This window comes from Gorilla gorilla, chromosome 2 (genome assembly GCF_029281585.2).
Source record: "Gorilla gorilla gorilla isolate KB3781 chromosome 2, NHGRI_mGorGor1-v2.1_pri, whole genome shotgun sequence".
Taxonomy (NCBI): domain Eukaryota; kingdom Metazoa; phylum Chordata; class Mammalia; order Primates; family Hominidae; genus Gorilla; species Gorilla gorilla.
Window position 1 is genome coordinate 28936907 of NC_086017.1, and position 576716 is coordinate 29513622.

The following is a 576716-nucleotide window of genomic DNA, read 5'->3' on the forward strand; positions in this document are numbered from 1 at the left end:
ATAAATGTCTTCTTTTGAGAATTGTCTGTTCATGTCCTTTGCCCACTTTTTGATGGGATTGTTTGTTTTTTTCTTGTAAATTTGTTTGAGTTCATTGTAGATTCTGGATATTAGCCTGAGAAGGCCTCTTAATAGAAACTGATTTTCCCCCATATCCCTACCCCCAACTTCCTCCTTCTTGTTTCCTGAACAGTTGCTTTGAAGACTAGAAATGCACGGGCCATTTTGCATCATGAAATGACCTTAAAAGGGCAATTCACATGAAGAATGGTGGAGGAGAAAGATTAAAGAGATACCCAGATAGTGAGCATAGTACCTGATAGGTGGAATTTTTCCAACTCATGTTGTGCTCCCTATCTCCCACTTCTAGTAGTTTGCAGTGTCTATTTTTCCCATATTTATGTCTGTGTGTGCTCAACGTTTACCTCCTACTTATAAGTGAGAACATGTGGTATTTACCTTTGTGTTTCCTTGTTAATTTATTCAGGATGATGGCCCCCAACTGCATCCATGTTGCTACAAAAGACATTATTCCATTCTTTTTATGCCTGCATAGTGTTCCATGGTGTATATGTATGTGGTATGAATACACTATAGAACTTTGACATTAAAATAAACACTTTTCCATCAAAAGACCTTATAAAGGAAATAAAAAGACAAGCCATAAGCAGAGCTATTTGCAACACTTAGAATTGACAAAGGATTTAGTACCCAGATTATGTAAGCAAATCCTAAAAATATAATAGAAAAAAAGACAAATGACTCAACAGAAAATTAGAAAATATTATTGAACTGGTTTTCATAGAAGAGTTAATATGAATGGTATCAAATCTATGAAATGATTATAATCTAATAATCAGAAAAATGCAAATTAAAACTATAATGAAATATAATTTTGCTTGACGTGATTGGCAGAAATGTTTAAGTCTGACAATACCAAGTATTTGAAGGCTGTAGTACAAGTTTTATTATTTTTGAGATTGTATATTTTCACTACCATCTAGGTAATTAGGCATTATCTATTACATTTTAAGATGTACACAATTGATTACCCAGAAATTTTCTCTCACATGAAAAACCCAAAACATTTACATGTATATTTTAGGAGACAAGTATGCAAATACTCATAGCAGTTTTTTTTTTAAGTAAATTACTACAAATACCCCAAATGCTACACTATAAATGGCCATCAACAGAAGAATGGGTAAATAAGTTGTGGTATACAATATGGATTGGCTGTGTTCCCACCTAAATACCTTGAATTATAATAATTCCTGTGTGTCAAGGGTCAGAGGGGTGGGGCAGGTGGAGATAATTGAATCATGGGGGCAGTTTCCCCCATACTGTTCCCATGGTAGTGAATAAGTGTCATGAGATCTGATGGTTTTATAACTGGGAGTTCCCCTGCACAAGCTCTCTTTCCTGCCACCACGTAAGACATGTTTTTGCTTCTCCTTTGTCTTCCGCCATGATCATGAGGGCTCCCCAGCCATGTGGAGCTGTGAGTCCATTAAACCTCTTTTCTTTATAAATTACGCAGTGTTGGGTATGTCTTTATTAGAAGAGTGAGAACAGACTAATACAGTATATTTATATGAAAGAATAATGCACAGCAGTGAAATGAGTGAACTACTACTACACAGATTAACATGGAAAAATCTATAATAAAATTTTAACCAAAAGAAAAAGTGTCAAAATATGACATAAATATGATTCTATTAAAGTTCAAAAATGTGCAAAGCAAATTAATAAATTTTAATTATACAAACTTATGTGGTAAACTATAAAGAAATGCATGGAAAAGATAAGTACAATGATCTGAATAGTTTTCTTCTCTGTGTATGGGATAAGGAGTGGCTAAGGTCACACAGAATCTGCAAACTGGTAATGGTCCTTGCCTTAACCCACGCTGTGGATACCAAGGTTTTATTAATTATTATTATTTACATTTTTAATTTTTATTCTCCTGTATGTGTGAAATATTTCATATTAAAAAGCAAAAACAAACTACAACAAAAAATAGTAAGAATTACTCAGGACAGACTATCTAGTTCTATGGACATGATTATTTTAAGGGAACCAGTATTATGAAACTGTTATAACCTCTTCTGGGTAAAAATGATGGCTTGTGATACCATTCAATGCAACCTTACTTTTCTCATTCAGTACAATGAGAATCAGGGTTGTATTTCCAACCCTCTTCCCTATCAGATTTCTAATAGAAACATTAAGATAATAAGGCAGTGTAATCTCTAGACAGGCTGATTTCTCACAGAAATTTTCAAAGCATGGTGTGTGATATGGCTTGGCTGTGTCCCCACCCAAATCTCATCTTGAATTGTAGCTCCCATAATTCCCATATGTTGTGGAGGAACCCAGTGGAAGATAATTGAATCATGGAGGGTTTCCCCCGTACTGTTATCATAATAGTAAATAAGTCTCATAAAATCTGATATTTTCTATAGGGTTTCCCCTTACATTTTGTGCTCATTCTTTCTTTCTTTCTTTTATTAAAATTCTACTTTAAGTTCTGGGAGACATGTGCAGAACGTGCAGGTTTGTTACACAGGTATACATGTGCCATGGTGGTTGGCTTCACCCATCAACCTGTCATCTACATTAGGTATTTCTCCTAATGCTATCCCTCCCCTTGCCCCCCACTCCCTGACAGGCCCCAGTGTGTGATGTTCCCTTTCCTGTGCCCATATGTTATCATTGTTCAACTCCCACTTATGAGTGTGAACATGCGGTGTTTGGTTTTCTGTTCCTGTGTTAGTTTGCTGAGAATGATGGTTTCCAGCTTCATCCATGTCCCTGCAAAGGGCACGAACTCATTCTTCTTTATGGCTGCATAGTATTCTGTAGTGTATATGTGCCACATTTTCTTTATCCAGTCTAATATTGATGGGCATTTGGGTTGGTTCCAAGTCTTTTCTATTGTGAATAGTGCTACAATAAACACAGGTGTACATGTGTCTTTATAGTAGAATGATTTATAACCCTTTGGGTATATACCCAGTAATGGGACTGCTGGCTGAAAAGATATTTCTAGTTTTAGATCTTTGAGGAATCACCACACTGTCTTCCACAATGGTTGAACTAATTTACACTCCTACCAACAGTGTGAGAGCATTCCTATTTCTCCACATCCTCTCCAGCATCTGTTGTTTCCTGGCTTTTGAATGATCGCGATTCTAACTAGTGTGAGATGGTAACTCACTGTGGTTTTGATTGGCATTTCTCTAATGATCAGTGACGATGACCTTTTTTCATATGTTTGTTGGCCACATAAATATCTTCTTTTGAAGTGTCCATTCATATCCTTCACCCACTTTTTGATGGTGTTGCTTGTTTATTTTCTTGCAAATTTATTTATGTTCCTTATAGATTCTGGATATTAGCCCTTTGGCACATGGAGAGATTGCAAAAATTTTCTCCCCTTCTGTAGGTTGCCTGTTCACTCTGATGATAGTTTCTTTTGCTGTGCGGAAGCTCTTTAGTTTAATTATATCCTATTTGTCAATTTTGGCTTTTGTTGCCATTGCTTTTGGTATTTTAGTCATGAAGTCCTTTCCCATGCCTATGCTCTGAATGGTATTGCCTAGGTTTTCTTATAGGGTTTTTATGGCTTTAGGTGTTATGTTTAAATCTTTAATCCATCTTGAGTTAATTTTTGTATAAGGTGTAAGGAAGGGTCCAGTTTCAGTTTTCTGCATATGACTAGCCAGTTTTCCCAACACCTTTTATTAAATAGGGAATCCTTTCCCCATTGCTTGTTTTTGTGAGGTTTGTCAAAAAAAGATCAGATGGTTGTAGATGTGTGGTGTTATTTCTGAGGCCTCTGTTCTGTTCCATTGGTCTATATATCTCTTTTGGTACAAGAACCATGCTGTTTGGTTAACTGTAGCCTTGTAGCATAGTTTGAAGTCAGGTAGCGTGATGTGTCCAGCTTTGTTCTTTTTGCTTAGGATTGTCTTGGCTATATGGGCTCTTTGTTGGTTCCATATGAAATTTAAAATAGTTTTTTCTAATTCTGTGAAGAAAGTCAATGGTAGCTTCATAGGAATAGCATTGAATCTATAAATTACTTTGGGCAGTATGGCCATTTTCATGACATTTATTCTTCCTATCCATGAGCATGGATGGTTTTTCCATTTGTTTGTGTCCTCTCTTATTTCCTTGAGCAGTGGTTTATAGTTCTTGACAAGGTCCTTTACATCCCTTGTAAATTGTATTCCTAGGTATTTTATTCTCTTTGTAACAATTGTGAATGGGAGTTCACTCATGATTTGGCTCTCTATTTTTTTTATTATACTTTAAGTTTTAGGGTACATGTGCACATTGTGCAGGTTGGTTACATATGTATACATGTGACATGCTGGTGCGCTGCACCTACTAACTCCTCATCTAGCATTAGGTATATCTCCCAGTGCTATCCCTCCCCCCTCCCCCCACCCCACAACAGTCCCCACAGTGTGATATTCCCCTTCCTGTGTCCATGTGATCTCATTGTTCAATTCCTACCTATGAGTGAGAATATGCGGTGTTTGGTTTTTTGTTCTTGCGATAGTTTACTGAGAATGATGATTTCCAATTTCATCCATGTCCCTACAAAGGACATGAACTCATCATTTTTTATGGCTGCATAGTATTCCATGGTGTATATGTGCCACATTTTCTTAATCCAGTCTATCATTGTTGGACATTTGGGTTGGTTCCAAGTCTTTGCTATTGTGAATAATGCCGCAATAAACATATGTGTGCATGTGTCTTTATAGCAGCATGATTTATAGTCCTTTGGGTATATACCCAGTAATGGGATGGCTGGGTGAAATGGTATTTCTAGTTCTAGATCCCTGAGGAATCGCCACACTGACTTCCACAATGGTTGAACTAGTTTACAGTCCCACCAACAGTGTAAAAATGTTCCTATTTCTCCACATCCTCTCCAGCACCTGTTGTTTCCTGACGTTTTAATGATTGCCATTCTAACTGGTGTGAGATGGTATCTCATTGTGGTTTTGATTTGCATTTCTCTGATGGCCAGTGATGATGAGCATTTTTTCATGTGCTTTTTGGCTGCATAAATGTCTTCTTTTGAGAATTGTCTGTTCATGTCCTTCGTCCACTTTTTGATGGGATTGTTTGTTTTTTTCTTGTAAATTTCTTTGAGTTCATTGTAGATTCTGGATATTAGCCTTTTGTCAGATGAGTACGTTGTGAAAATTTTCTCCCATTTTGTAGGTTGCCTGTTCACTCTGATGGTAGTCTCTTTTGCTGTGCAAAAGCTCTTTAGTTTAATTAGATCCCATTTGTCAATTTTGGCTTTTGTTGCCATTGCTTTTGGTGTTTTAGACATGAAGTCCTTGCCCATGCCTATGTCTTGAATGGTAATGCCTAGGTTTTCTTCTAGGGTTTTTATGGTTTTAGGTCTAACGTTTAAGTCTTTAATCCATCTTGAATTGATTTTTGTATAAGGTGTAAGGAAGGGATCCAGTTTCAGCTTTCTACATACAGCTAGCCAGTTTTCCCAGCACCATTTATTAAATAGGGAATCCTTTCCCCATTGCTTGTTTTTCTCAGGTTTGTCAAAGATCAGATAGTTGTAGATATGTGGCGTTATTTCTGAGGGCTCCGTTCTGTTCCATTGATCTATATCTCTGTTTTGGTACCAGTACCATGCTGTTTTGGTTACTATAGCCTTGTAGTATAGTTTGAAGTCAGGTAGTGTGATGCCTCCAGCTTTGTTCTTTTGGCTTAGGATTGACTTGGCGATGCAGGCTCTTTTTTGGTTCCATATGAATTTTAAAGTAGTTTTTTCCAATTCTGTGAAGAAGGTCATTGGTATCTTTATGGGGATGGCATTGAATCTATAAATTACCTTGGGCAGTATGGCCATTTTCACGATATTGATTCTTCCTACCCATGAGCATGGAATCTTCTTCCATTTGTTTTGTATCCTCTTTTATTTCATTGAGCAGTGGTTTGTAGTTCTCCTTGAAGAGGTCCTTCACATCCCTTGTAAGTTGGATTCCTAGGTATTTTATTCTCTTTGAAGCAGTTGTGAATGGGAGTTCACTCATGATTTGGCTCTCTGTTTGTCTGTTGTTGGTGTATAAGAATGCTTGTGATTTTTGTACATTGATTTTGTATCCTGAGACTTTGCTGAAGTTGCTTATCAGCTTAAGGAGATTTTGGGCTGAGACAATGGGGTTTTCTAGACATACAATCACGTCGTCTGCAAACAGGGACAATTTGACTTCCTCTTTTCCTAATTGAATACCCTTTATTTCCTTCTCCTGCCTAATTGCCCTGGCCAGAACTTCCAACACTATGTTGAATAGGAGTGGTGAGAGAGGGCATCCCTGTCTTGTGCCAGTTTTCAAAGGGAATGCTTCCAGTTTTTGCCCATTCAGTATGATATTGGCTGTGGGTTTGTCATAGATAGCTCTTATTATTTTGAAATACGTCCCATCAATACCTAATTTATTGAGAGTTTTTAGCATGAAGCATTGTTGAATTTTGTCAAAGGCTTTTCTGCATCTATTGAGATAATCATGTGGTTTTTGTCTTTGGCTCTGTTTATATGCTGGATTACATTTATAGATTTGTGTATATTGAACCAGCCTTGCATCCCAGGGATGAAGCCCACTTGATCATGGTGGATAAGCTTTTTGATGTGCTGCTGGATTCGTTTTGCCAGTATTATATTGAGGATTTTTGCATCAATGTTCATCAAGGATATTGGTCTAAAATTCTCTTTTTTGGTTGTGTCTCTGCCCGGCTTTGGTATCAGAATGATGCTGCCCTCATAAAATGAGTTAGGGAGGATTCCCTCTTTTTCTATTGATTGGAATAGTTTCAGAAGGAATAGTACCAGTTCCTCCTTGTACCTCTGATAGAATTCAGCTGTGAATCCATCTGGTCCTGGACTTTTTTTGGTTGGTAAGCTATTGATTATTCACAATTTCAGAGCCTGTTATTGGTGTATTCAGAGATTCAACTTCTTCCTGGTTTAGTCTTGGGAGAGTGTATGTGTTGAGGAATTTATCCATTTCTTCTAGATTTTCTAGTTTATTTGCGTAGAGGTGTTTGTAGTATTCTCTGGTGGTAGTTTGTATTTCTGTGGGATCGGTGGTGATATCCCCTTTATCATTTTTTATTGTGTCTATTTGATTCTTCTCTCTTTTTTTCTTTATTAGTCTTGCTAGCGGTCTATCAATTTTGTTGATCCTTTCAAAAAACCAGCTCCTGGATTCATTAATTTTTTGAAGGGTTTTTTGTGTCTCTATTTCCTTCAGTTCTGCTCTGATTTTAGTTATTTCTTGCCTTCTGCTAGCTTTTGAATGTGTTTGCTCTTGCTTTTCTAGTTCTTTTAATTGTGATGTTAGGGTGTCAATTTTGGATCTTTCCTGCTTTCTCTTGTGGGCATTTAGTGCTATAAATTTCCCTCTACACACTGCTTTGAATGCGTCCCAGAGATTCTGGTATGTTGTGTCTTTGTTCTCGTTGGTTTCAAAGAACATCTTTATTTCTGCCTTCATTTCATTATGTACCCAGTAGTCATTGAGGAGCAGGTTGTTCAGTTTCCATGTAGTTGAGCGGTTTTGAGTGAGATTCTTAATCCTGAGTTCTAGTTTGATTGCACTGTGGTCTGAGAGATAGTTTGTTATAATCTCTGTTCTTTTACATTTGCCGAGGAGAGCTTTACTTCCAAGTATGTGGTCAATTTTGGAATAGGTGTGGTGTGGTGCTGAAAAAAATGTATATTCTGTTGATTTGGGGTGGAGAGTTCGGTAGATGTCTATTAGGTCCGCTTGGTGCAGAGCTGAGTTCAATTCCTGGGTATCCTTGTTGACTTTCTGTCTCGTTGATCTGTCTAATGTTGACAGTGGGGTGTTAAAGTCTCCCATTATTAATGTGTGGGAGTCTAAGTCTCTTTGTAGGTCACTCAGGACTTGCTTTATGAATCTGGGTGCTCCTGTATTGGGTGCATATATATTTAGGATAGTTAGCTCTTCTTGTTGAATTCATCCCTTTACCATTATGTAATGGCCTTCTTTGTCTCTTTTGATCTTTGTTGGTTTAAAGTCTGTTTTATCAGAGACTAGGATTACAACCCCTGCCTTTTTTTGTTTTCCATTTGCTTGGTAGATCTTCCTCCATCCTTTTATTTTGAGCCTATGTGTGTCTCTGCATGTGAGATGGGTTTCCTGAATACAGCACACTGATGGGTCTTGACTCTTTATCCAATTTGCCAGTCCATGTCTTTTAATTGGAGCATTTAGTCCATTTACATTTAAAGTTAATATTGTTATGTGTGAATTTGATCCTGTCATGATGATGTTAGCTGGTGATTTTGCTCGTTAGTTGATGCAGTTTCTTCCTAGTCTCAATGGTCTTTACATTTTGGCATGATTTTGCAGCAGCTGGTACCGGTTTTTCCTTTCCATATTTAGCGCTTTCTTCAGGAGCTTTTTTAGGGCAGGCCTGGTGGTTACAAAATCTCTCAGCATTTGCTTGTCTGTAAAGTATTTTATTTCTCCTTCACTTATGAAGCTTAGTTTGGCTGGATATGAAATTCTGGGTTGAAAATTCTTTTCTTTAAGAATGTTTAATATTGGCCCCCACTCTCTTCTGGCTTGTAGAGTTTCTGCCGAGAGATCCGCTGTTAGTCTGATGGGCTTCCCTTTGAGGGTAACCCGACCTTTCTCTCTGGCTGCCCTTAACATCTTTTCCTTCATTTCAACTTTGGTGAATCTGACAATTATGTGTCTTGGAGTTGCTCTTCTCGAGGAGTATCTTTGTCGCGTTCTCTGTATTTCCTGAACCTGAACGTTGGCCTTCCTTGCTAGATTGGGGAAGTTCTCCTGGATAATATCCTGCAGAGTGTTTTCCAACTTGGTTCCATTCTCCCCATCACTTTCAGGTACACCAATCAGACATAGATTTGGTCTTTTCACATAGTCCCATATTTCTTGGAGGCTTTGCTCATTTCTTTTTATTCTTTTTTCTCTAAACTTCCCTTCTCGCTTCATTTCATTCATTTCATCTTCCATTGCTGATACCCTTTCTTCCAGTTGATCGCATTGGCTCCTGAGGCTTCTGCATTCTTCACGTAGTTCTCTAGCCTTGGTTTTCAGCTCCATCAGCTCCTTTAAGCACTTCTCTGTATTGGTTTTTCTAGTTATACATTCTTCTAGATTTTTTTCAAAGTTTTCAACTTCTTTGCCTTTGGTTTGAATGTCCTCCCGTAGCTCAGAGTAATTTGATCGTCTGAAGCCTTCTTCTCTCAGCTCGTCAAAGTCATTCTCCATCCAGCTTTGTTCCATTGCTGGTGAGGAACTGCGTTCCTTTGGAGGAGAAGAGGCGCTCTGCTTTTTAGAGTTTCCAGTTTTTCTGTTCTGTTTTTTCCCCATCTTTGTGGTTTTATCTACTTTTGGTCTTTGATGATGGTGATGTACAGATGGGTTTTTGGTGTGGATGTCCTTTCTGTTTGTTAGTTTTCCTTCTAACAGACAGGACCCTCAGCTGCAGGTCTGTTGGAATACCCTGCCGTGTGAGGTGTCAGTGTGCCCCTGCTGGGGGGTGCCTCCCAGTTAGGCTGCTCGGGGGTCAGGGGTCAGGGACCCACTTGAGGAGGCAGTCTGCCCGTTCTCAGATCTCCAGCTGCGTGCTGGGAGAACCACTGCTCTCTTCAAAGCTGTCAGACAGGGACATTTAAGTCTGCAGATGTTACTGCTGTCTTTTTGTTTGTCTGTGCCCTGCCCCCAGAGGTGGAGCCTACAGAGGCAGGCAGGCCTCCTTGAGCTGTGGTGGGCTCCACCCAGTTCGAGCTTCCTGGCTGCTTTGTTTACCTAAGCAAGCCTGGGCAATGGCGGGCGCCCCTCCCCCAGCCTCACTGCTGCCTTGCAGTTTGATCTCAGACTGCTGTGCTAGCAATCAGCGAGACTCCGTGGGCGTAGGACCCTCCAAGCCAGGTGCGAGATATAATCTCGTGGTGCACCGTTTTTTAAGCTGGTCCTAAAAGTGCAGTATTTGGGTGGGAGTGGCCCGATTTTCCAGGTGCCTCCGTCACCCCTTTCTTTGACTCAGAAAGGGAACTCCCTGACCCCTTGTGCTTCCCAAGTGAGGCAATGCCTCACCCTGCTTCGGCTGGCGCACCGTGCGTGCCCCCACTGACCTGTGCCCACTGTCTGGCACTCCCTAGTGAGATGAACCCGGTACCTCAGATGGAAATGCAGAAATCACCTGTTTTCTGCATCGCTCACGCTGGGAGCTGTAGACCAGAGCTGTTCCTATTCGGCCATCTTGGCTCCTCCCCACTCTGTTTGTCTATTATTGGTGTATAGGAATGCTTGTGCTTTTTGCACATTGATTTTGTATCCTGAGATTTTGCTGAAGTTGCTTATCTGCTTAAGGAGATTTTGGACTCAGATGATGGGGTTTTCTAAATATACAATCACATCCTCTGCAGAGAGATAATTTGACTTTCTCTCTTCCTATTGAATACCCTTTATTTCTTTCTTTTGCTTGATTGCCCCAGCCAGAACTTCCAATACTATGTTGAATAGGAGTGGTGAGAGAGGGCATTCTTGTCTTGTGACGGTTTTCAAAGGGAATGTTTCCAGTTTTTGCCCATTCAGTATGATATTGACTTGCACTTCCTGGGTGAGGCAACACCCCACCCTGATTCTGCTCATCCTCTGTGGGCTGCACCCACTGTCTAACCAGTCCCAATGAGATGACTTGGGTACCTCAGCTAGAAATGCGGAAATCACCCACCTTCTGCATTGGTCTCACTGGGAGCTGCAGCTGGAGCTGTTCCTATTTTGGCCATCTTGTCCAGGAGTCTAGGTCCCATTCTTTCTTGTCTGCCACCATGTAATATGTGTCTTTCACCTTCTGCCATGACTGTGAGGACTCCCAGCCATGTGGAACTGTAGGTCCATTAAACTTTTTTTTTTAATAAATTACCCCGTCTCAGGTATGACTTTATCAGCAGCATGAAAATGGACTAATACATTCTTTCTTTTGTGGAAAAAGCAAAAATTATGCCTGAGGAGGGAAATTCAGGATTGTAATTATAAATACAGCAATAATGTTGTTAAAACTTTATATATCACTCTATATAAGTTGGACAAACTTCTCAAAGTTTTAAATAGATTTACTTATTTGTTTTCAAATTAACCCTATGAGATAGAAATTATCCTTATTTTACAACTGAGGAGATTGTTTTTTCTGAAAATTATCCATGCTCTTTTAGTCCAAAGATTTCTTCTACAACAATGAAGAAGGCTCCCATGACTGATGGGCAGGGACCTAAGCCTGTAAACATGGTTCTCCAAGAATCTTAATCAGTTTATTGGAGGACATTTCATTGCCTGTTGTCTGGCTCCTTTTGTGTTTTCTGTAGCCCTTGCCTTAATTAATGTGACAACAATATGCACCTGAATTTAATTCTTTTTTATTCTGTTCCATTGTCCTTCACTCCTGAGCACCCACTTCATTCCTATATTTCAGAATATTAATAAACTATAAAACAAATTTCCAGATATGTAACAAAAGCAACAGTTCAGACCTGTAGTGAAAAAAATGCTAATTTCAATAAATAGTGCTGAGTCAATTGTTTATCCATATGGAGAAAAAATAGTTGATTGATTCATACCTCACACTGTACACAAAAGTTAATTCTAGATGGATTACATATTTAAATATGAAAATAAAACATACAACTTTAAGAGAAAGTATAGAATAACATATTTATGTCTTTGGAATACCCCTGAATTTCTTGAGCAGGATACAAAAAGCTCAATTCATAAAAGAAAAAGATGATAAATCAGATTATATTTAAGAATTTCCTAAATCAAAAGGTGCCATTCTGAAATCAAGAAGCAAGATATTGAGTTAAATAAGACATTTGGAATACATGTATCCCACAAATCATTTCTATCTTGAACTTATTAATACTTCCTATAAATCAGTAAGAAAAACACAGATGAACCAACAGAAAAATGTACAAAAGATTAGAAGAGATACTTTACAAAAGAAGATAACAATATATCCCACATATATTTGAAAAAATGATCCATAGCATCAATCATAAGTGAAATTCCAATAAAAACATGATTAGATACTGTATATACTCACTTGAATTGCCAAAATGAAAAAGACATTATCAAGTTTTGGTCAGGGTATGAAATGATTAGAACCCTCATACCAGTTTGTAGAAGTGTAAATTAGTATAACCACTTCAGTAATTGTCTGGCAGTATTCATTAATCTTATACTTTATGACCCAGTATTTCCACACTTACTCACACGCCAATAGATGTACACACAAGCTTAACAAAAGATATGTACTAGATTGTTTATAGCAGCAATATTTTTAATATCCTAAGACACAAAACTACAAAATGGTCATCAAAAATTAGATAAATAATTCATACTCACACAATATAATACTGTATATCATTGAGAATAAACAATTGACAAATAAACACAACCATATGGATGTGTCTCAGAAACATAATATTAAAAGAAAGAAACCAGAAAAATAGTGTATGTACTGTATGATTCCGTAATAAAGTGAACCTATGTGCAAACTATTCTACTTGGTAGAAATCAGGGTAATGATTGCTTGGACATTGGGAGATGGTATCATGAGTGGAAAGGGGGCTTTCTGGAGTGTTGGTACAAAAATGCAGTTAGTTTGTGAAAAACCATCAATCTGTATAATTTTGAAATGTTCACTTTTATGTATACATATTAAACTTTGAGTTAAAAAAAAAATTCCAGCCCATGATGATCTTATTTCAAAGGTGGGGACTTGCTAACCTGAGACAGAAAAGTAGGATGCTGGAGAGTGAGGTACCAGTTGTGGGATCCTGAGGGAAGTGGAGCAATGTGTCAAGCAGATTTACTGTGAAGCAAATGAAACTTCAACTTCAGGGCCTCAATCCCAGGAGTTCCTTCTAAGGCCCTGGGCAGGGGGTTGAGCAATATGTTGTGTTAAATTTTTCCAAACCGTCAGCTTTTCACTTCCATTTATGTTACTACCTCTTCATTATAGTAAAAATGTGTGTGCCTGAGAAACACTTTTATACCTTCTCTTAAGTTATTCACCCAGTCCTGGACCCCTTGAGTCACTGACTGACTTGGTAATTGTTTGGGGCAAAGTGTTATGGGATCTTTGAGGTGTTGCTTTTCTGGACAGAAACCTCTGTGGCCAGTGATGCCTTTGCCCAAGTTTTGCTTGGGCCTGCTGGGCTCATTCTGCTCACTCAGCCTGGCAGGCTGCACTTGGCTCACACTACCAGCCTGCCAAGGGCAAGTCAGGCATGGAGCAGCAAGAGGTGTGTGAGCAAGCATGAGGTCTGGCCACTGCACACAATTGGACATTCTGGCTGCTGCCACAGAATGGGTAGCTCCAGGTGATGGCATAGACACTGGCTCTCTGCAAGACTGAGGCTGGAGCAGGCACACTTCAAGCAGCTTCCCTGGCTGGCACTGGGGAATTCAGTGGCACTGAGAATCTTGGAGATGCCAGGAACCACAAGTCTCCAAAGAGGGAGTCACAGCACCAGCTCAGGGAGCTTCCAGGTTTGGGATTCCTGAAGGACCGCAACTCTCCTTCTCTTTGTCTGCAACATGGCAAGCAAGGGGCATGTTTCAGCCCTGTTTGTGTTACAGCTCTTTCAGCCTCACCATTCAGCAAGTCCAAAATTCTTGTCCTGTGACCAGGAAGAATGAGGTACACAGACAAGTGGAGGATGAGCAAGATGAAGAGGAGCTTTATTGAGCAATAGAACAACCCAGAGAAGATCCACAGGCAGTAGCTCCTTTCTGTAGCCAGAGTGTCCTGATGAGTGTTCTGTTCCTAGCAGAGAGAGTAGCTCCTTTCTGCAGGCAGGTCATCCCAACAAGTGTTCAGCTATCAGCAGAAAGGGTTGCTTCTCTCTACAGCTGGTTTTCCTGTCATCCGCAGTTCTCAGGAGAGAGACCGTGGAGTGAGTAGCTCCTGTCTCTGCAGCTGGTCATCTGCAGCTCTCAGCATAGGAGGCCCTGGAGTGGGTAACTCCTCTCTGCAGCTGGTCATCCCAACATCTGCATCACTCAGCAGAGAGGAGGCCCTGGAGTGAGTAGCTCCTCTCTACAGGTGGTCATCCTGATGTCTGCTCAGTTCTGGCTGAGCCCAGGACTTTTATGGGCCTCAGAATGGAGGAATTACACACCAATTGGTCCATGGGCGGCCATGAGTGGGCTGGAAAAGGCAGCACAAGTTCCCACTCCAGTCTGTGGAACTGGCAGCCCAGCCCCCAACCTTCAGGCCTTCCCTGGCCTGAAGGTGGGGCCACACCAGGGACTGCCCCCTTCTGCCCAGGAACCTGTGTCCTGCTGCCATTCATGGCACCAAGGCTGTAGGTGCCAAGAGGTGCCTGCAGGCCCTTGCCAAGCTGCCCTCAGTGCCACCTCAGCTTCCTTCCTATGCGTATTGGTGCCCAAAGTCCAGAGGGGGTTGAGGCAGCAGAGGGCTGGTATGTCAGTGCTACCCTGAGTGTGTGCACACCTGGTGGCCTGTGACAGTGCCCAGCTTGGCCCCAACTTTGCTCCAAGATCAGAGCATGTGCTGAGATCAGGGAGAAGACAGGCAGTCGGAGTATGCATTTCTGAGCCTGTGAGGGCAGTGGGGGCCTTCCTAGGTCCCCAAGAGTGCAGAGATTCCTGGGTCTGCAGCCATGGGTTGGGCAACTGCACCCACGCCTAGGGGGCAGGACTTCTGCCTGCTCCTTGGAGCAGGAGGCCTGGCTCTGCAGCAGTTACTTGGGCAGCAGAGTTGTGCCGGGGAGCTCCCACCCCACTGACTCAGAAGAAGCAGGGCTTTCACTAGTCCCTGGCTCCTGCCAGCTCCCTGAGTGTTGGAGTGTGCAACCCTGGCCACGCCTCCCTGCTGCAGTTGGCATGATGGCAGCAGCTGCTCCAGATGGGCCACTGCTGCCATCAATAGGATCCATGTATTTCAGTCTTCCTTGTGGTGCACATGATGCACACACCTTTGAAAAGGTCTCCATAAAGGGAATTGTTAGTTTGCAGGAGTCAAGACTCTTTTCCCCTTATGGTTCAGTTCCTTATTTCCTCTAAAAAGACCACCACAGCTGGGTGCAGTGGCTCACACCTGTAATCTCAGCACTTTGGGAGGCCAAGGTGGGTGGATCACCTGAGGTTGGGAATTCAAGACCAGCCTGGCCAACATGGCGAAACCCTGTCTCTACTAAAAATACAAAAAAAAAAAAAAAAAACAATTAGCCGGGCATGGTGTCAGGCACCTGTAATCCCAGCTACTCAGGAGGCTGAGGCAGGAGAATCGCTTCAGCCCAGGAGGCAGAGGCTGAGGTGAGCTGAGATTGTGCCACTGCACTCCAGCCTGGGCGACAGAGCAAGACTCCATCTGAAAACACACACACTCACACACACAGTTTTATGAACATGTCAGACTATATGGTAGGCTTAGAAAAAGCTAAAGCAAATCAACTGACATAGAAAGAACTTAAAGCTATGAGCTAAATGTTGTATTTCCCATAGTCAATGGGAAAAGCACCCCCAAATTAAAATCCTTTGCAGAGAGTATGTTTGTACATGTGACTTATTTCCCAGTCTTGTTATCTTTGTTCTGGATTTACTTTCTTTTAAGAAAGTAATGTCATCTAACCTCAGGTATGAAAATTTGATCTACCTTTTGGGAAACTCATCTCTTACCCAGACAGGTTTTTAGAGTTACCCTAGTCTTCATCCCCATACCCCTACAGTTCATTTTCTCGTTCTGAGTTAAATCTAGAATACTTTCCTGGAGATGCCTGAAGAACAGTTCAGGTTGACTTTGGTATTCAAGATCCCCCAGCAAAATTCAGGTTGGGCATAGCCCCGTCAAATTCTGTCATTTTAAAGGTGGCCCTGCAACTTAAAAAAAAGTTGCACTTATGCTTCTTTCATTTTTTCAGGTTTTCAGTGGATAACTGATCATAACACTTGCACACACACTGAAAGCTTATATCTCCCTAGAACAAAGCTTAACACCCAAATTTTCATAATCAATAAAGTTTATAGTCAAAACAAAAATTATTTTCTAACTGCTCCATCATCCAAAAAGCCATTCCAGTCCACCAAAGAGTTTGTATTCACACAGTGGCATAGCACACTTTTTTTTTTTCTCCATTTCATCTCATTCCTACTACAGCTTTCAAACTGTAATCTGCCAGGCCTATTGAAGACTAAGAAACTACCAGGTACTAAGTGAGTTGTTGTTCCACTAGATCTATAAGAACCAAGATGAAATCTCCAAAGGATTCCTCCTAAGGGTCTGCTTAACTTTAGATACAATGCCACACATTCTTTCCTTGGTCAGTTTTCCCGAGAATTTGTATTATAGATTGGTGATGATGGGAAAAGGAGTCATTGTCATAGAATTGATACATATTTGATGTTCCCTTAGCCTGGAAAAGTGGATCTCAAAATAAGACACTAGGACTAGCAAAATTAGCATGACCTGGGGAGCTCATTGGAACCTATGACAGATCTACTCAGTCAGAAACTCTAGGGCGAGACCCAGTGATTTGGGTTAAAATTTGACAACCTCTGGTCTAGGACATCCTCTTCAATTCTTTTCAACTTTCTGCCTGGCAAAAACGGACCCAGATTTCACACCTCTTTGTGAAGTCTTCTCCAAACCCACAGCCTTTTTCACTAAGCAGAAAAGAATTGCTCTACATCACTCTGTACCCTCTGCTTTTAGAACATTTTGGACATATGTACAACTCTCCATTACAGCACATATCACATTTTCCAAAATGGCAGTCTTTCACTCACTTCCTGCCACATCTATATCAAGTGACTTGTATCTTATGATGCCAGTTGCAATAACAAAGTGTAATGGAGGAGTCTTATTTTGCTGACAACTTTGACCCCGTAAGTCATGGCTATTAAAATGAACCACTGGACAGAGTATGAACAGCATAGTCTTGGAATTTTCATACAAGTCTCTTCCTCCATTCTCACAGCCTCAGGAGAAACAAGAACTGATAAAGTAGTTATTAAGAAAAGAAAGAACTTGATAAACCAGAGAAGATTAAAAAGCAGATCAGTGGTCAGTATGAAGGCTGAGCAGTTGCCTTCTTGCTGAGTTTAGACTACTTTGCCACTTTTTAATTAAGCAGTCTTTTTGCTCTTACCAATCAGAAGGCTTCAGACATCAGTGTTTCTCATATATTGGGTTACATATCTTCACCCCTTAAAGGAATGATGTGGTTAGATGCTTACAAACCAGATGTTTGAGGTGTCTGAGATATACCTGCAAACAGATTTACTTTGTCCTGGTGGAAATGGCTCCTTGATTATAGGTTAGATACTTTGGGGTACTGCAGAATTCCCTTCCATCTGAGTATAATTAGAACATCAGTGCTCTAGTGAACTAAACACAATTTTAAAAAGTAAATGCTGAGAATGCAAATTCTTGGAAAATCCTCTTCACTTTCCATTCTCTGTGCTGGTAAACTTTAGTTGGATATTTGGAGCCATATCAGAGATCTGAGCAGATCAACAAAGTAATTCCTATTTTTGTGTTGTATTGGGATCAGCTCCATAAAATGCTTTACATATGCTCAGTCTTTTGTGTGGTAGCCAAGCAGACAGATTTTTCTTGCAAACAGTGTTTTTGAAAATTTGAGCAAATGCTTTTTCTGGCTTTTTTCCTGTTATTTTCAAGAAAACGTGATGCCTTCTATGATTGAAGCCTGTTACTTTGAAGTTTAATGACAATGGAAGAGAGCAAGAAGTCCTCATTGATAATGGACCAGGAAGGAAAGGAACTATATGTATCCCTAAAATATTTATCATTTGTCACATAATTTAGTTTTGATATTATATGCTCCAAACAATAGAAATATTTGTAATTGCCTCTGTTCATTTTTTTCTATATACAGTTTTATTGTTTTGTAATTAGATAATAAAAAGACATATTCCCATTATGCTATTTTAAAATTAATAATAAAAATAATATATGCATATTTTGGATAGTTAGAAAATACAAACATATAATAAAAATCCACAGTCACACATACTACTGTTATTAAGAGAAAATTTATTATTAATATTTTTGTGAAGAGCTTCCCTGTTATTTTATCTATGTGTGTTTAATTTGTTTTTCAAACTTGGGAGCATGATGTACTATGATGTTTTAATGATACTTTAGTTAATATATCTTGAGCATTTACTTATATCATTATCTTTTAAAATTTTATATAGCAACCTTATTGTTCTCCTGGTTATAAAAGTTTCTTTTATGCTAAAATTAAATAACCTTAAAGTCATCCAAAAATGATTTAATTAAAAAAATTCTCAGATAAATAAGAAGCTCTACCTCAGCACTATCCCAGAGAAAATGTGAAGCAGGTATGTAATTTAAGATTTTCTAATAGCCACATTTTAAAAAGTCAGAAGAAATTTGAAATTAATTTTAATAATATATTCTATTTATCCCAATATATTCCTGTATTGCCATTTTAAGATGTAATCATTACAAAATATTATTAATGAGAGATTTCACATTCTTTTTTTATTTTAAATCTTTGAAATCTAGTGTGCATTGCACACACACAGCACATCTTAATTCTGACTAGCAACATATCCAGTGATCAATAGCCATATGTGACTAGTGGCTGCCATGTTGGATGGTGTAGCTCTATATTGTCTCACATTTTTTACTTGTCATCAAACAAAGAAAATATTAAAACTAGCACATACAGGTGTATGATTTCCTTTACATGGACCTTCTTTTATAATTTTTTTCATATCACATTATCTCATAAGATTCAAAGAGAAGTTTCACATAAAATTTTCCAATGATCTAAAGGTGAATAATTCTTAAAGACTCCAGCCCTTAAAGACTCCTGCCACTGCCACTCTCATCTCCACCCCCAGCAGTCCAGAGTTCTAGGACTTGGGTACTGAACTGCCTGCTTCAGCCACTTTGTGCCCTTGTTATAAAGCAATTCCTGGATCTCCATGCCTCATGATTTCTTTGAGGTCATGTTTCTAGACTCTAATTTTTATCATTACATTCATTTATCTCCTTATTACATTGGGCAATTCTACAGACTGTTGTCTTGGGCAGCAGTGTTCAAACTGGGGTCTGGGGATCACTGAGTTTCCAACCTTTTAAAGATAAAGTGCTATGGAGGACATGGAATGGAAATTCGAGATCAAGGAAGAAAAAAGAAATATGTAAACATTTCCAACTGTTAAAGAAAACTTTTTATGTATGCTTTAAGGACAATAGTGGGGATCAAATAGCTTTTATAGTTTTATTGGATTTGTTACATACAAAAGACTTTGAAATTTTATTATTTTAGAAATCACATTCTTTGTAATTATTTAAATATATATATAATTTATTTATATATAAAGTTAAAATGTGCAATGTGACAGTTTTTTAAAAAAGCCAGACAGTATGCAAACAAAAGCTTTGAATACCTCTTAAAATTAGCCCAGTTCACTTACATCTGGTCCTGAAAAGAACCCCTCTGGCAAGATTCTTAAACTTTCTGCATTTCTATAATATGGAATAATAATGTTATTTACCTCACAGTGTTGTAAGGTTAAAATGAGATAACTTATGTAAAAGCCTTTTGTAAATTATGATATATTGGAGCGATGTTTGTTATTCATAATTTCTTCTCTTCCATGAATTCCTTACTTTTTTTTTTTTTTTTTAATAGAGTCTCTCTCTGTTGCCCAGGCTGGAATGCAATGGCACAATCTCGGCTCACTGCAACCTCTGCCTCCAGGGCTCAAGTGATTCTCCAGCCTCAGACTCCTTAGTAGCTGGGATCACAGGTACGTGCCACTGTGCCCAGCTAATTTTTGTATTTTTAGTAGAGACAGGGTTTCACCATGTTGCTCAGGCTGGTCTTGAACTGCTGACCTCAGGTGATCCACCTGCCTCAGCCTCCCAAAGTGCTGGGATTACAGGCGTGAGCCACCGTGACTGGCCCCATGAATTCCTTTAATAAAAATATTTCTTGGGCATCTACTTTGTGACAGAGGCTTTTTTAGGGTTTGTAGATACAGTGATAACATAAAAAGGGAAAATCCATGTTTTCATAAATCTTACATTTTAGTAGGACTGGCAATTACACAAGTAAACAAATGAACAAAGCAAGATACTTGCAGGTGATGATAGATGTTAGGAAGGAAATAATACCAGGTATTTCAACTGTTGCTGAATTTCCAATTTATAGTTTTTTGAAAGAAAAGAGCACTGCCATCATTACATGGAACATCTCTTTAACAACGTTCTAGGACTGCCAAGGCCTACAATATTCTACAGGTCCCCACATTCTGACATTGTCTCTTCACGTGCTCCTCTATGTCCACTGTGTTCCAGCCACTGTGACCTCTTCCCTGAGGCTTGAACACTCGAAGTATGCTTCCTCCTTAAGATATTTGTATTGTCTGTGTCCTTTCTCAGGATTGTTTTCTTCATATGTGCAGGGATAGCTCCTTCATCCCCTTACCTTCTTTTTCTCACATTTAATCTTCTTAATAAAGACTATTTTGGTTATCCTATTTAAAATTGAAAACTGTCTCCTTTTTCCTCCAACTCCGTATTTGCAATCTACTTTGCTCTATTGTTTTTTCCTATTTCCCTATTTTCACTTTTGTTCCTGAAATAGCAACCTGAGAAGCCCGGGATCACTCTAATTCCACATGGACTGAAAAAGAGCCAAACACTTATTCATCCCACATGAGTGCTAGAAATTAACAGGGATAGTCAACTCACTAGAGAAAATATTAAGTTCCTCTGGATCTGATTTGACAGTGGCAATTGCTGCACACTGGATCTAGAAAACACAGCACTTTATATAATATAATCAAGACAAAACATTTTCTATAGCCCACGCATAGACTCTTGCATTATTAGAACAAATTGGTCACAGTGTTCTAGCAGAGAGATAGCTTTGGTCTCAAGGCAAATCAGATATAGAACCAGTTACAAGAAATATCATTAGAAGTCATGGATGTTCTGGGTTTGTAAACTAGGAAATGATTGTGAAAATTAACAATACATGTGGCCAATGATAAAAGCAAGAAAGTCACTTAGCATGACGTCACTACAACCCCAATAAAAATGTAAAAGAGCTGAAATAAGCTAGTCATCAATGGGATAGAGAGGAAAGAAGGTATAAACTATAATAAAGAGTTAAGCTGATGTAGCCAACCAACCATTCTGGGTTGTGTGGTACTGAGCGGTTTCCTGGGATACAGAACTTTTAGTTTTAAAACATGCACCGTCCTGAGACAAATTTGTTGCCTAGCTCTACTTTCCTTCACTTTCTTATAACGACCAAGATTTTTCTTGCCTCAGAGTCATTGCAGAAGCTTTTACTTCTGCTGAGGACATTGAACCTATCTCTCTAGAACACTCAATTACATCTGGCAAGCTTCAGCTAATTCCATTCGAAATGTTCCTAAAACATCTCAAGATGAACCAGAGAGGAAAAATCAGGTCATATGGATGAACGATGATATGAGTTACCACTGACTTATATTAAAATCACCGCAAACCAGAAGACAATGATCTGGCATCTTTAGAAAGAAAACCTACAATTCTATAACTAGCAGAAGTATCCTTCAAAACTGAAGACAAAATACATTTTCAAATAAACAAAAGCTGAAGGAATGTGTCACCAGAAGATTTACATTATGAAGAATGTTAATGAAATTTCTTCAGCCTGATGGAAAATTATATAACATTAAAAAATTCAGAGGTACCAAAGAAATCAAGAGCACAAAAAATTGTAAACATGTAGGTAAATATAAATTATTATTTTGTCCTTGTTTCTTAACTTATCTTAAAGACACATTACAACTGAAAATAAAAATAGTTTTAAAAAATCATGATCAGCTTGTAGCTATTGCTCAACATGGAGAAAACTGGAAAGAATATGGCTTCCAACCTTACAACAAAAATTTAGACACCAGATAATCTGAAAATTCCCTGTTTTTCTCAAACCTAGCAGATAGCTGAGGTTTCAAGGCAACAAATACCTGAGGCTTTAAAGCAAACAACTAACCTGAAGTCTAAGGAAAAACATGTGCTCTTAGGAGAAAGGAGAGAAGAACAATTGCTTACCTGGATCAGGGCCCTACACAAGCCAATAAGAAGAGTTGAAGTATTTATTAAATTACTAAGGGACATGTGTGAGGCAGGAGGAAATTATAAAGCTTCTGAGAACAATAGACCCCAAAGTATTAACACTTATTTTCAGGTTCTTATCAATGAATCTTCCCAAGATTCACTAATGAGGGGCAACGAGGAAGAAAGTCCTACTTGTCCAAGATGGCCGACTAAAAGGCTCCCATTGAAAAGACCCATAACAGCATGCAAATCCTGCACCAGAAACTGAGGTATCCAGGTTCCCTCATCCGAACTGACTAGGTGGCTGGTGTGACCCACAGAGAGGAAGGAAGAGCAGTGTGGTGTGGTGGCCCACCTGAGAGCCACATGGGACAGGGGAGCCCCCACCTTCCTACTCCCCAGCCAAGGGAGGAAGTGAGTGAGCATGCTACCTAGCCTGGGAAAATGTGCTTTTTCCACAGACAACCCATGGATTGGAAGAAGATCCCACTCATGAGCCCATGCCACCAAGGCTACGGCTCCAACCATGGAGCCATGCAGATTCTCAACAGCCACTAAGCTAAAATCTGCTTAAGCTTGCAGAGCTCCCAGGAAGAGGGGCAACCATCACCACAGCTGCGGCTGCCTGTTGTCTAAGCAGTTTGAGCTCCTTGGGGGAGGGGCAACAGCCAATACTGGGACTGATAGCTGCCTAACACACTAAGCTCCCAGGATGAGGGAAGGGTGGCAGCCATCTCTATAGCTCCAGGCCACGCTTTTCCCCTGCTGGAGTCAGGGAGGTTGAGCCGCTTGGTCCCAAGAGGTATACCCTACAACCCAACACATCAGCTGGGACAGAATGAGGACAGAGTGCCTTTTCAGGCCTGACCCTGGGTCCCTCCTCACTGGGTGGGGCCTCCCTGCAGGAACTCTGACAACTGCAGCCAGGGGCTCAGAAACAGAACTCTGATCTCCCTGGGGCTGAGCCCCCAGGGGAAGAGATGGCTGCAGTCTCCATGGACCAGCAGAATTAGCCTTTCCTCTTGCTAGTTCTAAGGAATCTGGGCAGCCCAGATGAATGGGTTTCCCCCACAAAGCACACCCCCTCCACCAAGGGACAGTCAAAGTGCTTCATTAAACAGGTCCTGCTCCCCATGCCACCCAACTGGATAAGACCCCACAACAGGGGTTGTCAGATACCCTATACAGGAGCATTCCTAATGGCATCAGGTCAGTGCCCCTCTAGGTCAGAGATCTCAGAGGAAGGAGCAGGCACCCATCTTTGCTGTTCATCAGCCTCCTCCAGGCACGGGAATGAACCAGATGAATAGGGCCTGAAGTGAATCCCCAGCAAACCACAGCAGCCCTATGGAATAGAGATCTTACCATTGCAAGAAAAACAAACAGAAAGCAACAACAACAGCATCAACAAAAACAAAAAGTCCCCACAAAAACCCCATCCAATGGCCAGCAGCCTCAAAGATCAATACTAGACTAACTCATGAAGATGAGAAAGAAATAAGGAATCAACAACAACAACAACAAACAGTGAAAGCCCAAAGGCCAGAGTGCCTCTTCTCCTCCAAATGATGGCAATGCCTCCCCAGCAAGGATACTGAACTGGACAGAGGATGAGATGTACGAATTGACAGAAGTAGGCTTCAGAAGGTGGCTAATAACAAACTCCACTGAGCTAAAGGAGCATGTTATGATCCAGTGCAAAGAAGCTAGGAACCTTGATAAAAGGTTACAGGAGCTGCTAGCTAGAATAACCAGTTTAGAGAGGAACATAAATGACCCGATGGAGCTGAAGAACACAGCATGAGAACTTCAAGAAGAATACACAAGCATCAATAGCCAAATCAACCAAGTGGAAGAAAGGATATCAGAGTTTGAAGACCATCTTGCTGAAATAAGGTATGCAGACAAGATTAGAGATAAAAGAATGAAAAGGAATGACCAAAACCTTTGAGAAATATGGGACTATGTAAATAGACTGAACCTACAATTGATTGGAGTACCTGAAAAAGATGGGGAGAATAGAACCAAGTTAAGAAACACACTTCAGGATATTATCCAGGAGAACTTCCCCAACCAAACAAGACAGGACAGCATTCAAATTCAGGAAATACAAAGAACACCGCTAAGATATTCCATGAGATTTTCAACCCAAGACACATAATCATCAGATTCTCCAAGGTTGAAATGAAGGAAAAAAATGTTAAGGGCAGCCAGAGAGAAAGGTCAGGTTACCTGCAAAGGGAAGCCCATCAGACTAACAGCAAACCTCTTAGCAGAAACCTTATGAGCCAGAAGAGAGTGGGGGCCAATATTCAACCTTCTTAAAGAAAACAATTTTCAACCCAGAATTTTATATCCAGCCAATCTAAGCTTCATAAGTGAAGGAGAAATAAAATACTTTCCAGACAAGCAAATGTTGAGGGATTTTGTCACTACCAGACCTGCCTTGCAAGCGCTCTTGAAGGAAGCACTAAATATAGAAAGAAAAAGCCAGTACCAGCCACTGCAAACACACCAAAATATACACCAATGGCACTATAAAGAAACTGAATCAACTAGTGTGCAAAATAACCAGATAGCATCATGATGACAGGACCAAACTCACACATAACAATATTAACCTTAAATGTAAATGGGCTAAATGCCCCAATTAAAAGACACAGACTGGCAAACTGGATACAGTTAAGACCCATCAGTGCGCTGTGTTCAGGAGACCCATCTCACATGCAAAGACACACATAGGCTCAAAATAAAGGGATGGAGGAAAATTTACCAAGCAAATGAAAAGCAAAAAAAAAAAAAAAAAAAAGCAGAGGTTGCAATTGTAGTCTCTGACAAAACAGACTTTAAACCAACAAAGATCAAAAAAGACTAAGAAGGACATAACATAATGGTAAAGGGATCAATGCAACAAGAAGAGTTAACTATTCTAAATGTATATGCACTCAATACAGGAGCACCCAGATTCTAAGCAAGTTCTTAGAGACCTAGAAAGAGACTTAGACTCCCACACAACAATAGTAACAGACTTTAACACCCTACCGTCAATATTAGACAGATCAACGAGACAGAAAATTAACAAGGATATTCAGGACTTGAACTCAGCCTTGGATCAAGTGGACCTAACAGACATCTACAGAACTCTCCACCCCAAATCAACAGAATATAAATTCTTCTTGGTGCCACATGGCACTTATTCTAAAATCAACTACATATTGGAAGTAAAACACTCCTCAGCAAATACAAAATAACTGATGTCATTTAAGAAAAAAAGTCTCTCAGACCACAGTGCGATCAAATTAGAACTCAGGATTAAGAAACTCACTCAAAACCGCACAATTACATGGAAACTGAACAACCTGCTCCTGAATGACTCCTGAGTAAATAATAAAATTAAGGCAGAAATCAAGAAGTGCTTTGAAACCAATGAGAAGAAAGAGACAATGTACCAGAATCTCTGGGACACAGCTAACACAATGTCATAGCACTAAATGCCCACATCAGAAAGCTAGAAAGATCTCAGATTGACACCCTAACGTCACAATTAAAAGAGCTAGAGAAGCAAGAGCAAACAATTGCAAAAGCTAAAAGAAGACAAGAATTAACTAAGATCAGAGCAGAATTGAAGGAGATAGAAACACAAAAACCCTCCAAAAACATCAGTGAATCCAGCAGCTGTTTTTTTTTTAAATTAACAAAATAGACTGCTAGCTAAACTAATAAAGAAGAAAAGAGAATGATAAAGGGGATATTACCAATGGCCCCACAGAAATACAAACTACAATCGGAGAGTACTTACCATAAACACCTCTACACAAATAAACTAGAAAATCTAGAAGAAATTGATAAATTCCTGGATGCATACATCCTCCCAAGACTAAACGAGGAATAAGTCAAATCCCTGAATAGACCAATAACATGTTCTAAAATTGAGGCAGTAATTAATACCCTACCATCCAAGAAAAGCCCAAGACCAAAAGAATTCACAGCCGAATTCTACCAGAGATACAACGAGCAGCTGGTACCATTCCTTCTGAAACTATTCCAAGCAATTAAAATGAGGGACTCCTCCCTAACTCATTTTATGAGGCTAGCATCATCCTGATACCAAAACCTGGCAGAGACATAACAAAAAGACAAAATTTCAGGCCAATATCCCTAATGAACATTGATGCAAAAATCCTCAATATAATACAAACAAATTCAATCCAGTAGCACATCAAAAAGCTTATCCACCATGATCAAATCAGATTCATCCCTGGGACGCAAGGCTGGTTCAACATACACAAAACAATAAACATAACATATCACATAAACAGAACCAATGACAAAACCACATGATCATCTCAATAGATGCAGAAAAGGCCTTCCATAAAATATAAAAATTCCTTTATGTTAAAACCTCTCAATAAACTAGGTATTGATGGAACATATTTCAAAATAAGAAGAGCTATTTATGACAAACCCACAGCCAATATCATACTGAATGGGCAAACGCTGGAAGCATTCCCTTTGTAAACAAGAAAAGGATGCCCTCTCTTACTACTCCTATTCAATATAGTATTGAAAGTTCTAACCAGGGCAATCAGGCAAGAGAAAAAAATAAAGGGTATGTGAACAGGAAAAGAGGAAGTCAAATTGTCTCTGTTTACAGGTGACATGATTGTATACATATAACACCTCATCGTCTCAGCCTAAAAACTCCTTAAGCTGATAAGCAATTTCAGCAAAGTCTCAGAACACAAAAATAAATGTGCAAAAATCACAATGATTGCTATACACCAACAATACACAAGCAGAAAGCCAAATCATGAATGAACTCCCATTCACAATTTCTACAAAATAATAAAATACCTAGAAATACAGATAACAAGGGATATTAAAGACCTCTTCAAGGAGAACTACAAACACTCTTCAAGGAAATAAGAGAGGACACAAACAAATGGAAAAACATTTATCCTCATAGATAAGAAGAATCAATATTGTGAAAATGGCCATACTGCCCAAAGTAGTTTATAGATTCAATGCTATTCCCATAAACTACCATTGGCATTCTCCATAGAATTAGGGAAAAACTACTTTAAATTTCATATGGAACCCAAAAAGAGTCTGTATAGCCAAGATAATCCTAAGCAAAAAGAATAAACCTGGTGGCATCACTCTATTTGACTTCAAACTATGCTACAAGCCTACAGTAATCAACACAGCATGGTACTGATACCAAAACAGATATATAGACCAATGGAACAGAACAGAGACCTCAGAAATAATGCCACACATCTACAACCATATGATCTTTGACAAACAAGACAAAAGCAAGTAGTAGAGAAAGGATTACCTATTTAATAAATGGCGCTGGGAAAACTAGCTAGCCATATGCAGAAAACCGAAACTGGACCCCTTCCTTACACCTTATACAAAAATTAACTCAAGATGGATTAAAGACTTAAATGTAAAACCTAAAATCATAAAAACCCTAGAAGAAAACCTAGGCAATACTATTCAGGACATAGGCATGAGTAAAGACTTCATGATGTAAATGCCAAAAGCAATTGCAGACAAAAGCCAAAATTGACAAATGCGATCTAATTAAACTAAAAAGCTTCTGCACAGCAAATAAAACTATCATCAGAGTAAACAGGCAACCTACAGAATGGGAGAAAAATTTTGCAAAATACGCATCTGACAAAAGGCTAATATCCAGAATCTATGAGGAACTTAAACAAATTTACAAGAAAAAAACAAACAACCCCATCAAAAAGTGGGCAAAAATATGAATGGACACTTCTCAAAAGAAGACATTTATGCAGCCAACAAACATATGAAAAAAGTTCAACATCACTGATCATTAGAGAAATGCAAATCAAAATCACAGTGAGAGACCATATCACACCAGTCAGAATGGCAATTATTAAAAAGTCAAGAAACAATAGATGTTTGTGAGGCTGCGGAGAAATAAAAATACTTTTACCTGTTGGTGGGAATGTAAATTAGTTCAACCATTGTGGAAGACTGTGGTGATTCCTCAAAGATCTAGAACCAGAAATACCATTTAACCCAGCAATCCCATTACTGGGTATATACCCAAAAGAATATAAATCATTCTACTATAAAGACACATGAACACGTATGTTTATTGCAGCACTAATTACAATAGCAAAGACTTGGAACCAACCTAAATACCCATCGATGATAGATTGGATAAAGAAAATGTGGCACATATACACCATGGAATACTATGCAGTCATAAAAAGGAATGAGATCATGTCCTTTGCAGGGACACGGATGAAGCTGGAAGCCAACATCCTCAGCAAACTAACACAGGAACAGAAAACCAAACACCGCATGTTCTCACTCGTAAGTGGAAGTTGAACACTGAGAACATATGGACACAGGGAGGAGAACATCACACACCGGGGCCGGTCGAGGGGTGGGAGGTGAGGGGAGGGAGAGCATTAGAACAAATAGCTAATGTATGCTGGGCTTAAAATAGATGATGGGTTGATAGGTGCAGCAAACCACCATGGCACATGTATACCTATGTAACAAAACTACGCATTCTGCATTTGTATTCCAGAACTTAAAGAAAAAAAGAAAAAAAAATAGAAAGCCCCACTTGTGGTGCATCTGAAGAGAGAGCAAGGCAGCCACTGTGAGGAAGCCAGAATAACTTGTCTTGATGTTTCCCCGCTACCTCCCATGCTGAACAAAAGCTTCAAGCTCCTGAAGAGGGGCACTAAATTCTGTTGCCCTTACATCACAGGTGAAAACTTATTGTAGTTAGGGGAAGAGAACAGTAACAACAACAAAAAACCTTCTACTCTGGGAGAGGGGCAAAAAGGCCTGAACTTAGAGATTCCTTGTCACTAGAAGAAGTACCAGATCACAGAGAAGGCTTCATCCCTGAGATCCAGTGTTTTAGCAGCTGCCTAACATTGAGAATAAATCCAAACAACGGAGGACACACTCCCTGCCTCTCACCACAAAGCCAGCAAGAGTTGAGTAGTCAGCAACAGCACTCAACCAGTAGAAAAAATAAAGATACTTAAACAGGTACTTTTCAAAAGGAGATATCCAAATGGCCAATAAATATTTTAAACTATGTTCAACTCATTAGTAATCAGTAAAATGTGACTTAAATATAAATGAGACATGACTAGGATGTATGAAACTAAAATAAATGACAAATGAAGTGCTTACAAGGATGTATAAGAACAGGAATTCTCATAAACTGTTGAGGGGGGGTGTAAATGATACATGTGGAAGACTGTAATTTTTAATAAAATTAAACATATACCTGCTCTCTGACCCAATAATTCCAAGGTATATGTTCCAAAGAAATGAGTCCACACATCCACATAGAAACTTCTATGAGAATGACATTGCAGACTTAGTAATAACAGCCCAAAGTAAGAGACAATCCAAATGTCAATCAACAATAGAAAGGGAAAATAACTCATCATAAAATCATATGATGCAATACTTTATAGCAATGAAAGGAATGAAATACAACTATAGACAACATCACAGATGAGCCTCACAATCAAAATTTTAGTGAAAGGAGCTAGACAGAAAAGAATATCTACCGTATGATTACATTTTTATAAAGTTCAACAACAGGCAAAATTAATCCCTAGTGATAAAATCCAGAAAGAGATAAGCTTTATGGAAGGGAGTAGGGTAGTGACTGGGAGGGCATATGAGGTGTGCCCATAATGCTTTACTTTTTTGTTTGCCTAGTAATTACCAATTTGTTCACAATGTCATAATTACTTAAAAGGCACGTGTTTGATTTGTGAACTCTCCTACATGTCTGTTAGAGTGCAATAACATTTTTTATTGTTAAAAATAATAAAAATAAAATAAAGCAAAGTAAAGCATATTGAACTCCAAACTTGAGTAAAATCAATTACTGTGTAATTGGCAGCTATTTATTGATCTAAATTTTTTTCCTGGAAACAAACATTCTGTATTGGTTAAGTGGCTGTGGCATGGGTTACATTCTTCGTCTTGATAAGCAGCCCTGTGGAGTCGGTTCAGGTTAAATCAGTCTTTGAGAAAGCAGTGCCCAGTGGGCAGCTTCTCTTTGCTCTTTTCTAGACTTTTTACTTGTTTACTTTATGCTCCCTTCCTGCTGAGATGTTTCTGGTATTAACAACAAATAAATGACAGCTGTAGCCTATGAAAAGTAATACCTTAGGTAATTCTTTTGTGATGAATCATCTGATTTTTTATTAATTATTTTCCTTTTTGATTCTAAGAGAAAGCAGAGGGCATCACCTGGAATCCTGCCACTGATGAACACTCTTTGCTGTTTACTTGCCAATAATTGAGGTATAACAATAGCAGTTATAACAATAGCAATGCTCATTTGCACAGCATTTTAGAAAACATTTTTTTAAATGAATTATCTCATTTGAACTTTATATCAGTCCTGTTAAGAAAAGTGGAGCACATGAGAACACATAGACACATAGAGCAGAACAACAGACACTGGGTCCTGCCAGAGGGTGGAGCATGGGAGGAGGGAGAAGATCAGGAAAATTAACTAATGGGTACTAAACTTAATACCTGGGTGATGAAATAATCTGTACAACAAAACCCCATGACACAAGTTTACCTGTATAACAAACTTGCACATGTACCCCTGAGCTCAAAATAAAAGTTAAATTAAAAAAAGAGTAACAATTGCAGTGGATTGAAATATGTTTAATCCTTATGCTTACTCTGATTTTAAAAGAATAAAGCTCACTGGTCACCTTGAGAAAAAAAAAAAAAGAAAAGTAGAGCAGACATTATTATCTTCATTTTATTCAGGAGGAAACTGAGTTTCAGATATATGTTGAAGAATAAATTCTTTATTTGAGACGAGTAGGGAAAGATGAAGCTTGAATATCACTGAATTTTTGTCTTCCCAGAAGTAGATCCTGAGCCAAGTGCAAAGAGTTTCTTTGGAACAAGAAAACATGACAAGGAAGTGGAGAAATGAGAGCGGGCAAGGTAAATCAACAAATAAATAATTGGTTATCAAATCATTTACCACTGCGGGCTAGTGGTATTTAATCCTGCTCTAGGAACAAGAATGATATTATCCTAACCCAAAGAGCAAAGGAAGTAGGAGCTAGGGTATTTATCCACCCACATTGAGGCCTATATTAGTCCGTTTTCACACTGATATAAAGAAATACCCGAGACTGGGTAATTTACAAACGAAAGAGATTTAATTGACTCACAGTTCCACACGGTTGGGGAGGCCTCAGGAATCTTCATGGTGGAAGGTGAAGGGGAAGCAAGGACCTTCTTCACATGGCAGCAGGAGACAGAAGTAAAATTAGGGAAAATGACAAACACTTATAAAACCATCAGATCTCCTGAGAACTCACTCACTATCATGAGAACAGCATGGGGGAAACGGCCTTCATGATCCAATCACCTCCCTCCTTCAACACATCCGGATTACAACTTGAGATGAGATTTGGGTGGCGACATAGATCCAAACCATATCAGGGCCATTAATTTTCTTCCTCTTCTGTCCTGTTTGCATAGGTGGACAAAGGGGATTTTGGAGACCAAAAAAGTCCTCAGGCAAACAGATGCAGGTGCTAGTAGTTGGAAGTCAGGCCCAAGAGCTCTGATGCGTGTGATAATATGGGAATTAATAAGCCTGCTATATTTGGTAAATAAGAGAATTGTCTTATCATTTGTGATTGCTTTCCTTGCATCCATTTCCTATCTCTTTCTTCTTGTACAAGAATTTCCTATTACTTTTAGGGACCAAAGGGTGGATCAGGCAACTTAAGATGGTCCAAAAAGAGTTATATGTTAACTTTTTCTGGATCTCTGGGAGAAAGTTCCCACTTTATCCTGATGAACGTGGAAAAAGAAGCCTGTAGCCCCAGCAACTGCTGGAGTGATGTTGACGTTATAAAAGAAGATAACCTGAAGATGAAGCTTATAAAGGGGAAGATAGAGTGGGAACACAAAACCAGTTTCTTAATGACATTATTAATCCCTGGCTCAAGACTTACCTGAATCAAGCTGAAAAACTTGACTTTATGATTAAGTAAAATAATTGATTCCCTTTAGTGTTTAAGCAAGTTGGAGTCTCTTATGTTTTCACTTACAATGAAAGAAATCTAACACAAAACATATTTAATCTAAAATAGTGTTCATTTGAAGAAGCATTATCATTTTACGTACTACTGGGGAAAAAATACTTCCAATTAAACTAAGAATCAATGACTTACAATCCCTAAGGTTTTGAAAATTTTATATGTTTTGAAAGATCTCTGTTAGACATTTTTAGATGTAGATTTTTAAAATATAAGTTTTGGGGGGTATTCATTAGAAAGAGTATAGGGGTGAGAGTCAAATACGCTAGTTATGAGAATCCTAAAATGTGTTCCCACTCAGAGTCCAACTCTTCTCAAATCATTTCAATCTTGAGCATCATCAGTGCTCATATGTTCTTACTACATCTTCCTTGGCAACATAACTTTTCTTAAATTGAAAAACAGGAAACCGATCTGTTTTCTGTTACTACAGAAATCTAGAAATGCTAAAATTCTAGCATTTAATATAAATGGAATAATAATACACTATGTACTCTCGTTCCTTTATGCACATTTCTAAGACGTTCCATGTTGTCACATGTAGCAGTAATTCATTCTTTTTTATTACTGAGTAGTACTATGTTGTATGTTTATAGTTTTCTATCTATTCGTCCAGTTTGGAGCTACTGTGATTATACCCACTATAAGCATTTGTGTACAAGATTTTCTGTAGACATGTATTTTATTTCTATTAGGTAAATATCTAGGGATGGAACTGATGTGTCATATAGTAAGTATATGCTTAACTTCAACATTACTGCAAAATTTATTCCAAAGTGCTTATATATTCCCACTAGTATGTATGAGACTTTTAGTTGCCCCATTTTCTTCCCAACATGTGATACTGCCGATCTTTTAAAAAACAATTTTGCCTTTCAGGTGAATGTATAGTGATATCTCATTATTTTAATATGTGTGTTCCTGGTAATTAATAATGTGTTTATTAGCTGTTTGTATGTCTTATTTTGTGAAGTGTTTGTTCATATATTTTGCCCATCTTTTTTTAAATTGGGTGTTTGCCTTTTTATTAGAGTAACGAAAGTTTTAATGTTTACTGGAGACTTCTCTCTATCAGATATCTGTACTGTAATTTTTTTTTTCCAAGTAGTGGCTTTTCTTTTGCTTTCCATAGTAATGCCTTTCAAAGAGTAGTTTCTTTTTTATTTTGATTACATTTAATTTATAATTTTTTTTCTTATAATGTTGGTACTTTTGTAACCTATCTAAGAAATCTTAAGAAATCTTCTTCTTTTTAACTCTATATTAACAAAGATTTTCTCTTTGTTGCCTTTTAGAAATTTTGTAGTTTCAGCTTTTATATTCAGATCTATGGTCCATTTTGCATTTTTTTTGTGTGTGTCATGTGTGATAAAGGTCAGACTTTTTTTTTTCCAAACAAGTTTCCAGTTGTTTGAGAATTGTTAGTAAAAGATTATACTCTCCCTACTGAAATATTTAGGTACTTGTATTAGTCAGAGTTCTCTAGAGGAACGGGACTAATAGGATAGATGTACATATAACAGGGAGTTTATTAAGGAGTATCGACTCACAGGATCACACGGTGAAGTCCCTCAATAGGCCATCTGCAAGCTGAGGAGCAAGGAAGCCAGTCTGAGTCCCAAAACCTCAAAAGTAGAGAAGCAGACAGTGCACCCTTCAGTCTGTGGCTGAAGGCCTGACAGCCCCTGGCAAACCACTGGTGTAGGTCCAAGAGTCCGAAAGCTGAAGAACTTGGAGTCCGATGTTTGAGGGCAGGAAGCATCCAGCATGGGAAAAAGATGGAGGCCAGAAGACTTAGTCAGTCTAGTCCTTCCACGTCCTTCTGCTTGCTTTTATCTTAGCTGCACTGGCAGCTGTTTAAATTGTGCCCACCTAGATTGAAGGTGAGTCTGCCTCTTCTAGTCCACTGACTCAAATTTTAGTGTCCTTTGGCAACACCCTCACAGACAAACCCAGGAATAGTACTTTAAATTCTTCAATCCATTCAAGTTGACACTCAGTATTAACTATCACAGTACTATAAACCAAAAATTAAATGAATGTCCTCCAACCATCTGAATGGACTTCCTCCTCAGCCAGGGCTCTTTTAAAATTTAACTTGAAAGATTGGTTCAAGCCATGACAGAAGCGGGGTTGGACATTTCTCTTTATACCTCTCTGGCATTAACGTCCACACAGACTTAAAGTCTGATAAGGGACATTTTACAACCTGTCTCTGAAGCCTGTTACCTGGAGGCTTCATCTGCATGATAAAACTTTGGTCTCCAGGACCTCTTATCTCGACCCAGACATACCTTTCTATTGATCCCAGGTCTTCGGTTAAACTAAACCAATTGTCAAGCAGAAAATGTTTAAATCTACCTATAAGCTGGACCCCACTCCCCTTCAAGTTGTCCCACCTTTCTGGATCAAACCAATGTTTTTCTTAACTGTAATTGATTTAAGTCCTATGCCTCCCTAAAATGTATAAAACCATCCTGCATCCCCAACCACCTTAGGCACAAGTTCTCAGGACCTCCTGAGGGCTGTGTCACAGGCCATGGACACTTATATTTGGCTCAGAATAAATCTCTTCAAATATTTTACAGAGTTTGATGCCTTTTATCGACAGTACAAATATTAAAATTTAATTAACCTTATATAAATGGATCTATTTCAGTAGTCTGTATTTTGTTTCTTTCATTTTTATGTCTGCCTTTACATCAACTCTATACTGGATTATTGGAACCATATACCCTTGGGAGGGGTCCTGGGTGATGGGCTATATCCATATGATAGCTTCCATTTAAAATGCCTCGAAGAGCTAAGATTTAAAAGTCCTTGAATAACTAATGTGAAGGTACTCCCCAATACATAAGGGACTGGATTTTGAAGAAAAACAAAATTTAGTTTAGAGTTACCGAAGTTTACATGTAGGATACAAAATGTATACTTAGTATACAAAAGAGAGACTGTGTGGTCTCTTTTTTGCCATCTAGTGGAAAGCTACTGTGATTCAGTTCTATTTGAGGCCTGTATTTGAAAATTGGAAGGAATCTCAGTTACTATGTAGTAAAGCAGTTCTCAAACCTGCTTTGCATTGCCTAGGGGAGTATATATTTCCCAATAATCAGGCGTTCTCCACCATTTAAACATATATTTTTTACTTTATTACCATCTATTATATTTATACTAATATTTTGTATAACCTTTTTTAAAACAATTTAAAGTGTTATAGGTAGGTAGACAGACATGAGTGGGGAGGAGCGGTCTCTCCCCTCACCCACTAGAAATGTCAGGTGATGGTTCGGCAGTAAATCTCATTGCCTCTCTAAAAGTGATAAATTGGCAGCCGGTGCCAGGGAGAGGCCATTTCCTGATGATTCATACCTGTGAACATTAAAGTGTTAATTAAAGGCAGACCCCAGGGAGAAGCATCTTCCTGGGCATGCACATTAAGAGACAAAATGGCGAAGTACAATCTTCCGGGTACACTCCACTGGAAAAAGGAAAGAAAGCTTCAGACAGGTGTGTATATAACTCCCTAAACTCACTCAGTATGTTCAGTTCCCAAGGGTAAGAGAACACCGCACATGAGGAAAGCCTACCCTAAGAGATGAATCATGGGAAAGAGGCGAGCCTAAGAAGTCCTAGGATCAAAGGTTAAACGCTCTTCTTTTTTCTCTCTCGGGCCTCAGTGCCCACTTGGATCCCTTCCAAGCGTTCTTTCCTTTCTTTCCTGTTCTAAAGCCTTTTTAATAAACTTCCACTTCTGCTCTGGAACTTGCCTCAGTCTCTTTTTCCGCTTTATGCCCCTCAGTGGAATTCTTTCTTCTGAGGAGGCAAAAATTGAAGTTGCTGTAGACGCCTACAGATTCGTCACCAGTAACTTGGGGTAATTCAGATCTCTTCTACCGCTAACAAAAGAATGTAAACATTAAAGAATATTTTAATCATTAACAAAATAGGAAAATAGTTTTCTAATATGTATTTTAATAATAGATAAATGTTAAATAATGTCATCTTGGTATAATCTGAACTCATCCAACAAACAACTCATAGTATCATACTCTGAAAAATACTGCACTAGAGACCTATAAAATGTATGCTGCATGTCCTTAAGGGAAATTACCACAGAAAAGTGAGCAATATTGAATCTAGTCAATAAGTTTCATTTTGGATATCAAAGATTTTGAATGTTTATGATATGATTTACGTGTCCTAAGAGTTCAAGACTTGGACTCAAACTCAAGTCCCTTGATTCCAAGTCCAGTGATTTTCCAATCATACATTGGAAAAGGTTCCAATGTTTAGAAACCTCTTTTCTCTGTTTACCTTCTGAAACATGTATATTCAAATTATTATACATAGTTTGTATAAGAAAGGAGCCATTATCCATATTAATATAATAATATGAAAAAAATCAATTTTAAGTTATGTTTTTGATTTTGTGAACTTATAATCCACAAAAATCAGTAAACTTTATTTTTGTTATGTTTCAGGAAGCAATTAAATGAAACTTGAAACTTTGTACATGACAAAATAAATTTTTAACTTAATGACCAATTAAATTATTTAAATATTAATTTAATTATTAGCTTTTAACTTCTAATTTTACCTGAATGCAATCAATGCAACTAAGTACTATTTATCCTTTAAATATATTAATATACATTTAAGTAAGTCATTCAAGGGCTTATTTTTAAAAGGCCTAATCCTTTAAAAAAAACAAAAAAGGATAGGAAATAGTGGCGACTTTAGCTACTCTCCCCAAAACTCTTCTGCATATGCTTAAATAACCATTCAACAGCAATTAGAATAAAACTGATAGCTGTTCTTGTTTTTTTGTTGTTATATATGTGTGTGTGTGTGTGTGTGTGTGTGTGTGTGTGTGTGTGTGTACGTGTGTATTTGTCTTTGGCAAAGAAGAATGACTAAGCTTACAAAATGCTATCAAGGGAAGTGCTTAACTGTTGGAATTGAACTTAATATAAAGGATCTACAGTGTGGGCTTGTTGATTAAAAAAATTTCTTTATTTCCAAAATTCCAATAAACTCACACTTCTGCATCATACTCTACAGAAGCAAATAACACATTGAGGCAAGGGACCTGCTGCCTCATCAAGCAGTACTTGACTCCACTCCTTCATTCATTCATAAGTTCACTCATTCCTCATTGAGGCAATCACATCTCTGTGGTACCTGAATAATTTTGTGAATTGTTTTCATTTTGAATTATGTTGTACATTAAGCATACCCATGATATTGATCCTTGTGTATTTTTTAATGGAAAGAATAAGCCATTACAGCCTCACCCTATCAAATATATTTTAGTATTTCCAATTATTTGTATAAGTTGTTTCTTTGGATCTGCTCTCTAACTTCCCAAAAAACATTGTTATTGTCACATAAAATTATCAGCTGAAAGAAAGAAAGGACTAGTGAAAAGTCAACTATTAATTATATTCTTTTAAAATGTATCATTATTTTGGAAAATAATATCTCTAAAATCTCTGCCCTACAATGTGAAAGTGTTGACTTTTTTATTTTAAAAAAAAATCCATAAGCTTAAAGATACAAAATTCTAATAATTTTATTATTTCATTAACTTCATTATTTGAATGTTTTCATTTTTCCTTTTGAGTAAAACTCAAATGCGATTGATTTATCTTTAATGTTATATTTTATGTGCGTCTCTCTTAGACAGAATAAGACAGCATATAGATCAGATAACTGTATAATAGAATGATCAATTAATGTGCATGTAGAAGCTACTGAGCTTTTAATTCTTGTTCTTATTATAAACTATGTGCCTAATAGGCTTTATTGAACTTTCCATCTGTTTTCTCTCACATCTGTAACTTAAAATGAAAGCTTTTGTTAAAGAAACCCAGAATTGTTCTTTTCTAATTTTTCTTAGAGCTTAAAATATTCTCAAAGTGTTGTAACTTCTAAATTCCTTGATACTATTTTGTCATATCTGGATTTGCATATTTCCTAAGGCAGAATCTTCAAGTCCTCTAACTTTATAGTCTCAATAACTTTTTGTCATCCTTACTATATATTCTACATTTAGTAGGCAACAAATATGTATATGGTCTGTACTTAGTTAAATGGTAGGGGACACAAATAATAAGATTAATAGATAGAAAGTGAAGGTTAAACAACAGGTTATGTAATAACTCGAGGTAGTTTTATAAACTGATGTTGCAGATATTCTGCAATTCACTAGATACTGTTACATTCTCTACTTCAATTTTTCTTCTTGAGTTCTGCTAACCTCAAGGTAGCCTGAATGCATATACCAGGGAGAATGATCTGAAGTGACAGCCATAACTTTGAATTTTTAAAAAATTCCTTTATTAAAAGGAAATATATCACTGTATATTAATACAAAAATGAAGTTTCTGGAATATGTGCCTTGTTTATCTTATGTCTTCAGAAATAACTTTACCACATACCATGAGTTATCAAAGGCACATATATGCCAGTTTGAGAAGCATGGAAGGTGGTCTACAAAAGATTAACTGCCATAAATATTTTATCAGAATAATTTAACTCAAAAGAAAACGAGGAAATTTACCTTCCATGGGCACATGAGAGATTGTGCATCAAGAAGTACACCATGTTAATAGTCTCAAAAATATTGATCCAGGAAAAAGCAGAGCTACAAAAGCAAAGTCACAAGAGTATTCTACTAAGACAATTTAGATCTAAGTACTCTTTCTTGACTTGGCTGTTTGACTTTGGAAAAGTCACAGCCTTTTTTAGTGTGCCATCCCTCCCCTGCTAGAGTCACTGCATAGCTTCTAGAGTCTTCTCTAGTTTTGCCATCCTGTGATTCTAAAATTTACTGAATTTCTTATCATTTTACAACATTCCACTTTGAATTAAGAAACACAGTAGAGTGGCAATGTTCCCTAAGTGCCAACCTCATCACCAGAAAGTGTTTTGACAGTGTAATTTTAAAATACGTTTTGACTGCCTGCTATTTTGAGGCTGCTGCAAAGGGAAGAAAACAGCATTTATTTAGCTACTATAATTTGCCACTCATTGCATACTCAGCAATAAAAAAGAAATGACCCAAGACTGCTCCTTACAGTTTATTTAGAAGCAGTGTTTTTAGAGTGAAATTACATAAGAAACATTTCAAGATGGCAGCAACAAAGGAAACACTAAATATTCAAGATTTAAATCACTTCAAGTTAAAGTGATGGTCAAAGTGGAAAAAGATTAGAAGTAGAAGACTTTTTTTTTTTTTTTGAGATGGAGTCTCGCTCTGTTGCCCAGGATGGAGTGCAGTGGCGATATCTCGGCTCACTGCAAGCTCCACCTCCTGGGTTCACACCGTTCTCCTGCCTCAGCCTCCCGAGTAGCTGGGACTACAGGTGCCTGCCACCACGCCCGGCTAATTTTTTGTATTTTCAGGAGAGATGGGGTTTCACGATGTTAGCCAGAATGGCCTGGATCTCCTGACCTCGTGATCTGCCCGCCTCAGCCTCCCAAAGTGCTGTGATTACAGGCGTGAGCCACCATGCCTGGCCTAAAAGTAGAAGATTTTTAAAGAAGGTGAATTTTCAGCAAAATCTGGAAAAGAAGATGGTAGCTAAGTAATAAAAAGAAGAAAAGAAAGAAGGGATTGAGTTGAAGTAACAAAAAATGTAGTTGAAAGGAATCTGCAGTTCAAAGATTTTCATTTAAATATTAGAAAGAAGGAACTGGCAATATGGAGGCTCTAGCTAAGTTCACCTGATCAATACACACTGCCTAAATAACCCAGCATGTGCAGAGCATACAAGTCTGTATTGAAAACTTACAAAGAACACTGGTTCAGGATAGGTACTATGAAAGAAAGAATCTAAAATATAATCCTTTCCCCTAAGTTACCTCTGGTCTAGTAGCAGACCTAACATGTACAGCATTGGAAAATAATGAAACTATATTTTATAGAATGAAGTCAAGACATCAAAAGAAGACATGCCTTGATATTGCGTGAGACATTAGCAGACAGAGAATTCGGGCAGTGCTACTATAATTCTGAAAAGAAAGAGATCATTGAGCTAGTACCATGAGTTAATAAAAAAGAAGTGGATAGCATGATGTCTGACCACTAAGAACTTACAGTTTTTAAACATCTACTTCATCAACACTTAGAACTGCTCACATTCCCTCCCCTTGATTTCTTTTTTCTTTTAGCTGAGTGATGACGGCATTGCCATTTACATCAGCACTGAGTATCTATTCTCATCTTCTGCTAAAACATTGGGTTTAAATACATACAAAGGAGCAGCAGGAGACTTAGAAAAGACTGACTTTATATACATATATATTGTATTTATTTATTTTTTTATTTTTTTATTTTTTTATTTTTTGCTTGTGTGAAAGTCTAAAAACAGAAACCGGGGTAGAATCTAGGGAAGAAAAGGAGGGTGTGAGAGTCAGTCTTTTCATCTTTAATGCACTAGGAAAAACTCTGAATTGTCTTTATCTGTATGTCAGCAAAGAGATAAAGTTTTTCTTTCAAGTTCTCAGGGTCAGCAAGGATTGTTGCTGGGGTTCAATTTTCAAATGAAAAGAAATAGCTCCCAATCTTATTTTGAAATTTTCTAGCTGAACATGGATCATATTAAAGCAAAAGGGACTTCCGAAATCTGAACTTACTCTTCCGTCTTTCTTCCTCCATATGAATTTCAGAAATGTTAAGTGGTTTGTTTAAGGTCTCAAAATTAGTTAACAATATGCTTGGAGTAGAGAACTTGAGTTTTCATGTCTGGTATTTTGCTATTTCAATAAAAAACAAGTGAGAGTTTTCTCTTGGAACTTACTACCAGGAAATGTTTTGATCTCATCCAAATAATCAAGATGCTAATTTTAACTAGGCCTTTTTTTATTTTTTTTTTTTTTTGAGATGGAGCCTTGCTCTGTCACCCAGGCTGGAGTGCAATGGCATGGTCTTGGCTCACTGCAACCTCTGTTTCGTGGGTTCAAGTGATTCTCCTGCCTCAGCCTCCGGAATAGCTGGGATTACAGGTGCCTGCCACCAAGCCTGGCTAATTTTTGTATTTTTAGTAGAGACGGGGCTTCACCATGTTGGCCAGGCTGGTCTCGAACTGCTGACCTTGTGATCCATCTGTCTTGGCCTCCCAAAGTGCTGGGATTACAGGCATCAGCCACTACGTCTGGCCAGCACTAGGCCATTTTTTACTCTCTATGTGAGAGCTTAATTTAATGCTCAGGTGAGTAAACCACATTCCTTGTACAATATTCAAGATTTAAATCACTTCAAGTTAAAGTGATGGTCAAAGTGGAAAAAGATTAAAAGTAGAAGACTTTTTTTTTTTTTTTTTTTGAGATAGTCTCGCTCTGTCGCCCAGGATGGAGTGCAGTGGTGATATCTCGGCTCACTGCAAGCTCCGCCTCCTGGGTTCACACCGTTCTCCTGCCTCAGCCTCCCAAGTAGCTGGGACTACAGGCGCCCGTCACCACACCCAGCTAATTTTTTGTATTTTCAGTAGAGATGGGGTTTCACGATGTTAGCCAGAATGACCTCGATCTCCTGACCTCGTGATCCGCCCACCTCAGCCTCCCAAAGTGCTGTGATTACAGGCGTGAGCCACCGCCTTTATACTTCCTGATTTTTTCTGTTTTTTCCCCAATGTATTTTGAATTTCATTTTTAAAATAATGTATACTCATTATAGAAAATTTGAAAAACATGTCCGAGTATAAATAAGCAAAAATGTCTTATAATCTTATCAGTTCATATTACTTTACTTGAAATAATTTCTATATGTGTTTTGATTGTAAGCTGCCTTGAGATAGTTTACGAAATAGAAAGGAGTTACTTTACAGATAAATTTATTTTCTTAAGCAGAACTTACATCACCTCACTTTTCACAAATATCCACCCATTTATTAATATGCATAGTTCATATAGCTTAACAGGCATCCAACAAATGGGAGCCTTTTGAAAAATGTGTGTATGTTGTGCCAGATGCAGTGGCTCACGCCTGTAATGCCAGCATTTTGGGAGGCCAAGGCAGGAGGATTGACTCCAAGAGTTCAAGATCAGCCTGGGCAACATGGTAAGATTCTGTCTCTATAAAAAAAATCAAAGAATTAGCCGGGCATGGAGGCATACACCTATAGTCCCATCTACTCAGAAGGCTAAGGTGGGAGGATCATTTGAGCCTGGGAGGTCGAGGGTGCAGTGAGCTATGACTACCACTGCATCCCAACCTGGGCAAAAGAGCAAGACCTTGTTTAAAACAAATGTGTGTGTATATATATATATATATAATGATGAGATTGAAGCCCCAGTACAGGACATAGGCATGGGAGATTGGCCTCATAGTGAATAGTTATAGATTTAAGAAACATTCTATAGCCTTAAAATATTGTGACTTAAGGAACACACATTAATAGAAAGTGCCTAATTTGAATGAGGAAGTTTGGATCATATACCAATTCCTTGATTCATTTTTTTCATGTAAATGATCAATTCAGCAGTATGGGGAAAAACGGTAGGTATATTATTTTAATTTCACATTTGCATGATTCATAAATCAATAAATAAAATTTACACACCTTCACATGTACATATACGCCTACATTCAGAGTATGAATAAACCAAGGGAAAAAGATTGTATAGAAAAGAGAATTGTAGTAAAAGAGACATAAAGTCAATTTTGACTCTTGCTCCTGAAAAAGACATGCTATAGATTAATTCTGTTGTTCTATATATTCATTTCTAATTCATTAAACATTGTCTCATACATCCTGTGTTGTAGATAACCTTACGTAAAGGTTGGACAGGATAAGATAATAAACCATATGAAGCTCAGGGTGCTGTGGAACAGACAGAGAGATAAGCTAATAAATATAAAGCAATGTGGTGGTAAAATGGTTGAGATAATAATTATGTTAACTAACTTTTTTTTTAAACAAATATTTATGTGCCTACAATGTGCCAGGGATTATGTTAGCCACTGGAGATACAATGGTGAAAAAACAGTGGATACTGTACTAATCATTTTCTCTATATTATTTCATTTATCCCTCACAGCTGCCCTGTGAAATGTGTGTTATTATAATCTCCATGAAACTAAGAAAAGGCTTGCCTAAAACTGCGCAGATAAAAGTAGGTCAGAAGATATACAACATCTATTATGAAAGCAAATGCTTCTATTTTGAGTGGCATTCAAATTAGGCTGAAGTGGAAAGTGGGTATGTGTGTGTTAGTCATGCAAAGAAGGTCTGGGAAGCACTTTTCATGAAGTGAGGTTATCATAATCAAAGTCATAGTCTCTAGAGGAGCACTGTGTATTTTAGGAACTTCTAGGAATTGTGTTTTCCTTGAGTATAAATTTTGAGGATGGTGAGAAATGAGCCATGGCAAATAAGATGGGCTCATAATCCCAGAGGCAAAATGAAGGGTGACATGCTCAGATTTGCCTTTTATTAAAATCATGCTAGCTACATTGTAAAGAAAGGCTTAGAGGCTAGGCAAGGTGGTTCACACTTGTACTCCCAGTGATTTGGGAGGCCAAGGCAGGAGGATCACTTCAGGGCAGGAGTTTGAGACCGATATAGCAAAGATCTGTCTCTACAATATATATATATATTTTTAATAGCTGGGTGTGTGGTGCATGCCTGTAGTCCTAGCTACTTAGCAGGCTGAGGTGGGAGGATCACCTGAGTTCAGGAGTTAGAGGTTACAGGCAGCTATGATTTCACCACTGCACTCCAGTCTGGGCAATAGACTGGAGCCAAATATGGCTCTTAGATATAAGAATAAGGACTACTTGGGATCTCACATAGATTACTTGGTGGTATACACAGAAGTTTATGTGAAATAAATAGTTAAGGAGTAATATCGAGAGCATAATTAGGTATTGTCAGAAGCTTAGAGACCTGGGTTTCAGAAAAAGATTAGGAAAGTGTTCTCAGAAAGGAAATATTTAAAATATGACAGTAACTGAAATGTAGAGTTTAGTGGCCCAGTTTATGGAGTCTTGAGGGAGACTAGAATATAAAGATAGGCTAAGGGAAGAGGGTTTTTTTTTTCTTTTTTCAAGAAACCCAACCATTCAACAGAAAAGACTCTTTCTGTTCAAAACAATAAAGTTTTCTATTTTAGAAATTTAGAAAGTTTTAAGAAGGAATTGACAGAGTCAAAGACAACAAAAAATTAGGAATATATGGATTGAAAATGTCCATTATTTTAGAAAATTACGTCATTATTGACTTTGATAAATCTTTTTAGAATGGTTGAAGAAGCAACAAGATCAAAATAATTTTAGATGGATTTTCAGGAAATTTACATGTAAAAGAAATGTGAAAGATCAGATAGATCAAGGAAGGATATGTCTCAGGATTAGAATAGCTGGACTATTTATAGGTTGAGAGAACAAACAAGTAGTAAGAGAAAAAGAGACAGAAATAAAGATATAGGAGAGAAGGGGAGGACAAATGGAGCATGATTCTGGAAACAGACAATGAAAATTTCAGGTGGCTGTGTATTACTTTTGGAGAGAACACCTAATCTTCTGGAAGAAAAGAAAGTAGGATGGACACAGTGTATAAATACACTGGTACAGGAGAGAGCAAAAATGGAAGGTATTTACCATTAAGGTCTGATGAGACTGGGATTCCAGTGTTTGTGTAACAAGCCTGAACAGAGTATTGAAAATTGGATAGGCACTGAGGGACATGTTGTTTCCTGTGGCAGGAAATTTTCAAAACAAGAGAAAGATGGTGAGATTTAATAAATAAATAAGCAGTATTATCTCCACTTTTCACCTTCCACTCTTCCAAAGAGGCTCAGATTCATTGAATGGCAGTAAGATATGGAATGTATTCCTCCTTATGTAACTTGACCACTGTGAAAATTTATAAGAGTTGAGAATACTATTGGTTGAAACCATGTACCTCTTGGAATCTACTACTGAACTATTGCCCAAGGTCTGTTGCAGTGACCTGAATTCTGAAGGTGGGAATATATGCGGAATTACCTAAAATAGTAATACCTTGCATTTATTGAGCTATTACTGTAATTCGGTCATTATTCTGTGTGTTTTATATTATTCACTCATTTAAATATCACGAAAAGTCTGAGTTGGTGGTATCATCTTTTATTTTTATAGAGGGGATTTGGCAGAGTACTTTCCGGGTGCTCTTTCTCATAGGTGAGTAAAAGCACATGAGTAATTCTGGTCAGTAAGCTTTAGGAAGAGGTGATGTGTATAATTTCTGGGTTGAATCACAGGATAGCAGGTGACTTTTCTGTTCAGTGATCATGATGGAGGCCTCTGTTTCTGGATGTGCAACTGTAACATGGATGAGTGTCCATCAGCCTGAGTGCCTGAGTAATTGTGTAAAGAAGAGCCCCCTCTATTGCTTTATAAGTGATAATTACATTTTGGTGGTTAATTTACTTAAACTTGAGGTGGGGTATTAATTTGCTACCACAATACAATCTAACATAGCCTGACTAACAAGTGATCAAAATGAGAGATGTAGCACTAAATCATAGGGTAAGTAAGTACTTCTTCACTTTCCTCTGCAATGGAGAGATGGGGACAAATACGGCTCTTAGGAATCTGCTACACAGCTAACAGCTCCAGGTCTACTGCAGTGATCTGAATCCCTAAGATTTTCTACCATGCCCATGGTAGACATTACTAATTGTTCTTCAACTCTCTTGATGAGTCTGGGAGCCATCTAGGAATTATTTTCAATACAGAAAGCCTAGTAGTTGCTATTAATTTTTAGGATTGAAGTGTATATAAAACCTGCATGTCATCCATATTATGGACGTTTGTTCATGTCACACCTTGTTTCTAACTGCCTTTGAAATATGTGGCAGAAGATCTAGGTAGGTTGGTTGACCCACACGCATTCTTAAACTGTTAGACCTTGCTTCTTTCTTTTATAAATCCTGGGTAATTAACTAATCACTTCCACATTCTTTTTGTAGCTAAAGACGTCTTTATTACGCAGTGTTAGCTAATGAGAAATAGCAGAAATGTCCTGAGAGGAAAAGGAGGTTTTCCCAAGGAAGTTTTAACTTTTCCTAATAAAAAGAGCTGGTTTCAGCCAGCACTACCTCCTCCTCACTTCTGATAGTAGACCAAAGAAGTACTGGATGGAACTTTAGCAGCCATCTTGCAGCCATGAGGAAAAGGTCAAGATAACCAGAAATAATGACTGATATTGTTGTGCTTTTGAATTTATATCTGCAACTAACCACCCCAGGACCAGTTATTTTAGAGAAGAATAACCCTGTTTGTTTAAGCCACTCTTACCCACTTTAAGGCAAGTATTCTGTTACTAGCAGACAAGCAGAATTCTAGTTAATATAAGGCACTTATATTATGTAGATATTCAGGCACATACCTATACCTATAAAGTAAGGGTTATAACAGAGGCATATGCGAGTTAATATAGGGACACATACAAAATGAGTACTTAAGTTGATTAGAAAATTCAAAGAAAGGTTTCACTGGAAGCGATGTTAAAGGTAATCTTTGGGTCATGAGTTCAACTGATGAGGAAAGTTAGCGAGTATGAGATAGTCATTTGAAATAAGGGTAACAGCATGTTAAAGAGATGGCCTGAAAGAAGATATCATGTTCTGGGAATTGTACATAATTGAGCAAGTGTCAAACATAAAATCATGGAGGAGTTAGCTTGCTATGTGCATAAAAGATGAGGCTGGAGGGCTACGTCGAGGACAGTTATTGAATGACTTCAACTAATAGGTGATATAATTTTGCTCTGTCCTCAAAGATACAAAGATTTTAAGGAAGGAGTACATGATTAATTTATATTATAGAAAATCACCATGCTGGCTGCAGTATAAAGGAGGAATTCAAGAGGAATGCTTTCTGGCAGGAAGACCAGCTAAGAGAAATAGTTATAGTAAGAAATAATGAGTATATCAATTAAAAGAGTGACAGTGGAAAATGGAAAAAGGACAGATTCTACAGATTTTATGAAGCTACAGGTAATAGAAACTAGTGATAGATTATTTATTTTAATGTAAAGAGAGGATACTCAAGACTGGTTCCCAGATTGTATTTTGGGCTAGTGGTGAATCATGGATGAAAAATAGGGAGCAAAGGAAAAGGATGTGCTGGAGTGAAGGCAACAAAGATACATGTGAGATGTTTTTTGTTTATTTTCTATTCAAGATTCATTGTTAGCTGTAGAATTTAGTAAATGGGCTCATGGTTCTTTCTTCTCAGAAAACCTCCCTGATATGCCAGGGTCAATCTGGATCCTCCGTCAAGCAGACACCAAGATAGGAGTTGACACTGAAGAAAGAGCATGTAAAGGATAAAGGTAGGTGGGGGGGCAGGAAGAGTTTTCAGACTGTGATGCAGGGTTAACATCTCGGAAGGAGAGGGAAGGAACAGTGGGTAGGAAGAATGGTGCACTACTGAGAAAGTCTTTGTCAAGCTAATGAGGAATCCTGGCACAGAGATTACCTATTAGGCGAGCCCCACACAGGATAGAAAGGGCTGAACTTTACTATTGGCATCACGTTTGGTCATCGGCTGACATGGACAGTGTGGCAGATTTGAAGATTTGGCAGCTGAAGACTGTCATCAGCAACACTTTTCCCACCAGGTTCTCTTGACATGAGATCCAAACAGTGCACCTCTATTGCTACCAAATGTCAGTTCTTGAATATTCCAGAGTTCCTTTTCTTTGAGGGCAAGGGTTGGATTGTATTTTACCACCTCTTTAAAATTAGGATGGCCATATGACTTATTTTGGTCATTAAGTTGTAAGTGGAAGTTTGAAAAAACAGTATATGCTTTGCCGGATTATCTTTTTCTCTTCAAAGAAAATACCTTTTGAGCAGAACTTCCATCAATCTGGGCCCCAATAATGAGCAGGCTCTTACCAACTCAGGTGGGACATGTAGACTGAGCAAGAAATAGCATTATTGTAATAAGCCATTGAGATATTATGTTTTTTATTGAGGCATAACCTAGATTACTCTGACTGAAACCATAGCTTTGGGGATTGTGCTGGAGTATTTTAGTTTCTACATACACTGAGAAATAGGCAGTGACCATTGGGGAACAGGAGGCAGTGAACACTGGGGAAGAGGCAGTGAACATACCACTGGAATCCAGCTTGGTTGGATATAAGAGCACAACAATTTGAAAGCGTTAGTCAAAGAAATGAACTGCTTGATTTTCCTTCTGAGCTTCTAAAGTCATTTATATTTAGAAGGAAAAGCTCACCAGTCATAGGTTGTAACAAATTATTAATACATAAATGTGTTCTGAGCTAACAGGACCATAAACTGTCATAGTTGGTCAACAATATTTATTGTGGATAAATGACTTGTATTAGATATGTTAGAACATAAAAAAGAGAACAATGATTATTATCATCCCTTTTATTGTATGCCACATATTATGAGATTCAAAGGCTTTCATAAATATTTTCTTCTACTCAGTGGAGGAAGTAGGGAAAGTATTATTATCCCAGTTTTACAGTTAAGGAAATGGAAACCCACAAACTTTAAATGACAAAGGGGATAAGTGGTTGAAACAAAACTAGAACTCAATACATCTGAGTAGATGCCTGTAAATTAAAATATTGCCTTCTTGCGAAGGCTAAAATTCTTGTTGCCAGAAAAAGTTTAAGAATATTTTCAGTGCCTACAGTCAAATACATATGCATCAATAAGGCATTTGCAGCTATTTTGTGTCATGGTATTGGATGAATGCTATAATTAGAAAACAGACGTGAAGCAGACCTAAAACCATCAAACTAATATGGAGAGCCCTGAAGCTCTTTCCAGTTCCAGTCAGTCTGAAAAGACAACATCAAATGCTAATGAGAGAGAGTCAGTCTTAAATAAAATAAGAATAAAAATTGCTTTATCTGTGGCTTATAACTCTTAAGTGAATTTAATGTGTATTTTCTCTCTTGTGTGTTACATTTTCCCTATAAGGAATTATAGAGTTGAACCCAGATCTTGTACCCATAAATCTCAAATGCTTATGGAGACATAAAGAATAGGTAAAAATGGATTTTTAATCACATTAAGGAATGCTGTTATGAGGCAACTTCCTTTGAAACTCAAAATACTAACAAATTGATAGGAAGATTTTAAAACATGGCTCCATTTTATTTGATACTTGTTCCATCTAAAGGTTGGACTTTTCCCCCTTTCTGATTAACCTGGATTCTGTGCTTGCTTTCAATCTGGCCGTTTCTAGATCAGGCCTTAAGAAACTGGCAGTTCCTACTTCCTGTCTCTTCAGACACTCTGGAAACCACCATGCTGTGAGGAAGCCCAAGTAGTTCCTGGAGAGATCTACACCAATAACTGAAGCCCCAAGGCCCTAGCACTGGCTGAGCTCCCAGCTGAAAGCCAGCACCAAATTTCCATAACTTTGAGTGAACCATCTTGGAAGTGTATTTTCCAGTTCCAGGTTAAGTGTACTCAGAAATAACCTGCCCCATTGATCCCTGTAAAAATTGGAGATCTGAAAGCAAAATACAATATTGTTGACATTTTCAGTCAATAGGGTTTGGGGCAGTTTATTGTATCAGTGAACTTTGCCTAGGTTGGTTTTACCTAGAGGCCTTCTATAGTACATAATAGAGTACCTTGGTCTGGTTATAGGGATTTTGTGCCTTCCTTTACATTTTAAAGTCAAAGAAAAAGATCTTTTCTGTGAACATGAATTTTTTATTATTATTGTTATACTTTAAGTTCTAGGGTACATGTGCACAATGTGCAGGTTTGTTACATTGGTATACATGTGCCATGTTTGTTTGCTGCATCCATCAACTCGTCATTTACATTAGGTATTTCTCCTAATGCTATCCCTCCCCCAGCCCCCCAGCCCCCAACAGGCCCGGGTGTGTGATGTTCCCCTCCCTGTGTCCATGTGTTCTCATGAACATCAATATTTTTAATGAGGGCATTAAGCTTACTCTATTGTGTGGTTATCCTGTATTCTTGTAGCATTGTCTCGTTTAGTCCGTAGAGAAAGATCACATCCCTGTAGTGTGGGATCTACTATAAAATGAGTTGGGGTTTTTTGTGTCAATAAAATGAGTTGCAACAAAATGAGTTGGGTTTTTTTGTGTCAATAAGTGGGGACAGTGGGAAAATTTCCTTAAGGAAAGCACATGAGATTTGGTGATTTGGGGCAGATGATAGTGAAAACTCCAGACTCCCATGGTGCTTCTTTCACGGTCTTTGCTTTCCAGGTGGCAAAACATGTTTAAAGGGATTTAATATACTTAAACTTGGATGGAGGTCATGTTCTAATGGCACAATTTGGCCTCACTGATGCCACAAACCCTCAGGATGAACATTAGGTTTTCGGGCTAGAACTTAAAAAGGGCCTGGAACTTAAGACCAGAGTGGTGATGGCTGTCTTCATTAAGAAACACTTCTTGGTGGGCAAAGGATATAAGAGACAGTTAGGTCCATCTACTGCAGTTCAGTAGAATACAGGGCTTGAATTTGAATTTAGGGCAGGGATCTTGCCATGCCTAGCACAGTTCCTGACACATAATAGGTGTTGGAGGGGAGACAGTGAATGATAAATGCCAGGCTCCTTTTGCCATGAAACGGGCTTTCTTTTGGGTTGTCATTTTCAAGCCACTCTGTGGCTTGCTTCTTGCAGTGATTTCATATATTAGGTAACATAGATCAGGACCACGAGGAAACAATTTTTACACACACGGCCCTACAGTGCAAATTGTTATGAACCACAGTCATAGCTTACAACTAATACATTTCATCCTGAACTTCGAGCCAATTCATGGGTGGCGTTTATCTCCGTTTTACATCGGCAGCAACAGCCTGAATTTTCTGGGACACGATGCGCCACCCAAACAACACAGACTCCCTCATCTTTTTCTCCCCAGCTCCGCCCAAGACTGAGCCACATAGCCACCTGCAGTTGCGATCGGCTCGCCGCGTGGGGGACTCCACCCGCGTGAGCTCGGTTTCCGAAAAGCGAAGCTGGGGTGGGACACAAGGATTGAGGGGAGGACAGGGACGGACCTGCGGCAGAAGCAGGGTGCAGCTGGGAGAGGAACCCCACGTTGGTAGCTTCTCTTCTGGGATGGCCGCCCCGCGCCGCCCACTCCGGAATCCCGTTCCCTCCCCGGCGCGCCCCCGCCCAGCTAGCCTAGAGCCTCTGCCGGATCTTCTCGAATTTCAACACAAAGGGAATCCTCGGCCGCAGGAAGTGCATCACGAGAAAGGGGGCCTGGGGGCGGGGAGAGGGGGATGCCGCTTCTCTCTCTTCTCCCCCTCCCTCCCGGAGCCCAAGGCAGACGTGACGAAACCCGCGGGGTCCCCCCCGAAGCCCCAACAGCCGAGATAATTGAAACAAGAAACCCCCTTAGTAAGGGGGCGGAGGGGCGGAGGGTGGGCCCTCCCTCCCTCCTCCCGCCACGCCCGAGTTCCTGGAGATCAGAGCTGCCTCGCCGCGGCTCTGACACCTGTTTGCTTTTTCTCTCCTTTCCTTCCGGGTGCACTAGCACCTGGGCTTACGTTTGTTTTTCTACCCTGGGGCTCTCAACTTCCACACTCCCCCTCCCTTGCAGAGTTTTCTATAAAGTTCGGGCTCTGGGTGTCCCCTTGCACTCCCCACAAGGCTGTGCCGCAGGCTTGGGCGACTTTCCCCGCAGAACGTTGGCCGAGAGGGAGTCCCCGCGGGGGGCCAGCGGGGAGGACTGGGAGAGACCACTTTCGTTTTCTGAGACGCCTTCAGTTCCTGGCCGTCCGCCAGGCTTTCTTCTTGGAGGTGTCAGTCTTCGGGAGTGGGGGCTGGGGAAAGGGGGGCAGGCTAGGGGATTTGTGTTTGAAGCTATTTTTGGAAGGCAGCCTTACTGTTTTTACTTACGTGGTATTTTGCAAATTAATAAAAATAGCAAACTTTTCTAGAAATGCTTTATTCACATTTTACCGGAGAATGGGAAACTATCCATTGTCCGTTCAAAAGGCTATTTTTTTAAAGTTTGGGATGGCTTGAGGAGGCCAATGGCAATTTGGGGAGAAGGGCTGAAGCACCCCTTTTTGGAGCTCGGGGCCACTTTCCCGGACTAAAAGACCCTGGTGACTGGGGATGGGCCTCACAACTAACTCGGGCTGCCCTGCCCCTGTCGCGTGGGCTCGCAATGGCAGGTGCTCCGGAAGGGGGCCGCCTCCCCGTGGGGCTCCTGGCTGCCTCTGCTCCCTTGGACACCACTGGGGGGCCTCCCCCTCCTAAGTTCTAGGCTGAGGCCGGATACCTGCCCCGACCTGTCTCCTCCCTTTCTCCAATACCACACCCACGGGACTCCAGTCTCCCCGGGAGTGGGACGGAGAGGGAACAAAGGGGTCTTTGTTCACTGGCTCCCGGGGGGTGGGAGTTGCACTCGCTCTCCTTTCCCGGCGCCCCGTGGAGACCGGGAGGCTCAGCGCCTCTCCCAGCTCTCAGCGCCGCCCTCCTAGACCCCAGAGACGTCGGTCAGGGCGCGGCGCCCCGGGCCACTGCGGGCTCTTTCCGGGCGGGCGACGTGGGGGGCGAGGCACCGCGCGGTGGCGCCTGGCGGGCACTGTTGCCCGCGGAGGGACGGTGGGGGGGTTTCAGCAGCTGGCGGGGGTGGAGGGGGCGGGAGAGGGAGCCTGCGCCGGGCTGAGCCTGGAGGTGCGGGGCGGGCTCGGGGAGCGCTCTCGGGGCTCCTCCTGCCACAGCCGGGGCGGCTGGAACTCTCTCCCTTTCTCCCTCCATCCTTCCACTTCCCCTGCTCGGCCCCGCCGTCAGGCCGGGTCCCCCTTCCCTGCCGTCATCAGGTTCCCCTTCTCCCTTCTTGGCACTTTCCTTTCGAACCATCCTTCTGGACAAACTTTGATGGAGAATTTCACACCACGCTGGAAAAATGCCGGTTATGAAAGGATTACTGGCGCCGCAAAACACCTTCCTGGACACCATCGCCACCCGTTTTGACGGAACACGTAAGTCTTACACTTGAACGAGTGGTATGGCATTTTCTGAGACTGATTTTTCTCGTACACATTACTTTTGCTCCCACCTTCCCTTTTGCACCAGCGGAGTGAATTTTCTTCTGTTCTTGCCAAGGTATCTTTTGTGCGGAGAAATTTGTTCCCTCATGGTTTGGTGTAGTATTAACACTTTGTATTGGTGTAATAGTTGGCTCTCTTGAGTTCTTGGGTTTGTTAAGGACTGAAACGCAGCCTGAGGAAAGACCGACGCCCGTATTCACTGTGGGACCTGCATTTTGGTGTATCTTTAGGGAATTGGTTGTAATTTTCTGAGGTGAAAAGGGGAATATCGGTGTACCTAATCTTTCTAGAGTTTCAAGGCTCCTTAGATCAAAAGGAGAGCTTGGAGTGTTCTTTCTTGGAGCTTCATTCCGTGATATATTTCGGATAGGTATGATTTTCTATCTGAGTTTAAGAAATGCAGGATTGCCAAGTGTAAGCTTTCTGTAGAATTTTAAGTGTTGTGAGTTTGTCAGAACCTTGATTCCTGCTTTTGAGCTAGAATAGCGTATCTTTTAATCCTTAAATGAACCTAACAAGCAGAGGCTGTTCAGGAAGAAGGACATGAATAAAGAAGATTTGATGATAAGAGAAAGTTTTTAGTTTTTTTTTTTTGAGTACGAATATTATTGGACATTTAGCTCATTTAAGCTACAGTAGGAAAAAAAATAGATAGGATGTTGTGTGGTTGCTAGCAGACGGTTCGTTATCATCTGCAAGTTGTTCTCTTTCAGGACCACGGTCAGGTCCCCACTCCTTCTCAGGCTTTTCAAGCTCTCTACTTGACCCTGTGGATCTTCCTAGCTGGCTTTAACCGTGTAATTAGGAGTCTGTACTACCACCCCTAACAAATGCTCTCAGTTGGTTTCACTACGAATATCCTCATCTTCTTTCTAGCTTATCCTGCTTCTGTGCACTGTCTTCCATTTTTCTGTTGAGACTCAGAGAAACTCATTTATCCTGAAGTCCTTCTTAGTGGTTCAAGTGTCATTGCTTTTACTCTGTGTATTTCTTGGAGCTGATATGGGAGAGCAATACTAATTTCATTTCCACTCCAGTAGTCTAAATACACAGTCTTATCTTTGGGTGGGAAGCAAGTCTTGGACTTATGCTTCAGGGATAGTTGGAAAAGTTTACATGAGAAAGAAATGAATCACTTTAATTTTGTTCAGTTTTTATTTTTGACATCTAGTCTAATCATGGTAGTTGGGTGTGGATATTTGGTCACTTCATAAGTGTTTTTATCTTTACATCTAGCCATTGTTTTCCCTTTTATATTCTAAATGTGTTAGATGTTATGTATGAGGTGTAATGTTATTACGTATGTCTTTTTTAGATAATAATGATAAATATTATAGGAAAACTTCAAGTCCCTGCCATTGCCACTACCACACCACTGAAGCGCCACACAAAATCACCACTGCTGTGTTCTACCATGCATGATGGCGGGTACTACTATTTTACTATTCATTACCTGAGGTACTGATCAGTTTCATGTGGATGTTTTTTTTTGAAGTTGAACATCCAAAACTAAAAGGCTGTAAACATTGATCCTGAATTTGTCTATTGAAAATGAGGTAATTGGCAAATGGTAATTGTTTATCTCATTGCCATTTAAAGTTGAATGAAGTGTAATGTGTAGTGAATCATCCCAGCACAGCCTTGGGAATTACTACAGTGATACATTCAGATATCAATTGCTAATGAGAGGGGCTTTAAATCATCAGCGTGGAAATATCTTGGCCTCTGACTCTGACTATAGTGATATGCATGATAAGCAGGAGAGCATGTAGGGAGAGATGGATGTACTTGTGAATAGTTCTTTTTCTATGTTGGCTACACATTAATGTTAATAAGATAGGTTAGATACTTTAAATCCTTATTTTTAAAGAAGACCATCCTGACACACCTGTATTTAGTATAGTAAGAAATCAAAAAGTCTTTTGGAGACCATGCTTGGTCTGTGCTCCACAGCATCTGGGGGATTCCTGGAGGGAACCAGTTTGCATGAAATCTGACAATCAGAGAAGCAAATTTGAAGGTGATAAGTAACATAAAGGTTGACTTTGGCAAGGTTTTGTTTACAACATTTAGTGAACACCTCTCCTCCCAAGAAACCCCCACTCAATAAAAGAGGGTTTTCTTTTCTCATTTTCTTTTCCTTTCTTTTTTTTTTCTTTTTGAATAGCAGGATGACTTGAATAATCTGAAACTTAAAATACCTTAAACAAAATTTTAGCCACAAATTTTGGTATATCTAGAATAATGGGTATACCATTTTTCCAGCTAGCTATTTACTTTATCTTCTTATGCCATTGTTTCTTGTTGATACAGTTTTATAATTACTATCTCTGAAACTATTTTCCTATGATAATCCTTACTTCTCTTGATTTTTATAGCTGTCATTTATTTTCTTTTGCAAGAGAAAACTATTTACAAATTTTAAATTTACAAAATTGCCACCTACTCAAAAACTTTGCTGGAAAGTGAATAATGTTAATTATACTGAATATGTAATATGCTGAGTTGGTATAACTTTTACCTTATTTGTGAAGTATATTTTACGGTCATGCTAGTTTCTTATTTTATTTTGGACAATTTTTATGAAAAAAAATTAGAGAGCAAACAACAACCCTGGCAAACTGCCTTGCTAATGTACCCAACATGCAGTATTATTATTAGCCTTATTAATTTATTTTATTGGAGAATAATAAAACAATGTAAGACATCATCTGAAAATCCTCCCAGGAAAAATAAATATATGACAACATAAAACTCTATAACATAATCCTACTATTTATCAGTTGAGATATTATCACAGGGCAACATAATGGAAGTTAATAATACATTTTATAACTTAGTGACACTTTATTATTTTACATATTATAATATTTCTTTTTAATATTTAAAAAGTGAGCTCTGTCAGGATTGAAAGACACTTGTGGATTATTAATTGAGGCTATTTTTTTTCTGATATGCAATATAATTTGCAACCATTATTGAAAAATAAAAATATTATATAAAATTACCACTAAATATATTTACTCTTGAAATATGTTTTATGGTTTGTATTTAACTGAAGTGTAATAAGACTTAGAAAAACTAAGAACCTTAGAAATCTTAAATACGTATACCCCACTTAGGGGGAAAAAGAAAAAGTAATTCCAATTAATTTCTTTGAATTATTACACATAGCAAAAACCACTCACTTGTACCACTCTAAGACATACACATACACACATACACCACACACACACTCCTAACGTTATGGCCTGCAACTAGTTCACTTCTCCATAGTTTTTTCTTTTAAACATATTTGCTGTAATTTAAGAAAATCTTTTCTGTTTAGACTTTTGCTTTAAGTAAATATTAATTTGGACAAAGGGAAAGTACAATAAGGGAACACATTGGTATATATTTGAAAAAATATATACCAATGTATTTATATTTGAAAAAATAGTATTTTTAGTACAATTGTTTGTCACAGGATACCATTTGAGAAAAACAGCTTTTTAAAAAAGATACAAAGCTTTCAGAGGGAAGTATCCATTTTCAAACACAATGGTGGATTAGCCTACATTTTCTAGGCATATCAAAATTTGGCCAGACTACTTCTTCCCTTTTGGTTTACTAAGACAAAAATTTAAGTTTTAAAGGAAGTTTGTAGCCCAGTGGACTCCATCAAGAAGATTCCAATCAAAGTATTCAAAATAATGGTTGTTTAGAAACTCATTAATATTTGCATATATTTTATGCACTTCTATATAGCCTGTTTGAAATGGTCCAAAGAAATTTGTTAAAATTGATGCTGGGCGCAGTGGCTTACGCCTGTAATCCCAGCACTTTGGGAGGCTGAGGCGGGCAGATCACTTGAGGCCAGCAGTTCGAGACCAGCCTGGCTGACATGGTGAAACCCCATTTCTACTAAAAATACAAAAATTAGCCGGGTGTGGCGGCATGCACCTGTAATCCCAGCTACTTGGGAGGCTGAGGCAGGAGAATCCCTTGAGCCCAGGAGGCAGAGGCTGCAGTGAGCTGAGATCATGCCCCTGCACTCCAGCCTGGGTGACAGAGTGAGACTCTGTCTTAAAAAAAAAAAAAGAAAAAAGAAAAAAGAAAAGAAATTTGTTAAAATTGAAATACTTCCTCTACAGAGGAAATTCTCAGTGGTTTTTTTCTTTTTATCTTTTTGCTTTCATCAAGGTACATAGATCTCTTAATGTTAGAAGCATAGGGAGAAGGATAATGTACCCATTATCATACTCTTGACTTTGTAGATGAATTCTGTGCCCTCTAAAGGACTTATCACAGGGGTTCTGATAACTTCACTACAATGAAGAAAGTGTTAGAATTACAGGAATTGGATTTATGTCTTTACCAGAAATGATTTTCTTTTGATTAGTGATATATACAAATAATAAGAAAAGTTGTATTGCACAGTCTTAAAAGCTAACATCAGATAATTTTGACATTATTATATAGAGAAAATGGGCATGCAATATGCTGAAAATTGAAATTGTGTCCAAGATACAGTCTTTCTAGGCTCTAACATTTTTCATTACTGTCAGTTCAAAGGTCATGGCGTGAGACCTCTTCTGGCCAATGAGACTGGCAAAGGACAAAAAGTCTTTACAGAAGCATATTGAGGATCCTGAGTTACTAGTTTCTGAGATATCCCAGACTCAACATACTTCTGGAAGAGGCACAGTCTTTCTAAAGAAATGTGTACTTTATTCATTCACTCAATCATTTTTCTTTTTCTTTTTCTTTTCTTTTCTTTCTTTTTTTTTCTTTTCTTTTTTTTTTTTTTTGAGACGAGTCTCACTCTGTCGCACAGGCTGGAGTGCAGTGGTGCGATCTTGGCTCACTGAAACCTCCGCCTCCCGGGTTCAAGCAATTCTCTGCCTCAGCCTCCCAAGTGGCTGGGATTACAGATGCCCGCCACTACGCCTGGCTAATTTTTTTTGCATTTTTAGTAGAGACGGGGTTTCACCATCTTGGCCAGGCTGGTCTTGAACTCCTGACCTCGTGATCCACCCACCGCGCCCTCCCAAAGTGCTGGGATTACAGGCGTGAGCCACTGCACCTGGCCCAATCATTTTTCTAATAATATTCAATGAATACCGACTATACACAAAGCCATCATGCTAGGATATTTGGAATAAATCAGGATTATCTTTTTCTCAAATGGGGCAATGTAACATGCACAAATTACTATAATATAGATTAGAAAAAGATAAGTGTAATTCGGAAGGTGCAGACAAAGGGCTATGCATATTTGGGTGAGGGAGGAATAGTTTCTACGCAGGAATGATCTGAGAGGGCTTCATATAATAAATAACTTTGGGTGGGAATGATTGTATCATATATGATAGGTGCAAAAACAATATTCTATTTAATTTGCCATTTTGTACAGTACTTGTCATTGAGGCTGGAAAGAGCCTTTAGTGAGAATAAGAGGCATTTTAAAGGGTGTTAAGGGGTCAATGTAGAAGTAAGAGGGCAATGGAAGGTAGGTTAGACCAGCCATAAAAGATCTTTAAACCCACAGTTTTTGGTTATAATAAGCCATTGGAAGTGATAGATCCATATTTTGGTAAAAAACTATGGTGCCATCTATGTCTAGTTAAAAAACTTCCAAAATGCTCAACCTTCCCATGTTCTACAGTCTAAAGCACACTACAGTAGATGCCAACTTTAGACTTGGGATGTTTCTTTTTACTATCTCTTCTAATAATGCTTTTTAAAATAAAGGTTCCATAGAATGCAGTGAAGTTGATGTGTTCATTTTCTTAGGAATGTTTCTTTCTCCCAGGGAGTTAACTTTCTCTTAAGGAAGTGATAGATTTATTTCTCACCACACAGCTGACTACTCTTCTCCTCCAGGGCGGTTTACCCCTGTATTATTCTAGAGTTATGTCCTTGGTCAAGAAAAAGAATTGAGGGTTTGCTGGAATTCAGTGCCAGTGAACTTGATTGGAGAAATCCCAACAGTAAAAGGTAAAGAGTTGGAACTGCTACAAAGATAGTATGCTTCGCCCTGGCAGTGTATATTTGCTGATCTCGTCTAAATGCTGTGTTTAAAATCCAAAATACAAACATCAAAGATGAGACTTCAACTTCACCTATGACCTAGTTCATATTTAGCAACTGGAGCAATTGAAGAGCTTTCTCAGTAATTTAAACGGGCAAATATAGTTATTGGATTATAAATTCCCTGGAAGATATGTTTTGCTTTCCTTTATAGTTGTTAATACAACCATCTTTGTCACATAAACTCTTCAAATGCCACATGTCCCCAAATGAACTAATAATCTTTTCTAGCCTTTGAAACCTATTTGTTTTCTTACATGTTCCAGCCTCATTATTGGCATCACGACCCATCCAGTTCTTCAAGCTGCAAATGTGAGTTGGCCTTGACTGCCTACACATCTAATTAATTATCAAATTTTTAATATTTTACTGCAGAAATGCCCTAATTTGGTGCCTCAATTCCCTCTTTATTGCTTCTGTTTTAATTTTGATCATCTTTTTCTTATCTCTACAATCGCAGCCTTTCTCTAACTAGACCCCTGTGACCATCAGTCCCTTCTACTCCCACTTGTTCAGTTTCCATTGTTCCCAGAGTGATTTCCATTAAAAACAATATTACCACTTAATCATGTAACACTCCTGCTTAGAGCCATCCGTTGGCTCCCTGCTGCCTTTTGGATAATGTCCAATGTCCTTGGCATCATCTGACCCCAAGATGATTCTGCAGAATCTTTTCCAACCACTGTCTTCCAGGCTACACACATACTCATTCTAAATTCCCTGCTCTTTCATGGTTTTGGGACTCTGCTTTTCACTTGAAGAGCAAGATGCTTTTTGTTCAAGATCCATCCTAAAGATTACATTCTATCAAACTCCTTCTCTGAGGCTCCGAGTAAAGTTACATGACATTTCCTCTATACTTCCACGTGGCCTTGCCCATTCCTCTAATCAGCTTTTATGTGTGCTATAATTATATGCTTTCATATTTTAACACTCAACCATGAACTCCTTGAAGCCTTAACTATGTCATTACTCCCATTGCTTAGACTTATAGTTGAAATGGTCTTTGCTCAGTAAATATTTCTTTGAGTAAAAGAATTTCAACTTCTTTGAAGGCCAGGGCTGAGTATTAATTATATTTATCTCCCTTTAGTGGTACCTGGTGTTCCTTTTATTCACTATTGCATGATTACCTTTAGTTTTGACAGAGAATACTGGATTGCCTTCCAGCCTCTTATTTTCACGTGGTTCAAGCACAAATTTCTTTTACAAACTCTAGTGATAATAGTGTCTATCATCTTGGGCATGTCTACATGCATGCTGTGTACTGTGCTGGTGCTTTTTCTGTTCCTATCACAACCCAATAACCCAGCAAGGTGGAAGGCAGCACCCACTTTTTGAGTCAAAGATGACAAAATTCAAGCCCAGAATTCTACTATATCGTATTAGCCTGTGATTTTTCTGCTATATCATACTGCCTCTAAAATGTGCTTGTATAGCAAGTGTAAACAGACTAGGGTGGTTTGTGGTATCGTTTCTAGTTTCTAGCTCTTGCAAATGAGATATTTCTTTAAAGATTTTAGCCATTTCTAGTTTATATGCTGTTTGTTCCCCTTTGGATATATTATGCTTTAAATACTTGTCATTTAAGTGATGTTTTAAAATAGGTATTAAAGATTCATAACTGGAACTACTAAATGCATTCACTGTGCAAAGCAGTTTAGCTCATCAAAGAAAATCTAGTGTCCATTTTTTTTTAAAAAGGAAATCCATTTTCTTTGAGATTTTTCTGCTTAGAATTTGCTGACTGTAGTACTCTCTAGTGATTTCCTTTTGTTGTGAGGTTAATCTGTCTGTGAAGATATTCTAATTCTCATAGCTATTATAGTGATATCATTTTGGATATTTACCTTGTTAGGGTCATATAGAGGAAATTCTTCCATGTATTTTGAGTCTGCTTTTATTGGGAGGAATATATTTTCCAGTGTCAGGTACTGTTGACATCTTTTAACAGAAATAGTTTACCTTTTCTCCACAATGAACTTGCAGGAAGAAGTAAGGGTAGTTAGCCCTCCAACTCTCAAGTCTATAAAGCTTTTTTTTTTTTTTTAAAAAAAAAGGTTTTCTTTTGTTCTATTAAGTATTGTGGACAGACATCTTTATTGTATTTGTCAGTCCAAATGAATCTTTTATTCCAGTTATTGAACTAAAGAGAACAGAGACCAGAGCACTTACCAGTCTTACCATGTTTTATTTGATTTTCTGGAAAAAAGGATCCACATAAGAAGTTCAGATTTTATTGAAATGCCAAATATCCAGTTTGACAAGAAGTAGATGGCTCTTACCTGTGGTGTTCTGGCTATTCCTTCAATGGAGAGAATAAAGTAGAAGGTAAAATTGGGCAAGGTTTTTACCTTAACATCTGGATAAATGTTTTGCTGTGATTTGATGAGTTATGGAAAAGAATGAGGGTATTGGGCCTGGGGCAATGAGAAGGAGCTTTTGTGTTGTATTAATTTGGTACAGTTTTGGTTAGGCTACATCTCAGTCGTCTGAAAATGAGCCTGTCCTTCTCTCTCAACAAATGTGTAATTTTAGGTTTTAGGATACATCATTAATAAAAACTTAGGCCTCTTGTTTATCTGTACAGTACTCATATTGTATTATTGCTTCTGGCAAGTCAAAAGTTATAAAATTATTTGGTAGATATTAATAATGGCTAATATTTGTATAGCATTTCAGCATTCTTTATGTCATCACTTGAATTGTTTTCAAATTAATGGATGAAAAGTGGTTTCTTGTGATTGTTAATGTCCATTTGTTTACTATAATTGAAGTTCAGAATTTTTTAATATGTTTAAGAGATATTTAAATGCTTTGTTGAGCATTACTTGTTTATATTCATTGTCTCTTATTAACTGAATTGTTGTTTTTCCCTTTTTTGACATCTTTGAGCCATTTATATAGTTTTAAAAATGGAACACTTTATTAGTAACACGAATTGTATACATTGTCCCAGTTTTGGTTGGTCTTTTGATTTTTATATAGATGAATTAATAAATTTCCCTGTTATGATATCTAGATTTTGTGTCATACTTAGAGAGGCATTCCCTATTTTGAAATTACTATTATTATTATTTCTAATTTTTCATTTTTGTGGGTACATAGTAGGTGTATAATTTTTAAAACATATCCCATATGTTCTACTATAGTTTTATTTTATGTATTCAATTTTTTTCTCCTCCATTAATAAGTTCTGTAATTTAATCTACTGAGTGTAATATAGGGATCAAAATTATTTTACTTTCAAATTCCTATCCTAAGAGTTTATAGACTTAAGAATTGGACAAATTTCCTAACAATGTTATTCAATAATTCATCTTCTTTATGTTAGTTTGAAATGCCTAGTTTATCATATTTTATATTCCTCTATGTAATTCTATTTCTTGACTTTCTATCCTATTATATTAACTGATCTTTTTCATATATTTTAGTACTACAATTTTAATTATAGAATGTTTGTGATATGTTCTTAAAATTCTCATTCCATGATTTTGTTCTCAGAATTTTATTTGACTAATTGTACTTATTTGGAAGTCTGTATGACTTTAAGTATCAGATTTTCTAATTGAAAAAAATCCTGATGGTATTTTTAATGGACTGATCTACAGGAAATACGATATTTTTGTGATGTTGAACATTCATATTCAAAAACTTACTAGGTATTTTTATTGTTTACACCTTTTGAGGGAGTTCTCAATAAAACATTTTGTACTTATTTTATTCCTAGTAATTTTATCTTTGCAATTGCTATGTAAAATAGAAAGTTTTCTTTCACTGTTTTGCTTTTTCTAATTCAATCATGTTTGTTTATTTGAAGGAAATTAACTTCTATATGTTATTAATTTTTTTAACCAGCCAGCTTACTGACTTTCTCCTATCCTTTGTAATAATTCTGGTGGTGGATTCTTGAAGTTTTCAGATAAGAAATAATACTGGTCTTAAATAATAAAAATTTTGCCTTTTGTTTCTAATTTTTGCAACTCTTACTTTTTCCCTTTTGTTTAATTGCTTTGGCATTTTAAGACCAATGTTAAAACATGGTGACCATAAAGAAAACCCTTCTCCTTCTTAACTTTAAGGGGTATTATTTTATTGTTTTTCTAATGAGTGTTTTCTGGCTTGTTGTTTGAGAGGTAAATATTTTATTATATATTTGTGCTTTATTAGAAGACTTTGTAATGTATTCCTATTTCATTAAGCCTTTTTATCAATTGTCTTTTTATTATCTATCAAGACTATTCTTTCTGTGTTATTAAATCAATTAATATAATGAATTCAACAGATTTTATAATATTGAACTATCTTTGCATCCCTTCAATAAAAGTTACTTGCTATGTTGCTGGATGTTCCCTCCACTAATAGGACTTTTACACTGAATATATATAGAGAGATATACATGTAAAAATATATATACACACAAATATAATATAGTGTATATATAGTATGGTGTATATATATATACACATATATGATATGATGTACATATATTGGAATTTACATTCTTTTCTTGGATGTGTATATTATTTGACTTTGGTAAGGAAACTACACACCCATATTTGTGCCGATTATAAGGTGGTCCCACCTGGTTTAGCATTTGTGCAGATTTTTCATATTGTAATAAGGCATTGTTATTCATTGTTGCATGAAAATAGGGCCAAGACTGGTTGGCAGATCTCCAGTTCTTATAGTTTTGGCTATGGCCTTGTCTAATAGTGTCTCAAACGTTTGTGTAGTGAATATAGTTTTTACTTCAATGTGTGTTTAAATCTGAAAGATGCCCATCAATATCACATATTTTTCAGACACAAAAACATTTGTATCTAAACACTTCAGATACGAAACATTTGTATCTATATCTATATCTGTATCTATATCTATATATCATCTCCTTTCCTATAACAACATGCACATTGTATACCAACTAGTAATGTCTCACAGTCTGTGAGAGCCTGAGGTTACCAGCCCACAAGTTAGTGGAGTCAGTTGGAAATATGGGAAATTATAGTGTATGTATACATGCAATATATTTAGAACTTATCAGTATCTTTGGTATTAAAAAAATCCTACAATAAACCTTTTTGGGATCAATGACCTAACAAAAATGAAAAATAAGTTTAATGAATTATTAAATTCTCATTTCTAAGAAAATTGATGATGCATAGATAACTGGGAGAAAATGCAGACATTTACATTTGTCATGGGTGCCCACATTGACTGCATTATAGTCACTGACCACATTAAAATCAGAATGCATAAATCTGCTGAATAAGCATCAGCATGTATTTTAAAAACCAGTAACCGATTTAAGAAGACTGTACTTAAAAATTATGATTCATTCTGCAGAAGGTATCTTGGACATATTTTGTGAAGCATGACTTTTCATTTAGATCAAAGGACTGCTCTTCCAAATGAATTTCATTTATTCATTTTTTTTGGTAAGGGTTTGTAATGATATAATTTACATATATTAAATCACTCCTTTTAAGTGTAGAGTTCATTGAATTTTGCAAAATATATGCAATCATGTAACCACCACCACAGTCAAGATTTAGAACAGCATCCTCAGTGCCAAAGGTCAGTACCCTCCTCCCACTTCCAGTACATAGCAGCTACTAAACTATTTTTATGCCTAAAATTTCCTTTGTTTAATATGTAATTTTAATGAAATTATATATACAGTACCCGGCCCCTTAACAAGCAGCTTTGCTTTCCGTGATTTCAGTTATGTTCTGTGAGCTGAATCCCAAAAATATTAAATGGAAAATCCCATAAATAAACAATCCATAAGATTTCAATTGCACACCCTTCTGAGTAGTGTGATGATATCTCACGCTATCCCACTCCATCCCACCCAGGATGTGAACTATCTCTTTATTCAGAGTATCCATGCTGTACATGCTACCTCTCCCTTAGTCACATAGTAGGCATCTTGGTTATCTCATCAACTGTTGCAGTTTCACAGTGCTTGTATTCAAGTAAACCTTATTTTACTTAATAATGGCCCTAAAGCGCAGGAGTGGTGATGCTAGTGATTCGGCATCACCAAAAAGAAGTCAGAAAGTGCTTCCTTCAAGTAAAAAAGTGAAAGTGCTTCCTTTAAGTAAAAAAGTGAGAAGAGGAAAAAAATATGCTGAGGTTGCTAAGATCCACAGTATGAAAAAACCTATCTGTGAAATTGTGATGGGAAAAAAATTGTGCTAGTTTTGCTGTCACACTTCAAACTGCAAAAGTTACAGCCACAATGCATGATAAGTGATTAGTTAAGATGAAAAAAGCATTACATTTGTGGGTAGAATACATGAACAGAAACATGTTCCAATTGAGGGCAATTGGGTTTGGTACTATCGTCGGTTTTAGGCATCCACCAGGTGGTATTGGAACATATCCGTCTCAGGTAAGGGGGAATTACTGTATGTAGCATTCTTTGTCTGCCTTCTTTCACTTAGATAAATGATTTTGCAATTTATTCCTTTTTTCGAGGGAAGCAGTAGTTTCTTCTGTTTTATTGTTGAAAATTTTGTTCATTTTGATTCCAAGTTTTCTTCTGTGTGTAGAAAAGATTGAAGCATCAGTGATTAATGTGTTGTTATTAGTAACAGCACTTGGCAAGTATTCATGTCATCAGGGTTTCCAGTGGAAAACCAGTTAACTTTAATAATGGTTGAACTTTTGTATCTAATTGAATTGAAGTAAAACTTTTCAAAGTTCGTTCTGTAGGTGAATTATATTTCTCTGTAAATGTTGTTGTAAATTCAGTTTAAAAGGTCATTAAAGATAAAGGTATTAATTTTATGGTGACAAAGCAACTGTAAATTTTGGTAGAGCACAGTAACATGGCAAAGACTGCTTTCTAAATTAATAAAATGTATGAAGCATAAATGTTCTTGGACTTGATGTAGTGTACACATAATTCACTTTTGTGTTAATCACTATAGAAGCTGGATTGGTCAAAATTACCACATATTTTTATATGTGGTGAATTAGGTACAGTAATTACACTAAGTGATTAGATACATTAAATACAGAAAAACTATTTGGCATGATACTACGTGGTTTCTTTTTTTTAATGCCTGTTGTCAGTCAGAGTTTTGAAATATCTGAGCCTTTGAATTATTACTTGTAAACAATCTAAGTGTTCAACAAAGTTATTAGTCTTTTCTAAATGAGCCTTTTATGTTTTCTTTACATTTTATTTGAAATCACTTGAAAATATTTAACCAAGGTTTGTAATTAAACAAAACACTAAAAACTTCAGCTTTTAAACGTTTTAACAAATAGCAACTTTTTAAAAACAAAACTTGCAGATAGAAGCACATTGAAATGTACTACTGAAGGCCAGGCGTGGTGGTCCACACCTGCAATCCCAGCACTTTGGGATACCGAGGCAGGTGGATCACTTGAGGCCAGGAGTTCGAGACCAGCCTGGTCAACATGGTGAAAACCCATCTCTACTAAAAATACAAAAAAAAAAAAAAAAAAGTATCTGGGCATGGTGGTGCATGTCTGTGGCTGACGCGTGGGAATCACTTGAACCTGGGAGGTGGAGGTTGCAGTGAGCCAAGATCACGCCACTGCACTCCAGCTTGGGCGACAGAGTGAGATTCCTTCTCAAAGAAAAAGAAAAAAAAAAAAGAAATATATTACTAGATAAGGAAGAGAAAAATATTAAACAATGAGAGCTCAAACTATTTACTAGACTTAATATTAAAATGATTTAATTTTTCTTTGAGATATTTTAACTTAGAAAATATTTTGGTGGAATTTGTTTTTAATTAGATAAATTTATGTTCCGTACTGATTTTGCAATCTCTAAATCTGGAACAACATTACAAAGAATCATACGGACACCTATTATGATAAATTTTTATATTAAAAAATGTTTTTGAAGGTAGTTACCCTGAATGAGGCAAAATAAGAGGTAATATTTTGACTGAAATGTTTGCACTTTCCAATATAAAAAGTATATAATTCGGAATATTCGTAGCATATCAAAATTTGGGGGAAAAGTAGAATTTAAAATATCCTCTATATAGCAAAATTTGCTGTATGCCTACAGGTTATTTTAGCAACCATAGATAATATTTTTTCAATTAAAATTTTTATGGTCTGTTGTGAATAGTTTATGGAAGATGTCAACAATTTCAAATTTATTAACTATGAAATGCACCTTTGGGGAAAATTACAGGCAATTTTATGAAAAAAATAAAAATAATGATACTACATAGAGGAAAAGCAAAAACATAGTCTTCAGAATAACACCAACAACTTGGCATAAGAGACAGATATGGCTAAATACATGATTTAAATATGACAAAATATAATAAAATATTATTGTGTTTAGTGTACTATTTTTTTTTCAGGTAAGGTGTATATATAAAATTATATATATATAAAACAGAAATAATTTTACTTTTTAAAATATTTTTGCAAAAAGTAAATTTTATAGGTTTATCAATATAATAAAACTAGTCAAAACTAAAACCAAATACTTAAAGAATTATATTATTTTATTATTTAATACTTACTTTCACTCTCAAAGCAGTCCCTAATTTATACCTTATTTTATACTCACTTCATAAAATCATTTTCAAAGCCATTTGAACTAGGCAGGGGTTTTGGGTGTCCCTCAGATTGCCAAGCACAAATTTCCAAAAAGTAGACTTTTAAAATAATTTAATTTTTATATTATCTTCTGAGGTAGATTGATCAAATTGACAAAAATTATTCCACAATTTTAATTGTTAATACACAGTTGACTCTTGAACAACAGAGGTTTGAATTGCACGAGTCCACTTATACAAGGATTTTCTTCCACCTCTGCCTCCTCCCATGAGACGACAAGACTGACCCCTCCTCTTCCTCTTCTTCCTCAGTCTACTCAATGTGACGATGATAAGGATGAAGACCTTTATGAATATCCACTTCCATTTAATGAATAGTAAATCTATTTTCTCTTCTTTATAACTTTCTTATTAACATTTTCTTTTCTCTAGCTTAATTTATTGTAAGAATACAGTGTATAGTACCTATAACATACAAAATACATGTTAATTGACTGTGTTATCAGTAAGACTTCCAGTCAACAGCAGGCTATTGGTAGTTAAATTTTGGGAGAGTCAAAAGTTATATGCAGATTTTCTACTGGAGGGAGGTGCCCCTAGTTCAAGGGTCAACAGTAAATATTAAATATTCAGCAGCTGATATAACACTGATATCTCTTTAATTTTCATATGCTAGAAACATTGACATGCAGATGACACGTGTCTCTTTTGACCTGTCATTGCTCCTAGACATGTTTATTGTGCTCACTTGAGAGACAAGGAGCCAGAGAACCCTACAGAGGCTAAGTATTTTTGTCTCAAAGCTAGAACAGGAGAAGGCTTGGCTGTTATTCTCCTCTTAATTGCAAAACCCATGCTCTTCCTTCAAATTTACTGTGCTTTTAGTTTGAAAAGAGGAAAAGGGAAGAGAATTAACATTTAATAAGCAAATTTGGACCTAATGCTGTACTTGATATTTTCACCTTCCTTAGTTAATTTAATCTCAACAACAATGCAAGTTAGATGTTTCTGTTCTGACTTTATGGATTGGGAAACTGAAGCCTAGAAAGGTTTAATAAATTGTCAAAAGTCACACATTTTGTAAGCAGTGAAGCTGGAATCTATACACATGGTTTTGACAATAGCAGGCCCTGTTTTAATAAAAGGCAAAAATTGGATCTAAAGTGTAAGGCATTAAATTTATGATTAAGAACTTGATGATCATACGTGACTTCACTGTGAGATACAAGCTATTTTTATGCTTTTTAAGAAGACATTATCTGGGAAGCTCAACCTATAAAGTCGCCAACTGGCAATGTTTTATAAACAGTATTTAGTAGGTTACTCAGGAATTTACCTCTCTCTTAGAATAAAGTACCCAAAAGGCTGTTTTTACCTAAGGAGTAATAACCCACTGGTGTTGGAGAATTGAGAGCTCTGCTGTAAGTCCAAAGCTTGTTAATATTATAATATATTCAGAGTTATCTGTAAAGCAATGTCACACTAACTTGAATTTTAAAATGCTTCTGGCTCATGGTTCTTTAGGGGTGGGGGTCAGGGTCAAGAGGGGTAGAATTACAAAGAGACATGAGGAAACTTTTGGGGGTGATGGATATGGTCACTGTCTTGATTGTGGTGGTTTTGGGCTTATACATCTGTTAAAGTTATCAAATTGTACACTCTGTGCAGTTTATTGTACATGAATTGTACTTCAAAAATGCTGTTAAAAATGATTTCTGGGGTGGAAGAGAGAAGGGTAGAGTTAAAACTACAGCACTATTAGGTTGGTGCAAAAGTAATGGCAAAAACAGCAATTACTTTCACACGAACGTAATAGAATGACACGTCCTCTGCATTCAGTTTTCTCAACTCTGATGAGCAGCCTTTTCTGGAGTATTATTGTTTGTGCAGGTACAAACTATTGAACGTAAACTATTACTTGAGAAACAAGTAATGTTAACAATGAACATAGTCAAATTAATAATACAAACCTATTATTTTAACAGTAAAATTAGATTAAAGTTAGTGTTGATTTTTTTTGGTCATTAACAAGCTTTGGACTTACAGCAGAGCTCTCAATTCTCCAACACCAGTGGGTTATTACTCCTTAGGTAAAAACAGCCTTTTGGGTACTTTATTCTAACAAGAGAGGTAAATTCCTGAGTAACCTACTAAATACTGTTTATAAAACATTGCCAGTTGGCGACTTTATAGGTTGAGCTTCCCAGATAATGTCTTCTTAAAAAGCATAAAAACTACAGACTTGTTTTCTATATTAGTTATCTACTCACTTGTTTGTGAGTTGGGTGGGGAGTAATCTAATCCAAGTTGGGCTTAGCTGGGTTGCTCTGGGATCTTGGCTGAACTCACTCATGTGTATGTAGATTGTCTACAGGCTCTGCTCCTGTGGGCTTGGCTGGGGAAGCTTAACTAGGGCATTTCTCCTCCAGATGTCTCTCCTGAAATGCTGAGCATGATCCTGTCAACAGAAGTAGAACAAAGCCAGCCCAATAACACAAACGATTTTCAAGACTTTGCTTGTTTCATGTTCGTTAATATCCCTTTGGCTAAAGTAAGTCACATGGACAAGCATGGGCTTGGGAATGATGCCCTCCCACAGTGAGTGGGCGCTGAAAGTTATGTTTCAAAGGATAATTGGAGTCAATAATAAAATCCATCATATTGGCCTTATTATTGTTATCTTTGGGGGAAAAATAACACGTTTCAAAAATTAAAAGTTATTTTAAGAAAGGTTAGACATCTTTTTTTGTAAAATGAGAGTTTTGTATCTTAAAATGGCTTTTTTATTTCCTCACATACACATGCAGTTAATGTTTACAATGAATGCCATAGAATACAAAATTTATGATGCTACCTGTGAGATACATAAAAATGTTATCAAAAAAGAGTTCTGATATTTCAATATGATTAAAAACTGCACATGCAAAAAAATACACTTTTGTATAATGCTTTGCACAGTCAGCCTACTTTTACAAGAATATAAGCTAAAAAGGATGGCAGTCAACTCAATCCTGTTGATCAGTGTATGCTTTGTCCCCAGCATTGTTCGTAGTACATAGTCCAAACTTCAAATATGTGTTGGATGATTGAATTTGTATAATATGAAAAAAAAACTCGCCTGCCTCATTGGAAGCTTTCATAAAGTGAAGAACTTCTCTAGTTAAAGGAGCCAAATTTGATTAAATTGTTGGAATGCTATCCAAAAATGGACAGTAGGCTTGGGGACAGCAATAAGAAAATCAGTAGGTTCTTTGAAAGTCAAATCAAGGATGGTGATGGTATGTAATCTTAAACTGTATGCTGCACTATAAAGCAGCAGGGATATCTAATACCCTTAAAGCAAGTTTTATAGATTTATCCACTGAATAATAAATTTTTAAATGTTCTGTGACAAAGTCATCAATGTGAGCTATTTGACCCAAGGTGACAAGGCCACTAATGGTTAGTATAGAAGGATTGCAGCTCTGTTTAAAGTATCTCAGTTGTGGTGCTGGAATGTCTGCTGTTAATAACTAGCTGAGGTTATATCCAGCCTCCTGCATTATTAGATATTGTGGTATGTTTGCATAATATTTCCAAATGTTCTCTGTCACAAGTGTCTCCTTTATTTGTTCTTCATAGCAAAATGAGAGAGACATGGAAGACATTTTATCCCATTTCTACAGATGAGAAAATTCAACATTATTTGGTTTATAGTCATTAGCAGGTAAATGACACAGACAACAATGGGGCCAGTTGTCCTAATTGTCAGACCTGTGTTTTAAGTTGTATCATATTGTTACCAAAAAGGGTTGATGAGGGAATTGAAAAGATTTAAATAATTGAAATCTCATAGGCATTGAAGCAATGTTGGTTTTGCTAACGTAGATGTGTCATAGTTTATTCAAAACATTTCTTCTTATAAATCCAAACATTTGTAAGATTTCCCCCATTTAAATGTGAATCATTTTATAAAATGAAGATTCCTCTTTCAATTTATAAACTGAAAATTTATCAGTAGGGAAGATTATCTATTGAATCATATTTTTTTATAAATTTGAGACCAAGGAATGTGATTCTACTTTCCCTCTCAAAATAAGGTATTCCTGCATTGCTTTTTAGGACTTTTTACAAGTCAATATCCTTTTATTAATAAAAATACTTAAGGCACTAGAATCGTAAAAGTGAATGGCAATCCAGTTACTGTACACAGATTCTGGTATTTTTCTATTCTATTTTTTATAGATAACTATAGATTCACATGCAGTTATAAGAAATAATAGAGAAATTACAGATGCCCTGCATCCAGTGTCTTCCAGGGTATTCAACTATAACACAGTATCACAACCAGAAATTTAACATTGAAAAAATTCACCTACGTTCTTCAGATTTCACCAGTTTTACGTGGAATCATTTGTGTGTGTTTGTGTGTGAGTGTGTGTGTTTGTATTTAGTTCTATGCCATTTTATTATATGTGTAGTTTTGTGGAGCAACCGCCAAGGTCAAGTTACAGAACAATTTCATCACAAGAATCCCTCATGCCATAGTCACCTCTCTCCACTTCTTTTTTTTTTTTTTTTTTAAGATGGAGTTTCACTATTGTCACCCAGGCTGGATTGCAGTGGTGCGATCTTGGCTCACTGCAACCTCTGTCTCCTTGGTTCAAGCGATTCTCCTGTGTCAGCCCCCGAGTAGCTGGGATTACAGGTGCCTGCCGCCATGCCCAGCTAACTTTTTTGTTTGTTTGTTTGTTTGTATTTTTAGTAGAGGCGGGGTTTCGCCATGTTGAGTAGGCTGGTCACTAACTCCTGGCCTCAGGTGATCTGCTAGCTCAGCCTCCCAAAGTGCTGGGATTACAGGTGTGAGCCACCGCACCAGGCCCTCTGTTCCCCACTTCTATAATTCTGTCATTTCAAGAACATCATATAAATGGAATCATATAGTAAGTAGTTTTTGAAGTTGACTTTTCTACTAAACATCATTTCCATGAGATTCATCCAAGTTGATACATGCCTATAGCAATAGTTTCTTTTTAATTGCTGAGTCATATTCTATCCATTCATTTTTATCTCCAGTTTCTTCCTCTATAAATTGTATGGAATGGGCTCTCAGGACTTGCAGGTCTCAAGGGCTAAGATGATTTGTCTGAGCAAATGGTGATGCACCCCAAAAGAGCCAGCAGACTTGGGTAAATGTGAACAGCTATAAACCTTAGAATGAGGGCATGTGCCATCTGAGTGTTTGAATGTCTTCCCATTCGTGTAACTATCGTTTTCAAATATGAAGGACGAAGAATAACAGCTTTCAGGAAGTGTTTAAAGGATTAAAAGTGTTTAAAGTATGAAAGTTCATTATGAAATTGCCTCAGAAAAATCTGTGGATCTACTACATTTTCATCACTCCAATAAAAAAATTAAAATCCGAAGGTGTTGAAGACATCTCAGGGTCGGTTTTCAAACTATCCTTCAGCACTCTTAAGGGCCTACCACATACCTCTCCTGACGTTCCTCCTCACCATCCCTCCGCCAACAGGAGCAAGTCTGGGATCATTAGTTTTCCTTTGAGGAAGGAATTCTGTGGCTGAAAAGAAATTTGAAAACATCGAATCTGTCACCTAAACATTATATAATTGTCACTGTTTTATTAAATGAGCACCCAGTGACTCAATTGCCTGCTCAAACTCATTTTTATGGAGCCAGTCCTTTCCTTCCACTTGGATGACATCTGGGCCAAGTTTCACGACCTGCCTCTTAGAAACTCCACCCCAAATCTCCAGATCTCCTAATCTCACTCTTTTGTTTCTTTCTTTTCTTTTTTTTTTTTTTTTTTTTTTTGAGACGGAGTCTCGCTCTTTCGCCCAGGCTGGAGTGCAGTGGCGCGATCTCGGCTCACTGCAAGCTCCGCCTGCCGGGTTCACGCCATTCTCCTGCTTCAGCCTCCCGAGTACCTGGGACTACAGGCGCCTGGCTAATTTTTTGTATTTTTAGTAGAGATGGGTTTTCACCGTGTTAGCCAGGATGGTCTTGATCTCCTGACCTTGTGATCCGCCCGCCTTGGCCTCCCAAAGTGCCAGGATTACAGGCGTGAGCCACCGCGCCCAGCCTAGTCTCACTCTTTTCTAACATTGGAATGAAAGAAGCGTTGTTAAGAGTGTGCATAACTGGTTTTTGTTGACCTCATCTGAAAATCCTGTGTGTAATTTCTCACCTCCCTTTGGACCCTGGAGGCATTAGCACCTAGTATTTTCAGACCTCAACAGAAATGGAAACTGAAATAGATACATTATATTATCCTGTTTTATAACAAAGATAACCTAGCACGTAATTGTCCCTCAATAAATGGATAGCTCCAGCTAAAGTGATTTTTTTGGAACCTATCAAGGATCCATACATATTCTTCTAATGACTGAGAAGTTGTATATCATTTTTTGTTTTGTTTTCAAGGAACTCAACATGATTTTATCAGTAAGATTACATTCAATGCTTTGTTACAAAAAAAAGAAACCACATATTATCTCATTTATTTTTCACAAATACCAACTAGTTTGGGAAGGAATCATGTATGTTCCCATTTGAGATCTGTGGAGGAGATCCACATCCCTGTGTTCCAGCCTTATATGCTTCATTCTTCCCTTATTTCACTTTATGTTAATATTTCATGCTATCAAATTTTTGTGACACATTTAAAGAAATGGCATCATTCACATTTTACACACATGAATATTGAGGAAAAAAATATTCTAAGTATGTCTCTAAAATTGTCCTAGTAAATTTATTGTTTTGTTTTTCACGTCCTATTTTTACCCCTTTCTTAACAGTTCCCTAAGCTCTATGTTTAACACACACAAATGTATACACACACTTGCACATGTATCCACACACATGCACACAGCTATGTAAAATGTTTTACTACTTCAACTGAATGTTCATTGCACCCAAAGTGTTATATCATATATGACGTAATAGTGTCTCAAGCTTACAGAATTTAGAACATTTTACAGTATCAGAGAGTTACATAGGGAAGAGATTTGGGGAACAATGTGAAACTGATCATGACTCCTGCTTACACAGGCTTAAGGATGTTCCAACTTCAATGTTCAGTCTTCCTTCAGCAAGTGCCCCACTTCTTGGGGCATATATATATATATATATATACACACACACACACACACACATATATACACACATATATATATACACACACATATATACACACACATATATATACACACACACATATACACACACATATATATACACATATATATACACACACATATATATACACATATATATACACACATATACACACACATATATATACACACACACATATATATACACATATATATACACACACACACACACACATATATATATATATATATATTTTTTTTTTTTTTTTTTGAGACGAAGTCTCGCTCTCTCGCCCAGGCTGGAGTGCAGTGGCGCAATATCGGCTCACTGCAAGCTCCGCCTCCTGGGTTCAAGCCATTTTCCTGCCTCAGCCTCCCGAGCAGGTGGGACTACAGGCATCCGCCATTGCGCCCGGCTAATTTTTTGTATTTTTAGTAGAGACGGGGTTTCACCGTGATCTGGATCTCCTGACCACGTGATCCACCCGCCTTCGGCCTCCCAAAGTGCTGGGATTACAGGCCTGAGCCACCACGCCCGGCCCCTTGGGGCATATATTTTGAGTAAAGATAATATCCTTGGCCACATAGTCTGTTTCTTATTCTTACTTGTTCTAATTTCCTCACTTTTTTTTTTGTAAATTATATATATTTTGTGAGCAATATGAGTAATTTCTTTTCTGGAACAATTAATCATATAAATAAACATAAGTTTTCAAAAAAATCAATTTTTCTACTTTCTGAAAAACGTTCTCACTTGCCAAGTTTTCTAGGTTAAATTAGGTCCCTTGGAGAATACAGCTTATATTTTTGCTCCTATTCATTTATCTCTCTATATCTATTTATTTCTCAGTGACTAGAGGTATAAAAACTAAGATTCAGAAAAAATGAATGATCCCTACTTACAATCCATTTTTTCAAGTTGTCATCTGTTAAGGGTTGATGAACGTGGTAGAAGTATGTGGCTTCTCTTCAGTTCTTCAGTTTTCGAGTAGATATTCATTAGCTCGACTCTATAAATAAGTTAGCCTATCAAGACCAAGATGCTGTGAATGACAGCTCTGCTCCTCTGATTACTAGATCCACTTGAATGATCTCATGTATACTTTTAAAATTTGTATCTGTGACATTTTTTAAGGGAGCAAGGAAACGTGCTAATTACCTTCACTTCTAAGTTTATAGGTAAAATGAAAACTATCTCATTAATCCAGAGTGAGACATGGCCCTGGGTTGACGATATAAAGTGAGAAACTGAGATTAGTTTTGAAAACAAGTCACAGGCAGTTTTACTATGTTGGTGTTGGTTAGCTTGTTGGTTTTCTCTGCTTACTCAATTGTCAAGGATCTTCATTCTGAATGAGGATAAGAACTTGACGGTGTTTGCACTCATTGTGTGACAATGGGGTAATCTCATCTGAGTATAGTGATTCCCTTTCTCAATCATGTAGGAGGGAGTGACAGAGACTCCCACTGTGTAGATAGTTGCTGTCTGTCAGTGGATTTTCTCGGCAAAAATGTCTTTTTCTTCTGACATCTGTTACTTCACAGTAATGGGAATACTTTGACTACCTTCCTGGCTTGTACAAGTAACAAAAGAGCAAATATTATTGTAAATTTTGCTACCTCTTAGTATCTAGGTTATCTTTGCAAAAAAATTGTATTTGGAACTATATGTACCTCAGAGAAAGAGGGGGGCCTTGTTTGCACTCATTATGGCATTACTTTGGTATTATTATTTTTACTTATATACTTCTCTTCTCCATAAGAATACATACCCTTTAAAGACAGTCTTGTCTTTTTAATGATTTTTTTCTCCAGTGCCTTGCAGAGTGTCAAAACACAGTAGATATAAAAAAAAAGTTTTTAAACTGATAAGTGTGAAAGAAGAATAATAGAAAGTGTTTTTCTATTTAACTACCTAGACTTTATAAAACTCCTTGATCACTTATATTCAGGAGCCATCATTACCAGCATTGTTGTTTTCATCACTGTTGTCATCTTTGTCATCATCTCACCTCCCATTTATTGGTCTCTTATTAAGTACCAGTCTCTCTGTTAAGCAAGTTTTATACATAACCTCATTTAATCCACATAACAGTCTTATGAGATATTGACCTCAGCTCCATTTTAAAGCTGAAGAAGCGGAGGTACGGAGAATGCAAGCAATTTGTCACAGCTGAACAAGTAGCAGAGTCATAATTCAAACTCTGTACTTGTCTTATGTTAGGTTCAAGCTCTTATCTACCTTGTGGTTGTGGCAGAAGTTACCTTCCCCCTTCCCCCCACCAGTCTTCTTGATTGTACCATAAAGTTTTTGTCAGTTTTTTAATTGCTCTAATCCCATCTCCTGCTATCTGCTTACCTACATGCCTTCTTGGATGTATGTTATTGAAAAGAAAAAAAATCTGAGTTAGGTTAATTAAAGGAATAAAAGTGAGTTAGGTTAATTAAAGGAAAAAAACACAATCCTAGGTATGGAGATTCATTTCATTCTAGGTGGCTCTCAACTCAGGCTACATATCAGAATTGCCTAATAAGTTTTTGAAAACTGCAGATTCCCAGGCTCTGTCCAAAAACTGCTGAATCAGAATCCCTTAGGAGAGATCCTGGCATCTCATTTAAAAAAAAAACAAACGCCATGCTGTATTTCTTATGTGCAACCTGGTTAGCAAATCAGGGCTTAGGTCTGTGAGACAGTGACTTGAAGAAGTGATTTCTCCCTGAGCACTGGACCGGCAATGTGAGTGCCTTGGGCAATGGTGGTGGTGGTGGGTTGAGCAATGGATGCCTGGACAGTGCCCGGATTTTTCCTAGTTATTTTTTTCAATAAATATTTATTGAGTATCTGCTATGTGCCATACAATGTGCAAGGGCTTACACTTCTGCAAGTGTAAAAACAGGAAATAATTCAACCAATAGAACTATTTAATTTTTCTTTATAATTAAAATTTTGAGGTATATCCACTTTGTTCACAACATACTCAACTCTGATGTCTTAGTTCTGTGTCCAGTTTGTAAGTTTCATAGAGTAAGCGATTTAGAGAAGTCAGTGCAGGAGAGAAAGGCATAAAACTACACACACACCCACACACACACATCCACAAATAAAATGTCTGGAGAACACACTAAATCATTAATACAAGCTACTCATAATTTATTTTTTATGAGAAAAATGAGAGAACATTTAGACTACAATTTAAATAAATTCACATAACAAAGGAGTTATGACTGATTCTCTTGATTATTGCATATTCTACATCTTCACATTTATCCTCAAAGTAAATAATTCTCTTTGTGTCCCCAGGACTCATCTAAGCATAAATTCTTGGTAACTGTGCTTATCAGGTTTGACTTTGACATCTGACTGTTCTCACAGGTGTCTTTATTGTAATTTTTTAATCTGTTGTAGTATCTAGTATCTGTGTGTTATAATCACATTCCTTTTTTTCTCCCCTATTACCACTCTGACTTTGCCTCTCCAGCTCACCACCCCCAGCACTTGGCCACTCCCACTCTACACCGCTTGATTCTGTCTTTTGTCTCCTGTACTGATAAAAAGAAGTAAGAAAAAGATACCCTGTGGCAGGTAACATTTTCCCCCTTGCTCTTCCCACAGCTCACCACTAGGCCCCATATCTACAGAAATGGATTTCTTCCCTTTTTTCAGTAATGTTCTGGCACCTCTACTTCTTGCATTAGCTCCAGGCCTTAGAAAGCAACTGTATTACTAGGGATTTTATTTTTCTGAATATTTTCAAATACATTTGAATAAAATAAATTTTTAAAACACAAATATGGCAGTTTCCTCAAAAATAGTATTAAAAATGTCTCCAAAGGATCATATGGACGTCTTGACAAGTTCACATATCTTAGTATTCTGTCTATCTTTAGGGAAATGGAAAAATAAATAGAATGGGGTTAAGCAAGCTAGTGAATAGTCAAGGATTTATTTAAAAAGTTCTAATTTGGACCTCATTCAAGTTATGAAGGAATATTAATTATATTTTACATTCTCAATCTTAAGAACTAAATTAAAACTGAACTTGCAAGTTTTTAGTGAGTTTATTTTTGCATTGTGTCTGAAAACATGTTCTTTATTCAATTAATTAGGCATTTACTACATGCTTTTGGATCTAATTATAAAAGTAAAGAATAAATAATCACTATTCTCCTAGTGGTGTCTAGCATAGGAGATGGATATGACTGTTAAAGTCTGGAGGGTTAAAAAGAAGAAATATATACAATTTAAAGTATTTTTATTCCTGAATAGTAAATAGTATGTGCCTGTTTTGTTTCAGAAAAGGAATATTTGAGTCCATCCATGGTTGTTTTGTTTCTGTTAATGAAAATCATTGTAAATGAAAGGAAGAAATACGCCCTTTTGAATTAGGCACTAATAATTTTGTTTTATTATGTAAAATCTTTGACCAATTAGTCAGAATATGAAGTAATATTTTTTTAATTAATGAATTTGGCCTCTTAACCTTGGATGAAGTGGCATGAGTTTTAGAGGATATTTTCACACCAGAAACCGGTATTTTCTGAGTCCAGACTTCTGCTGACAGTTTGCCTTTGTCTAAATATAGTAATATAGAGACACTCTGTTCATATTTACACATTTCTCTAAGAAGTTGTTGACTTGAAACCTGCACAATAACTGTTTTGTAATTTTATTGGTCATGCTTTTTTGTACAATTTCTTTTATTTCAGATTGCTCCATAGAATGGCAATGAATTTATCATATTTTATGTGACTAAATAGTTAAAATACTGTTTTATGATTATATTTCCTATAAACTCTACAAAGAATACAATGACTGGTTCTTATACACTTCCTTATATGTTTCTTTTGGAAATACTATCAAATCACCTCCTTTTCACAGCTTCTAAAATGAAAATTGATTTGTCATCTTGATTCTTCTGTTGATCATATATTTATTCAATAAAGTGTAAAGGCTGTATATAAACTGGGTATCCTAATACTGTCCATGACTTTTCAGAGGGGCTAAAAAAAATCTGTGAGCTATTTATATTTAGATTTGAATACAAGTCCAAGTTCCCGTATGGCACTCAGATTTCACATTTTCCTCAACTAATAAATTTCCAGCAGCTGTGTGGGAGTTTAGGATCAATTTAGCTATGTTAGCTTGTTAGAAATAATGCATACCAAAATGATAAAAATTCAAATTATGATGCCAGTACTGTCTCTAGACTTGTTTCCTGTTGTTAGAATTTTCTCAGAAAATATGTCCAGCTGAGTTTGAGGTGAGATATTTGTTCACCTCTCGTCCTTTAATATTTTACTCCAGTTTTACTCTCAAGTAGATTCAGGATTCATTTTTTGCTAACACGCTGAAAGAGACCTGAATAATTACCTTGTTCAGCTTCTTATTTGAAGGTAAGGAAGCTGGAGGGTTAGAGAGGCACAGCTGTTTAGGATAGAAACCATTGTCTACATTGTGCCCTTACTCTGCTGAAAATATTCAGCTAAACAGTATGAGGCTCTATAAACATGAGGTAGAGTATTCTCATTCAACGGAGACCTTTCTAGTTTAAGTAAGAACATTACCGAGACAGAAAGTGTTGGATATATCTGAAAATGCTATGAGATTGTGGTTAGTAGTGCATTTAGCATAATTTTAATATGGAAGACACATTCTTTTTTCCTAAGATTCTTTTAAGACTATCATTATCTTTAAAATTATCAGAGAAGTTAATAGAAATATTTTCTTCCTTTAACTGAGAATATATACTCAGTTTGACCAGAACATACTGATTTTAAGCATGCAGTGTTATATAGTTGAAAAAAGTAGTTTTTCTGATATTACCTATCTTTTGATTGTTTAATTTCATAACTATATTTCAGAATATTCTATTCCATTTATGGTTTTGTGGTTTTGTGTGTATATGATATACAGTTGGTTCTCATTATTTGTGTTAGTTATGCTCTATAAAATTGTATAAACACTGAATTAGCAAATACTTGACCATTTCTCCTAAAGGAGATATAGGAGTTAAGTCCTTGTGAGCCTCTGGTCACAATAATTTTGTCAAACAATCAATACATAACCTTGTTTTATGTGTATTTCTATTTAAGGCAACTTTAATATATATTTTTGATTTATTACCAGTGAACTTACAACCAATAGCACTACAACTCGTGCTTGAACAAAGCTTATCTAACACATGCGTTTTCTCCATAAGTCACATCACAGTCTTGCTCTTAGCAACACCAGACAGTACTTCAGCATTATACTTCTGAGCCAATTTAAAAAAGAAAATTATCAACAAAAAGCACAAAAATGCAAAAAACACGGCACTAAATAGAACACAAAAAAGACACTTGTTTTTACAGTATGAGAGCTAAACCAAGAAGGCAGAGCATCACTTTGTTCAGCCACAGGTGGGAATGTGTCAGGTAATTCAAATATTTTAATGCTTTGTGTGTGTCTGCAAATAATTGTAAAAGATTCATGAGTACTGATTTTGTGGTTATAAATGAGTTTTAATGAGTAGCCAAATTCACAAATAAGGCACCCAGAAATAATGATTGTCATGCATCTATGACATGTTTTGGTTAATATACAATAGGAATTATTTTCTATTATGTTCTATCTTTTAATTCAAAATACTTGGTAGACAGCAGCCTCCCCCATTCTGTACTTCTACTTATTATTGGTTTTAGGGAAATACCTCTTTGTGTAATATTTATTATCTTTTAAATATATACATATTAAAACTTGAGTATTTAAATGCATGTATATTTAAATACATGTGTATTATTTTTATACACCTACAGAGACAGAGAGTGAGAAAGAAAGGAGAGAGAACAAGGGTGTGTTGATGTGCAAAAGAAAGTCATTTTAAAGAATCATGAATGAACTAATTATTCATGTGTTAATGTAGCAGCCTGCTTAAAAATTATTTGATATACATGAAATTGACTTAACCTCTTCTGTTTATAGACAATTAAAATGAAAAGACTTCATAATTAATATAATCTTAACACTGTTTTAAAATGCAGTTAATGGGAAGTCATCCATCTTCTGACATAGTTAATTCAGTTTTTGCCACACTTCTAGCTACTAAATTTGAACATGTCATTATATATTAGAAGGTGATGCTTTGCTTCACTTTTTTTTCTTAATATTAAAGTCAGTGGAACATTTGTTTAGTATATTACCAACTCAGTTCTTTATTCATTTATCAAAATTAATTTATGCCTTCTAGCGACACTGTATAGCACAGGGAAGTAAATGCAGTAATTGGGTTGCCAATTCCAGAAAATTCTGCACTGGATTGTTAATAAGATTTAGAATTGAGGCTTCTGAAATAAAAGAAAAATTACTTATTTGTATTATATTTTATACCTGGAGATTTTTTTATTGCTCTATCTTTGGAGAACAGAAATCATTAGTCATTTTAAGTTTTTGTTCATTAAAAAAATTGTGAATAGCTAATAAAGGGCTAATGCTCTCTTTCAGTCTCTTAATCTTTAGGCCCTAACTCAGTGCTGGAAACATAAGTTCAAAAATTACTCTGCAAATCATTGTGTTACATATTGCTAAGGGAGCTGCTTCAATAAAAGGATGAATGTTTCTTTTCCTCAAGATACACTGCAGTAAGAGAGGGAAGACTGGCATTACTATAACACAGTATAAAATGGAAAGATTATACAGAAACCTAGCAGCAAAGAATATGAGTGGGCAAATGGAAAGTCTGCTTCATAAGGGGAATAGAGAAAGGAGAATTTAGACTGAGATTTGAATTCTGAGTAGAATCTGTTGGCTAGAAAGGGAGTGTGGTCCTCCAGCAGGTTTTACTGGAGCAGGAAATTCTTGAAGACAAACATAGGGAGGCAAATTTCAGGAAGGCTGAAATGGTAATTTGGACTTATGGTTCAGGTCTTGCATGTCAAGTAATATGGTTAGACTTTAATAAATAGATAACTGGAGCTATTACAAAATATTGAACTGGCGGGAGTCTTGCTTTTAAGAAGAAGTTGTGTGTTGGCTGAGCATTCTGTCCTCACTTAGGCTCACTCCTGAGGCAGGAGGCTGTGTGTTAGATGGATTAGGTAAGATGCGACACTAAAAGCAAAGAAGCAAGGTAGGAATTGTATTCATAGTATTATGTTACCTGAACCAGAGTGGGAAATTTGAATTAGGAAGTTGGGGATAAATATGAGATATATTGTTGAGAAAGGATATATTTTTAGTGTAATAAACATTTTTTTTTCTTGGCTGAGAGATTATTTACCCTAAACTAGAATTCTTTAGTTTTTGTAGAGAATTTACTCCTGGTAAATTACTGTTTTTGTTGTTGATCTGGTTTTGTTTGGGATGGGAGAATGTTTATTATTTGTTTCTCTAACGCTTGCCAAATACGCATATCTGTGGTGATAGTAAAATACCATATATGAATTATCCATTTTGAGTAATAAAGACAAAATATTTGGCTTAATGCTAAAAAACTATGCTGATTAACAATTTAATCTTTACTGGTCATTTGAAAGATAATATTATGGGCCTCACTGTCAACATTAAGAATATCAGTTATGATCCGTTTTTGTTGTAGTTATTTCTCTCCAAGATGAATGTTAACAGGGACAATTAAAATACTTCTGGCAGATATTTTAGTTAAAAGTAGAAATATTCTAACTCATCTCAGGGGCTTGAAAGATTTGGTAGTATTTCAGAACAAATTTTGTGAGAAAGAGTTAAAATATAAGTATTTTTGAACAAGATTTGCAGAGAGTTTAACTGAATGAAATAATAGTAACAGCTACAATAAAATCATTCTCTTTATTGTTTGCAAAGAAATACAATAACAGATAGTGTTATTTAAGTAAAGTCGTAGGGGAAACAGGATATTAATGCTTGTTGAAAGATGCTGAAACTCTAGGTAGAGGAGAAGTGTGTATCCATACACATTGCACTCTATATTCTTGTTCTAATCTCAGTAGGGAAGATTATAAAGATGGAAATTATGTAAATGACATTCGTGGTGGTTTTGCAGTAGAGTTGGTAAGTAGGAAGAGAAGGACTTTTTCAAGAGACACCCTAGTAAAACTATGATTATTTAATAAAATGCAGAAGGGCAGGTTTTCTGACGTAAGACTGATGCTTTTATACATGGCCAGAATCAGAGTACATAGGAAAAACAGAGAAGGTTTTGTACCAAGAAGTTTTCTTAAATTTGTACTGATTACTAAAGGTTGAACCCTCAAAACATTTAAAAGTCAAAATCATGCTTCAGAATCAATATTTTCTGCTGAAAAGTTTAGAGAAAATATGCTAGGATAGCCTAGAATGTATTATAAAACTAACTATTTCAACCCTTTACCTACTTTGAGAGTTTTGTGAAGGCGATCTGGCATGACCTACATTTGTTCAAAGGGCCAAGACTCTAATCAGAGCTAAAGGAATTTTGAAGTATTTATTTCAAAGTATTCACAGAGACATGCTTCTTGTTGAAACAATTATGAAAGCTCCTATTGAACTGCCTGATATTTATCATGGAATAAACAGAAGGCTGTCAAAATGGAAGATTAGCTTTGACTTTAGGAATATTACACTTTTGGAGATTAGGAATTGCCAACGTTATAACAAGAATAAGCCATTAGCAGTTTCATTAAGTTTGACTCTTCCAAAAGTTGCCTTATTTCGGGCGGGTTCTTGTATTTTCTGAACTTGACTTCAGGCATTCAAAATTGCTATTGTGGCTTTACAATCTGGTTCACTATACTTACAAAGCAAATCAGTACAAAGTTGTATGGTTTTTTTTGTTTGTTTGTTTGTTTGTTTGGTTTGGTTTGATCTTTTAAATCTCCCCAAAAAGACTATTTGATAGGCTATGAGGATATACTCTTTGTAAAATATTCTGTGAGAGCGTATTTTTAGATGATTACACAAAGTTTAAAAAATACATTCCATCTGATACTTCTGCTCACAAGTAATTGTCATATCTAATTGCATAGGGTGATCACAGAGAAAGGATATTGGTCAGAGGAAATAAAATAAAATAGAAATTAAATTCTTTTGGTAGACTAGAGACAGAAATATAACATGGTAATATAAAAAGGCATGCAATTTTCAAGACGGCCTGAATATTATCATAACAAACATAAACTGTTTTAGAGAGGATTAACATTTTTATGAAGTTGCTTTCTTTGCAGTAACATGATATATTTTTATTTGTCAAAGCCTATTTTTGTGGCAAGGCATTTTTAGTCATACTGATACTGAAAGAGTTTATCCCTAATAAACATTCAGAAAATAATTTTTAAAAGATATACTTTATCAAGAGGAAAATTGAGCCCAGAAGGATTGTGTGCTGGTCTTTGCTGTTTCCTCTCAGATCTATTCCTTGCCCTTCTCCTGCTTTGTTCTATATTTCATTTCACTCCAGAAGTTAGAAAAAGAAAAATGGAATAAAATTAAAGAAAGTAGCAGAAAGAAAGGAGGAGGAACAAAGATAGATCAGAAATGTTCAATATAAGGGAAAGAAAGAGATGAACGACGAAACAAGCTTGGGTTTCTGAATAAATTAATGATATGTAGATATCTGTCAAGATTAATATAAAAAAAGAGAAAAGACATAAAGAAATGAATTTGTAATAAAAAGGAAAACAGATATTTTTAACACCCTATGATTACCATGAGCAAATTTAAGCTAATATAATAACTATATGTAATAGATGAATATCTATAAATTGTAAATTTCCAAAATTGACTCAAAAAATAGAAAAGTTGAATAAGCAAATAGCAAACAAACAAATTTAAAAAATCAACTCAAACATGTTTATAGTTTGTCCTCATTGTCCCCTGTCTTGCACAGACAACAGAAAGATTATTAGCATACATATTCAAGGAACTGATGATCCCTAATCTTGGCTGACAGTTCCAACAAACAGAGAAAGAGTGAAATATCCTTGATCTAGAAATCTTGTTACGAAACTGGACAAGAATAGTAATAAAAATAAAATTAGAGGCCAATCCTTTTTGCACATACAAACATCTATAATACTAACAAAGTGAATTCAGTGTTGTGCGTGACATTTGTATAGAAAAGAAAATGACCAAATTCCTGGGTATCTGTAACACAGGAAAAGTATGGTTCCTCATCAGAAAACAAAACAAAAAAAAAAACCAAACCCCAAAACTGTTCTTTTATATACTATACTAAAAAAGAGACTGGATTGTAAATAGAGGCCATATATTCTTTGTTATTCTTCCCATCAAGAGATGGAATCTGCTTCGCTATCCCTTGAATCTGGGCTCAGCTGTGTGACTTGCTTTGGCCAATGGAACATTAGCAAATCTTATTAAAGAAGAGGCTTGGCCGGGCGTGGTGGCTCACGCCTGTAATCCCAGCACTTTCGGAGGCCGACGGGGGCGGATCACGAGGTCTGGAGATCGAGACCATCCTGGCTAACACGGTGAAACCCCGTCTCTACTAAAAAAATACAAAAAAATTAGCCAGGCGTGGTGGCAGGCGCCTGTAGTCCCAGCTACTTGGGAGGCTGAGGCAGGAGAACGGCGTGAACCCGGGAGGCAGAGCTTGCAGTGAGCCAAGATCGCGCCACTGCACTCCAGCCTGGGCGACAGAGCGAGACTCCGTCCCCCCAAGAAAAGAAGAGGCTTAAAAAGTGGTTGTGCATCAAGCTTTCTGCTTTTTTCCTGCTCAGAGCCCTGATATAATCCTGTGAAGAAGCATGGACTAGCCTCTATCACAATGAAAAGACAAATAGGGAAAGAGGCCCCAGTAGTACTAGCTGAGCCCTAGTAGGCCTGTTTACTGAATATATTCTGCCTTGTGAGTGAGCGTAAGTAAGAACAGAATGAGTTCTGCCTTATGAGTGAGGGTAAGTAAGAACAAGTAAAATTGTCATAAAATAACAAGAACAGAATGGTCGGCCAACACACAACTATTTTTTTCGTGAGAAATGCATTTGAAAAATATTGAGAAAAAAATAATTGTTTTAAGCCACAACAGTTTTGGGCATTTTGTTACATTTAGCAAAGGCTAAATGACACATTAATGAATGATCTTGGATACAGAAAAAATTTAAGTAGTTTTCAATGCTTCTTCATTATAAAACATCATAGCAAAATAGCAGTACAAGTTTCTCAACCTGATTAAAGGTATTTATCTAAAATGTACAGTTAATATATTTAGTAGTGAAGCTTTAGGCATTCCCATTAAAATTTGGGACCAGTGAAGAATTGTGCTATTACCTTTCCTATTTAATGTTGTACAGGAAGTTCTAGCCAATGTGATATAATAATAAAAAAGGAAATGAGATATGTAATTAAGAAAAAAATAGTATTTTTATTTGTAGATGATATCATTGTCTATGTAGAAAGCCCTGGAGAATATAAATACTGTTAGAACAAAAAAACACACTAAAGATAATGTTAAAGAATAACAAGGTGTGGAGCCCAACTCTACCAGATGGCAAAGTTTATTATACATTAAATTATAGTAAGTAGGTAGGAAGGTATCGTGCATGCATGGAACAATGACAATGGAATAGAATATACAGCCAAGAAACAGAATTAGATATTTATAAAAACTGATATAGGGGAGAGTTAACATTACAGATGAGTTGGGAAAAGATGAAGTGGCTATTCTAAGTGGACTAAAGGCTTAAATAAACAAATAACTAAAATTTGACTAACTATAAAGAAAAGATTTACAAATGCCGTTAAATTATAATTGTAAAAGTATTTAACAACCTCAGCAAAACCTGTGGTAAACATATTTGACGTGGAAGATACAGACTGGAAGTAGGTATTTGTCACACGTGTGGCTGACAAAATATGGCATACAGAATTTTAAAAGAACTTGTGGTTAGTCTAAAGAGAAATGGACCAACGCAATTCACAGAGGAGGAAACTCTAACGGTAAGTCAGCATAAGAAAGAGAAAGATGCTAAACCTGATTAGCAAACAGGGAAATGCACACTAAAACATTTCACATTTATATGGCCAGTGTGTTTTTAAAAGTTTGAATGTAACATTTACGGTATTGGCAAGAATTTAGAGAAAGGGATTTTAAACATGCTTATGTTCATATGAATTCAAACAACCACTCTGGGAGAGCAATTTGTCAAGTTACAGTAAACTTGAACATAAGCATGCTCTTTGACAGAACAATTCCACTTTTAGAAATATGTCCTAGAAAACCATCCACTACAAGTACACAAGAAGATATGTTCAGAGTGCTTGTTGCATCATTATTTATAATAGCAAATTTTACTGTAAATTGGATAAGTAAATTATCAATATAATCATACAATTAAATACTAAGCCCTTATGAAATTGAACCACCTAAACATGGCAGAATCTCAAAAACATAACTTTGAGAGAGAAAATACAAGTATATCACTGCTTAGCTAAAATTTTAAAGCATATTAAAAATACTGTATACTGTTTATAGACATAGCTATGTGATAACAGTATAAAAAGAAGCATAGTAATAATAAACACCAGCTTAGGATAGTGGATCAGCTGGGAAAAAGGATGGAATTTTGATACATAAGCACTTCAACTGTATATGTAATTTTTCTACTTTAAAATATAAAGAAAAACTGAAAAATCTTAACATTTAATAAGGCTGGCTGACAAAAATACATTCTTTATAACTTTACGAATTATAATGATATTTCATTTTAAAATGGTGTTAAATAAAGTTAAATTCTATTGTAGTTGATGTTGGATTTCTCAGAACCTAGGATGCACTGTGACTCTCTAAAAGGTAAAGGTAGTATTTGGTATTTTTCAAATGCGTTTGATCAGGGAATGAATTTTGAGGATATGTATGGAGACACTAGATTATTGCAGAACAAGTGGGAGAAATGCAAATCTTGAAATAAAAAATGATGTGAAATTATTTTTTAGTGCAAGTGCCTGAGGTCTAGACCATCATCTTTTCTGAATATTTCATACATACAGGATCATACAATATGTAGTCTTTTATATCCAGTTTCTTTCATGTAACATAACATTTTGAAGTTCTTCCATGTTGTAGGATGTATCAATATTTTGTTATTTTATATTGGCAAATAGTAGTGCATTATATAGATATACCATACTTGGTTTATCCATATACCAGTTGTTGATTATTTGAATTGTTCAGTTTTTGGCTGTTAGCATTATTCATAATACTGCTATGAACATTTTTTGTATAAGTCTTTTGTAGAGAGATGTATTTTTATTTCTCTTGGGTGGATTCATAGAAGTGAAATTGTTGGATCATTGTAAGCTTATGTTTAACTTTCTAAAGTCCTGCCAAATTATTTTTTAGAGTGGCAATACAATTTTACATTTCTATCAGTAATATTTTCAGTTTCTCTGCATCCTTGCCAAAACTTTTCATTATCTGTGTTTTGATTATAGTCATTCAGGTGAGTGTATAGTGTTATTTCATTGTGGTTTTAATATGCATTCTTCTAAAGATGAATGATGTTGAACACTTTTCATGTTCTTATTAGCTATTTGATGTCTTTTTTGATGAAATGTTTATCCAAGTCTTTTGCCATATTTTAAACTGGATGATGATGACGATTTACTGAGTTATGAGAGTTCTAATATGGATGAGTCCTTTACCAAATGTAGGATTTGCATATATTTTCTTCCTGTAAGAAATAACATAATTTTAAGTGGGACTTGATTTTCATGTGTTTCATATCTCTCACATGATATTACTTTGGACAGAAAGTACTGCTGTAAAGATGATTTACAAGAGGACCGTTTATCACTGTAATTGATAGTTTAGGTATTTAGCATGCTTATGCCCCTATGATTTATTTGCTGGGGATTTAAATCTTACGAAAAATACTAATTCAAATGTATTAGAATTCCTACATTCTAATTACTGGTAATTCTGTCAAAGCAATGGTCTTATATTTACTTTCCACATTTATTCCCCCAAAGTAAATATTGTTTAAAACATTCTTTAAAGTTTTCCTCATGATTTGCATTCTGAGTGGTAAACCTCTGCATTCAATGTACATACACACATGCACACACATTCATTTTCTCTGCTTCAAAATGTAAGTTAATATTTTACCAATTGCAGATGTTACCCTCATAGTTGTTGGACAAACTTTAGTGTCTCATGGAAAATAGGGATTTAGTTAAAAAACAATAAAAATTATTACTAAGTATGCTTTTAAAAACAGCAGTAAGAAACAATTTTAAAAGTCAAATGCTTCCACAGGAACTAGTTTAATCAGCATTAAAACCTTCTGGAATAGGTAAGTCTACTGAATCACCTCTCTGATTGTCTAGGAGACATTGCTGCATCGCACAATTCACAAGAGTGTATTCTCCCATAGCTTTATTTTACATGGAATGCTCCTCTTTAAAAAATGTAAAAAAAAAAAAAAAAAAAAGAAAAAAAATTGCAACGCACCATTACTGAGCTTGAAATGAATGTCCTTTACACTTGCACATGCCTTTTGTTTCATTTTCAAAAGTCTCTCCAAAAGAAAACCTTGTTGAAACACCTGGCATTTCACAAATTATTGTGCTGCTTAAGGGCACTTTTTCTGGCCCTTGTCTTTTATTCATATATTGAAAGGGCAGAGCATAAACAGATCACCTTTCTGTGCCCTGCCCTCACATGATGTAAGAGGTGGAGGCAGGGAGAATAAGACATATTCTTTGATGTGTTTCTTTGTTTCGTTGAGAGATAAATTTTAAAAAAGAAAAATCGTAACTTTCATATAGATATAAAATAAACATGTTAAAGATTTTGTTTAATTCATTATTAAAAAGGGAACTAGGCAGATGTTATGAAGTTCAAAGGAGAAGCGAATGAATCCCAAGTTTTTATGGAGCAAAGTAATGTTGAAATCACTGTACAAAAGGAGATAAAACTGGCTTTTCCATTAGAGAGAGGGGTGAAGGAGGACAATGTGTAGTTTTTCACTGGAGACACCCAGTAATGTTTTCTGCGTCTTAAGCAAGGATTGTCAAACATTTTCTGTAACATGCCAGATAGTAAATATCTTAGGTTTTGTGTGCCTTATGGTCTCCCATTCAATTTAGCTGTTGTAGCATGAAAGCAGCCATAGATAATACATAAACAAATGGGCATAATTATGTCAGAATAAAACTTTATTTATGGACATTGGAATTCAAATTTCATATTATTTTCATGTTACAAAATGTTGTTCTTTTTGTTTTTTTGGTTTTCAACCATTTAAAAATCTAAGACTAGTCCCTGCTGTGAACCATACAAAAACAGCCTGCAAAGCAAATTTGATTAACATGTAACCAATAGAGAATATACTGAAAAACTCATAACTAAAATCAGCACAGATTTGCAAAGTATGAGATTTATAGTAATAAGTTATTATACATAATAAATGTAATATTGTTACATATGTACATAGTAGATATGCATAGATATATATATACTTGTGTATAAACATATCTGTCTATGCACATATATAATATAAATAAATAATTGTCATAAAATAACAACAACGGAGCCTATGCTAAAACAGTTGGAAAAACCAAGGTTGTCTAAGTACAGATGACCATACCTTGTTAATGTGTATCACTGGGGTTATATCACCTCAGTTGATCACCCACTTCACTCATAAGACTAACACAACCTGATGGAGTAAAAAATACTGTTCTGTGATCAGTTACCCAGAAGTATTCTCTTTCACAATTGGTTTACCAAACTCACATGGAATTTCAAGCATATTTGAAACAGATAGCTTTCCTTAAGTGCACGGGGAACATAACAAAACTTAGAACCTGGGTGTTAACAAATGCATAAGATACAGAGCCTCTTTATGTAAGTTAACTATATAAATATGAGTGTTTTCATTTTATTAAATATGTTTTAAATTGTACATATAATGTAATAGTTTTCCAGATAGTTTAAAAAGTCCTTGTGAACCAACTTTTATCAGCCCTCATCTACTTGTTGGCTGAATACTCTGGTAAGATTTCATGAATTGGGTACAGGTACAAAATTATGTCTTTAATATATTTATTGTTATATTACTTATTACTGTGTTTTGTAACCACTATACACGTACCAGCGTCACCAGATATATTCTTAGGGTCCGTGAGCACTCTAAGGACTTCAAATATGCATTTTTATTTTTATGAATTAACTGGATGTAATCAGCCCACCACACGTTTTTGTTAATAAAGTTTTCCTGGAAAATAGCCCTACTCATTTGTTTACATATTGTCTATGGATTCCCACTTTATGACCAAATATTGCTGCACAATTTTTGTTTCTGTAATTGTGTTTATTTCTTTAGTGAGATTTAGATGATGCTTTAAAATGTAACTTTTATGATAATATTTGTCTAGCTGTGACAGTTTGCCTCTTGTTGTAGAGTATGCAAATATATTCTAGAGCAGAGATATTGGCAATCTTTCTGTAAATTACCAGAGAGTAAATAGTCTAGCTTTTGCAGGCCATAGAATTCCATCATAACCATGCAACTCGGCAGTTGTAGCGTGAAAGCAATCATAGACAATATGTAAACAAATGAATGTGGTTAGTTTCCAATACAACTTTATTAACAAAAACATGTGGTGGGGTGATTATGTCCAGAGGGCCTTAGTTTGCTAACTCTTGTTGTAGCACATCTGGTGATTCTCAAAAATTTAATAAAAATCGATTTATAAATGTATACTCTTTAACAAATGATTCTATAAAGCATCACATTTGCAGAGGTAAAGTACGATGCCATTATTTGCTTAGCTACATAATGCTTCCATTATACAAATACAATATAAAATTACATTATTATGAATGTTTTATGTTAAAATAAAGAACTAGGTTTTTAAAGCTTTTTAAAAAAATAAATAGCATATTCCTGAAGAAAACCAGCCTGTATTCCACAAGTGTTTGTTTGTTTGTTTGATTGATTTTGTTTCTAGAGAGAGGGTCTTGCTATGTTGCCCAGACTGGATTCAAACTCCTGGGTTCAGGCGATCCTCCCACTTCATTCTCCCAAGTAGCTGACTGCAGGAGTGCATCACTGCTTCCAGCTCACAAGTTTGTTTGTTTTTTTTTTTAACACAAACTATGGGTAGTTTTTCTTTTTGACTTATAGCCGTAACCCATATATATATTTGAGTTACTAAATAAACTGCTTCTAAAACCCTAGATATTGGTCAGAACTTTTCATCCTCAGCTTACAATTGCAGGAGTTTTAGATGTCAGCTAAATCAAAGGTGTCTGGTTGAAGAAACAACAACAGTTAAAATACATTCTCTGACAGGCCAGAAAGGAAGTTTAAAAGCTGGCCAGCAAAAATCTAATTGTTCTTGAACATATTCAATGAATATTCAATACTGAGTTAATTTTTATGAATACATTTATAAATATATTGTTTTGTTTACTATTTTAAGTGAATCTAACAAATGTTTCATATGAAAATTAGTATACTGTGATCTCTTTCAAATTCTTTTAAAAGTCAAGTAACATTGATTAGATTTATTTTAATTATTTGTAATTATATAGCAGTTCATATTGTGGGGCTAAATTAATGGTTTCTTAAAATTTCTGTAAATTTCAGTTTTTTGGCCTTTTTGGTCTTCATAGCAATATTTTAAATAATTAGTTTTTTGAAAGAGAATTTTTAGAAGGTCATAGTATGACTTGGTTTTCTTAGGAAAAATTTCTCATTTAATATTCAGAAATATGTGATTCATATTTAGTAACCAAAATTTAGAATAAGATTTAGCATACCAAATCTGACCTATAATCACCTTCAGAAACATAGCTTTATCTAGAAACACATTAATGTCAAATGTTAATGATCTTCCTATTAATTACAAAATTATGACTGGTATGCCATTTGGTGAAATGATGACAAACTTACATGAAATAGTAAAGAATGTGTGCAAACTGAAAACAGCCCAAAACAGTTCCATCACGTATCAATTGCTGAGATTTTATATTTTAATTGCTATAAATACAAAATTAAAACTGACGCTACTTAGATAGATTCATTTAAAATATATAGCTATTGACTATAATTTTAAAATTCATTAACATACTTCTTATGAGTTGATACATTTGGTTAAGGTTGGTGATTATTTGATCAATTGATTTTGGGCAAAATTGATCTAGTGCTAGCAGAGATGGCATCGTTAAGGGAGACAAAATACCTTTGCTTCCTGAGGGGGGAATACTTAAGGTGAGATGTCAGAATCAATATGTTTGTAAAGTCCAGCAGTTAAGTAAACATGTTAAAACTGGTGTTCACAGGTTTTCCATTGCTTCAAGAAACTATGGAAACTAATAAATGATTTCTTTCATTTTTTTTTGACTTACAGAAGTTCTAAGGGAAAAATTTTATTCACTTCCTTTTTATTGTATCAGCAGCTGTTCTTCTTGATAACAAATCAGCTTCCCTTTAGTTCTCTGAGGAGATCCAAGGCCTTGCCAAGAGCAAAAGTTGAACAGATGCCTCAGTAAATGTAGTTCTATTCTTGGCTAGTCAAGGCCACTTGTCTTCAGCAGATTGAGTTTTTTATTGTTTTTGTATTTTTTTTATCCTAGAAATATTTTGAAAGCTGTAAACAGCCCAGGTGAAATTAATTTGACTGTTGATGAGTTATAAGGAATAAAATATATAAACCTGGCTGCTTTGATGGAATATTTTTCCTGTAGTAGCTTTGTGGGAATAATACATGTCCAATGTATTTATAGGCAAAGAAAAATTAGCTGCATGGACAAGAAGCCTGATGGATTTAATGTGGAAGAAAGTAGGATGCTGTTGGAAATGAGCTAATTTACTGAAGCAACAAGTGGGATTGATAATGTTGCAATAAGTTTGCTTTCACAATGTGTAATGGATGGTAGAGTTTAGGACTGTGCACAGGAAGAAGTATTCATTTGTAGCTTCCTGTTTCAAACCTCCACTTAAAATCCCTCAAACACGAATCTCACGAAGGTAGAGTAGCTTCTACAAGTTTGTATGGCCTTATTTCAAGTATGCTGTGTTAGTTTCATTTTTAAGGAAATGAACATATGTAATACTGCTTTTGATATGTATACTGTAGTAAAGTGTTGGTCACATACTTTAATTGTTCTTAATTTTATAAGATTACTTTCATCAACCTTTTGAACTAGATTATTTTGAGGAATTAACTTTAAGATGCTTAATGTCAGTTTAAGATGATCACATCTTGAAACTTTCACAGAAACTTTTATCTTTTTTGTTTCAAAAATGGTGCCATAAACCTAAGTTTATACATTCTAGTATATGTGTGTACTTCCACAAGATAGAGCCCTAGAAATGGAATTGATAGGTGAAAATATATTTACAGTTAATATTTTAATACATTCTTTAACTTTCCTGCTAAATTAATCATGATCTCACTGTAGTTGTGTGAGAACATCCATTTCCCCGTAAGCTTGTCAGCGTTGTATTTTATCAACCTTCTAAATATTTGTTAATATTATGAACAAAAAGTGATGTCATGTTGTTATGATTTTGATATATCTGATTAGTAATGAAATTGAACATCTTTCACACAGTAATTGTGTAATTAGCATAGTTCTTATCAGTTTAAGAATTAACTAATGGGCAGATTTTGTTTATTTGTATGCATCAATTTTATTTTATAGTCTTTCTAAGGCTTAGGGAAATTTTCCTTTTTGTTTTTTACTATGATTATTCTTTTTTCTCTGTCACCTTTCTCTAGAACTCCTGTTAGATGCATGTTAGCCTTTCAATATCTAATCAATACAGCTTTTAACTTTGCTCTCTCATACTGTTAAACTTTTTGTCCTCTACTGTCCAACCCTAGTCCACTGCATTCTGCGGGGAGGTCCCACTTCTCAGTCTTCCAGATTACTACTTTTTGTCAGGGTTCATCCTGCTATTTAGTGCTTGATGTATTTTGTTTTTATTTTAATTATGCTGTTTATGATTTCTACAATAACCTATTTATGTGGTTGTATAATTTTTTGTTTTTTGTTTATTCTCACTATCCTTTTGGATATTCATGATTAGGACATTAGTTCTACCCATTTTTAATCTTTCTTTTAATTTTTTTTTTAGTCTGTTTATTCAGATTTCCTTGGGGTAGTAGATTGGTATCTCCTTATCAAGTTGATGGTTTTCTCCACTGGTCTCAGGTTGTACAGCCTTAGTAGCTTCAGTATAATTCCACAGACTGGATGATAATTCCTTTTTGTTTGACAGCAAATGCAAGTTCTAAAGACAGGAATTTTCCCTCTTATTATTGTTTGGGGGGAACAATAACCTTCAACCGTTTATAGTTTTCTTGTATGTCCTAGAAAATGTGTTACCTAGGATTTTGTCTCATATTTCTGGCACTTTTGCCCACTCTTGGAGTCTCTCATGTAAGAATTCCTACTTTGATAGAATGTACTCATGTTTGTTTTCATTTTTTGAGGTAGCAAACATAGTAATTACCAACCTTAAAGAGTTAGCTACTCTCACTGGGGTTCCAACATGCTTTTATTTTTCTCTTGACTGCTTATCATCCAATCTTTCTCCAAGGAATGGCTTTATCTTGGGATTGTTTAAGGCCTTATCTGATTGAGATAGTCTTAATTCAGTTGAATTTTGATATTAGTCTATTTCCATCTGCTTTATATCTTCCAGGAAATTCACAGTTGTCCCATATTACCAGTGCTCTTTTGTGTTTACTTTTGTTTTTATACTTGTCCTTTTCAAAGGTATTTGGGAAGCGAGGAGATTTGCTCAGTGAGTAATCTTCTATTTGAACTAAGAAGACCACAGTTCTTTTATTATTGACATAAAATGTCTCTAGTTAAACAAATGGTATTGTCATTTTGAGTAACTGATTATATTTTTTTCAAGTTATTCCTTTTAAACTTCCTATGGAGTTGGCTTGGATTTGTGATTAAATTTGATCCCATTATATTTATTTTCACTCAGTCTGATTCCAATAAAAGAGATGAGTACTTATCTTGCTTCAGTTTGAAATTCTTGTAGCAGGTGTATTTAGAAAAGGTCTACAAACTTATTGGAAATTTAACCCAATCAAATATTATTAGAAGCATTAGTCTTCTTTTAAGGGCAAGATTGTCAGTGACTTAACGTTTTTACATAAATTTTTAGAAAGATTCATTTATAGATGCATTGAAACTTTCTTATTTTAAAACATTAGTAATGAGAGAGTTTAATTTGAAAGCTGAAACTGATCCCATTCAAGGATTATTTTCATTTTTTATTATACTTAAAGTTTTAGATTTTCAAATACATGCCATTTAATATTTTAAAAAATATTAAAGTAAACATTTTCTAATGCTGATATTTAATAAGTTCTTTCTTTGCAAGACCTGTAATTTGGTGCTCAACACAAAGGTTATGTGTAAGAATTGACTATGAATGTAAATTAGCAAAGTTTCTGCATAGATAAAAATAAGAACAATCTTATCTCCATGGATACTAATATTTCCTTGTCTTTCAGTCATGCCATTCTCTCCCTTTTCTCCCTGCTTCTCTTCATTTTGTTCTTTTATGTTTAATTTAACAAACATTTATGCAGTATTTTATATGTGCCTGGCGCTGTGTTAGACCCAAGAGATACAATGATGAATAGATAAGACACGATTTTTACCTCATATCTTGACCTTTGTTTCCGTGCAAAGATCAAATGAGAAAGGTAAAAACATTCTATAAAATTGTCTTATAATAGAAGATGTTGTAAAAGGTACAGGTAGATATACAGTATCAATTTAAATTTTGAATAGAGGGAAAATGCTATAAAATTAGGCTTAAAAACTTTCAGATTGTTGTCTTAAGTACTGAGTATTAAATTGGAGATAACTATATTGCAGAAGGAGACTCCTCAAAGCAAGCATTGTTTCATTGAAGAAATTTCTTTTTAACTTGAAAGCTTCAAACATCTTCGGAAGCTTATTAAGTATTAGCACTTCTCTCTTGTAGTTTTTGTTTGTGTGTGTGCAAAAATAAAAGAGATAGTAGGTGTGAATGTTTTTTTGTAAACCGTAAAGTACTTCATAAATATAAGGTGCTATTATTGTAAAGGGAGGTGATATTGAGAGACTATGGAACAATTTTGATAAGGTGTAGAACCGAGCATATTTGGAAAGGAAAAGACAGTAAATTTTAAGCAAAATTGTAACTACCTAAATGATATATTTTGAAGTATGCTCGAATGGACTTCATTTCCAGAAACATCTTCTGTCTACAACTTGTTATGGCATTTAAAATTCTGCTAGAGAAATTGCTTCTGTTTGATGCTAATAGTAGGTAATAGTATGCATTCAAAAATAGTATTTTTTAAAATGCAGCAGTTTCACCTTTGAAAGTGCTTTGCTGTATTTTTATTGGCTCTTGATAACATTTTGTGCTAGCTGTTGGTGATGGTATGGTTATCTTCATCATCTTTATTCCTTTTCTTTATTAGAGCAAGTGTTAGTAGATATTGTTCCTTTTTTATTGGTGAGGAAGTAAGGATCACAAGTTGTATGAATTATTTATCCAATTTTTAATGAGTGACAGGCTTAACCCACACTATCTTACTTCTGTTTTCTTTCTGCTCTACCATGATTAAATCCCTAATGAAAGAAGTGCTTATTATGGACCTATTATAGGGCTAGGACATTTCAAAGTCAGATAGTACAGTTTCTCCATAGGGTGCACAAGTTAATTGGAGATATAAATCTTATGGGTTAGAAACGACAGACAATGGGGGCTATTAGAGGGGAAAGATAAGGAGGGGGTAGGGGTTGAAAACTACTTATTGGGTACTAGGTTCATTACCTGGGTGATGAGATCAATCATACCCCAAACCTCAGCATCATACAATATATTCATGTAACAAACCTACACATATATCATCTGAATCTAAAATATAAGCTAAAAAACAAGAGAAGGTCGTAATACAGTGTTTCATTTTAAATACTAAGTGGTGTGATAAAAGCTTTGATTATTTAGACAATCGAGAAAACAATATGAGTTGGTTTAGGTCAAGGAATGGTTTGTTAAGAGGTGGAATTGCCCAATTATCTAGAAGTTATAACATATAGTTAGATAAGGAGTAGAAGGCCCTTTCAGGGTAGGTTAAAAGCATTATGAGCAAGGCCATCATAACTGAAGTGACAGAAAAAAATGATTAATAAGACATGATATGTTTTAGGGGAGAATACCAATAACTTCTATAATCAAATTTTTCCCTGACCCTCAGCTATAGTATAGTAACACTTGAAAAAAACCTCTTTTGCCAGCTTGAGGCTTGCCAGGAGTCTCATAACCCCATTTTTCTGCTGTCATTATCTACATCTGTGCCCTAACACCTGTTCCAGTCATGAGCTTTGCCTGGGCTTCCTGAAGTTCTAAGATGCCAGTGTGTTAATAATTCCCCTTGCTGGTTGTCAGATTCTTCCTGTCTCTATTCTATTCTGACTTTTTAGAAGGGATCACACAGCAGAACTTCTTGGCCCTGGTATCATAGGCTTTTCATTTTCTTGATTCCTATACCCTTTTTTTCCCTCACAGTATATTCATGTTGACAGGGTAGATGAATCAGAGAGGAATTCATGTCTCATCTCTTCATACCCAACAGAGAACTTCTTGGGTCTCAACACCCAGACAGTTCTGGACATCTGCTTTATCATTTAACAATGGAACATATTTTACTCCCTTTATATTTTGGCAGAATTTGGCCCTGTGTATAGGATTGGTGTGCTGCAGTTTTTCGCCTGTCACTACAAAAGCAGAGAAGATACTCCATCTACTTGATAATTACCCAGAAGTCAGAGCATGGCCTGTGACCCAAGCTCAGCCAATCAGATGTTTCAACCTGGAACTGATTCTAGAGCAAGTGACTCAAGAAAGAAAGATCAGTTAGAAACTATTGGTGGTGAATGATGTAGCTTCGATGTCAGTGGTTTCCAGTACTCGTCATTTCTTTCAGAATCATCAGTCTTGTAATTGGATTTTCCTGTTTCTTGGTCCTCCAGCTAAGCTCTTTCCTGTGTCCTGGTCTTTTTTCAGTTTGCATCTTCTTCTAGCCTTCTTGCAGATTCTGTAAATCTAATATCTGTCTACCTACTTCCTGAGTATGTTTTGTTCATTTCCTTTTTTTAAAAAATTAAAATAGCCCAAGTTAGTTTATTTTTCTCACAAGAAAGTACTCTGTCTGAAACTCAAAACCCTGTTGCCAAGTCTGGCTTATTGGGCCAGGCTGACATTTCTTTTCTTGTGCCAGATTCTCTTCAAGAGACTCAAGCCTCTCCTTTGTTCAGTTATTGTCTTCCTCTACCACTCCAAAAGTGGCCAGGATACTTGCATATGCCTAAACCTCATAAAAGAAATAGCTCTACTCTTTTTCTGAATCTTCTAGTTCACATATATATTGATAAAATGATTAGGTACTATTTAGGAGGTGAGGAGAGGAAAAGTGACATCTAATCCCATGTGTTCGGAAGTTTCAAATTTCTGCTCTAATCCAATATCATAGGTATTATCACTTAATGCTCAGCACCAATGTAATGAGATAGGTACTTTTACTCAGTGAAAGACTGAAATGAAAAAAAAAAAAAGATCTTGGCTTCAGCGGAAACCTAGATTTCCTGTAGCACATCCTTCCTGGTTATGTTTATATGGAGATCTCTGTACTGTTTATTGTCTTTAAAATAATTACAACTCTGTAAACTGTGGAAAGTGGATAGAAGTGCACGTGATTATTGTCTGTGGATGTGCAAATACATCGTGCTTGGTGGAGGCTAAATTGACTTCCTTTCTCCGCCGTGGAAGAACCCAGTTTTTAGTCTATTTGTGTGGTTCTCTGGATTCTCCTTTGAGAATCCAAAAAAATCCAACTAGTTGACTGATTATCTTGTTAATTAATAAGTTAAATAAAATGTTTGATACCTATATGCTTTATGTTTGTTTGAGGGATTTTATCTTTTAAAAAATTATCCTTTAACAACTTGATTTTACCAAATAGGAAATATTACACTTTTAGTATCCAGTAATGTAAACATAGCTAATAAATAGCAGAGGTGGAATTTAAATCCAGATTTTCCAACTTCAAATTCAGAATTTCCCAAATTCAGATTTACAGAGGAAAGAAGTGATAGGTAAAACAGGGGTCCTATTACTTCTGTCCAACTCTGTACATTAGTGTTCAAGTAAGCTCATTTTCTCCAATCTGTTGCCTTTGATTTTTGCTTTACAAGCTACTGAAAGATTATTATTCTGAAAAAAATGCTTTATTTCTCTTTGTCCTTCCCCTCAGTGGCTTCCACGGTCAGTTAGAAATATTTTGAACTATTGACTCCAGAATTTAATCCATCCCCAACAATTTTGCCCTCTATACCCTCCAATATTATCTCACAAGCAACACACCTTATTCTTACTCGTCTTTGTTTTCTCGGATTTAGTTTTCTCTGTTATGAGGCCTTCTTGTACTCTGTTTTGCTGAACCTAATAAACCTTGAAAAATCATTTTCAGTGAATTTTTATCTCTCCCATAAAGTTTCCCCAAATCTATCTGGCACTGGAGCCGTTGTTGCCTCCTCTAAAAGTTAGCACGTGTCTGTTTAGACATTTAGCAGTTAATATTAACAATTGTCTTTGGGGTATGTAAGCATTTGTGCATCATGTCCTTAAAGGCAATTTAGTGCAGTAGTTAAGAATACAGGTTTTGGAGCTGGACTTCCTGGCTTCAGATCCCAACTTTGCCACTTCCTTTCTCTACAACCTTGGGCAAGTTATCTAAATTCTCGGTGGTTTGGTTTCTTTATCTCTAGCAAGACCGTGAGAGTTCCTATGTAATTGGATTGTTGTTGGAATTACATAAGTTAATACATGTCAAGTCCTTACAGATATATTTGCTTCAAAGTTGTATAAAATTTTACTGTTATTGTTGATATTATTTCTATTTTACTATTTCTTGGCTTACTTTTTTCCAACTAAATTTTAAGTTATTTGTGGAAAGAAATAATTTTTTAAAATTTGTGCAGTATTTTTTACAAATCTGATGCCTAATCACTGGGTAAAGAGGAGCTATTGACAAATGCTTTTGAGCAGGGTTTTGTGTATCAAAGGTAGTGTTTAAACAGTTCGCCGCAAGGTGTGGGAAAGGTTTTCGGAAAGGTTGGATTAAGGACTGCTGCAATAATTCTAACATGTTATAATTCTTTATAGGTCTCCAATTGCAAACATTTATTGAGTATTCGTCATGTGCCTGACATAGAGATAAAACCTATTGATTCATAATGGACAAATAACCATTCCAATCTTCAGAGCATTTAATACCCAGTACAGAAAAATTAATAAATGAATAAAGAGGGGCAGTCCATTGCTGAACTTTATGTATAGGGACAGGATGCAGAGGGAGAGTAAGATAGTGGTGGTTTCTTGAAGGAAGTAATGCTTAAGCCTTGAACTGGAGGAGTTGGGAGGTAAAAATGGGGTATTATTCCAACCAAGCAAGTAGAGCAAACAAGGCGGAACCAACATTGCAGTGCAAGACAACCGCAGTGGGTTCAGGTTTGGCTGTGGTACAAAATAAAGCTGGAGAAGTCACCGAGGTCCATCCTGCCGTTTAAAAAAAAGGTTTGGACCCTTTCCTACAGCCAATAGAGAATGTGTGCAGATTTGAGTTTCTAAAATAAGTATCAATAACTTTTTCAGACTATTGTGATTCTGTTTTGCCTCATTTTAATATTATAGAAGTAAGGATATATTTTGCACGGACAGAATTAATATGATAGTGACCCTTCCTTACCCCAAGAACAAAAAAATTTTCCAAACAACCATTATAACAACCAGTGCCAATACCCATTCCCCACTGATGTTTTCAAATTTTTCTTAACACAAAGGAATGCACTATATTTAGTTTCTAGGGTATCTCTTAGAATGTTGAATTCCATTAAGTATGCCATGGCTTTTGAGATGAATTAGCTGTCTCACTAAGAACAGGATTTGCAGAAACGAGGTACATGTTAGTAAATATAGAAAGAGAATGGATGAGAAAAGAGGGGTTTCAAACAAGGCCACTGCCTGGAAGAGCCACAAACTAATCAGAACCTCAAGCAGTGGCAGGCGTCAGGTGAACAGATGATAAAGACTGACTGGTTGACCAAGAACTGCCAATAGTAGCTTCATATTTATGGAAGAACATTATAAAATAGGAAATATGCTGTGAGAAGAACTTCCCCTCGAATATTTAACTTTTACCATGCTGCATATTATCACACTCATTGTACTGTGTAATCCTACTAAATATATAAAGTCTGATAGTTATTTGTGACTAATCACGTTTAAATAAATCATGTTATGTGTTGAACTGAACTTAATTCTACCCTTTGTTTTTCATCTGACAGGGTGCTTTTAGAACAGTAAGTTCCACAAATGTCAGAGCATAAACTTTCATTATAGAAGCTATTCACTAATATTACATAAATCGTAATCAGAAACAAAGGGCATCACATCCTAAGAGGCATCCTTTTTAATCATGTAACAAAAGAACACTACCCTCAATTAGTAAATATGTATTTCATCTTGTAATACCAAAAATTCTTGTGGTGACAAAAACTGCTGGACAAAAACTGCTATTCATGTAATTCATGAAGCAGAAATGTACTTTGATCATTAATTGCTAGAATCAATTCATATATAATAATTATATATTTAAATTTTATATAAATAAAATATATGATGTATTATATATTTTTATGTTATGTACATATAAATATATATGTACAAAATGATATATGTTTTTAAATGTCTTAGCAATGAGTACCTAAATTTTCTAATTATAAGGGACTAGCTCTTATCCTTATAAACAAGATATTTCTTTTGGATATATTGAGTAAAATATGTAAATCACTGAGAATTATATTGATAAATGGCAGATAGTGTTACTGAAACATGGTAATATGTGACATAAATATTACTGTTTTAGTTTAAAAAGTGAGTGGTCCTTCCTATCCATATGAACTGGGTTTTATTCAGCAAATTTCGTGATCTAATGCCGCAGTTCATGATGAAGAAGTTCATAGTAGGATTTCTTTTTAAACTGCTCGGCTATAAATTCCTATGTGATGTGAATATCTTGGTACAAGTTTTTATTGTGATACTGAAGCATATAATATCTTGTTCAATGAATTCCTAAGCCTGACAAATAAGTGATTAAAAATAAAATTTACTTTTATTAAGTGATTAAAATAAAATTTGATTTTTATGTGATTAAATTTTTTTCTACATAAAAAATAAAACAAGAGGAAAAAATGGGTGGAAGTAAGAGTGGTGAAAAAAGTAAAATTAAAAAATAAAATGAGTTCCAAGATAATGTTGACATAAAAGATGATCTTGAGAAGTTGCTAAATGTGGCTGAAAATGTATTCAGACCGAAACATAAGCACAAATAACTGGTAGTTTATTTGTTTTCATGTGTCTGTTTTTAAAGAGAATTAAGAGATAACTAATAATAGTCTATTAAACGAATAATTAAAGTTTATAAAATTTTATATTTTAAAACAAGATTGGCATGTCTTCAAAATTTACTGAAAGCCCTGAATATTATGCCACCCAACCAAAATTGTGAAGCTCTTACTACATAGACAGTTGTGATTTCCACCTTTTTTTTTTTTTCCTGGAAGAATGTTTTATTATCAGGGCATAATCAGTGTGATCTTTAGCTAACCATGGTTTTCAATTTTACCTATTTTTAAAAATCTTTTAAATTAACATTAGCTCAGCTTCATCTTTATTAACTAATTTTTTGTTAAAGATTTGATATCTTCCTATGGTATATACTATTGTCAGTTTATAGCAATGGTAGCTTTGACCCATCAATCTCCCAAAATCAAACTTTGATCAAACTTTAATACATGAAGTTCTCCCAAACCATTACTTTTATAGTGAGAGTTCATTAGTAAATTTCTGTCCTTAAAGTTTTGCTTTTTTTATTAATTTTGAATGTATTCTCAGGATAAGGATACTAAATCATTGGGATATTTTCAAGTATGTAAAAAAAATTATATATAAGCAGTTATTCTCTTAAAATTGTAGTAAATACGGCCGGGCGCTGTGGCTCATGCCTGTAATCCCAGCACTTTGGGAGGCTGAGATGGGCGGATCACCTGAGGTCAGGAGTTAGTGACCAGCCTGGCCAACATGGTGAAACCATGTCTCTGCTAAAAATACAAAAATTAGCTGGACATGGGGGCGGGCACCTGTTATCCCAGCTACTAGGAAGGCTGAGGCATGAGAATCGTTTGAACCTGGAAGGTGGAGGTTGCAGTGAGCTGAGATCACACCACTGCACTCCAGCCTGGGTGAAGTAGCAAGACTCTGCCTCAAAAAAAAAAAAAAAAAAAAAAAAGAAAAGAAAAGAAAAGAAAAGAAAATTATAGTAAATACTTATATACGCTGCTAACATTTTTAACACAACATGTTTATTTTGTTCCTTTTCAAGTTTCAAGTTTTCATTGTCATCTAGTTGTTTTCTAACATTCAAAATTTAACAAATGTTTTTAAAAGGTCAATTATGTGCCATTGTGTCATTTAATCCCACAGCCTTCTCTCCTCCAAGGATGCTGTATGTCCGTTTTATACATAAGAAAATTGTGGTTTAACAGTGAGAAAGGATCATAGTGACAGAGTGGGGGAACTTGAACATACTTTTTTTGACTTTTTTTTATATTCTACTCCACCAGCTGCTACACAGCTCAGTGGCCCTTAGCTATGACCTTAATGAATGCCCTATTTAAATCTGATTTTTTTCTGTCACTAACCTGGGCCCCCCACCTTTATTTAATAATCTCCTGGGTACCTTGAAGAACTATCCATACTGATATTATCCATTGAATTATCAGTCCAAGACAGAATAAGTACATGGTATCTCAACTCACTCACATGAAGACTTGAGTTTTTGCTTCACTAAGTTCCATTCTAATTTATCTTTAAATGTTTTATTAATACTTATGTTATTACTCGGGAGATAAGTTGATGGCTTTCACATTTCAGATCAAAACCATTAGATGTTAATTTCTACTGCTCTGAAAACAATGTACTAATTTCCTTTTCATTCTAAAAACAAAATAACGCTAAGAAGTAAAACTTAAGGTCAATTGATTGAGTTTGGCAGATTTCTCACTAATTTTAGAGATAAAATCCAACAGTATCACTTCATAAATGTATTTGCAGCACCAAATTCGTTGAGTTAGGAGAGTTGGGTTTAAAAATGTCCCTCTTAAGTTAGGGCTGGCAGTGAAAAGGGACTTCATGAGGAGGGTAATCATATGTCCTGTTTTGCTTAGGCCGGTCCTGGCTTATGCCTGTTGTCCCATCATTTTATCTGGTTTAGCATGTATTTGAAGTTTTCAGTTTTTAAGGACAAGTTATTATTATTTATTTTATTAAGATGAGCTGGGTTGGGTTTGATATATTTCTACTTTGTTTGCATCTCCTGCCATAATTTGAACTAGTAGTTTGTGATTCCCATGTGCAATGAACTCATTTCTAATTTTAACATGTGGTTAAATCTGATAGACAATGACCAGCCTGTCCCTCTATTCTCAACCCTTTCCAACTCCAGTCTCCCTCCAAAGACTATGTGAATTGTGTTTGCCGATAATACAAAGACCTCTCAGTCCTCAGGGGCTGAGAACAGCTACCTCCTACGCCAGATGCACAAAGCTGCCAAGCCACCAATGATTGCAGTTAGGAAGAAATATGAGAAATTATGCTTTTGGTATGGGAAATATGTATGGAAAAGAGAGGATGCACAGTCCTGTTCTATAGAGAGTAGTCTGTAACTTTTTGTTATTATTTTTATGTTTATGTCTATAACTATATTGCACTGTTTGGAAAACCTTTTTTATTTTGGAATCAACCCTTTTGGCTTCAATAACAGAGTAAAAAAAGAAATGTGTTTATTGAAATGTTAGGTACTAAATTTATAGTTATTAAAAAATGTTGATGATAGCATGTAATGTGCACAAAAAGTTTGTTGACATTTACCACCCATTATGGGGACTATACACATATCACTAACCACCTGACCACCCGACGATACAAATTTGCTGAAGAAGTATCAGTGTCCACTTCAAATACTGTTTGCATGTTGTTCAAAATTAGTTAGAAATTTAGAACCAAAGTATTCAAATAATGGAGTAGCAATATATTTATATTTTGAATATGTAATAAGCTATAATTATTGTGAACAATGCATGCAAACAGGAACATATTAAAATGGATCATTACAAAAGGAGAAACTAAGCAAATTAAATAATGAGAGCCCCCCTTGTGTAGAAGACTTAATTTGAAAGTTTATAATTGCACTTGAAAATATCTTGAGTAATGGGAAGGATGTTTTGTTAGAGCTCCCATCTTTGAGTTACTCGTATATTTGAAGCACTTAAATTTGGCTAAAGATTAAAAATAATCAGAATAGAGACAAATTGTTGATGCTTTTTTGTTATAGAATATTTGTCAAAGGAAATATTCTAAATAAAAGCAAAAAATCTATAAGAATATTTACATATTTCAATATAGAAATATTAAAATTGAGAACATATGTTATGTAGCATAATTTGCTTTTTGCTTACCAGACAACTCAGAGAAAATTTTGCAGTTAAAAATTTTATGGTTTACAAAAAATGTAAATTGAAAATGTTCACAATTTCTAATATGTTATTCACAAAAATGCATCTTTGAGGAAGTTTGCAGGTAGTTTTATAAAAAAGCAAAAATAATATCACCACATTGAAATAACATATTTTCAAAATAATATTAGTGACATGGTAGTAGGGATAGAAATAGATAAGAAACTCTTCAAAGTACATAAAGGTGTGCAAAAATGCTTCCTCTGTTTATGTTTTTTCTAGACTAATTTCTTACACTATATTTTGAAAGGTTTTACAATGCTTTTTAATATTTTCTAAATATTTTAGCATTCTTAAAATCTAAAACATCTTTGATAAAATCAATGCATTTACTAGAAGCAGAAAGTGACTGTTATGCTATGTTTATTGTTCAGATAAGATTTAAGAAATATTTTAATGTTAGTGTACTATGTAAAATAAGTGCCAATTTTATTTTTAGAAAGAATTTCATTTTGAGAATAGGTATTGAATAGTACATTTTATTGCTTCACCAATATATTTTAAAACCAAATTTTCAATTTTTAATCATTTCAAAAATTATAATTTATTTGCATTGCTCCCATTCACTGTTAAATATCATGTTAAATATCATCTGATTTGGATGATAAATCACATGGCCTCCCTGCTCATAATGGCTAGGACCAGGAACTTGATTCTACCGTCAACTGAAGCTACTACTTTCTGTCTCTGTCTTTCCTCTGTCATAAGCATGTGTGATCTTGGGAATGAATTACATAGACTAATGTGTCTGTGAGAGCCCATTTCTCTATAATGGAACAGTTCTTAGAGGTGGCTGGATAAGAACCCCTACACAGCTGTCTACTGCTAATTGATTTGAAGTTGAAAATAGTAGCTTTAAACTATGGTACTGTCTCTTGCTGGGAGTGGGGGAAGAGAGAGAGAGAGTCTGTGTGTGTGTGTGTTCTGAACGCGATTTAAAAATAAACAGACCTGCTTTCAGGTAAGTGGTTATCAATTTTTCTTTCCTTCTAAGATTCATATTTTAGCCAAAATAGTTTTTAAAAAGCATGTAACAAAAACATTTTAAACAAGTTGGGAGAAAAAAATATCAAGGTTGGGGAGGGAACCATAATGTATTGTAAATGTAAAAAAATATAATGAGCTCACTTGAAAGATGTTTTCTTTAGCCTGAAGTATTTTTATGATAGCCATAATTGGAATCCAAACAATGCAGAAAATTATTATTATTATTTTTTTTTTTTTTTTGAGACGGAGTCTTGCTCTGTCGCCCAGGCTGGAGTGCAGTGGCACGATCTCGGCTCACTGCAAGCTCCGCCTCCCGGGTTCACGCCATTCTCCTGCCTCAGCCTCCCGCGTAGCTGGGACTACAGGCGCCCGCCACCACGCCCGGCTAACTTTTTGTATTTTTTAGTAGAGACGGGGTTTCACTGTGCTAGCCAGGATGGTCTCGATCTCCTGACCTCGTGATCCGCCCGCCTCGGCCTCCCAAAGTGCTGGGACTACAGGCGTGAGCCACCGCGCCCGGCCGCAGAAAATTATTATACACCAGCCTAGAGCAACTCCCCAGTCAGGGTATGGAATTGTAAATGAAAGACCTAAAGAGATCTTAGCTCCATTCATTATAAATGAAATCAAGATGCTTTTAACGAACTCTAAATATTGAACTATTCATTCAGATGCTCTCAGAAATCTTTGCACTTGATCTTCCTGAGTCTTGTCAACATGGAGGACAAATACATGGACAAGGATGTCAAATGAAGAAGTACAAAGAGTGTTTCGTATACCTATTAGGAGGCAGATGGTCATACAAAAGAAACCAAAATAGAGATCAAAAGAATACAGTGTTTATGCTGTCTATTCGCTCATTCATCCACCCACCCACCCACCAAACCAGTCATCTATTTACCTATTTGTTCAACTACCCATCCACCTACCCAACTATCTATCTACCTATCCATCCACTCACTCTTTCATATATCTAACTAATAGTTGATAAATGCGTATTTTTAATATATTTCAATGGCAAAAAAAATGAGAACCTGGCCCTGATCTTAAGTTATTTATAGTCTAATGTAGAGATTTGATGCCAAAAAATATATTTCAATATAGCTAGATTTCTGCTTATATTCCACTGCTTTGGGCAAGATGAGTTCTTTTCTGAGAATTTAGAAAATATCCTAGAGTTACTCTTACACTAATAAAGTTATGATCTTCAGGTGTATATAGTCAGTCAAACTCTACTTAACTATTCTAGTTAATTTTAACAAATATTTATTGAATGCTTATAAGCCAGGCACTGGGGTACAGAGAAAACTGATAAAACACCACCCTTACACTCAAGCAAGGGGGTATAGGTACACATAGATTTGTTGAAAGCCACCCCACTAATTTTCTGATAGAAACATGCTCAGCGTACTACAGGAATACATAGAAGTGGCATCCACCCTGACCTGGGGTGGTGGGGAGCAGTAATAGTATCAAGGAAGATCTCTGTGAAAAGTCTAAAAATATGTATGAAATTAACCAAATAAAAGAAGGGAGGGAAGGTCATTCCAGGAAGCATAAAAAGTATGAGCAGAGGCATAAAGGTGACAAACAGTGTGGTGGGAAATTATTGTTTATTTTTTATTTCCATAGGTTTTGGGGGAACAGGGGGTATTTGGTTACTTAAGTTCTTTAGTGGTAATTTGTGAGATTTTTAGTGCACCCATTACCTGAGCAGTATACACTGAACCCAATTTGTAGTCTTTTATCTCTCACGCCCTTTCCACCCTTTCCTCTGAGTCCCTATAGTCCATTGTATCATTCTGATGTCTTTGCATCCTCATAGCTTAGCTCCCAGTTAGGAGTGAGAACATAGGATGTTTGGTTTTCCATTCCTGAGTTACTTCACTTAGAGTAACAGTCTCCAGTCCCATCCAGGTTGCTGTGAATGTCATTAATGGTGTATATATATATATATATATATATATATATCACAGTTTCTTTATCCACTCATTGATTGATGGGCATTAGGGCTGGTTCCACATTTTGCATTTGCAAATTGTGCTGTTATAAACGTGTGTGCAAGTATCTGGGCTGCAAAAGCATAAGGGGAAAGGCATCCTGGGCAGTAGATGAACTGGAGTGGAAGGCTGGGATCTGTCATGCAAGGACTTTTATGAAATTTCAAGAAGCTTGAAAGACAATTAAAATGGTTCTAAGTGGTGGGGATGATAATGACATGGTTAATTTTTATTCTATGTAAGGTTTTTCAACCTTAGCACTATTAACCAGGTAATTATTTGTCATCTTATGGGGGCTGGGGTGTTATCCTGCACATTATAGGATTTTGAGCAGTATTTCTAGTCTATACCCGGTAGATAAGAGTAGCATTACCCAGTTGTGACATTCAAAAATGTTCTGGACATTGTCAGTGTCCCCTGAGGAGCAAAATTGCCCTAAGTTGAGAACCAGTGTTTTGGATGAATCACCCAGGGGATGAACTGAAGGAAGAAAGACAAGTGGTGAAATCAGAACCAAATGCAGAGAGAATTCAGAGAGAAAAGCCTGCCAGATATGGCAGATAATTTGAGAGATACTGGGATGGAAAATATCGGAAGAAGAGAAAGAGCAAGACAAAGACAGGGAGACTGGAGGAAATCATGGGTTTGGTTTTTGAACTTGAAATTTGGGGTGCCTGAGTTACCTCCAGGCAAATGGGTGTGGCAGTCAGTGGAAAATGCATACCTGAAACTCCATGAAGAAGTTTGGTCTTGAAAAAAAGATTTGGGTGTTGTTAGTAAAAGTAAGGAAGGAGGTGTATAGAAAAGCAAAACAAGTGGGCCGGCAATTGAACTTTTGGGAACATAAGTAGAAGAGTATACAGCAGGAGAGAAACTTATCAAAGATAACGAAGGGTCAGGGGTAAAAAAAGAGCTGGGAGTATTATCTCAAGCTTTTTGGGAAGGAAGTGTCTTAGTAACAATGGTAACGAAAGGGGCATTCAAATAGGAAATAAAAAATATTTTTGGAGATAGCAGTTTGAGCAGAAAATACAATACTATATGAAGACTGTTATTTTCTTTTGTAGATTTGGTGGCTGACACATAGTGTGTATTCAAAAAATGTTTGCCAGATGAATGAAAGAGTCAATAAATGAATCATAATGAATTATACTGAATAAAGGATCTCTTTTAAGAAAATAAAGCAGATCTGTGGGCCTAGATTATTCAAATAGTCTTTGATTATAATATTATATCAATACCATACCTAAGAAAGTGGGCATAATTAATGCTTCTTCTTTGATCACTTTATGATAATACAAAATAAGCTGTTAATATATATCAAGTCTTTTGAGACTCTCACAAATAGACATTCCAGGGCTATATTTTTATGATGTTCCTTTTCATAGCAGTATGCACAAGTAGATAGCTGAATTAAGCCAGTGACAAAATAAGTGCAATGTGTAATTGGACTCATTTAATTTATAAATGATCATTTGTGTGTCTTGAAATATGCCAAGTTGTGTCTAGAAGACTGTGAACAGCTGTCTCATAGTTAATGGCTTTTCTCACCAAAAATGTAAAAAGTGGATATTAAACTCATCACCAGCAGAATGTGTTCTAGATATCAAAGAGGGAAAAAATGTTTTCTTGTGTGAAATTTTAATGTAATTGGTATGGATTTCAAGATTTAAAACAAAGTGTATTTCAGGGTGCTCAATTTAGTTAATATCAATTGGCAATTCTAAGAATTATTAAAATAAGATGTTAATTTCAGTTGAATTAATAAAACTCTAGCACTTATAGCCTTTGCCTGTTTATCTGCTTATTCCACAAGTTGAGAGTGTCAGATGCTAAATACTACAGAAATTCACTTCCCAAGACTCAAGCACAATTTAAAGACATTAGTCATGTACTCTTCTTGTCAATGTTGGGAAAAAGGAGCTAAGCAAAATGCTGGCAATTTGCAAAATACTGCATTATGTTTTATTCATAAGAAGATATTTATTATTTGTATTTACTATCAGAAAGTACACATTTAACATTTCAAATGTTATTATGTTTATTCCTATTGCACATCTTCAATATATGATAAAATATATGTGATCTGTTCAGAAGTTGTCTGAGTCTTACCAAAGAATAAATTCACTATCTCTTTGTAATTAAATTAACATCCTAACTCCATTTGGATATATGTTTTCAACAACTTTAAAAAATTGAAAAGAGTGGTGTGTGATTCTCAATCAAGATATTATGATTTGATACTATTAATCAAATACTATTAATACACCGCTGGCTACCATAAGGCATAAATAATAAATTATAGTCCTTATACTCAGATATTTCCAAGCCCGTTGGTGAGAAGGAACCCCATATAAATTAATAAGAGGACAATAAAATGCTGAGCACCATTAAGTTCGGTGCAAATGTAGAAAGCATTTAAGGAAAGGAGAGATCCATGGGAATTAAGGAAGCCAAAAGAGACTTATGGCAGATATGGTGTTCTTCCTATTTTTGTTGATGTTGGTAATACTCCAAAGAGAAATTTTTCCTCTTTATGGGTAGAAAAGACAGGAAAAGGGGGGTTGAATTTGCCTTTCACAGGAGCTCAATGTTAAAGCAAGGGATCAAGAGATGTCAGGTCTTTAATATTTCTGGATCCCAGGGATATTTTTCATACTTTCCTTGTTCAGTAAACAAAATCACAAGGATATATGTATATCTATATCTGTCTATATTTATGTCTATATCTATATCTGTCTCTCCTGTCTATATATAGTATATAAATATAGACTACACAGTTCACATATATATTCATATTATAATATTCATAAATATATGTGTGCAAAATATAAATATATATGTATAGCCATAAAGGAGTAAATAAATGTGTAAAATATATATTACACCTTCTCAATTGCCATCCCTTAACTGCTTTGGCAATAGCTTTTAAAGCAGTATGCATTTTTTACTTAAAAGGTTTTATGATGATTGCCCTCACATGCAAACCAAGTCTTTTTAGTGCTTAGAAGTTACTAATGAAAATAAATCACTAAAACATGCTTTTCTCATTTAGGAAAATGATTTCTACTTCTTGAGGAAAATGTTATTTTACTTTCTGAGGCCAAGGAGGTATGTTTATCTAGAAAGTAATGCTGATAAATTTAAGAAAATACTTGGATCATTTTAAAATGAAGTAGGTTCTTCTAAACAAAGCTAATTTAGTCCTTGGGATTTTCGTAGGGTTTCTAATACTCACTCAGAGATTGACTATGACATTGTAAAGCATTCAAACCAGTCATGTAGACTACCTTAAATTATCCAAGATATTTGAATTCCCCTGCAGAATTAAGCAAATGATTGTGCCTTCACATCTGCTATGAATACACAGCACAGCTCCGTTTACTAGATTCTGAACAAAAATCAGCTTTGCATATAGGGAGGTGTATTGTCAATGGTAGCATGAAACTTAACAGGGAGGCACTGCCTGTTCACTCCATTTGCCAAGAAGAGAATTCAGACAGGATTCAGGTGCTTTTTGAAGATCTGGCAGGACCATTCCTGGGAGAGTTATAGGTACCTTTTGAGTTATCCTTCCTCAGTGTAATGTGTAGTCCCTAGGTAAGCCGTCAAGTGAGCTTTGGGAAGAGATTTTTTTGCGGGGGGAAATACTGCATAAACCAAGGCTAGATATTTGGCTTGAGAGGCCTGCATTTCAGAGTTCCCTTTGCCAAAAGTCACTGAGTGACCTTAGACAATTTATATACTCTTTTCTGGTCTTCTCTTTGTACAGTGTGAAGTTTAAATTAGGCAGTCTGCAAGATCTCTTCCCATTCTAATAAAAGGTTATTTAGAATTTCTTATTTATTTCTGGGAAAGCCATTTAATTTCCATTTATTTCTAGGAAACATTTTGTGAGTGAAGAGATTTGCCATCACATTTTAAAATTAAGAGAGAAAGATCAGAGATGGACCAGCAGCACAAGGCTCTCGATGTTTTTTTTCTTTCTTCTACTTTTTTCTTTTTCAATTATGTGATTCTCTCCAAAGTGATATTACCCAAATGCATAAAATGAAATTGTATCCTTCCAATTGTATACCTAGCTGTGGGATGATTAACATCCTAATTGTTACATAGGACTTAGTAAGAAAATAACACAAAACCCCTACCACCAGGGTGAATAAAGCCTTCTTTTTGGTGCTTCAATCTCATTTGAAGTGTAAGATGTAAGAGAATTCATTTCCATATTTTATCTTCTTGTGCATCACACTTTCTGAATGCCCATTTAAAAAAATATATTGCTTTCATCAAGATTGTCCTTTTACTCCTGAAATTCTGTTGTGGAGGGTTCTGACACATTGTAAAATGGCTGCTTTAGTGTTACAGCAGGTTAAGTTTCATAAACCTATCAGTAAAAAAAAAAAAAATTGATTAGAAAAACCGGGCTGTCACATATGTTCAAATAGGAGTCATTCATATTTCCCAGTGAATCAAATGAGAGATAAAAATGAAGGATGATGGTGAGAATACAAAGTAGGTTCCTCTGACAGCACCATCTGGGCAGAGCCCTGTTAATATTGGACCCTGAAAGTATGATGACCTTTTTGCATTAGTGCTGACAGCTTCCTTCTTCACATCCATATGAACCTGAAATTAGGAAGATGTTTGCATACTATCCAATATTCAAATATTTTTATTTCAATAATGCCTAGTTGATGCCACTATCCTTATCCTTCATCTAGGTTGTTTCAGTTCTCCTATACAGTCATAAATACATGATGTCCCATTGACCACATATTTTCATTAGTTTTCTACATACGTTTATGCTTCTCATTTTTTAAAGTACATGAGACAAAGGTATTGTGAGTGAAAAGAAAAGACATAGTTTCCACCCATAATGACTTACACTGGGGAGGCAGAAGAAAAACATATACAATGATAAAAATGCAAGAGCAATATGTGAGTATGACAGTCAAAGAACAGATGTCATGTAGAAGTGCATGATTTATTTCCAAATAGGTTTGCTAACACCAAGTATTTTGATCTAAAAGATGGAGAGCCTACTTGTCTGTTGATTGGAATAGTCAGGGCAGGCTTCATGGAAGAGGTGGGGCTGGAGGAAGCATTGAAAGATGTGAAGGATTGGGATAAACTGAAGAGGCAGGATGGTGTGAACAAAGGCAGTATTTCTCAAGGCGTAGTCTCTGTACCACTGCTGATATGCACAGTAGACAGATGTAACATTAAATAATGTTGAACCATCAGTGAGAAAGTTTTCTCTTTCCAATTCTCTTCAAAATTTTTTTTACTCAGGAAAAAATAGACCTCAGTCTGATATTTTAACTCCTTGCTTTACTTGCTAGCTAGCCAGTTCCTCTTCATTCCCCCTATTCTTTAATACATAGCCAGCAGGCCTCAGGCTCCAAGACTGTCAGACAACAGTAACTATAATAAAATTGATTTCAGATTGCATTTATTTTTTAGTTCTCTTAATCTTATGGAAAGTCATGCTGGATTTCCATTTAAAATTGTGGTATGAAATGTTTTAATCAAATAAATGTATTTAAGGAAAACTTTATACAACTTAAGGAAAAGTAGAGACAAATAATAGTACTAGTGTTAGGACAAAATGTGTTTGGGTGGTATGTTAATCACTGAGTTTGGGAGAACACTGAGGATGGTAGGTAGCTCCATGTGGTAACAAGGAGAGTCAAGATAGACAGTAGCCAGAATAAGATTAGAAAGACTGGTTGGTTGTGAATAGGTCAGAAGATCAGGGAATGCTAGACTCATGAGCTTTACTCATGGTGTTCCTTCTCTTGGGATTACATTATCACCTCTTTTATCCAGATAGTAATAGCTGCAGTTTATTGATTCCTTCTCAGATTTCACATATTTATTAAGCATCTTAAATATAATTATTACATCTTTCATCACAACTACATTAAGAGAAAGGTATTACCTTGATTTTAAGAGTGAATATTCTCACCAAAGGTCTCACAGCTAATAGCTAATAGAGCTGGGTTTGAAACCCAGACCCACCTGACTCCAAAACTTCTATTCTTCATCATGCCTGGCAACACTCTTTATCTTCAAGCCCCAACGTGAATACCAGCTTTATCTGTGTGAGCCCCACTTTCCAACAGATTGTTGATGTCCTCTTTGGCCTTCACACAGCCAGCACTATGTATTTCTGGGTAGTAATTTATTCTTCTCTTCATTAGAATTTACTTGGCCATTTACTGACTAGTTTATAAATCCTGAAAAGGCCTGTTCACATGTCTCAAGGCATCTAGCACTGTACTTGTCTCATGGTTGGGGCTCATATTGTTTGAATTGAGCTAAATTTTCTTCTTTTGCCTTAGCTTATCACAGAAGTACAGAAGTACAGCTGCACCACCTTGGAGTGGAAGTGAGAACAGGAGCTCTGACAAAGATAATTCAGGAACTACCTGGAAAGGATTTGCCTTTGTCAGACTCCAAGAATCTAATTAATTAATTTTGAGCATATCAGCAATTCTTCAGTTAAATCACTTTGTATTTTTTCTATAGCTGGGTTTTGTAACATCTGGGTTAAGTAGCACAAAGTGTATGCCTAATAATTATAGACTTTTGGGTCTCACCAGAGAATCTTAAAGAATATCTCATCCAACTCCTTTATTTTTTCAACGAGAAAACTGAAGACTAAGGGAGTTTCATGATTTGATAAAGCCACAGAGCAAGTTTAGGGCAGGTCTTTAATTAAAAGTCTCTCAATTTCTCATTAATTATCTTCTATATTGATGGCTTTGAGCTTGGAGATCATAGACTCCTTCTTTGCACCCAATGTAGGAATCTCTACAGCATCCTTTACTGATGTTAACCAGTGCTGCTTGTGCACATGGAACAGGAACTCATTGCCTTTACGAGTAATCTATTTCTCTTAAATTAAAGAGGATATTTCCTCTATGAAACCTAAGAGAACATTGCAATCCTATGTTTTTTAATAGGAGTGTTCTAGGACTCTGTTTTTGAACTTGTCCCCTTTTCCATCCATATGCACCTCATTCTGTGATCCCATCAGTCTCAAGCCTTTAAATACATCTCTAAACTGAGGACTTTGAAATTTGTATCTCTGGAACAGCCTCTTCTCTTTTGAACTCCAGGCCCATGTATAACTGCTTACTGGGTATTTCCCCCCTAGGATGTCTAGTAGGCATTTCTGATTAATATCAAAAAACAAAGCCTTGATTTCTCTTTCCCACCAAAATGCTTCCCCAATCCCCCAGTTTTCTTCAGCTCTTGAATTGAGACTTTGTTTTTTCTAGTTGCTTGGGGCAAAAACCAGAAGTCATCTTGATGTGTCTTTACTGGCCTGGGGTACTATTTCAGTCATCTGTTTATTGCATCTCAGCTCAGAATGCAGTCTTCAGTACATGCTCAGTGATAATGGAATTCCTTTAAGTATTTCCCCTTTAAAGAGAGCATAATGTTAATCGTTCTCAGTAGAGGGTGCTAGAGGGACAGTAGAGGAGGAAAAGGCTTTGCAGCCTTTTTCAGAATGGTCCTGGTATTGGCCATGTGGGTAGGAGGACATCTAGTGAAATCTACTCCAGTATCAAGCTCAAAACACAGTCCCTCTGCAAGCCTGCAGCTTCAGCATGGCCATAGCCTCTCCTCAGCCTTCTTGACACAGAAACCAGAGGTAGGCATGGCTAGCACCCACTGAAGTGCTCCTATTGCTGACAGCACCTGGGCTTCTACCACCCCTGCCGGCCCATGGGATTAGTTGCTGATCATCTGCTCTGGGCTGGCACTCAGCACTCTAGAGGGTGATGGCCTATTGCTGGCCCAGCAACTCCAGACCACCTCTGGCCTGGCCATACCTATGTAATTCTCTATGACGTTGAGAGCTGAACTGCACTTTCTCTAAGTTTGCCCTTCCTTGGATTTTTTCCCTAAGCCCTAGGATAATATATAGTTATCTTTTATCAGAGTTAATAATTCTCTATATTAAATGTTGTCTGTTTAATTTACCATGTGATATCTTTATCCGGATTGGATCCAGATTGCTATAGGACCATCCCATAGCTGCTAGGAGCATTGGCCACAAAACACATAGCTGTCCCCTTCCTTGGATAATTGCCCTTCATTAGTGGGTGCTGCCTAGCTCAGGAGGTTAGCCACCTTTTCCTCCTCTCCCACCTATGGGCTAGAGCCAATGACTAACCGATAAAAGCCAGCTCCTTTGACTTAAGGCAAGGACAATTCTGTGGGTACACTTTGCCTCCTAACTTCCCCTGTGGATCAGGCCAAGGCTAAACTTTACCAGAAACCACGTCTTTTCTCAGCTTTCTCTCTCCTTCTCAATCCTACTTCCCTTATTCTCTTATGTGTCTTTCCTGAGAGTATTCCCTCAATAAACTGGGTATATCCTAGCCTTTGCCTCAGGCTTTGCATCTGGGGAACCTGACATTAGACATGTACCAAGGACACAGTGCTAGAAGATAGTGAAGTTAGTAATTATACCAAATCTGTCTAACTCCAAATCTCGTGCTCTCTAACCAGCATTGTCTCATAGTTAAGATAATCTTTCACCTTCAACATGTTCTCCCTAATCCAGTGTGTCTTCCATGCTGAGCCACCTTGGCCTGGAGAAAGGTCTGCCATTAGATCAGACTAAAATATGTGATTATTGATGCACCAATATCTAAGGCCTGTGCCCACTGTTGCCGTAGGTCTGCACGCCCATTATCTATTTCATGGAGGCTTACACATACCCTGCTGTTACTGGCTTGGGCCTGTATCTCTTCCCTAGAATGTGGGCCAGCATTCTAATTGGAGCTCTACCTTCCCAGTTCCTTGAAGTGAGTCTGCATGTCTAGCTAAATCACACTGCTATTCTCCCATCAGGTTTATTTGGGGTAGACTAGTTCTCCATTTCCTGGGAATTGTTCACTGGCATTTACTAAGGTACAGAAACTAAGATGATATCTTGACACTTGAATGCCTTTTAGGTAAATAATCTATGAGTGGGGGCCATAACAGTGTATTTATAATTTCTGGCACCACACACTAGCACTTATTGGGGAACGGGGTAGAGGCAATTGAAGTGTTTGGCTCAGAGACCTGGGAGAACCATGAGGACCTAGATTTATGAGAGATTGAAAGATTGAAAGATAATTGGGCCAACACTGTGTGAGAACAGCTTCTTTCAACCGATTCTATTTTCAGATGCTCTAAAACACAGTGAAAGATTCAGCAGACAAGTCAACAGGTCTTGGATCTAATTGTCTCTTTTCCATGATCCCAGCTTATATTTTGATTTTGTGGTTTGTTTTTGACCATTGCATGCAGATCCCTTTGGGGATTTCTTAGCCTACTCAATGCTACCTACTAGAGTATGACTCCAAATTTCCCATATGACTCCAATTACTTGACAGCCCACAACTTTTTCTCTCCCTTTCTCAAAAAACAAACAAACCAATAAATGAAAGACTGGTATTCTTGCTAGTAGGCTCTCCTTTCTGCAGAGAGACAATTTACTCATGTCAGAAAGGTGATTACACTCTCTTCGGCATAGCCATGTTTTCTTTGTGGCTGGATGAAGTACATCTGTAGCTAATTCTGTCACATTTTTAGTGTCCCACAGTTAGATGAAATTATTAGCCATTTCTACAGAGTGTCAGCAACTGCAAATAAAAATGTGCCTTTGAAGGCAGCTGGATCCAACTGGGAATTGAAAAATTAATAGGAATTTAGGATAATGGGCATGTTTGCAATGAACCATTTATGGGTTCAAGGAACCTAGTTCCTCTGGTAATTTGAATAAGCAGTTTTGCTAACAAAGTTTGTCTATTAAGTGAACCTGCTGGATGTACCTATCATTCACAAGCAACTCGAATTATCACTTTCCCATTAAATTTTACCCTTTCCCCTTAGCTTGCTGGTTTGTGGAATTGATTCTCTCCATTCTAGGCAGGGAATGGAGAGAGAAAAAAATAGAAACAACTTACAGTGCTAGCAGAGGCAGGCTGGCCTACATCTCCATCAGGGACGAAGAGTGTTTGTGTTACACACGTAGCTTTGGATGAAATTCATGTGTATTATGCAGGTAACTTTGGACGAAATTCAAGTGGTGCCACATTTGTTTGAAATGGCAGATATTCTCAATAGAAATTCTCAGTTATTATCAATATCTACTAGTAATTCTTGATACCTCTTCTTAATAGATCTCCAGTATCATGGTCCTTACCCCTCTGACCATAATGGATTTTAACCTCAGGAAAATAAGCAAGTGTCACCAGCAGCTTCAAAATGTTTATAATCATAATGATTCCTCATACTACTAAAATGTGTTAGAGTTTCCTTGCCACCTTTATTTATGTGATTTTAGTCCCTTCTGTGTAACTTCCCTTTCCCCAGTGGAAATGTGTGTCCCTCAAGGAAATACAATGTGCTGCTCACTCATTGATACATCAGGAACCCCTTTTATGTTCTCTTCAGTTTTGTAGCAGTTAGAGCACTGTTCTCAAGGAAACAGTTATCAACAGGATTGATTTTTCCATTTGGCTCTGAGATTGCAACAGTATGGCAACAGGCCAGATCCAGGGCGCCGATGCTTGCCAGGAAGGGTGAGGAAGGAGCCAGGGATCTCAGAGATCAGGTTGAGCAATATGAGAGCAGGACTTTGGTGCAAATGAAGCAGCACACATTTTAGCTAGTGTGAAGGTAGAAAAGATATTTAACCTCTTTGAGATCATTTCTTCATCTTTCTGTAGAGGATGATAGCAAGATGCACCTCGTGAGGTTATTGTAAAGATTAAAGGAGGCATTCATGTGAAGTCTGAGCACAGTCCCTTGCGCAAGGCTAACATTTTTGTTTGGGTACACTGATCATCACTGCTAATTCAAGTTGAGGAGAAAGCCCTCTGCTTTGCTTGGAAAGTGTTCTATTTCAGTTTATTTAGATACATGGCTTAAGAAATTTCACCTTACATTTCTATAGTTTATAAAAATCTATTATGTCCGAACTTTCAAAGTAGGTGACCCATTCTGTGAGCAGGTGCACACACAGGCATAGTTATGAGTAGTTATGATTAGCATACATATTGTTTTCTGGAGGCAAACATTCTAAGAGCCTGAAAAGTTTGGCTTTAATATATGAAGTCTCTTCCTTTTTAGCCATTTTTGTATTTTTTATTTGTTCATCAATACTCTTTCCTAGGAAATATATAATTATGCATTTAACAAATACTTACATAATATTTACAGAGTGCCATGCATTTCCTAGGCCTATTATAAATATTAATTAATGTAATCCTTATGAAGTTGGTTCTATTATTATTCCTGTGTTACAGATATGTAAACTGAGGAACAAAGTAATTAAGTAAGTTGCTCAAAATCTCATAGGTATTAAGCTGTCCAGCCAGGATTCTAATCCAGGCAGGCTGGCTTCAGAGTCTTTACTTACAAGTATCAGGCTAGACCAATCTAGCCCATTTGTACGGTGGCAGCTTTTGAATAACTGGATTTGGGATTATTTAACTTGTTCTGTGTGTCTGTATGTCTAGGCTTTCTGAGTTAACTTAGACTTACCTTATTTAGTTTGTTTGGGACTATGGTACTAACTATAAATTTCCCCTTTGCATAAGTCCTACAGGTAGGGAGTTTAGGGATGCAGGAGGATGCCAGGGAGTGGTGTTAAGGACTTCCTCTAAAGAACCTGTGTCACATAAACTAGGAGCCATGGATTTGACTGACTTCAACTGTTTTCTCAATCCAAACTAGATTCTGAGACCTCTGTCATTTTAAATTATCTTAGGAATCCCTTCTTAGTAATTCAAAGTAGTTCTACTCAGCACAAATAGAAGACCTGTGTACTGAGACCAGGATTTTTTTTTTAATTTTCTTGCTAATAACTCAATTTCAGAATATTTTAAAACTCCACTAATCATAATGAACCCTGTGAATTTAAGAAATTTTTAAAATTTTTCAACTAGTTTCTGTTTGGTTTTGAAGAAGTTAGTGAACTTGTTTGATTTCCGTCTTATTACTTGTCCCTGATCCACCAGCAGTGGTCTGCTTTTATAATACCAACTGACCATATTTTTAGTTTGAAAAACACCATGAGCTTTCTTTGCTGTACATGCTCCTGGTTTTCCTACCACATCACTGGTGGCTCCTTTGCCATGTTCACCTATGTTCTGTGACTTCATAAAGTCGAACTGCTCCAGAACTCAGGCTTTAGTCAGATCATACCACTCCTTCACTCAAAATGCTGTAATAACTCCTTGTTTAAAGTCCCTGCGGTAAGACTCTTCATCATCTGGTCCTTCACTTTCTCTCTGGCCTGATTGCCTATTGCATTACTTTGCTATGGCTGCTGGAACAATGTACCACAAACTTAAATGGTTTAAACAACAAAAAGTTGTCTCATGGTTCCAGAAGCTGAAGTCTGAGATTAAGACGTCAGCAGGCCCTGCTCCCTCTGTTGGTGCTAGGGAAGGGCCTGTTCCTAGCTCCTCTCCTAGCTTCTGGTAGCTGTTTGACTGGCAGAACAACTCCAGTCTTCATATGGCATTCTCTTTGTGAGTATGTCTATCTCTGTGTCCAAATTTCCTCTTTTTATAAGGACACAGTTATATTGGATTAGGGGCCCACCTTATTCCAGTATAACCTCATTTTAACTAATGGCACCTGCAATTACTCTATTTCCAAATCAGGTCACATTCTGCAGTACTAGGGGTTGGGACTTCAACATATGAATTTGGACACAATTCAGTCTGTAGCACCTACTATGCTTCTTCCTACCCACCGTGGGGCAGCCATACTACCCTCTTTGAGGTTTTCTGAGTACTTGAATGTGCTCCTGCCCTAAAGTCTTTGCCTTGTCTGTTCCCTCTGCCTAGAACACTTTCATCCTCACTACCACTGTCCTCATGGATTATAAACTCCCTTCTTTAAGTATGTCTTCAAATATGCCCTCCTCAGTAATGCCTACCCAGATCACCCTATTTAAAATCTTACCCCAACTCCTCCTCATACCCCTCAAACTCTCTTGTCTGTTGCTTTTCTTTTTTCCGTAGTATTTATCACCTTAAAACTAAAATGTTTATTGTTTGTCTTCTGACCCTGACACTGGAGTGTAAGCCCTCTGAGGGGTCTTTGTCTTTTTTTATTCTGTTGTAATCCAAGCACCTACAACTGAACTTGAGATTTAACAACAGCTCAAAAAATGTGTGTAGCATTCCCATTTTTCTTTGTTGCTTTAGTTTGAGAGATGCAACCCTTTAATATATTGGAGTAAGGCAGGTGGGAGAAAGGCAAAACATATCTGAAACAAGTTTCTTGCACACTGCGACATGGCTTTTCCATGCCATACATTTGAGGCTTTTAGCTAAATGCCATCTTCATGATGACTGCAAATTCTTGTGGGTGCTTGCCATGGCTCCCTTCTGAGAGCTCAAAGCATTCTCTTCCTACAGAGTGGAACCAAGCTCTTCCAGAGATGAGAGAGGCCTCATCTGACTTGGTTCTGACATCACTTAGCATGCGGAGAAGCAATCACTGAGGCTTCTAGAAGGGACCTATTACTCAGGTCAAGAACTCAGGCATCATGACTTGCTGTGATTTTTCCTACTAGCATCAAAAGCAAAAAGCTCCTAAAGTAACCACAAAGTACTCTGAGAGACATTTCTCTGGTTTCACTGGAGAGGACAAGGTTTAAAGGGCCACAGATGTTACATCTACTTGCCTTAATAACCACATCAAGGTCTCTCATGGTTCTCTCATAGCCAGTGTGTCAGGAGAGATTCCCAGCAGAACTGCTGAGCTAGCCAAGCCACCATTTTATATTAAAATTGTCTATTTGTTATCAGCCTCTACCTCATAGAATGTGGAGGCTGATGAGGGCTTGGCCATTGCTGTTTTTCATTCTGGCGCCCAGCATAGATGCTATATATGGAAAATGCTTGGAAAATCCTTCTTAAACCCCAGCTGAAGTACAGTCTCAGAGCTCAGCCCACACAAGCTCATACAGGTTGCATCACCACCCAGCTACCTGGGTTAGGTATCATAGTGGCATGGTCCATGCCTTTGTTCTTTGGTTTAGTTTCTCCTTAAACTCATGAATGGCTTGCAAAAATAAATGCTGAAACACTGCCTAAGCAGTTCTTCTTGCAGGGGTAAGATTGGCGACGTGTAGGAGAGTCTGAAAGGGTGTTTCTGATGTGCCCCAGGTGGTGAAACCTGTCAACAATGCATCTAAAATGAATGAGTCTTCAAAGAGGAAGGACTCCCTACACAGATGTGGGAAACATGACACTGATTTTTTTTTTCAGCCATGCTCTTTCATGGATGGCAACATTATCCATGACTAACCATAAAACAGGAATGGTATCAAAAGGCATCATTGACCAAAGCAGCACATTTGATCCCTCAATCCACAGGTAATAAACCCATCTTATTCCTTATTTGGCCATCCATCATATACTTCCTGAACAATGGCACCTTTTTTTTTTTTCTCATCCTATCAGTGTTATCTACATTAAGTCCATTTAAAAGAAAATGCTAGGCATGTTTTAGTGTAGAGGTAGTTCCTTTTGATGAGGATGGATTCTTTCTGCAGACAAAGCTTTATCAAGAACCTAATGAAGCCTAAGCTTTGGGGCCTTTTACTTCCCCTAGTGGGAGCTTTACTATGTGCCGCAATCATTTTTGTTTGTAAAATTTTCAAAAGGAATATATTTTAACCACAATAGGTTTATTGTACTGTCTCTCACCATTCTGATTTTCCTTCTGCCACACTTATCTTCATATGGCTGCAGGCAATTTTGAGGTTTAGCTAAAAGGGAATGATAAGTTGAGAATGCATTTATTTAGGTTAGATTGAGCAGTATATACTTAAGTACTTTGCAGTAATTTCCAAGTATAGCTGTTGCTAGTTATCCTGGTGTAGGAATAAATGGGCTTGCAAGAATACTTGAGTTACCTGCTTCATGACTCACTGAGTGTTAGGACGCTAAGGTGCAGGGCCTGAGATTTTGCCTCAGGTTGGATAGCTCCTACAGTGCATTGCACCAGAATTGTGTGAATGGGGAAGGTGAAGGAAGGCTTGAAATAGCCAAAAACAGATCTGTGGAAAAGTATTATAAGAGATACATTCGGCAGTCAGTGATTAATAAAGCCATTATGTTATTTTTCTGGATTTCATGTTTGTGTTTGTCAACTTTTTGTAATTTGTCACTTGGGTGATTTTTTTTCTCATCTTAAATGAATGTTCATCTTCACTCCTAATTTATTTGTATTTTTTTCTTACAGAATTTTTCCTATTTTTAAAAAACATTAAGACTTCCAAAACACGGATTGTCCCTTCTACAGCCTTATCAATTCTCTTTAATTTGTTAAATTTTGACAAGTCCTCTTGGTCCTAATGTATGAAAATGTCATATAAAGTTTAATGTCATTTGGTGGTTGTTATTAGTAATTTCACTGCTCTCAACAACTTCTAAAAACATACAGATATTAGATAACTAGTCCTTATCAAGTCTCTAAGTGCAAGAAAAAATTAACACTAGCATTCCTTTTTTTTTTTTTTTCTTCTTGAGACGGAGTCTCATTCTGTTGCCTAGGCTAGAGTGCAATGGCACGATGTTGGCTCACTGCAACCTCTGCCTCCCAGGTTCAAGCGATTCGCCTGCCTCAGCCTCCTGAGTAGCTGGGACTACAGGCACGCGCCACCACACCAGGCTACTTTTTTTTTTGTATTTTTAGTAGAGATGGGGTTTCACTATGTTAGCCAGGATGGTCTTGATCTCCTGACCCCGTGATCCTCCCGCCTCGGCCTCCCAAAGTGCTGGGATTACAGGTGTGAGCCACTGCGCCCGGCCTAACATCCTATATTTATAGAATAAGTGGAGTTGGGCAATATGAGTAGATTTTCATAGCTCAAAAGCTCTATGAATTACCCAGCGTTTTTGTCTTTTTGCCTTCTACATGGGGCTATGCCCTTCCACATAAAACATATTTTTTTTCCTAATTATTTGCAGATAGTATGAGAGAATTCCTAAATGTTATTTTTGCTGAATGCCTTTATTCTACATATATAACAGATACTTCAGTGAAAAATGAATGTTTTGGATAGCCACAATATTCTGAAATTTTCTGCGAGGAAAGATGGTAATAAAGTGTTTAAGCATTTCTACTTGAACTAGAGTTGACTAATTAGAACAGGTCAAACCATGTGCATTTGTATACAGAGGATAATTTTGTTTGGCATTTCCAGTCAGCAATCTAACTGCAGTAATGGATTTAGAAGATATCAGTAAAGCTTTGAAAACTGTAGTGTGACAAATAATACAAGCTCACCCTTTAAATAAATTGTACCACCAAGAAATAGAGTGATAATAAGTTTTGATAAAAGTAATTCAAAACTTTCCAGATCTAGTGTAAGCCAGTTGTAGAGCCTTTGAAATCTTCGGAGTTCTGTTTTGACCACAGATAAATCACTAATGTCTGATTCATTTCAGGATATTTTTTAGGATGAAGGCTATAGGAGAAATGAAAGAAAGCCTCTACATTTTACTTTACTAGTGAGGAAGTATTTGCATTTCCTGTCCTTAGAGATGTACCAAGTACTCTTAAGGTGCACAACCCCATGCTAAGTGTAGACCTTTACCAAATCCTTTCAGTCCTTTAGAGCTCAGTTTCCTTATTTTATATATTTTGAGCTCTGGCACAAATATTCTGTGGTGTTTTGTCTTTATTCATATATTAAGTGGGTCAGATCCATAATAGAGTAGAAGAGTAATTAGCACTCTAGGTATAAGAGAGTACTATGGGAATTGAAGATAACACTGAAACACTTAGGATTCCACTGAATTATTGTTTAATACTTGGGAAAGACTTACTAGAGGGGATAACCCTGGCTTGAGGTCAGCAACTCCAAATTTGGGCATTAGAACAGTGTCACGCATTATTCAACAACTCTGTACTAAGATCTCAACATAAAATTAAATTTGCATATGGTCAAAATTACCTACTTCTCTCCTTTATGAAGTAAGTCTATTGCAGACTGACATTTTTGTCTTTAACTAATGTAGTCACATTTTTCCTCAGTATTGAATAGGTAACTAACTCTTGAGTTCAGCCTCTAATAAAATAGTTGCCTTATATTTTGGGGACATGTTATATATTTTTTAAAAATAAAGTTTATCTTTATATCATTCCAACGGTTTTCCTCTCTTTTTAATTATTTGCTTATTTATTTACTTATCTATGTGTTCATGCTGAGCTTGTATATTAAGTTTGTGTAAGTTAAATGTGCTTATTTGGGCCTGGATTCCACTGTGCTTTCTAGGTTTACTGCTAATGGTGAAGGTCTCTCTCAGCCATTCATTACTAAATCACACTGCTAGAGTGGACCATTTCTGTGACATCATCTTTGTCTCCTATTCTTATTTTACCATTTGAGACTGCAAAACCTCTAACTTCTAGCCCAGTTCCTCAATGCTTTATCATTGACACCACTTGCCATTTTCTTCTATTTTGGGGGGGAAATTTAAAAATTGATGGCTGCCTTTTTAAAGGTTATATAGATATTTCATTTTCTAATTTTATCTCAAAGATTTTAATCTTTAATATTTTTTTCTGAGATAAAAAGGTATTCAATGTCAGGGAGGGAAAGATGTAAAATAAGTTATTTGAAATCATATTTGGTATGTACAGAGGAATAAATACAGACAGATTAAGATCTATAGTGACACATCTTATATTGATTTGTGCTTCCCTATAAGAGAATATGTGTGCATCTTGAAAGACAGAGCCAAGATTTCTGTTAAGATTAATTGGCATGGAGTGGTTTTTCTCTTAATAACTTCAAAGTAAAGTTTTTTTTCTATTTTTGGCATAAATAGAGTAGCTCAACTCAAACAGACCAACATTTCTTGAACATTAAATAAAGACAAATTCTGACATTTTAAAATAATGAGTACATTATATGTTCCAACTTAGAAAATATTTAACCTTATTTCAATTATTATGTTTTTGGAGCACTTGAAAATGTAATCTATTAAAAGTTGCCATGAAGCCTGTGAGAAATTAGTCTAGTGATGGTTAATTTGTTTACCTAAACCATACTTGTTTTGAAAATTATGAAACCTAAATAGTCTATGTTTAAAGAGAAACAAACCATTTTTAATGATTTGAAGTGTAATTTTTTCTCCCTCCTTTCCAATAATTTATTCCTATGAGGTTGAGAAGAACTAACTTTTATTAAGGAGGATGTACTTTGTTTTGAACTTTTTTTTTTTTTTTTGAGAGAGGCTGGAGTGCAGTGGCATGATCATAGCTAACTGTAACCTCAAACTCCTGGGCTCAAATGATCTTCCCACTTTGATCTCCCAAAGCACTGGGATTACAGGCATGAGCCACCTCACCCAGCCTGTTTTGATTTTTGACAAAATGTGTCATTGATTAAACTGGAATCAGATATTTTGCTGTTTTCTGTTACCAAGATTAGAATTACCAGTCATTCCCAAGGATATGTTTTGGACGAGGTGTTAATGAGTACTGTACAAACAGATGACACCTTGCATAAAACCCAGCCTCCAGCATGTAGGGGCTTGTAGTAACGACAGACATACAGAATTCTAACACAGAGATGGCTTTGGCAAATGCTAGAATGAAGTAAAACAGTTAAGTTGAAGGAGAGGAAAGAAAAACAGAGGCAACCGTGATGAAGGCTGAGAAAGAAAAAGGATATGAATGGGATGTTGATACAGCTTCAGGAATAGAATGAGATAAAAATTAAGACAAAGGCTGTAGTCAAAACATGGAATACATTGAATACTAACCTGAGGGATTTAGACTTTACTCTCAATACCTGAAATCGAATGGTAATATGAAGGAACACTTGTAGAGACATAATAGAGTAGCAAAACTCTAATATGGATTGGATTTTTATGGACCCACAAAAATCAGAACTCTATTATGGAAGGGTCCATAAAAATCCAATCCATTATTTTACAGATAAGGAAACTGAGGCACAGAAGTGACTTTTGGAAGTGACTTACCAAAGGTTGCATACAATATCAGTAGCTTAGAGGGACCAAAAACCCAAGTCTGCTGACTTCCAGCCTAGAAATCTTTCGATCACGTTAGGCTATATTGGGCTATTCAAGGTCAAAGTCCTCAGCAGTTATTACATCTTGAATATGTTGATATAGGCCTAGTTGTCATTGTTTTTTAATATCTGTTCTTCTCCTACGGGCTTCTAAGAATGAGAATCTTCTGGATGTATGAATGTGGTGTGTATGCTAATATATTTGCCCTTCATATAAAAATTCTTATAATTCCCTTTTTGGAAAATTGTTGACTCACTCCATGACTTGTGGAAGGTGGTACGTTTTGTTCATGTGAACTTGACGGTTTCTTGTAACATTTATTCTCTAGAAATTGGCTTTTCTATCTACTCTGGGAGTTATTTTATTTCTTGGTTTCCCGCATTCATAGATGGCTGACTCGGATAATATTTATGTCCACAATATGGACCTAAAATTCACAAAAATTAAATGTATTCATTTAGAATACTTGTGAGTGATATTTTCCTCCATAAGCTATTTTGGCTGGTGTGCTAGGTCAGGTATACATGCCAATAAGTAAGTCTTATACTCATAGGTGTTTATTATGAATTCAATGTTTATGAAAAGTGATATCATTAGCAATGCACATTGTTAGGAACTGAAAATATGTATTTTGAAGTAATTCTTTTGATATGAAATTCTTCTTGACTATATGGGGCTTCCCCCAGTCTTAGATGTATGTTCCAATGGAATAAATATTGAATGCTAGTCTTGTAAGGCATAATTTGAAAAATATTAAGGCCTTTATATTGAGAATACAAAGCAGTGTCTACTACAGTTAGCTATTTTATATGATGTCCACACATATTTGGTATAATTATATATGTTTGTATGTGTATACATGTGGATAAAATTTTCCATTCTGAGCCCTATGAAAGGTAGTTTTGATCATTAGTAGTAGTAGTTAACAGAGACTCTCTGCCTTGAACATTACAAGGGCATGCTTGATATTTCCTGGATAATAAGCAAGGTCATCAGAAGAAATTGTGGTTTCTATAATCCTTGTCTTGGTAAGGTCTTGACAGTAAGAGACCGAGTTACATTTGGAGGCATCATACTTCTTTGGCATCAAAGTATTTGCTCCACCATCTCTCTCTCTCTCTCTCTCTTTCTTTCAGTCTTTCTCTCTCTCTCTCTCTCTCTCTCACACACACACACACACACACACATATGCACGCGCGCGCGCGCACACACACACACACACACGGGAAAATTCACTCTGCAGGAAAGGCAGCTGTTAACTTACTGATGTTTAGGCTATTCAGGCTGTGCTCTGCTAAGCTCAGTTGGGTGCCATTCACAAAAAGACCCCCTAGGATATGGTGCCTATAATTGGAATGGTGCCTTCTGGGGCTCTGCAGTACTCTTCAAGAGCAGGACATATCTTAAAATGTTTCCAAAATATTTTCAATAACAGGAAAAAACACCCATATACATTAGATCTATGGTTTGTATACAATTCTGCAGATCCACAATTTCCCAGTCTCTTATCTCTGACTTGTCCACTAGACCTCAAGACTTAGGGTCTATTTTTGGAGCTGTGTCCCAAGTCTTCACCTGGATTCTTCACTGGACTCCTTTTGCCTGGATAGGTCCAGTGACACTTTCAAATCATTGCAATCACTGGAATTTATTGTTTATACTCAGGCATAAATATGGGAAATATCACTGTTACTCTCTAGAGCCAACATTACTCTTTGGGCACCTCAGTCTGGGTTTCCTTCTAATCTTGAAAACCAGACAAGACATCTGCTCCCCTCTGTGCTTTCTTCTTTAGCAACTCTGTTGTCCTTAATCCCTCCTTTCACTCATTTCTTTCCACCTCGGGCCAAGTTGCTATTTTCCATAGTGTTACTAATCTGTACATCTAATGAGCCAGTATTTTATTCTATTCTGATATGTCAGAGAAGGGGGATGATTGGGAGTAAGATAGTATACATGACACTTTTCTCTTATTGAGAACTTTTATTCCTCGAGGTGACCCGTTGTCTAGATTGAAGATCAACATATACAAGAGAACTCAAGAATTCCCAGCATCACTATGGATTATATTTGAATATCGTTGCTTTATTTCTGTGAAAGTGGTCTCAGTCCAGAGCTTGAGAAGGAGTATACACATGCAGAGGGACACATAGGTTACAAATGATACAAAGATATAAGACATATCAACTACCTATGGCCTATGAAGAATAAGAAAACGAGCTTAATGTAAAACAAAAGTAACCAGAATTTTTGAACATCTTGTTTATGCTATAGATTCAGGGAAACACTCAGTATCTGTTATGCACCATGTGGTCACAGCAATTGTGAAGTATAGATAATGTTGTAGGCCCAGTGAGCGGCAACAAGGGTCAAAGTTGGTGGTCATGATTTGGTTGCAAGTCTGCCTGACTTCAAGGATCTTGTGTTTCCACTATACATGATGCCTGTGAAAAGATGTTTCCAGGGGAAAGGAACCACCCTTTTGGTGGTTATACATGTGCTCTTCATGTATAATGTTATGCACTTTCATGTATTCCTCACTGAGACCACATAATAATCATGTAAGCGAGGTATAGGTTATCATTCCTACTTAGATTCCAGAGCTGCGAGAGGAGGCTAATTTGTTCAGGATCGCATAACCACAAAGGCATAAACCAGAATTGGAATCCAAACAGTACGACTCTAGGGCAGTACCCTGTGCATACCCTGTGGGCCCTACCTGTCTCACCTCCTGTTTTTTTGAACAGGTGAGCTAAGAACAATGGTTATATTAATAAATGTTCAAAAGAATGATATTATTATTTAATGACAATAATTGTTTACATATTTTCTGTGGCTGTTTTCGTACTATGAATGTTGAGTATTTGTGACAGACTATATGGCCTTCAGAGCCTAAAATATTTAGTTGCTGGCCTTTTACAGAAGAATTTGCTAATCCCTACTCTAAAATCTACATTCTTAGCCTCAGGGCTGTTCTTTTTTCACAAGCTCATGCCAGGCTTATATTGAGCACTTTTATAATTCGTGGCTTATTTTGTAACATATGAGAGTTTTAAAATAAAAATAAACATCTGAAAGATTTTGGATGAATGTGGCACAGATGTGAAATTTAGGGGCAGCTCAGTAAAACCATAAAATAGATTCTATAATGTATTGTGGGAAAGCATGATAAATGTTTTACTCACAGCATTGCTAGTTCTGTGATTCATTTAAAAAATGTATCTATGTTGACAAATAAAATGATGTTTATTTGTGTGTTACGTCACCAATATATTTAGCTAATTTCTATTTATTTGTATTCATCAGGTTATTTTCCAAAGCAGATAAAAAGTAGAACATTCACTGGAAACTTATGAATAAAGCTACATGCTTAATGGTTTAGCTAATAAGGCCAGAGAAAAAACAAATATGTCTACCTATGAAAAAAATTGTATTTAAGACACCTACTATGTGCTGTGCACTTTTATAGGCGGTAACTCATTTTACTCTTCAAGACTTAGAAGTAAAATAACCACTGCAAGTCATGCAGCCAAGCCGGATTTTGGAACTCCAAATCAGGATCTTTTTGTAAAACATTATAGGACATTTATAATTTCAAGTTGTACATTAGTCTAGAATTACTCATCCAGCTGGACAATGGATTCTGTTTCTATTTATTTGACTCTATTACTTCTGTCTGTTATTAGTTGTTCTAAGTATTACCCATTATTTGACTTTATTACTTCTGTCTGTAGTTTACTAGATGTTCAAAAGTAGCTGAAGATGTAAATGATATTGCCACTACTTCATATCTCACAAAATAGTTGAAGATGCCCTCTTCTCACAGCTCCACTAGGTGGTGCCCCAGTAGGGACTCTGTGGGGGGCTCCAACACCACATTTCCCTTCCATGCCCTAGCAGAGGTTCTCCATGAGTGCCCTACCCCTGCAGCAAGCTTCTGCCTGGCCATCCAGGCATTTCCGTATATCTTCTGAAATCTAGGTGGAGGTTCCCAAACCTCAATTCTTGACTTCTGTGCACTTTCAAGCTCAACATCACATGGAAGCTGCCAAGGCTAGGGGCTTGCACCCTCTGAAGCCAGGGCTTGAGATCTACATTGGCTCCTTTCAGCCACTGCTGGATCAGCTGGACACAGGGCACCAAGTCCCTAGGCTGCACACAGCATGCAGACCCCGGGCCCAGCCCAAGAAACATTTTCTCCTAGGCCTCTGGGCCTGTGATGGGAGGGGCTGTGACATGTCCTGGAGACATTTTCCCCATTGTTTTAGGATTAACATTCAGCTCCTCGTTACTTATGCAAATTTCTGCAGCAGGCTTGAATTTCTACGCAAAAAAATGGATTTTTCTTTTCTATTGCATTGTCAGGCTGCAACTTTTTCAAATGTTTATGCTCTGTTTCTCTTTTAAAACTGAATGCTTTTAACAGCACCCAAGTCACCTCTTGAATGCTTTGCTGCTTAGAATTTTTTTCTGCCACATACCCTAAATCATCTCTCTCAAGTTCAAAGTTCCACAAATCTCTAGGGCAGTGGCAAAATGCTGTCAGTCTCTTTGCTAAAACATAACAAGAGTCACATTTTCTCCAGTTCCCAACAAGTTCCTCATCTCCATCTGAGACCACCTTATCCTGGACCTTATTGTTCATATCACTATCAGCATTTTTGTCAAAGCAATACAAGTCTCTAGGAAGTTCCAAATTTTCCCACATTATCCTGCCTTCTTCTGAGCCCTCCAAACTGTTCCAACCTCTGCCTGTTACCCAGTTCCAAAGTTGCCTCCACGTTTTCGGTTATCTTTTCAGCAATGCCCCACTCTACTGGTACCAATTTACTGTATTAGTCTATTTTCATGCTGCTGATAAAGACATACCTGAGACTGGGAAGAAAAAGAGGTTCAATTGGACTTAACAGTTCCACGTAGCTGGGGAGGCCTCAGAATCACCGTGGAAGGTGAAAGGCTCTTACATGGTGGCGGAAAGAGAAAATGAGGAAGTTGCAAAAGTGGAAACCCATGATAAAACCATCAGAGCTCATGAGACTTATTCACTACCACAATAACAGTATGGGGGAAACTGGCCCCATGATTCAGATTATCTCAGGGTAATTATGGGAGTGGGAATTATAGGAGTACAGTTCAACATGAGATTTGGCTGGGGACACAGAGCCAAACCATATCAGATGTTAAGCAGAAAGAACTTGTTTTAATAATTCAAGGTTTCAATAAATCTTATTCCAAGTTTGTATAAAAGTTGGAGAGATGACTTTCTTAATTTCCAACCACTCATTTTTTGGTGGTTATCTAAATTTTACAGTTGCAAACAGTAAACATAGAAGCTTAATAAAATCTAAATAAGCAGCAGACTCTTTCATCTTACTCAGAACCAGATAGCATAAATACCAGACTTGATAATGAGAGAAGATAAAGATCTGCTACTATGCTATCTTGAAAGATAGTTTTAGATATTTGTGATAAATGGTTATAGGGAAAATGCATACTGTGTCATCGGTTGCATAATACCAAAGCTGTACCTTAAAAAACTTTGAAATAGGTATTTTTTACATTAAAACAAAATCAGTTATCATCAGTAACTCTTTATGTACTGTAAACATTTATTCTCTTGTGCTCAAGAAAAAACAGATTGTTTGCACTTAAAAAACTTACAAACTGAAGAAAACAAGGACAGTGTGATTTATGAGTGTGTACTTGTATATCTTTCATAAGGTTCCCTTCCTGGTGGGCATGTAATTTGGCACAATGCTTTCGTTCTTCAGAACGCAAATTTGCAGTATGTGCCAAGAGTTTTGGAAATGTCTTTACCATTTGAATCAAAACTTTTAACTTCTAGGAATTTGCCTTAAGAAAGATGTAAAATGCGTTCATCATCATGTTAGATATGAATGAAAAATTTTAAAAAATCTGAACAAATAAGTATAAGAAAATGGCTAACATACTATATCCAATTATGTTACTATAGTATAGTAACTATAGTATATCCAAGGTGTGGGCTATTTTGCAATCAATAACATGATGTTAAAAATGTATATCTGCTATCTTGGGGGAACATATTACATTAACTGAAAAAGGAGAACTATTTTCTTAAAAATTTGATTTATTAATATATGATATGCATATACACCTCTATACTTCTATGATAACACTGATTAAAATGTACTACGTTTTCCTTTTTATTTATGCATGTTCCCCACTACACCAAACAAATCCAAGGGAAAGGATTGTGTCATTCACTAGTGTAGTGTCCTTATTGTGCATAATGCTCGGTGTGTTGTAGATAAACTGTAACTTCTTTTGAGTAAATAAGAAAGATGAGAGAAAATCTGGTGGTCTTTGTATAATGGAATTATACTTTTTTTACATTTTATATTTTATTTAGTACTTTCTTATTTATATAATCAGAACAGACAATTTAAAAAGTAATAGTAAATTTATATATTGAAAAAGAGAGATGGCATCTTTTTTCCAAAACTGCTGGCTTAGGTATATAGTGTTGAAATGGTTCTTTCTAATTTAGCTCTAGTTTAAATAACCCTCTCTTAATGGGCCAGCCTACAAGATCATATCTGTTGCTTGGCTTCCTTTCTACCCCATGGTGTTCTTTTACAGAATGAAGTATCCAACAGTGCAATGCTGAATCATTATTAGCTCTAATTTGGGAAATCAAGCCTTGAAGTAATAAGTGTTTGGGGTCTGATTCTGTGAATGCTACTCACTCTCAGCTTTCCTTTCATCAAAGGAGCTTGTCTTCATTTGCAAACATTTCTTTTCTCTTCAAAACATCTTTCACAGTGCCTTTGCCAGGTAAATACATTCCTTCCTGAAATATTAAATCAATACATCAAATTAATTGCCGCGAGTTTTGAGACCTGACACCAAAAGAGAATACACAGCCTCTAGCTCAATTCAGAGGTCACTATGCTGAATTGCTTTCACAATCTTTGAATTATGCATTTGAAATGTTTGCTGCTGTATCTTGATTGGAATGTATTTTTTAGTGCAAAAATAATTGACAGGAATTAGTGTTTTTTTCCTTTTCAAAGAAAAATTCAGGATCACATGGAAGCCTCTTGCATGATTAGCAAACAAGACACACCTTCCAGATTTATTTACTTCAATCAATAGATTGCAAATGTCCTAATGTAACTTGAATACGTCATCTGTGCTTGGTTGCCAAGAAGATAATCTGACTCTTGGTTTTATTTCCTCAACCATATCCTTCACTGAGAATCTGGAGAAAATCCCTCAACATTTTCATCAAAGGGATGTTTGATGTAGAAAATCTTAGCTACAAGAAAACCAAGGATCCAATACAATAAAGGAGAATTTCTATTTGCACGTGTTATGAAGGTTCAGCCCACTGTTTTCTTACCTAGCTAATCTTATGCTTTAATGTCCAAGCTTGTATAGAATTCAAAAAATGATCAGGAATTAGCCTATAAGATGCTTTTGTAAAAATTAGAAAAAGGTACTCCTGGTGGACAAATCAGTTAGGAAAAAGAATCTCCTTGAGTGGATCCTGGGGTGCAAGGTTAGTCACTGGCACACTGTTTCCCGTTTGGCTTAGATTCTTTGTGAAATGCACAAATGCACAACCTGGGATAGCAGCTCTTGGGTAAAGGATGAGTGTATGAGAATTGTATGAAGCATCTGAGAGGTATGGTATGAAAGATGCCCTGTAGCACCTGGGAACACATCCAAATCTCAATTGGCATGGGTCACATGTAGCTACAGGTCTCAGAAATAGTTCTTGGCCATTTCAGAGAATACTATTCATGCTGTTGCCAAATTCAAAGCATGAGGAACAGCTGATTTTTATATATGGCTGATGTTTGACACATAAAATGGCAATTTTCTATGATTCAACCTAAATAAGTCCCCTATTAGTAGTGCTTGGCCATTTTCTAATGTTTTGATTAAAATGCTACTTGTCTCTTATCCCTACACCTCAATGTCTTGATATTCCTCCCCCCCACCCCCACTACATAAATTGAGCTGTTATCTTAAATGGCAGCCATCTCTGTCTGGAGCTGTTAATTCTTGATACTGTTGAAAATAACTTTGATTTGATCTTATTGCTACTGTCAGCACACTGAGTGGGTGCCAGTTTCAGGACACAATAGTAGGTGAGGGACTTTTTAATCAGTGAAAAGTTTGTAGTAGAAGAATCACTAGTATTATTTGTTAAATCTACCTAGAAACATGAAACAATTGGAATAATTACTGGACAAATATTTTACAAAAATGCATGTACTGTTTTTATAGGTTATAATGCTTACAGTGAGGTTCAAGAAACTCTAGAACTTATGCTTCTGTGCTTTGCTGCTTTGTTTATTATAGGGAAATAAAAGAAGATAGGAAGGAAGGAAAGAAGTTAAATATTCTTTCATGAATGGATAAACTCTTAGAGTTTATCCTACAGTTGAGTAGTTCAAATGGAGCAAATAGATGTACAGCAGATCCTTGAATAATATTGTTTCATTCAAGTCATTTATTATAACATTGATGAGAAAAAAACATCAGTTCCCAGCCTGGGCCACTGTCTGTGTGGAGTTGGCTTGTTCTCTTGTGTGGATTTTCTCTGGGTACTCTGGTTTCCTCTCACGTGTCAAAGATGTACACACTAGGTAATTTTGTGTCTGGAATTGGTGGGTTCTTGGTCTCACTGACTTCAAGAATGAAGCCATGGACCCTCGCGGTGAGTGTTACAGTTCTTAAAGGCGGCGTGTCTGGAGTTTGTTCCTTCTGATGTTCGGATGTGTTTGGAGTTTCTGCCTTCTGGTGGGTTCGTGGTCTCACTGGCTCAGGAGTGAAGCTGCAGACCTTCGCGGTGAGTGCTACAGCTCATAAAGGCAGTGTGGAGCCAAAGAGTGAGCAGCAGCAAGATTTATTGCAAAGAGCAAAAGAACAAAGCTTCCACAGTGTGGAAGGGGACCCCAGCAGGTTGCCACTGCTGGCTCCTGCAGCCTGCTTTTATTCTCTTATCTGGCCCCACTCACATCCTGCTGATTGGTAGGGCCCAGTGGTCTGTTTCGACAGGGCGCTGTTTGGTGCGTTCACAATCCCTGCGCTAGACACAAAGGTTCTCCACGTCCCTACCAGACTCAGGAGCCCAGCTGGCTTCACTCAGTGGATCCCGCACGGGGGCTGCAGGTGGAGCTGCCTGCCAGTCCGGCGCTGTGCGCCGGCACTCCTCAGGCCTTGGGTGGTCCATGGGGCTGGGCGCCGTGGAGCAGGGGGCGCCGCTCGTGGGGAGACTCCGGCCGCACAGGAGCCCACGGAGGTTGGGGGAGGCTCAGGCATGGCAGGCTGCAGGTCCCGAGTCCTGCCCCGCAGGAAGCCAGCTAAGGCCCTGCGAGAAATTGAGCACAGCAGCTGCTGGCTCAGGTGTTAAGCCCCTCACTGCCCCAGGCGGGTGGGGCTGGCCGGCCAATCCGAGTGCGGGGTCCGCGAGCCCACGCCCACGCGGAACTCGCGCTGGCCCGCAAGCACCGTCCGCAGGCCCGGTTCCCGCCCGCGCCTCTCCGAGCTCCACACCTTCCCGCAAGCTGAGGGAGCCGGCTCCCGGCCTTGGCCAGCCCAGAAAGGGGCTCCCACAGTGCAGCGGCGGGCTGAAGGGCTCCTCAAGTGCCGCCAAAGTGGGAGCCCAGGCAGAGGAGGCGCGGAGAGCGAGAGAGGGCCGTGAGCACTGCCAGCACGCTGTCACCGCTCAATTTGACCTGCGTACATGATCCCAGTCTGAGTGAGTGTGGGTGGGTGTGAATGCACCCTGCAATAGAATGATGTCCTGTCCAGCGTGGGTTTCTGCCTTGCACCCTGAACTTCTGGGACAGGCTCTGGCTACTCTGTGACACTGAACTGAAGTAACTGGGTGAATAATTATCTTACTTGTTTTTATTAAACTTTGTTAAATGTATGTGTAGTTTGCGCTTATCTCAGTGTTTAGTATTAGAAGTGTTTTGGTTTTTATTTAGAAGTTTGGTGACATTAGGAGAAATGTGCCATAGGAACTTAACTCTTGTTTGTATCAATTAGCCTATGGTAAAATTGGTTTTATTATACCTTGCTTTGCTTAAAGTCACAGCTTCCAAAAACCTATCAATGACATTAGGTGAGACTTACTATATAGTTATCAATGTGATAGATTTCAAAAACAAAGTTCATCGGGAGGGGGTAACTTCAAAATAATCCATATAGAATGATACAATTTATTTAAATTTTACAAGCACATAAAAGATTTTTAAATGCTGTTTATATACACAAAATATGATGAAAGTATAAAACAAAGGTGATTAGATTACATGTGCACTGCAGAATTATGTGTGCCTCTGGGGCATACATATGTATCTTCTGGGGAAAGAGGAGAGGGACTAAAATTGAGGAAGCAATGTTGGCTGCATCTGGAATATTATCAAATTAGAAACAAATACGGAAATATGGTTAATATTTTTAAATTCTGGACGATAGGCCCTGAATTTTGGTCACATTACTCTCTTCAATTTTTATGTCTGAATACTTAAGAATAACGATATAACAATGATCATCTATGTAAGTCTGTTTTACGTGGAAAATTTAAATACTAACAAATTAGTGGATTTTTCTTAAAAAATGCAGATGCTGTTATCTTTTTAATGCCATCAGAGGGTCTCAGGCACTTCAAATTTACAGAGTTACAGCGAGCTAAGGTTCTGAGTGAAAGACATCCTAGTTGAAATGACTTGATTTTCTTAAGCAATTATTTTAGAAAAATGGCCAAAATTGAAATCAGGAAAACTGACTTTCAGCATAGATTTGATTATCCTTATTTGGAAAACAGCCATTGTGCATTTGTTTGATAAAACAGATTTCAACGTAGGGCCTTGTAGTTAGAGATAATTTTTACATAATGTCATCGAATAAATGATAGTTTTATGTATAATTCTGTGTAACTGTGTGTATATAGTTTATGAGATGGGGGAAGGCAGGCAAAAGCTTGGTGGCATAGTCTTAGACCTTTAAATAGTATATAAAAGGCTCTGCAGATTCCCTAGAGGGATTTGCAACTCCATTGCTCCACAGTACCAATAAGAAGTGCAGAATACCAGGGCTGAAAGAAACTTCATTGAAGTTGTTAGTCTTCTCTTTGAATCCTGGAAGAAGTCTTCATTTGAGTCTTTGAAGAAGTCTTCATCTGAGTCTTCCTCTGTGTGGGGATGGGTACATGCAGCTTTTTGGTTAACAACAGAGACAACAAAAATGTGGACAGCATTATCTAGATAAATCATACACTATCTCTTCTCTTCTTACGTCATCGTGTACTGCCTCCCTTCTCCAGCCTGTTAATATGCTTAAGATGAGTGACTCCAGTGTCTTTCACGGGGAGGGAAGTAAGAGGGAAAACTCTGGTGTGTACACTGCGTGGTGTATGCTTTTGAGAGTTGAAGGTGGAGTAAGAGGGCACTGGTTAAAATCTTATAATTTGTTATTCTTGTAGTATTAGGTAGAACTGTGACACTCTAACCATTTTATATGCCCTTTCCTCAGAATCTGGTAAAGGAAGATGTGGTATAAGTTTAAGATGAAACAAAGCATAAAATTATTCACTCAAGTTGCAGCCTTAGAATGGTATAGATTCCATTAATAGACATCCATGTAGAACATGTGTAAATGAAGATATCTAAGACAAGGAAAAAAAAGACAAAGGAGTAGATTTTAAACACAGAAATTATTAACACCTTTCTGTAATACTCTAGGTTTCAACATCCTATGTGCCATACATATATTATGCTAAAATATTTTAGTGCCATTGTCAAAAACATCAGTTGGTTTAAAAACCCAGTTGAACTTGACTTTATTATTCTGTTTTGACCTAATTCCTTTGGAAGTCACTTAGTTTATTTATATGGTAATGTTTTATCTTAGTATAAAATGGTATGAGATTGTGGGAGGTAAATACAGTTCTCATGGTCAAATTAAATGGCAATACATGTTAATGCAGCAACAAACAGCATAAGCTTTTTTGCTTTGTTTTCTTTTTGAACTTAATATTTATAAATCCCCTAGGAAGAACCACTTGATAGGAGGTCACAGGTAGCATCTGTAGATGTTTTTAATTGGTGTTTTCGTTGTTGAGTAATGGAAGAGTCTTCAGATATTATTCAGTCAGTCTGTTGTTCTCAGAGCTGCCCATGGCCTCTGTGGGAATTAGACAAAGGCATCTTTCCTCCAGTGGACATGGCCCAATGCTAGGGCTCATGGCTTGGTGAACGAATGCAGGCTGGATTTCAGTCCTCATACAGCCCTTTAGCTGGGCACTCTTGTTCAAAATATGACCTACTCAAATGTTTGTGGCAGCCCTGGTGGTTGTTCTCCAAAATCTTTGATGGTTTATAAAACCCTCTCCTTCACATTAGTACAAGGAAGTATTAAAGGGCAACTGCAGTGGGCACATGCATTGAATATTAGTGTGTTCCTTGAGTTCAGTGATTTACAGTAATCTGTACAGAGGCAAACACAAATGAATAATTAGGGTCATGTAAATGTAGACAATGAAGACCCTGTAATTTACAGACTGAACTTGGAGCAAGTGAAAATAGCAAGACTGAGAAATCTGTGCAATTAGTATATTAGCTCTGATTCACTAAAGTACATGAACCACTGAGGGACCCAGAACAGAATCAAAGGCTAATGTATATGCAGGGCACACATGTGCACAAACGTGTGTATGTCTTTTGTTTCAGAGCAATTTTTATCCAAATTACATATCCATTGCTTAAGAAAAAAATGCGATTAAAGGTCCATTTTGAAACTATTGGCTAAGGGATAAATATATTTATATAAAATTTACATATGTCCTATGAATTTTATGATGAGATATTTAGCAGTGGGATTTGGAGTATATTTCAAAATAAAGATCTTCAGAATTCAGGGCTTGTGGGGGACACAATTCAAAAAGCATGGCAAGATTATTTCTTAGATTTTTCAAATGGCGTCAGAAGTCATCTAGGCTGTTTCTGCACCTCATGGTAGTCTGCTTTCTGTTGCACTTGTGCAAGTCATCCATCTTAGTATTAGTTCTTTTGGTAACAGGGAGATCACCGTATTTAAGGTAGCTTGTGACCTTTTGGATAGCCTTAGTTACTAGACAGAGTTATGTTCATGCTGAGATTAAATCTTTCCCTTGTAATGTCCATCAGTGGGCTCTGCTTCTGTTTCCTGGACAAACCTAGAATAAGAGTGCTCTCTCTTCTATGTGACGATGCTGCAGATATATGAAATGGTATAATTTCCCTGTCTCAAGACTGAGAAAATAGTAGACAAGACAATGGTAAAACAAACTGAAAAAGAAAAAAATATCCAGGAAGTAGAGAGATTATTCCAAGTCTTTGTTTTTGCAGACACTTGCACCCCTTTATGAGAATTTATTTGTATAGAATAATAACTCTCTTTTTGTGATTTAATAACCACATGCTGAGGAAATACATTTTGCTTTCCAAATTGTGGATGAATAACAATGCCAGAAGACCTTTTACAAAGGCAAAAGAACCAATTACTTGTCCTTGTTTCTAATATTGTAGTCTCATATAAAGTAGACTGAAAAAAATAAAGCTTACTGTGATGTTACTTCTTAGCATATGTTGGCATATGTTTATGTCATAAAATGCACATTTTGGGTCTTTTTCCTCAATGAGCTTTTGTTGAAAATTATAGAATTTGGTGCAAGTCTTCAAGATCATTTGGAACCAAGTGTCTAGCAGTGAGCAGGAGAAGCGTATCTTACAGTTTTTTAATTCCAGAGGATGTTCCAAAATAGTAGCTTTAATTTTTACTCACACTAAAATTTTAAAGGAGCAAACCTAGAAAGTTCCCAGAAAATGTATGTAATTATTAGAATACAGGACTAGCTAAGTAATTTTTGATATGTTGATTCTTACATCACGATTCAAATTGTAGTTATAAAGACAGGAATAAATAGGGAAATACTGATGACACTGTGTGTTTCAGTTAGGAATGCTTTCAGCCTAAAATACAAAAGAACCCAAGTATCAGTGGTTTAAACAAATAGGACTTTTTTTTTCACCTAATAAAACATCTGGCTATAGGCTTTTGCTGGCCTATTTTACTATTAAATGATATTATCAAAAATCCAGGATTTTTTCCATCCTTTAGTTATGCCATATCCAGGCATGTCACCTCAAGGTCACAAGATAACTAGTACAGTCCTGGACACCACAATCACATTACCAGGCATGGATGAGGGGCAGAAAAGGTAGAAGAGCATAATGGCCCGGATGGTGAGAACATTTCTCTTCTCATAGCTCTCTTTTAATAGAAATGAAAATATTTTAACCTAGATACTTTCAAACTGACTTATCCAAATATCTCATTGGACAGGACTTGTTAACTTGGCCACATAATGGCAAGTGAAAATATCAGTTTCACAATTATGGCTATGCTATGATAATATTTATTTAAAATATTAATGGAGAAAAATTTTAGAAACTAGTCTGAAATTATTACCAGTAGCTGAGGAAAGTAGAATGATGGAATCTATCTATCTATCTATCTATCTATCTATCTATCTATCTATCTATCTACCTACCTACCTATCTATCTAAGCTGTCTATCTAATCTAGTTTCCTAATGCTTTATAATGTGGCTACCTTAGTTAGATAACTAAATCATGCATTTATAATAAAATTAAATTTATTTAACCTTAAAGATATTAGACTTCTACTTGACAGATTCATTGGTTTATCAAGTATCTCATTTGACATCACATCCACACAGCTATACTTAACCAAAGCAGGGAACGGAGCAGGGAAGCCATGCTGGTATCTTTATGATCATCCTTTTAGCTAGAGCATATTCAGTATCACAACAAATGCCTTCCCCAGTGTTCGTGGACTCAAAACATGATTATATTGATTTCTTTAAAAATCTATACTGCAGATCATATTTAAACATAAAATATACTTAGTATTGGCGTGGAAACGTTGTGATTAGTTTCATCTAGTTTCATGAGCTCTCTCTTTACTCACTTTCCGCTTTCTTGGCTTCTCTTTTCAGGCTCATTTGATGGTTTCTCCTGATTTTTTTCAACCTTTGACAGTTTAAGTTTTCTGGATTCAGTATTCAGACTTTATTTTTGCTCTGTTTTTACTTACTCTCTAAATTATCCAATTTCTGCTAACTCCAAATTTCTATCTAAGCATAGCTATCATCCTTAAACTTCAGACATTAGGCCAGGCGCAGTGGCTCATGCCTGTAATCCCATCACTTTGGGAGGCCGAGGTGAGCGGATCGCCTGAGGTCGGGAGTTCAAGAGGAGCCTGACCAACATGGAGAAACCCTGTCTCTACTAAAAATACAAAATTAGCCAGGCATGGTGGCGCATGCCTGTAATCCCAGGTACTCGAGAGGCTGAGGCAGGAGAATCGCTTGAACCTGGGAGGCGGAGGTTGCGGTGAGCCGAGATCGTGCCACTGTACTCCAGCCTGGGCAACAAGAGCGAAACTCTGTCTAAAAAAAAAAAACAAACAAACTTCGGACTCTATTCAACTGCATGCTTTATATCTCCTCTTGGATGCTTAATAGACTTCTTAAACAGCATATATAAGACCAAACTGTCAAAATCACCCAGACCTGCAGAGTTTTTGTTCCATCTCATAAGATACACCTCTGCCTTTCTAGTTATTAAGGCAAAAGCATTGACATCATTCTTGAACTCCTTTTTTTTTCCTCTCCAACTGCAGTGGAATCCATAGGCAAATTTTTCAGCTCTTCTAAAAATGCCCCAGATATGACCACTTCTCACCACCTTCATCGGTATCGCTCTGGTCCAAAATCACCTCATGTTTTTTTATGGACTGTCATGATAACCCTCTACTAGTCTTCCCAGTCTGGCTCTTGTTCTTCTATAGCCTATCCTATTTTGTTAAGTGGAAGAAATTTAGGGTTTGAGATATTTCACGCTAATTAAGATACCTCTGCTGGATCTTAATATTCAAGCTGTTTTCCTTTTGTCTGTTTGCATTTGTCTTTTTCTTTCTTTCCTCTGTCCCTCTCTTCTTTTCTTCCTTCCTTTCATTCTTAAGATTAAAACTGTATGCAGTTTTTACATTGTCCATTATAGTCATTAAGTTCTAGTCACTGTTCATACATAACTTCTGTATCCATAATTCATTGACTCACCACCTGTCTGAGATAGAAAGGATCTTGGAGATCATACGATTCAACTACTTCACCTTACACATGAGACAGGTAAGGTCCAGAGAGGAGAGGTGACTTGAGCATGATCATACAGTTTTTTATTGATTGAATTGAAACCCAATTCTAAGATACCTCATGTGTAGACTAGTGTTTTTCCAAAGTAGAAAATATCTACTAGATATAGTATATCTAATATGTAAACCTCCTCATGACTTAGGTCTAAAAGGTGCTCAACCCAAAATCTAATCATCAACAGAAATGAGTTTTCTCATGAAAAGACAATTTTGTAAATTGCAGATTAGGTGGCTTCCATGGTGTCATATCAACATAACTCAGGTGTATTGACAACATTGCCTTGGAAAAATGTGTGTGTGTATGTGTGTCTCAGGTAATATTCAGTTATAAAAATACACACACAGACACACACACACACACACACATGCTTGATAGAAGAGAAACCATTCCTGATGGAGAAAGTATACAGTTGAGTGTGCATTAATAATTTTGTGTATAAGGGACTCAGGTATGTGTGGCTAACAAATCATAAATAACTACAATATTGAACGTTGTAATAGTCTTAATTAAAAAACAGGCCATGATGATAGAGAATAGTTGAGAGAGGGATCTACTTAGAGAAGATGATCAGGGAAGGACTCTGAGAAGTGTACCTTTAATCCAAGACCTGAAATATGTAAAACAGGGAGAAGAAACTACACGGGCAAAAGCCTTGAAAGTGGAAAGAGCTGGGAAGAACATTCTTGAGTGTAAAATACCAGGTGTGAGGAGTGAGTGAAGTTTTAGGCAGGGTATTCCAGGCCATGAAAGAGGTAGTTTAGATCTCATTCCAAGTGCAATGGAAAATCTTTAAAGAATTTAAAACAGGAGGGTGATAGTGTGATTTTTCTGCAAAGATTTCTAGGTAGTATAACCAAAAGCAGGTGTTAAATCCACATGTGGATTAGGTTAGCACCATTCCGCGGTCATACCATTGACATCACTAACTAATGAAAGAGTGAGATCCCCATCACTAGGGTACTGGTGCAGAGGAGGCTGGGCAACCACTTTATGAGAATATGATAGAGGGGGATTAAAGGATTGTAGGTTGGGCATGAGGTTATGTATTGACGTTTATGATCCTCTCCAAACTTTAAGCTTCCATAGTTCTATGAACTAAGCTAATTATTGAAAATGTCTTTAGGAATAAAAGAAAACCATAAGATCAAAGGGGTTATTATTCAGAAGGGAATTCCCCCTCTCCCCCTAAACCATAGAAATCAATTATATACTTATCTAGAAAGGTGTTATCCCCCTTCCCACACTGGAGCTGCGGAATATAATCTGAACCCTCTTCCATTAGAGCAGAAGGTCTTAATTTTTTGTGTGATATCTCTCACTGAGTAATCTTGTTTAAAATGAAGGTCACCAGGTCCTATACCTTGGAGGTTCTGTTTCAGTAGACCTGAGGTAAGGTTTATGAAACTACAAATGTAATAAGCAACCCAGGAGATTCCAATAGATGAGGTGGATGAAGTGAACAAGGACTGTACTTTGAGAAACCGTGGGTTTGGTGACAACAAAAGAAAAAACAAAACAAAACCCATTTAGATCCTAGCTGTAGTTCACCTCTAGCCATCCTCCACTGAACTCAGGAATATTACAGCTCTAAGGATGGTTTAACTTGCTGTTTAGCATTGTTAGGTTATGCAACCTTTCTGAGCCAAAGTTTCTTCATCTATAATGACACTTACCGTAAGATGCTATTGTGAGGGCCACAGATTCAAAATACAGAATGCTGACCTGAGCGTCTGGCGTATCACAGCTGCTTAATAAACAAAAGCTATTATCTGCTTTATTTCAGCCTAATTTATTTGGCTTCCTTCTTACTACTCATCTCCATTCTGTAATGCAGAGTCAGCATACACCTGTGTTGGTTTGTTTCTCAATTATTGTCTTCTTGCCTCAATCTCTCTTGCAGACTCCCAGAGACTTGCCTTAAGCAAGTATCACCTTAATTAAAGTTTGTTTTTTCCATCTCTGCATTATTATAATGACTCTAGAAGAAAACTCCGATATTACAGCCATGGAATAGCTATGACCATCAAATTAGTTTAGTCTTGTGTTTCCTGTTACTTAACTTACAATTATCTCTTGTAAAGCTACTCATCTTTCCTGTTTAATCTAACATGAGTACTGCAAAGCAGAGAATACTATTCAGGAGACAGATGAGGTTCTGGAAAATGCTACCAAATTATGGAAAACATTTGAATACCACTAGCTTTTGCAGAATATAAACAAAACTTAAATGGAGAAAGGTCAGTCCACTCTGATGGATTGGGCATATTAATTTGTATATGTTGTCTTCAAAAATTCAAATTTAAAAGACCTATCAGTGTAAAAGTAATAAAACGACTAAAACATGACTGAATTAACCATTTTTTTCCTCAAATCTTCATGTATGCTTGAAGTAAAGAGGCTGTTCCAGTCAGTTTGAAATTAAAAAGAAATATTCTTTGAATTAAATATAATTGCAAGTAAAGTCTAGACTGTGCTTCCGGAGAATCAGGGGACAAGTTTAATTAAATATTTTGGGAATCTTAGTATTCATAGAATATGGCTGGTTTCATTTGCTAGATTCCACTTAACTTGCCTTTCAGTAGGCCAAATAAGATGTCAAGATAAATAACTGTTATTTGAATAAAAAATATTGTCTTGTGGTCTTACTTTGTTTTTAAATAAACTTCTAAAAGAAGTTTTTAAAAAGGTATAAAATTAAAACCACACTTAGCCACATAAACTTATGTTTATTTAAAAGAATACAATTACACTAAATGAAAATTGTCCCAGAAAATCCAGGCCCTGTCACTTTCTCCTTAACTCTTCACCTTTCCTTTTCCTCTGGGATGGGAAGTCACAATTTTTATCTACTATTCATTTCTGTATGTTGAAAGGGGGAAGCTATGGCAAAGAATAAGCTTTGCAAAGGCAGGAGAAAAGTTTGACCACATTTTATTTATGCAATCTACCATAGATGGGCCCCTAGGTTGATTCCATGTCTTTGCTATTGTGCATAGCACTGTGGTGAACATATGAGTGCACGTGTTTTTGTTTTTGTTTTTTTTTTTTTGTTGTTGTTATAATGATCTATTTTCCTTTGTGTATATACCCAGTAATGGGATTGCTGGGTTGAATGGTAGTTCTGTTTTATATTCTTTGAGAAATCTCCAAACTGCTTTCCACCGTGGCTGAACTAATCTACATTCCAACCAACAATGTATAAGCATTCCCTTTTCTTCACAGCTTCACCAGCATCTGTTGTTATTTGACTTTTTAATAATAGCCATTCTGATCGGTATGAGATGGTATCTCGTTGTGGGTTTTGATTTGCATTTCTCAGATGATTAGTGATGATGAATATTTTTTCATATTTTTATTGGCCATTTTCATGTCTTCTTTTGAGAAGTGTCTGTTCATGTCCTTTGCCCATTTGTAATAGGGTTTTTTTTTTGTTTGTTGATTTGTTGAAGTTTCACATAGATTCTAGATATTAGATCTTTGTTGGATGCATAATTTGCAAATAGCTTCTTTCATTCTGCAGGTTGTCTGTTTACAGTTTATTTTGCTATGGAAAAGCTTTTTAGTTTAATTACATCCCACTTGTCAATTTTTATTTTTGTTGTAATTCCTTTTGCGGACTTAGCCAGAAATTCTTTGCCAAGGCCAGTATTGAGAAGGCTATTCCCTAAGTTTTCTTCAGGATTTTTATAGTTTGAAGTCTTACATTTAAATCTTGAATCCATCTTGAGTAAACTTTTGTATATGGTGACTGGTAGGGGTACAATTTCTTTCTTCTGCATATGGCTAACCAGTTATCTTAGCACCATTTATTAAATAGGGGAGTCCCTTCCCCATTGCTTGTTTTTGTTGTTCTTGTAAAATATCATACAGTTGTAAATGTGTGGCTTTATTTCTGAGTTTTCTATTCTGTTCCATTGGTCTATGTGTCTGTTTTTGTACCAGTACCACGCTGTTTGGTTACTATAGCCTTATAGCATACTTTGAAGTTGGGTAGTGTGATGCCTCTGGCTTTGTTCTTTATGCTTAAGATTATTTTGGCTATTTGAGCTATATTTTGTTTCCATATGAATTTTAGAACATTTTATTCTAATTCTGTGAAGGATGATGTTGGTATTTTCATCAGAATAGTGTTGAATCTATAAATTCTTTTTGATGGTATGGACAGATACTGATTTTTCAATCCATGAGCATGGACTGTTTTTCCATTTATTTATATCATCTCTGATTTCTTTCAGCCAAATTTTATGGTAGAGATTTTTTTTTAACTCTTTAGTTAGTTGTATTCATGGGTATTTTATTTTCTTTGTGGCTATTGTAAATGGGATTATGTTCTTGATTTGACTGTCAGCCTGGACATTGGTGTATAGAAATGGTATTCATTTTTGTACATCTATTTTGTATTCAGAAACCATACTGAAAGTGTTTATCAGTTCTAGCAGCCTTTTGGCAGAGTCTTTAGGGTTTTCTTGGTATAGAGTAATATCATTAGCAAAGGAGATAGTTTGACTTATTTTCCCATTTGAATAACTTTTTATTTTTCTCTTGCATTATTTTTCAATATGAAACTTATTTATTGAACTCTAAGGGACAATAAACCTGACAAGAATTAGTACAATTCAACACTAAAGCTCATATAGGTGGAAAAGTGAAATTTACAAAATTTATTGATGATTTTGCTAATTCTAAATTATGAAAGTATATAAATTTGCTTCGTTTGTTTATCTTAATGAGCTTTCACCTTTGTTTAATGAAAGTTTTAAAATTTGTTAATATAGGGTTTTTCCTTCAAAAAGATTGCTGTTTTTAAAATTAAGTTATTTTTATTAAACCATTCAAATGAATGATTAAATAACTTTAAGAAGTTGTTTTTTTTTTTTTTTTTTTTTGATGGAGTCTTGCTCTGTCGCCAGGCTGGAGTGCAGTGGTGCGATATCGGCTCACTGCACCCTCTGCCTCCCAGGTTCAAGCGATTCTCCTGCCTCAGCCTCCCGAGTAGCTGGGACTACAGGCACATGCCACCATGCCCAGCTAATTTTTGTATTTTTAGTAGAGATGGGGTTTCACCATGTTGGCCAGGATGGTCTCGATCTCTTGACCTCATGATCCGCCTGACTCGGCCTCCCAAAGTGCTGGGATTACAGGCGTGAGTCACGACGCCCGGCCGAGAAGATATTTTTGAGTATGTATTACATGCATATAACAGAAAATTCAGAAGTTAAAATGGGTATACAATGAAAATAAGTCTCTCTTATTTTTTTATCCTCAGCCGCATACTCCTTCAATCATTTACTGTCACTAGGTTCTTGTAGATCTTTCCAGTGCTATTCTAAAGAATCATCTCAAACTTTAATGTGTATATAAATCTTGTTAAAATGTGGGTTAAGTTTCACTGGGTCTGGAGTGAAACTTAAGATTCTGAATTTCCACCTGAGGCTGATGTTGCTGGCCCACGACTATGCACCCAATGGCAAGGTTGTGAAGGACATTTGTTTCCATTTGTCTCTCTGTTTGTTTGTTTATTGGACTGAAGGGAGCAAGATAGTCTCATAAACAGATGCGGTTTTCTGCTTTCTACTACTACCTCAGCACTGGAGTTCCAGCTTTGAGCTTTGCACTGTTACAAAGCTTTCTTCCAATCTTTGTCTTAAGTGATAATCTATACGGTATTTAAAAAATCAAACCGTAAATGAAGAATGAAACCTAGCAATATGAAGCCTGATACTGGATGATGTATAAATTGCAAGGACTATGAGAAATCTTTTTTACAAATTTTTAATCTGCTATTTAAACAAGGTTAGAAAAGTTACCAAATAAAGATAACCTCCTAAATTTTGGCAGAAGTCATGCTGTAAACGTTAGCTTGGAGCCAGTACTATTAATCTAATAAAGATGCTATCATACTTGGAAATGATGCAGTTAAGCTCCTTGAAATCAATATAAAGTGCAAAGATCATTTAAATATTTTAAAGTCATAAACATTAATATTCTATCTTCCTATACAAAGTAGTTTCCAGAAATGACTGTGTTCAATATCACAAGGGATACAAACGTTGTCTTTGTTGAACCTGCATGTAAAGGTAATTCTGAAAGCATAGGGGGGCAACTCACAAAACAATGTCAAAAGTTCCTGTTTGTTTCTTGCTCTGTGCAGGAAAGTGAAGGATGGAGGACTTATATTTGTCTACCTTCCTTGTCAACAGCATATGTTACTATGAGTACTTGCTAACCCAATACAAGGATTCTTTTTAAAAAGAGAACCAATATCAAAGATACTCTTCAGAAATAAAGATTTGAATTATAAATGTCTCAATTTCTGCATAATTGGCAGAAAGAGCCAAGAGAATACAGGTTTCTGTATGATGCCAAGTCAGTGTGTATCAGTGACCCCATTGCTTTGAATGGCTCCAGGGATCTGCCATATGGAGAATTATTACACTCGGTGCTGAGATGGTTATTTTTAAATATTTGAGGCTACAAGGGGAGAATGGTTTGTATCTGCCTAATCTTCTTGAGCATACACTATTCTACTTACAGTTGTGATTCTCAAACCTAAATTATGTAGTAGTATACTAAATGATATGCACAAGTCATAGTAGAAACAGCACAACCTTTCAAAGTTTCAATTGAATTAAAAGTTTTACAGGCCCATATCAAAACAAAATAACACTGCAACTAGCAATAATATATGAAAGGGTATAATGAAAAATTCTGATGAATTTTTAAGTTAAACTTAAGATTTGAAAACAATATCAGGCTTAGGGATATGCTTCTAGGCCCCATGGAATACAAATTTATTGGCCAGTAGGAGGATATTTCAGTGGGAAACTTTAAAGTACTGCGAAATACATTAAAAGCACGTGAGATTAGAGACCAGATTATTTGAGTAGAAACGACATTTCTGTGCTGCCTATGAGACTCCAGAGTGGCTGTATGCAAAACATTTTGAGACCACAGAAGTTACTGTCCTATTTCTGAAATACTGATTTTCTGCATGAAATTAGGAAGTGACATAGAGTTTGCTAACACATCCAGACTGGCTTAGGAGATGTCATCAATGAATTTTTAATGTATAATCTCTAGAGAGAAAAATCCATGTCTTTGGGTTTTTTGGAGACTGAAATAGGTAAAAATATTTTTTCTACAATTTACCCATTTCTCCTGCTAGTAGTGAGCAAGTCACTTCTTTACAGAATGTGTGGTATAGTAAAATAAGTCACATAGACTGAGTTTTAATCTCCAGCATTGGATCTTAGACAGGAAACTAAAGTTCTCTAGGTCTGTGTTCTCTGAAAAGTGGGACAAGTACAAAGATGAAAGAAGCTAATAGTGGATCAATGTTTATGCTCTTCTCTCTTTTTTATTTTCATCTTTTATACCTTTGCATTCCTACCCCCATTCTCTTTGGGCTTAAGAAGTTAACAATAAACAGTACATCTTCATTTGAAGGGGAAAGTGGTGCTCTATATTAGGAGATCAGACTCAGTGACCTGGGTGTTTACCAATCATGAGATTCTCTCTGAAGATTCATGAAAGCTTCTTGCTAAGAAAGCGTTTAGAGAAATAGTCAGCTGCCTAGTGTATAAGTACATTTATATCTTACTGTTTACTCTCACTTTCAAACTGAATATATATATAAAAATTACCTAGAAACAAGCAGAGAAAAGCCGTGTGGCATTTAGATGCATATTGCATATGCATAATTGATTTCTTAAAAGGTTAAATACCCTTAGCATATGTATGGATAGTGATATACCCATGATGATTTCGTAAGTATTATGGCAGTGGCTTTGTTTTACATAATTCTAAAGTAAATGTCATGTTTCTTCTTTAGGGATTCCAGGACTGGGATTCAGAAAAGCATGTGTTTCCAAGTAGATAGCTGGGCAAGAGAGGCTACTCTCCCAAATACAGGGACCATTCATGTAGCTAGTACACTGAGCTTTATGAAGCTCAGACTGCCACTAAATTCTCTTTAGAATTGAAATGCAATTACATATCGAGGACAAGTGCTAAATATAAACAGAAAAGACCAAATACGTGCCTTTATTTTTTCCTTTGTTTTTGCAGTATATTTGCAGAAAGAATTAACCACCTCAAACACACTATAATCCTTAATTGAAACACACAGATCAGTCAACTTGGTGAATCCTTCAGCATCTTTTGTCAAAAGTTTATTGTAGCTCTGAGGGACTGGTCTTTTCTTATATTCATAAACAATTATAAAGATGCAAAGGAAATTAATAAATGAAGCAAGTAACTAAGAAATATACCAAATGAAGCATCATTAAATATGTCCTAAATATTTAAAAATAGGCACTATGTTGCTTGAGGATACATAAGGGGTGAAAACTACATAAATGTGAGTGATTATTACAAAAATTCAAGTTATGGGCTTCTTCTTTGGGAAAGGAAGGAAATACAATTTGTATGGTATACCCAGGGGTTTTCACTGCATGAATGATCTACAGGTATTTATTATTGTTTAATAATATTATATAGTCTTTATGGGGTATCCTATATTTCCTAATTTTTAAAAATGGCAAAGGCAAGCTGGGTATGGTGTCTCATGCCTGTAAACCCAGCAAGGCCAAGGTGAGTGAACCACTTGAGTTCGGGATTCAAGACCAGGCTAGGCAACATGACAAAACCCCATCTCCACAAAAATTAGCCAGGTGTGAATTTTTAATGTATAATCTCTACAGAGAAAAATCTGTGTGGTAGTGTGTGCCTTTAATCCCAGCTACTCTAGTGGCTGAGGTGGGAGGATCACTTGAGCCCAAGAAGTTGAGGCTGCAGCGAGCTGTGATTGTGTCACTGCACTCCAGCCTTTCTTTCAAAAAAAGAAAAAAAAAATAGAAAAGACAAAATGACAAAACATAGTGAAGAGAATGCAAAAATTAAGTTGGTAAAAAACCCAATGTAATATACTTATAACAATAAAAGTAAATATATCAATCTTAGGTTGAAGAATGTATTTTTCTATTACACTTAAAATAAAACTTGATATATGCCATGTGCAAGATAATACTAAAACATAAGTCCCTGAAAGTAGGAATATGGGAAAATATATGCTAGACAAATACTAACAAGAAAGCTATTGTATCTATATAGTTTAAGAACTGGACTTTAGGATAAAATGAAATGTTTATTCTGCCTGCAATTCTTGTTTCCTTATTCATTTTCTGAGCCTACTTCATCCAAGCATCTGCTTCTAACATTCTAGGACTTATGATAGACCATCTTGATCTATTTTTGTCTTATTCCAACCTAACCATTTCAAAGCCCAGGTGTTTGATCTCTCAGCTCTAGTAGTACCTATTATTTGTGGACCACTGATTTGGTACTTATATGATGTGTTTTAGTGTTATTTATGTACATGTATTTCTTTAATTAAATTACAATATCTTAGAGCTAGAGATCATGCTTATTCTTCTTTAAATACCTCCTGTCACCTCACCCTAGGACTTGCCATCTGGTAAAATTGTGTTACCTGGCATTATCATATAATAGAAAGTTAATAAACATGTCAGCAGTCAACTGAAAAATGGCTTCTGAAAGTGCATTAAAAGCTTTTTTTAGGATGTGTAGTACTTTGTCAATGCTGTGTATTTACATTTTCTAAGTAATCTTCCAGCCAAAATTACAAAATGGAGTTGGGGAGAGACACACACTATTGTTAAAGTGACCCAAAGCTGTGCCGAGTTGATGAGACTGACACCACAACCCCAGTAGGAGGGTGCCCCCCTCTGGAGACTCCCACAGGTTTATGACTATGCGATCGTTAAGGACTGGGACCACATCTAATGAACTTTTTGCATCCACGCCTGAAACAAAGTCCAACATACAATGTATAGTCAATAAGTGATTCTGCAAAGTGTGAGAGAATTAATTATGAGTCTAGGGTAATGCACCTCACTCCTGTGGCCTCAAAACAATGTATAATTGGAGTTTCTCGGTGTGTGTCTCTAGCTCATGCTTTCAGAGGGGGAGAGTGGCTGGGAAGGCAGAAGAGCCAGCTGGGCAGAGGCAGGATGCTGATGCTTACATTACACTTGGTACTCTGGGGTTAGGCGCTGATTGAAGCAAAGCTGAGTAGTGTGGATTTTGTTCTGCCAGCCGATGGTGGACTATGTTTGGAAACAAACAACAAAAGCTTAAAAGGAGATGGAGAAACACATGGAATAGATTTTCAGTGCTTCTCCTGCTGGCCATCAAGAAGTAGCTGGAGTACCTTCTTTCCCATGGCAGGAAAGATAGTCTGTCTGCTGCAAACCTCATTTAAACTTACTGTTTTTTGAATAGGCAATATATAAAGCATGTGGGATAAAATTCAAAAGGTATAGTAGGGTATATGGGAAAAATAAGTGTTTTCCCACCTCTGCCTATAGTTGCTCTCTCTAGAGACAACACAATTACCAGATTCCATTTATTTTTAGGTATACAAAAACATTTCATGTTTGGTATGCATACACATGTGCATATATATGTATTTATTTCAGGTAAATAGCTCGTATAATAACATACTATACTGAATCTTGCTTTTTAACAAATTAACAGCTTATCCTGTAGTTTTCTCATTTTTATCTTTATCTTTAAAATCCCAGTCTCTAACACTGTTGGTATACCAAGTGTCCAACATTTGTTTCTTGTATGAATGAATGATTAATTTGATAGTAGTATCTAATTCATTCATAGTGAACCTAAAAGTCACCCACCAACACATTTTTTGAATGCCTTATCTTAAACCCCATCTCCAACATGCATCTTTTTTCTCCCTGTCGACATTATATTCAAATTAAATCTCAAAAAATTTATCCCATGGAAACCTTCTCTGAATATTGACTGTCTCTCCCCCAGGAGTTATTTCTAAGCACTTAATAATAGTTTACTAATTACTTAATAATTTACTATTTTGGTTGTCCTCTAAGTCTTTTGTGTTAATATTACAACCATAAATACGTGAATAGCACTCTTTTTTTTTTTCTTTTTGAGACGGAGTTTCGCTCTTGTTGCCCAGGCTGGAGTGCAGTGGCGCGATCTTGACACACTGCAACCTTCGCCTTCTAGTTTTCAGTGATTCTCCTGTCTCAGCCTCCTGAGTAGCTGGGATTACAGGGGCCCACCACCATGCCGGGCTAATTTTTGTATTTTCAGTAGGGATGGGGTTTCACCATATTGGCCAGGCTGGTTTTGAACTCCTGACCTTGTGATCCACCCACCTTGGCCTCCCAAAGTGCTGTAATTATAGGCCTGAGCCACCACACCCAGCCTGAATAGCACTCTTAACAATAATTTTTTACCGAGTAGTTGTTTGTGCCAGACACTTCACTAAGCACATAATATGCATAATCTCATTAATTCCTACAACACACCTATGAAGTAAATAACATTATTATTATTGTAGCATACCTGTCATTGCCCAGCCAATATCACCTAGACTCACCTGGAGATCGTATCCAGACCATTTCCTTATATACCACTGTTTTCTGGCATCTTGCTGCCAGAGTGATCTCTGGAGAGTGCACTTAGCTTCAGTGGGTAGGTCAGAAGTGTCAACATATTGGCATCCCAGGAGTGAACTTTAACCAATTATGTGTGGACATTAGTGGATAAATACTTCTGCTTTCTCTCCCCTTTGTGGGACAACCTTTAGTTGTACTCCTCACAATTATTTCAGGACCCATGTATTTTGCCCACAGTGGTGAACCCCTTTTTAACTTACCCTTTATTATCTTTTGTCTCTTCCCTATCTCAATTTACTACTTGCTTTCTTCCTGGAATCACCTCCCAAATAAACTAATTATGCTCAAATCTTAGTCTCAGAATTTGCTTTTGGGGAAAGCAGATTTAAGGAAACTGAGGTTTAGAGTTCTTGAGTAACTTTTTCAAATTCACCTATACATTACATGGCAGATTCAGTATATGAAACCAGAAGCCATGATCAAAAGCATCATCCCTTACTGCCAACTAGATGGTAGGTGCCACAAAGCAGATCAGTGAACATGTATGTTTCTTCCACAGTGTGTTTCAAAATGCAAGCCTAAGTCAGAACTTAATGCATACTTCTGCTGGTCAAGTCCATTTTAGGTTTTGGAGTGTCTCTTTTCCACTGCAGCACATCAGAACGTGCCTTTTGGCAGTTAGCTAAACACATATGCTGATAATTTATACAGGAATTGTGTATAAATTCTCACACTTATCTAGTTGCTGAGTATCTTCTCCTTGTTTTTCTATAGATAGCAACTTCATCCTTGCCAATGCCCAGGTGGCTAAGGGTTTCCCCATAGTCTACTGTTCCGATGGCTTCTGCGAGCTTGCTGGATTTGCCCGAACTGAAGTCATGCAGAAGAGTTGTAGCTGCAAGTTCTTATTTGGGGTTGAAACCAATGAGCAACTGATGCTTCAAATAGAAAAGTCACTGGAGGAGAAAACAGAATTCAAAGGAGAAATTATGTTCTACAAGAAAAACGGTGAGTTGGCTTTCTTTTGTGCTCACTGGAGAGTAGTGAGAGGCTGTCTTCTTTCAACCTAGTAATTGCTCCGCAACTCCCATTAAGGCTTAATGACATTTCACATACATGCAGGCTGTTATAGAAGTTCCACAAATGACTTGGATGATAGCCTTGTTTTAACCATTAGCAGCATAAACTGCCTAGAAATTTTGAATTAGAATTAAAACTATTCAATGTCAATGAATAGTTAACATATATTAACTGAGTTAATGTATGTTAAAATAAAGTATGTTACTATTATATTTTGGTAATTCTTAAAATATACGTTATGTATAATAGTTATTTGTATATTAATAACTTTTATCCAGGAGTATTTCTCAAATTTTATGCCTTTAAAGAACTACATCTCAATTCCAGTCATTAAAGACAGAGATCTGTGTGTTCCCTGCAAAAAAGGAAGTCAGTTAAAAAAAAAAAAATTGGCATATGCATTTTCTTTTCCGGTTACCTAGCCACAGAGCCTTTCTCACTATGCTCTTAAATTCTAAACACAAAACGGGAGACACATAGCATCTCATGTTAGAGTAAATTTTCTTGGGCTCCAAACTGCCTCTGGGGAAATACTAGGTCTTTTCTTGTGGCTGCAGTTTTGTGACTCTCTTTTGAATCAAAGGGGATCTAGGGGTGTGTAAGGTGTCCTCAGTCCTTGAGTTCTATGTAGGAATACATATCATTAGCAAATGGGCCCTGGTACTTAGGGTAAATTCAAGAGGGAGAAATGGGAGAAACGCTAGATCAAAAATTAGAACAAACTATTATTTTCCTGGTATCCAAAATTCTCATTTTTTCTTCAATAGCTTTCCTTTTCCCTTGTAGTAACATAATCCCCTGAGTTTTAGCTAGTGCATGGCTACCAAACTAGAAAAAAATATTTCCCAGCATTCTTTGTAATTAGGTTGGGCTTGTGACTAAGTTTTAGGCCAAGATATATGAGAAGGAGTATTTTGTGCAATCTCTGGGTAAAATAACTGAAAGTGAAATTGTTTGTTCTCTAATTTATCTCCTTTCCCTTTCCCATGGTGTGGACAGAACTGTGCCCTAGAAAGTAGGTATATTGAAGTCATAACCCCCAATATGATTGTATTTGGAGATAGGGCCTTTGAAAAGATAATTAGTGTTAAATAAGGCCATAAGGGTGGGGACCTAATCCAATATGACTAGAGTCCTTATAGGAAGCGGAAGAGGCACTGAGGGTGTGCACACACAAAAGAAAGACCACATGAAAATACAGCAGGAAGGCAGCTGTCTGCAAGTCAAGAAGAGAGGCCTCAGGAGAAACCAAACCTGTCAGCACCGTGATCTTAGACATCTAGCTTCCAGAGCTATGATAAAATAAATTTATATCGTTTAAGCTACCTAGTCCATGTTATTTTCTTATGGCAGCCTAAGCAAACTAATACACATATGTTAAGAAGTTAAGACAGCTTAAGATGCTTCTGGGCTGAGACAATGGGGTTTTCTAGATATAGGATCATGTCATGTGCAAACAGAGACAGTTTGATGTCCTCTTTTCCTATTCGAATACCCTGTATTTCTTTCTCTTGCCTGATTGCCCTGGCCAGAACTTCCAATATTATGTTGAATAGGAGTGGTAAGAGAGAGCATCCTCGTCTTGTGCTGGTTTTCAAGGGGAATGCTTCGTTGATAGGTGCAGCAAACCACCATGGCTCACGTTTACCTGTGTAACAAACCTGCACATCCTGCACATGTATCCTGGAAGTTAAAATGAAATAAAATTAAATTAAAAGAAGAAAAGGAATTGTATATTTGAAATAGAAACAATAATAGCTAAGATGTTGCTAAAGTTTATTTACTGGCTCTAAAAAAAAAAAAAAGATAGTTCCAGTTTTATTCGTTGTAACAATATTACAATGATGTTTATTCTTTCCCTTAAAAAGAAAAAGTTAAGACAAGGCTAGAAAGCCAGTTTCAACCATTTGACAAGGACAATAACATAATGAAATGCAGAGCAACAAGATAGAAGGAACCTGGGTATGTTTACAGATCCACTTTCCACTCCAGACAACAAAATTTCTATCTTGTTTTGTTGCATTTCTGTCTTGTTTGAGTCACTTATTTTGGAGTCTTGTGTAACAATATTTAAATTGTACTCTAACACAGGGTTTCTCAACCTTGCCACTGTTGACATTTTGGGTCAGTAATTCTTGTGGTAGAAGGCTGTCCTGTGCAGTGTAGATGCTTAGCGCATCCCTGGCTTCTATATCTTACTCATTACTTTGAGGTATTGAGATCAATGTCAAGAAGGAGAGGCTGCATATGGAAATGTCATCCCCTTTTGTAAGTTATTTTTCCTTGGAGGATATTCCCTGATGATGTGGGTTTTGGATATATAGTAGTTATGAAGTATTGGAGACTATCTCTTTGGGACAGGATACCTCAAAACACAGTTCAGACCATTGTGTCCTTCCCAGTGTCAATACATAAGGCCTACATAGCAAATATGATAAAACAAAAGGATTCCAGCTCTATGTAATTATACCATAATCATTGAAAGGAGGCCTGAGATAAAAGAAAATGCAGGATGTTGCTGAGAATGCAGACTGGCAGGGAGTGATAAAGCTGCCATCCGGTGGAACAAAGGGGAAAGGATTTCCTTTGTCTGAAATACCCGCTGACTGCAGACTTGTCCTTCTTAAGATAGGCACCTTGTGTAGGTCACTCCAAATCTATATGAGTATTTTTCTTTTTAAGCCTCTTCACAATATCCGAATCTAGGTGTCAGGACCAAACAATGGAGACTTATAGGCTTGATAGGTAGAAAGTATGGCGTACAGGTTGGGAGCAAGAATTTCTTGAGCTCAGTTTTTAAATCAGATGTCTCTGCAGCCTTAGACACACTTGGGTAGAAATCATTAAAGGCACCAGTTCCCTTTAAGTTAGTCGCCATGGGGAATTGCCTGACATTCTAAGAAAACTAATTGATCCAGTTACAAGACTGAAAATTGCCATCTACCCTAGGCTAATCATGCTGCATTATAGCTATTTATATAAATATCTGTCTGCAGATACAGTTGTGAGCTTTTGAAGGCACATTTCTACATCCCCAGTGCCTGACGCCTAGGGTCTCAAACAGTGTTCATCAGGTGGTAGTTTCTTAGTAAATACTTGCTGAAGGGAATTGAAATTGATTATTAGCCTATGGGTACTTAAAAATATGTCTGGATTTCTGGTTTTAAAAAATATGCTTATGACTTCAAGTGTCCTCCTTCCTTTCTTCAAGGATCATTTTCTTTTAATATGCTTTAGAAAGCAGATGCTTATCTTATCCTCCCCAGATACGTTTTGACATTCTGTGATAGTGCTGCTTTGCGTATTTGTTCCTTAATGCTATGATTGCTCTCCTGACCTTACAGAAAAAGTGATATGGAAAAAGCTATCCAACACAATTTCTCCATGCTTCAGAGCTATAAAACCACATAGTGGGAGATCATCTCTGGTTTTCCCTATTCTTTCTCGTTATCCTTCAAGCTGAGATGGACACACTGAGATGTCATGTCCTATTTGTTTTCTTCCTCAGTCTAGCTTGTTGGCAGAACTTTAATATCAACAAGTTGTGTCTTCTCTGATAGCATGAAAGACCATCATGATTGGATGTACCAGCCTTAGCTTTTATATGTTTATCTTAACATATCTATCCTCTCTACAGAAAGCTTATTTTTCAAACCTATTTGCATATTAGTAGGTCCAATATCATCAGTTTCCTGGAAAGAAAAATGTAGAGAACAAAGATTTAAGGTTGTTCTTAGGATAATATTCCCAATTCTGCAAAAAATATTATTGTGATATATTAGTTTGTTAGGGTTACCATTATAAAGTACCACAAACTGAGTGGCTTAAACAACAGAAATCTGTTATCTCATAGTTCTGGAAGCTAGTAGTTCCTCTAGATGATAGCTGGGTTGGTTCCTTCTGAGGGATGTGAGAAAGAATCTGTCCCGTGCCTCTCACTTTGCTGCTGGTGGTTTGCTGGAAACCTTTGGTGATCCTTAGCCTGTAGAGTGTCACCCAGATCTCTGCCTTCATCTTTACGTATAGGTCTCCCTATGTGATGGTCTGTGTCCAAATTTTCCCTTTTAAATGAGGATATCAGTCACATTGGATTTGGTCCTACTCTAATGACCTCCTTTTAACTTGATTACCTCTGTAAAGACCCTATCTTCAAAAAAGGTCCCATTTTGAGGTACTGGGGATTAGACTGCAACATATCTTTTGGGGAAGATAAAATTCAACCTAAAACATCTAGTTACATTTATACTGAATAGATTAGGAGTTAAGTTATTTGCCCAAGATTACAAACTAGTAAATAAAAAACCCTGAATGCATAAACATTCTTGCTTGACTTCAAGGTCCTTGTTCTTAAGCCACTGATTCTCTGTGGAGGTGGAGATGCTCCCATCTCCCAGGGAAGTTTGCAAATCTCTGGAGGTTTTTGACTCAGTAATTAGGAGAATGCTTTTGTCATTTATTGGGCAAGAGTCAGAGTTGCTAAATATACTGTAATGTGTGGAATGATCTTGCAATTGAAGAATTGTCCAGTTTCTTGCATGACTTTCTAATGCCCAGTTAGACTTTCCAGGAGGTGAAACACTGGATTCTAACTACCTGAATCCTGAACTTAACATGCAGAGTGCTTTTTGAAAGGATTTATTTCCCACTGAATTTTCAAAGATAAAACCATAGTGTAAGTGAGTGAAGATTGAACTTTATCACATTCAGAATTTCACCATGTAAGAAAATCTTATTAGTGGCTCACAGCACTTGTTGGTCTGATGGAGCACATATTCAGGTGTTCTGCACTCAGAGGCATAGCATTTGCAGTGATTCTACATACTGGTCCAATTATGCAACTGTTTTATTATATCTTCTGCTCTAGTTAATCATACCTGAGCATTTCTTGTTGAGATATATATTACAGAGTAAATAAGTTCATTTTTATTTTCTGTTTCTCTCTCTCTCTCTCTCTCTCTCTCTATATATATATATATATATATGGAAATAATGTGTATAAGTAGGCAAGTTTTGTTATGATGATTTTGATTTCTAAATAGTAAAAAAGGAAATACAACTATTTATTTTAAAAGAGAATCTTGAGTTTTGATAAGGTTGTGGATAACTCTGTACTCACAAACGCATTCGTTCTCACGTCGCCTTCAAGGTTTGCCATTTCTATGTGTATACCTCCTGAGCTATTGCTTATTCTGATTCACTGTTTCATTTTACTTAAATAAATTGTAAGCAAAAGAAAACTAAGCCACTACCATGAATACAAAACCAGGATTACTAACTTCAAATAGAAGGCAAACATAAATAAATATTAAATGAAAACATTTGTTTTAAGCTTTTTTTAAATTAGAAAAGTAAAAAGTATACTGGGAAATCCAAGTAATAATAGACCTAATCAATTTTATTATGCCAACCAGCATATATGTTATTTTATTTAATTTTCCCAGTAACCCTTCAAATAAATGTGGATTATCTCCTATTTACAGATGAGGAAACTATGATGTAGAAAAATGACTTAAACACAGGTCTAAATGTTATATCATGAACAGGTCCCAATTTGTTGCCCCAGTCATTGTCCCTTATTTTATTTACAGATTGATGCACTTCAATTTATTTATTTTTACATTTTAAAATTTAATTATCTGATGACATAGTAAAATGCCCCAAAAAGCCCAATTCTTTTTAATATGTTAGGTTTTCAATTGTTTGTGAAATGGATATATGGATACATACACACATATATATGTACATATATATGCATATATGTATGTGTGTTTACATACACACACACACACACTTGTTACAGCAAAAATAATTTATTTATAATTAACTGCCTTTCTTTTTTAAGGGAGAATGCCTCCAAAGGGGGAAGCTCTATTTACAAGCTGGATATGTATGAAGCAAATCTCAAACTGACCTAAGCTGTTGAATAAATAAAAACTGTTGTGTGGAAATAGGGAGGGCTGAAGAGGCTTCTTTAGCATTGGGATGGGTAGAGGAAAAGAAGGAAGAACTGTGAAAGATAGGAAGAAAAGAGGAGAAAAGGGGAGAGAGCAAAGGAAACAAACGGGGAAACGTGGTGATCTCGTGGTATTTTATCCATCAACATGTCTAAAGGTAAATTTGATAATGCTAGCTGCATATTTTAGCTTCAAATACACATTTTAACTAATATGTACATATTCAAATGTAAGATATTTATGTTTTCCCCTTAAAATAATCTTGTGTACCATTAGAATTATTCATACCACTATTTGAGCAACACGCTGTGTTCATGCAAGTGTACACATAAGCTGTCTGAATCAGGTATATTCATATTCAGTCTTATGATTTCAGATCCTGATAAAAGCAAAAAGGAAGCAAATTTCTTCATGACCTTCCTCTTTTACAATGAGCTATTCATGACAGATAATTACAGTAAGAAACATTACTTACTTAAAAACATTTTTATTGTGTATATTTAATATATGTATTACTCTATAGGATATATATATATATAGTAAAATGGTTACTGGGTGGAACAAATTAACATATCCATTATCTCACATAGTTACCCACTTCCACCCCTGTGGCAAGAGCAGCTGTAAGCTACTCATTTAGCAAAAATCCCAAGTACAACACACTATTATTAACTATAGTCTTCTTGTTGTACATTAGATCTTTCAACTTGTTCATGCTGCATATTTGCTGTTTTGTATCCTTTGAACTGCATCCCCCCAAATTCTTCTCCCCACCCCAATGTTAACCACTGTTTTGTTCCTTGTCTCTATATATTTGATCTGTTTTTCACCTTATGATTCCATATATAAGTGAGATAATGCAAGTTTTCTTTCTGTGTCTGGCTTATTTCGCTCAGTATAATGTTCTCCAAGTCACATCTATGTTGTGACAAATGGCAGGATCTCCTCCTTTTTTAAGGCTGAATAATATTCATATATATATATATATATCAGTTTATTTATCAAATTTTTATATTGATGGACACCTAAGTTTTTCCCATATCTTGGCTGTTGTGATTAGTGCTGCAATGAACATGGGAGTGCAGATATCTTTTTCTTTTAATATATACTCAGAAGACAGATTTCTGGGTCATATGGTAGTTCTATTTTTAATTTATTTAGGAACCCCCATACTGTTTTTCATAAGGGCTTCACCAATCTACATTCCTACCAACAGTTTAGAAGGGTTCCCTTTTCTCTGCACCCCTGCCAACACTTGTTATCTCATGTCTTTTTGATAATAGCCATCCTAATGGTGTGAGATGATATTGCATAGTAGTTTTAATTTGCATTTCCCTGATGATTATTGATGTGGAACACCATTTTATATATCTATTGGTCATTTTTATGTCATCTTTGGAGAAGTATTCAAGTCCTTTGCTTATTTTTTATTTGTGTTACATGTTTCCTTGCCATTGAGTTGTACATGTTCTTTATCAATCTTGGATATTGACCTCATCTTCGATGTGTGGTTTGAAATTTTTTTTCTCAATTTGTAGGTTACCTTTTCATTTTGTTGACTGTTTCCCTTGCTATGCAGAAGTTTTTTAGTTTGACGTAGTCCTGTTTATTTAATTTTTGCTTTTGTAGACTGAATTTTTGGTGTAAGATTCAAGAAATCATTGCCAAGACCAATGTCTTGGAGAGGAGCTTTTCCTCCTCTATATTTTCTGCTAAGTATTTTACGGTTTCAGGTCTTATATTTAGGTTTTTTTATTGATTTTCAGTTGAATTTTGTGTATGGTATATGATATGGATGCAATTTTATTCTTTGGAATGTGGAAGTCCAGTTTTTTTTCCCAGTATCATTTATTGAAGAGATTTTCCTTATCCTCTTGTGTCTTTTTGATGTCCTTGTCAAAATTAGTTCACCATATATGTTTGGATTTATATCTGGGCTCTCTATTCTGTTTCCCTGTTCTTTGTCTGTTTTTAATGCCTGCAACTATTACATTTTTATTACTATAGCTTTATAATATAATTTTAAATCAGGAAGTCAAATGCTTCTAACCTTTTTTTTTTCTTTAATCAGAATCATTTTGACTATTTCGGGTCTTTGGTGGTTCCATATGAATTTTAGGATTATTTTCTGTCTGTGGATATGTCATTGAGATTTTAATAGGAATTGCATTGAATCTATATATTGTGTTGGGTAGTGTGGACATTTTAACAGTATTAATTCTTCCAATCCATGAGCATGGACTATCTTTCCATTATTAGTCTCCTCTTCAGTGTCTTTCATCAGTGTCGTATAGCTTTCAGTGTAGATATCTTTCTCATCCATTATTTTGCTTCTAATACTAAGAAGATATTCTTAATGAGTTTTTTTACACTTAGTTATTCAATATGACTCTGGAAGATTTTTAGAATATTTGATTATGTCATCTAGTTATTTCAGAATTGGAACTCAAAATAGGAAAAGAGACAATGATTTGGGTTGTAAAATTTCAGAGTATTCCCAAAATAACAATTTTAAATTTGAAGCACATGTGACTTCCCCATTTGGCTGTTAAGTAATGGGCTCGTAGCATTGCATATGGAATGTTCTTCACTTAACATACAAATTTCAGAGCAAAAGATGTCATGCCCACCCATTTAATAAATGAACAACAGCAAGAATGTACTTTTAAATAGAATGTGTTTTATCCAAATGAGTGTTTTTGTGAATACCAGAGTTCCTAGCATGGACGACACTTGTAGTTGCTTTAGAATTTCACCATGTCTAAAGAACCAAGGATTAATTTTATCAAGAGCTAGTGAAACCAGGCTTGAGATCACACAAAATAAAAAGATAGTTTATTCTAAGATTGAGTGAGACCTGGGGAGAAAGGAAAGATCATTCTGAGCAAAACAAAATTATCTTCTCACCTAGCCCTCCCATTGATTCAAACCAGAGTCCAAGCCAAGAGAAAGGCAATACAACAGCAAATGCAATATTTTTTTATAAAGTTCTCCTCAGGCTGTTAAGAATGTTAAGGTCATTAGCACCGTGGGCATTAGGCTTATATAAATGGTAGCCTTGGCAGCAACTGAAAGCATCCAAGTGAGCCTGGAGGACAGCATAAAACTTAGATTCTTACTTCTTTGGAAGCCAAGAGGACTAGATTATAGGGACATTTCCTCTGAGTGTTAGAAGTACTTGTGAAGAGCCCCAGGGAGACTTGGTTTCCTGAATATGAGACCTTGTAATATTTTTCCTGTGTAATATATATGACCATATTTTTACTCACTGGGTTGTAGAGCCAAGGAAACTCAAAACAGTTTATCTGGTGTTCCAGTTATGACAAACTACTTTAGGAACTAGCAACTTAAAATAACAATAACTATATCTTACAATTTTGTGGGTCAGGAATTTAAGTTGGCCATGGGTGACTAATTCTTCTTCCATGTGGAGTTAGCAGAGGTTGGTATTTGATGGTGTTCAGTGGGGAAATGCACCTGTTTGGCAGGTATAAGATGGCTTCACTGATGTGTGGCATCTTGAAAGGCTGAGATCAGTTGAGACAGTGAACCGAAGTGCCTACGCAAGGCCTCGTCAGCATGGTGGGTTTGGGTAGTCACTAGTCTGGTAGTCTAGTGTTTCATGAACCAGGCAGAAGCTGCAAGAATTTTTGTGACCTCATCTAGGAGGTTACATAGCATAACTTCTGCCATACCATATTTAGTGGGGCAGCCACAAGTCCACTCAGATTCATGGGAAGGAGACCAAAATTCTACCTCTTGATAAGAAGAGTGTCAAAGAATGTGCAGTTGTGTTGTACAACTTCAATATCTAGTTTCCTAGAAACACATTTGGGGACAAGTGTGTGTGTAGCAACAGGCAAGAGAGCATTTGGTTCTGAAGCTTATAAAGTTTGCAGTTTTCATAAAGTCTATAGGGCCACCAAACAGTTACCATGCTTCTTTCAACTAAGTGTATTCGAAAACGTTGGGTCAGATTGTTGTGACTACTCTCAGTTGCTTTCTCTAGCTTGATTCATCTGAAGCCTTACCTGAGACTTTGCATGCCCTCAAATAGAAAGCATGCATTGTTCTTTATGTTTTGGCAAAAGATTTTATGAAGATTCTCCAATATATATTTTCAGTCTTGATAGGAGATTAATATTTTATATTTGCCTCTTAGGTCTTTTGCATTCAAGAGGTGAATCTCACAAATGCATTTATGGAAGACAACTTCAAAGTCATGGTAGCAGGAAGGCAAAGGGTTGAGAAAGTACGTGCACTGAAGGTAGCACATGCAGCCTGTATGGAGAGTCTGCCTTGCAGTTTATCTTTCTATTTGCACATAAGCTTTGTATTTGTAAACGTAGGCAGTCTTTATTTTCTTCTTTTCATCTATCTGAACAAGCTACTCTGAGAGAGCCTATTCTTTTCCTATGGTCATGACTAAAGTTGAATTGCTTAATCAATGAGCAGGAGTTTTACGTAAGTCCAGTTTTTGAAGTGCTCTTCACTGACCCACGCTCTGCAGCCAGAATGATGAGAAGAAAGTGAGACAAACGTAGAGATCAGGTCGCAGTGCATTCATCAGAAACTGCTTAGCTTAGCTTTTTCGGCTTAGATTTAGTGTTCAGTGATACTGCCTAACTAGATTCCTCCATACTTTCACTTCTTCAAAGTCAGCCTTAGTACCTACCTGACTTAGCACAGACAACTTCATAAAATAGAAACAGCTAACATTTACTGAGCATTCACTTGGGCCAAGCTCTGTGCTCTGCTCTTTGCCTGTGTTGTTGCTTCAATTTAATCCTTTCATCAACCCTTTGAGGTATATCCTATTACTATCATATTTCACAGTTAAAGATCCTGATTCACAGAGAAGTTAAGTGGGAGGGCTGGGATCCAAGTCCTGGCAATTCTGACTCCTGACCCCTTGTACTCTGAAATACTAAGTCATGCTCATGCACCTGGCAAACCTAAGCTTTCTACCTAGGAAGCCCATGACACTCCCTCACCTGCCCTTAGTCTATGACAGTGGATGGTAGGCATGCCAGGCACTATACATACCCCTTGGGGTGAGTGATTGACAAACTATCAAGGAAGGACTAGCTCAATAATAGCTAGAATCAGAAAGTTTTGGAGTAGAATCTCAGCTCTCTACATTCAGTAAGTATGTATTCTAGTTCAGTGACTTTGCTTGTTTGAGCCTCTGCTTGATCTTTCCTAAAATAGAGATCCAATATCATCCTTATAGATGTCTTATGAAGGGCCAAATGAGATAACCACTTTTCAGCACACATTATCAGGAACAGCCACATAATGTGCAAATGAAAGTGCAGATGCCTTTGTTAAAAAGTTGCTAAAAATTTCAAGACAGCACCAACAGAGCGTTAAATGAAAGCACGGGGCCCTTCTAAGCATGCAGTCTATGTGACTGCACAGACCGCATGCCCATGAGGGTGGCCTTGTACATCACAGCCATTTAATGAATATTCTTTCCACCCCTGATATTCTTCCCACCAGAAGAACCTGCCTACTCCCATTTCCCAGAGTGCTGGATCCTCAGAACCTCACATTAAGGAGCCTGGAATCTAATGCTTGGCCCTGGACTAACTTTGAACCCTGGCCTGTGGGCTGGTTTCTAGTTTTCCCTTACCTTATCAGAAAGCCATGAATATCTATCCATCTTCAACGAGATCCCACAAAAGTTTTGTGAGGTCTTAGCTGAGAGGATCTGTGTCTCTCGAGTTGGATAGGAATTATAAAATTAACACAAAATTTACATCATTTACACATGCTTAAACTATACTAGCAACATGAATAATTATATAATATCGACTGGCTACAATTATATTAAAATAGTGCTTTATTTTTCAGTGATGAGCCTTTACTCTATGTCATCCATCAAATTTATACAATCACTGGCACCAGAAATTCATGCTTCCTGACACTGTCTTAGGTCAGACCCTCACAATTTTGGTCCAGAGCTACAATAACTCATCTCAATCTGCAGACCAACCTCCAGTTCTGCACCCTCAAGTCTTTTCTCCTCACTGTCTCCAAAGCTGTCTTCCTGAAGTGTGTCCTGCAATCCCCAAGTGTGCATCTCCACAAAATACATGCTACTGTCTTATGACAGAGCCTTCAGGGGTGCCTCGTTGCCTTTCAGGATAAATAAAAACTCTTCACTCTGGCATATAAAGCCGTTCATGAGCTAGTCCCAGCCTACAATCTCTTTAAACTCACCCTTCCCTGTTTCTGTCCTCCCTGTTCCCTTCATTTCTCATCATTCCCATGTCAGCACATCCCGGACTTCAGCCTAATTATTTTATAGTTTTGTTTTTTAAAAAATCTTCCATATTCTAACTTGCCTTGTGCCTTTGTACTCAGTGTTTCCCCTGCCAGGAATGCTACTCCCCGCTTCCAAATTCCATCCTCATATTAAGCTAATAAAACTATTGAGATTCAATTCAAGCCTATTTCATCTATGAGGCTTTTAACTATGACCTTCTGCTTCACACAGTGTTTCCATGTGTCACAGTAGGCACCACCTTGTGTTATAACTTTCTCTTTATACATCTCTGTTTCATTATGCATGTTTGAGGGTGACATTGGTACCATATTAATCTTGTTATCTACAGTGCCTAGAATAGTTCCTGATATATAGTAAATGCTATTTGCTGAATGGGCGAATGAATAAATAGTTTTTCTTGCTGTTTCAATTGAAGCCCTATATTGCTTCCATGTTAGAATAGCCTTGAGATGTTGTGTACGTCTCCCTATATTCTCACATAAACTCATTTTGCTTTTCTATTTCAACTTTATGGTTACCTTTCCTCCCAAGAAAGACCTCTGACCTCATCCTTCACTTTTCTTTCTATTTCTAGAGATTAATTCCTTTGCTGGAATATTTTATTTTTCTCTCCTTAGAGAACATATTTCAATTCTCTGTCTTACACAGAGAGAGGGATTGGTGTTCTGGAGTTTTCTGCTGGGTTGATAAATTAACATCTGTTTGTGTGGGAAGTGACCGGGTTGTTCTAAGGCATTTTAATTCCGGCATGTGGACTGGGGTCTGAAGGATTATTCATTGACATCTCTCTGCTCTGCCTCAGTCCTGTCTGTCACAGCCGCCTCTGGGAGGTTGGGCCAATAAAGGCACAAAGGAGGTAAACAAAAAAGGCAGCTGAGAGAAGTGAGTGTGTCCCCTGGGCATGCTGGCAAGAAAAGGCCAGGGGAAAGCACCTGAGAAGATAGCCGCTAGAATGCAGCTGATGCCAGCAACTTGCACACAACTCAGAAATCCCCGTGCCTGATGATGGAGACAATGGGACCACTCTGAATGTGAAAAGAATACGTATTTTACTCTACCTAGAAACTCCGGCATGTAAATAGCTCTGAAGGCTGAAAGAGCTCTCTAAGAAGTAGTTCAATGTTGGCCTTTAGCAACTTTGCAGGATGTTCGAAGGAATTCACATTTTCAGATGCATATTTGAGAAGAAAAATGTAGTAAAAATTATCTTATCATAGAAAGCATTTTTAACCATTTCTAGTGGGTTAGAATGGAAAAAAATGTGACCTTTGTGTGTGAAGGCTCGAGTTTGAGTCCTTGCACAGTCACCAAGGTGCTGTAGGTGATCTTAGCCAAGCTGATTAACCCTACAATATCTAATCTTGCCTGTAAGAGCAAGCAGAAATATTTAGCTCTTAAAAGCATTTAAGAGAATTGGATAAAGACAGTAAGCTATAGAAAATATAAAGAAACACATAAATGCTTGTTGTATTGACTCTCAGAGTCTACATTCATATCTGCCAGACCAAAAGGCTTCTGTCCCTTATGAACTATGTGATTTTGAGCAATTAACTTCAACTTCCCGAGCCTCAGTTTTCTCTTCCGTGATATGGCAATAACAGTAATAGCATCTGTTTCATAGGCTTAAGTGAAGTGTAAAGTGCCTTGCACAGTGTCTGACACATAATATGTGCTCAGTAAGTGTTAACTGTCACTCTTGTAACCAATAGTATTACTATTACAAAGTTTGAATTCATCTTACAATAATTTAGTTCATTATCTGAGCACAGAGTTTAGAGTACCTGTTATGTTTGGGTCAGTCCTTCTGTTTTGCACGTAAACCTTGCCCTCCTGTACCTTATGGTCTATTAAGAGAGAATGACTAATCAAATAATCACACAAACATATTAGGAAGTTTGAAGGCAAGTTGCAGGCTCCTATGGTAGAGAATAACAGGGGGATCTGACCAAATATGGAGTTCAAGGAAAACTTCATCAAGGAAATGATATTTGAGTTGACTTTTGAAGGATGAGTAGAAATTGACTACATGGAGGAAAGAATGAAAGCATTCTAGTCAAAGAGAGCCACGTATGCAAAGTTCCTGGGAGAGACTACCTTATTTGAGACACGGAGAGAAGGCCAGTTTAGCTGGAGGGCAGATAGCTGTGTATCACATAGGAGAAGGTAGGTAAACCAAGTTAGATCACTTGGGATTTTGTCAACTATGCTCAGGCTATTGAGAGTCAACTTAGTGCAGTCAAAGTGTTTTAAGCAGGAAAGTCACATGATGAAAATTTCATTTAACAAAGAACATTTTTGCTGCCATATGAGTAATCCACGTAAGAGATGATGGTCATTAAGGCAGGTCCTACTCAGAGTGTGATGTGAAGACCAGCAGCATCAGCATACCCTGGGATTTACTGAGTGCCACCCAGACCTACAAATCAAATCTGGGGATGGGGCCCAGCACTCAGTGTTTTCACAAGCACTCCAGGTGATTCTGATGCTCACTAAAGGTTGAGAAGCCATGGCTTGGTCCAGGATGTAGCCAGTGAAGACTGAAGAGTGAATGGATTTAAAACCAATTTCAGAGGTTAGCTGCTAGAATTGACAAGATTTGGCAATATCTTTACTTTGGGAAATGAGAAAGAAGGAAGCATCAAGGATGACTCTAAATTGTGCATCTAAAGAAACCATCTAATCTGACTTTTTATACTTCGTTGTGTGTATAGATATATCTGTTTTGAGATTAGAGAAGATGAAGGACTAGGGTGTGGATTTTGGTTTACGTGTGTTTGTTTGTTTAAGCATGTACTAATCCACAGAGCACTGTTGATAAGATCTAAGAAGCATCATTATAAAAAATGACTTCAGATGAAAAAAATAACTTATAACTCGGACCATCTCAACCAATTGGCAATATAAGCAAGTTATCACTGGAGAGCTCATATCCTCTATGATAAGGAGAGCTATTTTTCTTTAAGTCTTTACTTTCCCAAAATTTCTCAATTTTGAGTCCCCCAAATTATCTTCTGAAACGTCATGTTCCACTATTTTTAAAAAAATACCTTTTCAGAACTATACTAGGAGTGAAACAGTAAAAGAAATCTTGTTAAAAATGCTACTAAGATAATATACTATTAAAAGGAGAAACATTAAACTCAGAGTGTGTTTTGAGATTAAAAAAGTCGCTGACCACCTAAGATTGTTACACTCTGTATAATGTCTATAATGATTTTTTAAAGGTACCTATTCTTTTTCACGCATATAAGAGACAGCCAGAGTGGACATTTCTCACGTTTTTAACTTTCTAGTTGCTTTGATCTGACTCTGTATAGACTCAGACCACAATCTCCATTTCACTTCTTTAGACTCATGATTTACATATCTTTTGCTTTGTAATGCAGCTGAGAAAGCTCCTCCTCACTGCCATAATTCCCAAAGCAGCTTCCGCTCATGGATTTCAAAGTAAAAGCCTTATCAGAGATCCCTCTAGGCCATTGGTGGCCAACCCTATTTTTCAAGTGAAGGAGAGTTAATTATATGCTCAATATCAAATTGGAAAGAAAATGTCTAGCCTTTATTTAGGAAAATAGTGTCGTCTGATTGGATGATCTTTTACAAGACACCACTATGACATAGTCTAGGCTCCTTCTCAAGGAAAACTGTCTATATGATTTTTACACTAACAAATAGTGCCTCTTAAATACTTTGGTAGCATATAGTCTTCTTAAATCTCCAAAGAATCAAGAATTAATTCCTAGTGTACAGTAATCTTTAGGCTTCTACATCAAATGTTGGCTAATTATGGCCTGTATCTGGCAGGATGCCTGTTTTTCTGAAGGAAGTTTTACTGGTAAACAGCCATGCTCATTTTTTAATGTATTGTCTATTACTCCAAAAGCAAAGTTGAGTAGTTGAGACAGAGACCATATGCTCTGTAAAGCCAAAAATATTTAGTCTCTGGTCCTTTGTAGAACAAGTTTGCTGACCTTTGAAGATGAATAACCAAATCTGTTAGATTGCATACCCAATTGGAACCCTCACAGTTTAGAAGGATTCTGAATTTTCATTTCTTAATGACACATATGGTCTCAAAATGTATTTTTTTCTGTTGTAGGAAAATGCCTGTAATCATATGGGAAAATGTTTTGCACAAATTTATTTTTCACAAAACGATTTCTGTCTTAGAGCAGGTGTCTGGTGAGTAACGCAAGGATAAGCTTATTGGTGCTGATACCTCACCTGAGTAGTCTGAGTACAGTGATGCCTACCTGGACGCCGGGTTTTGGCCTCAAGTTCTAGTGAGGTGCCCACTTTATTTTAGGAGAGAAGCAGTAAGTTGAGGAAGATGTCTGTTTTGCCTCACATGTCTGCCAAGTTGTGACTCAGGGCAATCTGGCACAGTGTTCACAAGTCTTCGTTAAGAGTTGAGTTTGCACAATGGAAGAAATGTTCAGTATGTTTGTTGTCTGCATATTCTTGGAAAGTGCTAAATTGCCACCTAAAACTGTAATCATATATTTATACACTGGAGAATTGTCATGAGATCCTTAACCGTTTCTTTTTACTTCTTTTCTTATTTCCAAATTCTCATCTCAATATTTCTGCTTTCTTACATAGGATGTATTTTTCATTCATTTCACTGTATTTGTCTAACCTTTTAGACACAAATTCTAAATCTGAAACTAATTTCTTAAAAAGGACTTAATCAAAGTTGAATTTGTTACATGTCCTAGCTTATGTTATCAAAAAAATAATAGCAATATATAGAACCATAATACTTCCTTTTTACTATATCAAAAATAGATCATTCACTCCTGTGATAATGATTCCTTTGGTAATTTCTTTTAACATGTGTTGAAATGCACTGTGTTTTGGCAGAAAGCTCATGAAACTGAGAGTCATATGATTTGAGGTCTAGTCCCAACTCTTAAAACAATTAGCATTTTTGACTTCAGTTTACTGAACCACTGAACTCATGATTTTCATCTTTACAATAAACAGTTCCATCTCATCATCTTTAAGATCTTTTTAACTCGAGCAATCTGAAATGCCTTTGTATGTTTCAACTTAATATTATGTTAGATGTTCAAAGAAACACTGAATTCTCCATTTTTAAAGTGGAGTGTGATATGTGTTTCCTTCATTTAACAATGAAATGTTTCATACATACACAAAGGAGAAATTATTGGAACAAATATCCACTTTACACCACCACCTAACTTTAAGATATATTAAAACTAAACCATAATTGTCCATGATTGTTTTTATGGTTAAATAAATGAAGCATTACATATACAGGTAAAGCCCTTACTTTATATAACTATTTAAAATGCATATAATACTTCACAGCTCTTAACCCTGGCCTCCTCAAAGCTCTTAACCATGAGAATTAGCAATATATCCAGTATGCAGATGTGGTATGAACAGGTGTAAAATTATACCTGAGAATATTCAGCAAGTAAATGGCAAAGTAAATGACTGTTATTTCCAGTCTCAGAAGATGAATCCAGGGACTTGACCACATGCAACGCCATCTAAATCCTGCATGTTCCTGTTACATCTTGACTCTTCTTTTCTAAAGATACAGTTTTGTATTTAGTGTTCTTTGGAAGTAACACAAATTTGTTCTGATCATCTTAAGCAAAAATAATAATTTACTGAAAAATATATGGCATAACTTATCAAATCAAATAAATTAATGACAATCTGAGCCTTGAAAAAGACAAAAAGCAGTAGGGTTCTGTAAGTTCTAGGTAGCAAGAATAATTGGAGAGGTTTTTCCTGGCTTCATTATTGAATGAACATAATTCCTTCGTTTTTGACCTTGGATTCATCAAATCAAGATTAAAATTACCAGAAGAGAAAGACTGATTGCTTCATTTTGGATGGTTTGCCCATTCCTCCAGTGAGGGTTTGCAGAGCACCAGATGGTTCTACCAAGGCTGCATGCAGAAAGGAGGTTTGGTTCCCAGTAAAATTTCGAGGTACAATGACAAGAAGAAGGGGGCACAGATGATATTCTGCCAAAAATATGAGAGGTAAACTATACTAATTATGTCACCTCAGAATGTGCCTGTCGTGTCTCTGATTACAGGAGAGTAATTGGCTGATGGCCCCAGCTGCGGTGCTCTGAAACGCATCACCGGATCAGCCAAAGTTTTCATGGGCTGCTTCCAGCCAGTGATTGAGTGAGGCACGGTTGCTAAGACAGGTCTATTCCTGGGAAATGAGGAACTGCTTAGAACTGTGCTGCAATCTAGACACTTCCTTTAATCCAGTTTTTCTTCCTTCTTCTCTCCTTCACTTGACATCAAAACTGCATCATGGTCTTCTCATAGTTTGCTTCTAAGAAGACCTGGAATAACACACAAATAGTTCATTAATATTCAAAAGCAACATTAAGTAGCATTTTCATGAATAATTCTTTAAGAATGTCATGCTACAATCGTATAGCCTCTTCTCCCACACTTTCCTACATTTCTCCTTTTACCCTGCTCTCATTTTTCTTTTTTCCTATAGCATTTAAGACCATCTAATAAACTATATAATTTGCTTATATATTGCATTTATAATTTATTGTTTTTCACTCCAATTAGAATATAAGTCCTTTCAGGGATAAGACAGAGATCTATTCTGTTTTGTTCACTGATGTATCCAAACAGTTAACAACAGTGCCTGCCATTGCAGGCACTCAATAAATATCCACTGAATGAATGAATAACTTTATGTCCAATTGCTTGCAATGTAATTTCCAAATGTTTTCTTTTGGATCCTAAACTAGATAATCCCAGAGTCCCAGATCCTCATAACAATGTTGAGTTCATACAGACATTATGTTTATTGGAACCAACAATTATTCTCATTGCTCTGCAAAGGCCATAGATTCCTCCAACTAAAGCCTTGTGCAATTAGAGAGGGTTAACTTAATCCTCAAATTCTCATTTAAAGCAAGTTATTTCTCACTAAACAATTGCAAATTTGAAGAAATCTTAAATTGCTTTTCTTAAAGAAAAGTGTCAAGAGAGTGGGTTTGTTTCAGTGCCTTGTTCTCACAAAGAAGTGCTTAGAAGTAGCAATCATGAAACCAAACCTGTCAGATCAGACATTTTTCTGCTCACTACCAATTGTCCATCACATGTGGCCTTCTTTTCTCCAAAGGATCATTGAAAAGGTAGAGCCATAAGTCAGACGTTAATTGGGGCTTAGTTCTCTTTGCTATTTCCAGTCTTAGCAGATGAATCCAGGGAATGTTGCTCTGCATCCTACACAGAGCTGCCATGGTATACAGATCACCATTTCTGAAGCTTCCTAAGAGAGCAAGAAGCAAAAACATGCCGGGAGGCAGAAGCATGCAGCAGCTTTGTGAATGAGGTCAGAATATGGTGCCTCATATGTTAGGAACTTAGGTAACTACACTTAGATACTGTAATCACAAAGCTTGTATAAGTACATTCTCTTTGTCTCAACCTGGGACTGGCAGCAGCACCAGTGGTGTTTTTCTGATCCCAGTCTCATTGGATACTCAAGCAAATTTAAAAATTAACGCCACATATACCTTAATGAAGGATGTTTTTCAGTCTTAAACTAAAATAGCTGAATCTTGTTTTAAATAGTGGTTCTACTCTTATTCCTGGTTTGAGAGTGAAATTCTTTTTATTATAAAAAGGCTTTACTGCACTTTTTTCATTTAAAATAGGATATTTTTTAGAGCATGTATATAATCGTGTCCTATAGTATGTGTAGAAAGGAGAATTAAATTGACTCAAAACCCAATGTTTAAAACATTGTCCATAGAAGAGGATCATTCCCAGAATATTACATTAATAGTAAGGCAAAATTAGAAAATCAAACTCAGACTTGTGTTTAAATTCCATTTCTTCACAGGACTGTTGTGTGACCTGAAGAAAATACTACACATCTCAGTCTCCATAATTGTAAAATATAGTTCAGTGCAGTAAAATGTTGATCAGGTTGATCAGTGGGAAATTTAAATATAATACATGCAAGACGTGTTGCACAATGTTAGCACATAATACACTCTTAATAGAATACAGCAATCACTAGGTCCTTGCTGTGTGTGTTGTTTTCAGGGCCTCTTTATCTCCATTTCTCATTGGACTGTACTCATTTGTTCCATTTCCTACTATAAAACTATCGCTGCTGAATTTGTGTTTAACTGTACATAGAAACTCCTTTCAACTGTAGGTAAGAATTATCTGTGTTTACCATGGGAACCAATTTGGTTTTCTTAAAGCAAGTATTAGTTCTACTGGTCTATAACCCCAGTTAATTTGTTGAGCAAGGATGTTGGATGTATTGACTAAATCATGTCTTGGGGATATTTTTGCACCTGAAGTTTCCAGGCTCCTCTTGTTCCTAATTATTAGAGATTTCTGAGAGGTGACTATACATACACCTGGGAAATGAATAAAGTACTTTTATTTAAGAAGAAAGGTAGCTTGGATCAAAATGAAAAGAGGATTAAAAACTTGGCACGTTTAAATCAGTTAATCATAACTTGATTTCCCTTGCCTCCCCTCCCCTCCCCTCCCCTCCCCTCCCCTCCCCTCCCCACCCCTCCCCTCCCCTCCCCACCCCTTCCCTCCCCTTCCCTTCCCTTCCCTTCCCTCTCTCTCTCTCAGTCAGATATTCTGACTTAACATAGCACTTTTCTCAAAAGTTTGAAATGAAAGTATCCATTAGAACGTATTTCAAATTACCAAGAATATATAAAAAATTATTCCCCAGAAATATGATCTCATCATTCTTATTGCTCGAGTCTTGAACTCTTTACATCTCTACCTCAAATCACTGGAGTTGACAGAATCCTACTATATATTTCTTCATGCTTATTCTAGAAAACCTGAAAATAAAGATGCTGAAAAGAAAAGGAAATTAAACCATAATTTACAATCCACCATTGTGGATTTTATGTGTATTCTGCCAGTGTTTTTTCAACTCAATATAGTATGCATATTCTACCCATCTGTTTTTAATGCAAAAAGAAGTTTAAAACACAATGTGTTTTATTTTTCATTAAACATTGAAATGAAGGGTATCCTTAGCCACCGCCCAGTTCAGGGAGCTCTCCAGCTGTCTCAGTTCATCTCCTGTCTACCCCCACGCTGCCCTCCACTGTTACACAGGGAGTCAGGGCACCGGTGCCATTTATTTTGGCTCACTAGTATCCTGGGGCATTTGGAGGAGGGGTATTGACCCGACGTAAATTCAGTGAGGACTGAGCAAAGACTTGCAGCCTATATGAGCTGCACTGTAGATAGATGGTCCCTGGAAGAAATGTTCACTGCAGATAAGGTGAAGCTTTTACCTCATGTTTTCTAAAGAACCATTACTTTCATCTCTTAGTATAGTACAAACATCAGGAAGAGCTGGTGACGATGCTGTAGAGACTTATTTGCCAAGTAGCTTTGGGTATTCCAGGGAACATTCCCCTCCATTTTAACATGACAGCTTTTTTTAGTTCACCTCTTTGCACTGTCCATCACATTCCCGTATTTTCTAGTCCCTTGAAAGACACTTTCCATATTGATTAGAGTCTGGAATGTTGTGCTGATTTGAGCAAACAGTGAAAAGCCGTCAGGTGTTTTTAATCAGGATCCTGTATTGTCAAAGGTTGTTGGCAGTAGCATGGGAGGAAGACTAGAGGCAGGAAGAATACTTTGGAAAAGTGGGCAAGAGATGACTGAAACCGAACAAAACAGTAGCAAATATAATAAAGTGGAGGGGCAACTTGGAGCTTTCTGGTAGATTCAGTTAGGACTGAATTACTGCCCCACTCTTTCTGCTGAAGAAATGAGTGTCCCTTCACCCAGCCACAATTCATAGCAGCCTTGTTTACTCACCTGCAGCTCTTTCCCCACTCCCACCCCAATATGTATATGTATGTGTGTGTGTGTGTGTGTGTGTGTGTGTGTGTGTGTATACATGTATGTATTTTCTCTGGACTAATTTCTAAAAACTGGCAAGCCTGTTATTTTATCATTAAGTAGCACTGAGACAATGGTTGTAGAGAACAAGACTCATCAGACTTAATGTGAACTAGGAGGAACACCTGGAAATGTTTAGGTCACATAACCCTGATGCTCTTAACCCTTGGGATATTATGTTATTGTTGCTATAATTTCAAAAAGTAAAGATGTTATGTATTTATCATTAAAAATTTATTCAAAATCCTGCTTGATATTAGAAACAAGAGAACATCAAATGTGTCCATATCTCACTTTGACCTATTGTGTTATATTGAGCAATGCACTATTTCCCATCATGATAGCACAGTCATTAAAGAGAGTGGGACCACTCACAACTCAGTTTTCCTTATACCTGCACCTCCTTGTATTAAGTTATTAAACCATGAACCCATACTAGAAACATTATTATTAGTTAGCTATTATGAGTTTTTATCTATTGACAAATATATTTTAGTGGTGTCTGGAAAGCATATGAGTTCTCTAATAATTATAAATATTAGCAAAAATTAGTACAGCTACTATGAAGAAAAAGTATGGAATGGTCTTCAAAAACCCACAGATAAAACTTCCATATAATCCAGCAATTCCATTACCAGGTATATATCCCAAAGAAAGGAAATCAATATATTAAAGAGATATCTGCACTCCTGTATTTATTGCAGCACTATTCACAATATCCAAGTTATGGAATCAACCTAAGTGCCCATCAAGGTATGGATAAAGTGTGATATATATACATAATGGAATATTATTTGGCCATAAAAAATGAAATTCTGTCATTTGCAGAAGAAACATTGATAGAACTGGAGGCCCTTATGTTGAGTGACAGAAGTCAAGCACAGAAAGACAAATATTGCATGTTCTCATTCATATTTGAGAGCTAAAAAAGTGGATCTTGTGAAGATAGAGGGTAGACTGTTGGTTACCCTAGACTAGGGAGGGGAGGCAGGGGGATGAAGGGAAAAATATCTATAAAGATATTTATTACCACTGAACTGTATATTTAAAAATGGTAAAGATGGGCTGCGCATGGTGGCTTATGCCTGTAATTCAAGTGCTTTGAGGGGCCAAGGTGGCAGGATCCCTTGAAGCCCGGAGTTTGAGACCAGCGTGGGAAACATAGGGAGATCCCCATCTCTACAGAAAAATTTAAAACTAGCCAGGCATGGTGGTGCACGTCTGTAGTCCTAGCTACTTGGGAGGCTGAGGTGGCAGGATTGTTTGACTCTAAAGTAGGCTGTGATCATGCCACTGCACTCCTACCTGTGTGATAGAGTAAGACTTTCTCTTAAAAAACAAAAAGGCACAGGTGGTAAACTATGTATGTATGTTTTACCTCAATAAAAAGAAATACACAAAAATATTAGCAAGTCAAATTATCCTGCATCCTTGTTTCCCAATCAAGAAAAAGAAAGTACCAAAATGGAGACAAGGGACATTCCACCAGATTTAAGCTTTTGTGTAACTATTCAATTCCAAAAATAGATTTTTCCATATAAGGTAAAAACCTTGTTTTCTCTCCACAATTGTATTTATCCATAGAAATTAAAGGTGTCATTAACCTAAATCCTGTCAGAGCCTCATCTGTGTTGACACTCTCCAACCCACATGGTAATTACTGCTGCTATATAAAGAAGGAGTTAAAATTCTCATGAAATGTCTGCCCTCTGACTCTGTTCTTATCATTCACATCTCTGAATTTGAGGCTGCGGGACTTGCAGCCTCCCACCTTAACCCTAAGAGAGATTTGTTGCACTGGGCCTGAATTGCTCTTGACTGAAAGAGTTGATCATCAATCATTGTGCCCACAGGTAAGAGAGGAAGAGCCAGATCCTGGAGAATAGCCTTGAATTATTGCATTCATAAGAGGTGAAAGGTGTCATTAGAAATGCAGGGTGGAGAGCTTGCTGGAAAGATTTAGGAAAGCAGAGAAGCAAAGGATAAGCGAGCATGCTAAGTATAGTCTTGCATTGAACATGATTGGTAGCTTTTGGCATCTATTATCTTTCTAGAAGATAATGCAGTTGATATGTGCTTTGTGTTCTTCTAAAGTTGAGAAAGAAAAGCATAAATATACCTGAATATTCGTAAGATTGTTGGTGTGGATAAATCTGGAGGGACAGTTGAAAGGAAAAAAGGATGGAGGGAGGGAAGGAGGGAGAGATGGAGGGAGAAAGGCAGGCAGGAAGGAAGGAGGGAAAGGGAAGGGAAGGAAGGAAGGAAGGAGGGAAATAAGGGAGGAAGGGAGGGAGGGAGGGAAGGAAGAAAGGAAGGAGGGAAATAAGGGAGGGAGGAAGGGAGTGAGGAGGGAGGGAGGGAGGGAAGGAAGGAAATAGTTTTTATGCCCTTTACACTGTTTCTCTCATAAACTTTTTTTGTCATATAGGCACTAGGAAGGTAGACATCAGCCTAGTTCATGTAAAATCATTCCAAAGCTTGAATTTAGAAAGATCCAAATTAATGAAGTTTTACTGAATTTATAAAATGTCAGTGATCACATCACTGTAACTTAAAAGACAAATCTCAAAGTAAACTTTCAGTTATTCCAGAACATAATGTGAAATGATGGCTGTGCCTCAAGGGCTGATCAGTGAATATTGCCATATCAACAGCTGTTTCCTTGGCTTTCACCTCATGTGGTTTTGGCTCTTTCAAAAATATATTGGTGCACCTATGCAAAGGCTCTTTGGAGACAGTAATGATACTTGTCTGAGTACACAGATAAAAGATTTTCAGGAAAATTAGTAGCCTTGGTTATGATTTGGTGATGTTCTTGCAAGGTAATTGACAGAGAGGTGCTTTAAAATGTCAACCAAAATGTCAGATTTCATACCGTTCTTTGTGTCCCCACTATTACTTTCTCTAAGGTCTGATTATTAGTTTAGCCTGATGGCTCTTTTTGTTTCTATCATAGCTACAGCATTGAAAAAGGCTCCCAGTCTGAAATGGTGACCATAGATAAAATTTCAATTAAGAACCATTCTGGGATGACAAGGATAGCAGTGTTTGGCTATGGGTATGGCTCATTTATGAGGCTTCTCCATGAATCACAAACACTTGAGTTGATTTATTGTCTCAGCATTTTTGGGGTCACTGTATTCACTACTGGAGTGAAGGATGTGACAATGTTACAATGAAGGGAACCAAGTTCCAGATGGGTTAATTGACTTCCCTATCGTTTCATGGCTAGTTAGTATTAGAACCATGGTTAGATCCCAGGTCTTCTAGAGCCTGGTAATGAGCTATTGAAATGAGATTGCCATGGCATAGATATTGGGGCAGATGAATGAAATGGGATGCCGTAGGGCTAAAAAAAAATTAAAAAATTAAAAAATAAGGAGGAATCATGACTCTAAAACTATTGGGAGAATACAGAGGAACGAGCATATTTTATATTCCATGCGTAACGTATGAGAGCAGCACATCATACATCATCCAACCATTCTTTTAAACAAATACAGCAGCAGCTACGATAAAATAAGACTTTTATATCAGATGGCTCCTAAATATAAATTAGTGGCTTCACCTGGTGTTTAACTGCAGAAAAAAATGATAGATCCCAAGGCTGGATGAATACATAGCTGTGTTGGAAATTATGAGGTCTAATACAGTGTATGCAAGACAACTCAAAATGTCAAGGATATTTCTGACCCTCATATTTTTGTCTTATACCCTGACTTTGAAATCAACACCCAAATAAGACAAGAATTCACAGTATTGAAGTCTTTTTCCCCTCATCAAAAGAAAATGAAGGAAAATTATGTATGAATAGATTAATAGTTTAGTTTTTAAGCAACAACAACTTTATCATCATTTTCAAATATTCCTGTCCAGAATGCCTTTCAGTAGGAAATATAGTGCAAGATTTTTTTACATATTTCTAAAATACATATTTTAAAATATATTTAAACATTGAAAATATAAGCTTTAGGCCATAACATTTGGCTACTATATTTTGAATTTGAATCTTAATGACATTTCTCATGGTTTTTTGCTCAAAAATTGAATTGAATTTGATTATTTCTTCTTCAAATATTTTTTGAAATGTGACATGCTTACTGAAAAATACATGTAAGCATTTAAGAACTGAACACTCCTATGTAAACAGCGTAAAGATCATGTAACAAAACTTGACCAGCATCCTACAACTCCCAGACCTGAATGCCTTTCTAATCACAATTTCCCCAAAGTAACCGTTAACCTGACTTTTAACATCATAGATTAGTTCTGCCTGTTTTTGTACTTAATGTAAACAAATTCTTATTGCATTCTATTTGTGTTTACGTATTTTACTTACATTATATTAGTGATATTCGTCTATTTGGTTTCAAATGATTGTAAGTCACTCATTCACGCTGATGTATAATGTTGTATTGTGAGACTAAATTTTAATACTACCTGTGTTTAAAGTAGATGTATTAATTTGAATCAGCCAGCAATGTATGAGAGTTTAAGTGGCTATGCACACTCCCCAAAACTTGATACTTCTCATCTTTTTTATTTTAGCATTCTGTTGGGCAAGCTTTGATTTTTAAATTGACTAAATAAACCTCTGGCAAACTCATACCAAACAAAGGTCTTTATTGAAGAACGAGTGTGTGCTGGGGGTGGGAAGGGGCAATCTCTCATAAAGTGGAATGCTTCAGCATCAACGAGTTCAAAGAGGAAATGCAGTTTGAATAATGTAAGCAGAAATGTCTCAGCACAGACAAGTGTTTTTGTTTAAAATAATTCTTTATTTTCAGAAAAAGCATTTCCTTTGGAATGAAGAGAGATGTATATAGGATAGAAATTTATGGAATCTGAAAACTGACATTTTTAAGATGGAGGGAGTTGTGGGATTGAAGAAAACACCAAGGGCTTTATTTTTATTGATGATTGAGATTTCCATAGAAATAACACAAGGCAATGGTTGATTTGTATTTTTTTTTCTTTACTGTTGCAGGGTCTCCATTTTGGTGCCTACTGGATATTGTTCCCATAAAGAATGAAAAAGGAGATGTAGTACTTTTTCTGGCCTCGTTCAAAGATATAACAGATACAAAAGTGAAGATTACTCCAGAAGATAAAAAAGAAGGTTTGTACCGTTTTCAGAAAACATTGACAGATGGAGTAACATTTTGAAATTGTTTACTTAAAAACTCTTGGAGAAAAACATGCATTTTTAATAACAGCAACTGATAAATATTCGTAACTGTTAGCAGTCAGCATTTGGTGCATATTCCAAATCACAGACTCACATGCATTTACATTCTATCGTCTTTATAATAAAGACTCACTTGACAGGAACTAGAAGTTCATATTCCTATGCTAATATGATGAGGATGAGAAAACAGTTTATCACAATGTAAGGATTAACACCACTTCATTGTATTAGGCAAAAATTAATGGATGGGATAAGTGTCTTTAGGAGGATGTGATTAAAAATACATCTCTCCGTTTCCTCTAGATTGCTGTAGCTCAAAACTTAGATGTGCAAAGTGTAGTTATGTACAAAGTTAAGAACTCTAGCTTAGTGGTTGTTAGAATAGAATGTTGCAAACAAATGTGAATCCTGTACCTTATTGTATATAAAAATATAATACTTTGTTTTAAGACATAAACAAGCTTTTCAGTTATCTTTAAAGGAGTCTGAGAATTTGTGTTGTTTACCTTGTATCTTCTGGTTATAATTTATTAAGAAATTCTTTGCATTTTATATAAGCTGACAAAAGTTAACACTGAAAAACTGCTGATATTATTTGTTTTAAACCGAAGTAGGATTCTAGTCACCAGAGAAAAAGCAATTATCCTTTGTGGATTTCCTATGTAGTAAGTTCTTTTTTAGAATCAGCTACTTGACATTTCAACAGCTATGTCTTTTTAGGAATGGACTCTTTTATTCCAGCTCTTTTTTAAAATGTGTGTGATTGTTTTCAATACATTATGTTTCTTGAAATGACAACCCAAATGAACAGATATAATAGTTTGGTGCTCTCACTTCTGGCATTTGAAAGCCTTGTAAATGCATGTCTGTTTTGCTGTATATTGGCATGACTAAATTATGTAGTGTATTTTACATATGCAAGAGAAGAGCCATATTAAAATTAAAGTTGCTTGAATTTTAGAGCAAGCATAGTACCTGTCCAATGTAAGTTCCACAAAGATAAGTATGAAAATTGGTGTGTATAGTTTTTGCTTTTAGTATTTTCTTTGTAAGATGGAAACATAAAAGGTAAGGATCCTTTGAATAAAATTATTCAAACATGTAAGTATATATTCATATTATGTACATTCACAAATATGTGTGGATAAATAGAAATATAACACAATACTTAGAAAGAAATACACGACTTTTTTTTTGCTTGAAAGAAGGCAGTTTGATTAACCTTTAACTGACTTGTTTTGAATATGAGGACCATGCCTAATGGTTTTATACAAATTCCTTAATTATCTTTGTCTCATGTTCCTTATGTCTCGTGTTAGGGGAGAAATCCCCATCTTGGTGGACTGCAGTGAATAAGAGCGGTGAAGTATACCTTTTCATTTAGAGTTTGAGAGAGCTCAATAAAAATACTCATTTTTGCCATCCACGTTCTGAATCAGCTGAAAAAGAAAAATGAGTAGATTGGAGACCAAAATATCACCTTTATTTTTGATGAAACTAATAAAGGAAAACATGAAATATGTCTACCTCCAAGTGGGCTTCCTTCTAGTGAGCTCTAGTTTTAGGCGAAGTTGCCCCTCAGTCACAAAGCAGAGCCTCTCGCTGTGTAACTTAATGTCTGGAGAACCAGAGCAGAACAGTTGCTCCCTAAAGAGAGAGAAGACAAAGGGGTCATCCTATGCATGTCCATATCACCTTCCAAACTTAATCAAATTATATTCTTCTTCTTTTCCTGGAAATAGCTAAGTTAAGGAGCAGAGAGAGGCTAGCATGTCGCACTAGTAGAGCTGCTGGCACTTGAAAGATTACACCTGTCATTTGGAAGTGAAGGACATCAATTTGAACACTGTGCAACCAATAACAAAGTAATCCAAAATTCTGTCTTAAAATGGTGTTAACATTTGTATTCCAATACATATATTAAATTGTGCTCAATAATATTTTCATTTTGTTTAGGGAACATGTACAATGTAAAGACTATCTCTTGCAAGATTTAAATAAAAAATATTAACAAAACACTTTTAACATTAATTATATTGTGCAAAATATGATTTAATTTTTTGAAATATTTGCTAGTAAGTCCCTAGATATATTTATCTCAACATTATCTCATATAAAAATATTACTTCTAATATATACTGAACACTCAAGAACAGTTTTTTCTATTGCTACCTTATTATAAATGTCCCATAAAAGTATGTAGTATTTTTAGAAAGACAGAGTAACTATTGTAAGTCACTATGGTTATAAAATGATAATTAAAAATAGCCAACAATCTAGGAGGCCAAGGCAGGAGAACTGCTTGAGCCCAGAGTTTGATACCAACTTGAGCAACATAGGGAGACTCTGTCTTTACCAAAAAAAAAAATAATAAAATAAAAAATAAATTAAAAATTAGCCAGGTCATGGTGGTGCGCACTTGTAGTCCCAGCTATTTGGGAGGCTGAGGTGAGAGGATCACTTCAGCCCAGGAGGTGAATGCTGCAGTGACTGGTGATTCACTCCTGCACTCTAGCCTGGGTGACAGAGTGAGACCCTGTCTCAAAAAAAAAAAAAAAAAAAAAGAAAGAAAAAGAAAAAAAAATATTTTTACCTGCCCTTAATGGAGAAAAACACCTTAAAATTTACCAATTGATGGCATGTCTTGCAGGAAAGGCACACCTTAACATATGATATTTTTAAAGCTTCCAAATAAGTGTTTGATTATTAAAATGTCACCATGTAACTGTAGCAGTATTATGTCATAACATTAAAAAAAACTAAATGAGTGCATGACATGACCCAGTGTTGCACCTTCTGCAAATGCATCACTAAAGTTCATCTAAGTTGTAGGAATAAGGTTCATGTTAATTAAATTAATTAATACTGAGGTTCACATGATGGGCTTCATTTAAGAGATATAAATGGCATGGACTTCTATTAAAAATACTTTAATCATTTTTCTATGTTTTGGGGGAGTTTATTTAAATGAGGAAGAACCTGTTTTATAGAAGTGGCTAATGAGGTGTGGGATATAATATAGGCCTTTTATCGATGGACAGCATTGGTGGAAGATGAGCACAAAATTCAAACTACTATTTGTATGTACAATAGCTTTCAGCTGGTGGATCTGCTGGGGGGTGTGTGTGTGTGTGTGTGTGTGTGTGTGTGTGTGAGAGAGAGAGAGAGAGAGAGAGGGAGAGAGAGAGAGAGAAAGAGAGAGAGAGACAGCCTTCAGCAGGAATCTGATGGTTCTTATCACCTTTAAAACTACCTTCCTTTTTGGCACATAGTTTACTTCTATTCCAAAAATAGTGTGTACACCACTTACTTCTATGTTCATGTCAAGTGTTACTTATGGAGTGAATTTAATACGAGGCCCTGTTTATATCTTTCGGTATCAGTTAGGAAATACTTTGATATAAAATTTGGATTTATATGTCAATCAGCTTGGCAATTGAGGTTCTTTTGTTGCTGATCAGAAATCTTGGCTGGCAGTTAAATATGTCCTTTTTATAAAAAAAAAAGAAAAGAAAAGGAAAGAAAGAAAAGAAAAGAAAAAAAAGAAAAGAAAAGAAAAAGAAAGGAAGGGAATGTCTACTTACTACAAGAAGCCAGGGTAGGCAAAGTCTTTTTTGGACACCAGGTCCTCAATGGTGGGGAAGGATTAAGAAAAACATTCACAGGGCTGAGAACGGAGGGCCTTTGGATGGAGTGGTTCAGAGGGAATTATTTCCTTTGAGTGAAGGAAAATAGCCTCAGCAGGGGGCTTTAATTTTTTTAGTTAATTAAAATTAAATTAATTTAATTAAATTCATTTTAAAAATTATTTAAAATTTAATGTAAGTTTAAAAGTGGATTAATAATATATTAAGTAATTCAAAAAATATTTATTGAGCAGCCACTCTGACCCCAGCATTGCATTCGCATTTGGAGATGGCAAAATGGAGACAATATGCTTGGAAACATCTTAAGTCTCAGCTTAAATCCTTCCCACTAAATTTTGGCTGTTAGTCCTTCTAGAAGCTGCTACTGTCTCAGGAACTGAGTTTCCTCATCTATAAAATGAGGTACTCATACATATCTCCTACATTTGTTATAGGTTTATAAGAGATAATATATGCAATTCACATAGCACAGGGCATATAGAATATGCTCAATAAAAGATGTGGTCATGTTTGTTATATTCTATAAGTTTTTATAAAAATAGCTAGCTCTTACTGAGTCTCTGCTTCATGCTAAGTGCTTCACATAGGTGACTTCATTTACTTCTCATAACTCTGTGAAATAAGTATTATTCCTATTCCCATTTATTGATGAATTTAAATGACTTGACAAAGTTGACATAGTAAAAAAAAAAAAAATGGTAACCTAGGATTTACACTCATGCAGCCCAACCTGAGAGCCTACATTAAGTTTTTTCTCCCTCACTTGCCCTCTGCAAAGTGCTCGTAATCTTACGGTGGACACAGATCCAGTTTTGCAATACAGTATGTTCAGTAGAATGACAGAAATAATAAATTCTTCTCAGACAAGGAGACAAGATAGAGCGGGTCAGCAAGAGGTAGAGTAGAGTCAGGGAGAACTTCACAGGAGAAATAATATTGAAGCAAATCTTGAAAGATGATTTGTGTGTGGAGTAAGACTGAAAGGAAAGAATGTTAATTTTAGGTGATGAAACAGCAAGTAGTTGACCTTTGTTCATAAGAAAAGTCATGAAGTTGAAGTTCAACCCTGAGGAGTTTAGGTGGTATGCAGATATATTTCAGAGTTAGAACAGCTTGGCCTTGACATAAGAGATGAAGGAAAACGAGATCTTTTGGGACCCTCTTTCTGGTTTAAGGGCTGTTATGAACTGATTCGTGTCACTCCCAAATGTATATGTTGAAGCCTTAACCCCCAGTTATCTCAGAATGTAACGGTATTTGAGGCCTTTGAATAATTAAGTTAAAATGAAGTTGTTAGGGTTTCCCCGTAATCCAGTCTGACTTTTATGAGAAGAGATTAGAACAAAGAGACACCAGCGGTGTGAATGCACAGAGGCACGGCTGACCATGGGAACAGAACAGCCATATGCAAACCAAGGAGAGTCCTCAGGAAACCAACCTGCCAAACCAACCTTAATCTTGAATCTCTAACCTCCAGAACTGTAAGAAAATAAATTTCTGTTGTTTAAGCCACTCAGTCTGAGGTACAGTCTCCCTTGGTGTCATTGGATTGGTTCCACTACATCCTGAGGATACCATAATCCACTGATGTTTAAATTCCTCATATAAAATGATGTAATATTTTGTATATCCTCCCATATACTTTAAAAAAATCTCTAGATTACTTATAATGCCCAATGCAATGTAAATGCTATGAAAATGATTTTTGTGTTTTATTGTTTAGGGAATAATGACAAGAAAAAAGCCTATACATGTTTAGTTGAAATGAAACCATCCACTATTTTTCTGAATATTTTTGATCCACACTTGGTTGAATCCGTGGATGTGGAACCCGCAGATACAGAAGGCTGACAGCATTTTGTTATAGCAGCCCTAGCAAACATAATTAATGACTTTAATCCAGATGGTAAATGCAGAAGAGAAATAAGTTTCTGAGGAACATTAATGAATTCAGTATTGCGTCTACTGTTTGAGGTTTCTATTCATGTCTTATAGGCAAATAGACATGAGGGTCAGGTGATCAAGAGAGAGTTATGGACTGAAGGCATAGATTTGACAGCCATCAATATATTGACGGTAATGCAAAAAAAAAAAAAAGGTCATAGGTGAGATTCTTTAGGAATACTAAAGAAAAACTTCAAGAGGAGGGAGGAAAGAAGTAGGTCAAGGGTAGGACCCTGGATCATACTAACATTTGAGGAACCAGGAGGAGAATATCATTAAAGGAGATAGATTAATAATGGTGAGACATTAGAGAAAAACGGAACCAGACATCATAGAGAAATTAAGTCAGATGAGGACAGAGATGTGCCCATTGGGTTTTTAATTGAAAGATTACAGGATTGCTGCTAACAGCAGTTTCAAGAGAGTGCTGGGAGAGAAAGCCAATAATGAGAATCTTACTAACTTTCCAACACTTTGGGCCATCACATTATTAAAATTAAGGAGACACAATTGTAGCACTTTCTCGTATGCTCTTAGCTCAAGTAAGTAGATTTTAAGTTCAAATTACTTAAGAATCAGCTTAATAAGCTCCCCACAGTCCACTTTTTTTTTTTTTTTTTTTTTTTGTTGTTGTTGTTGTGGTTGTTGAGTTGGAGTCTTGCTCTGTTGCCAGGCTGGAGTGCAGTGGCACAATCTCGGCTCACTGCAACCTCCACCTCCCGGGTTCAAGTGATTCTCCTGCCTCAGCCTCCTGAGTAGCTGGGACTACAGGGATGCGCCACCACACCCAGCTAATTTTTGTATTTTTAGTAGAGACGGGGTTTCATCATGTTGGCCAGGATGGTCTCGATCTTGTGACCTCGTGATCTACCTGCCTTGGCCTCCTGAAGTGTTAGGATTACAGGCATAAGCCACCGTGCCCGGCCCCACATTCCACTTTCTAACTACCATTTCACCTTCTAACTTTTTTGAAACTTTGGGACAAGTCAAGCTGCCCTGTTCATTTTCAGCTCACTCTCTTCTTTCTCCTTACCCAAGAGAATTTTCCCTCACTTGGAATATATCTTTGTCACCTATTCATCATGAAAATCCCACTTCTTTTCTGTATAGTCAGATTTTCCCGATCTACTTTAGTTCATAGAAAGTGTCCTTCCCTTAAAACACTCTATTCCTTGCTGCTGGAGTCATCTTTCTAAACCTTCTTGCACCGGTGTATCAAACTTCTTTTTTTTTTTTTTTTTTTTTTTAGTATTAAAGCTAGTTTATTTATTTATTTTTTTAATTATACTTTAACTTTTAGGGTACATGTGCACAACCTGCAGGTTTGTTACATATGTATACATGTGCCATGTTGGTGTGCTGCACCCATTAACTTGTCATTTAACATTAGGTATATCTCCTAATGCTATCCCTCCCCCCCTCCCCCCACACCACAACAGGCCCCAGTGTATGATGTTCCCCTTCCTGTATCCATGTATTCTCATTGTTCAATTCCCACCTATGAGTGAGAACATATGGTGTTTGGTTTTTTTGTCCTTGTGATAGTTGGCTGAGAATGATGGTTTCCAGCTTCATCCATGTCCCTACAAAGGACATGAACTCATCATTTTTTATGGCTGCATAGTATTCCATGGTGTATATGTGCCACATTTTCTTAATCCAGTCTATCATTGTTGGACATTTGGGTTGTTTCCAAGTCTTTGCTATTGTGAATAGGGCCGCAATAAACATACGTGTACATGTGTCTTTATAGCAGCATGATTTATAATCCTTTGGTTATATACCCAGTAATGGGATGGCTGGGTCAAATGGTATTTCCAGTTCTAGATCCCTGAGGAATCGCCACACTGACTTCCACAATGGTTGAACTAGTTTGCAGTCCCACCAACAGTGTAAAAGTGTTCCTATTTCTCCACACCCTCTCCAGCACCTGTTGTTTCCTGACTTTGTAATGATCTCCATTCTAACTAGTGTGAGATGATATCTCATTGTGGTTTTGATTTGCATTTCTCTGATGGCCAGTGATGATGAGCATTTTTTCATGTGTCTTTTGGCTGCATAAATGTCTTCTTTTGAGAAGTGTGGGTTCATATCCTTTGCCCACTTTTTGATGGGTTTTTTTTTTCTTGTAAATTTGTTTGAGTTCATTGTAGATTCTGGATATTAGCCCTTTGTCAGATGAGTAGATTGCAAAAATTTTCTCCCATTCTGTAGGTTGCCTGTTCACTCTGATGGTAGTTTCTTTTGCTGTGCAGAAGCTCTTTAGTTTAATTAGATCCCATTTGTCAATTTTGGCTTTTCTTGCCATTGCTTTTGGTGTTTTAGACATGAAGCCCTTGCCCATGCCTATGTCCTGAATGGTATTGCCTAGGTTTTCTTCTAGGGTTTTTATGGTTTTAGGTCTAACGTTTAAGTCTTTAATCTATCTTGAATTAATTTTTGTATAAGGTGTAAGGAAGGGATCCAGTTTCAGCTTTCTCCATATGGCTAGCCAGTTTTCCCAGGACCATTTATTAAATAGGGAATCCTCTCCCCATTTCTTGTTTTTGTTAGGTTTGTCAAAGATCAGATAGTTGTAGATATGCAGCATTATTTCTGAGGGCTCTGTTCTGTTCCATTGTTCTATATCTCTGTTTTGGTACCAGTACCATGCTGTTTTGGTTACTGTAGCCTTGTAGTATAGTTTGAAGTCAGGTAGCATCATGCCTCCAGCTTTGTTCTTTTGGCTTAGGATTGACTTGGCAACTCGGGCTCTTTTTTGGTTCCATATGAATTTTAAAGTATTTTTTTCCAATTCTGTCAAGAAAGTCATTGGTAGCTTGATGTGGATGGCATTGAATCTATAAATTACCTTGAGCAGTATGGCCATTTTCACGATATTGATTCTTCCTACCCATGAGCATGGAATGTTCTTCCATTTGTTTATATCCTCTTTTATTTCATTGAGCAGTGGTTTGTAGTTCTCCTTGAAGAGGTCCTTCACATTCCTTGTAAGTTGGATTCCTAGGTATTTTATTCTCTTTGAAGCAATTGTGAATGGGAGTTCACTCATGATTTGGCTCTCTGTTTGTCTGTTATTGGTGTATAAGAATGCTTGTGATTTTTGTACATTGATTTTGTATCCTGAGACTTTGCTGAAGTTGCTTATCAGCTTAAGGAGATTTTGGGCTGAGACGATGGGGTATTCTAGATATACAATCATGTCATCTGCAAACAGGGAGAATTTGACTTCCTCTTTTCCTAATTGAATACCCTTTATTTCCTTCTCCTGCCTAATTGCCCTGGCCAGAACTTCCAACACTATGTTGAATAGGAGTGGTGAGAGAGGGCATCCCTGTCTTGTGCCAGTTTTCAAAGGGAATGCTTCCAGTTTTTGCCCATTCAGTGTGATATTGGCTGTGGGTTTGTCATAGATAGCTCTTATTATTTTGAGATAACGTCCCATCAATACCTAATTTATTCAAAGTTTTTATCATGAAGAGTTGTTGAATTTTGTCAAAGGCCTTTTCTGCATCTATTGAGATAATCATGTGGTTTTTGTCTTTGGTTCTGTTTATATGCTGGATTACATTTATTGATTTGTGTATGTTGAACCAGCCTTGCATCCCAGGGATGAAGCCCACTTGATCATGGTGGATAACGTTTTTGATGTGCTGCTGGATTCGGTTTGCCAGTATTTTATTGAGGATTTTTGCATCAGTGTTAATCAGGGATATTGGTCTAAAATTCTCTTTTTTGGTTGTGTCTCTGCCCGGCTTTGGTATCAGGATGATGCTGGCCTCATAAAATGAGTTAGGGAGGATTCCCTCTTTTTCTGTTGATTGGAATAGTTTCAGAAAGAATGGTACCAGCTCCTCTTTGTACCTCTGGTAGAATTCAGCTATGAATCTGGTCCTGGACTTTTTTTGGTTGGTAAGCTATTAATTATTGCCTGAATTTCAGAGCCTGTTATTGGTCTATTCAGAGATTCAACTTCTTCCTGGTTTAGTTTTGGGAGAGTGTATGTGTCGAGGAATTTATCCATTTCTTCCAGATTTTCTAGTTTATTTGCATAGAGGTGTTTATAGTATTCTCTGATGGTAGTTTGTATTTCTGTGGGATTGGTGGTGATATCCCCTTTATCATTTTTTATTGCGTCTATTTGATTCTTCTCTCTTTTCTTCTTTATTAGTCTTGCTAGCGGTCTATCAATTTTATTGATCTTTTCAAAAAACCAGCTCCTGGATTCATTGATTTTTTGAAGAGTTTTTTGTGTCTCTATTTCCTTCAGTTCTACTCTGATCTTAGTTATTTCTTGCCTTCTGCTAGCTTTTGAATGTGTTTGCTCTTGCTTTTCTAGTTTCTTTAATTGTGATGTTAGGGTGTCAATTTTAGATCTTTCCTGCTTTCTCTTGTGGGCATTTAGTGCTATAAATTTCCCTCTTCACACTGCTTTGAATGTGTCCCAAAGATTCTGGTATGTTGTGTTTTTGTTTTCATTGGTTTCAAAGAACATCTTTATTTCTGCCTTCATTTCGTTATGTACCCAGAAGTCATTCAGGATCAGGTTGTTCAGTTTCCATGTAGTTGAGCGGTTTTGAGTGAGTTTCTTAATCTTGAGTTCTAGTTTGATTGCACTGTGGTCTGAGAGACAGTTTGTTATAATTTCTGTTCTTTTACACTTGCTGAGGAGTGCTTTACTTCCAACTATGTGGTCAATTTTGGAATAGGTGTGGTGTGGTGCTGAAAAGAATGTATATTCTGTTGATTTGGGGTGGAGAGTTCTGTAGATGTCTATTAGGTCCGCTTGGTGCAGAGCTGAGTTCAATTCCTGGATATCCTTGTTAACTTTCTGTCTCGTTGATTCTGTTGTCTTGTCATTCCCAAGTCATTATGGGCCTTGAAACTGGCATAGGGCTTCATTATTTGCATTTCCTACATTGCCTTAAACATAATAGAAACTGAGTAAATACTTTCTTATTAATTAATTGTATTCAATTGCCCTCACCTGTGCGACAGTGGTTAATGTCTTTTAAAAGTTCCTTTCCTCTGCACTCAGTTGCATTTGTGTCAGTTTTCCAGACATTTTTCACAGCAGTTCATTCATTATGTTAATTTGGTTTTCCATTCAAACCAGTTGAGTATAATAATACATGCCTTGTTTTTCCAGGCACAGAGCCCAATGAAATTATTTTTGTTTATTTCTTGTTGAGTGTCCCAGATTTGCTTTGGAATGTTGGTTGATGCTGGCTTTTTCATTATGTGATAAAAACATCAGTTATCATAGAATGAGGGGATTTCAATTACAATTTCTAAAAACTGAGCACTTCAAATTTGTTTTGAGAATTTAGGGGTTGATGTGTGAAGCTTTTCACATTATCTTTAGTGGTAATACAAACCAAGATTCCAATGCAGTGGAATTTCTTGGTTGTCTAAGTGGCAAGCTGCAGCAGGTTGGCATTGTTAATTACACTGGTAAAAGTTTTGTGTTGCAGACACCATTGCCTATTACTAAGTGACTTCAGAAGAAATAAAATAATAAACAGCTATTCTAAACAATTAGATATGCATTGCCTTTAGCTACAAGAACCTGCAAACCTAACTAACACAAGATTAAACAGTAAAGGCTTATTTTCCTCATATTTCAAAGAGCATGGGACTGAACAGCCTGTGGTTGGGAACAGTGGCTCTGCAATACTGGTGGGCACTCAGGCTCTTTTGGCCCTTCTGCTCTGCTGTCCTTTATGTGTTGGTTTTCTTCATCTTGCTTGTCACCTGATGGTTGCAAGATGCATGCTGCACCTTTAGAACTCATGTCTGTGGTGCAGACAATAAAAAGAGTGAAGGACAAAAGCCAAGGGCCTCTTTCTATGAGGATTCTCCTTTGTTTGTAGGAAGGAATGTCTTTCCCCTTGCCTCTTTCTCCTTCAAGGGATTTCTGTCAACATGTCATTTACCATAACTTTGTCACGTGGCCATGGCCATTTCTAGCTCCAAGGAATGCCAATAAATCAAGGTTTGAGTTTTTTCCCTAAGCTTTTATATCTCTAAAATAGAAATAGCCAAAAGAGAAAGAGTCTTGGAATGTGGTTGGGTCCGGCAATCTAGAGTGTGTATCAAGGTATCATGTATTGATTATTTTCTGTATGCCAGACATATTATCCCAGGATCCTACAATGTAGAAGAATGAGACTTAGAGTGAAAAGTGAACTGCCCAATACCTCGGTGCTGTGCAGAGATGGAGACAGGGTAAAGTTCAGGGCCATCTGGTCTCAGAGCTTATATATTTCCACTATACCACAAGGGGACCTCCAAGGAAACAAGTGAGACGAAACTGGAAATGATGTGGAAAGAAAGGTGGGCTTATCTCCGTTTCTTCCCCAAACCCCTACAAGCAATTGTGATTGAAACAGAGCTCCTATCACAATTATTTTTACCATTCTCATTTCTTATTTAAAATCCTTACTATTCAAAGTGTGGTCTGAGGGACTGACACATCAGCATCACCTGGGAGCTCATTTGAAATGCAGAATCTCCGGCTCTAGGTTAGACCTTTCGATCAGAATCTGCAATTCAGTGAGCTCAGGTGACTCACATGCATATCCAAGTTTGAGAAGCCCTGTGACATATACATTTCTTAGAAGGCTTCCCCAACCATCCAGATTAAGCTAACTCATCTTCAGCGATTCCATTACATCACCCTGTTCATTGTTTTATAGCATGTGTGCCTATCTGAAACAACATTACTAAAAAATTGGTTTTAATTGTAATTGTTTTCTGTTCCACTAAAATGTATGTTTCATCAGGGAACAGACTTTGCTTTTGTTGAGGATCTTATCTCTAACAGTTGCAGATAGAGTGTCTGACACATAGTAAGTGCTCAATAAATATTTGATAGATGGATGATGAGTATATGAATGCATAAATGATGTCTAATTTAGGATGCTTGGCTCTTCAGAGATAGATAACCACATAGCATTCTTGCTGTTTCAAAATAACCAGATCAAAATTATAAAAGCTGCATTTCTCAGGTGCACATTCTGAAAACTGTATTGTTTGGCTTTGTTCTGCTTGATTTAATTCAAAGACGATTTTTCATGTATTTACCTTAGTCTTAGCCTCTCTAAATGTGTTCTTACTGCTGGTATTGAATGGCCCTTTGGCTTTGAATAGAATCTCTGTTGTTGGTTAATTTTTTGTTCTTTTTGACTCTTCTATTGTTAAGTTTACAAGAATCTCAATTTGGTCAAAATTTTGAAGATAATTGAAGTTATTTGTTATAAAAAATAAAAAGTTACCAAAAGGAGAGACATTAAGAGACTGATCAGATGTTAATTAAATCTACGGTGATTGTTATGTACTTTGAATATTTTAATTTTCAATGTGGAACATTGCAGTAATGTTCCTTTCACTTGCTGAAGTAGTCTGCCTGATTTTCTTTTGTTTGCATAATGGAAAAAAACACATGCAAAATTTCTAGTAAAGAGAAGTTGCCTGATGGGAGAATTATTATAAAAATTCATACTTTGTCCCAGGAAATAGATTTCTGCTTCAGGGACATCTATACCAACTCTTTGTCAGATATGTGATGACATTGGAACTGAAGAGCTCATGTAGATGCTTAAACTGATTTAAAAATTTTAAGCACATCTATATTTTATTTTATTACCTATGTTTAAAAAATGATCTTTGGAGTTTCTACACATATTTGCTAATGTCTTTTTCTCCCAAAACCTTTTAAAGACAAATAATGCAAACTAGGGTTCATAAACTAAGTTGCCTTTAGAGACCACAGTATGATGTAATGAGAAAGATGTTGCCATAGGCTGTGGTAAGGACTAGGCATAATAGTCATGGCATGCTTCACCAAGTCATTCCATTTGAAAGAAAAATTTAAAATATCTGCAGCCAGTCAGAATACTCTTGTGGATTGCATTCGTTCTGATGGTGAGTAGCTTGTGATCCTCGGACAAAACTTTCTGAAGCTATTATCTCATTAGCCTTATTTTTTATACAATATATTTCTAGTTTTATTACTTTAAGATTAAAACATCATTTTTTCCCCTTTTTGGAATTTAATATTAAAAAACTTTTTGCAATTAAATGACCAATTCATTGAAACACCAGGCAAATATGGTATTAAGAAGATTAAGGCCAGGTGCAGTGGCTCCCATGTGTAATCCCAATTTGGGTGGCTGAGGCAGGAGGACTGCTTGAGCCTAGGATTAGCCTGGGGAACACAGGGAGACACTGTCTCTACAAAAAACTGAAAAAAAATTTAGCCTGGTGTGGCGGTTCATACCTGTGGTCCCAGTTACTCAGGGAGCTCAGGTGGGATAATTGCTTGAGTTCAGGAGGTGGAGGCTGCAGTGAGCTGTTAGCATGCCACTGTGCTCCAGCCTGGGTGACGTAGAGAGACCCTGTCTCAAATAAATAAATAAATAAGCTCAGGCTGAGAGCTAAAACAGCCAGAGCCATATAACTTGACCCCCTGTATGGATATACATTCTTGATGATGTTCGCTATATCCAGCAATATTTACCTAGACATTGGTATTAAAGAATATTCCCAGTTTGGGGATTACAGCTGTTATGATACTGTCATGGATGATAACAGTGTCACTGAGGACAGGCTGGAGACCTATAGAAAGGTCTATAGGTAACTTTTCTTTGACCTCCTGGCATTTTCTGCGGAAGCATGCTGGGGAATGGCAGAAAATACTGTGGGTTTGTACTTCAGTGGGTGGTGTGGCTAGTGTGGAGCTTTTCCCTTTTTTGCCTGAGTTTTTATATGGGGTTACTGAGGTAGTGACTTTGCCAGTGGGAAAAAAAACAGACTATTTGGTACCAAAAGCACAGGTGCCAATTATTTGGAGAAGTGACTGGGAAACACTAAGTACCCTGAACGGGAAAGATAGGGTCCCCAGTTTTGGGGGATTTTGAGTCGTTTCTGCCCCATGCTTCAGTAAAAATATTGCATCCCAGCTAGCTTGTTTTCAGACAGTAGGAAAAAATGTCCAGGAGTCACTATGTATCAATCCTGCTTATCTCCCCAGCGAGCCTCCCCAAAATTCCATGATGCTTTACATATATTTATATATATTTATTTGACACTTTGTGTGGGGGAACAATTTAACTCATGGACACTATAGAAGTTTCAAAGGCAAATGTCTACTGAAATGTTCACATAGTTGCTTCAGTCTTGTAATATTATATAGCAATTAAATTTTATTTGATCTACTTCAAAAATACATCTTTGAGTTCATGAGGAAAATACCTACAAACATAATTAGGGGACTGCTCCCCAATTTGGAGGATGAAAATTTTGCCCGAGTATTAATTTCTCAAAGCAGACATTCATATTAAGAATGCTTATGCAATGTGGGAGGTGAGCCGAACAAATATTAACTAGAAAGCTGCTAAAATGACTGATTGCATTGATGAAAACTTCAGAACTTACAAATGGTGCTTATGAGCACACTGGTTTGTGCTCTAGTTTTTTCATGCGTTCCTTTCCTCTTCTAGACTATGAGCTCTGTGAAAACAGATGCCATGTCTGATTCACTTTTGATCCCAGTAATTTAGGCTAAAGTGTGAGGAGTTTCTTGAGTGGCATTAAAAGATTCAGAAGTCTTGTGGTTATTCGTAATAAACTATGAGGATGCAAAAGCATAAGAATGATACAATGGACTTTGGGGACTTGAAGGAAAGGGTGGGAAGAGAGTGAGGGATAAAAGACTGCAAATTGGGTTCAGTGTATACTGCTCAGGTGATGGGTGCACCAAAATCTCACAAATTGCCGCTAAAGAACTTATTCATGTAACCAAACACCACCTGTTCACCCAAAACCTATGAAATTAAATATATATTTTTTTCTTAAAAAAAAAAGACATGAAAAGGAACAACTTCTACTAACTACAAGTGAAGAAAAGTAGTGAGTCTATTTTAAAAATTAGAAATGGAATATTCCAATTATATCAGATACAAAATATATTATTCATTAATTCCATCTTAGTGCAAAGGTGGAAAAACATACATATCCAGATGGAATATGAAAGCAAACACATTAGAGTACAGTATGAGATAGACACTTGAGAGTATCAAGCTCTCAAGAAAATGGTTCAGAGTAATGCGAGCATTCAGAAATGTACTCAAGAGCATGGAAAAAAATACTGAGATACCCAGATAGAAGGGAAGAATAGGGCAAAGCTCTTATCACATTGGAACACATTTTTGAGAAGCAGCCACCAGCTGAGAATCCCGATTTGATTTTTCAAGTACATGTTCCCTCGCATGGTTAGAGTGCTATAATATGAGCTTAAGGAAGTAGTTAAATTATAAAGCCCAAATGGTACTACAACTATATTTCATCTTACAATAAGATTCAGCAATACCTAGATGATACATTGATGAAAATATAAGTTATTTAACAGTTTGTTTACATAAATTATAGGATAAGTACAGAAAATTAAGCTATGCCACTAGATGATGACTTCCTGAATAGATAGTTCAGCTTTTTATTGAAAGAGGGATTGATTGGCTAAATTGAAGTTACAGTGACATATATTCCTATTAGTGTTCTGTCATTGCCTTCTGTAAAGGAATATGACTTCAGGTAAGCTCAAACCTGAGTCTACTGAAGGTATGGCACACCTGGAAAATTGGTTTTCAATTTTCTAATGTACCTACAAACCTCTCAGAAGTATGCTGGCTATTGGTGAGTGGAAAAGGGCTAGACGGTATCTACAACTTCACACATAACCAAAAACAGAGAAGTGGTGAAGTGGTGAAAAGAGTTTCTCAAAGCCTGTCTTCAGTCAAGTGATTTCATTGGCAGCAATGGGCCAGTATGAGAACTTGAAAGCTGCAGATGCTTATCAAGCTCTCCAGAAGTACCGCTGGCTAGCCATTTTATTCCGTGTAACAATTTCTAGATTTGTAGATAGGGGTTTTATTAATCACCTATGTTAAATAAAAGTGTGGCGTGTCTTTTGCTGGTGTTTTTTGGTGTCTCTCCATGGTGACTATCACTCTTATGCAATTGTACGTCACCATTGGAGTCAAAAGATAAAGTTTTAATAGGTGAGAATAATAAATAATAGTGCTGAGAAGAAAAATACAGTGAATTTGATTAGCTAAACAGGGACGGCAAAAAAGAGTTACTAGATGACCTAATGTCATGTGATTGGTAATGGCTACCTAGAATTTTACATTGAAAACCTTTCTAAGGTAACATCTTATCTCATAGGAGAAAGGTGTTATGATCAGTTATTGAAGTCTGCCAGGTCACGGTGATGGAAGAATAGAGGGTAATAGTAAAAGCAGATATTTGCCATACCTGCTGTTAAGGAAAGCAGTGTCATTCTTATAACAAGTAGAATGTTGGAGACCTCAAGCCTTCTCTTGTGGGGTTAACTCATAAATACAAAATAGTATATCTTTCATATAGTTTTGAAGTGAAGATAACCCATCCACTGTGGGTTACAGTTGAGTTATCAAAAATCTGTAATTATAAAGAAATCAATTGTGAAAGTAAAAATCATGTGATGAGCTGGGGGTGCAGAAAAGACATACTGATACAGAATTCTTAAAGTTGCTGCATAAAATAAAAATTTTACAGTATGGCTGTGCTGATGGTAAAGTATGAGAAACAATTAGATTTGAGGGGTAAAAAAGTTATAAATAAGAGGGGTGCTTTGGAGTTGATGAAGGAAGAGACAAAGCCTATGTTTTGAGCAGAGTGGGAGGTCCAATTGAAGACACCAGCGTAAATCTGGGACAACTGAAAGGTGACACTGACAGTGTCCCTTGGTGTAGGGATGTAGGGATGTCCCAAAAGAGACTTGCTTATTTAAACCCTGGTTCTGTGTAGTGCATGAGAAAATAAAAAGAAAAATTTCATTAAGAGCTTCTAGTCGCAATCTCACAGTCGTTTAAGTTTGGAATTCATAATGCATGTGGAATATAGAGTAATCCTAGCTGAAAATTTTAAAATGATTCTGGCCAGACACAGTGTCTGATGTGCTCCTCAAAATGTCCATTCTAAATCAGGAACAGTGGCTCCCGCCTGTAATCCCAGCCACCCAGGAGGGTGAGGTGGGAGGATTGCTTGAGTCCGGAAGTTCAAGTACGGATTGGGCAACATAGTGAGACCTCCATCTCCGAAAAAAAGAAAACAACAGCAACAAAAAGTATCTCTTCTTGTTTTTCATTTAGCAAGGAAATATAATTTTCATTTCCAAATTAGAGATGATTATTCACATTTTTAAATCTCTACAACAAACCCCTATGACACAGTTTACCTATGTAACACACCTGCACTTGTATCCCTGAACTTAAAAGAAATTAAAACAAAAATAAAAATAAAAAATAAAAAAGTTTTAATGTGACTATGTATGTTAAAGTATAATTTTTCTATTCTAATATTTTCCAAAGAGTAGTAGAAGTCATGAATATTGCTGGTGGTGTACCAGTAATGATTTTGGATGACACATCAATAACTTTATAAAGCTAAAAACCTATTTTAATATATTTTTATATGTATTAGAAAACATTACTATTTTAATGTTTTAGTATTATTTTAATATTTTAGTGCATGAATATTATTAAAATGATCTAAATAAAATAAAGGAGTGATTTGGAAGTATATATAAAAGAAAATATGGGCCAGGCATGGTAGCTCACGCCTGTAATCCCAGCCCTTTGGGTGGCCAAGGCGGGTGGATCACCTGAGGTTAGGAGTTCGAGACCAGCCTGGCCAACATGGCGAAACCCCATCTCTACTGAAAATACAAAAATTATCCGGGCATGGTGGCATGTGCCTGTATGCTTGGCTACTCGGGAGGCTGAGGCAGGAGAATCGCTTGGACCTGGGAGGCAGGGGTTGCAGTGAGCCAAGATTGCACCACTGCACTCCAGCCTGGGTGACATAGCAAGACTCTGTCTATAAAAAAAAAGAAAGAAAGAAAGAAAAGAAAATATGAACAGGTGTTATATAAGTATGGCAAAATAAGGAAGCTAGTATTTGAATGACCAGTTTGGGAAGCATTTGTCAATTATAGGAAGACTCACCATGGGGCAAGTTGATAAATACTGAAACAAGACAGAGAAACATAGTTAACTTCAAAAGCATTAGAGCTCTGTCTAGCTGTTGATCTGTTTACCTATAACTCAGTGGGGCATATATAAGCTCCTGCTTTGGAGTATTTTTATCATGTAACTGTGCTTGATCTCTGTAGTTTAGAAAACAAAAAATATGCTTAAGGAAACCTAGACCCCTAGGTGCTCAATATTTAGAAATTTAATTTTCAAGGTATTTAAGAGCGGAGATTACATAACGGTTTACAGTTTCTAATAAATAAGTTATATATCCCAATGACTCCTTTATGAGAGTCCTGGAGAAACATTTAGGTCAGGATATGACTTTTGGTTGATGGTTTTTAAATTTATAGGCATTTAGATGTTATATCCAACCACATTTTCTTCTTTTCAATTGAGAGCTAGAAATTTTATATTTATTAAGTAATATTAATTTTTAAAATATTAAATTTTTAACTCCTTTTAGTTTTATTTCATTATTTTCTACCTTTCGCCTAAATCTTTTTTATTATTTTTTTAAAGCCTTTCTAGTATATTTTTTAAGCTACCTGAAATGCTTTAGGGATAAAAAATAATATCTAACATGTATTGAGTGCTTACAAGATATTCTTCTAAGTATTTTCATATATTTATTAATATAATCCTCTCAATAACCGTGTGGTATGAGCAATATTATTATCAGTGTTTTCCAAGGTTCAGTAACATTCCCAAGGTCACAAAGCTAAAAAGTGGCAAAGCTAGGACTTGAACCCAAGCCCTATTAAGCTTGAGACTCGACTCCTACAACCTCTACCCTATAAGGTCTCTGTATCACAGTGTAAAATAATATATATGTAATATCAGGTTGCAATTAAAAATAAAAATAGTGACAATTTGTATCCATTTTTAAAATGTTATATGGTCATTTATGTAAAATTAGGGAAATATAAAGAAAATACAAATATATATAATATATATTTATAAAATAAATATGTAACATTTATTTACATGAATATAAATATATATAATTTTATACTTACATAAATATAAAATTAGAAATATAAAGAAAAATTGAAGAACTAAGGAAATCCATCATTAATAGGCTTATTTAAGAAAAACCATCTTTCACATAATTTTTTCTTTCCAAAAAAGAAAATATTGTGTCTCTACTCATAGAACACTTCTAACACCAAATGTGTGTTTTTTCCACATCAAGCAATTCTCCAATTCTCTGTGGATACCAAGTGGGTGTCCTGTAATTTAATTCAATTCTGACACTAACTATCTGAAGTTAGTGAAGACCCCACAGGTTAAGGGCTTACTCCCATAAAATTGTGCCCACTTCAGATGCCACCCACAAGTAGCAAGTCTCAGGTTACACACCCTTCTGTCCAACTAGGCTAGAAATGGAGTTACTACAACTACTCCAACACCCTCTGAAGGTTTGATAATTTGCTATAGCTACTTGGAGAACTCAGGGGCACACTTTATTTACATTTACTAGTTTATTACAAAGATATTTTAAAGGATACAAATGAACAGACAAATTAAAAGGTCCATAAGGGTCCTGAGCACAGGAGCTTCTGTTACTGTGAACAAGGTGCACTAGACTCGTGGCACATGGATATATTCAGCAACCCAGAAGGTCTCCAAACTCTCGCATTTATGGTTTTGATGGAGGTTCCATTATGTAACTATGATTGATTAAAACATCAGCCATTGGTGATTAACTCAGTCTCTAATCCCTCTTCTTTTGGGGTATGAGACTGAAGGTTCCAACCCTCCAATCAAGTGATTGGTTCCTCTGGAAGCCAGATTCCATTTTTCAGGAATCACCTCATTAGCATAAATATAAATATGATTGAAAAAGGCTTACTGTGAATAACAAAAGATACTCCTCTCACTCCATCCCTTTGGAAATTCCAGAAATACTAGGAACCTCTATGCCAGGAACCAGAGAGGAAGACCAAATATATATTTCTTATTAAAATACCACACATCCATTTTTTTCTTTGTAAATTTTAGTAAATTTTAAGGCAATAAACCCATTCTGTAATAATCTTGGCTTCTAGGAAATTCTTTAAAGCTTTATTTCTTCATGTTGAAATTAAAGACCATTTCATCATGCTTGAATTCTTTGTGAAGAAAACATTAAACGTCCTTCTATCAATAAGGTACTTTCCCTCACCAATCATCCCATTAGATTTTCTCAGAAAAAGCACTTAGGAAGGTGTAAAAGAATGAGTATTTCTTCATATCCTTAGAAATGCCATTAGAAAGCCATCTAATTCTTCTCTTCTGAATAAACTACAGGCTTTTCTGCTTCCTACTTAGACTCTCTTCATCCCCAACCCTTTATCATATTTGTTATTTTCCTTAAGCCCTCTTGAAGTTCATTCTATTCCTCTTGAGTCTAGAACAGTACATGCTAATGCATATTATGTCTCGTCACTACTGAGTTTAATTAAAGAATAGCTTTTAAGTGTTTCCATTTTATATATTCTACCCATCAGAATGACTCTTAAAAATAATTATGACTGTCATTCAAGTCACAAGCCACTATAATCCTTGGGATACTGTCCACTTTACGGTTTATAGTCAGTCTTTTATATCATCTTATGATTGCAAAACCTGTAATAACTCCATCCATACCGAACCTCAATCTGTTAGCTTCTGACCACTTACTTCCTCAAGGATATATCAAATTTCAAGATATACAACCCCCTTTCTACTCACTTTTCTTTCTTGGATTAGTGCAATCAGAAAGCTTGAATGATGAATATTTCTATTTACTATACAATATGGCCTGCAAATAAAAATGTCAGGAGTTCTAAATGCAGAGTGAAGTTTATATGTGGAAACTGGCAGCTTAAATGCGTGGATTTCCAAAACATCACTAAAACAACCATGAGGAAATTTTTAAAAAGACATAAACCCACAGGTTAAAAATAATAGAAAAGATAGTAAGAACAAAATTTTAGAAGCTGAAAAGCAAACAGATGAGTGTGAATTGACTTAATAGATCTGAGAAACCTAAATCCTAAGCGGCAGTGGAAAGAGCTAACAAGCAACACAATTTTCACTATAGGTCCCTCCAAAAGTTCAAAAATTGGTACCTTTGGAAGTGATTATGACAGTAAGACTAAAACCAGAAAGATAAGTTGAAAGCATGTTTACAGAGTGTCTATATTTATAGATTTACCCCCCTGATATGTGCATTGAGACTATCCTTCCAAAGCTATCACGTTCCCTGGAAAGCAAAATTAGTGGGATCAGTATCTGTGTGGGAAAGGAGGAAAGCAGTGCTAAGCGGAAGTCATTGGGTTCTGATATAGTCACAAAAAAAGCCTCCCTGCCAGGATGACTTTTCAGAATGCTCTTGAGATGAGTGAAGGACCTGGAAATTTGTAAACACTCACACTGAACAATCATTGTAGGCAAGCTGACCTTACAAATGGTGCATGATCATGGGCAAGGTGATCCTCTTCAACCAAGGGTGCTCCCAAGAGCTGGGGAAATAGACCCTTGATTTTGAGGGTGGATACAGGGGGACCACAGACTATCCAGTGCATCACTTTTTTGCAGAAAAGTTGAGTCGTATTCTTTTGTGAAGGTAAAATAGAAAGTCTCTGGACTGAAGAAAATCAGGTAGTACTAAAAAAGGAGAAAATAAGCAAAAGTTTATATCCCAAATGTTACGACACCCAGTCCTCTTCCTCAACTTGGTTCCTATAATTATAGCAGCCAAGAAGTCTACACCCTTTCAATAAGGCTTTGGAAGAAGATTTTCAAAATAACCTGGACAGCCCATGAGGAAAATTCTCAATATACTGACATCAAACCTTGTCCATCCACATCACTCTATAGCAAAGAACAAATACGACGCATTCCACACATGTGCTCAGACTTTCTATTCAGATTTATCTAGCTTCAGTCTTAAATATGAGCAGATGTGAAAAACTGCCAAGACTTCTACAGGGAGCTTCTTATGGAAAAGGTATAAAATCAAAATAAACAAAGAGAAAAAATCACATTAAATAAAAAGAAACTAACAAAAAACTAACAAAGCTAAATATTTAATATCTCTAAATAGATAAGAATAAATATGATATTCATGAAATAAATATAGGATATAATGAAGTAAAGAAGCACACGAACTATAAAATTTTTTAAAAACTTGTGAAGATTAAAAGATAATGATAGAATTTTTTAACAGTTGAGAGATTAGAAAATTAAGTTGAGGAATCTGCCAGAAATTAGAGCAAAGTGACAAATATGTGAAAAATAAAAAGAAATAATTAGAAAATTAGAGGACTATCAAGGACTATACTACCCTAGAATTTTCAGTGATGACGGAGATGTTCTGTGTTTGTGCTGTCCAGTACAGTAACCACTAGCTGCATGTGGCTATTGAGCACTTGAGACGTGGCTAGTGTTACTAAGAAAGTTAGTTTTAAAAATTTATTTTATATCTATCAATTTAAAGGCAAATGTGAAAGGCCACATGTTGCTAGCTGCCACTGTATTGGAAAGCATATATCTACGGGGCTAAGCAACTAAATTAAAAAGAGTACCAAAAATTAAAAAAAATAGAATGAAACTGGTTGGAAAGGAGTAGTCCATTATGCCAGCTAAGTTCCCAGATCTAAAAACATGAGTTTCCAGACTTAAGCATCATGACACTGTTAACTGCAAACAAAAAGATAATTCGACTTCCAGAAAAAAGGAAAAAAAAAAAAAAGTGCTATACGAAGGATCAAGAACCAGAATGACATTGGACTTCTCAAGAGTACTGGGAGCTAGAAGACAGTAGAGCAATGTCTTAAAAATTCTAAATGAGTATGGCTTCCAACCCAGAATCTATATCCAGCATAATTGCCAATAAAGTCACAGGTAGAAAAAATAGATTTTCAGACATGAAACATCTCTAAAATGTATTTCCCTTTCATGTACCTTGTATTAGGTATCTACTAGAAGATGTGGTGCATCAAAAGGAGGCAATAAGCTAAGAAAATGTAAACATGAGATTAAGGAAGTGAAGACAGAATTCAAGACAGTACTATATGGTACTGCTGGAATGATGACCAAGGGTCAGCTCAGGGTGAGAGCTACGAACTAGGTTCATCAGCCATGCTGCCCAGAGCAGGCAGAGGCTCTGGGAGTTTTCAAGATTAGTTAATATTCCACTTGATGTATCAAAACCTATTGAGAGAAAATTCACACACAATTGGAGAAGACTTTGGATTTTTATTAGTAATAATGAAAAACATATTAGAGTAGTGTTAGTAGCAATAAACATATAGAAAACAAAGCAAACCAAAAAAATCCAGAGAATTGTTAACTCCAAAGAAAACAAAAACTTGTGTGGAAAACAAATATTTATCAGACACCAATGGCTCAGTTGTCACAATATTGTAAACACTGAATATTGATTTAAGCAAAGTAACAATCTTACCTTGCTGCAAAACGAAGAGATGGAAAGAGGGTATGTGTGGTTAGGGGATGGGATATAAGTGAGCCAAAGTCTCATTTGTTATATGGGAAACTAATTGGTAATGCCTTGAAAATCAAAAAATAAAAAATAAAAAAATGGCAACATAGGTATGTTAGTTGTAAGAAAGTGATTACTAAAATTAAATGGACAAAACTCTTGAAAAGTTTTGTTTCTGGTGTGAAAGAAATGGGAGGAGAGGATCTGGGAACTTCTGGTTTTCCATGAACTATTGGACAAGTTATGTCGTACGCATGTATAACTTTTATTTATCAAAGAAAAATGTTCAGGTCAAATGAATAGCACCAGTCACATTCAGAATTCACCCATTAGGATGGCTATTATCAAACTTGTCCTAATGTATTAGTGAGTGATAATACATTTCCTAAAATCTTACAAAAAACGTAAACTAAACTAAATACAAATAATATGTCTCTTTTCTATCAGGTACTTAAATTAATGAGGTAGCCCTTCATCATATTAGGAAAAAACAACATATTACTCAAAAGGGAAAATAACATTTAAAGTAGACTTCATATAAAGAAAACAAATGAGGGAAGAGGGTCAATGGTCTTGGTAGGACCAGGAGTTCTCTGCAGAGAAAGAGTCGATGTTCAATTCTTACTGCATGCCAGGCAATATGCTGGTTAGTCTCATCAGTGATCTCTCCCTAAAGCCTGACCTAAGGTCCTACAGCTAGCAAGTACCTAAGTTTCCATCTGAAGCTGACTCAAAAGACAAAGGAAACAATTCTTTCTAAAGAATGATTAAAATCAGGGCTGGCACAGAGGCAAATTGGTGGAGAGAACATGGGAGCAGGAGCCCCAGAGCCAGAATTATTGTTCCATCTTCCTTGCCAATAAAATGAAGCAATATGCAAAATGTGAATATGTGGCTCATTTGATTTCTTTCACCTATCAGGAAATGTGATATCATATCAAGGATTAAATAGTATAGATTTATATCCTTTAATTATCAAGAAAAGATCCACTTTCTAAGTATTTTCTGGATACACACAGACACATAAACCCCAGATAGCCAAAGCAGTCCTGAGCAAAAAAAGAAGAAACCTGGCAGTATTACACTAGCAGACCTCAAAGTATACTAAAAAGCTATAGTAACCACAACAGCATGGTACTGGCATAGAAAGAGACACATAGACCAAAAGAACAGAATAGAGAATCCAGAAACGGATCCACATATCTACAGACAACTGATTTTTGACAAAAGTGCCTAGAATACTCACTGAGGAGTTCCTTCAATAAAGGATGCTACTCATATAACAGGGGATTAATGTATAGAATATGCAAGAAACTCAAACATCTCAACAGCAAAACAAAAGAAAAAAAAAGCAATCCAATTTATAAATGGGCAAATGATTTCAACAGACATTTTCAAAAGAAAACAAACCAATGGCCAAAAATATATACATGAAAAATGCTCAGCATCACTAATCATCAGGGAAATGCAAATCAAAACCACAATGAGATATCATTTTACCCCAATTAGGATGGCTATTATCAAAAAAAGCAAAGCTGTGGAGAAAAGGGAACTCTTATACACTGTTGAGGGGAATGTAAACTAGTACAGCCACTACAAAGGACAGTACGGAAGTTCTTCAAAAATCTGCAAAAAGAACTACCTTATAATCCAGCAATCCCACTCCTGGGAATTTATCCAAAGGTAAGGAAATCATTATATCAAAGAGACATCTGCACCCCTGTGTTTATTGCCATAGTATTCATATGGATTCAGTAGGCAACATATGGAATCAACTTAGGTGTCTAAAAACAGATGCATGAATGAAGAAAACGTGGTACATATACATAATGGAATACTATTCAGCCATTACAAAGAAAGAAATCCCGTCATTCATGGCAACGTGGTTGGAACTGAAAGACGTTATGTTAAGTGAAATAAGCCAGAAATATAAACAGTATGTGTTCTCACTCATATGTGGAAGCTAAAAAAAGTTGATCTGACAAAAGTAAAAAGTAGAACAGAATATACTAGATATTGGTAAGGGTAGGTGAAAGGGAGGAACAGGAAGAGATTTGCTAAAGAATACAAAATTTTAACTGGATAGGAGGAATAAGTTCTAGTGTTCTGTACCACTGTAGGGTGACTATAGTTAACAATAGTATATTTTGTAGTTTTAAATAGCTAGAAAGACGACATTGAATGTTCCTAACCAGAAAAATGATAAATGTGTAAGATGATGAGTATGCTACTCTGATCTGATTGCTGTATGTTATATGTATTGAAACAGCACTATGTACTCTATGAATATGTACAATTGTCAATTTCAATAAACTAAATTTTAAAGAATTGCTACTTATATATTAGAAGGTCTAGCCGCTAAAGTTTATAAATTTTCTATGACATAAAACAGGGAACAGGGAATTTTTCCCTCATTTAAAAAAAAAAAAGGTGATGATTAGAATTCATATGGCCTACTATCAGTAGACCTCAAACTAATCTGTACATAGTACCTTTAAATTGACAGCTTCTACCTAACCTAAGCCCTGAGTAGTTATATTTCCTGACTGAAGCCTAATCAGTTACCTTGGGAAGAAGGATATTTCAAGGTTTGTCAATTCAAAAAAATAAAACTTTTGATGATTCCCCACAATCTTCCATATAATATTTGGGTGAAATCCAGAATGTCAACTAAATTCAATTCCACCCCAGCAGAAGTGTTCAAATACTAAAAGTTACCAAATTTTTTTTAAATTCCAACAAGCCCACACATGAAAAGACCCTGTGAATGTTGCATTTTTGTCTACAAGAAGGTCAAGATATCAGTGAGTTGGTTTTTCAGCCTTACTTGCCAGTAATATTTTTCTGCATGAATATGACTCATATAGACATGACATGAAGTTTCTGTGTCACATGAAGTTTTTATTTACATTTCAATAGGGAGTTGTGGTCCTACAGTGGCCTTTGAGTGATCAGATAGGTTGGATCTTAAGGGAATCTTGTCAAGACGAGAATTATCAAACATCAAAGCACTGTGCTAACTGCTGATGTAATGCATCCTCCTTCCTTTTCAAATATCTTCCAACTTTGAGTAGAAATTAGTCACTCTGCAAAGAAGTTCATTTTGCTTCTAAGTTTATTGGTAAAAGCAGAAATGATTACTTTCAGTTTTAAATATGTAATAATTGACACAGAGAAGTAATTTCAGAAGAAATGACGTTCAGTGACAAATTTGTACCACCTTTTCATATGAAAAATATGAATATCTGTAATTTCATAAATGAGCATTGAAAAACATCTTTTTCTTCTAAAGACGAGTTATAGCTCATAAAAATAAAACCAAATCAAACAATAAAATAAGAAGCAAAATCACTTCAAATACCTCTAGATAGAATAACTTTTTTTTTTTTTTTTGAGACAGGGTCGTGCTGTGTCTTCTATGCTGGAGTGCAGCAGCACAATTACAGCTCACTGTAACCTCGGCTTCTCAGGCTCAATCCATCCTCCCACCTCAGCCTCCCAAGTAGCTGGGACTAAAGGCACAAGCCACCAAGTCCAGCTAATTTTCTTGTTGTTGTTTTGGTAGAGGTGGGGTTTTCCCATGTTGGTCAGGCTTAGAATAACTGTTTTCAAGTGATTTTTTTAGATAAGAAAAGTTGGAGCTGGGCACGATGGCTTGTGCCTGTAATCCCAACTACTGAGGATGAGACAAGAGGATTCCTTTAGCCAAGGCCAGCCTGGGCAAGATAGCAAGACTCTAGCTTTTACTTAAAGAAAAAAAAAAACAGCCTGGGCAACATAGAGACATCTTTTCTCTACAAAACATTATAAAAAATTAGCCTGCCATGGTGGCACAGACCTGTAATCCCAGCTACTTGAGAGGCTGAGGCAGGAATCACATGAAGTCACGGGGTCGAAGCTGCAGTGAACCATGATCTTGCCACTGCACTCCAGCCTGGGTGACAGAGTGAGACTCTGTCTCATAAACAAAACAAGAAAAAAAAAAGAAAAAGAAATGAAGGAAGGAAGAAAAAAATGGAATATTCAAATTACTAATTTGTTGATCTTCAGTGATCTTTCCTACTGCCATCTCTTGAACACAAGATTTTGACAGAAAACAATTATTTAAAATGATACAGTTTTTTTAATGCCGTTCCGTTACCTAGGTCACTCTGTTATGCTACCAGTCGTCTTCAGGACAGAACTTATTCCCCAGCTTCTGCAAGTGTTGCTGGCTGACCGCTATGAGCTATTAGTCCTCTATAGGAATTACCTGGGCTGAAAAGAGGAGCTCTCCATGGTCACATTCCTTCCCTAGCAACTTTCATCCAGTGACTAGTCAATATTAGGTGTGGGAGTTGCAGGTGGGAAAGCTGAGGAGTCTACAAGTATAAAGACACAATACTCTTCTCCAACTTGAGCATTTCTAAAGGAGCCTCCTAACTCCAGAATGCCCCCATGAAACTGGGAGGGGTTTTTGTTAAGATGGCACAGCTCTGTTTTTCCCTTTACCCAATCCTGCTTTGTTCTTCTCCCTAAAAGATTTTGACCTTGAGGGCAGTCTCTAAAGCTCTGCCTGCAAGCACCTCTTTTCTTTAGTTGGCTTTCTGGGGAACTCAACCTATACCACCAATATCTCTCTCTCTCTCTCTCTCTCTCTCTCTCTCTCTCTCTCTCTCTCTCTCTCTCTCTCTCTCAGAGCAAATTTTATTTTCATTGCCATGAAAACCGTGGAAACCGTGGATTAAATTTAATCTGTTTTTAAGGGAGCAGCAGGCCACACTTTCTTAATGTAAATTCCAGTGATGCTAACACACACCAATTAGTAAGGAGAACAACAGCTTCAGGCCTGGAAATAACACCAAATCACAGCTCTGTAGTGCTCAAGTGGAATCAGAATGTGACAATAAGATTAAAACTTTATGCCAGCCAAGTGCTTATTTTCTAGTATTTTTCTTTTTGTAGATTTAGCATGCTTGGTTGACTTTTGATTATTATTAACTTAAGTGGTTTTCCTTTTCAATCCACTGATGTCCTGTTTTCTTTACCAGAGACCCCAACAGCAAGTGCTGCCATTGTCTAAGAGAGACTGGGGTTTCCTTGTAGCTAAAAGAAGAGAGGGATGTTCCCTCAAAATGCTAGTTAACTTCCATTTTATGCAAGTTACCAAGGGATGGAGAAGAACTGCCTGAATATCAAACTTGACTCTGGAAAAATTATTTGGAGGTTTTATGGTGTTTCATAAAGTCAGAAAGCACATCTTCATAGGCATACTATTTAAAAGGTTAAAATTTAGCTGAAGTGTTATGCATAGATTCATTGTTGCACTCATTCATTCAGCAGTCACCAAACATCTAGACACAGAAAGGTGAAAAAGGAAAATTGTCACCTTTACATAAACCACTGTCAATTGGAGAGTGATAGTGTCCAATAACTAACATATATTATTCTATATAGTAAGATAGAGCTGCGAAAAAAGTGTTTCAACAAAGTGATGATTATTTATGAGTAGTAATGGAGGAGGATGAGGGAAATGAAGGAAAGAATTTTCAAAGGAATTGATAGTTTCAGAAGGAAAACATTTGGATAGATACAGCCACAGCAAAACATGAACCAAAAATCCCGTTCTTGCAACCATCAGCCATGTCCTTTTTGAAACCACTTAACGTAATAGTTGAATCGGAAACTATGTGAAAATCTGTCATCCAAATAGAGATGCAACAGGACAATTTGCTTTGGCACAGGGCTTAATTCATTGGTGGGTCAAGTGTCTCACCTCTCCCATCATCTCTGTGTTTCTTGGGCCTTGCTTGTTGCTAGATAACCAGGTTTTTGGATCTTGTACATGCAGGAAGCTCCTGGGAGGAAAAGAAATAGGAACTCTGCATCCCAAAAATATTAAAACATTTATGAGGCAGGGCTATGCCTTTGCATTCTTGCTCCTAGCATTGTACCTGAATATAGTAGTTACGTCTATTTAAAAGGGGAGAAGAAAACAAAACATGTTTTTGAATGTGTGAATATGTGAACAATCAGCATACTGATTACCATGGTATTTGAGATGGAAGAATTTTCCTTTTATTTATTTTTTATCCAAGTAAAATTTCAGTGTTGCCTTACATAAGTGACTAATAGAAAACTTTTTCATTGTATTCATTAGATCTTTTTGAAGATTTTTTTTACTACTTGTTAAAGAATAATGCCTTATTTAATATATAGCAACTTACAAAAATATTTACCCAATGTGGTGCAGAATTCTTACCCTTTAGCAAATGTTGCTGAACCCTATCCAGGGACAGATATAACATATCACGAAGTGTCAATATATATATAGGATGTGATTTTCTTTTTGTGTTATTTATGGATTTTCATAACTTGAGAATCATAACAATATTGTTTTTATGAAGTCTCTGAGGAAAGACTGTGAGAAAGAAGTTAGCAGATCTGGAGGAGGTGAGAGCTATCAGTAAGGTAAGAGGCTTTTAAAATGAGAGTAATAATCCTTAGATTAACATTCTTGTTGGCAAGATAGATAGCTATTCTTGAGTTCAAAGGGGTGAGTTGTTACAATCTATTTAACAGAGTAATTTTATGAATATATCGTAAAATCGTATAATGGTGCCTACAAAGCTATTTTTAGTGAATGAATTAAATAAAACAGGAGATTATAACTATTCATAATAAAAGATGATAAACATAAGGTAAAAAAATACAATTTCTAATAATACTTCAGGATCACAGCCTGGGAGAATTATCCATGCACAGTATTTTTGAAAAAAGGATAGCACTTATAACCCTGTTACATTTTTCCTCTTCACTCCATCAAATTGATTGCTCTACTGTGACTTTTGCTCTTTCATACTGCTACACTTCAGCTTAGAGTGTTCCTAGCAACCAGAAGGTCACCTCCTTTCCCGTCTGCTTATCACAGTTACCCGTTGTTCACCATTTAGTGCAGGTCCACAGATTGCCCTACCCGAACTCCCTTTATAAGTTCTTTCTCTGATTTTTTACAGTCCTTATATTTGCCTCTCATGTCTAATAATAATAATAATGACAACTAACATTGATTGAGTGGTTACCATGAGTCAGGCACTATTCTAAGCACTTTATGGTTTTTACCACATTTAATTGTCACAAAATACCTCCAAATAGGTATTCTTATTAACACCATTTTTAGAGATGAATAAACTGAAACCAAAAGAGGTTAAGTAATTTGCCCTAGTGGCTAGCAAGTGTTGGAGTGACAACTTGAACCTGTACAGCCCGGTTGCAGAGCTATTAACTACTATAGCCATTTACTCTGCAGCTTTGCCTTTTATTTGACTTTTTTGCAATATATATTAAATAATAATTAAATATATATTTAATTATTTTTACTGTGTGTATGTCATAGACATTTTTTGCCTCTTGGCTGTCTTGTATTAATTTGTCCTACACCCAGAAACATATTTGAGAGGGAGGGATCCACTATTTCCTCACGCTCAGTCTGTAGTTTTGGTGGAGTGCAGTTTATCCCTCACAGACTCCAGGAGTGTTATTTGATACAGACCAGGCCAAACAGAGCTGTACACTCCTCTGACATAGAAACTGGTTCAAGGTTAGACACACAACCCCATCAGAGCCAAAGAGACATTATGAGATGCGGACATACATACTTTTGACTACATTTGAAACTGAGATGATGCACATCCATGGAGCCTTTCTGAGAACTGAGTTAACACAGAGTCTTGACCAAAATTCCTGTGTTCTCTTTTTCAAACAGTTTGGAATTTTCTAGATTTTCTGTCAATTGTTGTATAAAGTATCCTAATTGATATAAGGCCGACAGATTCTCTCAGATTAAATGGTAAAATTTTAGACATACGGATTGCCTTTCTCAAACTCTTTCTTCTGCAGTGTTTTGCACTTATATATTATGTAATATTGATTGAATCCATTTTAAAAATCTGTGGAATTAATATATTAACCCAAAATTCATGCCAAGTATACTGCAGCTTACATACAGACTTTAGTTTAACTTTGTTGTGAATTTGATTTAAACTTCATTCGAAATTATAATTCTAAAAATGCAAATGTGTATGGGCCAATCAATGGCATAAGAAGGAACTAAGTTACTTTTATCTTTACCCCTTCTATTTTTCCTTATTATTTCTTTCTTCATTTCAGAACATGAGGAAAACAGGGTTATGTGATCAGTTTGCTATAAAACTTTCCATGCTGTGAAATAGTATACTATAGTGAAAGGGACACCAACTTGGAAATGGGAAACTTGGCAAGCCGTATAAGCTTGGGTAGGCCTTTAATACTCTCTCAGTCTTGGGCTTGAGCTTCCTCGTACATACTCGGAATATATTGGATTATATTACTTCTTGGCATTTAAAAGAATGGGAACTCTGACTACCTGAATGTTTCTGAACCATCAGTCACTTCTCAGAAATTCTTCTGAGCTCTTCAGTGGCCAATCACAGCTTCTCGTCATGTAATATTAGTAAATATTATTCTAAATAAAATCTAGATTAAGAGAGTATGATCTTGATCTATATGGCTCTTGTTAGTATTATGATGGATAAAATATTTTTCCTAGGTCTTATACAAAATTAAAATTTGCTTAAAGAGCTTGCTCCACTGCTTTTATGGACCATAACTTTGAAACTGTGGAAATCACTGGGTTAGATGTTCTACAAGGTTTCTTCCAGCACCACCATCTTGTGAAAAGACACAGGTCATTTCCTGGAATAAATTTGAGAGTACCTTGTGTAGTCAAGATGGACCCATTTAAAAGGATGACTTCATGTTGTTCTGGATACCTATGATTTCAGAATTGGATAAGTTCTAGTGTCCAGGATTTTCTGAAGATACTAGTTTTCTCCATAACTGCTATTGGCTGCTTTGGCTTTCACGGAGATGTCTTGGCCTGTGAGTTGCTCTAGAATTCCAAAAATATGAGTGGTTGCATTGAATGGGGAACACAAAGGTAATTCAGGCTTCCAACTGTGGGTTGTGCTAAGGAGTTTGGTCTTTATTCTTTATTATGTGGTGTGTGAGTCCTGACAAGGCAGGCACTCAAAAGGGGGCTTAGGATTATTTATGGTTGTCTGAGGACAGCATTTCTCTATTTCATCATTTTATTTGGGACAAGTCAGCTTGCTAGCTCTGCAGTATAGTAAAAAAAATCCCAGGAGTTACAGTTTCAAGTCCTGTCTCTCCCACTAGTTAGCACTGTGATCTTAGGCCAGGCATTTTTGCCTCCCTAACTGCAATTTCTCCAGCTACAGTATAAAAGAATTGGAATATAACATTTCTAAGGCTTATTTTATTGTAAGGATCTAAAATTCTGTAATCACACTATATGACACAAAAGCATGACCACACAGAACCATACTTACAGATTGGGAACTATGACCCTGTTTTCCAAATCTCCCATCTGAACTCACCAGAGCCAGTGAACATTCAGTGTGTTTGTCACACGCAGTATTACCAGCCAGAAAACACTCTCGTTCTAGCCTAAGTTCTTGAAATTGAAGTATACATTCTTTTTTCTGATACTCCCTCAGATTCATTTGGAAAAAAAACAACAACTCAATAACTGTAAATGAAGAAACACTTTCTAAGAAGTGTCATGCATAAGATTATAGATGATCATACAAAGTACCATGGGTCCCTGGTTACCTTAAGGCCCTATTCAGGAGAAAGATAAAAGTAGATGTTAGTATTCTTGGTGAATTAAGTGGGAATTTGCATTTCAATGCCAGTCCTTAAATGGTTTGATTTTCATAAACCCTATATATTATAGAGTGTTTGATGTTACGTAATGGTGAAATGAATAGAAATGAGAAATATTTGAACTTCAAGTGTACTTGCAAATGTTCTCCCCCCACCCCTTTAAACCACCTACATATAAAAACCTAGAATCAATTATATGAAGTTTAATTTCTGAAAGTTTCAATAAAGCTGGGACATCATACTTTCTCCTCCAAAACTTTGGTTCTCAAATAGGAATATATTTAGAAAAATTGTTTATTTATATTTTCTTTTTCGTTTGTTCTATAATTTAAGTTTAGAAAATAGCAAACTTTTTATGTAAAAGATATGATAGCAAATATTGTGGGCTTCATGGACCATGTAAAGTCTATTGATACTACAGTACTTGGCCAGGCACAAAGAAGCCCAGCACTGTAATCTCAGCACTTTGGGAGGCCAAGTAGGGATGATAGCTTGGGCCCAGGACATTGAAAGCATGGACAACATAGACAGACACTGATTCTACAAAAAATTAAACAATTAGACTGGCATGGTGGTGAGCACCTATAGTCTTAGCTCCTCAGGAGGCTAAGGCAGTAGGATCGCTTGAGCCCAGAACGTTGATGCTACAATGAGCCATGGTCATGACATTGCAGTCTGGCCTGTGCTACAGAACAAAACCCTGTCTCTAAACAAACAAACAAACAACAAACAAAAAACCCCACAGTACTTAACTCACCCGCTGTAGCAGGAAAGCTGCCATAGACAATCTATAAACAAATGCTTGTGGCTATGTTCTGTACAACTTTATTTACTGAAACAGGTGACCCATTGGTGAGCAAAAGCTGGCAGATACTTGATCTAGGTAATTAATAAGTGATTTCTCCTTCAATCCTCTCCCAATCCCAGATCATTCCATATTGAAAATAGCATTGGACTGAATAGCTGGATAGCTTTTCTAATTACTGGACACTGACTGCACATAATCCCATCGAAATTCTTGTTGATATGGAGCTTATTTCAGTCATCATATCCAGTTCTTAAATTGTATTAGCTATGAGTTAATAAGACTGTTGTTGTGGTATTGCTTTATATCTGGTGTAATACTTCAATATCAGGTCACAGGAACTTCTGTACCATTAAATGAAGATCAGGTTAGGATTCTGATAAATTGGACCATATTTCTGGTCTGGAGGGGAAAGAGGTAAGAAAAGAGCTCCTCCATTCTCATCACAAAAGTGATCATGTTCTAGAATCATAACAAACATGGCCCAGGATTGTGCAGACTTGAAACTGGGGAGTGAAGTGTCAGTGCCAGAACTGGTAAAGAAAATGAAGGTTCTATTTCTGATCCAAGAGGTAGGATCACAGGGCATCCAAGTCTATGCAGGTGGTCCAAGGATACTCTACAGTCAAAAAGACAAAGTATTAGGAGCCCAAGAAGCTGGGGGACACAACTAAGGTAATGAGAAAGGAAAACTTGCCTGCACTCTCTGTGATAGCTCTACAAATGCTGATCAGCTTTTGCCTTATCCAAGAATTTATTTTAATGAACTGAGGGACTTTTTTTGCTGGCTGTTGTTTCATAAAACTTAAAGGCACCTAGGTACTTCCTGCTACCCAACACATAGTAGATAGAGGTAGAGCCATAAATATTGACCTTCAGACATCATTTGTAGATCAGATATCCTTTGTAGATCTATTTAGATGACCTAAAAAATGTGTTAATAGTCTATTAGTAGTTGGCTACTGTATTGGCCCATCTGGAATGCTTAAGTATTCCTCAAAATAGTTCTTTTGTGCACTTAAAATACATCACCTGACCTAAATGAACTATCAAAATTAGTTCAGCCAGGGCATTTTTATCTTAGATATTACTGAGATTATTATCGATTCATAATTTGGATGCAAGTGGTTGAGGCACTATAATTTTTCTTTTAAGGAAAAAAATCAGGAGAATATTTTATAGTTGGCCACACGTATATAAGAATTGCTTCAAAAAATTCTCTAAAGATGTTAGAAACTTAGATCACTATTTGGTGACTTGACAAACATGACTGGAGAAAGATGAATCAATTGAAAGTTAACTGTCCTGAAATTGAATTATGTCTGATTATTACTCCATTTATTGTGTGTGACCTAAAGATTTAAAAGAAATTAAGTCATGTATTAATTTCAAGTCATTTCATTATTGTGGAAAAAAATAAAATTATTGATTGCATAATTTTTTGGTTGAATTTTATGGAAAGGTTTTTAAGTTCATGTAAAATTGGTATTCAGTAGGTTTTCTTAACATTGGCACTATTGACATTTTGAGTTGGATAGTTATTTGTTGTAGGGGACTGTCTTGTGCATTGTAGGATTTTTAGCAGCATCCCTGTTCTCCACCCACTAAATGCCAGTAATACCCACACACAAGTTTAAACAACCAAAACTATCTCCAGACATTGTCAGATATCCCCTTAGTGGTAAAATCTCCCCTGGTTGAGATACACTGGTATACAACAACCAGGCCATAACTCTATAACATACAAGATTAAGGAATAGAAGCAGGATCTTATTAATAATACAAGTCTTTAAAAATTGAATTTTGGCATTGAAATGAATTTATTTGTGTTATTTAGTATTTTTGAGTGGTGCATTATTACTCAAGACTTTCTAAGGAAACCTAACATTCAGAAATAAAGCAATCCTCCATATAGGGCTATCTCTCTGCTCCTCCAGCTCTTACATATCATGTTGTCAATATCATGCTAAGGTTGTAATAGGAAGATTGTATTATTGATTCTGCTCTTCAACCAGAGATTGCATGCAGAGCAGCAATGGTGGAGTTACTTCTCAGAATAGAAAATGAATGGGACCTTATCTTGGGAACCCTATGAATTAGCTGAGTTACCTCCAAGTCTCTCAACACACTTTTTGTCTGGATAAATCAGATTGCCTACTTTTCCTTAAGGTCAAGAAATATGATGTATTTATCTCTGTCTTTCCAGCTCCATTTCTTGCACAGGATAAATAGATGCTTTGAAATTGGATGAATAGGCGGAATCTATTCATTGATCTTACAGACAGAGTCAGCATGTTTTCATCTTCTGTTCTTCCTTTTTCCTCCTGTAGTCCTATATTCATTCCTGACTACTTCTTGTTGGCTTGATTTATTCATAGATAATCTGTTCTATTCTTTCACACTCAAGATATGGCCAAGATTTTGTTGCTTTAACTTCTATAAGCAAAAGGGGGTCCCAGAACCAAAAAGTACTAAGGAGTTTTAATGTAAGACATTGGAGAATACTAGTGGGAAAATATTGTATTATTTCAGTACCTACCATCACTGTAACAAAATTGTTACTGCTACAAATTATTAAGGCTGCCAACGTTTTTAAATTAATTTTCACACTAGAATTCTTATAAACTTGCTTTTCATCTTAATTATTTTTAATGTGTTTTATAACTCCAAAACATGGACCAATTTTATATAGAACTTAATTACTTTTCAAAATCAGTTACCAATACTTTTCTTTCAGAACTGCATGATAAAGACAAAGAGAAAATGCTTTAGAACTGGGCAGAACTAGGTGTTAATTGTCATGTGTACTCTTGTAAACATTAATTTGGACATGCTATTTAAACCTACTGAACTTCAGTGTTATTATCTTTAAAATGGGCCAGTGTCTACCTCAGAGTACAACTATAAGAATAGAGAAAATTAAATTAAATATGATCCAAGAAAGCAGTTGCATTAAGTAGGTAGTTGTAAGTCAATCATAATCATAATAAATGACATATGCAAATCAATAAATATGATTCATCACATAAACAGAACTAAAGACAAAAAGCACGTAATTATCTCAATAGATGCAGGAAAGGCTTAAGATAAAGTTCAACATCCCTTCATGTTAAAAACTCTCAATAAACTAGGTATTGGAGGAACATACCTCAAAATAATAAGAGCCGTATATGACAAACCCACAGTCAATGTCATACTAAATGGGCAAAAGCTGAACACATTCCCCTTGAAAACTGGCACAAGACAAGGATGCCCTCTCTCACCAATCCTATTCAACACAGTATTAGAAGTTCTGATGACGGCAATCAGGCAAGAAAGAGAAATAAAGCGTATTCAAATAGGAATAGAGGAAGTCAAACTATCTCTGTTTGCAGATGACATGATCCTGTATCTGGAAATTTCCATCATATCAACCCCCAAGCTTCTTAAGCTGATAAGCAACTTCAGCAAAATCTGAGGATACAAAACAAATGTGCAAAAGTTGCTAGCATTCCTGTACACCAACAACAGACAAGCAGAGAGCCAAATCACAAGCTGTATTAGTCCATTTTCACATTGCTATAAAGAAATACCTGCGACTGGGCAATTGATTTATTTTATTTTATTTTATTTATTTCAATAGGTTTTGGAGAAACAAGTGGTGTTTGGTTACATAAATAAGTTCTTTAGTTGTGATTTCTGAGATTTTGATGCACCTGTCACCAGAGTAGTATACACTGTACCCAATGTGTAATCTTTTATCCTTCACCCCCACACCCTGTCCCTCAAGTCCCCAAAGTCTATTGTATCATTCTTATGCCTTTGCATCCTCATAGCTTAGCTTCCACTTATGAGTAAAAACATACAATTATTAGTTTTCCATTCCTGAGTTACTTCACTAAGAATAATGGTCTCCAATTCCATCCAGGTTGCTCCAAATGCCATTATTTTGTTCCTTTTTATGGCTGAGTAGTATTCCATGGTAAGTGTGTGTGTGTGTGTGTGTGTGTGTATATATATATACACACACACACACACACATATACGGTAGATCTACTTTTATTTCTTTAAGGAGTCTCCACACTGTTTTCCATAGTGGTTGTACTAGTTTACATTCTCACCAACAGTGTAAAGGTGTTCCCTTTTCACCTCATCTATGCCAACATCTATTACTTTATGATTTTTTTATTATGGCCATTCTTGCAGGAGTGAGGTGGTGTCGCATTGTGGGTTTGACTTGCATTTCCCTGATACATAGTAATGTTGAGCATTTTTCCATATGCATGTTGGCCATTTGTATATCTTCTTTTGAGACTTTTCTATTCATGCCCTTAGCTCACTTTTTGATGGGATTATTTGTTTATTTATTTATTTATTTTGCTGATTTATTTGATTTCTTAGTAAATTCTGGATATTAGTACTTTGTCAGATGTATAGATTGTGAAGATTTTCTCCCACTGTGTGGGTTGTCTGTTAACTCTGCTGTTTATTTCTTTTGCTCTGCAGAAGCTTTTTAGTTTCATTAAGTCCCATCTATTTATCTTTGTTTTTCTTGCATTTACTTTTGGGTTCTTGGTCATGAAGTCTTTGCCTAAGCCAATGTCTAGAAGAGTTTTTCTGATGTTATCTTCTAGAATCTTTATGGTTTCAGGTTTTACATTTAAGTTTTTGCACCATCTTGAGTTGATTTTTGTATAAGGTAACAGAAGAGGATCCAGTTTCATTCTTCTACACGTGGCTTGACAATTATCCCAGCACCATATGTTGAATAGGGTGTCCTTTCCCCACTTTATGTTTTTCTTTGTTTTGTTGAAGATCAGTTGGCTGTAAGTTTGGGTTTATTTCTGGGTTCTCAATTCTTTTCCATTGGTCTATATGCCTATTTTTATATGAGTACCAAGCTATTTTGGTGACTGTGGCCTTATAGTGTAGTTTAAAGTTGGGTAATGTAATGTCTCCAGATTTGTTCTTTTTGCTTAGTCTTGCTTTGGCTAGGAAGGCTCTTTACTTGGTTCCATATCAATTTCAGGATTGTTCTTTCTACTTCTGTGGAGAATGATGGTGGAATTTTTATGGAAATTGCATTGAATTTGCAGATTGCTGCTTTTGGCAGTATGGTCATTTTCACAATATTGATTCTACCCATTCATGAGCATGGGATATGTTTCCGTTTGTGTTGCCTATGATTTCTTTCAGCAGTGTTTTGTAGTTTTTCTTGTAGAGGTCTTTCACCTCTTTGGTTAAGTATATTCCTAAGTATTTTAATTTTTTGTAACTATTGTAAAAGGGGTTGAGTTCTTGATTTGATTCTCAGCCTGGTCACAAGTTTATAGCAGAGATACTGATTTGTGTACATTAATTTTGTATCCTGAAATTTTACTGAATTCATTGACCTGTTCTGGGAGTTTTTTGGATGAATCTTTGGGGTTTTCTGTGTATACGTTCATGTCATCAGTAAACAGCAACAGCTTGACTTGCTCTTTACTGATTTGGATGCCCTTAATTTCTTTCTCTTGTCTGATTGCTCTGGCTGGGACTTCCAGTACTATGTTGAATATAAGTGCTGAAAGTGGGCATCCCTGTCTTGATTCAGTTCTCAGAGGGAGTGCTTTCAACTTTTCCATTTTCAGTATAATATTGGCTGTGGGTTTCTCAGAGGTGGCTTTTATTACCTTAAGGTATGACCCTTCTGTGCCGATTTTGCTGAGGGTCTTAATCATAAAGGGATGCTGGATTTTGTTGAACGCTTTTTCTGCATCTACTGAGATGATCATGTGATTTTTGTTTTTAATTCTGTTTATGTGGTGTATCATATCTATTTACCTATGTATCCTTAATGTATACATACCTATGAATGTATCCCTACATTACTGGTATGAAACCCACTTGATCATGGTGGATTATCTTTTTGATATGCTGTTGGGTTTGGGTCACTAGTATTTTTTTTTTTTTTTGAGAATTTTTGCATCTGTGTTCATCAGGGATATCTGTCTATAGCTTTCTTTTTTTGTTATGCCCTTTCCTGGTTTTGGTGTTAGGGTGATATTGGCCTTATAGAATGATTTAGGGAAGATTCCCTCTTCCTCTGTCTTTTGGGATAGTGTCAATATGATTGGTACCAATTCTTCTTTGAATGTCTAATAGAATTCAGCTGTGAATCTATCTGGTCCTGGAATTTTTTTTTTTGTTGGTAACTTTAAAATTACCATTTCAGTCTCTCTGCTTGTTACTGGTGTGTTCAGAGTTTCTATTTCTTCCTGGTTTAATCTAGGAGGGTTGCATATTTCCAGGAATTTATTCATCTCCTCCAGGTTTTCTAGTTTATGCACGTAAAGGTATTCATAGTAGCCTTGAATGATCTTTTGAATTTCTGTGATATCTGTTGCAATATCTCCCATTTTGTTTCTAATTGAGCTTATTTGGATCTTCTCTCTTCTTTTTGGCTTAATCTTGCTGATGGTCTATGCATTTTATTTATCTTTTTAAAGAACCAGGTTTTTGGTTCATTTATTTTTTGTATTTGTTTTTGTTTTAATTTTATTTAGTTCTGCCTTGATCTTTGTTATTTCTTTTCTTCTGCTGAGTTTGGGTTTGGTTTGTTTTTGTTTCTCTAGTTCTCCGAGGTGCGACCTTAGATTGTCTATTTTTGCTCTTTCAGACTTTTTGATGTGAACATTTAATGGTATGAACTTTTCTCTTAGCACTGTCTTTGCTGTATCCCAGAGGTATTGATACATTGTGTCACTATTTTTCAGTTCAAAGAATTTTTGAATTTACAGCTTGATTTCATTGTGGACCTAATGATCATTCAAGAGCAGGTTATTTAATTTCTATGTATTTGCATGGTTTTGAGGGTTCCTGTTGGAGTTGATTTCCAATTTTATTCCACTGTAGTCTGAGACAGTACTTGATATAATTTCTATTTTCTTAAATTTATTGAGACTTTTTGTGACCTATCATATGGTCTATCTTGGAGAATGTTTTGTGTGCTGATGAGTAGAATGTATATTATGCAGTTGTTGGGTAGAATGTTCTGTAAATAACTGTTAAGTCTATTTGTTCTAGAGTATAGTTTAAGTCCATTGTTTCTTTGTTGACTTTCTGTCCTGATGACCTGTCTAGTGCTGTCAGTGGGGTATTGAAGTCCCCCACTATTATTGTGTTGCTGTCTATGTCATTTCTTAGGTCTAGTAGCAATTGTTTTATAAATTTGGGAGCTCCAGCGTTAGGTGCATATATATTTAGGATTGTGATATTTTCCTATTGGATCGGTACTTTTATCATTATATAATGTCCTTCTTTGTCTTTTTTAACTGCTGTTGCTTTAAAGTTTGTGTTTTTTTTTTTGTCTGATATAAGAATAGCTACTACTACTCATCTTTGGTGTCCATTTTCATAGAATATCTTTTTCCACCCCTTTACCTTAAGTTTACATGAGTCCTTACATGTCAGGTGAGTCTCTTGAAGACAGCAGATACTTAGTTCATGAATTCTTACCCATTCTGACATTCTGTATCTTTTAATTGGAGCACTTAGGCCATTTTCTTTAAATGTTAGTGTTGAGATATGAGGTACTATTCTATTCATTGTGCTATTTGTTACGTGAATACCTTTTTTTCATTCTGTTATTGTTTTATAGGTCCTGTGAGATTTATGCTTTAAGAATAATCTATTTTGGTGTATTTCGAGGATTTGTTTCGAAATTTAAAGCTCCTTTTAGGAGTTCTTGTAGTGCTGGCTTTGTAGTGGTGAATTCTTTCAGCATCTTTTGTCTGTGTCTGGAAAAGACTTTATCTTTCCTTCATTTATGAAGCTTAGTTTCACTGCATACAAAATTCTTAGCTGATAATTGTTTTGTTTTAGGAGGCTAAATATTGGACCCCAAACCCTTCTTGTTTGTAAGCTTTCTGTTGAGAGATTTGCTGTTAATCTGATAGGTTTTCTTTTATAGGTTATCTGAAGCTTTTACCTCACAGCTCTTAGGATTCTTTCCCTTGTCTTCACTTTAGATAACTTGATGACTATGTGCCTAGGCAATGATCTTTTTACAATGAATTGCCTAGGTTTTCTTTGAGAATCTTGTATTTGGGTATCTAGATCTCTAGCAAGGCCAGGGAAGCTTTCCTTGATTATTCCCTCTAACATGTTTTCCAAACTTTTAGATTTCTCTTCTTCAGGAACACCAATTATTCTTAGGTTTGGTCTTTTGACATAATCCCAAACTTCTTGGGGGCTTTGTTAATTTTTTTATTCTTTTTTCTTTGTCTTTATTGGCTTGGGTTAATTCAAATGCCTTGTCTTCAAGCTCTGAAGTTCTTTCTTCTACTTGTTCAATTCCATTGCTGAGACTTTCCTGTGCATTTTGCAATTCTCTAAGTGTGTCTTTCATTTCCAGAAATCGTGATTGTTTTTTACGTTTGCTATTTCATTGGAGCTTTTTCCAGTCATATCCTGTATTTTTTTTTATTTATTTAATTGGATTTTACCTTTCTTTGGTGCGTCCATGATTGGCTTAATAATTGGCTTCTGGGCCGTGCATGGTGGCTCACACCTGTAATCCCAGCACTTTGGGAGGCCGAGGCAGGCGGATCACAAGGTCAAGAGATCGAGACCATCCTGGCTAACACGGTGAAACCCCGTCTCTACTAAAAATACAAAAAATTAGCTGGACGTGGTGGTGGGCACCTGTAGTCCCAGCTACTCAAGAGGCTGAGGCAGGAGAATGGTGTGAACCCGGGAGGCAGAGCTTGCAGTGAGCTGAGCTCGCACCACTGCACTCCAGCCTGGGCGACAGAGCAAGACTGTGTCTCAAAAAAAAATAATAATAATAAAATAAAATAATTGTCTTCTGAATTCTTTTTCTGGCAATTCAGAGGTTTTGTCTTGGTTTGGATTCATTGCTGGTGAGCTAGTTTGATGTTTTGGGGTGTTAAAGAACCTTGTTTTGTCATTTACCAGAATTGATTTTCTGATTCCTTCTCATTTGGGTAGACTATGTCACAGGGAAGATCTGGGACTCTTGATTGCTGTTCAGATTTTTTTGTCCCACAGGATGCTCCCTTGATGTGGTGCTCTTCCCTTTCCCCTAAGGATGGGGCTTCCTGAGATCCGAACTGCAATGATTGTTATTTCTCTTCCGGATCTAGCCACCCAGTGGAGCAACTGGGCTCTAGGTTGTTACTGGAGAGTGTCTGCAAAGAGTCCTGTGATGTGATTCGTCTTCAGGTCTGTCAGCCATGGATGCCATCACCTGCTCCAGTGGAGGTAGCAGGGGACTGAAGTGGACCCTGTGAAGGTTCTTGGTTGTATTTTTGTTAAGTGCACTGGTTTTATACTGGTTGGCCTTCAGCCAGGTGGTGGCATTTTCGAGAGCACATCAGCTGTAGTAGTATAGGATCAGGCAGTGGGTGGAGCCATAGAGCTCCCAAGAGATTATGTCATTTGTCTTCGGCTACCAGGGTGGGTAGAGAAAGGCCATCCAATGGGGCAGGGTTAGGTGTGTCTGAGCTCATACTTTCTTTGGGCAGGGCTTGGTGTGGCTGCTGTGGGCGATGGGAGTGTGGTTTCCAGGCAAATGGAGTTATTATAGAGACTGGGCAATTTATAAAGGAAAGAGGCTTAATTGACTCACAGTTCCACATGGCTGGGGAGGCCTCGGGAAACTTACAATCATGGCAGAAGGTAAAGAAGAAAGCAAGTACCTTCTTCACAAGGAAGCAGGAAAGAAAGAAGAGTAAAGGAGGGACTTCCAAACACATACAAAACCATCAGATCTCATGAGAACTCACTCACTATCACAGGAACAGCAAGGGGAAAACCACTCCCATGATTCAGCCACCTTCCACCAGGTCACTTCCTCAACATGTGGGGATTATATGAATTACAACTGGAGATGAGATTTGGGTGGGGACAAAGAATCAAACCTTACCATGAACGAATTCTCACTCACAGTTGCTACAAAACAATAAAATACCTAGGAATACAGCTAGCTAGGGGGGTGAAAGATCTCCACAGGGAGTACTACAAACTACTACATGAAGAAATCAGAGATCACACAATTGGAAAAACATTCCATGCTCATGGATAGGAACAATCAATGTAATTAAAATGCCCATACTGCCCAAAGCAATTTATAAATTCAGTGCTATTCCCATTAAACTACCATTGACATTCTTCACAGAACTAGAAAAAAAAAATGTTTTAAAATTCGTGTGGAACCAAAAAAGGGCCCAAACAGCCAAGGCAATTTTAAGCAAAAAGAACAAAGCTGGAGGTATCAGGCTACCTGATTTCAAACTGTACTACGGGGGTACAGTAACCAGAAGAGCATGGTACTGATGTAAGAACAGACAAATAGACCAATGGAACAGCATAGACAACTCAGAAATAAGACCACATGCTTACTTAAGATCACTAAGCTATGTGATCTTCAACAAACCTGACAAAAACAAGCAATAGGGAAAGCACTCCCTATTCAATAAATGGTGCTGGGATAACTGGCTAGCCATATGCAGAAGATTGAAACTGGACATCTTCCTTACACCATATTAAAAAATTAACTCAGGATGAATTAAAGACTTAAATGTAAAACTCAAAACCATAAAAACCCTGGAAGACATCCTAGGCAATACCATTTAGGGCATAGGCATGGGCAAAGATTTCATGATGAAGACACGAAAAGAAATTGCAGCAATGACAAATGGGACCTAATTAAACTAAAGAGCTCTACACAGCAAAAGACACTGTCAATAGAGTAGAAAGATAACCCAAAGAATGGCGGAAAATTTTTTGCAAACTATGCATCTAACAAAGGTCTAATATCCAGCATCTATAAGGAACTTAAACATATTGACAAGAAAAAACCCCATTAAAAAATGGGCAAGGGACATGAACAGACACTTCTCAAAAGAAGACATACATGTTGCCAACAGTCATGAATAAAAGCTCAACATCACTTATCATTAGAGAAATGCAAATCAAAGCCACAATGAGATAGCATCTCACAACAGTCAGAATGGCCACTGTGAAATGTCAAAAAGTAACAGATGTTGGTGATGTTATGGAGTAAAATGAATGCTAATACACTTTTGGTGGGAGTGTAAATCAGTTCAACCAGGTGGAAGACAGTTTGGCAATTCCTCAAAGACCTAAAGATAGAAATACCATTAGACCCAGCAATCACCTTACTGAGTACATACCCAAGGAACTGTAAATCATTCTATAATATTATAAAGACATGCACATGTATGTTCATTGAAGCATTATTCACAATAGCAAAAACATGGAATCAACCTAAATGTCCATCAATGATAGACTGGACAAAGAAAATGTACATATACATCACAAAATACTATGCACCCATAAAAAAGAACAAGATCATGCCTTTTGCAGGGACATTGTTGAGGCTGGAGGCCATTATTCTTAGCAAACTAATGCAGGAACACAAAACCAAATACCACATGTTCTTACTCATAAGTGGGAGCTAAATGATGAGAACTCATAGACACATAGAGTGGAACAATACACAGTGGGGCCTGTAGGAGGGTAGAGGATGGGAGGAGAGAGAAGATCCAGAAAAATAACTAAAGGATACTAGGCTTAATACCTGGATGATGAAATAATCTGCACAACAACCCGTGCCCCCCGCCTGCCATGACACATTTACCTATGTAACAAGCCTGCACATGTACCCCTGAACTTACAATGAAAGTTAAAAATATATATATATAATAAATGATTATGATTTATTTTGGAGGTAATGGTGTTGATATTAACTAGACATGACCAGAGCCAAGGCTCTGCAAAATCATGAAGTGTCTCTGGTACTTTTTAAACTCCTTTTTCTGAGTCAGGCTTAGGTAAAATCATTCCCTTCATTCTGTGCCAAATGTTGGTATTCTATTGATTGTCAACTAATTCCTGCTAAGCAGCTATTTCTTCCAGAGAGTATTTATATTTTAATAGAAGTAGCTGTTAATATCAGATATAGGCTCCAGTTTTGAATAAAGATAGAGACTAAGGTGGCACTACCCTCCTGCTATGCCTATATTTTCCTGATGACTTGTTCTCTCCATTTCAAGATCCCCAAACTCATTGTACCAATTAGTCTTTGCTGCATAGCAAATTTCCCCAAAACTTGAAAAATTGAAAACAAAAATAGTTTTTATATTTTATGATTCTGTGGGTTAGCTACGTGGTTCTTATGTTTCAAATGGTATTGGCTGGATTCATTCATGTAGCTGCTATCAGCTTGGAACTTGGCTGGGGACAGAATATTCTGAAGGACTTCATTGATATATCTGGTGTCTTAACAGGGCCCTTAACTGGGGAGGGTAGAATCACTGGGGGTCATTCCATTGTCTAAGATGTCTAGTTCTCTCTCTCTGTCTTGCTTTCTCTTCTTATTCTTTAGTTGAGCTTTGAGACTTTACATAATGGTTGGATCTCAAGAGGGCACATATGGAAGCTGCGTAAGTCCAGAAGTCACACACAGTCTTTTCTGCCATACTTTAATGGTCAAAGAAAGTCACAGGACCAGCTCAAATTCAAGGGGAGAGAAAACAACCTCTATCTATTGGTAGGAAGAAAAGCATATATGAATAAGAATGTGATGGCTAATTGCTGGCCATATTTACTTACTTAGTTACTTAGTTTTGAGACAGGTTCTCACTCTGTCACCCAGACGAGTGCAGTGGTGTGATCTAGGTTCACTGCAGTCTTCGTCTCCTAGGTTCAAGCAACTCTCCTGTCTGAGCCTCCCAAGTAGCTGGGATAACAGGCACACACAGCCATGTCTGGCTAATTTTTGTAGTTTTAGTAGAGACGGGGTTTCACCATGTTGGCTGGTCTGGTCTTGAACTCCTGACCTCAAGCAGTCTGCCAGTCTCAGCCTCCCAAAGTGCTGGGATTACAGGCCTGAGCCACCACACCTGATGTGGCCATAATTGTAGACAATCTAACCTTTTATTACACTTTCCACCTTTTTCTCCTATCTTTCCTTGTTTATTTTTCATGTCTCTCCTGACAATTTCAGTGATGTCACTGGTTTCTCAGGTTATAAGGAGTGAGTGTTGTCATCATTATTTCTAATTCAGTATGCCTAGTGGAAAAGACACAGGTTTTAGAAGCATATAGACCTCCAAATAAATGCCGGGTCTACTTATTTCTAGCAATATGACACTAAGCAAAATATGTAAGCTCTTTTACCTCAAGTCTTCTCTTCTACTAACTAATAGAGGGGACAAAACTTACCCCAAAGGGTTAATATTAGATTTATATTAATATAGTTTATGCATAGTGATTAACTGAAACTTAAGAGATGCTCAATAAGTGTTACTTTATTTCTTCCTGTTTCTACATGTCTCTCTCTCTGTCTCATTTTTTTTCTGTCCTATTACTTTTCCTAGAAGAAAAACATTTTTGAAAATTTCTAACCACTGTTTATAACAAACATATTTGTCTTAAACTTACTGATAATATTCAAAAAATGCTTCAAGATTTATTAAGCATTTTGACAATTACTGTTCTCCTATGCTGGATGCCTTATTCTGTCCTGAGTTTGCCATGTTATTGCTACTACTAAGCCTTGGCTCATACTTTCCTTTTGCCAAATAAACTATCATTCCTAAATCCATATGAAATTTTTTCTTTTTCAGAAGCATTGTCTAATGTTTCTGATGCTTATTAATAGTATTTGTAACCTTGTATTTTAATCTATTTGTTTCCAAACCGTTTCCATCAGTTTTATGCTCCATGATGAATTTGTGGGTCTTTTAAACCATGTATCCCCCACTACTCACTTTAAATTTCACACACTGTAAATAGAACTAAACAATTGGCAACTTTTCAATAACAACATGTTGAATTGCACAACCAGAGGAGCAATAAAAATTTGCTTTTGGGGCCATTTTATCTATGAAAGATTCCAGAGACAGCGTTAGTCAATGTCTTCATAAATTCCGTGGAAAAAAATATATAAATAGAAAGTAATAGCAATGATTAGGGACAATTGAGTGATTGCAATTTTTGAAAAGAAAAAATTGAGAAAAACACATTATCTTTCTTGATTCATACATTATTTTGTGTGATTAGAATTTCCATAAAAGAAACTCCTAACCAATATTTGACTAAGCATTAGAATAAAATAGTGAATAAAAGAATCCTATTTCTGTCATATTATTATACTTGCTATAGATACAATATGCAGGGACTTTTTTTCTTTTGGTGGGTGTTGCTGGATGATTTCTTTATTTATGTCCTTGATAAATACTGTCAGAAATATGTTCTAAAAAGTAAATAACCAAAGGATAGTTCTTACCAATCCATTAGAGATTTTATAGCTAGCACCATTTGTTTGGTCTTTCTGCTTCTAAAACCTTTCTTTAATAAATACATCACTACAAATCCAAAAGCAGAAGTCAGATAACATCTTCCTCATCTAGATAACCCCAATATTTCTTTTAAGAGTTAGGATTCCAATGTGCCATAACCAGAAGGGCATTCCGAGGCTTCCCCCACATTTCCTCTGTTTATGGAGACAGCTGTTTCACTAACTTGCAGCTCTTGTAAATGCTTTGAAAGCTGATCACATACTATATTCTTGACTTAATACTTTGGTAAGCCTGGATATATATCTTTCTATAAACCTCACCTAATCTTTGATGTTACTGTAACTTTATCTTTGCTTGGAAAGCACACTCAGAAGGCTTCATCACCAAGATTTTGGGAGAGTAAAGCTAAGTGTAGTTGATGCAACATTGTAGAAACAGCATAGGAACAATAAGAACAATAGGTAAAGCTATAATTATGGCTTATATTTAGAAATGACCACATTTGATATTTTAGGATATTTTTCTAGGTTTTTTTCCTTTCGTTTTATTCTCTTCTAGTTTCGACATTTTATGATAGATTTGCTCTCTAGAAGGGAACGTCTTTCTTTAGGACGGTAAAACTTTGGTCTTAGCATTCACTTTTGCTATTCCGATCTACAACTGGAAGATACATAAAAGTGCTTTGCATTGCAAATTTGGGATCACTTCAAAAATCCCATGGTTGATGTTAGGGATAGCACTAAGCATTTCAATTCCAGGAGAATAAAAGAAATTCCGATTTGAAATGAATTCCTCATTTGGAGGGAAAAAAAGCATGCATTCTGGCACAACAAGATCAAATTATGGAATACACAAGTGGCTCCTTCCCATGTGCAGTCCCTGTCCCCCGTCCAGTCCTCTGCACACCCGAACTGTTTCTGATTGGCTTTTAGCTTTTTTTTTTTCCTTCTAACACTTGTATTTGGAAACTCTTCTGTGATTTTGAGAAGTATGCTTTTGAGTATTTAATGAAGTTTTTTTCTAAAAGTAGAAACAAAAAGGATTAAATTCTTTAGCCTATTATGCAAGATCTCTAATAAATTTTGCTGAAAGTTTACTCTCAATTTTGTCTCCCGCAGCATCCATTACACACCACCACACATAATGTATGTAATATTTTTCTCAAATGATGTTCTAACATATTTTTGTTCAAGCATTCTCAGTCTAGAATTCTCTTTCTTCCATAAGCTTGGCCAAAAGTATGTTTTCTAGTCTCAGACCAGAGGCCAGTTTCTCTATTGATTTTTTCATTGTTCTTATTCTCCCTTATAAACGTCTTCCTTATATTCCACAAATACTTCCATTTAGTGCTCATATGTACCACCATATCCTCAATTACGTCTATTTTTCCAACCATATATGATCTAGACGAAGTCAGAAATTGTTCATATGAGCTTGATGTCTCACAGTATCTTCCTTGTAACTGATTGGGTTATAAGAAGACAATGAATTTCCAGCACCTATTGTGAAACTGTTGTGGGAGTCATATTTATTTTTGACATTTAAGTTGAATTGAAGTTATTTTAATATTGGGAGCATCAAGTTATCCTGAAATTGTGCCATTTGGGGGCATTACAAACACAAGATTTGGGAAATACTATCAGGAAGTTAATGCAAGGAGTAGGAAAACCAAAATATTCCTTTTATTCTTAACCATTAATAGGGTAATTTTTGGTTTTGTTTTGGTATCATATAGTACAAACATAGGAGGGTCTTCCCATAGTCAGGACTTCCTAGGCAAATGTTACGATATTTTTGTAAGGAGGAAAATTCTCATTTCCTCATAACTTATTTAACTTTAGAGGATCACCTATAGGCAAAGGATAATCATGTATTGTGAGATGCCTAGTTTTTTGAACTACCTTTCAAAGCTAAATTCCATCAAACATTTTCTCATTTTTTTCTTAAAATGTCATGTTCTCTACTGAAGAAGTAAGATTCAAAATTGCAGTATCTGCCATCTTCCCAGAACGACATAAATCTCCAACCAATGATACCAAATAATAATCAGTTCACTGTAGGCAGACTATTTCTTACAAGGTAGTATAAAGTTTTTCAAAAATCAAAATTCATACTTTGTATCATTTTCTAATACTGGGGGGAAGTTTTTTTGAGATTTTTTCTTATAATCTAAGTTTCTGGCTTTCTGATGTTGGTAACAATAATAGCTACATGTTGACTTTGAGAAGATTTAGATTTTGAGATGGACTTCTTTCTTTAATTATTTTTATTTATTTATTTATTTATTGTTGTTATTATTATTATTATTTTGAGATGGAGTCTTGCTCTGTCGCCAGGCTGGAGTGCAATGGTGCAATCTCGGCTCACTGCAACCTCCGCCTCCCAGGTTCAGGTGATTCTCCTGCCTCAGCCTCCAGAGTAGCTGGGCCTACAGGTGTGTGTCACCACGCCTGGCTAATTTTTTGTATTTTTAGTGGAGACGAGGTTTCACCATCTTGGCCAGGATGATCTCGATCTCTTGACCTCATGATCTGCCTGCCTCGGCCTCCCAAAGTGCTGGGATTACAGACGTGAGCCACCGTTCCCAGCCAATTAATTTTAATTTTTATGGGTACATCATAGATGTAGGTATTTATGGGATGCATAAGATATTTTGGTACAGGCATACAATGCATAATAGTCACATCAGGGTAAATGGAGTATCCATCCCCTCAAGCATTTATCATTTCTTTGTGTTACAAACATTCCAATTATACCCTTTTAGTTATTGTAAAATGTATAATAAATTACTGATTGTAATCACTGTTGTGCTATCACATACTAGCTCCTATTTATTCTATCTAACTATATTTGTGTACCACGGTGAGTCTTCTATCATGATGAAACTAACTGTAAGTCAAATACAATGAAATACCCAGTCTCTGAACTGTTTTACTTGTGAAGATCCATACTCAAAATGGCCAATATCAGAATATTTGGTAGGAGAAGTTTTTTTAAGTATTAGTACTTTAAGGATGTATATATCACCTATTTTTGCATTACGTTAGTTTTTTTTTTTTTTTCACATACACTTCACGTGTGTGAACTAAACTGACTCAAGATTTCAGGCCTACTTCCTTAGATTGGGCAGTTTCAGGTTCACTTACAGTCCTCCAGCCCAGCAATAAACATTGCTTTGCTTTTGTTAAAAATTCTATCACTACAAAAATCTCCCTCTTGCTACTCTTTTACAGTCATACCAACCCCATCACCCTCTACCATCCCTAACCCTACTACTGCTAGTCTGTTCTCCATCTACAACATTTAGAGAATGCTATAATGGAATAATGCAATGTGTAACCTCTTGAGATTAGCTTTTTCCACTGGACATAATGCCCTGGAGATCAATTCAAGTTGCTGCCTACATCCATTGTTTATTCTTTTTTAAGTCTGAATTGCATTTCATGGTATAGATAGACCAGTTTACTTAACAATTGTGCACAGGGCTTCATGAGGACATGCTTTCATTTATCTGGGATAATTGCCCAACAATGCAATTGCTCACTTATATGTTAAGTATACGTTTAAGGCTTTTTTCTTCAAGAAATTCCCAACCTATTTTTTAGATTGACTGTTTTTCTTTTTATTTTTTTTCTTTTGTTTTGAGACAGAGTCTCCCTCTGTCCCCTAGGCTGAGACAGTGGCACGATCTCGGCTCACTGCAACTTCTGCCCTCCAGGTTCAAGCGATTCTCATGCCTCAGCCTCCTGAGTAGCTGGGATTACAGGTACACACCACCACACCCAGCTAATTTTTGTATTTTCAGTAGAGACGGGGTTTCATCATGTTGAACAGGCTGGTCTTGAACTCCTGACCTCAAGTGATCCGCCCGCCTTGGCCTCCCAAAGTGCTGGGATTACAAGTGTGAGCCATTGAGCCCGGCATAGAGTGACTGTTTTACTTCACATTTCCACCAGCAATGTGTGAGAGATCCAGTTTCTGCACATCTTCACCAGAATTTGATACTGTAACTATTTTTTATTTTAGCTGTTGTGTATTGATATCTCATATGGTGTCTATTGATATCTCATTGTAGTCTCAATTTGCATGCCCCTAATGGTTAGTGTTTTTAAACATCTTTTCATGTGGTTATTTGCTATTCTTATATCCTCTAGTGAAATGTCTTTTGCTTATTTTCTAATTGGATTGTTTGGTTTTCTTATTGTTGAGTATTCAGAGTTCTTTATATATTCTACATCTAAGTCCTTTGTCAGATTAGTGGTTTAGAAATATTTTTCCCAGTATGTAATTTGTACTATAAATGTGCTAATTTGAAGCTTCCATATACTATTAAAATTTAACAGTAACCGTGCAATTGTTTTGAACCTAAATCAACAAAAGATTTTTTGTTTAGAATTGCAAATGCATGGTAAGAATACAAAGCTGACCAAATGTAGTTGGATTTATTATTGTTTTTAAAATTCTGCAGACAACACTTCCCCTGTTGCCTACACAGGTTTGGAGTGCTTCCCCTGCCCTGACCCTGGCAGTATGCTATTGCTCTTGCTAGACCTAGAGATTAGCAGGTTTTTGTAACACTCTCATAGTAACAAAATTAACAATAGACTGTTGTACAATTCAATACGTGGAAAATGATAAAATATACAATCCATATACTTTTCTTTAAAAAATGACAATGTATTCCAGCCAACAGAAACGATTCAAAATTGTAAACTTAAGAATGTGGAAGATATAAATTTGTGTCTTTCCTTAACAAATTTGGACCAGTTATATATTAATCCAGAAGGATTCTTCAGTTCACAGTGTAAACAACACCCTTCATCAATTCTCTACATGATTCCTCTTTCACTTGTAGTCATTTTTGTGTATCAGCAAGTAGTTTTTCTGGGGCACATTTTTTTCCCCCACAGTTCATACAGGAAATTTTTTTTAAGCAGCACTTTTGGGATACAAGTTTATATAAAGGAATAAAAGGAAGAAGAGTGGGCAGAGGGACAAACTGGGCTGCAATGCAGTTATAAGATATTTGCTGACTCCATGTTCACCAGCAGCTAAAACTGGGTGCTTTGCAGAGTTGTCTCGAATTGGGCAGAGGCCCCTCATTACAGTCCCGTATGGACCGTCATTGAATGCAGGATGTTCTGGGAAGAGTCACTCACTTCACCTGAGGGAAATTCATAAGTGGACAGGCCTAAGAGGTGATGGTTCTGGACAGGTACACTCCCAGCAGCTGTAGACTCCAGGCTTTTAGTCCTGAGCAGGCATCTGGCCAGTGTAGCATAACATGCACTACAACTCAGCAAGCAGAACCTGTCTTTTTATTTCCCATCACAAAAGCAAAGCTTCAGGAGGTCGAGGCTATAGCTTGCGATGATTGCACCTATGAATAGCCACTGGACTCCAGCCTGGGCCATACAGCAAAACCTCATCTTTAAAAAACAAAACAAAGCAGGGCTTAATTTGTGGCCATTTGCATTTCAAACCTTTTAATAATGATTACATATATATATGATGTATATATTCAAAATTTATATTGAATAAACTGAGTCACAGGCTTTTTTTTAATTGAGCAAAACTAAAAGTCCAGTCTCATGTTCATTGGCAGATATTTTCCCCTTAAATCCTCTTTATATCTAGGATCTATAATTATTCCTGTGTTAATTATGTTTAAGATTAGTTTATATGAGGTCAGTGATGTTAAAAAAAAAAAAAAGAAAGCCTAGAACAAAGCCAAAAAATAAATTCACCAAAATGTTAAATTATTACTGGAAGATGGTATTATGAAAGAGATTCATTTCCTGCTTTACACTGTTTTTCACTTCTAAATTTAGTAAAATGCACATGTATTATTTTTCATATTCAAGGAAGAAATGTGTATATACTATTTAATTGTAGATGAGCTTATAAAAAATAAATGCAATAAAAATTTGGAAGGAAATGCATGAAATTCTTGATATTGAAGCCAATCAGGCGTTTTCTTTTTTATTTTTCTGTATCTCCCAATTTTCCATAATGAGTTAAAATTACCTTCATTCTCTCTCTCTAAAATATATATAATTTTTAGATTTTAGCCTTTTTATAAGTTACAAAAACTGCCACCCCTCTAAATAAGGCTGTTCCCTTAGTTACTGTTGAGTATTTTTAAAGAAGAGTCCTTCTATTGCTTATTATAAAGACCTTTTTAAAAAACACAAATGTTTACTGAGTTATATGTAAAATTTGGTATTTACAGAGATGGTCATGTGTTTTTTTTTTATTTACAGATCTGCTGAATTATATTGATTCCCTAAAAGGGAACCACCCTTAGCATAAATGCTACATGAGATTGATATATTTTTCTTTTACTGTACTTCTATATTCAGTTTACTAATGTTTTATTTAGGATTTTTGCATCTATAAGTGAAAGTAGTATATATGTGTGTATATATATATGTGTGTGTATATATATATATATATATATATATATATACTTTTTATACTCATCTAGTTTTGGTACCAAGTTTTCCAGAGTTGTAGATGTATTCAGAAATTTTTTGGCTCTTTTATTCTCTGAAGTTGTCAAAAGAATTATTTGTTCCTTTAAAGCTTGATAACCTTGACTTTAACACCCTCTGAAATAGGCCTCAGAGAGGGGTGGTAAGTGACATGAGATGGTCTCTTTCTCTGCTTCTTTCCACATTACTGGTCTATTCAAAATTTTTACTACTTTTTGGAACTATTTTGGTAATTGACTCCTGCCCTCAAAGTATTCATTAAATCTAAAAATAGAACTATGAAAATACAATTTTCTACAAAGTAATTTTATAATTTTTAAAGTCTTCCAAATTCATGATCTTGTTTTCATTCTGAATATTATTTGTGTTGGTCTTATTTTTTTTCCTTGAATACAGTTGCCAAAAGTTTAATTCTCTTATCTTCTTTCCATTTAATTGGCCACCTTTTAGAAAAAATGTTGTTTTCTGCTTCATTTATTTTTTTGTTTCTATAACCTAGTTTACTCTTTTTTGTTGTTTTCCTATTAAATTACTATATCTATTTGGTATCTTAAAGTTCTACATATTTAACATTTTAAATATATAGTTTGTTTCATGTATTAGATATTTTTATATCATATATTTTGTAATAGATACATTTTAGGTATTAATTTTTCTCTCATTCATCTGATTACATCCATTGAGTTTGGATATCAAATATGCCTATTAACATTATTTCTTTTTAAAAACAGTCTTTTATTTCCAAAAGTCTACAAATTTACTAATTTCTCTTAATATAAAAAAATATACAAAAATTTAGTAAATCAAAATAGAGTTTGAGCCATTATATGGAGAATTGTTTTCATACACATGACTTCTATTTTTTGGAATATTTTTGAAATTGCCTTTGCAGAACAAAATCAACTGTTATGAATGTTCCATGAGCATATGAAAAGAAGAGAAGTTCTTTCTTTGGTAGATACCATAGATATTCATTAATTATAGATAATTATTAACATTAACATTATTAATGTATTAACATTAATAACATGTAAATCAATGTATTAAAATTCCCTATAATTTTATTTATTTTTTGCCACCACAGCTATCAATTTCTGAGACAGATGAAGTTACTTCACTGTGATTTTGGATTTTCAGATTTCCTGTGTTTTTAACGTTTTTCAATGCTATATAATTTAGAACATAAAAATTTATAACTTTATTGTAATTTTTTAAAAAGGACTTTTCCTTTGCATCTTGAACTATAAGTTTCTGCATTGATATTTAAATGAGAACAAGTGCTCTATTTTTTTAAAAACCATGTTATAAAAGTAGTTTACAATGTAAAAGTAGGGATATGAGAGAAAGTGGAAAGGAAATAAAAACTAAAATGACAACTGGAGAGAGAGTATATTTCAGCGTATGTCCTTTTTAGTGCAAGAAAGAGAGCAAAATAATAGAAGACCCTGTCTAGCAGAGAAAATAACTCCTGCCTAGGAGAGATCCATTTTGACCCAACATGATAACACAGATAAGTAAAAAAATCGGACAGGCTCACAGCTCAATGATCTATTATTTACTATGTTGAGTTGGAAAGAACATGCGATTTCAAGCAAGTTCATTCAAATATCAGCCCTCCCACTTACTGTGTGAATTTGGACAAGTACACAACTTTGATGATCTTTAGGTTTGTTTTATGCTTTTTTTCCCCCTTTCAGTTAATGGAAAAACTAATGCCTAACAAAGTGAGGATTAAAAAAGAAGCAAGACAAAGTTCCTGGCATAATGCCTAGAACATGATGGAGGTTAAGGGAATATTGCTAATACATGATGTTTTGTTCAGAAGTCCTAACTCAGTGGAGTCTAATCATAACTTTAATTTTTTTCCTGGAAATTTTCATCTCTCAGTGTTGCTTAGTAACTAAAATGGCTTATTAAATTATCCTGCTTACTGACCACTACCTCCTCCTCTTGTATTTTACTCATTTACCTTCATTGACCTGATGGCAATTGAAATCTTCACCTTTTTCATCACTGAAAGAAAAAGGGAGGGCCTAGATTTTCTCCTTTTACTCCGAACACTCTTACTAGATAATTTCATAATCAACTAAGTGACAAAGCCAGCAACTTTTATCTCTGTACGTATTTCAAATGTGCCAGCTTTGCTCCATGTCTACTGCTAGCTACCACTTTAGTCTAAGCCTTACACCATGTTTTTACTGATCTACTAAAACAGGCTCCTGAGTAATCTCCTATCAACTTCTGTTGTCTCTTTCTAATAAAATCACACATTACAAGTCAATTTCTTCTTTTGAAAACTCAAATGTTCTCATGTCATTTGAAAGTTTAAAATCTTGCTGTTGCTTCATGTGCTCCAGCACTGTAGCTTGCTAATCTGTGCTCTGTTATAGGAAACAAGAAGAGGGTGAGGGAGACAGAAAAAAAAATACACACACACACACGCAGAGAGAGAGAGAGAGAGGGGAGAAAGAGGGAGTTATTCTTCTTATTCCAGTCGCTACAAATATATATTTTAGGCTTTAAAAAATAATTTAGGCTTTTTTATTTGTTTGTTTCCTAATACTTTTATCACTGCACTTATAGTCAAGAGCAAAAATTCTAGTGTGGCTTCAAAGGCGCTGGATGAGCTGTCTGACTTCTGCCTACCTTCTAGTTTCCCTTTTTACCTCTCTTCCTTCCTTTCATCATATACTAACTCTTCTGGACTTTCGTCAGTTCTTCAAAGATGCTGAACTCCTTTCTGCCTGAGATCCTCACACCTTGTCTTTGCTCCTCGACCCTATCTTATTAACAACTATTGATTCTTCAGATTTTAGCCCTCAGTCATCCATATCAAGCAGTTTGTTCCCTACTACCACCACCACTACCACCACCACTCTGTATAATTTTATCAGGTTTCACTGTTAAATGGTTTGATATCACTTTATTATTGTCCTTTTTGTGGTGAAATAATTTTACATTAAAAATATATATGAAGCATAAAATATTATTACAAATCATTATATACCCCCAATCCAGTTTAAGAAATACAGCTGTACTAATACCATTTAGTAAGGCACGGTGGTCAACTGGAGATTCTATTTTCTAGCCTCTTGTGCAGCTGGTTGTAGTCATGTGATTACATACAGTTTTACAGCAGTTGTACATTTCTCTAAACAATATATTATTTAGTTTTATGTGTCTGTGAATATTGTTAAAATGTTGCCATGTTTTCTATGATCTTTCATTTTTTGCTTTTGTACTCAATATTATGTTTTTGAGATATTTCTGTTAATAGGAAGACACTGTTTCATTCATTTCCCATTTATTTCCTATGTAAGTTCAGTTTAATGGAATTATGATATTCTAGGTCATTACTATGCCTGTATGCATTGTTTTATATGTGGACATTTGGCTTATTTCTAGTTATACATACACAGACACCCATATGTTATGTATATATGTACATACTGATGTGTTTGTGGTTTATGTAGATATGCAGATTAGAAATATTGCTGTCAGGAATATTACAGTAAAGTAGAAGGATTTTCAACCCAATCTTGCATGAGGGTTCAATTGTGACTAAATATTTTCACAGAAAACTTTTTTTCTTCCATTTAGAGTCAAGACTAACACAGATTATTCTTTGACACTTCCCTTTGAGGGGACCTTTTCTAAGATGATAAAATTGCAATTATTTGATTTGGAAAATCTGTTATTAATTAGATATCTCACTGAGAAGGGAATTGGCTTATTGACTGTTGTAAATATCTAATCCGGTTCATTTTGTAGTTAGCGTTGTAATTCCACTTGACATTTTGAAGCCAATTGATATTGTATAAGCAGCCTGTTGGCCATACCTACGAAATTTCTGTAGAGATTGTCTGAAAACTCTGGCTGTTTTCAAGTTTAAATATATTTAAAATTACTCCTTGCTGGAGTAATAATTACATTTTCAAATGTAGTTTACAAAGATTCTGTGTAAGTCAAAAAATTTAACACACGAAGATATGATCTTAACTTTTCTCAGTAACAATGAAATGTGCTTTGTTCAGCCACAAGTTTTTAAAAAGTGTCCTTTTTGATATTATTCTGAGTGTTTTAAAATCTACTTTTAGTGATTCAAGTCTATAGTCATGTAGCAAATTTTATTTTCAATATTCTTTCAAGTATGTAGCAAAGGTGAATGCTTTTTTTAAAAGTAACATTCAGTTAGACTTTTGTGGTGAATTAAACACCCCATTTGCTGGTCATTAAAGCATCCCAGAGTGGTGTGGGAATTGTGGAGGTGGGGGTAATTAAAGTCCGTGAAAGACTTGGAGTGAAGTCTCAGATGGGCAGGAATTATAATACCTGTTACTCTATGTGAAAGTCGATAAAAAGCAGCAGTCCCGAACACTGATTGAAGTCACTCAGAGACTTGGTTCTGTGTGTGGAAAGAAGAGGGACTCAAGACCTATCTGACTTCACATAATGACTCTACTCCTGTTACTAGATGTGTGACCATCTAATGTGTTATTAGACCTTCAGTTTTCTCGTCTGTAAATGGAGAATAATAATACTTATTTCATAGGATATTTATGAGGATCAATTTTAATAATAAATTTGGAAGATCTAGAACAGAGCCTGGCGCACAGTAGGCATCAACAACAGTCATATGGCTTCCATGACATAGCAACTAAACCAAATTATTTTTATGAAGGGGAGATATCAAAGAGCTTTTATAATAGTAGAGAGATTTTATGATGAAGCTTAAATAGATTTTAATGTTTTTGTATTTTGCAATAATTGTGACATAGATTCAATTTATTTAGGATGAAATTGTATGCTGACCATTTGATCAAATAATGACTAAATATTTCTTAATGTAACATAACCACTTTATTTATTTTTCTTGAACAGTAGCCCTTTAGAAAGAAAATAATATAGCTAGATCCTTACTTTTTGTTACTAAAATATAGTGCAATTGGATTAAAAATTTTAATGTTAAAACTTTTTAAAGTAAGGGCAAAGTATATTGGAAGAAACTTGCATATATTTTTGTGTGACAACAGTTTGGCTATGCAGGGCATAATGTCTAGACACCAGAAATAGAGGGATACGTCTGACTAAAACCAGTGGCAAATCCATACAGGTCTGCAGCAAACTCAGTGCTTGCCTTCTTGGAGGAAAGAATTCAGCCAAGGGGCTGAAGTAGGTTTAAGGCAGAGGGAGAGACCAAGGCAAGTTTTAAGATTGAGAGTTTATTAAAATGTTTTAGAGCAGGAATGAAAGGAAGCAATGTACACTTGGAAGTGGACCAAGCATGTGACTTGAGAGATCCAAGTTCCCTGTTCGGCCCTTGACTTGGGGTTTTACACATTGGAATGGTTCTAGGGTTTCCAGTTCTCTTTTCTTGATTCCTCTTTTGAGGTAGGCTGTCCACATGCACAGTGGCCTGCCAGCACTAGGGAGGGGCTGCATGCACAGTGTGTTTACTGAAGCTGTGCACATGTTCACTTGAGGTGCTTTCCCTTACCAGTAGTGCATTGCCAGAGGAAGGTTATATACTGGTTAAACTCCACCATTTTGCCTCTTAGTGTGCATGCTTGAGCCCACTCGTTCAACGCCTAAGATCACCAGCTCAGGTGTTTTCTATCTATCAGGAGACTATCTTTCGCTAGCACTGGCTGTGGCCAATTATCATTTCAGAGAGACGGTTTAGCCACCACCAGACCATCAACTAATGTTTGCTTGACATTTCTGGGGAGGTGGTCCTCTCCTGCACTGTTCATGTCTGACTAACTACCTACTCTAACATGACAACAGATACTTTAAAATTTGTAAACTGCATAAACAAATTCCAAAGTCAAGCAACAAATTGGGAACATTTTTGGTGGCACATATGATGAGAAAATGGCCATTACTCTCGTATACAAAGAGCTATTGCAAATAAATTTAAAAACACTACTTTGATTCTAAAATTGACAAAAATGAATAGACCAGAAAAATCAATACAAATGAACAATAAATATTTAAAGCATGCTCATCCACACTCATGATTTTTATAATATAAATTAATATGGCATTTTTCAACTATCCAAATATTGGCCAATATTCATTTGATACTTCATAGTTTTGGCATGTGTGTGGTGAAGCAGGCACATCTATTCACTTGCTGGTACTGTAAATTGCTAGAATGAAATTTGGAATATGTATACCAAAATTTAAAATGTACATACCACTGCCAGTAATTTATTTACTGAATAAACTCAAAACTGTATGCATTTAAGAATTTTCTTTGCAGGATTGGCCACACAGATTTTGACAAAAAATCTTAGATAAATCTGAATCTTCATGACAGTGAAATAGTAAAATTAATAAGGTTAGTTATAATCTTAACATAGTATGCTATTAGCCATTTAAAAAATAGGAGAGAACTATAATATGCAAATATGGAATGATTTACAAGTATTTTAATGTGAAAAAAGTAATAAGTAAACAGTTTTCACTGTAAACTTACATTTATGCAGAGAAAAAATAATTGTAAATGTGGATATAGGGTACATATTAGAAATTTTTCTGGAAAGAATGTTTTTAAATGTTGAGAGTAGAACTAGGGATTTCAGTGTAGAATAGCAGGAAGAAAGGAGTAATACCCATTAATGATTTCCTGAACTATTTTAAAGTTCTTCTGTGTTCATGTACGTTTTACTTTAATTTTTAAAAATTAATACAGTCAATATGATGATAAAAATATATAAATCATAAAGGACTAAAATTAAATTAAACGTCATTAGGATCCAGCAGATTATTGTAGGTATTGGAAAACATGTACAATATGCTCTTGAAAGGGAACTGTCAAAATGACATTCTTGAGGTGAAATGCTGCATGCATGTGTGTCTAATGAGTTTTATTTTCCCCCAGACAAAGTCAAAGGAAGATCAAGAGCGGGGACCCACTTTGACTCAGCCCGGAGACGGAGTCGAGCAGTCCTTTATCACATCTCTGGGCACCTGCAAAGAAGAGAAAAGAACAAATTGAAAATAAATAACGTAGGTGGTATGTGTGTACAGGATGAATGCTAGTGTTTCCCCTGGTGGCAATGTTTGACTCGCTAAAGAAAGGCCTCAATTACCCATTTATTGGCTTGCCTAGATTTTTTTTTCCACTTTGGTTTGTGCTTTTCTATAAAGAACAAACTGGAAAAGGTCAGCAGTCATGAGGCATTTCTATAATAAAAGTACTTAATCATAGTGTTATCACAGCATAGAGATTAGAATATTATTGCAGTGAAGTACAATATGGTACTAGGGACACTGCAAATGGGGACGCACTGGTTACATTTTATGAAACAAAAATGATGCAGCAAGTCATATTACACATTCATAGTTTATTGGTTAAAATTTCTCAAATTTAATTTTAGTTCCATCTGTTTTGCATGTTATCTAGTTCTACAAATGCTTTTATCCAGGAGGAACATGACCAAATCAAAGTCATTACTCCATTAAAAAACTTACATTTTATATAAAACACAGTTGAAAATTTCACAGTAAAACACTGGATTTACAATTGCATACCATACATTAAACAATTTGGGAAAGTCACACTTCTAGTAAATTACAATAGAGTTGCTTTCTGAAATATGGTGTCTTACCTGTCAAAGCCACAACAAATAACTATGCCTGTATAAGGTGATTATTTCCCATTTTACATGACATATATCTTCCAGGATTTCACACTGAATTTTGTAATTGGTTCTTAGCACTAAGAGACTTCACTGAGAAACCTAGAACAATGTCTCTTTAGTTGTAGATACTCAAAGTTTTAAGATAATGTTAATGTCATTAATTTGCCTTATGGAATCATCAGAACATGTATGGGGGGTTGTGTGACCATAGGTGGCAGATTAAATACCAGCATCTAACTTGCCAATGACAAGAAAAAGTCACATGAAACACCCAGATCTATTTTGGAATCGATTTAAGATCCAGAAGTTCTGGGAGTTAAGGACAGAGGGGGGATCCTTTGGCATTTCATTTTTAACATAGCAAGCTCAAGGACTACCTAATCCGACATACACATGCTTTGATAAAACAGGACCATTCATCAGACATACAAAGTATTCATTTCTGATTGTAGTGAACAAAGAAAGATGTATGAACCCAGGGTGAGGAACGAGATCTGACATGAAAGTGCTGCAAACCTGGCTGTACTTCAGTGCAACTTTCTGGAAGCCAAAACAAGATGTTTTGAATCATTTGTCCTCCAAGGACCATCAACCATGTCCGTGCTGGTCTGCCATGTACCACTGTGGAGGGTCACGCTTTGATTTTTTTTTTTTTTTTTTGGTCCTAATTCAATATAAAGTTTCTCTAGGGATACCTGTGCCTTAGTGTTATATTGATTTCCTCGGAATCCAGGGAGAGGCTTGAAACAGTGCACACCACTTGATCTATGGATCCTTCCACTGGTGCCTATTTACATCCCATTTCAGTTACCAAGTCAGCCTTAGTGACATAAGCAAGTTATAAGAAGAAACAAAGGTAACCGCATCTGGGCTTGATTCCATGCAAATCAACCAGCAAAGCACGTAAACAAATATTATCCACAGATTCTGTAAGGCTGAAAGCTGACACTGTCTAGCTTTTAGTGGAGAATTTAAACATAGCAAGTATTAGTGAGCTTTAAAATGCATTTGCTGGGCATGCTATTTTTCCCTTTAGATTCAACAAAGTACAAAGCAGTACTTAAAAATCTGATTTCAAAAAAACTATAACTCCCACTACTTAGCTAATTTGCTTAATTGCCATTCATTTAAGAAATACAAACATCAGAGTAGAGCATTAAAATAATACATAGTAATTTAAGATGCCTAACAGCCCAGTGACTCTAATACCACAGGTAATATCTTATTCCTGAAGCAAAGTATGGAATCAGGACTTGCCCTGTTCATGTGTTCACCATCTCCTTTCAAGGATAACAGAGTAGAATGGCTAAATGGCAGATGGAAGGCAGAAGGGAGAAGAGGAAATGACTTGTATAGTGTATTGAATAAACAATAAATTTTCTGGAAATTCTGGCTGTAATAACATTTGCACACACAAAAAATAATTCTTAACATTTTATAGCCCTTTGCTATTTACAAATTCCTTTCACTTACATCATATTATTTGATTCTTATAGCAAGCCAGTACTAGGTCTGATTTTTATTAGTCCCATTTTAATGATGGAAAAAAACACAACTTATTAGAAGCAGCAGTTGTGGTACCCAACCTTTAATCTAATTCAAAGCCACTGTGCTTCTGACTCTTACCTTGCTGCTTCTCGGATACAGTTCTGTGGAACAGGAATATATACTTCAGCCATAGTCAAATGAACTCGTCAGGTCATTAGCAGGTTTGGGAATCAGGATGCAACATATTTTAGTCTGGCTCTAACTTTGCCTGGTATACCTTGAAAAAGGTGTTTTCAAATTCTGCCTTCCTTGATTTGTTATTCTGTCAATCAAATGAGAATGATATGATGCAAATGTTTTCAACACAAAGAAATATTAAAGATCACACTAGGGCCTTGGAAACTTAAAAGGAGAGTGCTACAAATGCATTTTTCTGGCGGGGACAGTGATGATCATCAAAGGCATACACTGGGTTTAGATTACTCACTGAAGTGACTGTAGAAACATTTTCACATTCTCTTGCTCATTCAGATGATAGTTTCAAAGGAACTATTGCAAAAATAGTTTAGGAAACAATTACCTTAATTAGGCACTGGAGTTAACTAGTATGTTTCAGTAACTCATAGGTTAGAGGTTAAACATCTGAAACACCATTGGTACTAAAGAAATATGCTTGAAGATTGATAAATAAGATAAACTTAACGTCTAGACTAGGCAAACTCCATGTTTGACAGTTATAAATAACATGTCTTTCCCCCTACTTCCTGCTAAAAAGCATAATTTTACAATTGTGTACCATTTTTTTTACAATTTTAAGAATTTTTTTCATTCAAAAGGATTTTGATAAAACATTACAAAAGCTGGTGGAAGAAGAGAAGCGTCTATTTTTTTCACTCTGGTGATTATGTAAAGATGTTTGCAGGATTAGAGTTAACAACATTTCAAAATTTAAATCTAATCTCAAATGTATTGAATTCTCAGTATCTTTTTAAAATATTTTTAAAATATGTTCTAAGTAGCTTACAAAATGAAACCATGAGATTTATTTTCTGATTTGTACAGAAAACTAATATATTGCTGAACTTTTGTGACAGAATCACTAATGCTTCATATAATCAGCATAATCAAAGACAAAAACAAAAACTTCACTTTTAAGTATTCCCAAATCATTACCCTAGATATGGATGTTCCCTCAAACAATGTAAAATTTTAATTTCTGTAATACGATAGAAAAAACTTATGTGGATAGAAAATGAGATATTTCCCATGGCTTCTGATAATTCTTTATTGTAGTAAATATTCAGGGAAAATTTGGATTAGAACCAATCATGTTATTACAACTTGAAGTGTTTATCAGTGGTGAGAAGATTAATGGTTATAGACCTTAATTCCCTCTTCCAATGTAGCAGCCTGAATTTTTATGAGAAGCCCAACGGGCTACTTCATCTCCCCTTCTCTGTTTTATGCCAAAGTCTACCTTTGGAACTGGTTTCTTGAAACCAGAGAATGAGACAAAGGAGACAGGACAAATATGAGGGAATCGTATGAAACAGATGCAGTGGCAAATGGGCATCTAAGGACCATCTGGAAGTAGTTTAACAGTGACCCACCATGAAGTACTGACATTATGAGATGCCTGTGTGGGTTGAGTGAGAATATTAACAGGAAGTAGAAACATGGGTTGAAAATACCTACCAAAGAGAAATGCCAGACAGGGGTGCGTTAATATTAAGGTAGCAGAACTATTCAATCACTGACAGTCACCACTTAGAGCTAAATGTTCCTGATCTTTCTGAACCTTTCTTGAATCCTCAGGTACTTCAGGATCCCTGAACACATCACATTAATCTGCCCTTCCCTGAATGAGTGAGACAAGAACACAACATTGTGACCTACAAGTAATATGTATTCTGGAATTTATAACTGCTCTGTTAATTCAACTAAACTTTCAAATATAAGTTTCCATTACCTATCTTATATTTCCCATTAATTGAGGTCAAAGCCAGGTCTGCAAGTATCTGGTCACAGGCTTGTCAAATTTCCACACATGCTATTGTTGGGCCTCCCTTTGTCTTCTAGCAACAAGGGAATTGTTCATCAATTTGAACTGCATTCAAAGTGAAGTGCTTTTGCAGTTATCAAAAACTCCAGCTATTCTGCATTTAATCAGCTGCACAGTGAACATTGGCTTTCTCCTCCCGTGACTTGACTAATAACTCTTAAGCAACTGTTTCTTACTTTACCATCTGAATAATGTCTGGCCCATGTCAGAGTGCATCTGTGTCAGTCAAGGTAATGAGATTTGGGTTCCCAACTTCACCAACAGCCACAATGCAAAAAATGAAAGTAGTTAGCACGACTTGGCTATATTTGGGAAAAAATGTAAACTGTTTACAATATAATATTGGTCATATATCTATTCTTTTTGGAAAGAAAAGTACCATTGCTGTCATCAGTAAAATATCAGGTCAAATATAGTCTTTAGATAATGACTGTCATCAGAAATCTACCAGTATACAGAATGTTCTCATGACAATAGGAATGTAAATATAGCTTTGTGTTTATAATGTGTGTAGAATTACATGTAACTGTGAATGTTTTTTGATGACATTTTAGGTAATGGTCTTTTTTATTTTTTAATGAACAAAATCTGGGTTACTCACTTAGCTTCATGACTAAACTCTGCATATTCCTGTTCCTAATAACAAAGATCTCTGCTCAGTTTTAGATGTTTAGATGCTTTGCATCACCAACTTTTAAAAGTCACTTGTAAGATACTGCTTTGTGTAGTGAATGATCCTACTCACAAAAGTGTGTGTTTCAAGCTATGTAATCCTTGTTTCTAATGTTGTGTTTCTCCTTTCTCTCCTTTTTGTCTTCATCCACAGAATGTTTTTGTAGATAAACCAGCATTTCCAGAGTATAAAGTTTCTGATGCAAAAAAGTCCAAATTCATACTTTTGCATTTTAGCACTTTTAAAGCTGGCTGGGACTGGCTTATTTTGTTGGCAACGTTTTATGTTGCTGTGACTGTACCTTACAACGTTTGCTTTATTGGCAATGACGACCTGTCCACAACTCGGAGCACAACCGTCAGTGACATTGCAGTGGAGATTCTTTTTATTATAGGTAAGAACAAACAGCTGCTTTCCTACGATATTTGCATATGAGAAATGAAGTGTGTTCCAGATTTTTCTGACATGAATTTGAACTAAGATCCATTTGCATGGGCATGATTCAGCCTCTGTTGCAAATTTTGGAGAAGCACATACTGTATTTGGATTTCTGAAAATTGCCTCTTCCAACTTTTCCTGTCCCTTTATTCAAACAGATCTAAACTGATCTCCTGTGTTTCTATACTTATTTCATCCAGAATGGGCTAAAAAAGATTTAACAGCTGTTTTGTTTGTACTCTCACATCCTTCATGATCTTAAACTGGTAGGGTCAGAGATGGGGTTTGACAAAAACCCACCAGTGGTGTTGTGACAGTGGTCCACTCCTTGACGTGTTCTTTCTCCATGCCCTTCTGTGCCCTTTCAGCATGTTGATGGTTTCAATAAATGACCTGGTTGCAGAAACAAAGGGTTACATAAGCCTTGCAGTAAATCTGGAGAGGCAGTGAGTATCTGATTTTAATTAAAGAAAAGGCCCCAAAGGATGTTTGTTAAGATAATTTATCACTAGAATATTGTGTACCTCAGTTGAAGCTGCATCTGTGCCAATCTTGTAAGCCTTTTCCTATTTTCCTGTCCCTTAAATCTTCATCTTGTTTAGACCAAAGCCTAGCTCTGGCTTGCTCATTCTAGGACAGATTCCGGGTCTGTAACTCACAGATTGACTCCCTGTTGACTTATTGACTGTCATTAGCAGCTGATACCTGCTTCTTTCCTTGGTCATGGTGATAGAGGGCTATATTCTTACTGTAAAGATGAGAGGATGTTTGGAAACATTTTCAAGCAGGTAGGTGAACAAAGGAGTGAGAAATGGATCTTAAAATTTCAAAGAAAAATAAATAATTAAGTGAGGCACATCAAAACCTTGGTTCAATGGTGGTAGTAGTTTTTTTGTTTTGTTTTTTTTGTTTTTTTTCTCAGTGAAGCTGTTAAATCTTTGAGGCTAGAGTGTGTTTTCTGGTTGAATGTCAGCACGTTTGCTTTGGATGAGTTTGTGTGCTCTTGGTATGGCTTGGCATCGTTATTAACATTGTGTCTACTGGGCACACCCTTCAGAGCCTTGATAGGACCTCTGCTGTCACCCCAGAAGTGGTAGCTGTAGTGTGTTTACGCCACTAGATGGCAATGTTGTCTAGTTAGGCAGACGGCAATTTTATTTTTAATTTTTTTTATTTCAAAATATAGCTATCCTTTATTAGAAAGATGTAACCATAAAGGGATCTATTAAATAATGGTTAAATGGAAAATAACATTCCAGTTTGAACAAGAATTTAAAATGAAAATGGTAGACAGATTGGGTGTGTCTGTGGTTTTGTATCCTTTTACTTTGCCAACATTTGAAGTCTCCTCCCACCCACCCATGATGCACACATAAATTAGCATCGTAAAAACACTCTCCATGCCCTGGTCAAAGTTCTCAAGAACTTGGGCAGTCACTCAACATGGCTAAGCCTTCGTTTTTTGTAGTAGTGATTTCATAGGGTTTTGTGAAATAATAGATGTAAGTATCTGCTTAACAAATACTTCATCATCTTATTATTGTTATTTACAACTTTGTTATTAGGTCAAGTTATATCTTGAACTTCCCTCTCCATTCTTCCTGGTTCTTAGATATTTGACATTCTTTGGCCTTAGAAGCCACTTCTGTTACCACATGTTCATTAGCAGATGATGACTGACTTACTCCCATAAAAACTCATACCTTTGACGGAGATATTTTAAAAGTTTTTGTTTATTTGTTTTAAGGCTGCTTTTCTCTACTAAACCAATGGAGATTCATTTGCTCCCCTGATAGCAACCCCTAAATTCTTCTGTTTTTTATTACTGTCATTTCGACTGTGCTTCAGCAGCAAGATGGTTCTCCCAGTAGGCAATACCCATCCCTTACTAGCTACATGCAAAGGAATGAAAACCCATTCCAATTTTTTTGGTGTTTACTTTCTGCAAAGATTTAGGATTTGAAATTTTGGTCTGCAAGCAGTTCTAGTGTGACTCCTGCCTGAAATCTCTTGTTGACCAACTTATTTTTATAAGCAGTAAAAACTTTCCTATTCTTTCCTGCTGTTATCTGCCTGCTCTTTCTTTTAAATGAGTTTAAGCATATCTATAATTTATTATAGCATATTTAGAAAAATGGCTTAAATTAATATTTCTCTGTTTCCCTAAACCTTTATTCTATAAAATATTTCAAAAAGGTGGCCTAAAAGTGATCATTGAGAAATAAGTTAAAATACTGGGGACAAAATAGTTGCCTGTAATATTGCCTGTAATATTGTATCTTTACAATGTGAAGGTAGTGTTCATACCATTTAATATTTATTAAATTACCGCAGACTTAAACTTCCCTGTCTGACAGCTTTGAAGAGAGTAGTGGTTCTCCCAGCATGGAGTTTGAGATCTGAGAACGGAAAGACTGCCTCCTCAAGTGGGTCACAGACCCCTGAGTAGCCTAACTGGGAGATACTTCCCAGTAGGGGCCAACTGACACCTCATGCAGCTGGGTGCCCCTCTGAGACGAAGCTTCCAGAGGAAGGATCAGGCAGCAACATTTGCTGTTCTGCAATATTTGCTGTTCTGCAGCCTCCGCTGGTGATACCTAGGCAAACAGGGTCTGGAGTGGACCTCCAGCAAATTCCAACAGACCTGCAGCTGAGGGTCCTGACTGTTAGAAGGAAAACTAACAAACAGAAAGGACATCCACACCAAAACCCCATCTGTACGTCACCATCATCAGAGACCAAAGGTAGATAAAAACACAAAGATGGGGAGGAACCAGAGCAGAAAAGCTGAAAATTCTAAAAATCAGAGCACCTCTTCTCCTCCAAAGGAACGCACCTCCTTGCCAGCAACGGGACAAAGCTGGATGGAGAATGACTTTGACGAGTTGAGAGAAGACGGCTTCAGACAATCGGTAATAACAAACATCTCCAAGCTAAAGGAGGATGTTTGAACCCATCGCAAAGAAGCTAAAAACCTTGAAAAAAGATTAGATGAATGGCTAACTAGAATAAACAGCACAGAGAAGACCTTAAATGACCTGATGGAGCTGAAAACCATGGCATGAGAACTATATGATGCATGCACAAGCTTCAGTAGCCAATTCGATCAAGTGGAAGAAAGGGTATCAGTGACTGAAGATCAGATGAATGAAATGAAGCAAGAAGAGAAATTTAGAGAAAAAAGATTAAAAAGAAATGAACAAAGCCTCCAAGAAACATGGGACTATGTGAAAAGACCAAATCTACATCTGATTGGTGTACCTCAAAGTGACAGGGAGAATGCAACCAAGTTGTAAAACGCTCTTCAGGATATTATCCAGGAGAACTTTCCCAACCTAGCAAGGCAGGCCAACATTCAAATTCAGGAAATACAGAGAATGCCACAGATGTACACCTCAAGAAGAGCAACTCCAAGACACATAATTGTCAGATTCACCAAAGTTGAAATGAAGGAAAAAATGTTAAAGGCAACCAGAGAGAAAGGTCGGGTTACCCAAAAAGGGAAGCCCATCAGACTAACAGCGGATCTCTTGGCAGAAACTCTACAAGCCAGAAGAGAGTGGGGACCAAAATTCAACATTCTTAAAGAAAAGAATTTTCAACCCAGAATTTTATATCCGGCCAAACTAAGCTTCATAAGTGAAGGAGAAATAAAATCCTTTACAGACAAGCAAATGCTGAGAGATTTTGTCACCACCAGGCCTGCCTTACAAGAGCTCCTGAAGAAAGCACTAAACATGGAAAGGAACAACCAGTACCAGCCACTGCAAAAATATGCCAGATTGTAAAGACCATCGAGGCTGGGAAGAAACTGCGTCAACTACCGAGCAAAATAACCAGCTGACATCATAATGACAGGATCAAATTCACACATAACAATATTAACCTTAAATGTAAATGGGCTAAATGCTCCAATTAAAAGACACAGACTGGCAAATTGGATAAAGAGTCAAGACCCATGAGTGTGCTGTATTCAGGAGACCCATCTCACTTCAGAGACACACATAGACTCAAAATAAAGGGATGGAGGAAGACCTACCAAGCAAATGGAAAACAAAAAAAAGCAGGGGTTGGAATCCTAGTCTCTGATTAAACAGACTTTAAACCAACAAAGATCAAAAGAGACAAGGCCATTACATAATGGTAAAGGGATCAATTCAACAAGAAGAGCTAATTATCCTAAACATATATGCACCCATACATGAGCATCCAGATTCACAAAGCAAGTCCTTAGAGACATAGAAAGAGACTTAGACTCCCACACAATAATAATGGGAGACTTTAACACCCCACTGTCAACATTAGACAGATCAACAATACAGAAAGTTAACAAGGATATCCAGGAATTGAACTCAGCTCTGCACCAAGCGGACCTAATAGATATCTACAGAACTCTCGACCCCAAATCAACAGAATATACATTCTTCTCAGCACCACATCGCAATTATACCAAAATTGACCACATAGTTGGAAGTAAAGCACTCCTCAGCAAATGCAAAAGAACAGAAATTATAAAAAAGTGTCTCTCAGACCACAGTGCAATCAAACTAGAACTCAGGATTAAGAACCTCACTCAAAACCACTCGACTACATGGAAACTGAACAACGTGCTCCTGAATGACTACTGGATACATAACGAAATGAAGGCAGAAATAAAGATGTTCTTTGAAACCAGTGAGAACAAAGACACAACATACCAGAATCTCTGGGACACATTTAAAGCAGTGTGTAGAGGGAAATTTATAGCACTAAATGCCCACAAGAGAAAGCAGGAAAGATCTAAAATTGACACCCTAACATCAAAATTAAAAGAACTAGAGAAGCAAGAGCAAACACATTCAAAAGCTAGCAGACGGCAAGAAATAACTAAAATCAGAGCAGAGCTAAAGGAGATAGAGACACAAAAAAACCTTCAAAAAATCAATGAATCCAGGAGCTGTTTTTTTTTAAAAGATCAACAAAATTGATAGACCACTAGCAAGACTAATAAAGAAGAAAAGAGAGAAGAATTGAATAGTCGCAATAAAAATGATAAAGGGGATATCATCACCAATCCCACAGATATACAAACTACCATCAGAGAATACTATAAACACCTTTACTCAAATAAACTAGAAAATCTAGAAGAAATGGATAAATTCCTCGACACATACACCCTCCCAAGGCTAAACAGGAAGAAGTTGAATCCCTGAATAGACCAATAACAGGCTATGAAATTAAGGCAATAATTAATAGCCTATCAACCAAAAAAAGTCCAGGACCAGATGGATTCACAGCCGAATTCTACCAGAGGTACAAAGAGGAGCTGGTACCATTCCTTCTGAAACTATTCAAATCAATAGCAAAAGAGGGAATCCTCCCTTACTCATTTTATGAGGTCAGCATCATCCTGATATCAAAGCCTGGCAGAGACAAAACAAAAAAAGAGAATTTTAGATCAATATCCTTGATGCACATCAATGCAAAAATCCTCAATAAAATACTGGCAAACCAAATCCAGCAGCACATCAAAAAGCTTATCCACCACGATCAAGTTGGCTTCATCTCTGGGATGCAAGGCTGGTTCAACATATGCAAATGAAGAAACATAATCCATCATAGAAACAGAACCAAAGACAAAAACCACATGATTATCTCAATAGATGCAGAAAAGGCCTTCGACAAAATTCAACAGCCCTCCATGCTAACAGCTCTCAATAAACTAGGTATTGATGGGACGTATCTCAAAATAATAAGCGCTATTTATGACAGACCCACAGCCAATATCATACTGAATGGGCAAACACTGGAAGCATTCCCTTTGAAAACTAGCACAAGACAAGGATGCCCTCTCTCACCACTCCTATTCAACATAGTGATGGAAGTTCTGGCCAGGGCAATCAGGCAGGAGAAAGAAATAAAGGGTATTCAGTTAGGAAAAGAGAAAGTCAAATTGTCTCTGTTTGCAGGTGACATGATTGTATATTCAGAAAACCCCATCGTCTCAGCCCAAAATCTCCTTAAGCTGATAAGCAACTTCAGCAAAGTCTCAGAATACAAAATCAATGTGCAAAAATCACAAGCATTCCTATACACCAATAACAGACAGAGAGCCAAATCATGAGTGAACTCCCATTCACAATGGCTTCAAAGAGAGTAAAACACCTAGGAATCCAACTTACAAGGGATGTGAAAGACCTCTTCAAGGAGAACTACAAACCACTGCTCATCGAAGTAAAAGAGGACACAAACAAATGGAAGAACATTCCATGCTCATGGATAGGAAGAATCAATATCGTGAAAATGGCCATACTGCCCAAGGTAATTTATAGATTCAATGCTATCCCCATCAAGCTACCAGTGACTTTCGTCACAGAATTGGAAAAAAATACTTTAAAGTTCATATGGAACCAAAAAAGAGCCCGCATTGCCAAGTCAATCCTAAGCCAAAAGAACAAAGCTGGAGGTATCACACTACCTGACTTCAAACTATACTACAAGGCTACAGTAACCAAAACAGCATGGTACTGGTACCAAAACAGAGATATAGACCAATGGAACAGAACAGAGCCCTCAGAAATAATACCACACATCTACAACCATCTGATCTTTGACAAACCTGAGAAAAACAAGAAATGGGGAAAGGATTCCCGATTTAATAAATGGTGCTGGGAAAACTGGCTAGCCATATGTAGAAAGCTGAAACTGGATCCCTTCCTTACACCTTATACAAAAATCAATTCAAGATGGATTGAAGATTTAAATGTTAGACCTAAAACCATAAAAACCCTAGAAGAAAACCTAGGCATTACCATTCAGGACATAGGCATGTGCAAGGACTTCATGTCTAAAACACCAAAAGCAATGGCAACAAAAGCCAAAATTGGCAAATGGGATTTAATTAAACTAAAGAGCTTCTGCACTGCAAAAGAAACTACCATCAGAGTGAATAGGCAACCTACAGAATGGGAGAAAATTTTTACAATCTGCCCATCTGACAAAGGGCTAATATCCAGAATCTACAAGAAACTCAAACAAATTTAGAAGAAAACAATCAAACAACCCCATAAAAAAGTGGGCAAAGGATATGAACAGACATTTCTCAAAAGAAGACATTTATGCAGCCAACAGACACATGAAAAAATGCTCATCATCACTGGCCATCAGAGAAATGCAAATCAAAACCACAATGAGGTACCATCTCACACCAGTTAGAATGGCGATCATTAAAAAGTCAAGAAACAACAGGTACTAGAGAGGATGTGGAGAAATAGGAACACTTTTACACTGTTGGTGGGACTGTAAACTAGTTCAACCATTGTGGAAGACAGTATGGTGATTCCTCAGGGATCTAGAACTAGAAATACCATTTGACCCAGCCATCCCATTACTGGGTATATAACCAAAGGATTATAAATCATGCTGCTATAAAGACACATGAACACATATGTTTATTGCATCACTATTCACAATAGCAAAGACTTGGAACCAACCCAAATGTCCATCAATGATAGACTGGATTAAGAAAATGTGGCACATATACACCATGGAATACTATGCAGCCATAAAAAAGGATGAGTTCATGTCCTTTGTAGGGACATGGATGAAGCTAGAAACCATCATTCTGAGCAAACTATTGCAAGGATAGAAAACCAAACACCCCGTGTTCTCACTCATAGGTGGCAATTGAACAATGAGAATACTTGGACACAGGGTGGGGAACATCACACACCAGGGCCTGTCGTGCAGTGGGGTTAGGTGAGAGGGATAGCATTAGGAGATATACCTAATGTAAATGATGAGTTAATGGGTGCAGCACACCAACATGGCGCATGTATACATATGTAACAAACCTGCACATTATGCACATGTACCCTAGAACTTAAAGTATAATAAAATATATATATATTTACTAAATCAATATGTGTGGTAAAATTTACATGTATATTTAACATACTGTTTATTTTCTATTTCTGGAGTAGTATTAATTTGGCATCTTATAATCAATTAGGGCACAATTGTTAAAAAGTAGTACAAAAAGGGTCTGGGAAGGATAGGTGTTCATAGAACTACAAGATGATGTTTTAAAAAATATTTTGGTATTCACGTAAACTCCATACAAAAGTATAAGGCAATATGATTATTTTAAATTGAGAAATAACTCAAATGTTTCGTGAAGAAAGGACCCACAGTCAAATTTGGGAGATGATATATCTCTTTTGGAGAGTCACAATACACTTTGGCACTGTAGGTCTTCTGAGAAATTTAATGATAAAGAAATTTATTTAAATATGATTAATCCAGCATCTCTCAAATTTATTTTTACCTCAGAACTTATTCTTCCCCAGAGCGCTTAGTAATGCTCTTTTGGGGAGACAGACTCAAAAACATTCTTCCCATGTAGATTTACCATAAAGAAAGTGTCTGATTGTAATTATGCTAGTCAAAACTTAAATATGAATGGTGAATCTCTACTAGGCTGTACTCTTACTCTTAAATTAAATTCTTTTGTAAGCCACATTAATTATTTGGGATCAACATGGTGCAAGGTTGCCTGTTAGTTACAAAGTTTGGCTATATAGTTACCTTTAGTTTGAAAATCATCCTATATAATTAAGCTGCTGATTCAAAGCCTTATAGAAACTTAAAATGAGAAGTGACTGAATAGCATTAATCGAATCCAATCTTTCTTACACCACAGTTGGAGAACTGTGCATTAGTGATTTGCCCAAGGCCCTATAACTAACTGATGGCAGACTCAGGCCTTCTGGTTGCTGGATCAGGTTTTTTGCTTGAGTTTACAGTTAATATGATTCTATTTTCTGAAAAAATTTCACTCAACTTGCTTTTCTTTATTTATGGCAATGAGGCAGAAAATGAGAAAAAGAAAGACCACCTCCTTTTCTTTCTTCCATGAATATGGAAATTAATAATTTGAATTTGTAATCTTGGTGGTGAAAACTGCTGTGTATCCATAGGTTCAACAGTTATCGCTCCCATTTTCTTACTGAAAAATTTAAAAAAAAGCAATTTTTTGTAGGCAGCAGTATGCCCAGATTCAGGGAATAAATTATGACTGTTCTAAACCATTGCTAATTTCATTCCCTTTATCTCACTTCCTGGTGTGAAGATCAGTATGTGACCAAGTCTATCCAACAGGATATAAAGAGATTGTTTTGGTGGGGAGAGGGGAGCTTCTTGGAAATAATTCTTTTCCCTGATAAAAAAAGAAACACATGTAAGGGAAAAATATTTGCCTCCCCATTCCTTCATTTCCACTGGGATGTGTAGATAGAAGGAGATGATGTTTGAAACCACTGCAGCTGTCTTGTTATCATTTAGAGAGATATGGCAAAGAAAATGTGGATGGCCAAGCAGAAAGCTGAGACATTGCATCTCCAGACTCCTTTTTGGATGATATAAAATGTTCCTATTATTGGAGCCACTGTTAACTGGGTATTTTGTTACTAATCATCATATCATTCTAAAAATACAAAAAAAAAAATCACTTGATTGTTTGCGGCCCCTTTTACTGGGCCATTTCAAAGGCTCTAAGTTATATTCTTTCAAAGGAAATATAATGTCCTTTTTTACATCTTGTCATTTTACTGTGAGACTAAGAAGTGATTTGCACATTCTTACTATCTACTATTATAACCACAAAGACTGAGAGTCATAGATTATGCCATAAAGTTGTATCTCTGATTGCTTTGGTCTCTCTAAGAACTCTTCAGAAAGCTAAGTGTCAAAAGTAACATGATATGCAAGTATGCTTTGTTTATATTTACCTTAGTCAAAAAATCACTGAGTTATTTAACAGGACATCTGAAAAAACAGGATAGCGTAATGGGGAATATATAAATAAAGGGATAAAGCTGAGAAGCTTTCATAATAGAAGGAATATATATATATATAAATCCTGAGTCCAAAAGGGCACTTTAGGAACTGAATGGGATAAAAATACATATACTCCATACCTAAACATGTTACTGTGCAGATTATAAAGGATTAAAAAGAAAATCTTCAAAGCCTTCTGAAAGAGAAAATTTACTTACCAAGGGATAATAATTAGACTGAAATCAGATTTCTTAGCAACAGTAGAGGCCAAAAGGCAATGAACAATATCTGGCTTACTAGAAAAAAATACTGGCCGGCCTTCCTTCCTTCCTTTCTTCCTTCCTTTTCTTCCTTCCTGCCTTCTTTTTTCTTTCTCTCTTTCCTTCTCTTTCTTTCTTTCATTCTTTCTTTCTTTCTCTCTCTCTTTTTTTCCTTCTTCTCTCTTTCTCCTCCCTCCCTTCCTTCCTCTCCCTTCCTTTCTCTTCTTTCTCTTTTTTCTTTCATTTCTTTCTCTTGGTTCATTCTTCTTGAGGAAAGGGTACACAATGAAGATATTTTCACAAAAAATAAAACTATTGTACCACCCACAGATTCTCACTGAAAGAACTACTAAAATATGTTCTTTAGCAGGAAGAAAAGTGAAGCCAGAAGGAAGGAGTGGATCCAAGATAAAACAAAATTTAAAATGAAAATTGATAAAATATGTTGACAAATCAGATTAACCATTGGGTGAAAATAAACAATATTGTTTCAATGGACTAAATAAAAGCAAGTTATAACAGATACTGCTAAAACATGTTGATAAATTTAATTAACTATTGACTGAAAATATATTAAGGTGTTTTATGTTTTTTAAATACATAGAAACCAAAATTCTAAACAGTGATGACCATATGGAGGTGATGGTAGGTGGCTAAAAAGCAGTGTCACCTTTTAACATGTCCAGAGTAAATACATTAGAACCCAGGAAATATTGTTAGAAAACTTTGTAATTAGTTGCGTGTATTAAAATTTTTAAAGTAACTGTGCAAAAATAAAACAAAAATATTAATGGACCCAGTGATTTCAAAACAACCAGAAAAAAAAACCTAAGGAAATATGAAATATTACTAATCCACAAGGAAAAGGAAAGGAGAAAAACAAATGCGGAAGACAAATATGGGGATTAGAAGATGAAAAATAACAGCAGTAAATCAAGATATATGACAAATATTCAAATGTAAACACTTAATGGGTAGTAACTCACATGCTAAAATAAGTGATAGTCAATGGATTTTTTAAATTCAAAAATATGCCCGTTATAGAATTAAATCGAATACAAAATTACTAGAGGAATTGGAAAAAAGATCTGTTATGTAAATACTAACCAAAAGAAAAGAGGTGCAAGAATATAAATAGCTGAGATATAAAATTTAAGACGAAGATACTAATAGGGCTAGTAAGTAATATTATATGTTAATAAAAGAAACTATTAAGAAGATATAACCATAATAAATATATGTACTTATATATATGTGTGTTGTGTGTGCATGTGTATATACATAGAGAGAGAAACTTATTTTAGAAAATAAAAATAGCTATAATAACACACAGTATCAGAAACTGATAAACTAGCACATCAATATTTTTAGACTATAGGAGATTTGAAAAACGTGATCGACACCTGATACAATATCGTTTAAGTAGAATTCCTCAACCGTGGGACGACTGAAGTTTGGGGCTGGATAATCGTTAGTTATGGAGGCTGCCCTGTATATTGCAAGATGTTTAGCAACATCTCTGATCTCTACCCACTAAATGCCAGTAGCACCCACTGCCCAGTTGTGACAATCAAAATTGCCTCTAGACGTTGCCAATTTATGCGTTTATTATAATTTCCAAGACATATTGTGAAATGAAATAAGCAAGATTAGTTGTGTATATATAGTATGCTAACGTTTATATACAAAAGGGGTGGGGAAAGAGTATGTGTGTGTATATTTACTTGACAATGGTTAGGTTGTCTTTGGAGATTTAAATAAGATATTGCTGAGCTTCTTTGCTTCCAGAGAGAACCACAAGGTACTGAGCACAGAAAAGGGAAGATTTTACTGGATACCTTCTGTGAACTTTTGAGTTATGAGCAGTATAACTGTAATGCCAAATAGAGAATAAACAAAATTAGAGTAAAAAACATATATATAAGAGTTAAGTGATTACTCCAGAATTTTTAAAAAGCATGAGCAAAAGCCTAAAGGAGGTCATAAAGATAAGGACAGAAATTATACCCTAGATAGCAAACGAAAATAAGAACAATGTGGCAAGACTCAATCAAATTTGAAATGCACATACCCTAGGATTCAGCATTTATTTTTTTTTTAGGTGGAGAATCACTTGCAGACATGTGCAAAAAGGTTTGCTGGGTTATTGTTTTCAGGAGCAAAATAATGGAAACAAAGTCTATATTCACCGAATAGTAGAGTATAAATCAAGTGTGGTGGATGGGTGGATGTATATAATGAAAAACTACACAGTAGAGAAAAAAGAATATAGAGCAGGGATTGGCAAACCAAGTGTCAGAGGCCAAATCTTTCTCCCTGTTTTTATAGATAAAAGTTATTGTTAACACAATTACTCATATTCTTTTGTATATGTTTTATTGTTGCATTCCCACTATATCAGCAGAGTTGAGTGGTTGCAACAGAGACTGTGGCCAACAGAGCCTAAAATCTTCACAATCAGTCCTTTAAACAAAAAGTTTGCCAACCCCTGGTCTAGGACAATGTTTTCTAACCCAACACTGCCTTTTCCATAACAAATATTTTATAATGCCTTCTCATTCTCTACCTAGTCACCTTAAAAATAAAATTGATACTATTTCATATATCTCTGATACTGTAATATCAGAGACAACATAAAAGAAATCATTTATAATAATTTCTTGTATATTTCAATTCATAAGGGCTGTAGCGTTAGGATACTAAAATGCATAATGAGATAAATACTTGCAGTTAGTTGTAATGAACAAACTTAGATTTACAATAATTCCATTGAGGAAGTACAGGCAAATTAAAAGAGTAGAGGTACAAGTGGACATAGAATAAGAACTAGTATTATGATGAGTATTCATTTAAGCAGACATTAATATATGACAACAGAAATTGAGAAATAGCTAACTCAGGTAAGGATAGCATGCTAAGACAAATTTCAGTCTATGAAAATAGAAAAAATGAGGAAACTGAGTCTTCTGGCAAATTTGTTGGCCCTTATCCCTATATGTAGTATTCTAACAATTCCTGTGCTCAGACCTGGAGTGAGATAGTGATGAAATCAAAATAAATAAACAATAACAGGAGAAACAATTGAGTGGGGAAAAACAACAAGAAAAAGAAGTCATGAAATTAAATTTTCCTAATGGTTTTTCAATAGAATCATGGATTCTTTTCTCTCATGTATTTCTTCATTATTTAAAATAAAGGAGATCCCACATTTTTCTGCCCAAACAGTTGAAAGTCTTGTGGAGTAAAGGGCTATCACATTGGGTAGATTATCCTGTCCAGGACAGAACATCTCACGTCCTTGCCCACTACACACCAGTAATGTTCCCAATCATTATAACTCAAAATACTCCATACATATTTGGCATTTATATTCAATGCTGTATTTTGAGGTTATTTCCTACATCCACTTGAGTAGTTCTAGTTTGCTGATTCTCAGAGGAGCAATACCAACCATGGGAGATACTTTAGAAACACATGGGTTTGACTTTAATTCACCAATCAGCATTACTATTATTTGGTATAGCATTTGTGCTTGTAATACCAATTTACATATTTGCAAATGGAGTAAAAATTAAACAAATGAGCAGAATTCCCATTGGTGCAGCATTTCTTATAAGCATATATACACATTTTCATTGTTTGTAATTATTTTTTCTCCTTTTGCTTAAAATGCTTTATTAACCAATACTTCTATTTACTTACAAATATCCAAATTTTTCTATCTCAGAATCTTTATTTCTGAATATCATTTAATTTTTAGTATTAACTTTAGTGACATAATTAGGGCAGGTATATATTTGTATACATAAGGAGAAAGGGAGGGAAAGTAAGAAGTTTATACAAGATCTGGTTAATTACTGACGAAGCTAGAGCTAAAACCCTGAATGTTTCATTTGTAAATGGGCAAAGAAGTAGCATTATTGTGAGAATTTGGTGAAGTAATTATATCAAGAAATAAGCTCACTCACTGTTCAATCAATAATGATGATTATTGTCGATAATGTAGGGGAGGAAAATCTTCCTTCTATCTTCTTAGATTCTGTGGCTGAGAATTAAACTAATGTAAGACAGACTAACAGGGCAAAAAAGCATACAAATTTTATTAAATATTTTTCCATACACACAGGAGTCTTCATAAAGAAAATAAAAATCCAAATAAGCTGTTAGGCCCCAAAGCTTAAATAGCTTTTTTAAAAATGTGTTAAACGTTGTGAGGATGTGACAAGACAGGGGAAGTAAATTGTGGGGCAGTGAGTAGGAAATATATGGGGGAAATTAATGGAAGATGAGTTGTTTTAGTAGACTGGTTTGTCCAGATTCATCTCAGCTTCAACTCCCAGTCTTCAGTGATAAGAATGTTCTTTTCTTTCTGATACGGGGAAAGCACCTGTCTCATGGGAAATTTTATGATTTGCATTTAGAAGAAGGTCAGGGAAACTTTCCTGCACCTGCTGTTTCTCAGATACCTTCAGCTATAAATAATCAATATAACAAAGCAGCGTATCTTGAGGTGGCATGTTCAAGGTCATCAAGCCTGTATTTCCTCAGTATTTGTTTTTGTTTTTGTTTGTTGTTTGTTTGTTTGAGACAAGGTCTCACTCTGTCACGCAGGCTGGAGTGCAGTGGCACAATCACAGCTCACTGCAGCCTCAATCTCCCAGGGTGATGCTCCTACCTCAGCCTCCCAAGTAGCTGGGATTACAGGCATGTGCCATCACGCCTGGCTAATTTTGTTGTTTTTTTTTTTGTAGATGGGGTTTCCCCATTTTGCCTAGGCTAGTTTCCTGAGCTCAAGTGATCCCCCCCCCCCTTAGCCTCCCAAAGTGCCAGGATTACAGGCATGAGCCACTGTGCCCAGCCTCCTTGGTTTGTTTTAATATCTACTGTTTTTAGAAAATTAGCATCCTTTGAAACATACTTAATAATCCAGCTAATCTTGGGACTAAGATACACCAGAACATTGCACAACTCAAAGCTTTCAGGAACACAAGTGTCTGAGGATTCATTTACTGCTTAAAGGAGTGGAGGCTTTTTCAGGTACTTATGCAGACTTGGCTCAGCATCTTTCTGAAAAGCCAAGAGAAGGTCTCTTAAAGACCGTCATCTTGTATCTACCTAAGTCAGGCATCCTTTATCTGCAGTACTCTAGGGACTGACATGCATTGAATGATGTCAAACAACATTAGAAGTAATCATTCCAGTTATCTTCTCTCTTCCAATCTTCCATCAGCACTTCTAAGAACAAGGAAAAGAGCTGATCAGCATTTCAGCTCCTCCTCCTTTTTTCCTGAACAGCTCTGAAGAGGCCTGAAAGGCACAACTGGGACTTCCAGTAACACAGTCTAGAAGCAAGTCATTAGCTAAAGGCTTAATCATCAGCTTGAGTATTCAAGAGGTCTCTTAACAACAGCTTCATAATTTTGCTGGATCTGAGTTCAATATTTAGTATCATTTACAAATACATACTTGCTTCAAAAAACTTTTCTCCAAATCTCCTCTTTATTGTGCATAACCTATATAATCTCCGTTTCGTGTTAAATGGAACTAAGGGGTAGTGCTCTTGTACCATTGAACTCTACTCATATCAATGCTTGTTACACTAGTAGCCCCCAAAAAGGTACTTTAATTCTAGGATTCTTGGATGTCTTTTTCTATCAGGGTAAATACACAAACATCAGTGGGCCCTGAAAGGGTATGGACTTTTTAATGTTATTTCATCGTATAAGCAAATCCCAATTTATAGTATAGTCATTTTCCTGAAAACTGCAAAGATGTCATTTCCTCCTTAGGTAAAATGGCTAAAATTAAAGATACTGACTTGGATACTGAAGGCAAAGACATCTAATAATAAATAAAGTTGAAGTTTTATGATGAGGAGAAAATTAAATTAAATTTTACCCCTGAATTGCTCGGACATTCTGGTATACCCTGACTACATAGTTAAGCTTTGATTAGTTAACATCCATTCGTCTCTTAGTGTTTGGCTCCCTCTCTCCCTTCCTCTCTTCCTCTTTAAATCTCATTTTTCCTCCTCCCCTACTACTAACATACTCAGATTCTCCCACCTATTCCTAGTACACCTTTTAGATATAAGGTGGCAGTGGAGGTCCGTATACCCATATACCCCCACGTCTTCATGCCCACGCCTCCACAACACAAAGCCTTAAGCGTGTTGAGGAGACTCCTTCCAGTTGTTCTGTTTAGCCATTCACACTAATCTAGGATTGAGTAATAGGGTCTCTCACTAACAATGACTCAATACGGCATTCATGGCTCGGATTTGACCTTTGTCCCACAAAGCTATTTATAATGCAGCTATGAGAATATTTACAGTGTCTATATGCCAAGATAATATATTTGGAACATTTAATAAATGGATTGTATTATATTGAGCATTGATCTTTGACTAGAAATGAATCACTGCCAACTTGGTTACTGGCCAGCTATTTTTTGGTGAATAAATCTAAGCCTGCATATATAGCAATAATTATACAAAAAACAGAAAACTACACTACCACTTCAGATTCCCAGTGAGGTGTAAGGTAGTAAGTGTCTTATCTCAAAAATGTAGCGATTTTACATGTCAGAATACCTTGGTGGGAAAAGACCGTGCATTGAAAAGTAAGGTACTGTTTTCATCATTCTTATTAAGAGCTCTCAAATTAGGTGACTTTAAAGTACCTACTTAAGCACTTAAGCAAAGATTAAAATTGCATTTGTTTTACAAATCAACTGTCAGTTCAAGTATTGCTTCATTAGGCTTTTCAGAATTCACTATGGGAAGATGAAACGCTATCATAAATTAACTATTGAACGGATACCCAGGATGTGTAACCACTACATTTTCCTTAACCATATGAAACTGCAGAGCAGACTATTTTTCATTTGATTGTTTCAAACATAGCAATGGATGTTTCCTTAGGCAAGATGTAATAGGCTTATGTTTAATCATAAGAATTACTTTATTCACCATCACTTTCTATTAGACAGACTTACGGATTTTTGGAAATAATTCCACTATTCTTTACTGTAAGCAAAATCATACTCAAGGACAATGTTCTCGATAAACCTACAAATTACATTTTAAGGTATTTTCTTGTGATTTAATGTTTCTCTGTGCATATACTGTGCTAATTATCTAAACTTTAAAATAGAAGCAGTGGAGAAAAACAAATGTCTGTCAATTACAGCCATTCCAAAACAATGTCTGCTTCCATTTTAAATCTTTCTGTGTGTTGTTTTCTCTACTTGTTTTAATGTAGTTGTGCTGGTATTCTATGCAAACTTGGGGAATATTTTTTCTCATAACATTTTAATATAATTATTTCTCTGTGTTTTATAAATATTTATAAACATATTTAATATCTGCATAATATTCCATCATATAATGAACTATTTAGTTTATATAACCGCATCTTAATTGTTACACATTTAAGATGATTTTGATTTTTTGCCACTTAAATATAAAAATCGTTAATGAACATCTCTATGAAAAATATATTTATTTACTAACTAAGCAAATATGTACTGAGTGCCTATCATTTGCCATGTACTGTTCTAGATGCTGGAGATAGGCCAGTGAAGCAAATAGACACAGATTCTTGCCTTCATATGATTTACATCCTGATAGGAGACAAACAGTAAACAAAACAATTAATTTAAATGGCATGCTTGATAGTGACAAGTTGCACGTAGAAAAATAAAGCAAAGAAGGGGGAAGGAATGGGCTGCAATTTTAAATCAGTGGCCACACAAAGTATAATTGAGAATATGACATTTAAATAATGACAGAAGAGAAATAAAGAAGCAATCAACTGTATCTCTTGATGAAGAACATTCCAAGCAAAGGGGACAGCCAGATGCTTTACTCCCACATTTGGAGTTCTTTTAAGAAGCAGTGGAATTATTGGGCCAAAGAATGTTAATATATACAGCCTATAACACATCTTTTTTTTAAAAAATTACATTATCCTTCGAGCATTTTTGGTCAGTGAAGCTCTAGTTGAAACGCCATTTGTCCATGCTAATATTTCCATAGTGATAGCTACTGTGAAATATTATAGGTTGTATGCTGCTTTCTGAATTTTTTATACTACTTAAAGTCACTTAATTTGATGGAGTAATTCAGATACTATAATATTCATATTGCATTATTGTTACTTATTCCTATTTTTTCCTTAGGTTTAATGCCACAAGGAAAATGAAGTTGTACTTGTCTGATGGATTCAAAACTTATTTCACAGTGTACCTGAATGTTTAAATTTGAAATATTTGAGATGGCAAATATGAAGGAAAATTGTCTTAGCATGTGTCTGAGCATGATTCTGCCTTATGACATATATTACTGTAAATAGACTATGAGAAGAGCATGTGCTCATTAAATATGAAATAGTGGTGCTTGTTTTGAACAAGGCAGGGATATTAAGAATGGAATGTTACTAAATTTAGAAACCCAGGAGAAAATTGTGAGTTCTTGATTTAGAAACTTAATGTAATGAAAGGGTTTTTTTCCCTCTTACCAAACTTGAGTTCTGCTATGTCATTCTCTCTTCTTTCCACTTTTCAATTATGTTTTCTTAAAGTATAAAAAAATAAAATAAAATTCTACTCTCAAAATAGAAAAGGCATTATTCACATGGTTTGTATTTTCCATCTCAGTCCGTGGTGTTAGCATTTCCTATTGGAATAACCTCCTCTTCCCGTCACTCCAATAGTTTTAAGATCAGTAAATACGTAAGTAATAAATGATAAAAACAAATATATATTGAATATAGTGAAAAGTTATTTAAATATTTTTAGATGACAGAAAACATTCTGGCTACCTGTGTGTGGATGTAAGTCTTTATGTAGTCAATGTATTAAATATTTGTTGAGGATCAATATGATGTCACCCAAGAGAGCTGATGTGGCAATTACTTAGAAGCGTAGAAGACCCTTCAGGGTCTTGACTCCTTATTTCTATCCTTTTATCTATCACCACTTGCTCCTCCTTCTTGTGGCTCCAGCCATACTGACCATTTGCACTTCCTCAACTGTGTCATTCTTTTCACCTCGTTTCATGATCTTTGCACTTTCTACTCCCAGAAAATAAAAATGGCAAGACATCTCCTTAGTTCCTCTTTACGCAATTAAATTTTTCTTATCCTTGAAGTATCATCTGTGAACTCTTCTGTAAAGCCTTCTTTATCCCTTGTTACCCCGATAACCATGAGTCTGGGTTAGGTTTCTATCATGCACTATTTAACTTATTTCCTTCCTCCATTCTTTAACCCCATATTATAATTGTGTACCCCCACTCTCTCTCTCTCTATATATATATATTTATATATATATCAGAAATATATATATCATAATATATATATATCAGAAATAAACTTTGAGCTCTCAGAGAACATGAACCAGGCAATACATTTATTTTTCAAATTCCACCAACAAATATAGTATTTAATAACATATTTAATATTTGCATAATATTCCATCATATAATGCATATGTAGCACTAAACATATGTCTCCTTACCAGCATAGTTCAGATAAACAAAATATGACATGTAGCTCATTGAGTTGAACAACAGCCTTATTTCCAAAGGTTTGTTTGTTTCATGTGGCCTCACAGGTAACTGATTTTGTTTTTTAATTTTTAAACAGCACAGCCTACTTTAGAGTTGCTAATTCTTAACAAGTCATGTATAATTAAACAAAGAGCAGGTAACTTGGGAAATCCTACAGGTTTTGGCGCTGGGCCCAGACCCTTGCAAACACATCAAGGTCTTGTCAAGGACCCCTTTACTGTTGGCTTACGAGAGAGCATGGGATTAGCCCAGCAAATCTAAATGCTAGGTGTTAGGATATCATCCTTTCCTGGATAACAACCCTAAAAGGGAGACTTGTGACCATACAGAGGACCAAGGAGGTGCTGCAGTCTCAACTCAGCTAGACATACTGGCCACCAGGCAATTAAAAATCTTTCTTATCAAATAGCTAATAAAAATTATCTAATCATTGCTAAATACTTTAATTATATCAGGCCTGATATAAATCTGATGCCATGCTTTGGGTTATGAAAAGCATATTGAAGAAGTTGAAGACACTCTCCCTGTATTCAAGAAGCCCATACAATGATTAGGGAAATCTGTCTAAGCATGGAAAACTCTTAGTGAATAGTAAAAGAAGAGTGGAAACTTTGTTCAAGTTGTGTAGTATAATTCCATAAGTGTAGGAAAGCTATCTGTGGTGTATTTTGAAATTGATGTAGGGCTGGTCCATACTAGTCACTGAATTTGAAGGTATGATCAGAGAAGAGAAATGGGTAAGAAAGTGTGATGAGAGACCATGAGTGCTGAGCACCTGGAATGAGGAGGAGCTTACCAAGGTGGCAACAAGAAAGAAGCTGTATTTTTGATTATTTACCCATTCATAATTATACCTAAGACTAGCCTTACTACAGACTAAAGGAAATTCATGGCTGGAGTGGAATGTTTCAAGAGACTGTCCTCAAATAAGGCCATTGAATAAAGATTATATACTTAGAAGCATGACTGAGCATAAACGTGCTAGATATCTAGTATCTGCAATATAATAGCTGGTCAGTAAATTTATGCTGCGTATTTGAAAGTTATTGTGTCTTGGAATTGACTGCAATAGTAAATAAGACCCTGATTCCCTTGGGCTGATCATATATTGGCCTAGATAAAACAGATGGTCTCGTCAAGAAAAATGTGAGATGCTGTCTAATTTTAAAAATTTATTTTACTTTATAGCCACAAAAATCCAAAATATTTAAAGTTTAGTTACTTATATTTTCTCATTTGAAACATATAAAAACTCTGAAAAGACTCCCTTCTGGTTTTTCTATCTCTTAATATTTGTAAGGCTGACCTTTCCTACTATAGTATAATTAAGAGCCAAATTGCATGATAATATTCATCTTAGTTTATGGATACAGAAACTGAAGCTCAAAGAGTTTAAATCACTTTTTTTTTAAAGGAAATATGTTTGGAAAGTAGGTATAAACATATTTTGAACAGTGGAGGTAACAGTATTTTTATATTTATTATTTCCTTTAATGGTTGTAACAAGGATACAGAAGAGTGTTCAGTCACTTGTAGACTGTAGCCTCTTGTTTGTCAAAGAGTGCTTGTTAGTCTTTATCTGACTAGACCTCTTTCCATATTTGATACTAGTGACCCCTCCTCTCTTCCTTGGCTTCCACTGTCTACTGTGTTCTCTTGATTTTCCTTCTCCTTCCTGGATGTTTCGACTCAGTCTCTTTCACGAGCTCCTGTCCCTTTTCCTGTATCCTAAATGATACTCCTCCCCTAAATATTAACCTTGATTCTCTCCTTTCTCTCCGCTGTATCACACACTCATCATGGGAGATTGTTTCGCCACCTAGCATTTCAATGTTGGTGGCCCCCAAAACAGTATCTTGAGCCTGATTCATTCACTAAATTTATGCAAGTGAATTCAACTATCTATAGGATATCATTCCAATGAAACGTAGCTACTTAAAATACCACAGGTTGGAAATTGAACTCATCATTTTTTCCCACTAAACCACAACCTGTTTCCTTCCTGGATTTTCCCATATTTGTGAATGATCTAGAAGTCATAAGTTTAGGGCCCTTTACAGATTTCTGTCTCTTCCTCCATCCCTTGATAAAATCAAACTCGAAACTCTGTACGCTCCACCTCCTAACCACCTATTTTTGCACTCTCCCTTATTATTCTTGACGCTGCTTCTTTAGTTTTGGTCACCATCAGCTCTGTCTAGACTACTACAATCCTTGACTAACTTCCTTCTCTACCTAGTCTTGGGATTTATTTACTATGCTATAAATAGGTTTTTGTTGCTGTTTTAATAAAGTGTATGCCTGATCATGTCATGTCTCTGCTTAAATCCCTTCCATCACTTGCTACTCTTTAACTTTAAATAAATGCAGACTTGCTGCTTCCACCTTCTTCCTCTTTGCCTTGATAACTGTTATTAATCCTTTAGGATATAGTTCGCTTGTTATCTCTCGCCTGCCTGCCTCAAGCTTCACCTCCCAAGTCTGTGTTAGCTGTTTTTTCTTGGCATTCCCATAATATTCATCTCATGACTTTATAATTACCTATTTGCTTGCGTGTATCCTCTACTAAACTACAATTTCTTTTAATACAGAAACAGTTTTTGTACTCTCAGAATTCAGCTAAACATGTACATATTAGGTGCTTCATAAATACTGGTTGAGTAAATAGTTGAAGGGCAACCATTATTAGTTTCGTTTTAATTAAGTGAAAATTGGAACTTAAGAAAGGTAATTAACTTTCCATAGGACACACTGCTACTGAGTGAGAGAGCTGGATTAGGACACATTTTATTTTGTAAATGTTTTATTTTATATTTTATTTTAAAGCCAATATTCATCTCATGACATTTTATCATATAATATTATTACTAAGCTAATTTTAAAGAATAAAATACAAAGACTGTATACATATTTTATTTTGTTTATTTTTTTAATTATACTTTAAGTTTTAGGGTACATATGCACATTGTGCAGGTTAGTTACATATGTATACATGTGCCATGCTGGTGTGCTGCACCCACTAACTCATCATCTAGCATCAGGTATTTCTCCTAATGCTATCCCTCCCCCCTCCCCCCACCCCACAACAGTCCCCAGAGTGTGATATTCCCCTTCCTGTGTCCATGTGATCTCATTGTTCAATTCCCATCTATGAGTGAGAATATGCGGTGTTTGGTTTTTTCTTCTTGCGATACTTTACTGAGAATGATGATTTCCAATTTCATCCATGTCCCTACAAAGGACATGAACTCATCATTTTTTATGGCTGCATGGTATTCCATGGTGTATATGTGCCACATTTTCTTAATCCAGTCTATTATTGTTGGACATTTGGGTTGGTTCCAAGTCTTTGCAATTGTGAACAATGCCGCAATAAACATACGTGTGCATGTGTCTTTATAGCAGCATGATTTATAGTCCTTTGGGTATATACCCAGTAATGGGATGGCTGGGTCAAATGGTATTTCTAGTTCTGGATCCCTGAGGAATCGCCACACTGACTTCCACAATGGTTGAACTAGTTTACAGTCCCACCAACAGTGTAAAAGTGTTCCTATTTCTCCACATCCTCTCCAGCACCTGTTGTTTCCTGACTTTTTAATGATTGCCATTCTAACTGGTGTGAGATGGTATCTCACTGTGGTTTTGATTTGCATTTCTCTGATGACCAGTGATGATGAGCATTTTTTCATGTGTTTTTTGGCTGCATAAATGTCTTCTTTTGAGAATTGTCTGTTCATGTCCTTCGCCCACTTTTTGGGGTTGTTTGTTTTTTTCTTGTAAATTTGTTTGAGTTCATTGTAGATTCTGGATATTAGCCCTTTGTCAGATGAGTAGGTTGTGAAAATTTTCTCCCATTCTGTAGGTTGCCTGTTCACTCTGATGGTAGTTTCTTTTGCAGTGCAGAAGCTCTTTAGTTTAATTAGATCCCATTTGTCAATTTTGGCTTTTGTTGCCATTGCTTTTGGTGTTTTGGACATGAAGTCCTTGCCCATGCCTATGTCCTGAATGGTAATGCCTAGGTTTTCTTCTAGGGTTTTTATGGTTTTAGGTCTAATGTTTAAGTCTTTAATCCATCTTGAATTGATTTTTGTATAAGATGTAAGGAAGGGATCCAGTTTCAGCTTTCTACATATGGCTAGCCAATTTTCCCAGCACCATTTATTAAATAGGGAATCCTTTCCCCATTTCTTGTTTTTCTCAGGTTTGTCAAAGATCAGATAGTTGTAGACATGCGGCATTATTTCTGAGGGCTCTGTTCTGTTTCATTGATCTATATCTCTGTTTTGGTACCAGTACCATGCTGTTTTGGTTACTGTAGCCTTGTAGTATAGTTTGAAGTCAGGTAGCATGATGCCTCCAGCTTTGTTCTTTTGGCTTAGGATTGACTTGGCGATGCGGGCTCTTTTTTGGTTCCATATGAACTTTAAAGTAGTTTTTTCCAATTCTGTGAAGAAAGTCATTGGTAGCTTGATGGGGATGGCATTGAATCTGTAAATTACTTTGGGCAGTATGGCCATTTTCGCGATATTGATTCTTCCTACCCATGAGCATGGAATGTTCTTCCATTTGTTTGTATCCTCTTTTATTTCCTTGAGCAGTGGTTTGTAGTTCTCCTTGAAGAGGTCCTTCACATCCCTTGTAAGTTGGATTCCTAGGTATTTTATTCTCTTTGAAGCAATTGTGAATGGCAGTTCACTCATGATTTGGCTCTCTGTTTGTCTGTTGTTGGTGTATAAGAATGCTTGTGATTTTTGCACATTGATTTTGTATCCTGAGACTTTGCTGAAGTTGCTTATCAGCTTAAGGAGATTTTGGGCTGAGACAGTGGGGTTTTCTAGATATACAATCATGTCGTCTGCAAACAAGGACAATTTGACTTCCTCTTTTCCTAATTGAATACCCTTTATTTCCTTCTCCTGCCTGATTGCCCTGGCCAGAACTTCCAACACTATGTTGAATAGGAGTGGTGAGAGAGGGCATCCCTGTCTTGTGCCAGTTTTCAAAGGGAATGCTTCCAGTTTTTGCCCATTCAGTATGATATTGGCTGTGGGTTTGTCATAGATAGCTCTTATTATTTTGAAATACATCCCATCAATACCTAATTTATTGAGAGTTTTTAGCATGAAGGGTTGTTGAATTTTGTCAAAGGCTTTTTCTGCATCTATTGAGAGAACCATGTGGTTTTTGTCTTTGGCTCTGTTTGTATGCTGGATTACATTTATTTATTTGCGTATGTTGAACCAGCCTTGCATCCCAGGGATGAAGCCCACTTGATCATGGTGGATAAGCTTTTTGATGTGCTGCTGGATTCGTTTTGCCAGTATTTTATTGAGGATTTTTGCATCAATGTTCATCAAGGATATTGGTCTAAAATTCTCTTTTTTGGTTGTGTCTCTGCCCGGCTTTGGTATCAGAATGATGCTGGCCTGATAAAATGAGTTAGGGAGGATTCCCTCTTTTTCTGTTGATTGGAATAGTTTCAGAAGGAATGGTATCAGCTCCTCCTTGTACCTCTGGTAGAATTCGGCTGTGAATCCATCTGGTCCTGGACTCTTGTTGGTTGGTAAGCTATTGATTATTGCCAGAATTTCAGATCCTGTTATTGGTCTATTCAGAGATTCAACTTCTTCCTGGTTTAGTCTTGGGAGAGTGTATGTGTTGAGGAATTTATCCATTTCTTCTAGATTTTCTAGTTTATTTGTGTAGAGGTGTTTGTAGTATTCTCTGATGGTAGTTTGTATTTCTGTGGGATCGGTGGTTATGTCCCCTTTATCATTTTTTATTGCGTCTATTTGATTCTTCTCTCTTTTTTTCTTTATTAGTCTTGCTAGCGGTCTATCAGTTTTGTTGATCCTTTCAAAAACCAGCTGCCAGATTCATTAATTTTTTGAAGGGTTTTTTGTGTCTCTATTTCCTTCAGTTCTGCTCTGATTTTTGTTATTTCTTGCCTTCTGCTAGCTTTTGAATGTGTTTGCTCTTGCTTTTCTAGTTCTTTTAATTGTGATGTTAGGATGTCAATTTTGGATCTTTTCTGCTTTCTCTTGTGGGCATTTAGTGCTATAAATTTCTCTCTACACACTGCTTTGAATGTGTCCCAGAGATTCTGGTATGTTGTGTCTTTGTTCTCGTTGGTTTCAAAGAACATCTTCATTTCTGCCTTCATTTCGTTGTGTCCCCATTAGTCATTCAGGAGCAGGTTGTTCAGTTTCCATGTAGTTGAGCGGTTTTGAGTGAGATTCTTAATCCTGAGTTCTTGTCTGATTGCTCTGTGGTCTGAGAGATAGTTTGTTATAATCTCTGTTCTTTTACATTTGCTGAGGAGAGCTTTACTTCCAAGTATGTGGTCAATTTTGTAATGGGTGTGGTGTGGTGCTGAAAAAAATGTATATTCTGTTGATTTGGGGTGGAGAGTTCTGTAGATGTCTATTAGGTCTGCTTGGTGCAGAGCTGAGTTCAATTCCTGGGTATCCTTGTTGACTTTCTGTCTCGTTGATCTGTCTAATGTTGACAGTGGGGTGTTAAAAGTCTCCCATTATTAATGTGTGGGAGTCTAAGTCTCTTTGTAGGTCACTCAGGACTTGCTTTATGAATCTGGATACTCCTGTATTGGGTGCATATATATTTAGGATAGTTAGCTCTTCTTGTTGAATTGATCCCTTTACCATTATGTAATGGCCTTCTTTGTCTCTTTTGATCTTTGTTGGTTTAAAGTCTGTTTTATCAGAGACTAGGATTGCAACCCCTGCTTTTTTTTGTTTTCCATTTGCTTGGTAGATCTTCCTCCATCCTTTTATTTTGAGCCTAGTCTCTGCACGTGAGATGGGTTTCCTGAATACAGCACACTGATGGGTCTTGACTCTTTATCCAATTTGCCAGTCTGTGTCTTTTAATTGGAGCATTTAGTCCATTTACATTTAAGGTTAATATTGTTATGTGTGAATTTGATCCTGTCATTATGATGTTAGCTGGTTCTTTTGCTGGTTAGTTGATGCAGTTTCTTCCTAGTCTCGATGGTCTTTACAATTTGGCATGATTTTGCAGTGGCTGGTGCTGGTTGTTCCTTTCCATGTTTAGTGCTTTCTTCAGGAGCTCTTGTAAGGCAGGCCTGGTGGTGACAAAATCTCTCAGCATTTGCTTGTCTGTAAAGGATTTTATTTCTCCTTCACTTATGAAGCTTAGTTTGGCTGGATATGAAATTCTGGGTTGAAAATTCTTTTCCTTAAGAATGTTGAATATTGGCCCCCACTCTCTTCTGGCCTGTAGAGTTTCTGCCGAGAGATCCGCTGTTAGTGTGATGGGCTTCCCTTTGAGGGTAACCTGACCTTTCTCTCTGGCTGCCCTTAACATTTTTTCCTTCATTTCAACTTTGGTGAATCTGACAATTATGTGTCTTGGAGTTGCTCTTCTCAAGGAGTATCTTTGTGGCGTTCTCTGTATTTCCTGAATCTGAATGTTGGCCAGCCTTGCTAGATTGGGGAAGTTCTCCTGGATAATACCCTGCAGAGTGTTTTCCAGGTTGGTTCCATTCTCCCCATCACTTTCAGGTACACCAATCAGACGTAGATTTGGTCTTTTCACATAGTCCCATATTTCTTGGAGGCTTTGCTCATTTCTTTTTATTCTTTTTTCTCTAAACTTCCTTTCTCGCTTCATTTCATTCATTTCATCTTCCATTGCTGATACCCTTTCTTCCAGTTGATCGCATCGGCTCCTGAGGCTTCTGCATTCTTCACGTAGTTCTCGAGCCTTGGTTTTCAGCTCCATCAGCTCCTTTAAGCACTTCTCTGTATTGGTTATTCTAGTTACACATTCTTTTAAATTTTTTTCAAAGTTTTCAACTTCTTTGCCTTTGGTTTGAATGTCCTCCCGTAGCTCAGAGTAATTTGATCGTCTGAAGCCTTCTTCTCTCAGCTCGTCAAAGTCATTCTCCATCCAGCTTTGTTCCGTTGCTGGTGAGGAACTGCGTTCCTTTGGAGGAGGAGAGGCACTCTGCTTTTTAGAGTTTCCAGTTTTTCTGTTCTGTTTTTTCCCCATCTTTGTGGTTTTATCTACTTTTGGTCTTTGATGATGGTGATGTACAGATGGGTTTTTGGTGTGGATGTCCTTTCTGTTTGTTAGTTTTCCTTCTAACAGATAGGGCCCTCAGCTGCAGGTCTATTGGAGTACCCTACTGTGTGAGGTGTCAGTGTGCCCTTGCTGGGAGGTGCGTCCCAGTTAGGCTGCTCGGGGGTCAGGGACCCACTTGAGGAGGCAGTCTGCCCGTTCTCAGATCTCCAGCCGTGTGCTGGGAGAACCACTGCTCTCTTCAAAGCTGTCAGACAGGGACATTTAAGTCTGCAGAGGTTACTGCTGTCTTTTTGTTTGTCTGTGCCCTGCCCCCAGAGGTGGAACCTACAGAGGCAGGCAGGCCTCCTTGAGCTGTGGTGGGCTCCACCCAGTTCGAGCTTCCAGGCTGCTTTCTTTACCTAAGCAAGCCTGGGCAATGGCGGGCGCCCCTCCCCCAGCCTCGCTGCCGCCTTGCAGTTTGATCTCAGACTGCTGTGCTAGCAATCAGCGAGACTCCGTGGGCGTAGGACCCTCTGAGCCAGGTGCAGGATATAATCTCGTGGTGCGCCGTTTTTTGAGCTGGTGGGAAAAGCACAGTATTCGGGTGGGAGTGACCCGATTTTCCCAGTGCGTCTGTCGCCCCTTTCTTTGACTGGGAAAGGGAACTCCCTGTCCCCTTGTGCTTCCCAAGTGAGGCAGTGCCTCTCCCTGCTTCGGCTCATGCACGGTGCGTGCACCCACTGACCTGTGCCCACTGTCTGGCACTCCCAAGTGAGATGAACCCGGTACCTCAGATGGAAATGCAGAAATCACCCGTCTTCTGCGTCGCTCATGCTGGGAGCTGTAGACAGGAGCTGTTCCTATTTGGCCATCTTGGCTCCTCTCCCTGTATACATATTTTAAATTTACTAATGTATTGCCCACAGCCTGATTATTATTGTGGTTTCCATGGAAATCAGTAATTTTGGTGCTATTTCTTTGGAGGAAACTTTGAACATTTTTATTTACATTGGATAATCCAAAAAGTGCAATGTGTGAAGAGACTCAAAATACACTGGAGTGGAACAAAAGTTTGGGATACTAAACAAGAAGCAACTCTCATTCCCCTTTTTGGGAGACCAATAGTGAACAAAGAGGAGATGTCCAAAATTACTGACTTAAAAAAAATATGAAGACATAGAAAGGTCATTCGATGGGTACACAGCAATGCTGTGCACAGGTAAGGCAGAGAATGAGATGGCACAACCATAAACATACATACATGGAAGAGGGTAGACAGAATGTCCTTTATTGTGTATAAGTTGTCAATAGAAACAAATGTCTAGAATACAGTGGGAATCTAGAATGTAAGTTGGATACATCTGCTATGCTAGGCAATGAATCCTGGAAGAAATAGCAGGGAGGTTAACAGCTGTAGCAGCCAACAAAAATATTGTTTTCAAAAAACTAAAATAAAAGATATTAGTGGCAAAGAGACAAATGAAAAGACGGTATTTTCTGTTGGTTGCTGAAACACATTTCTGCTGTACAGGATCCACATCAGGATCCATCTAGTGATTAACACACACTTTTTTAAGGTTCCTGATCAGGGCATTGAGTGTATTTGTGCACATGTGTTGGAGAGGTGAGAACACATGGTCAATTTCAGGTAATCTGGATGTATTCTGAGATGATTAAGAGTCCAAGGGTGGTTATAGCCATTTAAATCAGACGTAGGGACAATTTCTTTTTATCCAATATATTTATGCTAAAGAATGATCTGGTTTTTCCTGAAGTTCAAAGTTCCACAGCTGCCCTATATTTTATTAGCTAAATCTGGCAAGTATACAGAGGTGACCTCAATGGATCATATTAATGCCTTGGTTTTAGCAAACAACACTAAGAGGTTCAATGCCCAGGAGGAGCTGCAAGAGTAGTATATATTGAGATGATGCTGATCAACATTTGACTGGGCATTGAAAAAGAAAAACTTATTTATGAGTGCTGCCATCCATGGTAGATGGTGGAGAACTGTGTGAATGCCTTGTTCATAATGATAAAAGGTCACATTTTGATTGGATTTTCAAGACCAACCATCAAAAGACTATTCTCAAAAGGCTGAGAGCCATTAAAATGCTAAGTTAGTGGAAGGAAGAGAGCAGTGGTTTTTGCTTTGTTAGTGTTAATACGCTGTTTGAAGAAGTGCTCAACAATAATTCAGTGCATTACCAGATATGAAAATTTATTTCTCTTTATTTTATTTCTTATCTAATGTTCTGGGTAGTCTATTGAAGGCTAGTAGGGAGAGGTATATGTGTTTTGGGGAGTTGTGCATGTTGGGGGCGGTTCTCTTAGATAATCATTTAGGGACTGAGACAGTGGTTCTATCATCTTTAATGGGTGGCTTGTAATGTCACTGTTTTTCTTCATTCCAGCCAGCAAAAGCGCGTGGAAAAGCAAATGTGCACAATTTTATGGGCAAACCATAAAATTTGCACATATCACTTTCATTACAAGAGCTCAGTCATGTGACCATAATTAGTTGCAAAGATGGCTGGGAAATGTCATTCCAGCTACAATCGTATTGCTCTGGAGAAAGCAGAAGTGAATTTTGATGGTCAGTTATTTTTTGCCACTGTGTTTTTCATTGTACAATAGAGGTGCATTACAGGACTTTTAGATAGAAGGAAAGGTAGACAAGGAAAGCAAGGGACTGTTTTAAGTATTAGAAGCAATTTTTCCCATCATTTTGACTCAAAGAAAATATGAGGTAAAATGTGAGATAGGTGAGCACCCACTGCCATGCTCTGTATTTGTTCTTAGTTTCTTTGTTTCTCCCATAGAGTGGGAATGTTATGATTTGAATGTGATTTTAGTATTTTAAGGAACATAACAATATGACCACTGGATATAAGTCAATCACTTCATCTATTATTTAACTGCAGGTACCACAATCTATTTTAACACTGAAGAAAAAGGTGATATATTGGATTTAATGAGAAATGATATGTTATGATGATATACTTTATGGTGACAAGTTCTTTGGGGCACAGTTTTGACTCTACATGAATTATCCTTTACTCACAAACTTCAGAGCCTAATATCAACGTAAAAAATTCTCCTTGCAAAACAAATAAATATATGCTATTTCTTCACAGTCCCTAGAGTTTAGCTGTTGCATGTTTTAAACGTATTTCAAGTCTCATGCATCACAGACACCAAGACAGTTCTTCCCAAGTAGTGAGGTCTATAGGTACACAAGGGCAAGTAATTTACATGTTCATTAAAGGTACCACATAAAAGTAAGAAGAAAAATAGTAAGCAGCTTTGGAGTGTGTATTTGATCAGATCAGGTACTATCTTGGGCAACTTTATTAAAATAATACAAATTAATCTTTACTAATCACGGAGAAGTTATTTCGTAACAGATTGAAAATCTGAACTGACCATACACATGAAAAGCCTCATTACAATTTAAATATACAAAGTACATGACCAGTGGCAATCCTTAAACAAATTAAGAGGAAGTTATGTTTGAATCTCTTGTATGGCAAGGGAGATATTCTTGCCTGTATTTAAATAAGTATTTAGCATAGCATTAGTACTGACAAGCGTTCAAATGCTAAATAAGAAGGCCGGGCCCAGTGGCTCACTCCTGTAATCCCAGCACTTTGGGAGGCCACGGTGGGCAGATCACGAGGCCAGGAGATCGAGACCATCCTGGCCAACATGGTGAAACCCCGTCTCTACTAAAATACAAAAAATTACTCAGGCGTGGTGGCATGCACCTATAGTCCCAGCTGCTTGGGAGGCTGAGGCAGGAGAACTGCTTGAACCTGGGAGGTGGAGGTTGCAGTGAGCTGAGATTGTGCCACTGCACTCCAGCCTGGTGACAGAGCAACACTCTGTCTCAAAAAAAAAAGAAAAAAGAAAATAACATTATCTTGGTGACAGAATTCATCAAAACCACCCAAGTCAAGCAACATGCTAGTGACAGCCAAATATCACATTTGCATTACTCAATTTTTGGAGCTATGCCTCAGAAAACAATTCCTTGGAATAAAAGCTTAGGCTTATAGTTTGTGGCAGTGTTCAGTCCTGAGTAACCTAAGTATTGTAGCACTTTCTGACTCTAACCCCAATAAAGACAATTTGGTTTCATCCATATTGCTAGGAGAAACAAAAAAACAGTAAAACTATCTCTATGTAATGAAAGGTTATTTTGAGGATAAGACCTTTCCTGAGTATATGAGTAGATCATTTCTAACAAATAGCTGTGTTTATATAAAGTTTTGCTTATTAATTCTTATATCAACAACCTATACCCTGTGAAGAATAAGTACAGAAACACACAGCATTGGTAAGTTTTGAGAGTTATGTTTTGCTGCCTCTGGAATATCAGAAACTCTAGATACTATAATTTATTTATCTAAACAGATACAGGAACAATGTCTTTCCTTCCCTCCTGAAATTATATAGAATAAGAGGATAAACTATGTAAGAACCTAAAAACAAAATTTTAAACATGAAATATGAACAAATAAAAATGACTGGCAACTTCACATTTTTGGAGATTCTGGCTCTAATTGGTGACTCTTTTGATAGTGTATATTTCCAACCCATGAATCTTACCTCCTGAGGCACATTTTCAACCCTAATTCTGACTATAGGCCACGTGTACTTCGGCACTAACAGGCTCTGTAATTCCTCCTGGCCCACTCAATTCTTGTTATTTCTTATTGAGTTCCTGTGGCTGTTTGGATTTTGAATTCTGTTTGTCTTGTTGTTTCTCTTCTTGGCTTTGGTGATCAAACTACCACAGTGAAATTCTTGGCTCTTAAATACCTAGTGATATTGACTTGACTGGTCATTAGGCTATACCCTCTACTCAAGTAACTCTGGGGGAGAATTAATAAAACGTAAACCCTATTTTGCTTCCCAACTTGCCTTTTGGTTTCAGTGACCTGGATTATAACATAGCTAGAGTGAAGAGCACTCAGTGCCAAGTTTGGCATTATTGCTTGAGCTCATACATTACCGAAATCACGTGGGTGTGGCTTGATACTATTGATCTTTTTGTGATTTTACTGTTCACAGTTACTAAAAATAGACTGAATTATTGTAACCACAAGTAGAAATAAAATTCTAGCAAAACACAAAAATATGAGCAATTTCTACTGATTGCATTCATAAAAATAACTATGAAATCATAATGTGCTTAAGTGAGAATCTATTTTTCTCTTAATTGAGCATAGTTCTGTTATTTCAAATATAGAACATTTTCTTCTATTTCACTTTTAATAGAACACCTCGTATTTATAACTAAATCATCTTTAAATTTTACGTTTAAAGTCAAATATATTAGTTATGTTTTGAGTATTCTTAAGAGTCCTTAAAAATAGTTTGTGAACACTTCTATTTCTGACTGTGCTGGAAATGTGGGAAAACTAGCATCTGACAAATAAGCCATTGGAACAAAATACAGAGATCATAAATGAATCTGTACATATATGATCATGAACACCTGAGTTATGTCAAAGGTGCCACTGCAATGTTTTGGGGAAATCATGTCTTCAAAAATAGTGCTGGATCAATTGGATATCCATCTGGAAAATGTAAATCTTGACTCTTGCATCACAAAATATACAAAATCAATTGTAGTTGGATTGTAGACAAATTATAAAAGTTAAAAAATAAAGCTTTTAGAAGACATCACAGTGGAGTATCTTAATGACCTTGGGGTAGGCAGAAATTACCTGAACATGACACAATTTATATGAAAATATAGCACAATTCCTGCAAATGAGAAAAAATGCTGGTGGATGGGGGAGATTTTCCTTAGACAAAAGTTCTGAATTGATACTCACAAAAAACAGTATATAAATGTGCAAGTAGTTTGTGCTGAATGTTATTAATCATAAGGAAAATGAAAATAACTTCACTACCACGAGAATTGCTAAAAGGGAAAAAAACAGAAAAAAATCAGAAATTACCAAGGATTGGAGGAATATACAGAGCAACATGAAATTTCATACACTGCATATAAGAAAGTGAATTCGTATAGTCTCTCTATTAAACTCTTTGCCAGTGTCTATTAAACTAGAATATATACATAACTTGCTTCAGCAATTGGATTAATAGAATCAATGGACATACATACCATACTGATTTAAATGAAATTAATCAATGAGAATCAGGACAATGGTTATATTTTGAAAGTTAATGGCTAGACAGGATCATAAAGGAGGCTTCTGGAGTTCTGGTTCCGGTTATATCTCTATCCATTGTTGGCTACAAAGATGGTTAGCTTTGGCAAATTCTTTATCCCCTTAAGATTAATGCATTTTACAGTATATATGCTATTCTTGAAATGCAACATTTAAAAAAATGTTGAGCAATTTAGTACATAGAAACCTATAGTTTAAATGCTAAATATTATCTTTATATGATTCTAAAAATTAACTAAGTTTCAAAAAACAATTCATAGATATTACTAAAAGAACCTCTTTCCTGAACTGGAAGCAGGGTAAGAATTATAGTAAATAATGTTTTGGTGGCCATATACAGACAGACTCTTAAAGTATAACTTTTAGCTCTTCCACTGCCTAGTTGGGTAGCCTTCAGCAAGTTAATTGTCTGAGTGTTTAATGTATCATTAAATAGACGTATTACTTACTTTAAAGTGACTACATGATGACCAAAATAGTTAATACATAGAAAGTACTTAAACAATTCCTGTCACAAAGTAAAAATTTAATACGTTAACTGTATTACTTTGATGATCATTATTTTGTTGTCACTTTAACACCACTATATTAGGTCTGTAAAGTAACAATGAAAATAATACTATTAATATGTGACGCAGTCTTAGATTAAGTCATTCATTGACCCTGTTCATCAGTTTTGAAGCCTATAGAGTAGTAGTAACAGCAGTAGTAATAGTAATAATAATAATAATGACAACACCTACCCAGTGATCCACAACCTAGGGAGTTGGACTGGAAATTCTACACTGTTAGCCCCTCTGCTCTATGGCTTTACAAAAACACCTATCAGTCAGGATGGACTAGGGTGTGCTACAGTAACAAGCAATCTCAATGTCTCAGTGGGATATAGTGTAAAGTTTTATGTCTCACTCATGCTATGTACAATGGGCAGAGCCTTTGTACAGAGGGCAGAACCTCTCAGGCACCTAGGCTGACAGAAGATCCACATCTTGTCATATGCTTCCATAATTATCAAGGCAAGGAGAAGAAAATGTGAGAAATTATGCCCCGGTCCTCAAAACTTTTGCATAAAAGTGTTCCAGGTTACTCCTGTTCTCACAATTTTGGCCAAAGCAAATCACAGGGATGCACTTAATCTCTTCAGATAGTAAGGAAATATAATCTTTCCAGGAGATAAGGAGCCATAATATTTGGTAAACAGCACTAACAAGCTACCACAAATGCTAAGAATATTATTTTCCTCAAATGTGAAAATGAACATAATAGTTATAATTAAAATGCAAAGAGCTATGTAATTATAAGAGATATTATTTAACCTAAATTTATTTTTGTCTCTATTGAGCATACATGTGGGATTTCATTTTGGGACAAACATCAATTATATTAACACTTTTTTTATTACTCATCTCAGTGTTCGTTAATTTTTTTTTTTTTTTTTTTTGAGACGGGAGTCGCACTCTGTCTCCCAGGCTGGAGTGCAGTGGCACAATCCCAGGGCTCACTGCAGCCTTCACCTCCAAGCGATTCTTCTGCCTCAGCCTCCCAAGTAGCTGGGACTACAGGCACCCGCCACTACACCCTAATGATTTATGTATTTTTTAATAGAGACGGGGTTTCACCATGTTGGTCAGGCTGGTGTCAAACTCCTGCCCTCATGTGATCCACCCGCCTTGGCCTCTTAAAGAGCTGGGATTACAGGTGTGAGCCAATGCACCCAGCCAAGTGTTCATTAGTTCCAAGCTTTGTAACTTGAATAATTAATATTTACTTCAAATGAAATTAACCCCCATTGTTAATTTTTTAATTGCATGATTGAATATTATAGATTAGATAGTTCTTATATTTTCTATTTTTACTTAAACTTGGAAACTTTACTACCTAATAACTACACCTATAAACAGAATAAATGTGTCAAAACTTTATATAATTAAGACTGATTAAATAAGGTTTTTTCAGTATGTTTATGTTTAATCATTAAATTATTTTTATTAAAAATGATTAAATGTTTCCAAAGTTCAATATCTAATTTGGAGTCACACATCACTGAAAAAGTGAATATAGGGAGTCAAAATAGATAGTCTGTACACATGCCAATGGACATGTTATGTGGAAGTCTTTTGATATGGTAAACTTATATAATAAAATAAAAACAATGCACAAGACCAATATAACACAAATAATTAGTTGTAGACAATAAGTGGGGAATATTAAAGATCCACTGGTAGTGTGCACTGTCTCCTCTGACCTGCAAGCAAGATCACAGATAGTGTGTATTTATGTATCTACAGCTGGAATGATTGCAGATTAATAAAATTATGAAATCCCATGGTTACCAGAAAAAGGCGTGCTTCTCTTGGATGCCTTGTTCATCTTTGAGTGCCAAGGGCTCTGCACAAGGCAAAGAACACAAGTCCTCAATAGCAGTATTTTGTGATACTTAAGTATATTCAAAAGCTGAAAGGTATAGCTATGCTTTAGCTCTTCCAATAAGGACCCAAGCAGTCTATTAGGACCAATATGTATGAAAAACAATAACATTTGGGACTTTAAGTTGGCAAAAGTTCACTTCAGTATATGGTAATAAAAGGGTTTTTTTAACTGTCACAATTTAATAAGGCTGCATTACTAGAAGTATTAAAATAATTCTAAACACATTAGAATTATTATTATCCCACCCAATAGGCAAAAAAATTTTAAATTTTATAACATCAAGTGTTAGCAAGGCTGTGGAGTAACAAGAACTCTGAAAACAATGCTGGTGGGAATTGTGCATATTTGCTCCTGTCTCCCACACTGGCCAGACCACTTCTGGGATGATAAATTTAATTCCAAGTACCTTACAAGAGCGGTTTTCTTTTTCTTTTCTTTATTGTATTAAAGACTTGAAAATTCCTTTTCAAAATCAAAATTGATAAGGAGGCTTACTATGTGAAATGAGTAAAAGCTCAGCCTGAAAATTGGAAAGGCTGGGTGGGTGGAGGTAGAACCCAAATCCTTCCTTTCTTCGATGAGGCTTTTGTGAAAACCACCCAACTAGAGAGTATCATCGGGCCTATGAAGAGGAAACCATATCAGTAAGAGATGGTTGAAAGAAATGAAGATATTCAACCTGAGAACTGAGAGATGAACTTGACGACTGATCTCAGATATTTATAGAAAGAGCTTTGGGCTGGGAGAGGACAATGTATTCTGTGCTGCTGCTGAGAACAAAACTAGAATAAAGGAAAGGAAGTTATGAGAAAGAAGGCATTTCCTCTGACTTGAGAAAAGTAAGAAAATGATGAACACTCCACTTACATTGTTTTGATCTTTATAAATTATACGAATGTATTAAACTATATGCACCCCCAAAAGATGTACATTGGTCATGTATCAATAGAAAAAAGAAAATTTTTCTAAAACATGAAAAAATAACTACCTAATGATGAACATAGCCAACTAATGCAACTATGAATAATTGACCCTACAGATACAAAGCAAAAGCCAATACCAGCATCAACTATGCCTCAATCTACCTGATTGCCCTTTGTCAGCTTCCTTTTTTCTTCTAAATGCAGTTTTTCTTAAATGCTGTTTCTCACTGGGCCTACTGCTCTTTCTATTCCATTAATCTTTCACTTCAGGTAAGCAAGAGGGACAATTCTGACAAGATAAGCAAGGGTCAAGTGATATGAAACTCTTATCCACTAATATTGGCAATCAATTGCAATTATTCTTAGGATTATTAGTCCCTCAAGCCTCTCTTCATTGATCAGCTCTCTATTCATTCGTCTCACACCTTCTAGCTCAAATTTGCTGTGATATCATAATGTGTTTGAAAGAGTGCCTCATAAGCAATGAGAAAAACAGAGTATCTTTAAATATTAGTCAGCAGCTGGTTTAATTAAATATCTCTCCGCCCACACTGTACTACATTGATTACTTTTTAAAGAAATGGCTAAATGAAGACATTAATTATTTGTATGTGGTGCATATGCTTTCATGCACACTATTATATTTTAATTTACTTTTTAACAAGTAAGCCAATATGATTTTAAAATTATTTCCCATCTGTCGTGCATGCTAATAAAGAAAAGAAATCTACTAATTTATGCCATATTAAATTTAACCTCTTTTTTGTGCTTTCTAGTTACATAGTTCTTGAGGAAATCAAACTAGAAAAAATGGATTTAACCTTACTGCTTTTTAGTCCACATAAATAGACACTTAGTGTGGGAGATAAGTGAAATACTCACTTTTGGCTGCCTTAACAGTTTGGAAATAGAATATGTACACATTTTTCTCTTGATTATTTGTCTTTTATTAATCATTCTATGTAAAACTCAAATACAATAAGGCAAACTGATTACTCTGCAAAATAATTGTCATCTGAAGCATTAGATAATTCAATTATATTCTGCTTCTTTGGGGTGGGTATATTATGATTAGTTTTTTGGCAATTCTATAAACCACATAGAGTATGTATGATAATTCTGTATTAGCCTGCTTATTTACTCTTATGATACCAATACCATGTGCCATAAAGGATTGCTTATGCATATATAAGCACATGGAGACATTAAGCTTTCTAGGTGAAAAATCCTTTTGAGTTAATTTGTTATGGATTTTGAAATTTCTTAAAAATTTAAACTGTGTGTATATGTGTGTGTTTTGTACTTATGGACAGTTGTGCAAATTGCTCATTAATGATATTAACAAGAAAATTACATATAAAACTAGATATTAATGAATATACATCTATATATTTTTCAACGTAAGGCTGAAAAACATGCTTCTAAAAATGAAAGTTATACTGCTGCTTTTCAGATGGGTTATGGATTGTCTGGAGATCATATTCTTATTGTAATATTTAAATAAATTCTGATTTAATTAGCCAAAAATACAAAAATCTTAAAGGGAGTGGGACAGCTACAGGGGGAGGAGCAGCTACATTCAGTGTTTGCGAAGTTCCACTCTGTTTCTATGATTCTGTCATGAGGGACACCAGATCTAGAAAGCTCTTTTCTTCCTCAACACAATCTTTTTATGCTGTGCTTCCTTCACTTTCAAAGAACTTGTACTTGCCATCTCTACAGTTCTCTTAAATGGAAGGAAATATTTATAAACATTGAGTTATCCTGGTTCGTGAACACCACCACCACATCCTCACCACTGGATAGAAAACAGAGTAACTTCTCTGTTATCCCTGAACAAAAGCTTAGCTCTTGTACTTCCAGAATCAAAGACAGTTCATCTCACCACATTTAATTCTGTGACCCTAATTTAATATTATTTTACCTGGGTAGTGCTGATGCTGAATTTGATCGAAGGACTACAATCAGAAATGCATTTCCTTGCACTGACCTATTGTTATTTCCTCTAAAATATATTTAGAAGTGCAGTAATCATTTAGATAATGGAAAGAAAATGGGATTGAATGTCAGAAAACATCCTCTGCCTCTGTTGCTTACTGTCTGTATGACTTCAAACAGTTTACTTAAATCTCCTGTGTCATTGTTAAAATGCAAGTGATAGTAGTCCACCTGAGAGGATGGCATGGGAAATATTCAAATCAATGAGTGTGAAAAAGTGTTTCGTAAATATACCAGAACTATGTCTGTTCTTATAAGTACGACAAAAGTAGTTGTTCGCTTTGAAATCAGTTACTGAATAAATAATATTGATTGGATAAACATACAGTCTTTGCAAGTGTACCATACACTTTATAAGTGTATCATAGACCTAGAAATCTTAGAAAATAATATATATCTAGGTTTTTCCCCTGAAAATAAACCAAAAAATTTTCAAGTATTTCAAAAATAGATTTGTATAGATGTTTTAAAATCTTTTATTCTTTTACTATTATCTCTTTGTGTATAAAAGTCTTATAATTACTTCTTTTTAAACCTAAATTTAGCATATTTCTTTCCATTAACTCAATTGAATAATAAATTGTTTTTTAAAAAGCTCTTTAAATGAATATTCTCTAATGACTTACCCAAGAAAATACCTGTTTTTTTTTTTCAGAAGTCTGAACCACTATTTTGTTCTTTAGTGAACCACGTAACTAACCACACAGCTTTAAAAATGTTGCTGTATCAGTCAACCATAGGTCATTCACTTCATTCATTCTTCCATTCATGGGAGTGCTGCTGGGATGTATATGGATGATGGTAATGGGTTTTCCATGAAAACTGTGGTAGATTCCATGGTCACTTATTCAAGGAATTTATCCCCTTTAATTTTATAAAGAACTTATGGGCTTACCTTAGCCTATATTGCGGAAACCAAACATCACTAATGAGCTTAGTAAACAACTCTGGGTTTTCTTACTCATGAGAATTTAAGTGATTCACCTGTGCTTCCTTTTAGAAAACATGAAATTGAAATCTTTGCTTTATTTCAGAGTGGGTGGTCTGAGGTACTAAATTGCATTGCTAATGCGGAAGTACCTGAGCCTAGAAAAATAAAGAGGAAGAATGAATGTTCACATGCTACTCTTACAGTCTGACGGCATTACATTGACCTGTCTCCCTCACGGTGGCCATGCTTCCATGGTCCATCTTTGCCACGATAGCGTTTTAACTGTGCAGTGGAATTCACCTGGGATTGTTCTTATCCTATGTGAGTGCTTTATTAATTAGCTTCATTCTTTCTCATATTCTCAATATTAACAATAAAATTACCTAGATATTTTTATTTTTTGACAAAAATATCACTCTCAATAATTCAGTTTTTAAAAGTTATATCATTCACAATAGACTAGAACAATGATTGTTTTCTTTTTGGGTCACCCAGGACTTGCCTCCAGATCTGTGATAAGACTAGTCTCTGTGAAGGTACCAAACCCAAAGTCCTGAACTGGAATTCAGGAGACTTGGATTTGGGTCTTGCTCTTTCACTAACTTGGTGGAAGATGTAATCCTGTGCTTCAGTTTTATCAGATGTATCACCCAGGGCAAGTCACTTGACTTCTTTTATGTCTCAATTTCCTCATCTGTAAAAGGAGATAATAGAAATGATTACCTCTTAGCATTGTTGTAAGGCATCAATGAGATTATGATGATAAAGGACTTAGAACTGTACTGGGCTCATACGAAGAACCTGTGTGTTATCTACAATAATACTAATCTTCCTTGTCATAGCTCCTGTGCTTTTCACTTCACAAGGCTATACTGAGAATCAAATGACATAATAAGTATTGTATCAGTTTTTATTGCTGCATAGCAAACTTGTCAACTTAAAACAACATCCATTTACTGTCTCACGGTTGCTATATGTCAAAAGTCCAGGGATGGCTTAGTTGGATCCTCCGATCAGGAATTCAAAAGGCTGACATCAAAGTGTCAGCTGAGTTCTGTTCCTTTCTCCTGCTCAGGGTCTTCTTTCAAGCTCATAGGGCTGTTGGAAGCTCATACGGATGTCATTTGATCAGCACTCAGGAGGACCTCATATATTGTAAAATGCTCGATAATATATAACTAATGATGCAGGGAAAGATTGAAAACAATTACATCTTTCATTAAAATAGAATTTAACCCAGAAATTCACACAAGAAACTACCAGTACTTTGTTAATAGGAGTGCCTTCAGGGCAGGGCTGAATTCCATATCGACACAGAGATTAGTAAAACTTTTATACATGGAAATAAGTAATATTATATAAAATAAGGAATATAGATTTCAGATTATATTTAGTGGGTTTTTTGTTTTTGTTTTTGAAACAGGGTCTCACTCTGTTGCCCAGGCTGGGGTGCATGGTGCAATCATGGCTCACTGAAGCCTCAACTTCCTGGGCTCAAGTGATTCTTCCACCTCAGTCTCTGGAGTAACTGGGACTACAGACATGTGCCAGTATGCCCAGCTAATTTTTTTTGAATTTTAATAGAGATGAGTTCTCGTTTTGTTGCCCAGGCTCATCCTGAACTTCTGAGCTCGGGCAATTCTCTTGCTTCGTCCTTCCAAAGTGCTGGGATTACAGGCATGAGCCACCGTGCCCGGCTTGTATCTGTATTAAAACTTGACTCTGCCACTCTTGGCAATATGATCTTGGATGAATTACTTTTTCTTCCTGGGACTTGATTTCTGACTCTTTAATCAGAGTAACACTGTCTACTTCAGGAGATGTACTGAGGGTTAAGTGAAATATCCTATGCCAAGCTCTTAGAACAATATTGGGTACATAGTGAACACTTAGTAAGTGATGACTATTGTTGCTGTTGCTACGATTATTTATTTTAATAATCTTAACATGTAGCTTCATGTCTGGAACATTATGTACTCAGAAAATATTACTTTCACCCTTCTTCAGTATCTGTTTAGTTGAACTGGATCTGTAGAGGAGAATATTTTGGATATTATCAATCTGAACTAGGCTAAGTGGTTGCCATTTGCCTAATTTTATTTAATTTTCTACGATTTTCTTCCTCCCTTCCTTCCTGCTTGTTTGCCTGCCTGTCTCCCTTCCTTTCTTCTTTCTTTCATTGTCTTTCCTACCTTCTTTATTCTTCTCTGTCTCTTCCTTTTATTTCTCAACCTTTTTTTTCCCAAGCAGATATTATTTTAAATTTCCGAACAACTTATGTCAGCAAGTCTGGCCAAGTTATCTTTGAAGCAAGATCAATTTGCATCCACTATGTCACAACCTGGTTCATCATTGATTTAATCGCTGCCCTGCCTTTTGATCTTCTGTATGCTTTCAACGTCACAGTGGTGAGTAAAGAGCTCCCCGCCACATGGCCTTTAAGGTTGATTTATTTATCGCATGTTCAGGTTTTAAATGGTTGTGGCGATTTATGCTTCCAGGGTTTTGTGCCTTCTTCAATAAAGATGCCCTGATGCCCAGTGATATGCAGGCCAGATTCTTCAGTTGATGAAGTTACTTCCTTTTGACATTCATATTACCTGTTCATGCTTTTTTAAATACCCGGAGCAAGGAAACACAGAAATGCTGAATTTATCATAAATACTGACCCACTAAACAAATTCTTTAATAAGGAAATCATCTGTAGGAATTTAAGCATCACTTTATATTACCTAGGCAGATACATGTGTCAAGAATTTGCTAGAGAGTTTGAAGATTTTTTTTTCTGCTTTTATGACCCTTAACTTTCTATTTCTTTAGTATTTTGTTATTCATTGGCAAAACCAACTGAAGACTGATCAAGATAGAGAGGACTATTGAATTTAAATGAGAGAATTCAACTGCTTCTTAGAAGTCCTTGTAAAACTGTTGGATGTAGCAAAAATCTAAATCATATGACTAATGTAAAACTTGAGAGTTCTCTTGAATTTGCATGAATCTTGGTACCTTCTTTTTCTTGCTCTAAATCCCTTACCCTCATGTAGCCTCCCAGGACAGAAAGCATATCACTTGTAGTAGTAGCCATTTTTATAATTTAATGATTGGTATTCTTAAAAGTATTAAATGCTCCCTTATAAAGAAACTCTTAGGGAGGCCATTTGTGAAGCAGTAATGCAATTTTCTGCTAGAGTAACCAATTACGGCGTGTAAAACTTTATTAAACATTAGTTCAAATTAATCAGATATTCTAGTCAATTGACAGTGCTTTATAGAAATCATATTCTCTTTCAAAAATTTAAAGGCATAGTTTTAAATATTAAACACAATAATCACAGTTTCAAATACAATTATCATTAACTTCAGAATGAATATAGAATTGTGATCCTGACTTGTTAGTGCAGACTTGTGCGTTTGTTAATTGCCTGTACAATAGTTTCTTTTTATTCTTTTTCTTTTTAAGTTGGGAGGTTGATAGTGCCAACATCTTTAAAACGTTTATGACTCAACTGAAAGGAAAGCTCCCAGGAAAAATCTAGTATATATCAATCACTGCTACATTGAATTGTTATCTAGGCTTTCTACAGTGCTTTTTAAGATTGAATTTGACTAGATAAGTGTACCATCATGAAACTATAACGGCTTAAAACCATGTTTTTGCAAGACTGCAGAATAAGTATATAATTCACAAAAGGTTAAAAAAATTTCCAAATTCCCCTGGCAAATTGTTTTAAATTGTTCATTAGTTATTTAATACAATTCCATTTTAAATTAATTTGCTGCTTTGCTACTAAAAGCGAATACTTTTTTATGTTCCATTTTTATTTGAGTACTGAGCAAATATTTTAAATATGTATATATAATATATAATTATATTATAGGTATATATAACATACATTTTTATATCATTAACATTCTCATTCCCCAAAATTAACATGGATGAAGAAATGCCTTAAAGTCTAATTCGCATGTTTGATGAATTTTAAATATTTATATACTTTCACTACACTCCTGTTCTCTTTTCGTCAATCTTATGTAATCTAACACAAATGCTTCATAAATAATACAAGGTATAGGGCAACATCTGTGTCAAAAAAAAAAAAAAAAGAAAAGAAAAAGGGGAAGGAATCTGTTACCAGTGATACTTGTTCTGCTTTTCACAGGAGTGAGCATATGAGCATTTAAAAAGCTGGCACCTAAATTCGTTATCCCTCTTAAACAAGTTAGTCAGGACCAAATATTCTATAATATTTGAACAGAAAAGCTTGTTCAAGGTATTATGTTTTCTTCTCAGGAAAACATAAGTTATGAGGAATAACTTATGAGTTATGCTCTTTTACAACAAAGACTTAGAAAAAGAAACAAATAAATAACCAAAGATGTTTGTCTCCCAAATCTAAAATATGTCCAGTTAATGCATCTCCATAGGTGACATTCAGAACTGCATAAGCTTTGGCTTTGGCTCTGCTCACAATTGCTCATGGGAGTTCTTTTAAGTATGGATCACATGCTTTTTGAAAACTAGTATGTATATCACTGTAGAAGGCACTTATAAGAGATACAATTATGAATAAGACATAGGAATGTTGATAGAGTAGAAAGGGCAGAAGTATGAATCCAAGTTCTATCATTTACCATCTGAGTAACTTACTTGGGGAAGTTAACATTAAAATATCCATAAAATGGGCATAATATAATTCCTACAGAGTTTTTGACCAGACTGAAAATGCAACATATCTATACAATGCTTTGCTAAATGTCTAAAACCTAAGAAGACCTCACAACATATTAGTTAGCCTCCTCTCTCTCTCTTTCTCCCTTCTGGGTGATAGCTAGGAGATGGCCATGTCCATTTGGTAAAAGGGGAAACTCCCATTTTATAGGGGTGTTTGATGAATGCACCTGTCTATGAGTAGCTTATAATTCTCATCAGTGACAGATTTGAAACAGCATCCAAAGAGTCAAAAGAATCCTCTCCCTTTTTCAGATACATATTTCCATCTAAGTCAAATATGCTTCTTTCTCCTGTCATTCTTCAAGAGAAAACATTAAAACTTTAGCAAGAAGCTATTGACTCCGATGGGAGCAAACATAATTTCTTTAACGCCAGTTTTTATTGACTTAAGAATGAAAAAAGAACTATGTGGGTCATCTGGACACCTAGGTTCAAGTTCCTCATATTTGCAGATGACTATTGTTCTCATGTACAAGCAGCTCTACATTCTTTGCTCAAACATCCCCTTTCCGGTCAGAGAAAATGGGGAGACTCTATCAAAATTATGTGTGCAGATGCCCTCCTCCATTTGGGACTTCCGTTCCAGTTTTCATTTCACTTACAAAATTGTCACCTAACCATCAAATTCATCTACCTGTAAAATAAACTCCATCCCCAGTAATATCTTTAAATAACAGAATAGAGATTACAAATCTTGGCATCTGACCATCTAGCTAACCACCAGCTTGAGAAATCATAGATGAGAACTTAGCTATAAAGGAGAAGAAAGTAAAACTTGACACAGGAGAATGACAAAAAGAAATAAAAGAGCACAGCTAGCTGTCAAGTTCTTCAAGCGCCCTTAAGAGTTTACTGTATTTGATATAGAATAATTCACAAGATTACAACTGAATATAATTTTGTTGGATATCAATTTCTACGCTGAGCTTGGAGTGTTTGCATCTTAACTTGATAATTTATTCATTCACTCATCTAATAAATATTTATTGAGCATTTTCTATGTGTCAGGTACTGTTCTAGGTATGTTTTTCTTAGAGATAAGAGAATATGGCTAGCAGAGGAAAGAATTAGAAGTCAACTGACTTTAGATAAATACAAAAGCAAACTCCCAATGCTGACCTTGTGTCTGATTCAGTTTTGTAAAGGAAAGAGTGAGGTTAGTTAAAGCCATAAAGTTACTCCTTCTCTACTTGTGCTTTCCCCAAAGAAATTAAAGGTGACATCAAGAAGTTTGTCAAACTGCATTTCCATATGATTTAATGTTTTATTTGTTGTTTCTATTTTAGAATGTTCTTTGAAGGTATTAAAAGAAGGTGTGTTATGTGCACCCCTTATTAATGGTGATATTGACTATTCTGGTCCACACCAATGATACACATTTTTCAATTGGACCCTGAAGTCAATAAAATAACCCCTCAGCTACAAGTCTACTGCTATAGTGGATGCAAAGCCACTAGGAGACTCTTCAGACATTCCTGTCCATTTCATTTTAATTCCCTAAGCATGTCTGAGAGAGCGCTGAGAGAGAGAAAGAGAGAGAGAGAGAGAGTGAGCTTCAGGCAAATGTTTCCTCTGTCCATTGATAACATTGGAAGTATAGTACATGAGGCAGAAGATGCTACTGGTACTTGTGGGCAGAACTTACTCAAGTTTTATGGGTCTACCTATTTTAAAAAATAATCTCTAAGGTATTTTTATTATCACTTTCTGTGCCTTTACTTCAATTTGTCTGAATTATTATTATAAAGCAATTTCATTACACAGGGAAGGGAATGTAGGGTTGAAAGAAAATATGTGTATGGGATTCGAGATATGTACAATTCTGATACCATAATGTGTTTCAGTTGTGTATCAGAATGTAACTACAGTATGAAATCAGACAGGAAGTGAAAAAAAGATAACCCCTAATTAAGAAAGGTATTTACTCAAATAAATTAAATTATCCTTCCTATCCTATCCTTTATTCCAGCTTCTTTAATTCTATCACTTTCTGATATAATATGTCAAGAACAAAGACAATTCATAAAAATAATAATATGAAAATAATTATACTTCATTTCCAGAATTTTTAGAATGGTTCCAAGTTAATGTTGTGGTATGAATTTAACACATGCACCAAGTTGTGCTGCTCTGTCTCCTACCACAGGTGTCTCTCGTGCATCTTCTAAAGACAGTGCGCCTCTTGCGTCTTTTGCGTCTGCTGCAGAAGTTAGACCGCTATTCCCAACACAGTACTATCGTCCTGACTCTGCTCATGTCCATGTTTGCACTCCTTGCACACTGGATGGCGTGTATCTGGTACGTCATTGGAAAAATGGAGAGGGAAGACAACAGCCTTCTGAAGTGGGAAGTTGGTAAGGGCTTACATTTGTCACATTTTCCATTTTTAAATTTAAAAAAAAAGAGTATCAAGAACTTGGAGGAAGTGAAAGATAAGTCTATAAATATATTTATTCTTACTATCAATTTGTCTAATTAATTTCTATTTTTGAATCCATGACACAAGTAATTTATTTCAATAAGGTTTTCTGGAACAATGTTACATTTTTTTCAAAAATTAATGGGTTAAACTGAGAAATTTTATATATAAACAAAATGACCAGTTTGGCTGTAGAAGTGTTTAGATAAATAATGTTCAATCTTATCTTGAAATGTTCCGATGCAGGGCTAGTAATAGTAAATCACTGGGAAACTGGCCTATGGTCTATCACTACGATAACTTAACTAATAAGAAAATGATCACTTATATTTGAGGTAGCATATTAATAGAAAAGATATCCTACCATCCTTCCCTTTACAAGGAGAGAGAGAGTGTGTGAGAGCGAAAGTAAACAAAATAACACATTCTCCACATTTAGCACACTTTGAGAATTTGTGATGGTAGAACGGACTGGATATTTACAAACATAATTTATAGTTTTGAGTCCCCATAATACATAGGAGTTTAAGGGAGATTTTTTGAATGTTACATAATCTGCATAAATGAATCTGAAACACTATGCACATGAACACATTTTTAAACTTATGTCAACCACAGTAAATTTATAGAAAATAAAAATTCTCAAAACTATAACTCTCTATCCCAAAAATCTGCATTTTTCTCACAGTCATACCCTTTAGAGAATTGTCACAGTACCTTATGTAGAATTTTTTTTTATTAATCTGAAATTTAATCAAAAGAATCTGCTTCTCAGTTGGCTAGAAAATCCTTCACTTATCTTCTCTACCAAAAATCAATCTTGAACTTTTGGAAGAAGCTCAGACCTTTGCATAGGAGACTGCCAAGAAAGAAAAATGCCCAGACTTTTCATACCAGCACTTAATGGCTGGACATATTTGGAACATCCCTGTTTTGGCCCTCATAAATGGCAATCTCTCAGCATAGGACATATACAAAGCCTTCAAAGGCAGCACTGGAGGAAGAGCTGGAGACCTTAGGAAAGCAGGTGGAAGGGAATAAGCTCCTCTCCAAGTTCTTAAAAATACCTCTTCACATACCAATTTTATTTCCGAGCTATACAAAACAACTGATGTGTTCTTATAATTTTTATCTTAGAATGTTTTTCTTATCTTCTTTATCAAAGCACTTTTTAAATGTCTTGCTGTGGGTCCTCAATTCTAGGAAACAAAGAAAATGGGGAAATAAAACTACCAAGTGAAAGCAAACACATCTTAGATAAAAATAAGATCCAATAAGAAAGAGAAGGAGAAAGAGAGAGAGAAGAGTTGGTTAAAAGGAGGATCAGGGTCTGAATTGTATGTGGATTAAAACATTTTCTATCTTTCAATATTGTTTTCTTCTCCATAACTTTGTCTTGAAGGCTTCCTCATCACATCATATGTCATCATCCTAATGGTGTTCAGTAAATTACAGCATTAGATCTCTGCCCTTTGTTTTGAATTCATATTAAAATTCTGACTTGTGGTCAGCACCCGATTCCTTTTTAGACCTGACTTAATTTTCCTCAGGCCCCAGACCTATACACTCATATTAATTTGTAAGTCTCGTCTAGTCTGAGAGTCTCCAGATGGGGAAATTTAGCTTATTGACACTCTCAAATTTAGTTATATGAACAAAGCCTTTTGTTTCATTTCCAACATGCCAGGCTTGCTGCAGACTTAAAATCTAGCTGTTGTTTTTCTTCCCACAACATATAGAGGTATTTATTTGTCAATTAAAAAAAAATCTGAATTGCTTCTATATTTACCCCCTTACTTGTATTCTTGGTCCTTGTATTATGGTTCAATGTAATGAGTAGCAGGTTGTAAGCCAGAAACCAATCTCACAGAGAGAGCATTGTCATGAAGTAGTGGCAAGAAGAGCACTGGGCTGGGGGCAATAGACCTCTCCTGTCATCATGGTTCCATTGCTAATCAGCTGTCAGATTTGCAATATTTTTTTTCACCTGTTTGGGCCTCAGTTTCCTCGTCTACAATGTGAAAGAGCTCACCATATAATTTGAAAGTCTATTTCTGGTTTCATGAGTAATGATTATCAAGAATAAACAAACCCCAAAATGTGCTTCATATATATATATACACACACGTATATATACGTGTGTGTATATATATATATTTTTTTCTTATTATGGGTCAGTGTCCACATAAACCATCAGAGGATATATTAGAAAGTACATCCTATGATCATGGCATGTCAAATAATTGATAATCTTACTCATTTATGATAAAAATGACCAAAAATTTATCTTTAGAGAATTAGATTTCCTGTCCAAGCACCTACTGGGATATGACTAGCAAGAGAGTATGCTAATTAAGTGTGTAAATATTGGGTTTACAGGCTTGTCTACAAAGACTTTCCCTTCTCCTAAAATTACTTGCATCATTTAAATGTTCATTGAAAACATTCCCCAGCTGAGATTTGAACACAGATTAAATAATCCTGACCTTCCCTACCTAACTTTATAATGAAGTAGCTTAGAGTCTAGGCTACTTTAATTTTTACCCTGTAATCTGTGCACTAATGGTAAATTTTACCTTTTTGGGTCCAATTATCATGAATCCAAAAATTTATCATACAAATAATATTCGATGAGAGAGCATGTTGTTCCTTATATTTGTGTTTAACATTAGATGTATAAAAATAGATTCAGTTTCCCAAAGGATAAAATTTCTTTCTAATTATTGTTAATTCCATAAAATGAGATATTTAAGTGCCCATTACATACTTGGTTCTGTGTTAGGCACTGGGGATACCAAAACAAATAATAGAGCTTAAAATCTGGTGGGAAAAGTAGACAAAGATTTAATGGGTATATTACAGTGCAATATATTTTATAAAAGGAATAGGTATAGAGGGGTGCCACTAAATCTAACTAGAATATCATCAAAGGCTTCTCAGAGATGACCTGAGTTTTAAAGGGTGAATAGGCCTTGTCTGTATAGATGCTGAGGAAAAGGCATTTGTGACAGCAGGGTTATTAATATATTAAGCAATTCACTCTCACAGAAGGTGAATGGAGGTGTGGTACAAAGACAATGAGGCCAAAGAGGTAGGTAGGTAGATACCAGATCTTTAAAGACTGTGCTAAGCTTTAGAGTGTAGACTTCATCATAAGATACAGTGAGGGATAAAGTTCCCTTTTGAACAGTGATCCTTTGAACATAGAGCGCCACTAAACAGTGGGAGATGTTTCACTCTGCTTCATTTTCAAGGACTGTAAACTGACAATAATAATAGTGCCAACCTCAGTGGGGTTACCAGTATTAAATTAGGCAACATATACAAAGCATTTATATTGGTACGTAGTAACTGCTCAGTAAGTAACAACTAGTATAATTCTCGTTATCATTGTATTATGACAATTACTTCTAATGAAGGAAAGACCATGAACTATGACTAGTGAATACTTATCATTTTATGTACGAAAGTTACTAAGAAATAGCTTTAAAAGTATTGCCTTTGCGGTTTAGTTTGGTGCTGGACAAAAATTATATGCTTTTGCATATCTTCAAAGTAATTTATCTGTACCACCTTTCAATTGGAAAGTCAGCCTCTGAAAAATGTTTACATAGGCTCACAATTGCACATACGCAGGAAATTTTTATTTCAGGTTCATTTAGGAGGCAAGTCCTATATCAACCTTGTAACCTTGTTAGGATATATCAAATTTTTATGGAATTTAGATATAGTGCTTCAAGGGTAAGATTAAACACTGTATTAAAGAGACATGTCACAACTGAATCAGAGAGTGCTTTTTACAGTTTAATTTTTGGGAGGCTGCAAAGAAATGTTTCAGAAGGATCTCTTTGCAGGGAGTGGAGGATGCTTTATTTGTTTACAAGAGGACGTCAATAAATATCTAAAAATGTACAAGTAGACCTTGCATGTTTTCTTATATCTCAATTAATATATGTATATATTATTTTAGCTACTATCACTTCTAAGGTTTAATCAGTGATATTGAATTAGTCTCTGAAGAACTCCATTAGCATCCTAATGTGAGTTCTGATTTGCAGCTCAAAAGGTTCAGGTCTGAATCCTGCTTCAGGAATGTGATTTTGAATCAGGCATGTGATTTTGACCAAAATGACCTCAATGTGTGGTTTTTCATTAAACAATCTCAGATTTGTTGTCTATGAGTGTGGCAATACTGACTCTCATGAGTACTCACTTCACATAGTATCTGGTACATAGTGTGTGCTTGTAGTTGGTAACTGCCAGCATTATCACCACCACCTCTGTTCTTATTGTTAATTGAAGCCCTCTGAAACTCCAGCCACCTGTTCAAACTTATATCAATGAGCAATGTAGAACTGAAATAGCAATACTCTTAAAGTCTAGTGAAGAGGTGATATTTTTGTATCAGTCATGATTCTTGATTGCAAGTAAAAACAAAAAAGGAATTCATTAGCAGGACGTGTAGACTCAGAATTAGAAGGATACAAAACAAGACTAGGAAAAGAACATGAGCTAAGGTAGCCACAGATTGCCAATGCAAGAAGTTCAATTGTGACATTTCACAAGGATGGCCTGAACATGTTTCTGTCTGTAGATCCTGTGCGGGAGTCCTAACTTCCCCTGCACCTCTGATTCACAGTGCCTGAGGGAAGAATTCAATTGGCCAAGCTAAAATCACATGCTCAGACACAGACTGCCAGGACAAGAAGACTCTTTCCATCTTACCCTTCCATGATGGAAAGTGGAGCCCAGTGTCTCTCCATTACTATAAACAATGAAGAACCCACCCATACCCCTACCAGATACAATGTTAGCCAGCAAAAAAAAAAAAAAAAGCATCATAATGTCAGACAGAATTAGCTGATATATGGAGAAGTGGTATTTTTGATGCATCTTGCTCACTGTAACAAATCTGTGTTCCTTATGTGAGTCTAACGGTGGAATCCTACTTACCAATCTGTGTTTCCTCAGCTATAATAGATTGTGTCTTGGTCAGTAGCTCCCATTTTATAGCTAAAATGTTACCTTATGTTCTTTTTCAAAATTACCTCTAAGACAATGACAATCTGAACTTTAAAATAAATAATCTACTTCAAAGGTCAAAGAGTATTTTGTAATAGAGAGGAAGCTCTTTTATCTCTTACCCTTTGGCTGGAGCAAGCGTATCCATTGCAGATGCCTAAAAGTGTATCTGTATCATGCGGGGTAGGGTGGGAAGGCCAAGAATCTAGAATGGGAAAAAAAGGATTAAGTCAGACATCATTTTCAAATTTTCATTGACAATTTTAATCCTAAATCTCCTGATCCTCGTTGGATAAAACCTCATAAACGCTGATTGATTTGAACGGCTCTCTAGTTATTAACTACTTAGCATTTACAAGCCTTTTGTAAGAAAAAAAAAAATGACCAGGCTTATGATGTTGTGAGCTGATTACTTCAATAACTGCATCGGTTTTCCTAAAGAAGGTTGAATTTACTAACCCTACTTTTTCAGGGTTTACATAAAGAATTATAAAAACTTTTAAAGCTAACCCTTACTTGTAGATTCGCATTCTTAAGAATGCATGAGATAAAGAAAAGAGGAAAAAATCTAAAATGAAGTTTTCCAGCCATTAAAGTGGACACTAGTGAAGGACTCCTGGATTTATTTTTTTAAAACATAAACCAGTACGTTAAGCCTTAATGTGCACTGGAATGAACCAAGGATCTCCTTTAATATAAATTCTAATTCAGGAAGTCTGAGGTGGAGTCAAGACCCTCCCTTTTTAAACAAACTCCAAAGTGATGCTGGTGTCACTGGTCCTGCACACCACACTGTGGGTGGCAAGGTTTTTAAAATGTCTTGAGACTTTTGAAGAAGTTAATACTCCCAGTTGTAAACAACACTAACCAGTAACAATTCAGTCCTTTCTATCCTTTTCCACCATCCTTTACTTTTTCAATCCCCAACACATCTGCAAATTTATTTGGACATAGTTTATTTCTGATAGACAAAGGAGGTCTATCTAAAAGCAGTTAACCTCAATACTGAAGTAGTAAAACACAGTACTTAAAATGTCATCACAATTTATATTACTGTTAGTTCCAGAAAATGCAAATCAAATACCATCCATTTTAAAAGTTTTGTCAATGCTCTATTCTATTTTCATAAGGGCTTCTAGAAAACAGAAAATATTTCCACGTTTTAGAAGTAAGATTTTACTCTTTTGTCGTAAGGAGCAAATGGTATATTTTAAAGACTCAATTTTTTTATATTTTAAGTATAGCAATAAACTTTGCTTCTTATAAAAATTGAGGAAGTAAAGTATATATAGCAATGTCCAATTATGAAGTTGCATTATCTCTGCAGTCTGATCTCGTATTTAAAGATTATTGGGGCATTTAGATAGTAAGAAATACAAAAATTTGCATTTAATTGCATAATATTCTCAGTCCTTTGAAAGGGAATTTATGGGTTTCAGGTAGCAGACAGGGAGTTAATATGATTTCAAGTTGCCACGGTTGCTTAAGAGGAGAAAATACTTATACCTAGAAAGGAATGAACCTGCAATATACTCAGTATCTTTGCACCACAGTTTCCAAATGTGTTCACACTTCCTACCAAACACTCCAAGCAACAAAGATTCTGTTATCATGTAAGTTTGAGAAATGTAGCACACTGCCTCCCTGTTCGTAAAGACTGAGAAGGTATATTAGCAGCATATAAGCTCAGAGAAATTTTGAAGAAATTGATTAAACTTTATTTAAAAGAAATGTTGCATAAATTTATTTTCTATCATAATCTTTTTCTTTTTTGTACATATTGTTAATACTCTATTAACATCCTATCCTATGAATTTGAAGTTTTAAAAACACACCTTAGGAAAAGTTACTAAAACCAATATCATAATAGGAAGAATAATCACGGTTTTAATCTTTTAAAAATATAGGACATCACATGTATCATCCTATAGTAAATCTACAAAAATAGAGAGCAAGATTATTCTCGCTACAAAATGGAGATAAAAATGCCTACTTAGAAAATCACTGGTGAGCGTAAATAAGAGTATATGTGAAAGCAGTTTGCAAATTGAAAACTGCTATAGAATTATGATGTGTTATTTTTGGGTCATAGTTAACAGTATACACACAGATATACATACATGTGTATATGTATATTTATGCATGTATAAGAAAGAAAGACAGGAATGTGTATATGCTATACCACAAATTCCTGTCTTCGTGTTCTCCACGATACTGATCCTAGCATGTATGTAGAGAGGACATGCACAATACATGTATTTGAGTGAATGGATGCAGGAATAAGTGGGTGAACAACAAATAGGGATTCTGTACCTTATTATTAGGTCACCTTTTAGCTTAAAAGAGAAAGACATTCTGAAATCAGTCTTCCTTCAGTGTTTGGAAGTTATGCTTGTTCCGTACTTCCTTATAGTATCTCATCATTTATACTGTATGATTATAGACCACATTCTCGTTAGTCATTTGGTTAAAACTGATTTGCCTAAAATATAGACAATAAAGTTATAGGAAACCAAAAGTCAGGATTCTATTTCTATTCAATAGTCTATTCTTTTGGATATTTTGGCTACTCAAATACTGAAGTCCCTTAGTGTTCAGATTACACTTGAGGAGAAACTGTTTTGGTTTTCTCTCAAAAGATCTTATAATACCTGACAATTATTAATATAAGTTTTATTAAGCATTTATAAGTATCACAAATTAATCCACTTGGGGTTTGGTTTTCTGATTTATAAAACAGTATCCAAGTGTACCTTGCCCCTACATTGTCCTTGCTCTTTTTTGAAAATCTTTGACCTTTTATACGATAATTAACTTGCAATCTATACTCTACATGGTCCTCACATCTACTGACAATCTCATACAAACAATTACTCACTTTCTTCTGTTTCCCCCCCTATGAAATACATATGTAAAGAATATATATATGTATATATATATATATATATATATATATAATCCTTCTGTTTATGGTATTACTAAAGAACAATCTTTAACTATTACCCCCATCATGGAAGAATATATTGCAAACTCTAAATATTTATAATTTTATTGTGAAAAATAATTACTAGATTAATAAGTCTATGGGTACTGACTACAGGTATAAGAATTAAATACTGACTAAGTCTGAGTCACTGATTTGAAATGTAAAGTGTGAAATTTCAATGTGCTTATAGAAAAGCGCAGGTTTTGAACCACTCACACTGATATATTTTTAACCAAAACAAACAGACAAATTAGCTTTGATGATGAAAATAAAAATCATAACCACAGTGTCATCATATTCCTAAGGATAAAAAAGTGTTAAGCAGCTAATACTTTGTGACTGGGGTTAATTGTCATTCTGTAGTGATGATGCTAATCACTATGCAATTTACATTATCTGGACTTTGTTAAAGCACCTAGTATATATTTTATTGAAACCTGTGTAGTATGTTTTACATTATGCCCCATATAACATTTTAATATGTAGATTTTAGAGGCCCTATTCCTCATCAGATGTCCTGAAATTTGTGTGAGGAGGCAGTGCATCAGTCAATTGTAAATGTATTTTGAATTTCTTACTATGTGATAGCATCAGTAAAGGAAATGATAAGCAATGATTTCAGTTTTATAGAACTTTAATTTCACCAGGTTACAAGAGAAAACTAATCATTTCAACTGCTCTTCCCTCTCTATCCTGTTGCTTTTTCTGTATTTCTTGTCTCAGTAAATGGCTCAAGCATGCTTCCATCTTCTAGCTGGAGATAAATTTAGATTGGCACTGCTTACAGCTCTTGTTGGATACAGAATCCCTCCAAAGAGCTGTTGCTTTCTAGTCTCATCTTCCTAGTCTCATTTTGGTTTCTTAGCTTTCAAGGAATACTCTTGGCTCTTAAACATCTTAGGCTGTGCCTTGGACCTAGATTTTAGAAGAGTGGGTCTTTTTTGAGTATTTTCTCCAAGGAGTCTTTGTTTTAAGGTGATAGTTTGCTGACCATTCATTGGTTCCACTGCTTCTCTGAAAGGATCTATGACTTCAATCACTGTTTTTCTATTCTACTGGATTTTCCTGAGTTGTGTAGTTGTTAAGATCATGGACAAGTAATAAGCTTCTGGCTCTGGGAGTGTCATGGACTTCTATATTTAAATGAGTTCAGTGTTGAAGACATGTCTCACACAAGAACTACTGATCTTAGGGTGGCCTAAAAGGTAATATGAACATTCAAAGAATAAAATGAAAAGAGATTTATTTTTGGTAATGGGAGCAATGTGATCTACTGACTTGAGGTTTGGATCTATCCTAATTAATTAATTAATTTTCTAAACACCTACTCAGTTTCCTAGTATCATTTATCAAATAATCGATTTATTTCCACTAATTATAGCATTTTAATCATGCTTAATTATGCATACTTATGGCTCTTACTAGGCTTCATTTTTCTTCTGTTGACAGTATAATTTTACAAAAATATTACATAGTTTTGATTATTGTACTTTAAAATTTGGGGTATAGCAGGTAGAATAGAGGACATTTTAGCTCATTTACTTATTTAGATAAATATTAGGAAAAACATCCCTGCCCCAAAAAATCTAACTGGAATTTTAATTGGAGTTAATTTTAGAAATTATATTAGGGAAAGGAATGCTTTGAGAACATTCAGACTTTTTGTCCAGTTCATGGCATTTAATCTCCATTTATTTAAAATATTATTCTGTATAATTAAGTGAAATTGTATAATTTTCTTTACACAGGTTGCACGTATTTCTTAAGTATATTTTTAAGTATTATGCATTTTTGTGCTTCTGTGAATGGGATCTATTTTTCATTGATTTTTGTTTCAGTCATTACTGTATAAGAAAATCTAGTGACTTTAAATTATTTTATAGAAATATCAAATAATATGTATCTAATAATGTTTGATAAGTTTTATATTTTCTGAGTTTTTTAAAAAGACAATCATATAATATATACATACTAATAAATTTCTCCCTGACTTCTAATATCCATAATCTTTTTAGCTACTAGCTTGAGAAAATGATGTATTTTATTAAATATGTGCTGTAACTTCACTAAGAGATTTTGCTGAAAAGATGTTTTATAAATCACTGACAGGCATTATCATCGACGCTTGATATACATTGATGCTTGATAAAGTTCTGTGATATACCACAGAACTTTATATTGTGGTTCTCAAAAATGTGTTTCATAAAAGAACATGACATAATAGAACAATTCTTAGCCTGGAGGTTGGGAATCCTTTATCCTAATCGAGCCCTGCCATTAATTAGCCGTTTGACCTAGGACATTTTATCAAACCATATTTGTCTCAATTATTTCTCTCAAAATGAGATAATTGACTGATTCTTACTGAGTTTCAATCCTTCTTGCATCATAAACCCTTTTGGAAAATGAATGGAAGCTGTAGATATCCAATGATAAATTAATATGTCCTATATAAATGATATTTGCATTAAAGTATAGTTTTATGTTTCATTAGATTCTTTCTTAGGATCCTGGTAAACAAAACACACAAAAACATCTGAGAGCTAGTTGATCTCTAAAATTTTTAACTTAAGGAATATTTGGCTACATTACCTTTAAGAAATGTGTCTTGCATATGAATTTTAGGTGTGTTGAACAACTAATGCCTTAGTCTGTTGACATATCTTTAGTGGTAAATGAAAACTGCATAACAGCTGCCATAACTCACTAGTAAAACATTTTAGTCTTTATATTCTTTCAGGTTTTATACCATTAAAGTATAATTGTATTCTGTATAGTAATATGCTTCTGTGAAATCCCTCTCATTTAATCCATTTCTTCCTAAAGTTCTTAACCTTTGGATACTTTTAGCTATAGCCATGAACTTTCAATTTTGCTATTCAAACAAGCTTAATAAAAATTTTCACTTTACATGCAACTTTTCAGAAATGTAGTAGTTTCTTAAATTGAGAGAAACCAACCACTCTCCAGATTGGATATAAAAATAACCTGTTTTAAAATGTTCAAAATTTCATTTCTGGTTTAATTTCTAAAGGATAGTGAGAAGCAAGGGAGATTCCTAGTATTTTAAGACTTCTGTCATTTGGGCAATGTTCTAATTAGCCCAGATGTTGTGAGATTCTTCACAACATAGTCTTTAATTGCTGTATTTTTTTCAACCCCCATGCTCAATAACCTTATGCAACTGAGTTGGCTCCAGGTGAGTTACTCTTTTATTTAAGCCACTGTAGCCCATAGATGCACAGAATGTTAGCATAAGAAAGGACTTTAGAGATAGTATATTCTAAATCCCTAATTTTACTTGATTATTTCCTTTGATAAGGCCTCATAATGTAGTGGGGAGAACATGGATTGAGTGTTATAAAATTAAGAGTCTATCCTGGCCCTACACCTCAGATTTCTTTTCTGTAAAATGAGCTAGTCAGATCAAATGATCTCCAAAATCTTTAAAACATCAACTTCTCTTATTTGTATGAGAAGAAGAGGGGAACAACAGCTCTTTTAGTAGAATTATTCTACTCCAGAATATTTCTGAAGATAGAAATATATTTTTCTACTTCCAAACATCCATGAAATAAATGGCTTTTATGACTTCTGACCCTTGTTCCAAAGAAGGAGTAAGTCTGACCTGATATATGTCTTTTTAAAAATTACTTTGTAGTCTATATGCTTCTATTCTGAAGCCCAAACATAGTATTTTTTAATTTACAGCATTGGAAATTAAAGATAATATTTACAACAAGTAATAGAAAATAAGGTGTGATATTAATGGAAATATAATCTAAGTGTAGTTTTTTTCTTAAGTTCATATCTTCCCTATCTTTCTATGCCTGTTTCTGCTAAATTTACAAATGTTGTATTCAGATAAGAATTTATCTGCTAGGGGGATTTGGAGCCCCCAGTTGCCTGGTTCAGCAACCTGAGCTGCCCCACCCTGCCTAGACATAGATTGTAGTACAGAAGGAATCCCTCTGCTCCACACCTACGCAGATCTCCAGTAAGTTGGAACATCTGTTCACTTGGATCAGCAGCCTGAGTTGCCCCACCCCTCCTGTGAAGAGATCTTGAGGTGATCCTTTCTGCTCCATGGTCAGGCAGATATCCAGGTATTTAGAGTGCCCACTTGTCTGATTCAACAGCCCGACCTGCCCCACCATTCCTAGACATAGATAGTGGTGCAGTGAGACCCTCTCTGCTTCATGTCCAGGCAGATCCTGAGGCATTCAGAGCACCTGTTTCCCTGGTTCAGCAGCCTGAGTCATACCACCCCTCCATGCAGAAATCTTGGTGCAGGGGTGCTGTCTCTGCCCCATGCCTAGGAAGATCTCCAGGTATCAGACCACTGTGCATTCCATGAGTCAGTGCATTGGTTGAGGCAGCAGGGAGCTTCTGCCAGTAAACAAGGATCAAGTATATACCCAGCCCCACTGGTCACAACCAAATCTTACCTGTAAGTGTCATCTATGGGCTTGTAGGACAAACTGCACAGCCCAATTTAAAACCTGCTAGAAGAAGTACGTAGACATAGAATTTATACAAGCAAAGCCAAAAGACCCTCCTCATCATTCTCTATAGCCACAGCCCCTAGGGTGGAAGGGGAAGGTAAAGGGAAAGAAAATAATAATAATAACATTATAGGGAAAGAAAGAAAAAGAAAAAATCCTACCTGCATGAACATAATTATAAGAATTAGAAGTGCCAGCATCTCCAGATGAGAAGGAACCAAAACAAGAATGCTGGCATCATGAAAAATCTGAATGTAGTGACACCACCAAAGGACTGCACTAGCTCCCCAGCAATGGTCACTATCCAAAATAGAAACTCAGAAATAACAGATAAAGAATTCAAAGCATGGATTGCAAGGAAGTTCACTGAGAGACCCAAGAAAGGGTGGAAAATCAACACAAAAAAAATTCTAAAGCAATCCAGTAAATGAAGGAAGAGATAAATGCCCTAAAAAGAAAATCAGTCAGAACTTCTGGAATTGAAAAACTCACTTAAGGAACCTCAAGATACAGTTGAAGATCTTATCAATAGACTGGATGAAGTAGAAGAAAGAAGCTCAGAGCCAGAAAGCCAGCCTTTTCAACTAACCCAGTCTGACAAAAATGAAGAAAAAAAGAATTTAAAAAAATGATCAAAATCTTTGAGAAATATGAGCTTACATAAACTGATCAAACCTACAAATTACTGGCATTCCTTGGAGAGAAGGAGGAAAAGCGAATAACCTGGAAAATATATTTGAGGTAATCATTCAAGAAAATGTCCCTAATCTTGCTAGAGAGGTAGAAATTCAGATATAAGAAATTCAGAGAACACCTGTGAAACACTGTACAAAACAAATATCACCAAGACATATAACCACTAGACTATCCAAGGTCAGCACTATAGAAAAAAAGGCAGCTAGAGGAAAAGGGAAAATTACATACAAAGGGAACCCCATCAAGCTAACAGCAGACTTGTCAGAAAAAGGCTTACAAGCCAAGAGAGATTGGGAGCCTATTTTTAACAGTTAAAGAAAAGAAATTCCAATCAAGAGTTTTATATCCTGCCAAGCTGAACTCATAAATGAAGGAGAAATAAAATATTTTACAGACAAGCAAGCACTAAGGGAATTTGTTACCACTACACCTGCCTTACAAGAGATTCTTAAGGGAGTTCTACACATGGAAACAAAAGAATGATAACTGCTGCTACAAAAACACACTTAAGTATACAGCTCACAGACCCCATAAAGCAAAAATACAATAGAAACTACACAGCAAACAGCTAACAACTTCATGATAAGATCAAAACCTCTCATATCAATATTAACCTTGAAGGTAAATGGTCTAAATGATCCACTTAAAAGTCACAGAGTAGTAAGTTAGGTAAGAAAACAAGACCCATTCATCTGCTCTCTTTTAGGGATCTGTTTCACACGTACTGACACCCATAGGCTTACAGGGTTGGAGAAAGATATACCATGCAAACAGAAAACAAAAAACAAAGAGTCGGAGTTACTATTCTCATATCAGATGAAACAGACTTTAAAGCAACAACAGTAAAAAATGACAAGAAGCACATTACAACATTACATAATGATAAATTGTTCAAGTCAACAAGAAGACTTGACTATCATAAGTATGTACACACCAAACACAGGAGCACCCAAATTCATAAAATGAGAACTTCTAGAACTACAAAAAGACTTAGACAGCCACACAATAATAGTGGGGATATTCAAGACCCCACCAACAGCATTAGACAGATCATCACGGCAGAAAACCAACCAAGAAATTCTGGACTTAAACTCAGCACTTGACCGACTGGACCTAATAAACATCTATAGAATACTCCACCCATCAACCACAGAATATATGCTCTTCTCATCTGGACATCTGGACATGGAACATACTCCAAGAAATCATGTGCTCAATAAATTAAAAAATACTTGAATAAGTCTCAATAAATTTTTTTAAAAAACTAAAAATCATACAAACTATAGTCTCAGACCACAGTGGAATACAATAGAAATCAATACAAGAAGGCCTCTCAAAAACCACACAATTATAGGGAAATTAAACACCTTGCTCCTGAATGACTTTTGGGTGAACAAAGAATCAAGGCAGAAATTTCAAAATTATTTGAAATAAATGAAAACAGAAACATAACATACCAAAATATCTGGGATGTAGCCAAAGCAGTGTTAAGAGGAAAGTTCATAGCACTAAACACCTACCTCAAAAAGTTAAAAATATCTCATTTTAACAATCTAACCTAACATCTAGAGGAACTAGAGAAACAAGAGCAAAGTAACCTTAAAGCTAGCAGGAGAAAATAAATAACAAAAATCGGAGTGGAACTGAATAAAATTAAAACCTAATAATCCATTTAAAAAATCAATCAAACCAAAATTTAGTTTCTTAAGAGATAAACAAGGTCAATAGACCACAAGATTATCAAAGAAAAAAAGAGAGAAAATCCAAATAAGTACAATCAGAAACAGCAAACAAAAGATTCTCAGAGAGTGTTATGAACACCTCTGTGGACACAAACTAAAAATCTAGAGGAAATGAATAAATTCTTGGAAAGATAAAATTTCCTAAGATTGAATCAGGAAGAAAATGAACACTGAACACACCAATATTGAGTTCCAAAACTGAATCAGTAATAAAAAGCCTACCAAGCAAAAAAAAAAAAAAAAAGCCCTGGACCAGATGAGTTTACCACTGAATAATACCGGAGTACAGAGAAAGCCAGGTACCAATTCCACTAGAACTAATTTCAAAAAACTGAGGCAAAGGGATTCTCCCTCACTCATTCTATGAATCTAGCACACCCTAATACCAAAACCTGGTAACAATATAATGAAAAAAATCAAACTACGGGCCAATATCCCTGATGAACATAGAAACAACAATTCTCAACAAAATATAGCAAACCAAACTCAACAGCACATCAAAAAGTTAATTCACCATGATCAAGTAGGCTTCATTCCTGGGATGCACGGTTCGTTCCGCATGCACAAAACAATAAATGTGGTTTACTGCATAGACAGAATTAAAAGCAGAAACCGTATGATCATCTCAATAGACACAGAAAAAGATTTTGATAAAGTCAAACATCCCTTTGTTACAAAAACTCTGAAGAAACTAGGCATCAAAAGAACACATCTTGAAACAGTAAGAGCCATCTATGACATACCCCCAGCCAATATCATACTGAACAGGCATAAACTGAAAACTTTCCCCTTGAGAATTAGAAAAAGACAAGGATAGCTATTCTCCCACCTTCTATTCAGCATAGCACTGGAAGTCCTAGAGAGCAATCAGTCGAGAGAAAGAAATAAGAGTCATCCAAACAGGAAAAGAAGAAGTCAAACTCTCTTTTGGGGAGATATGATTCTACACCTTGAAAACCCTAAAGACTCTGCCAAAAGACTCCTGAAACTGATAAACAACTTCAGCAAAGTTTCAGGATGGAAAATCAATGTACAAAAATCAGTAGTGTGCTTACACACCAGTAATATTCAAGCTGAAAGCCAAATCAAGAACACAATCCCATTAACCGTAGCCACACACACACACACACACACACACACACACACACACACACAGAGACTACGAATACATCAAACCAAGGAGATGAAAGATATCTGCAAGGAGAATTACAAAACACTATGAAATGAAACCATAGATGACACACACAAATGGAAAGACATTCTATGCTCATGGCTTGGAAGAATCAATACCATTAAAATGTTCATACTGCCCAACACAATCTACAGACTCAGCACTATTTATATTAAACTACCAACATCTTCTTTAAGAATTATAAAAAAAATAGAATTAGAAAAAATATTCTAAAATGTATATGGAACCAAAAAAGAGTACAAACAGCCAAAACAATCTTAAGCAAAAAGAACAAAGCCGAAGGCATCACATTACCTGACTTGAAACTATACTATAAGGCTACCATAGCCAAAACATCATGATACTGATATAAAAACAGACACATAAACCAATGGGAAAGAGTAGAGAACCCAGAAATAAAGCCATACACCTACAGCCATCTAATCTTTGATGAAGTCAGCAGAAATAAGCAATGGGGGAAAAGACTCCCTATTCAGTAAAATGATGCTGGGATGCCTAGATAGCCATATGCAGAAGAATGAAACTGGACCTACTACTTTTCACCATATACAAAAACTCAAGGTGGATTAAAGAGTTAAATGTAAGACCTCAAACTATAATAATTCTAGAAGAAAACCTAGAACACACCATTCTGGACATGGGCGTTGGGAAAGAATTTATGACTAAATAGTCAAAAGCAATCACAACAAAAACAAAAATTGACAAGTGGGACCCTATAAAGGGCTTCTGCACAGCAAAAGAAACTACCAACAGAATAAAAAGACAACCTACCGAATGGGAGAAAATATTGGCAAACTATGCATCCAACAAAGCCTAATGTCGAAGATATGTAAGAAAGTTAAACAATTCAATAAGCAAAAGACAACTCAATTTAAAAAAAATGAGCAAAAGACATGAATAGGCACTTGTGAAGAGAAGACATACACGTGGCCAACAAACAAAAAATGCCCAATATCACTAATCATAAGAGAAATGCAAGTTAAAACCGTGAGATGTCATCTCACACCAGTCAGAATGGCTATTATTATAATATAAAAAATAATAGGTGTTGGTGAGGCTGTGGAGAAAAAGGAACACGGTGGTGGCAATGTAAACTAGCTTAGCCACTGTGGAAAGCAGTTTGGAAATTTCTCAAAGAATTTAAAACAGAACTACCATTTGACCGAGCAATCTCATTACTGGATATATATCCAAAAGAAAACAAATCATTTCTATCAGAAATACATATGCACTCGCATGTTCATTGCAGCACTATTCAAATGCAATAGCAAAGTCATAGATTCAATATGGGTGCCTATCAGCGGTGGATTGGATAAAGAAAATGTAGTAAATAAGCACCATGGAATACCACACAGCCAAAAAGAAAAAAAAAAGAATGAAATCATGCCCCTTGTAGCAACATGGATGGAGCTGCAGGCCATTATTCTAATTAAATTAGTGCAGGGACAGAAAACCAAATACTACATGTTCTCACAAGTAGGAGCTAGACATCAGGTGCTCATGGACATAAATATGGAAACAATAGCAACTGGGGACTACTAGAGAAGGGAGGGAAGGAGGGAGAAGGGCAAGAGTTGAAAAACTAACTGTTGGGTACTATGCTCACTACGTGGGTGATGGGATTATTCATACCTCAAACCTCGGTGTCATGGGTAACATTTTTTAACCCATGTAACGAACCTGTACATGTACCTCCTGAATCTAAAATAAAAGTTGAAAAAGAAAACAAGAGATTAGAACAGAGACAATATACATGGCTAGAAGACCTTGTGAAGACACAACGAGAAAATAGCCATTGACAAGCCAAGGAGAGAGGTTTTAGAGGAAACCAATCCTGCTGACACTTTGATCTCGGACTTCCAGCCTCTAGCACTTGGGGGAAATAATTTGTTTTTTGAGCCAGTCAGTCTGTGGTATTTGTTACAGAAGCCCTAGAAAACTAATAAAATGCCCTCCTCTGTTTTAAAAACAAAAGAGTTAATCTGAAAAACAACTCTTGTTGCAGCCTTTCACATTTTCCCTTTAAAATTAATATGAAGGCCAGGATGAAGACATAATATGACATTTTAATCATCAGTAAAAGTTAAGTGTCAACCATTGATATGTTGTAAGAAAGCAGAGGAATTTTCACTAAAAGCCAAGTAAATAGGATTGGATTTTAAAAATATAAACAGCAGATAGCTTGAGTTTTTTAAGATACTTATTCTAATGGGAAATCCTTCACCCCATACTCACACTCTGCCCTCTGATTCAGAGAGCTGAGGTCTCCAAGAAAATGGGACAATCGTCCCTCTACAGCTTAGACATTGCTTTAAAACGTAACAGTCACTCTGCTAGGCCCAGTAGCTTTGTTGTTCGATTCAAAAGTAAAAGAAACATTAAAGTTTACAAAATTTCTCAACTAGAGTTTGGAGCAGGGAAAGGAGATACTCAAATGTTAAAGTGTCAATATTTATTGATAAGTAGGAAAATATAGGTAAATGGGATTTTGAAAAATTAAAAGTCACCACTAAATAAAATTTAAAATAGAAAACATGCAAATCAAACAAATCATGAAACATATGGAAAAAGATTGAAAAAAAGGAAATATCAAGAAAATACAAATGTAAGAAATAGTAGGTCATAAACACCATGATTTTAAAGAATGTTTAAAGCATAGGAAACAGCTCAGGTTATTTCATGTGAAGAACTCAGGAAACAGATTTTTACATATTACATGATTCTTATTTGGGATAAAAAAGGAAATACACACACAAAAGGATTGAAAATAAACCCAATGAGTAGTAAAATTATTTGGAAGTTTTTCTTTTTAATCGTTATAAAATAATTGATTTATATCAAATTAATATTATGCTTACACTTATTGATCACAAACTATTGCATGGCAGAGTGCTTAATACATTCTTGTACATTTTTTTCATCTGATCTTTATTGCAGTCCATGAGGCAGATAATTTCAAGCCCATTTTATAAGAAAGAAACTAAAACTTGAAAAGCTTGAGATTTCCTGGAGATCCTTTAAAATTAGCAAATATCTTAACTTGAAAAAGTTTATGATTAATATAATAGAAACCTGCCAGAAATTATTGTCTTAACATCTTGCCATAATTGCTTAATTTCTATTTTTAAATTTAATAAAATGTTACAGATAAAGCCCTTCAGTTCTCACTTGCTCCCTCTTTCTCTCCTCTACTATTATAAACTTGGTGCATAAGATTTTTAGATACTATTTTTACTACACAAATGTGTTAGTAAACCAATATTTGGCATTATTTTGTCTCATTAACTTCTATGTGAATAATCACAAATGAAAGAAATGATGGTAATAATAATAATAGCAGACATGCATGAGGCTTCCTCAGTGCCAGGCAGTGTTCTAGGTACCTACATGGGTTAACTCATTTAATATTGTCACAATTCTATGAGCCCAATACTATTATTATTCCCATTTACAGGTAAGAAAATACACCATAGACTAAATAACTTGTCCTAAATCACAATCACACAGATAGTATACATGAGAGCTGGGATTTCCGTCTTCCATTTGGGATTTTTACTTTCTCAATGAGCTTTTTTTTTTTTTTTTAAGATTTATCCATGATAATAGATATAAATCTTATATATTTATTTATTTATTTATGTTTATTATTCTACAATCAGCTGTTGATTTATTCATTTGGGTTGATTTATCTACTTACTGAGGCACAATTACTTGTTTTGTACTTATTAATAAAAGTAGAGAGCAATGAGCAATCAATTATGAGTTCCCTTGTATACATGCAAGAATTCCTCCAGGTAAGATATGTACAAGTGTACTTGCTCAGTCCAAATGCTCATGCATCTGCAAAGTTAACATATTAGGTTGGTGCAAAAGTAATTTTGCCATTTCTTTAATGTAATGTAAAAACAATTACTTTTGCACCAAACTAATATATTGCTAAATTCTTGTCTGAAGTAGTTGTGCCAATTTATTGTTTGGTAGTTTTATATATTATTTCCCCAGATCTTCACTAGCAATTGTTACCAGTGTTTTTCAATTTGTAAAAATCTGGGTAGTATGAAATAGTGCTTAATTCTTATTTTAATTTCCATTTCCCTGAACAGGCAAGGTGGAATATTTTTTCATATATTTTTTGACCAGTACTGTTTCTCTTTGATGAATTAGACACTTAGCTCATTAACTTGCAGGTTATCTTCTTTCCTAAGTAATCTATTTAAAGCTGTATATTTTAAGTGTAAAAATCTTTAAATTATCATCTAAATTATGTGGGACTTTTGAAGTTGATTCTTATTACTGATTTCTAATTATGTGCATTGGTCACCACAGAATTTGGTTTACATGATACTGATTTTTCAGTATTTATTGAGGCTCAGTTTGTACATATTCTTTGTGTACTTGGACAGACTATGCATTAATTCTTAGTGTTTTATATATTTCCATTAGATCAAGCTTTTGAATTTAATTATACACATATTATAAGACCAATTTATTAATTATTTTCTAATCAAATATATAAAGAAATTTTATTTGGTGCTTTTTCAGATTTCGATTCACTTTCTACAGTGTTCAGTTTGTGTTTTATAGTTCAAATATTTTTATTAGGTCAAGCTTCTGAATTGAAGTTAAATATTTAAAACATACTACCTTCCTGTATTCCCCATTTTTGTTTCATTAGTTCAAATTCATTGTGTTCTAAGTTTCTGTTCTGCTAACCTTGTGAATGATAAATTATTCCCTCATGTGTTTTGTAATTTTTAAAAAATTCTTATTCTGAGCTCATCTTCAATAGCGCTCTTTCTGTAGAAATCCTGTGCACACTGAGCTGTGAAAATATACAGAATTTTGGTGGTGATTGTTTATGTCTTTGCTTCTCTCAATGACACCAATATTATCACCTGCCCTGGGATCAAATTTTTAAAAACTTCTTAGCATCAAAATTCCTGTGCCTCATAGATAGTGTGCTTGCAAAGCACATGGCTGAATTTTTAAATTTGCTTAAAAGAGACTACTTTTTAAAGCTTAAGTTTCTTTGTTATTCCCATAAGCTGGTAGGTAAATTACTTCTGTCTTTCTCCCTGCATGTTTCACCCTTTCACTAACCCAGTTTTATAAAAGGTGTAAGTTCCAGTGTTTGTAGGATTTAAGAGTTATCGCCTGTGCCTTGCAACCGCATGAAACTCAGGCCCACTGACATCATTACCACTGATTAGCTTTCCACCTCTTCCCCTGTCAGCACCACCACCATAGTGTCAGCTAACTAACTTCCTACTCTTTATTTTTAATATGGAAATTTCACTTCCGAATATTATGTATATTTGGAAGATATATATATATATTTTCTAATATATATTAAATTAGATATTTTGGAAGAATATATATATATTCATATATGTATATGTGTGTGTGTATATATATATATTTCCAGTATTTATAGGTATTTATATCAGAAGGGCTTGCACATTAACTAAGTTTATGATCTTGCCAGAACCACAGTATTAATTTCTGCTGAAATAATAGAGCCTAAATTCCAGTGCAATTTTGTTATATATTTTGTTTGAAATACAAGAATGGTAGTTATCTACCCATAAAAGGCCAACTGAATGAGGGTTAATTACTCTGGACCTTATTCTTGCTCGGAATAAGTAAGATTATTACAAGATTATTATACTTATAAGTAATCTTATAAGTAAGATTTCCCACATAAAGATTTCCCTTTATGTGGGAAAATCATTTAAATGTAAGACCTCAAATCTTCAATCCTTCAAACAGAATTTTTCGGTTACCAGGAATATAAATTATGCTTCTGAATTGAGAAGAGATCATAAAATATGCTTAATATACAATTATTTTTTTCTAACTGCTACTTTAATCATAGTAATTCCTTTGGAATGCATGACAAGTTAATATACTGCAGATTACGTGTCTAAGAGACTACAGATATGAAGAAAGACAAAACAGAAAAAGAACCAAGGCTCTGAGACTGTTGCAGTTAAATCCTATAAGGTTTTCAGTATTTACTATAAAATAAATAATTATTGATTACCTAAGAGAGACATACTGTTGTGAATAATACTAAGAACTGACAAATAAAGCCTGCCTCCTTTAAATGTATTCTCATTAGAAAATCAAGGTGGACACAAAAATATTGTAAAAAGTAAAATAAAATGTAAAAAGACAAAAATGTTAGTTTGATGTATGTTTGCACAAGTAGAAATTTCCTTAAAAGTTCAGAAAGACACAGAAATAACTCTGAATCTCTCTGAAGGTGGCATTTGAACTGGGCTTCAAAAGGTGAGTATTATTTGGGAGATTCATCAGAGAACATTTCAGGTGAGAGGCTCAGTGTGAATAAATGCATGAAAGAAGGAAATCTCACAGTGTATTTGAGGAATTGTGAGTGGATCAGTTGGCTTATGGTAGAAATTTAATGAATAGCTGAATTTGCAAGATAAATAAACTTAAAGGGAAAGAGACATGGTGTACATGGATGAAGCAGGTCAGATATTAAACTAAAGGTTAATGAAATTAAGTTCTGAAAAAGGTGGAGAATGCAAGTCTCATCTGAAAGAACTAATCATGACCTAACTCCAGCACCAATATAGCTTAAGTTTGGCCACATCTGAGTTTTCCAGAGAATTTGAGAATCAGGATTTTTTGATAAATCTCTAATATTTAAACATTGGCAAATACTTCAGAACTTGAAAACATCGTAGAAAGCCCAAACAAAATATCTGTGGATCTGATCAAGCCCATTAGTCACTAATTTGCCATCCCAGACACAAAGTAAGTGAAAAAAATGGATAATACCAAAATGATGAGTTGGCCTTTTAGCTGAGGTGTCTGAGTATGACCCCTAAGACATACCGAGACAGAGAACAAGAGAAGATGTAACTAGGTTTCTTGATTGATATAATAATTTAGAAAGTTTAATGCAAACTTGAGAGAAACACTGAAAGTGATTTTCTTCACAATCTTTGTCAAACAGTTTTCATCCAGCTGCACATTCTTATGAAAAGAAATACCAATGCTGTTTTTAGGTAAAGGTCTCATGCTCTTTATACTTGCACTAAAGAAAAGGTATTCTCTGTTATACTAATGGTGGGAATATTTCCATAACAGGGTTTTGGCATTTATAAAGAATTTCCACCGGAATACATTCCCCATATGAGATGTTAACAAACATGAACATAACTCATAGATACATGATAGGAAATGAAAGATAAACATTTTATCTAAACTAGTTAGACATCTGGAATAAAATTTTAATACCTCTTCTCTCCTTTCTCATCATGCATGTGTATGTGGCTGTTTGCTTTGTATTTAGGATTTTTCCATCTAGTCACAAAAAGAAGTAATTAAAATGTTTTATGTGGCCTTCAGCCCTAAAGAAGTTACTGCCAAAATGTCTATGCTGACATGGCCTTTACTTGAACATGAGAGTCTTTGGATTTTTTGTTATTTTTTCATTGAGATTAGTCAGGAAAGATAGAAACAAAACCCAATTTTAATTTCTCAGAAACTCAGAACCCAGAAACTTATTCAAGATAGAAAATATGTACGAAGGCCCCCATTTTAAAAAATGGTAGATTCACATCCTACTATATTTATCCATACTCCTATCTTTTACACCAAACTCAAGCAGAAATGGGATACCAGAAGGTTCAGTCAATTGAAGTACTAAAGGCAAAAATAAAAATTAACTCCTATTTAGCTTTCTGTAGCTTTCAACATCTCTAAATTCATTTTCTATTATAATGATACTTAAAATTTGCCTTTGGCTTGACAGCTCTCAATGAACCTGTGTTTAGTCTCCTAGGATAAAATGTCATATGACAATTTTTAAGAATGTGTGTTCTAAGTTCAGACTTCAAAGCCTAGACCCTGTACTTACTATCATTGAAAATTTATGAGATACTTAAATTTTGCAGGCTGTCTAAAGTACCGCCTGTAAAATAGCAACAGCATTAGCTACTTTACATGGTTGTTATGAGGATTAAGTGATGTAGAGTGATTAAATGCTCAATATATGTTCATTGCTACGGCTGCCACTGCTGTTGTGGTTGTTTTAACTATCATTGCTATTCTTAACATGATGGCATTTTATTTAAATGACTATGGTAGCTTATTTTGTTCCCGATAAACTTTATGTAACTTTTTTGCTATATTGAAGCCAGTGACTGAACTGCTTGCAGTCTCTACCAAAAACCTGCTGCTGATGGTCAGGGATTAAAGGCTTATTTTTAGCAATCTTTCTAGCCTGAAATGGAATTCTGTCAAGGTTGGCTTTTTTGACTGTGACGCACAGAGGGAGGGCGGTATTTCTAATTTTATCATCTGCCCATAAAATCATGTTTTAGTGCTAGCTAATTTCATTAATTTTTAAAACATACTGGCTTAGGTTTACAGGTTGAAAAGCTATTTTGTGACTGAAATGGTATATTTTGGAATATGTCGTGACTCTGTGACCCACTCAGGAGTAATCCATAAAAATGATTTCAAAGAGTTGATTAGTGTCTGATTTACAAGTGACAGCACATGATTATAGCACATTCTAGTCTCCAATGCAGTGCTTTATATGTTTCATACAAAAATGGGCATAGTAATACAAATATATCCTCCAAAATCCAAAAAACAATACCATGATACATCAGGATTCAGAGAGTTAGAGATACTTAAATGAAAATCTAGTATTATTTTATTGGCAGCTGAGGATATGTGACTGTGATTTCTCCATCAACAACATGCTTAGTGAATGGTATAAGCAAGCCATCTTATGGTGGTCATTCTTTGCAAATATGACTATGTTGACTGTGTGTGTGTGTACACATGCACACGTGTGTGTAAGAGAGAAGGAGGGAGAAAAGAAAGAAGAAAGAACTGCAATTCATTGTCACTGCCAAGTTATAGAATTGGTAGAATTTGACATTTTTTAAAAAATTGGTGAAACAACTACTTTTTAAAAAATTGGTGAAACAACTACTTTTTATTCTTTAGAAAGGACATATTACATCTTTGGGTAACAAGATAAATAGGATTATTTTAATAAAATGCTCTATTTCATGTAAGTCAATAAGTACTTTCAGAGGTATAAACTGGATAATTTAAAAAAATCTTTGTTTGACCAAATACTCAATACGTTTTAAAAAGTATAAGATATTTTGATCTACCATTTTGAACCTCCCATTTTAAGATGTTTTTGTCTTCACTGTCTTGATCCCTAAGGACATTTCTATTGTGTGTTTCTTAATACAGTCATTCTCATTAGAATGATAGCAACCTGTATGACTGTTATGTAAAGGGTACTTTCTACAATTTCATTAAACTAATTTAATTTTTTAATCAAATTCTTATAAAACAGAGTTAAACAATTCCTTTACATTTCCTTTTTGATTTTATTGAAATTATTTTTTATTAAGTTCTTTTGATATAAACTTTACTACCAAAGATTTAATTCACTAATCAATTTTTAAAAGTTCATATCAGATACACTGAGCTTTTTTTAGTAACATTTCTACAATGCCCAATTTTTGTCAATTTAAGTTTTAGTGAGCTCATTTCCATCAAGAAAATGTTATTCTTTCATCAATTTTGGGTCAGTTACAAATTTTAATCTGTGCATTTTTAGCCATTGTTAATTTTATTTTTTATTATTTCTACTAAGTCTAATTTTTTAAAAATCAATGTTTGCTGTCTTTAATGTTCCTAAAGAATGTATAATCTCAGTCAGGTCTTTTTGTTTTGTTTTGTTTGGAGGACTAATCAATTTTACCATACTCTGTTTTAAACATATTCAACTGTATTTGCCTCATTGCTGCCACTTGTGTTTACTAATTGGATATAATAATTAAAATATGTGTTTATTTGGTCAAGATGCAAAGAACATGAGATAGTACAAATGATGGTAACTAGGTGGAGATGGAGGTCAAATGGCATTGCAATCAAAACAGTTGGGTCAAAATATCCTCCTTCAGATATTAGACACCTCAGTGGAACAAATCAGAAAGTATATGGTTTTGCTATATGATACTGATGTCTTGGAAATAGTCATTATATCTTAGTTTCTATCTACATGTACAGATCATGGTATTTTAACATTTGAATTTCCCAACTGGCACATGTTTATTTGTAGATAAATACATATTTTATAATGAAAATTGTCAACTAATCTTCCAAATCAGAAAGCTAATTTATATTTAAATAATACAGTGTTTTGTGACAAAGTAATAGAAGACTGCAGAAAAGGTGAAAAAAGAACTGTCATTTTAAGCAGGAACAATACACCAGGCACTGTGCCAGATGTTTTACAAAATTATTTTCTTAAATGCTCTCAGCAAACAAGAAGGGATTTTTAGTTCCATATTTTAGCTGAAAAAGCTGAAACTTAGAGAGTTAGCTTACCTAAAGATAAATTATTAAGTAGTGGTGGGGGCTGCAGTTCAAACCATTCTGCAAACCCAAATCCTGTTTTATATGCAAAGCATGAGTAGCTATTCTGTGGTATTTACAATTTAGAAAGACGTTTTTTATCATTTAACAAATATTAATTGAGTGCATATTAGGTGCCTCATCCTGAGCTAGGCTTGGGAATCAAGTATATAAGAAAGACCATAATCCCTATGTTCACAAAGCAGTCAGCCTAGTATTACCTATAGGCAGATAACCAGAAATTAAAGTGTGTTGAGACCTCCAGTGGGGTGGGAAGTCTAAGGAAGATAGGGCCAAGAGATTGATCAGTTTAAGTAATTGAAATGAAAAATGGATAACCTAGTTTACTGAAAAGTGAAAGGGGATAAAAATACTCTAAATGAAATCACTGCAGGTGAAAGAATTTTGCAAAATCCTGAAAGATCCTTAACAATATTTATAATTGTTACATCATAGTGATGATGATCCACAATGATTAGAAATTATTTTCTCAACACCAGCATAAGGATTGAATGCCAGCAACTTGAAATCTTGAGTATAATCTTTTCTAAAGACTGAAAAGCTTCTCTCATGATTGTACATTTATTGGGTCAGACTGCATGACCCTAAGATAAATCCTAAAATAAAATTCCAAGAGGTTTCTACTGCAGTTTCGCAAAGCCTCAGTATCTTTTGCCTTATTATTTCTCTTAAAATTATTTCTTTTTATTTATATTTTTATTTTATTTCAATAGTTTCTGGGGGAAAGTTGAGTTTTGGTTGCATGAATAAGTTCTTTAGTAGTGACTTCTGAGATTTGGGGGCATCTGTCACCAAGAAGTGTACAGCATACCTATTGTGTAGTCTTTTATCCCTCACCCTCCTTCCACCCTTCCCCCTGAGTCCATTATATCATTCTTATGCCTTTGCATCCTCATAGCTCAGCTCTCACTTATAAGTGAGAACATACAGTATTTCATTTTCCATTCCTGAGTTACTTCATTTAGAGTAGTGGTCTCCAATTCCATCCAGGTTGCTGCAAATGCCATTATTTCATTGCTTTTTGTGGTTAAGTAATATTCCATTGTGTGTGTGTGTGTGTGTCACATTTTCTGTATCCACGCATTGGTTAATGGGCATTTAGGCTGGTTTCATATTTTTCAATTGCGAATTGTGCTGCTATAAACATTTGTGTGCAAGTGTCTTTTCCGTATAATGACTTCTTTTCCTCTGAGTAGATACCCAGTAGTGGGATTCCTGGATCAAATGGTAGTTCTACTTTTAGTTCTTTAAGGAATCTCCATGCTGTTTTCCATAGTGGTTTTACTAGTTTACATTCCCATCAGCAGTGTAAAAGTAGTCCCTTTTCATGACATTTGTGCCAGCATCTATTATTTTTTGATTTTTTAATTATGGCCATTTTTGCAGGAGTAAGGTGGTATCTCATTATAAAATCAATATTAGGAAAATGACCATATTGCCAAAGGCAGTCTACAGATTCAGTGCAATTCCCATCAACATACCATCATTATTCTTCAAAGAACTAGAAAAAACAATTCTAAAATTCATATGGAACCAAAAAGTTTCCATAGCCAAGACAAGACTGAGCAAAAAGAACAAATCTGAAGGTATCACATTACCTGATATACTACAAGGCTATACAACAGGCTATAGATACCAAAACAGCATGGTACTGGTATAAAAATAGGCACACAGACCATGGAACAGAATTGAGATCCCAGAAATAAACCCGAATACTTACAGCCAACTGATCTTCAACAAAGCAAACAAAAATATAAAGTGGGGAAAGAACAACCTATTCAACAAATGGTGCTGGGATAATTGGCAAGCCACATGTGGAAGAAGGAAACTGGATCCTCATCTCTCACCTTATACAAGAATCAACTCAAGATGGATCAAAGACTTAAATCTAAGACCTGAAACCATAAAAATTCTAGAATATAACATCAGAAAAACTCATCTAGACATTGGCTTAGGCAAAGAGTTCATGACCAAGAACTCAAAAGCACACACAACAAAACAAAAAATAAATAGATTAGACCTCATTAAACTAAAAAGGAGGAAATGATCAGAAGAGTAAACCGATGACCCACAGAGTGAGAGAAAACATTCTCTAACTATGCATCTGACAAAGGACTAATATTCAGAATCTACAAGGAACTCAGGCAAATCAGCAAGAAAAAATAAATAATCCTATAAAAAAGTGGGCAAAGGACATGAATAGACCATTCTCAAAAGAAGATATACAAATGGCCAACAAACATATAAAAAAGTCTCTTAAAATTATTTCTAAAATTTAAAATGTGCATTAATTTTTGCATTATGAGTATTTCAAAATAAAGTTGAACGAACTCCCTGATTCTAGGAAGAATTATACAAAACCCATCCCCACGTCATTTGTGGTTTCCCTGTTACACACACACACACACACACACACACACACACACACACAGGAAGAGAATGAGTTAGCCATTATATTAAATATCAGTCCAAACCCAGCTTTTCTTATGTTTCTGATTTTGATACCTTGAAAGAAAAGGAAAACAGTTAAAGTTTGAAAACTTGTAAGTTAAATATACTTCACATGACTTCCTGTTCTGTACCCTTAACTTGAGCCAATTCACATGAATTTTTCTCCATAAATGCCTTATATTTACCTGGCCTAGTAATTATTATTCATGTGCTTTCAACTTTCCTACATGTACTTTTTCTCCATCTCTGTTCATCCAACTCTACTCATTCTGTACAGTACAGTTTGAATATTTTCCTCCTTCTTTAAACTCTTTCTGGTTGCTCCAACTAGGAGGACTTAGTATCACCTTATTTACACTTGTATTAGAGTTTCCCCAATAGACTGCAAGATAATAAAGACCTTTCTCCCTTATTTTTATATTTCACACAACAACCTGAACGTTGTGCATGGTCACTAAATATTTTTTAATTGAGAGAATTTTTAATTAGCTAATTAAGGGCTAGAGACTATCGGAGAGATGGACTCAGTGAAGGTAATGTTTTAGTCCCCTGGTTCAAGGAAAGTCTCCCCTTCAGTAGTAGTGGAAGGAAATGCAAAGGGAACTGGTCTGAAGGTAAACTTGACTGGGAACAGGATGTGAGAACAGAACATTTAGGAATCAAATCTTGTTATGAAGGGGCAATTGCTGGCAAAAACAAAACGAACAAAGAAAAAACATTAACTGTGTTCAGTTCAGTTCTAGTACAAAATATCGAAGATAGACTTTGACAATCTGCAGAATGTTCAGAAAAGGAAAAGCAGGCACAGGAAGTGGTGTCATATGACCTTGAAAAAGACTACCATATAGAGGGAAGAGGTTGGAGCTGAGGTGTTGACAATTGTATTTTTAAACATTGAAAATTGCTGTAATATTACTTAAGAGAATAGAAATAGGGCCAGAGAGTGGAGAAGCAACAGAGGCAGATTTGGACTCAACACTAGACTTTAAATGTGTCAGGGCTGTGACAACGCAGAGAATCACGTGTTCCTGGATTCTTAGCTCTTGTGGAAACTGGAGCCAAACTTTGCCTTCCACCAAGGCCTGGGATAGCCAGAGCCCTGGCTTTTTAGCATCTCCCTGAGAATCCCTGATGCTACTTCCTTGGTCCTGCTGGGCTATGCTCCTGCTGTGCTCTGGTGTTCTTGGACTTCCCTTTTCCCATTGTTGCTATGCCTCTTGCCACTTCTGGTACCTGGCCAAAGGTGGAGAGCTCTGTCCCTGAAGGACACCTGTAAAACTTGCCACATGGAAATTAAAACATGCTTCTCAAAATTGGAGTTTCTTGAAAATACCACCCAATGACATATAATGAAGACATTTTTCCAAATTAGTAGGTCAAGACTTAGGCAAGTGTGTAAATTAAATTTCTGTTGGCTTGTATGGTTTTGATATCCCCAAACCACTCAGGTAGATATGCATATTGGGGCCCCTGATGTGCTCTGCACTAGAAATAACTTTCTGATAATCAGAATTGTCCTAAAATTGATGTAGCATACAAGATATGAAGTAAATTTTGTTTTGCCGTAGATGGCCAGGGGCTAGATGTCATTTGACTGAATGTTGTGAGTTTAAATATTAGAGTGGATAGCCGCTGAGTTTGCTGTTAGCCTCATGACCAAGTGATATGATACGGTCTTAAACAATAGGGGAGGTTGAACACCCAAAACTGTGACTTTGCTTCTTAGCAATCAGCCACTTTAATCCTGTTCTTCTTTCCACTTTTTCCTACTTTTGAATCAAAAATATCATTGTTCTTTATCCTTTGGCATTTGTCCCTTTCATTCTATACGTTTGCTCTTTAGTCAATAAATATTTCCTTCTTCATGCAATGTGTATCTTTCTCCTTTCTCAAACCTCCTTTCCTTTCCCTTTTGTGTTGAGTTGGTGATTCAGATTTATCCATGGTTTTGATTAATAAAATATCTCATATAATATCATAAGTGTCACAGGGCAAAGCACCAAAGGGTACCAATGGACATGGCCAGGAACAGAAACATAAAAATTAATGCAAAAGGGGTAAGCAGCCTCTATCTTCAAAAGAAGATGAGGAGTTAGATCTAGATATCGACTAGTCATATCCTTCAGTGTTTAAAGGATATTGGCCCATTGTTCTGACAGTGCTTTTAAAAAAACCACTGTCAATTCTAGTTAGGTTCATCTATTTAAAACTAGATACTGTAGTTTGGTTATAATGTGAATTAAACCAGCTTTTGTGTGCCATGCTGGAGGCTAAACCACTTTTTGTCCTTCTTTCCATTGTTTCAAACCCATTGAAAAGGCATTATAGTTGCCAAATAATGGATTTCTAAACAGATAGTTGGTGTCTGTAAGTGAAATTAGAAGTCAAATGTCAATGAATGGTATGGTTAAAATGTGATTTGAAGTTCTTAGTTTATTCAATATTTTTTATAAGGTCCAAGAAATTACATAGAAAAATGGGTTCTTATAAACAAAAGCTATGAGGTTATAAATTTCTTCACAGCATAGGTATGACCTATATCAATATCTTGCAAAGTTCACAAGACAGTAACCAAAGAGTTCTATTCCTAGAAAATGAGTCATTGGGATGTTGCTGAGAGTTCAGTCTGTGGTTCCAAAAAGGTCTTATGTTACCAAAATCTTTGCATACACAGAACATTAAAACACCCTCCCACCAACTGCCTTTGGAGTAATAGCTAGGGTTTCTGGGAGAAGGGCTGGGGAAGTGTTCAGAAGAGTTTTCATGATCAATATAAAAATAATGCAAGGTCTGCAGACCACATGTCCTAGATGATGGAGACAGTAAATAGACAGTAGACAACCTGAGAAATTCCTATTTGCAGGTGGAAGGAGAGAGCACTTACAGAGAAAAATCTACTGGGGTAGCTATTTCTATGAAAGAGATGAAGTCAGTCAGAAGTTCATTAATATCAAAACCTTGACTAACAAGAAGCATCAGGAGATAGAAGCATATTAAAAAGTGTAATGACTTTCAATTCAGACAAACCCAGATTCAAAACCTGGTCCTTCCCCCTAACAGATGTCCACCCTTTGTTGTTTTGCTTTAACCTTCTTAAGTACCAATATTTTAATAAAAACATTTCAGATTATAATACATAGTAGGATTAAATTAGATAGTATATAAAGTACTTAGCACATCAGACCATGGTCTCCTAGACAAACACAGAAAAACGATCATTACAACATACTATTTTTATCATAGGGAATCAAGTAACAACAAAACAAATCAATGCCAGAAAATATTCTGAGTCTGTGTCTTAACCATTTAATGACTTCGGTACCTCATAATGGAAAGTGTCATTTGTAAATAAGAATGTTGCAAGATCTTTGATTTCTGAGAATGATGCAATTGTGTACATTATTTTCTACTTACGGAACTGGGATGCTGAATTAATATTTTATATAGGTTTTCAATAACGAAGGATTTTTGAAGTCTGCATAATTTTCAGTAAAACAGAAATCCCATATTTAAAAAAAAGCACCAGCAATAGTAAAAGCCTTATATTGAATGCTTGCTACATGTAATACTGCATTCTGCTATGCGCTTTACGTGAATCATGTCACTTAACCTCACAACAGCCTATGAAGTGAGTTACTGTTGTCTTCTCCATTTTAGTGAGAAGACTGACAGAAAAAGAATAAGTAAACTTACATTACATAACCACTAAGAGGCAGAACTAAGACATAAAAAAGTGAGGCAACATAATTCCAAGACAAGATCGCGTATGCACTTTTATATGCTGCATTGCTTGCCTTCTGGGTTATCAAGGTTTACTCCATCACTGGCATCTGACACATTTATCTCTACTCATGTTTCTCTTCTGCATTTCGCTGTGTTTCTTGTTCTCCTGTGTGTTGTCTCTCTGCATTCTATCTACTTCTTATTTTTCAAAATGACTGTGCCCCCCCCTCCCCCTTTAGGTCTCTCTGAGACAACGTCATTGCCCTGTGTTTACTTCAAGGCCAATCGCTTCACCACACGCTGGCTGAAAACTTATTTTGGAATGGTCAGGCAAACTCCCGCTACTTATTGTTTTTCACACCTATCAAGCCATGAAACAAAGTTACTTATATGTTTTTAAATGCATATGAGTCAGAATCCACTCTTTTTTTTTTTTTTTTTTTTTGGAGACAAGAGTCCTCGCTCTGTCACCAAGCCTGGAGTGCAGTGGCGCGATCTCGGCTCACTGCAAGCTCCGCCTTCCGGGTTCACGCCATTCTCCTGCCTCAGCCTCTGGAGTAGCTGGGACTACAGGCGCCCGCCACTACATCCGGTTAATTTTTTTGTATTTTTAGTAGAGACGGTGTTTCACCATGTTAGCCATGATGGTCTCCATCTCCTGACCTCGTGATCCGCCCACCTCGGCCTCCCAAAGTGCTGGGATTACAGGCGTGAGCCACCGCGCCCGGCCGGAATCCACTCTTCTAACAAAGGCTGACACCTCAAAATTGGTGTTTCCTTTTGAGACTTGGACATTTTCTAGAAACATGAAGAAAACTCCTTTAGAACAGTTTCTTTTTTTTAACTTTTAAGTTTGGAGGTACAAACCCAGGTTTGTTACATAGGTAAGCTTGTTTCATGCGAGTTTTTGTACAGATTATTTCATCACCCAGGTATTAAGCCTAGTACCCATTAGTTGATTTTTCTGATCCTCTCCCTCCTCCTACCCTCTGCCCTCTGAAAGGCCCCAGTGTGTGGTGTTCTCCTGTGTCCATGTGTTCTCATCATTTAGCTCCCACTTGTAAGTGAGAACATGCAGCATTTGGTTTTCTTTTCCTGCGTTAGTTTGCTAAAGATAATAGCCTCCAGCTCCATCCGTGTTCCCACAAGACTTGATCTTGTTTTTTTATGGCTGCATAGTATTTCATGGTGTATATCTACTACATTTTCGTTATTCAGTCTCATTAATGGACATTTAGGTTGATTGCATGTCTTTGCTCTTGTGAATAGTGCTGCAATGAATGTATGCATGCATGTGTCTTTATAATAGAATTACTTATATTTCTCTGGGTATATATCCAGTAATGGGATTGTTGGGTCCAATGGTATTTCTGTCTTTAATCCATCTTGAGTTAACTTTGTATATGGTGTAAGGAAGCGGTACCATTTCAATCTTGTGTATATGGCTAGTCTGTTATCCCAGCACCATTTATTAAATAAGGAATCCTTTCCCCATTGCTTGTTTTTGTCATGTTTGTCAAAGATTAGATAGTTGTAGGTGTGTGGTCTTATTTCTGGATTCCCTATTCTGTTCCATTGGTCTCTGTGCCTATTCTTGTACTAGTGCCATGCTCTTTTGGTTACTGTAGCCTGGTAGTATAAGTTGGGTAGCATGATGCCTCCAGCTTTGGGTTTTTTTTGTTTTTGTTTTTATTTGTTTTGCTTAGGATTGTCTTGGCTATTCAGGCCCTTTTTTGGTTCCATATGAATTTAAAAATAGTTTTCTTCTAGTTTTGTGAAGAATGTCAATGGTAGTTTAATAAGAATAGCATTGAATCTATAAATTGTTTTGGGCAATATGGCCATTTTAATAATATTAATTCCTTCTATGCATGAGCATAGAATGTTTTCCATTTGTTTCTGTCATCTCTGATTTTCTTGAGCAGTGTTTTGTAGTTCTCTTAGTAGAACTCTTTCATCTCTCTAGTTAGCTGTATTCCTAGGTATTTTATTGCTTTTTTTGGCAACTGTGAATGGGAGTTTGTTTGCGATTTGACTCTCTGCTTGACCATTGTTGATATATAGAAATGCTAGGGATTTTTGCACATTGATTTTGTATCCTGAGGCTTTGCTGAAGTTGTGTATCAGCTTAAGAAGCTTTTGGCCTGAGACGATGGGGTTTTCTAGGTATAGAATCATATCATCTGCAAACACAGACAGTTTGACTTCCTCTCTTTCTATTTGAATATGCTTCATTTCTTTCTCTTGCCTGATTGCCCTGGCCAGAACTTCCAATAATATGTTGAATAGGAGTGGTGAGAGACGGCATCCTTGTCTTTTGCAGTTTTCAAGGGGAATGGTTCCAGCTTTTGCCCATTCAGCCTGATGTTGGCTGTGGGTTTGTCACATATGGCTCTTATTATTTTGAGGTATGTTCCTTCAATACTTAGTTTATTCAGAGTTTTTAACATGAAAGGATGTTGATATTTATCAAAAGACTTCTCTGCATCTATTGAGATAATCGTCTGGTTTTTGTCTTTAGTTCTGTTTACGTGATGCATCACATTTATTGATTTGTGTATGTTGAACCAACCTTGCATTTCTGGCGTGAAGCCTACTTGATTGTGATGGATAAGCTTTTTGATGTGCTGCTGGATGCAGTCTGCTAGTATTTTGTTGAGGGTTTTTGCATCGATGTTCATCAAGGATATTGACTTGAAGTTTCCTTTCTTTGTTTTACCTCTGCCAGGTTTTGGAATCAGGATAATGCTGGCCTCCTTAGGAAGTAGTCCCTTCTTCCCTCCTTTTCGGTTTTTTGGAATAGTTTCAGTAGTAATGGTACCAGCTCTTCTTTGCACATCTGGTAGACTTCAGCCAGAAATCTGTGTGGTCCTGGGTTTGTTTGTTTTGTTTTGTTTTGCAGGCTATTTATTGCTGCCTCAATTTCAAAGCCAGTTATTCACCTGTTCAGGGATTCGATTTCTTTCTGGCTCAACCTTGGGAGGGTGTATGTACCCAGGAATTTATCCATTTCTTCTAGATATTCTAGTTTATGTGCATAGAGGTGTTTATAACATTCTCTCATGGTTCTTTGTTTTTTCGTGGGGTCAGTGGTAATATCACCCTTATAATTTCTGATTATGTTTATTTGAATCTTCTCTCTTTTCTTCTTTATTAATCTAGCTAGTGGTCTATTTTATTAATTTTTTCAAAAAACCAGCTCTGGGATTTGTTGATCTTTTGAAGGGTTTTTCGTGTCTCTACTCCTTCAGTTCACCTCTGATTTTTGTTATTTTTTAACTTCTGCTAGTTTTGGGATTTGTTTGCTCTTGGTAGAACAGTTTCAATACGAAGCTAAGGTAAACAAAACCCAGTGAACTCTTTAACAGGTTATTTGTATACAATATTCAAGCATATTATATGGTCTAATTTATTTTACATTTACTTTTATGATTCAGATGTTAGAAAATGCATCCCCCTCCAATATTTTTGGAAAAAAAACGTGATTAGAATTTTCTTTTGAAGTTTTGCAAACCAGGGAAACTTGAGATTCCTTTTCAATAGGTGACAACACCCTATCCTTTTAAGTTAAATGGCTGCCAGGAAACTACCAAAAACAGTTGAGAAATGATGTGCAAATTTGAGACGAGACCTGTCACTTCATTTTTCCTCTCTAGCTTTTCACCAGCCTGAAACTTTGAGAAAAAAGAGAGGACAATAAGGAAATTTGGGGCAGATTATTAATGTGAACTTTAGCATATCAATAATAAAATAATTTGCCTGGACTTAATTATTTTTATCCCAAATTGTCTTCCTAAAACATGTTTTTGTCCTGATGTAATGCAAGTGATGAGTACTTTCAGTTAAAAAATTCTTATTTAGTAAACAGTTTCATTTGTAAATGATACTCTGAGCTCAGACACAAATGTATGTCCCACAAACCTATTTAAGCCACGAGAAACACTAGAGCAACTACCCATGAAATAAATGCCCATGTTGGGGAACAGATCTGAAAGCATTGTGAATTGTAAGTATTTTATGTAGGAAGGTTAAATGCAACAGTTCATAGTTTTATGTTCTGCCAACTTAACCATGAGCCTAATCTTTGTTACGCTTTTTTCTATTATTAGCTGAGATTTAAGAGGCATTTGGAAGTGCCCCAGTTAGCTGGAAACAGATGGCCTGTTCTTTCTCTTCTTAGAATCAACCAGAGAGCTCTACAGTAGCTGCTCAACTGTGGCTTCAGATTGTTTAGGGTTTTTTTGTTTGCTTGTCTTTTGTTTTTTTTGGTTTTTTTTTGTACACGTGATGATGCCCTATTTTGGCAATTTATGATACTGTACAATCTTTCAATTAATCATTGCTTAAGTGAAATGCTATACTTTAGTAATCAATGTTCAAAAACTTCCTATCGTACAAACTTTTCAACTTTTATGTACACTATTATGAACTGGCAACCTCTGGACTAGTTTAATACAAGTGGCACATTTTTGTGACAGTACTAACAGTGTATAATATTGCTTGCCCTGGAAGGTTGTATAGCAATGGAAATAGAGCACAAGTGATACATACATGAGAATGTGAAAATCTGCCATCTTTATCCCATCAATATGTGCTGATGGATCTTCCCTCAAAGAATTAAAACAAATGAAAGATAAATTCAAAAAGTCATACTTTTTACACAGTTTTGCTTTTAAAAAATGTCAATCATTTGTGAAGAAGCATTACAGAATATTATTTCACAAAATCTTAGATGTGAAAGCAAACCTAGAGATTATTCAATCCAATCACTTCATATTTAAGTTTAAAAAACTGAATTCTATGAAGGATCACAGAGCTACTCAATTAGTAGCAAGACCAAGCATAGGACCCCAATTTCCTGACTCAAAGTCCAGTCTTTACTATTTTATGATTAATTACTTTTGTTTCAGATGTTTATCTCAAAAGTAGATTGTACTAATTCAGAAATGTAAGACACTTCTTATTTTGTGAGAATCAGTCTGACATTAGTGGGAATTCCAAGTCATAACTGCTTTCCTGTCAAACTGGGACCTAAATTTACTGATGCCTTCTGAGTAAATCAACAAATAACACTAAATGCCGTTATGGCTTTGTGCCATTCTAGCCTTATCCTTGATCACATCTCATAAAATGGAAAAGGGGTGAAGGGATGAGAGTGAGCTTTGGGAACCAAGTCTCTAACCTCTTTGACTCTATTTCTTAAATTAAAATGTGAAAAATTTATAGTTTAGTTAATAGTAATGTACCAATGTTAATTTTATAGTTTTTACAAATGTGCTTGATAACATAAGATATCACCACTGGAGGAAACTAGGTGAAAGATGTGGGGTACACAGGTGCTCTCTGTACACTTTGAACTTTTGTGTAAATCTAAACTTATCTCAAAACAAAAAGTGTTTTTAAAGCAAAACAACAACAAAAACACCCCAAAAATTATAGTCATGGGCACTAGATTAACCTTGAAGCACAGAGACAGATATGTAAGTATGTTTCTTATCAATGATGTTTGTAATCAATGCTATGAAGTATAGATATTTTAAGAGCAATAGAGATGAAATCTCAAGCTTTTCTCTGATATTTGCTCTTATTAAGTATTTGTAGCAGTAACAAATACTTCACCAATAACCACCCCACCCTCATCTCCCTTACACAGACATAAAGACACACACACACTCAAACTTCTGAAACTTATCCTGATATTTCTCAGTCACTTCTGCAGCTGAGTAGTCCCATGCTTCAGGCCCTTGCCTAGGAGGCTGAAGAGGGTGGAGAAGCTCCCATGTTATGCCCCATCATAATCATTTTCTTCCAGTGCTCTGCCTCTCCCAGCAAACTGCCTGCCACCTTTTGCATCACAAAAATCACAGTGCTTTTCCACCTCTCATCCTAATGAAGTCCACGAGGATAATTAAGTGGACCTTCAGAATTGTGGAGAGGGGGGAAACAAATGTAGTAAGAGTATTTTTTTATGCTTGGAATTTGCATTTGACACTTCTTAATTACTGTTAAAGTAATATCCAGATTCTAAATACCAAGGCATACTATGTTTATATTGTAGATTGTGTTTGGATAATTCTATTTTCTCTGGTATGATGTTATGCTTTTGGGACACATTTTCCCACTAAAGTGGGAAGTGCAAACCTATTTAATAATGATCTCAACACAGCACAATTTAAAATGATAATTGGAAATGATCTTTTGTACAGCATCACGAGATAACTATACAAATGAACTCTTGTATGGTTAATAATGTATTTAAAACTTGAAAACTGCTAAGAATAAATCTTAAATGTTCTCACCACACACACACACAAAAAGATAACAATGTGAGTTCATGGATATGTTACTGGGCTTGATTGTGGTAATCATTTCATAACGTATATGTATATCGAAACATCATGTTGTATACCATAAATATATACAATTTTTATTTATCAATTATACCCCAATAAAACTGAAGAAAAAAAGAATCAAAATATGCCCAAAAGACCACTGGAGGAAAAAAATACAACAAAATGATTACTTCTGGGTTAAAATTCTGATAATGCCACTTTGAACAAGTTACTTAATGTCCCTGAGCCTTATTTTTCACATCTTTAAAGTAGAGATAACAATTCCTAAGTCTTTGTGATTATTAATGAAATAATGAACCAAAATGTGGGCTGTAGTTGTACCTATTCCATAGGGTTAGTACACGTAAATGAGATGGGATGTACCATTTTCGCAGAGTATCTAGAGCACAGGTAGCACTTAATAAAATGTTGACCATGTGCTAACCTGCTAACAAGGAAGCCCTCACATGGGCTCCATTCTTGCTGCTAGCTAACTTCTTTTACAACATGGCTCATTCATACCATATTAAGTAGAACACCATTTTGAATTATAGGTGTGATTAAGTACTTGCTGATTATTTCTACCCTTTCTCTCCACACACATATCGTTTAGCAAACATCTAAATCTGATTTAACAAGCTTATCTTTTACTAGGTGGTTTTTCATATTACTGAAGTATTGTATATAACCACAGAGATTCTCCATAGTTTTTCATTAAATAAAATGCTCGCATTCCTTATATTGAACCTAAAACATGTTAATTTACCAAATGCTAACATAAATCAAAGTTTTTGGAACACATCTGTTGTATTAAACAGATCACACCTGTACACATTGTTAATGCACACATATAAATAGTAAACCAAAGTATATTATTGTAGGAAATCTAAAGAGTAAAATAATAAACTCCTATTTAGAGTTAAAAGTATGTAATTAAGCAAAATACTGGGTCCATGGTAACTATGCAATCGAAAAATACATCAACTGAATTATCATGCTAATGATAAACTCTTCTAGGAATGACTCTGAAGAGTCATTCTGTCTTTGAAAATGATTATTTATTTCATAAACCTATTGTATTCATGGAATCTATTTTACTAATTATGAGATTATTTTATGATACCTTTTGTTTTTATCATAAGTCAGTGTCCTCAGTATATTTAGATTCTACTTTATGTTGTGTATGCTCTTTCATTCAAAATGTTCTTTAGGAAAAAAAAATTTGAGCAGAAACAGGCTGTCCTAGGACATCCTTTCCTTTAGAGATATGAGTTTCTCCAGCATAAAAAAAATGATTGGATTCCAAATTGGTTAAATAGCATCTTCTGTAACAGTACAGTCACATGTTGTCTTGTTACCGTGGAACATGTACTGTCATTTCAGAAGAGCCATTCTGTGAAACAGTTTTATTTGACCCACATAGCCAATCCTCGGATTTGTGGGTGTTACCTCCTTTCTGTGTTACCAGTTTTTTTCATCATCATTATTGCTTCTGCTTCATCAGCTGTAACACAGTTTAGGGCAATCCTTTTAAAGAATGAGATGTTTCTCAAAATAGACAAAACAGTTGGCTAGACAGAAAAGAGATATCAACAAAATTAGGTCAGTTGTTTGTCTGTGTGTTGCTCCCTGAACCACTTCAGAGACACACCATCTCACACATGTGTAAATGAACAGACATTGAGTAAGCATATCATCTGTGCATTCCAATACAAATTTTTATCCTATTTTATTAAGGAAAGTAAATGATATGCAAAGTGATTTCATTCAGAGAATACAGGACCAAAACAACCAAATAAATTCTTGGTTCGGACCCTCTTTAGCAAGCCCTCTAGGTGTTTCTGATGCAAGCTAAAGGTTGAAAAACACTCTGTAGCAACACAGAAGGAATAAGGCACAGTACTTGCCCTTAAGCACTTCTTGGTCTCAAGGAATTCCCAGCTGCTTCAAATTTGCATTTTAATTACCTAGCACAGTTTTATCATATATAAGCTTAGTTGATAATGATAATATTATTACTGCTTAAGAGTGTAATGGTTTTTCATCTCTTCTTGAGCAGTCATTCAATGAAGTGTTTATTAGAAAGTAGTAGTTAGTATCCATTACAAAAAGCCTTATGAATCTTATGAGTTGAGCTGCATTGTTATTGCTTGTTGCAACACACACACATAGAAAGAATTATAAAATATAAAATCTTAAGGGACAAACATTTTCAATAAAGAATTTTAAAGTGATTTTTGTGTTGTGTTTAAATTCTAGATAATATTATTAAGCTTATACTTGCTATCTTCTCATGTTTATTAATATAGGTTGTTTACAGCTTTCTGACAGCATAATATACAATTAACTATACATATTTATAAAGCATTTAATTTGATAAATTTTGACACATATATACATAGTATCATAAAACAGTTTGTAGAGGGGCTTTCAATTCTAATAGATTACAAGTATTCATTACTTGTGCAAGTTTTCCCCCTTCCAACCCTAATTTCAAAGTGGGACTGCAGAGAAGGCTTCCTGAGTAAAGTAACATGAGCTGAGATTTGTAAGACAACTGGATACCTGCCCAAGTGAATACAAAGGGGAAGAGTTTTACAGAATGGAAATAAAGTCTATCTCACCTAGACTTCTAGACTTCTCACCTCTGACATCTAGACTCATGGCTGTTGTAACTTATCATCACATTGGGTTTTGAAATATTTACTCAATTTCTTTGTTTCTTCTTATAATTCCAAATGAGATGAGCTTAACAGGGCAAGTGAAATAAACAACACTGTTTCTGAGAGTAGCCATCCCTGCAGTTTGTTTCTTGCATTAGAGTAACTTGTTTAGCTTTGACCATCAATCCACTCTGGAATTCATATTTATATGCTGTGTGTATTATAGAGAACAGCATGAGTAAAATTATATTTTCACTTTTAAAGAATGAAATCTAATAGCTTGCCTTTAATTTCCTTTTTACCTTCTTCTTCCTCTGAGCAAATTATTACCTCCCCAAATGTTCATTTATCATTACTCCCATGTGTTAATACTGAGACTTTACTTTTTCTTCTCTCATTTGCTTTATTTCCTCCTTTGCAGGTTGGCTTCATGAGTTGGGAAAGAGACTGGAATCTCCATACTATGGCAACAATACCTTGGGGGGCCCGTCGATCCGAAGTGCCTATATTGCCGCTCTGTACTTCACGCTGAGCAGCCTCACCAGCGTGGGTTTTGGGAACGTCTCTGCTAATACAGATGCAGAAAAGATCTTCTCCATCTGCACCATGCTGATTGGTGGTAAGAGAGCGTCTTCTTTTATACTAAGAAGAGGAACTATGCCTGCCTAACTGTCACTGCCTGTTTGTTCTGTCCTGAAATACAAAACAGATAAACTGATTAACACTGGAAGATTCTAAAAGCACTAATTAGACAGTCTAGATGCAAAGCTGTAGTTGTCTCTGTGGTTCCATATAAAAAAGGACTTGAGAGATTAACACACAAGAGCATGCATTTAAGAAGAATGGAGCAAGATTAACACGTGGGGCTCCTCTTATGTAGAATCATTACCTCATCCAGCTTACTGTTTTATCCTGCAAAGGTGAGATGAAGTAAGAGGTGGCTATGTAGGCAAACTTATAATACACGTTTGCCCTGCCCACTAGGATATGTACTCTGGACAGTGGCTTAGAACCTGAATTTTCCTAGATCCTCCAACTTACTTTTACATATGCCCTCTTTCTGGTCCACATTGTGGCCTTGAAACTATGGATCAAGTCTGTTTCAGACTCTTCACTCAGTTTCTTCATCTTTCAAATGAGGTATTAGGCAAGATGCAACTGTGGTTCTTTCTATCTCTGATGTAATGTTATATGACCATAAATATCATTGCTTTCTATAAAGCAAGGGTATTAGTAAGATCCAGCAGTACTTCTCCCAATAACAAAACAAATTTCATTTAGATGTGAATTGTATTTTCAGTCTTCGCACTTCTCTCCCTAGGCAACTCATTTTTTAAGACTCAATGAAAGAGGGTGGTTGATTCAGCAAACATCTATCCCCACTCCTGGAATGAAAGCCCCAAATACACTTACTTTAGAAAGCTCAAAACATTAAAAAATTAGGAAATTTGCTCAAAATGCTCTCTAGAGAATTTTATGACAATCAAAAACAGGAACAAATATTTCTTATATGAACATAATGAAATAATCTGCATTTTATATTTCTCTTCAAAGAAATCACATTTTTAAAGCATTAAGCATATTTTTTAAAGCCAGTAAGTTCAATATTCTGTTTAACTAAGAGACAGCTATGATTCACAAATATACATAAAGTCTGCAAAAACTGAGACTCATAGATGGCAAACGTGAGGAGAGATGGGAAGACTTGACAAGAGGGTCTAGCATGTCAAATCTCAGAAAGCATCAACAAAAATATACTTCCTAAGTGTGAGGTTCATGATCCAAAGTGCAAAAGCTATCACCCTCCTTTATTGCAAGTAAGAGCACCAAGTGAGCAAGTTTGGTGGAGAAGTAGAGAAGGCTCAACTCACAAAGAATCACACGGACCATTCATATTTGCAGAGATCATGCTAACAACAGACAATAATTCAAAATATATTAATAAAGTTATTGCTGTTATTAAAGAAGACCACAAACAAAAAGTATCTTAGAAAAGATATAATAACAGAGGTTAAAGATAAGCTAAAATAGCTAAGCAAAGACGTAAAAGAAAAAAGCAAAGCCATCTTATGCACAAAGATAAAATTGAAGGGAAAAAAGGGAATAGATATTGCAAAGAATATAATGAGTCATAAAGGATAAAAAGAAGGAAAGCAAAAGGAACTGAAGGGAAGGAAGAAAAAGTAGAGAGAAAAAACAAAAAGAGACAGAGGGAGGAGAGGGAGAGAGATAAAGGATGGAAGGCAGGCAGGCAGGCGAAAGAAAGAAAAAGAGTGAGTGACAAAGACAGAAAGAAACAAACTTAAAAAGAGTAGAGAAATCCCTAACAGTAGAAAGCAGGCTAAGGAGAACCAACATATGTATATTGCTTGTTAATACATAAATAAATTTTAATAAGAGTCAGCAGATTCAAAGGAAGACTTTTCACTATATAGCATTTTACATAATTTTTTAAAAAATTTTTGATAACATGAATTATTGCATGTAATTTTTTTAAGCAAGAAGAAGAGAACAAGCTAGATAGAGGCACAATAGAAAGGAAGGAAAATAACAGGCTTGATTCAAGCATTTATGTATTCAAATGTTGTATTAGTTAATTCTCACGCTGCTAATGAAGACATATCCAAGACTGGGCAATTTATAAAGAAAAAGAGGTTTAATGGATTCATGGTTCCACATGGCTGGGGAGGCCTCACAATCGTGGTGGAAGACGATGGAAGAGCACAAGCACATTTCACATGGTGGCAGGCAAGAGAGCACGTGCAGGGGAACTGCCCTTTATAAAACCATAAGATCTTGTAAGGCTTATTTACTGTCAGGAGAACAGCACAGGAAAAGCCTGCCACCATGAGTCAGCTACCTCCCACTGGGTCCCTCCCCACAACACGTGGGGATTATGGGAGCTACAATTCAAGGTGAGATTTTGGTTGGGGACACAGCCAAACCATATCAAGTGTATAACCAAATACTTACTGAATGTCTATTATATGCCCACACCAATACAATAATAAATAGTGAACATTTATTAGTTGTTTTTATGTTCCATTCTCTGTTCTAAGTGTTCTGACATAATACCATAATTTTTAAAGCAAATCTTTGGGATTGGCACTATTATTATTTCATATAACAAATAGACAATTTATTATACTATTTTCTCTGGACTCCAAACCCACCTTTATTTATTTTGCTTTGTAATGCTGGGGTTTGTACTCTGCAAAACTCATTCTTCTTTGCTAGCTGACCTCAGTTGCTTTTTCTTATGGGAGGAACCAAGGGAAGACTGGCAGGCAGGAGGAGGGGAGGAGGGACTGCCTGCTCTGGTGTGCATGCTGTTCCCTCAGTGGAGGCGGGCACCTCAGCAGCAGCAGGTGGTTTCAGCCTTCATTCTCAGAACCAAACTGATTGGACTTCCTCAGACAATCTTGCATCAGTCAGGGGCACTATCTTGTCCAAAGAGAACCCTGGCTCCCTGACACTCCTCACAGCTCCTGCTCTGTGTTTCTATGTTCTGATAACTGCACTTCTTCCCTTTGTGTATCCAGCCCTAAGGGTTAAGCCTTCTACATTTGCTATGTCCATGTTACCTCTATGCTCCCTTTTTATTTATTCAGCCTTCCAACCCCAGGAAAACCAATTCTCTATACTGAATTACTGCTGTTGAAATATTTAGTGTAATTTCCTTCTTCTAAACCTTCCAACTGATGCAGATTGATACTATCCACATTTTTCAGATGACAAATCTAAAGTATGGTGAATTAAAGTAACTTTCCCAATGCCACACAACCAGTTAGTAAAGATGCAAGGTTTGAACCCAGGTGAATACTTACTTCTCTCCTTAAATATGTAAAGGGAAACTTTACTGAACTATAAGACTGCTGTGATGGAGTATTAGGAGATGTTGAAGTCTACCTTGATCAAGTAAGCATTCTTCTTAGGCTAAAGTTCTGTTAATATTTTCTGCCCCACAATATTCCCCTCAAAGCCTGTTTTAGCATGTCCTCTTAATGACCTTAATTCAAGATATCACTTTGAGTTTTGAACCTTATAATAGGAGATGGCTCCTACAGGCTTCCTTGCATGAGAGATGTGATATGAGTGTGTGGGTCTTAAGCAATGGATCACGCAGCATACAGTGAAGTCAAAGAAGTATAAAAACAAACCTTCCCTCAAAGACCTTATGATCCAGTTTGGAGGAGATAGGCTTAAACATGTGGAAAGAGTTTTAATGATACCAGGCAGTAAATGCTAAGTGCTACATCAGTTAGGAAGTTCAGAAGCAGTGAGAGTTTCTTGGAAAGACAGTGCCATGGCACAGTTGTTCAAGTAGCATGCTGGGGCTGCAGCAACTGTAACAAGCTCTTGGCTGATGTAGAGCAGCGACAGCCTAGGGAGCAGAGAACAGGAATTCTCATTTTCTGAAGAGCTACAATGTGCCGGGCCCTGTGGTGACTGTTTTATATCCAGCGTTATGACTTTTATAATTTCCATTCTCTGTGATATCCCATATTTCAGCCAAGCAAAATCACAAGCATTTTGCAGATAAACAGTCTATACTTATTTAATACTTGCCCATGTTTCTTCTACTCCTGATGATAATTTTGGGAAATGCTCAAAGCCTAATTCTACTAATTTGACATTTCAAAAAATCTATAAGATAATTGAGCTCATTATCTATTGATCCACTTACTGTATTGTGAGTAGTACTGAATCAAAAATTGTTAATGCACAAACTGTTCCCTGCTGTTCTCTGTAGGTAGGTGCGACACTGATCACAAGGCCAAAAGATATGGGAAATAATCTGATAATGTCATTTTGTTTCTTGTTTGTTGAATGTTTATTGAGCAAATGTCCTGGTGCAAAATCAGTGCTCATTGGTAAGTGGCATTAAAAAATTTAGGTGACCCGAGCAGCACTTAGGAAACTATTCATTTGAAAGTCAAATGCCATCTAAGTGACTTGAATTTATTAGTTAAAGCTTTTCATATTTGTGTTTGTGGGGAAATAATTTTATATTACTGTGAAAATTACCCTGGCTAGGAAAAATGATGTCTGCATTTTAATATTTCCTAATTAACTAATTAATTGTAAAATGTTGAGAACTAATCATAAGAGCTCACACTATTGAGCACTTTGTTCATTTAATTCTCATAATACTGTGAGGTAGAGATTATTAATACCCCAATTTAGACATAAGGCAGAGGAGATTTAGTGAGTTTAAATCCAGGACTCACTAAGACCTGGCAAACTTCTTCTAAAATATTCATTTTATTATGTGCTATAAATTTATTTTGTTTACTTAATTTTTATAAATATAAACAAATAATTTATTTTTAAAAAGAAAAATCTAAAATTTGTGCTACCATAGACTTAAGTCTAGGGTATCTCACTAGGAATCCCCCACACAAGGCTGATGAAATTGCTAATGGCAAGGATGCAATATACTAGAAAAATCAGCAGTAGCAATATTAAATGAGAAAGGGGACTGGCAAAACTCCAGATAATTATCAAGGACAGAGATAATATTGCTCAGTGAGAAGAAGTGGGTGAAAAAATGCTGAATGGATCCACCTAGGAGTCCTCTGGGAACCCACCAGAATTTCCACAGGAGTTGTACAGGTTTTATTTTATATATATATATAAATATACATATGTACACACACACACATATATATACACATATGTGTGTGTATATGTATATAAACATAAACTTTATATATATGTGTAGATATAAAGTTTTCATTTAAGATGCCATATAAACTTCCATATAGGCATCTGTAATTATGGAGTGTACAAACCACTAATATATGGGAGGAATATTTAAAACTATAAATCAGAGAGATTTAAAGCAAAAATAGTTTCTAAAAATTATACATAGACAAAACCATGTGAACTTTGAGAACACCCAAAACAAATAAGTAATTCTAATAGCTTCAGATGAATATCAGAATTAATGAGCGAATTCAATAATGTTTATGGACACAAGATCAATATGCAAAAAATCAATTGCATTTCTATATACTAGTAACAAATTAGAAATAAAATATAAAAAATGATTACAAATAATTAAATATGTATGAATAATTATAACTAAAAATTTGTAAGACTTCTATGCAGAAAATTACAAAACATGTGAGAAAATAATGGAAGGATATACAATGGTGATGGTTGCTAACAATGGACTCAACATTGCGAAAATATCAGTTGTATTCAAAGTAACCTAAAGATTCAATGCAATCCCAATAAAAATTCCAGTAGATGTGTGTTTGTGTGTGAGTGTGTTTGAAAATTGACAAGTTGTTTCTAAAAATCAGTGGAGAAGAGCTAAAACCAGTCAAAGCTATCATGAAAAAGAACAAAATTGGAAGATTTGTGCTACAGATATCAAAATGTATTTCAGAGTTACAGTAATTAAGAGTGTATGGTGTTTGTTCAATAACAGACCAATAGGCCAATGAAATAGAAGAGAGTTCAGAAACAGACTCACAGATATGTTGTCACTTCATTTGTGATACGGATGCTACTTTCAGTAAATGTTGTTGGGCCAAATGTATACCTGTTGGAAGACAACCTTGGTCCCTCTTAAAACTGTACATAAAAATTAATTCCAGGTGGATTTTGACCTAAATTTAGGAGGGAAAACAATAAAACTTCTAAAAGGTAATATAGGAGAATATTTTTATGACCTCTGATTTGGCAAAGGTTTCCTAATCATGACACAAAACGCCCTAGCCATAAAGGAAAAGAATGATAAATTGAACTGCAGAACTTCTTTTTTATCAAAAGACCTTATTATAAATGTGAAGAGAGAAGCTACAGGATACGAGATATTTTCAAATGTTTATCTGACAAAGGACTCTCATCTACTATATATAAAGAACTGTTAAATCAATAAGAAAAAAATCAATCGACGCCCTGAAATGGGCAAAAGCTTGAAAAAAACACCTCAGAAGTAGATTTCCAATACCTGAGTAGATGACAAACATATAAAAAGGTGCTCAACATCATTAATCAGTAACATGCAAATTAAAACCAAAATTAGATACCATTTTTGTTCACCAAAATGGTATGTTTAAAAACACTGCAACCCTAAGTGTTTGAGATGATAATGAAACACCTTGACCTCCTCTCCTATACTGTTGATGGGCATGTCAGTCGATACAACTTTGTCAACATCTACCATATCTGAATATACCTCTACTCTGTGATTCAACAATTCCACTTCTGAATATATAACCAATGGAAATGCATACATATATACTTCAGGGTATATACACAGATGTCTATAAAAGCATTTTTGTAAGAGTCTCAAACTGGGAATGCCCATTAACAGGAGAATAAATAAGTAAATTGTGAAATACCTATTCAAGAGAACATTATACACTAATAAGAGTAAATGAACTACTATGTCATGGAACCTTATGGATAAATCATACAAACTCAATGCTCAACAGAGAAGCCAGACAGAAAAAAAGTACATACTTTATGATTTTGTTTAGAGAAAGTTTATAGATAGGCAAAGCTTATTAATTGTAATATAATTGGTAACTGTGGTTACCTTTGGTGAAGGGATTGGTTAGTGATTGTGAAGGGGACACAGGGAAGCCTCCAGGATACTAATATTTGGTTTATTTATCTCGGGTGGTGGGAGGTAGTGATTCTATAGCTATGTTTACTTTGAAAAATCTCAATGAGCTTCACATTTAGCAAATGTGTAACTTGTTCTGTATGTATCTTTGATTTTAATTTTACCTTGTAAAATTTTAATAGATGAGCTAAAAATAATATATCAAGCATGAGTTAAGAAGCTAGGTAATAGTGAGCTAAGTTCTTGCCTTTCATATCAGATTGTTTTTAGGTTTGTCTTAACAATAATGAGTCAAGCAATGGAGTACAATTATATTGTCCAAAATTTTGGTGATAACTGCAAAAATACCCAAAAAAATCATTTTAAAAGGTTGACTTTAGCGAGTGAGATGGGGATGAAGGGATGGGTTTGGGGCTGGACTATTTATCATAGATTTTCTAAACCATTTGCTTACAATTATAAAACTTTTTAAAGAAAGTATCAAACTACCAGAGGCACATTTCAGTTCCATAAATATTTATGGCATACTTAAATTATGCCAAGAGCTATGCTAGATACAGGGAAAACAAAGATGACTAAGATATGATACTTTCTTTCAAGGAGTTCACAGTTTAATAATGGAAATAGGTACTTAAGCAGATGATGTCCTTTTTTATTTCTATTTTTTTCTATTATAATGCACATTTAGAAAAGACTGGAAAACAAACAGAAAAATAAAATTACACATAGTCTCATTATCAAAAGATAGTTTTCCAGAATTTCCATACATATATAACTATTTTTTGAAATATGTATGTATAACTATTCATATTTTTCACAACCAAACAAAATATACAGAAAAGATTTTCTCATGTCTTTAAAAATTCTTTCATACTAAGCAGTGACTGCTTATAGTCACCTAATGAGTTTGCCCCAGTTGATAGAGTCATCAGCACAGCCTTGGAGGTTGGATAAAGCTTCCTAGTAAAGATCGTTCATCACTGAGAACATATTCAGTTTCAATGAAGCATTATTATCACAAAGTAATCAAGGCTTCCCTCGGGTCCCCTCACTGAATACACACACACTACCCTGACATAGTTTTATTGGACCCATATGATGAGCTATTGTGTTCACAAATTCAGGCTGTTCTCAAGATGTCTTTGCACTGCCATTTAAATTCATTATTTAAGAAATTTTTCTCATCTCTAGTCTCTCTGCCATCTGCCATCCACAAGCCAGTGTACTTATAACCAAGAATGGAAATTTCCAGGGCAATGAGGAGGTGGGAAAGAGAAGGAGGGCAGCTAAGATTACCCAAAACCTGAGCTCTGGCCTCCTTTTATATCAGTAGAAAACACCCCCTACTTAGCCTCCAAAGCCATTGCAAAATAGTTGGCTAAAGTAATTAGCAATGATGTTATACTCCAGGAGATAAGTGTTGTCCAAAATTCAGGAAAAGAAAGAGAAGGGGGAAGAAAAAGGAGAAAGGAAATGAAAAGAGAAAGGAAAAGACAAAGGGAAAGAGAGAGAGAAAGAGAAAGAAAAAGCCAGGCAGTTCTATAGAAGCGCTTCTTTCATTTGAGAACCGCTTACTTTCTTCTTAGATGCCAATTGTTGAGGTTCCTTCCAAGACCTCATACTGAGATGAGATTTTACAAAATGCATTTTATGCAAAACTCCAACACACAAAAAAAGAGACGCCCACACACTCAGCAGGTCTAACACTCAAGAATTATATACATCAAATTTTCTAGAAATAAAGGAAAAGTAAGTGATAATTTCCAAACTGACCTGGATACAGAAGTTCTTGAGTCAAACTTTGATAACAGAAGGAATGATGTTTCCTGACAGTTACACACACTCTTTGCCAGGGTGAAATGATAACCAGTGACAGAATGGTCATAATAACTTTGGAAAATGAAAGGCTATGAGGACCAGAATTTTATTTTTTTAACTACTTAAATTAGAAGTAGTTATCTATGCTGAAATGAGACTTTGAAATTGTGGTGACTCAGACATAGACTAGTACTTTTCAACAACACTTATGAATGCTACAATTAATCGAGTAATTCATTTTACTAATAAAATACAACTAGGATGCTAAATAATCTGAACATATTACTTCTCTTACTTTAAGTGCTTTACACATTATAATTAGCAAAGCAAAGTTAAAATCATACACATAATTAAGGAAAGCAGTGTTAAAATAAATGAAACAGAATTGTTCTCTGTACTCGATTTAATCTCCATGAAAAGACTATTACATAGTGTTAAAGATGGTAGGGCTTCCAAACACTTAGCCCATAAGTATATTAAGGGTGCCTGAAATCGATGTTTAATTTCTTTGACTTGGAGCAGAATCAGTTCTTTTCTTTGGTGAGGGTTTATCATAAGTGGAGCTCTTATCTTCCAAATAAAAGACTTAAGCATCAGAACTGCTGTTGCTGTGCTTCTAAAACAATACAGAAGAATGAACCTCTATTTAGAATCTACAAAGAACAAATCCAACATTTAGTTGTTACACGATATATATTTTTCATGGAATATTTTTGACCTGTTGGGAAACATTTAATTTTTGAACATTTAGGAATAATACATACTTATACATTCTTGCGTGTATCAAGCATTTATTGAGTATGTTTTGAATTTATTTCATCAATAAGTTATGTCTACCAAGAGCCGCTCTTTACTCTTTAAGAGGTTGCAGGAAAACCTTAAATCTGAGTCATTTTCCCCAAATTTAATTGCATTGAGCATGCTGAAATTTCATAACATGTTTCACTTTCATAAGGAAAATTACATAAACTGAGCAAATACTGTTTTTCATACATATACTAGGCACTTTTTTAAAAATACATTTGTCTTTAAATCTTGAAATAGCCCTATGAGTAAGGGCTATTTAACATAATGAGTATGCCCATTTGACATGAATCTGTTTAAAGGAATTATGTAACCTACCAAGTTCACACAATTAGGAAGTAGCAAAATCAGTATTCAAATCCAGATCTGGCTGATTCTGAAGTTCATCTTCTCTCTGCAACATTATATTGCTTCTTGTATATAGACCCTAAGTTTAACCCTATTCTAGTAGCTTTTCTAAAATACTGAGGTCTTGTTATGAAGGGAGTGATTTTATAGACATAGTGACCATTATTCCATAGAGAAATTATGTATTACCTAGGAAATAATTTTAATTCCAATGTGAGATTAGAATTAAGTTAGTATGCCAGTGTTTGGTAATTTCTGATAAATGTAGGGGGAGAACAAGATTTGAATTGGGGAGGTCCTGAAATACTCAGGAAGATAGAAGTAATAATATGTTGACATATTTGCACCAATGTATCCATTATGATGCTAAGAAATTTTTAACATAGCTCCTTGGGCACTAAGGTTTTGTACATGTACATTTTGATAGATCCTAATAGACAAGCTACTAAATGTTTAGTCTTTTTTTAAGCCCCAAATTACTGAAACAGATGATTTTACCCAACACATAAGCTTCATACTTCATTCCCAATCCTGTCCCAGAATAAGGATCAGGGATAAAATCTGAATATTACTTAGAGTTGAATTATCCATAAATATGAACGTGCTTGACCCTCATGTTTCTCTCAGTTTCACAGTTCCAGGTATGTCCAAGGCCTTCTTGGATTATCTGCTGGTTTAGAAACCATTTCAGTTTCATTCTGCTAATGACTAGTGAGTGCAAAATCCTGTCATACCTTCTCTGACTTGACGATACCTAGATGCTTCCCAAAGTGGGTAATTCCCGGAAAGTGAGGTCCATCCTTTCACTCTACTGTTCTCCAGAAGAAATACCCACCCTAAATCTCCATATGCCCTCAAATTCTGGTGAACAAAATTGTTCATGTCATTACACTTTGATGGTAGGTTTGGGACAGGCTCAAAGGGCAGGCTTAGCAAGAAACTGGAGGTTAAATACTATCTGGTTGACAAACCTCATTGAAACAAGAGTCCCATATATATATATATATACCCTGCTGGTGCATCTCATGGTGGCAACAAGGATTCTAAGCAGAATACCTCTTTTTCTCTGTGAATTCATTTGTTTCTTGAATGGTCTCAAATTTTCCAATATCTCCCTCAAAATTAAAATAACTGCAGAGCTGGGGTTGGGCTGGGTATTGGAGCTTCACACTGCTCAAGAAATCCTCAGTTACATTTTTAACAACTTCCTCCATATCTGCATTAATATAAATGTATCATATTTAATATTCTAAAACGAATTTTAAATGATGGCTTTTTGAGGGGGTGAGACTAAAATTCCCACAAAGGCTAACTAGTTAAAATAGACTTATTTCAAAAATTTATTTCATTCATTACTATTATAAAAGTAATTATTAAACTATAACTTTATAGCTTTTCTATCAATGAAGACTATTTTATTGTAACTATCAAACTATACATAACTATTAAAATAATATAGATGCAAATCGAGTTCAAATAAGTTTCTCATAACCAGAATGGCAGCTAGCAGGTTAAACGTAAATCAAAGGGGCCTATTTTGCATATGATTGAGTATTTTTAAAGATATTTTTACTCTGATCAAGCCATATGGAATCAAAGTGACTGCTTCAGGATGTACCCTGTGACACACTGTCTGTACCAAAATGCTTGTACCAAAATAGCTGTATCAACATGGCCATGTAACCACACTCTGCTCTGATCCAAGATAAACTGTAAATTTAGATTTACGTGGTGGGCCTCACGTCTCATTTCTCTTCCATTATATACTGTGTTGTTCTTTCTAGCCTTGATGCACGCCTTGGTGTTTGGAAACGTGACAGCCATCATACAGAGAATGTACTCCAGATGGTCCCTCTATCACACTAGAACTAAGGATCTGAAAGATTTCATCCGTGTCCATCACTTGCCCCAACAACTCAAGCAGAGGATGCTCGAATATTTTCAAACAACCTGGTCAGTCAACAATGGAATAGATTCAAATGAGGTAATGTTCATTTCTCATGTTGTTTTCAGGCAGAAAGCACATATTCTAAGGTAAAAGCAAGATGTTCTAATGCAGGTATCAGAAGTGAAAAGCATACCAACTTCTTTATTCCTTTACATTTTTAATTATTCATGAATCCCAATCCATCTTCTTTCACTTGCTTTGGCTTGTGTTTTCACAATGCCAATTTGGATTGACCAAAGTTTTATATTAACTTGCTGCTTATTCAATCAGGTGGATTTATTTTTCTTCTTATTGTCTCTTTTCGAAGGAATCAATTCTTACGATAATTTAACAGTGTAATCTGGGATAATTATATTAATCAAGTTTCTGTTTCCCTTAACATCAATAAAGTTAAAAAATTCCATCAAAGGGGTTATCTTTATACTTCCAGAAACACCCCAGACTGCCACTATAAAAACAGTATTATATAAATCAACGAACCATTTCATCAACCCACCAGCCAAACCTGTAACCAACATTTTAGTAGTGATTAATTGGTTTCTCCTCTCTTCGCATAATCACCAGTGGGTCCAAATTCCATATCTTCTGTCCTGACTAGGACTCTCTGTGAGAAGGAAGTCACAATGAGTTATATGTTTTCCTGCTAGAGGCTTTTTTAATTTGTTCTATTTCTCCAGACTTCTTATCAGCTGATTATTCAGTAGCACATAATTGAAATCACAGTCGCTGAAAAATCTCTCCAGGATTATACATACTTAGATTTCCTCTTCTGTATGCTGGATGGCCAAACAGCAGGAGACAGTAGGAAGAGCATCCCTGCTGTCTTGCAAAGTAAATCAGTTAGACTACACTTACCCCAATTTGATTTCCTCCTTCATCTTCTCTGACAGCTTTTGAAAGACTTTCCAGATGAACTGCGTTCTGACATCACTATGCACTTGAACAAGGAGATCTTACAGTTGTCCCTTTTTGAATGTGCCAGCCGGGGCTGCCTCAGGTCTCTGTCTCTACACATCAAAACTTCTTTCTGTGCTCCGGGGGAGTATCTGCTGCGTCAAGGGGATGCTTTGCAGGCCATCTACTTTGTATGCTCGGGCTCCATGGAAGTTCTTAAAGACAGCATGGTGCTGGCTATTCTTGGTAGGTCTGAATTGAAAAACTTGTATGAAATTTGACTCTGGAGCATAAATTAAGAAGATGAAATGGGGAAAAAAACTGCTATTGAGAGTAGGAAAAGAACAGATGAAGACATGAACTCAGGAGTATTCCTCATATGAGTTTAGTGTGCCTAAGTGTTATATCCAACATATTATTTAATTCTTGCAAAAAAATCCAGTAGTATAAATATTATCTCCATTTTAGACATGAATAAATAGTACTTTAGTTAACTAGCCCAGATCACCTAGTAAGAAAATAAACTCAGTTATTTTTTATTCCTAAAGCCAAACTATTAATCATGATATATACTGCCTTCTGGTGAAATAGCTGCTCAGTTTTAAGAGGGCATTTATTTTTGTGGAAAATTAATTCAGAGAACACAAAAATTAAATTGTACCTGTACTGGAAATAGAGGAAAGGTGACTATGTTTCAAGAAAAAGCTCTCATAGCAGTCATTAACCTAATACTGTCAAGGTGACTATAGGCTCTTTTTACTTCCTTAAAGAAAACTTACAAGATATATTGTGAAAATTTTGTGCCACAGAGTTGACTCTCAATACATAATTGGTCTTCATTGAAATATAAAAGGCAGTTGACAAAAATGGCATGCAGAGTTAATGTATTGAAAATCTTATTTACAATTTTATGTAGGGCTCTTTTAAAAATCACTCTAGGCTGGGCACGGTGGCTCATGCCTGTAATCCTAGCGCTTTTGCAGACGAGGCAGGTGGATTGCTTGAGCCCATGAGTTCAAGACCAGCCTGGGCAACATGGACAGACCCTGTCTCTACTAAAAATACAAATAATTAGCTGGCCATGGTGGCAGGAGCCTGTAGTTCCAGCTACCTGGGAGGCTAACATGGGAGGATCGTTTGAGTCCGAGAGGTGGAGGGTGCAGTAAGCCAAGATAGCGCCACTGAACTCCAGCCTGAGTGCAGAGAGAGAGAGACAGCGTCTCAAAAAAAAAAATCACTCTAATTTTTGTTTGTTTATTCACCTAATGTTTATTGAGGACTTATGAATGAATTCAGTACTGGTCTAAACAGTGATAATGCAGCAAAAAAGAAATGGCCAAAATCCTTGCCTGCATGAAAATTAAACTGAAGTGGAAGATATAATGGGGTCTGAGACCAGCCAAGGTGGTAGTAATGATGGTGAGAGGCAGGTGAATTCAGGATGTATTTCAAACACCAATATAAAACACAATATTTAGAGTTTGTGCTAATAAAAGTGGGTGAATTCAGTACTTTTTTATTTTTAATTTTTAAGAACCTTGTATTTGTAAACAATTACTTGCAAAGTGTGTTCACACACAAGGTCTCATTTAAGCCTTTACAACACAGAGAGACAGATGGTGAAGGTATTTTCTCTGATTTTTCTAAAGTCAAAGCTAACCTAAGACTTTGGACTCTGTATTCAGCATTCCTTCCATGTCTAAACAATATCTGTTTTTCTAATTTTAAAAAAACCCTGCACTCATATGTTTACACAGCACTATTTATGATATCAACAATATGGAATCAACCTAAGTGTTCATCATTGGATGAATGGATTAAAAATGTGGTACATATATGCAATGGAATACTATTCAGCCATAAAGAAGAATGAAATCATATATTTTGCAGCAATATGGATTGAACTGGAGGCCATTATCTTAAGTAAAATAACTCAGAAAAAGAAAGTGAAATACTACATGTTCTCACTTATAATTGGGAGGTAAATAAAGTGTACAGATGGACATAGAGTGTGGAATAATAGACACGGGAGACCAGGAAAAGTGGAAGACTTGGGGAGGGGGGTGAGGGATGAAAATAAATTAATATACAATGTACACCATTCAAGTGATGGTTACACTGAAAGTCCAGACTTCACCACTAGGCAATATATCTATGTAACAAAACTGCACTTGTATCCTTTAAATTTATGCAAATTTTAAAAAACCATTATTCTATATAATCATTGTAGGCCTTCTATCAATGGATTCTGGCTACTAAGCTTCAAAATAGATTATATTTTGGAAGAGAAAAAGAGAACTAATATGTATTGAATCCCTCATATAAGCTGGGTGTTTTATGCCCATTATTGAATTTAAATCATGCAATTTATTATTTGTGGGTTATGATCTGAATGTCTGCGTCCCCCCAAAATTGATATGTCAAAACCTAATCCCCAATATGATGGCATTAGGGGTGGGGCCTTGAAGAGGTGAATAGGTGATGAGGGCACAGCCCTCGTGAATGGGATTCGTGTCTTTATAGTATAGGCTCAAGAGAGCTACCTTGCCCTTTCTCCCATGTGCGGACACAACGAAAAGGTGCCATTTGTGAATCACAAAATGAGCCCTTACCAAACACCAGCCTGCAGAACTATGAGAAATAATTTTTTTGTTTATAAGCTACCCAGTTTACAGTATGGCAACCTGAATAGACTAAGACAGTATGATTATTTTCAAAATTAAAGGTGAAGAGATAGACAGTAGTGAATGATGAAAGACCCATATGCTTTTCACAGCTTCATGTTGACTTGTTTACCACTTAGAGTAAAGGTAGGGTTTGTCTTTCAAATTTGTGACTCAGTTCTTGTCTCATCCTCTTATGTTTTTCTCCTCAATAGAAAGGCATGAAATAGCAACTCAGAGTTTACTATTAATGTGGTCATTTCTGTATCAATATTAAAGTAAGGCTCAATAATAGAGTAACTCAATATTAGAGTAAGGCTTCTGTGTGTGTGTGTGTGTGTGTGTGTGTGTGTGTGTTTTCTTTCTTAAGGGGAGAATTTAACACTCTTCCTGGCCTCTTCTCAAGTTTGGGAAGTTAAAGGCCAGTCACCCTATCATCTTGTGATTCTAAATTAGAATTAATAATTATTCTTAATTTGTTTCAAAAACTTAACCTTAATCATAAAATATTTTTTATTGATTTTCCTTAGTACCACTAAACGTTTTATAGCCTGCCTAATGATTCAGCCTGTTTTTAAGAGGGCATCTAGACTTTTTCTTTAGCATCTTATGGTTTTGATATTCATGTTAGCAAATACAATGCAGCATTCTAAACAGACATAATGTGTATTTTTCTATAATTGTGGTGTATTTTAAATTTTGGTGGCTAGCAACAGTTTTAGGAATAGAATATGAAGGCATCATCCATGACACTAGAGCACAATAAGTACAAATTTAGTGGCTTCTATGTAACTTCCATTGCTAGTCAAATATGATTCAATTGGATATCTCTTGTTATGTTTTTTTAAAAACTACTTACGGCTGAAAGACTTAATTCATTATCTTTTGCTCCTGGCCCCAAGTTTCTCCATAAATTGTGATTAACATGGGTAATATTTTCACATCTTTGCTTCTACCATGTATACATCAAAAGTGCAAATTGCTGCATGACCATTCTAAACACTGGTATGTGGTACTGGGACTAAACTCAACAAAGACAATAAATGATTAATATTTACTTTCTGTGATTAACATTATTTCAATAAAGATTGATTATTTTACTTTCCCTATAGCAATATTGCCTTATAGGGCTAATTCAAATCAATAATACTTTGATAAACTTAGCAAGTACATGACATTATACTTGACCTGTAGATATTTAGCACATGTTCACTCTGCCAATGAAAAAAAACTAATGTTCTTCTTCCTCACAACAGCTGTCCAACCATAAACTTGTTCTAGCAACTTTCTTGTCCAGTCAATACGTGCAGACATTTCTTAATCTGATACCTGGAAAGGGTAGGGGCAGGAATTTGTTATGGGGCTAGAATTTGTTTGCCTTGTACACCTCAATTTCATGTCCAGGTAATAGTGTTTCCCCCACCAATTTCTTCATTGTTTTAAAAGAAAATGGCAAAGCCTGAATAAATGTACTCTCCACAGAACATTAGTCTGCCTAATTATAACTAAACGTAAGTTATAGCTCTAACCTGGGTGGTTTGCAGATGCATCCCATCACCTTATGTTTTTCAATGAAAGAGTAACTGATTAGCAAAGATCAATAGTATAATGCTGAAAAATGGAGCCCACAAGGAAATCTTTCTCATCTTTTAGAAATAAGGATACTGAGACCCAAAGTTACTTAAAAACTTAAGATCCTAAATCTAGACAGTAGGAAGGCCACAAGACTGTAAAATTAGTGAGGTAGTTTTAGGTAATGAGGTGAATACCAACATGGTATTCACCAGTACCTGCTTGCCAGGACTCAATACAAGGTCCAGCACGCGTGGTCAGTTCTCCATAAATATTCATTGAACGAATAAATAAAGTGGAATTCTTTCTAGGATGCCAAGATTGGCAGGATGTTGGTGCTGTTTTTATAGCTAATGTCATTGTGACTGAAATAGCCATACCATGGCAACCCAAAGTATGAAAAGTATGATGACCCGAAAGTTATTGCAGACACTAGTTGCTTAACAGAGAATGTTAATGCTTATTGTGCAAGAGACTGCATCATGATAAATTCTCCTCAAATATACAAAATTTAAAAATTTGCTGTATTCAAAACATTTTGGCTATATTTACATCCTGCATCAGTATCCAACTTTGAGTTTTGAGCAGCAAGTTAGATTTCTAATGAAATATAAAAGAAACAAAATTTCCAAGTTTAGCAATATTGACAACAATAAATCAGACTTAAATTCTTCCACACCATGTGGCTATGTATTGTTCCTAGTGTCTATAAATATAGATTTAGTCTACTTTTTCTTCTACCAAAATAGGCTAAATTTCAAGGTTTAAGTCCAGTACTAACTTGAAGATAATACCTAGTTGTAATCTAATAATTTTAAAACTCTATTTTTTATTTGACATACATATTTATGAAAAACTCAGATATTCATAGTCAATTTGACGTTTTCTTTTACTGTCAAATCTGATAAAACAGACTTGTATTGAAGCCTGCTACATACCAGGGACTTTGCTTCCACAAATGCTGGGCACAATAAAAAATAAAAATTTTTAACAATGCCAGGTACAATAAAAAATTTAAAAGTTAAAAAAATTGTTGAATGGGAAGTAGAGGCCATTTGTCATAATAACATTCCAAAGATATAGCTTGCTTGCTGCTTGTTGTTGTTAGTTAAAATTTGTTAGTTGTTGGTTCTTTATGAAATTGAGCATAATGGCCATAAAACAAATAAAAGCTAAAGCCCAATACGATGCTATTGTATGCCAAAGTTGAAAAGCCCTGCCCCAAGGTAAACATTCTTCTCTTTTCAGTGTAATCTCACTGAAAAATGAAGCCTGTAAATCAAATGAGGTTATCAGTCCTAAGCTTGCTTTTTTTTTTTTTTGAAAATGATCTCTCTCTCTCTTTCTAGGGAAAGGAGATTTAATTGGAGCAAATCTATCAATTAAGGACCAAGTGATCAAGACCAATGCAGATGTAAAGGCTTTAACCTACTGTGATCTCCAGTGCATCATCCTCAAAGGACTCTTTGAAGTGCTAGACCTTTACCCAGAATATGCTCACAAATTCGTGGAAGACATTCAGCATGACCTCACATACAACCTCCGAGAAGGTCATGAGAGTGATGTAAGTCTCATTTCTAATTAGTGCTGAGACCTAATAACATTGGGCCTGGAGATCATTTGTAACAGTAAAGGCAGATGTCATGACCTCACCTTAAAAAGTCTCTGAATATCTAAGACGTGAATATTCAGCCACCAGTTAAGCAATTAAATAATTAGCTAGAAGCCAAACCTAGAGTTTGTTATTAACATTCTAGGAAAATATTTTTCATGAATGACTTCTCAACTCAGTTTCTTTTCATATGCTTAAAACTACAATCCATTTCAGTTATATATAACATTAGGTAGAGATGTGTGATTTCTCCAGAATTTAAAGATTTCCAGATGAAGTATATGGTTCAGTTTGCTGTGTTTGTAATTGTTCACTACTCCAATTGCTTGACATAGATTTTGCTTAAAAATAATCTTTTATTTAATGGTACACAAAACAGTCTATCTTAAAGTGAGTAAATATGCATAAAAGGATTCAAGCGAAGGATTGTCACACTGAAAGCATAATGAACATTTTATGCAATTATATATTTGCTGCAAGTTTCGTATTAGACAAACAGCTTTCCTGTCAAAATATGTACTATACTGCATCCTGTGATTAAGCCGATCGTGAACATGACTTCATTAGATGTCTCAGAGAGACACATGATTTAATAGGAATGATTATTGAAAGGCAAGCCAAGGCATGCATAGCATTGTGTAACAACAAGCCTTTATATGCTGTCTTGAGCTTTGTCCCAGATATTTGTAACTCTTGATTTTTTTCCTATGTACTTAAGAAGCTATGGTTTTGACCAACCCATATTGTGCAGATATTCATGTCAATCATTAATATTCTCTGCTTTGAAAGGTAGAAAGAAAACTTAAATTGTGTATTATTTTATCTTGGTTGGGGCTATCTAATGACAGTAAGTATGTAGATAATATCCCATTATGAGGTTCAGGATGACCAGTTTTGCATATATGCTTCTCTCCATTGTTGATAGCAAACAGCAGAGTAGGTACCAACATTTACTGGCTATGTTTTATGTGTTAAGCACTCTACCTATGTAAAGCATCTCATTTCTTGCTTAAGACAAATCTTTAAGGTAAGTCTTGATCTATTTTTATGGAAGAGAAAACAAATTCAGAATGGTTAAATCACGTGTGTATGTTCACACATACTTGCAGGTGGCTGGGTCAGAGTTTCAACATAGGTATCAAGTTTAAAACATATATTGTTTCTGTTAAATATGTTGCCTCATCTTGAAATCCTTTTCATGTCTTTTAAAAAAAAATCAGTAGATTGAATTTTAAAACTACAGGTGTCTTTTGTGCTCACCATGACAGCATAAAATGACAATTGTTTTGAAAATCAAAGGTGAGTTAGGGGGTGGAAGTAATCAAAGAGAAGAAAAAATTAGCAAAGAGAGAAAAATCGCTAATATTCCTCAGCATAGAAAGTGGGAAATATTGGATCTCAATCTCTATTTTATTTCATTTGACTTATTAAGGATCCTTATCTTTTTAAAAAATTCGTGGCATACAAAATGATGTTTTCAAATATGTATACATTTTGGAATGGCTAAATCACGCTAATTAATGTATGCATTTCCTCACGTTTATCATTTATTTGTGGTGAGAACACTTAAAATCTCCTCCCTTAGCAATTTTCAAGTGTACAATACATCGTTATTAACTAGAGTCACCATGTTGTACAACAGATCTCTTGAACTTATTTCTCCTAACTTAAACTCTGTATCCTTTAAGCAACGTCTTTCTAATCTCTTCTGGACCTCCAGCCCCAGCTCATGGTAACCATCATTGTACTCTCTGCTTCTTTGAGTTCAAGGTATTTTAGATTCAGTATATAAATGAGATCATGTAGTATTTGTCTTTCTATACCTGGCATATTTCACTAAGCATAATGACCTCCAGTTTCATCCATGTTGTGGCAAATGACAGGATTATCTTCTTTTTTAAGGCTGAATAGTATTTCATTGTGTATGTATACCACATTTTCTTTATTCATTTGTCTGTTGTTGGACACTTAGGTTAATTCTGTATCTTGGCTATTATGAATAATGCCGCAATGAAAATGGGAGTGCATATATCTCTTTAAGATACTGATTTCATTCCTTTGGATATATACCCAGTATTAGGACTTCCAGATCATATGGTACTTCTATTTTTAATTTTTTTAAAGAACTTCCCTACTGTTTTCCATAGTGGCTATAATGATTTACATTTGCACCAACAGTGTGCAGGGGTTCCTTTTTTTTCACATCCTTGCCAAAATTTCTTTGTTGTTGTTTTTTTAAAAATAGCCCTTCTAATAGGTGTGGTTTTAATTTGCATTTTCCTAATGATTAGCAATATTGAGCATATTTTCATATAACTGTTGGCCTTTTGTATGTCTTTTTCTGAGAAAAGTTCATTCTGGTCATTCATCTGTTTTAAAAATCAGGTTATTTACTTTCTTGTTATTGAGTTGTTTATGTATTTATTGTTGTTACTGAGTTGAGTTTATGTATTTTGCATATTAACTCCTTATCAGATGTATGATTTGCAAATATTTTCTCCCATTCTGTAGATTGTCTCTTGATTCTGTTGATTGTTCCTTTTCTGTGCAGAGCTTTTTAATTTGATATAATTCAATTTATCTGTTTTTGCTTTTGTTGCCTGTGCTTTGGAGTCATATCCAAAAACATCATTGTCCAGACCAATGTCATGGAGCTTTCCCCTATGTTTTCTTTTAGAGTTACATAATTTCAGTTCTTACATTTAAGTCTTTATTCATTTTGAATTTGTTTGTATATGGTGTAACATAAAGATCTAATTTTATTCTTCTGCATGTGGAAAAGGAATTTTTATCTTTGATAAAATTTTCATGATTCTTTTTCTATCTTCTAGAACATTAATTATAGTAATTTAAAAATCCCTGTATACCTGAATTATCTCTGGAATTATTTCCATTGTCTGTTATTTTTCTCTTTTTCTGTCTCTCTCTCTCTGTCTGTGATTTGTTCTTTTTTGGTCATTTAGTTCTCATTTTAAAAAAGGAAAAGCGGGTGTCAGAATTTTGTTTAAATATAGATGTTGCTTATTAAAGATTGTTCATGTCATTTTCCTCAAAATAAGATTTTCTTTTCACAGGCAAACAGTATCAGCAAACCAACTTAATGCTGACCATAGTTTATTTTAGGCTTTGTTAAGCTGGCATATTTCAATTTTGCCCTCAATCCTGAGGTCTAGCCTTTACTCCTAAAACAGCTTTTCTGGAGTCTCAGCTCAAACCATAGCATGTTTACCAAGGCTCTTCCTATTTAGCAGAGCTTGAGCTCCAGCCTCCATCTCCCCGACACCACGTGACTGCTGAAATCTCTATCCTGTAATTTAGCCTTCTAGGTGCTATTTTAATCTGTTTCTTAGAGTACTACCCCTTGCTGTTCAAGTTAGGAGTTGGCTAATGCCTTAAAGGGAACATCAATGCAGTTTACTTCTCTCTGGTCTTATATTCCTCAAATCCCTTATGCTTTGGTTTACCTGAACTTCTCTGTCTCCTTAGCTGGTAAGGATGGTCCTTTCTCATCTCTTCTATTCTATCTTACAATGAAATAGCAAATGCCTGCAGAAAAATTCCTAGCCAAATGTGATGCTCTCATTGGTGCACTTCTCTTTTCTTAGGGATCACGTCCTTCAAGTCTTAAAGTTGATTTCTCTCAAATTCCTTCAAGAAGTTTCATATGGTTTGACTGTGTATCTCATCTTGAATTGTAGTTCCCATAATCCCCACATATCATGGGAAGGACCAGGTGGAGATAATTGAATCATGGGGGCAGTTTCGCTCATCCTGTTCTTGTGATAGTGAGTTAATTCTCATAAGATCTGATGGTTTCATAAGGGGCTTCCCCTTTCACTGGACACTCATTCTTCCTCTCCCTGCTGCCATGTAAAGAAGGACGTGTTTGCTTCCCCTTCTGCCATGATTGTAAGTTTTCTGAGACCTCCCCAGCCATGCTGAACTGTGACTTAATTAAACTTAATTCCTTTATAAATTACCCAGTCTCAGGTATGTTTTTATTAGTGGCATGAGAACAGACTAATGCACAGTTATTTTACTAATTTTATCCAGTCTGATAATTACTTTTGATTGGAGGGTTAGTTCAATATAAGTTACTTCATTATGGCTGGAACCAAAAGTAGTGCTTCTTTTCAAAGAGGACTCCTTATGAGTTACATTTTAAAGGCAGATGGGACCTTCATTGTTTTATACTTCCGGATGTTTTATCCCTCAAAACTTCTATTTATATATAACTGAGAGTCTAGGGGATACTATGCCCTCTAAGGGCTAGATAAGTTTGGACCTCTCTTTCTATAAGTTTGTACCTAGGGGAAAAGTCTTGTGCACTCCCCAAGCATGCTGTGACTTTCAGGGGAACTTGTATTCTGATGATTACATTATGGATTCCTGTTCTCTACTCTGGTGTCAGACTAACTGTAGAAGCAAGCCCCTTTCCTTGATTTTCACAGACAAAACCAAAAATATCCAGTCACACAGGATTTTCTGTGGTTAAAGGCTTTGTGGAAATTTAAGTGATGGGTTGTGGGAGGAGGAACATTTGCAAAATGGAAATGTACACAACATAAATGTAACTTATCTATACATCCTTATTTTTAAAAGTCATGTTGCCACTCTGCCATGTTTTTTGTTTCTTTGTTATTATACTTTAAGTTCTAGGGTACATGTGCACAACGTGCAGGTTTGTTACATAGGTATACATGTGCCATGTTGGTTTGCCGCATCCATTAACTTGTCATTTACATTAGGTATTTCTCCTAATGTTATCCCTCCCCCTCCCAACCACCCCACAACAGGCCCCAGGGTGTGATGTTCCCCGCCCTGTGTCCAAGTGTTCTCATTGTTCAATTCCTACCTATGAGTGTCCTTGTGATAGTTTGCTCAGAATGATGGTTTCCAGCTTCATCCATGTCCCTACAAAGGACATTAACTCATCCTTTTTTATGGCTGCATATTATTCCATGGTGTATATGTGCCACATTTTCTTAATCCAGTCTATCATTGTTGGACATTTGGGTTGGTTCCAAGTCTTTGCTATTGTGAATAGTGCCACAATAAACATATGTGTGCAGGTGTCTTTATGGCAGTATGATTTATAATCCTTTGGATATATACCCAGTAATGGGATCACTGGGTCAAATGGTATCTCTGGTTCTAGATCCTTGAGGAATCGCCACACTGTCTTCCACAATGGTTGAACTAGTTTACAGTCACACCAACAGTGTAAAAGTGTTCCTATTTCTCCATATCCTCTCCAACATCTGTTGTTTCCTGACTTTTTAATGATTGCCATTCTAACTGGTGTGAGATGGTATCTCATTGTGGTTTTGATTTGCTTTCTCTGATGACCAGTGATGATGAGCATTTCTTCATGTGTCTGTTGGCTGCATAAGTGTCTTCTTTTCAGAAGTGTCTGTTCATATTCTTCACCCACTTTTTGATGGGGTTGTTTTTTTCTTGTAAATTTGTTTAAGTTCTTTGTAGATTCCGGGTATTAGCCCTTTGTCAGGTGGGTAGATGGCAGAAATGTTCTCCCATTCTATAGGTTGCCTGTTCACTCTGATGGTAGTTTTTTTTGCTGTGTGGAAGCTCTCTAGTTTAATTAGATCCCATTTGTCAATTTTGGCTTTTGTTGCCATTGCTTTTGGTCTTTTAGTCATGAAGGCTTTGCCCATGCTTATGTCCTGAATGGTATTCCCTAGGTTTTCTTCTAGGGTTTTTATGGTTTTAGGTCTAACATTTAAGTCTTTAATCCATCTTGAATTAATTTTTGTATAAGGTGTAAGGAAGGGATCCAGTTTCTCATATGGCTAGCCAGTTTTCCCAGCACCATTTATTAAATAGGGAATCCTTTCCCCATTTGTTTTTGTCAGGTTTGTCAAAGATCAGGTTTGTCAAAGATAGATGTGTGGGATTCAACCAACCACCAATCAAAATCATCAAAAAGTGGTGTCTGTACTAAATATGTACACACTTTTTTTCTTATCATAACTCCCTAAACAATACAGTATAACAACTATTTACATAGAATTTACATTGTATTAGGTATTATAAGTAATCTAGAGATGATTTAGAGTATACAGGAGGATGTGCATAGGTTATACTATGCCATTTTATATCAGGGCTTAGAGCATCTGAGGATTTTCATATCTGCAGGATGTCCTGGAACCAGTCTCTCAGATACTAAGGGACCACTGTACCTATATAATGATAATTCATTGCAAAAGTTTCAGAGTAGTCCTATGCATTAACACAAATATAAATAAACATAATTGAATGCAAAAGTTTCATACTAGTAGTATGCATAAAGTTAATAGAGGACAAAATGGAAGAATATATCCATAATGTCTAAACCCATAAGGGTTTGGTCAAAAAGTAAAAAGTATTACTGTTAGAAAAATGGGCAAAATATATGTACAGGCAATGTGTAGATGAAGAACCACAAAAGACAACAAGCAGATAAAAAATATGCTCAAAAACATTAGAAATATAAAAATAAAAATAAAAAACAAAGGCGTAAACTTTTAAATTCTTAGAATACCAACCTTATGGAGAAGATTAATAAAAGTGTATAGGAACTTATGCAGTTATTGATGGAGAATATAGTCTTGTGTATCCATTTTGCAGAAAAATATGTCACTACTTAGTCCATTTAAATATATATACAGCCTATGACCTCTCAATTTCAAAGTGTATCCAAAAATTTTTCATACAGGTCTATAACGGGGATTGTATGGGGATGTTCATTGTAGCTCTGCTTATTGTGGACAAGAGTTAAAAGCAACCTGGGTATTCACTGGAAGACCAGGTTCAATAAAATATGGTGCATAACAGAATTCTGTATAGCAGTGACAGTATATGTAAGTATGTAAAATGTAGGATTTATTGACAAGATAAGAAACAGAATGATATCTAAAACAATACCACTTGCGTAAATTAAAATGTACTCAAATCAGTGTACAATTTCATAAGCTAATTATAAACTAAAATACCAGAGGAATTTCTATACATTGAAATACCAAAGACTGTCAATACCTAAGACAGTCCAGAAGAAGAACAAAATTTGAGGATTTATGCTGTCACACTAACAAAACTTTAGAAACTAAACCTACAGTAATTCAGCCAAAGAGGTATGAATGCAAGGCTGTACAATTTCAATAGAGCAGGCTCCACAAACAGGCCCACACTTTATGGTCACCTGATTTATCACAAGTTGCTATAGTGAAAAAAATGGCAGTTTAGACTATCAGTTAATGATGATGTATTAACTTAAAGCTTATATGGAAGAAAATAAACCTTGGCCTAAAAGTTGGCCCATGAGATACTTAAAACTCAATTCCAGATGGATTGCAGACCTAAACGAAAGAAAAAACAATAAAGTTTCTAGAAGAAAACATTGCAGAATATCATTATGACCTTGGAATAGCAAATATTTCTTGAGGAGGACATGGACTGTAATAACAACAAAGGAAAGAGAAATTTACTAAAATGAAGAACTTTTATTCATCAAAAGACACCAGTAACAGAATAAAAAGGGAAGCTGAAGAATGAGAGAAGATATTTGCATCACATATATTTGAAAAAGAAAGAATATCCCGAATGTATTAAAACTCCTAAAAATAAGTAAGAAAAAGACATATACTTCAGTTTTTAAAATGAGGAAAATGATCGGGCACTTTTCAAGTGGCTGATATCCAAATGGCCACTTGCCATTATCCAAATGGCATATCCAAATGGCCAACAGTTTGATCATTTACTTCTTGTACACCTCTTCCCTCCTCAGTCTTTTACCTAAGTTAGTAAATGACATCATCATCTACTCTATTGCTCATAGTAAAATAATTTAATAAATTATAGTGAGAATGATATGATTAGTATCAAGATAAGTAATTGAGATTAGCAGAAACAGCACCCAAGATGCCAAAATAATTAAAAGGAAATATGAATAGGTAACTCAAGAAAAGTTTTGAAGGCATTACTTAGAAGATTTTCTTTTCTTTTATTCTGCTTCTCCATATTTCAATAATGCTGGAGAAATCTTTAGCAATTCATAAGTTTTACTTGTCAACTTAAGGAAGAAGATGCCATCTAGGAATTTCATAGCTAGAGAAGTCAGTGCCTGGCTTCAAATCTTCAAAGGACAGACGGATTCTCATTAGGAGCTAATGCAGCTGGTGACTTTAAGTTGAGGCTAATGCTCATTTGTCATTCCAGAAATCCTAGGGCCCTTAAGAAGTATGCTAAATCTTTTCTGCCTGTACTCTATAAATGGAACAACAAAGCCTAGATGTAGTACATCTGTTTACAGTATGGTTTACTGAATATTTTAAGCCCACTGTTGAGACCTAGTGCTCAGAATAAAAGATTCCTTTCAAAATATTACTGCTCATTCATTGACAGTGTACCTTGTTACCCAAGAGCTCTGATGGAGATATGAAAGGATATTAATGCAGTTCTCATGCCTGCTAACACAACATCTATTCTGTAGCCCATAGATGAGGTGTAACTTCAACTTTCAAGTCTTATTATTGAAGAAATATATTTTGGAAAGCTATAGCTGCCATAGATAGTGATTTCTTTGATGGATCTGGATGAATTAAGTTGAAAACACTCTGGAAAAATTTTGGCATTCTAGATGCCATTAAGAATATGTGTGATTCCTGGGAGGAGGTCCAAATATCAACAGTAACAGGAGTTTGGAAGAAGTTGACTTTAATCCTCATGGATGACTGAGGGGTTCCAAACTTAAATGAAGGAAGTCAGTGCAGATTTGGTGGAGATAGCAAAAGAACTAGAATTAGAAGTGGAGCCTGAAGATGTGACTGAATTGCTGCAATTTTATGATAAAACTTTAACATATAAGAAGTTGCTTCTTTATTTTATTTTATTTATTTATTTATTTATTTATTTATTGAGATAGGGCCTCACTCTGTTGCACAGGCTGGAGTGCAGTGGCATGATCACAGCTCATTGGAGCCTTGACCTCCTGGGCCCAAGAGATCCTCCAACCTCAGCCTCCCATGCACGGGCATGCACCACCACACCTGGCTAATTCTTTTTTATATTTGTAGAGATGAGGTCTCGCTATATTGTTTAGGCTGGTCTCAAACCCCTGGGCTCAAGCAATCCTCCTGCCTCAGCCTCCCAAAGTGTTGGGATTACAGGTGTTAGCCACCATACCCAGCCAGGAGTTGCTTCTTATGAATGAGTGAAGTGGTTTCTTGAGATGGAATCTACTCATGGTGAAGATGTTGCGAACATTATTGAAATGACAACAAAGGATTTAGAATATTACATGAACTTAGTTTATAAAGCAGTGGCAAGGTTTGAAAGGCTTGACTCCAATTTCAAAAGAAGTTCTACTGTGGGTAAAATGCTATCAAACTGTACCGTATGGTACAAAGAAATCACTCATGAAAGGAATAGTCCAATTGATGTCACAAACTTCACTGTTGTTTTATTTTCAGAAATTGCCGCAGCCACCCCAGCCTTCAGCAGCCACCACCCTGATTAGTCAGCAGCCATCAACATCAAAGCAAAACCCTTCACCAACAAAGAGATTACAACATACTGCAGACTCAGATGATTGTTAACATTTTGTAGCAATACATTTTTTTTTTTTTTTTTTAGATGAAGTCTCGCTCTTGCTGCCCAGGCTGGAGTGCAATGACACGATCTCGGCTTACCGAGATCCATCTCCCTGGTTCAAGCGATTCTCCTGCCTCAGCCTCCTGAGTAGCTGGGATTACAGGCATGTGCCACCATGCCTGGCTAATTTTGTATTTTTAGTAGAGATGGGGTTTCTCCATGTTGGTCAGGCTGGTCTCGAACTCCCTACCTCAGGTGATCTGCCTGCCTCAGCTTCCCAAAGTACTGGGATTACAGGCGTGAGCCACTGCGCCCGGCCAATAAAATATTTTTAATTAAGATATGTATGTTGTTTTTAGACATACATAAGTCTATTAATGCACACTTAATAGACTACAGTATAATGTAAACATGACTTTTATATCCACTGGAAAACAAAAATTTCATATGACTCACTTTACTGAGATAGTAACTTTATTGTAGTGGTTTGGAAGTGGTCTGAGGTATGCCTGTATCATAACTCAGTTTCAGGGGATTCATTGACCCTTTCAATATCATATAGAGAGTCCATAAAATTCCAATTAAAAATATACATGTTAAAATATCCTGAGGGAAATATAGTGGCCCTTGTCCTTTCGCAGATTCATGTATAAGTAGACATACACACACACGTGCACACACACGTGCACACACACAAATATATAACCAAGCAACCTGCAAAGACGGCATGGGATAAACATCATTAACAGCTGCCATTTCTGATTGCTTTCTCTGTGATAGACACTGTGTATGCATTATCTGGTGAAATCTTTATGACAGTCATGCAACTTGGGTACAGTTATATTCACCAGCTGTACAAAGTATGTGTTTCCTTTGTCAGGAATAAGCTGAACTCTAATGTATGAGTCAACTTGCCTTCAGTAGCCCATGGGGGCAGGGAAGAATGTGTTTGTGGGAGCACGGGGGGCATGGTGGGAGTGGGAGCTGAAACATACCTACCTGACCATGACAAATGAGATTCAATATAGTGATTCTCCCTGCCTCCACTTGTATCCTCTTATGACCTCAAGGCTACAGGAGTAATCTTTGTAAAATATAAATCAAACTGTGTCATTTTGCTGCTTGAAATAGATCCCCATGGGCTGGTAGTAACATCCAGACTTTTTATCATAACTTTCAAGGTTCTAAGCCTTCCTTCCCCAGCCTGCCTTTCAAAGTCATCTGATGCCATCTTGCCTCCAGCATTACACTCCAGCAAACTGGCCTGCTTTCCCTTCCTTAGGGAGGCAGGCTCCACCCACCTCACTCCCTCCCTCCCCTCCTCCCCACCTCTGCTGCCTCAGGGCCTTTGCATTTGATCTTCTTTCTTCCTGTTGTGCTACTCCTCTGCCCTTACCTGACAGTCTGCTCTGGAGTTTGCCCTCTCCCAGCTATCCTCTGTTATATCACCTTGTTTGTCTTTTTTCATGGCATTTAGCAGGATCTAATATTATTTTAATTTGTATATTTTCTTGCTCATGATTAATTTCTCCTACCAAAACCTATTTTATGAAACCTTTGTCTTGTTCTATACTATAGCCCCAGTGCCTAGGTCAGAGCCTAATGCAGAGTCAACATTTAATACATATTCAATGAATGAATGAACAAATGTCAATAAGTTTACTTTGGTGCCTGGAACTAATGTTAAGTTTTAAGAAAATGAAGAAAGTCCTGAAGACAGTGGCCTCTATGGCCAGTAAGTAGAGTCTAAAATGAGAAGCAAAAAACAATTTAGGATTATATCTGTTAGACATAGCAAAGCCAAAAAAAGTATCAATACTAGGATTTGAAAGAACAAATTGAAAGAACGGCTAAATTGAATAACAACATTTTTCACTTCCCCTAAGTTCAGGAAAAGAGATTTTCAAAAGCAACATGAGGAATTTAAGCTGAATAATAGGGGAAAAATAAAGATTGCAATCTGAGTAATATTTCTCCAGGTGGTTTGATATAGTAAGTAGGGTTAAAATAAAAGATCTGCCTGCAAATCTCAGCTAATGCGCCCATTTTCTACATCTAATTTCCATGAACTATTGAGTTACGTCTACTTGAACCTCTTGGCACTGGGCAATTTCTTGTGTAATTAAGCTGTGCTATATCCATGAGATTCGACTTCATGATTCCTTCCTTAGATAAAAACAAGCCTGACTAGATCTTTCGAATGAAGTTTTTGATTTGCAAACATCTCTTGATGCCTATGTGACTATATTACGATTTAATTCAATTCAAGAATGTACTGAAAAGGGAGCTATTCCAAGAAGAGACTTATTTTAAATTTAGTCCCCATTTCAGTCTGAAATAAAATTGGGCTGCTTAGAAGCAATTTTCTTGAAAATGATTTATCGAATATTAATAATTTTTTAAATCATATCTGACAGCCCAGATACTTAATTCTTCAAAAGTAGCCTGTGTGTAGGTGTGCATCTGCTAGCAGAGTCCTGCATAATAACAGAACATAATTAATTCTTCACTTTTCTGAGATAATTGTTCTTAGAAAATTGCATACTAAAGGACTCGCATGTCATTTTACCATGTCAGCTTTCCTTGTTATCTCAGGCCCAACAAGTGTTTTGTCAGTTGTGTACTTTAAAATACTCTCCCTCAGGAAGCAAAAACACTTCCATGAAATATCTTGCAGTGAACTGTTTTACACTTTTATGCTGCTTAAGAAAATGTTAGATAGGAAAAGCTCATTAAGTAATGGCCTGGGAATTGTACTTGGATCCAGTATGTTTTTTTGTTGTTGCTGTTGTTGTTTTTTGTTTTTGAGATGGAGTCTCGCAGCATTGCCCGGGCTGGAATGCAGTGGCGCGATCTCGGCTCACTGCAACCTCTGCCTCCGGGGTTCAAGTGATTCTCCTGCCTCAGCCTCCCAAGTAGCTGGGATTACAGGCATCCGTCACAGTATGTTTTTTATATTCTGAAACTTTCCTCCTACTGATGTCTTTCAGTAGATTCAGAAGTGATTGTGGCAAACATAGTATCTTGAAGGAAGAGATCGTGTTTTGATTAGCATCTCCCGAGCCTAGTTTTGTTTTATGTTCATGGTATTTGAGGAAATAAAGATCAATTTGGATTTCTTGCACCTGTTAATACATCCTACTTCCTGACTGCAGCAAAATGACTCTCAGTGCCCCTTCTCTTCTTAGTGATTGCCTAAGATGACAGCTTCATTCCCTTTATTATTATCCACCTTCTTCCCATCTTCATTGTTTTCTCAGTGAGGACTGGACTCTACTGGACTCCACTGGAGTCCAAGGTCATGTTCCCTTTTAACCCTGAAGTTCTAGACTCCTACCTCAGAGAAATGAAAGCTTGATACTCCGTAAATCAAAGTAGTTACTTTCACCCTTTCTCAAATTATATTTAATTTTTTTTTAATTCTTATTTTAGGATAGAACTACTGTGAGACATTACAAAAGGGCCATCCTGGGAATCCTGTTAAGTTTGGAGGTAATTCAGAATGAGGACATTGATTGTAAACAATAGAAATTCAACTCAAATATAGCGTTAAAAGAAGGGGAGATTTAATGTAAGAATTCCAAGTATCTAATGGGATCAAATAAAACACATGCACACATACCACACGTACCCGCTGGATCTCAGGAACTCATACAGTCAGGCTCTCAAACTCTAAACATTATCTCTCTGTTTCTTACTTTTCCTTTTCTCTGCATTTCCTCTTCATTCTTCTCTCCTTCAGTAGACTTGCCATCTTATTGCCTGCATCCAAATGGCAGAAATATGGTCTCAGACATCAGCTCTTCAATTTAAATAGGAGCAGATTAAGGTGGACTTTCTTAGTTGATTCTAGATTCTTGTGTAAAGACTCTGAGTGGTTCAGATTTAAGTCACATGCCCATCCAGCTTTCACTAATTATTGTGAGTGGCAGAGTGATCGGGGGCTTCAAGGATGAAGAGAGATCACCCTGTAGTAGCATGGTGGTTTCCATGAAATCCCTGAGGGCTGAAGAGTTGAGATAAGAGACAAGAACGAGAAAGAGGGTGGGTAGGCAGAGGTAGCTGCTGGACACATAAAGCAAAGATAGAAATTGTATGAATTGTGGGTCTCCTTTGTGCTGTGGCATTATAGTTTGTCTCCATGCAATCATATCTCAGCAACATTTTCACAGAAACCCAATCCCTTACAAAAAAATATATTAAAATAAAAGCATATTAAATAGGGAGCACATAAAAAGCTTTAAAATATGCTGCAGTGGCTCATGCTTCATCTTTTCTGGGTGCTCTGCTGTGTGGCCTCTTGTTAGTCAAAGAGCACGACATATACCCTGCAAAGAGATCAACCACATTTTTAGTGGCATCTGGGTATTTCAACTTACGTTTGCAAGTTGAACAGTAAGCAGTTAGATTTTTAAGTTTGTTTATGGGGAAGGGGAGTTTAGTTGGGCTGGGAAAGGGAGAGAAAGAAAAGGCCACCTGCCATACCATGAACAAGACAAAAAAGTTTTTCTTTCTTTTCTTCCCTGGTTGCTTCCATCCTGAAGAGAACAGCAGATGTTCAGCCTTAAATAAAGTGTTAAATTTGCATATGCACACACATACCCACAAACAGGCATGGCTCCATTTACATGTACTCCTTGAGAATGAAAAACAACCTACTGCTATATCCACCAGGAATCCGCATACCTGCTCTATGGTTACTTGGCAGGAAGAGGGGGATGTGGAGCAAGGGTCGTCCATTCCATGCCACATTCTGGATGGTTGTTTAGACCTATGAAGTGCAGTGTTTGCCCTCTGTAGAGTTCTTCTGCAGGCTGGGTTAACAAAGCCACACACTCACGACAAAGGCTCCATGAAAAGAGGATGATGTACATACTGTTGATAGTATAGTAGCTCCTAGGAGCCAAGCTGCATGCTAAGCACTTTACAAACATTAACTTATTCTCACAACAACTTTAGAAATAAGTTGTATAAGTTTATGCTCTAGATAAGGAGACTAATTAAGGATGAAAGAGGAAAGAAAAACTGGTTCAGAATCCTTTAGGAAGTAAGCAAGGGAGCTCAATTACTGGAATTTAAGTCCCAAACCACCTGACTTCAAAACCCAGTTGAAACTTAGTATAAGTTTATCCATCAAAACAAAGTTATTGATTCATGGTCAGTTGCCTAATCCTGTGATTACTGAATGCCAGCTAAGTTAATGGAGCATTCATAGGGAAACATGTTTCCATGGGAGAATCAGCTTCATGAGCCAAATACATAAGTAAAAAATGAAGCACAGCACTTTTTGATAATTTATTAAGCTGTACACTTTTGACTTACGCACTTTTTTCTGTATGCTATACTTCAATTAGAAAGTTTTAAAAAAATGAATTATAAGAATTCTACCAAGTTACAAGTGAATAATTCAGTTGTGCACATATGATTTCCTTGAGAACAGTTACTGTATTTTAATTCACTTTTGCAATTCTTTTTTTAATGGGATTGCTGGTACAAAGTATGTGCTTGATGAAAGCTTATTGGAATTTAATCACTTCATTCGTGTGTATGTGTGTGTGTGTGTGTGTGTTAATGTCCACAGAATAACTGAATGTTAGAACACAAAGGCACTTTATATACCATCCAGTAAAGCTTTTTCTTTGGTGATATGGTCTGGCTCTGTGTCTCCACCCAAATCTCATCTTGTAGTTCTCATAATTCCCACTGTTGTGGGAGGGACCAAGTGGGAGATAATGAATCATGTGGGCAAGTCTTTCCTGTGCTGTTCTTATGATAGTGAATGAGTCTCATGAGACCTGATTGTTTTATAAGGAGTTTCCTGCACAAGCTCTTTTTGCCTGCTGCCATCCATGTAAGATGTGACTTGCTCCTCCTTGCCTTCCACCATGATTGTGAGGCCTCCCCAGCCATGTGGGACTGTAAGTCCATTAAACCTCTTTCTTTTGTAAATTGCCCAGTCTCAGGTATGTCTTTTTCAGCAGCATGAAAATGGACTAATACAATTGGATAACAAGTGGCATAAAAATTCAGTCACTGATTAGATATATAATATAAGTGAATTACATACCTATGTTAATCAGAATATCTCCTTTGCAGAGAAGACATTCACATTTGGGTAAATCTCCCATGGACATCAAGCATGTGTTTCAAATAAGATTTAGTCAAATAAACAAAATACATCTCATCTTTGTTTACTTTCTATTGTCAACTGAATATTTAGTAGCATACCTACTTGCTACATAGAGGTAAGAATGTCAATGTTGTTAAGTATTATGAGCAAGGTAATTTGTTTATATTACCTTATTTAATTTAACTTTTAATCCTTACATTGTTTCTGGGAGTTTGGATTATTTTTTGGCTTCCCAAACAAGGGAACTGAATATCCAAGTAGTTTACTGCCTGAGATTACAAAATTAGTGAAAGAATGAAACAGAATAAAATCAAGTCAAACTCATGGTCTTCTGCATACAAGCCTAATACATTTGTCCACTAACATAATCTGCCACAAATCAGAGAGAAATGGGTTAGTCGTCTTCTGATTTATAGCATAAGCTATACTGAATTTCTGGAATAACATTCAGTTTAATTTTCTTTAACTTAATTCTATTGCTCATCGTATCTCATCAGAAACTGACTGGAACTAAACATTTTAGGAAAGACACCTGATTAACAAGAGGACAAGTAAGGTGACAAAATATCCATACCTTGGCCGTTTGACTTGCCCGCTCCTCTTGTATTTGTGCTCTTATTTGCTTGTAAATCCATCCATTTATTAAATAACCCTGTGGTCACAGACTGGCTCTGGGAGAATTTCTTCCAACTCAAGTATACGTTTTTCAGTCTGCTATTTACATTATTGTTCTTCATCCTTCCCTTGCTCCATCTTTAAGAGTAAATTTGTGAAATCACCACTCCACTATCATTTCAAATGTACAAAACAGTATTTTACTTTCTTCCCAGACTGTTTCATTCTTGTAAGAAGATGCAGGTCTTCTTATTAGTGGAAATAAATGAAAATCTCTTTGGAGTGTGAATGTATCATATTTGCCAACCAGTAACACATTCTGAGAACTTCTTGTATACACACACAAACTGATGCACACACATACATTTATGTAGAGGGATTGAGAACATAAGTGAAAGAAGCAATGTCTTTAATTTAGATTTTCATTCACATTTTTCAGTCAACCTGCAAATACTTTACCTGTGGATATGTTAGGACTTTTTAAAACATAATTCTATTATGCTTTCTGTCTAAGAATTATGGTTTTTGTCCAGGATTTTCAGAATAATCCTGAAGGTTTTATCATGGTAAATATTTCACTGTTTGAGGCTGTGCCGGGATAATAACATTTCACAGGTCATCCTTAGGCATGTGGGGCATTTCTTCTGTTGGCCCTCTAAATCCCAAACCAGTTATCCCTTTAATGCCAGTTCTCAAACTCAACTGTTAGATTTAGTGCATGGTATGATTAAAACTGTGTACATGAGCTAAGTTGATGGAAATTAAATTAAAATTTAAAACAAATTGCAAAATCCCAGGATAAACATATTTAATAGTGCTTTTCCCACAAAATTCCCCAAAAGGGTGTAGACAGCAGAGAGGATGACATATGGTGGAGGCAGTCTGCTTACAGCACAGCACAGACTGTGCTCAGCAGGCAGATCTGGAGGCCTCCAGTTTGATCAGATTCAAGGCATCTATTTGCTCACCATTTAAACCCAGCATGCCAGGATGCCAAAAGAGTGGCAGCTTTGAGTGGAGGAAACAGCAGCCAAGTCATTAGAAATACAAAGCAAGCTAAATGCCAAATTAAGGGGAAAACTGAAGTACCTCGAAATTATGAATGTGAAGGCCAGCATGTGGTGATGACAACTCTGTAAGGGTCAGGGGACCCAGGAAGATGCATTTCTGTCAAATGAATTGGGATTCAAAGGGTTTGGTTTCCAGGTCATTGAAGAAAATAATTAAGGAAAATTCTGATACGAATGTATACAACATACTAAACATTTAATGATGTGGTAATTCCACTTGCATTTTCCACTGTTAAGATTAATGTCTTTGAAAGTGGAACATATGATGACTGATTTGTGTGACTGCATTTTGCCAGCATTCATAAACAGTCCCGAGTCTGATTATTGCTAATGAAGCATATTTATATCTTAGGTTATACAGTTTACATTTTCCTTTGAGGCTAATATTCAGTCTTCCATCTTGATAGTACAAAATGTTAGCATCATATATAGAGAACAACGAAATAGGATTCTATCAAAACGAGCAATGAAGAGGATCCAGAAATCCTGACTATTAGACTCAATACACATACAACTAAGGCCAGAATTGTTCCTCCAAAGAATCTAAAGCTTTGAGTTTCCTGCAACCCCCAAAGAAACAACTAAACAAGCACAGTTTGATCCAAAAGATTGGAAGCTTAAAGGGCCAGAATTGCACTAATTTTTGTAAATATTCATTGAGGCATCATCCTTCCAATGGGGTCACTTGTCTATATTTTGCTAAATGAAAGTAATAGTCTTAAGGGAGAGAAAAGCTTGTTCTGAAAAGAGGCTTCATGTGTATAACTGAATAATGGCTTTGTACAGAATCTATAAATAACTAAATTAGGTAGTTCTGTCTATTCAGAAGTTATGCCCATTCTAAGTGAATTTGCCTTGTTCACTGTTCACATTTTTACAAAGAGAAGCTCCTCATATCCCTGTGATTTTTCCCAAATTTGGAAATGCTGACTTTGTAACCAGGTTGCCATGTGATAACTCTAAATCCTTGTCCAAATAGTACAATTTCAGGAAAAGAACCATTGATTCACCCTTCTTCCCACAAATCTTGTCCCTAATTTCCTCACTGTTTATTTCAAAAGGTTAAGAAAATGTGTATCCTATGATGAAAGCTCAGGCTCAAAATATAAACTCACTTTAAAAATTAATATAAAATACACAAGACTGTGTAAGTAACTGGAGAATAATTTCTCCCCCATGGAAAACATGCTCCACAAGGAAACATTCTTGAGAAAGAGACCCAGGGAAGGAAACTAGAGGTTTATCAGGCATATTTTATTTATGACATAATTCTTGTTCTGGGAAATTCCTTCTTTAGGAGAACTATTGAGGGAGCAAAAATGTCAAGTCAGATGTGTTTCATTCTAAATTTCAGTGGCTTGTAATCCCATTACGAATTCTCTCAAAGACTTGTTTTTAGTCAATATACAACTAGCCAGTAACATCTTCCTTCTGATGCTCCACACACCAATTTTGAGTACAATACTGTAGTATAAGAAGATTGGCCACACGTCTACTACCTGTGAGAATATCTTCCTCACCTGAAAATGATTATTTGGTAAAAGTGCTAATACTATGATGAATAATATTCTTCAATCTTAAGTTTTGAAGATTTCTTTAAGTAAAAAAAGTATGCATTTAGTCATGTGGAGGATGCATATCACCCCACTATCATGACCCTCTATTAGCCCTCTTCTTATTTTGTGGCTAATTGAGCTTAACCGAGGCAATATATTTCAAATCAGCAAAGCAGTTTATTTCAGTTTGCTGGTTCAAACACTATCTTCAACAGACAAGGAGGTTCAACTTTTTTGTTGCAGTGTATAATTGACAATGGGCTTCCTAGGCAGCAAATTAGGCATTTCGCATTAACGCTGAAAGTGCCATAGGGAGTTGTGATGCGCAAACTTCTTGCACTAAAGTGAGCATCTTTCTTAACCGACCTGGTTTGAAATCTAAATACTCGGTGGGTATCCTGAAAATCTTATGAAACTGTCTATTGTGTTTCTTTACAATTACACAGTAGCTGACTTTAGAAGCTAAGTAGGAGCCATTGTACCCTAATCAGAAGCGGGTCACTGGGGGGCATGGGATCTCAGCTTAATACAATGAATTTAAACAGTGTAAATTCTTTTCACACAGATTACCCTGCTGAATTCCCAAATCATTGATTTGGGGCATAGCTTCTTAAGCTTGAAATCTTTAAAACTCTTACATCATTGCTGAGAGATTTGTAGTCAGTTTTCTTCACGTAATAGTGTGTATTTTTCTCCTTTTTCCTTCTAGAATGATATGAGCCACATATTAGTAAATAACCCTCTTTCCCTCAAAATCATCCTGCATTTTCCAAGCTTTTAAATAGGTATCAAGAAACTTCTTTGGATTTTCTTTCAATTTCAAAGCCTTGTAGTTTAGGTAATTGCATCCAAAGATAATCATTTTGAGTTGATTTGTATATATTATCAATGTCTTATTGACTGTATTCACACCCATGAATAGTTTTACTTTATTTAAGTAAAGCATATGAAGGGATTGAGAAAGAAAAATATGGAATGCCTGGCCATTTCTTTATATAAAGTATTCTTCCTAGTGTTGTGCAAAGAAAAGTGTGTTTTGTGGCATGGCATGATAGCCCTTTTGCTGGGAGAACAATTTTAGGAAAACCGGTATTTAAGTATATGGCCTATTTATTAAGACATTGTACATATTTATTGATTGCAAGTGGGACGGACCCATGCATGTGAATGTTGAGATAATCATCACCCAGCTCTAAATGATTGATGTAAAATATCATAATGCTCCATTCCCAACATGAATTCAATTCAAAGAAAACTTTTATTCATAACCAATATATCAATAAAGTATAATTAATATTTATAAACAAGAATTACTCTTGATGCCAGACACTGGACCGAGAACTTAACAATGAATGTGAGGGTTTTTTTGGTTTTGTTTTGTTTTTTTAACTGTAATTTCTATGTGAGAATTCCTTGTGGAAGGGGACCCTGAAGTTGAAGGGATATGAGGCTTACACTGCCCAACAGGCTCCAAATGCTTTCTCTCTGGAGAAATGAGAGGCCTGGAAGGCATGACACTATCACTTCTAGCATGACACTAAGACCTCTAACAGGAACGCTTGGAATTATGGCCAGGTCTAAGCAACAAACAAGGAATCCAGAAAGAGTTTCAGTGAGAGAATTAAGAGAGATGCATGATTATTATTGCTAATAAAATTAAAAAGGAGGGTTAATCTTAAGATGTCTTACCATGAGTTATCAAATACATCTTCTTCTTTAAATCTGTTTATTTATTATTTACATTTAGGAAATACAAGTACAGATTCCTTACATTCATATATTGCATAGTGGTGAATTCTGGGCTATTCGTGTAGCCATCACCTGAATAGTGAACATTGTACTCAATAAGTAATTTTTCAACCCTCACCCCCTGGCACCCTTTTTTCATCTCCAATATCTATTATTCCACTCTGTATGTCCATGTATACCCATTGTTTAGCTCCCAAGTGAGAACATGCAAGTATTTGACTTTCTGTTTCTGAGTCACTTCAGTTACGATAATGGCCTCCAGTTACACCCATGTTACTGAAGAAAACATAATTTTATTTTTTTATGGCCTAGTAGTATTCCATGGTTTATATACACAGTTTAGGATTCATAGGCCCATTTTCTTCATCTGATCCTCCACTGATGGGCCTATGAATTCTAGATTGATTCCATATCTTTGCTATTGTGACCAGTGCTGCAATAAACTTATGAATGCAGGTATCATTTTGATGTAATGATTTCCTGCCCTCTCGGTGTATACCCAGTAGTGGGACTGCTGGATTGAATGGTGGTACTATTTTTAGCGTTTGAGAAATCTCCATACTCTTTTTCATAAAGCTTGTACTAGTTTATCCACCAACAATGTATAAGCATTCCTTTTTCTCCACATCCTCAACAACATCTGTTGTTCTTTGACTTTTAATAATAGCCATTCTCACTAATGTAAGATGGTATCTCATTGTGGTTTTAATTTGAAATGCACCCCTTTTAAGGGTCTTGAAAGACACACACACACAAAAATTAGAATTACATTTTAATTACATTTGGTTTCTATACTGCATTTCTCTTAAATGTAACACAAGCCAAATGTGGCCAACTGGATCTCCATTCAGTTTTCACATATATATCTCATTTAATTCTCGAAACAACTCCAGTTATTGCCATCACTTTTGAGAAGAGGAAATGAACGTTCCCAAAATTTGACTGTAAGACTAGTTCTAGCCATTAAAATGTAAATAGAAGTCATGTGTCACCCTAGGCTGGGGTAGTCATGTGCCCAGTATGCCTTCCCCATACTGTCTCCTGAGCTACCTATTGGATAATACCAGAAAAATCCTGAGACCACAAAACAGAAGCAGCCTAGGCCCCTGAATCACCTAGGGATTATGTTAGTGGAGAACTGCTGGACATATAACACTGTAAATGACTGAGAAATAAAGTTCTTTTGTGTAAAATTTAGAACATTATTGTTAACCCAGCATTACCTCCTCTATCAGAATTAATATGTTTCTTAAGGTTACATAGCTAATAATTGGCAGGACTAGGAAAATATTAATCACTATGCTACCCGACCTCCTAAGTGGGTTCCATCCCCTGGCGCACAGACCTTTTACTCTAACATACAGCAATGGAGAGTTTGGGGGGTGCCTCCTACAATATGAACTCAGTAGCTGATTCTCCAGCTCTCGTCCAGAAACTCTAAATTCAGAGCTCAATTACTTAACTTGTACTTCTGTATCAGAAGTGATACCATTTACCTAGTGGAAAAGAATTATCCTCTAAGTCTTAATAGTTAGTCTTGATCTCAAAACTCAGGATGAAATTGGAAAATGTTAAAATATCATCAGTTCTTTCATTAAAAATGTCATTTCTAAGTTACACAACAAGCAAAGGAAATATAGTAGAGACTGTGTTACTCACTTAGGGTTTCAGGCCATCCTCAAAAAATCTCTTCTTTAGATTAGATGGTGGTGAAATGTCAGATTTGTTTACTTGAACATTAGTGCTCCCTTATTCAAAGCCTATCCTTTCTCCAGAGGTTTCCATTTACTGTTCCCATTACCACCTGCCATGGGTGTTATTTACTATTTATGGGCACCTCCAGATGAGTCTACAAGAGGAAGAAACAGATCAGAAATGAGAAAGAGACCTGCTGATTTGCTGTGTCTCTATTATATGATACTTATTATGATTTTGCAGGAGTAGACATTTTAACTATGAGAGTCGTGGGTTTATTTGTGAGTACGCTTCATTCATATTCTCTTTATCCCAAACAGTCTCCAATACTGGTTATGTTGCTGTCCAGTGAATAAGATAAAATATGGAATGATCTCTTTTTCTGAATGGGAACACATGTTCCTCCAATCTGCTTTGTGACTTAATCAGTGTCATTATTATTGAGGCAGAAGATATCATGAATCAGTCAGAAAGAAGAGTCTTATAATACACGTCTCACTTCCCAATTGAGCATTCAGCTGTAGATAATGTTCCTGCTGGAGCATTTAGTGTCTTATGAGATTCCTTATTGAGAGGACATTCTCAGACTCAAACACGGGCTTGTAAATTCTGACCTATGCACCACGTAAACAATGCAAATAGATTTCCTATCTTCCCTGGGCCACTGTTGTACTAGATTACAGTTTAGGTTTCACAGGTCCAGGCTGTGGGTTCTGCGATGTTTGCTTCTTTCCTGCTTTGCAGTAGTCAACTCCCTGGTGGTTCAGCCTCTTGAAAGAAGCTTGAGAGTAAGCTTCCTTCTGCCTCAACAGGACTGAAAAACCACTCAAAATCCTTCCAAAGGTGAAGCATTAGCATCCCATAAAAGGCTGGGTCCCAAACATTGTTACTATAGTATCTTCTGTCAGGATTCAGAGGCATTTAATGAGTTAGAGAAATAGATGAAATAAATCAAAGGACTGCCTTCCCAACTACAATAATTAGTGGAAATTCTAATATTAGGAACTTTTACCATTGAGGAATTTAAGAATTTAAGGCAATTATAGGTTGAATAGCCAAAGTCAGGTATGAGCCTATGAGAGCTCTTATAGAAATGTCTTCATTCAGTAGAATAAAGACAACATTAGAGAATACAATAGCACTTTTCACTTCTAAAATTGCTATCCATGTGCCTGGTATGCTTGCTTTCATTTGCAATTCAAGCTCAATAGTAGAATGTTGAGGCCTTCTCTCCACAGTTTGAGAAAAAAAGAGTTGTGAATTTGTTTTGCTTTTTTTGTTACAGATAGTATGAGTACTAAGAAACTATATTTTCTCTGTCTGGTTCTTCATGCCAAAAAAACAATTATCTTTCCAATTTAAGAGTCCTCCCTCTCAGTTCCCACTGTATTCACAAAGTGATAGAGCAATTTAGGTGGTTAGGATTGGGAGAGAAAGGAGAAGAAAAGCTATGGGGAAACATCTTAAATCAACTGACTGTGGCTGAGATTATCTTTCTTTCCCACTCTATAAGGTTATAAAGCCTTCCTGCTGTTCATAATAACATTGTGCCAAGACAAATCTTTCTTTCCCACATTTGCCTTCTTCCATCCTAATAGATGGAAGGGCACAATTCTAAGGTCTCAGTAGGCTAGCCCTCAATCTTCTTTATCTCTCTCAAGACTTCACTGATTTTGTTTTTTATTTATATAAATTTATGGGGTAGAAGTTTAATTTTGTTACATAGATATACTGACTAGGGGGAATCACTGCTTTTAATGTATTTATCACCTAAATAATATATATTATACTCATAAGTAATATCTTATCCTCCCCAAAGGCTTCATTGCAATGAGCTCCATTTCTCTCTTTTGTCTAATTTACTTTTTGTTTCTCCAACCTCCAAAAGTCTAGTGTTTTTTTTTTTAAAGTTATCCCCAGTAGAGATTAGAGATGACTAGAAGTTCTTCATGTTGTGTAAAGGATGTAAAAATTTTATGTAGAAGGGACTCAAAATTGGATAAGACTGCCCTCTTCAAAACATTTAAAACTTCTGAGTCCTCTTCTAGATGTTAGAACAAGAAAATTGGGGTCAATAAAGGTTTTCTGTTCAAAGTTTCATGCATTTTTTTCTTAAGTAGAGAATGTCTGTAATGTATCACATTTCCAGAAAAATCTATGACCCAGAAAAGGTTAAAGCAGTGCTTGAGCAACCTTGCATCGTGAGCTGTTTGGGTCGGCTTTATGGGAATCATCAAAACCCTGTGCTGGATTAAATTCTACAGTACATCAGGCATTTATTCTTTCAGCTCAAGTAACAGCATTAACTGCTGGAGAAAGTACCTGAGAAAACTTATGGTTGGGTAAGGAACACTGAGAGTCAGGATGCATGGCCTGTGACAGACATTCTGTTCTTAACTTGATGGATGAAGTTGCAGCAGGATGAGCCACAGACTAGCTCAGACAACAATTTGTAGAAGGAAAGGGCTTTATTCACCTGGGAGCATCGGCAGACTCAGGTCTCCAAAAACCGAGCTCCCCGAGTGAGCAATTCTTGTCCCTTTTAAAGGCTTACAACTCTAAGGGTGTCCATGTGAGAGGGTCGTGATCGATTGAGCAAGCAGGCAGTACGAGACTGGGGGCTGCATGCACCTGCACCGGTAATTAGAATGGAAGAGAACTGGACAGGGATTTCCACAGTGCTTTTCCATACAATGTCTGTAATCTATAGATAACATAACCGATTAGGTCAGGGGTCAATCTTTAACTACCAGGCCCCAGGGTGTGGCACCGGGCTGTCTGCCTGTGGATTTCATTTCTGCCTTTTAGTTTTTACTTCTTCTTTCTTTGGAGGCAGAAATTGGGCATAAGACAATATGAGGGGTGGTCTCCCTCTTTATTCCCCTCCCTTTGAGAACCTCACTCATTAGTGGGAGTTTTCACTTTTATTTTTACTACCTATGTCTTTTTGCAAGACAGATCGATAGTAATTTATACAGTACACTTGTGCTAAAGCATTTTTGTGAACTAAGGTAGCAGTGAAGCTTTTTATCATTTGAAGAAGTACAGGTAGTAAACAAGGAAGCAGTAAGCAGGTTCTTATTACTATTATAACTCTTATAAAAGTTTTAAATTCTCCTAGTGCTGGGAGCCATTTTTTAAACATGGCCTTAGGATTAAATCCATGCCACACTTGCACAGGCACATGTGTCAGTTTTGTCATATTTTTAACTATGTCTTCAACTACTTGTCCTTGATAATCTATGTGTAGACAGCAATTAGTAAGGTTAAATTTCCTACAGACCCCTCCTTCAGCTGCTAGCAAGTAGTAGAGAGCTAATCTATTTTGATAGATAGTATTTCTCATCTGAGTTTCTTGCCAGACCAGAATAGTCAAGGCTCTGCCGGTTTTATTAGTGATTATTTCTAAGACAGCTTGTAACCTTATGATTTGGTTGATCCTGTAAATGGGAGTCTGGTATCCCCACGAGCTGTCTTGTGTCTAAGTAGCAGGCCTATGATATTGTATGATTTTTTTTCAGGGGGCTATTTTTTTTTAAATTTTTTATAACTATGCTTCTCTTTTCGTGGGAAGCATAGACAGGGAAGCCTAGGAGTTTGCCTGTTTTTATGGGCAGTAGGAAAATGGTTTAAGAGTGCCAATAACACAACTACCTGCCCACTGGTCAGGTAATTTCGCATAAGCTCTATGCCCACATATCCAGTATAATCCAGTGGGGGCTGTCCAGTCCTGGTGGGAATCCAGGTAGGTCCACACGGTTTGTAACTTTGGGAATTTACTAAATGGATTCCTTTTTGTGTGATTTGAACTCCACCCAGTGACTGTTTTCGTGTTACCACTATACAGTTTCTGTCCTAGACAACTAAGTCATCCTACAGGGTGAGTGGATTTTTTTTTCTAGCTATGCAATACTGTCCAATAATTGAGGCTTTTAGGACCTAGAAATTGTCAGCGTGATTTTTCTGAGCCGGGAATTCATCAGGAACTGGGTCTGTAGGTACTAATGTTCATGCTTCCTATGGCTGTTGATCTCCTGTTACAGTTTCTCCACATACGTAACATGAAGTGACATTGAGAAACTGGGCTACATGCTCGGCTAATTGCAAAAACAAATTTCTTGGGTTTTTTTTGGAATTTCTGGTACTGGCACATTTAGTTCATCACAGAAAGTTTAAAACACTGGCTCAGGAGAGCATTTGTAAACTTTTCCTGAAACTAAGATATTTACTCAAGGATCCAGTCTGGCCCCATCGATTCCTGAGGTCACACATGCCCCTTTTTTTCACTGAGGATCAAGGGGATTGGTTATTACTAGCTCTAAGGAGTTACACTGTCCCTTAGTACAGGAAGGGCCATTTTTTTCTTTTTTGAAGGTGGACTGGATCATTTTTATTTTTTATTCAAATGGCCTAAATGACACAAGACCAGTATTTACATTTATATTTATATAGTCCTAATTTATGACAAATTTACTTACTTTTGGTCATATAGTCTTTTTTTTAATTAAGAGTCACATTTCCTTTCTAACTTATTGCTATTAATGACAGCACAGGCATCAAATTTCAAGATTATGCATTTGGGCACCCCCTTTCTTTTGTTCTGGCTAATACTTTACTTGTATTATTTATGAGTCCTCACCAGTCTTTAGTTCTTAATCTTATTTTAAAAACTGTGGACATGGTAGGCTCAGAGGGGTCATAACACACATCTGGCTGGTCGTTTCCTGGGCTACATACCTTGTACTGTGTGTCATTATATACACATGCTCCTTTTAAAGTTTCTAGGCATTCATAGTAACTATAGAACAGAAAGATTGTTTTACTTTCTTGCCTTACCTCAGTAACCTGATGTATACACTAAGAGTAGTCTTTCATGCAGGGAAAATAGTGGAAGTTTTTACTATACAAGTCCAAATTATAAGGAAAATGAGTTTTACGATGATTCTCCTCATGCTTCGGCCGTGCGTAGACCAGTCAGCTTCCGGGTGTGACTGGAGCAGGGCTTGTCGTCCTCCTCAGAGTCACTTTGCAGGGGTTGTCCAGGCTCAGTTTTGTCTCCTAGTTTTCAGTGGTTGTAGGTTTCACATGGCTGTCGTGGATCCAGGCTGGGATTCCTTCTACCTTTACAGCCATGGGGGTGGTCAGGATGATGGTTTGAGGTCCTTTCCACAGTGGCTGTAAAGGGGCTACGTTCCAGTCCTTGATCCACACACGATCACCTGGAGAGAAAGGATGAACTGGGGAGAATAAGCTGATGGGACACCTCTTATTTACCTAAGTTGAGATTGTTTGTGTAATTTTTCCTAAAGCCTGTAGCTGTCGCTGTAATTCAATTTCACCTAACTCTCGGGGAGTGCCTGGAAGTCTCTGTAGTATAGGAGGAGGCCTATGATACAGTATTTCATAAGGGGAGTATTCTGTTTTCTTAGAAGGAGTGCATTTAATTTTAAACAATACCATAGGAAGGGCCTGTATCCATTTTAATCCTGTTTTCTGACATACTTTTTTAAAACTATTTTTGATAGTCCGATTCATTCACTCCACCTTTCCGGAACTCTGAGGTCGGTAGACGGCATGTAGCTTCCAAGTGATTCCTAATGCCTTTGCTGTTTTCTGTACCAAGTCGGTCACAAACCTGTTACCTGAGCCGATTCATAAGGGCAGTCTAAACCTAGGAATAAGATCTCGGAGAAGCACACGGGTTACTTCATAGGCCTTTTTAGTTTGTGTTGGATCAGCCTCCACCTACCTAGAGTAAGTACACACAAGAACCAGCAAATACTTGTTACCTCCACATTTCGGCATTTCTGTGAAATTTACCTGAAGATCCTCAAAAGGAGCTGCTCCATAAGCTTGTGTGCCAGGTGGAACAGTGGGGCCTTGCCTCACATTGTGCTGTTGGCAAGTAACGCACTGTTGTGCTACTGCTTTGGCAAAGGCTGGCAAATGTGAGATGTAGAAGTACTGGCCTAACAACTTTTTAAGTGACTCTTGACCTTAGATGAGTAGTTTTGTGCACGGCCAATACGATTGTGGCTCCCAGCAACTGTGGCACAGCTACCTTCCTATCTGGCAGTCTGATCTATCCTCCTTTTATTACTTGCCCCCTTTCTGCATGGAAAAAGTCTTTTTCTTCCTTAGAATAGGTAGGTACCAGGTCAGGTGTTTGAGGGAGTAATGGGGCTGCTACCCATCGGTAAGGGGTAGATGCTGCTTTTCGAGCTTCTGAATTAGCTCGAGAGTTTCCTAGGGCCACTGAGGTGGAGGCTCGCTGGTGTCCCCTGCAGTGCATGACTGCCACCTTTTGAGGTTTTTACACTGCCTCTAATAATTGTAGAATTTCTTGTTGATATTTTATGTCCTTTCCCCCAGAGTTTAACAGGCCCTTTTTCTTGTATAATGCTCCATGCACTTGAGGGTTAGAAAGGCATATCGAGAGTCAGTGTAGATGTTTACAGTCTTACTTTTACTGAGTTCTAGAGTCCGAGTTAAAGCAATGAGCTCAGCCTTCTGGGCTGAAGTGCCCCGTGGCAATGGTTTGGCTTCAATGACAGCATCCAAAGTTACCACCACATATACTGCACATCTTTCATCTTGTGGGTTGATGAAGCTGCTCCCATCTACATATAACTCCCAGTCTACTGAGATGCCCATGGCTGGTCCTGAAGGTCAGGTCTGCTAGAATAGACTGAGCCCAACACCTCTACACAGTTATGCTCAACTAGGCTTTCTGATAATGGGAACAGGGTGGTGGGATTTAGGTTGTTACAGACTTCAATTGTTATGTGGGGATTTTCACAAAGCAAGCTTTTGTACTTGGTTAATTTAGCATTTGTTAGCCAATGATGTCCTTTGGTATTCATCAAGGTTACCACAGCATGGGGGGCTTTTATATTCAGCTTTTGCCCAAGGGTTAGTTTATCTGCTTCTTGTGCTAACAGGGCCGTTGCTGCCAGGGCCCTTAGACATGGTGGCCAGCCTTTGGAAACCCCGTCTAGTTGTTTTGAGAGATAGGCCACTGGTCTTGGCCGGGGCCCCACAGTCGGTTAAAACTGTAACTGCCATTTTTTTTCTTTTTGACACAGAGTGTAAAGGGCTTTGTCAAATCTGGTAGTCGTAGGGCACAGGCCGACGTAAGTTTTTCCTTTAACTTACAAAAGACTAGCTCTTGTAGAGGCTCCCATTTAAAAGTTACTGGTCGCCCCCCTTTGTAGCCCCGTACAAAGATTGGGCTAGTACTGCAAAGTTTGGAATCCATAATCTGTAAAACCTTACAGCTCGTAGGAATTCCCTTACTTGCCTTCTGGTTTTAGGTTCCAGTAGGCTGCAGATGACCCGCTTTCTTCCTGACTCCAGGCTGCGCTCCCCTTTCCGAATAGTCAATGCCAGGTAGCCTACCTGCTGTCTGCAGATCTGAGCTTTCTTCTTGGACACTTTCTACCTACAGTCCTCCAGGTGCTGAAGTAGGACATCCGTACTTTTTGCGCACCCGACTGCCGAGGAGTGTCCCAGCAGAAGGTCGTCCATGTACAAAAGCAAGATGCAGCCTAGGTCTTTAGCAGGAAACTTTTGCAGGTCTTGAGCCAGGGCCTCCCTGAAGATAGTAGGGGAGTTCTTGAACCCTTGGGGAAGCTGGGTCCAAGTGTACTGAGTAGTGACACCTGACTCCGGATCTTCCTACTGAAAGGCAAACAGCTTCTGGCTCTCAGGAGCTAGTCTGATGCTAAAGAAGGCATCTTTTAAGTCCAGACATGTAAACCAGCTGTCCTCAGCAGGCAGTAGCCCTAACAATTTGTAAGGGTTAGGAACTGTTGGGTGCAGAGTCACTGTAGCTTGGTTGACCAAGCGCAAGTCCTGCACTGGCCGGTAGTCCTTTGTCCCTGGCTTAGGGACAGGCAGGAGGTAGGTGTTCTATGGAGACTGGCAAGGAACTATAGTTCTAAATTATAGGTGCTTTTAAGCGCCTGAGATGAACCTGGATTCCTTCAAGAGCTTCTCTGGGAACCGGATACTGCTTTTGTCTAATTGGCTGGGCCCCAGGCTTAACTTCTGTGAGTACCGGGGCTTGATTGACTGCCAGTCCCAGAGGATTATCCTCTGCCCATATTTGGGGCCATCGCTTAGCTAGACTGGTTTTATCTCTTGGCCTGGCTCGGTTAGAAAAAGTCTCTATTCTTTTTCCTGGGGGACCGTAAGGGCCATGATAACTCCTGTTCCCAGTAACTTTAGCTGTAAAGAGCCCTGTCTTGTAAAGGAGATGGTGGCTCTCAGCTTGCTAAGCAAGTCTCTTCCCAGCAAAGGCAAGGGACAGTCAGGCATGTACAAGAACTGGTGAACTATTTTATGTCCCACCACCCAGCAGGTCCGTGGTAGACAGAAAGCCTGCTTAGTGGAAACCTCTGTTGCTCCGATTATATCAATGGTTTTCTCGGGTAAGGGGGTGACCGGGGTGGTCACTACTGAATGTTCAGCACCAGTATCGACCAAAAACTTAATGTCCTTGCCTCCAATTGTAATCCTGACCGTGGGCTCCTTGGGGGCGCTTGAGCCCAGTCCCCTTCCGTCTAATAGCCCTTCAGCCAGATTGAACAAAGCTCTCTCATCTGTATCTAAGGTCTTTTGTTCTGAATCACCTTGTTTTTCCTTCAGTTGGGGACACTTATTTTTCTAATGTCCTATTTCCTTACAATAGGAGCATTGGTTACATTTTAAGTGTGGGCGATTAGACTGGGTATTCTTCCCAGAACCCCCCTTTTCTTATCCTTTCGGGGGAATTCCCTTAATGGCCGCGGCCAGTAAGTTGGCGTTTCCGCCTGGCCTGGTGTTCGGCTTTCTCTGCGGCTTGTTGCATCTTTATTCACAAACACTTGATTGGCTATTTCCAGTAATGGCGAGGTATTCATACCCACAAACCCTGCCTGTTTTTGCAATTTTTTCCTGATATCTTCTGTGCTTTGACTAACTAAGGCCATGTTAATCATGTGCTGATTTTCAGGGCTATTTGGATCAAAAGGAGTGTACATACGGTAAGCCTCACACAGTCTTTCATAGAATTGTGCTGGACTCTCCCCTTTTTCTTCGATGACCTCAGAGACCTTATTTAAATTTGTAACCTTTTGAGCCCCTTTCTTTAGACCTTTTATCAATGCCTTAGGTACCATCTTAGCCTCCCTGTGTCTGGTCCCTCGTTCAGGTCCCATTGGGGGTCTGTTCCTGGCAGCTGAATCCTTATATATTCTTGGGGGTTTTGGTAATCGGCTGGGACATGCTACTCTAGCTACTTAGTTGCCTCCTGGAGCACCCTTTGCCTTTTATTTGTATTAAAGAGGTACATGAGCAGCTGGTGGCAATCAGCCTAAGTAGGATTATGAGTCTGTATAACAGTTTGGAGCAAGTCAATTAAAGCTTGAGGCTTTTTGGTATAAGGTGGAGTATTATTTTTCCAATTGAGGAGGTCAGCAGAGGTGAAAGGTTGATACAAAGGCACGCCTTTCCACCATGTGTCCATCCTCATTTACCCCAGTAATATTGCTGTTCTCCCAGGGGCATTTGGATTCCAGTCTTAGGCCGTAAGCAAGCTGCCAAGGGAGGAGTTTCTCCCGCAGCTTTACTTCCTCTTTTGTCTACGCTGGGTGGTCTAGGAGTGTGGCTATCTGGTGGAGGTGGAGGTGCTGTGGGTTCAGGAGTGGGAAGCCCTTCCTCTCAATAAGGAGTGGGCATTGCTGGTACCAATTCCTGCCGTGATTCTTCTCGTGTTGGGACAGACAGGACTTTTGGTGCTGACTTCCCTCGGCGGGTGGAGCGAGAACCTTCCTTAACTAACTGTCCCTTTGCTACTAGTACTGCTGCTGCCTGTCCTCTTAACCACTGTGGGGGTCTAAAACTAACTGTAACCAAGAATCTATATGTATCTACAGGAATTGATCTGGGTGCCCTGGCTTACAAGTTACCTTGTGCCACACTTTTGAGAGAAGGGACCTGTCCAGGCTTCCTTCTGATGGCCAACCTACCTGTAATGCTGGCCAGTCTATCTCACACAAAGTTCTAAGTTTTCCTGGTGTCGTAACTCCATAGTCTCCCTTAAATCCTGTTTTGAAATTTTTCAACATAGTTCCTAGTGGGATGGGCTTACTTTGTGCCTCACCCATGTTTCCTCCAGACAAAACACCATGCTCACACCACACTCACACCACAAAACAAAGAACAGGTAAAGAGGGCACACACATACTTTTACAGTTTACACCAAACCAGAAACAAAACCAAAATCAGAGTATCAAGTCCAAGCCAGGTCAAAACCAAAACCAAAGTATCAAGCAATCCAAGTCAAGCCAAAAACAAAAACCAAAGTGCCAGTACAGGCACATCGTGGGTGATCAGGCCATGCTTCCACTCAAATGGAGTCGGCAAGTTCCAAAGACCAGTCTTACCAAGTTTCAGATGTCCAGACTCCAAGTGCCAGTTCCTTCCCGGTGGTTCAGCCACTGCATTGATCCTCCACAAGGGCCTGCCGTCCACCGCTCTGACGAGGCGTTCCACCAGGGCAAATGCCTACCCGAGAGTGCTCTCAGGATCCGCATCGCTCAAGCTGGCCAGAGTCCCCCGCAGGGATGCTCCACAGGGCAGGCCTAAGCCGACTAAGGGGCTGACTCAACTGTCCGTCCGTTAATCACCTGCTTCCTGGTCAGGAAACCAAGAAGTGTAGCAGGGTGAGCTGCAGACAAGAACCCCTCAGACACCGAATTGTAGAAGGAAAGAGCTTTATTCAACTGGGAGCATCGGCAGACTCACATCTCCAAAAACCGAGCTCCCTGAGTGAGCAATTACTGTCCCGTTTAAGGGCTTACAACTCGAAGGGTGTCCATGTGAGAGGGTCGGGATTGATTGAGCAAGCAGGGAGTATGTGACTGGGGGCTGCATGCACCTGCACGGGTAATCAGAATGGAACAGAACAGGACAGGGATTTTCACAGTGCTTTTCCATACAATGTCTGTAATCTATAGATAATATAACCGATTAGGTCAGGGGTCGATCTTTAACTACCAGGCCCCAGGGTGTGGCACCGGGCTGTCTGCCTGTGGATTTCATTTCTGCCTTTCAGTTTTTACTTCTTCTTTCTTTGGAGGCAGAAATTGGGCATAAGACAATATGAGGGGTGGTCTCCCCCCTTAAAGTGAGCAAATAATCTCATCTCCCTGGGCACTAGTGTTTCTAAACACTTTCTAAAGTGAGAGAGCTGGACTAACTCAATGGTTTCACATCTAACCTGGAGACTTTTGGAAAACTCTGGATCACTGGGTTCCATCCACCACCAGCTGTAGGAGACTCACTGTAGTTAGCACAATGGATTTTTTTTTTTTTTAAGAAAGCTACTCAAGACATTCTATTCTTTGACAAGTAGAGAAATCATTTCAGCAGACAGTCTGCATTCACTTCTAGCTTTAAAATGCTGAGTTTCCAATAAAAAAATACTCTGGGCAGAATCTGGATTGGTATGAAGTGTTAATCATCTGAATAAATATATTATAGTGCTCTTTTTTAAGCATAAGTGATTAATACTACATGTAAATGAAATTATTCAGATAGCCCATCAGATTGCTGGGAAGTTACTAATTATATACATATATATATGTGTGTGAGTGTGTGTGTGAATGGAGTACACTTGATTGTGCCTCATGCTTTTAAAAAAATGTTCAGCCTTTATTTTAGATATATGGGGTACATGGGCAGGTTTATTACATGGGGATATTGCACCAAGGTAGTGAGCATACTACCCAACAAGTAGATTTTCAACCCAGGCCCCCTTCCCCGCTCTCTCTAGCAGTCCCCAGTGTTTATTATTCCTATGTTTATGTACATGTGTACTCATTGTTTAGCTCCCATTTGTAAATGAGAACATGTGGTATTTAGTTTTCTGTCCCCCATTAGTTTGCTGAGGATTCTTGCCTCCAGATTCATCCATGTTGCTGTGAAAGACATGATTTCATTCTATTTTATGACTGTACTACTATGGTAATTTATCACTGTGGTGGATATGTACCACATTTTCTTTATCCAATCCACCACTGACGGTCACCTATGCTGATTCTATGTCTTTGCTATAGTGAGTAGTGCAGCAATGAATATATGAGTGAACATTTCTTTTTGATGTAGTGATCTATTTTCCTTTGGGTATGCACCCAGTAATGGAATTGCTGGGTCAAATAATAGTTATTCGTTTTTTGCGAAATCTCCAAACTGCTTTTCGCAGTGGCCGACCTAATTTACATTCCCAGCAACAGCTTTTCCTTTTCTCCACAGCTTTGCCAGCATCTGTTGTTTTTTGACTTTTTAATAATAGCCATTCTGACTAGTGTGAAATGGTATCTCATTGTGATTTTGATTTGCATTTCTCTGATGATTAGTGATGATAGCTTTTTTTCATATGTTTGTTGGCCACTTGTGTGTCTTCTTTTGAGAGGAATCTGTTCATGTCTTTTGCTCACTTTTTAATGGAGTTGTTTGGTTTTTTGCTTGTAAATTTGTTTAAGTTTCTTATAGATTCTGGATAATCAGACCTTTTTCAGATGTATAGTTCGTAAATATTTTATCCCATTTTGTCAGTTGTCTGTTTACTCTCTTGATAGTTTCTTTTGTTATGCAGAAGCTCTTTAGTTTAATTAGAGCGGACTTGTCATTTTTTGTTTTCACTGCAATTGCTTTTGGGGACTTGGCAAAAAATTCTTTGCCAACACTAATGTCAAGAAGAGTACTTCCTAGGTTTTCATCTAAGATATTTATAATTTTAGGTCTTATGCTTCTATCTTTCATCCATCTTGAGTTAATTTTTGTATGTGGTGACAGATAGGAGTCTAGTTTCATTCTTATGCATATGGCTATCCAGTTATCCCAGCACCATTTATTGAACAGGAAGTCCTTTCCCATTACTTATTTTTGTCGATCTTATGGAAGGTGAGAGGTTTTAAACATGTGGCTTCGTTTCTGAGTTTTCTATTCTGTTCCATTGGTCTGTGTGTCTGTTTTTGTACCAGTACCATGCTGTTTGGTCATTATAGCCTTATGGTGTAGTTACAAGTCAGGTAGTGTGATGCCTCCAGCTTCATTTTTGTTGTTGTTGTTGCTTAGAATTGCTTTTGCTGTTTGGGCTATTTTTGGTTCCATATGAATTTTAAAATAGTTTCTTCTCATTTTTTGAAGAATGATATTGGTAGTTCGATAGGAGTAGCATTGAATCTGTAAGTTGCTTTGGCCAGCATGGTCATTTTCATGACACTGATTCTTCTAGTCCTTGAGCATGGAATGTTTTTTCGTGTGTGTGTGTGTGTGATTTCAGACTTCTTTCACAAGACTTTTGTAATTTTCCATGTAGAGATCCTCCACCTCTTTGATTAGCTGTTTTTCTAGGTACTTCATTTTCTTTGTGACTATTGTAAATGAGATTGTGTTCTTGATTTGACTTTCAGCCTGGACATTATTGGTGTATAGAAATGCTATTGATTTTTGTACATTGATTTTTGTATCCTAAAACCTTACTAAAATTGTTTATCAGTTCTAGTAGCCTCTTGGCAGAGTCTTTAGGGGTTTCTAGATATACAATAATATCATCACAAAGAGAGACAGTTTGGCCTCTTGTCTTCCTATTTGGATGCCTTTTGTTTCTTTCTCTTGCTTAATTTCTGGCTAGGACTTTCAGTACTATGTTGAAAAGGAACGGGGAGAGTGGGCATCTTACATGGTTAGGCTTTGTGTCCCCACCCAAATCTCATCTTAAATTGTAATCCCCAGGTGTTTACGGGGAGAACTGGTGCGAAGTGATTGGATTATGGGGCAGTTTTCTCCATGCTGCTCTCGTGATAGTGAGTGAATTAGATCTGATTGTTTTATAAATGGCAGTTTTTCCTGTGCTCTCACACACTTGCTTCTCTCTCATCCCTGCCACCATGCAAGATGTGCCTGCTTCCCCTTCTGCCATGATTGTAGGTTTTCTGAGGCCTCCCCAGCCAAGCAGAACTTTGAGTCAATTATACCCCTTTTCTTTATAAATTACCCAGTCTTAGGTAGTATCTTTATAGCAGTGTGAAAATTGACAAATACAGCATCTTTCTCTTGTTCCAGTTTTCAAGGGGAAGGGTTTTAGCTTTTGCTCATTCCATATGATATTGGCTGTGGCTTTATTATTGATGAGTCTTATTATTATTATTATTTTTCCTGCCCTACACAACATTATTCTCCTTATGTTATTTATATTACAAATTACATTAGTACATGATGAACCATTAATATAGATTGTTTTATTATAACTTTTATTTTAGGTTCAGGGGTACATGTGCAGGTTTGCTATATGCATAAACTGTGTATCACAGAGTTTTGGTATATAGATTATTTCATCAGCCATGTACTAAGCCTAGTATCCAATAGATATTTTTTCTGATGCTTTGCCTACTCTCACTCCTCACCCTCAAGTAGGCCCCAGTGTCTGTTGTTCTCTTCTTTGTTTTCATTGTGTAGTGCCACTTATAAGTGAGAACATGCAGTATGTGATTTTCTGTTCATGTGTTAGTTTGCTTAGGATAATTGCCTCCAGCTCCACCCACGTTGCTGCAAAGGGCAGGAGCTCATTCTCTTTTGTGGCTGCATAGTATTCCATAGTGTACATGTACCACATTTACTTTATCCAGTGATAGGTATCCCCACACAAATCTCGTCTTGTAGCTCCCATAATTCCCATGTGTTGGTGGGAGGGACCCAGTGAGAGATGATTGAATCATGGGAGTGGGCCTTTCCCTTGCTGTTCTCATGATGGTAAATGGGTCTCACGACAGCCAATGATTTTGAAAACAGGAGTTTCCCTACACAAGCTCTCTCTTTGCCTGCTGTCATCCATGTAAGATGTGACTTGCTCCTCCTTGCCTTCTGCCGTGATTGTGAGTCCTCTTAAGCCATGTGGAACTGTAGGTCCAATAAACCTCTTTCTTTTGTAAATTGCCTAGTCTTGGGTATATCTTTATCAACAGCATGAAAATGAACTAATACATTCAGTCTTCTATTTATGGCCATTTAGGTTGACTCCATGTCTTTGCTATTGTGAACAGTGCTGCAGTGAACATATGCATGCATGTGTCTTTATGGTAAAATAATGTATATTCCTTTGGCTATATACCTGGTAATGGGATTGCTGGATCAAATGGTAGTTCTGTTTTTAGCTCTTTGAGGAGTCACCACACTTCTTTCCATAATAGTTGAACTAATTTATACTCTTACCAACAGTATATAAGTGTTCCTTTTCCCCCGTAATCTTGCTAGCATTTATTTTTCAACTTTTAATAATGGCCATTCTGACTGCTGTGAAATACTATCTCATTGTGGATTTGATTTGCATTTCTCTAATGGTTAGTGATGATGAGCATTTTTTCATATGTTTTCTAGCCACTTGTATGTCTTCTTCTGAAAAGTGGCTGTTCCTATCCTTTGCCCACTTTTTTATGGGGTTGTTTCATTTTTGCTTGTAAATTTGTGTAAGTTCCTTATAGATTCTGGATATTAGAACTTTGTTGGATGCACAGTTTGCAAATATTTTCTCCCATTCCATAGGTTGTCTTTTCACTCTGCTGATAGTTTCTTTTGCTATTAGCTCCATACTTTAATTAGTTCCCATTTGTCAATTTTTGCCTTTGTTGCAATTGCTTTTGGCATCTTTTTCGTGAAATCTTTGCCAGGTCCTATGTCCAGAATGGTATTGCCTAGGTTGTCTCCCAGAGTTTTTATACTTTTGGGTTTCACATTTAAGTCTTTAATTCATCTTGAGTTAACTTTTGTTTATGGTATAAGGAAGGGGTCCAGTTTCAATCTTCTTCATATGGCTAGCCAGCTATCCCAGCATCATTTACACCACTTATTGAATAGGGAGTCCTTTCCCCATTGCTGGTTTTTGTTGGCTTTGTTGAAGATCAGATAGTTGTAGGTGTGCAGCCTTATTTCTGAGATCTCTATTCTGTTTCATTGGTCTATATGTCTGGTTTTGTACCAGGACCATGCTATTTTGGTTACTGTAGCCTTGTAATATAGCTTGAAGTCAGGTAACATGATACCTCAGCTTTGTCTTTTTGCTTAGGATTGCCTTTGCTATTCAGGCTCTTTTTTAGTTTTGTACAAATTTAAACATTTTTTTTTTAATTGCATGAAGAATGTCACTGGCAGTTTCATAGGCATAGCATCTGTAAATTACTCTATGCAGTGTGGCCATTTTAATGACATTGATTCTTCCTAATCATGAGCATGGAGTGTTTTTCCATGTGTTTGTGTCATCTATGATTTCCTTGAGCGGTGTTTTATAATTCTCATTGTAGAGATCTTTCACCACTCTGGTTAGCTGTATTCCTCACTATTTTGCCCTTTTTGTGACAATTGCAAATGAGATTACATTCTTGATTTGGCTCTTAGATTGGATATTGTTTGTATATAGGAATGCTACTGATTTTGTACCTGAAACTTTGCTGAAATTGTTTATCAGATCACAGAGCTTTTGGGCAGAGACTATGGGGTTTTCTAGATATAAAATTATATTGTCTGCACACAGGGATAGTTTGACTTTCTCTCTTATTTGGATGCCTTTTATTTCATTCTCTTGCCTTATTACCCTGGCCAAGACTTCCAGTACTATGTTGAATAGGAGTCATGATAGAGGGCATCCCTGTCTTGCTCTGGTTTTCAACAGAATGCTTCTAGCTTTTGCCCATTTAGTATTATGTTGGCTGTGGATTTGTTATAGATGGCTCTTATTATTTTAAAGTATATTCCTTCAATGACTAGTTTATTGAAGGTTTTTAACATGAAGCGATGTTGAATTTTATCAAAAGACTTTTCTGCATCTATTGAGATAATCATGGGTTTTTTATTTTAGTTCTCTTTACGTGATGAATCATATTTATTTATTTGTGTATGTTGAACCAACTTTGCATCCCAGGGATAAAGCCTACTTGATCTTGGTGAATTACCTTTATGATGTGCTGCTGGATTCAGTTTGCTAGTATTTTGTTGAGGATTTTTGTCTGCGTTCATCAAGGATATTGACCTGAAGTTTTCTTTTTTTGTTGTGACTCTGCCAGGTTTTGGTATCAGGATGATACTGGCCTCATAAAATGAGTTAGGAAGGAGTCTATCCTCCTCAAATTTTTGGAATAGTTTCAATAGGAATGGTATCAGCTTTTCTTTATACATCTGGCAGAATTTGGCTGTCAATCTGTCTAGTTCTGCACCTTTTTTTGGTTGGTTGGCTTTTTATTACTGTTTCAATTTTGGAACTCATTATTGGTCTGTTCAGGGATTTAATTTCCTCCTGGTTCAGTTTTAGGAGGTTATATGTGTCCGGGAATTTATCAGTTTCTTCTAGATTTTCTAGTTTGTGTGCATAGAGGTGTTTGTAGTAGTCTCTGAGGGTTTTTTATATTCGTGTAGGTCAGTGGTAACATCCTCTTTGTTATTTCTAATTGTGTTTATTTGGCTCTTCTCTCTTCTTTCCCTTGTTAGTCTAGCTAATGGTCTGTCTTATTAATTTTTTAAAAACCAACTCTTGGATTCATTGATCTTTTGTATGATTTTTTCATGTCTTAATTTCCTTCAGTTTAGCTCTAATTTTGGTTATTTCTTATCTCCTGCTATCTTTGGGGTTGGTTTGCTCTTGCTTCTCTAGTTCCTCTACTTGTGATGTTAGGTTGTTAATCTGAGATATTTTTAACTTTTTGATGTGGGTGTTTAGTGCCATAAACTTCCTCTTAACACCGCCTTAGCTGTGTCCCAAAGATTCTGGTATGTTGTGTCTTTGTTCTCATTAGTTTCAAATAACTTTTTGATTTCTGCCTTAGTTTATTTACGTAAAACTCACTCAGGAGGAGGTTGTTTAATTTCCATGTAACTGTATGGTTTTGAGAGATTTTCTTAATGTTGATTTCTGTTTTTATGCACTGTGGTCCAAGAGTGTGGTTGGTATGATTTCAATTTCTTTTAATTTGCTGAGGATTATTTTATGTCTGATTTTGTGGTTGATTTTAGAATATGGGCCATGTGGCGATGAGAAGGATGTATATTCTGTTGTTTCGGGTGGAGAGTTTTGTAGATACTTAACAGGTCCATTTATTCAAGTATTGAATTCAGGTCTTGAATATCTTCGTTAATTTTCTGCCTGAACAATTTGTCTAATACTCTCAATGGGGTATTGAAGTCTCCCACTATTATTATGTGGGAATCAAAGTCTCTGTGTAGGTCTCCAAGAACTTCTTCTTTATGAATCTGGGTGCTCCTCCCTTGAAGGCATATATATTTAGGATAGTTAGGTCTTCTTGTTGAATTAAACTCTTTACCATTATGTAATGTCCTACTCTATCTTTTTTGGTTTTTGTTGATTTAAAGTCTGTTTTGTCTGAAATTATGACAGCAACCACTGCCTTTTCCTGTTTTCCATTTGCTTGGTAGATTTTTCTTTATCCCTCTATTTTGAGCCTGTGATTGTCACTACTTGTGAGATGGATCTCTTGAAGATGGCATACCAGGGTGTATTGCTTCTTTCTCCGTGTTGCCATTCTGTTACTTTTAAATGGAGCATTTAGCACATTTACATTCCAAGTTAACATTTATATGTGTGGATTTGATCATTTTATGTTGTTAGCTGGCTATTATATAGATTTGTTTGTATGGCTGCTTTACAGTGTCACTGGTCTGTGTACTTAAGTGTGTTTTTGTAGTGGCTCGTATGTTTGTTTGTTTTTCTTTCCATGTTTAGTGCTCCTTGCAGGACCTCTTGTAAGGCAGGCCTGGTGGTAATGAATTCCCTCAGCGTTTACTTGTCTGAAAAGGATCTTATTTCTCCTCCACTTATGAAGATTAGTTTCGCTGGATATAAAATTCTTGGTGGAAAATTAATTTTCTTTGATCGTCTGAAGCCTTCTTCTCTCAACTCGTCAAAGTCATTCTCCATCCAGCTATGTTCCATTGTTGGTGAGGAACTGCGTTCCTTTGGAGGATGAGAGGTGCTCTGCTTTTTAGAGTTTCCAGTTCTTCTGCTCTGTTTTTTCCCCATCTTTGTGGTTTTATCTACTTTTGGTCTTTGATGGTGGTGATGTACAGATGGGTTTTTGGTGTGGATGTCCTTTCTGTTTGTTAGTTTTCCTTCTAACAGACAGGACCCTCAGCTGCAAGTCTGTTGGAGTACCCGGCCATGTGAGGTGTCAGTCTGCCCCTGTTGGGGGGTGCCTCCCAGTTAGGCTGCTCGGGGGTCAGGGGTCAGGGACCCACTTGAGGAGGCACTCGGCCCGTTCTCAGATCTCCAGCTGTGTGCTAGGAGAACCACTGCTCTCTTCAAAGCTCAGATGGCTACGGGAGGACATTCAAACCAAAGGCAAAGAAGTTGAAAACTTTGAAAAAAATTTAGAAGAATGTATAACTAGAATAACCAACACAGAGAAGTGCTTAAAGGAGCTGATGGAGCTGAAAACCAAGGCTCGAGAACTACGTGAGGAATGCAGAAGCCTCAGCAGCTGATGCGATCAACTGGAAGAAAGGGTATCAGCGATGGAAGATGAAATGAATGAAATGAAGCGAGAAGGGAAGTTCACAGAAAAAAAGAATAAAAAGAAATGAGCAAAGCCTCCAAGAAATATGGGACTATGTGAAAAGACCAAATCTACGTCTGATTGGTGTACCTGAAAGTGACAAGGAGAATGGAACCAAGTTGGAAAACACTCTGCAGGATATTATCCAGGAGAACTTCCCCAATCTAGCAAGGCAGGCCAACATTCAGATTCAGGAAATACAGAGAACGCCACAAAGATACTCCTTGAGAAGAGCAACTCCAAGACACATAATTGTCAGATTCACCAAAGTTGAAATGAAGGAAAAAATGTTAAGGGCAGCCAGAGAGAAAGGTCGGGTTACCCTCAAAGGGTAACAGCAGACTAACAGCAGATCTCTCGGCAGAAACTCTACAGGCCAGAAGAGAGTGGGGGTCAATATTCAACATTCTTAAAGAAAAGAATTTTCAACCCAGAATTTCATATCCAGCCAAACTAAGCTTCATAAGTGAAGGAGAAATAAAATCCTTTACAGACAAGCAAATGCTGAGAGATTTTGTCACCACCAGGCCTGCCCTAAAAGAGCTCCTGAAGGAAGTGCTAAACATGGAAAGAAACAACCAGTACCAGCCGCTGCAAAATCATGCCAAAATGTAAAGACCATTGAGACTAGGAAGAAACTGCATCAACTAACGAGCAAAATCACCAGCTAACATCATAATGACAGGATCAAATTCACACATAACAATATTAACTTTAAATGTAAATGGACTAAATGCTCCAATTAAAAGACACAGACTGGCGAATTGGATGAAGAGTCAAGACCCATCAGTGTGCTGTATTCAGGAAACCCATCTCACAGGCAGAGACACATATAGGCTCAAAATAAAAGGATGGAGGAAGATCTACCAAGCAAATGGAAAACAAAAGGCAGGGGTTGCAATCCTAGTCTCTCATAAAACAGACTTTAAACAAACAAAGATCAAAAGAGACAAAGAAGGCCATTACTTAATGGTAAAGGGATCAATTCAACAAGAAGAGCTAACTATCCTAAATATATATGCACCCAATACAGGAGCACCCAGATTCATAAAGCAAGTCCTGAGTGACCTACAAAGAGACTTAGACTCCCACACAGTAATAATGGGAGACTTTAACACCCCACTGTCAACATTAGACAGATCAATGAGACAGAAAGTCAACAAGGATACCCAGGAATTGAACTCAGCTCTGCACCAAGCGGACCTAATAGACATCTACTGAACTCTCCACCCCAAATCAACAGAATATACATTTTTTTCAGCACCACACCACACCTATTCCAAAATTGACCACATGCTTGGAAGTAAAGCTCTCCTCAGCAAATGTAAAAGAACAGAAATTATAACAAACTATCTCTCAGACCACAGTGCAATCAAACTAGAACTCAGGATTAAGAATCTCACTCAAAACCGCTCAACTACATGGAAACTGAACAACCTGCTCCTCAATGACTACTGGGTACATAACGAAATGAAGACAGAAATAAAGATGTTCTTTGAAACCAACGAGAACAAAGACACAACATACCAGAATCTCTGGGACACATTCAAAGCAGTGTGTAGAGGGAAATTTATAGCACTAAATGCCCACAAGAGAAAGCAGGAAAGATCCAAAATTGACACCCTAACATCACAATTAAAAGAACTAGAAAAGAGCAAACACATTCAAAAGCTAGCAGAAGGCAAGAAATAACTAAATCAGAGCAGAACTGAAGGAAATAGAGACAGAAAAAACCCTTCAAAAAATTAACAAATCCAGGAGCTGGTTTTTTGAAAGGATCAACAAAATTGATAGACCACTAGCAAGACTAATAAAGAAAAAAAGAGAGAAGAATCAAGTAGACACAATGAAAAATGATAAAGGGGATATCACCACCGATCCCACAGAAATACAAACTACCATCAGAGAATACTACAAATACCTCTACGCAAATAAACTGGAAAATCTAGAAGAAATGGATAAACTCCTCGACACATACACTCTCCCAAGACTAAACCAGGAAGAAGTTGAATCTCTGAATAGACCAATAACAGGAGCTGAAATTGTGGCAATAATCAATAGCTTCCAACGAAAAAGAGTCCAGACCAGATGGACTCACAGCCGAATTCTACCAGAGGTGCAAGGAGGAACTGGTACCATTCCTTCTGAAACTATTCCAATCAATAGAAAAAGACGGAATCCTCCCGAACTCATTTGATGAGGCCAGCATCATCCTGATACCAAAGCTGGGCAGAGACACAACCAAAAAAGAGAATTTTAGACCAATATCCTTGATGAACATTGATGCAAAAATCCTCAATAAAATACTGGTGAACCGAATCCAGCAGCACATCAAAAAGCTTATCCACCATGATCAAGTGGGCTTCATCCCTGGGATGCAAGGCTGGTTCAATATATACAAATCAATAAATGTAATCCAGCATATAAACAGAACCAAAGACAAAAACCACATGATTATCTCAATAGATGCAGAAAAGGCCTTTGACAAAATTCAACAACCCTTCAGGCTAAAAACTCTCAATAAATTAGGTATTGATGGGACGTATTTCAAAATAATAAGAGCTATCTATGACAAACCCACAGCCAATATCATACTGAATGGGCAAAAACTGGAAGCATTCCCTTTGAAAACTGGCACAAGACAGGGATGCCCTCTCTCACCACTCCTATTCAACATAGTGTTGGAAGTTCTGGCCAGGGCACTTAGGGAGGAGAAGGAAATAAAGGGTATTCAATTAGGAAAAGAGGAAGTCAAATTGTCCCTGTTTGCAGACGACATGATTGTATATCTGGAAAACCCCACTGTCTCAGCCCAAAATCTCCTTAAGCTGATAAGCAACTTCAGCAAAGTCTCAGGATACAAAATCAATGTACAAAAATCACAAGCATTCTTATACACCAACAACAGAAAAACAGAGAGCCAAATCATGAATGAACTCCCATTCACAATTGCTTCAAAGAGAATAAAATACCTAGGAATCCAACTTACAAGGGATGTGAAGGACCTCTTCAAGGAGAACTACAAACCACTGCTCAAGGAAATAAAAGAGGATACAAACAAATGGAAGAACATTCCATGCTCATGGGTAGGAAGAATCAATATCATGAAAATGGCCATACTGCCCAAGGTAATTTACAGATTCAGTGCCATCCCCATCGAGCTACCAATGACTTTCTTCACAGAATTGGAGAAAACTACTTTAAAGTTCATATGGAACCAAAAAAGAGCCCGCATCGCCAAGTCAATCCTGAGCCAAAAGAACAAAGCTGGAGGCATCACACTACCTGACTTCAAACTATACTACAAGGCTACAGTAACCAAAACAGCATGGTACTGGTAGCAAAACAGAGATATAGATCAGTGGAACAGAACAGAGCCCTCGGAAATAACGCCACATATCTACAACTATCTGATCTTTGACAAACCTGAGAAAAACAAGCAATGGGGAAAGGATTCCCTACTTAATAAATGGTGCTGGGAAAACTGGCTAGCCATATGTAGAAAGCTGAAATTGGATCCCTTCCTTACATCTTATACAAAAATCAATTCAAGATGGATTAAAGACTTAAATGTTAGACCTAAAACCATAAAAACACTAGAAGAAAACCTAGGCATTACCATTCAAGACATAGGCATGGGCAAGGACTTCATGTCTAAAACACCAAAAGCAATGGCAACAAAACCCAGAATTGACAAATGGGATCTAATTAAACTAAAGAGCTTCTGCACAGCAAAAGAAACTACCATCAGAGTGAATAGACAACCTACAAAATGGGAGAAAATTTTCACAACGTACTCATCTGACAAAGGGCTAATATCCAGAATCTACAATGAACACAAACAAATTTACAAGAAAAAAACAACCCCATCAAAAAGTGGGCAAAGGACATGAACAGACACTTCTCCAAAGAAGACATTTATGCAGCCAAAAAACACATGAAAAAATGCTCACCATCACTGGCCATCAGATAAATGCAAATCAAAACCACAATGAGATACCATTTCACACCAGTTAGAATGGCAATCATTAAAAAGTCAGGAAACAACAGGTGCTGGAGAGGATGTGGAGAAATAGGAACACTTTTACACTGTTGGTGGGACTGTAAACTAGTTCAACCATTGTGGAAGTCAGTGTGGCGATTCTTCAGGGATCTAGAACTAGAAATACCATTTGACCCAGCCATCCCATTACTGGATATACACCCAAAGGACTATAAATCATGCTGCTATAAAGACACATGCACATGTATGTTTATTGCGGCATTATCCACAATAGCAAAGACTTGGAACCAACCCAAATGTCCACCAATGATAGACTGGATTAAGAAAATGTGGCACATATACACCATGGAATACTATGCAGCCATAAAAAATGATGAGTTCACGTCCTTTGTAGGGACATGGATGAAATTGGAAATCATCATTCTCAGTAAACTATCGCAAGAACAAAAAACCAAACACCACATATTCTCACTCATAGGTGGGAATTGAACAATGAGAACACATGGACACAGGAAGGGGAACATCACACTCTGGGGACTATTGTGGGGTAGGGGGAGGGGGGAGGGATAGCATTAGGAGATATACCTAATGCTAGATGACGAGTTGGTGGGTGCAGGTCACCAGCATGGCACATGTATACATATGTAACTAACCTGCACATTGTGCACATGTACCCTAAAACTTAAAGTGTAATAATAATAATAAAAAAAATTATTTTCTTTAAGAATGCTGGGATACTGTACAAAAACAGACACATAAGTCAATGGAACAGAATTGAGAGTCCAGAAATAAGGCCACACATCTACAACCATCTGATCTTCAACAAAGCTGACAAAAACCAGCAATGGGTAAAGGACTCCTTATTCAATAAATAGTTCTGGGATAACTGGCTAGCCATATGCAGAAGATTGGAACTGGACCCCTTTCTTTCACCATATATAAAAGTCAACTCAAGATGGATTAAAGACTTATATGTAAAACCCACAAGTGTAAAAACCCTGGAAGACAACCTTGCAAATACCATTCTGGACATTGGACCTGGGAAAGATTTCATGACAAAGATGCTGAAAGCAATTGCAACAAAAGCAAAAATTAATGAGTGGGATCTAATTAAAGTAAAGAGCTTCTGCACAACAAAAGACACTATCAACAAACAGCCTACAGAGTGGTAGAAAATTTTTGCAAACCATGCATCTGACAAAGGTCTAATATTCAGCATCCATAAAGAACTTAAACACATTTACAAGCAAAACACAAACAACTCCACTAAAAAGTGGGTAAAGGCCATGAACAGACACTTTTCAAAAAAAGACCTACAAGTGGCCAACAGTCATATGAAAAAAAGCTCAATATCACTGATCATTAGAGAAATGCAAATCAAAACCATGAGATACCATCTCACACCAGTTAGAATGTCTATTATTAAAAAGTCAGAAAATAACAGATGCTGGAAAGATTGCAGAGAAAAAGGAAGAATGCACTGTTGGTGGGAGTGTAAATTAGTTCAACTGTTGTGGAAAGCAGTGTGTCAGTTCCTCAAAGAGCTAAAAACAGAACTACCATTCAACTCAACAATCACATTACTGGGTATATACCCAAATGAATATACATTGTTCTACCATAAAGACACATGCACACATATGTTCATTACAGCACTATTCACAATAGCAAAGACATGGAATCAATCTACAAGCCCACTGATGATAGACTAGATAAAAGAAAATGTGAGATATATATATATACACATATATATATCTCTCTCACATTCATATATATGTATGTGTATATATATACACACACAATCTCTATATATGTATATATAGATACACACACACACACACACACCATGGAATACTACACCACCATAAAAGAGAATGAGATCATGTTCTCTAAATGAACATGGATGGAGCTGGAGGCCATTATCCTAAGCAAACTAATGTAGGAACAGAAAACCAAATGCCACATTTTCTCACTCATAAGTGGGAACTAAATGATGAAAACACATGGACACCAAGAGGGGAACAACAGATACTGAGACCTACCAGAGGGTGAAGGGTTGGAGGAGGGAGAGGATCAGAAAATATAATAGGTACTAGGCTTAGTACATGGGGAATGAAATAATCTGTACATCAAACCCCCGTGACACAAGTTTACCTACATAATAAACGTGCACATGTACCCCTGAACTTAAGATAAAGTTTTTTTAAAAAAAGAATGTTGATATAGGCCCACAGTTTCTTCTGGCTTGTCGAGTTTCTACTGAAAGGTCTGCTGTTAACCTCATGGGGTTCCCTTTGTAGGTGACCTATCCCTTCTCTCTAGCTGCCTTTAACATTTTTTCTTACATTTCAACCTTGGAAAATCTGATGATTATGTGTCTTGGGGATGTCTTTCTCTTTAGTATTTCACCGGAGTTCTCTGCATTTTCTGAATTTGAATGTTGGCCTGTCTAGAGAGGATGGGAAGGTTTGCACGGATGATATTCTAAGATATATTTTCCAGGTTGCTTGCTTTCTCCCTAGCTCTTTCAGGGACCCCAGTGATTCGTAGATTTTGGTCTCTTTACATAACCTCATATTTCTCAGAGGTTTTGTTCATTCTTTTTTATTCTTTTTTATGTATTTTCCGTTTTACTGAGTTATTTCAGTGAGCCAGTTTTCGAACTCTGAGATTCTTTCCTCAGCTTGGTTTATTCTGCTCTTAATAATTGAGGTTGCATTGTAAAATTCTTGTAGTGTGTTTTTCAGCTATTTGCTTCTGTTTTATAATGGCTATTTCATCCATCAGCTCCTGAATCATTTTATGGTACTCATTAGATTCCTTGTACTGGGTACTGACTTTCTCCTGAATCTCGATTGTCTATGTTCCCATCCATATTCTGAATTCTATTTCTGGCATTTCAGCTATTTCAACCCAGTTAGGAACCCTTGCTGGGGAACTAGTGTGGTTGTTTGGAGGAAAGAAGCCACTCTGGCTTTTTGAGCTCCCAGAGTTCTTACGCTGGTTCTTTCTCATCTGTGTGGGCTGGTGTTCCTTTAACTGTGGTGTAATTTGGGTATAATCAGTAGGTTTCATTTCTGGATGTTTTCAGAGGGCCGAGGCTTTGTGCAGGGCTTTTATTTTTAGCTGAGCTCTTGTCTTTGGTTTCACAGAGGAGTATATTACCAAAAGTATTTTTGGTGTTGAAGTTTGTGCTGTGATTCAATAGGTGGTGCTTAAGTGAAATGGCCAGTAGGTAGGCACTTGCTTGACCATGTGGCTCCTCTGTATTTCCTCATGATTGCAGCTGTGCTCCCTCTCAGCGCTCTGACAGTGTGGGCTCCTCTCCCACTTGAGGGCTGGCTGCAGATCTCGGTTTGGCTCTCCTGGGCTGCACACTGCAATTCTGGGGTGAGCTCAGGCTTTATGTGGCCTCCTCAGCTTGGAGGCAGCAAGGCCAGGGACCTTGGCAGTGACTGTGACAGAGGGCCTTTCTCTCGTCTCTGGGGGCTCCACTCCAGAGAAATGCAGAGTTGCTACCAATCAGTATAATCAGCCAAGGTTGGGGTGGCTGCACTGGGGGCCCAAGCTGGGGACGCCCTACCTGATAACAAGCAGGGAGGGTACATAGGTCACAGAGTAGACAGACTGGCCTCTTTCCCAAGGGCAACTGCAGCTTCCTAGAAGTGTGGTTAAAGCACTCATGGTCTTTTTGCCTTCCCCAGTCCGAGGGCAGCAAGAGCAGTACCACTCTGCAGTGGCCATGGGAGTGGGCCTTCAGTTGTGTCTGGGACCTCTGCCTCAGAGAAACACAGCGCCCCTGCCACTGGAAATGTTCAGCCACGGGACGAGACAAACGCACTGCTGGCCGGAGCTGGGGGCCCTGCTTGGTGAAGAATGGAGGTTCAAGAGCTTACAGGGAGGAGAGACTGAGCTCCTCTCTGTATGGTGGCTGTGGTGTGCTTGGAGCACAGGTGAAGCCCTTAGACTGTTTCTTCCCTATAGCAAGGGCAGCAGGAGCAGAACCACTGCTATGGCAATGACGGAGGGGCTGTTGATTGCCTCTGGGAGCCCCCACCAGGGAACCTCAGAGCCAGTATCAGTGGGTGTGCTCAGCTATTATGAGGAGGCTGATCTGTGGTCCGGAGCCAGAAGCCCTGCCTCATGAAGAGTGGGGGGCCTGGGCTCACAGGGAAGAGGGTCTGGATTCCTCTCCTTATGGTGTGTAGTGTGCTGAAGGTGCCAGCATAGTGACTAGGCCCTTTGTTCCATCCCCAGCCCCAGAGTGATTAGGGCAGTACCACTGCAGCTGCAATGGCAGAGGGATTGTGGGTTTTCTCTGGGAGTTCCTGCTCAGAGAACTGCAGAGCCACCTCCAACTGACATGTTCAGGTGGGGACAGGGTAGTTGTGTTGGAGTCCCAGGTCACAAGGGCCTCCCAGTAAGGAGAAACAGGATCGGAGACCTGGGTGGAAAAAGGTCTGGCTGCTTTTTCCATGGGGCAGCTGCATTGTGCTGGGGATCTGCACCAGTCCCTTGTCACCACGTACCTTTTGGAAGCCTGAAGGCAACAGGGGCAAGGGCTGCAAGACAGCAAAAATGGCGGTTTGCCTCTGTGGGAGCACCGTCCCAGGAAAACACAGAGCTGCTACCTTCCCAAAAGATGGCTCTTACTGTTTTCGGGTATATTCCTCTGATGACTAATCTGGGTTATTATTATGAAGGGAAGTTGATTTTATTTTCATCTATTGAGATGATCATTCGGGTTTTGCTTTTAATTCTGTTTATGTGGTGAATCACATTTATCGAATTTTGTATGTCAAACCAGCCTTGCATCCCAGGAATAAAGCCTACTTGATCATGCTGTATGAACTTTTTGATGTGCCTGCTGGATTCAGTTTGCTAGTATTTTGTTGAGGATTTTTATGTCTATATTCATCAGGGATATTGGCCTGAAGTTTTCTGTTTTCACTGTGTCTATGCCAGATTTTGGTACTAGGCTTATTCTGCTTGACTCTTGACCATCAGTGCATTTGGTAAAAGATGAGATAAGGTTACCTTAGGTAATCAAAGGTATCAAAAAGTAGGAGAAAGAAAAATATACTGCATGCCAAACACTTAAATATAGTATTGCATTTAACCTTAATAACAGCCAATCTGGTGTTCATTTCTCTGCTTAGTCAGTTATTACTTTGCAGCCATCACCAAATCACTTAACTCTAATTTGGTCCTTCTGTTTCCTCTTCTGCAGAATAGAGACTAAAAATACCTATATTATAGGATCACAGTGGGAATTAATGGGCATAATGTCTGGGAAACACTTATCAGGGTGTTTATCACATGATGGATAAATAATTGATAGGAAATAGGATGATAATAACTGTGATGTTGGTCATGAGCTCTTACTACTCAAAATGTGTCTCCAGGGCCAACAGCACCAGTATTACCTGGGAGCTAACTAGAAATTAGGAATTTCAGGCCCCACCTCAGACCTCCCATGTCAGAATCTGCATTTTAATGAGATCCCTGAGTAATTCATGTGCACATACATGTTTGAAAAGCACTAGTATAGAAAAATGACTCTGGGATTCAGCAACTTGACAGAACTCATCTAGTGGTAAACCACACAGCTAGAAGCATACTCAAATCAGAAGATGCTACGGCCAGCATCCTTCTCTTATATCTCTAACGGTATCTGTGATTGGAGGTGTTCAGCCTTCCTGAATCCCATTGTCATGTTCTTCTGTAATCCAAGCTATAAATGAAAGGCTTTTTACAAACATGTTTTCATGTCTACCACAGTAGCAAGAACACCATAATTTTGTTTTATTTTTCACATTTTTAATTATTCAGCTGTTTTATTTGTCACCATTTAGGGAATTATTACAAAACTTATATCTAAAATGCATCTGATTAATGCATATTTAGGCGGCTAAGCAGATGTAGAATCGGTTGACTGCTATCATAAAATTAAACACTGATGAAACATATATTTGCACAGCAATAATGATCCTGGCATTTGTATAAATATAACAGATCTATTTCCCTAATCATCTAGGGAAAAAATTAGGAAAGGGTGACAGAATTACCAAATTTGTCTGGCTTACTAGGCAGATCATTTTCAAGTACAAATTTTTTTTCATGTGAATAAAATCATGTTAATTAACAGCATCTATTACCACATTAAAATGAAAGAAGTTTATTTGAGCAAAAAACAATGTAGATAATATCAGAAGCATGTTTCCAGGACATGTCATAATTTCCAGAGCTTCTTTATAATCATGGTAGGTGAATGTTTTTAATATATTCCTCTATAGTGCCATAGTTTGATTTTATACAAAATGTGTCCTGAGATTCAAGCCTAAGTGAATAAGATATATATTCTTCCCCACATTTTAGTATCTCTGAAATTTAAATCTGTCTTACAATTGATGGTATATCAACACTGATTGGCAGCAGTTTTTGTTCTTTTTTTGTAATCAGTGGAATATTTGATTCAATGAGGGGATTAGGATTCCCAGTAAACTGAAACCTTGTCCACAGGGATTACCACAGTGAGATAGTGGAAAACAAGTGGAACAGAAAGGATAGCTCATGCCTATGAGCGTTCAGGCAAAAAGAGAAGTGAATAAATAGAAGTAATGAGATTAAATAAGAAACGATTTCATAGATTTCTATTTCCACAGAGCCAGAAAGAAAAATCGAGGAAGATGAGCAAATTTAGCAAAATAGCAAGAAAGAAGAATAGGGAGATAGAGGAAAAAAAAGGAGAGAGAATGAAGCATCAAGATGGAAAATACAGCCAATAAGCCCACTATTGTGATCATTATTTTTCAGGTGTGGTATCCTGTGGTAGACATTCAACTTGGTGCTCCTTTTCTCATTACACACACTGATCAGTAGTGGTCCTAGGGGATAGGATGAAGCAGTTGTTTTTGGCACATTGTAGAAGGTGTTTTCTCTTCTCTGGCCTGCACAGGTAGATCCACACCCCTTCCTGTGCTCCTTCCCTCCCGCAAACTCTGTACATACTTCTCTTTCCTCTGCCTGCTGCATTTCACCCAGTCCCAAACCACCAGGATATGTAAAATGATTAATACTTCTGTTTGTTCTTTCAGGTGATATCAAGACTATCAAACAAATCTATGGTCTCACAGGTATGGCTTTTGCTACAGAGCAAAATATTTATCTAAAATCTGGAGGATTACCAATACATCTGTCTTTCTCTTCAGAATAAATCTGTCTTTCTCTTCAGAATTTCATGTATTTATCTTTTACTTTCCCTACTTGACTTCCCAATAAGAGATGTGGCAACTGACTTGCTTGAGTTTGAGTATAGAGGAGAATTGAAACTCATATTTCTATGGGAGCATTTTATAGTTATTGTTATAAAGCAGTTTGTTACCAAAACATGCCAAATGTAAAGTCCTAAGGTGTTAATCTCAAAAGTACTTTCATTGCATTTAAAATTGGCAGTCAATTTTTTTCTTGTAAGTGTCCATAATGCTAAAAATATGGTTGAGAGATATTCTGGAACCATGCTTTATGATTCAGTCAGCTCTTAAAACAGTTTCAACTTTTAAGAACTCTCTAATTAATTTCAAGAAAAGTTTCCCGAAAAAACTAATTTGTTAAGATTATTAGCTGGACTTTTATTACCAATAATCCTGTGACACAGAGGCACGCAAATAGATTAAATTACATAATGCATTATGAAGACATTAAGAATTTACTGAAGATGATGGTGGAGAAGGGTCAAATAGGGTTTACTTTTTATTTTAATTATACTTTAAGTTCTGGGTTACATGTGCAGAATGTTCAGTTTTGTTACATAGGTATACATGTGCCCTGGTGGTTTGCTGCACCCATCAACCTGTCACCTACATTAGGTATTTCTCCTAATGCTATCCCTCCCCTAGCCCCCCACCCCCCACAGGCACCAGTGTGTGATGTTCCCCTCCCTGTGTCCATGTGTTCTCATTGTTCAACTCGCATGTATGAGTGAGAACATGTGGTGTTTGGTTTTCTGATTGTGATAGTTTGCTGAGAATGGTGGTTTCCAGCTTCATCCTTGTGCCTGCAAAGGACATGAACTCATCCTTTTTTATGGCTACATAGTATTCCATGGTGTATATGTGCCATATTTTCTTAATCCAGTCTATCATTGATGAGCATTTGGATTGGTTCCAAGTCTTTGCTATTGTGAATAGTGCCACAATAAACATATGTGTGCATGTGTCTTTATCATAGAATGAGTCTCCCTCTGTTGTCCAGGCTAGACTGCAGTGGCATGATCTCAGCTCACTGCAACCTCCGCCTCCTGGGTTCAAGCGATTCTCCTGCCTCCACCTCCCGAGTAGCTGGGACTACAGACATGCACCACCATACACCACTTATTTTTTTGGTATTTTTAGTAGAAACGAGTTTCGCCGTGTTGGCCAGCCTGGTTTTGAACTCCTGACCTCAAGTGAGGCCGCCTGCCTCAGCCTCCCAAAGTGCTAGCATTACAGGCCCACTTTTAGTATTACATTGGGAAACTTCTTAGAAGCTCTTAAAGCATTTCAGTACTTTCATTCAAGTTTCTCCTGGCACTAGTTGTCTTTTCTCTCTCATTTCTACAAAATCCTCCTCAGCAACAAGAAAAATGGCCTTTATGGTCCATAAATGTCTTTGTCTTAACTCTTCTCATCAGACAGCTTTTCCTTTCTACTGCACTGCTTTCACCCCAGACCTTTCTATATTCCCTTTCTTATGAAAAAAAAATAGCCTTTTTTTTGTATTTTTCAATTTGAATTCCTCTCCCTTTCATAGAACTCTGAAAATGAAGATCTGTCCCAAGACTGCAACATCCTAAACTTTAAACAACAACAAAATCCTCCTGTATAATGTAGGCTGAAGTTAATTAATTTGTAATGTTAAAACTACCAGAATAACAGGTGTTGTTTCCCTCTCGTAGACAAGTCCAGAAATGGAAAATATAAAACTCCCATGTGTCAATAAGGTGCCAGGATGTGTTATTTATTATTTTTGCTTCATCATTCTCAAAATATGGTTTCCTTCTCCAAGATCTCCTCATTCTCCAAGGTGGCTGCTGAACACACATTCACTTCATCCATATTTCAGAGTAGAAACAAAAGAAATGTGCAAGAGTAAGAAAGATGTTACCATGTTTCTAGGAGCCTTTCTAAAAATTTCTTAAAACCTGTTTACTTATATGCTACCATCTCATAACTTAGCCTTATGGCCAAACCAAGTGGCAAGGGAACCTGAGAAAGGTAATCTTTGTGTAGGGTGCATTGCTGAGAGTTCTGTTAACTAAGAAAGAAGGGAGGATATTGCATAAAAGGAGGTAACCAGAACCCTTTGTAGCACTTGCCACAATATAAATGTTTTCATTTTCTTTATGATCATCAGCATTGTGTAGGCAAGCATTTATAAACTCTTTGCACATTCCTAAGTGCTTGATTTTCATTATCTAATATCTAGTGTTTTCCTCGCACCATTCCTAATTTACACATGGAGAATCCAAGAATTTAATGATTATATTGTTTGATCGAGGTTACAGCTAGTAAGTCACAGGACTTTTTTTAGGACTGTATAACTGAAAGTTCATGCATTTCAACCACTAGACTTTGTTCTGCTTCCCCTTTAGTCAAGACAGGTTTGATGGAATCTAGTCATTTGTAACTTTGAAGTGGCTATCCCAGCCAAGTATCATGAGCCAAATTCTAGCTTGTTTAACTATGAGTATAAAAACCCTAGTGCCCTCATTATAAAGCATTTCCCAGGAAGAAAATGAAAAGATACATCAGTTGAGAAGGAAGAGATCTGTGGTTGAACTTCATGGCAGTGTATAACAGGTGAATCCAGCTACATGTGGAAAGCAGCTATTTCTATATAGATGGCCTGAAGAAAGTAACTCATACTTCTGCACGGAGGCTAATGTGAGGCTGAATATTTAATAATATAATAAACTTAGGTCCTGTCTGCAGTGATGGCAGGTGGGATAATTGATTATTGGTATAAGTAATGTTGGCTGCCCTGATTGTGAGTCAGTATCTAAGCAACTTGTCCAAGACACCAAGTCTCCATGACAAAATGGAAGTATGAAATTTCCACAAACTTGTAGAAGTACAAATACTTGACAGGTTATTACTCAGAGAATTCAATTCAATTAGAGCCAATAGAGGCTTCTTGAAACAAAGGAATGATTAACTTGCCAATGCAAATGTAAACAGAATTCTAATTAGAGAATGCGCTCATTGTTTCTCATTTCTTAGATTAAGTTTGCCCTGTTGTGTCTTTAGCTGGGTAAACTAATTTTTCTATCCAACGATGCTAGTATACAAATGTTCCCCTGTAATTCCGTGTAGGCCCAATTTTTGTTAAAAACACAGAGTTTTAAATGCTGTGAAAAACAAACAAGAGTAACATCATGACTATCCCAGCAAAAAAAAAGTATGCCCTCGTCATTAATTAAAATAACCATAAGTATTTGGAAAGATGAGTCTAAGAATGCCATTTCTTCAAGAAATTTTAAGCCAATAAGATTAAAGTACAAGAACTTCATAAGTAAACTATGCATTTCACTCAGCACCTATGGCCTAAACTGAACGGGCTATTGCCTATAAGTCACTGCAATGTTAGATCTGTTATTATACCTGTAATATATACACCATATACACCAAAAAATCCGTATACACCAAAATCCATATACACCAAAAAAAACAACTATTCATTTAAGTCAATAACCATGACAGCCCAGAGTCTGAATAGTAATCTTAGGGATTTTCAGTTCTTTGCCTTATTTTTATTATAAATTATTGATGATCAGATATAAGGGATTCAATTTTCAAAAAAGACAGAAGCACAGAAAAGTGAGCAGAGAAGCCATGTCTGGGGCAAAGCCAGAAGCACACACTATTACAGTGACTCTGTTGAGGGCCACTAGTTAGCCTTTGCTGCGTTCACTGCCCTGGCCCTTCCATCATCACCTCAATTGTCTTTTCCCACACTCTTTCTTTCCTCTTCTTAGTCTACACAGTTGAATGATCCCAGTCAAGAGTCCAGTAGTTACAGGATGGGTTTTGGCAAAACTATTTTTCCTTCCTTTTCCAAGGCTTTTCAAAGGAAGCAGACCAGGTGGTTTGCTTCTTTTCTTGCTAGTGACTGGAAAGAACAAGGAGAGCAGGAAGCAGAGTGGCTGAGAATACTTCTGATCTTCTTCCATTCATGTGATCCAAAATAGGAAAGCTTTTTATTCTCAAGAATAATGCAATTTTGCTGGTTAATCTCCATGTAAAGTTCCAGTAAAGACCCTGTAATTTTAAATAACAAGGCCTAAGACCCTCCATTAAAATGGAAAATGTCTTTATTTCTAAGAGCATGCCATCATATACTATTACAAATGACAGGCTGATTAAAATCTAGTTGCAAACCTGGTATAATGTACCTTTCACGTGGCTCCCCATGAAGACAGTTTAAAAGACCAAGAGAAGGGTTAAAATCAGGGGCTAAAAATCAAGAAAGCATAGAGAGTAAACCTGGAGAAGAGCAGAAGTGGGAAGACCTTTAACACCTGATAAAATAATAACAAAATCTGCGAAGACTTCAGTTTTAATGAAAAGTCTCTAAGAGATTTGACTTTATTGTAATGAGACCTCCAGCATTAATGATATACCTTTTCTGCGGTTTTTGCAGTCTGTACTAATTTATATTATCCACTGATTTAGTCAGAGCCCAAGGGAAATGGCAACATCAACAAGCGACTCCCATCCATTGTGGAAGATGAGGAAGAGGAGGAGGAGGGGGAGGAAGAGGAGGCAGTCTCCCTCTCTCCCATCTGCACAAGGGGACCTTCTTCGCGCAACAAGAAGGTTGGAAGCAATAAAACCTACCTGGGCTTAAGCTTAAAGCAACTGGCCTCGGGAACGGTGCCCTTTCACTCGCCTATCAGAGTCTCCAGGTCAAATTCCCCCAAAACCAAGCAGGAAATTGACCCCCCCAACCATAATAAAAGGAAAGAGAAGAACTTGAAATTGCAACTTTCAACTTTGAATAATGCTGGACCCCCAGACCTCAGTCCAAGGTAAGAGTTCATATCATATAACTTTCTCACGTGAACGTGGCTGCCTTTTATACAGAGTAGTACCTGCCTTCAGCCTTCTGAGCCTTTCTACTCCACAGATTCCTAGCCTGGAATCCTCAGCTTTTCTGAGTTTTGTGGGCAATTTTTTGAGTTTATGTGCAAGTGTGTGTGTGCATGCAGGATGGGCAAAATATGTTCTCAAAATACTAAATGTTCAGAAACCCTTCTTTACTCCTTTTATTCATTTTGCACTACCTATTATGTTAAATGTATATTCCTACCTTGTGATTTTATGATTTATAGTGAAAATAAAAGAAATGGAACAAACTCCATCAATGTTATCCCCTCAATGCTTGATCTTACCAAAAGTTTCATAAGCAATGAGTTGAAATTAGGAAGAAAATGAAATGCAGATTTTTATTTTTGATACTATTCTTGCCTTATTATCAAGGATGGCTAAAACTTAGTTTTATTTCTGGTCTCTTCAATAAGTAACACAGCATGGTTCCATTTTTCATTTCTTAAAAATCACTTTAGAATCCACTAAAGGTGATTGAAAGCGTGAAAAATCCTGATTTCGAAGATGTTCAGGGGTAGGCCATGGTGTAGAAAAGCAATAGCCATCATCAAAATCACATAACAGCTGAATAATAATAAATAAAAGCATGAAAAAAATATGTATTACTTTTTATGTTTCATGTATTTTGCTAGATAATTTTACATTCACAATTGCATTTAATCTTCTCAGAACCCTATAAAGTAGTTTGTGTTATCTCTATTATAAAGTTGCAAGAAGTGAAACTCGAAGGGTAAATATTTTGTCGAAGATCTCAGAGATATTAAGTATTGAAAGGTGGATTCAAAGTTTGTTTTTCTACTTATAAAGCAAGTGATCTTTCTCAAATAGTATATTTTTATTATTTATTTGAACAACATTCTTATTCATTAAGATAAAATTTTAAGGAAAAGATAAAATAGGTTTAGCAAAAAGTAGGTGGATGATATATTTTCAAGAATTCAGTTGGAGATGGTAATTTGAAAATATTGCTTAACTCTTCTTCCTAAGTTTATACTAAAATTAAACATAATAAATTATAAATAGGAAGAGACTGTATTGGAGCTGAGAAAGGTTTATATACAACATAATCTTACATTTATAAAAAGAATATATGTTCCTTTATAGAGAAAATAATATTTTGAGGACATACATCAAAATCTTGACTGTAGTACTAGATTACAGGTGATTTTTGTTTTTTTGTTACCTTTATGTTTAAATTTTCTACAATAGACTTGTATTTTTTTTAAATAATGAGTGGGTTAGATACTATTTACCATGAAAAGAAGACTAAATACTGATTTAAATATAATTATTTAACTCTGACATTTAGAGTTTTCTCTAAGTCTAGAGTAGAGGTGTAATCAAATTTATTTTCTGTGATGCTAAGGGTTAAAACCTGGAGAGTAGTGATTTAACATTAATTTAGGTCAGAGGACTTTTGTACCGTACCTTAAAGTTTTGAATCTGAGAATAAGTAAAAGAGCCTCTGTCTACAACAGTAGTGTGTGATAAAAAATATAATGTGATATAAAATTGTGAGCTACATATATACTTTTAAATTATCTAACAGCTACATTTTTAAGCGTGATAAAAGTGAAATTAATTTTAATAATATATTTTATTTGAATATGTTCCAAATATTATTTTAAATTTGAACAATATAAAAATACTCAGTGAAATAATTTACATTTTTTAACCATATTCTTCAAAATCCAGTGTGTATTTAATTCTTACAGCACATCTCAATTTGCACAAACCACATTTCAAGTACTCAATAGCAATATAAGGCTAATGGTTACTATATTGAATAGCTCAGCTCTAGAGTATCTAGAATTTAGGAATTTAACATAATATCTTTTAACTCTTTAAAAATACTGGAATCCATGAATATGAATCCACAGCCGGTCAATTTCCTTTATTTTAAGTAGGATTGTTGATGGAATTGAAGATGGAAACAGCAGTGAAGAAAGTCAGACTTTTGATTTTGGCTCTGAACGAATCAGATCAGAGCCCAGAATTTCTCCTCCTCTTGGAGGTAAGATCTATATTTAGTCTTCTCCTAAGGTACAATATTTCTTATTAACTTGTAATGTTTGTTATGGGCATTTTTTTTTTTTTTGCTTTCCTGTCCTTAGAATATTCTCCCTGTCATAGAACCTTACCAATACCACTGAATAATTTGACATGAGTTTATGCCATTTACAAGTTAAGATGTCATTTGTGATCATTTCTCTGTCCAGATTGGATGAGCTACCATTTAGCAGTGAAGGTAATTGATATGCCAGGAGACTCAAATTTCTGCTATTCATCAGAGGAGGGCCATGTTTTACTATTATAAATTTAGATTAATCCATAAAAACATTATCTAGAGGAAATGCCATGTTGATTGTGCACTGAAGGAACATTGGTTATATTTAACCAGTTTATTCAGTGTGAGGTTATATACTTGCAGTTTTCCAGATGATAAATAACTTCAGAAAGGTATAAGCATGTTGGAAATGATGGAGAACTATGTGATATGTTAACCTTTAGTGATGGTGAATTAATGTGAAGGTACCTCCAACTCTAGCCCAAATCCCTCTCTTTACTTTTCAATCTTGAGTTTGTTGCTCATAAGAATGATTCTGTCAACAAGACAAATAAAATGACAAATAAACTCTAAAGAAGACACACCTGTATTTGATAAAAAGAGAATAGTGAACATGTGTTGAATAGGCAGAGACAATACAAAACAATTACCAGCAAACTACCTAATGCAAGGCCAGCAATCCTCACCCAACCTCCCCTTCCCTTCCCACCAAGTTCTAAAGTCCTTGTATTAGAATGTCTTGGTAATTAGCAAATCCCTTTATGAACAAAGCCAAGCCCAAGAAAGACATTTGAATATACAGTTCTGGAGATGTTTCTCTGGTAGAATACCAGCATTTCATCTGAATCAGTAATTCTTTCCAGCACTCATCATCTTCTTGGGAAACTAAGGGATACTTGTGAAATTCCTTGATCGGGAGTGTGAAGTGAGGAAACTGCAAAAGGATAAGGAGTACAGTCTTGATTTATTGATTTAACTGACTTACATATGTTGATATTACTGTGCTTGGACCAAGGAGCAAAGAAATCATAGTTATCATCAAACTTGTATATTTGCAATAAAAGCCTGTTGACACCTCAGTTGGATGTTTACCTTTTTGGTTCAACTAGAGACAGTGCACAGAAACTCACCATTTCATCCACATATTTCTAGTCCTACCACTCTCTTAGCTTCCTCCTCTTCCTTAACCTATCACCTACCCCTGCGCTTACACATTCAAGCAACAAGTTTTCTAGAAGCAACTTCCAAAATATCTCTTAGTTCCCTCTAAGACTTTCTACCATTACTGCTACCACTCTTTCTCTAGCTATATCTATCTCTTGCTTGCATTGCTACCGAAGTCTTTTCTTTGACCTCACACTGTTTTCCATGCAAAGGGAATTTTATTAATTCAAATTTATTTGTATTACTCTATTCCTATGCTTAAAACCCTAAAATGGCTTTCTATTGCCCTTAGTGTGAAATTCAAACCTATTGCATAATCACTTTATATAAGTTATTTTACTTTTTTAGTAGAGATGGGATCTCCCTATGTTGCCCAGGCTAGTCGTGAACTCCTGGGCTCAAGGAATCCTCCTGTCTCAACCTCACAAAATGCTGGGATTACAAGCATGAGCCACCATGCCTGGCCTACTTTTTAAATGTTTATTTTTCCTGCTCGATTCTAAGCTCCATGAGTGTCAACTATATTTTCTTTATTGGTTGCTATCTACTCTAAAAGACGGCTGGCCTATTGTATATGACCTTCGATCATTCGTTGAATGAATGGATTATCTCTGCAAGATATATCTGCAAAACAATTTCTTATTACTCTATTTCAGACTGTTTTGAATTACTTTTCTTCCCCCACCAACAAGTTTTCTCCTCATAATTGACCAGAATTAGGATGGTCTTATCTGTCAAATCTTTTCCACTCAAGCTGGCACTGACTCACCTGTACTCTTGTCCCTGACAGAAATAAATATATTTGGAAGAGCAAAGTAGAGAAAAAGTGGAGAAGAACAACTAAAAACTGGGAGAAATTACCCTTTACAGTGATGCAGGAAGAGAAAGGCAACCTGCAGTGGATATCAGTATCTGATATATATGTGGGAGGAAAATATGCTCATGGGCACATGAATCAATGTTTAGAATGGAACGAGAGAAGAAAAATAATATCCCTTTTCTATGGCTTGAGCACTGACTATGATACAGTTTTAAACAATGGTCAAAGAAAAGAAAATGTGCCATCTTGGAACATGGTGGTGACTGTACTCGGGGAAATGGGGTGTTTGCAATGGACACATCCAGTCACTGTGTGTGCAATCACCACCATGATGTGTGTCCAGAGAGTATATCTGGTGCCATCCAGAGGAATACAAAAAGCTTGCTTGATCCCCAAAAGTCAGTACAGTGCACAGACATCAGAAAAGGTTAAAAGTGATAGCGTGGACTTTCTTTGATATTCTAATTGCCTCAGTCCTCAAATATAAGGTTTATTCCTAAAGGACTCATTCTGTATGTGTGTCACTTTTCAGATCCAGAGATTGGAGCTGCTGTTCTCTTCATCAAAGCAGAGGAGACCAAGCAGCAGATAAACAAACTCAACAGTGAGGTATGGAGCTCTTTCTTTGGTCATGCTTAAATGGTAAGAGGAGATATAAATCCTAGTTACTCGCAGAAGCAGTGTAATATAGTAGTTACAAGCATGCATTCCAGAATGAGACCACCATGGGTGAATCTCTGCTCTGCCTCATGTAAGTTGTGTGATCTCTGACAAGTCACTTACCTTCTCTCAAGCTCCACTTCCCCGTGTGTAAGAAGGGAAGAATAATAATGCCTGCCTTATGGCCCCTTGTGAAATTAAATAAAATAATCTAGGTAAATCATTTAGCATGAAGTGTCTTAGATATATGCATATTTGGTTTAATTGGTACATTTTAAACTTTTTTGTGACCTTCCATTTTTAATGAGCTAAAGCAAGGTCATAAGTTCACAGAAGAATGCTGTTTCTCAGTGTAGTCAAATGGCCTGAACTCTGTTCTTTCCTCTGACTTGTATTTGCTTGTGTCACCTTGGGTACTTTCCCTCTCTAAATCTTACTATCTATTCATTTTTAACAGTTTTATTGAGGTATATTTATATATCATCAAATTTGTCCATTTCACCAATACAATCCACTGAGTTTTAGTAACTTTATTGAATCCATCATCTATAAATCAGTTTTAGGACATATTTTCTTCCCCCAATAAGATCTGTTATACTCATTTTACAGTTAATCTCTATTCTTATGTCCAGCCTTAGACAACTACTTATCTACTTTTTATTTCTATAAATCTGCCTTTTCTGGCAATTTTATAGAAATAAATACAAAAATAAGATACTTTCTTGATTACTGTCTTAATTGGGGTCTCGTTAAAATAAAATAAAACAAGTTCTGAGACTATATGGGTGCAAATAATTTATTTGAAAAGTGATACAGGAAGTATAATTAAAGAATAGAGAAGTAAGACAGAAAAGGAAGGAAAGCAAAACAGAAGGATGTGTTAGTGAGACAGTTAAACTTGTAAACAACTGGGGCTCAATCCCACTGGAGACCTCTGAGAGACTATGTAGGACAACTCAAAATTATTCAACCAAGGAGCAAGGAAAAGTGGAGTTGAGGCTCTTCAGGCAGGCCTGAAGAAAAAAAATTGCTCAGGCGAGAATATGCAGCAAAACCTGTGCCTATCTTTGGTGACCAGGGTAGACCCAGGCAAGGGCATGTGGGCAGGGACAGACAGTGCAATAGAATCCTTTTCTAGGAGTAAAGTCTTAGTAATAGTTGATTTGATGACACTTTGGGGAAAATGTAATCACGTGATGGTATTGATGAGATTTATGAAAAATGAAGTTCACATAACTTCCAGTTATCTGTAATAAGGGCAGACTGAGTAGCTTGTCATAAACTCTGCAGGTTTCCCTTAAACCTATGTTTCTTCAGCTTCGTGGAGATTTATGTTTTACTACCATCTCCCTTCTGCACCTGCCCTCTCTGGAGCTGAGATTGTTGCTAATAAGAAGTAAGAGAGCCGAAGGACCGACTAACAAGGCAGAAAAGGAAAACTAGATGGTCCACTAACTGGCTTGAAAATACTTAAATCACAAAGACTCAGCCATGCACTGGATCACCCAAATAACCTCTTGTTAAAACAAAAAAACAAAACAAAAAAAAACACCGAAACCCAAAACAAAACTAATGCAACTCCCTGTTGGAGAACTGGATGTTAACCTTCTGTTGAACAGTTTCTCTTCAGATACTGCTCTTAGCTAAAACCACCCATCAATACCATTTGAATTCTTTCCTCTCATATTTGAGAAGGGCATTTAATAATTTTAAAAACTGACTGACCTATATCTTAGTTCAAATATTAGAGTTAGTGATTCTTCTGAGAAAAAATGTCTATATGTTCACCTTTAGGAATGTAGATAATTTTTCCAAGTTAGGGCTGTAAATCCACACAGTTTGTTATTTTCCTTTGACAATGTGAATCGGGTAGATCCATTAACAAAAAAAAAATTACCATTTTAAAAACAAAATATCTTCCCAGTATGATCCTGTATTCACAATTTCTTTTCTTTTTTTTTTTTTTAATTATACTTTAAGTTCTGTGGTACATGTGCAGAATGTGCAGGTTTGTTACATAGGTATACACGTGCTATGGTGGTTTGCTGTACCTATCAACCCGTCATCTACATTAGGTATTTCTCCTAATGCTATCCCTCCCCTAGCCCCCCGAGATGACACACATCTTTTTATCTTGTCAAACATTTAAATAAAAAGGGAAAGATAAAATATCAAGGTCCAACTATTCTTTCCCAAAGAATTAGGTTTTCCATAAAGGAAAATATCTGATTTATTTTTGGTCGAAGATTAAGTAGAAAAATCTTATCCTTCACACATAATTTAATTTATACACAGTTTTGACCCTTTGGATAGTGCATAAAAACCCACTAAGATGGGCAGAATAAAAATACAAATGGACTTCAAACTGTAAAATTATCCGTCTTCTAACCTATTTTTCTCTTCCTCATCTTTCTGTAAAATGATAGTTTATATACAAAAAAACTTTTTAAAAGTCCAAGCCTAATTTTACCGTTTTGCCTATTTTCTACTACTAACATGTATCATCATTTGATTGCTTTATTCTTTCTTTTTGCTATTATCTGGTTAATAGCAAGCAAGAGAAGAATTGATAATAAATGTGGGATGCACTGCATGAAAAAAACTCTACCATCAAAAGGACAACCCAAAATATGTGTGATACATGCCACGCAGACTGTGGGCCTTTGTGTGAGGTGTCAGAGCACTGCAGAATCTCTACTCTGATATTTGTTTAAAGATTTAAGACATAAAGAAAGTGTTCATCAGTGTGTACATTTCATAACCATAATCTGCAAGCTAAATACAGAACTAAAATCTGAAAAGTAATAATATTGGTAATTACCTACATTCACAGAATAGTTAGGAGAGTTTAAAAGATGTGGGGCAGCTGCTAATATTAGAACGCTTTGACCACATTGCCATTGCTTTACAGCATAGTATGAAATAGTGCGACTCTAAGGAAACTCTTTGAAAATTACAAAAATGTCACGATAGGGGCCATGGGCTGTGTAAGTCAAATGCTCCACTTCTGAAAGGTTTGTAGGTGAAGGTTAGAGTGCATTCTCATTTCTGAAATCTGGCTGACCCAGAAAGATACAGAGGCAAAGCTTACCAAGGGAGACTGTGTGCTCTGGCACAGCAGGCAGAAGGCATAAAACACACTATGGAAGAAAGAGAATTCACTTTGGAAAGAGACAAATATTTAGATCCCTATTCTGTGATTTCAACAAGGTGTTTACTTTCCCTAAGCTTAGATTTGTCCTCTATTAAATGATAATAATAGAACCTGTAATCAAGGATTGTTGTGAGAAGTTAATATCATATGTAAAGCACTGAGCACAGTATCTTCCCTTAATAAGTGGTCAATAAATGTTGATTCCATCCTCATACAAGGTTATGCTTTGATTCAACAAACGGTGACTCTCATATAAGCACCCTCCTTCTACCTAACAGTGCCCAGTAGAGTAATAAGTGAGAGAGGATCAATGTTTATAGAATAAAATGAAAATGAATGGACCTAAGAAGAACATATTTGGTTATGAAAATCACTATTTTCACCTAAGAGACTTTCTTTTTGCTATAAACATACTCCATATGAAATTAGAATAGAAAACAAAATGGCAGATTAATGATATTTCAAAGCATCTTATCTTAACTAGTTTGATTGTAATTGTGCTACTGTATTATTTTTAAAAAAACATTTATTCTGTAAGACTTATGGATTGAGTAGCAAATAGATGCATATACTAGTTTAACAATGTTTAACCATTACCTGATATTACAATAAACATATAATTGGCAAAATGATAATAAAAACCGGATGGAAAATAACCTGCCAAGCTTAACAGAAAGGTAAGCATAACCATATCTGCATTTATAAAATGAGAGAAAACAGGTAGCTTGTTAATTCATCCTTACTCACCCAAGCGTGCTTTGGTTTAAATACTCTACTTGCTGTATTTTATCATTTTATTTTGTGTATATGTAAAGGGGTCAGAGTTAATATTAGGTGATTTTAATCTATCTTGAATCTTAAACATACTATGGAGAATAAAATGTGTAACATGCCTAAACAAAAAAAAAAATGAGCTTTGTAGAAACATAGCAACTTGTATTAATTGATTATTGAGGCTGAGAGGTCTCATGATCTGCAGTTGGCAAACTGGAGAACCAGGAGATCTGATGGTGTAGTTCCATTCTGATTCTGAAGTCCTAAAAACCAGGAGAGCCAGTGGTGTCAGTTCCATTTCGAAAGCCAAAAGGCTTGGGACTCAAAAAGAGCTGACTTTTTTTTTTCAGTTCAAGTCCAAAGCTAGGGAAAGACCAATGTTTTAGCTCAAACAGTCAGGCAGGAGGAGTTTCCATTTACCTAGACTTTTTGTTCTATTCAGACCTTCAACTGATTGGATGAGGCCCACCCACATTAGGGAGGGCAGTATGCTATATTCAGTCTACTGATTCAAATGCTAATCTCATCCTGAAACACACTCAAAGACACACCCAGAATAATCTACCAAACATCTGGGCACCCCATGACCCAGTCAAGCTGGCATACAAAATTTACTATCACATCCAACAAATGTCTTCTGTTTGTCAGTCCAGTGGCTTCCTTTACAGTTGAAGTCATTGGCCTGTTTCAATGTCTAAACTGCTTTGATGGGAATAATTATTTTCCCCTTTAGCGATATAATAATTCTTTTTAGGCTCTGATTGGATCTAAATTTTTTTTTAAATTTTCCCATAGCAAAAGATGTCATGGTTTTCTTTGTGAGATAAATTAAACACTTTCTCAAACTCCAGAATTTAGAAAGTATTTCAGTTTTACCCTTTACAACTTGGTATAGTGTAAGTTATACATATATATGTATATGTGTGATAAGAACCAATATTTGAGAGAGCTGAGTTCAATTACTGATGCTCACTACTTTGCTGGGAATCTGAGTGATATGGGGTTGTTTCCTATAACACATTAGCACGTTGTTAACTTTAAGTGATATGAGAAGCCCATTCGTATCAACTTGGGCTCTAGCATTTTAGAGACCAAGCTCTTATTGCTATTGAGTCCAAAAGAAAGGCCTCTTTTTTTAGGAATGACTGTGTTTGCATTACATTTCATAATTGGATAATAGGTCAGTCATGTCCTTTAAAAATAGATATTACAGAAATGTCCTTATATGCACTATTATCCTAAGGCTTTAGAGAAAATTATTTTATATCATCACTATGACCTAAAAGTTAGATTTCAAATTTAATTTTGTAATATCAGGATCTTTTAGCTTTATTTTCTCATTTTCAACTCCTCAAAAAGTCCAGTTACTGTTTCTAACATATTGAAGAGTCCTGCCATTATCAGATAAGCACTGTTATAAGATAAATTATACTGAGGTAACAAACTCCAAATTGATTAAAATTTATTTCTCGTTCAAGCAAAATGCCTAACACAGGTCAGCAGAAGGGGCTGCACCATCTGGAATGTCACTGCTTGGCTGTTTTCCATTTGAAGTGTGGAGCACAGTTGTTCGGTTTGAAAGATAAACACATCATTTCTGTCGGTATTTTATTAACCAGAACTAATTCCATGGGCACAGTTAATTTCAGTTGGAAAAGAAAGTGTAAGCTTTTGTATATCCTAAAAGAAATAGAAAACTGGATACTGGCAAACACTAATAATATCTACCATAGCACCTAAAAGCTATTAGGAAAATTTTGTTTCTCATTTAATTTTGCTCAAAATTCAATTCCAAATATCCCCATATTTAATGTATTATATATTATCAAAGTAAAAAAATACCAGCAATGAAAGGCCTTCCACTGGAAAACAGAGAAAGAATCTGAGTTGTTGTCTAGGTTATACTTGACAAAGCTAATAGATTAATGAAATCTCCTTGAGTCAAAGAGATGGAATAATAAGAGAGGCTGTTTTTTATTTAAGAGTTGCTTTACTACTTTTCTAAATGCCTACAGAAACAGGATACTACTAATATTTCACATAAGGAAACTTGCATGAGTAATATCTTAAGGTAAAGTTGATTCCTTAGTCCTCTGAATTAGTGTTGCCATTATATCTTTTCATTGACAGTTGAGTCAACTGAAACACACTGACAGAATTGTCAGGTCATTCCAAGATTTGTCTATATAGGCTTTTTTCTTCTTCATCCTGATCATATATAGTTCTTGATCATCAATTTTCAAAGCAAAACATAAACAAAGACTGTACATTCACTTTTTGACCTAGAACGACAAAATTCATTTAATTGCTGGCAAAACCAACAGTTTTTCTTTTAATTTTTAGATATGTGTTATTGATGTTAATACTACGTTTTGTGGACATAGGCTTTTAACCTGGAACGTTTCCAACTAATTTATGTTTTGTAGAACTCCTTTTGGTTATTTTCCAGTTCTTAAGCCTGTATAAATAGGCAGATTTATAACTCTCATGAGAATTTTACTGACTTTAAAAAATTCTAAACAACAATGTGGATCTCTCAAAAGAAAAAAAAAATGTATGTCATTCAGAAAGCTTCTCCTGTGAGGGGTGGATTTAAAATGCATGTAACTTTTGGAGACTGGTTGTTTTCGTCCTCTTTGCCTATGATTGCTTATAGATAGGACTCTTCTCGTTTTTGAATAAAAGGACTAAATGGATATATCAGTAAGGGCCCAAGTAAAAACCAATGTTGCATTCCAAATGGGCAATTTTAGCATGTTGAATTAAAAGGTTATTTACAAAGAAGTTAGTAGAGTATAGGCAAACCACAAGGGGTAGAACCACCCCTCTTGATAATAACAGCAGAAGTTCACCACAACTCCTAGGTCAGAAGGGGCCAGAGTAGAGAGCAGTTACAGAAACATGAGTTAGAGAAGGCTGGGTGGAAAAGGTCAGTTGTCAGAAGCTGTGCTCTTTTGTTTTGTAGTGACATAGTGACTACAGTTAATAACAATGTATTGTATATCTGAAAATTGCTAAAAGAGTAGATCTTACCACAGAAAAAGTGGTAAGGATGTGAGGTAACAGATATGCTAATAAGCTCAACTTAGTCATTCCACAATGTATACATATATCAAAACATCAAGTAATATAACATAAATATATATTATTTTTGTCAATTTAAAAAATCAAAATAAAAAAAGAAATTTCAAAATATATTGGGGCTAAGGATCTGTCTGTAGAGCATGAACTAGCAGCACTGGCATCAACTTGAGCTTATTAGAAATGCAGAATCTCAGGCCCCGCCCAAGACCTACTGCATCTGAGTATACTCTTTGTCTAAATCCCCAGATGATTCCTATACACATTAAAGTTTGACAAGCACTGTTCTATACAACCAGTATTCTGAAAGCAGACAAACTTTCATTTGATGTTTACTGATAGCAGTAAAGATCCCTTAGCCAGACAACAATTTGAATACTAATCAAACTTTGTCACAGAAACCAGGAAAACAGATGACAAAAGCAGTCAAAGGGTTGATAAATAATAGATTACCATGGTACAGCTGAAGTAATGTCCAAAGGCCTGAGCTTGCAGAAACTCAACGAAACTATTGAATCACTTTCAAGACTATAATTGGTCATTTTGTATTGGTAATGCTAGACTTGTAATTCTTCCCTAATTATAATTTAAGAGACATCGGCTGCACCTGCAAAAGTAAAACCCTGGTTAGTAGTCCTGTGTGACCTAGAACAAGCCACTTTACCTTCCAACATTCTAGTCTCTCCAGCTGTAGACAAAGATTTACAACTTTTATTAGTAATGGGATTGAGGTCCTCATATGGATGAAATGTATGCAAGTGCTGAGTATGATTATTATTTTAGCTGACAGATAAAAAGACTATCACTTGTTCTGAATGCTTTGTAAAGCAAAAGACACAAGAATGAAATTATGCCAATCGTCTTTTTTGTTTTGCCTGCTTATGGAGTTTGTTTGAACATGTCTGAATCTTATGATAAATATGCAACATAACAAAGGATTAAATGAAAAACCATTTAATTTACCGAATCATAGCTTGTAAAAATGTATATGTATTAGTAGTGGGGCAGGGGAGGGTTGGTATAATTAGTACCCCTTAGGAAAATTGTATCTAGCAGGAAAATGTGTACATGTTTGGCAAAAATTGAGTGACAGGTCAAGAACTCTTCAAGCTAAGAAGATTATGTCAACAGATGCATTCCCCATCTGCTCACTGAATGCACAAAAATGGAAACCACATTTTTTCTCTGCCTATCAACGGAAGTTCCAGTTATACTCAAAGTGCAAGAATTTTACACCAATCATGCCAATAGCCAAGATGGAGAAATATAAAACATATGTAAAATGAAGTAAAGCTATTTTATATGATATTATATGTCATTTTATGTGAAATGAAAGGTATTGTCAAAGACAATTTTTCTCTGGTCTGCATTAGAAACTCATACTTCTATTCCCAAAAGGCACAATCTAACCACACACCAGAACAGTAAATCTGTGTTTACACCAAAAAACACACAATCTAACTGTGGACACTGACAACGCATGGTGTTATTGGAATAATAGGTCACCAGTATCGCAGATAGATTATTTAAGCCATTTAGTAACACAATGTTTTGAAAGCTCCCATTTTGAAGTGCTGGGGACTTCCATGAGACGTGGATATTATATGAAACACTCTTACCTGCTAGAGATGTACTGACACTTCTTTATCTTTCAGTGATATTTAGGGGCAATTGATGAAAGTGAGTTACTTAAGTTCAATTGAAAATAACAAAAAGTCATAAGAAATTCACCATGCAATTCACTATTCATTGAATGAATCAACAAAGATTTGTAGAGTTCTATTATGTGGCAGGATTTTTACAGGAGCTTGACTACTGTAAAGAGCAATAAATACATGTAGTAGCTGCCCTACCTGCCCCCCAGCTCCACATTGGTCCTTATTCAATTCTGATCAAAACCAGGCTGCACATCCCTACATTTTGGCTCACACATCCTTTATAGAGAATTTTTAATCCATCTGAATGCAGCTGCTCAAACTTTGGACTTGAAATACAGGACCTTAATCTACATTTTCCAATGGCATCAATTATTGCTGTTTCTACTTGCTACTGCAAAGATCCAGGCAAAGCAATACTAAAAATTCGAGACTTTTTCTTCTGATATTAGTTATGTAAAATTGTTACTGGGAATGGCTTATCTCTCCATGCTAAGACAGAAGAATAGTTATAGAGATAACGGTAGTTTCTATTTTCTTTAAGCTAAATACTTTCTGGATTAGGATTCCCTGCCTTGCAGAAGTTCTCTACCAAGCTTAGTGCCTGTGTCACAAATCCACTATCAAATTGAGCCACCTGGAATTCTGACAAGATACCAGTTATATGGGGACTAAAGTTTTATATCTGTTATATTATTTAATCCTCACAACAAGGCCCTTATGGAAATATGACACAGAGGAGGGTGACAAGTAGCATTACACCAATAAAGCTGATTAAACATGAGAGGAGTAAACCAGATACTCTGGAAATGTAGGGCAACAATGACTATTTCTAAACCAACAGAAGTTCTGAGGAAACCTGGATACAGCAGAAATAGAAAAGCTGTGGTAGTCAGTGATTCCCTTCTTAGGGGTATGGAAGGATCAGTGTGTGGATTATCATGGCCAGTTGGCAAGTCAGTTGTCACATAGGTTTTTATTCATGACAGGAGATGTTGTTTAACAAGAGCAAATGCGTTGCCTGCAAAACATCTAATGATTTGTGTGGTTAATGCATGATGCTGGGAGAATAGACAAGGGAGGAATCTTTAGGTGCTTCAAAGTTTTGGATACAAAACTGTACCACTTGGAAGCACAGATGGTGTTTTCATCACTTCTTTTTTTTAACAGTTGGGATTCTGGAAGAGATAGAGAAATCTCGGATGTGAACAATTGGTTATGCAGATGGTGATGGTAAACTGGTTTGGCCAACAGTTTTAAATTCCAGGCTGATGGATTCTTATCCATGGAAGAATAAGAAGGATAAGGGGGAAGAAGAAAAAAAGAGGAAGAGGGGAAAGTGGATAAAGAAAATGTATATTAATAAACAAATAAGAATGTATATTGTTATGTTTCCTTTATGCACTGTCTTTATAAATAGAATCTGAAGGCGACATCTACAATAGCTGTCCAGAGAAGCAATCAGGGATGCAAAATGTTTGCCAAATTTCAGTTGATAAACAACTCTTAATAACTTCATTGAATTCATCACTTGGCATTCATAATGTAGTTATGAGATCTAGGAATCAGTCATTGGGGGAAATTTCCCAGAGAATTAAAACTACCCATGGAAATGAAGTTTATGCTGGGACAGATGACAAAGCAATAAGACAAGTGAAATCCAGCAGAAACCTTGGCCAACGGAGACATATTTCTACAATTATGAAGGAAACACAATAAGGGAAAAGGGATTCTTAACAGTAGAAATACCACTGCACTTAAAATGAAGGGATAGTCAAGGCTTTGGTTTAGGAAAGTTGTATATGTGAATTCTAACAGTCATACCTACTTTTAGTATATATACTTGGAATGAAGATGGCCAGTTACAGCTTTTCCAATACAATTTTGTATCAGGCAACTTTCCCCTAAAATATTTATGGTAAAATCATGATATAAAATAATATCAGAATCAAAGGCAATATAACAACCAAAAGTCCTTCAAAATGGAGGTATTGTATTTATTTTTACATTCAAGATTTGCTGAGTGCATGTTGTGTTCTAGGCATTGCCTTGAGACCAGGAGATACTGAGATAACAGTTTCTACCCTCAAGGAACTCAACGACTAGTTGGTACAGTCTCATGTGATGCAAAGTGGTCAGGGTTAAAACTGCTATGTGAGTGTCAATAAGCCAAGGAAATGCTCTGCTGAGAAAATTAAGTATTAAAAGAAGTTTGAAGGAGAAGATTTTCTTGCCAGACAGAGAAGGGCAGAGGAGAAGAGCCCGCAGTCAGAAGGAATAGCATGCACCTGGGCAGTGAAGGGTAAAGCTCACTGTATCTGATGGTGTGCAAGGGAGAAAATGCAGGACATGGAGCCATTAAAAAATAAAGTGGGGTTTGTGAAGGGCTTTGTATTACCTGCTCAAAAAGATTGTATTTTCTAATATGAGTGTCAGAAACATTTAAATATTTTATGCTGCTGTTGAGGCAAGTGGGAAAACTTTGGCTCATTTGATCAGAACGATTTTGTTTGTTTTAATTGACGTATCTCTTTGCAGTTAAGTTGTATTTTGAAGATGTATCTTCTTTTTTCTTTTAATTATACTTTTAAGTTCTAGAGTACATGTGCACAACGTGCAGGTTTGTTACATATGTATACATGTCTTCTTGAGTGGACAGAGCTTTGTTCACAAAGTAGCCCCAACAATCCTTTTTTAGCAAATGCATGTCTTCTTACCATGCTATGGAGAAGCACTTGAGCCACCACCCTCAGATAGTGGAAACACTGCATTCTTTGCCTTCAACATTTGATGAAGACTGAGGTCCTTCCTGTTTTAGAATAAATTTTGATAGCAAGCACAGCAGGAAGCAGTAAACAAAAATGCAGTAAAACTTGATGGCATTTTCTGTGGCAGTATGTTGTCACCTTTACTATCACCACAGTCTCTACTTCTAGGAAATGCCATCTCTCCTTGTGACAGCTGGCTTTGTCATGGTAAAAAGAGAGATCCCTTACTTAACACAATTAATTCCCTCATGCAACTTTAATAAGGTTCAGGGGTGTATCCCCAGAGACACAGTGACAGGAATCTTCCCTAACATAAATTGATTATTTCCCTCTAGAGTTAAAGAAACCTCTGTTTCCTTGAGTTACTTGCTCCTTTTAGTTCAAGCTAGGATAGTAATTTGTTTTCTGAAAATGTTAGTGCTTGTTTATGTTCCTGGATCCTGTCAAGACTCTGGATTCCCATTCTAAGTTCACGGTCTCAAAGTTGTGGCAAATGCATGGTAAGCCAGGCACAGAAAGACAAATATTCCATGTCCTCACTCATATGTGGGAGCTAGAAAAATGTATCTCATGGAGGTAGAGAGTAGAATGATGATTACCAGAAGCTGGGAAGGGAGAGGTTAGGATGAAGACAGGTTGGTTAATGGGCACAGAAGTACAGTTAGATTAAAGGAGTAAGTGCCACTGTTTGACAGCATAGTAAGGTGATATAATTAACAATCACTTACTGTATCTTTCAAAATATCTAGAAGATTTGAAATATTCCCAACACAAATAAATGATAAATGTTTGAGATAGTGGTTATACTAATTATCCTGATTTGATCATTATACACTGTATTCATATATAAAATATCACATGCATCCTATAAATACGTATAATTATTATATATCAGTAAAAAAAGAATGTGTCTATGCAAAGGTATTTCAATCATGGAAAAATATCTGTTTATTTTGAAAACTAGAAAAATAGTTCATCAGAAATATGTCTATTAACATATCTGTTTCCAGTTCTTACCCTGAGGCAAACTATTTTTGCATTCATATAGTTTGCTATGAAGATATTTTACTGTGTTTAATCAGTCTCCTATATTTTTAGAGATGACGCTATTTACTTAATGTTGAATTAACATTTCACACAGCTTTTTACTCATGAGGCTACCTTTCTGTGTCATTGTGCTCTTTACATGTTCTGACTACATTAGGAAAAATCTCTCAACGCTTTCTTAAGCAATATTTCTTTTTCTACATGATAATATTCTGTAGCAGAATGAATACCAAACTTAGAAGTCCTAAATTCTAGACTGAAGACTGTCATTCATGAAATAAGTGACCTTAAAAATGTCCTTTCACCTCTGAGTCTTATTGCTCCCATTTTACAAGTTGAGAAATAATAGTACATCCCTGCCTTTCTTAGCACTGTTTGTAGATCCAATAGGGAAAGTGTACCTGAAAGCACATTGTATAAATTTACAAACATACAAACATTTATTGAATAACATAATTGCTGATGTGCCTAAAATTCAAACTTATTCTTCAGAAACTGTGCCTTTATTTAATTCTCAATAAAAGGTCAATTCAAAGCATTTTTATTGGGAAATGAACTAATGTAGCACTAGTGAGTTTCATACAGGAATTTAGCTTGGACAACCTATATGAATGGATGGCTAATGTGCCTCTTTAACCATCTCATTTAGTGGCAGCCTTGTCTTCTGAAATTATGATACAAGAGTTAATCACTTTAAGATGGAACCCTTGTGAATGTAGGTAGTGCAAAGATCCTGGGGTAATGATTTAAGTGTGATTCATGTGCTTTAGAATTGAAGCTTGGCAGGTAATGAAATTGACAACCCATAGTGAAGATTTCAAAGCATATTGAATTTTTCTCATATTCATTGTTTCAGTTCTTAAATGTGAGGCTGAGAGATGTTGTTGTCTTCAGAAGTTTTAGATCTGCTGAAAAGCCTGGACAAGTATTCAGTTGAATCCCTTGAGTTTCATGCCAGCAGTAGGGCAGAAATAGTTTTGGCCTGGCAATTTCAAGGCAGGTGTTACCAGTTGGTTGCCCAAACCATGGAAAAACCTCCTTCTGGCCTTTTTAAATGCCTGACTTTGAGCAGTGTTACCTCCTGATGGACCTGCCAGGGAGAATTAGTTTCAGAATGCACTCACAGTAAGTAGACTGAATTAAGTTGCTGGATGAATTAGGAATATGTACTTAAATGTTGAAGAATGTCTGCCCAAAACAGCAGTCTTGAATGAATCTTCAGTTCAATGAAGTTGAACTACCTCTTTTTGTTTCCTGATTATATTTAGCCCATAGGTTCAGCTGCTTCTATTAGCATTTTGTGGTTCACGATAGTAAAATAAAGTCATAGAAAGTCCTTTATAAAAATAAAGTATTATAGCAATGAAGGCAAAACATTACGTTAGTATTATGAATCTAACCAAAGACTAGAAAATACATGTGTGTGTCCTGCTTTCTGAAATATGTTTTCCTCAATTTGAAGAATACAAATCTTTTAGAAAAGCTACGTTTAAGTGAAATTCAATTTTCTGGTGGTCTTCCATGATTAAAATACTGATGTGGTCGTTACGAAAATAAATTCTCTAATGAATATTATGTATTTTAAGTATAAAATGAAGACTCTTCAATGGTTCTTAAGTGTTTGGGCCATGAAAGCTAAATGTCTCACCTAGAAAACTGAATGAGGTACCTACAACACAATTTGTTGTTTTATAATTCCATGGGGTTTCAGGTTCACTGATGCGTTCCAGGACTCTCAGAAGCCCTGCAGTGCTTATCTCTACTTACGCACCTTGCAGGTCTTTTTATTTCTTTCCAACTCTCATTCCATAGCTTTCCCTTTTTCTGCAAACTTTCTCTGTAGCAAATCTGGTATGAGTTCTTTTGTAGCATCCTCACCGTTACTGAAGGCCACTTTGTCTCTGGCCTATAATAAGCATAGGCTTCAACCAGAAGTGGCAAGAGTGACACCTACCATTCACTAGGTGTCTACTCCAAATAGGTAGTAGTGCTTAGTGTGCTGAGTGCTTTACATGCAGTGTCTGCCACTCCACATTGTTTTGAAGTGTCCAATGATTTTTGTGCACTATCATGCATCCTATTCATCCAGGGGAAGCAAAAGATATCATCAGTACTTTAGAGATGATGGATCTGTATCTCTCATTCTGTTTAAGAATCCCGAATCACTAGTTAAGATTCCCAGACTACTTATGCCCCTCTAGGCTCTTTCAGAATGAGGATGTCTTTAGATCAGGATGTATGTTCATTCAAATGCCTAACCTACCCATTCACCCCTTGGGCTTGGTTGGAGTTGGAGCAGCCTTTCAGGCTTTCTTATTAAGAAATTTCTTTTTCGTGGCTCACGCCTGAAATCCCAGCACTTTGGGAGGCCGAGGAGGGTGGATCACGAGGTCAGGAGATCGAGACCATCCTGGCTAACATGGTGAAACCCCGTCTCTACTAAAAATACAAAAAATTAGCCGCGCGTTGTGGTGGGCGCCTGTAGTCCCAGCTACTCGGTAGGCTGAGGCAGGAGCATGGCGTGAACCTGGGAGATGGAGCTTGCAGTGAGCTGAGATCGTGCCACTGCACTCCAGCCTGGGCAACAGTATGAGACTCTGTCTCAAAAAAAAAAAAAAGAGGAAAAAAAAAAAAAGAAATTTATTTTTCACCAAGCAAATGCTAAAATGTTTAAGAATAAATAAGTAGGAATAAAAGAAAACCAAAAGAAATATCACTTCCCTGCTTCATTTCTCTGAAATGTGGTCACTACTATGCACCTCTAACTATTGTCTTTCACTTTGCTCTATCCACATAGGTAACAACATTGACTCAGGAAGTTTCTCAGTTGGGTAAAGACATGAGAAATGTGATCCAGCTTCTGGAAAACGTTCTGTCACCTCAGCAGCCATCACGGTTTTGCTCTTTGCACAGCACCTCTGTGTGTCCCTCCAGGGAGAGCTTACAGACCAGAATGAGCTGGAGTGCGCACCAGCCTTGCCTACACTTGCAAACAGGCGGGGCTGCTTATACCCAAGCACGACTTTGTAGCAGTAATATCACCTCAGACATTTGGAGTGTGGATCCCTCCTCTGTGGGGAGCAGCCCCCAACGAACTGGAGCTCATGAGCAAAATCCTGCAGACAGTGAACTTTATCATTCTCCAAGCCTTGATTATTCACCTTCCCACTACCAGGTTGTCCAAGAAGGTCATTTGCAATTTTTAAGGTGCATCTCTCCACATTCAGATTCTACGTTGACGCCTCTGCAGTCCATTTCAGCAACTCTCTCATCTTCTGTCTGCTCCTCTTCGGAAACATCTTTGCACCTAGTTCTCCCAAGCAGATCAGAGGAGGGCAGCTTCAGTCAGGGAACTGTGAGTTCCTTCAGTCTGGAAAACTTACCAGGATCTTGGAACCAGGAAGGAATGGCATCAGCTTCTACAAAACCTTTGGAGAACCTTCCACTGGAAGTTGTCACAAGCACAGCAGAAGTGAAAGATAACAAAGCCATAAATGTATGATATTAGTGCCCATGATGCAGCAGCTAATTAATTTCAAACCTACCACTGCATGACAGTTTTAGTTTGCCTTTTTGCCTCTGGTGGGCATGAAGACTGAGCAAAGCTGGGAATCCTGCAGAAAAGAGTGTGAGGAGCCAGGGAAAGGCAGAACCACCTCCATGCTGTAGCAAACAATTTCTAGATACCAGAAGCATAATGGAAACATTTTTCTGTACAGGTATTAAACTACTGGTCTGTTTGACAGACTTTGGTAACAATCCAAAGACCCTGAGGGTCTGAGCAGCTAGAAGTCCTAGACAAAGAACTTGTGGATGACTTTTGTCCCATGTCGCTTTTGTGAAGTATGGCAAAGGTTTTTCATGAGTGCCTGATTGTCATTCCTGAACAATATCCATAGCACTGTTGGCCTCAGGAGTGCACAGCTCCTGCTGATGTATTTTTCTTTTTGTGAAGGCAAAGGGACAATTATCACTGCATGTCATCTCCTAGACAATCAGTCAAATAGAGCTGGTGGCCAGTGGTTAGCTATTCGCACGTTATTTGCCATGTAAATGAAAACGTCTTTATTTATCAAAAAAACAGAGGCTATTTTTATATCCTTGGTATGAAATATGTATTTAAACTATTTAAATATTTATAAAGAAATGAATGTTTTCATTTTGGTAAAAAAAAAAAAAGCTTGCTGTTTTAACAAGAAATGCACTACTGTTGTGTATAGTAGATCAAAAATTATTTATTACTAAGAGGATGTAGTTTCCAAAGGAATCCCCCATTTTTTCTGCATGCAGTTTGCAACAAATGTATTCTCATGCTTCTGGATTATAAAAGAAAAGTGAAGTCATATTTTGTTAATGAAATAAAAACATGGACTGAGTGTCAACTACATGAGCTTTGGCATGGGGATAGAGAGGCTCCATCTAGGCTCTGCCAACTCATGTCAATGACCTGATTTAAGGTCGTTGTGCCAGCAGAAATGTCTCTCCTCTAGGTATTGTATTTTGTTGCTCAAGAATCCAAAATGGGTCTGTGGACATAGGGCAATTTTGGGCTCAAAGTGAGGGAGAAAACCTGGGTGTGTCCTTTCCCAGTGCTTTTCTTTTACAAGAGGTAGTAGACTAGTGGAAATCCCCAAATGGAGCCAAGACTTCTGAGCTATAACTTGTGGGAGTAATACCAGCTTGCAATGGGTCAGCACTTTACCTTTTTTATTTAAGGCTCCCAACAATGCTATACAGCACAGTTGTTTCCATTCCTATTTTTAATAAATCTCAGGGGAAGGCTCAGAGATTACACAGTTAGGATGCTGACACAGTCTAGAATCCATAATGCTCCCTACATCTCACACTAACAGGCAAATTCAGATGCTGGGACTGGCAATGATTTAAGCACCTTCACTAAAGTTTTATTTTATGTTTTAGAACAGTTACAGTCTAATTGTCTTGTACATTTTGGGAAGATAGATATATTGGTTCACATTCTGGAGTTCTCTTTATTTTCCACCACAAAAAATAATCTGAGAATTGTATCATTAAAAGTATCTAAACACACCAAGACTTCTGATGTTGTATGAATCTTGCACCTTAAAACTGGCTAGAGCAGCAGAGAGAAAAGATATTTTTTCTAAGAAAAACGAACACAGGACATGTTTATAAGGCAGGTCACTCAGGACTCAATGCCTTCTACTTTCCCCCTCTCCAAAATTCAGTCTCTCCCTAAGTTAAAGGGAAAACTGAGACAAAGGCAACATTCTAGATTTCATGTATTCATTTGCATTCTCCCTTTTGCTCTTCTTGACCTATGTAATCATTTTAAGTGCAGTTCAAAAAGAGCTAACTGGTGTTGGCTCACAAATGTCCTTCTGGCAAATTACACTGCTATTACTAATGCTAACAAGAATAACTGGCATTCTGTTTCTTGAGTACTGACTTTGTACCAGCCAATTTTTAGGAATTAATACACATTATACTTTCTCATATATTAATCAAACAGTGCTAACAGTTACTTGAGTTATTTGTTATTATTATCCCTATTTTACAAGTGAATAATTAATTGAGACACAGATTTTTTTTAACTTCCCCAGTCACATTATTTTAAATGATTGATAGACCCATGGCTGCTCTAAGTACCCCTCCCTTCATGTTCACACGCATGCTTGTTGATCTTTGAAACTTCTTTACTAATAATTACAATTGACCATTGAACAATGAGGGGCAAGGGGGCTGGCCCCACACACAATTAAAAATTCATATATAACTTTTTCGACTCTCCAAAAATTTAACTTCTAATAGCCTATTGTTGACTGGAAGCCTTACTGATAACATAAACAGTTGATTTACATATATTTTATATATTATATGTATTATATACTGTATTCTCACTATAAAAAAAGCTAGAGAAAAGAAAATTGTATTAAGAAAATCATGAAGAGAAAATACATTTACTATTCATTAACTGGAAGTGGATCATCATAAAGGTGTTCATTGTTATAGTCTTCACATTGAATAGGCTGAAGGGAAGGAGGAAGAGGAGGAGTCTTGCTGTCTCAGGGGTGGCAGAAGCTGAAGAAAATCTGCATATGAGTGGATCGTGCAGTTCAAACCCATGTTGTTGAAGGGTCAACTACAACTTTTTTCAAAATCAGTGAATAAACTATTTGAGTTATTTTTGCAATGCAAGTAAACAAATAGGATGAATTAGCTAAGTTCTTGGGATTTGGGGATGTTCCCGCGAATTGGCTGGAAACAAGCCCGTATTTTCTATCCAGTCACCTTCTCTGTATTTACTCAACATCTGACTTTAACAGGCAGGAGAACAAGCTCCCTGACCTGCATGGAGCTGCAGCTGGACAAAAGTGAGCAAGCACCTGGAAGGAGGGAGGGCTCCCATGCATTTCTTCCATGAGGACCTCCGCCTCATCCAAATCAATCCCATTTTATTCCTTATCGACCCTTTCCCCCATCTACTTTGACAAATAGCACTCTCCCATATCCAGGGCAGCTCAGGATGATACAGTTTAGTTCTATTTTATTTAAGTATGTGCTAATAATATTCTAGAAAGTGAGAATTTCAAGTTTTCCTAGATGTTTGTCTAAGCACTGTAGCTACACAAATAGCAAAGGCCCTTGTCTTCTTATCAGGGATGCATTTTTGAGCCCCTACATTTTCTTCACCTACTCACCCTCTGCTGAAGGAAAGCCCCAGGAACCCAGAGGCAACGAAAGCAGTTATTTTCTTGGTCAAGGTAATTTTCTTTAAAATTATATTGAGAATGAATATTTTCTATGCAATTCTAATTAAAACCAGACAGATTATGCAAAACTTCATGTTAATTCAATATAAGAAGAAATTCCTAATAATTCCACCTACTTACAAATGGAGTTTATTGTTTATCCCCAATAGACAAAGTGTCCTCTCAGAGGCTGCATGAGTATTTGACAGGAATAGTTTTTCCAGAAGGGCTGTGCATTGGATGTGAAGTTAGCAGAATGCCTACATCACAACCACATGGGGTATATATTTGAAATGCAGATAATCTAGCTTCAAGCCAGCTGCTTTGAATGGGACCTGAAAATCTACCATTTGGTAAACTTCCTGGGTGACTCAAATACACTAAAGGCTGAGAAGTATTGGTCTAGAATCTATAGAAGTACAAGTCTGAGTCCTAGCTAATCTGTATGTAAGTAGACAACCACTGAAATTCTATTAAGGACAGCCCAGAGTCTGTAATTGTATAATAAAGAAGGCTGATTAACTCCTAAATCAGTAGTCCTCCAACTTTAGTTCAAATAATGTATTTCTGGGAGATCTCATTAAAAGAGAGATTTCAGGGCTCCAACTCCTTAGACATGAGCTAGGTCCCCAAGTGATTCTAATATGTATGTTCCAAGAAATAAACTCTGAAAACATTGTCCTAAGAAGTACAACCTTTCGTTTTATAATGAGCTGGTTCTGTGGGAAGATGGACCAACTAGAATCAAACCAATTAAAACTGACAAGTTTCTTTCTGTACAGTTCCAAATACATCAATGACCTTTTTTTTAATCAAAGTAATTGATATCTTTTCTCCAAGAGAGCTTTGAACACCCATCAATTACTTCAATGAAAAATGATTCTCTACTATGTGTCTTACACCACTTATACCTCTTGATTTGTTGTAGATCTTTGTTTTCTTGTTTCATTTAGATTTTCTAGAAGAAAAAAGAAAAGTAAAAATACCTTCTGAAGTTTCAAAAATTGGTCAGTTATCTGATAGGAATCATATTTGTATGTGAAGCAAGATAACTATTTGGTCAGCAGATGACAGTTGCTGTGGATGTCCCCTATGTGAAATGGAATTGCTAATGTTAAGATTGTGATTTTATTCATAACAATGAAAACAGCCTGCACCAAATAGTTCTTGCTAAAGCTACTTATTCTCATGGCATATATAGCTCATTTTCTAAGGTCATCTTTTTAAGACATTGCTTTTATGTCTTCTTTTTTAAGTATACAGTGCTTCAAATGTAGTCTTCTCTTAGATACCATCATCACCGAAAATAGAGCTTGGGTACAAGTTCAGGCATAGGCTCTATTAAGGGCTCTTCCAAAAGGCTTTCCTTTGCCTATTTATTTCACTTTATACAAAGGCAAATGGTCCAAATAAATATTAAGCTGAGAAAGGAGCAGAAGTTTTGGAAGAACACAAAGGAGTGTTTGCCTCCAACCATTTTTTCTTGCTCTGTGATATGGACAAGTTATTTAAGACATCTGAGCCTCAATTCCTTCATCTAAAACTTGAAGAATAAAATATATCCAATTTTCAGAGTCTTCGTGAGAATTAATGAAGTAATTTTTGTGAAGGCACACTACCCGACGTACAATAAACGCTAAACAAATGTCAGTTTAGCTTCCTGACCTTTCATCCCCTGGTTCCTTTCCTATTTCCCCCTCCTCCCCTCATCTCCTTCTTCCCTCTCCTTCCTGATTTTTTCACCTTTCCTTGCCCCCACTCTCCTCTTCCCCAACTTCTTCCTGGCTCTCCCTTTATCTCCAGCCTCCTCCCACTTACATCCTCTCCATTCTCTCTTTCCCACTCCCTCCTCTCCCCTTGGCCCTTCCTCATGCTTCCTCCTTTTCCCTCTCGCTCAGTGTTCCAGGCCACCTTCTGGAAAATGAGTCCTCTCTTTGACATTTTCTCTGCTTAGGTCACAAAGTAGCTTTCATAATATGTCCCCTACAGTCTATTCATCACGGTGTTAACAATCAAGTCAACATTTACCTTTTTTAAAAAAGTTGTTGAAGAGCCACCAGGGCAGAAAAACATGCTGTTTCTGCCCCCAGACACCTTATCCCCAACCTGTGTGGCTTCTAATATGTCTATCTGAATTTCAGTGAAGTTTTATTTCGAACTCTTTAATTACAGAAAGATACAGGAAGTTTATTCACTAACACAAATATATTCTACAAACACGTACCATTTTTCCCCATGAAGTTTTTCTATAGAGATTTGCTGTTGCTTTAGAAATCACACACATATACGTCACAACCACCATCCCTGGCCACAGAAGACCTGAGCACTATCAGCCAGAAGCCTCAGAGCTTTCTCTGTGGCAAATGTTGTGCCCTCTTACCCACAGTTCCTCTGGCTAGAAGCAGAGCTTATGAAATGTCTGCCACTTCACACAGATGCCTTCAAAGCTTCCCTTAGTAGCCCATCGTGTGAGTAGGTCTCATCAGAGGGAATAAGCTAAATGTTGCTCCCTGCAGCTTGTGTCCTGAAAGAACCTATTCCTTGAGTTGTGTCATTCACCAAGCCCTGAATAAACAGTATAAAAGACATGAGGACAGCACAGTGAGGCAGAGATAGACCAGCACCTACATACCTGTCATTGCAGGTAATTAAATAAGCTGTTCATTCCAGAAAAAAAACAGCTGGTGGGAAAAATGTGTCCAAAGGGCAAAACTATGCCTTCTTAAGCTATTTCCTTTTAACTTGGGTTTTTCCTTTATGGAGATAAGAAGCTGGAAATGCGATGGAATTTGACGCTGAAGCTAAGCTTCTGGGTTTTTTTTCACAGTTGGCTTGATAAAAATAGAACATACATATGTGATATATTTGAGTACAACAAAGAATAAAATAAGAGGAAGTGAGACTTAAAAGTGTGTCTGTGCTTTTTATTTTTGTAAAGAACTAATATACTAAGTTGAAGGGACCACTTTCATTTAAGAATTTCCTCCAGGGTAAAGAGTACCCTTTTGCTTTGGCACTTTTACTTGCCATGGTAATTTTTTTTAACCAGTGCTGACTCTGAACTTTATGCTACTCCTGTAGCTTTATTCTTCACTATGGTTTATTTGTCCTGAGAGAGAATTATTTCTGAACTCTGCATGGGGGTCAGTATTAAATGCTAATAAGGAAGGGGCTCAAACTCAGCCACATCTTTTAGGGAACACAGAGCCCTCTGGGTAGCTGCAACCACATGGCCAACACTCAGCATCTTTGGGGCCCCTTCCTATGATTGGCAGTGATGTCCAGAAGCCCTCAGATGGAAACACAGATTTCCGAAAGTTGCCATGATAACTTATTGACCAAAATGAGTCATAAGAGTTCCTCCTGCTATAATCAGACAACCTGTGGAACCAAATCTAATTGTCAACTCTGGCTTCCAGTACCCCAAAGGTATTTGAGCCCTGGGCCTAGATCACTTAGCATATCTCTTGTTAACTTACACAAAAACCACGTCTACAGAAAAGGGGTAAAGAAGACAACATTTCTGACACTTGGTTCGCAGGGTGTGGTTTGCGGGACAACAGCAGCAGCTTCATCTGGAAGCTTGTTAAAAATGCAAAATCTTGGACCCCCATCTCAGAGCAGTGAATCAGAATCTACATTTTGACAAGATTCTCAGGTAATTTGTGCACATGTTAAAGGCTTAGAAATACCCGAACAAGGCCGGGTGCGGTGGCTCACACCTGTAATCCCAGCACTTTGGGAGGCTGAGGTGGGCGTATCACGAGGTCAAGAGATGGAGACCATCCTGGCTAACATGCTGAAACCCCGTCTCTACTAAAAATACAAAAATTAACCAGGCATGGTGGCGGGCGCCTGTAGTCCCAGCTACTTGGGAGGCCGAGTCAGGAGAATCGCTTAAACCCAGGAGGCAGAGATTGCAGTGAGCAAAGATCACGCCACTGCACTCCAGCCTGGAGACAGGGCAAGACTCTGTCTGAAAAAAAAAAAAAAGAAAGAAAGAAAGAAAAAAGAAAAGAAAAAGAAAAAAAGAAATACCTAAACACTGGTTCTTGACTCTGGCTACCCATTAGAATTACCTATGTTGCTTTTAAAAAACAGATTCCTGGCTCTAACCACAAAGAGTTTGATTTAGTTTGTGTGGGTAGTACCTAAGTATTGGTAATGTTTACATTAATTCAGTATACACCCAGGGTTGAAGAAAACACTGCTTTAGAACAGTAGTTTTCAAAATGTGGTGGCTTAACCAGCAGCGACCAGCATCACCAGGAACTTGTTAGACATGCAAATTCATACTCCACCCCAGACATACAGAATCAGAAACTCTGGGGGTAGGGCCCAGCAACCTGTGGTACTTCTGATACCAGCTAAAGTTCGAGAACTACTGCTCTAGTCTAGTCGACAAAGGACCCAGCATCGGCTGAAGTAGGGTTTAAGCAAGAAGGAATGTGCATATAGTTATGTATAGGTGTATAACAAGATGTGTATCAATATCAACCTTCCTCCTGGAGACTCATCATCTTCTTTCCACTTCAAATACTCCTCTATGTTTTAAAACCATACTAGTTGATGGACATATCACTTTCTGATTAGAATAGGCTCCCCATAATGCCGTCTATTCTATCATTTCTAGTTTAGCTTAGAGATATCATTGTGAAGGATTTTATTCCTCAGATATCATTGGCATATCTCAGTTTCATGAGTCTGAGCTTGGGAAAAGAATAATTGTTGGTTACAAGAGCAGATCACAATTGTAGGTCTTGTGAACCATGAGCTGAGACAGAAGTTCCTCCCTTAAGACTACAGACAATGTGTCCCATGGAAAAACTACCTAACGTTTTTCCTCATTTTGATTAAACATGGTTGTTGTGTTCAGAAATCAGAGCTTTATACTGCAACACAAAACCAGCTCCATATATAAGCCATAAGAGCAGCACTGTACTGTTTTAACCACATTCATAAAAAACAACTGATAATCTACTATCTGACTGTGGAGAGGTGGTACCTACTGACAATAAAATATCGTATATGAAATAATGAAAAAAGAAAGTTTTCTGTTATTAGAAACTGTTTCTATATCTTAATGCTGCTGCCTAGGTGGCTGATGGGGCAATACTTTACAGAGTCTCACTTTAAACAAGTTAAATTTATTTTTATATGTACAACACCTATACTCTAGGGTTTATGTATTTAGACTACAATAATAGGTCTGCATTTATCTAACACGTAGTTAACACTGTCTTTATAAAGACATTTTCTGAAGTAAATATAAAGAGTGAGACTTGGGCTGAGATAAACTGAGTTCTTTCCTTCACTGCTTAACTATCTGGCTTTGAACAAAATAAATTCTCAGACTCTTCATTCCCTTTTCTCTGAGACTGGAATATTTCCATATGACTTCTCCTAGAAGCATATCCTGATATAAAAATTCTGGTGAAATAGTTTATTTGGAGGACAAATTCAGGAAACACTGATTAGGGAATGGCAAGATGAGACTGAAAGAAGGAAGCTAGAAAGTGATGTATTATTGAGCAGGTAACCATTGTGAGCAACTGAGGTTCAATCACTCTAAGGAGCTCCAGACGACATTACAGAACATGACTTATGAGTTGCCCAACCTAACAAGGAAGAAGCTGGATTATTCATCCTCCAAGTCCCATCTGTCCCAATGGCTAAAGGCTGCACCCAGAGATGTTAACTATACATCTGGCCTGTCCTTATGCAAATATAAAGACAAAACATTAGCAGAGAGTCCCAGGAATTTGCAGTAAAATGTCTTAGGCAGAGCCTGGAACCGTGAGTGTGTATGAGAAGAGCACAAAAAGCATCTGCTACATGAGGTATGTATGTATCAGGTCCAGTCAAAAGACAGAAACCACACAGTAACTTGAACAGGAAGTGCTTAAAATAAATAATTATTATAATGGAACACAGGTTTCTAAGAAAAGATGAAAGAACATCCTGTGGTGGAGAAAGGGTACCCAAGGAAGGAATAAATTTGGAAAGTTTCCAAGGCTAGGATACAGACTTTCTGAAAAAGGGGTAGACATAGCCCAATGAGAGGTTTGCTGGGTTGCCTGGATAAGAAGTGGTCCATTGTCACTGGACTGAGGCCAGAGGGAAATGCATGCTGGGCAAACAGCAAATCCACCCAGAGGTTCAAGTGGACCAAGGTTGGTGTGAGAAATGGCTCTGGTGTTCAACACACCACTGGTCACTCTGTACCATAGGAGCCAATCAAAGAAGCAGGACACAGAACCCACGAAAAGAGCCCTTTCCTCTGCAGTGTCTCTCCAGCACCCTCTACTGACAAAGAGGAAATATTTACAAGATCCAGTTCAGTACCACAAGCAGTAGTATCACAAGCAGAGCAATGAAGGGTAGATTCTGACCACTGACACAAGGAAATACTATTTACATAAGATAATTCGATATGAAGTAAATGGAATAACATGTATTAAAATTACTTTTTAAACAGTAAAGTTCTCTGTGTTAATCTGTTTAGTGTTTCTGTGGCAGAATATCTGAAGCTGGGTAATTTGTAAAGAAAATAAGTCTATCTTGTGATTTTGCAAGTGGGAAAATACAAGAAGCATGGCAGTGGCATTCTCTCAGTTTCTGGTGGAGGTTTTCCTGCTGCCTCATAACATGGGAGAAGGTCAAAGGGGAAGCAGAGAAGCAAAGATGCATAACCTGAGGGCCGGCACATCCTGGCTTTATAACAACCCACTCTGCAGGAACTAAGGCATTCCCATGAGAACGAATCCGAATCTCATCTTGCCTGAGTGAGAACTCACCAAACCATTTATGAGGGATCCACCACTGTGACCCAAACACTTCCCACTAAGCCCCACCTCCAATGCCTCCACACTGGGAGCCAAAAATTTCAACATCAGTTTTAGGGGGGACAAACTCAAGCCATATCCAAACCATAGCATTCTTGATATACTTGGTGTGAAAGTAATTGCAGTTTTAAAAGACATTACTTTTAATGTAAAAAAAAACTCAATTACTTTTGCACTAACCTAATAGTATTTTTTAAATGAGTGCTTGTATGCAAAAACATCATCAGAATTACTATTTATAATAAAACTATGTTTTTCACTAACATGGTTGATTTATTATATTTTTAAAGCTATCTTTAGCATGTGGTCTTTTAAACAAGGTTTTCTTCTCTGTAAAAATGTCATAAATTGACTCCCATGCCCATATACATTTTTCATGGCCTAAAATTCCTTTAATGGGGATCAAGTCTTTCTTCTACAGTTACTGATAAGTGCAATATATTTATTTTAATCCACAGAATACAAAGGCTCTAGCATATTTTTATTTCTTTTACAGAAAATTTTGATAGACAATGGAAAAAGTGAGGAAAATGGTCTATGTACAAAATGAAAAAGCTATTACTGGGCAGTTAGACTGTCCTTGCTTCTCTCCCTCAAAACTCTTCAGGAAACCGCATCTTTTTCTTTCACCCTAGTTAGCACAAAAAAAAAAAAAAAAAAAAAAAAAACACTATGAAGCTGGAAACCCCCATTCTAAGCAAACTATCACAAGGACAGAAAACCAAACACCACATGTTCTCTCTCATAGGTGGGAGATGAACAACGAAAATACATGGACACGGGGCGGGGAACATCACACACTGGGGCCTGTCGGGGAGTGGGGGGCTGGGGGAGGGATAGCATTAGGAGATATACCTAATGTAAATGACGAGTTAACGGGTGCAGCAAACGAACATGGCACATGTATACCTATGTAACAAACCTGCGCATTGGGCACATGTACCCTAGAACTTAAAGTATAATAATAAAAAAAATTGTTTGGGGAATTACAAAAAGAAAATTGAATTGAAATCCTCTAATTTATCACACTCTTCTCTCTTATTCTCCTCACTAGTGATATGTCAAATTAAAATATCTCCTTGAGAGGTCTTTATCACATACCTATCCAATTAACCTTTCCTCTAAATGAATTAATCTCTTGACCCATCAATGTGCTTCTGGCTATTAATTTATTGTTTCCTTTCAGTTGCCAATGATGTTCATAGTCACTTATAACTCTTAGAAATAGAAAACCAATCTGTAGTCAGGTCTGCTGATAGGTCAGAACATCCTTTGTTCTCCCTTCTCTTTATTTCATGAAGTTTCAAAGGCTATCAAAGGGATGTAATAGTACAGCATAAGAGACAGGCACAGAAACAAAAAGACAAGAGGTAACCATGGATAGAAACACAATTTCTGTTTTGAGAGTTGTGTACATGTCAAAGTAATTGGCATTTTAAAGGGAACTGTAACAAAATGGTCAAAGATGGCTAGATAAACATTGGTCAAGTTCATTGTGGAGGTAATGAATGGGATGAATTACATTCGGCCAGGTGATTTCTGAAATGTTTTCTGGCTTGAGATGCTCCAATCATTGAGGAAAGGAGAGAGACAAGTCTAAGAAAAACTTTCATGTATGACTTGGACTCTACTCAGATGTAACCAAAATTAAAACTGATCGTCCATACGAGCAGAGAAGGTGACTATCTGGTCACAAAAGTGAGAAACCATTTGGATAGTAAATAGTCAAGTAGCTCATGCCCCAACTCTCGAAGCTAAAACAAACCCAGCATCTAGAACTAACAAAGAGAAAAGTTGAATCCCTACATCCTTTTGATACTAGGACTGATTCCGGATCAGTTACTCCACCTGACTCTTTCTGGTTTTAACAGAAGGGCTGTGGAAGAGACAGGAGGCAGATAAAAGGTAAATAGAAATGAAAAGTAGTATACTTGAGAAGTATGCCCACCTCATGCACCCAGGATGCCCACAGCTCTGGGGAGATGTGAGCTGAACCATCAGGGTTTGTGGGAATGGGCCTCTATATTGGGGTTCAATGATCTTCCTCCATGGTCTTCCATATTTTACCTTTTCCTCTTCTTTTCATATCAAAATAGGAGGATGTTTATTGACTGTCTACTATATGCCAGGTACTTTAGATATGCGGTCTCATTTAATCTTCCCAACAACTCCATAAAATATGCTTTGTTATTGCTCTGTCATGAATGAGAAAGCACAGGCTGAGAAACTATGCAATTTTCCGCAGCAAATAGGAAGCACAGTGCCTTTAGATTCCAAAAACCATACTCAGCACAACTCCACGATGTCACTAGATGTCTCTCAGACTCTCCTGGATGTCTGTAAGTACATAGTCTACCCTGCCCTGAACCCAAACTTAGTAAACAAATCTTGAAAAAGCACATACATCTGCAAAGCGCCTTAAAATATGAGTGTTTTTATTTGTCTCCTGATACACCTGTAGTACTATCAGAGCATAAAATATAAAATGAGGCTTATTCTATAGAGGAGGATATTGAGGTAAGATTAAACAAAGAGTCTAAACTGGAAAGGCATGAAAATAGTTAATACTTAATGGGTACTTATAAAGTAACAGGCACTATACTTGAAGCTTTAGATATCAATTCATTTTGTTCTAACAATAATCCTGTCAGGTAGTTACTGCTATTATATTCATTTCATAGCTGAGGAAACCGAGGATAAAATAAGTTAAATAATATATCCAAACCCATACTCCTAGTAAGTAGCTGAGTTAGAATTCCAACCCAATTATATCTGTTTCAGAACTCTTGCTCTTAGCCTTGTACTGTATTCTACGTTTGTGCTTATCTATTGCTCATGTGCCTCTTTAGGTTATAAGGCTTTCCAAGATGGCCAAAGTCTTTCAATAGATTTCTAATCCCCACACAACAACCAGGACAGAGGCTGATGCAAAATGGCTACTTAGAAAATGTGAATGATAGGCCATAAAATCTAGACCTATATGGGGATTAATAAAAAACTTGCCATTGTAAAGCTTCCCATAACACAATAAGCATTTAAACTAAGTAACTAAAATGGAACTCAAATTAACCACTCCAAAAGATCTACTTTTGTGCTTCCAGATCTTCCACCAACTATGCAGCAAAGGTAGAATGAAAATCTGTGCAATATCTGTGTTTCAAACTGGTACCCAGAGACAAGCAGAATCTCTACTTAGCATCTCTTTAACCATTATGAACCCCTTTCCTTAACATAGCCCTCTTTGAAGAAGCTTCTGAGCATTTGTGTACCTTAGAGTGTGAATCATCTAGCAAATAAATAACCTGAGTACATAGCATTACTATCCTTATTTAAAAAAAAAAAAATGAAGTCAAAGGAAATGGCATCTTTTCTTAAGGCTTAAGGTCTCTGAATGCTTAAAGTCAATAGCTCTGACTATTGACTGCTGGTGGTAAATAGAAAAAAAAAAAACCACACAAAAGGCTCTATTCCTCTGTCTAAGCCAAAATGGCAAGGCATTCACAGACAAACATTCAGGACAGGCAGACCCCTTTCTCCTCAGTCTCTCATTAAAGCAGGCACAGGTTAAAGTGACTCTTGTTGTCCCCACTTGAACTATTTCTTGTTTAAACATAAATTTTTTATGGAGGTCCCAGATTCTTAGGTTTGCCACTGAAGCTTTTTTTAGAACCAAACCCTTGTTATTTATAAAGCTTGAGACTAAACAGAAAATTTCTCTGCCCTTCTTTGCCACCCCTCCTCCCATTCCTTCCTTGTTGCCCTCTTCCCTTTCTCTCTTCAATTCATGCCTATACTTGAAATATCAACACAAGGAAGTTGGCTTAAATGTGAGATAAAATATTTCCATCATCTGCTCAAGAGACTTCTGCCAAATATCAAGGTTGTTGACTCACATGGAGTGTAAATATACTCTAAAAACCATATGTCAAGGGACCTTGGCTTACATTATTCACTTGGGTCTGCTCAGAAGTAGGCTACACAGAGAGGGCTATATCAGACACCACCGTAAAAGCAAAGGTATAGTGTGACTGCTTTTTTATTGCTCTGAATCAAATCAGAAGGGGTGATTCACTTGCTGTGATACATTTATTGAGAAACACACAGCTCAACTTTTCATTTACAGAGAGGATATTTGACAGAGTAAAGGGGGCTTCAGATTTTTTTCTAAGTAACCATCTGCATTAGTTTCAATAGTCATGACTCCTCCCTTCGCTACAACAGTTGTAGATAGCTAAGTGCGAAAAGCAGCTTCTGGCATAGCCCCAATGATCCTTACTTCCTGGTGTGCACACTTGTGAAATCCTCTCCCCTTGAGTGTAGGCTGAACCTAATGACTTTCTTCTAACATATAAAATACAGCAAATATAATGTGATATCACTTCCATTATTAGGTAACAAAAGACTGTGACTTCTCTCTTGCTGGTATCTTCTCTCTCAGGTTCTTCTCAGTTACTGTGATAGAAAGTATCACAAGGTAAAGGACTGAGGACAGCCTCTGGCCAACATCCAGTAAGGAACTGAGGCCTTCATCCCAGTAGACGGAAGAGAACTGAATCTTATCAACAACCACTGAGTGAGCCTGGGGCTGATCCTTCTCCAGTTGGCCCTTGAGTTCAACCTTGAAGCCACTGACTATATTTTTTTTAATTTTTAAAGTTGATACACAAAAGCTATACATATTTGTGGTATACAACATGATGTTTTGAAATATGTACACATTGTAGAATGACTAACTAACATATGTATTACCTCAAATACTTATATTTTATTTGTGGTGAGGATACTTGAAATCTACTCTATTAACAAATTTCAAGATTATAATACATTGTTATTAACTATAGTCACAAACTGTGCAATAAAGTCCCTGCTTATATCTTAATGGCAGCCTGTGAAACCCTGACAGAGGATCTAGTCAAGCTGTGCTCAAATTCCAGACCCACACAATCTGTAAAATAATAAATATGTGTTGTTTTATACGGCTAAATTTCAGTATAATTTGTTACACAGCAAGTAGACAACTAATACAATAAGAATGGCGGGGATATGCCCTTAAATTGAGCAGAAACCAAAACATCCCTTCTCAGCATAAAAGTAGCACAAAACAAAAAACAAGAAAAAAGGAAAAAACCGTTATGGGCATAGGATTGCTTGGTGAGCATGACATAGGTAAAAAGGAATACAGCAGCCTTAATAGATATGTCATCCAGAGTTGAACAGCTCTTAGCCTAAAAAAAGACTAAAAAGCAATGTTCCCTCTGATGGACAGGACTGGAAAACTTTTCTGATTTTTTTTTTTTGCCCCTTTCAGCCAGACCATCCTATTACAATATAATTGACTAGGTTTCTATTTCCCATAGTTATCTCAGTACCTGCAACCCTCCAACCATGCTGATTGGTTTGCACGGTTTCCAAGCCTCTTGGCAAATGGTTCCACTGTCCATCTTACACTGATCTCATAGTTTCCATCTCATTTTTACCCCAGTAACTACAGTATTATTAGCTCCACTTTATTCATAAGGAAGTCTGAGAGAGGTCATATTATATACAAGTGGAAGAACCAATAATAGAATCTAGTATCAAAGGATCTTCCCTTGGATCACTCAACTTCTCAATACCATTCCTTCTCAATTCTTTGTAGAAATATATAATAAATTTCAAGACATACATTGAATTGTGTTCATAGCTCCTGTCTCTACCAATTTCTGCACTAACATCTTGTACTTAATACTAATCTCTTATCTTCTTGGGTTTATGGTCCCTGACCCCTCAGAAATTCCTTCTGATCTTTTACCCTAGCATGTTAAAATCTCAGAATCCAGTACCTAAGAATCTTTCCCAAACATTCTTTCTTGCCTTTTTTTAAAGCTTAGAAAGGCATGAATTTTGAAGTCTAACATACCTGGGTTCCAATTCTGGTTCTATGATTCAGTATGACACTAGCTGTGGGTCTGTCATATACGACTTTTATTATGTGGTATTATGTTTCTTCTATAGTCAGTTTTTCAAAGGTTTTTTTTTTATCATGAAGGATGTTGCATTTTATCAAATGCTTTTCAGCCTCCATTGAAATGATCATATGATTTTGTCCTCCATTCTGTTGATATGATGTATAACATTCAAAGATTCACATATTTTGAAACATCCTTGTGTCCCTCATGATGAATGATCTGTTTAATATATTGTTTCATGCAGTTTCCTACTATTTTGTTGAGGATTTTTCATGAATATTAATCAAAGATGTTGGCCTGTAGTTTCCTTTTGTGATGTGTTTTTGTCCGGTTTTGGTATCAGGGTAATACTGACCTCATAAAATGTGTTCAGAAGTACTCCCTCCTCTATTTCTCAGAATAGTTTGAGTAGGATTTGTATTAGATATTCTTTTTATTTATTTATTTTTTTGAGATAGGGTCTTACTCTTTCATCCAAGCTGGAGTGCAGTGGTACAATCATGGCTCACTGCAACCTCAAACTCCCTGTCTCAAGCAATCTCCCTACCCCAGCCTCCCCAGTAGCTAGGACAACAGGCATGTACCACCAAGCCTGGCTAATTTTTGTACTTTTTGTAGAGATGGGGTCTTGCCATGTTGCCCAGACTGGTCTCGAACTCCTGGACTCAAGTGATTCTCCTGCTTCAGCTTCCCAAATTTTGGGGATTACAGGTGAGTTATTTAAAAGTTTGGTAGAATTCAGCAGTGGGGCAATTGGGTCCCAGGTATTTATTTACTGGGACACTTTACATGACAATTTTGATCTTGTTACTTGTTATTGGTCTGTTAAGGTTTTGGATCTCTTCATGGTTTAAACTTGGTAGGTTGTGTCTAGGAATTTATTTCCCCTAGATTTTCCAATTTATTGTCATACAGTTGCTCACTTAAGATCCTTTGAATTTCTGTGATATCAGTTGTAATGTCTCTTTATTCATTTTTATCTGAGTCTTCTCCCTTTTTTTCTTCATCTCTCTGGCTAAAGATTTGTCAATTTTGTTTGTCTTTTCAAAAAAACAGTTTTTGGTTTCATTGATCTTTTGCTTATTTTTCTTCATTTCAAATTCATTTATTTACACTCTGATCCTTATTATTTCTTTTTTTCTACTAATTTTGGGTTTAGTTAGCTCTTGCTTTTCTAATTCTTTAAGATGCATCATTAAATTGTTTACTTGATGTTTTTCCTTTTTAAACATAGGCGCTTATAGCTATCAACTTCTCTCTGAGTACTGTTTTTGCTGCATCCCATAGGTTTTGGTATGTTGTGTTTCCATTATCATTTGTTTCAAGGAATTTTTCAATTTCCTTCTTATTTTCTTCAATAACCCGCTAATCATTCAGACATAATGTTTAATTTCTAGGTGTTTCTGTAGTTTCCAAAATTCCTTGTTATTGATTTCTAGTCTTATTCCATTGTGGTCAGAGAAGATGTTTCATATTATTTCAATTTTTTTGAATGTTTTAAGACTTGTTTTGTGACCTAACATATGGTCTATCCTTGAGAATGATCCTTGTGCTGAGAAAAAATGTGTATTTTGCAGCCACTGGATGAAATGTTCTGTAAATACTGATTAGGTCCATTTGGTCTATAGTACACATTAAGTCTGATGTTTCTTTGTTGATTTTCTATCTGGGAGATGTATCCAATGTGAAAGTGGAATCTTGAAGTCTCCAGCTATTATTGTATAGAGGTCTATCTCTTTCTTTAGCTTTAATGATATTTCCTTTACTTACCTGGGTGCTTCAATGTTGGGTACACATAGATTTACAATCATTATAGCCTCTTGTTAAGCTGACCCCTTTATCATTATAAAATAAACTTCTTTGTCTCTTCTTACAGTTTTTGTCTTACTCCTGCTCTTTTTTTGTTTCCATTGGCCCATGGAATATCTTTTTTAATACCTTTATTTTCAGTCTATCTGTATCTTTATAGGTAAAGTGTGTTTCTTGTAGGCAACAGGTCACTGAGTCTTATTTTTTCATCCATTCAGCTACTCTATGTCTTTTGATTAGTAAATTTATTCCATTTAAATTCAATGTTATTATTGATAAGTAGGGACTTTCTCCTGCCTCTTGTCATTTGTTTTCTGGTTGTTTTGCAGTCTTCTCTCTCTTCTTTCCTTTCTTCCTATCTTCCTTTTAGTGAAAGTGGTTTTCTCTGCTGGTATGCTTTAATTTCTTGCTTTTTATTGTGTATCCATTGTATGCTTTTTGATTTGAGGCCTTGAAAATACTATCCTATAACCTATTATTTTAAGTTGATGACACTTAAAACTTATTACATAAACAAACAAATATGCAAAAAGAAAACAAAAACTCTACACTTAACTTTGTCCCCTTGCTTTTTAACTTTTTGTTGTTTCTCTTCACATCTTATTTTACTCTCTATGTCTTGAAAAGTTTTTGTAGTTATCATTATATGTTTGATTGGTTCATCATTTAGTCATTCTACTGAAGATAAAAGTACTGTATATACCACAATTACAGTGTTATAAAATTTTGTGTTTTTCTGTGTACTTACTATTACGATGGAATTTTGTACCTTCAGATGGTTTCTTCAGGCTCATTAACAAACTTTTTTTTTTCTTTTTTTTGAGACAGAGGTTCACTCTTGTTGCCCAAGCTGGAGTACAATAGCGCAATCTTGGCTCACCACAGCCTCCGCCTCCCAGATTCAAGCGATTCTCCTGCCTCAGCCTCCCAAGTAGCTGGGATTACAAGCATGCACTATCATGCCCAGCTAATTTTGTATTTTTGGTAGAGTCAGGGTTTCTCCACGTTGGTCAGGCTGGTCTTGAACTCCTGACCTCAGGCAATCTACCTGCCTCGGCCCCCCAAAGTGCTAGGATTATAGGCATGAGCCACTGTGCCTGGCCAACATCCTTTTCTTTCAAATTGAAGAACTCTGTTTTGCATTTCTTTTAGGATATGTCTATTATTAATAAAATCCTTCAGCTTTTGTTTGTCTGGGAATGTCTTTATTTCCCCTTTGTGCTTGAGGAATATTTTCACCAAATACACTGTTCTAGAGTAAAAGGTGTTTTTCCCCCCTTTGGCTTGTTAAACATCTCATGTACTTTATGTCATTCCATTCTCTCCTGGCCTGTAAGATTTCCACTGACAACTCTGCTGCCAAATGTATTGGAGCTTCATTGTATGTTATTTGTTGTGTTTTTCTTGCTGCTTTTAGGATCCTTTCTTTATCCTTGACTTTGGGAATTTGATTATTAAATGCCTTGAGGTAGTCTTCTTTGGGTTAAATCTGCTTTATGTTCTGTAACCTTCTTGTACTTGAATGTTGATGTCCTTCTCTAGGTTTGGAAAGTTCTCTGATATTATCCCTTTGAATAAACTTTCAACTTCTATCTCTTTTTCTACCTTCTTTTTATAGCCAATGACTCTTAGATTTGTCCTTTTAAGACTATTCTCTAGATATTGTGGTGTGCTTCCTTTTTTTTTCTTTTGTCTCCTCTGATCATGTATTTTCAAATAGCTGTCTTCAAGCTCATTAATTCTTTCAGTGGATCAGACCTAAAGCCAGCACAACACTGGGTCTTGTCCAAGGCCCACTTGTTCAATTCTGCTATCAGGAGACTCTGATGAATTCTTCAGTATGTCAATTGCACTTTTCAGCTCTAGAATTTCTGGTTGATTCTTTTAAATTATTGCAATATTTTTGTTAAATTTATCTGATAGAATTCAGAATTCTTTTTCTGTTATCTTGAATTGCTTTCATTTTTCTGTGTCTGAAGGGTCACATATCTCTGTTTTTCCAGGATTGGTCCCTAGTGCCTTACTTAGTTCATTTGGCAAGGTCATTTTTTTTGTTGTTTCGTTTTATTTTGTTTTGTTTTTGGATGGTCTTGATGGTCATAGATGTTCATTGGTGTCTGGGCACAGAAGAGTTAGGTCCTTGTTGTAGTCTTCATAATCTGGGCTTGATTGTGCTCATCCTTTTTGGGAAAGTTTTCCTAGTATTCGAAAGAAGTTGGGCCACAGGCCCAATAGTTCTTTGGTTTGTGCAGATTTGTAGAAGGGCTGCTTTGGTGGTCTTGGATAAGATCCAGAAGAATTCTGTGGATTACCACGCAGAGACACTTTTTCTTTTTAACTTACTTTACCCCAAACAAACTGAGTCTCTATCTCTTTACCGAGCTACCTGAAACTGGTGGTGTGGTGATGCAAGGACCCCTGTGGCCACCACCACTGGGACTGTGCTGGATCAGACCTAAAGCCAGCACAACAGTGAGTCTTGCCCAAGGCCCACTGTAACCACTACCTAGATACCCACTATGTTCACTCAAGGACCTAAGGCTCTACAATTGGCAGGTGGCAAGGCCAGCCAGGTTTGCATTCTTCTCTTTGGGGTAGCAATTTTCCTCAAGCCCCAGGGAAGTCCATAGATGCTATTCTATTCTATTCTGCTGTGGCTATGCTGGCACTCAAACCACAACATAAAGTCATTCCTACTCTTCCCTTTCCTTTCCACAGGCAGAGGAACCTCTCCCTGTAGCCACCACCACCACCAGCCTATTGAGAGTTCTGCTAGGCCACCAGTGATGTTCCCTTAAAGCCTAAGGTCTCTTCCATCAGCTTGTTGTGAATGCTCCCAGGCCTGGGACTCATCCTTCAGGGCAGCAGGCTCCACTCTGGCCCAGAGCAGGCAGGTCCACAAACGCTGTCCAAAAGCCTAGGCCTGTACTCGAGGACCCCAACTGTCTGCTTGTTGTTCTACCCCTACTGTGGCCATGCTGATACCTAAGGTGCAAAACAAAGTCCTCTTTACTTTTGCCTCTGCTTTTCTCAAACAGAAGGAGTCTTTCACCATAGCCACTGTAGCTGAGAATGTGCTGGGTCACACCTGATGCCAGCACATCTCAGAGTTCAAGGCTCATGGCATACTACCTGCATATCACTGCTAGTTATTCAGAGCCCAAGGGTTCTTTAGACAGTGGGTGATGAATCCTAGGTCCTTCCCTTCAAGGCAGTGGGTTCTGTTTCAGCCCAGGATGTGTCTAGATATGTCATCCGTCATCTAGGAGCTATGGCCTGGAATGAGGCCTCACAACTCCACCCAATGCCCTATCCTACTGTGGCTGAGCTGGTATCCATGATGCAAGACAAAGTTCTCTCTACTCTTTATTCTCCTCCCCTCAAGCAGAAGGAAGGAGTCACTTTCATTGCTGTAAGCTGCACTGCATGGAGTTGGGGGAAGGAATGGTACAAGCACTACCTTAGCCACCCCAGCTGGTGTTTCTCTAGGTCATGTGCCACCCTAGTCCATGGGCTATAAGCCCAACCCAGCACTAGGAGTTGTCTAGAAATTGTAGTCCATGTGTCCTAGACAGACTTTCAAGTTTACCTAGGCCCCCAAAGCACTTTGGCCCATGGTGGTGAGGCTTGCTAAGAAACTCAAGTTCCAACTACTGGCATGGTCTATTCCCCTTTGGCTAGAGCTAGTCCAAATGCTCCCTCTGTGTGCATGAGCTGACTGAGCCCAGTATGGCTTTTGTTCTCTCTATGACAAGGCAGCACTGAATTAGATATAAAATCCCCCAGTCACCGAGCATTCCCTCCTCCAAGTCCACAGACTCTCCGTGCCACTCAGCCATTGCCTGTAAGTTAAAACCAGGTACTGTGATTGCTCAACTGATTTTTTGGTTCTTATGAGAGTGCTTTTCTGTGTGTAGATTGTTGTTAAAATTTGTTGCTCCTGAGGGGGCGACAAATAATATCGGCTTCTATTCCACCATCTTGCTCTGTCCCAGGTATGTTTTTTAAATGCTTAAAACCTATAAATTCCTTCTGGAAGTTGATTTCTCCTGTCTTGTTTCTTTGTTAGTGTTACAGTATCATTTAGCATCATCATTAAATAACACTACACACGTTAGATATTAGCTATTTCATGGCTGTTGTGGCAGTGGGACAATTGGTGATGGTGATATTAAATCCCAAGTTAATGTGAACATTGGCCCTCATGTGATCTGCTATCCATTCCATGAGCTCTTCTGCCTTTAGGAAGTGCTGCATCCCCTGAAAACATCCCAAAATTATGTCCAAAGATGATCATGAATCAGATGTTCTGTGACAAAATTTATTTCTTGATGTGTGCCCTCTTCTGAGTTCATTCCTCCTTGCTGAGATTTCACGTTGTATAGAATCAGAAAGACTCTTCCCAGGCCTGCTCTGATACCAGTCTTTCCACCTCAGGCCATGTGATAATAAACCTGTATTTATTTCCAAAAAGAAACAAATTGTCCTTGACTGTCTTCACTTGTTTATCTTATTAGTTCCTGATTTTTTTTCTGTACTAGAGAAAAATAGCTTCTAGATTTTATATAAAACTGTGTTCTTATCTAAAGTTCAAACATCTTGGCTGGGAGTGGGAGCTAACAACTGTAATCCCAGCATTTTGGGAGGATGAGGTGAGAGGATTGCTTGAGCACAGGAGTTCAAGACAGCCTGGGCAACATAGCAAGACCCTATCTTTACAAAAAAAATTAAAATTTAGCCAATCATGGTGATATGTTCCTGCAGTCCAGCTACTTGAGAGACTGAGACAGAAGGATCAGTCGAGCCCAGGAGATTGAGGCTGCAGTGAGCTATGATCATGCCACTACACTCCAGCCTGGGCAACAGAACAAGACCCTGTCTCCAAAAGAATTTAAAAGGTTCAAATATCTTTTCACTGTATTAATGCCCGTGGGACACTTAACAGGTGCCGGGCTTACTTGAAAACCAGAGAGGAGCCTAGTAAGAAGCCTGTTGGTGATTTACTACCTTACAGACAGCTTCATAACCCTACCTAGGACAAATTTTCATCCTTATCTTCAAGATTTCCTGAACTCTTCTCAATGATTTCATACCCAGGTGGCAAAGATTTATTTCTTATATGAAGTACAAAGTTTTAAGTTTTAATGCTTTTCTTTTCTTTTTTTTTTTTGAAATCTGGGCTTTTAGTGCACCCATCACCTGAGTAGTGAGCGTTGTACCCAGTAAGTAATTTTCTTTTTGTTTTATTATTATACTTTAAGTTTTAGGGTACATGTGCACAACGTGCAGGTTTGTTACATATGTATACATGTGCCATGTTGGTGTGCTGCACCCATTAACTTGTCATTTAACATTAGGTACATCTCCTAATGCTATCCCTCCCCTCTCCCCCCACCCCACAACAGGCCCTGGTGTGTGATGTTCCCCTTCCCGTGTCCATGTGTTCTCATTGTTCAATTCCCACCTGTGAGTGAGAACATGCGGTGTTTGGTTTTTTGTCCTTGCGATAGTTTGCTGACAATGATGGTTTCCAGCTTCATCCATGTCCCTACAAAGGACATGAACTCGTCCTTTTTTATGGCTGCATAGTGTTCCATGGTGTATATGTGCCACATTTTCTTAATCCAATCTATCATTGGTGGACATTTGGGTTGGTTCCAGGTCTTTGCTATTGTGAATAGTGCCGCAATAAACATACGTGTGCATATGACTTTATAGCAGCATGTTTTATAAGCCTTTGGATATATATCCAGTAATGAGATGGCTGGGTCAAATGGTATTTCTAGTTCTAGATCCCTGAGGAATCGCCACACTGACTTCCACAATGGTTGACTAGTTTACAGTCCCACCAACAGTGTAAAAGTGTTCCTATTTCTCCACATCTTCTCCAGCACCTGTTGTTTCCTGACTTTTTAATGATTGCCATTCTAACTGGGGTGAGATGGTATCTCATTGTGGTTTTGATTTGCATTTCTCTGATGGCCAGTGATGATGAGCATTTTTTCATGTGTCTTTTGGCTGCATAAATGTCTTCTTTTGAGAAGTGTCTGTTCATATCCTTTGCCCACTTTTTGATGGGGTTGTTTTTTTCTTGTAAATTTGTTTGACTTCATTGTAGATTCTGGATATTAGCCCTTTCTCAGATAAGTAGATTGCAAAAATTTTCTCCCATTCTGTAGGTTGTCTGTTCACTCTGATGGTAGTTTCTTTTGCTGTGCAGAAGCTCTTTAGTTTAATTAGATCCCATTTGTCAATTTGGTGTCAAAACACCAACACCATTGCTTTTGGTGTTTTAGACATGAAGTCCTTGCCCATGCCTATGTCCTGAATGGTATTGCCTAGGTTTTCTTCTAGGGTTTTTATGGTTTTAGGTCTAACATTTAAGTCTTTACTCCATCTTGAATTAATGTTTGTATAGGGTGTAAGGAAGGAATACAGTTTAAGCTTTCTCCATATTAGCTAGCCAGTTTTCCCAGCACCATTTATTAAATAGGGAATCCTTTCCCCATTTCTTGTTTTTGTCAGGTTTGTCAAAGATCAGAGGGTTGTAGACATGTGGCATTATTTCTGAGGGCTCTGTTCTGTTCCATTGGTCTATATCTCTGTTTTGGTACCAGTACCATGCTGTTTTGATTACTGTAGCCTTGTAGTATAGTTTGAAGTCAGGTAGCGTGATGCCTCCAGCTTTGTTCTTTTGGCTTAGGATTGACTTGGCGATGCGGGCTCTTTTTCAGTTCCATATGAACTTTAAAGTCGTTTTTTCCAATTCTGCGAAGAAAGTCATTGGTAGCTTGATGGGGATGGCATCGAATCTTAAAAGATGTAAGAACTGCTGGGATGCCCTCTTAAGTTTAGATATCAAAAGGAAGGTACTATAATCCTTCTTTATTCTCTTCCGCATAAAATTATTGTTTTTCACAACCTGGGTGCAGACTAGATTCTACTACAATTTCAACATGAAACTGGAAATTTTAATAAGATACATCTGGCAATTCAGCCTTCAGGTCCCAGCCCAAATGTCACCATTTAAGATTTATACTCTTATAACACTGTGAGCTTTTTTCAAAGGATTTAAATTAAAAATGTAACTACTTATTTTATCAATCAATGTTTCTTTTCTCATCACACTGTAAACTCTTTGAGAGCAAGCACTTTGTCTATTTTTCTCACTATTATATCCATAAAGAACATAGAAATTACTAAATATTTGTGTAGTTAAACAGGTGAATAAATGAGGGAATGAATGCATCAATGAATAAAAAGCTGGGATCAGATGTTTTGTATCATAGGAACCGTGTTGAGATTCAGAAATTTTGTTGACACCAAACCAATCTCTAAATTATGTTCTCTATATTTGCCATATTTACTACTTTGTAAGATAATATATCTTCCCGTAGAACTCAGGGTTAACTTTGAATTCTGCAAGACCATCTGAAATCTGTATGGACCTGCCATTCTAGGTAAAGGAGATCTAATCTCTAGTTTCCTCTGACTCTCCAGGTTCTGACTCAGCAGAATGGACTAAAGGACCATTATCAATATCCAGAACTTCTAGCCTTCTTATCTAAAGAGCTTGAAATGATGTACATAGAATCAAAGTTTCCCCAAAACCTGAAAGCAGTTTTGGACCCAGCGTTCAGCCATACTTGAATACAAAGGAAAAAAGTAAATGCAGAAAGTGGTGGGAAATGAAAGGAGAAAGGCAATAGAAGAAAGCACTGATTTTTTGACACAGCCATTTGAAATAAGAAAAATAATTAGTTATGTATTTACACAATTACCAAAGAATTATAGCCCATTTCTCAAAGTCTGTGTTTTTAATAGTGATCTATTGAGATAGTTGTATTAACTCTCACAGTCCAATATGTTACTATTGGGAACATAGAAAGATACCTGTTGTTTATATTTAATATAAGTTTCTATCTTTTATCTGTCAGGGGAAATTGAATGAGAACACTGTTTTAGAATACCTCAAAATTTCTTAGCTGTAACTCAGTATGCAGATATAATTAATGGTGGGAATGAAAATTCCCCACACTGGGAATTCTGGCTTTATTGCTATTAAATCCTCTGCACAGAGGTTGAGCCAGAGGTCTTGGGACCACATATTTTACTTCCCTCCTTCTATCTTGTTCCCATTTCTGTGACTGAGTTTCATTTCTCAGTTTTAGTTCTGCGCAGTTTTCTTTTCTCTGAGAATAAAACTACCAGATGTAAATGGTACCTGTTGCCACAGCAGCTAAAATATTCAGTTCTACCTTTCTCTTCTCAAAGGAACCTTAATGTATTCAGTACCTTTCTCTGGGTTAGAACAAAAGTTAGGAGCTAAGTTAGAATTAACCTCAGATATTCTCACAACCACTGAGATACAGCATATGTGTGAATTCATTGACTGTTGATATTCCAAATCATTGTAAAATCACCTGTGTCATGAGAAAAAGAAACAATCATATGAGTGATCAATGGTTCCATATTAACACCATCTGTCTAGGGGCTCTTCTAAGAGTTCTATGGCAAGAGAGAACAAAGTACACTAATGGAGCGTGAACTTTCTGTGGCTTACAAAGTCGGTTACATTTCAAGTTAGATTCACGTTTGATTCCCTGCAGTTTAATTTAGCAAGCAATATCCCCATTAAGATTGGTTCTTCCTCTGACTGAATCAGATAATTACTTGCTTATACTTCCAAGCTCTCATATCCCTTCGAATTTCTTTTGTTTTCTCAATGGAATTACTGTCTGCTTGGTTAGTTGAAAGGATTAAATCCTAACTGAAAGAAAAGTAGGAGTCTTTGAAGTGGCTGCTCTGTCTCTATTATAGAAACAGGAAAGGCAGGAAGTCCTACAAAAACTGTCACCACATTTATTGCCAAGTTTCTTCATGTCTGTACATTTTAAGGGATGGCTCTCTAAAGTCATGGAAAATTAAATGGGGAGATGGATTCTAAAGAAGGAACATATGTCAAACAAAAAATATATCCACACATAAAAACTGTATACAAATGCTCATCATAGCTTTATTCATCACAGTCTCAAACTGGAAACATCCCACATGCCCATCAACAGAGGAATGGATGAACAAAATACTGTTCAGCAATAAAAGAAATAATCTATTAATATACGCAACAACATAGATGGATCTCAAAAGCATTATGCTGAGTGGAAGAAGCATACTATGTGATGACACGTATATAGAACTCTAGAAAAAAACAAATCTAATCTATAAAGACAAAAAGCAGATCAGTGATTGCCTGGAACCAAGGTAAAGAGAGGAGAGGACTGACTAGGGACAAACACAAGGGACTTTTGTGGCATGATAAAATGTTCTGTATATTAATCGCAATGGTGTTTATATGGGAATAAATTTACCAAAATTTATCAAAACACTTAAAAGGATTGTACTTTCTTGTATATAAATTATATCTCAATAAATATGATTTTTAAAATAATATATATTACTTTAAATATATACTATGTGATTTTATGTATATATTCTTCATTTCTTACTACTGAATCCTGTCAACACAGAGACTATCTTTTACCCTGGACTTCACTTTCAAATAGGGAAACAGATTCAATGTTAAAAAAAAAATTGTGAAGTTCCCTAGTATATGGTTCCTCAGATAGATGCTAGTTACCTATAGTTGGTAGGATAATATCCTCAAACATACCACATCTAATCCCAGGAAGTTGCAAATGGAAAAAGGATATTTGCAGTTGTGATTAAGGGTCTTATCCTGGACTATTCAGGTGGGACCTAAAATGCAATAAGAGTCCTTATAAGAAAGAGGAAAAAGGAGATTATACACAGAAAATGCGAAGGCAGAGGCAGACAGAGATTGGAGTGATGAAGCCACAAGCCAAGGAATGCTGGCAGCCACAGAAGCTGGAAGCAGTAAGAAAAGGATTCTCCCCTAGGACTTCCAGAAAGAGTGCAGCCCAGCTTGATTTGGGGCCACTGATACTGATTTTGGACTTTTGGCTTCCAGAACTGTGAAGGAATAAATTTCTCTTCCTTTAAGTCACCAAGTTTGTGGTAATTTATTATAGTAGTCACAGACACTAGTACAATAGTTTTAATTAAATCCCAAACATTTAAAATTTTATAAATTCCACTCAATCAAAGATTTTTTGAGTTAGTATTATGAACAAGACCATGGGGAAAACCTAGCTTAAGTCATTCATACTCAAAGGAAGCAGATGCTGGAACACAGGGCAGAAGACATCGGAACTATCTGATAACAGAGAAGCTACAGTGGTGATGAGAAAAGTGGGAGGAGGGAAAGGTGATATTATCTGAGCAAAGGATCAGTGAATCGTTCGGGAAAGAGCTGGCTTCAAATTTGGCCTTGAAAGACTGATAAGACTTCAACAAAATGTGACAGGATACCTGAATATATCTGAGAGTCACCTGTACAAATTTATTCACTATAAAGCTTATTTGGGACTCTTGATATCGTGAATACAGCTAGCTTATAGTTCGTATAATGCACCATGAAATCATAGAACCATGCTCAGTCAGTGTAAAAAGCCTCTAATATGGGTGCTGTTCTTATATCCCAACATAGCCATGGGCATTCGTTAGTGTCCCCTCCTCTACAGGAAAATTGATACTCATATGAATTCTAAAAATATAGCTTATCTTGACTCTAGCTTTTTAAATTTGTGTCTCGTAGCAGGGATCTGAGGTTATCTAGTTGAGAGCAGTCCCAATATCCCAGAAGCCCATTTTCTAAAAGGGTTAATAGTCACACAATGTTATAAGAAAAAATGAAGAGCCAAACAACATCTGAGGTGTGCCATCACAAAAGATGTTCAGGGAATAGTTACCAAAAGCAGCCCTTTTCAAAATGAAAACTAGGTTTTAGGATTTACAGTTTATTGTACTATAAAACTCTCCTCAGATTTTACTAAGGCCCTACCTCATCTCCCATATACATGCATATTATCAATAATGAATGAGAATGAGTTCTGCCAGGTATGAAAGCACATTATAGCCATTAAAGCAGCTTGGTACTACAGATGGAATATACAGCTTGATGATATAAAATAAGCTAGATTTATAAACAAATATGGGTGAAAATTAGGTATATTATAAGCTAGTGTTTTATATCAATGGACAATAAACAATACAAAAACAACCAGCTTTTAAAAAGTAGGCTGGATTCTAACTCACCTCTTCAACCAAGATACAAATCCCTGAAGAATCAAAGATTTAGGTGTGAAACACACACACACACACACACACTCTCTCTCTCTCTTCTCTCTCTCTCATAAAATCCTTGAGTAAATAATTTTTTTTTTTTGAGACAGAGTGTCACTCTGTCACCCAGGCTGGAGTGCAGTGGCGCAATCTCGGCTCACTGCAACCTCTGCCTCCCAGGTTGACACAAGTCTCATGTCTCAGCCTCCTGAGTAGGTGGAATTACAGGCATGTACCTCCACACTCAGCTAATTTTTTTGTATTTTTTTGTAGAGATGGAGTTTTGCCATGTTGCCCAGGCTGCTCTGAATTCCCGGCCTCAAATGATCCACCTGCCTCGGCCTCCCAAAGGGCTGGGATTACAAGTATGAGCCAACACATCTGGCCCAAGAATTTTATTCCAATCAGAACCAAAACCTAATACCTTAAAAATTAAAAAAAGATTGAAACCATAAAGAGATTCATAAAAATGAAAATTTTTTAACTAAAAATAATACCATTAACAAAGTCAACAGTCCGGAGAATATGTGCAACCAAGGACAAAGTGCTAATTTTCTTGATATATGAAAAAATATAAATATTAATTAAATTAAGAGATAAGTTATTCTATGGAAAAATTGACAAAGACCAAGGATAAGTAGTTCACATAGCTAATAAACATCTGTCAGTCTATGTTAAATTGGTATCACCTTCTTAAAGGGCAATTTGGCAACATCTGGCAAATTTTAAAATGCATACAAATATAATCTGATAAAGATTTTACTTCTACAAATATTCTCAACCAAGTACACATACTCATTTTTTTGCTTAAACATTTCTTTGTATTTTTATTGATTTTTTAAAAAATTTCTGCCCAGTTATGACAATGAAATGGGAAACCACAATTACAATTCACAAACTGTGGCATGAAAAACAACACACACCCCATAAGGAATTATACCAAACCCTTTTCTATTTATTCAAAAGAGAGTGCAAGATGCAAGTGTCAAATATGAGCACTGTAATTTTTTTCTTCTTAGAAGGTTATGTACAAGAATATATTTTATACATAACAACATTATGGTATCCTATTGGCATATAAAATTGTTTCATCAAATTCGTTCATTAAATGAGAGGCTTAATTGTTTATTATGGGTGGGTATTTAATGTCACTCTATGGAAAGAGTCATATGGTTGTTGAAAAGATTTATGATTAATCTATCTTGAAAAAATTTTTATTGAAAAAATGTCACCAAGAATATGCTAAGAAGAGGAAGAGGCAACCTATACTTCCAAGTTAGTTAGTATCATTTTACTTCAAAGAGAAGAGCAACAGAATTTCAAAAAATATGTGAAGTTTGAGGTACAGATATCTTCTAGGACTACAGCAATGCTGAAACCCATTAAAGTCGGTCACCCGTATTTCCTAAACTTTCCAGTTAATCACTTTAAAAATGTTTCTCACTCCACTAGCAAATAAGTGAGAAAAAGTGATGTAGCAGAAGTTGTTTAGGTGGGAGTTTTTTCTCAAATGATTGATAAGCCAGTTATAATGGCACACTCATCTTCCAAGTTATTAGTAACAAAAGAGATTCATTAGAGTAGTCTAATCTGAAACAAAGGCAATAGTACAGGGAACTTTTTACAACTCACTAAAAAAAGATGCCACTTCCAACTGTCCAATTATCCAAGAAACAGCTTTTATAAATGTTCAGAATTAAAAATATATGCTATGTTCCAGACAACAAACATCTTCAGCAGCTATAACAGCTTGAGAGGACTGCTCAGGTTTTTCTAGGCACACAGAGGATAGAAAGCTACATGAGAAATGAAAAATCCTTGATTAGCTTTCACCTGAGTTACCTTTGGTAACTCAGGAAATAAAGCTTTGTTCTACTGATTGTCTAGCTAGAAATCCTGTTAAAATATCCACCCAAGGCTTTAAAAATCAGCACCAACCATATGAACCCCTTTGTCAGTTCATGGAAGGATTAATTATCCTAGGAATTCTAATTTAGAGCAATAGTGGAGTCAAGAAGAGGGGTGTTAAAACATCACAGGTGGAGGCACAACCTTAAAATTTAACCTCAGCTGACTTCAGGGACAATTCCAACCACAAATAAGAGACATCAGATCCTGGGGTTTGTTGCAATCTTTCCCTGACCTTTATGCTGGTTCCTGTAATGACAGAAACCCTTATCTGCATTTTTTGAGAAATTAAATAATTTGCACAAACATACCCAGCTATAAAGATGCAAATATTCCAAATAGACAAGACCATTCTTACCTGCTGCCATGACTACCTTCCTTTGTTATATTCTCTGTTTGATCATACAAAGAATTATTTGCTCTGTGGCAGCTTTATACATACTAATAAAGACTTCAAATAAAGCTATAACCCACTCTCTCAGGTAAATTAAAAATACTGATATATGTGTTGTCCATTTACAAATTTATTTTTCAGTAATTAAACTCTCAGAAAAGGCAAGTATTTTTGAGATGTAAGGAGCACCTACTGTCAACCCAATTACTTTACTTTTAAATTAAACTGTTTCAAATTAAAATATATGTAGCAATTTTACTCCAACTTTAACAGCACAGGAAGCTATCAATTTTTTTAATTTTCTCCTTAATATTGCTCTATTTTGAATTTTTATCACTAGATGGTATGAACAATTCCAATATATTATCATTTTCCAATTGCATTTCCCCTATTGAATTGTCAGCTCATGTCACTTGCCTGCTTATCTTTTGCAGTCTCAGTATTTTTCTCATAACTTGAGTGCATCCTTAATATTTTATAAATATCAAATTAAAATATCATACTTGATGTAAACATCTTGTGGTTGATCTTATTACTATTTTCATCATAATGATATTTTAAACTTGTATATATGAACATATTTTCATTCTTCCTATTATTACTTAGATGTTGAAAAAGTTATTTCTCCATAAACTATTTTATCTTCTGCCAGTTCTTCTATAATTTGATATTTTATAATTAACCCTCCAATTTGATGTGATCTAGACATTTCATTCTCCTTCAGCACATAAGCAGAAACAGATAAATTATAATTCCCACTCTCAATGGTATAATAGCTATAAAGCTACTCCTTTTTCTTACACCTAGTGAAGAATGCAGCATCATTCTGCAAACAACACTTATTATTACTCCACACCTCACCACCCACTCTCCCACCGACCTCCACCCAAATGGCAATCACTGCCTGATATGGTTTGGGTCAGTGTCCCTGCCCAAATCTCATCTTGAATTGCAATCTCCACCTTTGGAAGTGGGACTTGCTGAAAGGTGGTTGGATCATGGGAGTGGATTTCTCATGAGTGGTTTAGCCCTATCCTGTTGGTGCTGTTCTCACAATAGTGAATGAGTGCCTAGGAGATCTGGTTGTTTAAAAATGTGAAGCACCCCCCTCCTCGCCTTCTTTCTTGCTCCTGCCCTAGTCATGTGACATGCTTGCTTCCTGTTTGCCTTCTGCCATGATTGTAAACTTCCTGAGGCCTCCCCAGAAGCCAGGCAGATGACGGTACCATGTTTCCCGTACAACCTAAAGAACCGTGAGCCAATTAAACTGCTTTTCTTTATAAATTCCTTAGTCTCTGGTATTTTTTTGTAGCAACCCAAGAACAGATTAATACACTGCCCTTATTCAAATGGAGTATATTTTGGTGATTAGTATAATGTGATTTTTTAATATTTCAAAATGCTAACCAGTTATTCCAATGTGATATATTTAATAATCTTTCCTTTTCCCTCCCATGTTTAGTAAATGTATCCATCTTTGTGAGGTGTATTTGTACCTACTTGATGCTACCCCATTATTTTATATTTTTATTTTTTACCAATATCAAAATGTCTTAAATATTATTGCTTTATTATAGGTTTCAATATATAGCAGGTATTTTTCTCTCTATAGCTGTTCTTTAATGTATTTGTCTTGATTTTTTTTTTACCTGTTCACTTTTCCAGTGATTTAGAAGTTTTTTTTAATCAAAATTCTTAAAATTTCTTTTGAGATTTTGATAGAAATACTTTCAAATATACTTTTTTAAAACTTGGATGCCACAATGTATGAATATTTCAAAACAACATATACGATAAATACATAAAATTTTTGTCAATTAAAAATAAGTTTAAACTTGGAGAACTTACAATTCATACAGCACATTGAGTTACCATGCAAAACTGACTATTGTGCTTCATTTAGAAAAGCTAGACAATATAACTATATTAAAATATTTAAATACTTAATCAGCTCCTAACCAGAAAATGGGGAGTAAATAAGATAATAAAATCTGTAGGAATAAATCTAATTTATTAAAAAATTTTAACTGTCATTACAAAAATTACAGCATCATATAGAATACTATATACAAAAAATTGAGAAATTTAAAAATAATTTTTTACAAGTAATTATATGTCAGTTATTCTTTTCCTATATCATTCGTTTTCTGATTTTTAAGTTAATGGACTTTATTTATCAGTGCAATTTTAGTTTGACACAAAAGCGAATATAAAGTACAGAAAATTTTCATGTACTCTTTCCCTTCTCCTCTCTCCCAACATACTAGTTTCCCCTATTACTAACATCTTGCATTGGTGCGGCACATTTGGTACAATTAATGAACCAATATAATTAAAGTCCATCATTTATATCAGGGCTCACTGTTTGTATTACACAGTTCTATAGATTTTCAGAAACGCATAATGTCATGTATCTACCAATGCAGTTTAATACAAAATGATTTTGTGTCCGGAATTGGTTCTTTCCGGTGGGTTCTTGGACTGGCTGACTTCAAGAATGAAGTCACGGACCCTCGTGATGAGTGTTAAAGTTCTTAAAGATGGCGTGTCCACAGTTTGTTCCTTCAGATATTCAGATGTATCCAGTGTTTCTTCCTTCTGGTGGGTTCGTGGTCTCGCTGACTTCAAGAGTGAAGCTGCAGACCTTCCGGTCAGTGTTACAGCTCATGAAGGCAGCACCGGAGTTGTTCGTTCCTCCAGGTGGGTTCGTGGTCTCGCTGGCTTCAGGAGTGAAGCTGCAGACCTTCGCAGTGAGTGTTACAGCTCATAAACGTGGTGCAGACCCAAAGAGTGAGCAGCAACTCTAGACTCATTGCTAAGAGTGAAAGAACAAAGCTTCTACAGTGCAGAAGGGGACCCGAATAGGTTGCTGCTGCTGGCCCCCGTGGCCTGTTTTTATTCCCATATTTGGCCCCATCACATCCTGCTGATTGGTCCATTTTATAGAGAGCTGATTGATCCATTTTACATACTGCTGATTGGTCCGTTGTTACAGAGTGCTGATTGGTGCGTTTACAAACTTTTAGCTAGACAGAGAGTGCGGATTGGTGCGTTTACAAACTTTTAGAGAGCTGATTGATCCATTTTACAGACTGCTGATTGGTCCGTTGTTACAGAGTGCTGATTGGTGCATTTACAAACTTTTAGCTAGACACAGAGCGCTGATTGGTGCATTTACAATCCTTAAGCTAGACAGAAAAGTTCTCCAAGTCCCCACCCCACCCAGAAGCCCAACCAGCTTCACCTCTCAGTTTCACTGCCCTAAAAATCTCCGGTACTAGCCGGAAGTGGTGGTGGGTGCCTGTAGTCCCAGCTACTGGGAGGCTGAGGCAGGAGAATGGTGTAGACCCCGGAGGCAGCTTGCAGTGAGCCGAGATGGCGCCACTGCACTCCAGCCTGGGCTACAGAGCAAGACTCTGAGACTCCCTCTCAAAAAAAAAAAGAAAAAAAAAATCCGTGGTACTCTGCATATCACTCCCTCCCTCTATCACTATCACTACACATCTATCACTCCCTCCGTCTCCTCAAACCCCTGGCAACTACTGATCTATTTATTGTCTCTATAGTCTTGTTTTTTCCAAAATGTGATATAATTGGCTCATACAGTATGAATATGTAGCCTTTTTGGATTGGTTTCTTTAACTTTGCAATATGCTTTTAACGTTCCTTCATGTATTTCAGTGGCTTAATAGCTCATTTCTTTTTTATTCCTTTTGTTGGTTTTTTTCTTTCTTTTTTTTTTTTTTTTTTTTTTTTTTTGGAGACGGAGTCTCGCTATGTCACCCAGGCTGGAGTGCAGTGGTACAATCTCGGCTCTACTCGGCAGACCGAGGCGAGGCAGGAGAATGGCGTGAACCCGGGAGGCGGAGCTTGCAGTGAGCCGAGATCGCACCACGGCACTCCAGCCTGGGCAACAGAGCGAGGCTCCGTCTGAAGAAAAAAAAAACAACAACTAATTAGTTGCTTCTAATTTGGTGCAGACTTTTCAGACCTTTTCTCTGCTTTTAGCATAAAATGCAGTTGTAAATAGGAAAAGTGATAGTATATATCATTATTATTTTGTTCTTGAATTTAAAAAGAATGTCTATACTTCACCCACATACAAATGTTGGCTTTGTGCATATGAGTGTTAACCATCATTCTTCACACTTTTCTGTATTCTTAAAACTGCATACAGTCAAAAAATACATAAAATATGTTGTTAAAGATCAAGGAGAGGAGAGTCCCAGGAACCAGCTATATTTCTTTATTCAAATCTTTTAAATATATCAAAAAAGTTTTTTTATTTCCTTTTCAAGGATTCTACAAAATTTACCTCTTTGAATACTCATTTTTTACATATTTGAATTTTGTTTTATTTTACCATTTCACATATTTGTTATTTTTAAAAAAAGAACTTTAAATGCTTATGGGAGCAAGGTAATGTACAAATTCATGTTTTTCATTGTGACTTTGTAAGGTATCTAGTTTTCATTGTTATTGAACATAATTGATTTTTGTGTGTATATAATGTATTTACATGTATATCTGTGTGTATATTTATACTTACATTCACATAAAATTTTTCTAGTCACTTTCTCAAGTATTTCCATTAATTCTACATGCCCCCCTTTTTAATTCCTGCACCATGATATTTATCTGGTTAAAAGCCTGATAGCACATTTTCTCTATAGAAAATATATTTTTAGAAGCTTCGAGTTCCCAAAATGATCTGTATAGCATTATCTTTTACTTTGCTTAATGTAATTTTATTTTTCCATGTATTTAATTTTTTCTATTAAGTGTGTAATACATTAAGGTGAGTTAACAATCTTCTAATTTTTTCTTTTCTGTGTATTTCACATCATGTTGTTGCTGTTATTTTGTACACGTAAGATTATCAGTTATATACTCATTATAATTTATACATTCTATCATATTGTCATGATCCTCTCCACTCATACTATCTTTTCTTTTAATTTTACTCTGCCATTTTTGCTAACTCATTTTACTTTTGGTCTACTTTCAGCAGATATCCTCAGAGCAACAAATCACTAGGCCTTTTAAATAAAAAACAGTCTAAGATTCTGTGTGTTTTATGTATGAATATCAAATATTTATATTACTTGCATCTGTCTTATGCCTTTTTTGGAGAAGTACATTTCCTTTTTCTTTTTCTATTTCCATTGTCTTTTGTATTTTTAGTATAATTAGAAAAAGCAAATGTCTTCTTTCTACCCTTAATCCTAATTGTACCACTCTTATTTTATAATCGAATTCACAGAATTATTTACTTATTTGTAAATTGGGTAAGTGATTTCAATATTCTTTGTATGTATTTTCCACAATAGCTACAAAATTCAACCCTTTTAAAAAATTAATCATTGAACATGTGAATATCATCATCACTAAAGGTAAAGTTTTTGGAAGACAAATCTGAAATATACTAGGCTGTATTTCACATAGTAATAGCATTTCAACTGGGTGTGACATACCTGCATCACATCTTCTTCCTAGAAAACATTTGAAATACTGCTCTGCTGGTGGGGAGGAGCCAAGATGGCCGAATAGGAACAGCTCCGGTCTACAGCTCCCAGCGTGAGCGACGCAGAAGACAGGTGATTTCTGCATTTCCATCTGAGGTACCAGGTTCATCTCACTAGGGAGTGCCAGACAGTGGGCGCAGGCCAGTGGGTGCGTGCACCGTGCGCGAGCCGAAGCAGGGCGAGGCATTGCCTCACCTGGGAAGCGCAAGGGGTCAGGGAGTTCCCTTTCCGAGTCAAAGAAAGGGGTGATGGACACACCTGGAAAATCGGGTCACTCCCACCCGAATATTGCGCTTTTCAGACCGGCTTAAAAAGCGGCGCACCACGAGACTATATCCCACACCTGACTCGGAGGGTCCTACGCCCACGGAGTCTCGCTGATTGCTAGCACAGCAGTCTGAGATCAAACTGCAAGGCGGCAGTGAGGCTGGGGGAGGGGCGCCCGCCATTGCCCAGGCTTGCTTAGGTAAACAAAGCAGCCGGGAAGCTCGAACTGGGTGGAGCCCACCACAGCTCAAGGAGGCTTGCCTGCCTCTGTAGGCTCCACCTCTGGGGGCAGGGCACAGACAAACAAAAAGACAGCAGTAACCTCTGCAGACTTAAATGTCCCTGTCTGACAGCTTTGAAGAGAGCAGTGGTTCTCCCAGCACGCAGCTGGAGATCTGAGAACGGGCAGACTGCCTCCTCCAGTGGGTCCCTGACCCCTGACCCCCGAGCAGCCTAACTGGGAGGCACCCCCCCAGCAGGGGCACACTGACACCTCACACCGCAGGGTATTCCAACAGACCTGCAGCTGAGGGTCCTATCTGTTAGAAGGAAAACTAACAAACAGAAAGGACATCCACACCAAAAACCCATCTGTACATCACCATCATCAAAGACCAAAAGTAGATAAAACCACAAAGATGGGGAAAAAACAGAACAGAAAAACTGGAAACTCAAAAACGCAGAGCACCTCTCCTCCTCCAAAGGAACGCAGTTCCTCACCAGCAACAGAACAAACCTGGATGGAGAATGATTTTGACGAGCTGAGAGAAGAAGGCTTCAGACGATCAAATTACTCTGAGCTACGGGAGGACATTCAAACCAAAGGCAAAGAAGTTGAAAACTTTGAAAAAAATTTAGAGGAATGTATAACTAGAATAACCAATACAGAGAAGTGCTTAAAGGAGCTGATGGACCTGAAAACCAAGGCTCGAGAACTACGTGAAGAATGCAGAAGCCTCAGGAGCCGATGCGATCAACTGGAAGAAAGGGTATCAGCGATGGAAGATGAAATGAATGAAATGAAGCAAGAAGGGAAGTTTAGAGAAAAAAGAATAAACAGAAATGAACAAAGCCTCCAAGAAATATGGGACTATGTGAAAAGACCAAATCTACGTCTGATTGGTGTACCTGAAAGTGATGCGGAGAATGGAACCAAGTTGGAAAACACTCTGCAGGATATTATCCAGGAGAACTTCCCCAATCTAGCAAGGCAGGCCAACATTCAGATTCAGGAAATACAGAGAACGCCACAAAGATACTCCTCGAGAAGAGCAACTCCAAGACACATAATTGTCAGATTCACCAAAGTTGAAATGAAGGAAAAAATGTTAAGGGCAGCCAGAGAGAAAGGTCGGGTTACCCTCAAAGGGAAGCCCATCAGACTAACAGCGGATTTCTCGGCAGAAACCCTACAAGCCAGAAGAGAGTGGGGGCCAATATTCAACATTTTTAAAGAAAAGAATTTTCAACCCAGAATTTCATATCCAGCCAAACTAAGCTTCATAAGTGAAGGAGGAATAAAATACTTTACAGACAAGCAAATGCTGAGAGATTTTGTCACCACCAGGCCTGCCCTAAAAGAGCTCCTGAAGGAAGCGCTAAACATGGAAAGGAACAACCGGTACCAGCCGCTGCAAAATCATGCCAAAATGTAAAGACCATCGAGACTAGGAAGAAACTGCATCAACTAATGAGCAAAATCACCAGCTAACATCATAATGACAGGATCAAATTCACACATAACAATATTGACTTTAAATGTAAATGGACTAAATGCTCCAATTAAAAGACACAGACTGGCAAGTTGGATAAAGAGTCAAGACCCATCAGTGTGCTGTATACAGGAAACCCATCTCACGTGCAGAGACACACATAGGCTCAAAATAAAAGGATGGAGGAAGATCTACCAAGCAAATGGAAAACAAAAAAAGGCAGGGGTTGCAATCCTAGTCTCTGATAAAACAGACTTTAAACCAACAAAGATCAAAAGAGACAAAGAAGGCCATTACATAATGGTAAAGGGATCAATTCAACAAGAGGAGCTAACTATCCTAAATATATATGCACCCAATACAGGAGCACCCAGATTCATAAAGCAAGTCCTGAGTGACCTACAAAGAGACTTAGACTCCCACACATTAATAATGGGAGACTTTAACACCCCACTGTCAACATTAGACAGATCAACGAGACAGAAAGTCAACAAGGATACCCAGGAATTGAACTCAGCTCTGCACCAAGCGGACCTAATAGACATCTACAGAACTCTCCACCCCAAATCAACAGAATATACATTTTTTTCAGCACCACACCACACCTATTCCAAAATTGACCACATAGTTGGAAGTAAAGCTCTCCTCAGCAAATGTAAAAGAACAGAAATTATAACAAACTATCTCTCAGACCACAGTGCAATCAAACTAGAACTCAGGATTAAGAATCTCACTCAAAACCGCTCAACTACATGGAAACTGAACAACCTGCTCCTGAATGACTACTGGGTACATAATGAAATGAAGGCAGAAATAAAGATGTTCTTTGAAACCAACGAGAACAAAGACACAACATACCAGAATCTCTGGGATGCATTCAAAGCAGTGTGTAGAGGGAAATTTATAGCACTAAATGCCCACAAGAGAAAGCAGGAAAGATCCAAAATTGACACCCTAACATCACAATTAAAAGAACTAGAAAAGCAAGAGCAAACACATTCAAAAGCTAGCAGAAGGCAAGAAATAACTAAAATCAGAGCAGAACTGAAGGAAATAGAGACACAAAAAACCCTTCAAAAAATCAATGAATCCAGGAGCTGGTTTTTTGAAAGGATCAACAAAATTGATAGACCGCTAGCAAGACTAATAAAGAAAAAAAGAGAGAAGAATCAAATAGACACAATAAAAAATGATAAAGGGGATATCACCACCGATCCCACAGAAATACAAATTACCATCAGAGAATACTACAAACACCTCTACGCAAATAAACTAGAAAATCTAGAAGAAATGGATACATTCCTCGACACATACACTCTCCCAAGACTAAACCAGGAAGAAGTTGAATCTCTGAATAGACCAATAACAGGAGCTGAAATTGTGGCAATAATCAATAGTTTACCAACCAAAAAGAGTCCAGGACCAGATGGATTCACAGCCGAATTCTACCAGAGGTACAAGGAGGAACTGGTACCATTCCTTCTGAAACTATTCCAATCAATAGAAAAAGAGGGAATCCTCCCTAACTCATTTTATGAGGCCAGCATCATTCTGATACCAAAGCTGGGCAGAGACACAACCAAAAAAGAGAATTTTAGACCAATATCCTTGATGAACATTGATGCAAAAATCCTCAATAAAATACTGGCAAACCGAATCCAGCAGCACATCAAAAAGCTTATCCACCATGATCAAGTGGGCTTCATCCCTGGGATGCAAGGCTGGTTCAATATACGCAAATCAATAAATGTAATCCAGCATATAAACAGAGCCAAAGACAAAAACCACATGATTATCTCAATAGATGCAGAAAAAGCCTTTGACAAAATTCAACAACACTTCATGCTAAAAACTCTCAATAAATTAGGTATTGATGGGACGTATTTCAAAATAATAAGAGCTATCTATGAGAAACCCACAGCCAATATCATACTGAATAGGCAAAAACTAGAAGCATTCCCTTTGAAAACTGGCACAAGACAGGGATGCCCTCTCTCACCGCTCCTATTCAACATAGTGTTGGAAGTTCTGGCCAGGGCAATCAGGCAGGAGAAGGAAATAAAGGGTATTCAATTAGGAAAAGAGGAAGTCAAATTGTCCCTGTTTGCAGACGACATGATTGTTTATCTAGAAAACCCCATTGTCTCAGTCCAAAATCTCCTTAAGCTGATAAGCAACTTCAGCAAAGTCTCAGGATACAAAATCAATGTACAAAAATCACAAGCATTCTTATACACCAAAAACAGACAAACAGAGAGCCAAATCATGAGTGAACTCCCATTCACAATTGCTTCAAAGAGATTAAAATACCTAGGAATCCAACTTACAAGGAATGTGAAGGACCTCTTCAAGGAGAACTACAAACCACTGCTCAAGGAAATAAAAGAGGATACAAACAAATGGAAGAACATTCCATGCTCATGGGTAGGAAGAATCAATATCGTGAAAATGGCCATACTGCCCAAGGTCATTTACAGATTCAATGCCATCCCCATCAAGCTACCAATGACTTTCTTCACAGAATTGGAAAAAACTACTTTAAAGTTCATATGGAACCAAAAAAGAGCCCGCATTGCCAAGTCATTCCTAAGCCAAAAGAACAAAGCTGGAGGCATCACACTACCTGACTTCAAACTATACTACAAGGCTACAGTAACAAAAACAGCATGGTACTGGTATCAAAACAGAGATATAGATCAATGGAACAGAACAGAGCCCTCAGAAATAACGCCGCATGCCTACAACTATCTGATCTTTGACAAACCTGACAAAAACAAGCAATGGGGAAAGGATTCCCTATTTAATAAATGGTGCTGGGAAAACTGGCTAGCCATATGGAGAAAGCTGAAACTGGATCCCTTCCTTACACCTTATACAAAAATCAATTCAAGATGGATTAAAGATTTAAACGTTAGACCTAAAACCATAAAAACCCTAGAAGAAAACCTAGGCATTACCATTCAGGACATAGGCGTGGGCAAGGACTTCATGTCCAAAACACCAAAAGCAATGGCAACAAAAGAAAAAATTGACAAATGGGATCTAATTAAACTAAAGAGCTTCTGCACAGCAAAAGAAACTACCATCAGAGTGAACAGGCAACCTACAACATGGGAGAAAATTTTCACAACCTACTCATCTGACAAAGGGCTAATATCCAGAATCTACAATGAACTCAAACAAATTTACAAGAAAAAAACAAGCAACCCCATCAAAAAGTGGGCGAAGGATATGAACAGACACTTCTCAAAAGAAGACATTTATGCAGCCAAAAAACACATGAAAAAATGCTCATCATCACTGGCCATCAGAGAAATGCAAATCAAAACCACTATGAGATATCATCTCACACCAGTTAGAATGGCAATCATTAAAAAGTCAGGAAACAACAGGTGCTGGAGAGGATGTGGAGAAATAGGAACACTTTTACACTGTTGGTGGAATTGTAAACTAGTTCAACCATTGTGGAAGTCAGTGTGGCGATTCCTCAGGGATCTAGAACTAGAAATACCATTTGACCCAGCCATCCCATTACTGGGTATATACCCAAAGGACTATAAATCATGCTGCTATAAAGACACATGCACACGTATGTTTATTGCGGCATTATTCACAATAGCAAAGACTTGGAACCAACCCTAATGTCCAACAATGATAGACTGGATTAAGAAAATGTGGCACATATACACCATGGAATACTATGCAGCCATAAAAAATGATGAGTTCATGTCCTTTGTAGGGACATGGATGAAATTGGAAACCATCATTCTCAGTAAACTATCGCAAGAACAAAAAACCAAACACCGCATATTCTCACTCATAGGTGGGAATTGAACAATGAGATCACATGGACACAGGAAGGGGAATATCACACTCTGGGGACTGTTGTGGGGTGGGGGGAGGGGGGAGAGATAGCATTGGGAGATATACCTAATGCTAGATGACGAGTTAGTGGGTGCAGCGCACCAGCATGGCACATGTATACATATATAACTAACCTGCACAATGTGCACAGGTACCCTAAAACTTAAAGTATAATAAAAAAAAAAAAAAGAGGTGGAGAAAAAAAAAAGAAAAAAAAAAAAGAAATACTGCTCTGCTATCTTTTGACTGTGATAGTATGATAAAGAAATAGGAGTTACCCAGATTTTAATTCCTCTGATAATTTATCTTTAATTTTGAGATGGGAAGAGCAAAAGAAAATTTCTATACTATGAAAGATATAAAATAGCCAGAGTATATCTTATAGAGTGTTTTTGCTTCTTTTATTTATCTGAAATAAAGTGAGACATTGTTGTCTCCTACCTCAGCTATTTTTTAACATCTGTATTTCTTTATCTTGTATGCCATTGATTAACAGTCTGTTTTGTTATTCAGCAACTTCTATTTTCCATGTCTGCTCTGACATCTCTCATATTCCCTTTCATCTTTCAGTTCTTTTCTTATGTCCCACCATGTTCCACCAGTCTGACTTTCTGCAGCACTGAATTTGCTGTCTAATGTTTTCAGAAATTATGTGCATTGGTCAACAGCAGAATTCTACCTTTTTCTTCCAGAACTCTCATATTCTCTTTTATCAATGAAAATAGATAGCTGTTATTTTCTAAAAACCATTATGAATCTCTCCTGCACAAAATCCATTTCAAGTCTTGTTATCTGAATATTAGGAAAATTATCTCAGGAAGTACAACGAAACAAAAAAAAAGTCAATTATCTCGTTCCAGTCATAAGTAAATACAAATGAGAAAGGAAAAGAGGAAAATAAGCAAACAAAGAGGCTGATCATCTTCTCTTGTATACATCTTGTATGCATTATTATAAAGTTACTATTTTTAATTCAATTAAATTTAATTCAGTGGGCATGTCACTGAAGGATAGGCACACTCTCAGTGCTGAAAATCAAGTCTAAGTCCTAACCACTTCTAGATTTTATCTACAGATTAGGCATTGGAATGATTTATCCCATCCCATCATGCAATACCAGGTTTATACACAGAAGTTCAGAGCCAGAGTTTTGATGGGCCTGCCCTCAATTCTTTCTCCATTGAGGAAGAAGTAGTGTGTTTGTTTTATATTTCACAATTATTCACTCTCCCACCATATTTCCTATAAGAAGTTTCCACATCCTTGCCATTGCCATGTGACTTACTTTGGCCAATGAAATGTGCTCAGTGACTCACATACACCATGACTGGGCAGAAGTTGTAAAAGGCCTTGTAAGTCTCCACCATTCGAATGGTACATCCCAGACAGGTGTTGCTCCTTCAGCCTGGAATCCAGAAGAAGACATGTGGAACAGAACTATAGCCAGGGGCAGAGAACAGCCTGGAGCCACTGAGATCTAGGGGTGTGTGTTAGCAGAGCAAAGCTGACCAGCACTGTTAGGTTTGGAGTTGTATTCGTTTGCTAGGGTTAACATAAAATGTTCCACAAACTGGGTGGCTTAAACAAGAAAAAATCGTTTCTCACCCTTCTAGAGGCCAGAAATCTGAGATCAAGGTGATCAAGTATCAGCAGGATTGATTCCTTTTGAGAGCTGTGAAGGAGAACTCTGTTCCGTGCCTCTTCGTTAGCTCCTGGTGGTTTGCTAGAAATTTTTGACCGCCTTGGCTTGTAGATGGATCACCCTGAGCTCCGCTTTCATATTCACCTGGAATTCTGTCTGCATGTCTATCTCTGTGTTCAATTTCCCCTTTTACTAGGACACCGGTCCTATTGGACTACAGTCCACCCTAACGACTTCATCTTAACTTGATCATCTGCAAAGATCTAATTTCTAACTAAGGTCATATTCACAGGTACAAAATGTTAGGATTTCAACATCCTTTTAAAGGATATAATTCAACATCCAGCACAGGAGGACATCAGATTAACAAGAGGCCAAGTAAGGATCTTCAGCTTTAGCCAGCAGCAACCTTCTCATACCTATGTTTTAGTCAAGCAGTACCAAGTTTGGGGCTGGAGAGCAGCAGGTTAGCTATTGCAAATATTTTTACCAGTGAAGTAATTTTTCTCTGGATAAATGATTGCCTATGCTTTTCCTTGAGAAATTAGAAGGGAAAAATCTACTGGTGCTTTTCCTAATTCAACTATCTTTCTAGACATCATCCAATAGAGATTATTGTCAGGAACAATTTTCTGTAGACATCAATCAAATTAAAAAGAAGTAATAGCAAACATAATGGTATAATTTCTACTTTCAAATATCTAGTAGGAATGTTTAAGACAGCCATCAATGATCATTATGAAGTAACTTTTAGTAACTGAGCCAACATTTCATAATGCCCTGCATTCATTCATGCACACAAACACACACACACACACACACACACACACACAAACAGAGTCATTGAATTAGTGGTGGTAGTCAACCCAAATTAAGTAGAAGTCTGTATTAACTTATAGCTTTGGTGCCAGCTAAAGGTAATAATAACAGAAACCCTCAAAGTTATCAATTTTCTGTTTTATTTTTATTTGGCATGTATTCTTTATTTTCTGCCTGCATTTCCAAAGTTTCATTACATTAGACTCATATTTAATAAGACTGAAATTTTAGTGGTTGTAGAAGCAAATGGTTGTAGAGTAGTAAGTGAATAAATTGATATAAGATCAGTTTTCTAAAGCATGTGATTTTCAGCTTAATCAATTATTATTCTCTGTGTCCACATTAATTTCTAGGCCTATTATTATTAAAATACTCTTGATTAAATAAATTGAGCTGATACTTATACAAATACTAATTATGGTTTAAGCCAAATTTATATAAACATTTCTACTGGGTTTACACATACTACATTATATGGAATATTCTGACATCAAATTTGTATTCTACTATTAAATATAACTCAATTTTAAAATACTTCGCACTGGTCTGAAATCACAGGAACTGTTACTTCTGCCATGGTTAAGTGAAATGTATTATGCCATTTACGTGGTTTCCACAGCTATGGGACCTAGCAGATAATTAGGTGTTAGAAAAAATCAGAGACTTAGTTCCAAGGCGCCTCTTCTACTGTGCAGAAAGATTGGCAGCACCAATTCCATTAGCCAGAGGCCACATTAAGTCTGAAATTTCAAATGCAGTCAGGGTGGCTGTGTCTCCAGTGGTTGTAAATGGTCATTGACATTCAGACAGATAGTCATATTTTTAGCATTTATTTACCTTTCTTTATTCTTTACCTTCAATATGACTCTCATTGCTCAAAGCAGCTAGGAAAACAAAAGGGATGGGGTTAAAGAGTGATAATGCTTCAGCAAGAATGAGGGTTGAGCAATCATGCATGACTGTATGTAATGTCTAAAAGGTTACAATGCAGTTATCTTTCAGGATTATTTTCTGTATATACCAAATTGATTGTCATGTCATTGAGTAGAATTTTCATTTATTTTATTATTTTTTTTGCAAGCTGCTACCTGAACCCAATATTTTATATCCATCTTATAACCGGGAGAGAGATTCATTTGTCAGGGATAGTATAAGAAATAAAAGATGGATAAAGATTCAGAAGCAAAATAAAAAAGAAAGGAAGATGAAAACAAACTCAGGATTCGGAATCCCGGCAATGCAAACCAATATAAAGGAGATTGTGGGGGTGACCATGAGGGCAAATACTTGAACTCAATCTGAGACAAAGCTTCCTCATATGCCTTCTGGAGATCCAAATACAATCTGTCAAAATTATATTATTAAAATGAGATAAATGCCTTATGTAAACAGGATGAAAGTGGCTCATACAAATGGGGAAGCAAAGCAGAGAATGGTGTACAGAATCTTGGTGAATGTCTGCTGTCTCCAGGATGATGTCATGGCTATAAAATAAAATTTATTGTGATACTGTTTCAATGAGATTAAGGAGTCTAGCGCGAGTTCAGAGCACCCTCTGGCCTGCTGAGTTTGTCTGTAATGTATGGTTAAGAGTCATACAAGAAATGCTAGAGCTATCATTTAGGTTGTGAACCATCAAAAGTTTCTGTGGATTATATTAATGTTGAATGGATAGACATACCCCTTTGGGGTGGCAGCAACAAAGCTATAGCAATGAAGGAAGAAGCCTGTCCACATACACGTCTCCTAAGACCATCTCTATGTGGCTCTGAATCTTAGTCAGGCACTGGTATTCATGAGCACCTGGATGAATGCTCACTAGAGACCTTCCTGGGCAAGACTGCCTAACTCATTCCCAAATAATGCAGCCTGGGAAACAAGACACCTAACTGCTTATTTCAGGAACCCATCAAATCCAGATCCTCCTCAACTTACAATGGAGTTAAGTTGTGATAAACTCATTGTAATTCACGATAAACTCATTGGAAATTGAAAATACTGTAAGTTGAAAATGCATTTAATATGCCTAACCTACCAAACATCATAATTCAGCCTTGCCTACCTTAAACATGCTCAGAACACTTGCATTTCTTACAGTTGGGCAAAACCATCCAGCACAAAGCTTATTTTATAATGAAGTATTGAGTTATCTTGTGTAATTTATTGAATATTATACTGAAAGTAATAAATAGGATGGTTGTAGGGGTGCTTGAAATACAGTTTCTACTAAATATATATTACTTTCACACCATCGTAAAGTCAAAAAGTCGTAAGTCGAGCCATCATAAGCCAGGGACCATCTGTATGCAATAGAGAACACTCAAAAACTTCCAATACCTTTTTGGCATCATGCAGACAAGTTGAATAGACTGAACATGGCCTAGGTATTTCATTTTTTGGCATCCAAATTTAATTTCTCAAGGTTGATACCCCGGTAGTTCTATCATATTTGCTACAGAGATACTCAAACCAGAGGTCTACATGAGGATGCATTTATCAAGTACATGAGCATATTATCAATATGGAGGATAGTTGTGCTTAATTTCCTTTATTCGTTACCCACTGGGAGATGGTGGAGTCACTGTGTAGGCCAAAAATAATAATACTTCGTGACTAGGCTTGTCTCCATTTGGAAGAAACTTCTTTAATTCAGGGTCACTGGACTACATAGAAAAGGTTTTAGTCACACTCCTGATCTAGCTTCATGAAGTCATTTGTTCCACCAAGTTTGTCAGGAAGCTTGATAGTAGATTTCTTGAATGATGATTGAGATGAGACTGGCATAATCTCAACATATTTAGTCCATCATTCTTCTAGTTATTATGTTTGTATGTTTGTATCTGTGGAATTTTGGGAACTTAGATGTAGTTTCAGAAAATGGGGACTTGGTGAGATCTTGGGCTCTATAGCTTCAATTATGGAATTTATTGGCATTCATCTTACAAATAGAACATTTGTTCAGGGTATCAGCCTGAGATACAATTCTATTGCAGGGCAGACAGGTGGACAGGTATAGGTAATGTAGGCAGCAAAACTGAAGTCAAGAATAATGCATGGGTCTTCTAAATAATAATGAGATAGTATATCAGCAAGCAAAAGCTCTATGAGTGAGAGGTAACATGGTCAGTAGACGTTGAGCAGCAAGAGCTTATCGATGTGATAGAGGGTCACTTGTGTGATATTTTGGGTAATGATTGCAGCATGAGATCTGCAGTGTAAGCTTTCATAGAAGAAGCTTTGAACATGATGGGGAGCAGGTAGACATGCTAATGCCCCTCCTTAGGAGTTAGTACAACTACCCTGCAAATGTATAAAAATGGCTCCAGGTGGTGGAAGAGTGGGACTGCAGAATGAGCTCTAGACTAGACCAGTTCTGTATTGCGTGGATTTTTATTTTTCTATAGTGAGGGAAGTACCTCTTGAACCATACAATCTGCCTTACCACAAATTGCATATAGGTGTCCTCCGTTGATTTGCCATCACTTGCAGTGGGCATACCTTATAAACGCCAACAGGGAGGAGGAATGTGTGTTCTACTCCATCTCCCTTGGATAGGAATTTGCCACACCTTCATGTTCCTGGCAACCGAACCACACACTTCTGACTGTCCTTCACAGGAGAGTGGGCAGTCCCTATCCAGGCTCCTACCTAGCTTCTCATTCCTGTCAGTTCAGAAAACCTGGAGGTTAATAATAGCAGTAAGAGCAATACTTATAATAAAAGCAATACCTGTTATTGGAAGCTTACTATGTACCATACCAATCACTGTGCTAAGAGCTTCACATATATTTTCTTACTTAATGATCACAAAAATATTTCATGAAATTAAATACAATTGTAATCTCAGGAATACGAGACTTAGTGAAACAACTTCCCTGAAGTCTCACATCTAGTAAATAGTAGGTAAGAATCGAAACTCAGTTCTGTCAGATGCCAAAGGCCACAGTCTCAAACATGCTCAGGAGATATATACACACACACAAACATACGTTTCTGCATATACATATATACATACACAGACGAGAGAGAGATTATTCTTAGAAAAGGGATTTTGCATGGCTCTCTAATTACCTACTAAATGTCAAATCTCCCCTTCTCCTTTATTAACCAAAACCTTGATTTTGGTGGAGTGCCAATTTGTCCAACTAAAAATCTTCCTTTTCCAGCCATTCTTGTAGCTGTAGATGATCCTGTGACCCAGTTGTGACAAAGGAAACATAATTGGGAATCTCACAGAAATTTCTCCATGAGTTTTTCACACTCCTATAATAGTTCCTGCCCCTTCCTCTTTCCTGTTTCTATTTTCATTCAGGCTAGGATATGAACCTGATGCTTGGAGGTATAGAACCATTCAGAGACCCACACACTAAGGATAGTAGAGTAGGAAAATGGAAGAAATCTGAGTCTTAATGACATCACAGCATCACTGAATTTTTATCTATTTATGGCTGAGTACATTCCTTACTGATATGAATATTAATAAATACTAGTTATGTATCTTATAGTTCAAATTTTGTGAATTAAAAGCTCTTCTCTCTTAATTCTTATTATACTGGGGTCATCTTTGGTAGTGGGCACCTCTAGAATACACAATAGTCCTCACAAACTTCAAAACTTTTCTATATAGGTCTCATTGCAGTTAAAACACCGACACAATTTCGCACAAAAGACTTCCATGTTCCAGGCACTTAACAGCATTGGTGCTACAACTTGATTAGTTTAAGTAAATTATGGGGGTGGGGAGATTATGATAGCTTCTACTGCATTCCAGCCAATTTGCACATTTTCCTAGAATTATTTTAAATATTGTTATCACCCAAACACCTGCTGCTATGTAGGCAGGGAAGCAAGGCAAAAACAAGTGAGGAAGCTAAACATACTAAATTAAAAGCAAATGTGCACAATCCCTAAATACGGGATACAAATCATAGCTTTTAAATTTGAAGGGCAGTACACTTGGTTACTAACCAGTCTCTAAGTCTCTATAAGTACTCAGACCCAGATGAGAAGAAAAAAATAATCCTGATAGTTTCTGTATTGTTTTCTCTTATTTTCACTCTATGCTTTCTATAGAATGAAAACATTTTACAGGGTTCATTCTTATTGCCTTTCTTCTTTTTTCAGCAAACTCAGCTGTGACTGACGTTATAGCCAAAATTTTGCCCAAAACATCTATTAAGCTTCTTTACTCAAAAGCAACACAAATACAAAATCATAGTGTATTAGCCTGTTCTCATGCTACTATAAAGAACTGCCAGAGACTGGGTAATTTATAAAGGAAAGGGTTTAGTTGACTCAGAGTTCCACATGGCTGGGAAGGCATCAGGAAACTTGCAATCATGGTAGAAGGGGAAGCAAACATGTCCTTCTTCACATGGCAGCAGAAGAGAGAAGGAGTGCCAGCAGGCAAAAATAAAACCATCAAATCTCATAAGAACTCACTCGCTATCACGACAACGGCATGGGGGAAACCCGGCTCCATGATTCAATTACCTCCCACTAGGTCCCTCCCACAATATGTGAGGATTATGGGGATTATAATTCAAGATGAGATTTTCGCTGGGGACACAGCCAAACCATATCACATAGGTAGTAAGGAAAAATGATATTAAATATAACTTTATGTGATTTAAACATTAAAAATTGTTGATTTTTTAAAATTTGATGATTCAGTGGAAGGAGGTGGGAAGTGGGGAGAACGACTTAGAGCTTCCAACATGAAGAATTTAAGGCTGGTTCTTAGAATAAATATCACATCTCCAAAGTTCTTTTGTAACTCCTAACACTGGCCACTTCCTTCTTATTTGAGTTTGGGAGAAAGGAATCAAAGGAGAAAGAAACCAAAATCCAAACTTCAGTTTCTTCATGACCACCCTTTAAATAGTGATAGCGAATTTTATTAACTACTTTGCCAAGGTCAAGTTGGTGCCTGATTATTTCAAAAGGCCAACAGAGCAGGGAACAGGACCATCTTCTCAAAGGTCATGCACAGCTATTCTGGGAGATTGTGTTGCATGTGGTATGCAACTGGGGAAGAGGAAGTCAGTAGGATGCTGGGAGGTGCGGACAGGGCAATAAGAACGAAAGTAAAGGTAAAACGTTTTCACCTGTTGCCATAAGCAGAAAAAACACACAAGGACAGAGAATCATCTATGGAGTATTTTTTTTCAATTTTTATTATACATTTATAGAATGCCTGCTGTATTGGATAAAAATGCTATACTGCCGCTTGAACCTACAATAAATATCGACAATATTTTTTAAAGCATATAATAGTGGAAAGGTATTTTTGAATGAAACTTGAATCATCAAGTGGCTGGGATTATATTGGTTATATATTGGTGGCTACTGTGCAGGTTGTATGAACTTAAGCATGGAGCTTGTCTGCCCTGTGAAGAAAAGCAATAACAAAAATTCAAGCCCAGTAGTGTTGCATTCTCCATGCCAACTCAACTCCTAGGAGAATGGTGTCAATGAGTCACAAGGCACCAAATGTGGTTCTTTGAAAATCATTGCAAACCCAGAGGGACAAGTTGGGGAAAAATACCATTATAAATTGTATGTTCTAGGCAGAAAATCAGATGTAGGCAGCATTATATAAATCCTCTAAATTTAGGAAATCTAAAAACTTGCTTATGAAATCACCTCCTGGAAACTGGTTTTTACCTACATGTAATGATCTCTCTATTTCTTACGATTTTGGTTTACTTTTGTTTTTCTGGAAGAATTGAGGGAGTAAGTACAGATATCCTGGGACTGGATCCAATCTTTTACCCTTCTGAGCATACTAAGACCTGATATTTTGAACTTGTTTTTTATTTACAATTAAGGAGACCTTTGAATTACAGATCCAGTCTACTGTCTACCAGAAATTAGAGAAAAACACTTTGAGGCATGGTTAGAAAATGTCATAGGGCCAATAACAAGCCAATGATCCCTGCTTTCTTTGTATCCTTGTGTAATGTTCTCTCCTTGAGTGTGGACTGAGCCTAGGGACTCCCTTCTACTGAATAGAATATGACAAAGTAACGTGGTGTCAATTTTGAAGTTGGGTTACAAAAAGACAATGGCTTCCATCTTTGGAAGCCTCTCTTACTGTTGTGTTCACTTGGTCTATGGGAAGCCAGCTGCCATTATATGAACAGCTTTATGATGAGTCCTACATGATGAGGAATTCCTATCTCCAATCAACATCCAAGGAAGACCAGAGGTCTGCCCATAGCCATGTGAGAAAGTTGGGAAACAGATTTTCCTCCACTTAAGCCTAAGGACTGCAGCTTGGCTGCCACCTGATTGCAGCTCAAAGGCAGATGCTTAGTCAGAGGCACCCAGCTAAGCTACACTTGACTCCCAGACCTTGGAAACTGTGACATAATAAATGTTGTTTTAAGCTGCTCAGTTTTCAGGTAAGTTGTCATACATCACAAGGTAACTAATACAATTTTTATGGATTCAAAGCCTCAAAGGCTGACATATGCTACAGAGAAGATAAGGTTATACAGAGTCCAAATTCAGAGTTAATTATAGACTCAAATCTACTCACTTGGACTTCCAGTTCACTAGTGAGTTATATCTCCACCCTGAAGAATATACCCTACAAGGAAATAGTAGGGATTCAGGTCAAAGAGCCATTAGAACTGATTTGTCTTTAGTTCCTATGTAGTTCCTTTAATAGTGAGTTCTCCATCAGGAACATAGAACATGGCCTACAGAATGAGAGATGCATGGTTCAAGTCTAGGAACAGAGGATAGCAGCTGGCTATAACTGGCTTGGACAGTCTACTATGCATATTTCTCCCACCCTCATACTCAGTATAGTGAAGTTGGTAGCTTGAAATTGACTATGATGAAAGCATTTACACCAAGAAAACTGGCAAATGCTACAAATCAAATTTTTTTTCAGAATCAACTATTGAACGTTTACCAGCACACCACTATTTATAACCAAGAACTACTGATTTTCGTAGACATTATCACAGACCCAAGGAACTACCCAAATTTTATTTCTGGTGAAATGAATCAGGACTAAGGAAAAGAAGAAGGTGATCATGGTTGTCCTATGGAAAAGGGCAAAATGAGTAGATGAGTTGGGATTGAACACATCAGTGCAGACATGGGGAGCCTAAGTTGATGCAAGTGTACCTCAGCCTCTTGAACTCAGATTCATATGAGCAAGATCCTAGTAGCTACTGTTATAACCAATTAGTAGACATGGAAAGTAAGAACTAGTGTTTCGCAGCTCCAAGAGAAAGAAAGAGAGAATAATTCACCTTTCCTTTGTTTTTATTCTAGCCCCCACCCAATTACATGGTGCCCCCTCACACTGAAAGAAAATCTCCCTTAGTATAATCGGATTCACATGCGAATCTCCACTGGAAACATCCTCACAGACACACCAGAAAATAATGCTTTCTAAGTTCTCTAGGTATTTCTTAATCCAGTCAAGCTGACACCTAAAATTAACCATCACAATGGCTAAGGTAAAAGATTCATTACTAAAACTGGGGAGACATCTGGGCACAAATTGAAGCAAAAATTAAAGAATTCCATTCAAGATGTTTTATAGGAGCAATTGTAAAGCCCACTGCACAAGAAGTAGGCTATACAAAATAACTCAACACAAAATATCTAATGTCTTTAGATTTCTATTTACTGGAAGTAAGAATGCAACACAATGTCACATTCACCTCTGAAGCCATCAGAATGTGGAACACATTTTCTAAGGTTCATGGTTCCCACCATTTGGGGTCCTCACTAGTGAATTTTCATGAGCAACAGTGATGCACAAACCAAATAAACATAAGGCTACTTTTCAAAAATCAAATTGTCATCTACAGAACTCTCCACCCCAAATCAACAGAATATACATTCTTTTCAGCACCACACCACACCTATTCCAAAATTGACCACATACTTGGAAGTAAAGCTCTCCTCAGCAAATGCAAAAGAACAGAAATTATAACAAACCGTCTCTCAGACCACAGTGCAATCAAACTAGAACTCAGGATTAAGAAACTCACTCAAAACCGCTCAACTATATGGAAACTGAACAACCTGCTCCTGAATGACTTCTGGGTACATAACAAAATGAAGGCAGAAATAAAGATGTTCTTTGAAACCAACGAGAACAAAGACACAACATACCAGAATCTCTGGGACACATTCAAAGCAGTGTGTAGAGGGAAATTTATAGCACTAAATGCCCACAAGAGAAAGCAGGAAAGATCTAAAATTGACACCCTAATATCACAATTAAAAGAACTAGAGAAGCAAGAGCAAACACATTCAAAAGCTAGCAGAAGACAAGAAATAACTAAGATCAGAGCAGAACTGAAGGAAACAGAAACACAACACTTCAAAAAATCAATGAATCCAGGGGCTGTTTTTTTTAAAAGATCAACAAAATTGATAGACCACTAGCAAGACTAATAAAGAAGAAATGAGAGGAGAATCAAATAGATGCAATAAAAAATGATAAAGGGGATATCACCACTGATCCCACAGAAATACAAACTACCATCAGAGAGTACTACAAACACCTCTATGCAAATAAACTGGAAAATCCAGAAGAAATGGATAAATTCCTCGACACATAAACTCTCCCAAGACTAAACAAGGAAGAAGTTGAATCTCTGAATAGACCAATAACAGGAGCTGAAATTGTGGCAATAATCAATAGCTTAGCAACGAAAAAGAGTCCAGACCAGATGGATTCACAGCTGAATTCTACCAGAGGTACAAGGAGGAACTGGTACCATTCCTTCTGAAACTATTCCAATCAACAGAAAAAGAGGGAATCCTCCCTAACTCATTTTATGAGGCCACCATCATCCTGATACCAAAGCCTGGCAGAGACACAACAAAAAAAGAGAATTTTAGACCAATATCCGTGATGAATATCAATGCAAAAATCCTCAATAAAATATTGGCAAACCGAATCCAGCAGCACATCAAAAAGCTTATGCACCATGATAAGTGGGCTTCATCCCTGGGATGCAAGGCTGGTTCAATATATGCAAATCAATAAATGTAATCCAGCATATAAACAGAACCAAAGACAAAAACCACATGATTATCTCAATAGATGCAGAAAAGGCCTTTGACAAAATTCAACAACCCTTCAGGCTAAAAACTCTCAATAAATTAGGTATTGACAGGACATATCTCAAAATAATAAGAGCTATCTATGACAAACCCACAGCCAATATCATACTGAATGGGCAAAAACTGGAAGCATTCCCTTTGGAAACTGGAACAAGACAGGGATGCCCTCTCTCACCACTCCTATTCAACATAGTGTTGCAAGTTCAGGCTAGGGCAATCAGGCAGGAGAAGGAAATAAAGGGTATTCAATTAGGAAAAGAGGAAGTCAAATTGTCCCTGTTTGCAGATGGCATGATTGTATATTTAGAAAACCCCATCATCTCAGCCCAAAATCTCCTTAAGCTGATAAGCAACTTCAGCAAAGTCTCAGGATACAAAATCAATGTACAAAAACCACAAGCATTCTTATACACCAATAACAAACAAACAGAGAGCCAAATCATGAGTGAACTCCCATTCACAATTGCTTCAAAGAGAATAAAATACCTAGGAATCCAACTTACAAGGGATGTGAAGGACCTCTTCAAGGAGAACTACAAACCACTGCTTAATGAAATGAAAGAGGATACAAACAAATGGAAGAACATTCCATGCTCATGGGTAGGAAGAATCAATATGATGAAAATGGCCATACTGCCCAAGGTAATTTATAGATTCAATGCCATCCCCATCAAGCTACCAATGACCTTCTTCACAGAATTGGAAAAAACTACTTTAAAGTTCATATGGAACCAAAAAAGAGCCTGCATCGCCAAGTCAATCCTAAGCCAAAAGAACAAAGCTGGAGGCATCACGCTACCTGACTTCAAACTATACTACAAGGCTACAGTAACCAAAATAGCATGGTACTGGTACCAGAACAGAGATATAGATCAATGGAACAGAAAAGAGCTCTCAGAAATAACGCCTCATATCTACAACTATCTGATCTTTGACAAACCTGACAAAAACAAGCAATGGGGAAAGGATTCCCTATTTAATAAATGGTGCTGGGAAAACTGGCTAGCCATATGGAGAAAGCTGAAACTGGATCCCTTCCTTACAACTTATATAAAAATTAATTCAAGATGGATTAAAGACTTAAATGTTAGACCTAAAACCATAAAAACCCTAGAAGAAAACCTAGGCAATACCATTCAGGACATAGGCATGGGCAAGGACTTCATGTCTAAAACACCAAAAGCAATGGCAACAAAAGCCAAAATTGACAAATGGGATCTAATTAAACTAAAAAGCTTCTGCACAGCAAAAGAAACTACCATCAGAGTGAACAGGCAACCTACAGAATGGGAGAAAATTTTTGCAATCTACTCATCTGAAAAAGGGTTAATATCCAGAATCTACAATGAACTCAAACAAATTTACAGGAAAAAAACAAACAATCCCATCAAAAAGTGGGTGAAAGACATGAACAGACACTTCTCAAAAGAAGACATTTATGCAGCCAAAAGACACATGAAAAAATGCTCATCATCAATGGCCATCAGAGAAATGCAAATCAAAACCACAATGAGATACCATCTCACACCAGTTAGAATGGCGATCATTAAAAAGTCAGGAAACAACAGGTGCTGGAGAGGATGTGGAGAAATAGGAACACTTTTACACTGTTGGTGGGACTGTAAACTAGTTCAACCATTGTGGAAGTCAGTGTGGCGATTCCTCAGGGATCTAGAACTAGAAATACCATTTGACCCAGCCATCCCATTATTGGGTATATACCCAAAGGATTATAAATCATGCTGCTATAAAGACACATGCACACTTATGTTTACTGCGGCACTATTCACAATAGCAAAGACCTGGAACCAACCCAAATGTCCAACAATGATAAGGATTAAGAAAATGTGGCACATATACACCATGGAATACTTTGCAGCCATAAAAAATGATGAGTTCATGTCCTTTGTAGGGACATGGATAAAGCTGGAAACCATCATTCTCAGCAAACTTTCGCAAGGACAAAAAACCAAACACCGCATGTTCTCACTCATAGGTGGGAATTGAACAATGAGAACACATGGACACAGGAAGGGGAATATCACACACCGGGGCCTGTTGTAGGCTGGGTGGACGGGGGAGGGATAGCATTAGGAGATATACCTAATGTTAAATGACGAGTTAATGGGTGCAGCACACCAGCATGGCAGATGTATATATATGTAACAAACCTGCACGTTGTGCACATGTACCCTAAAACTTAAAGTATAATAAAATAAATTAATTAATAAATAAAATAACAATTAAATTGTCCAGAAAACAATATTCAAAACCAAATACTAGGCAAACATTAAGTAAGACCTGAGGGTCCTATTAACTTGAAGGCAAAATAAAATAAAATACAAAAAAAATCAGATAATATTTGGCCTTTCTGTTTGCACTGGAACTATGGATTAAGAATTATCTAATCTCAACCTAATGACAAAAGAAATACGTAAAATGTATAAACAAAAATCAAGATTTTCAGGGATAGCTACACGAGAAAGTAAGCTGCCTGGGTGGCTTGCTGAAGACAGAAAAGCTGAAGATAAAGAGATCCAGATGCTATTTTGTACAGAAAGTACCAGATACCCCATAAGCAATCTTACCCAAAAAAAAAAGTATTTGCTAAAACAAAGAAAATCAGGTATCATAGGAAGACACCAAAAAATAAAATGATAAAGCTTTATCTGATCAGATAAAACATAGGCAAATGCTTTTCTTTGGGCCACTACTGACCTCAGAAACAGACTAGAAAATGCTTTGTCTGTGTGAAAGCCCATTTCAGGAGTTAGATGATCTGTACAACTTTAAAATCCTTTCACAAGAGCATCTGTGGCTGAACATCTCATTAGGTTTTTATTTCTTGCTAGATTCTACCCTGTAACAGTTTTAGATTCTTGGGAGACAAAGCAAGAAAAGGGTACATGATGAGGGTCTTTTGAGAGCATTGTCATAGGGATTTTATATTTTTTAGAGAACATATTTAAAAGACATGGTACCCTTGTTAGAAGTTATTTAAAACAATAAGCATCTTATAATCACTACTCCTGGAGAGAATAATAATAGCAAAGGGTATGAAAGGGTTTCTGGAGGTACTAGCTATGTTTCTTTTAAGTCTGGGCTGGCTACATGGATATTTTCCAATTTGTGAGACTACATTGAGCTGTATAGTTATAATTTGTGCACTCTTCTGTATGTATATTATATTTCAGTAAAAGCAAATAAGTAAATGATAGCTACCTGAAATCACTATTCCACCTGTTTGGGGAAGACTAATCTAACAGAAAATATTTATGATGCACTATATAAGAGCAGAGGGCTATGCTGGCTGCTATGTGACAGAATCCCCCTCCTCAAGGAGCTTTCCATTCAATAAAAAAGAGAGGAAGGACTCACAACCAATTAATGCACACTGCATTGTAAATAAATAACAGAGTAATAAGTGACAAGTATTACAGAAGTAACACAGATGCAGCATCATTGTTACAGAAGTTGGAGGGAGGGAAAATCATTTTTGATGGTAAAAACCATAGTATGAAGATTCTATTACTATCCCCTCAACACCTCACCCAGAATCCTGAAACACCTTGCATATGGTGGGCATTAACTAGATCAATGGAGGCAGATCAAAAAATAGCAAAGGCTTTGTAAACAGTGACAGGCAGAACTGGTTTTAATCCCAGTTCCATCATTTACAGAGTGTGTGAGCCCTTGAATAATTTAACCAGATTAATCAAGTATGGGTTTTGTTTTCCCAGCCCTTCCACCCTTTTCAAATTGAAATCATTAAGGGGAGTGAGGAGAACCTTTCCTTCTCACTTGAAACTTGCTACTATAGTGGAGGTAACCAGTGTTAGTACCCAATTCCCTACCTTTCAGTGGTCCAGGAGTGGGCATATGGCCCATACCAGACTACTCAGAGTTATTGCCTATGTCTCTTGGATTGCAAAACTGTGAGAGAAAGAGCTTCCAGGGACCATGTCTCCAGCCATATGGCAAAAACCATGAAAAGGAATAAAGATGATATGCTCAAAAATGCAGGGAGAGCCAGTAAGAGAATGGGGACTGTTATCACTACTCTCTTCTGTTTCAGAAACCCCTGATACAAGAGGTGTCCCTTTCCTTTCCATGACTTGGGTGTCATGGAAACCAATTATGCTTTGTCATGAAAACCAATTGTTATGGCAACCAGTTCCCCATCTTGCCTAAATAAGTTCAAGCTGTGTTTTGGTCACATAAATCAAAAAAGCCATGACTAACACATTTCCCTCCATTAAGCCATGGCTTTTTTCATCTGCGAAATTGAGAATACAAATATTTAATAGATAAGTTTGTAATAAAGATGAAATACTTTATGTAAAGTACAGCTGCTCAGTAATAATTTCTTACTATGTACTATCAATGTGAGGATTTCCATCACCCATACAAGAATTCTCCAAATGATGGAGATTTCTCAAACAACTTAAAAAAAATATTATTCAGCCCAGCAATTCCTCTACTGGGTATATTTCCAAAAGAAAAAGAAATCTTTCTACCAAAAAGACACATGCACTTGCATGTTCACTGCAGCACTGTTCAAACAGAAAAGACATGGAGTCAACCTAGGTGTCCATCAATGGTGGACTGGATACAGAAAATGTGGTACATATACACAATGGAATACTATGCAGCTATTAAAAAGAACAAAATCATGTGCTGCGCAGCAACATGAATGCAGCTGGAGACCATTATCTTAAGTGAACAGAAAAAGAAAACCAAATTTCAAGTGTTCTCACTTACAAATGAGAGCTAAACACTGGGTACTCATAGACATAAAGATGGCAACAGTAGACACGAGGGACTACTAGATGGAGGAGGGAGGGAGACAAGGGTTAAAAATTAACTACTGGGTACTCTTCTTAGTACCTGGGTGATGAGATTATTTGTACCCCAAACCTCAGCATTTTGCAATATACCCAGGCAATAAACCTGCATGTGTACCTCCTGAATCTAAAATAAAAGTTGAAAAAAAAAAAAGACTTCTCCAAACTAGTTTCAATCTACATTGCCTCTACTATACTGCCTCTACCTCACAAAGCAGCTGGACAATTCACAAATCATACACCATCATCCAATAAAGGCAAAAGATAGACTGATCTCAGATATTTTCTACACACCCTCCTTGCTTTTTCCCCAATCAACTCTCTTTTTGAACCCGTGACTATCTGATTCACTAGACTGTTCGCCATCTCAAATTTGATCCTGCCTCTGGCCTATTGGACTAGGATTTCGTGGTTGTTTTCCACAGCATTTTACTTACTAATATCCCTGAAGATTTTTTTGTCATTTGACACATCCTCAAACTCTTCTTCCTGAAGGCAAAATTAGTTAAGGATGTTCTTAATTTGGCCTCCTGAATTTTAACCTCTGGCAGTAGCTGTGTGGTTAACACTTCTGGTCTATTAACTAGACTGATCTTCACCCCTTTCCAAGGAATAAGTCCAACCAGCCTGAAATTATTTCCAAAATATCAGAAAACTTAATAATTATAAATAAAATTTAATGAGCATTTATTATGTATCAGGCTCTGTGCTACCCTGAATGTTTACATTATTTCATTTAATCTTCACTGCAAGACTGGAAAGCAGGTACTGTTACTTTGCCTGGTTGGTAGACAAGGAAACTGAGTCATAGAACATTTAAATAACTTTTTATTATATAAAATGTTTAAAATCTTATAGATACTAAGTTGGAAAGTTCACATTTAAACTCAGGCAATATGACAATAAAAACATTTTTTTTGAAACAGGGTCTTGCTCTGTCACCCAGGCTGGACTGCAGTGGCACAGTCATGGCTCACTGCAGCCTCGACTACTTGGGCTCAAGTCATCCTCCCACCTCAGCTCCCTGAGCAGTTGAGACTACAGGCATGTGCCACCACGCTGGGCTAATTGTTGTATGTTTTGTAGAGACAGGATTTTGCCATGTTGCCCAGGCTGGTCTCAATTTAAACACTGTAAAGGGATATGCAATAAACCAAACATTTCCATTTCATCCTGGTCCCATCTTGCCTCCTCATACACCCACCAAATTCATGTTATAATATGAATTCCCTAGTCTGCATCTGCTTATGGATTATATATTGTCGGTAGACAAATTTGCATATCATTCTGTGATATATGGACTCAACGTAAACGAAAAACACTACTATCATTTTTACTTCTCCCACTATCATGAGCATTTCCCTCCTAGGAAACACAAAAATATATTGGTATGAGATGAAGACTCAGAGATCAAAGCATTTAGAAAAGAGACTTGCTTTCAAAAATGTTGGCAGGGGAGTCAGACTTCAGAAAGAGTAGCTTGTCAAATAAAAAACACAACATAAATGTAAGGGGGGAAAACTGTGAAATTACCAAGGTTACACAGTTTACACCAATCGATTTGTAGTGGATAAACAACAACTTTCTCACGTAATTATCATATCCACAAAGGACGTTACATATCTTTAGAAATCAACTTTGCATAAGTCCGGGTTATACTTATTCTGCTAGAGATTGAGTAATTTAGAGGAAATGCCCAAGGATTTATTTATTTTAGGGAGAAGAATTAGACAGGGTGACCCTGTTATTTTTGGTTTATCTCATTCTGAGACATAATATTCATCTTTATTTATGATGGGGGCAGGACAAAGTGTTCATTTTGCTTCCATATTGGCCATTTTTGGCATGCCTATGATGGCACTAGACAACAGGTAGGTCATCTGGGCAACCTGAAAAATAAAAATACTTTGTGGCTGAATCAGAAACCATGTCATTGCTAAAAAAGTTATTACCATTAGCACTTCATGGAAGGAAATGTTGAGGAAAGGCATTTTAATGAGCTGAGACAGCTCTGATTTCCCACAACTTAAAGAAAACAACATACTCCTGCCAAAAGAACACAGACTCAGAAATAGTGGACTTGAGTCCTAGCTACATAAATTACCAGGGCTGTGATTCCAACAAAATCACTGTTTTGCGAGTGATATGGAGCACAATGATTGCATTCCTTTCGTTAATGGGGTATTGTATAAAGACACATGGAGAATAACTGTATCACTCAGAGAATAATCAGAGAAGCAGACCTCCTAGGAGACATACATAATAAGAGATTTATTATAAAGATTTGACCTTACACAATTATGGGGCTAGTTAAGCAACAGCAGAAAATTTTTTTTTTATTATACTTTAAGTTTTAGGGTACATGTGCACAATGTGCAGGTTAGTTACATATGTATACATGTGCCATGCTGGTGTGCTGCACCCATTAACTTGTCATTTAACATTAGGTATATCTCCCAATGCTATCCCTCCCACCACCCCACCCCACAACAGTCCCCAGAGTGTGATGTTCCCCTTCCTGTGTTCATGTGTTCTGACTGTTCAATACCCACCTATGAGTGAGAACATGCGGTGTTTGGTTTTTTGTCCTTGCGATAGTTTACTGAGAATGATGATTTCCAATTCCATCAATGTCCCTACAACGGACATGCACTCATCATTTTTTATGGCTGCACAGTATTCCATGGTGTATATGTGCCACATTTTCTTAATCCAGTCTATCACTGTTGGACATTTGGGTTGGTTCCAAGTCTTTGCTATTGTGAATAGTGCCACAATAAACATACGTGTGCATGTGTCTTTATAGCAGCATGATTTATAGTCCTTTGGGTATATACCCAGTAATGGGATGGCTGGGTCAAATGGTATTTCTAGTTCTAGATCCCTGAGGAATCGCCACACTGACTTCCACAATGGTTGAACTAGTTTACAGTCCCACCAACAGTGTAAAAGTGTTCCTATTTCTCCACATCCTCTCCAGCACCTGTTGTTTCCTTTTTAATGATTGCCATTCTAACTGGTGTGAGATGGTATCTCATTGTGGTTTTGATTTGCATTTCTCTGATGGCCAGTGATGGTGAGCATTTTTTCATGTGTTTTTTGGCTGCATAAATGTCTTCTTTGGAGAAGTGTCTGTTCATGTCCTTCACCCACTTTTTGATGGGGTTGTTTGTTTTTTTCTTGTAAATTTGTTTGAGTTCATTGTAGATTCTGGATATTAGCCCTTTGTCAGATGAGTACGTTGCGAAAATTTTCTCCAATTCTGTAGGTTTCCTGTTCACTCTGATGGTAGTTTCTTTTGCTGTGCAGAAGCTTTTTAGTTTAATTAGATCCCATTTGTCAATTTGGTGTCAAAACACCAACACCATTGCTTTTGGTGTTTTAGACATGAAGTCCTTGCCCATGCCTATGTCCTAAATGGTAATGCCTAGGTTTTCTTCTAGGGTTTTTATGGCTTTAGGTCTAACGTTGAAGTCTTTAATCCATCTTGAATTAATTTGTGTATAAGGCGTAAGGAAGGGATCCAGTTTCAGCTTTCTCCATATGGCTAGCCAGTTTTCCCAGCACCATTTATTAAATAGGGAATCCTTTCCCCATTGCTTGTTTTTGTCAGGTTTGTCAAAGATCAGATAGTTGTAGATATGAGGTGTTATTTCTGAGAGCTCTTTTCTGTTCCATTGATCTATATCTCTGTTCTGGTACCAGTACCATGCTATTTTGGTTACTGTAACCTTGTAGTATAGTTTGAAGTCAGGTAGCATGATGTCTCCAGCTTTGTTCTTTTGGCTTAGGATTGACTTGGCGATGCAGGCTCTTTTTTGGTTCCATATGAACTTTAAAGTAGTTTTTTCCAATTCTGTGAAGGTCATTGGTAGCTTGATGGGGATGGCATTGAATCTGTAAATTACCTTGGGCAGTATGGCCATTTTCACGATATTGATTCTCCCTACCCATGAGAATGGAATGTTCTTCCATTTGTTTGTATCCTCTTTCATTTCATTAAGCAGTGGTTTGTAGTTCTCCTTGAAGAGGTCCTTCACATCCCTTGTAAGTTGGATTCCTAGGTATTTTATTCTCTTTGAAGCAATTGTGAATGGGAGTTCACTCATGATTTGGCTCTCTGTTTGTTTGTTATTGGTGTATAAGAATGCTTGTCGTTTTTGTACATTGATTTTGTATCCTGAGACTTTGCTGAAGTTGCTTATCAGCTTAAGGAGATTTTGGGCTGAGATGATGGGGTTTTCTAAATATACAATCATGCCATCTGCAAACAGGGACAATTTGACTTCCTCTTTTCCTAATTGAATACCCTTTATTTCCTTCTCCTGCCTGATTGCCCTAGCCTGAACTTGCAACACTATGTTGAATAGGAGTGGTGAGAGAGGGCATCCCTGTCTTGTTCCAGTTTCCAAAGGGAATGCTTCCAGTTTTTGCCCATTCAGTATGATATTGGCTGTGGGTTTGTCATAGACAGCTCTTATTATTTTGAGATATGTCCTGTCAATACCTAATTTATTGAGAGTTTTTAGCCTGAAGGGTTGTTGAATTTTGTCAAAGGCCTTTTCTGCATCTATTGAGATAATCATGTGGTTTTTGTCTTTGGTTCTGTTTATATGCTGGATTACATTTATTGATTTGCATATATTGAACCAGCCTTGCATCCCAGGGATGAAGCCCACTTGATCATGGTGGATAATCTTTTTGATGTGCTGCTGGATTTGGTTTGCCAATATTTTATTGAGGATTTTTGCATCAATGTTCATCAAGGATATTGGTCTAAAATTCTCTTTTTTGGTTGTGTCTCTGCCAGGCTTTGGTATCAGGATGATGCTGGCCCCATAAAATGAGTTAGGGAGGATTCCTTCTTTTTCTATTGATTGGAATAGTTTCAGAAGGAATGGTACCAGTTCCTCCTTGTACCTCTGGTAGAATTCGGCTGTGAATCCATCTGGTCCTGGACTCTTTTTGGTTGGTAAGCTATTGATTATTGCCACAATTTCAGGGCCTGTTATTGGTCTATTCAGAGAGTCAACTTCTTCCTGGTTTAGTCTTGGGAGGATGTATGTGTCGAGGAATTTATCCATTTCTTCTAGATTTTCTAGTTTATTTGTGTAGAGGTGTTTGTAGTATTCTCTGATGGTAGTTTGTATTTCTGTGAGATCGGTGGTGATATCCCCTTTATCATTTTTTATTGCATCTATTTGATTCTTCTCTCTTTTCTTCTTTATTAGTCTTGCTAGCAGTCTATCAATTTTGTTGATCTTTTCAAAAAACCAGCTCCTGGATTAATTTTTTGAAGGGTTTTTTGTGTCTCTATTTCCTTCAGTTCTGCTCTGATTTTAGTTATTTCTTGCCTTCTGCTAGCTTTTGAATGTGTTTGCTCTTGCTTTTCTAGTTCTTTTAATTGTGATATTAGGGTGTCAATTTTGGATCTTTCCTGCTTTCTCTTGTGTGCATTTAGTGCTATAAATTTCCCTCTACACACTGCTTTGAATGCGTCGCAGAGATTCTGGTATGTTGTGTGTCTTTGTTCTCGTTGGTTTCAAAGAACATCTTTATTTCTGCCTTCATTTTGTTATGTACCCAGAAGTCATTCAGGAGCAGGTTGTTCAGTTTCCATGTAGTTGAGCGGTTTTGAGTGAGATTCTTAATCCTGAGTTCTAGTTTGATTGCACTGTGGTCTGAGAGACAGTTTGTTATAATTTCTGTTCTTTTACATTTGCTGAGGAGAGCTTTACTTCCAACTATGTGGTCAATTTTGGAGTAGGTGTGGTGTGGTGCTGAAAAAAATGTATATTCTGTTGATTTGGGGTGGAGAGTTCGGTAGATGTCTATTAGGTCCACTTGGTGCAGAGGTGAGTTCAATTCCTGGGTATCCTTGTTGACTTTCTGTCTCGTTGATCTGTCTAATGTTGACAGTGGGGTGTTAAAGTCTCTCATTATTATTGTGTGGGAGTCTAAGTCTCTTTGTAGGTCACTCAGGACTTGCTTTATGAATCTGGGTGCTCCTGTATTGGGTGCATATATATTTAGGATAGTTAGCTCGTCTTGTTGAATTGATCTCTTTACCATTATGTAATGGCCTTGTCTCTTTTGATCTTTGTTGGTTTAAGGTCTGTTTTATCAGAGACTAGGATTGCAACCCCTGCCTTTTTTTGTTTTCCATTTGCTTCGTAGATCCTCCTCCATGCTTTTATTTTGAGCCTATGTGTGTCTCTGCATGTGAGATGGGTTTCCTGAATACAACACACCAATGGGTCTTGACTCTTTATCCAATTTGCCAGTCTGTGTCTTTTAATTGGAGAATTTAGTCCATTTACATTTAAAGTTAATATTGTTATGTGTGAATTTGATCCTGTCATTATGATGTTAGCTGGTTCTTTTGCTGGTTAGTTGATGCAGTTTCTTCCTAGCCTCGATGGTCTTTACAATTTGGCATGATTTTGCAGTGGCTGGTACTGGTTGTTCCTTTCCATATTTAGCGCTTCCTTCAGGAGCTCTTTTAGGGCAGGCCTGGTGGTGACAAAATCTCTCAGCATTTGCTTGTCTGTAAAGGATTTTATTTCTCCTTCACTTATGAAGCTTAGTTTGGCTGGATATGAAATTCTCGGTTGAAAATTCTTTTCTTTAAAAATGTTGAATATTGGCCCCCACTCTCTTCTGGCTTGTAGAGTTTCTGCTGAGAGATCCGCTGTTAGTCTGATGGGCTTCCCTTTGTGGGCAACCCGACCTTTCTCTCTGGCTGCCCTTAACATTTTTTCCTTCATTTCAACTTTGGTGAATCTGACAATTATGTGTCTTGGAGTTGCTCTTCTCGAGGAGTATCTTTGTGGCATTCTCTGTATTTCCTGAATCTGAATGTTGGCCTGCCTTGCTAGATTGGGGAAGTTCTCCTGGATAATATCCTGCAGAGTGTTTTCCAACTTGGTTCCATTCTCCGCATCACTTTCAGGTACACCAATCAGACGTAGATTTGGTCTTCTCACATAGTCCCATATTTCTTGGAGGCTTTGTTCATTTCTGTTTATTCTTTTTTCTCTACACTTCCCTTCTTGCTTCATTTCATTCATTTCATCTTCCATCGCTGATACCCTTTCTTCCAGTTGATCGCAACGGCTCCTGAGGCTTCTGCATTCTTCACGTAGTTCTCGAGCCTTGGCTTTCAGCTCCATCAGCTCCTTTAAGCACTTCTCTGTATTGCTTATTCTAGTTATACATTCGTCTAAATTTTTTTCAAAGTTTTTAACTTATTTGCCTTTGGTTTGAATTTCCTCCTGTAGCTCGGAGTCGTTTGATCATCTGAAGCCTTCTTCTCTCAACTTGTCAAAGTCATTCTCCATCCAGGTTTGTTCCGTTGCTGGTGAGGAACTGCATTCCTTTGGAGGAGGAGAGGCACTCTGCTTTTTAGAGTTTCCAGTTTTTCTGCCCTGTTTTTTCCCCATCTTTGTAACAGCAGGAAAATTTTAACTCTTCAACTTTCCAGCTAAATTCAGAAGTATATAATAGAATAATTCATTGTGTCAAGGTAGGATTTCACATAGAAACGTGAAGAAGGGATAAATTAGAAAATTTATTATAATTTATTATATTAACAAATTAACCAAAAAATACTAATTATAGCAATACACGAAAAACTACATTTAATTAAAATATAACACTCATTTATTATAACTTTAACAAATTTAATCAAGAATATATCCAATCAAAAGCTACTTCAACATCTTGATGAAATTTTAGGACAATGCTTAATTAAGTTGGCATCCATAAAAGGATGTCAGATATCAAGTATCAGTGCTACCATTCAACATTGTAGTTGAGTTTTTGCCTAATATAATAAGGCAAGAAAAGAAATAATAAGAACAAAGAAAAGATAATCAAAGGACGTTATTGGTCCTTTTCCTAAGTTTTTATAGTGAGGACATATTCACATTACTTACATACTAAAATTAAAATAATTTTAAAATTTATATCTCAGACCAAATTTATTTTTTTCCAACCTTTATTTTGGATTCAGAGGGTACATGTGTAGGTTTTTTACACGACTATGTTGAGTTACATGGTTTGCTGAGGCATAGAGCACAGATGATCCCATAACCCAGGTAGTGAGCATAATACCCAATAGGTAGTTTTCCAGCCCAATCCCCCTTCCCTTTCTTTCTTCTCTGGTAGACCTCAGTGTCTGTTGTTGCCATCTTTACTGCTATGTGTACTCAGTTTCTAGCTTCCACTTATAAATGAGAACATGAAGCATTTGGTTTTCTGTTTCTATGTTAATTTGCTTAGGTTAATAGCCTCCAGCTGCATCCATGTTGCTGCAAAAGACATGATTTTGTTCTTTTTTACGGCTGTGTAGTACTCCATGGTGTATAGATACCACATTTTCTGATTCCAAACCACTGTTGATGGGCAGTTAGGTTTACTCTATGTCTTTGCTATTGTGAATAGTGCTGTGATGAACATGCAAGAGCATGTGTCTTTTTGGGTAGAATGATTTATATTCCTTTGGGTATATAGTCAGTAACGGGATTTCTGGGTTGAATAGTAGTTCTTTTTTAAGTTCTTTGAGAAGTTTCCAGATTGCTTTCCACAGTGGCTGAACTAATTTGCATTCCCACTCACAGTGTATAAGCATTTCCTTTTCTCTGCATCCTCCCCAGCATCTGTTATTTTTTGACTTCTTAATGATTATCATTCTGAGTAGTGTGAGATATTATCTCTGATTGTGGTTTTGATTTGCATTTCTCTAATGATTAGTGATGATGAACACTTTTTCATATGTTTGTTGGCCACTTGTATGTCTTATTTTTAAAAGTGTCTGCTCATGTCCTTTGCCCATTTTAAATTGTATATTATTTGGTTTTTGCTTATTAAGTATCTTACATACTCTGGATATCAGACCTTTGTCAGATTCATAGCTTGCAAATATTTTTTTCCATTCTATAGGTTGTCTGTTTACTGGTTTACAATTTTTTTTGCTGTGCAGAAGCTCTTTAATTTAATTAGGTCCCATTCTCAATTTTTGTTTTTGTTGCAATTGCTTTTGGGGACGTAGTCAGAAAATATTTGCCGAAGCCAATGTTGAAGAGGGTATTTCCCAGATTTTCTTCTAGGATTTTTTTGTTTGAGACCCTGCATTTAAAGTCTTAGTTGATCCTGAGTTAATTTTTGTATATAGTGAAAGATAGGGGTCCAGTTTCATTCTTCTGCATATGACTAGCCAGTTATCCCAGCACCATTTATTGACTAGGGAACCTTTTCCCATTTGCTTATTTTTGTTGACTTTGTCAAAGATCAGATGACTGTAGGTGTGTGGCTTTATTTGTCTGTTCTCTATTCTGTTCCATTGATCTATGTGTCTGTTTTTGTACCAGTACTATGCTGTTTTGCTTACTGTAGCCTTGTAGTATAATTTGATATCAAATAATATGATGTCTCTGGCCTCATTGTTTTTGCTTAGGATTACTTTGGCTATTCAGATTCTCTTCTGGTTTTATATAAAATTTAGAATAGTTTTTTCTAGTTCTGTGAAAAATGATGTTGGTAGTTTGATAGGAATAGTGTTGAATCTGTAAATTGATTTGCACAGTCTGGCCATTTTAACAATATTGAGTCTTCCAATCCATGAGCATGGGATATTTTTCCATTTATTTGTGTAATCTCTGATTTCTTTCAGCAGTGTTTTGTAGTTTTCCTTGTAGAGATCTTTCAGCTTCTTGATTAGCTGCATTCTTAGGTACTTCATTTTTTGTGGCTATTATAAATGTGATTGTTTTCTTGATTTGGCTGTCAGCTAGAACCTTTTTGTGTAAAGAAATGCTACTAATTTTTGTAGATTGATTTTGTATCCTGAAACTTTACTGAAGTAGTTTTTCAGTTCTAGGAGCCTTTTAGCATAGTCTTGAGGATTTTCTAGGTATAGAATTATATCATCAGCAAACAGAGATAGTTTGACTTCTTTTCCTATCTGGATGCCTTTTTTCCTTTCTCTTGGCTGACTGTTCTGGTTACAACTTCCAGTACTATGTTGAATAGAAGTGGTGAGAGTAGCCTTCCTTGTGTTTTTCCAGTTCTCAAAGGGAATGGCTTTAGCTTTTGCCCAGGCAGTATGATGTTGGATCAGACCAAATTTCTAAAAGACATATTTATAAGATCAATTAAACTCTATTAAATTCTATTAAATTAAATTCTATTAAATTACATGTTGAGCATGTACTCTATGCAGAGTGGTAGAATAATATCTTAACATACAATTAATGTAATTTTCTCTCCCTGCTCCAGGATTATACCCATACTTCAGTGAAGGTTTGTATTATAGAGCAGGCCATGAAATGGTTACTAAATGTTATGTTACTTTATGATTCCTACATTGCGGTAGTAAGAGATGAGCCAAGAGAGGAAACCAAGCAATCTGGAGACCTACTACTTAAGGTTAGCCTAAAAGGAAAACAGAGTGGCACACAAAGTAAACCCACATCTAGGTTACGTTTTTCACTAAAAAGATATAAAAAAGCAATTATAGAAAGACAAGGAAGAGAAAAAGACAACATTGAAGACTGAAGATACGGCATTTGAAATAAAAGGATGGATGAAAGTTCAACTTGTTGTAAAAACAGGGAGAGAGAGAGAGAGAAAGACACAAACAGTAAATATGGGTCATATTAGAGACATGCCTCAGAGATATTTTCAGTCTAACTCCAGACCACTACAATAAAATGAATTTTGCAATAAAACAAGTCACACAAGTTTTTGGGTTTCCTGGTACACATAAAAGTTATATTTATATTACACTATAGTCTATTAAGTGTAAAATAGCATTATGTCTAAAAAACAATGTATGTCTTAATTAAAAATACTTTATTACTAAGGAGGGCTTTGCTTCCATGTTGATGTCTGCTGACTGATCAAGGTGAGTAGTTGCTGAAGGTTACAGTGGCTGGGGCAATATCTCAAATTAAGACAACAATGCCACATCGCCAAAATAGCAGAATAGAAAGTAACCTGTTCATATCCCTTTATAAAAACAAGAAGTCTGCACCCATCTACCATCAAAAATGTCTCTCTGAGAGCCTCAGGATTCAAGTAGGAGTTTGTGAAACTCCAGTGAAGCCTAAGACCTTGGAGTGTCATTTTGAGAGTGCAAACTGAAACCTAGTTGGCCAATTCACTGAGCTTTCTCCTGGGTTCAAGCCCAGAAAAGGCCCAGTCCTACAAGAGGCTTGGTTACAGCCCTGTTTGGGCCTGAGCCTGTAACCAAAACCATCTGCCAAGAGGTCCAGAAAGAACTGTGCACGCTAGTACTTTGGCAAAAAGGCTCATTTGCCCATTATCATTGGTCTCAGTAGTGAACCTGAAAGTTGCCCTATAGCTTGGAGCCAGCCCCCCTCAACTGGGGTCCCAGCTCAGAGCTGCTCACACAAGAATCCAGAGGAAGACTCACCCATATCTTGCAGCCTTGGAGCCTGAGACTCTCTAATGAGCTTGCTGATCTCTGTTTCAAAGCAGATCCAGAGGGGGCCCTACAATTAATGTAATTTCACCCTACAGTGAACTCATTTTTGACAAAGGTGCCAAGAACATGCATTGGCGAAAAGGCAGTGTCTAAAATAAATGATGCCAGAAAAACTGGATATCCATATACAGAAAAATGAACCTAGATCCCTATCTCTCACCATATAGTAAAATCAAAATCAAAATGGATTAAAGACTTAAAACTAAGACCCAAAACAATGAAACTACTACAGGAAAACACTGGGGAAACTCTGCAGAACATTGGGCCAGGCAAAGATTTCTTTGAGTCATGTCCCACAAGCACAGGCCACCAAAGCAAAAATGGACAAAGGGGATCACATCAAGTTAAAAAGCTTCTGCACAGCAAAGGAAACAATCAACGAACTGACGAAACAACCCACAGAATGGGAGAAAAGATGTGCAAACTGTCCATCTGCCAAGAGATTAATAATCAGTATGTAGAAGGAGCTCAAACAACTGTATAGGAAAAAAAGTCTAATAATCTGATTATAAAAATGGGCAAAAGATTTGAACAGATATTTCTCAAAAGAAGACATATAAATGGGAAGCAGGTACATAAAAAGCTGCTCAACATCACTGATCATGAAATAAATGCAAGTCAAAACTACAATGAGATATCATCTTATTCCAGTTAAAATGCCCTTCATCCAAAAGTCAGGCAATAATGAATGTTGGTGAGGATGTGAAGAAAAGGAAAAATCTGTACACTGTTGATGAGAATGTAAATTAGTACCACTACTATGGAGAACAATTTGGAGATTCCTCAAAAACATAAAAATAAAGCCACCCTATGATTTAGTAATCCCACTGCTAGGTATATACCCAAAAGGAAGTCACGGCTGGGTGTGGTGGCTCACACCTGTAATCCTAGCACTTTGGGAGACAGAGGTGGGTGGATCACGAGATCAGGAGATTGAGACCATGCTGGCCAACATGGTGAAACCCCGTCTGTACTAAAAATACAAAAATTAGCTAGGCATGGTGGCACGTGCCTGTAATCCCAGCTACTTGGGAGGCTGAAGCAGGAGAATGGCTTGAGGGAGTCGGAGGTTGAAGTGAGCCGAGATCACATCACCGCACTCCAGCCTGGCAACAGAGCGAGACTCTCTCTCAAAAAAAAAAAAAAAAAAAGAAAGTCATTATATCGAAGAGATATCTGCACTGTTATGTTTGTTGCAGCACTGTTCACAATATCTAAGATTTGGAAGCCACCTAAGTGTCCATCAACAGGTGAATGGATAAAGAAAATGTGGTACATATACACAGTGGAGTACTAGTCAGTCATAAAAAGAATAAGATACTGTCACTTACAAAAACATGGATAGAACTGGAAGTCTTTATGTTAATCAAAATAAGCCAGGCACAGAAAGACAAACATCACATGTTCTCACTTGCTTTGATCTAAAAATCAAAACAATTGAACTCATGGAGATAGAGAATAGAAGGATGGTTACCAGAGGCTGGGAAGGGTAGTAGGGGGTGGGGGAAGGTGGGGATAATTAATGGATACAAAAATAATAGTTAAAAGAAAGAATAAGATCTAGTATTTGACAGCACCACAGGGGGACTATAATCAATAATAATCTATTGCACATTTTAAAATAATTAAAAGGGTATAATTGCATTATTTGTAACAGCAAGGATAAATACTTGACCAGATGGATATCCAATTTTCCATGATGTGATTATTATGCATTGCATACATGTACCAAAATATCTCATGTATCCCATAAATATATATACCTACTATGTACCCATGAAAATTAAAAATAAACATATTTTTTAAAAAAGAAAGCAAGCCCACTTATTATAGCTATGAAGAAACAGAATTTAAAAATTAAGACTTAATTTAACCAAAGGAGTAAAAGATCTCCACAAGAAAAATTATAAAACACTGCTGAAGAAAATTGGGGAACAAAAAAAAAATAGAAAGATATATCATTTTCGTGAACTGGATGAATTAATATTGTTAAATGTCTATACTACCACAAGTGATCCATAGATTCAATGCAATGTTTATCAAAATACCAATGACATTCTTCACAGAAATAGAAAAGATATCCTAAAATTTATATAGAAACACAAAAGACCTCAAATAGCTAAAGCAACCCTGAGCCAAAAAACATGAAGGTGTCCATTACACTGCCTGATTTCAAATTATACTACAAAGCTGCAGTAATCAAAAGAGCATCATAATGGCATAAAAAACAGACAGACCAATGAAACAGAATAAATAACCCAAAAGTAAATTTACTCACTTACATCTAACTCATTTTTCACAAAGGTGCCAAGAACATACAGTGGGGAAAGGACAGCCTCTTTAATAAATGGTGCTGGGTAACCAGATATCCATACACAAAAAAATGAAAGGAGATCCTTGTCTTTCACCACGTACAAAAATACATGTAGAATGGATTAAAGACAAATAAATGTAAGACCTTCAGCTATGAAGCTACTAAAAGAAAACATTGGGGAAATGCTATAGGACATTGGTCTGGGCAAAGATATTTTGGGAAAGACCTCAAAAGCACAGGCAACAAAATCAAAAATAGACAAACAGAATTACATTAAGCTAGAAACCTTCCGCATAGCAAAAGAGACAATCAGCAAACTGAAGAGACAACCTACCAAATGGCAGAAAATATTTGCAAACTATCCATCCAACAAGGGATTAATAACCAGAACACTTAAGGAATTCAGACAATTCAATAGAAATAAATAAATAATCTGATTTTAAAATGACAAAAGGCTTCAATCGACATTTCTCAAAAGAATACATATGAAGGGCTAATAGGTATATGAAAAAAAAGTTCAACACCATTAATCATCAAGGAAATGCCAGTCAAAACCACAATGAGATATCATCTCATTATAGTTACAGTGGCCATTATCAAAAATACAAAAAATAACAAATGCTGGCAAGGACACAGAGAAAGGGGAAGGCTCATACATTGTTGACAGGGATGTAAAATATTACAGCCATTATGGAAAACAGTATGGAGGTTCCTCGATAAACTAAAATTAGAGCTACCATATAATTAAGCAATCTCACTGAGGAGTGTATATCCAAAAGAAAGAAAATCAGTATATCGAAGAGATATCTGCACTCCCATGTTTATTGCAGCACTACTCACAATAGCCAAAATATGGAATCAACCAAGCGTCTATCAATGGATGAAGGGCCAAAGAAAATGTGACAGGGAAGGGTAATGGCGTGGGGAGCAGGTGGGGATGGTTAATGGGTACCAAAAAAATCATTAGAAAGAATGAGTAAGACCTACTATTTGATAGAACAACAAGATGACTATAGTCAATATCAATTTAATGGTATATTTTGAAATAACTAAAAGAGAATAATTGGATTGTTTGTAACACAAGGATAAATGCTTGAAGGGATGGATACCCCATTTTCCATGATGTGATTATTATGCATTGTATGCCTGTATCAAAACATCTCATGTACATCATAAATATATACGCCTACTATGTATCCACAAAAATTAAAAATTAAAAACTTTTATGAAAAAAGAAAATGTGACAGATATACAGAATGGAAGACTATTCAGCCACAAAGTGAATAAAATCCTGCCATTTTTAGCAACACAGATGGAACTAGACTAGAGGTTATTATGCTAAGAGAATCCAGCCACAGAAAGACAAATACTGCATGTTCTCACATGTGGGAACTAGAAAGTAGACCTCATGGAGGTAGATAGCAGAACGATGTTTACCAGAGGCTGGGAAGGGAAAAGGATGAGGATTGGGGGATAAGCATAAGTTGGTTAACAGGTACAAAAATACAGTAAAATAGAAGGAATAAGTTCTAGTATTCTATATTAGAGTAGGGAAATTATAGCTAATAATTTACTGTGTATTTCAAAATAGCTAGATTAGTAATGTTCCTCACACACATACAAAACATAAAACTTTGAGTTGATGGATTTCCCAATTACCCTGATTTGATCATTACACATGATTTTGCTACATATGTCAAAATATTTTGGTACACAGATGTCAGAATATCACACGTTCTCCCAAAATAAGTGCAAATAAGATATATTTCAATTTTAAAAAACACAATAATGAAATTTGCTGCACTGATTGATTCCTTTCATGAAAGATTTCTTTATAGAATGTGATGCTGTTTGATAGCATTTTATCCACAGCAGAACTTCTTTCCAAATTGTAGTCAATCCTCTCATACCCTGCCACTTCCTTTTAAACTAAGTTTAATAATACTCCAAATCCTTTGTTGTCATTTTACCAATTTTCACAGCACCTTCATCAGGAGTAGATTTCACCTCCAGAAACCACTATGTTCATCCATAAGGAGCAACTCCTCATAGGTTAAAGTTTTACTATGAGATTTTAGAAACTTAATCACATCTTGGAGCTCTAGTTCTAATTGTAGTTCTCTTGCTATTTCCACCAAGTCATCTGCAGTGACTTCCTTTGCTGAAGTCTTCAACTCCTCAAAGTCATCCCCATCGGTTGGAATAAACTTCTTCCAAAATCCTGTTAATGTTGATGTTTGGACATCCTCCCAAGAATCACATGTATGCTTAGTGGCCTCTAGAATGCTGAAATTTTTCCAGAAAGTTTCAATTTAATTTGCCCAGATCCATCAGAGGAATCACTATCTACAGCAGCTATAGCTTTACAAAATATATTTCTTCAATAATAGGACTTGAAATTCTAACGTACTTCTTGATCCATAGCTGCAGAATGAATGTTGTGCTAGCAAGCATGAAAACAACATTAATCTCCACGTACATCTCCATCAGAGCTCTTGGGTGACCATGTTCATTGTCAGTGAACAGTAATATTTTGAAAGGAGTCTTTTTTTCTGAGCAGTAGGAATTAATAGTGGGCTTAAAATATTCAGTAAATCATACTGTAAACAGATGTGCTGTCACCCATGTTTTATTGTTCTGCTGATAGAGAATAGGCGTAGTGGATTTGACATACTTCTTAAGGGCTCCAGGATTTTCAGAATGGAAAATAAGCATTGGCTTCCATTTAAAGTCACCAGTTACATTAGCCCCTAACAAGAGTCAGCCTGTCTTTTTAAGCTTTGAAGCCAGACGTTGACTTCTCCTCTCTAGTTAGGAAAGTTTCAGTTGGCATTTTTTCCCAATGGAAGGCCATTTCATTTCAGGGAATATCTGTTGTTTAGCCATCTCCATCAATGAGCTTAGCTAGATCTTCTGAATAACTTGCTGCAGCTTCTCCATCCGCACTTGCTGCTTCACCTAGAGCTTTAATGTTATGAAGACAGCTTCTTTCTTTAAACCTCATGAACCAACTTCTGCCAGCTTCCAACTTTTCCTCTGCCACTTTCTCACCTCTCTGAGCCTTCACTGAATTAAAGAGAGTTAGGGACTTATTCTGGATTAGGCTTTGGTTTAAGTGAATGTTTTGACTTGTTTAATCTTCTATCCAGACCACTAAATGTTTCTCCCTATCAGCAATAGGGATATTTTGCTTTCTCGTCATTTATGTGTTCACTGGAGTAACACTTTTAATTTCTTTTAAGAACTTTAATTTTACGTTCATAATTTGGCTACCTGTTTGGTGCAAAAGGCCTAGCTTTCCACCCATCTTGGCTTCCAACATGCCTTACTAAGCTTCATTATTTCTAGCTTTTGATTTAAAGTGAGAAATACGCGACTCTTCATTTCACTTGAACACCTGGAGCCCATCATAGGTTTATTTACTGGCCTACTTTCAATATTGTTATGTCTCAGGGAATAGGAAGGCCTGAAGAGATGGAGAGAGATCAGCAAACTGCCAATCAGTGGAGCAGTCAGAACATACACAACCTTTATCAGTTACATTCACCATCATTGTCATGCTTCATGACACCCCAAAATAATTCCAATAGTAACATCAAAGATCACTGATTGCAAATTACCATAATAAACATAATAATAATAAAAAAGTTTGAAATACAGTGAGAATTACCAAGATGGGACAAGGGACACGAAATGAGCAAATGCTGTTGGAAAAATGGCACTGACAGACTTCCCCAATGCATAGTTGCGGCAAACCTCCAATTTGTAAAAAAAAAAAACAAAAAACAAAAAACAAAACAATATCTGTGAAGCACAATAAAGCAAAGTGCAGTAAAGTACAATAAAACAAGAATGAGATATGCCTGTATATCTCTCCTCATATCCTGCCACATAGACAACTTACTCAATACAGATTAAAAGTAATGACTGTGTAGGTAGGTTGTTTGGGTCCTAATCCTGACTTTATAACTTACTGGTTTTATGTCCTAATGCTGACTTTGTAATTTATTGGTTTTGTCTGGGCCTTTAAAATCCTGCTTCTGCCGGGCACTGTGGCTCACACCTGAAATCCCAGCACTTTGGGAGGCCAAGGTGGGCGGATCACTTGAGGTCAGGAGTTCGAGACCAGCCTGACCAACATGGTGAAACCCTGCCTCTACTAAAAATACAAAAATTAGCCAGTTGTGATGGCAGGCCCCTGTAGTCACAGCTACTCGGGAGGCTGAGGTAGGAGAATTGCTTGAACCTGGGAAACGGAGATTGCAGTGAGCTGAGGTCACACCACTGCACTCCAGCCTTGATGACAGAGCAAGACTCCGTCTCAAAAAAAACAAAAAATTCCTGCTTTTTTGTCTCTAAAAAGGATGTACCAGTAGTACATGCTTCATAGTGTTTGTTGAAAGAATGAAATAAGACAATATCTGTTTAATGCTTAGAGTAGTACATTACCTATTTGATATATAGCAAGTAATCAATGCTACCTATTTTTATTAATTTTGCAGCAGTACAATAAAATCTTAAAAGCTGGAGCTCACAAGTAATAAGCATGTCTCCATATGTGCTACCTGAATTAATTCAAAATAAATCTGATACTATGCTAACGATAAGCATAGGACTTTCCCACAACTTTGTTCATTACTTTGACATTACTTACTCATTAGCACTAATATTCATGAGCATTCAAATAAATTCTCAAGAGAACAACCCCATCAAAAAGTGGGCGAAGGACATGAACAGACACTTCTCAAAAGAAGACATTTATGCAGCCAAAAAACACGTGACAAAATGCTCATCATCACTGGCCATCAGAGAAATGCAAATCAAAACCACAATGAGATACCATCTTACACCGGTTAGAATGGCAATCATTAAAAAGTCAGGAAACAACAGGTGCTGGAGAGGATGTGGAGAAATAGGAACACTTTTACACTGTTGGTGGGACTGTAAACTAGTTCAACCACTGTGGAAGTCAGTGTGGCGATTCCTCAGGGATCTAGAACTAGAAATACCATTTGACTCAGCCATCCCATTACTGGGTATATACCCAAAGGGCTATAAATCATGCTGCTATAAAGACACATGCACATGTATGTTTACTGCAGCGCTATTCACAATAGCAAAGTCTTGGAACCAACCTAAATGTCCAGCGATGATAGACTGGATTAAGAAAATGTGGCACATATACACCATGGAATACTATGCAGCCATAAAAAATGATGAGTCCATGTCCTTTGTAGGGACATGGATGAAATTGGAAATCATCATTCTCAGTAAACTATCGCAAGGAGAAAAAACCAAACACCGCATGTTCTCACTAATAGGTGGGAATTGAACAATGAGAACACATGGACACAGGAAGGGGAACATCACACTCTGGGGACTGTTGTGGGGTGGGGGAAGGGGGGAGGGATAGCATTAGGAGATATACCTAATGTTAAATGACGAGTTAATGGGTGCAGCACACCAGCATGGCACATGTATACATATGTAACTAACCTGCACATTGTGCACATGTATCCTAAAACTTAAAGTATAATAATAATAAAATAAAAAAAGAAAGATATTAAATTTTCTCCAAAATTTATACTCTAATGAAATTTCCAGTATGTGTGGAATCATTTTGATTTCCAGATAACTCATTTCCAGCAACATCATGTTTAAATCACTGTCAATGGCTAAAAACACTGGGTACAGTTTGTATTACACTTTTACGTGTAGATCACTCTGCGCAGTAAAGAAATTTCCAAAGAAAGTTACCTATCAATCTAATTACTATAAATCAATAATATTATCCCCTTGATTTACACTGTAATTTCAAAAACTTGAAACCATTACTAATGGCTCGTTAATTGTTTATGACTTTTGAAAATCCGAATATTCATTTTAAGTTTGGGTCTTTCTGAAGACAGTCATTTTAAAAGATGGCTTATTCAGGTTTGAGTTTTTGTGTAATTTTTTTTTTTGAGAGCACATTTGTACCCTATTTTTGGCTTTGTTTTCCATCTCCAGGTTGGTAATGACTCCTACAGTAGGGGTCCAATGTAGGGATCATTTCACACCACATGGAAATGCAACTGCTGAAGTGAACTACTTCAAGTCCAAGGGAAGCTGAAAGGACTTTCCAAATCCCACAAACTGTAATTTCCCAAGAGGGATTTAGTCAAGGCAGTAAAGTTCATGGATTTGAAGGCAACTTAGAGAAGCTTTAATGGTGATCAAGACCCTCAACTTTAACATCTCATTTTAAGGCCAGGAACAAAGTGAAGAAAAGGCTGCATCAGGGCAAGCAGAGTCAATGCTTTAAAAAAAAAAAAAAAAGGTGCTGACAGAATTGTCTATTTGCAGCTCCAGGGTATTCTTGAGCAGCAGTTCTCAAACTTTTTGGCCTCGGGCTTCTTTACACTTAAAATTATTGAGGAAATTCTAAAAAGTTTCTTTTTTTAGGTTATATCTATCCATGTTTACAGTAGCACAAACTAAAACTGAGAAATATTTAAAATATTTTTCATTAAAAATATATTTATTGCATGTTAGCATAAATAACATATTTTATAGAAATAACTATATTTCCCCAAAAAAAGAGACAAGTAGTATCATTTTACATTTTTGTAAATCCATTTAACATCCAGTTTAATAAGAGACACTGAATTCTCATATTGGCTTTTGCATTCAATCAAATGGTATGTGTTTTTTTGGTTGAAGTATATGAAGAAAATCAGGGCTCACACAAATACGTAGTAGGAAAGACAGGAGTATTCTAATAGCATTTTTATATATTTGTGGATTTCTTCCTTTGACACCACATCAAAACTCAAATTGTAGTTTCATAAAGCTAAGTTGCAATAAGTAATCTGAAAACATATCAATTAATTTTGCATACTCTGTAACATTAAAATCCATTGGGCTTTTCTTGCACTCTAAATGGATCTTTTACACATGAATGATTTTGTAACATCATGAGATGATCATTTGGAAAACACTGCTTCACTGAGTTATGCAGATCTTCAAAATGTTGGCAGATTTTATTATATAATATCAAAAAATATCACCACTGATCTCATCATAAAAGTCTATTAAGTATTGGAAAAATCAAGATCACATAACTGATGCAAGTTTTAAAAAATTCTTCTAATTTTCACTTGAAAGCTTGAGTGACAACTCATTTAATTTGTTTTTGAGAAAATATCTGTCAAATATCCAAGTTTGAAGAACCATAGTTTGTCAGTTGATCTTTCAAAATGGAAATTTTAAATTTCATGAAAAAGTGGCTATGTTACTAGGTTCGTGGAAAAGTAATTATGGTTTTTGCCATTACTTTTAATGGCAAAAGTAATGGCATTAAAAGTAATGGCAAAAACTGCAATAACTTTTACACCAACCTATAGCTTTCAACTCAAAGCACACACAAATGCTTTAAACATCACTCCATCCCATTTTGTTACTCCAAATATCTAAAAAGGTATACTGTAGGATGAGTTAATAAAACTAGCAATTTTACTGCTTCATAAGGAACATTCATAAGGAATGTAAAACTGACATTTTTGAAAATGTGTGGTTGTATTAGTCTGTTCTCACACTGATAATAAAGACATATCCAAGACTGGCTAATTTATAAAGGAAAGAGGTTTAATTGACTCACAGTTCCACATGGCTGGGGAGTCCTCACAATCATGGCAGAAGGCATGAGGAGCAAAGTCGCATCTTACATGGCGGCAGGCAAGTGAGCTTGTGCAGGGGAACTCCCATTTATAAAACTATCAGATCATTGGGCGCTGTGGCTCACACCTGTAATCCCTGCACTTTGGGAAGCCAAGGTGGGCTGATCACGAGGTCAGGAGTTTGAAACAGCCTGACCAACATGGTGAAACTGTCTCTACTAAAAATACAAAAATTAGCCGGGCGTGGTGGCGCATGCCTGTAATCCCAGCTATTCAGGAGACTGAGAGAGGAGAACTGCTTGAACCCGGGAGGTGGAGGTTGCAGTGAGATGAGATCGTGCCACTGCACTCCAGCCTGGGCGACAGAGTGAGACTCTGTCTCAAAACAATAAAATAAAATAAAATAAAATAAATAAAATAAAATAAAATAAAATAAAATAAAATAAAATAAAATAAAATAAAATAAAATAAATAAAATAAAATAAAATAAATAAAATAAAATAAAATAAATAAAATAAAATAAAATAAAATAAAATAAAATAAAAAATAAAATAAAATAAAAAATAAAATAAAATAAAATAAAATAAAATAAATAAAATAAAATAAAATAAAATAAAATAAAATAAAATAAAAAATAAAATAAAATAAAATAAAAAATAAAATAAAATAAAATAAAATAAAATAAAATAAAAAATAAAATAAAATAAAATAAAATAAAATAAAATAAAATAAAATAAAAAATAAAATAAAATAAAATAAAATAAAATAAAATAAAATAAATAAAATAAAATAAAATAAATAAAATAAAATAAAATAAAATAAAAAATAAAATAAAATAAAATAAAAAATAAAATAAAATAAAATAAAATAAAATAAAATAAAATAAAAAATAAAATAAAATAAAATAAAAAATAAAATAAAATAAAATAAAATAAAATAAAATAAAATAAAAAATAAAATAAAATAAAATAAAATAAAATAAAATAAAAAATAAAATAAAATAAAATAAAATAAAATAAATAAAATAAAATAAAATAAATAAAATAAAATAAAATAAAATAAATAAAATAAAATAAAATAAAATAAAATAAAATAAAAAATAAAATAAAATAAAAAATAAAATAAAATAAAATAAAATAAAATAAATAAAATAAAATAAAATAAAATAAAATAAAATAAAATAAAAAATAAAATAAAATAAAATAAAAAATAAAATAAAATAAAATAAAATAAAATAAAATAAAATAAAATAAAATAAAATAAAAAATAAAATAAAATAAAATAAAATAAAATAAAATAAATAAAATAAAATAAAATAAATAAAATAAAATAAAATAAAATAAAAAATAAAATAAAATAAAATAAAAAATAAAATAAAATAAAATAAAATAAAATAAAATAAAATAAATAAAATAAAATAAAATAAAATAAAAAATAAAATAAAATAAAATAAAAAATAAAATAAAATAAAATAAAATAAAATAAAATAAAATAAAATAAAAAATAAAATAAAATAAAATAAAATAAAATAAAATAAAAAATAAAATAAAATAAAATAAAATAAAATAAATAAAATAAAATAAAATAAAATAAATAAAATAAAATAAAATAAAATAAAATAAAAAATAAAATAAAATAAAATAAAAAATAAAATAAAATAAAATAAAATAAAATAAAATAAATAAAATAAAATAAAATAAAATAAAATAAAATAAAAAATAAAATAAAATAAAATAAAATAAAATAAAATAAAAAATAAAATAAAATAAAATAAAATAAAAAATAAAATAAAATAAAATAAAATAAAATAAATAAAATAAAATAAAATAAAATAAAATAAAATAAATAAAATAAAATAAAATAAAATAAAAAATAAAATAAAATAAAAAATAAAATAAAATAAAATAAAATAAAATAAAATAAAATAAAATAAAAAATAAAATAAAATAAAATAAAATAAATAAAATAAAATAAAATAAAATAAAATAAAAAATAAAATAAAATAAAAAATAAAATAAAATAAAATAAAATAAAATAAAATAAAATAAAATAAAAAATAAAATAAAATAAAATAAAATAAAATAAATAAAATAAAATAAAATAAATAAAATAAAATAAAATAAAATAAAATAAAATAAAAAATAAAATAAAAAATAAAATAAAATAAAATAAAATAAAATAAAAAATAAAATAAAATAAAATAAAATAAAATAAAATAAAATAAAATAAAAAATAAAATAAAATAAAATAAAATAAATAAAATAAAATAAAATAAAATAAAAAATAAAATAAAATAAAAAATAAAATAAAATAAAATAAAATAAAATAAATAAAATAAAATAAAATAAAATAAAAAATAAAATAAAATAAAAAATAAAATAAAATAAAATAAAATAAAATAAAATAAAAAATAAAATAAAATAAAATAAAATAAAATAAAATAAAATAAAAAATAAAATAAAATAAATAAAATAAAATAAAATAAAATAAAAAATAAAATAAAATAAAAAATAAAATAAAATAAAATAAAATAAAATAAAAAATAAAATAAAATAAAATAAAATAAAATAAAAAATAAAATAAAATAAAAAATAAAATAAAATAAAATAAAATAAAATAAAATAAAAAAAAAAATAAAATAAAATAAAATAAAATAAATAAAATAAAATAAAATAAAATAAAATAAAAAATAAAATAAAATAAACTAAAAAATAAAATAAAATAAAATAAAATAAAATAAAATAAATAAAATAAAATAAAATAAAATAAAAAATAAAATAAAATAAAATAAAATAAAAAATAAAATAAAATAAAATAAAATAAAATAAAATAAAAAATAAAATAAAATAAAATAAAATAAAATAAAATAAATAAAATAAAATAAAATAAAATAAATAAAATAAAATAAAATAAAATAAAATAAAAAATAAAATAAAAAATAAAATAAAATAAAATAAAATAAAAAATAAAATAAAATAAAATAAAATAAAATAAATAAAATAAAATAAAATAAAATAAAAAATAAAATAAAATAAAATAAAATAAAATAAAATAAAATAAATAAAATAAAATAAAATAAAATAAAATAAAAAATAAAATAAAATAAAATAAAAAATAAAATAAAATAAAATAAAATAAAATAAAATAAAATAAAAAATAAAATAAAATAAAATAAAATAAAATAAAATAAAAAATAAAATAAAATAAAATAAAATAAAATAAATAAAATAAAATAAAATAAAATAAATAAAATAAAATAAAATAAAATAAAATAAAAAATAAAATAAAATAAAATAAAAAATAAAATAAAATAAAATAAAATAAAATAAAATAAATAAAATAAAATAAAATAAAATAAAATAAAAAATAAAATAAAATAAAATAAAATAAAATAAAATAAAATAAAAAATAAAATAAAATAAAATAAAATAAAAAATAAAATAAAATAAAATAAAATAAAATAAATAAAATAAAATAAAATAAAATAAAATAAAATAAATAAAATAAAATAAAATAAAATAAAAAATAAAATAAAATAAAAAATAAAATAAAATAAAATAAAATAAAATAAAATAAAATAAAAAATAAAATAAAATAAAATAAATAAAATAAAATAAAATAAAATAAAATAAAAAATAAAATAAAATAAAAAATAAAATAAAATAAAATAAAATAAAATAAAATAAAATAAAATAAAATAAAAAATAAAATAAAATAAAATAAAATAAAATAAATAAAATAAAATAAAATAAATAAAATAAAATAAAATAAAATAAAATAAAATAAAAAATAAAATAAAAAATAAAATAAAATAAAATAAAATAAAATAAAAAATAAAATAAAATAAAATAAAATAAAATAAAATAAAATAAAAAATAAAATAAAATAAAATAAAATAAAATAAATAAAATAAAATAAAATAAAATAAAAAATAAAATAAAATAAAAAATAAAATAAAATAAAATAAAATAAAATAAATAAAATAAAATAAAATAAAATAAAAAATAAAATAAAATAAAAAATAAAATAAAATAAAATAAAATAAAATAAAATAAAAAATAAAATAAAATAAAATAAAATAAAATAAAATAAAATAAAATAAAAAATAAAATAAAATAAATAAAATAAAATAAAATAAAATAAAAAATAAAATAAAATAAAAAATAAAATAAAATAAAATAAAATAAAATAAAAAATAAAATAAAATAAAATAAAATAAAATAAAAAATAAAATAAAATAAAAAATAAAATAAAATAAAATAAAATAAAATAAAAAATAAAATAAAATAAAATAAAATAAATAAAATAAAATAAAATAAAATAAAATAAAAAATAAAATAAAATAAACTAAAAAATAAAATAAAATAAAATAAAATAAAATAAAATAAATAAAATAAAATAAAATAAAATAAAATAAAAAATAAAATAAAATAAAATAAAATAAAAAATAAAATAAAATAAAATAAAATAAAATAAAATAAAAAATAAAATAAAATAAATAAAATAAAATAAAATAAAATAAATAAAATAAAATAAAATAAAATAAAATAAAATAAAAAATAAAATAAAAAATAAAATAAAATAAAATAAAATAAAAAATAAAATAAAATAAAATAAAATAAAATAAATAAAATAAAATAAAATAAAATAAAATAAAATAAAAAATAAAATAAAGTAAAAAATAAAATAAAATAAAATAAAATAAAATAAAAAATAAAATAAAATAAAATAAAATAAAATAAAATAAAATATAAAATAAAATAAAAAATAAAATATAAAATAAAAAATAAAATAAAATAAAATAAAATAAAAAATAAAATAAAATAAAATAAAAAATAAAATAAAATAAAAAATAAAATAAAATAAAATAAAATAAAATAAAAAATAAAATAAAATAAAATAAAATAAAATAAAATAAAATAAAATCATCAGATCTCATAAGTCTTATTCACTACCAGGAGAACAGTATAAGGGAAACAGCCCCCATTATTAAATTACCTCCCACCAGATTCCTCCCATGACATGGGGGGGTTATTACAATTCAAGGTAAAATTTGGCTGGTGACACAGAGTCAAACCATATCAGTGGCAATAAGGGATACCATACCTACTAATAGAGTTAGTGAAACTGCCTTGATTCATGTGCCAGAAGTGTTGCACACCACAGCTTTCGCACCATCAGAACAAACGTAAACACAATGCAAAAGATAAATATCACCTCAGTATTATTATAAAAATAGTTATGACTTAATAGACGTCCTAAAAGGGTCTTGAGTACCCCAAGAACCCATGAACCACATTTTGAGAATTGCTATTCTAGAGAATTCCAGCCCTATTTAGTTGGACCACTCTGAAGGAGGAAAAAAAACCATAGGCTCTTTAGAAGGGCTGAATGTCTTCTGTTTCAGCTTTCCTTGTAGGATCTAGCTTAGGACTGAAATTGGGGTTCCCTACTTGATTGACACTATGAGGAATATTATCAAAATATAGAAAAGACAAATAAGACAAATTTAGCTCCCTTTTTTCTAAAACAAAACAACAGAGTAGCCCTTATTTTTTCTGAACCCCTAAAGCTCCATTAGTGTTCTGACAAATTCTGTGTCACTCTGTACAAAGTTCTATACACAGTGAAATAATTAAAAGAGAAAAAATCAAAATAATGGCATAATTTGGAAAATTGTTCATTGTGATAAACTACGGATTTTGCTCTATCATTTTGAACTTGCCTAAGCATGGTCACTGTTTTTCTACAAAATATTATGTACATATACCTTAAATGTTCTGAAAAAACCCCTCATTTTACAGATAACATAAACTGAAGCTCAAGGAATTTCCATTTAAATATATAATTTTAGAATTGAAACAGTCCTTCAGTTCACCTAATTCAACCTTCGTCCTAAGTAAACTTCATGCTTCTTATATGGTCTTCCTGGCTTGCCTTGAACCCCACCAGTAGCAGGTAGCTCCCTGCCTCGAGAGGTGTTATTGCATTCCAAACTGACATCACCAGCAATTCAGATGTTTTTCTTTAGATTGAGATAAAGCAAGTCCTATATATACTTTCTGATTTGGCATAATATTTCTATTTCCTAAGAACATGTTAGCTTTTCCACAGTCAAAACATAATATTAGCTTGGAGTGACCAGGTGATTTGTAAAACCCATAAGTCTTTTACATGAATTGTCAAGTCTACCCTAGGCCACCTTTGGATTATACTGCTGATAGTTTCCTCTAATGTTAAGGTTTTTTTGGCTTGTTTGTTATTTTTTATGTTTAATAATTTCATATCAAATTACATAATGACTTGTTTTAATCACTAATGGTAACGTTTTAAAATTAAATTTCATGTAGTTCACATTGGCCCATAGTGTAATATCTTGTGGTCATTTCAATTTTTGATTTATTCAACACTGATGGTACCTACACACAATTTATATCATCAGCAATGTTGGTTTAGAGGCCAAACATGTCTTAATCTAATTTTCTTTCTAATAGCGGTAATGACAGGGAGAAGAACATAGGACTGCGGCTGTGACATGAGACTAGAGATACTCACTTATTAAACCAGTTATGTTACGATTTCACAGTAGTGTTCTAGGCCCTTAGCATAAGTACACTAATCTATACACATTGAGCTTGAAGGATTCAACCACCAACAATCCCATGTAATTAATTCATACTAAAAGCTCTATTAGCAACATTACTCTTATGGCTATTATTATTATGCTTCTTATTAAATATTTTTTCAGAGAGTCAGTGCTGGAATGTTTTTCTCCTCAATCCTGTTTCAGAGGCTTTTTCATAATAACACAATGACTTTTGAGGAGAGAAGCCAATGAGCTATCTCTTGAATTCTTACATGGTCTATGAATGCTGAATCAATGCTAAATGCCCTATAAATCAAGGGCAGATATCAGGAAATGTGTTTCTGTGTTTTATCTTTATTTGCAGCAAGGCTTCTGTAGCAAGGATCTGTAGATAGAGACAGATCCATTTCTGAATTCCAACTCAAACAACCAGTAACTTTCAATCTACTTAATTGTCATGAACTTCAAAAGTTATGGTGAAAATTTAATATGAAGTATTCAGTGCCTAATACAGTGCCTGACACATAGTAGGACTCAATAAATGGTGATGTTTATTACTAAATGTTAATATTTATTATTCAATTGTACAGAAATATTTGAAAACTGAATGAGAATGGAAATAAAACAAATACCTAAATCATGTTTTTTCAGCAAAAAAGTTTAGTTTAAAAGAGAGATAAAGCTGAAAACTAAAGTGTTTGCAATTTCCTTCTATTTGTATATTTTCAAAACTAACTGATGATATTTCATCGGTAAGCAAAAGAATTTCCAAAATTAATCTCACGCACAAGAAGCCAAGCTTTGATATGTATAATTTGTAGACCTATAGAAAAAACATTGACCAAATAATATTAAGACCAGCAGGAGAAATTTTGTACAGAAATTTCTTTTACCTACAGTCTGAAGCTATAGGCACAAAAATCTGAAAAGCCCAGATGTCCTTTATGTGATGTATAATGATGTCATTATAGAATACAAAATGAACCATAGTAGCACAAAATGAGGAGCCTCCCTATTTATAGCCACATTTGCTGGCATATGTTATCTGTAATTCCACAGGCTGAAATTCAGGAAGATGAAATAGATGTCATTATTACTTATATGAAAATCACTCATTTTTCCCCCCAAAACATGAATTCTGTATTTGAGATTTATGGCTGTCATATTTAGAGTAAAATGGGATCTGTTATTTCCTGACATTTGGATTCTCTATCCATAACCTACCTTTACAATTTATTCTCTTTATTCTTTGTGTATTAGGATCTCTGTAACTAGCCCTAAATTTGAATACATGGTTTTCTCCCTGAATAATTTGATTCATGTATCTATTCATGTATTCATCACTTCATTCATTTATACATCCATCCAATTATTCATTGAGTGGTTGCCATATGCTTGCCAGTAGGTACACCAAGTATAATATAGAAACCCACTACATACTGGACTTGTTTTAAGAAAAGGGGAGCCAACACTTTTTTCAAATACTTAAAAGACTAAAATAAAAATATACCAAAATGTTAATTAATAGTGATTGTCTTGAGTAGTATTTTTACTAAACTTTTCTGATCTATCTATATTTTCTACCAAAACACAATGATTTAAAATTTGCTAGTTTAAAAGGAGATTCATTTTTCAATCAATTCATATAACAGTAAATACTATGATGAGGTGAAAGTTATACATGTGAGAAAATATATTTCAATAATATGTAGTGCAGTGGGCTGGATAACCAGTTTCCCAATGGTTCAACAAGTTTATTGATCATCTTGCAGATCAGGTATGTTTTGTCCTTCTTCCATATTAATAGCATAATGTTCTTTTATTTATTTTCTATCTGTAATTTATAATGACCATATGTCTAAGTAGTGATCTGTGCTCACCTCTACTACAAATACTTGATCTCATAGTCCCATATAGAAATCAGCACTCATCAGATCATGTGATATGATTTGGGGTTCAAAACATGTGTCCCCTAAGGGATGTAAATTGGATTAGCTTTCCTGGGAACTTGATTGCATATCCCAGTGAGAGAGGTGGAAGATGGTAAAAAAAAATGTGGATGAAGACCAATATAAGGCTTCCACCAAGTTCTCTAGTCTTAATTTCATATTCATTTGAGAGGTGAAAACTGACAGTGAATCCCTTAGTAGGACTATAGGGAGTTGCCAGAGCATTCCCTAGCCAGGAACTGAAGTCAGGAAGAACTACCAGGTTAAGAACATAATGCTACGTGGAATCACCTGATCTTATAAAACTGAGAAGGACTGAAGCTGCCACAAGGGGAATCAGCAGGTATCATGTGGTAAACTACCTTTTTATTTCTATCATCATATTTTTCTCTTGTGCCGCAATTTGCTAGATTAATGAACTTTAAGATACTTCCTTTCCCTGTGCCCTTCCACTGGAGAAAAGTAGGGGTTACTCTTAAATTTTCTAATATACTTATTTAGGTCTTTGTTTTTCTAAGTTTGAAGCAATTTAAGATTCCTTTCTTCCTCCTGAAAATGACATTGGTGTTATTACCAGTTAACTCTCCACAGAACAAAGTACCCATGTTGTCACTGGGACCTACATTGTACCCATGTTGTCACTGTGACCTGTGTTGTACCCACGGTGTCACTGTGACCTATGATATTAGTCTTTTCACTTTATTCGTACATATTTCTTCTGCATTATTTTTACTTCCAGTAGTTAATTAAAACTATTTTTTTTAGATTTAGTTTCTGCACCATATATATCTGTATTAGTCTGCTCTCATGCTGCTATAAGGGCATACCTGAGACTAGGTAATTTATAAAGGAAAGAGGTTTAATTGACTCACAGTTCTGCATTGCTGAGAAGGCCTCAGGAAACTTACAATTATGATGGAAGGGAAAGCAAACACATCCGTCTTCATATGGCAGCAGAAGAGAGAAGAATGAGAGCCTAGCAAAGGGGGAAACCCCTTATAAAACCATCATATCTGGTGAAAACTTACTCACTATCACGAAAATAGCATGAGGGAAACTGCACCTATGATTCAATTACCTTGCACCAGGTCCCTCCCACCACATGTGAGGATTATGAGAACTACAATTCAAGAAGAGATTTGGGTGGAGACACAGTCAAATTATATCATTCCACCCCGGCCCCTCCCAAATATCATATTTTCACATGTCAAAACACAAACATGTGTTTCCAACAGTCCCCCAAAGTCTTAACTCATTCCAGCATTAACCCAAAAGTCCAAGTCCAAAGTCTGATTTGAGACAAGGCAAGTCTCTTTTGTGAGCCTGTAAAATCAAAAGCAAGTTAGTTACTTCCCAAATACAATGAGGGTACAGGCATTGGGTAAATACACCCATTGAAATGGAAGAAGTTGGCCAAAACAAGGGCTGCAGGCCCCATGCGAGTTCAAAATCCAGTGAGCCAGTAATTAAATCTTAAAGCTCTGAAATGAACTCCTTTGACTCCATGTCTCACCCAGGTCACACTGATGTAAGAGGTGGGCTTCCATGGGCTTGGGCAGCTTCACCCCTGTGGCTTTGCAGAGTACAGCCTCCCTCCCAGTTGCTTTCATGAGTTGGCACTGAGTGTCTGTGGCTTTTCCAGGTGCACAGTGCAAGCTGTTATCGTATCTACCATTCTGGGGTCTGAAAGATAGTGGCCCTCTTCTCAAAGCTCCACTAGGCAGTGCCCCACTGGGGACTCTATGTGGGGGCTCCAGCCCCACATTTCCCTTTCACACTGCCCTGGCAGAGGTGCTCCATGAGGGCCCTGCCCCTGCAGCAAACTTCTGCCTGGACATCCAGGCATTTCCATACAACCTGTGAAATCTAGGCAGAGGTTCCCAAACCTCAATTCTTGACTTCTGTGTACCTGCAGGCTCAACACCACATGGAAGCTGCCAAGGCTTGGGCTTGCCCCCTCTGAAGCAACCGCCCAAGCTGTATGTTGGCCCCTTTTAGCCACAGCTGGAGTTGCTGGGATGCAGGGCACCAAGTCCTTAGGCTGCACACAGCAGGGGAGCCCTGGGCCCAGTACTTGAAACCAGTTTTTCCTCCTAGGCCTCTGGGCCTGTGATAGGAGGAGCTGCTCTGAAGGTGTCTGACATGCCCTGGAGACATTTTCCCCGTTGTCCTGGTGATTAACTTTGGGCTCCTCCTTACTTATACACATTTCTGCAGCCAGCTTGAATCTCTCCCCAGAAAATGGGTTTTTATTTTCTATTACATCGTCAGCCTGCAAAATTTTCAAACTTTTATGCTCTGCTTCCTGTTGAATACTTTGCACTTAGAAATATCTCCCACCAGATACCTTAAATCATCTCTTCGAAGTTCAAAATTCCACAGTTCTACAGGGCAGGGGCAAAATGCTGCCAGTCTCTCTGGTAAAGCATAGTAAAAATAACCCTTATTCCAGTTCCTAACAAGTTCCTCATCTCCATCTGAGACCAACTTAGCCTGGACTTCATTGTCAATATCACTATCAGCATTTTAGTCAAAGCCATTTGTTCCAAACTTTCCCACATCTTCCTGTCTTCTGAGCCCTCCAAATCTCTAGGAAGTTCCAAATTTTCCCACATTTTCCTGTCTTCCTCTGAGCCCTCCAGACTGTTCCAACATCTGCCTGCTACCCAGCTCCAAAGTCACTTCCACATTTTTGGGTATCCTCATAGCAGCACCCCACTCCCTGCAGTACCAATTTACTGTATTAATCCATTCTCACACTGCTAGAAGGACCTACTCAAGACAAGGTCATTTATAAAGAAAAGAGGTTTAATTGACTTACAGTTCTGCATGGCTGGGGAGGCCTCAGGAAACTTAAAATCATGGCGAAAGGGGAAGCAAACACATCCTTCTTCACAAGGCTGCAGAAAAAGTATAATGAGAGCTGAGTGAAGGGGGAAGCTCCTTATAAAACGATCATATCTTGTGAGAACTTACTATCACAAGAATAGCATGGGGGAAACCGTACCCATGTTTCAATTACCTCCCACCAGCTCCCTCCCATGACACATGGGAATTATGGGAACTACAATTCAAGATAAGATTTGTGTGGGGACTAGTCAAACCATATCAATATTCAATTCCTTGTAACTTACGCCCCTTAGTGTTTATCTTTCTTCTTGATAAACTATTCAATACAGTACTCCCTCCTTATGTGTGAGGCACATGTTTCCAAGACCCCCAGTGAATGCTCGAAACCATAAGTGGTACCAAACCCTATATATACTATATTTTTCCCAGAAAGTACACAGCAATGTTAGAATTTAATTTATAAATTGGGCATAGCAACAGATTTAAAACAATAACTACTAATAAAATAGAACAATTATAATAATATTCTGTAATAAAAGTTATGTGATTCTGGTCTTTGTCTCTCTCTTTTGCTCTCAAAACATTTTATTGTACTATTGTGTGCCCAGCTATTTTCCAACTGCAGTTGACTTTGGGTAACTGAAACAGTGGAAAGCAAAACTGCAGGTAAATGGGGACCACTGTATCTTTTTAAATGAAAAACTATGCCTAGTAAACGCTCTTAGTCTTTGTATGTCAGAAATGCCTTTTTTTACCCTCTCTTCACTCTTTCATGATAATCTACATGGAGGTAAAAATTTAAGTCATAAGTTATGTTCCTTCACTACTTTGAAGATATTTTATCATTGTTTTTGACATCTCTTATTCATAATCCTGTTCATAATGGGTCTGTTGTCTCATTAATTGACATTCTAGGTGGTCCATCTATTCTCTGAGGTAGCTTTTAAGAACTTCTTTTTAATTATTTATGTTCTGCGTTCCACCACCAAGCATTTGGTATGGGGTTTTTAACTGGCCAAAATTTAGCATGTCTTTCCTTTCTTTTTTATTTTTAATTTTTGTGGGTACATAGTAGTTATATATATTTATAGGGTACATGAGATATTTCGTTATAGACATGCAATATTAAATAATTGCATCACAAAGAATGTGGTATCCAAACCCTAAAGCATACAAACAATCCAGTTACACTCTTTTAGTTATTTTAAAATGTACAATTAAGTTATTATTGACTATAGCACCCTGTTGTGCCATCAAATAGTAGGTCTTGTTCATTCTTTCTATTTTTTGGTACACATTAACCATCCCCGCTACCCTCCCCCAAGCCTGCCACTACCTTTCCCAGCCTGTGGTAGCCATCTTTCTACTCTCTGTGTCCATGAATTCAATTGTTTTGATCTTTACATCCCACAAATAAGTGAGAATATGTGATGTTTGTCTTTCTCTTCCTGGCTTATTTCACTTAACATAATGATCTCTTGTTCCATCCATGTTGTTGCAAATGACAGAATCTCATTCTTTTTATGGCTGTATAAATACACCACATTTTCTTTATCCATTCATCTGTTGATAGACACTTAGGTACCTTCCAAATCTTAGCTGTCATGAACAGTGCTGCCACAAACATAAAAGAACAGATATCTCTTTGATATAATGATTTCCATTCTTTTGGTTATATACCCAACAGTGGGATGGCTGGATCATATGATAGCTCTACTTTTAGTTTTTTGAAGAATCTCCAAACTTTTCTCCACAATGACTTTACTAATTCACATTCCCACCAACAATGTACAAAGGTTTGTTCCCTTTTCAGCACATTCTTGCCAGCATTTGTTAATGCCTGATTTTTTTGATAAAAGCCATTTTAATCAGGGTATAATGATATCTCATTGTGGTTTTTATTTGCATTTTTTGGATGATGTTGAACACCTATTCATATGTCTATTTCCCATTTGTGTGTCTTCTTTTGAGAAATGTCTATTCAGATATTTTATCCATTTAAAATGGTATTATTAGATTTATTTCCTATAGATTTGTTGGTACTCCTTATATATTCTGGTTATTACCCCCTTGTCAGATGGGTAGCATATTAGTCTGTTCTCATACTGCTATAAAGAACTACCTGAGACTGGGTAATTTATAAAGGAAAGAGGTTTAATTGACTCACAGTTCAGCATGGCTGGGAAGGCCTCAGGAAACTTACAATCATGGTAGAAGGTGAAGGAGAAGCAAGCCACCTTCTTCACAAGTTGGCAGGAAGGAGAAGTGTTGAGTGAAGTGAGAAGACCCCTTACAAAATCATCAGATCTCATGAGAACTCCCTCGCTATCATGAAAACAGCATGGGAGAAACTGCCCCCATGAAACAATTATTTACACCTGGTCTCTCCCTTGACACGTGGGGACTATGGGAATAATGGGGATTACAATTCAAGATGAGATTAGAGTGGGGACACAAAGCCTAACCATATCATTCTACCCCAACCCCTCCCAAATCTCATGTCCATTTTTCATTTCAAAACCAATCATGCCTTCCCTATAGTCCCCCAATTCATTCTAGCATAATCCACAGTCCAAGTCCAAAGTCTCACCTGAAATAAGACAAGTCCCTTCTACCTATGAGCCTGTAAAATCAAAATCAAGTTAGTTACTTCCTAGATACAATGGGGGTACAGGCAATGGACAAATACCCCTGTTCCAAATGGGAGAAATTGGCCAAAATTAAAGGGCAACAGGCCCCATGAAAATCTGGAATTCAGCAGGGCAATAAAATCTTAAAACCCCTAAATGACCTCCTTTGACTTCATGTCTCAAATCCAGGATTTAGCCCTTTGTCAGATGAGTAGGTTGCAAAAATTTTGTCTTTCGTTACCATTGCTTTTGGTGTTTTAGTCATGAAGTCCTTGCCCATGCCTATGTCCTGAATGGTAATGCCTAGGTTTTCTTCTAGGGTTTTTATGGTTTTAGGTCTAACATTTAAGTCTTTAATCCATCTTGAATTGATTTTTGTATAAGGTGTAAGGAAGGGATCCAGTTTCAGCTTTCTCCATATGGCTAGCCACTTTTCCCAGCACCATTTATTAAATAGGGAATCCTTTCCCCATTGCTTGTTTTTCTCAGCTTTGTCAAAGATGAGACAGTTGTACATATGCGGCGTTGTTTCTGAGGGCTCTGTTCTGTTCAATTGATCTGTATCTCTGTTTTGGTACCAGTACCATGCTGTTTTGGTTACTGTAGCCTTGTAGTATAGTTTGAAGTCAGGTAGTGTGATGTCTCCAGCTTTGTTCTTTTGGCTGAGGATTGACTTGGCGATGCGGGCTCTTCTTTGGTTCCGTATGAACTTTAAAGTAGTTTTTTCCAATTGTGTGAAGAAAGTCATTGGTAGCTTGATGGGGATGGCATTGAATCTGTAAATTACCTTGGGCAGTATGGCCATTTTCACGATATTGATTCTTCCTACCCATGAGCATGGAATGTTCTTCCATTTGTTTGTATCCTCTTTTATTTCCTTGAGCAGTGGTTTGTAGTTCTCCTTGAAGAGGTCCTTCACATCCCTTGTAAGTTGGATTCCTAGGTATTTTATTCTCTTTGAAGCAATTGTGAATGGGAGTTCACTCATGATTTGGCTCTCTGTTTGTCTGTTGTTGGTGTATAAGAATGCTTGTGATTTTTGTACATTGATTTTGTATCCTGAGACTTTGCTGAAGTTGCTTATCAGCTTAAGGAGATTTTGGGCCGAGACAATGGGGTTTTCTAGATAGACAATCATGTCGTCTGCAAACAGGGACAATTTGACTTCCACTTTTCCTAATTGAATATCCTTTATTTCCTTCTCCTGCCTAATTGCCCTTGCCAGAACTTCCAACACTATGTTGAATAGGAGTGGTGAGAGAGGGCATCCCTGTCTTGTGCCAGTTTTCAAAGGGAATGCTTCCAGTTTTTGCCCATTCAGTATGATATTGGCTGTGGGTTTGTCATAGATAGCTCTTATTATTTTGAGATACGTCCCATCAATACCTAATTTATTGAGAGTTTTTAGCATGAAGGGTTGTTGAATTTTGTCAAACGCCTTTTCAGAGACTTACACTCCCACACATTAATAATGGGAGACTTTAACACCCCACTGTCAACATTAGACAGATCAACGAGACAGAAAGTCAACAAGGATACCCAGGAATTGAACTCAGCTCTGCACCAAGCGGACCTAATAGACATCTACAGAACTCTCCACCCCAAATCAACAGAATATACATTTTTCTCAGCACCACACCTATTCCAAAATTGACCACATACTTGGAAGTAAAGCTCTCCTCAGCAAATGTAAAAGAATAGAAATTATAACAAACTATCTCTCAGACCACAGTGCAATCAAACTAGAACTCGGGATTAAAAATCTCACTCAAAACCGCTCAAGTACATGGAAACTGAACAACCTGCTCCTGAATGACTACTGGGTACATAATGAAATGAAGGCAGAAATAAAGATGTTCTTTGAAACCAACGAGAACAAAGACACAACATACCAGAATCTCTGGGACACATTCAAAGCAGTGTGTAGAGGGAAATTTATAGCATTAAATGCACACAAGAGAAAGCAGGAAAGATCCAAAATTGACACCCTAACATCACAATTAAAAGAACTAGAAAAGCAAGAGCAAACACATTCAAAAGCTAGCAGAAGACAAGAAATAACTAAAATCAGAGCAGAACTGAAGGAAATAGAGACACAAAAAACCCTTCAAAAAATTAACGAATCCAGGAGCTGGTTTTTTGAAAGGATCAACAAAATTGATAGACCACTAGCAAGACTAATAAAGAAAAAAAGAAGAATCAAATAGATGCAATAAAAAATGATAAAGGGGATATCACCACTGATCCCACAGAAATACAAACTACCATCAGAGAATACTACAAACACCTCTACGCAAATAAACTGGAAAATCTAGAAGAAATGGATAAATTCCTCGACACATACACCCTCCCAAGACTAAACCAGGAATAAGTTGAATCTCTGAATAGACCAATAACAGGAGCTGAAATTGTGGCAATAATCAATAGCTTACCAACCAAAAAGAGTCCAGGACCAGATGGATTCACAGCCGACTTCTACCAGAGGTACAAGAAGGAACTGGTACCATTACTTCTGAAACTATTCCAATCAATAGAAAAAGAGGGAATCCTCCCTAACTCATTTTATGAGGCCAGCATCATCCTGATACCAAAGCCGGGCAGAGACACAACCAAAAAAGAGAATTTTAGACCAATATCCTTGATTGAGTTTAATTTTAACATTTACTAGTTCCCTTTCTATATATGTAATTCTCTTTCATATTACCTGTGATTTCTTGTCTTTTTAGTTGAAGGACCCCATCAAAATAAATATACAAATTTTAATGTCTTATCACATAGATCTGTAACATTAATTTTTACCTGGAATGAGTAAACGTTTTTATTATTGGCAATTTTTCTTTATAACAAGGTTAATAATAGTACATTCCAGAAAACAGAAATATGTTTATTATTATGTCTTCTCTAGCACTCTTCTGATAAAATAGCTTTTTCACTCATTAACAAGGAAGTCAGTACTGCTCTCATTCAAAATAATAAAGACAAAATCTGAGGTGACATCAATGGTTTCTTCCAGATAAAATAACATTCTCCTTAATTTATCCTTGTATTGAATTTTATTTTTTCTAATGAAGTCTATGTTGCTAAAATAAATGAAATGAGACGTTAGAGCCACTACAGCTGTAAATAATCTCACACAATGTTGACATCTTTGAAAACTATTAAAAATAAGATTCCTGCTATAGGAAGAATCACACATTTGATCTGAAACCATTTATCCTGTAATCTCCATTACATTGATCACTCTCTTCTTTTTTCTGTAGTAAACACCACATTATTTATATTTTGCCAGGCACTCTGGTATAAAGGCAAACTCTGGGAGTATAAACACTGTCATAAGTCATCCTGGTGAGACTAAACTGTTTTCATAATAAATAATGATTCCTCTACCAGGTGCCACACAACCTCATAAATTCAAGGGAAGCACTGTGGTTGCCATAATCATTAAAAAATACTGATCAAAGATTTCAGACAGCAGATTTTTCTATTCAGCTCTGCAGTCAGAGTAAACTGCCATATCACTTACTTTTACAATTACCACAATTAAGAGTATTGCCATTCTGTGTTTTTGTCTGTAACGGGTGTATCTGTAAGTAATGCCATAATAGGTAAGGCTACTGGTTCAGCAAACAAAATATTTCTATAACTATAGTATTAAGAAAAGTTGTAAACAGATATTGTAGCTTCTGTCTTTAAAATCAGTTAAAAGTATTGGACAAATGCTTTGAAAGATCTTGACTTTCCCCTGGAAAACATACTGTGGATTTATAACTAATTAGTTTATCCAAACTTTTTGTAAAATTGTTTTCAGGTAGATTAATCAGTTGCTGATCACACGTTCTATAAAATATAACAGAAAATTTTTTAATTCCAAAATTGCCAAGGTACAATTTCATATTTGCCAGTTTTGTCAATTATATTATGCATGAATACCTACATAACTACTTGGATTAACTTTGCTGCTGCCAGTCAATCTGATAGAGAATTTTTAGATTATTCATACAACAAATATTTATTTATCATTTACTATGTAGTGGACACTGTCTCTGCTGCTGCTGGATCTTTCAGATTCCCTTCACAGTTTCTGTGCAGACTTCTTCCAACATCTGTGTGTTTGATTTTTATGTCTTGCCCCTGCTACCCTCTTCAGAAAACTTCACTGTGCTTACCAGAGCCACTTTACCTGCTTTTCCTGCAAGGTGTAAGAGTTTATTTCTCCCAGGAATGGCTCATTTCTAATGACTGAGCAGTGGATTGCTAACTCCCTTGACTTCAACTGGGAACAACTCAGGGGTATAAGACTCCAGAGCTCTCAATGGGATCAGGGTGAGGCTGGGACATGAGCTGAAATTGCACCTCTGCTTGGCTTCCTTCCCCTGCCTTTCCTGCTCCCCCAACTCTCTTTCCCCTGCAAACACTTTCTTGGGAAGTCATCTACACACATTTCCTCACCCTGGTGTCTGCTCCTGAAGCAGAAAACATACCAAGTGTCAGACTTGGGGCTGGATGCTAAGAATATAAAGAAAAACAAATCAGAGCTTAAAACTCACAGTCCAATGAAGAAGATGAAAATCAAATGAACATTAGTGTAAAATATGAGAAGCACTCTCTCAGAAGATTATGTACTTTGGGAGAAAAAGTACATAATCCTTTAAGGTAGCAGTGGTCAAAAAAGGCTTACTGGAGGATATGTCTGAGACCTAAAGGCTAAACAGGGCATATGCAGTCAAAGGAAATACGGAAAATTGCAAAGGGAATACAGGAGAGAGAGTACACAGTGGGATCATTTAGTGCAGAAATCTATACACTGACTGTGTATTACTGTATTTTCCTGTAAATTCAAGAATGAATTACAAGTAACAGTTAATGGAATGAAACCTTCTAGAAATGGTCTTTCTTGCCTTCACCAAATATATTTGTGTAATTTTGTTTCAGTACTTCATGTACTTTACAATATAACAGGAGAGTCTTGGCAAGAACTATGTTAATAAGTACCTATTGAAGTCAACCAGTCAAGATCTCAAAGAAGTTCAATATAATAATCACTTTGGACTACAGTGGTCCAGATATGGTTCAGTCATTTAGCCCAACATAGGCACGATGTTAGTTGACAGGGAGAAGTGAAGACCACATTCCAGATGGTAAGCCCAAGAGGAGGAAATGATAAGATCATACTCAAAGAATGGAGAGATAGATTCCAGTCCAACTTCAACACCCTTCTCTGTGGGCATGTTCCCAGACTCATCCAAGTAGCTAATTACCTTTTCTTGATACACACCTATACACACTTTTTTTTTTCTGCAACCCCTTTTTTAACTCTGACTTCTTCAATAGACTATGAGTTCTTCACAAAGGAAAAGATACTTATCTTTAATAAACCCAATGATCAGCACATAGCATATGTTCAAAAATGTCTATTGGACGAAGAAATTCAAGAATAAATGATAGACTCTTTCGGCTCTTGCTCTTTTCAGTATGAGCAGAATATTTTATGCCCAAAATCTCTAACTCACCATTTTCTCTTTTTCTAGGCCAAAGCTATCCAATGGAAATATAATGTGAGCCACATATGTGATTTTAAATTTTCTAGTAACCACATTACAGTTTTTTTAACATGTGAAATTAATTTGAATTATTTATTTTGATATTTCAAAATTATAATATCAACATGTTATCAATATTTTATAATTGCTAATGAGTATTTTGCATTATTTTTATGCTAAGAAACCCAGAGTGTATTTTACACATGCATTACATCTCAATTTAAACTAGTCATATTTCAAGTGCTCCACAGCAATACGTGTCTGTCAGACAATGCAGTTCCAGATACTACCTCAAATGTTAAATTAACATTTTTCTTTAAAAATGATCAAACAAAACTCTAAGTGTAGGCTTTCCAATCCAAGATCTTACTAAGAAGAAAGATAGTTTCAGGCACAATTATTTAGATAAGAGTTTCTCAATATACTAACATTTTGGTGAATAAGTCCTGATTGTGTGCTGTCCTGTGTATTGTAGGGTGCTTAGCAGCATTCTTGGCCCCTACTCATTAGATGCCAGTGGCAACCCTCTTCCCCCGTCGTGACATCAAAAATATCTCCAGACATTGCCAAATGTCTCTGGGGAGCGGGGAGAAGGATAATTGCCTCAGTTGAAAATTACTAAATTAGATTATCCCTTACAACTCTGAACCAAGAGTGTTAAGGCTCCAGCAGTCAGTCTGGTGGTCAGAGAGACAGATCTCATGAAGACTTATCTCCAAGAGAATTGACATGCCATGGAAGAAACCTTGCCCCCCAAGGTGCTTCTTCTGGAATTTCTTCTTGCCAAGACTTCACTGATCTGCCAAGAGAATCCACACTTTCCCACCTGTGGCCATTGTAGGATACTAGATTTGGGTTGCTTGGTTTTTGTTCAAGGGGTTCATTAGAGAGAGCCTTTTCCTGACATTTTGTCTCACATTTCATATAGAAGTCCAAGATATCTTGTTTGCAAGCATTAGGATTTGATAAATAATTTGTTGGAAGATTATCAGGAAAGTTATTAGGAAGAGAGTACACAGTTAATGGGAAGACAGAAAAACCAGACTCAGAAAATAGTTAAGAACTATTTTAAGAACTGAGGGAAATTTCTTTTCAGGCTAATACTGTATTATACGAACAGTCTGATTAGAATGAAGCTGGTGGGGTCACAATTATTGGGCACTTTTGTTTTCCCCTGGATACTTGACCCCAGATTATGAATATTTTCCTATCTCATTGTGATTTTCCATCATTCCCTCACTGCAAGCAATAATAGATTTTACTTGCACTTACTAGCACTTGCATGTAGAATACAGGAAGCCTTGGACGTAGTCAGATTATCCTTGATTTATTCTCAGATGAGCCTTGATCCATTCTTCTGTCTTTTAAGTCTTTCTTCTAGTGGCTAAACTGATTCATTGTAATAGCATTGCAGTGCTCTAGGCCTGTAGTCCATCCATTCACTCAAAAAACATGTATTGAGTGTTCACCAAGCTAAGCTCAGCACCAAACACTACAGAAGCAAAATGAGTAAACCCAGCCCCTGTACTTGTGCAGCATGTACTCTGGCAAGAAAGACAGACATTAATCAAATAATCATAGAAAGTAATATTAAATTGTATAAAGGAAAAATACATAAAGAATACATATCATGTGAAATCCTAGATTTAGAAGGCTTATTATAAATAATAGTCAGGAAGTCAGTGAAAGTTTCTCTGAGGGAGTAGTACCTGAGAGCACCTAAGAGATGAACAGAGATGAAGCAGTAGAAGATAAGAGGGAGCAGTCCACGAATAATAAATAACCTGTTCAAAGCTCCAGTGGCAGGAAGAAGTGTGGCAAATTCAAGAGAATAAAAAAGCAAGGCCAAAAGAGAGCACATGCATTTACTCTCTGAATCACCAGGTGTGCTCAATCAAATGTATGTCAAGGCAAGAGTACTAATTAACTAAGGAAAAAAGTCATTTTGACTGGTTATAAGGAAATCATTGAAACATACATGAGAAGGTGGCCAACTGGAAGATTCTTGCTGAACTCAGTCACAATTTAAATAAGAAGTCTCATTGCTGGTTCATGAACTGATTCCTTTTGTCATTTATGGAAAAGCAAGACTTTAGTGTACCCACACCATGCAAACAAACTTCCTTCTGAATTCAGTTGCTATGACTAGCTGATTTCCACTTACTTCAAGAGAGAAAGGGGACTCAGCAGAACTAGGAGGTTCTACCAGGTATAAATATGTAGGTTTACTATATGTAAATCTGATGCTAGGATCATGCATGCTGAATTGAAACTGGAAAAATTTTGCCTCTACAAAAATCCCTCTAAAATCTTAAACAGCCCTTAGAGAAACCAAGTAAGCCTTTCGTTTGAACGCCTGTTACTGGCTCTTGTGACCCAGTGAAGAATGATTTAAAGCAAAGTAGTTTGTGTCAGGTAAGACAAAAGCTCAGTTTCTTCACAGCTGAGCATCTGAAAGCAAGGCTGAAAGAATACAAGGCCCAGCCAATGTTCTGTCTTCATTTTCACCTCCTCAGCTCAGCCGTCTTCTCCCATGGTGCTGGTGTGATGGTAGAGCCAGACTCATCTCCCTGAATGCTTGGCTCTCTACCTCTTCTGGACTAAGAGGAGCCAGCTCCATGGAAACTGAAATAAGCAGGTGTTTGAGTCTCATTTAAAGCAGGAAATTCCACTTTGATGCTACCAATGTATTTTCTAATATTTTTTTTTAAAAAGGAATGAGAAAACGGAAGCTGCCACCAGGGGCTCCTGCTGCAAAAGGTCAATGACTTTACAAATGGCCTTACACTGATGCTTTTAAGAAAGAGCTTCATAGTTGGAAGCAGCTGCCACTCACTTCTCCAACCTGGCGTTATCCCTTGGAAAGAGGAAAAGTCTGAAAATGTCTGATAAAGAAACAATTGGAAAATTAAGGCTGATGTGTCACATCTTTTGCTATGTCAATTTTGTGGATTCTAAATCCCTGCTTGGAGGAAACAAGCAATCAAAGACCAACAGAGCTAGAAATTAGTGAAGCAGAGTTAAGTGAGAGAGAAAAAAGAAAAAATGAAAGGGAGGTGAAAGCAGTTCAGTGGGTGATGAAGGCACAATGTAAGAGGAGGAATGAGGAGACCGGAGATATAAAGATGAAGGCAGAAGGAAAGTGAGAAAGAGTCCAAGGCAAACAGTGATGGACAGAGGCAAAGATAGAGTTGAAAAACAAAACAAAACAGATAGAGCTAGAAAGGAAAGGAAAACTTGTAATGGGCAAGAGGTAAATATGAAAGAATATTTCTTCAACAAGGATCTATTGAGCAGATTCTATGTGAGATCTCTGCATTAGCAGGCACTTGGACTATAAAGATAAATCAATTAAATAAGCCATTTCAATGAATAGTAGTGATATGAAAATTGAGTACTCTCTCGGAAGAAGGACAGAGCAAGAATTCCCAGCGTAGTGTATATAAGTGATCTGGTACCCTTTGAGAAAAGATACAGATCTTTTCTTTTAATAAATGTATAAGAAAAAAGTCAGCTCAGCAGTTTCAAAACAATGGGTTCATCTGTACTACTAAAGCCCAGCTTTTAAGCTGTATATTATCTGATTTGCAGCCTTCCTAGATATTCTTCTTTGAACTCATATTTATTTTCATCGAAGTTGCCACTAGCCCACACCGCAACTGTGCAAATTAAAAGACAAACAAACAAAACACTTCCTTTCTTCAAGGCAATTTACTTCCATCCATTGGAAAATCATCAAAACAAGCTGGCTTTCTTAGAGTGAAATACTTTACTGCTATCTGTCAAAAAATTGTCTGGTAAATATAAACACCTTTTGTGTGCAATGTGAATGGTGACTCATGATGTGTGCTCTTGTGCAATGCCAGTCTATGCAACCATCAACAGCTCTACCTTGAATGCTATCCCTTAGACCAGGACTTCAGAATCAAAATAAAGGAAAAATTTCTGCATTATTCTTGTTTGGGAATTCTAAACCAGAAGTCTAAAGGTGGATGTGCCCCATAGCTATGCTTGCTTTTGTCTGAAACTTTGAACAATCAGAGTAATTGAGCTAAAAATCCAAATTTCTAGCTTCTTTTGAAATATGAGCTCTGATTATACTCTTTGTTTTCTCATTGAAATAAGACGCTGGAGCAGAGTAGCTCTACACCTTGTAGCTAAGGCATATCCTGCAAACACCTCTCCTCACATTCTCCACTATTCTTTATACTCTCTGAAACACTGAAGTCTAAGAGTCAGTACCATTTATCATAACTCTTTCACTGCTGACTTGTTTACCTTTCATCTACTTCTCATATTTTCATGTCCTACGGAGCTCCTGTAGGAAACTGAATTTGGAAACTTTGATCGAAAGCTCTGCTGTCCTTTACAGTAACCACTAGCCACATGTAGCTATTAAAACTTAAAGTAATATGAAGTAAAATTTAAATTTTCATTCCTCAGTTGTACCAGCCACATTGCAAGTGCTCAGTGCTACCTGTAGCTAGTGGTTACCATATTGGACAACATACATATAGAACACTTTCATCACTGCAGAAAGTTCTATTGGATAGTGACAATTTAGAGAAGAAAGATGGGTTGAGATCAGCATTCTCCTCAAATGTCCTCCAGGACACTAGATACAGGAGACACTAGAAGGGGATATTATGGCCACTAGTGGTGATAGTATCACCTACTAGATACTAGGAAGAGGTCTCTATAAGCTCAAAAAGGCAAGAAAATGATTTTCCAACATTTTCCAAAAGTTATGTCACATAACTTTTCAAAAATATTGTGTATATTAATGTCATATGGCTACTGTAACAAATTACTACAACCTTGATGGCTTAAAACAACACAAATTTATTATTTTACAGTTCTCATGGTCAGAAGTCAGAATCAAGTTGCTCTGAGTTAAAAATAAAGATATCTTAAATAGCTATTATTATTTTGAGATACGTCCCATCAACACCTAATTTATTGAGAGTTTTTAGCATGAAGGCTGTTGAATTTTGTCAAAGGCATTTTCTGCATCTATTGAGATAATCATGTGGTTTTTGTCTTTGGTTGTCTTTATGTGATGGATTACATTTATTGATTTGCATATGTTGAACCAGACTTGTATCCCAGGGATGAAGCCAACTTGATCGTGGTGAATAAGCTTTTTGATGTGCTGCTGGATTCAGTTTGGCAGTATTTTATTAAGGATTTTCTCATCGATGTTCATCAGGGATATTGGTCTAAAATTCTTTTTTGTTGTGTCTCTGCCAGGCTTTAGTATCAGGATGATGCTGGCCTCATAAAATGAGTTAGGGAGGATTCCCTCTTTTTCTATTGATTGGAATAGTTTCAGAAGGAATAGTACCAGCTCCTCTTTGTACCTCTGGTAGCATTCAGCTATGAATTCGTCTGGTTCTGGACTTTTTTTGGTTCGTAGGCTATTAATTATTGCCTCAATTACAGAGCCTGTTATTGATTTATTCACGGATTCAACTTCTTCCTGGTTTAGTCTTGGGAGGGTTATGTGTCCAGGAATTTATCCATTTCTTCTAGATTTTCTAGTTTATTTGCATAGAAGTGTTTATAGTATTCTCTGATGGTAGTCTGTATTTCTGTGGGATTGGTGGTGATATCCCCTTTATCATTTTTTATTGTGTCTATTTGATTCTTCTCTCTTTCCTTCTTTATTAGTCTTGTTGCAGTCTATCTATTTTGTGACCTTTTCAAAAAACCAGCTCCTGGATTCATTGATTTTTTAAAGGGTTGTTTGTGTTTCTATCTCCTTCAGTTCTTCTCTGATCTTAGTTATTTCTTGGTTTCTGCTAGCTTTTGAATGTGTTTGCTCTTGCTTCTCTAGTTCTTTTAATTGTAATGTTAGGGTGTTGATTTTAGATCTTTCCTGCTTTATCTTGTGGGCATTTAGTGCTATAAATTTCCCTCTACACACTGCTTTAAATGTGTCCCAGAGATTCTGGTACGTTGTGTCTTTGTTCTCATTGGTTTCAAAGAACATCTTTATTTCTGCCTTCATTTCGTTATTTACCCAGTAGTCATTCAGGAGCAGGTTGTTCAGTATCCATGTAGTTGTGTGGTTTTGAGTAAGTTTCTTAATCCTGAGTTCTAATTTGATTGCACTGTGGTCTGAGAGACAGTTTGATGTGATTTCTGTTCTTTTTCATTTACTGAGGAGTGCTTTACTTCCAAGTATGTGGTCAATTTTGGAATAAGTGTGATGTGGTGCTGAGAAGAATGTATATTCTGTTGATTTGGGGCGGAGTGTTCTGTAGCTGTCTACTAGGTCCGCTTGGTGCAGAGCTGAGTTCACGTCCTGGATATCCTTTTTACTCTTCTGTCTCATTGATCTGTCTAATATTGACAGTAGGGTATTAAAGTCTCCCATTATTATTGTGTGGGAATCTAAGTCTCTTTGTAAGTCTCTAGGGACTTGCTTTATGAATCTGGGTGCTCCTGTATTGGGTGCATATATATTTAGGATAGTTAACTCTTCATGTTGAGTTGATCCCTTTACTATTATGTAAAGGCCTTCTTTGTCTCACAGCCAATATCAAACTGAATGGGCAAAAACTGGAAGCACTCCCTTTGAAAACTGGAACAAGACAGGTATGCCCTCTCTCAGCACTCCTATTCAACACAGTGTTGGAAGTTCTGGCCAGGACAATCAGGTAAGAGAAAGAAATAAAGGTATTCAATTAGGAAAAGAGGAAGACAAATTGTCCCTGGTTGCAGATGACATGATTGTATACCCATCATCTCAGTCCCAAATCTCCTTAAGCTGATAAGCAGCTTCAGCAAAGTCTCAGGATACAAAATCAATGTGCAAAAATCACAAGCATTCCTATACACCAATAACAGACAAACAGAGAGCCAAATCATGAGTGAACTCCCATTCACAATTGCTTCAAAGAGAATAAAATACCTAGGAATCCAACTTACAAGGGATGTGAAGGACCTCTTCAAGGAGAACTACAAAACACTGCTCAGTGAAATAAAAGAGGACACAAACAAATGGAAGAACATTCCATGCTCATGGATAGGAAGAATCAACATCATGAAAATGGCCATACTGCCCAAGGTAATTTATAGATTCAATGCCATCCCCATCAAGCTACCAATGACTTTCTTCACAGAATTGGAAAAAAAACTATTTTAAAGTTCATATGGAAACAAAAAATAGCCCGAGTTGCCAAGACAATCCTAAGCAAAAAGAACAAAGCTGGAGGCATCACGCTACCTGACTTCAAACTGTATTACAAGGCTACAGTAACCAAAACAGCATGGTACTGGTACCAAAGCAGATACATAGACCAACGGAACAGAACAGAGGCCTCAGAAATAACACTATACATGTACAATCATCTGATCTTTGACAAACCTGACAAAAACAAGAAATGGGTAAAGGATTCCCTATTTAATAAATGGTGCTGGGAAAACTGGCTAGCCATATGGAGAAAGCTGAAAATGGATCCCTTCCTTACACCTTATATAAAAATTAATTCAAGATGGATTAGAGACTTAAATGTTAGACCTAAAACCATAAAAACCCTACAAGGAAACCTAGGCAATACCATTCAGGACATAGGCATGGGCAAGGACTTCATGACTAAAACACCAAAAGCAATGGTAACAAAAGCCAAAATAGACAAATGGGATCTAATTAAACTAAAGAGCTTCTGCACAGCAAAAGAAACTACCATCAGAGTGAACAGGCAACCTACAAAATGGGAGAAAATTTTTGCAATCTACCTATCTGACAAAGGGCTAATATCCAGAATCTACAAAGAATTTAAACAAATGTACAAGAAAAAATCAAACAACCCCATCAAAAAGTGGGCAAAGGATATGAGAAGACACTTCTCAAAAGAAGACATTTATGCAGCCAAAAGACACATGAAAAAATGCTCATCATCACTGGCCATCAGAGAAATGCAAATCAAAACCACAATGAGATACCATCTCACCAGTTAGAATGGCGATCATGAAAAAGTCAGGAAAAAACAGGTGCTGGGGTGGATGTGGAGAAATCGGAACACTTTTACACTGTTGGTGGGACTGTAAACTAGTTCAACCATTGTGGAAGTCAGTGTGGCGATTCCTCAGGGATCTAGAACTAGAAACATCATTCATCCCAGTGATCCCATTACTAGGTATATACGCAAAGGATTATAAATCATGCTATTATAAAGACATATGCACACATATGTTTATTGTGGCACTATTCACAATAGCAAAGACTTGGAACCAACCCAAATGTCCAACAATGATAGACTAGATTAAGAAAATGTGGCACATATACACCATGGAATACTATGCAGCCATAAAAAAGGATGAGTTCATGTCCTTTGGAGGGACATGGATGAAGCTGGAAACCATCATTCTCAGCAAACTATCACAAGGACAGAAAACCAAACATTGCATATTCTCACTCATAGGTGGGAATTGAACAATGAGAACACTTGGACCCAGGGCGAGGAACATCACACACCGGGGCCTGTTGTGGGGTGGGGGAGGGAGGAGGGATAGCATTAGGAGAAACACCTAATGTTAATGACTAGTTCATGGGGGCAGCGCACCAACGTGGCACATGTATACATATGTAACAAATCTGCACATTGTGCACATGTATACCCTAGAACTTAAAGTATAATAAAAAAAATTAAAAAGATACTAAAACTGAAAAAAAATAAAAAAATAAAGATGTCAGAAGGGCTGCATCTTTTCTGAAGGCATCTAGGGAGGAATCATTTTCTTGCCTTTTTCAGCTTATGGAGAACTTCTCTTTCTGTCTTCAAAGTCAGCAACAGCCAGTCAAGTTTTTTTCTGTCCAGCTCTAAAACTGACTCTTCTGCTTCCTTCTTCTGCTTTTAAAGACTCTTGTGATTACATTGGCTCCACCCAAATAATCCAGGATAATCTCTCCACCTCAAGGTCAGCTGATTAGTAACCTTAATTCTATTGGCAACTTAGTTGCCTTGTCATGTAACATAGCATATTCACAGGTTCTGAGGATTAGAACATAGGTACCTTTGGGAACTCTTTTGCCTACCGTGCTATTTTAAATGAAATTAAACAGGGATCTCACCAGCAGAACTTCAGTTACCTTCTAGTATCTAAAGAACAACGCGAATTGCCAAGGCAATCACAGGATATGGGGTCTGTGAAATCTATTTCATTACAGATTTTTTTTTAATGAGGAACATTTGTTAATGGTGTTTCAAGGGATAAAATCTGAAAATGCCACTGTTTGAAATCAGCAAGAATGACTCAGAAAGGAGTAATCTTTCCAATTAAATATCAAGACTATAGTAGAATGGTCTCTAAAAAACATACATAAATCGTTTTGCAGGTACTTAGCAGAGTCCTGATGAGTCCTTATTCCTCTACGGGAATACATGGAGGAGGTGGAAATGAGCTAACCACATAGAAAGATTATTGAGCCTACTTGCTCTGTATAGTATATACATCCACAGACATGCCTCTGACAGGCTTCCATAGTCCCAATTCATTATTAGAATAGTCATGAGATACCACAAGGTACTTTGAGGGAGTGCAATCTAAAGACCTGAAGTATTAGTTCATCCTGTGTCATGCAGTTAATATGCATCAAAGGACCGTCTAGATTTCCATATTCCAAGCTTATAAAGCTGCATCTTCCCAAAATATAGAAAGCCTGGTCTTCTAAGTCGTTTGTAACTGAACATCTAAGATACGATTTTTGTCCTTTCCAGAGATTAAGAACTAAAGGCTTTTATTAGAAAAAAGTGTAACATTTTGTTGTTTGTTCCCTCCCTCAGGAATTTCCAGGTAATTCACATGAAGACTTCAGAGGATTTGCCTTTCTTGCTCACATAGACTTTCTAACAAAAAAGATGATTAGGTCCCTCCCTGACTGCAATAGTTTGAATGTGTCCCCCAAAAGTTCATTAGAAACTAAATTGCCACTGTAACACTATTAAGAGGTGGGACCTTTAAGAGGTGATTAGGCCATGAAGGCTCCACCCACATGAATAAATTAATGCCACTATCTTGGAGGTAGGTGAGTTATTATAAAAATGGGCTCCTGATAAAAGGATAAGTTTGGCCTTCTGCCATGTTACTACACAGCAAGGAGGCCCTTAACAAAGCAGTCCCTTGATCTTGGACTTCTCAGCCTCTAGAACTATAAGCCAAATAAATCTCTTTTTTTTTATATATTACTCACTCTGTGGTATTCTGTTATAGCAGCAGAAAACAGATTAAGATACTGACTATCCCACCAGAGTTCTTTTATTGGACCTGTCCTTCATAAAGCAAGAAACGAAAAGGACATTACAAAAAGAATGAGATTAGACAGCGTTGATGATGTGGGAAGTTTATACATGAAAAAATGTGAATAAGAGGACCATTTATTTCTGAGGATGACAGGAAAGGATAAATAACTTTGTTCACTGCTCCCCAGGTTTAAGTGGAAAATTAATCTGCTCTTGATGTCAAAATATATTACAATGTGTGCTGCAAGAATGAGGCCCATCCCAATTTACTTCCCAACAAAGATTTTGTGGTGGATTTGAAATCTTTTAATGTTGCTAACAAATTAACTTGTTATTTTAACAATATTTTTTCAGGTCTGTAATCTGTGTTATTGGTTGCAGTTGATAAGCAGATCCTTTGTAAGAGAAAAAGATTCATTGTAATATTAATGTTTACATTGGAACTAAAAGGTGGAATATTCAGAAAGTAATAGCCCTTTGGAAATTGAGGGAGATAGTTAATTCTTGGTTCATTTTTACTTTTAGAATCATAAAAATACTAAAAATATTCTATTCTTTGAGTGTTTTTTGATAAACTGACAAATGAAACTAATACAGACTTTGTGAAATATCCCACACTCATTCAAATTAGTTTTACAGAATTTGTAGTTTATGTAAATAGGTTAAATATATGAATGTAGGGGGATTGGTCTATTTTGTACACATGGTGTGAATTCTCCCTTCACTAACTAAAACCAAGGCAGCAGTGATCTTTCCACAAGATTCCCGGAGAGGGGATGACTCCATTGAGGTTGGAGGATAGGGACCTGTCCTTCATAAAGCAAGGAACGAAAGGATAAAAGGATACAGTAGTGAAAAGACTCTTGGACAACACAGTAAAGGTGGCCCTTGAGTCATTATCTGCCTCTAACCTTAGTAAACACCTCTAAAAACATGATTTATCATTGATAAAATAATGGAGCTAAATTAATTAACCCCTAAAATCTCTACCTGTGTGAAATGGAAGAAGTGTTGGTGAGAGGAAAAGATGAAAATCAAAGATAACTCCTCTAATAGATTTCCAGTCTCCCCTCCAAATAGCTCATCTCAATAAAGCATGAATAGCCAAACGACAAGAACAGGAGGTGAACGAGGGATTCAAGATACCTCCTGTGCCTTGGCTAATAACTGAGAACAGAGAAGGGACTAAATGTGATGTGCTGGCAGTATAGATGGCAGCTAGTGGTTTCACAATGGTAAAACCTCAGCTCAAAGTAGTTTAAGAACAGAGAGAGACAGATAATTTGGTTCATAAAACTGAGAAGGCCATTCATGCAGTAGACAGGGATGGCAAGACTTGGGAATGACAAGGAAGGATTCTTAATGACCCAATTCTTAGTGTGACTAAGCCTTAAGGCTGCGACAAAGGAAAACAGATGCTATGAATGGCCAGGCTTAGTACATGCCCCACACTCTGTGGCCAGGAGCTGCAGAATACTATTATTGGTGGCCCCCCCAGGATTAGAGAGAAAGGAACAGTTTACCAAAGAACAAAGAGAAGAGGTGGGGGGATTCTGGAGAAACAAAAACAGTAGGCGCTCAATTGTGCATAGGACAGAAGAATTCAGGGATTGGGCAGAGAAAGAATTTCAGTGTCCTGAGCACTCCTCAGTGTGCATCTTTGGGAGCATCTTTTCTCTTCTGAGCAAAGTACCTATGTGTGTAGCAGAGTGCAGGATAGGAACCTTAAGGTTTGAGTTTGCTCCTGGCTCTGACCCTGACAAATCATGTAGAAATAATCTAAACTTTGTGAGTCTCATTTATAATTTTAGCGGATTAGTCAGGTGAATTTTAATATCTCTTCCAGCAGGAACACTCCATGAGTTTCTGATGTGGCCTGATATGAAATGTGTAAAAATGCATGTGTGCTGAGTAGCCCCCATTCCATAATTACCTTGAAATAGCTCTGCCCATAAGTGTACCACCCTCCTGTTTGATACTGGCATAGAGGTGGTGGTAGCGATAGTGGTGCTCATGATGGCTTTTCACACTTACTGCAAGTTTGCTAAGCACTAAGCATTGCACTAGGCATTTTAAGTACATTTTCTCCAATTCTTGTATCTTTGCAAATTATATAGTATTGAAGTTTTGCAGTTGAGAAAACTGATTCTCAGAAAAGCTAAGTAATTATCTAATGTAACATCATTGCTATTAATATATATTCATATTCTTCCTTTATCCAGTCCATTGTCCTGCTATAGTGCCAGGGAGTCCTATTTAAATGATAGAAGGCAATTATCTACTGTTTAATAACCTGATTTTTAAACTTGATGTTTTCTGAGTATCTTTCTATGTCAATAAACACATTGACATCATTTCAAAGGCTAAATAGATTTCTAGTGTATAAATGTATCAGATTACTTAATCGCTTATTTTAAAATGTTTGCAAATTTCCACTCTTATAAACAGTACTAAAATAAGTATTTTAGTCATTAAAATGTTTTCTTTTGGTACTTTTCAATTATTTTTTAGGTTGAATTCCAGAAAGTGAAATCACTATAATGAAGAGTATACACTTTGATGCACACTGCTAAGTTGGCACTCCCACAAAAAAGACCACCAATTGAGATACCTATTAGCAATGCACGAAAGGGTTTATTTCTCCACATTTATACTAACACTGGATATTAGGATCTTTCGTACTATTTATCAATTTTGTGGCTGTAACCTTTATTAAAAATTGTATTACTTTGATTATTCATGAAGCTAATAATTTTTCATATGCTTTTAGGCTATTTCTGTTACTTCCTGTGGGTTGCTTATTCATATTCTTAGCCCAAATGTCACAAATTTTAAACCTTGGCTTTGATTTATATTCACATTGCAAACTGAAGAACTCAATCAAAGGCATTTTTTTCTAAAATCTGAGCTAAGATCTTACTGTTGAAACCTTTGGAAGTTATATTAACATAAGAATAAACTTCTCTGGGTGCCACTGAATACTTCCAACTTTCCAAAAATTCAGGAGGCATATGATAGTTGAAGCAAGCAATAATCACATAGGGTATAAACACAAAAGAGGATGTAAAAAATTCCAATTTAGTTGATGTTTTAGATGCTGTTGGGGGCACTCTCTGTTACATTTACTGGGTCCCAGCTGCTCTAAGTTTTAGCTGCAAAGAGCTCACAAATACCCCTGTAAAAGAAAACAAAACTTCAAGACCCTCTAAATTTATTATGTCAAAGGGGAAGTTAAGCCCTGGAGACTAAGTCACATAGCATGTTTGCAATTCTGCTTCTTAGGTTATAGTTCAACTTTCTTTCTCATTGTTCTTCTTCTGTAAATGACAAGGAAAGAGCAGACCTTCCCCTTTGCAATCACTGATCTTTGTCATTGATAAATGCCTCCTTCCTTGTGTTATATCTAACTCAGACAAGATGGCACACAACACTCCATGACAATGACATCTTCCATGTGGAACGTTAAATATACCTTTTCCAAAAGGCAAAGAACACCTTGATTAATCACACTAGTTGCAACTGTGCATCAAGACTTACATAGAAAGATACTGAAATTCTGTGAAACTTACCTCAGTTTTGTCTGTATAAGCAATCCCAAACATCTACACTTTAGAACACTGATTTCCATTCCTTGAAATCTGTGCTTTCCAGGTGATCCTATCCTCAACCTCTGTACTTTAACAAACTCTCTTTAAGCTAGATTCTGACCTTTTTGATTATTTTAAGTTGACACCCCTTTGTTAAAAAGATAGTCCTCTATTGATGAGAGCCACATGCCTGGGAAGTTTATGAATCAACCACCAAGTCAGTCCATAGTCAGAACTAGTTGATGTGGGGGTACAAAAGACTGGACCCCTTGTCTTATAGAAAGAAAGTTTTGTGGTGTGATTTGTGCTCTAGAGGCAGCCATCCACCACCAGTGGGTCAGGTCAAGGTGTGACTTTTCCTAAGGCAGAAACCTTGTTAGGCTCTTTCCCCTTTACCACCTGATATGGTTTGGCTCTGTGTCCCCACCCAAATCTCATGTAGAATTGTAATTACCAATGCTGGGGGGAGGGACCTGGTGGGAAGTGATTGGATTATGGGGACGGATTTCCCCCTTGCTGTTCTCTTGCTGTGATAGTAAGTGAGTTCTCATAAAATCTGGTTGTTAAAGTGTGTGGCACTTCCCCTTTCACTTTCTCTCTCCTGTCCGCCATGTGAAGATTGTGCTGCTTCCCCTTCACCTCCCGCCATGATTGTAACTTTCCTGAGGCCTCCCCAGTCATGCTTCCTGTACAGCCTGTGGAACTGTGAGGCAATTAAACCTCTTTTCTTTATAATTTACCAGTCTCAGGTAGTTCTTTACAGCAAAGTGATAATGGACTAATATACCATCCTACTTTCCTCACTCACTTATGGGTTCCCTCTAAGAGCACCTCTACCATAAATCATGTGCACCTGGATTTCTGCCTCAGGCTGTGCTTCTAGGAAGCCAATATAAATAGCAGGCAGTAGAAAGACTTCATGCATTTAATGTCCAATAGGTGAAAAAGGTGTGAGCATTTAATGTCGGTAGAATGGGGAAAAGAAGGCACTGAAGCATTCTTGGGAACAATCATACAATTCTATCCTTTCAGTGTCTTAATATACTGGAATATAAGAAACTTGGAGGATCAGCGAAGAAGTAATCCTCAGACATAAAAAGGATTTAAGACAACCAGTTAGGAAGTTAATGTAGTAGTCTCATTTAGGGTTGACAAGTGCCTGGGTTTCAGCAGTAATAGCTATAATCCAGCCCCCTAATACTTCAGTAATTAACATTGACTCATGGGAAACTATGTATATTGCTGAGTAAAAATAGACAAAATGTGGTTAAATATATTTTGTATGGTGTAGAAAAAGACCATAGGTTCACATTTCCACTTAAAAACACTCTTAACAAGCAGCAAAACCACATGATTCATCACTGGAACCAAATGACTCATCAAAAAGACAAAGCATAAAATGAAAGTAAGGAAGGAGAAGGACCTGCCAACTCAGCAAGACTTAACAGGTGCTCAAGAATTTAGGCTAATTAATTGACCACATGGTTGATGAATTAAGACAGTATCCATGTTTGGAATGAAGTACACTTGCTGTCCAAGTTATAGGGGTTGGTGTGAGGAGAAAGAGGGACACATAATCCCATTGAGATAAAAAGTAATGAAAAGCACTAGGAAAAGAAAAAAATTAAAGAGAGTAATAAGCAAATGGGAAACAAAGCAATTTACATGACCATCCCACAGTAAAATAAAATAAGAATCTAAGATCTGGATGCCTTATATGTCTGGCGAAAAAAAAAAATGCATGAACTTCAACTCTCTTAAAGAAAACTTTTTAAAATGACTGTGAAAGCTGGTAGCTAATGGACTAAAGATACATTTACCACCCACCACACCCTAAGCAAGTACTCTGAGATAAGCCCTACTTTTAGAAGTCAAAAATATTCATATTTTCCAAGGAAAGGTTATTACTTTAATAATACAAATACCCTCTAGTAAGCTTACTAAAATACTCTAATAATGGACAGCAGAATGCAGGGAGGAACACCTAGCTCAGGAAGCTTGGGACACAGTAAATCCAATTTGCAGAAGTCTTGTACTTCCTCAGCCTGTATAGATAAGCTAAAATAAAAATAAGTCTATCATTTCAGTTTTTGAAAAGGTGAGACAGTGCGAAGGAAAATTAAACCCTAGTCCTGGCTCTGATTTAATCACTAACCATCTTACCTTGCAAAAATTTGTAGCATTCCTGGACCTCTGTTCTCTTACCTGTGAAATGAAAGAAGCTGCAAAAGAGGCTAAATCCAACTCTAAAATACTATTTCTTTATTTTGAAACCTACAGCATTCTTTCTAAACACTAAAGTGACAAAGTAGGATGACTCAATATATACTGAAGAGCAATCAGCTCTATTGATTGCTATGTCAACTGGTTTGACTTGAAAGTATTTCATATAAGCATAGTTTCTATTGCTACAGAGGACTACATCTTTCTTTTTGGATCTGACTTGAGATTGGTGCCATTGATGATGGATCATCACATTTTTTCCTGCAATTATTAAATAACAAGATAACTCCTAAGTCTGTATGATCCAATGGAAAGGTCATGGCATTGTGGATCAGAGGTTCTAATATCCAATTCCTGCCTTATTAGTATTGAATTTTATGGACTTTGGAAAAGTTGCTTAACTGAGTGGAGAGCAACCATAATTGACTCCTCTTAATAACATTATCAGGGTTCAATGATAAGAGAGAGCTATTCAAAAATGCTATATGGGGTACACATAGATCTTAGAGCATAATCTGAGATTTGCCAAGATACAACGTAATTGTGTTTTCACAACTAAATTTAATTTTAATTTTGAGTTCCCGTTTCCCTAGGTGTGAAAAATTAATCTCAGTTGATTCAGGTTTCCCCCCCACTTCAGTTTCACTTGTGCCCATAGTCCCAGAAGGGCTACATTGTGCCAAGGTGTTGGGGTTGTCATCATTGCCCTGCTGACATCCAGCATGACTGCCCTCCCAACTGTTCTCTGGTCGTCAGTTCCAACTCACTGCTGCATTTTTCTCTTCACAATTGCAAGGCCTCTTCAGTTCTGGCAAAACTTGCAAAGAAGTAACAAAAAAAGCCACAGAGGTAAAAGAAATGACTTCAAGAAATGTTATGGAAGCCAAGGGAGGAGAAAATGCCAAGGAAATTGTGGCCATTGACTTTAAATGACTCAGAGGCATCTAAGAGTAAAGGAAAACAAAAATGGAGTTACAGATAGCTTTTACAAAAACAGTTTTCACTGAATGGCAGATATGCAATCTTAAAGAAGTAGAGAAGAAATACTAGTAGTGAATACGACAATCTTAAAAAAAAGATTTTTTTCTTAGAAAATATTGTGATTATTTTGACTTTGGAGAAGTGTGACAGTTATACTCAGCTCTAATTTAAGACACAATAATTTGAGTAAATAAAAAGAGATAACTATTTGTACTGGCTAGTGAGACTAGCCCACAAGAGTGATTAAATTCCAATATTATCAAATCTTGTTTCTCCCCTTAAGTAAGGTTAAATGTTTAAGCCCACAATAATTAGGCCACCACTTCTCTGACATATTCTTAGGAATAAATAGCCAATGAAAATTAAGTCCCTTCTTCTGCTGTAACAACCTGAGACAATGAGTCACCAGTGAGTAATAAAATAGGTAACAGTTTAGATGGAAGACAGAGGAGACAAGGTCATTAAAATTATGTTTGCCACAACTTTCGACTTTGCATGAGCCCATGAGACCAACCTGACTCTTTTAGATATAAAGATTATCATGCATAATCAACTTTATAACCTAGGAGTAATCACTATCAGATCATTTAACACCAGTCATGTACATCTTGGAGAATGCCCAGACTATGAGAATATGTCACCCTAAATTATTCTCCAAGAATTGTAAGATGAAGAAGAAAATAAGCAGGTGTTATCATGACTCTCTACTCTTTCTATTTCAACCCACTAATCCCAATAAACACACATTTTTTAAATTTTGAACATTTAATGCTAAGAGTATTCAATTCAGCTAAATTATGGAATGGGTTAAGAAAAACTTTGGTAAGTTTTCCCTTTACCCCACCCTCATCTTCTGCTAATTCTTCGGTCTCAGATCAGTCATTCCAAATAAGAAGGGAAGAAGATATGCTTTTGGCAACTTATGTCATATTGGCTCAGTTATAGACTCACAGAATAAGTAGGCGTCAAATAATCTTTGACATCATCTAGACCCACTGCATTATTTTCAGATGGGTAAAATAAAGCTCAGGGAAGTTGTGTGTCTTACCTAAGATATCACAATGAGTAGAGTAGAGCCTGGAATAGAACTCAAATTTTCTAACATTAAGGCCAGTAGTCAACAAATATTTACTGAGTTCTTAGTCTATACTAGACAATGTCCTCACCACTGAGGATTAAAAGCTAAAAAAAAAATCACCTGAGCTATGGTGATAAATGTCACAGCCACTTATGATAGCACCACAGATAAGAAATACTTTGATACAAATATAGAAAAATATTTGCAAGACTTATATGCCGAAAACTGTAAAACACTGATGAAGGAAATCATAATAGACCTCAATAAATGAAACCATATACCATGTTCAGGGATTAGAAGATTCAATATTGTTAGGATATAAATTCTCCCCCAGTGGTCTACAGTACAGATTCATTGCAATTTCAATCAAAATCTTAGCAGGAGTTTTTGTATATATTGACAAGCTGATTTTAAAAGGTGTATGGAAAAGTGAAGGAAATAAAATAGTCACAATTTTTTAAAAGAAGTACAAATTTGTAAGATTTACACCACCTGACTTCAGGCTTACTACAAAGCTGTGGTATCTGCAAAAGAATATATAAATCAATGGAAGAAAGTAATCTAGAAATAGACCGTCAAAAACATGGTGAATTGATTTTTTACAGATGTAAGATAAAACCCCAGAAAGAAGGAATTGCCTTTTTAACATTGTGCTGAATAAATTCAATATCCACATGTAAAAAAAAAAAAGACCTGTATCTTGTAATATATATAAAAATTAATTCAAAATGGGTCAAAGATATATGTAAAACTTAAAGCTTTAAAACTTCTGGGGGAAAGCAAGGTAAAATTTTTGTGACCCTGGGTTAAGTTATTCATAGAGAAGCCACCAAAAGCACAGCTCATTAATAAAAATATTGATAAATTGGACTTCATCAAAATCAAAAACCTTTCCTCTGTAAAATACATTGTTAAGAGAATGAAAAGACAAGCCATGGACTAGAAGAAAATATTTGGAAATAATATCTGAGAAAGAATACGTATCCACAATCATTCCCAAACCTCAGCATTATGTAATAAACCCATGTAACAAACCTGCATATATACCCCCTAAATCTAAAATAAAAATTGAAATTACTATAAAAAATAATTTGTAGAAGTCGTCCATATCCCTTGTAAATTGTATTCCTAGGTATTTTATTCTCTTTGTAGCAATTGTGAATGGGAATTTGCTCATGATTTGGTTCTCTGTTTTATTGTTGTACAGGAATGCTTGCGATTTTTGCACATTCATTTTATATCCTGAGACTTCGCTGAAGTTGCTTATCAGCCTAAGGAGTTTTTGGGCTGAGACGATGAGGTTTTCTAAATCATGTCATTTGCAAGAGAGATAATTTGACTCCCTCTCCTCCTATTTGAATACCCTTTATTTCTTTCTTTTGCCTGATTGCCCTGGCCAGAACTTCCAATACTATGTTGAATAGGAGTGGTCAGAGAGGGCATCCTTGTCTTGTGCCAGATTTCAAAGGGAAGGCTTCCAGCTTCAAGGAGAAGTACAAACCACTGCTCAAAGAAATAAAAGAGGAAACAAACAAATGGAAAAACATTCCATGCTCATAGATAAGAAGAATCAATATCATGAAAATGGCCATACTGCCCAAAGTAATTGACAGATTCAATGCCGTCCCCATAAAAATACCACTGACTTTCTTCACAGAATTGGAAAAAACTACTTTAAATTTCATACGGAAACAAAAAAGGGCCCACAAAGGCAAGACAATCTTAAGCATAAAGAACAAAGCTGGAGGCATCACGCTACCTGACTTCAAACTATACTACAAGGCTATAGTAACCAAAACAGCATGATACTGGTACCAAAACAGATATATAGACCAATGGAACAGAACGGAGGCCTCAGAAATAACATCATACATCTACAATCATCTGATCTCTGACCAACCTGACAAAAACAAGCACTGGGGAAAGGATTCCCTGTTTAATAAATGGTGTTGGGAAAACAGGCTGCCATATACAGAAAACTGAAACTGGACCCCTTACTTAAACCTTATACAAAAATTAACTCAAGATGGATTAAAGACTTAAATGTAAGAGCTAAAACCATAAAAAACCCAAGAAGAAAACCTAGGCAATACCATTCAGGACATAGGCATGGACAAAGACTTCATGAATAAAACACCAAAAGCAATGGCAACAAAAGCCAAAATAGACAAATGGAATCTGATTAAACTGAAGAGCTTCTGCACAGCAAAAGAAACTATCATCAGAGTGAAGAGGAAACCTACAGAATGGGAGAAAAATTTTGCAATCTATCCAACTGGCAAAGGGCTAATATCCAGAATCTACAAAGACGTTAAACAAATTTACAAGAAAAAAACAACCCCATCAAAAAGTGGGCAAAGGATATGAACAGACACTTCTCAAAAGAAGACATGTATGTGGCCAACAAACATGAAAAAAAGCTCATCATCCACTGGTCATTAGACAAATGCAAATCAAAACCACAATGAGACACCATCTCATACCAGTTAGAATGGCGATCATTAAAAAGTCAGGAAACAACAGATGCTGGAGAGAAGGTGGAGAAATAGGAACGCTTTTATACTGTTGGTGGAGTGTAAATTAGTTCATCCATTGTTGAAGACAGTGTGGTGACTCCTCAAGGATCTAGAATTAGAAATACCATTTGACCCAGCAATCCCATTACTGGGTATATACCCAAAGGATTATAAATTATTCTACCGTAAATACACATGCACACGTATGTTTACTGCAGCACTATTCACAACAGCAAAGACTTGGAACCAACACAAATGCTCATCAATGATAGACTGGATAAACAAAATGTGGCACATGTACACCATGGAATACCATGCAGCCATAAAAAAGAATGAGTTCATGTCCTTTGCAGGGACATGGATGAAGCTGGAAACCATCATTCTCAGCAAACTAACACAGTAACAGAAAACCAAACACTGCATGTTCTCACTCATAAGTGGGAATTGAACAATGAGAACATATGGGCACAGTGAGGGGAACATCACACACTGGGGCCTGTCAGGGGTTGGGGTGCCAAGGGGAGGGATAGCATTAGGAGAAATACCTAATGTTGATGATGGCTTGAGGAGTGCAGCAAACCACCATGGCACATGTATACCTATGTAACAGACCTGCACGTTCTTCACATGTATCCCAGAACTTAAAGTATAATTTAAAAAAAATCAATTAATTTAAAAATACAAAGTGCTAACTCAAAAAAAAAAATTTGTATCCAGAATATGTAAAGAACTCTCAAAACTCAATAATCAGAAAGCAAACAACCTAATTAAAGGTAAACAGACTACTAAGAAGTGTGGTGTCAGCCACTTGGCAGACTAGGAGGCTCCTGGCTCTCTCTCCACTCAGGCACACACTGAATAAACATCTATTTATGAATCAATTTCCTCTGTGAGAAAGTCAGAAAAACAGTAAAGAGACTCCCACCCACTGAGCAACTCAGAAAATATCCACATTTAACGGGCAGGAATTGCTGAGGCACACTCAGGCACAGATCCCCTCTCTGGGCACTGCACCATAAAACTAAGAAGGAATCCTCAACACCCAACTTAGCTCTGTGGAGAGAAGGGTTTTGGCCACACACATAGTTCCCTAACTCTAAGGTCATGCACAGTTTGGCTGTTAATTCACCAATGGGAGCAGAGGGGATTAGGCATACGTAAGTCTCTGTAGCAATTTTATGTGGGCATGCAAGTACATCTAGGGGCTTCATCACCTGGGAGTAGTACAGAAAAGGGGCTTGAAAATGCAGCTTGTTGTTTCTTTTCCAGTGGGTACATGATGACCTGGCTTCTGACTAACTTACATTGGAGAGTCAAAGGTGCAAACAGCCTGCTGGCAGCTGAAATGCAGATTGGCACTTTCCAAGCTTTTCCCCCCAGCTCACCCCAGGATGCCAGTTCTACTAATCCCTCCTGAAAGGAATTTGTCCACACATTGAAAGCCACAACTTTTATAGCTTCAACCTGAAGGGATGCATTCTATACCTCTAGCTCTGGGAGTAGGGAGGATTAGGCATATGCCTGTCTCCCTAGATCAAAGAACAAAGAGGTGGTTTTAAATAAGTGTCCAAATACAGCTACAGACCACACCAACTGGCAGTAGTTCAGAAAAGAGACTGGAATACACAACTTCCATTTTCTCTCTGGAAGGGGTTTATTGCATAATCTTCCAGTGGCTACTTTATGGCCTGGCTTTTAACTAACTTGCATTAAGGAGTTAACAGACACAGACAAACAGTAGACTTCCAGCAGCCTAAGCATGAGCTTGGCATTTCCCAAGCATTTCCTTTGGTTCACCCCAGTGAAAAATTCAGGTCTACCTATTTTTCCTGGAAGAAAGTTTGTTTATACACCAAGTCTCACAACTTCTATAGCTCCTATCTATAGCTCCCATCTCTTTAACAACCTAGCTCTAGGAGTTGGAGTTTTGCATTCCTGCATATCCAAGGACCACAGAAAACAAATAAGTAGACATACAATGGATCCACTTCTAGAAGCTATCTCTTCAGGATCAGAGGGTGCAATCTGAATGGGAGTGCAGCAACTTGTCACAAATTCCTAGCTTAGTGCAGAGACAGTAGGAGAGAAATTCCTGTAGTCAGCCTTACTGTGAGACTAGAATAAACTGGAACAGCCATCTGACACCCTCATATTTCTAGCTCCATCTGGAGGGTCTGGCTTCAGCCTTACCAATCTCAGGGCACTAACAGGACATGGCATGTTCTAATCTCCAGAGAGCCACTAAAAACAGATACAGTAGTTTGGACAAACAAAAATTTGAGAGGCACCTAAAAATGTCTGGCTGCAGGTACTGGTGAGATCCTTCTTTTGAAAAAGACCAGTCTGATAAAACTGGGAGAGGCAGTAGTCTTATCAAATGCACGGAAACCAACACAGAGAGTCAAGAAAAGTGAGGAAAAAAGGAAATATATTCCAAATTGGGTTAGTCCATTTTCACACTGCTATAAATATAGAATACCTGAGACTGGGTAATTTATAAAGGAAAGAACTCTAATTGACTTACAGTTCTGCATGGCTTGGGAGGCCTCAGGAAACACAATCATGACGGAAGGTGAAGGAGAAGCAAGTACCTTCTTTACAAGGTGGCAGAAGAGAGAGTAAAGGGGAAGTGCCACTTTTAAACCATCAGATCTCATAAGAACTCACTTGCTATTATGAGAAAAGCATGGGGGAAACTGCCTCATGATCCAGTCACTTCCCATCATGTCCCTCCCTCGACACATGGGGATTACAATTCAAGATGAGATTTGGGTGGGAACATAGAGCCAACCATATTATTCCACCCCAGGCCCCTCCTAAATCTCATGTTCTTTCCACATTTCAAAACTAATCATGCCTTCCCAAAAGTCTCCCAAAGTCTTAACTCATTCTACTATTAACTCAAAAGTCCAAGTCCAAAGTCTCATCTGAGACAAGGCAAGTCCCTTCCACCTAGGAGTCTGTAAAGTCAAAAGTGAATCTGTTACTTCCAAGATATAATCTGGGGCTGGGTGCAGTGGCTCACGCCTGTAATCCCAGCACTTTGGGAAGCTGAGGTGGGTGAATTACCTGAGGTCAGGAGTTCGAGACCAGCCTGGCCAACATGGTGAAACCCAGTCTCTACCAAAAACTACAAAAAAAATAAAAAATAAAAAAAAATTAGCCAGGTGTGGTGGCACACGCCTGTAATCGCAGCTATTCAGGAGGCTGAGGTAGGGGAATTGCTTGAGCCTGGCCTACGGAGCGAGACTCTGTCTCAAAAAAAAAAAAAGATACAATGGGGGTACAGGCATTGGGTAAATGTTCCCATTCCAAATGGGAGAAATTGGCAAAACAAAGGGGCCACAGGCCCCATGCAAGTTTAAAACCCGGCAGGGCACTCATTAAATCTTAAAGTACCAAAATAATCTCCTTTGACTCCACGTCTCACATCCAAGGCATGCTGATTCAAAGGGTAGGCTCCCAAGGCCTTGGGCAAGTCCACTCCTGTGACTCTGCAAGGTACAGGCCCCATGGCTTTTTTCACAGGCTGGCTTTGAGTGCCTACAGCTTTTCCAGGTGCACAGTGCAAGCTGTCAGTGGATCTACCTTTCTGGGGTCTGAAGGACAGTGGCCCTCTTCTCACCACTCCACCAGGCAGTGCCCCAGCTGGGGTACTCTGTGTGGGGGCTCCATTCCTTCCACACTTCCCTAGTAGAGGTTCTCCATGTGGGCTCCACCCCTGCAGCTGACTTCTGTGTGGAAATCCAGGCATTTTCATATATCCTCTGAAATCTAGGCAAAGATTCCCAGACCTCAATTCTTGCCTTCTGCACACTGCAGGTCCAACACCACATGGAAGCTGCCAAGGCTTGGGGCTTGCACGCTCTGAAGCCATGGCCTGAGCTATACTTTGGCTTCTTTTAGCCATGGCTGGAGCTGGAGTGGCTGGAACACAGGGCACCATGTCCTGAGGCTGTACAGAGCAGTGGGGCCCTGAGCAGGGCCCAAAAAATCATTTTTCCCTTCTAGGCCTCTGGGCCTGTGATGGGAGGGGCTGCCTTGAAGTGCTCTGAAATGCCCTGGAGACATTTTCCTCATTGTCTTGGTAATTAGCATTCAGCTCCTTGTTACTTAGGCAAATTTCTACAGCTGGCTTGAATTTCTCTCCAGTAAAATGGGTGTTTCTTTTCTACCACATGGCCAGGCTGCAAATTTTCCAAATTTCTATGCTCTGCTTCCCCTTTAAACATACGTTCCAATTTCAAACCATCTCTTTTTGAGTACATATCATTGTATGATTTCAGGAAAAGCCAGATCACCTCTCAAATGCTTTGTTGCTTAGACATTTCTTCTGCCAGATACCCTAAATCCTCTCTCTCAAGTTCAAAGACCACAGATCTCTGGGGCAGGGGCAAAATGCCACAAGTTGCTTTGCTAAAGCATAGCAAGAGTGACCTTTGCTTCAGTTCCCATTAAGTTCTTCATCCCCATCTGAGACCACCTCAGCCTGAATATCATTGCCCATATCACTATCTGCATTTTGGTCAAAATCATTTAACAAGTCTCTAGAAAGTTCCAAACTTTCCCACATTTTCCTGTCTTCTTCTGAGGCCTCCAAACTGTTCCAACCTCTGCCCATTACCCAGTTTGAAAGTCACTTCCACATTTTCCAGTTATCTTTATAGTAGTACCCCACCCATCTGATGCCAATTCTCTGTATTAGTCCATTTGCACACTGCTACAAAGATATAACCTGAGACTGGGTAATTTATAAAGAAAAAAGGTTTAATTGACTCACAATTCTGCATGGCTAGAGAGGCCTCAGAAAACTTAACAATCATTGCAGAAGATGAAGGGGAAACAAGGCCCTTCTTACACGGCAGCAGAAAAGAGAGAGAGCATAGGGGAAACTGCTATTTTTAAATGATCTGATCTCATGAGAACTCACTCATTATCATGAGTACAGCATGAGGGAGACTGTCCCCATCATCCAATCACCTCTCACCAGGTTCTTCCCTCAACACATGGGGATTATAATTCAAGATGAAATTTGGGTGGGGACACAGAGCCAAACCGTATCACCAAATAAAAGAACAAAAATCTCCAAAAACCAATCCTAGTGAAATGGAGATATGTGATTTACCCAACAGGGACCTCAAAATAATGGTTATAAAGATGCTCACTTTATGAGAATTTAACAAGGTCAAGAGAGCAATGCAAGAACAAAATGAAATTTTCAACAAAGAGGTAGAAAGTATATAAAAGCACCAAACAGAAATCCTAGAGCTGAAGAATACTGTAACCAAACTAAAAAGTGTAATAGAGGGAGTTCTTCAAGGTGAAGGAAGAGGATACAAATTAGCAACATGAAAACACACAAACATATAAAATTTCACTGGTACAAGTAAGTACACTGTCAAATCCAAAACACTAATGCTGTAATGGTAGTGGGTAAATAAATTATATCTCTACCGTACAGGTCAAAAGAAAAAACTGTTAAAAACAATGAAAGCTACAATAATTTGTTAGGAATACAAATTATAAAAAAGATGTAAATTATGACATCAAAAACATAAAATGTGAGAGGAGAGTAAAAGCATAGACTTTGTGTATGCCATCAAAATTAAGCTTTTATCAACTTAAAATTACCAGTTATAAGATGTTTTATTTAAGCCCCATAGTAACCGCAAAGCCAAAGTCAATAACAGACCCACAAAAGATAAAAAATAAGATCTAAAACATACCACTACAGAAAACCATCACACCACAAAGAAAGAAATCAAGAGAGGAAGAAAGGACATGAAAAACAATGAGTAAACAATGAACAAAATGGCAATGGTAAGTTCTTACCTATTAATAATTACTCTAAATGTAAATGGATTAAATTCTCCAATCAAAAGGCATATAGTGGTTGAATGAATAAAAAAACAAGACCCAACTATATGCTGCCTATAAAAGACTTAACCTTAAAGGACACTCATAGACTCAAAGTCAAGGGATAGAAAAAGATTTTATGCAAATGGAAATCAAAAGTGAGCAGGGGTAGCTATATTTATATTAGACAAAATAAACCTTAGGTCAAAACTGTAAGAAGAGAAAAAGAATATCACATAGTGATAAGGGGGTCAATTCATCAAGAGGATATAACATTGTAAATATATATCCACCCAACACTGGAGTAGCTAAATGTATAAAACAAACATTAAAATATGTGAGGAGAGACATAGACTGCAACACAATAATAATAGAGGATTTCAATACTTGACTTTCCATAAGAGACAGATCATCCAGGCAGAAAATTAATAAGGAAACATTGAACTTCAACTACACTCTAGACCAAACAGACCTACCAAACATATATATTAATAGAATATTTTATCCAACCACAAAAGAATGCACATTCTTCTCAAGTTCATAGAAAACAGTATCCATAATAGATTATGTTAGGCCACAAAATAAGTCTTAACAAATTGAAAAAGAATTTTAAAATCATATCAAGTACATTTTCTAGTCACAATGGTACAAAACTAGAAATTGTTACAAGAGGAATAGAAAATTAACAAATGTGTAGAAATTAAGCAATATGTTCTTGAATAATTATTGGCTCAAAGAAGAAATTTTTTAAAACTTAAAAAATATCTTCAGACAAAGGAAAATAAAAACACAACATACAAAAGTTATGGGATGCAGCAATAGCAGTTTTAAGAGGAAATTTTATATAACATATATGTTTATATCAAAAAAGAATAAAGATCTTAATTAAACACCTAACATTACACCCTTAGGAACTAGAACAAAAAATAATCCCAAAGCTAGCAAAAAGAAGGAAATAACAATAAAATTTATTTCAAAGCAGAAATGTAAAAGTAGAGATGAGAAAAACTATAGAAAAAACATCAAACAAACTAAGAGCTATTTCTTTAAAAAGCTAAAAAAAATTTACAAACCCTTAGTTAGACTAACTGGTATGGTTTAAATGTTTGTCCCCCCCAAAACTTACGTTTAAATGTAATCCTCAGTGTGGCAGTATTGAGAGGTAGTACCCTTAGTAATTGGGTTATAAAGGCAGAGCCGTTCGTGTATTAATGAATTAACAGATTAACGGATTATCATGCAGTAGAACTGGTAGCTCTATAAGAAGAGAAAGAGACCTGAGCCACCATGCTCAGCCACTTTGCCATGTGATGCCCTGTATTGCTTTGTAAATCTGCAGAGTCCCCACCAGCAAGAAGGCTCCAAAAGGAATGAGATCATATCCTTTGCAGTGACATGGATGGAGCTGGAAGCCATTATCCTCAGCAAACTAACAAAGGAACAGAAAACCGAAGACTGCCTGTTCTCACTTATAAGTGGGAACTGAATGATAAGAACACATGGACACATGGGTGGAAGGAACAACACACACTGGGGGCTACTGTGGGGCACACAGGGAGGGAAAGCCTCAGGAAGAATAGCTAATGGATGCTGGGCTTAACACCTGGGTGATGGGTTGTTTGGTGCAGCAAACCACCATGGTACACATTAACCTAAGTAACAAACTTACACGTCCTGCGCATGTACCCTAGAACTTAAAATAAAAGTTGAAGAAAAAGAAATAAATCAAAAATGAACAAAACTAATCTATGGCAATGTAATTTTTTTAAAGTTGAGAAAGATGACTGGAAAAGAGCTGCATGGAATTGAGATGGTAATAATTTGGGGTGATGGTGACATGGATGTATTTAACTATGAAACCTCCAGAATTTTGAGTATCATCATTGCATCCCAGTAAATTAAATTGATATTGCACTTTTTAAAAGTGAACAGACACCAAATTCTAGAAAACTTGCAGGAAAATGTGGTCACTCATACATTACTGGTGGAAATGCAAAATACCACCATGCTCTAAAAAATAGCTCAGCAGTTTCTTTTGAAACTAAACATACACTTACTATGTTACCCAGCAATCAGATTTCTGGGCATTTGTACTAAGGAAATGAAATTTATATTTACACAAAAAAACTAGACATTAAAGTTCATAGCAGCTTTATTCATAATAGTCAAAAACAGGAAACAATCCAAATGTCCTTCAATGAATAAAATGCTTAAATAAAATGTAGTACATTCATACCACAGAATACTACTCAGCAATATACAGGAATGAACTGTAGATACATGCAACCACTTTGGTGGATCTCAAAGGGATTATGTGGAGTGAAAAAGCCAATCTCAAAATGTTATACACTGTATAATTTCATTTATACAGCCTAATGATACAACAACTTTGATGATTTTAAGAGAATTATGATGAGTGGAGAAAAAAAAAGCCAATCTCTTTCCCCACAGGACTCTCGGAATTTTTGTCTCCTGCCTGGGTAGTAAATGCAGAAAACTGCACTGGCTTTTTTCATTCTACATAATTCCTTTGAAATCCCACAAAGTGGTTGCATGCATCTATAGTTCATTCCTTTATATTGCTGAGTGGTATTCTGTGGTATGGATGTACCTTTTATTTAGGCATTTTACTCACTGAAGAACATTTGGATTGTTTCCAGTTTTTGACTATCATGAATAAAGCTGCTATGAACTTTAATGTGTAGTTTTTTATGTAAATATAAGATGCAGAAACCGCATTTGCTACCCAGGCAGGAAACTGGAAAATCTCTATAGAATCTGAGAATCTAGGGGAAAAAGCAAAGATACTCATATTATGAGCTTACCAAGAAACTTCCAACTGTACTACTGTATATTGCAGTGTACAATCAACAAGGCCTACATATGTCTGCAGGGCATCTAATCAGCATTTTTGTCCCTGACACCTAATAAGTGTTGGCAAACAAAAATATGAGGAAAGTCTCTAACACAAAAGATAGGGATTACAACAAATAAATAGAAAACAAAAGAAAATTCACGAAAAACATACCAATATACTCTAAGAGAGAATAAACTGAACATATGAAATAAGAACAGGATGCTATTAGGTTGGTGCAAAAGTAATTGGAGTTTTTGCCATTACTTTTAATAGCAAAAAGTAGCATTTGGGGAATAAGAAGGAAACCTCAGGGATGAAAAAGATGATAACAGAAATTAAAAAGTCAAGAGAGAGCTTGAAATATAATGTCAAGGGCCTTATGTTAAAAGACAAAGAAACAGAAATAGAAAGTAGGGGAGAAAAGAGAAGTCATTAAATGATCAATCCATCCAGTATGTCCAGAAAAAAAGATTAGAGAAAATTGAAAGCAGGAAGCCATCAATGAAATAATTCAAGAAGAAGGTAAACATATCTTGACCAGGTGCAGCGGCTCACACCTGTAATCCCAGCACTTTGGGAAGCCAAGGCGGGAGGATCGCTTGAGCCCAGAAGCTCAAGACCAGCCTGGGTGATACAGGGAGATCCCATCTTTACAAAAAAAAAAAATTTAAGAACATAAACATATCTTTATTGTGACAGTTTCATAACAAGTTCTCAAAGAAAAAACATCTATAAGAAGAATTTGTGAGAAGCACATCACAAAAAACAAAACGTATCTTTTGAGCATATGAAGGTAACAAAATATACCCTTTCATTTCTTGGAAATGCACTGTCATTGTTGTCACTCCAGGATTGTTGGAGAAGAAGAAGAGGGAGATTCTTTCTTCTCCTATCAATTTTATACTTTCATTTTTTTAATTAAAGCATGTCTGCTTCAAGTTTTAATCAAAATTTTAATTTCAAGGAACTGACCAAGTTATAATAGTGAAACTGACAATTGGTTGCAGCATTTTATCTTATTACAAAGGTCTACATTTTTTTTTTTTTTTTTGAGACAGAGTTTCGCTCTTGTTGCCCAGGCTGGAGTGCAGTGGCACAATCTCAGCTCACTGCAACCTCTGCCTCCCAGGTTCAGATGATTCTTCCGCCTCAGCCTCCCAAGTAGCTGGGATTACAGGTGTCCACCACCATGCCCGGCTAATTTTTTGTGTTTTTAGTAGAGATGGGGTTTCACCATTCTGGCCAGGCTGGTTTCAAACTCCTAGCCTCAGGTGATCCACCCACCTTGGCCTCCCAAAGAGATGGGATTACAGGCATGAGCCACCGTGCCCTGCCTACAAAGGTCTATTTTTAAGGAAAAAAAAAAATACTATCCCACTTTCAGCTTGAAAATATACATCAGGCTGCCCATAGCTGTGTCCCTTTTGAAGGGTTTCTGTTGCTCTTCGTTCCAAAAAAGGATAGTTTTTTTTTTAACATTAAGAATTCTTACAATGACTCTGATGGCACCTGTAGGCACTCTGCTATCTGAGGTGACTATAGGGGCACAAAAATGTGTAGATGCCATTTCAGCATTTCCTCTTCTCTCCCCATCCCATAGTTGATGGCCTTAACAAATGAGACAGGGCTATCCATTATGATGAAGAGATGTGAGATGACATAAAAGGCTGGGAAGATCCTGGCCTTAATATGAAAGGTTCTGTAAATGTCTTCATTTTACCACATACAAAAACATTTAGATCTGATTTTTAGAAACAAATTGTTCATATGCAGCCAAGAGTCTGTTCTGTCTTATGACTGAATTACTTTTCTTGAATAAACATTCCCAGAAAATAAATGCAGTTTTTCCTGTTTGAAGAGGAAGCAATGAACATAGAGAAAAACCCAAGAAAAGCAGCTAAATTGATTGATGGTAGGCTTAGGGTTTAAAATGACAGATTCATGTCATGCTCCCTCTTCAAACCACTTTGTCTTCAATTTTTTCTCTGCCTTTTCCCGGTTCTGTTTCCTCTCTGTCCCCTCAAGCACAACTGGACTGTTTCTCTTGAATGTTGCATATATGATAATTAACAGATGTAGTAAACCTTTACTCATCAAAAATACAGTTTCTACACTGCATGCCATGCACTGTGATGGGAGTTGAAAATACAATGTTAATGAAAAAAAAAAAAAGTCTTTGTGGGGTTTATAACCTAATATGGTAAACTTGAAATTCCTATGTTATGCTAAATCCCCTCCACCTGTGCCTATATCACTTTCCTCTGCATACATATTTATCACCCATCATCCTCTCCTGTCACATATACACAGAGTGCAGACACAGCGACCAATAAAATTTTAATTGACAGATTTAGAAATCAGTAATGCAGAAGCTGTCAAAATGCTGAACACAGACGTTAAGGCTCCCCATTCACAGCCAACAACAAAAGAAAAGAAAATACTTAAGATTATCAAACCAATCAAGAATTCATTTATGCACCCAAGTTGATTATCAGATTAGTTATGACTAGAGTTAAGGAAAAGATATACAAAACCCCTGTTCAAACTCTTTCACACCTATGTTTCCTTAGGCTCTACCAGTTTGGGAGTGACAGGAGTCATATTTATAGAAACACAGTAGTTTCCTAATTCTTCTCTCACTTATTATTGAATATCTTCCAGATGCTCTTTAAAATTTCCTGCAAGCATTCCTGCGTGTCCCCTGAAGAGTTCCCACTGGTACTGATGTGTGAGGCTGTCTTAGCGACCACTTCCTCCATTCTTGCGGTGACTTCATTTCTGGCTCCATGTGAGCTATATCCCAATCTCTGTGAAGCCTGATGAATGTGCAATTTCACTGAGGCCGCCTCTGATGAGATATTTTGTCAAGGTCTGCTGAAGTCATGCCGTGCTCATGTGGTGCTTTGCTGAAGCTGCCAAAACTTCAATATGGCTGGTGCCCTCCCCTGCTGATAGCCCAGTGCCCTCAACAGAGCACTGGCATTTTATATTCTCAGCTGCAGTCACAGTGGAGAAAAAAAATGGTCTCACCTGTGTAGTTCTCTGCTAAATGTACCTTGTTAGCAGTTATGAAAGCTGCAACACATGCAAGACAAATAAAAAATAAAGTACTGGTTTATTTATATGAGAATCTCCAAAATGCTGGGCCTTTGGATAAGCATGGTTGGAAACTACCGTGGGAAAGCAAGATGAGGGACCCAAGCTGAGCCTCCTACCTCCTATTCTACCCAAAAATCTTAGAGCCTGTATGCTCAGCTATGCACACAGAGGCATAAACAGCGTCTTCAAACCTGACTCCATATCACTTACACAAACAGGCCTGCCTTGAACACCCAGTTACATGCAGAACAGAGAGAGCTTGAAGAATGATGATGTGAAGCCAGTTATGACTAATACCGCTGAATGAAAGCTTTTCCCAAAGATATAGCAAGAAATAAACTGAGAGAGTCTGTATGTATAGCACATCAAAACATTCATTTTAGGTAGTTTGACTTGCCCATCTCCCTCCTACCCTTCCCTTCTCTTACCTGGAGGATTCTTTACTAAGACAAAACTTCAGCTATGCTTCCATGAGGATCAAGGATGTATTAGGGAGCTTCCTTTATGTGTATCTTCAGGCATCCTTAATATCATGTATCTTTTTTATGTTACTTGCTGAGACCATAGTAAATCAAAGTAACAGTAATGTTGGACCAATTAAAGAAGTCATATCTGCTAATCCCAAATCTAGACCCCCTTTTGTGTCTGGTCGAGCACACAAGACCTTCTTCATAAGACAGGCTGTGGACCCTTCCCAGGCTAAGCACAAGGAGACAAAAAATGCTAGTAACTGGAAGAGTAGAGAAGGCATGTCATATGTGAACACACTTCCCTCTTATAGACAAATCTCAGTGAACAAAACCCTGCCTAATAAATTAGCTACTTTACTTAACCACCCCCACCTTAGTAGGAGTAAGTAAAACCAGTATTTCTCTACATTTCCAAAAGGGCTTGAGGAACAAAAGTTCACTCAGTCCTTAAACTCATTATGTATTGAACCAGGAACCTGAGGAATGAGGCACATATGTTTACCCCTACATGTTTCAAAAGAGTAAATACCTGTGCTTTCAATGTCACTTAGTATCATGGGGAAACTACAAAAGATATAAAATACCTAGGACTATATCTAACTCAGAAGGTGAAAGATCTCTACAAGGAGAACTACATAACAGTGCTAAAAGAAATTATAGATGACATAAACAAATGGAAAAACATTCCATCCTCATGGATTTGAAAAATCAATATCATTAAAATAATCATATTTTAATGCCCAAAGCAATCTACAGACTCAACACTATTCTTATAAATTACCAGTGTTATTTTTCATATTTAATGCCCAAAGCAATCTACAGACTCAACACTATTCTTATAAATTACCAGTGTTATTTTTCACAGAATTAGAAAAAAATTATTCTAAAATGTATATGAAACCATGAAAGAGACCAAATAGCCAAATCAACCCTTAGCAAAAAGAACAAAGCTGGAGGCATCACATTACATAACTTCAAACTATAGTATAAAGCTACAGTAACTAGAAAAGCATAGTACTGGTACTAAAACAGACACATAGACCAATAGAACAGAATGTATAACCTAGAAATAAAGACACACACCTACAGCCATCTGATCTTTGACAAAGTCAACACAAGTAGGCAATGGGGAAAGGACTCCCTCTATTTAATAGGGAGTCCTTCTGGGATTAGCTGGTTAGCAATATGCAGGAGAATAAAACTGGACCCCTACTGATATGGTTCAGCTGTGTCCCCACCCAAAATCTTATCTTGAATTGTAATCTCCGTAATTCCCATGTTTCAAGAAAGAGACAAGGTAGAGGTAATTGAATCATGGGAACAGTTTCCCCCATGCTGTTCTCATGATAGTGAGTGAGTTTTCACAAGACATGATGGTTTTATAAATGTTTGGTAGTTCCTCCCACTTTCATTCTCCTTCCTCATGCCTTGTAAAGAAGGCGCCTTGCTTCTCCTTCACCTTCCCCCATGATTGTACGTTTCCTGAAACCTCCCCAGCCATACTAAACTGTGAGTCAATTTAAACTTCTTTCTAAGTTACCCAGGTTCAGGCAGTTCTTCATAGTAATGTGAGAATGGACAAATACACCTACCTTTAATCATATACAAAAATTAATTCAAGATGCATTAAAGACTTAAATGTAAGACCTAAAACTACAAGAATTCTAGAAGGAAAGCTAGGAAATACCATTCTGGATATCAGCCAGATCATGAGAGAAATGCAA

At 36.4% G+C, this 576716-nt stretch overlaps 1 protein-coding gene across 2 annotated transcripts; it reads left to right on the top strand.

Annotated features, from left to right (window-relative positions):
* The first annotated feature begins 52909 nt into the window (after positions 1-52909).
* KCNH8 (potassium voltage-gated channel subfamily H member 8) lies at positions 52910-446122 on the top strand. 2 transcript variants are annotated; one of them, XM_019024893.4, is made up of 16 exons: positions 52910-53276; positions 158316-158549; positions 185787-185918; positions 248324-248451; positions 253463-253703; positions 296182-296339; positions 300810-301017; positions 343262-343459; positions 355180-355379; positions 356234-356483; positions 361822-362036; positions 415189-415227; positions 419803-420158; positions 422145-422251; positions 424822-424898; positions 440226-446122. In XM_019024893.4, the coding sequence occupies exons 1-16, from the start codon at positions 53201-53203 to the stop codon at positions 440928-440930; spliced, it is 3324 nt and encodes a 1107-aa protein (XP_018880438.1). In that variant the 5' UTR covers positions 52910-53200; the 3' UTR covers positions 440931-446122. The 2 variants fall into 2 exon arrangements, with proteins under 2 accessions (XP_018880438.1, XP_055239234.1); XM_055383259.2 differs by lacking the exons at positions 52910-53276; positions 158316-158549; positions 185787-185918 and adding an exon at positions 252390-252472 and having other exon boundaries at positions 248370-248451.
* The last annotated feature ends 130594 nt before the right edge of the window (positions 446123-576716 follow it).

What these genes read in the sequence shown, in the direction of transcription:
- KCNH8 (XM_019024893.4), top strand. Translation starts at nt 53,201, where the DNA reads ATGCCGGTTATGAAAGGATTACTGGCGCCGCAAAACACCTTCCTGGAC. An exon ending in TCCAGAAGATAAAAAAGAAG is followed by an intron (nt 185,919 to 248,323) that starts GTTTGTACCGTT and finishes ATTTTCCCCCAG; the next exon opens with ACAAAGTCAAAGGAAGATCA. An exon ending in ACAAATCTATGGTCTCACAG is followed by an intron (nt 415,228 to 419,802) that starts GTATGGCTTTTG and finishes CCACTGATTTAG; the next exon opens with TCAGAGCCCAAGGGAAATGG.